General features: G+C 43.2%; 2 protein-coding genes across 7 annotated transcripts; both read right to left on the minus strand.

Annotated features, from left to right (window-relative positions):
* Positions 1–58,111: 58,111 nt before the first annotated feature.
* On the minus strand, positions 58,112–437,964 carry CEP112 (centrosomal protein 112). Of its 6 annotated transcripts, none has more exons than XM_056854853.1 (25): positions 437,856–437,964; positions 436,690–436,880; positions 432,771–432,940; positions 416,643–416,739; positions 412,777–412,851; positions 397,438–397,485; positions 397,264–397,338; positions 362,226–362,312; positions 359,813–359,912; positions 358,272–358,390; positions 346,395–346,538; positions 327,019–327,173; positions 325,406–325,535; positions 322,190–322,282; positions 320,375–320,434; positions 317,983–318,062; positions 296,285–296,420; positions 280,048–280,155; positions 254,613–254,795; positions 198,071–198,301; positions 163,878–163,940; positions 142,150–142,299; positions 62,495–62,596; positions 59,583–59,647; positions 58,112–58,526 (listed from the first exon to the last, which is right to left on the minus strand). In XM_056854853.1, the coding sequence occupies exons 1-25, from the start codon at positions 437,953–437,955 to the stop codon at positions 58,523–58,525; spliced, it is 2,766 nt and encodes a 921-aa protein (XP_056710831.1). In that variant the 5' UTR covers positions 437,956–437,964; the 3' UTR covers positions 58,112–58,522. The 6 variants fall into 6 exon arrangements, with proteins under 6 accessions (XP_056710831.1, XP_056710859.1, XP_056710839.1 ...); XM_056854881.1 differs by having other exon boundaries at positions 436,690–436,872; positions 437,856–437,887; XM_056854888.1 differs by lacking the exon at positions 58,112–58,526 and adding an exon at positions 101,591–101,680 and having other exon boundaries at positions 59,579–59,647.
* A 23,283-nt stretch (positions 437,965–461,247) lies between these two features.
* Positions 461,248–491,533, minus strand: APOH (apolipoprotein H). The gene is made up of 8 exons (XM_056866507.1): positions 491,467–491,533; positions 485,789–485,965; positions 477,529–477,625; positions 469,913–469,989; positions 467,351–467,539; positions 466,341–466,520; positions 463,046–463,243; positions 461,248–461,312 (listed from the first exon to the last, which is right to left on the minus strand). The coding sequence occupies exons 1-8, from the start codon at positions 491,531–491,533 to the stop codon at positions 461,248–461,250; spliced, it is 1,050 nt and encodes a 349-aa protein (XP_056722485.1).
* Between the last annotated feature and the right edge of the window lie 43,745 nt (positions 491,534–535,278).

The raw sequence follows: 535,278 nt of genomic DNA on the forward strand, positions 1-535,278 counted from the left end.
GTTTAGAACAGGCAGAGTTGGTATGCATTCAAAATTCATTGCAAGCATACAGTGGTCTAGGTCAGTTTCCCTAACTCTGCATAATTTTTGGGAGACTGGTAATTTCCGCAGCCCTTTGATTTGTACATCAGAATCTGTTTTCCTCTCTTCCAACCTCCTTCCTTGAAAACTCTCCTCTATAATTCCTTCAAAAGAGATATTTAATCATTTACATTGGCTCTCCTGTTTCAATTTTTCCCCCAGACATTTAAGGAAACCTCAAGGAATATTGGATCAATATATTCCCTAAATATAGGCAAAAACCAAGAAAATTAAAAGAACTATTAGTTAAAAGCTGTTATTTTAACTAGTTAAAAGCTGTTATTGACTATTTATAAAAGATCCTATTGGGAAATAAACAAAACCCAAAGCTACATTTGTACAGTTAAAGGGTTATAATAGAACAGTTTTTAAAATCTTATCATTGTTTTAAAAGTCCTTCCAGTCAGTCCTCCAGGCTGAAGAGGATAGTTTGATTAACCAGGAGAAGTATTGTAAGCACTCTGCTATTAATGTACCACTTGAAAGCTTATGTGATGTTATGGTTAGAGTACTACAGTGGAATGGAGAATCCAGGATTCAAATCCCCTCTCTGCTATAAAGTTCACTAAATGATTTTGGGCCAGTCATTCTTTAGATTTACCTCTCAGGTTTGGTGTGCGAGTAAAAATGGAATTACCCACCCTCGCATGCTACCCTAAGTTCCCTGAAGGCAAAAGCTGGAATATAAACATGAGGGACAAATGAGCACTAGAAATGCATAATGTGTGTTACATTATTAATTGTTACCTTTTACCACACCCTTCCTCCAACGAGCTCAGGAGGACAGCATATATAGTTCCACCATTTTATCCTTGTGAAACAGGCATGGTCGGTGGATAGTAATTAACCCAAGTTCACCCAGTGAGCTTCATGGCTATACATTAGAATGCAGGTCTCACTAGTCTAACTTTAACATTCTGTATACTACAACACACTGTTTCTCAGTACAAGCCTGAGTATGGGAGTTCATTGTTATTCCTGTTATATTTAATGCATATTTATTTATACTGTATACTGCATACTTACTCATGTTATATTTACTGTAGGCAAGCTGTGCCAGTCTAGTTTATTTTCACACATCTGTTAAAAATACAGGAGCCCCATCATCCTTGCACCTCATCACTCGACATTTCAAATACCACTTGGGCCTTATTTTCTCTGTGTCACGTAAAGCATTCTCCAGAAGAAGCGTGGCTAAAGTTAGGTGTGTGAATGTATATTTCCACAGTGAGATGGGCAATCCATCTCTGCATAGAGCGGATACATATCTATTCTCTAGAAGCATGGGGAGATGAAGATTTATGAGTTGCTCAGACTTCTTATGCTGCTTCTCAAAGATGTATATTGTGGTCTTCTGTCAAAGCTGCAACAGAGTCTAGGGCTGTAGCACTCTCCTCTGGTTCCTTTTTATGGGTCTCAACTCAGAAGAGCCTCAGAACAAGATGACGGGAGTGTTGTCTTCACCCTGATTTCCATTGCCCTCTCCCTGCCAGTTACCTTTCATACAGGATCAGTCTGACCCATCTCCCTTGGCCTTTCTTTGGCTGGCTTAATAAAGGATTTCTTGGAGGTAGGCTGACCCCCAGCTTCCCCCAATGCCCTCTCTTCAGGGGCGGGCCACTGGAGAGTGAAGGGAATCTGGGCCAGTGGCCTCCCTCCTGGGCCTTCCCTTCTCCTGCCCCCCCTTCCCTGAGGTTTTAAGAGGTTGCTAGCCCTCCCTTCATAGGCCCCATATGGCCTCAGCTGCTGCTAGCCTCTTTCTCTGGCCTGTTCCTCGATGCAGCCTGCTAGGCTCTGCTGCTGCTGGGAGTTTTCAAGCCATGGCTTTACTCTTGTTCCCTTCCCTACAGCATCTGGCTGGGCTGCCTGGGCGAGGCTGCCCCTTGCAGGTATCTCATCTGGAGCAGATGAGTGCAGGGGTTATCCCAGATGCATGGAGGTTGGCTGCATTTGTAAGGGAGAGTATATTGCTGAGCCTTAGCTCCCAAGACAGGTTCCAAGACTAAACTCTAGTGAGCCTTGGTGAATTAGCACTGACCACCCTGTTCTCCACCATTTGGGCCTCAAGGATGTTTGGACCTTGTTGGATGTTGCCCTATTGTTGCTGGTTGCGAAGGGGCCCCTATAACAGTTCAAGCTTCAGGGCCCCAAAAATATAGGTCCGCCACTGATCAGTGGTCACATCCGCCAACAGGTCTTAACAAGCAAGTGTTGGCAGAAGAGTGTGTCATGCATTGTCGGGAAGTCCAGCATGCATCAGCAAGAATATGTGTGTGTAATGACTTGTTTACAATGCAATACTATAAATAGGCAACATGTATGAAATCTAATTTAGATTGTTTCTGAATTGTGTGACAAGCAGTTAACAATAGCGCAAGTGCAACAAGTATTTAAAATTTTTAATTCATATTCGATACCTTCAATCTTTACGGATCCCATACAAAGCAAATTGTATTATTGTTTCAATGGCTGTTACCGCACTAGGTATTCCCAGCGCTGTATTAAGAGTTTGGAAATGTTATAAAAAATACTGTTTGCATTTTCTATGTATTCCCACCAATGTATTAAGAGTTTGAAACTGTTATAAAAAATACTGTTCGCACTTTGTTTGGCCCCTTTAGCTGTGAAGACGTCTTCCAACCATTTTTTAACCATGGCATCCAAAAACCCTTTCAAAGCGATGTTTTTATAACATTTCCAAACTGTTGATACATCGCTGGGAATACCTAGTGCGGTAACAGCCAATATCTTATTTTAATATCCTTCGTTATCTTAATTTTCTGTGTGTGATGTGAATGTTACTATGGTTGATTTTAAAAAACAAATTTTCAATTTCAAGCTTCAAGGTGTCTCATTTACAACAACATCTTTCTTTACTATGTTTAGGATGTAGGTAGAAATATAGATACATAAATGAACGCAAATTTGTCACTGCATCTTTCTGTTTGTTCGCTTAAAGAAGGTAGATTTGGGGGGGGGCGCTGAGTAATTTTTTTCCTGAAAAAGGGGCAGTAGGCCAAATAAGTTTGGGAACCTCTGGTGTAGAGGAAGCCATTATAACCTCCTCCTCAGCTCCCAGGTGGTGCAGATTGCCAAAGAATCAAGCAGATTTGGTATACATTTTCATCTGCAAGTGGAGGTCATCCCTTTGGTGCAGCTAACAACAAACTCAGTGATAGCAGTTGGAATGTGCTGACCACCTTACAGTAGAAAAACGGATTATTGCCTGAATGGCAGTAAGTACTTTGGTCCGTGCATTTCTAATATGGGTTGTCCAGAACATATTGGACTGGAAGTAAACCCCAAGATATCTGAACTGGGTGAGTTGATCAATAAGGTTACCATTAACACACAAAAGATGTCTGTAGTCAAGCCCTCTGAGCAGTGGTATGCTGTGAAAGAGCTCAGAAGTCGACGTAGACCCACTGGGGATCTAGAAAGTAGCAGTGTGTCATCAGCATACAGTAGGATTGAGATAGATTGTGCCAGTACAGGGGGATGGAATTGTTGGTTATTTAGTCTTAAGGCCATGTGGTTAATATAAAGATTGAACAAAGTGGGAGCAAGCAGATGTCCCTGTCTTACTCCCTTCTGCATAGAGAAGGAATTGGACAGATGCCCTTCAGGGCTACTATGAACCTGGGCAGCTGAAGATTCATAAAGTTTTTGTATTAGCCACAAGAGTCTTCAGTCAATTGTGGTCTTCCTTTACATAGGAGGTATTTGAGTGACTTATTGGAGATTTAAATAACTATGAAGGATGCTGAATTTGTAGTGCAGCCCTAAACAGGTTGTGAAGCCTGCTGTCCTCCATTCACTTAGAAAGGTGTAACTCTGCTTAGGATGTCACCAACAGGAGCAAGAATTAGCCATTCAACATAATTATTTAGTCATTTATAGCCTAACTTTGTGTCCAAATATGAATCTTCAAGTTGGGTTACCGTAATTTAAAATATACAAGAGAATTTCAGAAGAAAATCAGCTTGTGTTTCATAGATTACAGCAAAGCTTTTGACTGTGTGGATCACGAAAAGCTATGGCTGTTTTTAAAGGAAATGGGTGTGCCACTACATCTGATCATTTTGATGTGCAACCTGTACTCTGGACAAGAAGTCACAGTTAGAACAGAATATGGAGAAATGGAATGGTTTCCAATTGGCAAAGGTGTTAGACAAGAATGTATTTTATCTCCCTGTCTTTTCAATCTATATGCAGAAAGTATATAGGAAAACTGGATTAGATTTCGATGAAGGTGGAGTGAAAATTGGAGGGAGGAACATTAACAATTTGAGATATGCCAATGATACTAAATTACTGGCAGAAAATAGCGAAGACTTGAAATGACTACTGCTGCAAGTTAAAAGAGAAAGTGCCAAAGCAGGACTACAGCTGAACATCAAGAAGACAAAAGCAATGACTACAGGAGAATTACACAACTTTAAGGTTGGCAATGAGAAAACTGAAATTGTTGAAGACTTTCTATTCCTTGGCTCCATCATCAACCAAAAGGGAGGCTGCAGCCAAGAAATCAGAAGGAGATTGAGACTGGGAAGGGCAGCCATGAAGGAGCTAGAAAAGATTCTGAAGTGTAAGGATGTGTCACTGGCACAAAGATTAAGTTAATTCATGCCATCGTATTCCCTATTACTATGTATGGGTGTGAAAGCTGGACAATGAAGAAAGCGGATAGGAAGAAAGTAGATTCCTTTGAAATGTGGTGCTGGAGGAGAGTGTTACAGATACTGTGGACTGCCAAAAAAACAAATCAGTGGGTTATAGATCAAATCAAGCCTGAACTGACCCTAAAAGCTAAAATGACTAAACTGAAGCTATCGTTGGTTCTTGTGGGTTATCCGGGCTGTGTAACCGTGGTCTTGGTATACCAAAAATACCAAGACCACGGTTACACAGCCTGGATAACCCACAAGAACCAATGAACTCTGACCGTGAAAGCCTTCGACAATATTTTGAAGCTATCATATTTTGGTCACATTATGAGAAGACAAGAGTCACTAGAAAAGATAGTCATGCTAGGAAAAGTTGAGGGCAGCAGGAAAAGAGGAAGACCCAACAAGAGATGGATTGAGTCAATAAAGGAAGCCACAGCTTTCAATTTGCAAGATCTAAGCAAGGCTGTCAAAGTCAGGACATTTTGGAGAACATTGATTCATTGAGTTGCCATGAGTCAGAAGCGACTTGACGGCACTTAACACACACAAAATTTAAAATATAAGCCACAGCTGCCTGTGGTTATTACTTAGTTGTTTAGCTGGCCATCATAGACCATTGTGGTCTACCCAAAGCAGCTTGCATTCCAAGGTCTCTATCACAGGTAATTTTTTTTATCAACGTTAGTTTAAACTGGATATGCAATGGATTGAACCTTGGACCATCTGCATGCAAAGTATGTGAGTGACCACTGAGGTATAACTCTTAACCAGCACAACATTTAAGTCCCACAAAGGGATTCTCTTGCCTTTGATTTCTATAATTCTAAGTAGGCTTCAATGGCTAGAGAGAATAGCCATGAGAAATGCTAGTCTTTGATGTGGTGACAATGAGACAAGTGGAATTCAGTTATTACTAAGACTGTCAATATGATTGCCTTTCTTCTAAGACCTCCGAGGGTTGTCATATTTTATTCCCTCAACCATTCTATAAGATACGTTAGGCCGAAACCAGGACAAACAATGGGGTTTGCTGATGACCAGGAGCAAGATGAGCCAAATGGCCCCAAAGGTGTCAGCAGTACCACAGGATCTACTGGGTCTTGGTCCATGGCAACAATGCAAATGGGGTTAGTTTGACCAGTAGGCAAGCCTACATTCATTGCCATCATCACCATGGCCCAAGCCTGATCTAAGCAGAATCTCTGGGGCTGCTACCCCATCAGGGCCACCTGGTTCAGCTTTCCCCAAGGTTGTTTTAATGGCCCAGTATGCTCCTGGATTAAGCGTTAGTTAAATGCCCCGAATCACCAAGCTGGGTCCTTGTTATGGATGTTTGGGGCTTTTAAACAAGTTTCACAACATGGGGTAGTTCTGTGTCTTTAAATATAATGTGAAAAAATTGTTTATCCAATTTGATTTCTGATGCAAACCAAAAATTAAAATAAATTCAGTCAATATAAATAACCATGTAGAAAGAGAGCTCAAAGCATGAACTAAAATAATTAATGTTTATCAATTTATTAACTATTGATTAAAAATGGTATTAATTTTGTTTGGAACGCTCACTGTAAAACATCAGTCACAGCTGTACTCCTTCATCCGGGTAATACAATTGAATATAATTTTTTCCTAACATGATCTCTTAAATGATCAAAAAGTCATCAGGTGAATATCCTCAAAGATATTTTTATCTTTACAATCAGAGTGAGAAGGGTAGGCTAGAGAGTGAAGATCTTGTATCAGCCACTGTTTCTGGTATGCCAAAACAAGTTCATTCAAGCCAGCAATTCTTAAAACAGAACTGAGGGAAGTGGGTGAAATTTTCCCCTCAGAACTTCATTTTTGTACATGTGTACTGAAAAGATATTAAGTTTTTCTTTTCCGCAAGGACTTGTGTGAGTAAGGAAGATCTATTTTATAAGGCCTGTTTTTGTCCTGAAAATCTCCACTCAGAGGGCTTTGGCCAAGAATATCATGTATCAGTCCAAGAATTAGCTCCAGATCAGATACACAGCATGCATACTGAGCACAGTGAAACATCTTCCCTCTTAAATATGGTAGGCTTGGGCTATTTATTAAGTAAATTGGAATGACCTAACAGAGAAAGGTGAAATGTTAAAGTTTTTCTACTGATAGGGTTGCCACCTTTTCCTGGTAGGGCCTCTATACTTAAAACAGTTGCATAACAAAGCAGAAATCCAGCAGATAAAATTTTCTGGAATAATGCCACGATACATCTATTTGCCTTTAAGGTGCCACAAAACTCCTTTTGGTCTTTTCTCAAATGCAGATAAAATTTCCCCTATTGGATCTCTCTGTACAGGAGCTCAGCAAAAGGGTAGCGGTGGTAGAGGCTAGCAACCCTACCTATTGGCAAATTCAAAGAAATTCTAAGAAATTTCTTAGGCAATTATTGAGAAGAATCAAGGGCCAGCAACTGGCTTGGGTTTAACCCACAAAGTGGGGGAGACACAGGATCCTGGTGTCAGAGTGTTATCTTCTCCAGCTTTGAAGTCTGTAACGATTCAAAACAGCAAGAAGCTGCTACAAATGTTAATAAAATTAAAGCCATTTGAAAGTAGGATTCACATGTGCCTTGAAAACTGGTCTGTGATCAGTTATTACCCTCAATTACCTTGTTGTCCACTCTTTTTAGCTCAGGGGTTAAACTCTTAACACTTCCCTTTCAAGTGGTTATCCTTTTATCTATGACCGGACTGAGGAATTTAAGGGCAGTAATCAATGTGAACTTCACAAGAATAGGAGAGCCAAGGCAAAGAGAAAATAGGTGTGAATGTTCCTTCAACCACTGGTTGAGTTTCATTGGAGGTGGGGGAGGAAGGAAAGAAGTTAGACATGAACACATTGTTCTCAGTGATATGATCTCTTTCAAAGTGGGAGGAATACAATCCACATTTTTCAAATCAGCACTGAAAAACAAAGCCAAGGGGTCATAATTTAGGGGAGAATAGCAAAGGAGTGAGTCCTTCATCAAAGGCAGAGGGGGAAAGTAATGAAGCACAAAGATACAATTAAACTATTGGCTTAGTCAGGACTTTGATGTCTGACATGCCCTATAAGGTGGTTAAAGGGAGAAAGCGAAATGGATGCTCCACTCCCATCATCAGCAAAAGGACCTGATCAGTAACCAATGCCAGGTCTCTCTGTTCAACTACAGAGTCTATGGTTTGGGGAAAAGGAAAGACTGTGTAGTGATCTTGGTACTCCTGAACATCTGCTAACTTTTAATTTTCTACTCAAGAATGCAAATCGGAAACCCTATTTCACCCATAAACAAGCGCTAAAATGGCAGAGGAAACCCATCCTTCAAATATTAGCATTTATATGTTCAAAGGGAGGGTAGGTTTTGGGGAGGGGGTTGGTTGTGTTTATTGTTGTTGTTGTTGTCTTATAGCTTCTAACTCACCTTGGAATTTGTTTTGCACACACAGCCACCTAATCAAATTACATCTGTGATCTGCATTTTAAAACTGTTACAAATTGTAGACGTGGGGCTTTTGTGTGATGCTCTGAAACATCTGACCCTCCCCCCTCCCAGCCTAATGAAAAATCCTGGAGAAACCAAAATATTGCTCTTCACTTGATGACAATTTAGTTGGTCCTAAATCAGACTGCTGCTGTTTTCTGTGTTTTGAAGGGGGAAATTCGGTGTTGTTTTTTTGTATCAGGGCTACCTGAAATCTTTGTCGAACTAATTCATGCTCTTTATAATCCGCTAAATAGTGGGTACAACTGAGACATGAGACGTGTAGAGCGAAGGGCTGTACGGCATTGTTTTCTGTTGCCCCAGAAGGTCAGACCCGAACCAACTGCTTGAAATTAAATCAAAAGAGTTTGCGGCTAAACATTAGGAAGAACTTTCTGACAGAGCAGTTCCTCAGTGGAACAGGCTTCCTTGGGAGGTGGTGGGCCCTCCTTCTTTGGAGGTTTTTAAGCAGAGGCTAGATGGCCATCTGTCAGCATTGCTGATTCTGTGAACTTAGGCAGATCATAAGAGGGAGGGCAGCAAGGGTTGCATCAGTGTTTGGCGCTTGTGGCCCTTTCTTATATGCCCAGTACTTATCACCACTTTGGAATCAGGAAGCAATTTTCCTCCAGGCCAGATTGGCCAGGGATCCTGGAGGATTTTTTTGACCATCTTCTGGTCATTGAGTCGGGGTTTTTAAGGTGTGGGGGGAGGCAGCTGTGAATGTCCTGCATTATGGAGGGTGTTGGACTAGATGACCCTGGTGGTCCCTTCCAACTCTATGATTCTATGAGTGGGTGAGGGTCAATTAATCCACATAAAGAAATGGGAGCTGGAATCAGTCCTGTCCCTCTGGGTGTTTTCCCAATCAAACCTCATGAGAATGACATTATTCAACAGCCTAATGCAGCACAGCTCTCAACATCTTGAAACGTCTGGACTTGGTATTTTGGGGGTGGGGATGGCTATACTCATGTCTGTGTCATGGGTATGCAAGATGGTTATTTGGGGGTCAGTGTGATCATTGCTAACATCCTTCATCTGTCCAAAACTGCTTACTTTGTACAAATACCTTGTACTTCAATTCCCACATTTCTGGATCAAGAGTCAAATCAGAGCTTGATATGGACTTCTCCCCTTGTACTACTACTGGCAAGGGTGGTATAGTGGTGTAGGATCTGGGAAACCCAGTTTTGAATCCCCACTCTGCCATGGAAACTTGCTGGATGACTTTGGGCCAGTCACATACTCTCAGCCTTGACCCTGGCAAGTATTTGGATGGGAGACTCCAAGGAATACCAGAGGCGTGGTGCAGAGACAAAGCATGGTAAACCACTTTTGAATATCTGTTGCCTTGAAAACCCTATGGGGACGCCATAAGTCAACTGAGACTTGATGGCAGTTTACACACACACACTACCACTGGCAGTAGTGGAATTTTGGACAGCCCACCTGGGAACCTCTCCTTTCCACCCACACTGAGAATGTAGTACTTGCTTATGTGGTGGGGAGGCTAGTTAAATCTTCCTCTCTCGAGGAATGGCTGTAGCTGGTAAAAGGCGCCCTTACCCACCTTAATGTTTTCTTCCTAGAGCTCTGCACTCCAAATCTGTGCATGACCAAGTAGTTTCATGTACATGTATAAAAGCACAGGAGACACAGTGAAACTCTAGAGAGGCCCACATTCCAATAGCGAAAGGACAGAGCCATAGTCTTCCAGCACCACTTTTGCACACCTTCCCACAAGAACTGCCTAGAGCCACAGAAAAACAATGCTCCCAGTCCTATCTCTGCCAGACAGTTGAGGAGGATCTCATATAGCTGATGGTCTCAAAAGCCATAGAAAGGTCCAGGAGTACTAACAAGGATTCACTCCCACTTCCTTAAAATTGGCATTGGTCAGCCATGAGAATGACAAAGGTAATTTCCATCCCATAGCAGTGTGGAAGCCATATGAAAAAGGATCCAGGTGATATATAAATATCTGTTTGGATGGGAATTACTGAATGATCCTTCTACTGTAGAAGGCTTTCACGGTCAGAGTTCATTGGTTCTTGTGGGTTATCCGGGCTGTGTAACCGTGGTCTGTGGCAGGCATCTTCAGAGGAGTAACACTGAAGGACACTCCTTCAGTGTTATTCCTCTGAAGATGCCTGCCACAGCTGCTGGTGAAACGTCAGGAAAGAAAATACCAAGACCACGGTTACACAGCCCAGATAACCCACAAGACCCTTCTATTGTTCCAGTTGCATTTCATTTTCTCTGGGATGGCTGAGGGGGCGGCATAAAAAGAAGCTCAAAGGTATTGCCTCTTTAAAATGCTTTTTTATTGCCTGTCTTGCTCTGACTGGATCTACACCTGGAGCAGAATGAGACGGAAAACTGTGACTACTTTGAACACTCCTCTAACTGAAATAAAACCCTCCCTGAAAGCAGAAAACTAGCACTGCAGGGAAGAACTGGGCTAGCACTCCCCCCCCCCGTGTGCTGCTGTTCTACTTGCATGGAGCCTTTTCACACGTGGAGTAACAACGCAACATAACCAGAGATGCTGGACAAAAGTGCTTGATCCACAGCTGATTTAGAAAGAACTCACAAGAGCAGGGAGCTAGGGATGGCAAGCTTTTCCACCACTATGGCTTAAAGCTGTACCTTCCAAATTACAACCGGGTTTGTACTGCATATGTAAAAGTTATACGGGGCCAGAATGCTAATCCGCATAACAAGTGTCTTTGCTCCTCTATTGTACTTTCTCCTCCACAGGAACAACAAACAGACATTAACCAAAACAGTAATGAGGGTGGCTCATGCATAATGTTGCTCTAAATAGGGATATGTGTGTGAGATGAAAAAAATCAGTTGCAAGGTAACTGTGATAGAGCATCAGGCATTATAGGCTCTAAGTTGACAACCTATGGAAACAAAGCAACTCCCATGAGTTCTGTGTTACATATCCCATAGGTGCTACGTAAGAATTTCAGCTCTGTAAGAATGTCCACACAACAACTTCTTGGGGTCCTAATTTATCACCTTAGCACATAGCCAGTATTGGAGCAAGGGAAAGCACTATTTTAAAAAGAGCTTCTTGATTTCCCTCTCCTCAAAGTATTTTCTGCCTCTCTGCAGTTCTCCTCATCTGCCCTGTTAATGGCCAGAGGATCAGATCAGGGTTGCTCAGCTTATAGCCATTGGATATGTGTGCATACTCAGTAAATCCTGGCGGGGAGGGGGATAATCACAACACAGGTGAATGTGCAGAAACAGCCTACATTTCCAGAACTCATGGCTCAAACATGACAAATAAAAGATGCCAATTCTAGGAAACTTATAGAAAGAAGAACCTGAAATGTGCTTCTCATAAACTGTCCTGTCCCCCCCCCCCAGCCAGATGTGCAGATTCTTGTTTTAGTTTCCATGATGGGGAAATGCTGCTTCAGCAGCAGCAAACACAAGTCCTTCTTGCCAGGTCATGGCTACCTGTCAAGATCTTGTCCGCGTGCTCACACAGGTGCACATGCACAACTACACACACAACCCACTCCCACTGGATTGCTTCCCCTCACCCCTTCATTCTTCTCCTCTTTGTGTCAGAGTGACAACATCTGGTCTGTCCCCTCCTCCTCTGGCCTGATATTTCCAACCACAAGAGCTAAACTTCCTGTCTACAAATATGTCATGAAGGGGCTGTGGTGCTCACAGTCCCTTTCTTCTCAGGAAGCTGAGCCTGATGTGATCAGTTGGGGCATTTTGATCTCTCCCCAACACATTTCAATTGTGAACTTAATTTACAGCTTTTTTTTTCCTCCAGCAAAGAACTGCAGCATTCAGCTTTTGCTTCTTCTTTTTTTCATGCACAGCTCTTCCTTACAAAACTTTGTATCTCCAGATAACCTTCTGGTTGCAATGGAACATTGCTCAAGATTAAAACACAATCATTAGGATTCAAATGCTTTTCAGTCATGGAGAACATCACTTGGCGTCTTCAAAGGTAAACAAAAGTTGATTGCAGCTGTTCTGGTCCAAAATCCAAATTCAAAACTTAAACCACAATCCATACCTTTTATTTGGCTTAGTAAAAGTTAGTTGCAGCTTAGGTTGCAATCCTGTGTGTGACATCAAGTCACAGCTGACTTACGGCAACCCCATAGGGTTTTCAAGGCAAGAGATGTTCAGAGGTGGTTTGCCATTGTTTGCCTCTGCATGGGCTGAGACTGTGACCATCCAGCAGGCTTCAAGGCCATCCAGCAGGCTTCATATGGAGGAGTGAGAGAATCAAGATTAGAGTCTGCTGCTCTTCACCGCTACACCATGCTGGCTTGCAATCCTATGTACCATGGAGAAAATCCCATTGACTCAGTGGATCTGCCTTCTGAATAGCATGCATACATCTGAGCTGTAAATCCCACATAAATCAGGATTTAAAATAGTTGTGAAAAAGATTGCAATCCTATGCACATTAAACTCAGTGGGAATCGCTTACTCCAAATTGGGATAGGGTCACATGTCTGATCCTGTTGCTTTCAATGGAACACAGCCACTCCCTCTCTCATTTTGTGGAAGCAGATTGGCTACTAAAACTGTGTGTCAGCATATATTGGTCTTAAAACTGAGGAACGGCTGATGAAAATTAGATCCCTGGATGGTTACCCGCCAGTTGAGGACGTTACATCTTTCTACCAAAGACATTATTGGGAAGTGGTAGTCAATAAGGATGCCAGCTCCAGGTTGGAAATATCTGGAGATTTTGGAGGGTGGAGCCTGAGGGTGGAGTTTGGGGAGGGGAGGGACTTCAATGAGTTATTATGCCATAGAGTCCACCTTCCAAAATGGCCATTTTCTCCAGGTGAACTGATTGTCTCCTGGAGATGAGTTGTAATAGTGGGAGATCAGCTACCACATGGAAGTTGGCAACCCTAGTAGTCAATGGTCTGTCTTTCCCCATAAGATTTCTTTAGGAACAAATCCTTTGCAGAACAATGTCGTGTGTTGCCATAATTAAAGTCCCTCTCCTTGTGGCCTCCAGAGCAGCCCTGTGGAGTCTAAGCAGCAGCAGGAGGCCTCCCGTGGCTTGGTTGGAGGAAAAAACAGCCAGGCTGGAAGTGACACCTTGTTGTTGCTGGAAGGAAGGGGCTCATCCTGGCAGCTGGGGGAGTTAAAAAAAACTGGGCTGGAAGATTTGAGGCTGGCAGAGATTGGGCTGGAGTGTGGGCAGCATGTGTGGAAGATGCTGGTGAGCTGAGACCACTCCGAGGGAGGAGCAGCTCAGTGAATCATGGAGGAAGATGTAGCAGAGGGACCAGCTCAAATAGGGACAGGGATGCCAAGAGACCAGCCCTGGGGAGAGAGGCTAGAGGCTGAAGAAATTGCGATGGAGTTGAAGTAGAGTCAGGGTTGGAGGTGGAGGCTGGGTGATGTGAAAGACCAGATCCTGCAGCAGAAGGGACTGCCAGAGACTTGGCAGGAGGACATTCAGGAACGTGACTCACAGTGTGAGTCCAATGACTATGACAGGGGAGTGGACTGCACTCATTGGGAGGGCACAGAGTTGTAGAGGGGTGACGTCCTTAATAGAGGCTTGTAGAACTCTGTAATTACTATTTTTTTTTAAAAAAACCATGGCCTAGGAGCAAGGTTGCCAACCTCCAGGTGGTGGCTGGAGATCTCCTGCTATTACAACTCATTTCCAGGCGACAGAGATCAGTTCACCTGGAGAAAATGGCCACTTTGGAAGGTGGATTCTGTTGCGTTATACCCCACTGAAGTCCTTCCCCAAACCCCACCTTCAGTCTCCACCCCCAAAATCTTCAGTTATTTCCCAACCCTGAGCTGGCAACCCTACCTGGGAGGAGCCTGGGAGGACAACGCTGGCAGATTAAAGCCAAAGGCCCCTGGTCTGAGGTGACACAGAAGTGACAAGTAGGGGCTTGTTTGGGATTTGAGGTGTGCTGGAGAGTCCACCCGGGGCAGAAGGGAAAATCTCAGATCTCATACTACTGGGGCTACAGTGACAACCTTAGACCTCATTCAATGTGGAGAATGGCTGGCAAGCACTCAGGGAGAACTAATATAGCAATTGATGGACCAGCAGCAAGCAACACAGGACTGTTGGGGGCAAGTGTTAGCTTATACAGTTATGGCTGTTCAATCTTCAGGGCCTACTCTAGAATGGACTGCTGGGGGAGGTCCCTTTTGTGGAGGCCTACTTAGGAGCCTTTGAGTGTATGGCAGGACCTGGCTTGACAAGTCAGTCACTCAATGCTACAGATGCGGCCAGCTATGATGAGGTAAAACAAAACATTATTTGTAAAATTCCTATTACAGCAGAGACACATTGGCAGCATTTTCATGCTTGCAAGTGGTCAAAGGGAGGGAGCCCCTTTCAGACTGATTACACCCCAAAGGAGCTGGTTTGTAAGTGGCTCACTGCAGATGGGCCTCAAGTGGAGGCCATCATAGAAAAGGTGGTAGTAGAACAGCTGCTGGCTTTTATGCAAGCACCTTGTTGCACATGGGCCTTGAGGTAACACCCAGAGTCCTTGGAAGAGACAACTTAGATGTTAGATAATTATTGCACATCTGAATCAGCCTGTTCATCCAGTGATGTAGCAGCTGTACCCAAACAGGTGGAAGGCACCTGAAAGAAGGGTGGGTTGGAGACTTGTGAGCCTAAGGCCTGAGCAGGGGCCAGACGAGAACAAGGCTGACCATGGGTGATGGAGTGCTCCTCTTGGGGAGAGGCCTGATTGATGGGAGTCCTTAATATCCAGGGCCTGGTTGGAAGACCTGTGTACTAGCCAGGCGGGCAGGCAGGGCTGTGGTTGCAGCACGGTGCGGAGAGAGCTGAGGAAGGGTGTGGCAGGTCGCTGAGGGGGGAGACTGAAGCTGCTGCTGCTTCTGCAGCTGGCTGGCTGCACCAGGTGAGAGAGATAGCGGGGAAAGCACAGGTCAAGTCCAGTCCAGAAGTCAAGCCAGGGGAGTACTTATCAGGAGTTAGGCAATAGCGTCGTTGAGTAGACAGTCCGTGGTCAAGGTCACTAGGAAGGCAGTCGGTAGTTCCAAATCCAGGCCGAAGTCAAAAGCAGGCAAGGCAATCCAAGAGTGGAGCATCTGATACCGAAGGTCAGTAAGTTGCTTCCACAAACAGCATACTCCCTGCTGTTCCTTAAATCAGGCCAGTTCCCAGAACAAGGCTGGTCTGGCCGTTAATCACTGTCCTCGTTGTTGTCCACAGCTGTTAATTCACGCCTCGCCCGAAGGAGCACTAACTTGCGTATTTTGCTCATTCGCTGCCTAATCTTTCTTCGCCTTTGTTCTCCGGGAGAGCATTCCTCTGTTTGCTGGCCTCCCAAGGGGCCCTGCAACCCCTCTGCCTGCTTTGTTGATTCCATCGGCTCTTTCCCGTCATCTGATGTTTCAGGAGGTTCTGCTGCTGCAGTCTCTGGAGGGGCTGCTAATTGCTCCGGTTCTTCCTCAGACGTGACAGAGTCTTAGGCCATGACAACCTGACAGTAGTCACCCAAGACAGTCCTGCTGAGGCCCCATCCTGGGCTGAAATGGCAGGAAGTAAAATGACCATGCTAGCCACTGGAGGGTCATCAGAAGTATGGCAAGAAGATCCTGAATTTAGGAGGTGGCAGTAGGTGGATGGCACCCTAGATATGGTAAGGGCCCAAGTGGTGGTGCAAGAGGACCAGGTGGTAATCTGCGGAAGGCTAATCAGGTACCCCAGTTTGAAATGAGGAGGGATATTATAACAGATTATACAAGAGAAGGGAACAGACTCTCTGGAGTGAGGCAAGTAGTAGTGTCTCTGCTGGTGTGATCGATTATTCTTGCCCAGTCTCATGATGGCTCCTGGGCAGGCCACCTGGGGTGGGGGAAGACCCTGCAGAGGTTTGTGCAGTGGTTCTTTTGGCTTGCCTCCGCTGTCAACAGGCAATGCAGTGGGGTCTGCTGCCTGTGTCAATAGAACCCTGCCTGTTATCCACAAACCCTTTGCCCAGATAGGGATGTATTTTGTGGGGCCCTGCCACACATGGCCAGTGGAAACCAGCTCATTCTGGTGAATATGGACTATGTCATCCATTTGCCCATGACTGTGATGCTTTGCACAATGAAGGCACCCACCAAGGCTAAGGCACTAGTTTCCTTCTTTGTGTGGGTAGGGATACCACAACAGATGCTGATAGATCAAGGGTGCAACTTCACATCATGTTTGTTTCAGCAATTGTGCAGCCTACTGAGGGTAAAGTACCTCACAACCTTGGTATACCACCCCCAAACAGATGGTTTAGTTGAACTGGGACCTACTGTTAGATCCCCTGATGTTCATAGTCAGGGTGACACTACAGGAATCCACCTGTGAAGTTCCATTCCAGTTGGTACATGGTAGGCAGACACAGGGACCCTTGGCAGTATTGGCAGATGGTTAGGGAGGGTAGCAGGAAGTGCCTGCACAAGAGGTGGAGGACTACATCAAGTCCTTGCAGTTGGCCCTGAAGACGCCCCACACTTGGGCTCAGCTGCATTTAACAGCGGTGCAGCAGGCTCAGGAGAGCCGCTATGATAAAACAGCATGGGTTTGGATATCACCAGAAGGGGCCCAGCTATTACTATGAGTCTGTACCCTAGGACAGAAAGGCTGGGATCCCTGACTGGGATCATTTCTGGTGATGGGAAGAAAGGGAATGAACATAATATGAGGTCCATGTGGGGCATATGTGGGCCCAGACCAAATGGCTCCACATCAACCTGTTAATGGAGTGGAAGGAGGAGAAGGCACGGTTTTTGCTGTTGCAGAGGAACTGCCAGATGGTCAAGCCATCCCTCACTGGGATCAGGGACAGACTGACCTCGCAGAGATCCCCAAAAGAATCTCTGACACCTGCACGGCAAATGGAACTGTAGGCAGTGTTAGAATGGCATCGTGGATTATTTTCTTCCATTCCCAAGAGGACCTCATTGCTGGAACATGACATCAAAACTGAAACAGGAAAAGTGGTGAGGGAGCCCTGAAAAACCTGAGGACCAATACAACAGGAGACAGAGGTGATGCTGAAGGTGGGGGTGATAGAGCCATCAGTTAGCCCCTGGAGGAGCACCATGGTTCTGGTACTGAAACCGAATGGCTACAGCTGCATGTGCCTAGACTTCAGGGAGGATCAATACAGTGCCTGGGTTTGACGCCTACCCAATGCTGTGGGTTCCGCAGATGCTGGAATGGTTGAGCAAGGCTTGGTATTTGACCATGCTGGACTTGACGAAAGGGTACTGGCAGTGCCCTTGAGGGCACAAGATAGGGGGAAAACTACTTTTGCAATCCCATGGGGCCTGTACCAATTCATCACTATGCCTTTTGGGCTCCACAGGACCAGAGCAATCTTCCAGTATTTAGTGGATCGCTTGTTAGGTACATGCCAAGAATATGCATCCGCATGGATCAACAATGTAGTTATCTTCAGTTCATCTTGGGCTGCTCACCTTCAGCATTTGGAAAAGGTTCTTCAGGTTATAGGCAAGGTAGGCCTATACTTAAATGCTTGCAAATGTGTGCTGGCAAGGCCACAGATTCAGTATCTTGTACACCAGGTTGGTGGAGGGAAGTATATCCTATAAGGAAAAAAGGTGGAGCCTTGCAACAGCTGTCCATGCCTCAAACCAAGAAGCAGGTTTGACAACTGTTGGGTTTAGCCACCTACTACAGCCACTTTGTTCTACACTTTGCCACCGTAACAGCCCCCTTGTCTGACCTCTTGAGAAAAGGGGTCAAGGAGCTGCTGCACTGGGTCCAGAATACCAGACGTTGGTGGAAACCCAGATAAAGCTCCTATCCAGCCCCCTGGTGTCAAAGGGACAGACTTCACAAAACCTTTCAGAGTCTACACGGACCCTTTGGGGGTGGGCCTCAAGGCAGTTCTAGCCGAGGAACAGAATGAACTTGAACACCCCATTATGTTCCTAAGCTGAAAGCTATTTCCCTGAGAGCAGGCATATATGGCCTTGGAGAAGGAAGCCTTAACCATCAAGTGGGCGGTGACATCCAGGCATTATTATTTACACTGCAGTTGTTTCACCTTAACTGACAATGGATGAAAGACCACGGACATCACAATGAGAGAGTCCAACGATGGATGCTGGCCCTGCAATCCTACACCTTTATGGTACAACATCAGGTGGGGCACCAGCCTGCTAACATGTACTTTTTTTCAAGGTGGCACCCTCAGGTGTTGGGTTTAGGAAGCACTCTAAGGGAAAGGGTGTGTGGCCTATGGAGCAGCTCCACAGAGACTGAGCAGCAGCAGGAGGCCTCCTGTGGCCTGGCTGGAAGCGACACTTCATCGTTGCCTGTCCTGGCAAATGGAGTAGTTAAAAACTGCCGGCCTGGAAGATGCGGGGCCAGCAAAGACTGGGAAGCGGACTGCACTCATTGGTGGGGCACAGACGTGTAGTAGGACTGATGTCATTAATAGAGATCTGTAGAACCCTGTAATTATCAATAAAAAATAACCTGTGGCTTAGAAGGAGCCTGGGAAGGCCACCCTGGCAGACTAAAGCCAAGGGCCCCTGGTCTGAGGCCAAGCAGAAGTGACACTCCTGTTATCGCAAACGGAAAATACATTCTGAGAAGAAAGATAAAAGGCAGCCCCAGAGGGGACAAAATGCAAAGATGGGGGGTGTTGGTTAAGGGGAAACTGGATTAGTGGTGGGATTCTGGCCATGAAGCCCTTTGGGCAGTGGAAAAGGGGTGGGGGAGGAGGAGAATAGTGTTATTCTTTTTTCCAAAGAAGGCTTCACAAGCAAAACATCAGCCCTTCTAATCTGATTTTCTTTTCATTTTTTTCTAGCAAGTGCTTTATTAACCCCCTTTTCTCATTTAACTGGTTTGAATAGCTCAGTGGGTAGCATCCCTCTTAGAAAGTGAAGTGGGGGAAAACTTCCTTGGAGATGAGATGTCAGAAGAGAAATGCAGACAACCATCCAACCCTGGCACACAGATGAAAAGCCCCTTCCATAATCCTGCCTGAAGTGTCTTCATGGCCATGGGCACCAGGGAAACAAGGAATTCTGGGTCCCCTTTTTGAGAACACAGGAGAATTGTGGGATTTGGATGCACTGGGTCATTGGGGCAGCTTCTTCTAAGCTCAGCCAGCATGAAGGGAATATATATCTAACTCTCTGTTGATTTCTTTGTTAGAAATCTGAATTAAATGAGAAATGAAAGAGCCCTTGGGATATTGTCTGGGCCACAGAGCAGAGAGTGGCATGTGAAGCCAAGACTTATATGTTCAAGATCATACTTATGGTGGATTTGTTTATATACTTTTTCCATTTAAATTCATTGACCACTTTTTGGCCATAAGGACTTCCCAGGTGGCTTCCAGTAATAACTGTTGAAGAAATATAAAATGAAAACAAAACAATTACAAAGAAAGCACAAATACATAATACACTAGACATAATTCTTTTTGTATTATGAGTTATCCCTGAGCACATTTTAAGAGTCTCGGTAGGTTAAAAAGTCGTAAAACAGCAGATTCCACTTACTTTCAGTGCCTGGATGGAATATGGTTGCCAGCCTCTGGGTGGGGCTCAGAGATCTCCTGGAATTACAAGTGATTTCCAGACTACGGAGGTCATTTCCCCTGGCGAAAAGGGCAGCTTTGGAGAGTGAACTCTGTAGCATTACAACCTGCTATGGCACTATAGCTTCCCTCCCCAGACCCCTCCCACTCCAGGCTCCACCAACAAATGTCCTAGAAAATCCCAACCTGGAGTTGGCAAGCCTAATTTGTGGAATGTCAGGGTCTAATTATGCAATACACTCTTCCTTGAGACTATACCACCTTCTGCTGGGTGCGCCTTTCATTGAGTTAGGCTCCTCACCAGAGGCAGACCACAGTTAACTGGGCTCTGAGTGGGAGTGGGAAAGAGAGCCACTGGACTGGTGAGTGATTTTTCTTTCTATTTTCCTTAGGTGAGGTTACTGTGTGTGAGGGCCTTGTTTGAGGGTGTGTGGGTGTGTATAGCCTGCTTTAGAGTGGTGCCTGTTTAAGTGTTGTGCCTGTTTATCTCTTTTACCTGAGTTGTAGCTGAGTGTAAGGAAAGTGATTGCAGCAGCTGATTGTCCTTGATTAGGGTGGGTCTCCTCTGCCGGGGCTGACTGCTGGCCCTGCCTTCTGCTGGGTGAGCCTTTAATTGAGTTAGGCTTCTCCTCGCCCGAGGAGTGAGCCTTTGGCACAAGCCAAAGGGCGAAAACTAAAGGGCTCTTGCCCTGTGGCTCTTAGCCTGGGGGGGTCAGGCCAGGGGTCCCTGTGAGCAGCTGAGAAGTTTATACATTTATATCTGTTGAGCGTTTTTGCTTTTGAAGCAGGGAGTCATGAGAGGCAGTTTGTCAGGGGAGTTATCAAGGGAAGTGCAGGAAAAAATTGAACCACTTCAAAAATGGATCTTAGCAGCATGGCTAGCAAGGGAGCTGAGGCAGTGACATGCAATGTCTGTGGCATCTTTGTATTTTTAAACTGAGGGTAGTAGCAATTACACTTGCAGCAAATGTAAGTTGGTAGCCCTACTGAAGGAGAAGATACAGGGTTTTGAAGCATGCTTGTCCACACTCCATTTTATAAGGAAGGCACAGAACTCATGAAGCACTCTTGAGGGAGCAACAGGAGGAGGAGAGAAAGGTATCACAACCAATGGAGGAGCAACCAACACAGGAGGAGGGTGCATGGAAGAATGTGACCCACAGGAGCAGGAAAATCAGGAATCATTCTGATCCTCTGTTGCTAAGAAATCAGTCCCAGGATCTCCCCATAGATATTGATTCTGGACCACTGAAACAAGGGCTAACCCCCCAGCCTTCCCAAAGCTTGAAGGAATTTTCTCAAGCCCCTATGGATGAGAGGACTTGAGCTTTTGCTCCACAATTTAGGAAGAGGCGTATTCTGGTAATTGAGGATTCCCTACTGAGAGGGGTAGAGTCTAAAGTGTGCCAACCAGATTTGTCATCTCAAGAGGTATGCTGTCTACCAGGTGCATGCATCCAGGATGTGACAAAAAGGGAAGAAAGACTCATCAAGCCCACAGATAATTATCCTTGCTTGCTCATTCAAGTGGGAACAAATGATATTTCCTGGCACAGCCCAGAACGTATTAAAAGAGACTATGTGGCTCTGGGTAAGAAGGTGAAGGACCTGGGGGCACAGGTTGTGTTTTTGTCCATTCTTCCTGTTGAAGGTCGTGGCTTAGGAAGGGAAAGAAGAACACTGCAAATTAATGACTGGCTGCGTAGATGGTGTCATGAGAAAAGGTTTGGATTTTTGGACCAAGGCTTATGCTTTTGAGATGAAGCTTTTCTATCGGGAGATGGCTTGCACCTCACGAGGGTAGGAAAAAATGTGTTTGGTGGGAGCCTTGCAAATCTGATAAGGAGGGCTTTAAACTAAATCCTACAGGGGGGCAAGACAAAAATGTAAAGCCTAGTATGATGACAATAACTGAAGATGAGAACAATAAAGATTTGCAGGGAGTGGCATGTATGCAAGGAAACATTAATTCACAGATAAGTACAGAAACAAAAACCTCAGGTCAGATAAACTATGTCTCTGCACTAATGCGCTGAGTATGGGAAACAAGCAGGAGGAACTCGAAGTCCTAATACAGGAAGGGGAGTTTGACCTAATAGGCATTACTGAAACTTGGTGGGATAACACTCACGACTGGAATATTAGGATTGAGGGGTACAACTTGTTTAAAAGGGATAGACAGATAAGGAAGGGGAGGAGTACCATTATATGTCAAGGATGTGTATACTTGTGAAGAAATACATGAATCTGAGCATGGAAGTTCAGTCAAGAGTCTATGGGTAAAAATAAAAGGAATAAGAAATAATAGAGTTATGATGGTGGGGGTCTGCTATCAACCACCAAACCAAGCAGAGGGCTTGGATGAAACACTCCTAGACCAGATTACAAAGTTCTCAAAGAGAAGGGATACAGTGGTCATGGGAGATTTCAATTACTTGGATATCTCTTGGAAGTACAACTCTGCTTAAAATGCAAGATCCAATAAATTCCTGACTTTCCTTGCTGACAACTTCATTTTCCAGGAAGTGGAGAGGGAAACAATGGGGTCTGCTATCTTGGACTTGATTTTCACCAACAGGGAAGAACTGGTTGATGAGGGTAAAGTAGTGGGCACCCAGGGTAGTAGTGACAATGTAATTTTGGAATTTTCAATCTTGGGGAAAAGAAAAGCTGTATGTAGTAAGACATACAGGTTGGACTTTAGGAAAGCAAATTTAAAACGTGACCTTTTAAAGACTATTTAAAATCTGCCATAGCTATAGTATTCCAGATCCTACTTATCAAAACACAAAATCTGGCAACTTGGTGCGCTGAGAGTTTGTGTGTGATAGTAAATGGAAGGCACAATCACAAACGATTCCTATGAGAAGGAAAAATGGAAGGAGCCTAAAGAGGCCAGGATGGCTCCATAAACAGCTTTTTAAAGATTTGAGAAATAAAAAAGACTCATTTAGGAAGTGGAAGGAGGGCCTTATAACCAAGAATGAATATAAACAAATAACCACTATGAGCTGAGTCTAGCGAGAGATAGTGAACACACCAAAAAAAGGGTTCTTTCCCTACAATCAGAGTAAGAATAAGAACAAGGACACGATAATCCCATTGAGTGGACCGGAAAGTGAAACTGTAACAGGAGATGAAGAGAGGGCAGAACTGCTCAATTCCTACTTTCCCTCAGTCTTCTCTTGTGAGGGAAATGGTGCTCAGCGTGTTAAAAACAGAGCACATGATGAGGGAAGGGAGTTGCAGCCTAGGATTGGCATAGGGGTAGTATATAAACACCTAGTTTCTTTAAGTGAAACAAAGATGAATTGCATCCAAGGGTACTAAACTTGCGGCAGTAATCTCTGAGCCTCTGTCCATTATTTTTGAGAATTCTTGGAGAACAGGTGAGATGCCAGAAGATTGGAGGCAGGCAAATGCCCCCATCTTCAAGAATGGGAAAAAGGAGGATCCAGGTAACTACCGACCCATCAGCTTGACTTCTATACCGGGAAAAGTCTTAGAACAAATATCAGTCAGTCAGTCCTTGAGCATTTAGAAAGGGTGGATCTGTTTATTAAGAGCCAGCACGGGTTTCTCAAGAAGAAGTCAAGTCAGACTAATCCTTCTTCTTCTTCTTCCTCTTCCTTTTCCTCTTCCTCCTCCTTCTGCTGCTGCCTTGCTGGATCAGGGGAATGCTGTAGACATAGTTTATCTTGATTTCAGTAAAGCTTTTGATAAGGTTCACCATAATCTTGTTGACAAATTGGGAAAATGTGCTTTAGATCCTGTTACTAATAGGTGGATCTGCAATTGGTTGACAGATGTCACCCAAAGTGTTGTTTCTTTTGGGTTTTTTTGTTTTCATTTTCAAAAGAATAAAGGAGTGAACATAAAAGAAAAGGGATAGGGGAAATAGGGCATTATAATGATGCATCAAAAATGTTACATGTACTGTTCAATTATACAGAAGAAAAAGTATATACACTGGGTGGGAATATGTCTTTTATTGCAATTTAATGTCTAACATTTTAAAATGTGATATATTTCTTTTCCATTTCTATATACTTGTTATACTAAACAAAAATACTTTTAAAAACACATTTTAATATTATCCATATTGAGCTCCTCGTAACTTATGCTGTTTTCACAAAAGCATAATAAAGCCTCCAATTTAGAAACAATTCTTCTCTAGGTGTTTTGTTTAGTAAATTAGTTTCACCATGACAGCATATTCTGCTAATTTATTCTTCCATTCTTCTATGTTGAGACCTTCCTCCAATTTCCATTTCATGGCTAGTACCATTTCGGCAGCTGTGGCCACATATCTATACGATTCCTCGGACGCCTTTTCCAATGTTGCTGGTGTTATCCCAAGTAGCATGTACTTAGGATCCAAAGCAAAGTTAATTTTTAACATTGTGTGAAAGAAGTTTCCTTCAGTCTCTTTACATTTCCAGCAATATCCGCTGTTCGCCTTATTTATCTTTTGAGTATCTTTGGGTATAATTTATCAGTAGAAGAACATTTTATACCAATTTTCTCTAATAGCTTGACAAGCTGTGAACTTGATCACCTTTGCCCATAACATCTCGCATTGTTGCATAGGGATCTCTGCCCCAAAATTCTGCAACCATTTTATCATACATGGTCTAACTCAGTGTCATATTTAAGCAAGAGTTTGTAAATCCTTCCTAAGAAATGATCACTGTATTTTTCAAAAAAAATTCAAGTTCAAATTCTGTCATTTTTCTAGGCACCCCCAATAAAAGACAGCCGTGTTTCAGCCTAGAAACGAGTTGACAATATGTGAGACATCCTATGTTTTTATTTTCTTCTTTAATTCTTTGCAAAGTTTTAACTTCTCCTTGGGCATTAATCATGCCCTTGTAAGTAATATAATCTTTTTGCTTTCTTTGTGATCTGTTTTAGTATGCTTCAATCAGATACATTAATAGGGATGGTGAGGGACTCTCTTTTTGTCCCCCCCCCATATTTTCAATAAACTTCTATTAACTATATGTTCTGAATCCAGTCGTGTGAGAATTCTTGATGTTATTTTCTTCCATAAATAATAATGCAGGGCTTCTTTAAAGTTTGCTTTCTCCACTTTCATTCTGGATTCTTGATCTAATCAGAAATCCATACTAATCCTGCAGCATGGTAATACAGTTTAACATTTGGTAACGCCAAACTACCTCTCTTTTTCTCATCCTGTTAAATTTTAAATCGAATCCTTGGTTTCTTGCCATTCCATACAAACTTATTTAATCTCTGTTGCCATTTGTTAAGTGTCTTCTCTTCCAAATACTTTGACAGCATCTGGAATAAAAAGTTAAGTTTGGGCAAAATATTAATCATTACTGTAGAAATCCTGCCCACCTAGATCTTTTTCAGTTTTCTTCCATGTGGCCTTATAGTTATCTTTAAATAAAGTCTTGTTCTGTCCTGAGATCATTATTCCCAGATATTTTATTATGCCATCTGTCACTGTGTATCCTGTAGTTTCCTTAATTTCATCTTCCTCTTTTTTTGAAAGATATTTAAAAAATATTTTTTTGTCTTTTGTTTGTTTATTTTGTATCCTGAGTGATGTCCAAAGTTTCCAATTATGTCCATTAAATAACCCATTGAAACTTGTGGATTTTGAATAGATAAAACGACATAATCTGTATAACTCTTCATTTTAAATTCTTCTCCATCCACCTTCAGCCCTTGAATTCTTTGATCCTTCCTTGTTTTATTTGCCAGGACCTCCAGTACTAGATCAAAGAGAAGAGGCAACAAGGGACAGCCTTGTCTTGTTCCCTTGTCTATGTGTAGCTGGTCGGTTAGTTTCCCGTCAATTAAGATTCTTGCTTCCTGTTTAGAATACATACTCTTTATCCATTTTAGAAACCTCTCTCAACAGTTCAAATTTTCCAATACTTTTTGTAGAAACCTCCAGGAGACATTATCAAATGCTTTTTCAGCATCCAGAAAGATAAAAGCTGTTTTCTTCTTTTCTTTCCTCACGTATTCCAGAGCATTTAATATAAAAAACAGGTTGCCTTTCATCTGTCTTTTTGGAATAAATCCTGGTTGGTCCAGATGAATAACTTTGTCTGTACATTTCTTTAACCTCCTAGCCAAGATAGCAAGAAAAAATGTATAATCCACATTCAATAGTGAGATAGGTCTATATCAGTGGTCAGCAAACTCATTAGTCAACAGAGCCAAATATCAACAGTACAACGATTGAGATTTCTTTTGAGAGCCAAATTACTTAAACGTAAACTATATAGGTAGGTACACTGTTTATTAACTTAATAAACTTTAATTAAAGTTTTAAGTCTTAATTAAACAATAGGTACATTGAATAAAGGGGCTTTAAGACACCCCTTTTATCGCCGGCAAGGTTCCCCGCGGACCACCCATGCAAGGCGAAGCCCAGACCTGCAGGCAGGAATGTAACAGTGCCTCATTGCACGCCTGGCAGACGAGGAGACCAATTCCTTTCCCGCCCCTGCTTACTCAGAGCTCCAAGAAAGAGATGCAGAGCCGGAGCCACCGCCGCCGCCACTCCCTGTCGAGTTGCTATCTCCACACACGTCACAGTCTTCGGCTGGAGACTCCCAAGGAGTCTCAAAACAGGGAGGCGGGACCACTTTCTCCATAACATGGCAAATGCAGCTCTGCTACGCGGTTCAGCGGTCAGCCGCCGCCATGACAGTAACAGCAGGAAGCGCCTGGGGAAGCACATGACCCTCACACGGCTCCTCCATAGGCTGCAGCGAAGGAAGCCATGGCATCAAGAGAAGCTCTACTGTACACAATGAGACTGCTGACTGACTCACTCAACTCGAGCATGAGTCGTGCGTGCTTCCCCCGCGCCGCGTACCCCACGGCCCGCCTGCACCACGTCTCCCGTCACCCGACCGACCGACACCCCCCGCGTGTGCCTGCGCGCCCGCATGTGGTCATTTGTGGCAGAGCCGCACTCAAGAGGCCAAAGAGCCGCATGCAGCCCGCGAGCTGCAGTTTGCCGACCACTGGTCTATATGACTGTAGCAGTGTTCCATCATTGTCCTCTTTGTATATCAGGGTGATATGTGCTTCCGGCCAAGATGTTGGAATCTGCCTGTCTTTAGTTATATCATTCATTACTTTTTGTAAATTCAAAGCTATTTGTTCTTCAAAACACTTATAATATCTGGCTGTAAGCCCATTTGATCCAGGTGCTTTGACTAGATTAAGTTTTTTTTTATTGCTTGCATAATTTCTTGCATAGTTTTTCAAGATCTCTCTGTCTTCAGTTATAAGATTTGCCATTTGGTTTTCTTGAATATATTGCTCCAGTCCTTCACTAGACTTTGTGGAGTCTTTATACAGTTTTGAAAAAAAATCTTCAAATTGCTCTTTTATATCCTGTTCCATATGACTGATTTCACCATTTTTATTCACATTCATTATTGTTTTCCTTTGTTGTTCTCTGGCAGTATGCTAGAAATCTTCCTAGCTTATATACATGCTCAAATTACTTCTGTTTCATAAAGTTAACCTTGCTTTGCATTTCCTCTGTTTCCAGCAAACTCAATTCATTCTTCAGACTCTTAATTTCCTTCAGTGTCACTAATATCCATCTTATAAGAAATCAAAAGTTTTCTATACTGTACTTATAAAACATCATTTTCAAGTTGAATGTTATTATACAACCAAATTATTGTTAAATCCAATTTTTGGGTCAGATATAACATATAAAATAAAATATCAGTTACAAAATTTCCTCCCCCATTTAAAATTTTTAATTTAACTAACTAATATTTAACTAAAATAATAATATATTTATTACTTAATTTATTTTATCCTAAGAATAATATAAATAATATAATTTCAATTTTTCTTGAAATTCTCTAGTTGGTTTCCTATTAACACAATTTGTAAGTTTCACCATAGATGCATGTTTGGCTAATTGGCTCTCTTATTCTGCTATATTAGGACTTTCTTCTGCTTTCAGTTTCATTGCCATTGTAACTCTGGCTGCTGTTATCATGTATCTGAACAGTTCTTCCCAATTTTTTGTAATATTTTTTGTAACAATGACCAACAGCATACTTTTATCTTCCATAGGAAATTTACAGCCCATTCCTGGGGGGAATAGCAACATCGCAGCGGCAAGGGGTGTTCCCTAGCTGAAAAGGGTCTGGAAGCTAATGTCAGCTCCAACCTGGAAACGCTCCCCCCACACCAGCATGAGGTTTCCCTTCCGGTAATTCCCTGCCGGCGTGGCTGCACTGGTGGCAGAGGCTGGTGCCAGCATATTTGCCCCTGTGCTGACGTACATGCCACTTTGCACCATGATAAAGTGGCACAGACACCAGTGTGGGGTCACACCGGCTCCCCCGTTTTCAGGATTGCACAGTTAGTCTTTAGAATTTTCTGCATTTCTGCATTTATTTATTTCCAGTACTTCTTGATTGTTTTACAGGTCCACCACATATGGTAAAAAGTACTGTCAATCTTTGTACATTTCCAACATTTCCCTTTGTAATTATTGTCCATCTTCTCAATGTTCTTTGGGCTAACGTACCACCTCTAAAACATCTTGTACCAATTTTTTCTAAATGATTGGCTCACTGAAAATTTAATATTTTTAGTCCATAAGGATTCCCATTGTTGGAAAGACATTTCTTCCTCAAAGTTTTGCATCCATAATCATGCATGTCTTAACTTGTTTTGTTTCTGTATCGAATTTTAATAATTTGTAGATTCTTCCTAGTAGATGATCCTTTCGTTTCATTTTTATCATTTCAAATTCAGTCAGTTCCCTTTTTTCTCCTCCCGTCATTTGGATGTCTTCCTTGAGTCTTGAAACCAGTTGAAAATATATCAACCATTGTATATTTTTACCTTCATCCTTTAATTTTTGCCACATCTTGATCTCTCCTTGCGAGGTTATCATATCTCCATAAGTTATATAGTCATTGTTTTTTCTCACGTTTGTCATAATATGCCTCTAAAGGGGACATTAATGGTGATATTGGGGGACTTACTCTCCTTCGAACAGATTCGCAAATTCTAAATAGTCCATCTCTGATTACATGGTTTTCTTTCTGAGTTTTTCCTGGCTTTTTGGCCCATAGATATTTACGTAAACCTTCTTCCAGATCTGCTGTTTCCAATCTTGCTACTCTTTGTTCCAGATTTTTTTTCCAGTCAATAATCCAAACCAAGACCAATGCTTGGTAGTATAATTTAATATTCGGGACAGCTAATCCTGCTCTCCTTTTTTCATCTTGCAAAACTTTGAATCTAATTCTTAGTTTTTTACCATTTCATATGAACTTGTTTATCTGTTTTTGCCATTCTTTCAGTGTTTTGTTCTGTATATGAATTAGTAACATTTGGAATAAAAAAATAATGTTGGCAATATATTCATTTTTATTGCTGAGAAATGTTCAAATATTCAAAGTGTAGACACAGTTTAGACACAGTCCAGACACTGATTTTGATTAATTGGGCTTAATCAACATTCTAAATAAAGATCTTCTTCATCCCCCTTTGTATTTTAGAGATCAAAATGGTGACAGCACGGTGTTTGGTGTCATCTCTGTAAATTATTTTTCCAATATTTCTTCCGGCTAATTAGCTAATAGACCTTCTGCCCCTTGCTAGGTATTTTATAACCTTTAGGAGCTTTAGGAGCTTTTTAGTCCTTTTAGCCAGAGCTGTTTGTTATTTTTACACAGAAACCCTTGGCAGCATTTCAAGTCACAAAGTTTGTTTTTGCAGGAGCTCAGCCAAGATGTAATTATTCAGAGGGAAAGCTCTGTTGATAACGGAGCAGAAAAATAGCAATCAGTTATAAATGAAGAATGAATGTTACAGAAAAATTAAAATATAAAAGGGGTGGCTGGGCTTTCTTGGCACAAAGTCAGCTCTATTTTTTCTGTTCTCATTATTACCAAAGCATGCAATTTAAAGTCCACAAAAGCTCACCTGTCTTAGAAGTCCCTCCAACTGAGGGAAGTGAGATGATTGAATTATCTTCTACACGGACATTATCCCTCCAAATGCCCATGGAAAGATAACCCCGGAGCGTTCCAAAAACTCAGGCTTCAGGCCACCATCATCCCCAGAAGTTGCTACCTCTTTGATTTGATTTCTTATCACCCAATTATTCAACATTTGTTAGGTTACCTCAGGTTTGTTACTCTCAGCCTTACTTCTGAGTTCTGAGCTTTTTGGAGAAAGCATAGGATGTAAAATAAATTATAAATTAATAGAGGGGGATATAGAATGAGTGAATGAATTAATTGACTCCATAGTAGTGTTTAACATAACGTGAAAGCTCTATCTGAGGTTTGGATCTGTGATAGCTCATTCAACTTGATTATGAATCAAGCAATGAATAAGCCATGTGTTGAACAAGCCTATCTCCTCCTCACTTGGCAGTATATTTGGGATGACTAGTTTCCCTCATGAGAGAGAGAAAGCGCCTCTGAGCCCAGCCTTTGGCTGGGGAGGGTGGGGTATAAATCAAACCAAATAAATAAATAAATAAACATGGTGTATTGTTTAAAGTGTTGGAGTAGGATTTAGGAGCCCAGGAGCCCAGGGTCTAGAAATCCAGGAGCGAATCCCCACCCTAACATGGAAACTTGCTGGGTGACTTTGGGCCAGTCACACACCCTCAGCCTTGACCTTGGCTAGTAGCTGGATGGGAGACCTCCAAGGAATACCAGGGTGATGTGGAGGCAGGCAATGGCAAACCATCTCTGAACATCTCTTGCCTTGAAAAGCCTACAGGGTTGCCGTAAGTCAGCTATGACTTGACTGCAAAAAAAACAAAAAAAAAACAGGTTTCCCACACAGCTACAAGCACACTGTTGTAAGTTGCCGTTTGGTAAATGATTGTCTACATTCATTCATTGTGCTGTTGGTCCCTACAGTAAAGGGGGGAAATGTCAAGTGGGGGGAGAGCAGAATGTCTTTGCCGTTAGCCTGCTTGTGCTTCAATCCCCCCACCCCCATGAGTGTTGGCAGCCCCGCAGCTTCATAAAATGAGATTGTTAAATCACAGGGACTTCAGTACTATTCAATGAGTTTAAAACAGCTACCTGTACTTGAATATTTTAAGCCATATTGTATGGGTTAAAAGCCACGGGTACATAGTCTGCGAATAATTTCATACTCTTGAACAAGTTTGTAAACAACCATTTCAACAGTATTCTTGCTAATCCCAACAAATTCTTGCATAGAAGGGCCTTGCTAGCATTGTCTCTGAAGCAAGCACAATTAATTAGTTCATCCTTGTTGGGGGTTCCATCCAGAGAAACTAGTAGACCACACAGCAGCCTCCCAGAGGAGTAAAATCAATGTATTGTAATTATTATAAAGAAACGGTCTGCTTTAGTATACTGGGATGATTTAGTTGTCTCTGTCATGTATCCAGTGGGAGTTTACAGTTAAAAAAATAAAATAGCCAGTATGAGCATTGGTCTGAGATCAGCAGAATTTGTAGACACCCTCCCCCCCCCTTTCTAACAATCTCCATCCCTGGGTATAAATAAGAAGGCATTCCATGCTCCTGGGTGGGAGCATGAGAAAAAAAAATGTATAGTATAGAAAAACCATCTCCCACTGAATCAGTGGTAAAACCTCCTCCTGGGGTTCAGTGAGAGCAGGATTGGTCCTTGGTGCCATTTGTCCAGGGAGTTTTCCCCTGCAAATGAGCAGAAGCCATTGACAAGTACATGTTTAATTCAATCACAATTCATGGCACAATGAGAACAAAGGAAGCGACTGAGACAATAATAGCCTCCTGGTGGGGAGCCCAAGAATTCAACTTGTTGGCACCTGGAATTTGAATCAGGCCACTCTCCAATTGGCTCTGCCAGGCCTACAATAGGGCTCATAATAAAAATAAATAACAAAGCCTCTGGGAAGCAGAGGAGGCAGGAAGGGACTCTTTCAAAATCACACAGCACAGCCTGTGCGAATGCTGAGAAACCTCTCACTGAGGGTTGACTTCTTATATTACTTTTTCTGCTGTGTGGAAGAAAAATCACATCTGAAGTGCAGCTTGAGAATTTTTCACTATCAACCTATGGATAAGGCAAATTATGTGTATGTACAGTGGTTGCACGATCTATATACTTGTGGTAAAATAAACTGGTGGGGTGCATTTCATGCACTCCAGGGTACACAGTTCCTCTTACAGAGATCATTTGCCTACAGGAAGACTGGAGGCCAAGATGCTCTGAAGAGTGCCATACAGCAAGCAGATCAAAGCACAGCAAGGGGATTAGTCTGTGTTGTGGTGAGGGAAGACACCATCCCAGTAACATTTTTTTCTACCCTCACACAGCACTGTATGTGTTCTGCCCTTAAGGGGTTTGAGATTATAGCAATGATTAAGATGGTGTGAAATAGTGGTTAGAGTGCTGGATTTTAGAAACTCAAATTTAAATCCCTACTCAGTCACAAAGCTCCCAGGTGGGTCTTCAACAATATTATCTCTCAGTCTATACAACCCTACATTTTTGCTATGAAGATACAGTATATAACCACATACTTTGTCCATGGCTACTTGAGAAAAGAAGTAGGCTACAAATATAAGGAAAATGAATACATAGATTAAAAGTAGGAGTGATATTTAGCTAAACATTAAATTGATACTTGAGTAAATGGTTCTTTGAACTAATGTATATGACATGAATTGAAACAAATCTGAGACCTAGCCTGAATTAATCCTGCATATTTAGATTGAGGCCTACAGAATTCTGAAATATCTGTTCTGTTGCCTTATATGCTGGCATTTTCTAAAACTTTCATCCTTCCCAGAGCAAAAAAGATGGGAAGATGGATGACTGCTATGACATTTTTTCTTAGAAAAAGAATCCCCAGGGGAATACACATGAATAAAAAATCTGAATGCAGAATCTTCATACATTTTGCAGAAAAGAGCCACTGAAGGAAAAGGTATGTCATAATCTTCTCTCACTTTCCCTAGATAAGAACCATATGTTTTAATCAGTTTAATTAATCCAGTTGGCAGAAAGGGAGGTTTTTCACAAAATCACACAAGGTTGGAAGAGACCACAAGGGCAATCCAGTCCAACCCCCTGCCATGCAGGATCCCACAATCAAAGCGCTCCCGAGAGATGGCCATCCAACTTCTGCTTAAAGACCTCCAAAGACGGGGACTCCATGCCCCCCCCCCAAGGCAGGGCATTCCACCGTCGAACTGCCCTCACTGTCAGAAAGTTCTTCCTAATGTTTAGGTGGAATCATTTTTCTCTTAGTTTAAATCCATTACTCCATGTCCTAGTCTCTGAAGCAACAGAGAACAAGCTAGTTCCCTCATTAACATCCCTTCAAATATTTAAACATGGCTATCATGTCACCCCTTAATTGTCTCCAGACTAAACAAACCCAACTCCTTAAGTCTCTCCTCATAGGGCATAGATTCCAGACCTTTGACCATTCTGGTAGCTCTCCTCTGGACACGCTCCAACTTGCCAACATCCTTCTTAAATTGTGGAACCCAAAACTGGACACAGTATTCCAAGTGAGGTCTGACCAATGCAGAATACAGTGGTAGTATTACTTCCTTTGATCTAGATGCAATACTTTTTTTTTTATGCAGCCCACAATTGCATTGGCCTTCTTAGCCACCAACCATATCACACTGTTGACTCATATTCAGTTTGTGGTCCACTAAGACTCCCAGATCTCTTTCACATGTACTGTTGTCAAGCCAACTATCTCCCATCCTGTACCTGTGCCTTAAGTTGTTTCTGCCTAGGTGAAGTACCTTACACTTCTCCCTATTGAAATCCATTTTATTGTTTATGGCCCAGCTCTCTAGTCTATCAAGGTCATTCTGAACTCTGACCCTGTCCTCTGGGGTATTAGCTATCCCTTCCAACTTGATGTCATCTGCAAATTTAAGTATCATGTCCTCTATTCCATCCTCCAAGTCATTTATAAAAATGTTAAATAGCACCGGTCCCAGGACAGACCCCTGTGGCACTCCACTGGTCACTCCTCTCCAGGATGAAGTTGTGCCATTAATGAGCACCCTTTGGGTTCAGTTGGTCAACCAATTACCAATCCACCTGACAGTAGCAGTGTCCAGCCCACATTTTACTATCTTTGCTTCAAGAAGATCATGGGGGACTTTATACAAAGGCTTTACTGAAATCAAGGTACACTACAGCATTCCCTTCATCTACCATACTTGTCACTCTATCAAAAAAAGATATGAGATTAGTTTGGCATGACCTGTTTTTGAGAAACCGATGTTGACTGTCAGTGATCACGGCATTTCTCTCTAAGTGCTTACAGATCGTCTATTTAATTATCTGCTCTAGTATCTTACCCAGTATTGATGTCAAGCTGACTGGGCAATAATTGTTTGGGATTTCTTTCCCCCCCTTTTTAAAGATGGGGACCACATTTGCCCTCCTCCAGTCTGCTGGAACTTCTCCTGTTCTCCAGGAATTCTCAAAGATTATTGCCAGTGGTTCTGAGATCACTTCGGCCAGTTCTTTTAATACCCTTGGATGCATTTCATCCGGCTCTGGAGACTTGAATTCATTAAGAGTAGCCAGGTATTCCCGTACCACCCCAGTGTCTATACTATGCTGTAATACCCCTACTGCATCCCTCTGCTCCGTGATTCCCAGGTTGAGCACTATTTCCCTTTTGGGAGAAGACTGAGACAAAGAAGGTGTTAAGTAATTCCGCCTTTTCTGCCTCTCCTGTTAATAATTCACCATATTCGCCAGAACTTTTGCCTTAGTTCTGATAAGATCTCAAATTTGTACTTTTCAGATTTTCATACTTTCTTTGTGAGTGGATTCATATGAGAACTTACTACATGGTGACCACGTAATAGTGAAATGAATTGCCATGCAACTGCTATGGGAAACAAGGCAGGGTTCAAGAGCTTGGGAGCCTGTGGATAAAGAGACCATCAGTGGTTGCCCTTAAGGTCTTTCTCATTAGTTTATTTAAAATATTTATACACTAACCTTTTTACAATTGAGGCACTTCACATCAAAAAGTAATGAAGCTCTAAAACCATTATTAATCATTAAATAAAGACTAAACATCTACAATAATTCAGCAGCCAAAAAACAATTCAGAACATTTAAAAGCCTCTTTGGGCTGATGGGACTTGCCCCCCCCCTTTCAGGAGGACCTGAGATAAATTGATCTCATCAGTAGGTTTGCCAAATGCCCGGTGGTGGCGGGTAAAATCCTGCCGATCCACCGGGCTGCCTGCCGGCCAGCTGATGACCAGCGGGCACTGCATGCCCGCACGCGGACGCTCTGGCAATCTCTGATAAAACTCTATGGAAACCGTAGAGTTTTGGCAGAGATTGCTAGAGCATCCACGGTGCTTCCAGATAAACCCGGAAGTGATGTAGGTGCGTTGCACGAGGTGCACGTGCGCCACAGCCACAGCCCCGGAAAGCTCCAGCCAGTGGAGCTACGGGGCCTGGCAAGCCTACTCATCAGAGAGATCATCTCAGAGGCTTTGAGTAATTGGGGCAAAGGCCCTGCTCCTAGCTCTTAACGTCAAAACCGGTGTGGTATAGTAGTTAGAGCAGGGCTTCTTAAACTTTTCCACTCGCAACCCCTTTTTGCCTGAGAAATTTTTATGCGGCCCTGGGTATATAGGTATATAAGATAGATATACAAATCAAACATTTACTGATAATAAATCAAATTTTTCATGACCCTCACATTCAGTTATGTGACCCCATATGGGGTCATGACCCACAGTTTAAGAAGCTTTGAGTTAGAGCATCAGATCGGATCTGGGAAATGCAGGTTTGAATCCCTTACTATGATTGCTTGCTGGGTAATCTTGGGCCGGTCACAAGCATTCAGCCTAACCTACCTCATTGGTTTGTTGTTGTGAGGATAAAATAGAGAGAGGACAATAATGTTGTATGTTGCTTTGGGTGCCAATTGGGGAGAAAAGTACAGTCTAATCTAAACAAATAAATACAATTAATAATGTTAATTGCGTCATTTAATTAGAGTAAACAGAGCGACACCTGCTCAAAGAATCTGCTCCAGTTTAGGGGTTCAAATAGGGAGAAGTCCCTATATGATGGTTGTAGTTCATGAAGGGCTTTAAAAAGGTAAATATCTTGGCCTGGAAGCCCACAGCCAGTACAGTTGCCACATAACTAGTTGGATTTGTTCTCAAGGAATTTAAAACTAAACCTACCATATCTAAATTCTAATTACAAGGAACTCTGTGAGGCAGTGAGGCTTTGTTTGACAGCATTCTTTTTAAAATAGTGCTGTAAGGTGCTTGAGAACTCACAATGGCCTCTGAGTCAGAAGTGTCCAGAGGGGGATCCCTTCTGTCTCCCTGGCTCCCAGCTGTCCTGTGGTCTCAACCTCACTGTCCTGCCTTGAAAGGGAACAATGATTTGTTTGTTACTTGATTAAGCATGAAATGCTTTGTTACTTGATTAAACATGAAATGAAGTGGGTGTTTCGGTGACTCTTGGCATGCCTCTGAACTACCATCCACCTTTGCGAACATGAAGAGAAGACCAAGAAAGGAAAGGGAAAGAGGCAGGGAAATTATGCCTGATAAAATCTCACATATGTGCCTTTTTTGAGGAGCAGAGGGTCTGAGCTGGGAGAGAAGCAACAATACCTTTTACAAACTTACACTCTTTGCAGAAGTACTGGATCCAACCAAATGAAATTTTTTTAAACCCTCTGACTTATTTTATGTATTTGTATTAAGCTGTCTACCTCAGACAATACTGAAGGTGATTTGTACATTAAACTTTGATTTTTTTTAAAAAATCCCTCCTAGTAATTAGCATCTTTGTATTTTTAAGAAAACAATGATGGGTGGTGAAAATTTTATGCATCCCAGGACTAAAACGTTTTCAAGGTAAGTTCTTTTCTGCAGACATAATCTGGAATGATTCTCTGTTGAAAAGAAAATGCTCACACAGCAGGACATAGAGATCCAGCCACTTAGAGGTCCTACTGACTATGCTTTGAAGTTCTTGGAAGATGCTATAACACAAAGAGCTATTATTATGCTAATGTATTATGGATCAGATACTCTGGGATATTCCATAAACTATAGCCCCACGCATCCTATCCCAGTTTTGAAGGTCATAATTCTGAAAGTTGGTTCATGGCCCTTAGAACTGAAGATTTCTCTGTCTCACATCCAAGATCAGAGGCAGGTTGTAGTTGTAAGACAATTTTCAGCTGAGTGTTGTGCAAGAGTGAAAATTTTGCTATGACTATTGAAATGGAGTTTAAATGCAGATGGAATAGTAAATAACATTCTTTATTGGCTTGTTATTTTTATATCGTTATTATTTTAATTATAAACCACCTCAGGTAGGACTCTGGAAGTGGCACAGAAATCTCTTAAATAAATAAAATGACTTTTTTAAACATTAAAAATTAGTGGCTCTGGGTGAGGGTTGCTTGTCTATGAGCAAGGCACGTGCCTGCATTTAAACTTGCATTGCAGACAATTGAATAAAATAGAGTCCCCCAACATGGTGCCCATTGAGGCCATGAAGCCTGCTGATACCTTTCCAGACCAAGTGTTTTTAGAAAGTGGACGGGGCCAGGTGGCATTTCCCCCAAATGACGTCTATGGTGGCTATGAGGTGAAAGACAGAGGGGGGAAGGCTCTGAGGCAACTGGCTTCTGGACTGAAGAATGCCCAGTCCCCCACTCTGGCCTCTCCTATAGACTTTTTAAGCCCTAAGTGCCCACAATCAAATAAAAAGGGGGACACAAGCTTTGGGATTGGTAATGTGTAAGCTATGTGCTTCCTAAAGGTCTCCTATTTGGAAACCTGTTAGACCAAGGCTGTAATTATTAGTGAGGTAAATAAAAATCACATAAAAATCACATCTTCCTACATATTTGATTAGACAGACACAGATTTAACAGAAAATAAAGTCATTAATAGGGTACCGCTAACTATTATGTTACCCTATTATTAGAGTAATATAATAATTATTATATAATAATAATAGGTCATTATTATTATAAAATAATATTATTTTATTATAATAAAATAAACTATTATTTTATTAAAAATAAAAAGTAAAACTGGCTGTCAAGTAAAGTAAATAAACCCTTGAGATTTGATTTCCCTTTCTCCATGCAGGTTATCTCATTCAGTTCAAGGCTGTTCTTTTCCCATACAGAGCACCTTTTCACAGAACCTTTCTCCACAGAACCTTTAGGAATGATTTATTTATTTATTTGTGGTTGTGTTCCTTTCTGCAGGGTTGGGGACAAAGGTTGGTGCTTGGGGAGGTGGTTTTAGAGTGGCACCCTCTGGTGTGAGGGGTGCTGCAGGGTGCAATCCTCTTTCCCATGTTGTTTAACATCTGTATGCACCCTATTGCCCAGCTTGTCCAGAGTTTCAGGCTGGGATGTCATCAATATGCTGATGACACCCAGCTTTATCTGTTGATAGATGGCCATCCGGATTCTGCCCCGGACATATTGACCAGGTGCTTGGATGCTGTGACTGAGTGGTTGAGGAAAACTCGCCTGAAGCTGAACCTAGCGAAGATGGAGGTACTGTGGCTCAGTTGGGGTGGCTTGGGGGGGGGGGGTGCCGGCTCCTGACTCCTGATGGCATGCAATTAACATCTGCACCTGCCGTCAAGGGTCTGGGTGTGATCCTTGATGCCTCTTTGTCTATGGAGGCTCAGGTAGCAGCCATGGTCAAGGTGACGTTTTCCCATCTCTTCTGGGCCTGGCAGCTGGTCCCTTACCTCCCCTGCCCGGATATAGTCATGGTTATCCATGTGACGGTTGCCTCTAGGCTGGACTACTGTAACTTGCTCTATGTAGAGCTGCACTGGCTCCAGCTGGAGTATCGGATCAGGTTTGAGGTGAAGGTTTTGACCTTTAAAGTCTTACATGGTCTGGGACCCTCGTATCTTTGGGACTGCCTCTCCTGGTACATCCCCAAAAGGACATTGCATTCAATGGATAATAACTTGTTGGTGGTCCTCAGCCCTAGGTGTGTGGCTGTCCTCGACAAGAGCCAGGGCTTTTTTGGCCTGGCTCTGGCCTGGTGGAACTCCCTTCCTAGTAACATCAGGGCCCTGTGGGACGAGTTCTGCAGGGCCTGTAAGATGGAGTTATTCTACCAGGTCTATAATTGAAGACAGCCATGGATGTCATCTGTGTTGACCTCCCTACCTCCCCCCCCCCGTTATTTTGTCCAACTTATGAACTTGGGGGGACTGCCTGACTGCTGAGCCCTCAGTGGTTACTTTCCTAATTGACTGCCATCTGGTGTTTTGTTTTGGTTACATTGATTAGTACAGTTATATTTATTGGTCATGGCTTTTATTGGTTTTAATGTTGTTACCCACCCTGAGCCCGGCTTTGACTGGAGAGGGCGGGATAGAAATGTAAAGTATAAATAAATAAATAAATAAATAAATAGACTTGGCTATCACATTATGAGGTATGTGAATTGGACTGCCTTGGGTCAGGATCCTTTGACCAGGTCTAAGACCATCCTTCACTTCCTTGCTAGTAGACTGAAATTATAACTGATACAGATGTGAGAATATTTAAATAGTCACTTCACCACTTAACCACTTATAAAAAGGATTGTAAAGGAAAACAATGAATTCTAAGTACACTTTCTCACACAGGTGTAAATTGACCTATTTGTACCCATTTACTAATGTTATCTTTAAAAACCCACAAGCTTTGCTATATGCTGTGGTACCCTTTTTCTTTCTTGCTTGCTTTTTCTTCTGGGAGAAGAAGAATTCATGGGCTTCAGGGATGTGTGTGTGTGGGGAGACAGGGAAGGGGTAAATTGTGCCTGTACTAGAGAAAAACTTTGTAAAAACGAATGACAGAACAAAAACCAGACACAAAAAAACATAAAACAGTGTTGCACTTACCTGTTACTGTTGTTCGTTGAGTTTTCCCCTGTGTAGGCCACAATTGTGACTGTGTTTGTGCAGGCCAGCCACTCAGAAGATTTTATTTGCTTGGATTCTCTGCCTAGAGATAGAGCAGGGGAGCCCCTCCCCTCTGGAGTGTTCTGGTAGCCGTTTCCCCATTCAAATGGCCATGTGCTCTGGTGTAGGCAGCCGGACTATCTCCCTCTAAAGGGGTGTCAGATTGGCACAGAGATCAAAGTTGGCAACGAGCAGAACACTGCTAGTTTGTCTAGTTGTTGCTAAGAGAAGAAGGCTTGTGTGACTGGGGTTGATTGCTGGTCGCACCCTCTGCTGCTGGCTGTTGAGGAGGCTGTGAGCCTTTGATTTACAAGACTCCTCTCATCAGAGGCGTGAGCCTTTGGAGCAAGCCGAAGGGCTCTTAGCCTGGAGTTCAGGCCTAGAGACCAAATAAATAGTTAAGAGGCCTTTACATTGGTGTTCTTGTTACCCCTTTTGCATTCAGTAGACAGTGTTTAGGTCTGTTAGTTTCGGGTTACATCAAAACACCAAAGTATTTATAGAATGAAAGAATTCACTACCAAGGTGATGATGGATGCTCCTGAACCATTTCCAGTCACCTGCAGGGAGTGCACCATGTTTGTTTTCCTCCCTGAGGACAAGATGGACTTCACCTGTCACAAGTGTAAGTTGATAGGGCTCTTAGAGGACAAGGTTTAGAGCCTGGAGGAAAGGATTGCTACTCTCCATGACATCAAGGAAGAGGAGTATTTTATTAACAGAAGCCTCAAGGCCCTGCATAGGGAAGGGGGGATGATTCAAAGGGACAACAGTGTGATTGCCTGTCCTAACAAGACTCCTCAGAGTGCCACAGCATGTCCCCAAAGGCGTTGAGCGAGATGGCACTCAGGAATCGATTCCTGTCCCTTATGGTGGCAGCAGAGCAGGAAACACTGCCAGTGGAATAAACACAAACACAAGGAAGACAGATGGAGGAGAATAGGGGAACACAATGAAATGGCACTGGAAGGAAAAGAAAAGCATTGGTTGTTGGTGACTCCCTGCTGAGGGTTATGGAACATCATGTGTCCAGGCATGACCCCATGGCCTGAGAGGTGTGTTGCTTGCCAGGGGCAAAAGTTAAAGATATTGGAGACCAGATACCAAAACTGGTCAAACCTAAAGATCATTACCCATTTGTGATGGTCCATGTGGAAACCAATGACAGGGACATGAACACCATCAAAAACATTAAGGCTGACTGTGAAGCTCTCAGGAGGAAGCTGAAGGGAATGGGGGCACAGGTGGTGTTCTCTTCAATCCTTCCTGTTAGAGGAAGAGGGATGCAACAGGAACATAAGATAATGGAGGTGAACCACTGACTGCGTTGGTGGTACCAACAGGAGCAATTTGGATTCTGGGTCCATGGGCTAGGTTTTCTGGATGATGACCTACTAGCACATGATGGAATTCACCTTTCAAGATCAGGGAAGAATGTTTTTGGAAGAAACCTGGAGAGATTTATCAGGAGGGTTTTAAACTAATATCATGAGGGAAAGGAGATGACCAACATAGGAATTTAAATGAAGGTGATCAAACAGCAGAGGACCACCTGGGAGGGCCGGATCTAAAGGAGCCGAAGGTGCGGGGCTTCAGCTGTCTATGTACCAATGCCCAAGCTTTGCAATAAGAAAGAGCTTGAGCTTCTAATACGATTTAGTAGGCATTACAGAGACTTGGTGGGATGATTCCCATGACTGGAACGTAGTAGTGGATGGATATGAGTTGTTCAAGAAGAACCAAAAAGGTTGAAGAAGTGGCGGAGTGGTGCTGTATATGAGGAGAAGGTTTGCTTGTCAAGAAATACTGGAGGAGGAGGGTGACAGGCCAGTGGAAAGTGTCTGGGTGAGGATAAGGGAAGGAAGGACAAACAGTATTGTGGTTGGAGTCTGCTACAGACCTCCTGACCAGGGTGAGGAGGTGGATGCTGACTTCCTTGAGCAGCTTGACGGGGTATCCAAACAAAAAGACCAGGTAGTTATGGGTGACTTCAACTTCCCTGATGTGTAGTGGGAGACAAACACCGCAAAGCAACCACAGACATGCAAGTTCCTCACATGCCTGGTCAACAACTACCTTCACCAAATGGTGGAGGTAGCTACGAGGGGTTTGGTCATACTCAACTTAATATTGACCAACAGGCAAGAGATGGCAGATGAGAAGAAAGTGGGTGGGACCTTAGGGGGTAGTGACCATGTCTTCCTAGAATTCCTTTTGCTACGGGGGACCAAGGAAGTTTGTAGCCACACGTGTCTGTTAGATTTTGGAAGGGAAGATTTTGATAAACTCAAGAGGCATGATGAGAATCATTCCAAGGGCAAGACTGCTGGAAGGGAAAGAAGCAAACGAAGGGTGGGCTCTCCTAAAACAAGAGCTCTTGCAAGCTCAAGCCCTCAGTATTCCAACAAGAAGGAAACTTGGTAGAGGAGCCAATAAGCCAATGTGGATGAACAGAGAACTGCATGATGAGCTAAGGGAGAAAAAGGAAATGTTAAAAAAATGGAGGCAAGGACTCTACGTAAGAGTATCTGAAGGTTGCTAGGCACTATAGGTCAGCCATCAGAGAGGCTAAAGCTCACAGTGAGCTGATGCTGGCCAAGGAGGCTCACCACAACAAGAAAAGCTTCTGCAGATATGTGAAGAGCAAATGCAAGGGAAAAGAGGCCATAGGCCCACTGCTGGGTGAAAATGGAGACACTCTGACAGAAGACAGAGAGAAAGCAGAAAGGCTCAATACCTATTTTGCCTCAGTTTCCCCCCTGAAAAAGAGAATGGGCTCATCTAGAGAGGATAGTAGGCAAGCATCTGAGCTGTTGGTTGACATGAACAGAGAGGTAGTTGAGAAGCACCTGGCTGCATTGAATGAGAACAATTCCCCCGGGCCAGATGGTATGCACCCAAGAGTGCTCAAAGAATTTTCTAGAGAGCTTGCAGAGCCTTTGCCCATAATCTTCCATATCTGTTGGAGGACGGGAGATGTGCCACAAGATTGGAGGAGAGCGAACGTTATCCCAATTTTAAAAAAAGGGAGGAAGGATAACCCAGGAAACTACAGGCCAGTCAGTTTGATGTCTATCCCAGGGAAGATACTGGAACAGATGTTAAAGAGATCAATCTGCAAGCATCTGAAAAACAACTTGGTGATCTGGGAAAGTCAGCATGGATTTGTCCCCAACAGGTTCTGCCAGACCAGTCTTCTTTCCTTCTTTGATCAAGTGACGAACTTACTGGATTGAGGGAATGTGGTTGATGTTGTTTACCTGGATTTCAGTAAGGCTTTTGACAGGGTTCCCCATGATGTTCTGATGGGTAAACTAGAGGACTGTAGACTGGACACTAGGTGGATAGGGAACTGGTTGGAGAGCCGCACTCAAAGAGTAGTTGTCAATGGAGTTTCATCTGAATGGAGAGAGGTGTCCAGTGGGGTATCACAGGGTTCAATTCTGGGTCTTGTACTTTTCAGGGCAGGGAGCTGTTCCAGTTGGCAGAAGAGGATAGGACTCACAATAATGGGTTTAATTTGCAGGTGGAAAGGTATGGGCTGGATAGTAGGAAAAAACTTTTTACAGTAAGAGTTGTTTGACAGTGGAATCAGGGAGGTGTTGAACTCCTCCTCACTGGCAGTCTTTAAGCAGAGGCTGGACAAACACTTGTCAGGGAAGCTCTAGGCTGATCCTGCATTAAGCAGGCCTTGGACTAGATGGCCTGTATGGCTCCTTCCAACTCTATGATTCTATGATTTTAATGCTCCACACAAAATGGCTCAGAGGAGTCTGGGTTACGTATTGTGTTTGTTTGACCTAGGCATGAAGAGGGTTGACAGGTGTACATTTTCCTAGGGATCAAGGTGTCAATGGCCAGAAAAGGATGGGCAATCCCTTGGCCACACCAAAAGGTGACTGAATTAGCAATTCCTGGCAAACCATCTTCACCACCTTTATTGCACCCCTCCTGGGCAATCAGGCAATACCTAGGAGCATCACACAAACATCCTCCTGCATCCCAATAACATAACACTTCAAAAACATCTCTTGTTTTACATGTCAAGCATCTCCTATATCGTTGATCAGGACCCCGGATATGCTGATCAGGACCCCGGATATGCAATCAAAATTCTTTGTTCATAGTAGTTTTCACACTGCCAGATCACCTTGCATTGCCTCAGGACCCATTTTGGGGTACAAATATGAGTCATTTTGGCATCCATGTGTATGTGTGTCTTGGATCCGAACAACACTCCCCCCCACACATGTGGGCCACTTTCCCTTTTCCGCCCCTAGAAACACTCGTTGTTTTTCTCTACAGAACTGCTTTCCTGGACTTCTCTTCTGGAGTGGTAAATATCACCCATCCCTAACATATTTATCAATTTTCCACTCTTACCTCCATAAACTCTTGTATCCATTGTGAATGTGTTTACCCTCTTGGTTGAAAGTATCTCTTTTGTAATAAAAACACCTGTTTGATTGAAAAATTGCCTCTTTATTGCAGAATTTTCCCCAGGATTGATCCTGGTATACACAGTTTAAAGATCTTGGTTACCTCCTCTCGCTTTGTCTCTTCAGGTATTTTTCCCATTCAAGGTAGATAGAGTCTAATTAAGGTAACACTGGGGGGGAGGTGCACCCCTCAGTTCTCCTGAGCTGCCATGATGAGTCTCTATCAAGGAAGGATGAAATGATAGCTCACAGCAGGGTTGGAGGGAGGGACCGTGTGTCTGCACAGAAGACAACTTGATGAGCAATAGTTACAGGTAAGTGCAACACTGTTTTGATCGTCATTCTTCTGTGCAGCCCCACATTGGGAGACTAGCAAACTAATTTACCAGGAGGTGGATGAAACTCTCATTGGGAGAGAGACTGTAGCACTGCTGTCCACACTGGTGTTTCCCTTCTCATGTTGATGTCCACAGGATGTTTGATGAACATATCAGCAGACGACCATGTGGCAACCTTGCAGATCTCTGTAATGGGATGCCTCGTGAAAAAGCAGCTGAAGCAGCCTGTGCTCTTGTAGAATGTGCCCTAACCTGCAGAGAGCAAGGGAGTCCTGCATGTTCACAGCACAACCTGATAGCGGAAATGACCCATCTAGGCAATGTTTGTGATGAGGCAGCTTTCTCCTTTGAGGGACCTGCAAAACAAACAAATAATTGTGGAACTTTCCTAAACTGACTTGTTCTTTTCAAATAAAACAATAAAGCTCTTTTGACATATAAAGTGAGCAAGGGTCTTTCAGCCTTAGAGGAGGGAATAGGAAAAATATGGGAAGTAAAATATCCTGTGCCAGGTGAAACCTGGTCACAATCTTGGGGATGAAATGTATACTGGGTCTTAAGACCAACTTATGTTTGTTAAATTTCATAAAATGATGGTCTGCCCTGAGAGCCGTGAGCTCCCCCACCAGTCTAGCTATGGTTCAATGCTGAGGAAGAGTAGGTCTTTTGGCTGAGGGCATCTATCTTCCTGCCCTCCTTATCAGCAGGTGTAGAGTGGGAACCTTGCCTCTGTTTTGCTTGCATCTCCTTGGCTATCAGTGAAGAGGGGGCAGGGGCATAATCAAGAATGGACAGGCTTCTTCCTGGACCCTATACATGTTCTCCACTCTATGGGATGTGGCAGGAATGGTTGGTTTGTCCCAGATGGATTTGGCCATGCCCAGTATGCTATCTATGAAGGGAAAGGCAATGGTTCCTGGTGACTCAGAATAAAGCCTCCCCAGAATCTTGTCCTTTGGTCTCGGTTCTGTGGTGGTGACCTGAATGTCCAAAGATTGAGCCATTCTGACTATTTGTTTTGAGTAATGCTGTAGGTCCTCACTCAGAGAGACAGGATCATGGTCACCTACAGTGTCATTTGGAGATGGATAGGATGGAAAACTGGAACTGGTTCCAGAATGAGACCCTTCCTCTTCCTCGGATCCAGAGGCAGGGCAGGGGTGAACTAGTGGTGTCCACTAAGTTGGAACCAGAGGACATTCATGCAGCCTGGATGAAGTTTGTCTCAGTTCCAAATGGGAAGGTGGTCTAGGTGGCTCTCCCCACTCCTGTTGATAAGGAGACTGAAAGAAGAACAGATAATGTTGTCGGGAACCAAAAGAAAGTTTGGTAGCAATGAAGATGGGTGGACTGAGGAGGTACTGGAGGAGGATTGCTTGGGAAGTCCACCTGCTCTGCACTGAGTTCGTCTTCCAAAAGAGATGGATTGGGCAATTAAAACCGCAGTGATGGTGTAGGCGGAGCGGGGAGGTCCTCTGGTTCCAACTGGATGTGCTGTTCCGATGGCTTCACCGGTTCCTTCGAAACCAATTGGTGCTGTTTCTTATGTTTAGTTTTGGCCTCCTGTTTTTTTCGGTGGAGGTCCAGAGGAATACCTGGTAGGTAACAGTTGGGGTGACCTTGGTTGTCAAATGGTCGGATCTGTCCTCAGAACCGAGATTATTGGTGATGGGCAGGAAGGTCACTCCAACTGAGAGACCAATCTTGAGACTGAAGGAGGGTTATTGGAACTTGAGAGGGTCCTCTCCCACAAAGTATTTTGAGGCGTGAAGCATGATTGCTGTGGGCTTTAGGGGTAAATTGTTGGCAGACTGCCACACTGTGCCCCTCGCCTAGACGGATTAAACATAAGGCATGCTTATCAGTGTGAGGTACATTTCTTAAATAAGGCCTTCTGAGGTACATTTATTAAATAAGGCCTTCTGAGACATCACAGAAGGCAAAATTGTTCCAAAGATAGAACACTTGTGGAAAGCCAAGAAGAATAATCTTCACAGAATGACAGTGAAGAATGAACTGAGGGAACTGAGCACCTTCTCCCTGGAGCACATGGCCATTTGAGAGGGAAAACAGCTACCAGAACACGCCAGAGAAGAGAGCCCCCCTGCTTTGTCTCTAGGCATAGAATTCAATCTAAACAAAAATCTTCTGAGCAGTTGGTCTGCGCAAATGCAGTCCTGATATGGGACTACACAGAATAATGATGATGAATCAGTTTTAAGTGGGCTTTGTATTATCAGACCTAAATAAAGGAGGGAGGGATATATTTGTCCAGTTTTACACTAGATGAGGGAGCCTAAAAACTAATAAAAGGGAAAAAAACAGTGCAAAAGCAAAACTGATTTTAAGTGGCCTTTGGATTACTAGACAAAACAGGTCACACATTTTCACTTTCAGTAACTTGAAAATTTATATGCTCTACTAATGTGCTTATAGCCAACTTTCTTTAATGACAAGGCTTAAAGAGAAATGACTTCTAAACAAAAATATCAAAGCTGAGCAAAGATAGGCTTAAAAATATAATTATGAATTAAAATGACCTTATGTTCAGAAACTTTTCCACACATAGCTTGATGTTTTAAATCCCTTTCCTTCCCTCTCCTCTGGACCTAGGTTGAGTGCATTTGGTGAATTGAGACCTGAGAGGGCAGAGTAGGGGTTTAAAGAGAAATAATCTCTGATAGTGGCTTAGCATCCAGCATGCCCAATGTTTTTCAGTTTAACTTTTGGCAGTTATTCAAGCAGTCACATATATTTTCTTCCTGTCCCAGTTGTTCTTTCTTCTAAGAGCAAAGTCTAAAAATAGCATGAATCACTGAGGGACCTGGACAACTCATAAAGCACCTGGCTTTGTTTCAGGCAAAAAAAAAAAAAGAGTTACAATTAAAGCACCATTATAGTACGAAGTAAAAAAAAAAAACAGGCTAGGATATTTCAACTGTAAGGAAAACAAATATATTTGTTATCTGAGTAATACAAGAAAAGTCACCAGTAAGGACTTGATGTTTCATCTTGATAAAAGCAAGGATACCATCCATTCTGAAGAAACATTTTGACCAGTTATCTGGCCACCAGAGAGAGAGAGAGAGAGAGATAGTGTGTGTGAGAGAGAGACAGAGGGGGAGAGAGAGAGAAGAAAAAGAAAAATAGAGAACTGAACCACTGATTCATATTACAATTTAATGTATTAACAGCCAAGGTAAAAAGCAGGTTCTGACCAAGGAGTCATCTGTTAACACTTCAAAGACTAGGAAAATAATGGGATGATGAGATGGAAAAGTGTCTGAGATGATGAAAGAGGAACAAGAGAAGCCCTTATGGAGATTGACTCTTCTTTGCGAATCTGACAACACACATTTGTTACGAGGGCCACATATGACCTAAATGTCACTTGGTCGGGCCTGGTCATGTGTACCATAAAATTTAAGGCCAGGTACTGGAGATACAAACTTTATAGAGGACACAGGCAAAGCCAATTAATTATATTATTTTTTACTTTATTCTTTACTTAAAATACAAACATACTTAAGAACATAAGAACATAAGAAAAGCCATGCTGGATCAGACCAAGGCCCATCAAATCTAGCAGTCTGTTCACACAGTGGTCAACCAGGTGCATCTACAAAGCCCACAAGCAAGATGGCTGCAGCAGCCTGTGTTCCACAACACCTAATATAATAGGCATACTCCTCTGATACTGGAGAGAATAGGTATGCATCATGACTAGGATTCATTTGGGCTAATAGCCACGGATAGCCCTATCTTCCATGAACATGCCCACTCCCCTCTTAAAGCCTTCCAAGTTGGCTTTAACAATAACACACAGTATTTTCTTTTATTTAATAGTCTTTTATAATTGCCATCTCAGGACTGGGGGAGGTGGCTGTCTCAACTGGTGAGCCCACAGTGGACTCGCCAACCCAGACTGGGACTGGGGGTGGGTGGGGGCTGCCTCAGCTGGCGAGCCCCCAGGGGGCTTACCAGCCCAGATCAGGAGTGGGGGTGTGGCTACCTCGGCTGGCTTGTGGGCTGAATAGGAGCTTATGTTTGACATCCATGCATTAGCCTGTGCCTAGCATTACCTGGAGAAACTTATTACTTAGAGATATAACCTTTACCTTTAAAAAGTTGATTAAAATCTTTTAAGAAATGATGAGTGATTTAAAATCGCAACACATTTCCATTTTGAGAATTTAGGAACACAGTACATTTCAAGCTAGGAGGGAAATACATTTGTTTAAAGCTGAATCTGTCTCAGTCAGGCATAGAGCAATGGATAGGGTCACAATTGTTAGGGAATGTATCTAGAGGCTAACTCTCCCCCCAAGCTGCAGTTTACTCCCCTTCATTCCTCAGGCACTGTTCTGAGCTGATTTCTAGTAGGGACATAAGAGTAGCCATGCTGGGTAAGACCAGTGGCCCACCATTCTATTTCCTACAGTGGCCAGTGAGATGTTATAGGGAAGCCCACAGACTTCAGCCTGCACTTGCTAACTGCTCCCCAGCATATGACAGGCAGAGGCTTTCATTCTGCCTCTGAGTCCGGAGGTTCCATTCAGCCATCATGGATAATAGCCAGCAATATCCTCCATAAATCTGTCTCAGCACCCTTTTAAATCCATCAGACCCAGAGGCCATCACCTCAACTTATGGAAGTGAGTTCCATAAGTTAGCTTCCTGTGGAATGAAGCAGTGTTTCCTTTGATCTGTCTTGAATATATTGACATATATTCATAGGAAGGCCACAAGTTCCAGGCTTATGAGAGCAGGAGAGAGGTTACTCTCTATACATTTCCTCTACATTATGCATACATTTTGTAGATCTTTGTCATGTCATCCTTTGGTCACTTTCGCCTTTTTTTCTGGACTACAAAGCTCCAGATGCTTTAGCCTTTCCTAATTGTTGCTCTTTGATGGCCAGCATGGTGTAGTGGTTTGGAGCGGTGGACTCTAATCTGGAGAACCGGGTTTGATTCCCCATGCTCCACTTGAGTGGTGACACTAATCTGGTAAACCAGGTTGGTTTCCCCACTCCTCCACATGAAACCAGCTGGGAGACCTTGGGCTAGTTCACAGCTCTCTTAGAGCTCTCTCAGCCCCACCTACTTCACAGAGTGTCTGTTGTGGGGAGAGGAAGGGAAGGTGATTGTAAGCTAGTTTGATTCTTCCTTAAGTGGTAAAGAAAGTCTGCATATAAAAACCAACTTCTTCTTCTTCTTCCACAAGCTATCCATCACAACTCAAACTCTTTCACCAGCAGCTCTGTCCCAGCCAATGAAGTTAGGGTTTTTTTGGCCTGATGTGTATCTTTTAGCACTTACATACAGTGAATTTCATTTGCCATTCTGTTTCCCATTCATCTATTTTTAGTTGGCAGAAAAGCTTGACTGCCACAAAAGTGTTTGGAAAAAGAGACTATGGGAAAGTAAGCCCCTCAGCTTCTAAGACCTTTTCTTCTCAACAAGTTACTTCTCAACAAGACCTTTTCTTCTCTACCTTTTCTTCTTCCAAGTTTCCCATGGCTTCCTTCAGCTTGCTTAATCAATGTTGCTCCACTGTGTGTGAGCCATAAGCTTGCTCAGCTTCATCCTGATCATGGTAGTGGTAGTCAACTTCCCCTTTTTGTTGCCCCAAGTCCATGATTAGTGGGATGAGTTGCTGCAGTCTTAGCAACATGTTCAAGACATTATCAAAAGTATTTTCCATCAAGCCATTTGTGGATACTAATACATTAGCTCTCGTGACGCATTACCACTTTGTACGGATGCACAAATACAACAGGCAGGCTCCAGAAGCCACAAAGGGAATTACTTGCAGAACTAGAATGATTATATTAGAGTTTATATGCTAAGCATCGAGTTATTCCAACCATCACTGCACTTCTTAGAAAGGCCACATCACTTTCTTTCTGTGTAGCAGTTAATACTGGAAACCCTAAGAACAGAACTATAAGACAAGACAGAAGGTCAAGATTACTAAGTAATGAACCAGTTCTCAGAAAAAGTTGTCCTTTCAGGCTCCCATTTTCTTTAACATTTCATAGCAGCTTTTAATGCAACATTTTACTGTCTGGTATTGAGAGGGATAAATAGCAATTAACAAATCCTTAGCAAGAGACATGTGTATCTTGTACGTGGGTGTCTACATATGTAAAAATGTTGTGTCAATGGAAAGAAAAAATGGGGAGATGAAAAGTTAACCTGCTCAAACTCCTAAGAAAATCCTGGAAGGGAAGAGCTTAGGTGGTGAGGTGGGGAGTTTTAATTGTCTCCCCTCCCATGGGGTCCCAGCTTGTTACTTCTTGATGGCCAACAGAAAGGGACAACAGAAAGGGACACTTATAGATAAGGGAGGAATTTCTCTGCATGTTCAGGAGACCCCCCAGGTTTGCAGAAAAACGTTGGTTTAAACATTTTTTAAAAGACACACATGCACACACCAATGGGTCAGTGAGAACTGAGCATTCAACTGGCTCCCCCCCTCCCAGGAAAAGGAATATTGAGTGTCAGCTAGAGAGAACAGCTAGATTCCAGTACAGTAGCACCTTAGAGACCAAAAAGATTTTTGGGAGTATGAGCTTTCAAGTATGAGCTCCTTTAGTCAGAGTTTTGACTCTCGAAAACTCATCCCCCCCCCAAATCTTATTGGTCTCTAAGGTGTTACTGGAATCTAGATGTTCTACTGTAGATCAACACAGCTACCCTCTGAAGCTGGAGAAAAGGAAATGGTGGGAGAAAGTGGCCTGCTTGAGCTCCTATTCTACTGAAGGAGATTAGGGTTTGGGGACACATACCGTGAGGCATACATTCTCCACCTTTAGTTCCCCCCTCTAACGCAGTCTAGCTTGCTATAAGCTTTTAAGGAATCCAACCACCTTCAGAAGCTAAGAATGTTCTGGCAGGGAAATTAATTAATGAATTAATGAAAAGTGCTTCCTCCAATCATAATTAATTGCATACACCCCAGGATTCTTTAAGCTGCAAAGGCAGCAAAGTCCCCAACATTTTATAATATTTTGGAATGGAGGATGAAAGTATAGTTACAGGAACAGATGAGGTCTGAACTCCCCAGCAGCACTCCTCCCTCTTTTTCCATATAGCATGGAAGAAGTACAAGAAAGAACAGCATAGCTTACCTGTAACTGTTGTTCATTGAGTGGTCTTCTGTGCAGGCAAACATGGGAACTGCACATATGCAGGCCAGCCATGGAGAACTTTACATGGAAAGCTTCTAGAAGATACGGGGCACTCCCTCTCCCCTTTGCCAAAGGCTCTTCCTGCCAAAACGGCCATGTGATGGAGGGGTGGGGAAGTGGCCATCCCTCAGTTCTCCCTTCGCCGCCGTTGTACTTAGTAAGCTAGGCCAAGAAGCAACCCACTGCGGGGAAAGGAGGGAGGGATGTGTGCCTGCACAGAAGACCACTCGATGAACAACAGTTACAGGTAAGCAATGCTGTTTTTCATCATTGTGGTCTCTGTGCAGTCCCACATGGGAGAATGGCAAGCTCATCACACAGGATGTGGGAGTGTGGTTACTACATAGTAATTATTTTATTAAACTATTGACTCTAATACTGCTTTTCCAACAGCTGCATCAGCATTCATGTCTACATCAACTGAATAATGATGAACAAAGGTAAATGGTGATGACCATGTGGCTGCCTTGTATATGTCTACAATGTCCACTGCAGCCTGGAATGCAGCAGAAGATGCCATAGCCCTTGTGGAATGCACACACACATTCAAAGGACAGCTAACTCACTCGCCTTGGAGACCCAAAGTGAGATCATTTGTGTTGATGAGTATTACCCTTATTAGGGCCATGAAAGTATGTAAACAAATTATGTTGTTTCCTAAAAGAACAAGTACAGTATAAGTACAACAATAAAGTCTGTTATAGGCTTTGACATATTAGGACATATGAACTGTTGTATTAGTGTTGTACATGTTCAGAATTATTCAATGTAAAACCTAACTTCTTATAAAAACCCAGGAGGCTTGACTTTTCTTTTAAAAGTAAAACAAGCCTAGACTATGGCTGTTACTGCACTAGGGATTCCCAGCGATGTATCAAGAGTTTGGAAATGTTATAAAAAACATCACTTTAAAAGGGTTTTTGGATGCCACGGTTAAAAAATGATTGGAAGACGTCTTCACAGCTAAAGGGGCCAAACAAAGTGCAAAAGTATTTTTTATAACAGTTTCAAACTCTTAATACACCGCTGGGAATACCTAGTGCGGTAACAGCCATTCTTTGCCAAGGACTAATGGTTCAGAATTACTCTGTCAAGGACTTAAGTGTCATGAAGAAGTGCTTTTTGCACTCTTTGTCATTGAATGACTCCACTTGCAGAGGTGCTTTTTGCACTTTGCCCTTTCAATGACTCCACTTGTACAAGTGCTTTTTGCACTGACCTTTCCTTGTATTATTAGTAGTATTTTTAGCTAACTAATGATGTAATGGTGTAATGTAACATTATATTGTATTTTAAGGTTTTAATATGAAAGCATGATCCTAGGAATTTATGAATAGATTCATTCTTAACGTATTTTCCAGGAGATGAGAATACTGGTAAAATTAGTTATATAGAGATATGTGTGTGTAAAGTGCCTTCAAGTCACAGCTGACTTATGGCGACCCCTTTTGGGGTTTTCATGGCAAGAGACTAACAGCGGTGGTTTGCCAGTGCCTTCCTCTGCACAGCAACCCTGGTATTCCTTGGTGGTCCCCCATCCAAATACTAACCAGGGCTGACCCTGTTTAGCTTCTGAGATCTGACGAGATCAGACTAGCCTGGGCCATCCAGGTCCGGGCATATAGCGATATAACAAGACTCAAAACTGACAGTTTAAGAAATAGCGTGCTTAGCCAAATAGCCTGCTAGAGGAGGAAATCCTTATATGGTAGTCTGTAGTGAAGCTACAGAGCATGTACAGTAGAGTACACTGCTCCAGGTCAAGGTGACTTTACCAAGACAAACCCATTCTGCACTCATTCAAGGTTTAAACAGTATAATTTAAACAGTATAAATATGGGCAGGAAAAGGGCTAGAACTTCAGACCTCTCTAAGTCTTTGGACTGAGAGTCTCAGAAGATTGTCTTTGGGTATGTATGGATTTCTATTATTCTAGATAGTGTGAATCAGATATTCTTTTAACTAAATCAGACTTCTTTAACTGTTATATTTTAAGTAATGGATTTTAAAACTAAATAGTATGTCAAACTTGCTTGCTTTATTGTATACATTGTTACCGCTTTTAAAACTTTGTAATACTTATATATACACATTTATTTCATTGGAGTTATTCAATAAAAAGACTTACTTTATGTGAGTAAATAAGTTGAGTCCTGCTTAGTAGGTGACTAACTGAATAAGATAACATACCAATTCTCAGGAAGGGGTCAATTTTAAGAGCATAGTCAACTGAAACGCACTGACGTTTCAAGCCCATCTAACATCCAAAGTTTGAAGTGACGTTTCTTTATTCAATTGAGGATTCAGGAAGAATACCAGTAGGACAATGTCCTGGGAGGTGTGAAATTTCAAAAATATGTTATGCTTGTATGTAATACCACCCTATCCTCATGAAATTTGAGAAAGGGAGGATCATAATGGAGTGCCCTAAGATCACTGACCCTTCTCACTGATGTAATTGCCACCAGGAATGCTACCTTATATGACAGATAAGGTAGGTCACAGGTTGCCAGCGGTTCAAATGGCTTAGACATAAAACAGGTTAACACTAACGAAAGACTCCACTGGCACACGGGTACCTTGACTAGGGGAACTTGTTGTTAAGACCCTTAAGGAATTCTTACATAGAGGATTAGAAAATAATGAGGTTGATTCCAAACCATGATGGAAAGCCGAGAGAGTGGCCAAGTGGACCTTTACTGAAGAGTTATCTAATCCACTATCTTTTAGGTAGAATAGGTATTCAAAAACCTGTGGCAAGGGACACCTTAGCCGATTGATTCCCCTAGCAACCACCCATTCCACAAATCTGTGCCACTTCAACAGGTAAGATTTCCTAGTTTTCTAGATGCCAGTAATACCTCTGCTACTCTATCAGAAAAGGCAGTTACTGCAGGAGCAACCGAGCTGCAAGGTGGAGTGACTTGATGTCGTGATGCAACACTGGACCTACAGATACATAGTCTGGGGATGGAGGAAGAATGATGCACCTTCCTCGGGCCAATCTCCCTGTGCCTCCTTGTTTGCTGACGTAATATTTTGTCCAAAGTTATCAGGAGGTTCATTCCTCAGATGATATCTGTAAAAGATATGTGTACCTTATCGCACATAACTCTAAGAAGTTGATGTGGAGGTTCAACTTCTCCATAGAAAACCTACCCATCATGTGAAAACCATTACAATGTGCACCCCATCCACCTAAGGATGCATCTGTGTAAACCTGGCCATTGTGGGTGTGTACCCTGAAAGGGACCCCCACTAACAAGTTCTGTTCCACATCCCACCAATACAAAGATTTCAAGATGGAGTGGGGGGACAGATAACCTTTTTCATTGGGGGTCCACATATAACTTAAAGTGTCTGAGGAACCACAGCTGTAATGGGCTCATATACAATCTTACGTACAGGACCATGGTTGTTGTGGAGGCCACTGAGCCCAATAACTTCTGGATCTTAATTGCTTTCTGGAACTGTAGTCGCTTGAATGACTCCGTCCACAACTGAATTGCTCTGACTCTCTGCAGTGGAGGGAAGAGCTTGCCCACCTGAGAATCAAATATTGCGCCAATGAACTCAATCCTTTGCACCAGATGGAGTTTTGATTTTTTTTGTTTGTTTGTTTAGGATGAATCCCAATGAAGTTAATAACTCTACTGTCTTGTTAACATTGTCTCGAAGACCCTGGGGGGGAAGGGTCCACCAAAAGCCAGTCATCTAAATAGGGGAAGATGGTGAGGCCCTTAGTTGTCAGGTAGCCCACTACCCCAATGAATTTAGAAAACACACTAGGTGCAGTGTATGGAGATATGGAAGTAAGCATCCTTGAGGTAAAGGATGGTGAAGTACTGGGTATCCTGTTTTTGTACCCTATATAGGTTGTTGACTTTATGTGACACTGTTGGGTAATAGGCTGGTTTGGCCCAATTCCTGAGAGTGATGGCTCTAATTCCCTTCACCATGATAATGTGAACTGGTTCTCTATCAGTAGTGTATAAAATGTCCATAATGGGGTCTGCCTCCTTCAGCTCTGATGAGGTTACTACCATCCCAAAGTTGTAGCCATCCTGAGTAGCTGCTCATTATACACTTCACATCTTCAGCAGGGGACAGTGACGAGAGGTCCCCTACTATGTCATCGGGTGAGGGGAGGGACGTCGTGTCCAACTTTTTGTCTGATGGTTTGGAATCGTCTTCAGAGTCAGATCTAATGTCCAAAATGGGCACCTGCTTCTTAGCTCCCAATGAAGTCAAGTCCCTCGGAGCAGGGCATTCAGTCGTCTTTGATGGCCCTTCTCGACATCAGGGAACCCTACCCCATCGGAGGGAGGGTGAACGGCAACAAGAACATGGTCTCAGACTCCCAGTCCTGTTGTGACCTCTTACACCGACTTCAATGAGGGTCTCTGGAGGGTCAATGTCAGAGGAGAAGTCCAGGATTTCAATCATGTCCCATTCCAATGACGAAAAATAGATCCTGTCCCCTGGTGAAAGGGTGCATCGTACTCCCGACTTCCTAGGCTCTATGTGCTCAAAGGAAGTTGGACACCAACTTTCTATGCTCTTTGTGCTCAGGGGAAATTGGACACTGACACCAAGGAGAACCCCACTCTCTGGAGAGTGCATGACTCCTCCTTGACTGGCTGCCTCCCTTCGTGTCCAAAGCCGATGAGCTGCCGAACTGCCTTGTTCAATCCTCTTCGGACCGGGGGAAGAGAGCGCCGTAGGTTAATAACCTTGGATTTGGACTTCCCCTCATCCTGAGATGAAACCTTGGAGGGAGAATGGAGCTGGGGTGACTTAATACTACGCTCAACTCTGACAACGGCAGAAGATGAGAGTGACCTCTTTTGACTAGATCTGTTCTTTGCCTTAGTCTGTTTCTTCGACACCGGTGTAGTGTGGCATCAACTGTCAGTGTAGACCAACTTGGATGGTCCTAGGCTGGATTTTGGTGCAGAGACCATCTCAGGCGGTCATTTTTCTTTCTTTTTGGTCTCACCTGTAGCCCATTTTGATGATCCTTTAGAGGAAACCGACCCTGCTGCAGATGCGCCACACACTCTCCTGAGACTGGACAGAACAACTTTTTGTATAGCGAGGCCTTGAGCCATGAGGCACTTTCCTGCCTTGCCTTGGGTGTAAGAAGGATACAGGCCCTACAAGAGGCCGTAACATGCTGTTCAACCAATAAAGAAAGTCTTTATGCGTGTCATTTTGAGCCATCTTCGTCCTGCAGGACAAACACTTCTTGAATAAAGCCATCTCCAGAAACGTCCAAAAAGACTATAAGAAAAACTCTCAACAATCAAAGAGAAAGGAAGAGAAGCTCTCCACGTGTCCTCTCTCTATGGCAATGAAGAGAGAACTGAGGGATGGCTACTCTCCCACCCCTCGATCACATGGCTGTTTCAGCAGGAAGAGACATTGGCGGAGGGGGAGCATCCCGTATATTCTAGGCGCTTTCCATGTAAAGTTCTCTTTGGCTGGCCTGTGCATGTGCAGTTCCCATGTGGGACTGCACAGAGACCATGACAATTAACCTCTCTTTCTGCATCATAGTACTCAAGATTTAGAGTAACAGTTTCCTACTCATCTAGTCCAAATTCTCAGCAGTCACAGCTATAGTGAAATTTCCAGGATTTATGAGGTTTAGGTCTCGGTTGAGTAGGAAGCTACTCATTTTGCTTTAAAGCTCAGCAGTATCATGCTATTATGCTATTTATAGCTTCCCTGTATCCCACCACAGAACTCCTCACAGCTCCCCAACTTGTTTCTGTTTACTTTTCTGTCCTTAGTAGAACACTCCTTAGGCATGTGCCTAATATAAAGCATGGAGGCATTCCTTTCTAACACTATGCCCTTTTTCTATGCTTGGTTTCCCCCAAACCAGCAAGCAATTTAAAATTCATGTTAAGGAAAGGGACAAAGAGCTAGTCCAGATGTATACAACTCATAGGTCATTTTTCACAAACAGAAAGTCTCATATCCAAGGTCTTCAAATCAAAGAAATAGCTTTGTAGATTAGAATGTACCTGTGACTTAGCCATGTTTTGCAATGTCACATTATTCAGAAACTTTATTTTCCAGACTTTGTATCATCAGTCTTTCCAGACTTTGTATCATCAGTCTTCAACCAAGCATCAAAAATAATGGTCAGGAACAATGAGACTTTTTCCATAATCAAAAAGTGTTTCCTTCTGAAAGCCCCATGCTAAGAGAGTTTCTCAGCAAGAAAAAAGTATACAGAACTTTTATAGTAAACGGTATTTGTTGATGCTGAAAATACCATGGAAACAAAAATGTATACAAATATTTTAATATTATGTTATGTGAACATGAAAACAATGTAAGATATATTTCAAAATGTTTTGGACAATATAACAATAATGATTATTATAAGGACGTGATTTTTAGCATGCATAAAAGTGAAAAAACTGCATCAGAAAGCCAGTAACAAAAGCAACATGAGCAAGCAAAATGAACTTTGTCTGTAACTATATTGGCATACATAAATACTGAATATATCAAAAGGATAAAAAATTTGTAAATATAAAGGATGAAATAACTCAAATAATTGTTAACTTAAAATTTTGTTATAAATGGGGAATGTGCTTTTTTACCCTTAATTACATTGTCTTTTATAACAAAACAATCCCTGATCTCTCAGTTTAGTTCACAAGATCTACATCTTCAAACCTGCTGAAGGAAGCCCATCAGACTCAGACAAATCAGCCGGCTCCAGTGGTTACCTAAAAAATTAAATGTTTTTGTCAGCCATAGTTTACCTTGCATCCTGGTAATGCTTGAGCATTTGAAGGCCTCCTTCTTCCCACAGTCCATGCAGAAACACCCCTACTAATCCCACAGAGTTTTTCGTTACCCAAACTCAGCGGTGTCCAGGTATGGAAGGTAGTGGATCGGCTCTGGTTTTCCATGCATGGAAGCATCTCATGAGAGAATGTGTGTGGAGTGATATTCCCACTGCTATCAGAGCTCTGCTTAGTCATTTTCAAACTTTTTATGCCTTCACACCCTAAGTCCCCAGTATTCCAGAGACATGTGACGTCACCCCATGGGTCAGGAATGACCCGGAGCTTGCACAGGGGACCTTTACCTTTTAAATCTTGCACATGCTAACTACTGTCACCATCAACTTAATTTACATGTCACAGAAGAATACAAAACAGTATGTTGAGAAGATCTGCTCTGTTCTTGTACTCATATACACCTTTTACAAAGTTTTAATTAAAATAGTATTTACATATCTGTTGGCCTGCAGAAATGTTGAGCAATTGGTGAGTCGCTATCAGTGCAAAAACTCTCCATGACATTACTTGGAAGGTCTCTTTTACTCAATCACCTCTGTGAATCATACTTTTCCAAGGACAAAGAGCAACCTTTCATTGCTGTTGTAACATGTGTGGATATATATTCATGAAGGTGTAAATGTCTAAGTAAAGCTCAAGTGGGTGATGATCCGGAGCTTTGAAGATACGATCTGTAATATTACAAATTGCATCATCCTTCTTTATCTTGAAAGGTGGCGGCACCTCCACATAACTGCAGCTGTGTATGTCACCATCTCATCATAAATGCCGAGGCAAATCCCAGGCTTGCAGTGTACCTGTAAGTTCTCTAATCTGGTTCTCATAAGTACTAACTAAATGCTAAGGTTAGGGGAGGTGGATAACTACTCAAAAATAGTCTGTTTTCTGAAAAGCAAGTCACATTTAAACTGTCTTCATCTTGGAACTACTTTCATGACATTTTACAACTCTCAACTACAAAATGAGTCGCAGTTTTACCTTCTGGTACGATATGTGTTCAGTTCCTCTTGCAGGATGGATGCCCTTTTCTGCAGAAATGTGACCTAGAAAATACAAAGAAAATACAAAACAGCAAACCAGTGTGAGTGGGAGAGGTATTTGTTTATTATTTAATTTATTAGTGCAGTTACCTATTGGTAATTGTTATAAACAGGCAGATTTCATTGCCTATGATACAGTGCATGATAGTGACAGGAGAAGCAGTCTTTCCCCCAGTGAATCACATAGACTGGAAATACCTTCCTTGGCCCTCCCAGACACACTGCCTTTATCCTATGCAACATCTTGAAAATATTCAAGTATATCAGGACTTCTTAAAATGTAAGCCTTAAAAGATGTTTACAGGGCACCTGGTGATTTAGTATCTAAACATGGAATAAGGGTCGGTTGTTCTTCTATGTCAGCACTGACACAACATAGAGTCTTGGGCAAAAGTAACCAGAATGTTCTTGCTGCAGGTAAATTCTATGCATTCTATACCAGTACATTGGTGCCATGCTAGGACAGCAAACAAAGAATACACTGAAAGGCTCAGGAGGGAGGGGAAGGGCAGGAAGTGGCCAACGTATTTGAAATATAAGCAAAGCTTTGTTTGAGAAGTGTTTCCTATTTGTTCATTGTTAATGCTGCTCTGTTGGTACTTTTACCCAGCCAAGCGCTCTCATTCCTCTGGAACAATTCATAACCCTGACAGGTGCAAGGATTCCACTGCTCTCAGTATCTGAGTTTTTTTGAAGCAGGAATTTTAACAATTTTCAAAGAAGAGGACACCTGTGCTTCAGAAGAGAGCCCTGCTTACTGAGCAGTCTGTGGCTGGCTACTGCATTTCACAGCAAAGGCAGCTGCCAGCTATGTTTTTCTGAGTTAACTCCCCTTTTAGAAGTCTGGCAGGGCTTTTGCTCCTTTGAAACGTTACATAGGCTCACAGCAGCCCTTCAGGTGAAACTCAGATTTCATTAAAAAACAAACCAAAAAAACAGCCTCACTTCATTTAAAAGGTAGGAATTTTTCAGTAGTCATCACTGGAATATTTTGTATTATGCATAATTATCAAGTAAGCTTGAGTCACCACAGAATCAGGGTTGACAGCCAGTAGGCTGCTCAGCCATTGACGAGTAGCACCTGTCCTTGGGTGACTCATGGAGGAGAGGGGTATTCATGGTTATTAGTTAGAATGGATACTGGTCATGCTGCATACCTATTCTCTCTAATATCAGAGGAGCATGCCTATTATTTTGGGTGCGGTGGAACACAGGCAGGATGGTGCTGCTGCACTCGTCTTGTTTTTTGCTTCCTAAAGGCACCTGGTTGGCCACTGTGTGAACAGACTGCTGGACTTGACGGGCCTTGGTCTGATCCAGCAGAGCCTTTCTTATGTTCTTATGACTCAGCAGGTTGAGGAGTTGCACCTGTTCTTCACCAGGGTTTTCCTGATAAAAGCAGCCAGAAAAGAGTGAACCAGCGTGAAAGCAACTTGCTAACCTGCTGGTGGGCTGTTCCCTAGATCTTAGTGTGTTTGACCTTGGACCAGACCTGGACTTTGCTTATTGGATTCACCTTTGTCATGGTGCAGGCAAGGAGTGAGGGCTGGAAGCATAGTCTGGGGAACAGTCCAAGGCCATTCACAATTCAGGCAAAGTCCAAGATCTCAATACCAGCAAGGGAAGTCCAAGGCATTAGTCAAAGCCAGTCCAAGTCAGGATACCAGGAATCCAAAGGATAACAGGGAAACATGACCAGTACACAAGGAGGTTGGTGACAAGTTGCTTGCACAACAGCAAAGCCTAACTGATGGCTTAAATCCCTTCCCCTGCTGCTGTAGCAGAGCCAGCTGATGCTGATTAGGCTGAGTTCACAGGTGGTGCTTCAGCCCTGCTCTTCCTCATCACTGCTACTGAGGAGGTTCCTCTGTAAAGCCTTCAGTCTAGCACTTTGCCGTCTCTGCTGCATTGCCAGACGGACCTGTTTTTTTCTCTGCTCCAGTGGCCTTGGCGAGGCCTCTGGAGACACTGCATGTTGCAAGTTGTCAGGTCCAACTAGAGTCCTTGAGCTGGCAGGCTGCAGGCATGGTGAGTCATCTCCTGACTTTGGCTGATCCTCTATTCTGGCAGGCTATAGTCCCTGTGGTTGTTCCTGTGGGATTTCTGCCTGAGGATGTCCCTCTGTTCTGGCTTCTAATTCCCCTTTGTCAGAGGAGGTCTCTGCAGGCTGACTCATGACAACCTTTGACTTTGGACCGTGGCCTGGCTTGTGTTCTTTGGACTTGCCCCTCTATTTTGATGCTTGGCTTTGGGATACCTGTGCTTTGACCCTGGATTGTGTTTGGACTATGCCTGCTACCTCTAGCCCCAGGTGCCTGTGAGGTAGGTTAGGCTAAGAGTATATGACTGGCCCAAGGTTACCCAGCAAGCTTCCATAGCAGAGTGGAATTTAAACCTGGTTCTACCAGATACTAATCTGACACTCTAACCATTGCACCATATTGGCACCAAGTGTATGGCTGCACAACAGTGATAATGTTCTAATACCAGCAGTTATATCAAAACCAGGCTGGAACTCTATTGATCATAAAGCAGACTGGGACTGGATTCTGTGACACTCTTCTACCAAATCTTTTTCCAACACAGAAAGGTTTCCTTCAGCAAAGGAAGTCTTTTTCTCCATCAGAAAAAGCCACAGGAAGTCTTTCTCCCTTGGAGGAAAACTTAACAGAAGAGAATCATAGGATCCAGCTTAGCAGACAGGAGTCATAGGATCCATCGTTAGGTCTGTATACAGTATTAGTACTGGACACCAGCAAGCCTTTACATTTATGATCAATCAGTTGAACAACCAAGTCCATAGGATGCTACAGTTCTAGCCTTACAAAAACACAAATGCCAAGATTTTACCTGAGATTTTAATGAAAGAATTGTGTCTTCAAGTTCTTGTCTCAAAGATGCTGGCATCAGACCTTTAAGTTTAATTTCATATTCTTGCCGTATAGAAGTAATCTGAAACCAAAGCAAGGGAGAATTGACATAGCATGAGATGATCTTGTTGAGGTTATGTAGGGTATGTATAGCCTACTTTTCCAAGTTTGTACTTCAAGAGCAAGCAACTTAAATGTGAGGGACCATGTGGACTACTGAGAAAATGGTTATGTTGTATTCCGCAAAACTGAAGATTTCCTTAGTACCCTCTGGTAGTTTTAACTTCTGATTATAAATAGTTTGAGATAACTGGAACTTGTTTTCAAAATGTTAAATCACGGCTGCAGAGCTATGTCAAAGATGCTGACATTAAATTTGTGCATGTATGGTGTCTTTTCTGAAATCTCTTTGCTGACCCAATGTCCATTTGGTGGGTGCTGAGAGCCGTCTACCTTAAGGCCAGACACACACCCCCATAATGCTCCTATACCATTCCCTATCAGCAGTTGCCCCCTGGAGCATGCAATAGAAGACACAGCAAGGCAGTAGCTGGATGGAAAATGGCCACAACTTTATTGGTTACAGCAACAAGGCATTGGCATGGCATTGGGGTGTGATCCTTGAACATCGGCCAACCCGCTTATTGGCTGATGGATTTTTCCTAACCCGCCTGCTGGGACTGAATTGAGATGGCAGTATCTGGAACCCACCTGGATGGAAGCCAGCTATGTGGTCCCCTGCCACTTGGTGGGAGGCCATTCTTGACAGCCCCCCAAGCTGGGCATGTCCCTGACAGCTTCAAGCTGACATGTCCCAACCAGGCCTCCACCAAAATCCCTTATTGGGATCCTCAGCATGGGGAAAAGGGACCATGCAGGCTGGCTTTCCCCCCAAACAGGATCTGTTCCCCATGCCAAACCGCCAAAATTGTGACAAATGTAAACTATTACAAAACCTTAAACTGAAGGAGGATGGGACAACTTTAAGCAGACTTCAGCTCGGGCCAGCCGGCTTCAAGGAAGACCTGCCCCTTTGCGGGTCCTGATTGGCCCATTCAAACAGCCAGGCTGGGCAAGCTGCAGCCACATGCTCCTGGGACGCAGGAGCATATTGGGCCTTTACAGCGCTGCTGCCAGAGGACCTGCAGCACCCTGTTGCACCCTGCAGAGGACCTCCAGCCCCCTGTCGCTTCCTTGGCTTCGCACCGGCTTTGCTGCACCCCATCAGGCATGAGCTCACAAGCAGGGTCAGTTCGGTAAGTCGGGGCCCTTACTTATTCTCTCTCCAAACTAAGATGGCCAAACTGAACATATTATTGTAGGAACAGTCCATGTACATTCACTTCCTGCTCCTACCCTCAGTATATAATCCATTCTTTTTGCCAGTCTAGCCCACATGCTGTTTTTTGTCCCATACTTCTTATAGCAGAGATAAAGAAGTAACTTTCTAGTGAAATGTATCCCCTTTTTAAACATATAGAAGAGATACAAGAATGATTTTATTGTGCATGTTGTTTTGCTCTTTGATGCAGTCTTTCATTTGCATCTTAGATATTACTGGAATTCTTTCCAGGGCCATTAGTATCCTTCAGATGAGTAGCAAATCTAAAATAGGCAATTACGAAAAAACACACAAGTTATATAAAAAAGTTTCCTTAACCTTTTGATTTTAAAAAGCCCGTTACAACATTTTTTGTCCCTTATTCCTTGCTCATTTTCATATAGCTAAGCCAAAAATTTGACCTATATCCCACCCCAATGTCTTGAAAGTATATAATTGGCTAAAAGTAAAGCCTCTCTCTTGTGAAATATCACTTTTTTTCAGTAACTGGATAACTGGATGCTTATTTGGTGACATCGAGATTTCTTTGAGTGACTTCAAAAACTTTACAAGAGTCGACATTCCATGAGATGCTAAATCTGTTCATATTTCATTTAGAAAACTTCCTGGACATTTTTGAGAATCTGTAGCCTCTTTTTTATAGAGGCAAAGATGGCAAAGATAAACTCTGTGAAATCTAATGCAATCAAAATAAAAACTATGCCCCCTACTGGAACAACTGTACCTGGTGAAGCAACAGGCTATATCTGACCTATATATTTGGCTTTCTTCTTTCCCACATAACGCTGTAGTGCTGCTGTGCAGCAACTTGTCTTTTGGAGGTTCATTTCCAGAGAAGGAGAATAAATGCTTTGGTCTTCATGCTGGGTTCCTCAGACCTTCTGCCATCTGTGGCTGAAATAATCTATAGGAATACTGGGATAGAGCTCTCAGATGCCAAGTTCTTCAGCAGTGCAAAAATTAACCATTAAAGATACTCAGAGTAAATGTTACCTGACAGAATTCAAAACAAAGGAAAAGTAGAATACTTTATTTTGCTTTGGGTGCCTATGTCCAATGAAGAACACTGTTCAAAACTTTGTAACCACTATTTTTCTAGACCAGGTGCTCTGTACTTCTAGGTAACAAGCTCTCCTGGCTTTTCACATTTTTAACAAACTTCTGAACAAATCAGTATTAATGCTTTTTTGGAAAGATCTAAACACAGTTTATTTATCGATATATCTTTGTCATCAACAGCTGATTAGAATTATATATGGAGCAGGCTTTTCAATGCCAGGTTTAAAGTGAATGTTTTCTAATACATTAAGACAAGTTATTTTCTAATTACCTTTACATTGACTTTTTTAAACTTACCATTGCAAGAATGGGGAAACTGTTTGGGACTGTGGGCTCTAACACCAGGTGCATCCTTTTCACTTACATTTTCCTTACCATATCTTTAAAATTATACATATAAATGAGCAGTCTTAAATACTGAATTTTAAAAATGTGAATTTGAATTAACTTGCACCTTCATATAATGATGTCAATTTGATATATATCTATGTACATAGCTTTACATTTTGTGTGATTTTTCTATTTTGCTCACCTTTATTTTTTGTTACCTCATTATCCTAAAGAAGAACAGAAAGAAGACATTTCCCCTGCTTTTACCATCCCTCTCCACCTTGTATCACATACTGGATTCAACTAAGAAGACCTGCTCGGGAAAGTGGCCTTCTGCTTATATAAATCATTGGCTGGATCAGGAACCATTAGCCTCAATCAGATATATGTGCAAATATGCACCTGAATTTAGATGATGCTGTTCTTTACTTCATTTTCAACAGAATGTGCACTGATATGAACTTCCAAGTACACAGCCACTGTGGATCAGCATGCACATTTGGACAGACACCTGTTGAAAATAAAACTATGCAGATAGAACTATGCATCTGCAATTAGATGACCCCCCCCCCAAAAAAAAATAACGGCTCCTATTGAGGTGGGGAGGGGAGTTGGGCTTAGAGAACATATGCAAGAAGGAATTCTGCCTCTCAGTATACTGGATCTTATGTGGGCAAGGAAGGCATATATTCTCTGAGACAAGTTCCAACCTCCCAAAGTCCAAGGGGGCAGTTCCATTCATTTTAAAGGATACTAGGGTATGAACTGGGCTCAGAGAATTCATGAAGGCACATGTTCCCTGAAAGCAATTCTCCCTCCTGTGGACACATGTTGTCCCAGAAGACACCCTGACTCCTAAGTCTGATGAGCAAGGCCTCATGCTTATGAATTGCACTCTGCTGCCACACTAGTAGAATGAGGGCAGTGCACATGTGCAGCCTTAGGTCCCCATTCTTTTGGGAAGCTGCTGAAATAGGATTTTCCTATGCAGTTTGGGGAATCTTTCTTATCTATAAGGTCTCCTTCTGTGTTCTTTTCCATATTTTGGTGCCTAGTGTGCACCCAGGGCTCTGTTATTACTAGTGTGGGACTGATTCTCAAAGAACAGTGTAATATCCTCTCTTTGAGATTATGTTGCACAAATACTTCATGGGTCAATATTTTACACTACTTAATAGCAAGGGTCTTTCACAATTCATAGGGAAAGGCCCATGAGACATATACAATCTATTCCTGATGCAAGGCATTCCCCCCATCAATTCACTGCACTTTTAATAGGCTACTATGGAAGGGGGCTTAACCCAGTTATGGAGATGCATGAAACATTAGATAATACAATCGGGACACTCTAGATATGCAATCCCCATTCCCACTGCATTGATTAGGAAAACAGACTCTGGTAGATTTAATACACATTCCTGTTTGAAGAGGGGGGAATGGATAAAACTGACAGACTAAACAAAATATTTGAGCATTACTACAGTCCAAAGTGAAATGATAGAGCAAAGATGAATTCTGAAAACTGAAAAGGGTCAACACAACTTGTTTGATAATTAACCCATACTCTCTTTAATACACAACAGTGTGGCACTCTCCGCAAGATACAATTTTGGCAACAGATATTATAAAACATACATTTTATAAGTTTAATACATTATTAGCCATTTTCATCATACAGTGTCTGAGGTGTTATTGCATTAGTTCAAGCAGGGAATCAACATATATCAGTTTGGGAGATCTATTTCAGCAGTTCTTAAACACCTTTGCTTGTAAGAGCCACCGATTCACATAAGGTTTACTGAAAACCAGTACTTAAACCATACCACGTCTCACTGAAGAGAGCTAAAATCTGCATAAAGTAAGCCACAAGTTGATTTTAGCAGCTACACTGAATGATACGAAAAGCACCAATAAGGGAGAGCAACGCAAACGGCGCTACAAAAATTTCCCACTGCCGAGTTTTGGGCCGGGCACCTTAATGCCGAGAGGTTTTTGCCATGTTCAAGAATGGCCTCGGAAGAGCCATGTCATGTCACCTCCCTTTCACTGCTGTTAAATAAATAGAATGACTTGAGTCACAATGGTGTTCCCTGAGACTGGGTTGAGTTGCAGCAGCTGCCCTGCTCCTTTGCCAGCTCAATGAAGAAACACTGAATACTGTATTGAACAGGAATGTGGCAGTTTACTTCAAAGAGAAATGAAACTTTAGAAGGTTGTTTAGCAGTTTTTTTAAGGTAGTCAGAGCAAAACAAATACTCTTTTAAGCTGAAGCTTCTTTCTGCTTTCATTACCAAGTAAATATACCCAATGTCTACAGAACTACTATCAAATTTGTGAATGCTGTTCAGTAATTCATTAGTACAGTGCGGAGGTACTCTTTATATTTCATTAGTTCATGCCAGGCACACTACACTCTTGTCTGAAATGTTAACAGGACAAATTAGAGCCAATCAAACCTCTGGAAGAAGTAAACTGTACAGACCCCCATAAGACCATACCATTTCAGGCTGCTGGGAGATGGGCTGGTGAATGCTCCTTCACAGCAAAAGACAGTTCCCTATGTGTAGAAAGCATGCACTCCAAGGAAAAGAGTTCCAGGCTAGGTTTCTCCAGATGCACTGGCTATCTGTGTGCCTTTTGACTTGGGGAACATGGAAACATAAATTCCATCACCTCCATTGCAAAGTACAAATTTCATGAGGACTGCATTGTGTGCTTTTTCTGAAGGCTTGAATTCTTACTTGTGTCAAGAAAGGGATGGTGGGAGAGACAGTGCATTAATAAGTAAGGTCTGAACTAGACACTACATTTGCCATGTAACAACCACATGGAACCCTGATTCAGATTGGGACCAAAGTCCAGAGGGAGAGGGGCTTCAGCCTTCTCCCCCCCCCCCCATGCCATTTGCCTGACCGGAAATGACTGCAGAGTTCACCATTTACCCTGTTGGGGGCTGCATGTGTACTGATGGGCAAATAAAGCTCCCAGGACCATCTTGGATTAGGAAAATGGCATCCTGCCACAGGGTGGGCCATGGGGACAACCGTGCAGGCCCTGGGGATCCCTGCCTCAACGGCATGGGACGTTCAAGGTCGGATAGCAGCCAGACCCCATGAGGGATGGGAGAGCAGTGATGCCTCCGCCTCCCCTGAAAGCCATGGTTGGCAGGTTATGGTGGATGGGTTGGGGTGAGGGGAAGGGCCCCCCATATGGGCTGGAAGATGACTGGAGGACTGAGGGAAGTGTTGACAGGAGGCTCGGGGGCCCCTGGGGCCCCCATTTGGGCTGGCTCTAGCAACATGAAAATGCACACATAGAGAGCCAGGAAATGACAGGGGGTGGCAATAAGCAATTCCCTCACGATCTCTCCTCCCTGCCCATTGCCCACCGTAAACCTGTCCAGCCACTATTCTCCCAGGTTACCTGTCTGTGCCAGAAGGCCATCCAGGCTGCTATGCAACACCTCGGTCCTGGGTTCCTCTCCAGGGCCACCATACCCTCCAGTGCATCTTTGTAAGTCGGGTGTTGGTGGGCCAGGAGTGGCCTCCCATTGCCCCCACTGCCCACAAGGAGGAAAGTGCAGATGGCGGCGGTGGCAAGGAACACTTTAAGGGGGGGAATGGGGTGGAGAGTGAGGAGTCAGGAGGCCTGAGAGTTGAGCAACTGGCGGTCCAGAGTCTGGGTCCGCCAGGCGAGAGGCAGCTGGTGCCATCAGCTTGCCTTCTGCCAGCTCTGACATGTCCGATGCCAGGTGCTACCATCCTCCCCTCCCTAGGTGGTGTGCCAAGCATTCTGTGGGGGAAGCCTCTACTGATCAACCCTTCTTACAGAGATGATACATTGGGGGGGAGGACCCTCAGGGTGGATGGCCAGGGTCTGGCAAGAGCAACTACTCCCTGACTGCCTCGATAGGGCTCCCACCTCATTTGTTGGGCCTGAGCCGGGGCCCCCAGCAGGGTGGCCAGGGCTGGAGATCTGCCTCGAGCCAAGATGGACTTGCCTCGCTGGTAGTTGGGCCTGGAAAGGTCTGGAGTCAGTGTGGGGTCCCAGGGAGCAGCGAGGCACACCAGGGTCATGCGCCACTGAAGATCTGCCAGAGTTGGCAGAGCCCATGGGCGCAACATGGCAAGCACCTTGCATGGAAGAGGGTGACCATGCAAGGGCCAGAAATGATCAATGACCGACTGTGTTGGGCGCCCATCTTGTTGAGTGTCCATTTCTGGGTGCTCCTCATTGCAGAGAAGGGCCTGTGGGGGATGTGGGGGGGCAATCAGAGAGGCAACTCCGCCAGCCCTTGTCCAAGATGGTCACCAAAACAATGGGGGCTGGGAAGCTGCCAGCACGGTCTCACTGGCTGAGCCTTGTGGAGAGCACCAGAGGCAGTAGGTGTGAGCCACCCATGCACAGGTGTGAGGGTGTGAGGGTGGTTTGACAAATGGGCCACATGTTGTGAGCCCCTTTCAGCGGCGGCGCCTAGTAGGGGCTGGCCACACCAGGATGCACCCCGTCTCCAACCCAGCCATGTGATGCCAAGAGAGGCTCTTCCACAATGGGGGGAGAGATTTGATAGGAGAAAGTGATCCGAAAGCCATCCATGTTGGCATGCAAATGAGGGGGAGGCACCTGGAGTGACAGCTGGGTTGAGCCATTTGGCTGCGGCTATAGTAGGTTCTCAGCATCTCTACCTCACCCTGCTCTCACCATCCCACGCTAGTCTCAATGTCATGGACACCAGGGACCAACATGGCAGTTGCCGACCACACCTCCAGTGAGGACTGGAGGCTCCTTGTGAGGACTTCAGCCCACCCATCCCCAGGGGCCCACCAAGAACTCAAGTGGCGCATGCTTCCCCCAACCTTGCCACCCCCAAGGGGCTGCCAAACCCATTTATCCCTGGCACTTATCCCGAAGGACAGAAACAGACTCCAGTTCAGAGTGTCACTTTATTAGACTGGTGTTGAGGGCTGAGCAGGTGCACAAGGTGGACTGGGAGGCATGGACAGCTGACCAAGGCACAGGGTGGAAACATACAGCTGTGGCACTGATGCTGCCCTGGAGGACCATGGGGCCGTGGATGGTCAACCTGCACAGAAAGGTGCCATGCTAGGCCAGGCATTGGCAGCTTGCCCCCACCAGCTCTTGTTTCTCTGCCTGCCAAGTGTCTGTGAGCGGTGTTAAGGGTTGCAGGCCACCTCACCCAGGGCAGTCAATCCAGCACAGGGGCTGCGCTGTCAGATGGGCCCACCTCACCGGGTGAGTTGGCAGCGTGGCTTGCCACTGGGGCTCCAGGCCAGCAATGGTTAATCTCTGGAACAACAAAGGAGGTTGTGAGCACTGCCCCACCAGACAGAGCCCCAGCCTCAGGCCCTTCCAGGGCTGCCAGCTGAGGAATACAGGAGGTCCCGGGGCTGGCTTTGCCAGTGCCTCTGGGAAAATTGGAAGCATCCTCAGAATGCCCATGGTGGCTGGGGCGCCGTGAGGCTGGCCATGGCGGCCACTGGATGAACACCATCACTGAACTCCAAGAGTGCCATGAGGGAGTGGGCCAGCATGCACCGAGAGCACAGGGAGGGATCTCCGCCATCGCCTCTGCCCCAACGGCAACGCTGCCTCCTTGACAGCCAGACCTCACCATCTGGAAAAAAACGTATTGCACTGGGCTGCGATACGACTAGCCCTGTTGTGGCTCACGCTCTCCTGAAGGCTCATCAGAGCGCCCCCTTAATCCATGGAGATGGTTGCCTTGCCCATGGCTCCCTTCACCAGTGTGAGCTCACCTACCCACACTCTAACTCCGGCAGGGAATATCGAGAATGAGACTGTCCTTCCCCGGTATCTAGGGGAGGCCAAGGCAGAGTTCCCCTTGAGGAAGGGTTGAGAGGGGGGAAATCACAAAGTCCCCACGTTGGGGAGCATGCCGCACCATATAAGGCTTACCTGTCAGTTGAAGGTCGGGCTCAAAGTGCCGCATTTGAAGGATTTCCCGCCCTGCCAGGCCACTCTCCCCAGGGGCTCGCCCACTTCCTGCCTTCCACCATTGGCCTGCCACCTAGTAAAATTCGACAGCCACCAGGGTGAGGTGGGCGGGGCCAGCGCCTCTGGAAAAAATGCTGCTCTGGGAAAAAGCTGCTGGTTGGGTCGAAAGGGAGACTGCATGGGGCTTGCTGGCCGACTGGTCCGGTCGCGAGGGAGACTGCATGGAGCTCAGTAGGCTGCGCCAGGTTACTACTTGGTGTAACTTTGCTCCATCAAAAGTAGGTGTTCCTCGGCCAAAAGCACTTTGAAATGCTCCTAGTGCTCGTAATGCCCCCAGGAACACCCCTTTGGGGGACGGTGATGGCCTCTGTTCCTCTGTGGCGCTGGCGTGGCCTCAACTGCGCCGGCACCACCCCCGACTTCCACCGCTGGCCTAGCTCCACTTGCATCGTCGTCCAGCCCTTTCTGGACAGTGCAAGTGCCCCTAACACCGGCGTAAGCTCTTGTGTTTCCCCTAAGCCCATTTGGCCCGCAACCTCAGGAATGGGCTGTGAAGCACATAACTGGCATGTTCCCTGGAACTCTCTTCATATCCATAGCGCACCATGCTAATTACAATTGTGTTACAACATGTTTTATATCTACTAGTATGTTTTGCCATTTGGAGAACAAATCAACATGTTGAGAACTTCTTTTACTTGAAAACAGAAATGAATTATAACTTTCAACTTCTCTGCAAGTTCCGTACAACATATGTCACTGTCAAAAATGACATAAATTAAGACCTATTTAAAGTACCAATAAATGTCTTCCAGTGGAAAAAGCCTCAGCAAATATGGTATTGTGCATGATGTAATAAAAATACATGAAGACAAAGAGACTAAGACAGTGAATTTCAATTAACACTTGAAGCCATAACAAGTGATGTAAATCTTTTGTATGCCAGTGAAAGATAAAGATTTCAAGTTGATTTGAGGACACAAAATGAAATCATTGTGAGCAAACTAATCACATGGCATCACTTTCATGCAAAGAAAGAAGAGACAGCATTGTGAGAATCCACAAAATGTCTTTTCTTGTCAACTATTTACCCTGCAACAGTCACACAGGCATCAATTACTATTCAGGGATGAATAGTCCAGAGAAATGTAGGGGGTTACCGCACTTTGTATTCCCAGCGATGTATTAAGAGTTTGAAAATGTTATAAAAAACATCACTTTAAAAGGGTTTTTGGATACCACGGCTTATAAATGGTTGGAAAACGTTTTCACAGCTAAAGGGGCCAAACAAAGTGCGAACAGTATTTTTTAAACGTTTTCAGACTCTTAATACATCAGTGGGAATACAAGTGCAGTAACCATGGTCGTTTTGCTTGTCTCCAGTTCTTCCTAAAGTTATGCTGGAGAAGTAATTGTAGTTGATTTGAGGAAGGGAAGAGCTAGGACTTGAGCCTGCCCCAAACAGTAAGAATTTATATAGCAGTTCTTTGAAAGTTGCTTACGCTCAAGGCACTTACATATATTGTATCAACAGTGCTTGTAAAAATGGTGTGTAAATAATAACAGCAACAGTAACAACAACAATAATAATAATAGCATTTACATAGAATTTCGAAAAGTTCACAATACTTTCAATTATCTTTCTGTAATCCTCATGGGTTAATGGCTTGACTAAAGGCCAAACAGCTGAGACACTGAGAAATCCATGAACAAATCTTCTGAGAGTTTTTTTTATTAATGGAACCTAGCGGTTGTGTGGGGCAGTGGTCTGAAATGGAGTCACGGTACAGACGGTTTCACCTATCAAAATGACTCTTCACATTGTTATGAACTCTGGCACCCTTTCTTGGCCTGTTTATTTTCCTCTTCCAAGGGGAACAACACAAGAGGAAGGTTGATTTCAGTTGGGAAAAGGGTACAGAAGAAAGAGTATACTTTCTCCCCTACTTTGTATTGCATCCTTGATCAAACTGGGGTCCTGTGTGGCTGCTGTTTTCCTTTAGAGACCCTGGCAAAATCTCTCAGTCCCATGTCTAGTTGAGTCTTGAGTGCACCAGTGCATTCAGGGCAGAAGTGAGGTGAGATTTGAACGTGGAGCTTCCTGAGTCACAGCTCTGTTAAGTTATCTGCAATGATGCCTCTAACACCCCATTATTAGATGGCAGAAACTGGAGATAAAGTTGAATGATAGTGACTTGACTAAAGTCACTCCACATGATCCTGACCGAGCTTAGAATGGAACCACAGAACTTCCAACCCAGCTTTTAGGCATCACTATAAACTAGACTGGGCACTCTTTGGTCTTGCATTTCTTTACTGGCCATGGACTGTTCCAATAAACTGTGTGATGGTCTTGCATTTCGGTATGGTCATCTCAGAAATGTGTGCCAAGTTGGTTCCTCAATGATAAGGGACAAACACTCTGCATATATTCAGAGGCAGTTTCCTTTATCATCATGAGCTCCAGATGACGTAAAACCTGTAGTATTAATTCCGTATCAACCATGGGATACAATCAGGAAGGGAGGGCTGCCTTCCTGTGCAAGTCCATATGAGGTAAGTATGGTAAACAATTGTGCTGATTACTTTTTGACTTTTTCTTCTGCATGTGCTTAAAATATTAAGTGGTAGTTGAGCTTTTCCAGAATAAACCACCAGCTCATTTGGGGTTGCGTTTTTGGATCCAGTAAAACATAAAATGAAATATGTTTGAGTTCACTTAACATGTGGTACCCATTTTCTTGAGAAGAAGCAAAACACCAGAGCAACTAAGTGTTTTCAATTTCAGACATCCAGATAATAAGTGCTGTGTTTCATGTATCTGGTAGTTTCATGTATTGTGTTGTCTGCCAAGTCTTACCCAATCTGGAGAGGGAACAGATTCATAGCAAAACTCACACCTGGGAATAAGAAACCAAACAATGCTTCCAGCGGTCCCAGGAAATAACAGTCCTAACTCTAAACACAGTTTAGTCAGAGAAATGAGGGCATTTGCAGGCTCTGTCCCTTTGGAGGTTTTAAAAGCCTGTCAGAAATGTGTTAACTATTGTTATTTTTTTCATTTGTTCAAGGAGGGCCTGAGGTCTTTCCCAGTTGTAAATAGAGATACTTGCTGCCACTTTCCAAAGGTTTTAGTTACACCTGCCTACTCAGATAAAAGAGTTTCTCTGCTGATGTTGTCCTAGTTATATTATAAAGGAAATGGTTTCACCGGTGGAAGACTGGAGATATGAGTATTTCCATGTTATTTACAACTATATAGCATTTGGACATCCTTACCTCACACACACCTATGTGAAATGCACAACAAAAAGTGCCTTACCCAAACCCAAAGGACTCTAGTTGACTTGTAATTTGGCAGTTGGGTTGTTTTGGTTTGACTAATGACAGCCATCATATTTTGCTCAGCTATAGGTTCGTATTTTAGTCACATCATGAGACGACAAGAGTCACTGGAAAAGACAGTCATGCTAGGAAACGTTGAGGGCAGCAGGAAAAGAGGAAGACCCAACAAGAGATGGATGGACTCAATAAAGGAAGCCACAGCCCTCAATTTGCAAGTTCTGAACAAGGCTGTCAAAGATAGGACGTTTTGGAGAACTTTCATTCATAGGGTCGCCATGAGTCGGAAGCGACTTGATGGCACTTAACAGACACACTCATAGGTTTGTTAAATAATGGTAATATGATACCATCCAGTTTATTTTAATCAACAATAGTGTCCAATTGTTCTACCGAGTGGAAGTACACATAGTTCCAGACCCTACAGGACTTTCAAAATATTCATAAGGCCTAGATTGGTGAAGCTGTTTTTTTCTCCCCTCTTCTGCCACCCAAGATAGATGAATCCCATATGACTGAGCAATTATTTCACACACACACACACACACACACACACAAATCTTGGCATCTGTAGATTTTGTTGTTAGATGTAAATAAATATGTAAATAAATACTTAAAATAATTCAATAAATGGATAGTTATAAACACTGTACTTGAAATTCACTCATGAAGTACCCTTATCCAAGGCAGGATTTACATATTCAAAAGAATAATATACCACAGTTTATCTTGGATTTTACCACTTCACAATGCATGTGGTGAAAACTGGCATGAACCTTTGTCTAAGAAAACCAAGTTACAACAAACAACCCTTCCCGCCTGGTGATAGCTAAGCTTTCATGGACGAAGTTTCTAGCTCTGAAGACTAACTTAGCAGGGAGAAAGGTACAACAAGAAGAAGAGTTGGCTTTTATATGCAGACTTTCTCTACCACTTAAGGAAGAATCAAACCGGCTTACAATCACCTTCCCTCCCCCTCCCCACAACAGACACCCTGTGAGGTAGGTGGGGCTGAGAGAGTGTGACTAGCCCAAGGTCATCCAGCTGGCTTCATGCGTAGGAGCAAGGAAACAAATCCAGTTCACCAGATTAGCAGCTGCCGCTCATATGGAGAAGTGGGGAATCAAACCTGGTTCTCCAGATCAGAGCCACTGCTCCAAACCACCGCTCTTAAGCACTACACCATGCTGGCTCTCCAAAGAGATGCTTTGTGTTCTTCTTCTTCTTTTTTTTTAATGTAGGAGAGCACTCAATCATGAAATTCCCCATTTCACATTCTTAAAGAGCTATCGTCCACATGGCCCTACCATGTAATTTTTCTGAACATGCAGAATGTCTCTAAGAAACATGCCAGTGGCATATGTTTCCTGGTCTTTTCTTTCTAAAACTCACCTGGAAAATCCTCTGTTTGTAGTCAAGCCCTTAAGAGTTTAAGCCCTTAAGCAAACCTTCCTTAAGAAGCAATATTCTGCATAACTACAGCATTATTGGGATTACATGAGCCGGAGAGGAATAAGAGTCATCATTCAGCATCATGGCATAGCTGTGGTCAGAAAACCCTTGCTGCTTCATTAGCCTGACAACCTAAAGGATTCTTCATTGCTTCTATAGGAATCTCCTTGCCAAAGAACAGCAGCTCTTTCTCTGTTACAGCTCCCCCATGACAGCTTTGCTTATCTGAGCAGGGTCTTCTGCAGGTGCCAACCTGCAAATAGACAAAGTCAACAACTGCTGGTACATGTGCCTTCTCCATTTGCCCCCCACCTTGTGGAATGGCCTGCCTGAGGAGGTCAGGAAGGCTCCCACTCTTCCGGCTTCCTACAAACTATGCAAAACTGAATTATTCAAGATGGCTTTTCTATGCTGGCAATAGGGTAGCACTGTTATAAATGGCTTCACAAAGTTACTTGGATAAATTATTGGGGACTGTGGCCTGTACTATTGTGTACAGTTTGCTGTGGGTTAGCTCCCATATGTCAAGTTAACACTTATGCTTTGCTTCAGTTCTGTTTTTTTAGACTTTTGGTTGGATCTACAACCCAAATCCTATTTCATTGTTAATTGAATGTCCCATCTGGTTGATTGTATTGACACTCTGTGACTCCGCCTTGAGTCCCAGTAAGAAAGTTGAATAATAAATAATGTAAACCAACAAACAAATAATAAAATAAGTTAAACCAGACATGACCCTACTTAAAAGGCTTAAAGATACTGTGAAAGGCTCCAGTTTAGATTTTTTTTTAAAAAAAACCTCTCTCATATACCATATTCCTGAGATCAACTGCATTCCAGAGCTGCTAATTGCTCCAGGGTGAAGGTTAGGGACAGGTACCATATGACATGGCTTTAATCTGAATTGGGCCTTTGCGTGGCTGGTTTTAACTTTGTAAAATCATGGGAGATCCTAACCACTTTCTAGGTTGTATCTAGTTTGGCCCTTCTTTAGGCTTGTTTAAAGTTTTCCTGAAGACTTGGATTTTTTGAAAGCAACAAATTCATAGTAATTTATTCTTTACTAATATATTCATTACTTCTTGAATGGTTACTACAGATCAGTGTGCGTCAATTTTGGCACTTCCAACTGCACAGAAAGGCTTGCAAAAGAGGGAAAGGGAGACATATATTTCTTCTTGAGGTAATGAATCCTCTCTCCTTCCTTTGTAGTCAAGAGCTGACTGACAAGAAAACTGCTTGTCATGTCAGTTACCCTGTAGCAATAGAAGTGGGAAGGAGTCCCTGGTTATTGAAGAGGTCTGTCTGGCTTTAATCTCAAATTAACAGGTAAAAGACATACATACAGCCAGAGGTTGAAGCACATTCAGTGACTGTTTAAATAAGAGCATATTAGCCAAGTGCATGAACCCTGTGCTCTTTTCTAGATTAGATTACTGTAATGTGGTCTACATGGGGCTGTCCTCATAGAGTTCCAAAACTTCTGTCAGTGCAGAATGCTGCAGCCAGGGTGCTGAATGGGTCATAGGGACCATATTACTACAGTCTCGACCATCTACACTGGCTCCCAATTTGTCACCAGGCACCGTTCAAGATGCTGGTGTTGACCTTTAAAGCCCTATATGGTTTGGAATTGGCATACTTGAAAGACTCCCTACTATCTTATGAAACTACCTAATCACAACAGTCATCTCCTGAGGCCCTGCTTCTGGTTCCCCTGCCTTCTGGCAACCCAGGATAAGGCCTTCTTGGTCATGGCACCAAAACTCTGGAACTCTTTCCCCAGAGAGACTTGCATATCTCCATCTATTACTGTCCTCTGCCAGCAGGTGAAGACTTTTTTGTTTCAGCTAGTAGTCTCTCAGTGATCCCTCCTTCCTGCCCTGTGTTTTAATTGTTGTATTAATGTTTGTGTGTATATATTTTAGTTGCTTTTAATTGTTTCATGTTTTGTTGTAATGTTTTGTTGGGTTTTACTGGGTTTTATGATGTACATTTTGAATCTATTAGATCAAGTTTATTGTATAAGGCCATAGGCCGTTACAATCTAAAACAATATAACAAGTTAAAATAAACAAAACCAGAATCATTAAAAGAATACAAAAATTAAGAAATTAAAATACACCCATTTGGCTCTATCCAGCTTTACCACCTTTCGTGATTTGCTTTGCCCTGATTTTCTTGGCCGCCAGGCCAAACAGTGCCATTTCTCGGGAAACATAAGGGTCCATATCTGATAACAAATAGATTAATCTGTCAACATCAGACGATAATTGTGACACTGAAAGAATGTTCGCCAAAAACTTGTTCCGGGGCTCAGTATATAAAGGACAGGCCAGAACATAATGGGGGAGATCTTCTACTGAACCACCACATATACAAAGGCATTGAGCCAGAGGCTTTTTAAAAAAAACAGCCTGCAAGTAGCTCCGTGGGTATAGCCTGGAAATGCAGCGATGTAAGGGTTGCTCTGAGGCTGCATGTTGTGATGTCTTCCAGGTAGAGGGCTCTAAAATGGTATTTTTTATCAGTTTGAACCATAGGGCGAATTTCGTATGGGTAGCTAGATGGCTATCAATTAATGTATCTTGTTTATAGACCCATCCTCGTAATTCTAAATTGCTCCCTGAGGGCCGGAGCATATCGTTTGGGATGGAGAAATGGGAGATGATATTACCAAGGAGGTTAGATCACTCAGTATCCCTATTTTGCAGTAGGTGAAAACTGCTTTTACTGAGTGAATCAGTGTTTTTAAAGTTATATTTTTTCAGTGTTTTCAGAATTATAAACTGAGCTCAAGCTTTCATTGAGGGGAGGCCAAATTCTGCCCTCATCAGGGCCGCTGGTATTCCTTTTGGCAAAGCCAAGATGTGCCACATGAACATATTCTGAGTAATTTCTAAGTTGGATAAAATTTGTTTTTTCCACCCACATATTTCAATGCCATACAATAAGTGAGGAATAACCTTACTAGTATAAAGTTTGTGAACTGGATCTATAAGAAATCCACCCCTGGTGTAATAAAATCTCAGGATAGCTCCTATGGTCTTTAGGGCTGAAGACTTGATGATTGAGAGGTGGCCATTCCAGTTCAGAGTGTCACTGAATGTAATGCCCAAGTATTTAAAGAGTTTACATTGCTCAATCTGATGTCCTTGTATACTCCAGGGAAACATTTTAGGTCTTTTTCTGAAGACCACGACCTTAGTTTTGGAGTAGTTGATTGTGAGTGTTTCTTCACTACAATACTCACCCAGGTTATTAAGGAGCCTTTTTAAAACAACTCTGGTTAAAGATAATAGAGCCATGTCGTCTGCATACAACAGAATTGAGATTTTTTGTTGGTCCACAGACAGGGGGACAGAAGCAGGGTCTGATAGCTTTAGTACTATGTCACTGCTGTACAGGTTAAAGAGGAGGGGCGCAAGAACACACCCCTGTTTAACACCCTTCCCTGTAAGCATTTCGTTTGTTAATGAACCTGAAGTGCCCACACAAATTTTTGTGTATGTATCTGAGTGGAGCTCCTTGAGAAGAAACAGCAGTCTTTTATCGATGTTGGTCTTTGCCAGTTTCCCCCATAGTCTTTCTCTGTCGATGGAATCAAAGGCTTTGGCTAAGTCAACAAAGGCCATGTATAAAGGCCATGCTGGTCTGTTCATGCCTGAGTGTGCTAACTGGTAGAGTATTTGGCAGTTATCTAAAGTGCCTTGATGTCTCGTAAAGCCCATTTGGTGAGGATGTAAGATCTGGTTCTCTATAACTCAATCCTCTAGTTACCACAATAGGTATTTCCCATATATTTTTAATGCTGTATCTAGGAGACTAATTGGGCGATAATTATTGGGATCAGTCTTGTCCCCCTTTTTGTGAATAGGGACTACTATGCTAGTCTTCCATCCAGTGGGAAATATTCCCAGATTATTTATCTGGGTGAACAGTTTAACTAAGATCAGGGCTCACCAGCTAGGGAAAGCTTTGTACATGTCTGTAGGGATAAGGTCCTCTCCTGGAGCTTTACCTGAGGCTAATGAAGATATGAGCTTTCCAACTTCTGTTTCCATTACTGGGGGCCATTCAGGTAACCTATAGGAATCCACAGCTGAGATCTGTTTTAAGGCCTTATTAATAAATGAGGATGAAATAGACTCATAGAGTCTAGAAAAATGATCGTATCATGTGTTACCTGGAATTTGGGCACCAAGCAGCAAGAGAGGATCCACTCAATCCAGGGGGGACAAGCTCCCAGAAACAGCCTGAACAAGTTTGTTCCATAACTGCTTAACGATTTTGAATCTATTAGCCACCCTAACAACCCCGATAAGAGCAGAAAGACAAGGTACAAATTTCGTAAATAAATAAATCAAACCATGTATGCTGTCCTGAGGAAGGGCAGAATAAAATGTACCTAATAAAATAACAATAAAACCATTTGCTAGTCAGTATATATCAATTAGAGGAACTGAGGCTTCATCAGAACAAATTGACTAATAAACACCAGGCTTCAGTGATGGCTAAGAACTGTAACCAATAGGAGTTATACACTGTTTTCTGGCTCAGTTTAATAGGATTGAAATAAAGCCCAGTAAAATGCTTTAGGGTCAAAGTACCATTTTTTAAGTGGCCAACTGGAGGGACATTTCTATCTCAGGCAGCTGCAAAAACTATAAAATCCTGGCTTCTTCCCCACTCATCAAAAAAAAACCCTAGACAAATCCCAGACTCCTTATGCAATAAACTTATTATTTAAATACATATGCACATCCATAATTGTTGTATATATTAACAGTAGGCTCCTCTTTTACTTTGGTATGTGATAGTTTTGTCCTTCATAAGGCAGTATTGGTTCTTCACTGTTGTTGCTGACAAAAGCAGCAAACCGTAAAGAGGCAAGTAGAGGAGCAGGACTGATGGGAAGAGAAGGGCCAGAGATAATGTAAGAAAGACTCTATGGCCATTACTGCATGGCTGTTTCCTCACGGTCACCCCGTTGATTATTTTGGGGCTTTGCTTTGATTATGCTTGCATTTTCCGACCATCAGAGGTCGCCTCACTCTCCCCACACATTTCCATGTGTTTTGTCCCGGTTTTCTGGATTCTGTTTGGCCAGCATCCAGGAAACGTGGGGGAAATGCATGAAAATACGGGGGGAGACCAAGGCGACTTCTGACTGTCGGAAAAAGCATGCATAATCAATATAAAGCCCCGAAATAGTCAGCAGGGTGATCACGAGGAAACAGCCATGCATAAATGGCCTATGATTACATTGCATGTATCAACAACATAGCTGATACGGATCACACACTGCCGGGTTTGCCTCCGGCAACCTGCTCACAGCATAACTACCTCTGTATCTCTAAGAGGGAAGGCTGGCTCCAGACTGCTTGCTATGTGAAGAAGGGTACATGTGTAGAAAGGCAGTATTTGTCTCAGGCAAATTAGTAGAAACTGTAATCAAAGATAGAATTATTAGGCACACAGAGAAGCAAAGTCTGCTGAGGGAAAATCAGCATGGCTTCTGCAAAGGGAAGTCTTGCCTCACCTATCTTTTGGAGTTTATTGAGAAAGTGAATGAACATGTAGACAATGGTGACCCTTTAAATATTATATACTTGGACTTTCAAAAGGCTTTTGCAAAGGTACCTTACCAAACACTCCTGAGTAAACTCAAGAAACCAAGGATGACTGTGAAGAGCTCCAGAAGGATCTCCACAAATTGGATAAGTGGACAACAATGTGGCAGATGAAGTTCAGTGTTGGTAAGTGTAAGGTGATACACATTGGAACAAAAAATCCCAACTTCAAGTACAGTCTAATGGAGTCTAAACTTATTAAAACTGAGAGGGAAAAAGATTTTGTGGTTATAGCAGATAGCTCAATGAAAGTGTCAACCCAGTGTGCTGCAGTGGTGAAAAGGCAAACTCTATGTTTGGTATTATTAAGAAAGGAATTGAAAATAAAACGGCTGTATCCCCCGCTTTCCCATCCCATGCTGAGGGAGAGAGAGAGAGAGAAAGAGAGAGAGTCTAAGACTGCTTCTTTGCCAAAATGCTTATTTGGAGTTTTAATTTTCTCCTTCTTAGTCCCCTTTACTTATTTTAACTCAAAAGAAATGAGACACCAGAGGCTATTTCAAGTTATCAACCAAGAAACAGAGACTTATTAAACACTGTACAAGGGATGGATTTGGAGGGAAAGCAGTGGGTTAGGAAAAGCATAGAACCAGACTTCCGGTTCCATCGCCGACCACCGTGGCAGCGCGAACCTTGCACCCCGAATAAAGCGGCGTGGTGGTGGGGAAATACCCCTCCAACTGTCATCCGCGGCTCCCCTTGGAGAAGAGGGGAAGCAGATTGGGCTGCCAGCTCGCGGCTTGTCCTTGATGCGCCCGCTGCCTTGGAATCGGCGGCGAGCGCCCGGACGGGCTAGCGAAGAAGCCTGCACCATTAACTCCATAAAGTTCAGGAAGGCGGAGCAGAGGCACGGAACAACTCAAAGGTTTTTTTAAACATTTTGAAAATAAGAAATCATTAACTCACAGGGGTGTCTGATAGCAATTGAAACAAGGAGAAGCAAGCCGGTTTTCCTTTCTATACCCACTAACGATCTCAAAACGAAACTTGGCTTTTTGCCAAGTTGTGGCGCAGTTTGAATCTCTTTGCCTGGCTGATTCTAACAGACTCTGAAAGTCATTGAGCAGACTTGCAGACGTTGAGCTGGCAATGGAAAATTGAATGACAGCAATATGTGCTAACTGCTCTCCAGAATTGATCAGTATATGCAAATAGTTTTAAAGGGGAGATTCTCTGAACTGATGGTGTAAAGACTGTTGCATCCCCCCCCCTCGCCTCTCTCTTGGATTACAAATGCAGCTATTTTGAGTGTCTTAATGCGAGATAAAGAAGAAGAAAATAAGAAAGACTCAGAAAAGCATCCCAAAGCATTCATTAAAGATTCTAGACAACTTCGGACCCAACTACCTATACAACTAAAAAGAAGATCCTCTGTTACTAGTCCAGCTGTCTCACCAGATACCTCTCCAGCATCAGGATCAACCTTACTGGCAAAAATGGCCAAAAAACCTGATGCCACTTTGAATTCTTTACAAGAGCTTTTAACCAAAACACTTTATGAAGTGACATCAGTAAAAACTGAAGTAGCTGAAGTTAAAAAAAATGTGGCAGAAGTAAAATCTGAAGTGGTATCAATGAAGCAAGATATGGATTCTGTTAAACAAGGCCTTAACCAGAATACTGCTGCCATTTCAGCACTACAGGATTCTATTTCAGCCTTAACAATTAAGCAGGACAAGTTGGATGCTAAACTACAAAAGCAATCAAAGGAAAATAAAGAAACCAGAAAGAAGGTTGATACTCTAGAACTGTCACTGGAGGCAAGCCAAGAGCGCGAAGAAAGACGTGATGACCACGCTGCAATGTTAGAATTGAAGATAAAGGAAAGTTGGATTCGTATACGAGGTCTTAAAGAACGGCAGGAGGGCTCTGACCTGAAAGAATACCTGAAAGTACTCTTGGCTGATTTTTTACAGGAAGAAGAAACACTTGTCGAAGGCATGATAATAACAGCTTATAGAGTCAACTCTGCTTTTGCATCCAGAAATAAAGTTCCACGGGACTGCTTGGTACAGTTTTTTTCCAGATCTCATCGGGACCTGATACTGAATAAACACTACAATAATCCTTTAACAATAGAAGGTTTGCCGGTGAGATTAATGAAGGAGATCCCAGGAAGACTACTCAGAAAAAGAAAAGATTTTGCAGAGTTTGTGGCAAGGTTGAGGCATAATGGAATACAACACAGATGGGAATACCCTCAAGGAGTTTCTTTTATATTCAAAGCGAAGAGGTTCAAGTTCACAGATGTTGCTAAAGCTGAACAGTTCTTACGAAGATACGAAGGAGATTTAAGCCAACCACCACAGCAACTAACCAAAGAATTGGCTGAAAAGAAACTTACAGAAAAAGAAAAGGCAGCAGAAGCTTCAGGAGGGAAACCATTGATGGAAGAAGATGACACTGACTGAACTATAATGTTGGGCGTAATATAGGAGGGAGAAGTGGGAACCAGATGGGGGGACGAGGGGGGTGGGAATAAATATAAATTTTGAGGGGAATTTTTTTTTATAAAAATGGGTTATTATTAATTATTAAACTGATGAAAAAAATTTCATGGAATGTTAACGGTTTGAATTCTCCGAATAAGAGGAGGAAAATATTTTACCACCTACAAAAATCTAAAGCTAATATTTTTTGTTTACAGGAGACACATATGATAGCAAAGGAGGTTATAAGTTTGGAACAAAATAAATTGGGTAAATTATTTACATCATGTAATGAAAAGAAAAAAATGGAATAGCTATGTATATTCCTTTAATATTTGAACCAAGGATACTGTATAAAGATGTAGAAGGAAGGATTTTGATGGTGGAGATTTTGTGTGGTTTTTATGCACCGAATAATAACCACAAACTATTTTATACGGATCTAATGTCAAAACTGGCTGAACATGCTACTGAAAATATGATATGGATGGGAGATTTTAATGGGGTAATAGAACCACGATTAGATAGATCATCGAAGAAAAAACGGGAAATCTGAAGGTAAATTACCTGGTATTTTTAATCATTTAACAGATCAATGGGAAATGTTTGATGTATGGAGATTGAAAAATGGTAATAAAAAAGGATATACTTTTTATTCTTCAAGACATAGTTCTCATTCGAGAATAGATATGTTATGGTTATCTAAAGATGTTATAGGCAAATCAGAGGACCTCGAAATTTTACCTAAAGTATTATCTGACCATAATGCATTGATACTCTAAATAAATTTGGGAGTTAAGAGAAATAATTCTTAATTTATCAATGAATATTTACTAAAAAAAATAAGAAGATAACAGCTAAAATAAAATTAGAAATACAACATTATTTTCAGGAAAATGCAGATAAAGGAACTCCAGAAGATATTGTTTGGGATGTGGGAAAAGCAGTAATTAGAGGTATATTAATACAACAAAACTCAAGGTGGTATAGAGAGAGAGAGTGGAAAAGGAAAAAAATATTGGAGGAAATTAAACAGGCAGAACTACAGTTAAGAAAAGTACAAAATAAATTACTTAAACAAGAACAGAATGATAAAATAAAAAATTTGCAACAACAATATGAAATTTTAATAAATGTAGATATAGAAAAAATATAATGTATAACAGGCAAAGATTTTTCGAACATTCAAACAAACCAGGTAAAATGTTAGCATGGCAGCTTAAATCCAAAGAGAGGAAAATACCAATATTGAATATAAGGAAAAATGGTAAAATTCTATCAGATAAACAAAAAATTATAGAAACCTTTATAGATTATTATTCAAATCTTTACAGACAAGGATTGGTTTCAGAAAAAGAAATAGAAAGATATTTAAGACAATTTGAATGGGACAGAATATCACAGGAACATAAGGACCTGTTAGATGTTGAAATAACAATAGAGGAATTAAAATTAGCAATAAATAAAAGTAAATTAAATAAAGCACCAGGAGAAGATGGATTTACAGCTTTTTATTATAAAGTTTTTGCGGATCAACTTTCACCATATCTATTGAGAGTAATGAATAATTGTATACAGGGAGGATCTATCCCAAATACTTAGAAAAAAGCAAATATAGTTTTAATTCCTAAACCAAATTCTGATTCAATGGAAGTAAAAAATTATAGACCAATATCATTATTGAATAATGATTATAAACTGTTTGTAACGATTTCAGCAAACAGATTGAAGAAGATACTAAATACTATTATACATGATGATCAAGCAGGATTCCTTCCAGGGAGATTGATTAGTCAAAATGTTAGAGTAGTGTTAGATATTTTGGAATATGCAGAATTTGATACTATACCTTTTGCAATGATATTTTTAGATGCAGAAAAAGCGTTTGACAATGTAAATTGGAAATTCATGAGAAAAGTGTTAGAATATATGGATTTTGGTGAAAAATTCCAAAGGGTTATAGGAAACATCTACACTTGTCAAACTGCTAGGTTATTAATTAATGGGGAATTATCCTCACAATTTGAAATACAAAAGGGCACCAGACAAGGTTGTCCTCTTTCACCTTTGTTGTTTATTATTATATTAGAAGTATTGATGAGAAAAATTAGAAACAATGTAGAGATTGTAGGTTATAAAATAGGGAGAAATCAATATAAGGTTAAGGCATATGCGGATGATTTAGTTTGTTTTTTAACTGATCCTATTACTCAGATTGTTGAATGGAATAAAATGATTGAGGTTTATGGAAAGCTTGCAGGTTTTAAAATAAATAAAAATAAAACTAAAATATTGGTTAAAAATATCACCCCCTTGCAGCAGCAGGAATTGGCGGGAATTACTGGCTTTGTTATTGAACACAAAGTAAAATATTTGGGAATATGGTTGACTTCTAATAACTTTAATTTATTTAAAAATAAAATATGGCAGCAAATAAATATAGATTTAAAAAATGGGGAAAAATTCCTTTATCGTTATGGGGTAGAATATCGGTAGTCAAAATGATGGTATTACCTAAGATGTTATTTTTATTCCAAAATTTACCAATCATTAAGGGATTAAAAAAATTTAAAATTTGGAAAAAAGATATTTTGAAGTTTTTATGGGGAAAAGGAAAACATAGAATAGCTTATAACAATTTAATTCAATTAAGAGAAACAGGAGGATTAGGACTACCTGATTTACAACAATATTATGACGCTTCCTGTTTCCTTTGGCTAAAAACTTGGATTAAGTTAGAAAATCCCCGATTATTAGAGTTAGAAGGTTATAATCTTCGTTTCGGTTGGCATGCATACTTATGGTATGAGAAGGAAAAGGTAAATAAGGATTTTAAAATTCATATTATCAGAGCTGGGTTATTCCAAATTTGGAGAAAATATAAGATTTTAGAAAATAAGACTCCGGGATGGATTAACCCAACAGAAGATTATATGAAAAGGGGAATACAGTCTAATTTAGATATAGAGATGTATAGAAATATTATCGAGTGGAGAGATAGTAAATGGGTTTTAAAAAGTAGGGAAGAATTAAATATAAAAGATTGGTTTGTATATTATAGGCTACAAGATATTTTCAACAAAGATAATCAACTCGGATTTAATAAAAATCATTACGAGTTAGAAAAAATATTAGATAAAGGAAATAAGGGAATGATAGGTAGAATGTATAAATCATTAATAACAATCAATCTAGAACAAGAAAGAATTAAACCAGTCATGATTAAATGGATGCAGGACTTAGGATTTAATATAGATCTGGATAAATGGGAAAACTTATGGAAGAGGGAATATAAATTTACAATAACCAATGAAATTAGAGAAAATCTATATAAAATGTTTTATAGATGGCATATAACCCCAATTATGGTATCTAAGATGAATAGTCGAGATAAAGGAATATGTTGGAAATGTGGTAAAGAAAGAGGAACATATATGCATGTATGGTGGACGTGTAAAAAAATTTGGAAAAAAATAGTAATTAAGAAATTACTTAGTAATTAAATAGTAATTAAGAAATTAATTAGTAAAATGGTAATTAAGAAATTCTCAGCAACCCAGGTTTTGTCTTTATGTTCAGAAAGTGGTTTTATGGTGACTTTTATTGTATGGTGTCAAAGTTTGGGGGTGGAAAGAGCAAATTTTATCTAACTTGGAAACTATCCAAAATATGTTTCTGTGATGTATTCTGGCATTGCCAAAGGGAACACCAACAGCCTTAATGAGGACAGAACTTGGTCTCCGCTCAAAGCCTGAGCCCAGCTTGCCATTTTAAAATTATTGAAAAAATACAAATTAAAAAAACATTGATTCATTTAGCAAATATAGTTTCCAGCTATTGCTAAACAGAGATAAAAGTTGCTCAGATTTTCTTGAAAACATCATTCTCCACTATACCATCCCAGACAATTTACTTCAGCCTTCAGGGAGCAACTCTGACCTACATGAATGGAGATGCCTTAATAGACAGTCATTTAGTCACCCAAACAAAATTCGCCCCGTGGTACAACATTAGAAAAAAAGACCACCTTAGAGTTCCTTATCCGACTGATAAAACAGCTCACAGCCTTAGGGCAGCATTTACTTCACTGTGATTTCAAACCATGCCCACTGAGCTTCTTGCTGGTCGCTTCACAAAAAAACCCACAGGTTCAACGTATTTGTATGTGTGGCAGCTCAGCGCAAGATCTACCACATTACGTTCTGGCTTGTCCTCTATATATTGAGCCTAGGAATAGGTTCCTGGCCAATATACTAACAGCGCATTCTTGAGGTCTTCAGCCAAAAATGCTCAGGAGGCAAAAAAGGGGCTGTGCCAGCGTAAGAGGGACGGCCACCATCCCACTTAGGCTGTGCAGAGTAGCCCAGACGCCGGCAGGAAGGCCCGGACGCCGGTCTCCTGGCACTGCCATGGCAGCGCCGCCCAGGGACACTGGCTGGGCCTTCCGCCGGTATCCCACCGGCGTAAAGGCCCACGCCGTTCAATGGGGCGAAAAGCCCCATTTAAAAAACAAAAAGGCTTTGAAAGGCTTTTTTCTAGCTTTTGGTGGCTGGGAAACAGGTTAGGTGCCACTGTGGCGCTTCCTCCCCACCATCCCTGGCTGCTCACAGCTGAAGAATGGGCTGTAACTACTCTACAATCCTTATTTGCTGCTGATAAATTAATTTTTTTGATATCAGATGTGGATTCCTTTGTCTCTCGAAAAATGGTGCTTTTGGCTTTGGCGGCCAGGAAAATTAGGGCAAAGAAAGTAATTACATGAAGAAAAGATGGTTAGAGTTTAATTTTGCCTTCCTTGTTTTCTATATATATTATTTTAATGAGAAATGGAATGTTGGGTGCAATTTGAGAATCTTATTTCCTGGGTCTTATTAGTTTTATAATTTTTAACGTGTTGTGCTAATGTTTTAGATTTTAAAGGCCTATGGCCATGTACAATAAACCTACTACTACTACTTCTCTTCCCCTCTCCGTTTAACACAGCTGGGCCTGGTTCTACTGCCAGACCTTGGAACAGATAAGGAATTACAATTCCCAAGTCAGGTGTACCTGCTCAGTCTGAGTGGGCCTTCTAATACTCAAGTTAACCCCTAGGTAGAATGAGATTACAGTTGCATCACAGGATTCATCAACTGTATTTTAACTTAGTAAATGGAGACTCCTGATCTCCTGGGGGAGGATGTGAGAAGTCTGGAAAGGGGCATTAAGATAGAATCAATTGAAGGAACTTGGATTTACCTTAGTTTCCTCAAACTCACACTAACATGATTTAGAGTATGTGAATATAGTAAGTAATTATGCCATACAGCAAAAAAACTTTTACTACTTTGAAATATTTTTCTAACACTCTTACCTATTTGGTGCTGGCCAAAGTAGCAAAAAATGGCAAAAGCTTTACAATCAATGTAATAGTGATATTTGTTTAAAGAAAATTCTGGTATTTGTATATGCAAGAAATGAAGTTTCCATCTCAACAGTAGATGTGGATTTTTAAGACCCCTCCATCTGAAAATGGGAGTTTATCAAAGATTTGTTTGGAGACCTCTTGAGAGGTTAAGAAGGCTCAACTAGTCTAGCAATCTAGAACCCAAAACAGACACCAGTCGCTCCTGGAAGATCACAAAGGTGGTATGATGGCAGTGGTAATCTTTCATGGTTCCTCCTCATCATCTGTTAATCAAGGACTTTAAACAAGATGACTCAATTCAGCTAATAATCAAATGAATGTTCTAGCATTTATTTTATGCCAGCTAGGGCTGTTGTCGGTAAAAACCGAACTGAAAAAAATACCAAATAAATGCCATTTCGGTAAATTTCTGGTTTGGCTTTACTGAATCCACAAAATCCGAGAGGTTGGCAAAGCCAAATTTGCCATTCCTGAAAATTCGGCTTTATCAGGAACATATTTTTGCGGCTCCTGAGGGGGGGATTTTTGCAGGTACAGGTCCCAAATTTTCAGGGTAGCTTGAAGGGACTCTCCTTGCAAGAACCCCCAGGTGTGGTGAACATTGGGTCAGGGGATCCGATGTTATGGGGTCTGGAAGGGGTCATCCCCTTTCTCCATAGGAATACATTCAAAATCATTTGTATTGGTTTTAATGGAGGAAGGGGGGGTGACCCCTTCAGACCCCATAACATCAGACCCCCTGACCCAATATTCACCAAACGTGGGGGTTCTTGCAAGGAGTGCCCCTTCAAGCTACCCTGAAAATATGGGACCTCTACCTGCAAGAATGCCCCCCCAGGAGCCGCAGAAAGCAGCTAAATGGGTTTAATGGGTTTAAATGGCCGAATTTTTCAGGAATCCCGAATTTAAACTCGAATTCCCACCTTTACTGGTATAGGGGAATTCGGCATTCGGGTTTTCCTGGGGAAGGGGGGAGAAGGCCAATTAAACCCAAACCTGAAGTTTCATTAATTTTTTTTTTTTTTTTTTTTTTTTGCCAGCCCATGTTCTTGGGAGCAATGCAGTGGCTGTGAATGCCAACTGAGAAAACAGAAAATACTTGACATATTTTCCAACTTTCTTTGTTCCTCAACCCCGCCCTGTGTATTCTGGGAACTGTAACTCTTAGGATGCCTCATATTTAGTGTCAGGTGTTTTGAGAACTAGTTGTTAGAATGCACTGAGGGAAAAGGACAATGGAGCAATAAAGATGGAGGAGAGTTGAAGAGAGCTTACTCTGCATTTTGGAGGGCCCCTGCTGACCCAGGGTGGCTGGGGCCCTGGACCTTTACCCCCAATTTAGGTCCTGATGTTTGCACTGCTCCTGGCTCCACATATACTTTCTGTACTCTAATTATGTACTATGCAGTGCTGCATACAGTGACCTGAATACGTTTTGTAAATTTAAAAATACATATATTGATTTTGCATACTTTTTTTATTCCACAGGGCTAGAAACTTGCATTTTTTCTTAAAAAACAAGGAGAAATTCTCTGAATGAAAATCTTGCCCTAATGTTTTAATCTCTGCTTGTGACTTGCAACTACAGAATCACTAAATGAAGGACAGGGCATTTTATAAGAACAATGTTCATGTTTCCTTTAACAACAAAGCATGGCAAATGATGCTTTAGCAACCAACAGATGCATCATAGATGTCTGAGAACAAATATATTTCACTGGCATGGATACAGAAAAGTTAGGACGAACACTGTAAGCAGCCAACTGTCACATGAATTAACTTAAGCAAGTCAGAATAATAAACATTCAAGAGCAAAACTCAATAAGTGCTATTGAATCATAACTCTCTTGCCATTATCACTCCTGGTTTCATTTAGCATGTTGGAAAGAAATGGAACAGTTACTTTTTAAAGTGGGTTTCACTCTTAACAATTTCTAGACAACCCCCACACATCCAAATCTCCCTTTTCTTGTATATTAATTTATTTCAAAAATTGCTACTAGAGACTTAGAAAACAGTATTGGAACTTGCTCTGACTCTCTCAGTGGTGTTCTGTGCAGTTCATTTTCAATTTGAGCCCAAACCTACCTTCCTTTAAGGCTCATATGGCACTTGGCTGATTGACATAGGCCTTTTATGCATAGCTCTTTCCCTCACTATCACCCCTCCAATGACTTCAGGTCTTCAAGACCTGAAGTCATCAGAGGGGTGACGGCGAGGGAAACAGCTATGCATAAAAGGCCATAGTTTACAGGAGCTTTAAAGAGAGAAAATGAAATGTGACAATTCCACAGTTATTCAATCTTAGATTCCTTTTTGACAAGTGTCTGTCCTAAAGCCATACCTGCACAGAAGTCATCGGACTCTCCAGCTTCACGGTTCAGCTGGTATGTATTGTTCCCCATTCTTTCATTGGCTTATGAGTCTAGATTTTTCTGTCCTTATCAGAAAAATGAGGCAACCTCTTATGGTTGGAAACGCCATGCATAATCAAAACTAAGACCCGAAGTCATCAGAGGGGTGATAGTGAGGGAAACAGCCATGCATAAAAGGCCATAGTTTACAGAAGGAGCTTTAAAGAGAGAAAATGAAATGTGGTGATTCAATGGTCAGTTCTCACAATGGAGGGATGTGAGCAGAGGGGTCCCTCAGGGATCTGTGTTGGGACCGGTGCTTTTCAACCTGTTCATCAATGACCTGGAGTTCTGGGTGAACAGTGAGGTGGCCAAGTTTGCAGACGACACCAAATTATTTAGGGTGGGTAAAACAAAATCGGACTATGAAGAGCTCCAAAAGGATCTCTACAAACTGGAAGAATGGGCATTAAAATGGCAAATGAGATTCAATGTGAGCAAGTGTAAAGTGATACATATTGGGGCAAAAAATCCCAACTTCACATATACACTGATGGGATCTCTGCTGGCAGTGACAGACCAAGAAAGGGATCTTGGGGTGGTAGTGGATCGCTCGATGAAGACGTCAACCCAGTGTGTGGCTGCTGTGAAAAAGGCAAATTCCATGGTGTCCATAATTAGACGAGGAATAGAGAATAAAACTGCTGCTATCACACTGCCTTTGTACAAATCTATGGTGAGACCACACTTGTGTACAGTTCTGGTCACCACACCTCAAAAAGAATATTGCAGAGCTTGAGAAGGTGCAGAAAAGGGCAACCAAAAGGATCAGGGGACTAGAGCAACAACCCTATAAGGAGTGGTTAAAATGCTCAGGGCTGTTTAGCTCGGAAAGGGTTAAGGGGAGACATGATAGAGGTCTATAAAATTATGCAGGTATGGAGAGAGTGAACAGGGGAGAAGCTTTTCTGCCTCTCTCATAATACTAGAACGTGGAGTCATCTGCTGAAGCTGGAGGGTGAGAGATTCAAAACTGATAAAGGGAAGTATTTCTTCACATAACACATAGTTAAATTGTGGAACTCCCTGCCCCAGGATGTGGTAATGGCTGCCAACTTGGAAGGAGTGGACATGTTCATGGAGGAGATGGCTATTCATGGCTATTAGTAAAAATGGATACTAGTCATGATGCATACCTGTTCTCTCCAAGACCAGAGGAGCATGCCTATTATATTAGGTGCTTTGGAACCCGGCAGGATAATGCTGCTGCAGTCGTCTTGTTTGTGGGCACCTGGTTGGCCACTGTGTGAACAGACTGCTGGACTTGACGGACTTTGGTCTGATCCAGCATGGCCATTCTTATGTTCTTAAAAGCCTTGTATCTTTATTTCCTCTTCTAGAGGCAAACAGATGTAAGGCTGGCTGATTGGTTAATGGAGCTCCCAGGGTTTTTTCTGTAAACAGAAGTTATGTTAGGTTGCAATTTGGATTGGGATGACAGCACAAAGGAAAGGGAGTCAGCTGTCCCCCCTGCACCATTTTCCTAACCTGAAATGGCCCTTCAAAGCTGATCCACTGGGTAAACATAAGGTAAACCTGTACTTCTATTTAAAGAGACGGGGAATGCTGGAACGTTGTTCATGGAACTCCATGAAGTCATTTGTTACAGCTACTGTTCCAAATTGAGACTTCAGGCAAAATCTCCTATTGGTTCTGAATCATATTCTATAACCTAGATCTTCTCTATAAAGGGCATGTCTCTGGATATCTTTTGTCTTAACTTGCGCATGGACCTTACCCTAGCTATTTCCACATAGTGTGGGAAAAGCCTCCTCTGATATGGAAGCAGGACTGAGTGGAGTGGAGGCACATGGAGATGCTCTCTGCATGCTTTGTCCCCATGCAACTCACTGCTCCCTTGCCCCTCCCCCTTGCTATCTGCTGCAACAGCATATTAGCTCCAAGGTGACAACTGCATATCCCTTGTACCAGGCAACCCCCATTTCCTTCTTCATAGCTTAGCTGTGGCACAGAGCTGCACTATGACACAGCTGAGAAGAAGAAAAAAGACCACTGAAGGGCTTAAAGAAGAAGATATGGAGGCCATTCTGCCATTCTGAAGTCAAAGCTGAGCTCCACCCCCACACCAGATTGGCTGAAGGAAGAGTGTCCACACTGATGCTTGCCCACAACCATCCTACAGTTTCCTCAATGAGCCAGAGCAAAGGGATTTTTTTTTTTGCTTTGGCCCAGGGAAAGCCTAGACCCCCACCCCAGACATGTTCAGAATGAGGATGGCATTGTGTGGAAACCCCCCGCCCAAAATGCAAGGTCATCTGGCTGGCCACATGGGGCAAAATCCTCATGTGGAAGTGGCCCAGATACATGGAACATGTCCCGTTGGAAAAGAAAATAACTTTAATTTTAACATATGCTCATAATTATCTGTATTTTTAAAACTTCCACATACTTAATTGATTTGGCAGTTTCCATTTTTAAACTCAAGCCAGTGTATAGTTAAGTTATAGGCAAAATGTATGCTCTGTTTTCCCTCAGTGAACTTCTTATTTGTTTAGGAATATTTCTATTTTTTGCTTTGGAGATTCAGAAGCCCCAGGCTAAAATCACAAGTCTCTACCCACAGGTGCAACACGCAGGCACACACACACATCTCTTATGAACTGGAACAGTGAAGGGAAAGCCCTCGGTGGCTAACAGGAAAGGAGTACAAAAACTGATAGTCTGGGTGAATCTTCGAAAACCTAACTGAATGATAAACATGTAGCACAGCAGTGTCAGATTAGACAACCAATATCAACAGAACAAACTAACAGAATTTGGGTATTAAAATTCACACCGGCACGGAGTCTGAATATATACTATATTGCTGGGATCAGCTTGTGGTTCTGTGATAGCTGCTTTATCCTTGGAAGGGTGACCTGCCCAGCTTCTCTTCCTCCCTCTGCAGGCTCAAAGCTCAAACCAAGAAGGGGGGAAAATGTCCCTTGAAAACAAAACAAGACAGTAGGTCCGGGACACCACACTGTCATGGTCCTTGTAGATGTGGCTTGTACCACATGTTGCTACAAATCCTTGTATGTTTTAGTGTGCCAAGAGCCTTATTTAAAAACCAGACGTGAAAGTAGAATGGAACAACCAAAAAGTGTGTGGGGGATATATATAATCAATGAGTTTGAAGTGGATGCCACAGATGCTAATAGAGGTACAATATATTGGGTTTAAAATTGAGATACTTGCAAACCTTAAATGAACTTTCTCTATAAAAACCATTTAAAATTTTACTCCCAAGCATAATTTAATGTCAAACATTTGCTTAAATTAATTCAAATTATAGCCTTTCTTCAGAGCAAAGCTGCTTCCAAGGCCAAGTGCTACACAGGTGGCAGCCATACCCAGCATAACACATCTCCCTGCGGCGAAAAAGTTACTTGTGGGATACTAGCTAGCGCTAGCAGCTCGGTGAGGTCAGAAGAAGCACAGAAGAGGATATGAGACTCAAAAAATGGGGCAGAACACAGTCTAGAAAATGTTAGATGCCTTCTGTGAAGCACTTCCTTCCCTGCACGAGGAAGAAATGTGTTCAGCTCAGGCAATTAATGTTTGGCATTTTTAGGATACTCTTCCTATATTTAACTAAGTATTTTGTATTTTCTAAACACATGAGCACATACACCCTCTTGCTGGTGAAAGCTAATGCTTTGTATGGAATTAAGATGAAGTTTCAGCCAAGTTTCACTCGCCTGAGGGGCAACTGTTACATTACCCTGCAGTTGACAGTTCCCTGTGCCTTGAAAAGCATCCTTGGCAGGGGGCTCTTTGCTTCCAAGAAGGGAGTGGAAGGGAATTATTCCTTCCCCGTGACTTGCCTTTCCTCTGAACTTTCCACTCCTCAGCTGCTAGTACCCCTGCCAACATTTTTGACCCATTTTGAAGCAGAGAAGGGGTTGTGGGTGCATTGTCCCTTGTGGCTGCCATGTAATCTGTAGCTTGCCCTTCAGCAAAGTTGTCAAACATGAAGACAGACTCAGAGATGCCTCATCAAAAAAACAAGGAAAAGATGGAGAACTACGATACCACCCAACAAGAAATAATTAGAAACAGCCTTGTGTTTTTAATTAAAGACACAACATTTTGTTCATGTCTTATTCATTTGTTTGTTGTTGTTATAGAATCAAAACACAAGACTTCTCCTTTTAATGAAAAACAGTGACCACTTAAACCTGCATTTTTAAAAAATCTTGAATCAGACTTGTTAAAAGCCTAGCAAATGGTCTTTTGTAATACTGCCAGGGCAAATGTTGAACCTTTATGAAATGTGGTATCAAGACAATGACATTTGGTACAAGTAGGGGGGAAGTTCCAAGGAAGCACCTTGTTTGTCATAGCTGCTTAATCAGCTGCTCTTAAATTGGAGATTATTGCTGCCTCTTTGCAGATCTGATGTGCATGTAGCTGATCTGCTAAAGTATTAACAGGAAAAGGAGAAGTCATTTCACCATTATATTCGTTTGGGAGGTAGTTAAATGAAGGGATTCACTGCCACAGGGGAAAACCTACAACAAATTCCTTTTGACAACAAAGCAAAAGCCCAGAAAGAAGCCACCAACCACGTAAAAACAAACCCACCTACCAACAACCCAAATCTGAGACCCCCTTCTTGGGTCTAGCTTGTTCAGAGTTTTAGGAAAACTGCATTAGTGCAAGTTTACATTTGGGCAAGTACCTGATTCACTCATTGGAAACTTTCTATAGTAGTGCATTAGAGACCTGCAGAAATAGTTCAGTAATTCCGACTGATTACAATGGACCACTTGTGTCCTAGGACTAGAGTGAGTCACAATAGCAGCAAAAATATTCTCACCCAGAAAAAAATACAGTCTTGAAAGAGCTCAGCAATTTGAATAGCTTTTATGAACATTCTTCTGTCTTAAATACTAACTCAAATACCATATGGCTTGGCTAGTCACTGGCTGCTTCCACATGGTGGCAGGGTTCTTGTTGATGCTGGAAATGCAGAAACATTCAGAGCAACTACCAAGCTTCCATATCACAGGTTTCCCTGCACTTTCCCTGTTCTGGTCCCTGACAGCTAACATTTTCCTGCCACCAGAGGGCTTTCACTTCCCCCTTTAATTTGTAAGTGACATATTGATATATATAGCAATCTGTTAATTACCAGTTAAGAGCCTCCACGCCCCCCAGTCCTTTGTGATAGGTATGGAAGTGGTGAAATAGCAGCCACAGGGAATCAGGCAGGGAAAATGGTATGGATGTGGATAGGATCAGGAAATGCTTTTTTGGCCACATGGCATCTACCCCACATTGGTTGTGATAGTTCCAAAAATATTACAATAAAGCACATTTAGGAAGGTTTGCAGCAAAATCAGGGAAAAGCTGGAAGGTGTATGACTATGCCACAGTGCTGTCTGGAAGCTGGACAAAAATCTGCCACATCCCAACTGTATCAAAACATTGGTGTGGTCTGGCCTATTCCATAATTGCCCAGAAAATGCTTTAAATGATCCCACATGCTTTGCACAAAGAAGAAGAGGAAGAAGAAGAAGAGGAGTAGTAGTTGGTTTTTATATGCCAACTTTCTCCACCACTTAAGGAAGAATCAAGGAAGAGGGCTTACAATCACCTTCCCTCCCACCCCACAACAGAGACCCTGTGAGGTGAGGTAGGTGGGGTTGAGAGAGCTCTAAGAGAACTGTGACTAGCCCAAGTTTACCTAGCTTGCTTCATGTGTACGAGTGGAGAAACCAACCCAGTTCACCAGATTAGAGTCCACCACTCATGTGGAGAAGTGGGGAATAAAACCCGGTTCTCCAGATTATAGTCCACTGCTCCTAACCACTGCTCATAACCAGTACACCACACTGGCTCTGCTCAGACAAGTGTTTCATATCATTGTGCATCACTTTAGTTTTGAATAGAGGGGCATTCCACACACTGGGGCCTGATTTACATATATAGGGAATAGTTTCTGCATGCTGAAAGTGAATCCCCATGACACTGTGAAAGACATAGTTACTCCCCTCTAAAGCTGAACATGAAAAGCCAGGTCTTTGGGTTGGTATGCAAAGGGCTGAATGGTGGGCAGGTAGCTGTGCAAGTACTGATGTGCTGGTGGTTTCCCTCCCCTGAATAGTGTTATAGTATTTTGGAAATGGATCACACTTTTTAATTTCAAAAAAGGAGATAAGAGAAGGCTGACAAATGAATAGATACATGCATGAATATTCATGCAGCTCTTAAAACCATACTCCATTTGTGAAGCTGCTTTGAAGAGGAACCACAGCTGCCAGCCAATTAGACACTTCTACAAAACCTGAAGAACCTGTCTAAAACGGAGGAAGTGAAGCTTATATTTGAACAGGAGGGGGGAAATGTAGAAGCTGCTGCTTTGAGACATGTCTGTTCTCACTGTTAGTATCAACACTGCTCATTTTCATTATTAAAAGGTGTAACTTATAGGTAGTTGTGAGAATAACAAAAAGGATTGTGGGTTTTAGATAGCCGAGACAAGCAAGATATGAGTTTAGGAAGGAGTCTGGAAAGGAAGAATGGGATGACTGTATAGAAACCGAAATCTCTAATTGGCCCAAGGATTTTTGGAGTCCTGTGCAAATTATACCCTGATCTGACTAGCCCAGGCTAGCCCAATTTCATCAGATCTCTGAAACTAAGCAGGGTCGGCCCTGGTTAGTATTTGGATGGGAGACCACCAAGAAATACCAGGGTCACTACACAGAGGCTGGCAATGGCAGGCTATGTCTGAATGTCTCTTGCCTTGAAAACCTTGCAGGGTTGCCATAAGTCAGCTACAACTTGACAGCAAAAAAAAAGGGAAAAAGGGGTAAATTTTTATTTTGGTGCCCCTCCATAACCAAGGCAAGTCCCTCTCTGCGTTCCACTCATCTTTCTTTTCCAGATCCTGCTTTATGGAGTGTGGATGCAACCAGGCCCCTGGCCTGAAGAGCCAAAGCTGCACACCCAGGCAGGGGCTGAGGCTGGTCTTGCTTATGGGCCACTGCTGGGCAGGAGCAGGTGGCTTTTGGGGTCAATGGGCTCATTGTCCATGCCTGTGCCACCAAGGCAACTTGGCTATGTTGGCTCCTGAGCTGCTTCAGTCCCCTCCCCCATCTACCCCCCATGTGTATCCTGCCAAGGTTCCCTGGAAGGAGGCTGGGATGGGCCCAGGCCTCCCAGAGCTTACTTGACTGCCTTGCCTGCAGCCTCCTCTGTCTGCCCAGGAGTGCTTAGCCAGGGACTGGGACTGGAATGGCCCTCACCTCTGGGCCAGCTCCTCAGAGGCCTCTGTGTGGCAACCACCCAGCAAATATAAGGGAGTGGAAGGGAGTACGCAAGGGCACCTCAGGCTTGGCATCCAGTTGCCAAGGAGCTGCTAAGGAGGCGCTTCTGTAGAGATTGCCTTGGGGAGGCCGGAGAAGGAAGGACTTCTGGGGGGTCAAAGGAAGGAGAAGGGGCTCCTGAAGGAGAAGGGGCTCCCCCCATCCCCCTCCCCCCGCTGTTTGCCTTCTTGGTCAGCTGTGCTCCTGCATAGCAGGGATACAGCAGGGATTCAGATGGAATGCCAAGCCTGAGTGAGGAAGTGAGGAGTCTGGTGGGATTCTGATCTGCTGTTCAGGGCAGGTAACCTACACCCACTGATTCCCTCTCCCTTGGACATTGTCTCACCTCAGGAAACAGCAGTTCAGAGTTGCTGAAGAACAGGCAAGTGGCAGTGCCACAGTGCCATATCCTACAAGGGAGAGGCAGCCTGTGCCCCACTGTGAAAGTGCTGGCCAGAAGCACTGGTGCAGCGCCACCCACAGCTGCCATTGCTCTGTCTCCCCATGGCCTGCTGCCGCTGCAGACCATAGCACCACTAATCATGGTGATAGAGGAAGGTAGGAAGGCCGACTACATTGGCAGTGGCTTGCTGTGGCTGATCCTGAAGCTGTGAGAGGGCTAGCTGGGCTCCGCACAGAGCGGACAGAGCTTTGCTATTCTTCAACATCACCTAGCATAGCTGAACAAGACAACACAAGGATAAAAGCGGTCAGGTAATGCAAAAAGGGAAGGTATTCAAATAAGGACCCAGGGATTGGAAAGCTGGCTAATTTCTCAAACAATGTACCTCTCCTTCAGAAAGGTTGGTTTTTTGTGTGTGTGTGTGGGGGGGGGGGGGTTAAACGCTGAGTAGCCACAGAACTTACTCACTCATAGTACTTACTATGAGATTACTTGATTACAAGTGTTCTTACACATCACTGTCAAATGGACAAAGGAAAAATGTAGTGAATATTTGACATCAAGTCACAATTTAAAAAACCTCATGAGTAAGTTTATAACAAATATTTTATGTTATATATATATAACATAACATTTTATGTTAATCTATGAGTAAGTTTATAACAAACATTTTATGTTATATATATAACATAACATTTTATGTTAATCTATGGCTGAGTTTGGCTTAAAAAGTGGTCTTATTTTTCTTGCGGGACACATGCCAACATTTCTCTTAAATCATATGCCCACCTTTTTGGATCTCCAAATAAACTGAACAGTTAGCAATTGCTTAAGATTTTCAGTTAATCACCTGTAAATCTACAGTATATTTCACTAGGACTTAGAACCCCAAACAGTCTAAAGCTCTAATTTCATCTTTCAAAACATTTACCCTATTACAGTTCATTTTTCGAATGTGTGTGTGTGTGTAAGTGCTGTCAAGTTGCTTCTGACTTTTCGGATGTCTTAATACGAAACAAGAAAAGAGGACAAGGATATAAGTTGTACAACCAATTAGTACATTACTACAACTTGAAAACTGTATTAAATTGCATTATTCTTGACATTACCCACCATAGTAAATATTTGAAAAATGAAATTGCAAACAATATTAGCATTTAAAAGTAAATGCATCATTTAACCTCTGGACTATCAGTTTGAGAATTTAGGAATTTGCCCATAGGGTACAGACAGTTTAATCCTTTATATAAGTATATATATGTTTGTGTGTATATAAAATGCAGGGTACTATATATATAATACCCTGCATTTTCAGTAGAAGTTGTGGTTTTGTCTTCAAGCAAGAAAATATTTTCATATATATATATGGCCATATATACACACCATATTTTTCGCTCCATAGCACGCACCTGACCATAACATGCCCCCCCCCCCAGCCGGAAAGCCGGCTCGCGCTGGAACGACGCAAGCCGGCTCTGTGCGCCCCACCCACCTCCCATCTGGCTCGCTGTGGCGCGCTGTAACGATGCGAGCCTGCTCTGTTAGCCCCGCCTGCCTCCCAGCTGGGAGGTGGGCGGGGAAAGCCGGCTGGCTGTTCCAGCATGCCCAGCCGGCTCTGTCCGCCCCGCCCGCCTCCCAGCTGGGAGGCGGGCGGGGCGCACAGAGCCAGCTGGGCGCGCTGGAACAGGGCGCACAGAGCCGGCTCACGTCGTTCCAGCGCGCCCAGCAGGCTCTGTGCGCACATTCGCTCCATAACACGCACAGACATTTCTCCTCACTTTTGAGGAGGAAAAAAGTTTGTGTTATGGAATGAAAAATACAGTGTGTGTGTGTGTATATATATAGATAGATAGATAGATAGATAGAGAGAGAGAGAGAGAGAGAGAGAGAGAGAGAGAGAGAGAGAGAGAGAGAGAGAGAGAGAGAGAGCGCTTCCTTGCCCATGAGCAGAAATCTATCAGGAAATAACATACCTGTTCCTGTGTCTCCAAATCTCTGTGTTGCAACTTCTTTTCTGTCAAGTGCACCTCACTGCAATAGTTCTCAATCTCATCTTGCAAACCCTGAAAAATATCAGTACAAAGCAAACATGAACTTTCACAAGAACAGAAGGAAACCATGTAGAATGAGTGCAACATTTGGTAGTAGAAGTAATGGATGTTCAAAATTCTTCAAACATAATTGTCAACAATATCTGAGACATTGCATATAAGGTCCAGCAAACCTCCCTCTCACTGAGCTTCCTTTCTAAAGAAGCATTGACGGTAGTTTTTACTTCATCTTATATTCTAATAGCGAAGTCAGCCAAATCTTTGGATACTTAAATCAAGTGACTGCAGCTGTGAACGGGCAAAACAGATCTTTCTACAAACCTGAAAAGGTTTGCAGCAAATGTGAAATTTACCAAACAATAACAACAACGGGGGGTTTACAAAACCCAAAAATGATAAAAGGAGCACCTGTAGCTTTAAGCAATGGATTCCCTCAGTGGCTGTTGTTAAACAAGCACAGTATTCCAGGCTTCAGTTTCAGTGAAAGGGAGGAGGGGAGGCTCCCTTCCAGGGATGTTTTGGCCTTTGAGGGAGGACTCAATGGGGCCATGCCTAGGGTTGCCAGCTTCTGGTTGGGAAATTCCAAGAGATTTTGTGGTGAAATTGGAGGAGGGCAGGGTTTGGAAAGGGGGGAGGCCTCAGTTGGATATAATACCATAGAGTCCATCCTCCAGAGCAGCCGTTTTCTCCAGGGATACAGATCTCTGTCATCTGTTGTAATTCTGGGAGATCTCCAGGTCTCACCTGGAGGTTGGCAACCGTAGGCCTGGCAGCAACCTCTGGGTGACTTAATACAACTCAACTTGCATGATTCAACTAGGCCTGGCTGCTTGCTACTATTCAACAGCCACTGGGATTCCAGGAGAGCTGGTTACTGCCACTGCTGCTGTGGGAGGGGGAGGAAGCAGATGGGTGGGATAAAGAGAGAGTGGGGCAGTGGAAAGAGAGAGAAAGAGTGATGGGGCAGAAAGAAAGGTGACAGGCACAAAGGAGAGAGAAAGAAAAAGGGTTGCAGGAGGTAGAAAGAGCGAGAGAATGAGAGAAGTAAGGGGAGAGGAGAGGAAGCAAAGGTAGGGGAAATGGGATAGCTGCTCCCGCAAATTTCTTTCAGGTCTCCACTTGTAAAGCTGTAATCCCCAAACTGTTCACCGTGGAAAGTGTGTCAGGAGAAAAACAAACAAATTAATGCAAGGCTCCTGTGAAATCAAGCTGCCTGCTGCATTTCTGTGTGATTTGCTGTGTGATTACCTGTTCTAGCTATGCCTTCCTCCAAGAGTGAGTGGATTCCATCCTGTCTGTCCATTAGGAATGGAGCATTCAGCCACTCCAAATACAATGCTGCAGCTAAATGACTCATCCTCATACTCATGTGCCTTGCATTTCTGTATGAGTTGTGATTATTGCAGAGCTCATTAGATTAAAAAAGATGAGTACACGCCTCTTCCCATCTCTTTTCATTAAAGAGTTTTAACAGTGGGGCCTAACACACTCAGTATATACTAAGTTTAAAAAAATGTGTTATCCAGGTTAGATCACACCTCAGACCTCCCATTTTGGCTTGGAAATGCTTAGAAAGCGCCAGACATCTGTTTTTTCCTAAAAGACCTATACCACGATGTATTTTGTTATGTCGTTTCAAAACCGGCAATCCAAGGGGTGCATTCAGTTACACACGCTATTCAGTTCTCCTCCCATCCCACCTTCCCCCTCCCCTCCCATTTGCATCTACCAATCATTATTGTTACTTAATCCTCCCCCCCCCCAGTGCTTTTGGTCTTACAAAGGAACACAGGAACGTTGGAACATTAGATCAACCATTTTTATTTGTGCAGGGTCCCAATCAAACATTTCCCTCATATGGAATGTCCTTGAAGTGGATTTTGTAAACGGTTCGTGGGCTTGAGGAGGAAGGAATGCAGAGGAGGGCGAGGGCTGGAAAAGTAGCGAAATTGCTGTGAGCGGCAGATGGGGGAGGGGGAAGCAGCAGGAGGAGGGAGAGAGACTGAGGGATAGAGAGAGCGCCCCCCCACACACACACACACAAGTCAGGGCTCTCCCGCCGGCACAAAGTTTCTCCCCGCCTGTCCTCCCTTTCTCCCGATTTTTTTAATGTGCTCGTCCCAACGAAAAAATGCAAGATCGTTGGACCAATGCCAGAAAAGACGGCAGCTCTGTGATTAGCACTGTGCAAGGAACGGTTCATTTTGGGGTTTTTTTTGGGGGGGGGAATGCCTGCATAGGTTGTGATTAGGGTTTCCCTGCCGTGCAAATGAGGCAATTCTTAATGGTGTACAGCACTCCTTTGGATCAATGATATTGCGCATTCGTGGAAAAAAAAAGGGGAGGGGAGGCGGGGAAGCATCAGGGACATAGACATGATGCAGTGCTCCCCACGCTCCTCCTTGCAATATGACAATAAACTGTCTTGGAAGCAGTCATAACAGGCACAGTGCGATCGGAAATGAAGAATACACATCCAAAACACACACACCGAGCACGATGATAATATGCTGTAAATTGTTGGTGTGATAAGCCTCAGTGTCGCTATGAGTCGGAAGCGACCTGACAGCACTTAACACACAACAGTGTGAAGGCGGTGGTGTTTTTGATTTATAAAACTGCCCAGGAACAAAATAGTTAACTATCCTATTTTCCTTTGTGGTCCTGATTCTAATTGGTTGCAATTCAGCTTACAAACTACTGGGAAGATCCAACCATGAATCTGCAAGGTCTTATCTGTTTTGATGCTGAATAGCATGGTTGAATCACCCCATCTTGCATTGAAATATGCAAGACACGCAAGCCAAGAAACATAGGAGACAACTCATTTTAGAGCTTAAATAAACTAGAAGCATCTAAAAGTGGCACAAATATTCACCAGAATCCCCTCTTTCTTAGATAATAACAGAATAATGTAGGCTTAAATCATTAACAGGATAAAAGTGCTATTCAGATAAAATGAGTACTTGTGATAGATCTTGCATAATTGCTTTGAAGGAGTGTCAGAAGTTAACCTAAAAGTATTAAAGCTGCAAAACTTCAACCTATCCTGATGCCAAAAACTTTAATTAACACTAAAAAGGGCTTCAGATCTGTCCAATTCCATCTTGTAATATATCACACACACAACATATCACATAATGGAAGTCCTTCATAAAACATGTGCACTACCTTTTCTTCCTAAAGGACCTGAGATAAGTTAAAAACAAAGGGAGATACATTCCTGAGGGTTGGGACTTGATTTGAGCTTGGAGACTGCTGGTGCACAGATTCCCAACAGGAAGGTGTGGGTCCAGAGAACAACGAATCTCAGGTAAAACTCCCATGCATAAATGACCCAAATTCATTTTCAAATGACAAGTAAGCATGTCTGCATTATACCTGACCTTGCAACTGCTTTGTGCTGGCCAGAGAACAAGGAAGTAAACTGTTTGGCTTTCCCAAACAGATATTCCATACTTTGAAAGGCACTTAAAATCTAAATGAGATAAGCTCTACGGCAATAATACAAGTACACATTCATTTGATTGTGCAATACAAGTTGGTTGGAAGGGACTGAGTGGGTCTCAGTGAATATGTAATATTCACTGAGACACACTCAGTCTCTTCCAACCAAGTAGAAAGGCAATATTGTGCAATTAAAAGATTGTTACCAAGGGCAGGTTGAACATTAAATTTATGCATCCATTGGGTGGCTCCTTCAATTTTCCTGTATACATGTTGGAATATCCCACCCATGCAATTTTTCCACAGATGATTCCATCACATACAGCTCTCCAGGAATCCACTCTCAGTTAAAACTATGCAGAAAACAGTTTTTTTAATATTCTTGTGTAGCTAGAGCAATGGAGTAAAATATGTTATTAAAACTAGCTCTAAGGATTGATTCAAACATTATGGCCGTATGTAAAGACATAAAAACGCTTCTGCATGGTCAGTTTGAGAGCTGCATCACTAATAAAACTAGAGGACTGGTTGAGTCACCTGGAGAGCCTGCTCACACAGTATATTTCTGAGGCCTACCACTGGCACAAAGACTCTAGATTATCAAGCCACCTATGTATGTAAGTTGCTTAAAAATGGTATTGTTCTCTTGAGGAGAGCAGTGGTAAAAAGGCAAACTCTATGCCAGGAAATATTAGGAAAGGGACTGACTACAAAACAGCCAATATTGACATGCCTTTGTAATAAAACTATGATGCAGCCTCAGTTGAATACTATGTACAGTTCTGGTTGATGTATCTCAAAAATGGCATTGCAGAACTGGAAAAAATATAAAGGAGGGCAACCAAGATGATTAGCAAGTTTGAGCACCTTCTCTATGAGGAAACACTGGATAGTCTGGGACTTTTCAGTCTAGAAAAAAGACAGCTAAGGGAAGGCATGATAGAGGTTTATAAAATTGTGCATGGGGTGGAGAAAGTAGCTAGAGGGAGCTTTCTCTCCCTCTCCCATAATACTAGAACTTGAGGGCACCCAATGAAATGGTTGGGAAATAGGTTCAGGACAGACAAAAGGAAATACTTCATTACTCAACTTGTGGAAATCACTGCCAGTGTCCATGAGTATAGATAGCTTTCAAAGGGGGTTAGACAGATTCATGGAGGAGAGGAGCATTAATGGCTACTAGGCATGATGACTGAACGGCACTTCCATATTCAGAGCAAGAAAACCTCTGAATACCAGTGCTGGGGGACAGCAGAAGGGGAGGACCCTGGTTTCTATGCTCTATTTGATCTGCAGGGCAATTGATGGCCACTGTGAAATTGGATGCTGGACTAGAGGGAATACTGGTCTGATCCAGCAGGCTCTTATCATAGAATCATAAAACTGGAAGGGGCCTAAAGACCATCGAGTCACGATGGTAGGGGATAGAGAAAAATCCATCTCCAACACTTGTGCTGTGCACAGCCAGGTCCATTGCAAATAAGACCGCAACCCTGCAGGGTTATTTGACAGCACAGGGTGTGGACCTGGCTTGCATGACCGAGACCTAGATGAGAGAGGGTGAGGCAGTTGCTCTGAAAGAACTGGCTCCCCCAGGTTTCTCAGTTCTCCATCAATCTCAGACAATAGGCTGGATGTGTGCGTGACAATACTCATCTGGGAGGCTTTCTCTTTCAGGGCTCTACCCGACCCAGAGATCTCCAGAATTTAATGTGTTGGCCTGGTGTGGGATGCTGAGGAGAGCCTGGCTATCTGGCTGGTGTACCAGCCACCCAATGTACCAGCAGATACCCCACCGAAACCTCTTGAGGTGGCTACAGGGTGGGCCTTGGAGTTCCCCAGACTGATAATCTTGGGGGATTTCAATGTTTGTACCAATGTTGCCTCATCTTTGCAGGCTTTGGACATAGTGTCCTCCATGGTAGCACTGGGGGTGAACAAGGGCAACCCAGAGGTGGCCAGCAACACTGCAAAGGAGGTGGTCATTGACGCGGAAGCCAGCGGATTGGCAGTCTGTCCAGGATAACACCATCAGAAAATCTTCTGCTACTTAGAAAAGTGTAGTTTATTTCACAGTGCAAAGATATAATACAGATACTTCTTACACACTCTCCGCTCATAGCATCCCACATAGAATTTCAGTTCCATTCTATTATATATACCTGGTGGTCGCAGCCACCAATCACAGTAGATGCCTAGTCATTCTGACATGGCTCCTGTATTTGCATCAGCCTCCTGGTCATAACCGGATCAGGCCAGCTCCCTCTAGCTCTCCAGGGACTTTCCAGGCTAATTGCATCTTTACTAGATCCATCTGATCTAACCTGCATCTGTCAAACTAATCTGACAGCCTTGTAATCTTGACACTCCTTCTCAAGGATTTTAGATTAGTTTGGATAGTTTCACAAACCTGTTATAATCCACGTTTTTTGTAAACAGATCTGCCACATTACCAGCACTGGCACACTTTGCAATATATACCAAGCTTTTGTTCACAGCTTCAACCACATTGACATACCTTATTCTAATATGTTTACTCCTGCCTTTAAAGTTTTGCTTGGTCGCAAGTTGTAGCACAGATTGGTTGTCAGTATATATCCTTACTGGTAATTGTACAGACACATTGAGTTCCTTCATGAGATAAACAAACCATTCCATCTGGTTTATACATTCACTCATAGCACTATATTCTGCTTCACACGAACTCATGGCTACAAATGACTGTTTCACAGATTTCCAATGTATGGGTGCTTCCCCAAGATACAACACATACCCAGTCGTTGATTTGGCGCTCCCCTGATCTGCCCATGAAGCGTCTGCATTAGCAGTCAGTTCCCCATTACATGCATTCAGGCATAGCTGTTTGTTCACAGATCCCTTCAGGTATCTGAGTACACGATTAGCTGCCTTCCAGTCACTTTGTTTTGGTCACATATTTTTCCTGCTCAGGCAATGCACCGCCTGATATATGTCTGGGCGAGTCCAACAAGCAAGATATAACAAACTTCCTATCAGAGACTGATACAGAGATTTGTCACACTCTTCTTGTTCCTGAGACTCTTCACACAAATAACCTGTGACCATCGGGGTTTCAGCTGCATTAGCATCAACCATGCTAAACCTTTCCAGCAACTGTTTTATTTTTTCTGTCTGAGACAAGTAAAATACACCTTTATTGTCTCTGCTTATTTTTACCCCTAGATAATTTCTTATCTCTCCCAAACATTTCAGTTTAAAACGTTCTCCCTGCTGTTTCTGAAATTGTTCTTGGTCACTCTCATTATTTGGTATTACAAACAGATCATCCACGTAAATTAACACGTATGACTCCTTCTGACCTGTGCACCTTGAAAATAAACAAGGATCAGCAACACTTTGTTTGAAGCCTAATTTCTTAACAGCATCAATTAAGCACTTGTGCCACTCTGGCCGATTGATGTAAACCATACAAAGCTTTGTTCAGCTTTAGTACCTTGGCTTCCTCCTTCAATTCAAAACCTGGAATTTGAGTCATGTAGACTTCCTCTACCAAAGGTGTGTTTAGGTAAGCTGTCAATGTCATAGTGGAAAACTTTCAGACCTTTCAACCCTGCAACTGCCAGGGCTGTTTTAATGGTTTCACACCGAACAGTGGGCGAAAAAGTTTCATCAAAATTAACAAATTTCCTTTGAGCAAACCCTTTACAAACTAGTCTGGCTTTTCTTTGTACAGTACCATCAGCCAACTGCTTGAGTTTGTAAACCCACCTGCAACCTATCACAGGTTGTCCCTTTGGTAAATTCATTGGTGTAATTACATTATGCTCCTTCAAAGCATTCATTTCCACACCCATGGCTTGCAGCCATAAATCCGTCTCTCTATCACCATGAGAAAGTACCTGCTTGAAACTTTCAGGTTCAATTACAGACACGTGGTTAATTAATCTTCAAACCCATACCTTGGTGGAGGTACTCCTTTATTACTCCTGTTTGAACGTCTGACTACCGTGTCACTAGACTCCCTTCCTTCTGGAGTCTCACTCTTTACTGTTTCCCTGTTTGAAACATCTCCAGGAAAAACACTTTCATCTGCCTCTGGCTGTTCATTAGCTGGCAATAAAACCTCTTCAGGAACCTTATCTGTGCCGTGTAACCTTGGCCAATTAAAAGATTCTCCGAAGTTCGCAGACCTGCTAAATGACACCTGATTCTGATCATTAGCAAAGTGATAAGATTTTGCTGCATTCTGATATCCCAGAAAAATCAGCGGTTTGGATTTCTTGCCACCTGCTCTGTGGTTTTTTTAAAGGTATATTCACCCAAGCCTTTGTACCAAACACTCTTAAATGCTTTAAAGAGGGATTTCTCTTGTACAATGCCTTGTAGGGAATATTGTTAATGCTGGAGGTCCAAAGTCTATTGATCAAATAACAAGCCACCTTGATGCCTTCCCCCCAAAACCTGGGTTTTAGATTAGCACCCTCTATCAAAGCTTGCAACATTGACTTTAGATAACCAATCCTCTCAGCCACTCCATTCTCCTGAGAAACGCGGGGATTAGCCAATCTGTGCTCAATTCCCTTACTCTCTAACCACTGGGTAAATGCATTAGAGACAAACTCACTGCCTCTGTCAGATTGCAAACTGGATACATTGAGGTCTAGCTGCTTTTCCACCCTATTAATCCAATACTTGATGGTTTGGCATGCCTCACTTTTCTGCTTCAGCAGATACACCAAGCCAAAACGAGAAAAATCATCAACAATGCATAAAGCATACCGGTTCTTAGACACACTCTCAGGAAATGGACCATAGAGATCTAAATGCGCGATTTGCAACAGTCTGGTTGCCACTTTAGCCACTGGGCTACGTCTGCTTTTAACAGATTTGCAGACAGTGCAATCTAGGAAAGAACTGCACTCATTTAGCTTAATGTCATCCTTCCCTAACACACTCAGGGTCTTCTTTAGGATGGAATAGCTTGCGTGGCCAAAACGCCTATGTAGAAGGTGTATGAACTCATTATGTGGATTTTTATTTAAAGATTCCACTACCATAGAAGTTTCTCCTGTCCTTCTATGTACCACATAAACATCCTTTTGCAAGTGCCCATCTAACATTACAACCCCTTCCTGGCTTATCTGGCAGGTGTTTCCTTCAAACTGCACCTTAAAACCAGCCTTAGCCAGCACAGAAACACTCAGCAAGTTATTCTGCAACTCAGGCACACAAAGTACATCTTGAAATGTATAGTTTAAACCTGGGAAAAACAACTCCCCCTCAGAGTGTACCTTTAAGTGTTTCCCATCTGCTAGACTTACATTAGACTTAGCAGATTGCTTTTGGTTGACCAACATAGAAGCCTGTTTAACAAAACATTTACTTGCCCCACTATCCAAGAGCCAAATGTCCTCTTTGCTTCCAGCTTCTGCCAGCACAACAGCAGTGTAAGTTCCATTCACTAACTGTCTCTTTGGTTGCTTTTTCCTGGCCAACTGTGGACAGTTTCTTTTCAGGTGTTGCGTGGACCCACAGGCAAAACACTTCCTGATAAACATCAAGCATTCTGTCAGAGGCTGCCTGACAACAGATTCAGACTCTGACGGAGACCAGATCCAGGGACAGAGTCCTCCTTCCCCACCCACACTGACAGAGAAAACAGCTGATGACGATGTATTGCCAAGACATACCTTAAAGTCACCGGCTACAGAGCAGCCTAAAGAAGACCAGACGCCGGCCGACCCAGGAACATCAAGGAAGCTGCCCAGGGAGCCGGGAGACCATGAGGAACAGATGTCTCCTGGGACTCGTCGAAGGAAAATGGGCCGGGTCCTGGCAGAACAACGCCAGCGTTCAGCCAGGTTGGAACAACAAAGAAGGAACCGAGACAGCCATGAAGATAGTGAGTGAGTCTTTACAGAAGCTGCCTCCCCCAGACAGCTGCAAGTATTTAGGAAGGCTGAGCCAGCAGAATCTGTGGAAGCAACGCGTGGCGAACCTGCGGCACTCCACTCTGGCTGACGCTGTATCGACTTGGACTGCTTTCTCGACCCTGAATTCTTCTGGACTCCCTGCCTGACCTTGGACCGGCCTGACCCTGACTCTGCCTTTCGCTCTGACGGATTGCCTTTCACCCTGACTGACCTTGGACTGTTACTGGACTGCGTTATTACTCCCATTCCCAATTAATACAGCTGCCAGCTGTAGAAGCCTCGGCTTCAGAAACCCCAGCCTGTTGCCCCGCCTGCTGCAGGCCTCTTCAGAGCACCGTGCTGCTACAGGAGCACCCCGCCCTAGTGGGCCAGCACACATTCCTCCTCTTGCTTGTAGCTCCTACTCCTCCGGTCTCCCTCACGCGCTTGCGTCTGAGCCATCTGCGCAGGGTAGAACGCTGCCCCTCTTTCTGGGTTGACTCCCTGCTGGGCTGATGATCTCAGCATTGACTGTAAATGACCTCTCTGCCTGGGTTGATTTACACCGAGCTGCATGGCTGATGAATCCCGCGGCGACTCTGATGCTCCTCTGGCATCGGGATGGGGCAACAGCTGGGCTGAAGTCATCTCCTTACGTCCTTCCTCCTGTCGTTCCTCATCCTCCAGAATCTGTCCAGTCACATACTCATAGGTTAATTGCCCTGCTGCCAAACTCTCCAACGAGGTTACTAAGACATCAAAACTCGCATCCAGAGAACTTAACAGCAAGTACACCCGGTCTTCTGCAGCAACATTCTTCCCTCTTAACTCCAGCTGTCTAAACAACTCTGCCAGAGTTTTCAAGTGGGCTGCGGCTGGCGTGTGCAGTGATTTATTGCACCTATAAATCCATCTCATTAGTGCCAGCACAGTGCCTGCAGAGTACCGGAGATGCACTGTTCGTAAAGAATCCCACGCCGTCTTGGCATGCTCCTTGCCCGCAACGTATACAAGCTGGTCGTCTCCCACCGACAACGTGATATTGGCAAGGGCTTTAGTGTCCTTGGCAATCTCGGCTGCTGTGGTAGGCTGCCTCTCCACAGCGTCCCACAAATCCTCCCTCTTCAGATACTGCTCCAGCCTCACAGACCAAACATGGTAATTCCCAGAGGTGAGCTTATCCACAGGGATAATTGATTGAGCCATAACTCACGCAGCCTTCCTTTTCCTTAGTAGCTTCTGAAAATCCTGGACTCTGCTTAGCTACCACCACACATAACCTGCACAGTGTAGCAGAAACACTCCTTTAGCGTGGAGCTGGGCCCAGAGCCCTGATGCGGAAGCCAGCGGATTGGCAGTCTGTCCAGGATAACACCATCAGAAAATCCTCTGCTACTTAGAAAAGTGTAGTTTATTTCACAGTGCAAAGATATAATACAGATACTTCTTACACACTCTCCGCTCATAGCATCCCACATAGAATTTCAGTTCCACTCTATTATATACACCTGGTGGTCGCAGCCACCAATCACAGTAGATGCCTTGTCATTCTGACATGGCTCCTGTATTGCATCAGCCTCCTGGTCATAACCGGATCAGGCCAGCTCCCTCTAGCTCTCCAGGGACTTTCCAGGCTGATTGCATCATTACTAGATCCATCTGATCTAACCTACACCTGTCAAGCTAATCTGACAGCCTTGTAATCTTGACAGTCATGATGCCTGAGGGAAGTGGCAGTGGCTGACTTATGGTCCTTGGCGGAGTGGCTGCCTGGCATGGCTATTCTGTGGTCTGACCTGCTGGAGAGGTGATCCTGTTGTGGAGCTATGCGCCTGGAGAAGGTGGACCAGGCCAGGCGGAAGGTCATGGTAGCCATTGGTAAAGTGGCTGTTGTCCTCAGAGGAGCAGTGGTTCATCACCCGGACATTTCCTCCTGCCTGGATGCTTTATTTTGCCCGGACAGGGTCCATCTTTCCTCATGGGGGTCAAAATATGGACCCAGGACATTTGTCACGGTCTGCTGACTTGGTTGCAACTGTAGGCATTGGCAGGAGTCAGCTGGGGCCTGATGGGTCAACAGCTGTCTCTTGTGGCGGTTTTGGCATAGGGCCGGACCCAGTTTGGGGGGAATGCTGGCCTGCGTGCCCCCTTTTTACCACTCTGGGGACCCCAATAAGGCCTTGATTGGGACATGCCCAGCTTGGGGGCTGTCGGTGTGGCCTCCCACCAAGTGGCGGGGTGCCACACAGCAGGCTTCCGTCCAAGCGGATCTCACATACTGCCATCCCAGGCTACTCCCAGCAGGCGGGCTGGGTAGTTGGAGGTACAGTGGTTGGCAGGCGGGTCAGCCAATATCTTGGATCCAGTCCCTATGCTTCACAAATGACTAATGTTTTAACCAATAAAACCTGTGGCCATTTTCATTCTAACAATAGCTTTGTGTGTTTTATGTGTTGCTAAGGCATTTGCCTCTCGGGTGCGGGGGATGGTTGCATGCCTGGGGTGGCTGATGGGGGGTTCTTTGTGGTAGCTGGCTCCAGCACTCTTCGTAGATAAGTGCTGGGTCAGCAACCCTGTATGTTATATATTATCTGTTGCTGTATGTATTATCATGCTCTTACTCAGCCTTAATTTAAAATTGCTTCTGCAATTTATACTTTTCAAAAAATTCATGGAATCTATATATAGATCTGATGTTGAGACTAATTTGGCTGAAAAGTCTGGGGCTGATTCAAATGCTACTGACTGCACATGAAAGTCTCATTAAGCCATTTATGTAGAGTGCTTGCTCTTAAGAACATAAGTACGTTTATTTGTCAGGGATACTTTAGATTATCCTGCATGGTGTAGAGGGTTTGTTTATTTATTTGTTTATTTATTTATTAGTATTGTACCCCACTCTATATCCTGGCTGGAAAAAGGCTCAGAGCGACTAACAATCATAAAATACAATACAGACATGTATACCGTATATACTCGCGTATAAGCCGAGTTTTTCAGCCCAAAAAAAGGGCTGAAAAAGCCGGCCTCGGCTTATACGGGGGTCAATATGGTAGAGGGGGGAGGGAGGAGGGAGGAGGGAACTTACTGCTGCCGCCTTTTCCAGGCCAGGAGCGGCCTCTAGAGGCCCCCTGCAGCCGCGGGGAGGCCGCTGCGCCGCCCCCGCCGCCTTTTCCCAGCCGGGAGTGGCCTCCAGAGGCCCCCTGCAGCCGCAGGGAGGCCTCTCAGCCACCCCCGCCGCCTTCTCCTGGCCGGGAGCGGCCTCCAGAGGCCCCCTGCAGCTGCGGGGAGGCCGCTCCGCCGCCCCCGCCGCCTTTGCTCGGCCGGGAGCGGCCTCCAGAGGCCCCCTGCAGCCGCAGGGAGGATGCTCCGCCGCCCCCGCCGGGCCTGCACCACTTCCTGCCGCCAGGAGCGGCCTGGGCGCTCCTGCAGCTGCAGGAAGGCCACCCCCGCCGGATCCGCTGCTTCCCACCTCCAGGAGCCCAGAAGGTAAGTCTGCGGGGGGGGGGGAGGTGTTATAAGCCGACCCCCGGCTTATACGCGGGTGCCTAATTTTTCCCAGTATAAGATGGAAATTTATCAGAAGGGGGGAAGTGAGGCCAGGTATGATGGATACTGTTGCTGTCCTCAACCACAGTCCTGGTGAAACAACTCAGTCTTACAGGCCCTATCGAACTGAACAAGGTCCCACAAGGCCCTAGTCTCACTTGAGAGAGAGTTCCACCAGGCCGGGACCAGGGCTGAAAAAGCCCTAATCCTGGTTGAGGACAGCCAGACATTCTTCGGGCCGGGAACCAACAGTAGGTTATTATTCGCTGAGCACAATTTTCTCTGGGGTGCTTACCAGGAGAGATGGTCCCGAAGATGGTCCCAGCCCATGTAAGGCTTTAAAGGGTAAAACCAGCCCCTTAAACCTGATCCAGTGCTCCACCTGGAGCCAGTGCAGTTGTTGAAGCACTGGCTGAATATGTGCTCTCCATGGGGTCCCAGTAAGGACCCTCACTGCAGAGTTCTGTACCAGCTGGAGCTTTTTGATCAGTCTCAAGGGCAGCCCTACATAAAGTGAGTTACAGTAATCTAGTCAGAAGGTGACTGTCGCATGGATCACCATGGCTAGGCCCAGGTGGGGGGTGGGGAGAGAGAGAGAGACTTTTAACTTATTGTATTTTTGAGAGAAGATGGGGTGGTGGTGTTGGGGGCACAGGGATAAAAGACAATATATTATGGATTGCTCAGAGAAAAGGGGGATAAGAGATTGCAGAGAGATCTGTGAGTAGAGAAATAGAAAGAGATGGGATGCTGACCTATAGTGACATGGGGAAAGAGAATGCACTAGAGTGTAGACTGAATTTATAGTATGAAATAGAGAAAAAAGGGAGGTAGTATTAACAGAGAAGGGTTCAGAGTTAGATCCAGACTAAATTTTGTGCTAAAATAAGGGGTGGGCTAACTTCTACCAACTCCCTCTCCCTGCCACAGACCCCTGATTTGCCTCTCATGCTGTTCCAGAGGGTCCCCTACCCCCGAGGAGCAGCATTTCAAGGAGATGAGTAAGATGCAGCGGGAGAGGGAGGGCAGGAACATTCTGAACATTTAGCCTGACTCTAACCCTACAGGTGGTGCAATGAGATGACTGCATGAACTACAGAGAGAGTAAAAAGAAACAATGAGTTGTAAAAAATTAAACCCTTTCCTGCAGTTAAGGCTGCAACACAGCCATCTTGCGTTAATGAAAATGTCATAGTGGTTTTCAGAGTGATCTGTATTAATCTTTGCTCCAGATTATGTAGCAGCAGCAGCAGAATATCCATTCATTCCATTTCACCTTTTCCTTTCCTTTTAATATACACTGTCCACTTTGGATAGCTTTAATAGCACATGACCATTACATCAAAGCAAGAGTCTCAGTTCTTAAGACCAATGGAAACAGCCACTAATAATAAAATAGCACTCATTGGTCTTAATTTGACTAATGTTACTAAAATTGATATCATTGGTTAAAGCAGAAATAAGACACTGTCTGTGCTTAATCATCAGCAAATAATGCCTGCTGAAAAAATAACTCACATTCTACACTCACAAATATCAATGTTTACAGTTCAGATTATTAGGTTTACAGTTCAAATTATTAAGAGAAATAGAAGAAAACCAAAAATAGACGAAAATCCACGCTATCGTTGCTAAAAACTGCTGAGCAGTTCAATGTTTATAGGAAAAAAGGAAAGATTCTTGTGTAGATTGAAGGATAACAATGCATGATGATGGCAACCAGGTCTGCTATTCCTGCGTCTCTCACCCTCATACCTCTTTAAACAATATCTCTCACTCAATATTATCCAGTTAAATATGGTTGTATTGACATACTAAACAACAAAACCTGAAGTGGGCACACGTCCCTATAGATTACAGTTGTATGCTATCAAATTTTATCACATGACTTAGAGCTATATTAGCTATTCTAAAATGGACATTTCAGTTATTACACTGAAACATAGCTCATTTACATGCTTATGGCTCTTAGCTCTAATATACAGCCTTTGTTCCTCTCAAACTATACAATTAATTGAATTATAGGTGTTGTAAAAATAAGGAAAAACACAATTTGATGAGTTCAACTGCATACACATGTTTGCTGTTCACATTTGGAAAATTTCTATTTCAGTGGGAACTTTTTCCGTTTTTGCAGAAGACCAAGAAGCTTTCTAGAATCATAGAGATGGAAGGGGCTATACAGGCCATCTAGTCCAACCCCCTGCTCAACGCAGGATCAGCCTCGAGCATCCCTGACAAGTGCTTGTCCAGCCACTGCTTGAACACTGCCAGAGAGGGGGAGGTCACCACCTCCCCCAGCAGCTGATTCCACTGTAGAACAACTCTTACTGTAACAAAATTTCCCTCTAATATCCAGACAGTACCTTTCCGCCCTCAATTCAAACCCATTATTGTGAGTCCTATCCTCTGCTGCCAACAGGAACAACTCCCTGCCCTTCTCTAAGTGCAGTCTTTCAAATACTTAAGGAGAGCAATCATACCCCCCCAACCACCTCTGCTCCAGACTAAACATTCCCAGGCCCTCAGCCTTTCCTCATAGGGCTTGGTCTCCAGGCCCCTGATCATCCTCTTTGCTCTCCTCTGCACCCACTCCATTCTGTCCACATCATTTTTGAAGCGAGGCCTCCAACACTGCACACACTACTCTAGGTGTGGCCTGACCAATGAAGTGTACAGCGGGACTATGACATCTTGTGATTTGGATGTGATGCCTCTGTTGATATACCCCAATATCGTATTAGCCTTTTTTGTTGCTGCATCACACTGGCCGCTCATATTTAACTTACGGCCCACCTGCACCCCAAGATCTAGCTCACGCATACTACTACCCAGAAGTGTATCCCCCATCCAGTGTGCGTGTTCCTCATTTTTGTTACCCAGATGTAGAACTCGGCACTTATCCTTGTTGAATTGCATCTTGTTCAAATCCGCCCACTTTTCCAGTGTGTTCAGATCTCTTTGATGCTAAAGGATTACCATCCTAATCATTAAGCTACCAGTTCAATAGAACTACACATAATGCCTTTTTTATTAAGTTACAGGGATCCCAAGGCTACATTGGCAGTGACAAGATTTATTTCAGTCCTCATATCCCTCAAACATTAGATTTACGCTGCTCAAGATCAATGGATCAAGGAGCTTCTAAGGGATAAAGGAAAGGCAATAGAACTACCAACACCACTACAATTCCAACAAAAAAATTCTCTCACATTTCCTTATTCTGAAAACAGAAATTAGGGCTAGAGGAAAATTTGAATTTAATGCCTGAATAGATGGCAATTTATGACCTATAGTGGACCTAGAACTAACACACTTTGAAGATTTCCCCCCCTTCTTACATACAACCTGTTTTTCAGGTTGGGATATTAAAAACTTCTAATGTTATTTTGAATATGCTAACTGGAAAGTGTAAAATAAAAATATAACAGAGATAAAAAATAATAGTCATATTATCTTGAACAAGTTATAGATAAAGATAAATTTAGAGCATAAACGTAGACAAGATCAGTAATGCTTAAGTAAATATCATAGCAATAGAACAATGATTCCTGAAGTAAGCGCAAAATATATGAATGGAAGTGTATGTATATGTTTGTTTGTTACCTTTTCTTTTGAAAATGTTAATAAAATATCTTAAAAAAAAACTTCTAATGAAAACTTTAACCTTATACCACCACATGAGGGAGCTTAAGGTCTTTCATGCTTGGCTGTTTAATTCGCCATCACCCCTCCAACTACTTCGGGCTTTTGTTTGGATTATGCATGCCGTTTCCAACCATCAGAGATGCCTCACTCTCCTCCTGCCTTTCCGCGCATTTTGCCCGCGTTTTCAAATATGAGATAAAACAGGTCCCTCAAAACACAGGCAAAATGTGGGGAAATGCAGGGGGACAGCAGAGCGACCTCTGACAGTCAGAATTGGCATGCACAATCCAAACAAAGACCCTAGTCATCAGAGGGATGATGGCGTAACAGCCATGCATAAAATACCTAACACACTGCTTCTCAATAAAATGGGTATTCCCAAACTTCACAACAGTTAGTAAGCTTCTTTCTTGGCACTGCATGAGTTTAGGGTTTAATTTGTTACAGGATACTGATCTGTTTAAGGAGACATAACCTGAGTGAAAGGGAACATATGCAAGAACTACAAAGCAGCACATCCTGATGAGTATGTGTTAATCCTGCCACAGAAAGGATGTAAAGAGATACCCAAGTGATAGTATAAAACTGTCCACTGAATTTTTGTGACATTGTACTCAGTGCACTGAAGACAGCTGGTAGTCAAAAATAAAAAATATGCATCATGTACTCTTTTCCAGAAAAAATCATGCTGTTATTACTACATAAAAACTTTACTTAGCTTGTTCAAGAATGTGTTATATCATCACAAAAGAGACGCTGAAAGCCAGTCAAGAGTATTATTTGACTGTGTTATTTTAATTAATGCTTTCAATAAAACTTTTCCAATCAACATCAGAGAACTTTTAGATTACTGTTAAGAGTACTTTGTAGGAGTGGGTCAAAGGTCTAATATAACTGCCTACATTACACTCCTCTGGGAAAAGTTTAAAAAGGTTAAAATATTGTTACGGGGATATTACTAATATAATCAGGTAGGAGACTTATTGCATTTTCCCTTTGCTTGGGCATGAGAGAACTTAGACTATATCTCATGTTTTTCAATAAATGGATCTTCTCAACTCAAAGATACCATGACATATTTAGCATACACTCACAACAGAAAAATTCAAACCTTCCAATTTAAACTACTTAAACTGAAAGGATTTACAAAGATTCTGTCTAACATTTAGCTGACACATTGTCAAAAACATTTATCACACTACCTTTTGAAGTTTCTTAGCTCCTCTCTAGTCATTAAAGCTTGAACTACAGTTTGTTATCAATCTCAGAACACACATGCTAAGATTGTTCCCCCCCCCTTTTTTTTAAATACTGCCAGCCTTCTGGTCTGATTTTAGAACTATGAAGCAAACATCTTGCCTGCTTTAGTTGTGTAAACTAATTTACACAATGGAAACAAACTAGAAAAATGAGGTCTCCAACAGCTGGTCAAGCAGATTAGCAGAATTTGTTATTAGTTTGTGGGGAAAGATGATTGCTTGTTTAAGTATTCACTTGACCGTGCCTGAACTTAGGGTTTCTTTTAAAGACATATATGAGTATCTACTGAGTGCAAGGAAGCTTGGCCCTGATCTGGCAAGTTACAGAAAAATATGGCAGCAATGCTTATCAGCATGAATTGTATAAAAAAAGTGTATATATGTTTCATGTGTTCTTCTGGATTTTAAAGTACTTTTAATATGAATGAAAAAATTACTACAGGATTTTTACAATATCCAGATTGATGACCAATGCTTGAAAACCCTAATGAAACTATCCATAGAAAATATACATTAAAACATACACAATGAAAACTAGGTTGCTCGGATCTATAGTTTATTCAAGTTGCTTCTGTGGAGACCCATATGGAACTGTGCACATGCAGGCCAGTTACAAAAAATCCTGGAGAGTATCAGAGTGTGAAGTGCTCCCCCTTCCCCCTCTGCCTTCAAGTCATGGTGCAAGGAGGCGAGGGGGAGGCACCAAATCAAATTATGGCACCTAATGAGCTCACAGCAAGGTCGCAGGGAGGGAGGGATAACTGTAAAGATGACCACTTGATAAACATCAGTTACAGGTAACTAGGTTTCATCTTTGTGGTCTCAGATGGAAGACTGGTGAGTCAAATTACCAAAAAGGATGGTCGATGTGAAGTTCTCAATTGAAAATGATCTCTGTAATGCTGCTTCTTCCTTTCTAGTGCTGACATCCAGCGAGTAATAGTAATATGGAATAAGAGGACCACATTGCAGCTGTGCAGATATCCTCTACAGGACCTCCTTTCAGAAAAGCAGTCAAAGATGCCTGAGCCCTGGTAAAGTGGCCATAGTTTCCCTTGTGGACAGTCTACTTTGCCAGTTCAAAGCATGGTCTTATGAGGGAAAATATCCAGTGGGAGATACTTTGAGCAGATGATTTCTCTCTTTTCACCTTTTCCACATATCAAATAAAAAGGATATATTTTTTTTAACTTGGTTGTTCTCTGTAAATAAGTAAAGGCCTTTTAACATCTGAAGAGTGTAATATTTGCAGAATGCAGGTAAAAAAACAAGTAGTACTATCTCTTCATTTGTGTTTAAATTAGAAACTATCTGGGGCAGAAATTCCACAATAGTTCTTAAAACTACTTTATTTTTATGGAATGTCAGGAAGGGAGGATCATGCCTCAATGCCATAATTTCATTAAGTTTAAAGACAGAGCTGATAGCTAACAAAAACATTGTTTCAATTGTTAAATATTATAAGTAGCTAGAGTAAGAGCAAGCTAGAGTGAGAAGAAGAAGAAGAGTTGGCTTTTATATGCTGACTTTTTCTACCTTTTAAGGAGAATCAAACCAGCTTAAAATCTCCTTCCCTTCCTCTCCCCACAACAGACACCTTGTGAGGTAGATGGGGCTGAGAGAGCTCGAAGAGAACTGTGGCTAGCCCAAGGTCACCCAGCTGACTTCAGATGTAGGAAACTAACCAGGTTCACCAGATGAGAGTCTGCTGCTCATGCGGAGGAGTGGGGAATCAAAGCCGGTTCTCTAGATTAGAGTCCGCTGATCTTTAACCACTACACCACACCAGCTGTTTAAGAACAAGTAGCTGAAGGTTCAAAGAATCTGAACAATAACAAGGAAAGTACTAGGGGCAAGATTAATTGCGGCACAGGTAATTTAACCAGAGGGTATATTTTTAAGCTTTTCAGAAAGTATTTAGACTCTTTTTGGCAAAAACTGATTTCTCATTTGAAGGATCATGAAAAGCAGCAATACAAGCCATATGTTTTTTTCATAGAAGTGAATGCTAAAAAAAATTTATTTTAGGAACAGAAAATATTCAAAGATTGGTCCCAAGGTGGAAGATATTTTCATTTTAGATACCCAATGTGAGAAATTTTTCCAACTGACCAGATAGAGCTGCCTGATTCTTAGCATCTATAAGTATTTTCTAAATAATTTAGGAGAAAAATGCCTTTCAGGATAAATCAGATAGGCTGTTAGGCAAAGCATTTTTATGTTGTGATGAAATACCCTTACCTCAAAATATTTTATACTTCTGGAAACTGCCAGCACTGAGGACCTAACTACATGATAAATTATACCTGGGTCTGTCCCTGGACCCTGTCAGCAGGTGTACTCTGGGAGTCACATTGTCAGTATTTTCTGAATATTACATTCTGATGGTTGGAAGAAACAGGAGCAACAGAGAAAATCTGAAGAATTACAGTGAACTTTCCAAACATGTCTGCTGTCGACAGCAGTAAAAAGGCCAAGGGTTTGGATGCCCTGACCTGGATAGCCCAGGCTAGCCTGATCTTGTCAGATCTCAGAAGCTAAGTAGGGTTGACCCTGACAAGTATTTGGATGGGAGACCTCCAAGGGAAACCAGGGTCATGCTGTGGAGGCAGGCAATGGGAACCACCTCTGATGTCTCTTGCCTTGAAAACCCTACCAGGGGTGGCCATAAGTCAGATGTGACTTGACTGCAAAGAAAGGGAGGGGATTAGACAAGGATGTTCACAGAAATAATTATTGGGAGGAGGTCACTCTAGATCTCTTGCTGACTAGTTGGAAGAGTGTATGTGTGAAGTACATTAAAACTCAGTAAATTTAAAATTCTAGGGAGCCAAGCACCCCCTTTCCCTTGCTGAGCAATTAGGTGTACCCCATCCCTTCTTACATATTTCTGAAAAGGGGGGGGGAGGTGGAGGGTAGGGGGATTGATGCTCTCCAGAATTTTTTTATGGCTGGCCAATGTATGTGTAGCTTTCGTGGAGCATGGATGAACATATTAATCTTGTCACACTTTAAATTCTCAATAATGATTTGTAGCAATCCCTAATCTATAAATCTTTTGAGGATGGTAGAGCTAGAATTTGTCTAACAAATACCAGATGATATTTTATTTTCTGAACTTTTCAAATGAGAATTAGTACATGGAAGTTGCAAAGGTCGGATTTTATGTAGCGGCAAGGGTTGTTGCACTCAGCTCTCTTCACTGAGAGAGAGCTCTGCCTTAACACCAGACTCAGCATCTCCTCACTACTCCCCAGCTTGATTTGTGAGCCCTCCTTTTATTCTCTCACCCTGGCCAGTACTCTACCCTCCCTTGAGTATGGGCCAATCCCACCCCATAATTTCCTGGCCTTTAGTTTGGCCAGGCCAGGGCATGTCCTTTCCTCTTGTGCAGGTGCCTGTCATTAGGCTTTAACTGAGAGCTCTGGGCAGCTGCGAAAGATTCCCTGTTGTGGTGTGAGTAGGCTGTTGGTTCTTAGTCGCTGGCCAATGATGTCATTGGCAGCTGGTCAGGGCTCTTAGTTAAAGACTAATGACAGGCACCTGGACAGAAAGGAAGGACTAGCATTTGTTGCAGGAGTAAGCTGTTGTGAGGGCCAGCCCCTGGGCTTCCCAGTCAGTATGGGACCTAGCAGCAAGGCTCCATCCCCAGCTCCCACCACAAAGGCTGTTCCTACACCGGACCAGTTAAGCACAGTCTGGGACTGCTGCTAGGGTGGAGGCTGGGTGAGGGGCCACGCCTGAACACTGTGGGATGAAGGCCCCCAGCCAGAAGGGAGAATAATCAGAAAATTGCCCTCCCCATCTTTTACACCAGCTCTTCCATGACACATACAAGAGGTGCTGGTGAAGCATTTGTGCCAGTTCCTTCTTCTGACTACAGCTCCCTGGCTGTCTTCTGGTTGGGCTGGGCAGTGTTCCAGCCATGTGTCGTTGTTGCTCTGAGGAGTTTCATTTTAATATTTAATGTTTTTAGTTAGCTGTATCTGTTTTTTCTCTCTCTCCTGTTTGTTTTAGATATTCTATGAGTTTTTTGCTTGTTTGATATTTAGTTTCTGTTTTGAAAGTGGCTAACTTTGGGTGGCTCAAACAACCACTCCCCTCCCATCCTTGAAACGCTGAGCTAGTTTTTGCTATTGCTAACTGGGCTACTGCTAGCTGCTGCTTTTTGTTCATGTTCCCTTTATTAACGTTATTCCTTGTGAGTAGTTATTTTATTTGTTAATGCCCAATTCATGAATATCCCTTGGGGGTTATTCACATCATTGTGAGATCTTCGAGTCTCAGTTGTTGTCGTTGTTTTCTTTCTCTTTAATTATAATTATGTTGGTTGTTTCAGCCTTGAAGCAACAGGCAGTATTTATCATGCTAAACCTATCTTATACTAAATTAAAAGGTATTTCGGTTACTCTGTCAGCTCAAGTTTAGAATGTTTCATTTCATTTCATCTTTTATTTATTATTTGATTTGAGCAACAGGGAAGATAAGAGAATAAGTGGGCATTGTCAGCCCGGTTAGCAAAACCCAGCTGTGTAGTAGAACTACTAAGATGCTAGTATCTGTGTAGTTGTATTGTGATGAAATAGGAGTTTAGGAGTTTAACACTATTTGTGGGTTGTTGTACCAAATTTTGAATCTATTTTTAGAGTGAACTGAAAATTTAAATTAGTATAATGGGAAAGAAACAAAGCTATCCATTTAAAGATGCTCCCACCCCTTGCACTAAACAAAGTAAAATGGAAGACTTTTTTTCAGAGAGACTCCCATATCCTACCAAGCAGACACTATATATCAGTGCTTGGCTGAGGAGTCAGGCCTGTCTTCAATCCATAATTCACAACACTCACAATTAGATGAGAGTTTGAAGAAATCATCTAATTTTAGTGATCTTTTCAAAATTCCTTCTCTGGGGAACGAGAGATCAGAGCCAAATAGGGCAAAAATTCTGGATTATCTAGCTAAGAAAACAGTATTAATTGGCCAGACGCTTGCTAAGATCTGTGAAAAACTTGATCTGATAACTCAGTGCTGCCAGAGGGAGCTATGGGTTAGCTCAAATATTCAAACAGATAGAAAACCATTTTTTGGAAATCGCCTGGCAAATGTAACAGGAGAAAGTTACTAGGAGTTATCCTTCCGATTTAGTTCACCACCCAAGCACAGATGAAGACTGTTGTCAGGTAGTGTTGGAACTTCTTTCTTATCAGGGACAATATATTAATTGACTTCCAAAATGGTGTGCTAAGCAGCACCTAACTTTCTTGTTGAATATACCATGTATTCATTTAAAAACAGTAGAAAGAATCAAGGGACCAATATATCATGATCATCTTTTACTCACTTTTTTTCCTCCAAGATTACTAAATCTTATCTTGGCTAAAAGTAACTTCCTTTAAACATATGGGATAATTCCCCTGAAGTACCTTTGCAATCCAGTAATTAAACCACTGATACCATCAAAATGCCCTATCCCTGAAACGAGAGCTTGTAATAATAACGTGGGCAAGTTTAGTAATAATGTTGAATCACGTAAGGGTTCATGTTTATTTTTAGGTCAGGAGAAGGGGTTCAATGAGGAGAAAAGAAGGTAATCCGTTAAAAAAAAGAAGAAGAAACTAAAGAAGTAGCTGCACGGGTTCCGACCATTGATCACCAGCTAGCAGATTTCAGGATTTAGTTGCTACTTTCGCTTTTGTCTCAACTGAAACAAATTTGGTTTCCTCTTTCTCCAAACTTGACTTACAAGAATAGGGCAATATGATAAAACATTTTCAATTTTTGCAACAGAAATAAGAAGAACTGCATCAATTCTCCTTTAAAAACCATCATAAATCTGAAATCCAAACTCCTGTGGTAATTTATTCCACTCCAATTGCCCAAGAAAGTGTCCAGTTTAATGATCCAGTGCCTCTAAAATCTGAGGTTCTAGTTAGAAAATCTAATGGTTGTATTGTACAGAACATAGTACTACAGCTCCCTATGCCTTTCCTGAGGATCTCTGAATACTCAGGAGCAGTTTTCAGGGAAATGAATTAGAAGGTAGAATAAACCACTTTTGCAAGTTTGCTCTGTTGTTTTAGGATCCAACCCACTTTGTGATATGATCAAAACTATCTGAATAGCTCAGGCCCACACGACATTTTAACATGACATTTTAAAAGTTGTTCAGCACAGACATTAAAATTATATTTTTCACGTTTAAATACGTTTTATCCATATTCTGTGTTAACATTTCCCCCCGCTGCCAGGTTTCTGAAACTTGCACAGTAATCTCTTTTAAATCTCTTTAATGTACTATCAATTCAGATGCTGTAAAACTTTGAAGGAGGAAATCAAACTTAAATGCCAACAGTGCTGACAATGTTGCAATATCTATGGATTTCAGGGATGAGAATAATTGAGTTCATAGTTATTGTTGGGCTGAACTTCTAGGGTTCAACAATGAACCATGAACAGAAGGCACTCACAGACAAAGATCTCTCACACCTTTCCCTGTCCTCAACAACTCTCTGTGATTCCTGAAAACCTGATCGTTATGTGGAACTTGTTGAAAAAGCCACAGGGCTCTTTGTGGGCTGCAGCAGTGAGGAGGCAAAATCACTCCTCTTATAGCAAACAAATTTGCACTGCAGCAGTCTTCAGACAAAAATAATTTCTTCTTAATGAGAGATGGTCAACCTCATCTATCTACCCACAGTGGAATTATACTATTTATATATATTTCTTTTTCTTTCACCATCCTGCTAAATTAAAAAAAAAATGTCCTTTTGGCTAAGTGAATGAACAGTTAGTTTCATGTTAAATTTTGGTGTAGGTCAAATGATAGCCATTATGATGGGGAAGCATGATTAAAGCTAACTGTTCATATGAATTTGTGTTGCCTTTCACTTATTGTCATTCAAAGTTACTGTGTATGACCCTTCCGCGATGTCACCTCCCCCCTTTCTGCCATCGTGCCTTCCACATTGGGGCTCCTTAAGAGGAATGTAGGATGCTGGCTGAGCATCACCGGTCCCTCCTTTCCTTCCCTGGAATAGAACTCTTCCTCCCTCTCTGGAGTTCTGCTGCTTCTTTCCTCCCCAGTCTGTCTGCAAAGCCTGCCTTTTATTTCCCCCTCTGGCCCTACTCCTGCCTCCTCTCTTTTTGGGAAGCCAATCATCCACCCCTCCCCATTTCCTCAATATCCCCTACACCTGGACCTAGCCCACCTGTTTCCCTGGTCCAGGTGTCTCTCTTCAATCATCTGCTGGCTGGCTCTTGTAGATTCTCTTGTCTGGCTTAGGCACACAGCTTGTTCCTTGGCAACTTCCCTCCCTCTGATGGCCACAGACCAGATAAATATCTCAGCTCTGGGGCCTCGCTGTGAGGGCACAGGCTCATGTTCAGTTACCATCCTGGTGGTGCTACCTCAGCCCAAATAGTAGGAGTGGGTTATGGCAGGAGATGCAATCCTTCATTTTTGCAGTTCTTCATGAAACTGGTAAGCTAGACTTGAGATCAGGCCTGAATTAAGGGTTTCTACATGAATCAAGACATTGTTCTATTTTTCCTCCCCTTTTCCAGATGGGCAATCTGAATATGATCTACTTTATTTGGGCAACTATAGGACATTATATGTGTATTGGCATAAAACTGAAAGTTTCACTAGTCATATAGGTAGATCCTATCTAATGGAAGTGGAACTCTCCCTGCTGAGATCTGTAAAATTATGCCTGAGGGTCAAGTAGATCTTTAGAATAGCATGTGAAATGAAGTAAGGGACTGCAGTGGGAGGAGGGAATTAGTGAAAATCATCCCCCATCTGTTGACAGAGAAGTATTCCATCAGGAGAAAAGATGTTATTCTAGCCAAAGAAAATGAGAATTCACTATTTTTGGTGGATCAGAACTCACTTTTGGGGAATCTGCCATTTCCCCCCAAAGTGGAACTCAGTATCTCCTCCCACCTCTGTATTAATATTACTTTCTGATAATAGTGATTTCGCAAACACATTTACAGAGATAGCTACACAGAACATCATATATTTATTTATGCTGCCTCTCCAGAAATATCCCCAAGGTGAAATTACAAAATAAAAACAATAAAAACAAAATAATAAATATTAATTTAAAGCCAGCAAAAAAGCCAATCCCAGCATTAAAATGTAGACAATTTCCAGACTAAAATAGTGTTAAAAGATCAATCCCTTAATTGAAACCCTGAATTAATCAATCCTTTAATTAGTGACCTCAGATTCAACAATGTTAACACCTTTCAACCATCCTTTTTACTTGCCACTTTGCTTATATTAAGGGCCAAAGTAAAAGGGTAGAAGATCTGTGCATGGATCTCTCAAGCGTTTTAGTAAAATTAGTAAATAGTAGCCATGGTGGGGGTGAACCCTATTCCCCTTCCACTATTTTCCCAGCCTCAAATGTCCTGCCACAGCACCCCAGTGTGGGAAATATCTAGGTTGCTAGTCTGTTGCAGGGAGATACTTGAGATTTGAAGTTGGGAACAGTGTGAGAGGGAAAGGGTTAAGCCCCGTTCCCCCAGTCCTGATGTCAATCTCACCCATACCCCTCAAAATGGCTAGTTACCAATCAATGCTTGGGTGATCCATTTACAGATCTCCCAGTAGTCTTAGCTAGTTTAACAGTAAACTTCATTTAAATTATCTTTCTTCCTAGTAAGTTGCGGCCTGACATAGGAAAGAGATACTAAAAGGAACACTGAGAGGAACTGTAAGAAAAGAAGCTAGATTTGCCAACAATCTTATCAGATCAACAACAACAACTGACTCAAAGAGCCAAATGGAAAACATAAAGAACTGCATGTTTTGCTGCAGGAATTGTCTAATAGTTGCTACAAGCCCATTTGTCCTGTTTATGTAAGTAGCCCAAGATACACCAATTACTGCATGGTGCATACAACATATGTAAGTTATCAATTTACCTGGCCAACTTTCAGAGCTAGAGAAGGAATTTTGAAACCAGTAATGTTCAGTTCCACTCTTTGTGACTACAGTGTTCATATACAGGTAGAAAGTATTCTGAAGGTCAGAATGTTTGAACAATGCTTGATTAATTCTAAACAATGTTTTGCCAAGCCTGCTTGGCACATTTCTGGTAAGGCAGGCCCTTTTAATTTTCTTTTACTTTTTTATATATAGTTTCAAATATTTTTTGAGGTATGGATAGCATTTTTAAAATGCAAAAGTATTAAAAATAAAACAGATTAAGTTCTAAAGCACCACCAGTTTTTCATTTGTTCAGCTACATACCAGCCTTCCCTCATTAGAATAGCACAGAAAAAGTAGGGAATTTCAGTCCTTTCAAAACCATTTCGAACCACCAAGAAAATTCTGTCTTTTTACAGTGGATATGCAAATAGGAATGAAACAAAGGAATGGAATAGTGTAACTTAACTTACTGCTGCTCCTATTTGAAAGTCTGACTGGAAAAACATAAGGAACAGCTTTTTCAGCTGAGTTGGATGCCCAAAACGCTAATTTATGGAACAGAATGTAAAACTGTAGCTGTACAAAGCAAAAAAGTTTTAGATCTCTAGTAAAAATGAGCTGGCAACACTAAGTGCCGAACTTCAGCTGCAAATGAAGATTACTGTAAACCATTCATGAGGACTGTGTAGAAAGCAGACATCGGCCAAAAAAGGTACTAAAAACAGTTCCATAAAATATAGTGTATTAACAATGACAACACTAACCATAGTATAATCTCAAAACATCCATCACCTTTCATTTCCCTGTGTCCTTTTCTGGTTTCCAGACTTTTCACCTAATTTGGTCAATAGTATGTGGTATTCTAGTGGAACTGAGGAAACACATAATATCAGATGTGAGTTAAGCACGGTGGCTTTGTACAGAGTAGCGGTGAAGGGTGTTACCAGGTATGCAGACAATTAGAACCTCCTGATACAGTTCAAATTATTACATAGGCTCCAGTAATTGCTGCTTTTACTCAGGGGGATTGCAAATGCACAGCTCAAAGGGCATGAATTATATTAACTTTAGAAACAAAATCATAAGGAACCTAAATATAGTTCTATAAGGACAAACCTACATTTTTACAAAGGCTAGAGGAAATATTTTTTAGAGTCTCCAAAGAAACAGCCTCTTGACTGTAGAAATGTTCTACACCGGGATAAATGCCATAAGATATTGAAGATTTGGCCATCTGATTTTTTAAATTCATACAGGTCCAATTTGTTTGATATGTTTTTGTCATACTTTCTAACAAGCTACTAAAGAAGCATGAAACTACTTGGCACACAGCACATTTTTGACACAGAGAAGAGGATCCTCTTCATAAGGTCTGAAATGGAAATCAGAGTCAAGAAACTGGTTTGGGAAATGTTATATAGGAGACATAAAAGAAAACATTGTGGAACCAACCAATGGTGAAGAACCAAGCATGCAGTGCGGTCTGTTAACAATTATACTTTATCTATATGGCTGATATACTTCCCTTTGGTGGTTATTTGGTCACATAACATAAGTAACACAGGGAATGTTACAGCAAGTTTAAGAGCCATCTTTCTACAAAATGATCTCAGATTATATGCAGCTTTCTTCAGATTAATTTAATAGCAAGAGGGGAAATACCATTAAGTCAAAAAGTGAAAGTGGGGAAGAAAATGACCTGAAAAAGCCTTAACTGTGGATTGGAATGTGATAGAGCTTCATATTCCTCTACATTAAAATGACAGAGGACAGCATATGGAGAAAAACTAATGGGAAGGCTGTGTTAATCATTCGTATTAATGATTTGTCACTCTCAAATTTGTTTGATTTTATAATTTATACTTCATTTTGTGATTTTGGAATGAATTACTGTTTTGAGTGTAGGGATTAGAGTTTTACATTTGTACAAGTAGGAACCCGCAAAGGCCTGAGAGAGGCATCACATTTCCCCCTCCCTCACTATTTCCTCTTTCCCTTTCTTGAAAGCCCCCGTTGCCATTTTATTGGGATTTTATTTGTGATATATTGTGCTGCAGGAACAGTCTGTTGGTTTGATGCAGGGGTGTGAGGTACACCCAACCTTGACGCAGTAAAGGAACTGGAGGCCTCTTGCCTGTCTTCTAGTCCTATTTTGGACCATTTCAGCTGGATTTCTCTAGAAGATGTGGCTTTTCTGGAGGAAGTGTCAGTTCTAAACCCATCCTGGCCATGGGACAGAGATGGCTCTGGTCACCCTTCGACAGGATCTCCTTCGACAGCTGGATCGAGGTGGGTTGGGGCTGCTGATACTTCTAGATCTGTCAGCACCCTTCAACACAGTCGATGGACCTTGCCAACATTGGGATCTGGCATTCAGAGCTTCAATAGCTACGCTCCTTTCTCCAGGGTCAGGGAACAGAGTGCGGTGATTAAGGAGATATCACAGCGGTGCCCCTTGGTGTATGGGGTTCCGCATCTACATGAGCCCTCTCGCCCAGCTTGTCAGACGTTTTGGTCTGGGTTGTCATCAGTATGCTGATGACAACCAGCTTTATCTGTTGATAGATGGCCATCTGGACTCCACCCTGGACACATTGGCCAGGTGCTTGAACACCGTGACTGAATGGTTGAAGCAAAGCTGATTGAAACTGAATCCATCAAAGACAGAGGTCCTGTGGCTTTGGGGCGAGGTGCCAGCTCCTGGCTCTTGATGGTGTGCAATTAACACCTATCCCCATTGTTAGGAGCCTGGGTGTGACCCTGGATGCCTCCTTGTCAATGGAGGCAAAGGATACAGCTGTGGCCTGGACGGCTTTTTACCATCTCCATCGGGCCCGGCAGCTGGTGACTTACCTTTCCCGCCCTGACTTAGCCACAGTGATCCATGCGATGGTCACCTCCAGATTAGATTGCTGCAACTCACTCTATGTAGGGCTGCCCTTGAAACTGATTCAGAAACTCGGGGCAGAATGCTGTAGCGAGGCTCCCCTCACAGGGACCCCGCTGCTAGCACATATTAAGCCAGTGCTTTACCATCTGCACTGGCTCCAGCTGGAATATTGGATCAGATTTAAGGTGCTGGTTATGACCTTTAAAGCCTTACATGGTCTGGGACCTTTATATCTATGGGACCACCTCTCCTGGTACGTTCCCCAGAGAATGTTAAGATCTTCGAACACTAATTTACTGGTGGATCCCAGCCCAAAGAGTGTCCAATGGCCTCGAAAAGGGCCAGGGCTTTTTCTGCTCTGGCCCCTGCCTGGTAGAATAGTCTCTCTGGTGAGACCAGGGCCCTGTGGGACCCTATGGAGTTCTACAAGGCCTGCAAATTACAGCTATTCTACCATGATTATGGTAGAGGCTAGCAACGGTTTCTTCATTAATGCTGGCTTCACTATCCTATCCTACTCTCCCCAGCTGGAAAGCTTCCACTTCATCTGCGGGCACTGCATCTTGTTTGAGCTATCAAAAGCCGTAGTATGGGCTTATATTGCAAGCTAAGTACCACTGAAATACTGAATCATAGAGTTGGAAGGGACCACCAGGGTCATCTAGTCCAACCCCCTGCACAATGCAGGAAATTCCGAACTACCTCCCAACCTACACCCCCAGTGACCCATACTTCATGCCCAGAAGATGGCCAAGGTGCCCTCCCTCTCATGATCTGCCTAAGGTAATAGAAACAGCAATGGTGTTGCATTTTATTATCTTCGAGGACCTTTTTAATTAACTGATTTTATATGTTTAGGACATTTTATTGTATATTGTATGTTATTATTCTGTGAGGCGCTCTGAGCCCAGCATTTGCTGGGGCGGGTGGGCTATAAGTCCCAATAAATAAATAAATAGCCTCTCCCCTTTGCCTGCTTCCTTCTCTCTTAGGATTGCCCATCTCCAGGTGGGTCCTGGAGATCTCCTGGAATCATAAAAGATCTCCCAACTACAGAGATCAGTTGCCCCATAGGGTTGCCAGCTCTGGAGATTTGGGGGTGGAGCCTGGGGGGACAAGATTTGGGGAGGCAAGCCACCTTGGAATGGTATAACTTAGTCAGCACCTCACTGTCACCTGTATCCCCCTGCCCACACTATTTCCTCTTTCCCTCTTTCTGGCAACCTCCATATCCTCTTCTTTTTCCTTGTCTCATTCTCTCCTCCTCAGCCATTTACCAATCTACCTATTATCTGTCTTTCATCTTCAACTATATTTATTATTTAGATAGATAGATAATTTATTTGCGGCACTTAGCCAGTCAAAACATGATAAAACGGAAAGCATGGACTAATAGATTCTTACAATCAAAGAATTACAGTCCGAGTCTTAAAACTTTAAAACATTTAAAAAAGGAATTACAGCTGGGATACATCTGTCAATTGCGCTGTTCTAAGGAGACGAATTTTCATTGATGCTAAACAAAATTTCGCTACCTGAAGAGTGGTTGAAGGATTACCCCCTTGTAGGAGCATCTCAAACCTCTCACCTGCCCTGTCAGGTCTCAATCTTGATAAGAGGGGCTCAATAAACTTCGAACGGGGTAATGTATAGTAATTGCAGTTCAGGAGGGCATGCTCAACAGTTTCTAAGTCCCCAGATTTGCAGAGACAGAATCTCTCTTCCCAGGGTGTCTTCTTATATTTCCCCTCAAGCAAAGCAGATGGTTGCACATCTGGCCAGGGTAAAGGCCCTTGTATAATTATCTATCTCTAAATAGTGGAGATAGGCTGCTGGTGCTAGGATGTATTTAGTATAGAGGGGTGCAGTGAATAGAGGCGCCCTTGCTAGATGTTTGTCTCTCTATCTCTTTGATCCTTTGGGATATAATTAACTTAGCTTGTTCCCACCCTAACTGAAGTAAAGCTAGGCATGTAAAACCCAAGTTGTTTAATTTGACATCTATGGCTGTCCCCCATATGGATCTAAAGGAGTCACATAGGATCAGTGGGAGAAGACCATTAGGGTTGAAGTTAATTTTCAGCCAGAGAGAGATTGAGGACAGGACAATCCTTGCCTCCACCTTCATCATGCCAGTTTCTAAACGTATCAGAGCATTTGGAACACATCTTGGCAATTGCAGGGCAGCTCTAAGGAACTTAGATTGCACACGTTCAATGGGTGTAAGACTAGAGGGTGAAGAGTCGAGTTGTGTTCCATATAGCATTTGTGCTAGGGTTTTCACCTGATAAAGTTTGAGTGCTGCTGGAATATAATGTGCCCCTTTGGTCCGGAGGAAATTGATTATCAAACGGGCTAACCTTTCCCCCAAATTGGCTACATGAGTATTATGGGCCAACTTGGATCCAGATGCCTGGATTGTCGTTCCGAGATATTTATATTGGGTGACCTGTTCCAGCCTGTGGCCATTAATGCTCCACCTCCTATATTTAGGACGTCTGCCAAAGGCCATGACTTTTGTTTTATCGTAGTTGATCATCAGGCGTTCTTTCTCACAAAACGCTGCCACTCATATAAGCACCCTCCTGAGACCAACTGGGTTTCTTGAAAGAATTACCGCATCATTGGCGTAGAGCAGTATATGAATATGCCTGTCCGCCAGTTTAGGAGGATGCAAATCTGGTGCTTTCAATGTGTTAACTAGATTTATATAGTAGGCAAAAAGCTGGGGGGTGAGAAGACAGCCCTGCCTAACACCTCTATATGTGTTTATGGGGGCAGTAAGATGTCCTCCTCTATTACACCTGACTCTCAGTGCTGTATGTTCATTCAGGGCTCTCAGCAACATCAGGAGCCTTTTGTCTATGTTTGTGGCCTTAAGCTTGTCCCAAAGTAAAGGTCTGGAGATCGAATCGAATGCTGCCCTGAAATCAATGAATGCCGCATATAAGGAGGAATTTCCCTTAGAGTATTTCTCTGCAAGATGTTGAAGGACAAGGCAGTGCTCTATTGTAGCTCTCCCTTCCCTAAAGCCTGCCTGTTCTGTTGCCAAAATATCCTCTTGGGTGAGCCAGAGAGTTAATTTGTCTAGCAAGTGTCTTGAATATAATTTGCTAACGACGCTTAGGAGACTAATAGGCCTATAGTTGGACGGGTCCTTCCTACTACTTTTTTGCCAGCTTCCAATCTTTAGGGACTCTTCCAGTAGAGTCTATAAATGTAAACAGTGCTGCTAGAAAGAGGGCCCACCAATCTATATTCTCCTTAAGCAGCTCAGGGGGGATACCATCATATCCAGGGGCTTTGCCCTGTTTTAGTTGGTTGATAAGGGATTTAACCTCATTTGCTGAGACCGGCGGCCAGAAGGGAGTCTTTGACAGGTCAGGACAGAGGATGCACGTCGTCATAAAGGCTCTGAAAAAATATGACCCACCTATCCGCAGCCACATGTGAATCTAAAGGTGAATTCTTTTTAAAGTTACTATCAGTTACTAGCCTCCAAATTAGGGATGTATTTTTGGCCTTGGCCGCATTAATCAATATTCTCCATGACTCCTTACAATGCCCCTTTTTCTTTTGGTGGATTATAAGTTTGTATGTCTTTTTAGCCAGGAGTAGGGATTGCTGTGCGATCTTGGTATGGCAACCCTGAGCTTTGATGAACTTGCAATAGGCTTGTTTAAGAGCTATTTTTGCTTCAAGGCAGTCCTTATCGAACCAAGGCTTAGATTTAAAAACCGGCCTCTTCTGTTGCTGGCATGGGCTAAAAAGTAAGGGACTTAGACTCTGAATGAATTCCCTGTAGATTGTTAAAGGGTTCTGGTCTGGGGTTGAGTTTAGAAAAGCTGCACAATATGTATAAACTACTTCTGTCGACAGATGCTCCTTCAATTTAGATTGCAGCTCATTTGACCATCTTAAATGCTTGCCCATTACGTTAAGCTCTGATGTAACTGTGGGGAAAGGGGCGCTAAGGTGGGCATCCCCTAGGGGTAGCCTGTAGACATAGGGGATATTTATTATTTATTTACTTCATTTATATGCCATCTTTCTCCACAGTGGGGACAAAAGCAGCTCACAGTATTCTCCTCTTCTTTTTTTTATCTGCACAACAACCCTATCAAGTAGGTTAGGCTGAAAGTATGAGACTGGTCCAAAAACACCCAGTGAGCTTGTACAGCAAAATGTGGATTCGAACCTGGGTCTCCCAGACCCTGCTCTAAAGCTCTAACTGCTACACCAGACTGAATTTCATTGGGTGGCTGCTGTTGAACAGTAGCAAGCAGCCAGGCCTAGTTGAATCACACAAGTTGGGTAGTATCAAGTCACCCAGAGGTTGCTGCCGGGCCTATGGTTGCCAATCTCCGGTTAGGACCTGGAGATCTCCCTGAATTACATCTGAACTCCACACAATCCAGATCAGCACCCCCCCCCCCCCCGGAGAAAACAACTGCTTTGGAAGGATGGACTCTATGGCATTATATTCAGCTGAGGCCTCTTCCCTCCCAAAATCCTGCCCTCTTCAGACTCCACCACAAAATCTACAGGAATTTCCTAACCTAGAGCTAGCAACACTAGTCAGGCCTGGCCCCAATGGGTCCTCCTTCAAAGGATAAAAATAGGCCTGGAAAGGACCCTACCCACTTCCCCTGTCTTTTTATTCACAGAAACCCAGCCTAGACTACTTTGGTTATCTAGCAACAGCCACTGAGGGAATCCGTTGCTTAAAGTTATAGGTGCTCCTTTTATCATTTTTGGGTTGTTTAAACCCCCTAATGTATTTTTTAAGGATTTCACATTTTTCTGCAAACCTGGGGCCCTTTTCAGATTGATAGAAAGATCTGTCTTGCTTGTTCACAGCTCCAGTCACTAGATTTAAGTAACTAAAGATTTGGCCGACTTCACTATTAGTACATAGATTAGTAGAAACCATAAGGACTAGTAGGAGGCATCTAATTTCCCATCTACCACTATTTCCTCTTTCCCTTTAATGAAAGCCCCCATAGTTGCTCCCCATTTTCTGCTTCCTTCTCTCCTTCCCACCCAACTGACAGCCTTTATCTGGTCCTCTGTCTTCAGCTCCCCTCCCTTCAGCAGACTCCACTTAGGAAAACTATGGCCCAGTGGCGTGAAGCTGGTTGTTGGGCCTGGCCCACTTGCATGGTATGGAACCCTCAAGTATTTGTGGGGGGCAACTCCGTTTCACCTGTATTCTCCTCCCCACACTATTTCCTCTTTCTCTCCTCCTGGTAACCCTCATATTCTCTTCCCTTTCCCTTCGTCATTTTACTCAATGAAAAGCAAGAAACTAATACAGGGAGACAACAGGAAAAATACAGGGCATGCTCATCACCTGGATAAAGACAGCAAAGGGACAAACAAGTACAGACACAATGATCAACTAGCCCATCTCCAAACCATGCGGTCAATGTTGTTTACCTTTTGACAGGGTTCCCCATGATGTAGTCATGGGTAAACTAGAGGACTGTGGACTGGATTCTAGGATAGTTAGGGAACTGGTTGGAGAACTGCACTCAAAGAGTAGTTCTCAGTGGCATTTCATCTGAATGGAGTGAGGTGTCCAGTGGGGTTCCACAGGGTTCGGTTCTGGGCCCAGTATTTTTCAATATTTTTTATAAATTATCTGGATGAGGGTGTGAAGGGACTACTCATTAAATTTGCAGATGGCACCAAATTGGGAGGGACAGTGAACACACCAGATGTCAGAGATAGAATTCAACGAGTCCTGAACACACTGGAAAAGTGGGCGGATGTGAACAACAACAAGGATAAGTGCCGAGCTCTACATCTGGGTAACAAAAATGAGGGAAATGCATACTGGATGGGGGATACACTTCTAGGTAGCAGTGTGTCTGAACAAGATCTTGGGGTACGGGCAGACTGTAAGTTAAATACGAGCAGCCAGTGTAATGAAGCGACAAAAAAGCTAATGTGTTCTTGGAGTGTATCAACAGAGGCATAACATCCAAATCGCAAGCTGTCATAGTTCCAATGTACACAGCATTGGTCAGGCTGCACCTGCAATACTGTGTGCAGTTCTGGAGACCCCACTTCAAAAAGGATGATCAGGGGTCTGGAGACCAAGTTCTATGAGGAAAGGCTGGGGGAGTTAGGAATGTTTAATCTGGAGAAGAGGAGGTTGAGGGTGGCCATGATTGCTCTAAGTATTTGAAGGGCTGTCACTTAGAGGAGGGCAGGGAGCTGTTCCTGTTGGCAGCAGAGGATAGGACTCACAATAATGGGTTTAAATTGAGGGCAGAAAGGTACCAGCTGGATATTAGGAAAAACATTTTTTTTACAATAAGAGTTGTTCAACAGTGGAATCAGCTACCTAGGGAGGTGGTAAACTCCCCCTCACTGGCAGTCTTTAAGCAAGGCTTGACAACAGTTGTCAGGAATGCTCTAGTCTGATCCTGTATTAAGCAGGGGGTTGGACTTGATGGCCTGTATAGCCCCTTCCAGCTCTTATGATTCTATGAATTCTATGATTTGATCAGTATTAAGGTCGTGTCCAAGAGTTTTCAAATCCACTCCCTTTTTATATTTTAATAAGCAACAGTAAAAAAAAATCCTCCTCTTAATGATTTAGATTTAGTATAATTTTAACATAATCTGTCTATATTTCCAGCCCAAACTAACCCCAGATACTCCAGGGTACATATTAGTAAGTAAAAGCAAATATACAGACATATAAAATAGCCAAATGAAATCAGCTGACCATATAAATCATCTCTAAAACTAAAGCCAAAGTTGCATATTGACTTGGCCCAACTAAAAACAAGCCCAAATAAACTACTTCATAATGTTTCCCAGTCATTCTTTTTATGCAAGTTTTCCACAATCATAGCTTCATTCATGTTTGTGTTGAAGTAGGTTCTTACAATGGTTCCTACACTGTTGATCTTTAGTTTTTAGTGTAGATCCCATCTTAGATGTGTGTTGCATATTCATCAGCTTGGGCAGAACCAATTAGTTCAGACAAGGACATAAGAAAGATGTGCACAAACTGTGTTGAATTATAGGCATATCAAAATTATTGAAATGGCTAATGTTTTTCCATTATTTTCACTAACATTAGGCTTTCCACTGGGATGAGTGCTTGTCAGTATACAGAACTGGACTTAATATATACCAGCAACATGAAAATAATTTACACATTTCTAGGGAAAAACAGTGTCACACTTACCTGTAACTGTGTTCATCGAGTGTCTTCTGTGCAGGCACACATGGGACTGCACAAGCTGACCATGGAGGTCTGTGCAGAAAAGCTTCAGAAGCTTCAGAGTGCCAAAGGAGCACTCACCCCCCCGTCCCAGCTGCAATTGAGACGATTCCCGCCAAAATGGTCACGTGATGGGGCAGGGCCAGCGCTCCTCCCTCAGTTCTCCATTCACTGCTGTGGAGGTGGAGCCCATAAGATCAACAAAAGCCCACAGCGGGGAAAGGAAGGAGGGATGTATGCCTGCACAGAAGACAACAACAGTTACAGGTAAGTGCAACACTGTTTTTATCATTGTGTCTTCAGTGCAGTCCTACATGGGAGAATAGCAAGCTCTCTTATCATGGAGGCGAGTGTGGGCTGGTCATCAAAATGACAACTGCAAAACTGCTCTCCCGACAGCTGCATCTCACCAAGAATCCACTTTGATCGTGTAGTATCGAAGGAACGTGGACAGAGTGGACCAGGTTGCAGCCTTGCAGATGTCCTGAAGATCCACCCTAGCAAGGAAAGCAGCTGAAGTGGAATCAGCCCTAGTGGAATGGGCCCTAACCTGTACTGGATAGCACAATGTCTTGGGACATGTGAAACTACCTTTGGTTGAAACTGTAAATTTGGCCGGAGAACCACCTTATTTTTATGGAACTGGGTGAATGGGGGATCGCAGCATAGAAATGAGAGTTCCCCCACCCTCCTTTTAAAACTGGAGAAGAACAAGGAGGAGGGAGATAACCCAACTTTATTATAGTAAGTACCCAATGATCCTGGGTAACTGAACATCATTTGTCATAGAAGTTAGACAACCTGTTAAAGAAGGAGACCTTAGGCTCCTGTAGTCAGAGGTCATGCTTTCCCTTGGAGGGTCTATCTCTAGGAGACTGACCTCCCTGTTTACCCTTACTATGGGCTTGAGATCCACCCCATTGATGCTGTGGGGCATACTGAGGTCTATAAGCCATCTGTTGGTTGGAGGGTTGGTAACGATAAGGCCTGTTATAAGCCAAGGAATGGCGAGGGAAGTACCTCAGTTTAAAGCCACCTGCGCTGTGAGAGGTGATGCCCACTGAGCGATTGGTGAGCCTGCTTTTCTGGATCCTAGCAAAGACAGGGTCGGTATCCTCACTAAATAGGCTTTTCTCTTTGAAAGGGAGATCCTCAATTATCGCTTTTGTGTCAGATGGCAACAATGAGGCACGAAGCCAAGCATGTCACCTTAGGACCACCCCAGAGGCCATGGCCCTACTGGCACTGCCTGCAGTGTGCCTGGCAGCACTGAGTTGTCATTTACCTAGGCGAGCCCCTTCCACAGTGAGCCCTTTACCCAGGGCCTTTTTATCATTGGGTAGGTACTCAAGGCATTGGGAAATATGGTCCCAAAGGAGCATTTGATATTGGCTCATGATGGCCATAAAGCTGGAAACTCAAAGGCCCAAGGCCCCAGAAGAGTACACCTTTCACCCTAGGGTGTCGAGCTTCCTTCCTTCTTTGTTAGGGGGTGATGAGTGTGAACCTGACTCATACCAGGAGGGGAGGACCTCAGTAACCCCTGAGTTAGGCATAGGGTGTTGAAAGAGAAACTCTGCTCCTTCACAGACTATTTTGTATATGTTCTCCACTTTCTTAGTGGAGGCCTGACTAAATGCTGGCCTCTTCCATATGTCCTCAGCAATCTCCCAGATGCCCTTAACCAGAGGTAATGCAATGGGTTCCGTGTCGGTACTATAAAACACCCCCATGATGGGGTCAGATTGTGGGTATGGGATGTCCAGAGCCTTGGCCATCCTGACTAGTTGGTCCAAATAGAGTCTTAAATCTTCAGTAGGCGAAACTGGAGACGGATCACCAACTGCATCCTCTGGAGAGGGCAAGGAAGCATGGTGAGAGTTACCATCAGACTCTGAATGGTTACTTGCCTCTGGATCAAGACCCTGGTGGGAAGATGTTGATGCCTTGACCCCAAGAGTTGAAGGTGTCGTATGCTTAGGTGCAGAGGTGTGATGCAACTAGGAACTAGACCACCAAGGGGGGAGGCATGTCCCAGTGCGACCATGGCATCTTGGTGTGCAGCAGCCACATGAAGACTGGTACTGATAAATGCCACTGGTGCCTGTGGGATGAGGTGAGTAGGTGGAAGGCCCCTTGATAGTATGGGATATTGTAATGGCATCTCAAAACATCTCCCACAGATGAGAGAGAAGACTCCTTGTGCATCAATGGTGACAGTGTTCTTGAGTGCAAAGTCAGGTAGGCACTGTCCAGCACTGAGAGTGATGACCAGCGTCGAGGGGAATGCCACGAGTCTGGTCCAAGGCTCCTGCCTCTCATTGGTGGTGAGCCGCATCTTGGATGCAAGAGAGAGTCACGGCATCGAGGAGACTGTCAACCCCAAGAGACATTCCAGTGCTGAGGTGTCATTCAGTGTTGAGTCAGTTCATTCAACACCGACACTCTCAGAGGGGAGGCATGTAGGTGCTGAGGAGAGGGAGACTTGGGCTTCTTGATGTGCTTCATCTTTTTCTTTGCTTTATTAACTGGGGCCTCCGAGGTAGCCTGCTTAGCTGATTCCTCAGTGTTTAGAGGAGGAGCCAAAGCTGAAGTGGGCACTGAGACCACTGAAAGGTACAGGCCCGTTTCTGAAGGTCATTCAGCTTGTCTACTGTGGTGAGAGACTTCTCCCAAAGAGAAGCCTTGAGTCGAGCCACCCATTCCTGCCTAGCCTCGGGTGTTAACAGGCAGCAGGCCAGGCAACTCTCAGGGATATGGCCCTCATCCAAACAAAAAAAGCAGTCCATATGTTTGTCATTTGCGTCCATTTTAAGGCCACATTTGGCACATGTCGTAAAAAGGCCATAATCTGTTATTTGTCTTTTTCTACACAGATTTTACCTCAGAGAGATGCTCGAAAACGCGTTCAACTTCCACGGCGGCAAAGGAAGAACTGAGGGAGAAGCGCTGGCCCAGCCCGTCATATGACTGTTTAGACGGGAATCATTTCAATCGCTGCCGGGACGGTGTGTGTGTGTGTGAGCCCTCCTTTGTAACTCTGAAGCTTCTAGAAGCTTTTCTACACAGACCTCCATGGCTGGCCTGTGTAGTCCTATATGGGACTGCACTGAAGACACAACGATGAACAGCAGGACACTTCCTGGTGGTACCTTTTAAAATTATCATCATCATCATTATTGTTGTTATTATTACTATAACTTTGAACATTTACTACCCAGGTTTCATTAAAGGTTTTATACAAATGGATGAGACCTGATTAAAAAAACCCAAACCCTCTTCACATAAGAACATAAGAAAGGCCCTGCTGGATCAGACCAAGGTCCATCAAGTCCAGCAGTCTGCTCACACAGTGGCCAACCAGGTGCCTCTAGGAAGCAACAAACAAGACAACTGCAGCAGCACCATCCTGCCCATGTTCCACCGCACCCAAAATAATAGGCATAGGTCTCTCAGTCAGTCATGGCATTGCAGTTCATCCAATAAGTGGAACTGCTGAGTGTTATAAGAAGATGAATGCTACATGCATTCATGTGTCTTCTGCCATTGCTTTCACAACTTTTAATTATATTCAAACAGCTGGTAGCATCATTGACTCAAAGCCCCAGATTACCTTGATTGCTCTGTCATTATCTCTAATCAGTTGCTGCTTCTCATCTTCAAATTTTTGTAAAACATCCTGCAGGTGCCTTTCTTCAGCAAGCTGCTGCTGATAGCTTTCCTCTGTCAGAGAGGAAATGGTTGTCTTAAGTTCAGCTATGATCTAAAAAGAAAACAGCATGCTAAAAACTACAGTAAGCAGATTTTGCATGTATTTATGCTTGACACATGAAGTTGACAAACTCCACTGTGAAAACTTAATAGTTTAAATTAACATATTATACACCAGCAAGCAGAACATTCCACACAAAGAAAAGAATTATAATAAGACCGTACATTGTATTAAAAAATGGCTGCTCATAAAAATATCTGGGAGAATTTTCCACTATAAAAGCCCTCAATAATTTACTCACCAAAACAAAGCACATTTGTGATGTGAAAATATGGGTTTCCAGTTTTCCACTTCACTGAAATTATTGAAAACCAATCATTTGAAACACTTTTGCACACTTGTTGGGATATAATACAATTTAAAACTCTCTGAACTCACCACAAAAGAATGACATTGTGAATAGGAAAAATAAAAAGACATCAGTGTTCAATGAAATTGGATATTTTGGCTTAGAATGCAGCAAGGGATCCAAAGAGTGATGTATGTATGATGTATGATAATATGTACACACACACACACACACCTAAAGCACTTCTGCACACAGAAGGGAACTTTGCCAATTCCCCCTTTCAGCGGTAACCTGTCATGCTTTGCATGCCACTTTGGAGAGTGCCCCAACATTTAAATAATTTTAATTTAATCTCAGAGTTGGAATGGACTACCAGGCCCATCTAGGCCAATGCAGGAATTATAACTATAATATCCCCAACAAGTAGATATTCAATCAATACTTAAAAACCTCCAACAATGAAGAATCCACCACTTCACAAGGGAGACTGTTCCAGTGTCAGACTCACCTCACCAACAGGAAGATCATCCTCAAATTTAAATGAAACCTCCTTTGCTATAGTTTATAGCAAACTATAGTTTATAGTCATCCAACATGATTGAAAACATGTCTGTCCCATCCTCCATATGGCATCCCTGTGGTATCAGAAGGTGGCAATCATATCACCTCGCAAACATCTCTTCTCCAACACAGAGATTCCCAGCTCCTTCAACCTCTCCTCATCCAACATGATCTCCAAACCACTCACCAGCTTCATTGACCTATGCTGGATTCCTTCCAGCTTATTGACATCGTTCTGAAACTGTGGTGCCCAAAACTGAACACAGTACTCCAGGTGAAGTCAAACTAAAGCAGTGTACAGCAGCACCAATACTTCATGTGTCTTTGACACTATACATCTGCTAATGTAGACTAAAATCACACTAGCAGTTTTTATTTCTGCATCACACTGCTGGCTCATATTAAGCTTATGGTCCACTAGAACTGCCAAATCCCTTTTCACAAGTGGTACTACCCAGCCAGGTTTCAGCCATCTGATATTTATATAACTGATTCTACCGAAGAGCAACACCACATTTGTCCCAATTAAGTTTCATTTCATTAAGGTTTTTAACAGGGTTCCCTATGATGTACTCATGGGTAAACTAGAGGTCTGTGGACTAGAACCTAGGATAGTTAGGTGGATAGAGAGCTGGTTGCAGAACCGCGCACAAAGAGTAGTTGTCAATGGCATTTCATCTGAATGGAGAGAGGTGTCCAGTGGGGTGCCACAGGGTTCAGTTCTGGCCCCAGTACTTTTCAATAGTTTTATAAATGATCTGGATGAGGGTGTGGAGGGACTACTCATTAAATCTGCAGATGGCACCAAATTGGGAGGAGCAGCAAACACACCAGAAGAGATAGAATTCAATGACATCTGAACACACTGGAAAAGTGGGTGGATGTGAACATGATGCAATTCAACAAGGATAAGTGCCGAGTTCTACATCTGGGTAACAGAAATGAGGGACATGTATACTGGATGGGGGATACGCTTCTGGGCAGCAGTGTATGTGAACAGGATCTTGGGGTGCACGTGGACCATAAGGTAAATATGAGCAGCCAGTGTGATGCAGCAACCAAAAAACCTAATGAGATCTTGGGGTGCATCAACACAGGCATAACATCCAAATCGCAAGATGTCATAGTTCTGCTGTACACTGCATTGGTCAGGCCGCACCTGGAGTATTGTGTGCAGTTCTGGAGGCCTCACTTCAAAAATGATATGGACAGAATCGAGCGACTGCAACAAGGAGAGCAATGAGGAGAGTAACAAGGATGATCAGGGGCCTGGAGACCAAGCCCTACAAGGAAAGGCTGAGGGAGTTGGGAATGTTGAGACGGGCTTATTTGACTGGCCAAAGGAAGGTTGCTCCATTGAAAGATTGTATAATGCATTTGGATAGCAAGGCTGACGCCACTGAAAAGTAACACGGACATGATGATTACCAATGTCAATTTCAACTTAAGAAGCCTAAGTGAAATGGATGTTTACTGGAACTCCATCTCGTCGTTTTCTGATCAGTACATCCTTGCGTTTGCATAAGTTTGTCATCGGTCCAAGCTGTGAGTTCACGGTGTGCCTTACAAACTGCATACTCACCTGCTTACTGTTGACTGGTTAACAGGAAATAAATACAGACATTTATCTGTTTGGTGGACTTTGATGTCATATCTGTAGCATTTTATGAGTGCTAAGGTTAATAGTCTGCCTAGGAAACGTCGGGATGTGACGTCACCCCACGGGTCAGGAATCACCCGGTGCTTGCACAGGGGCCCTTTACCTTTAAGGTTAATAGAGTTTGTAATAGGCTAGGCTGTGTGGTCGACATTAACTCACAGAGCACAACAGTGACGATTCTTGGAATAGTTTATTTTCACACACACCCATAAGGTGGGTTTAAAAGCGTAAGTTTTTAAAGTATTTTCTTATCATTGCATTTGGTCATAAGTGCTGTGATGATCAGCACTGCAATCATCCACCTAACAGTAACGTATTTCACCAACTTCTCAACAACAACATCATGGGGCACTATGTGAAATGCTTTACTAAAATCCAAACATTCACAGCATTCCTCTGAATGACCAAATTAGTAACTCTTATCAAAAAAAAAAAAAAAAAAAAAGAGATCACTTTGGTCTGGCATGACTTATTCCTTAGAAAGCTGTGCTGAAATTTAACAATCACACTAACTCTCTCCAAATGTTCACAAACAGACCCTTAGCAATCTATTCTAAAATCTTCCCTGGAATCAATGTTAAACTAACTGGTCAATAATTTCCTAATAATCTTTTTCCCTTTTCTTAAAAATAGGCACAACATTAGCCTTTTTCCAATCCTCAGATACCTCCCCTGTCCACCAAGATTTTGCAAAAGTGAAAGTGAGAGGTTCTGACATGACTCTGCCAGTTCCTTCAGCACCCTAGGATGCAATTCATCAGGTCCTGAGGACTTGTTGAATTTAAAACAACCAGGTATTTCCAGACCATATCCCTACTTATTCTAAATCAAAATCCCTCTACTTGATTATCCCCATCCTCCCTTTCCTGTTGTATACTAGTTCCTCTGAAGGAAAAAAAATGAAAAAATAGCATGTTTTCAGAAGGCACAAGAGGTATGGTTAAAGAGCAGAGGGAGAGCTCTGAAAACATGCTGTACACGCATAGAGGTTTGTGCCTAGGTCTGAAGACCTTTGCCTTTATACTGAGTATATGAATCGGATATAGTATACAGGCCTTGTGAATCAAATGGGATATATTTTTATTTCATCATCATCATTCCTTTATTGGCATAAAGACACAGTACAGAATGTTACAAAAAGGAATGGAAATATTAAAGATAGTTTTATTTGTCAAGCTTTTTAAGTCACAGATTTTGTACATGGCATCAAGGCTTAGATCCCCTGTCTGGCATGAAACCTGTGAAGAATATTGAAGTTGAATAGTAAAAATGTTGTAGCCATCTTTGCAGCAAGATAACTTAAAGGAAGCCATTGTGCTATGTACAGCATTTGCTACAAAAACATATTTAATAAGGGAACACATCTGGGGAATGTTTTCTCAAGAACAGTTGATGTTGTTGGTGAATACACAAAAGTTTGCAATAGGTGCCTCCTCCCCTCGAGCTTACTGACATCACACAGGATGGTCGTAAAAATCTTGCCACCACCCACCCCCAAATATTGTGGGACTTTGATTCACTGCATCAACAGTGCAGGCAGATGTGGGCAGTAGATGGGCCAAAAAGAGATGCTGTGCATTTGGTGAGGGCAGAATCCATTGAAAGATCCCATCCAATCCTTCCAAAACTGGCCAAGGAGACATATGTTGAGCATAGTTCAAGTAAGTTCATATTAACCAATCAATTAAGATTAAATTGTGTAGAAAAGACCAGGAATAGCTAAGATGGGAATCCATCAAATGTTCTTAGGAGTAAAAGAAACTGAATTGCTTTAATAACGTATTAAGACACTTTTTAAAGGAGGCTGACAGACAAGGAAATACTTTGGGAAGAAGTGCTCGGAAAAAAATGTAATTGTTTATTTTGCCCTAACTTCAGAGAGACGTTCCTGGAATATATTTGGTGAGTGGGTGTTAAAAGTGAAATGTTCCAAGAGGCCACAGAGAGCTAGATTAAGCTGATGTTGTCAGCAGCACAACTACATGAAAATTATAGATGACCTATTATTAACATCATGTTACAAAGTCTATGTTCAAGTGACAGTGGGAGGCTGATGCAAAAGCCACAAAATATGAAGACATCCAAAATTAAGAATGAAGTTCAATCTTTTCATTCTTTCCCTGCACCAAAAATATGGCCTATATGGCTTTGATGCATGAAGGCTACCGTTATTACCCAACACTAGAATATACAGAGAAGCTGAAATTTGACTTCAGCTTCAAAAGGCAGAACTTGGATTTCTGACTCTGAAACAGCAGGGAAAGGCCATTGCTTTCTTGCCTTGCTTGTTAGCTTCCCAGGAGCATATGGCTGGGCACTGGGGGAGACAGAATAGTGGACTGTGGGAGACTGTGATATGATCCAACAGGGCTCTTCTTTATATTTGCAGTCATCCCTACGTTTCCATTCAGTTCATACATAAAGCAAACCAAGTCCCAATAGTTCCATAGTTAGGGAGATGTGCATGACCTAGTTAGTATGGAGCAGGTAATTTAGAAGACGAAGAAGAAAAAGAAGAGTTGGTTTTTATACCCTGCTTTTTTCTACCTTTAAGGAGTCTCAAAGCTGCTTACAATCACCTTCCCCTACCCACAACAGGTACCTTGTGAAGTACATGAGGCTGAGAGATTTCTGAGAGAATTGTGAGTAGCCCACGGTCACCCAGCAGGCTGCATGAATTGAATTAAATTTTATTTGCGGTCAAAGACCAATAAATGTAACAATATATGTTACATACACTATGTAACAATCTTACAGCATTTCAAATAAAATAGTATATAAAAACTTATCAAAATTAAAATCAGATTACCGCATAGTAATTTAACAATTATGTTTCCTATAAAGAAAACAGCCATCAGGTTTCTCCACTTTTGAAATCCAGTAGTTTAAGCTCAACTTTATCTGCATCTTTGCTTTTTAATTTTGTGCGTACTTTAATCTCCGCAAAGCAAAATTTGGCAACCTGTCTTGTGGTCGAAGTGTTTTCATCCGCCAGTAGTTTTCCAAGTTTGTATTTGTTAGAATAACTAATAGTGGGGGTAATATGGCAAGTCGAAGCTGATTATAAATAGGGCATTTGAAGAAAATATGCTCCTAGTCTCAACTTCTCCAAATTCGCATGGACAGATCCTCCTTGCAGGATCTTATTATATCTACCTTCCATTACAGCAGATGGTAATACATCACATCTAGCTAGTGTAAAGGTTCTACGTAGTTTGATTACACTTAGCTCCGTAAGTGTGCTGGCTTGCTGCCAATGCTCAGGTCTCCACTTGCAGTGTCTCTGAGATACGGCTCCAGGCGGTTGGCAACAGCAGGGAGAGGGTAAAGCAGAGTTCAAAGAACAAGTCCATTTGTCAAAGCCAGAAATCAGAATCCAGTACTTGCCAAATCAGAGTTATAGTTCGTAGTCCAGGTAGCCGGTCCAAGGTCGAGGGTCACGGAGAGTCAGAGGTCCAAACAGCTAGTCCAAGGTCTAAAGGCACAGAGAGTTGTTCAGGTGTGGGAGGCAGCAGGTTGCTCAGGTATGCACTGCATTGCTTCCTCGACCCTGGGCTGTTCAGCTGAGGCTTTTTCTGGCATCTGGCTTCTTTGTCAGTCCTCCTGCGAGGACTCACTGTTCTGCTGCTGTTTCAGCACACGCCAGTAGGCTTCCAGCCAGGCACTTTTAGCCACCAGGGCCTTTCTCTGCTGCTGCCTCCACCTGTCATCCTTTGCTGCCTTAGTAGCTTGAGGGCTCACAGCTGGGCCACTGGGTCCAGGCTCTGAGCAGGACGTGGTTGGTTCTGCCATGACTTCTGACTGTAAGTCTTGTGCCTGCTCTGGAGAGTCACCAGCTTCAGGGCTGTAAGCCTCCTCGCCAGGCTGTGCTGAATCAGGCCCCACTTCAGGCTGTGAGGTCAGAGGCAGCTCCATTGGGGCCGAATTCTCCTGGTAGAGTTCCTCCTCTGAGGAGGACCCATTCTCCAGGGACTGCCCCATGGCAGTAAGATATGAGAGCGGCGCTAGTATATATCTGTTTTTTGTAGATGATAAGAAGCCGAGTGCTTTTGCTAATATGTCATGCTGCCGTTCGATGTCCTCTACCCTTTGTCTTACTATTTGTTTAACGTGGTTTTTATCCAATTTCAATAGGTCCTGTGGGGATAGGCCCAATCTCTCTAGATCATATTGGACCACTGTTTCCCATTTAGATTTATATTGGTCTTGTTCAAGCAGTGGTAGAAGTCCTTGCTGGGATTGTTTTACTTTAAACCATTGATGATAGCAGGGCATCAGCCAAATCCTTGCCCTCACTCTAATCATGCCCATTTCAAGGCGAGCCATAGAGTTAGAGACACAGGAAGGAATCTGTAAGATGGCATGCAAAAACTTAGACTGTACTTTCTCTAGCCGCTCTAGCCCTGTAGTTGATGAGCCTATATAAGATCCATATTCCATCAGAGACAGTGTTTTTGCTTTGAATAGCTTTAAAGCAGCTGGAATATAGACACCTCCTCTTGAATAGAAAAATTTAATCAGGCTGCATGTGGAGGAGGAGTCAAACCCAGTTCTCCAGATTAGAGTCCGCCACTCTTATCATTTATTTGTTTAATTAATAATCAATCTTATATCCTGCCCTCCCCAGGAAAGCTACCACTACGCCATGCTGGTTCTCTCACTCCCTCTTGAGCTAATTCTGTTCAAATGCTTCCATGGGCTAAAAGACTTGATCTCCCATGCTTTTACTGAGTTACTTCTCTCTGTTGCCAATCTGTAACAGAGTGTCAGTTATACTGTTCTTGCAAAGGATGCCAAGTGGAGCTCTGCTGAGCCAACTTCTGGCTCTGTTGCTCCTGCTTCTCTCCTACGCAAAGTCTGTGTGGGAAAGGTCAGCATGCCATCGTGTTGCTCAGCCCAACCTACAGTGGAAGCTAAATATATGGCATTGACTAGACCTTTATTCTCTCCATCTGGAAAAAATGAAACTCTCCTCTGGAGCTCTCTTCTGAAGCCCCCTTCCAAACGAAGAAGCAGCCCTCAGGGCCGGATCTACATTTGTTTTGAAGGGGGGCAAAAGTACAAAATGATGCCTCCTTTTTTTGCCATCAAGTCACAGCTGACATCTGGTGACCCCGTAGGATTTTCAAGGCAAGAGACTTTTGGAGGTGGTTTGCCATGGCCTGCTTCCATGTCATGACCCTGGTATTCCTTGGAGGTCTCCCATCCAAATACTTTCCAGGGTCAAGGCTGAGAGTGTGTGACTGGCCCAAGGTCCCAGCAATCTTAACAGTAACTTTGAGAATACACCAAAAGTTATAATCAAGTTACGTCTAAATGCTCATTTGCATACAGGCACTCTTTTTGCACTGGAACTGGTCCCAGCAAATTTCCATGGCAGAGTGGTGATTCAAACTTGGGTTTTACCCTAGCTAGATGCTCTGCCTTGCTATCGGCAGTCTTAGAAGGCAGGTACAAAAAGATCCACTTCTTGGAGAGGAAGTGTTCATGTATACTTGGGGAAGTAGAGACTCGAGAAAAACAGAGTTTCACTTACCTGTAACTGTTGTTCATCTGGTGGACTTCTGTGCAGGCACACATTGGGACTGCGCTTGTGCAGGCCAGCCACGGATAAGATTAGTCAGCTTCTAGAAGAAATGAAACTAAGAGCACCCCTCCCCCTCCCCTTGAATCATGTAGCTTTCCAGCCCAAACAGTCACATGACCAAGGGGGACGGGCGCTCTTCCCTCCAGTTCTCCTACCTGCTGCCACGGAACCAGCTCCAGTGTGTTGTGGAGAGGTCCCAAAGTGGGGAAGGAGGGAGGGATGTGTGCCTGCACAGAAGACCACCAGATGAACAACAGTTACAGGTAAGTGAAACTCTGTTTTTCATCTACATGGCTTCTGTGCAGTCCCACACTGGGAGAGTAGCAAGCTCGCTTACCAGGATGATGGGTGTGGGACAATCACCAAAACAAGGATTGCAAAACGGCACGTCCCACTGCTGCCTCTCTGGTGGAATCCACGTTGATTGCATAATGCTTCATGAACGTGGAAGGAGTCGACCAAGTAGCAGCTCGACAGATGTCCCGAAGGTCAATCTTGGATGAGAAGGCGACGGAGGCAGCGTAAGCTCTAGTAGAATGTGCCCTGATCATCAGTGAGCACTCAACGTGAGCACGTTCATAGGATAAACTAATTGCTGAAGAAATCCACCTAGATAGGGTCTGGACGGATGCTCGGTGACCCTTACGGTGGCCTTTGAAACAAATAAACAAATTATCGTCCACTCTAAAGTCTGTGGTTCTTCTCAGGTAAAATAAAAGGGCTCTATGGACGTCTAGGGAGTGTAATGCTCTGTCTGCATTGGAGGAATGGTTCGGGAATAAAACTGGGAGGACAATGTCCTGGAAGAGGTGTTAGGAGGATACCACCTTGGGCAGGAAGGAAAATTTAGGTCTCAAGACCACCCTGTTGGAGTGAAATTTTGTAAAAGGTGGAGAGTGGCAGAGGGCTGCCAAGTCACTAACTCTCCTGGTCGAGGTGATGGTGATCAGGAAGGCAGTCTTGTATGAGAGGAAGGAAAGGTCACAGGTGGCCAATGGTTTGAATGGGTGTTTCATTGGTCAATGGGTGTTTCAACTGGGATAAGACCAGGGATAGACTCCACTGCGGGATAGGTGGAGACACTGGTGGGTAAAGGTTGGTTAATCCTCAAAAAAACTTCTTTGAGCGCGGGTGTGAGAACACAGAAAAAGAGTCAAGGTTAACATGGAAGGCCGAAATGGCCGCCAAATGTACTTTAATTGAGGAATTGGAAAGTCCATCATCCTTCAGATAAAGCAAGTAGTCAAAAATAGATGACAGGGAACAAGTCACTGGAGATAAACACTTGTTAACAGCCCAAACAGAAAAATGCTTCCACTTAGCATCGTAGGAACGTCTAGTGGAGGATTTGAGGGAGTGAAGCTGCACTGGTGATACCCTTTCTGACCACTCTTCTACATTTGTATTCTCCAGGCTGTCAAGTTGATGTTGCATGGGGCAGATTGGGAAACCCCGGTGAGGGGCCTGTAATTCCCCTTGGCGAGGGACATCAAGGTCGGGAACCAGGATCACCTGGGCCAAAAAGGGGCTATGAGAATACAGTTGGTCTTGTCCGTTTTGATTTTGGCTATGACCCTGTTCAGCAGTGGGAAAGGTGGGAACAGGTAAAAAAGGCTGCCTGATCCCATCATCTGGAATGCGTCCCCCATGGAGCCTGGGCTTGCCCCTGCCCGGGAGCAGAATAGAGGACAAATGGCATTGCGGTGAGTGGCAAAGAGGTCCACGAGAGGTGTACCCCAAGTGTCAAACACTTGGTGGAGACAGTGTGGATCGATCGTGAGCTCATGCATGTCATCTGGATGACGGCTTAAGGTGTCTGCAAGGGTGTTGCTTGTGCCTGCAATGTGAACGGCGCTTAGAGTGATGTCGTGGAATATAGCCTATTCCCAGGTTGCGATGGCCTCTTTGCACAGCAAAATGGACCCTGTGCCGCCCTGCTTGTTCATGTAGTATTGGGTGGTGGAGCTGTCTGTAGCGACCTGAATGATGTGGCCGTCCAGTATTCCTGCAAAGGAACAGAGAGCAAGCCTAATAGCATGAAGTTCAAGAAGGTTTATGTGCATGGTGGACTCGTGTAGACCAGGTACTCTTAGCTCGAGAATCGAGGCAATGTGCTCACCAGCCTGACAAGGAGGCGTCAGTAAAAACCTGAATCTGAGGAGTGGGGCTATGAAAAGAAACACCCAGTGAAAGGTTCGACTCAAGGGACCACCAATTTAGTGACTTGACCACTGTCCTTGGAATGGACAATTTTTTATATTGTGGGTCAATGTTAAGGCAAAAGACTCTGAGGAACCAGTTCTGCAGGGGGCGCATGCGTAAGTGTGGGAAGGCTACAACTGTGGCAGTGGAGGCCATGAGTCCCAGGAGGTTTTGAATCTTATTTGATGTCTGGAACCTGTTCTTGGAAAGTATGGCGACCATTTTCTGAATGGCTCGGATCCTCTGAATAGGGAGATAAGCTCTAGCCGTGACCGAATTCAGGTGGGCACCAATGAAATTTAGGGCCTTGGAAGGGGTTAACTGTGATTTTTTAAGATTGACCATGAGGCCCAGTCTGTCAAGAACTGACAAAACAACGGAGATGTGAGTGTTTAGGTCCTGTTCAGAGTGGCCTACTAACAGCCAATCATCAAGGTATGGAAATATTGTACAACCTCGCAGGGCCAAGTGTGCAACTACCACAGAGAGGCACTTAGTAAAGGTCCTGGGACTGTAGCCAGGCCAAAGGGCAAAACATATTCATAATGTTTACCGTCACATACAAAACGCAAATAGCGTCTACAATTGGTTCTTGTAGGTTATCCGGGCTGTGTAACCGTGGTCTTGGAATTTTCTTTCCTGACGTTTCGCCAGCAACTGTGGCAGGCATCTTCAGAGTAGACCAGGTACCAGGTACTTTTGAAAAAACATAACCTACAAACTGTCAGAGGCTGCCTGACAACAGATTCAGACTCTGACGGAGACCAGATCCAGGGACAGAGTCCTCCTTCCCCACCCACGCTGACAGAGAAAACAGCTGATGACGATGTATTGCCAAGACATACCTTAAAGTCACCAGCTACAGAGCAGCCTAAAGAAGACCAGACGCCGGCCGACCCAGGAACATCAAGGAAGCTGCCCAGGGAGTCGGGAGACCATGAGGAACAGATGTCTCCTGGGACTCGTCGACGGAAAATGGGCCGGGTCCTGGCAGAACAACGCCGGCGTTCAGCCAGGTTGGAACAACAAAGAAGGAACCGAGACAGCCATGAAGATAGTGAGTGAGTCTTTACAGAAGCTGCCTCCCCCAGACAGCTGCAAGTATTTAGGAAGGCTGAGCCAGCAGAATCTGTGGAAGCAACGCATGGCGAACCTGCGGCAATCCACTCTGGCTGACCCTGTATCGACTCGGACTGCTTTCTTGACCCTGAATTCTTCTGGACTCCCTGCCTGACCTTGGACAGGCCCGACCTTGACTCTGCCTTTCGTTCTGACGGATTGCCTTTCACCCTGACTGACCTTGGACTGTTACTGGACTGCGTGATTACTCCCATTCCCAATTAATACAGCTGCCAGCTGTAGAAGCCTCGGCTTCAGAAACCCCAGCCTGTTGCCCCGCCTGCTGCAGGCCTCTTCAGAGCACCGTGCTGCTACAGGAGCACCCCGCCCTAGTGGGCCAGCACACAAACAGTGTTTAAACCCACCAAGAAAATACAACAAATGCTACGATCAGCAAAAGACAAAAGAGACCCCCTCACCTCTGCAGGAGTATATCGTATACCTTGCAGCTGTGGAGAAGTTTACATCGGGACCACAAAACGCAGCATACAAACAAGGATAAAAGAACATGAAAGATACTGCAGACTTGGCCAACCTGAGAAATCAGCAGTGGCTGAACATGGACTGACACAAACAGGACACAGGGTCTTATTCCAAGACACTGAAAGACTGGACAATTCTACCAACTATTTTGTCAGATTGCACAGAGAAGCCATTGAAATTCATAAACATCAGCACAACTTTAACAGAAAAGAGGAGAGTTTAAGAATGAATAAGGCTTGGCTTCCTGTTCTAAAAAACCTCCAGACTAACAAAGACAACATTCAACAATAGCCATGCAGATTAGCTTTGGATTACACACATTAACAGGATACAATGGTTCCATATTAACATACCATACCCTCATTAGCACATTATCTTGATACTTACAGGACAATTATTAGCACATTACTTTTGCAGGACAATACTCAGCTCAAACCCAACCCCTTTCTGACTATATATTACTCTTCCTACACCCTTGACACTGAGAGACACTGTCCTTCAGTGTTACTACTCTGAAGATGCCTGCCACAGTTGCTGGCGAAACGTCAGGAAAGAAAATTCCAAGACCACGGTTACACAGCCCGGATAACCTACAAGAACCAATGAACTCTGACCGTGAAAGCCTTCGACAATATTTTGAGCGTCTACAATCTTTGTGGATTGCAATGTGAAAGTATGTGTCACGCAACTCCAAGACAGCAAACCACATCTGTTCATCCAGAAGAGGGAGAACTTCTGGGAGTGACAACATACAGAATTTCTTAGTTTTAAGAAACTTGTTAACCTCTCACGGATCCAGGATTGGGCGCTTGCCCCCCCTTTTTTGTCCACTTGGAAAAATCGGGAATAATACCCATGAACCCAGTCTTCAGGGGGAACTTCTCGGACAGCACCTTTGGCCAAGAGGTCTTGTACCTTTTGTTAGAGTTGGGCGGGAACCGGTGCAGGAATGGACGCCGGGAGGTAAAAGGGAGGCAAAGTTTGAAACTCTATAAAGTACCCATTCTTTATTATCTTAAGGACCCAACCATCATCCATAATTAAGCTCCAAACATCATAGAAAGCAGACAACCGGCCTGTGAAACACTGATCAACATCTAGTTATGCCTGTTTAGGCTTAGCAGAATGCATGGGAGATCCCCTCAGACCTCGCCTGGGTCTGCCCGAGAACTTCCTGTCCTGCTGGACATTAGAGGAGGGCCGGAAATGTGTTTGTTGCTGCTGGTAAGTACCCTGGTAGCGATAGGGCTGGGACGGTTGGTTAGACTGTTTACCAAAGTACCGTGGCTTGAAAGCCGGTACTGCGGGGGCGATACCCAGGGATTTAGCATTCGATCTATTCTTTTTGAGCCGATCAAGAAAGGCATCGGTTTGATTGCTAAAGAGTGAGATGCCCTCAAAGGGCAAGTCCTCAATGCGGGACCGTGTATCGTAGGGGAGGGCTGATTGTCTAAGCCATGCATACCTATGAAGGACTATAGAGGAGGCTATGGACTTGGTAGAGGAGTCCACAACGTGGTGGACTGCAGTTAGCTGCTGTCTGGCAAGAGTCATGCCCTCGTTCTGAATAGCCTTGGCTGAAGGCTGCTGATCTTCAGGTAGGACACTGATTTGAGGGGAAATCCTATCCTGGTATCTGGCCATGACGGCGAGAAAATTGGACATATGGAGGCCTATGGCACTAGAAATATATACCTTACGCCCAAGGGCATCTAACTTGCGGCCCTCCCGGTCTTGGGGAGACGAATGCATACCCGACCTATATTTACTGGGTAAGGCTTCTACAACTACTGAGTTAGGGGGAGGATGCTGATATAAGAATTCTCCACCCTCACAGCGGATTTTATAGAGATTCTCCACTCTCTTGGAGGAGGAAGGGACGGAAGCGGGTTTAGTCAAATTGGCATGAACCACATCCAAAATGCTCTTAATGATTGGAAGAGCAACTAGGCCAGCTTCTGGGGAGTGTAGGATATCCATAATGGAATTGACTGGACCTGTATCATCAGAATGGAAATCGATATTTAGCGCTTTGGCCATACGAATTAATTGTTAGCATAAAGGCCAACATCCCCCATAGAGGAAACTGGTTTACTGTCCCCAACAGTGTACTCTGGTGAGGGTTGCGAAGTGCGACATTTGGAGTCAGAATCTTGTGTTGCAGCCACCTCAGACTCTGAATGGACAAGGTCCCTTGGGATAGAAGGAGATCTGTAAGGAAGAGATCTGGAAGGGGGGTCTTGCCTAGGGATTTGGCGGTCCCAGGAAGCCCCTCAGTATCAGGAGACCTCATGTTGTTGATGGTGAGGGCAATGAAATGGACGATGGCGAGAATCGTCTCAACGCCTAGAGTGCGATGAATGTCGGCGATGACGACAAGGTGATCAGTTTCTACGACCACGTCGGTGGTGCCTGTGGCAGGATCTCGAAGAAGATGAATGGCTGTGTCGAGCCCATCTATCGCATTGAGAGCCGGACGAGGAGGTGGAAGTCGAAGAGGAAGTTGCCGAATAAGTGGACTGGTGCCAAGAAGTGGACCGATGCCGGCGTCGAGGATTGGACAGGTGGCGGGAACTCGACCGATGCCGGCGTCGAGGATTGGACAGGCGGTGGGAGCTCCACCGGCGCCAAGAGAAAGACCAGCGTCGAGAATCGGATTGATGTAAAGGAACAGGCAGGTGGTGGGAGTTCGACCGGTGTCGAAAACCAGAACAGCGCCGAGAATCAGACCGATGCCGAGAGACTGAGTGGCCGCAGGAGACAGAGCGGCACCGAGAGCCTGAGCAGCACTCAATTTGCAGGACTTGCGCCTCGGCATCGAGACCTTTGTTCACAGAGGTTGGAGGGTTCAGAGTAGCCAGGACCTCCACCGAAGCTGACTCTTTCCGAGCCTCATTAATCACCAGTGGCTTTTCAGGGGTCGAGAGACAGTGAGGAGGGGTCACGTCTCGATAGACTAGAGCTAAAGAAGATGCTGCTTAAAGAGCTGGTGCTCATCCTGGGCCCCGTTCTGAACTTGGACAGAGAAGGTAGCCAGGGTTTCGTGAGGTGGCGAGCCCTCGAGTACAATCAGCGGCAGGGTAGGCTGCCGCTGAGAACCTTTTATTTCGATGCGAGGGGACCGGGGTTGAGGAGACCCCGAAGGAGATTGGTGCCGAGAGGAATCTTGTGAACGGCGAGACGAGGCCTCCGGAGCAAGAAATTTAGCAGGCTTAATTATGTCAGACTTTGCTGCTTTCCCCGGGGGCTCGAGTACAGGAGGAAGAAGAGGATTTATCCCACTTGGACATACCTCCATTGCCCTGCTGAGACTCCTTGCGAGAAACCTTTCCAGCGGGCTCCAAATATTTTTCTTCCATCGTTGTGGTCTCCAAAGGACGTTTGGATGAACCCTCTCCTGGGTCTGTGCAAAGAGACTCTTCATAGAGGTGCAACTTGAGGCGAGAAGTACGAACCTTCAAGGCCCTAGTAGTCAGCTTCGCACAGAATTTGCAGGAGGAAGGAATATGGCCTTCCCCCAAGCACAGGAGACAATCCAAATGGGCATCATTTTTTGCCATTTTAGTGCTGCATGTGCAGCAATTTTTAAGGAGAGGAACCTTTTTAGGCTCCATGCCAAGCAAAAACAAAGGAGAAGCAGAAGACACGTTCTCTCACCGTGACGGCATAAAGAGAACTGGAGGGAAGAGCGCCCCTCCCCCTTGGTCATGTGACTGGGCGGGAAAGCTACATGACTCAAGGGGAGGGGCGCTCTTAGTTTCATTTCTTCTAGAAGCTGACTAATCTTATCCATGGCTGGCCTGCACATGCGCAGTCCCAATGTGGGACTGCACAGAAGCCACACAGATGAATATGTGTTTTTTCATGTCCTTTTTACAATGGAATGCGAATGAAGATTATTTACCCACTACTAAAGAAAATCCCAGATCGTTCTGAAAAAACCTGACTCGAAAAACTCTGATGAAAATTCTCAGGTCACAAGTAATATTACTAAGTTCTGTACTTTTGTATATAGTTAGCCACAAGTACAATTGAAAAAATGTTAAATGAATTTAAATCTCAAAATTTATATTCATATTTTTACTGTATTTTATTTTTATTGTAGCTTTTACACATTTATTTATAGAGTCCATTGTTAATGGAATTATACAAGTGGTAAAAACGGTCTTACTATTATCATGAATTAGTCTTCTGGTGTTCATTTCAATTTTCCTCTCCTTTTGAATTGTTAGGATTTTTTGACAAAACTTTTTTTTGTACAAAATCTTCCTTCCCCCAGATCCTTGGTAGCATCTCCAGTTAAAGGATTTCAGGTCTTGGGAAAGACTCTTCACTGCCTAGGAATCAGGAGAGCTGTTATCAGTCAGAGGAACCAATACTGAGGCATTGGTTCGACTCAGGTATAAGGCGATATATATGTCCATACATCTTCCAAGGATCTGGATTGGGACAGACCTTAGAGCTTCACAGTTCTGGTAGCTGCACCGCAAAGAGGAAGGAGATAGTAGAACTAGAAAAGGTGCAGAAGAGAACAACCCAAATGATCACGGTACCCTATGAAGAAAGCCTAAGCAGAACTCATCAGCTCAGGAAACCAACAGCTAACATGGGGGGGGGGGAGATGAGAGAGGCATATAAAATCACACATGGAGAAATGGAGGAAACATTTTCCTTCTCTCCCATATTACTAGAGATTGGGCTGCATGGATTTAGGACAGACAAAAAGAAGCCCTCACACAACACAGAATTCACTGCCACAGGACATGGTGACGATCACTATCAGAGAACCAAACCAGACACATGCTGCTAACAAAAGGAAGATCAAGGTAACGATCGGGTCATTGCGTGGAGAGAATGGTGAGTTATTAACAGGGGAGGCAGAAAAGGCAGAATTACTTAACTCCTTTTTTGTATCAGTCTTCTCCCAAAAGGGGAATAGTGCTCAACCTGGGAATAATGGAGCAGAGGATGCAGTAGGGGAATTACAGCATAGTATAGACACTGAGATAGTACAGGAATACCTGGATACTCTTAATGAATTCAAGTCTCCAGAACCGGATGAACTGTATCCAAGGATGTTAAAAGAACTGGCTAAAGTGATTTCAGAAACACTGCCAATAATCTTTGAGAATTCATGGAGAACAGGATAAGTTCCAGCAGACTGGAGAAGGGCAAATGTGGTCCCCATCTTTAAAAAGGGGGGAAAAGAAATCCCAAACAATTATCGCCCAGTCAGCCTGACATCAATACCAGGTAAAATACTAGAGCAGATAATTAAACAGACGGTCTGTAAGCACTTAGAAAGAAATGCCGAGCTCACTGACAGTCAACATGGGTTTCTCAAAAACAGGTCATGCCAAACTAATCTCATATCTTTTTTTGAAAGAGTGACAAGTATGGTAGATGAAGGGAATGCTGTAGATGCAGTGTACCTTGATTTCAGTAAAGCCTTTGATAAAGTCCCCCATGATCTTCTTGAAACAAAGCTAGTAAAATGTGGGCTGGACACTGCTACTGTTAGGTGGATTGGTAATTGGTTGACCAACCGAACCCAAAGGGTGCTCATTAATGGCACAACTTCATCCTGGAGAGTAGTGACAAGTGCGGTACCACAGGAGTCTGTCCTGGGACCGGTGCTATTTAATATTTCTATAAATGACTTGGATGATGGAATAGAGAGCATGCTAATAAAATTTGCAGATGACAACAAGTTAGGAGGGGTAGTTAATACCACGGAGGGTAGGGTCAGAGTTCAGAAAGACCTCGATAGACTGAAGAGCTGGGCCATAAGCAATAAAATGGATTTCAGTAGGGAGACGTGTTAAATACTTCACCTAGGCAGAAACAATATAAGGCACAGGTACAGGATGGGAGATAGTTGGCTTGACAACAGTACATGTGAAAGAGATCTGGGAGTCTTAGTGGGTCACAAACTGAACATGAGTCAACAGTGTGATATGGCAGCTAAGAAGGCCAATGCAATTCTGGGCTGCATCAATAGGAGTATTGTGTCTAGTTCAAAGGAAGTAATACTACCACTGTATTCTGCATTGGTCAGACCTCACTTGGAATACTGTATCCAGTTTTGGGCTCCACAATTTAAGAAAGATGTTGACAAGTTGGAGTGTGTCCAGAGGTGGGCGACTAGAATGGTCAAAGGTCTGGAATCCATGCCCTATGAGGAGAGACTTAGGGAGTTGGGTTTGGTTAGTTTAGAGAAGAGAAGGTTGAGGGGAAACATGATAGCCATGTTTAAATATTTGAAGGGATGTCATGTTGATGAGGGAACTAGCTTGTTCTCTGTTGCTCCAAAGACTAGGACACGGAGTAATGGATTTAAGCTAAGAGAAAAGCGATTCCACCTAAACATTAGGAAGAACTTTCTGACGGTGAGGGCTGTTTGATGGTGGAATGTGCTGCCTCGGAGGGTGGTGGAGTCCCCGTCTTTGGAGGTCTTTAAGCAGAGGCTAGATGGCCATCTGTCGGGAGTGCTTTGATTGTGGGATCTTGCATGGCGGAGGAGGGTTAGGGTCACTGGGGATGTGGGGGGAGGTAGCTGTTGATTTCCTGCATTGTGCAGGCGGCTGGACTAGATGACCCTGGTGGTCCCTTCCACCTCTATGATTCTATGATTCCTGGCTGGATTTGCCTAGTCAGTGTTAGACACAGGATGCTGAACATGAGATGGGAGCACCTTGATCCAGTGGGACTCTACTTAGTGATGCATTCCACACTTGGAACCCTGTCTCACACTCCACCCAACACCCCCCCTCCATACCCAATGGCATTGCCTTTTACTCAAAGTTTCATGGGAAAAAGCCTCACCCAAGTCTTGCCAGTCAGAGGTCCTGACACTGTCTCACTCTGTCCCAAGATCTTTATTATTATTTGCATTGGGGGGGGGGTTAAATAAAATCAGAAACAAAACGGAGAGCATATACTAAAAAGCTCTTGTTTTAGAGCAAGCCCTTCAAGGGGCGGAGGGGATCTCCAATTTTTACTTGTAATAAGAATTAGCCCCTTTCCCCATGCTTCCTATCACTGAACCCATTCCTGACCTGATGGGATGCCCAGTTGTTGAGCAAATACTGGACTGCCCCCTCCATATTTCCCTGGCATGCCTTCGTGTCTCTCTGCTACACCAACACATCCATGTTGGTGTGCACATGCACACACGCACGTTCAATGTTATTGCTAATGAGTTCATTCAAAGAACATCAATTAGAGCAAACACATTCAGTGTCATTTAAGTACAGGGTATTTTGAACTGTTACATCTTAATAAGTGGGTAGTATAGGTGTGCCACTAATCATACCAACACATGCCAACTATTGGGGTGAGGAGGCGAAGGGAAATTGGGAAGGATAGGTGGGATATGGCAGGAGAGGATGCTTGTGGGAGCCGCTCTCTCTCTGCTGCTGCCCCCTCTTCCTGCACCCAAGGCAGCCACCCTCATCGCCCCCTAGATCCAGCCATGGCAACCCTACACAGTGGGTGAAAGAAATGAGAAGGAAGATCTTTCTGACATTTGAGAGTTTCTCAGAAACTCAACTGCCATTTTGTTGCCTGCTGACTAGGACCAGCCTGAAGTAAACAGGGAATCCATCCCTTGAAATTACTCAGAAAGTTCTAGCACTGTCTTCTGGTGGTATCCTGTAGAGTACAAAATGTCCAATAAGCACAGGGAGCACGAAACAAAATGCTGAAGTAACCTAAACATTATAGCCTTGGAGGAGCTGCAAGTTTCTGTCTTAGGTTAACAATATTTTTAGAGTTAAAAAAGGGCTACTAAATAGGGCTGCCAACCTCCAGGTAGTGGCTGGAGATCTCCTGCTATTACAACTGATCTCTAGCCAATAGAGATCGGTTCACCTGGAGAAAATGGCCGCTTTGGCAATTGGATTCTATGGTATTGAAGTCCCTCCCCTCCCCCAAACCCTGCCCTCCTCAGGCTCCGTCCCAAAAACCAGTGACGAAGAGGGACCTGGAAACCCTACTACTAAAGTGCCGTATTTTTTGCTCCATAAGACGCACCTGACCATAAGACGCACCTAGTTTTTAGAGGAGGAAAAAGAAGAAAAAAATATTTTTCTTCTTTTTCCTCCTTTTTCCTTCTCTTTCCCCACCGTCCCCCTTCCCAACCAACTATTTTCAACTGATGTAAAGCAAATACTTTTTTAAAAAAACCATGAAGGCTACCTACTATCTGCAGGGGGTGGGGAGGAATCCGTAGTATCGAGGGTTGCCATCCTCCAGGTTGTGGATGGAGGTCTCCCGCGACAGAGATCGGTTCACCTGGAGAAAATGGCCGCTTTGGAAGGCAGACTCTATGGCGTTATATCCTGCTGAAGACCTTCCCTTCCCCAAACCCCATCTTCCTCAGGCTTTCTCCCCCAAATTCCTAGGTATTTCCCAGCAGGGAGTTGGCAAGCCTAGTAGTATCAGTCGGGAGGGCGTGCCTGGCGATCAGCAGACCGTCCTCCGCTGCTAAGCCGCTTTGAATGGCGAAGAGGAGCGTTCTGCTTTCTCTCCCTCTCCTCCGTTTGCCACGTGCAAGATCCCAAGAGCAGGGGGGGGGAAAGGGGCCGTTAAGCCACGAAGCGCCTCTCCTGAAGGCTCCAGAAGCTAGGGAGGAAAAGGAAGGAAAATCCCCCCTCCCCGGGTGGGCGCCGCAGGAACACCCCCCTCCGTCCCCATGACGGCCGCCGCGCCTGCCTTTGTGCCTCTCCCCCCCATCCCGGTCCAAGCAGCCGCGCGGGGTGAGCCCTTCCAGTCCCCTCCCACCCCCCGTCCTTCCAGGGAGGGGGAAGCGGAGCAGGAGGTTTCCAGCACCAGGGGGTGGGATAGGAAGGGCTCTCCCCGCACGGATGCTCGGACCGGGATGGGGGTGGGGAGAGGCACAAAGGCAGGCGCGGTGGCCATCACGGGGACGGAGGGGGGTACTCTGCCGCTGGCGCTGGAAACCTCCTGCTCTGCTTCCCCCTCCCCGGAAGGACGGGGGGTGGGAGGGGACGGGAAGGGCTCTCCCCGCACGGATACTCGGACCGGGATGGGGGGGGAGAGGCACAAAGGCAGGCGCAGCGGCTGTCACGGGGACGGAGGCAGCGCAGGGCAGTTTAACCTCCGCACCCCCCCGCGCTTCCCGCCCAACAGCTGAGCCTCAGACCGGGAAGCGCAGGGGGAGGTTAAACTGCTCTGCGCCCACCCCCAGCTGGCTGGCGGAGTCCCAGCCGGCTCCTGGGGCGGCCCGGCTCCACGCCCGCTGCCGCTGCATTCGCTCCATAAGACGCACTGACATTTCCCCTCACTTTTGAGGAGGGAAAAAGTGCGTCTTATAGAGCGAAAAATACGGTAATAATTTTTTTACTAGTCAAATTTAAGTAAATAATAAGAATGATTTTAACCTATTTTTGCCAGCTGTTCGGCGTGTTTTGTTATTTCAAGATGCCAATAAAGGTATGGTATTGTTGTAATTTAAGTAAATGGCTGCTTGACTTATAAACAATAGAGTTCAGTTGTGTGAAGGGGCAAACCGTAGCAAGGCAAGCTGAAATTAAGTTTTAGGGTTGTAAGAACAAAACCAAGCAAAGCTTATTTATGTGTGTGGTGGGGGGGTTGTAACCAAAAGAACTTTCTGAAGAAGTTTTCTCTCTCTCCATGTTTCTTACCTGTGCAGATTTGGTCAACTTCTGACTGTATTCCTTTTCAATCTGCTTCAACCTGCTGTTGGCCTGAAATACACACACACAAACACACACACACACATAAAGGAAACCTGATTATCTCAGATGAAGAACGTATACAGACATTTTGCCACTGACCCCTGTTGCCTGGCACCTAGTCTACATGTCTGTCACTACACAACTGGGACCCATGCCAATTCTAGCGCCCTTTTGTGGCTGCCCAAAAACCCACAAGGGCTGGTCTTTGATCTAGGGCCAACTATTCATCACTTGAAAGGTGGGGAGAAGAATAGTACCTCTGCAGCTAATTATCAGGAAAACATAAAGGCTTCTGTGGATTTTTTTAAAAAAAATCAGCGAGAGAAAGAAAGAAAAGAGGAAGGTGGAGAGTATCAGGATGACTTCATCAGTAAGAAGAAAAAAAGAGAAGGAAAAAAGCCACAAGCTCCACTGGAGGTTGTGAGGGTACAATGTGACAGCTATGCCAGCTGATGCCTGCAAGTTCCTTTTGTCATTTTCTGATACCTTTTTCACTGAAAGTTGGCTGCTATTAAAAGTTGAAATCCAATGTGCAATTGAACCATTTGGGCCCCTTTTGACCCACAGCTTTCTCCCTTGCTGGCTTATCTCTCATATTTCAAAATAAGGCATAAAGCATTCTGAAAATAGGGCTGCTTTGTTGTTTGGAGATCCCATGCAATTGAGAGGATAGTGTTCGTTACATTCAGCTCAGCAAAAAAAAATAATAATAATAATTCTTCATTTTTCAAACTTACCTGTATCCCAGTTTTGAAATACCATTTACTTTTAAAAACCAGTTTCATCAGACATAATGTTTCAACAGACAAAGGTTACCGCATTATGTATTCCCAGAGATGTATTAAGAGTTTGAAAATGTTATAAAAAACATCGCTTTAAAAGAGTTTTTGGATGCAACGGCTAATAAATGGTTGGAAGGCGTCTTCACAGCTAAAGGGGCCAAACAAAGTGCAAACAGTATTTTTTATAACGTTTTCAAACTCTTAATACATTGGTGGGAATACATAGAAAGTGCGAACAGTATTTTTTATAACATTTTCAAACTCTTAATACATCGCTAGAATACATAATGTGGTAACCCCCATAATGTCTCTAAAACAAGGGTATAAAAAGCAAAGCCATGTGTCTAAGAACACATTTCTGGATACTATACTGGATTGGCTACCATCCAACTGCTCTGATGAATGGAGCTTCCCTGTTCTCTTACAGAAGAAGGCAACACTCAGCTCATGCCCTGTGCAATCACTGTGTAGACATGGAATGTTTTTCTTCATGAAAGGGAATGGGAAGCTTTGGGCGATTCCCACTGAGTTTTGAGAAAAATACAAGAAAAGTAGTCACTCAAATTCACTTTGACTTTATGGGTAAAGCTATGATCTCACTTTAGTACTCAGTTCTGTGGCTATAAGTTAGAATTAACTCCTCCAGACTAAATACAAAAGAAGTAAGTAAAATGATCCCTGTAAGGATTCCATTGAAGCCAGAGAACTCTGTGTAGACCACCCATATCTAACCAAGGGCAGAATTATGGCCTTAGAAGTCCCTTCAGCATCTAAGAGGAAAATATGGGCACATCTACGCCAAGATTGTTTTCAGGCTGTTTCTTTGGAGCAATGGAACGATGTATCTTGTTACTGCCACTGAGGCACCAGCTCTGATCCACCAGCAACAGTAGCTTTATAACTGAGGATACTAATAGGGAAGGAGGAGCTTTGCTATGAGAAATTAGGTCTATTGGTTCTGTTTTCTTAAATGCCCTTCTAGATTTCAAAGGAAACAAAATTACTACCTCAAACTGCAGTCAGTTTCTGGTCACATTAATTCCACCCCCCAATGAAATTTAAAAATAACTAAAATTAATATGCTTGTTCCCTTCTCTTATATGATGCTCCCACAAATCTCCCATGCAAGTACATATCTTCTTAGATTTGGCAATGCTGCATGATGTGACACCCAACCATCCAACAGACCTTAACCAGGGGTAGACTGGGAGGAAAAAACAGCCCTGGAAAAGGGGCCCTGCCTTCACAAAAGAGGGAGGGAAGGCGGAAGAAAGAAGGAGCCAACCAGCTCTCCCGCTCTGCCAGGCCCTGTGCCTAGCTTGCCCGTGTTGAGAGGTGCCTTCCCTGGGCCAGGAGCCACATTCTCCAGTCTGGCAAAGCACTTCTTGCCTGGGCTGAGGGGGCAGGCCATTGGTCCACCAAGAAATTCCTCTTTGGCTATAATGAGCAGTCTGCCCTGTCCCTGACCAAGGGAAACACCACTTTTCCCCTAAGGGCTATGTAGTATATAATGAAATGTTTTCACGTACAAAAATAAACAAACTCTGTTAACACTACCAAAAATACTCTAGACCATGGGTCCCCAATGTGGGGACACCTTTTCTGGTGCCTGCCAGGTGTTTTTAGAAAGTAGATGAGGCCAGATGGGGCTTTTGCACAGCAAGCCTTCTGATTGAGCATTGGAGATTTGATTGGCTCTGTGGATTTTTAAATGTGTTGTTTTAGCAGCATCTGCCACCACACCACAAGGGTTTTCACCATGTGACTGAAGGTAAGCTGCTATAGTCATTTTGTGGCTGCCTCTGCCTCCTGCAGCAGCCATTTTGAGGCAGCCATGCTGTGGTTGTGCCCACCACACTGTATCAGAATTCCAAGGGTGCCCTCAGGATCAAAAAGGTTGGGGACCTCTGCTCTAGAGTTTAGGAAGTCATGGGCACTAACTGACAGACACCCACACCTTTTCCAGAGAAAACCTTAGTATCAGAAAATCCACAAAAGTCAGTTTGACTAGAGTCAATAACTGGACACCCCCTCCAAAAAAAAGTTCACATGTGTATTGCACGTAACGAAGCTACCATTTGTATACAGCCTAAATAAACAAAGAGTTCATAATTGTGGAGAAAGTTAAAAAAGAATGACCCACTTCTGGGGGATCCAATGACAGCCATTTTCAAACACTAGCATCAAAATATATGTCATGGGTCTGCCTGACTCCGGACAATACATTTCATACAAAGCAAATTTCAAGGCATGCTAGTAAGCTGTGAGATCCAGTTGCTTTGTAAAACACACAGAATCTACAGATAGAGCTGGTAGCTGAGTTCTAGTGTTGGGTAAGAATGAACTGTTGGCAAAGAAAGAAACATGCATAGTAAGAAGCAGCTAATATATTTATAGAAAACGGTTGAAGGTGGCATAACTTTACAGCTCTGAAGTATTAGAGCAATTTTATTCATACAAGAAGTCTGACTGCACTACAGCTACTGATACTTAACATTCCATAAACAAATAGCAGCCATGTGGTACCTTAAAGACAAACAAATGTTAACCTAGCATAAGCTTTTGTGGGTTAGACATTTTGTTTGATGCATAAGGAGCACCATCATTTTGCAGATCAGACAGCTCACTCCTGAGCCTTGAGGCGGCTGGGGACACTGTAGTCAAGGAGACTCCACGGCACCTCCAAAGAGGCTTCCCAGCTGCCACAAGGCTCAAAAAAGCCTGTGCTGGCCCACCAGGATGGGGTGCCGCTGCGGCAGCATGGTGCTAGGAAGAGGGCTGCAGTGGGTGTGGCAGCAGGCGGGAGTCTCTGAAGCCGGGGCTTCTACGGCTGGCAGCTGTACTAGCTTGGAATGGGCGTGGTAACGCAGTCCAGTACACAGTCCGAATGTCAGTCCAGGAACAAAGCAGTCAGTCAAGGCAAGAGGCAGGTGCAAGGTCAAGCCGGTCCAAAGTCAGGTCAGGAGTCCAGAAAGTAGCAAGGTCGAGGTACAGCCAGGTCAATATACAACAGGCCAGCGTGGCGCTTTAGCAGGTTTGCACTGTGTTGCTTCCACAGCTTCCTACTGCCTCAGCCTTCCTTAAATACCTACAGCTGACTGTGAGAGACTGCTCCTGCAAACACTCAATCACTGTCTCCAGAGTCAGCCAGGTTCCTTCTCTGCTGCTGCAGTCTAGCCAAACACCAACGTTGCTTTAACTGGGTCCTGCCCAGTCTCCTCCAACGAGTCCCAGGAGACAGCTGTTCCTCACTGTCTTCCAGCTCTTGTGGCATCTCTCTGGATGTTCCAGGGTCGGGTGGCAACTGGTCTTCCCCCGGCTGCTCTTCAGCGTGTGCCTCTAAGGTCGGGCTAGGTAATGAATCACCCTCAGCTGCTTCCTCTGTCAGTGCGGGTGGGGGAGGCGAAACCTGACATGGGCTCTGTTCATTGTCCGTCTCTGAATCCGTCAACGGGCAGACCCTGACAAAGCCTTTTTAAAAGGAAAACAAAGAAAATGGGGGTTCCCCCCATAGAAATAAGCAATGCTGCGCCCGGAAAAACCTGGTGCAGCAACACTGTTGCTGGAGCGGGTGTCCCGAGCCGAAGTGGCTTTGGAAGCTGATTACCATCAGCTCCACCCCTGGGAAAGCCCCCCCACCCACACACACACTGCATATCTCTTCCGGGGTTTACGTCCTGGAGAGACTGTGGCGTCGGAGGAGCGCCGTGCAGCTCCACGGCATCCAGGCGCCGACGGAAATGCCCCTGCTGCCAGTGTAAGTGCCTCTTATTCCGTGATAAGAGGCAACTTATGCTGGTGGAGGGATCACACCTCCTCCCGAGAACTTTCTGACCCCCATCTCAGGAATGCACTAAGAGTTTTCAACAGCAGATATCAAGAGAAATACAGAGACCATTCACAACATCAGTAACAGTATTATCAACAATCATCCTAGTTTTGCTAACACCTGTAATGGCTAAGAAATTCCAGGGCCTAGTTAAGACCCTGGGAAATACTATTAAATTTTAAATATTATTTAAATTCCTTGATGAATTTCAATACAGTAGCTTCACATGGGTACTTACGTTTGAAGTTATTTTGTTGAAAAATGGTGACTTTTAGATGAGCAACAGAATGTCTTGGGAGACTGTTTTTAATGTCAGATTTGTGTTCATTTATTCTTTTGCACATGGACTGACATGTTTGTCCTGTGTACAGAGCTGACACACAATAGCACATGTCTCATTGGAAGAGTATGTGAATGCACCAAGATGGTATGGCTGATGTTATGAGGTCATCAAATAGTGTTTAAGTAGTGTTGATGTGGTATTACAAAGGCAAAATTGGACAATGTATGACCTTATGGTATCATATACATTCCTAGTGTGTTAACATATTTCCCAAACTTTTAAATTAGAATATTTAATTTCCAGATTATATATAGGGATGCCTACCCCACTTTGGGGAAATTCCTGGAGATTGGTGGGGGTGAGACTTGGGGAAGGGAGGAAGCTTTACAGACATGTAATGTCATAGAATCCATCTTCTGAAGCTGCCATTTCCTCAAGGGGAACTGATCTCTGTGGTCTGGAGGGTGATAACTCTAATCACATACAGGAGATGCCTTCAATCTCCATGCTGTGTGTAGTGCATACTAGAGCAGCAGATATCTAAGTATAACAATAATATGGTATAGTAGACAAACTGATAATTTCAGCAAACATTTTTTTAAAAAACCCTAAAAACCCTAAACTTTAATTTACAGAAAAAAGTAAAAATGCACAATTTGGCTAGATACTGGAACAAAGACTATATAACAACATGGTCCTCTCAATTTACCCTCAGATTAAAGGACTAAATTTCTCATACAGCCAGCATATATGTAACCTCCTCAACTCAAAGACATAATCTTAACAAGTGATATATACCCAAACAACACCATGTTGGCCCCCTATCTGTCCCAGCAACCTGGTATGCTATGAAGGGACCAAAGCTGCCAGGAAAAGCAGGGCACTGCTATGCCAAGGTGAATCAAAGATTCCAGGGCTCTGGACTCCATCTTGGTGACCTGTGCAAACTTTGGGAGCTGTCAGGCAGAGGTGTGTTGTTTGCATTCCTCTGACCTCAAGGTGGAAAAGCTGGAAACAATACTGAGTAAATGAGCCTCCCTCGCATCCTTAATGAAGCACTCCAAGCAGACACATGGAACTGATAGCAACACACCTTAATTCCCTCAGCAATCAGAGTCCATTCAAAGAACTCTGACCAACTCTCTTAGCATATCTGAATCATCCTCCATCCTCATCTCACTTGCAGAGTAGATCCATCCAGCCATCTCCTGTCCAACCTTCCCTTCTGGGGAAAACCTCCCAAACATCTTCACACATCTGAAAATCCATACTAAAGTATTTGCTGATACTTAATCAGGCAAACTAAGATATTGTTCCATGTTGCCATTACCTCATGCTCTTTCATACTTTAATATTAATATCTCAGCCACCAAAGAAGTAATTTTTGTCCCTGGCAAAGTCCATTGTTTTTGCCAGTTACCTCATGCAGTCTCAGGGCTAATTTTTCCTACAAGTAGTGGCCTTTTTGCCATTCAAACGTGTGCATTTTTTCCTTGAATCCGAGACACCCTTACGTCCGTGTAAGGCTCTTTTCCTTCTGAGAGACACTCTGTCGCTCAGCACTGCTATCATTTGGACATCGCTTTCTTCTGATAGGTAAATATCACCCTCAATCCCTCACATCCTTGTGTCCAACCCGTCTTCCCTTTTATTTCTCAGGTTCTTGTGTGTATCAGGTGTGTGATTCGGTTAATGTGTGAATTTAATTTCAAATCAAAACCATAAAATTTAGAAACAACTTAGAAACAATGCTTCTTTATTTAAGAGTTTTCCAAGGAGGCTTATCCCCGTAAAAGTTGGTATAAAGATCCTGTACTCTCCAGAATGCTATTTCCCCATTTAAAAATGGAGATTGCCAGCTAGGGGTAACAACCACACTCAAACATAGCTGAAATACAGAGGCCAAACATAATGCCAGGGGAAAAACCTCAAACCCTAAACATAATTTAATTAATTTGATTTTTTTCCCTTATACAAAACTAAAGGTTTCTTGGTGATTCTAGAAACTATATTCAGCTTTTTTCTTTTTAAAAAAATAGCTTGAATAAATGAGGGGGGGGAAGAAAATAGTAACCCCCAAAAGTAAAATTTTGTCTGAATCATCCTATTTATTTAAGAATCATCCCATTTTTTAGTTCAAGCTGCTTTTCAAGTGTTGAACACTCAGAATTGTCACTGGTTCAGTAGAATTCCAAACCCAATACCCCATTTTACTGACTTTATGCATACCTGCTGAACTGTGGCATGCATATGTCCGACTATGATGGAAATAATAGTTTTAGACTAAGAAACAAAAGTTGTTTTTGCATTCAGATGTCTTCCAATTTTGGACTTCTATGTTATCCCAGAACCGATATGAAGAAGGAAACTAGATTTTAAGTCTACTGGAAAGTTAGACAGCATGCATTATGATTCAACTCATTCCATATTGCAGGGGACCGGAGTGCCAAATGTTCCTGCAGCCAGTTTCAGATGTTTTGTGAAATGGTTCTCCTACATCAGGCTGTTGAAAGAACTGTCTTAACATCTGTTGAAAGAACTGTCTTAATTTGGACAGCCATGGTAGAACTCAATTCTATCCAGTTCTAGTTTTTATTTATTTTGAAAGGTAATGTTCCTACATTTTAAAATATTGAGGGGTTTTCCTTTTATTGGTACAGCTTGAAAACCTAAACACAAGGGATATGTTTGGGCAGGATGTTGGTATTGTGAGGAGGTTTGTATGAAGTATTTTGTCTATCAGCGATGAAAAGCAGTTATGCAGGGTGTTTATGTATTATGTAGCGTGTTTATGAGCCAGTAATCTGTTTTAATTATATCCATACTGTACACCTTATTCAGCCAAACACTGAATCCTATACTAAGTTGGAATTAGATCAAAAAGGCTGTATTGTGCCATCTCTGAAGATCTTGATAAAATTAAGCTTTGTCGCCAACTTTTTCACAGCTAATAAAAGCTGTGTCACCTGCTTTTTCTTCAATGGTATTTTAACAGATACAGTTTAACTCCCAGCTCAACACTGCTGCACTTCAGAAAACTAGAACATGCCATGCTGCTAAAACCTTGTTTAGCTTCTTAAAACAGATGCAGTCAGATCAGAAGCACTGATTAACAAGATATTTGTCTTGTAAAGAGAACTTTTGAAGCATTTCTTTCCCCTTGTCTGACTTACTCAGCTGAGCTGTGGGCCAGTGTTTGTAACACTTCAAAATATTGTTTGTACAGTGATCAGTTCTGACATCATAAATACTGGTTTCCCTGAATGACTGAGCTCTGCATCTGGCTACTGCCTAAGTGAACATTTTCATTCCTAAATAACTTGATGAGCAGTCATGAGGAGAATGGAAATTACAAATGGGTTTGGTTTTAGCACAAACATAGTTCACAAGAGCAGCTATCTTTCTGAAGCATTATAGCTCTGAGGTCCACACTTAGGCACTAAAATCACTATCTTTACAATCATGTCCTTAGCTCACCCTGTGCCTATCTATTGTGGAATGTATGGCATGCAAGATTTCCAGGGCATGTTTTGGGGAAGACCTAAAAAATTCACTAATCAACAGAATGCAAGTCGGTGGCAAAGGTTTGGGTAAGATAGCCTCAGCTGTCATTCCAGTTTGAGGGGATATGCTGATATTAATCCATAAACATCACAAGGGTATAAATGGAAATCATACACCGGAGTCAATAGTTAAAATACCATTTACTATCCCCCCCCCTTTATGATAGTAATCCTGTTCACAGACAAAGGAAATGAGAAGCGGAGGAGGGTGTCGATGACTGTTGCCTACTAAATAGCTAAAAATATACAATTTTAGATTTTGTCTAAAGCTGTCTTGCAAGCTGAATAACTTTGGACAGTTCTTCCCTCCCCCCAATAAACAGTGCTGCCAAGTTACCTAGCCTGGTCTTGGGTAGTGGAATGCTCAGCTAGGTTGTGATTTAGCATGCCCATCACTGGAGAGGGGCAATACTTCGTTAGAAAGTTGAAAGCCAAATTACAAAGCTATTGCTGCATTAGATGTGTACATTAATTTCAGGCTTTTGTAATGTTTCACAATAAAGAATCTCCTATTTAATCTGAGATGACAGTTGTACAAAATAAGAGAGGGCAAGAATGATGCTATCACACTAACTTTAATAAAAGCTTTTCTCTGTAACAGAGAAGAAACACCTCCCAAGAGGCCCAAACTCCACTAGACGCATTTTTCTTGTCACATAGAGTCCACAAATCTCTCAGTTGACTCCCTCAGACTAGTACTTTTAATGAGTGCATTTTTCTAGTGGACTAGAAAAATGGGACTATCTGTCAATATCAAATGGATGGCTCCATTTGCCAAAATCAGATCTAGCTAGTCCAACATGGCATTCTTGCAAATGAAGTCAGAGTTTTTTCCACTACCCCAAGGTTCCCTGAGTCAACCTATCTGGTCTGGTAGAACTGTTGCTATTGCCTTTGACCCTTTGAAATGGAAGAACTGCATCCATTTCCCTTCCTTCCTGAAACACCACAAAAGTATTAGGAAAATAATGGTCATTTATTAGCTGTTATGTACCAACAAAGAGCCTCTCTGACTTACAACAACGATAATAAAGTACCATCAAGTTGCAACTCAACTCATGGTGACCCCCATGTGGTTTCCCATTGCCTTCCTCTGAATAGCAACACTGGTCTTCCTTGGTGGTTTCCCATACAAGTAATATCCATGGTCGACCCTGCATAGCTTCCAAATTCTGATAAGATCAGGCTAGTCTGGGCTATTCAGGCTGCTAATTTACCATACATAGGCTATTAATCCAGTTTTTGTTTAGCTAGTATAATTAACTTGGTTATGAAATTGTATTCTCTATTCTCCCATTGACCCTATAATAAGATGATAATTTGGAACTCCACACTATGACAGACTTGAAGCAGAGTCCACATGTGGTAAGGCAGCTTGGTTTACAGACTTATGGTATACAAGTACCAAGATGTTGGGAGGGGGGGCTCTTGGCCAACAGTATCAAGGTGCTGCCTGCACCTCTGCTTTGTTTTTGGGTTTTTTGCTTATATTACTCCATAAATTGTACCAATTAGTCAATATACTGGTGAACAAACACACCTGGACAAGGGGTAGCTGTTTGCTTGCCCCTGACACTGGTTGCCCTTGCATCCTAAAAGAGTTGATTTTTCAAAAGCAAAACATAGCACTCACTACTTAATAGCTAAAAACAAAAGGAGGAATTTAACACTCAATTACATTTTCAGAAATTGACAAAATAATCCTTACAAATTTAATAATAATAATAATAAACTCCTTCTTAATAATTAATCATTTTAATTATTTTAATAATTTAATTATTTTAATAATTAATAATTAGCTTTTTCTTTCTGTGGAGGTTTTATGTGAATAACTCTCTTCATACCATGAGGTAGACTGACTATATTTTCTAGTGCACATTTTTGGAAAGAATTAGTTAGTTTAGAAACCCAACTATATTTTAAAAACCACAATAGTAAGTAAATTGTCACATGCAAGTTGCTCTTCTCTAATTAGCAAAATAAAAGCATAAGCAAACTTTAAAAGATAAGGAGGGAATTATAGAAAGAAGATTTGCTTGAGGGAAGAAGCAACAGTTCTCTGATGTATATCAAAGAATTTCACATCAAAGAATTTCATGTAAATGAATCCATAGCACAGTCTCTTATACAAAAATTCAGCATTGAATGACTTTGGCTGGTGTCAAGGAAAAATGACTCTAGGAATGTTTGAGTCTACTATGCTTGCTAAAAAGTACCCTCCCAATATCTTTTAAACTATAGAGACTAACAGGGTGATCTAGAGCAGACTTTCTAGTCTTTTTAAGGACTACAGCAGGACCATGGGGTGGACGAGTTTTAATCCTTCAATTCTTACAGTTTTCCTGTACACATTTCCCTCCTTGTGGTACTGTTAGAAAAAAAGAGCAAAAGCCAGTGCTTATCTTTTCCCTTTTCGTTGTTAAAAGCAGTTTGGACAGTGTGGTTTCAAATTAGCTTTAAAATCACTGTGAAGATTCAGTCATAGATCTTTCATCAAACCTCAGTCTCTGGGATGGTAAACTTCACTGTAATCATGATGCAATCATAATTTTGCGAGGGAAGGGTCACTAGCAATTCACAGGGCTGGGATGTGCTTGTCCAGAAGTGCCTGTTTTGTGAAGAACAACCCAATGTGGTTCTTGTAGGTTATCCGGGCTGTGTAACTGTGGTCTTGGTATTTTACACAGTTACACGGTTACACAGCCCGGATAACTTACAAGAACCAATGAACTCTAACCGTGAAAGCCTTCGACAATATTTTGAAGCCAATGTGGGTTTAGTACACAAATCCTCCAGAGTAATAACTTCAGAAAGTGGTGGTACCACCATGCACATTTCAGTAGTTGCATGTTCAGCACTATGTATTTTAGTATTTCTGGGCACGCAAAATGTAGCTGCAAGCCAATTGCTGGTCTCAGGTACTCCTGAGGCAGCTGATTGAAGGCCATTGTCATCTAAGAAATAGCCCATATTCAGAATTATTATGGTAACTGTAATTCAAGGGCTATCCATCCCCTTAGATGGTCTTTCTTAATCAGCTTCATGTTGTATAGCATGCACGATATGCAGGAAATAGGTTATTACTGAAGTTCTAATCAGAGGCCACTAACAAGAAAATTCATAGGGAGGGACTCAGATTCATAGAGGTCCATGGATGAACCTCCTTCATAGCTAATCTATGCATTAATTGAAAAACAAATAGTAGCTAGAAAGCTGCTAATGGTTAAGAGTAAGAAACCAGAATGTGATTAGAGCAAAATAGTGCTCAGTTTTGCAAGAAAGTCTTTATGAAATAAAAAAACAATAATTTAAAACTATAATTTAATAAATGCCTTTTGATAATTTATACAAAATCTCCCTGCTGTTTGTGAAGCGCAACCAAAAATCCATGATATGAAGTAAGAAAGATTACACTGGATTACTTAATAGTTTTAAATACAACAAAAGCTTCAAAAAAGGAAAACAGTACGACTTCATGGAGCCAGAAAGCATTACAGAACCAATGACTAACCAGACACAAGTCCAGCAAAATCCCAATTAAAACTTGAATGGAATGTATTGCTCAATCATGAATGCAATTAAAAACATAAATAAGACTTTTTGGAGGCTCTAACTTCTTTATGTAACTTTGCTTCATTTGCAACTGTAGGTCAGAATTAACTTCTCTGAACTAAATATGAAAAACGAAACACTTTGAGGGATTTGTACCACATTTACCTTTTTGTTGTTGTTGTTGCAAAAAAGCAACACTCCAATTTATTTCAGATTCACAAAGGAACTGCAATAGTTTCACCTAAATCAGATTTTCTCCAAGTTAAACATCCTTCCTACACTCAGATGTGATTGCAAAACTACTTTGATCTCTATTTCCAAATATATTTCTCTGTGTAATCCATGACAAAATATAATGTGATTTACTATATCTCTATATGACAGCCCAACAGCTGACAGAACTTAGTAGTTTATTGAAAGGGGGGGGGATCTTCTGGCACCAAAAATATACAAACCATAATTGAGGTATAGTATCATATTACAATGAAGCACATGCTGGCTGATCATAAAGACTTCAAAACAATTACAATTCTTTCTCACCCATTTAATGAAGGCGGTTTTTATTCTCTGACATGTTCTTGCAGCTGCAAGTCATTTTGGAATACTTTACATTTAAGTATACAAAGCAAGAATCAATACTCAGGAGCTCTTCACAGTGGAGACAAAATTAATTTGCATTAAGTGAACATGAGTATGCACTATAGCTTAATAAACACCTTGCTGGGTGGATCAGATTATGGTCCACCTTATCTAGCATTCTTTTGTAAGAGTCTTTGTAACTGCATTGAGTGGTCCATCAGAAATTGACCAACTACACACTCTTGTTCTAAACTCAAATATATGCGCCTTCCATACCTCTGGAGTGGATTCTGTTGCATGACAGCCCTCTTAATGTTGACAAACATATTTTTGGACCAATCCAATGAAAGAAGACTGAGCAAGATTAAAATGTTAAGATGAAGTTCCTTGAAATGATTAAAATGTTAAGATGAAGTTCCTTGAAATGAGAAGCATTTCAAAGAATGCTGTGGGAAATTAACCGGTTTATTATGGCCTAGTTTATTATGGCCTAAGATTATATCAATGAAAAAGTTTTATGCAAACAGATGGTATGGATTCCAATTGCTATCACTCACTAACAAATATAAAATTTGTGAATATTTATTTGTATGTCAATCGCAGGGTGGTCTCCAGTGTGTGAACACGTGGACAAAGTGTCTTGGCACATGCCCCCTCCCCATGATCAGCAGCACTGCTTTCCAAAAACTGCTGATCATGGAGGTGGGGGTCTGAATGCAGGATGATAGAGGTTGGGCAGGGCCAGTGTGCTTGTTTTCACTCTTCCTCCCTGCGCAGTGACACAATGTGCAGACAGGTCATCTATACAGGGCTATGGTCTGTTCTGCTCCCATGTTTGCAGAACCCCACATTAAGGACAGACAGAAATAGGAGGCCAAGATGGAAAATGCAGTGGACAGCATTGAATGCGCTATTCCCATTAAAAGTACTGCTGTGATCTTGATCACTGGGAAAGTTTTTCTCCCTCTCCCATAATACAAGAACGCGGGGTCATCTGCTGAAGCTGGAGGGTGAGAGATTCAAAATAGGGCTGTTGGGAAAAAAAATAGGAAAAATCCAGATCCGGCAAAATTCAGCCCGTTTTTATTCGGGAAATGCCAAAGTCCAAACTCCCCCGATTCGGATCCGTGGAATTCGGCACGCAATTCGGAGTTCGCAAATAAATTCGGCCATTAAAAGCCATTAAAAACACATTTGTGCCTTTCCGCGGCTCCGGGGGGCATGTTTGGAGGTAGAGGTCCCAAACTTTCAGTGTAGCTTGAGGGGACCCTTCTTGCAAGAACCCCCAAGTTTTGTAAAGATTGGGTCAGGGGGTCCCAAGATATGGGGCCCGGGAGGAGTCCCCCCCAAAATCGCCCATTGGAATAAAGCCATAAAAACCACATTCGCAGCTTTCCACAGCTCCGGGGCAGCATTTTTGGAGGTAGAGGTCCCAAACTTTCAGTGTAGCTTGAGGGGACCCTTCTTGCGAGAACCCCCAGGTTTTGCGAAGATTGGGTCAGGGGGTCCCGAGATATGCGGTCCCCCCCATCTGCCCATTGGAATGAATGGGAGCAGGCAATCCGTAATGTGCATCTAAAGAGTGGCAAATCCAAGGCAAAACCTCCCATTGTTTCTGGGGCTGCCAGAGAGAGACTCACCACCGACCCACACTGACCTCCAGGTGAAGGTGGCAACCAGTGAAAACAGCAACAATCACACTCGCAAAGAGATCAAGCCCCCCCCACCAGGACAGGTCACCCCCCCTTTGGCTCCCCCCCCACACACAGTAGAAGCCAGTCCGTGGCTTCTAAGAGCCAATGTAACTACGTCGAAAGTGCATCCTGCTCAAAGCGTAAGTAAACAGCGTAACTAGCATGGGTAACGTATGTATCTTTTCATTTCAACACAGCCAAAGTGCATCTTATAACAGTACTTGCGTAAGTGAAACCTGCGCATATTGCGTATCTTCAGTATTGATAGATTTCATGCTGCTGGATTCAAATCTTCCACAGCAACAATCACACTCACGAAGAGATCAAGCCCCCTCCCAGGACAGGTAACCCCCCCAAATCAGACTCCACAGAGGCAATCAAGCCCCCCCCCAGCAGAACAGCCCCCCTGAACCAGAAGACGCAAATTCCAAACAAAAGAGAAGAATGGGCCAGACAGAGAGAGACTCACATGGGATATGCTAAAACGAATGACAGGCTAGAGAATATCTCCCACACACACACACATACACACACACAAGAAAAAAGTTATAGAGAAAAGCCCCAAAATGGGTCATACTGTGGATGTCTTCTTCTCTTCCATCAGGAGCAGGGACTGGGAGTCAGGACTCAGGAGTAATCCAATACTATTCTAGCAGACTCACACACAGAGACTCTCTCTGGCCATTTATGCACGGGAGGTTTTGCCATATCTCAGGATCCCCTGACCCAATCTTTACAAAACTTGGGGGTTCTTGCAAGAAGGGTCCCCTCAAGCTACACTGAAAGCTTGGGACCTCTACCTCCACAAATGCCCCCCTGGAGCCATGGAAAGCCGCGAATGTGTTTTTTATGGCTTTATTCCAATGGGCGAAGGGGTATCTTTTTGGTCTTTATAATTTTGTAACTACGAATCTATTAATAAGTATATATAGATACTCTTTTGTATTTTCTTTTGTTAATTTTTTTTACATATTATTTTTATTGTATTTGTTTATTTTTGTTTTATGTGTTATGTTATAAAAATTAATAAAAAATTATAAAAAAAGAAAGAAAGCCGCAAATGTGTTTTTTATGGCTTTATTCCAATGGGTGAATTTGGGGGGGGGACCCCTTCTGGCCCCCATATCTCGGGACCCACTGACCCAATCTTTACAAAACTTGGGAGTTCTCGCAAGAAGGGTTTCCTCAAGCTACATTGAAAGTTTGGGACCTCTACCTCCAAAAATGCCCCCCCTGGAGCTGTGGAAAGCCACGAATGTGCACCCCCCCCCACCCACGGGGATCTCTCTCACACAAAAACAGACACTCCCAGTCTCTCTTTCTCTCCCCGGGCCACACAGCGGTCGGGGTCACACACTCATCCACGACTGATTGGCCAGAAGAAGACCAAGCTTGGCCACCGATTGGCTGCGGGAGAATGCTGCTTTGCGGGCGCCGAACTTGTACGAATTTATCCGGCGTCCGCCCGAACTTGCCGAGTTCGGTTCATCGTTTTCACGTCTTTTTTGACTGGTTCTATCCGAAGTAGAAACCGCCGAATCAGAAAAAAATCGGCTGTTTTTCTTGTCGGATGGAACCGAATTGACAGCCCTAATTCAAAACAGATAAAAGGTAGTATTTTTTCACACAACACATAGTTAAATTGTGGAACTCCCTGCCCCGGGATGTGGTGATGGCTGCCAACTTGGAAGGAGTGGACATGTTCATGGAGGAGATAGGTATTCATGGCTATTAGTAAAAATGGATACTAGTCATGCTGCATACCTGTTCTCTCCAAGACCAGAGGAGCATGCCTATTATATTAGGTGCGGTGGAAAACAGGCAGGATGGTGCTGCTGCAGTCGTCTTGTTTGTGGCTTCCTAGAGGCACCTGGTTGGCCACTGTGTGAACAGACTGCTGGACTTGATGGGCCTTGGTCTGATCCAGCATGGCCTTTCTTATGTTCTTATGCTACTAAGGTTAGTGCAAGGTTATTAAGGTTATTATTAGACAAAGTTCTGAGAATATACACTGGAACATAAAGCGAAAGTAAAAAAGTGATGGAATGAAAATTAATATAAAATCAGGTAACCATACTTCGGCAAATTTTGAAGCTACAATAATAAATTGTGTGTGTACCCTCAATTATTCCCTATTAAAGCCAAAGACATGTTCTCCAGAATTTAATGACATGCTACAAAGTTGAAATTTTGCCTTTTAAATTAAGTTTGCCTCTCTGGATTTATAAACATTCAAAAAAAGGGGCACATTCTTATCCTTTAAAGAGACAGGGAATATGATTACCCTGCCAAAATTAAAAAGCGCATTAAAGAGCTCGATTATAACAGCACTACTTTTCGTGCTCGTCGTGACTGTTCATCCCAGTTCTTCGGAATACCCCCTCCACATGGTCTGCCTGCCTATACATATTATCTAACAACTCCTCGTCTCTGTAGAGCTTTTTGCTTGGCTAGATTGAATGCTAACCCTTCTATGGTAATGCAGGGCAGAATTCTGAATATACCATACTCAGACAGGATCTGCCCTTGCTCTTCTGGCTCTATTGACTCATTAGCCCATGCCCTTTTGGAATGCTGCTTTTACGAGGAACTTCGATCGCACTATATTTCCCCCCTTTTAATATACAAATCCAATGCCTCTGTGACTGACATAATGCCTTTTTTACTAAGTGATAGGGACCCCAAGGCTACATTGTCAGTGGCAAGATTTGTTTCAGTCCTTATATCCCTCCAACACTAGATATATGCTGCTCAAGATCAATTGATCAAAGAGCTTCTAAGGGATAAAAGGAAAGGTATTACCCTGAAGAAAATACCAATACTTAAATAATTTAATTTTAGGTATAGTATCTCAAATACATGCTGTATTCATATCTTTGAGTAAATTTGAAAAACTGCTAGTAGCCTAAGGCCAACAAAAAGGTCTATTAGTGGGAGTCTACTCTTGCATTTAGAAATTAGATGTAATAAACTGGGATTTTGACATGAGATGGAAGAGATAACTGAAAAAATTTACCTAAGGAAATTTCAAATGTGAAAAATGTGAGAATCAGAAGAAAAAAAACCTGTTTGAAAATGTATTTCCGGTGGTATTTTACCCCAGTTAGACTAGCCACAATCTCTTGTGAATCTGATTTGTGATGGAAATGCAACTAGGCAAGAGGAACTTTGCTCCATGAATTGTGGAAATGTGAGTTAGTTCAGAATTTCTGGAATCTAGTTCACAAGGAAATAGTGATTTAAAAATATGTTATGTTAGTAAATTATTTCATTATTGCAGCTAGGGATGTGCAGCTCAAAACATTGGTATTTTTTGGATCTGGATATCAGGGAGACCAAAATATCAGTATTCCCAGTTTCCCAAGTTCCAAATACTGGTTTGGTATTTGGGTCAATTTTTTTCAGGATCCCAATATTTTTTGGCTCCATTATTCCCGATGAAGAATCTTTCGGGGGGGGGGGAGGGCCTGTTTTTAAAGCTACTGGCACCAAAATTGTAGCAGACCTGCTGGTTTCTGTCCTTTAAATATCCCCCCAAGTTTCAAGTTTAAGAGCCAGTGTGGTGTAGTGGTTAAGAGCAGCAGACTCTAATCTGGAGAACTGGGTTTGATTCCCCACTCCTCCACATGAAGCCTGCTGGGTGTCCTTGGGCCTGTCACAGTTCTCTCAGAACTCTCTCAGCCCATGCAAAGGCAGGCAATGGCAAACCACCTCCAAACATCTCTTGCCTTTAAAACACTACAGGGTCACAAGTCAGCTGTGACCTGTTGGCACTTTCCACCACTACCAAATTTCAAGTGAACTGGATCTCTAGACGGGCGGCTGAATGAGGTGCCCCATCTGTCTTCCATTGATTCCTATGGGGGGGGGGAATGTAAAACCTAAGAATCCAGATGAATGTACAGCTCAAGAATCACCCATGCCAAACTGAATAGGAACACTACACTGTTGCAATCCTAGCAAATGTAAAATTAGATAATCGAGCTAATGTACAACTCACGTTGTTGCATATTGTACAACATTTTCTCTACCTTTAAGGAGTCGCAAAGCAGCTTACAATTGTCTTCCCTTCCTCTCTCCACAACAGACACCTTGTGAAATAGGTGGGACTGACAGTGCATTCCTGAGGCTGCAGGTACTGTGCCAGGGTGAGGCGCAGCAATGGCACAGCCAAGAGGCCTCCTAAAGGGCTTTGCAGCGGTGTGCACGGCCAAGGAAAATAAAAGTGAAAATAGAAGGGAGAGGGAGAGGTATGGGGCAGCAGCAGCACAGGGCCACCGCACCACAGCCCGAGGCCAGCCAGGGCCGTCGGAAAGACGGGTGGGGTGAGGGCGGGAGAGGAATGCCAGGAGAAGTGTGGGGCGGGATCAGGAATTGTAGCAGCAAGATGGGCAACTGCAGCAGACATATAGGGTGCTGTATCGGCAGAAGCGCCCCCCCCCCCCGTCACCAGCCCAACCTCCAGTCGCACCCAAGCACCACACCTTCCCTTGTCATTACTGCCAGGGTAGTTGACGAGGAGTCGGCAGGAGCAATCTTGCAGTCCTGCCTGTGTCTCCTCTTCTCTGGGGAGAACCTGCCTTGTCCGCTAGTGGTCTACCTACTGCCGGCTCTGGACTGGTGGGTGGCTCGTTGCCAGCGGCACCGACGCCAGGGCCGCAAGTACAGTCAGCACCCTCTGGCTCATGCACACCGAGGGTTGGGACTACCTCCATCTGCACAAGGCAGGACTCCAGAAGAAACACAAGGAGGTGGCCACCGCTCACCAGGGTCCTACTATAGGGCCATTCCTGTCCAGCACAAAGTGCTGTTGTCCCAGCGATTTATGGCCCCCGGCAGCGTCCACAGAGTGCTGGCGGATGTCCTGGATGATTCCCCCTCCTCGGCATGGCGCGGCCTCTGCGCCTTCCTGGACGCCATGGTCACCAATCATGGCAGCAATGTTTATGTCCCCACTGTGGAGGCACGACCACTCCCCATTCGGCCAACCTTCCAAATCCTCTTCAGCTTCCCCAAAGTCATATGCACTCTTGACTGCTCTGATGTTGCCCTCCTGGCCCCCCACCAGAACCCACGCCTCTGACAGAGCCACCAGCGCCTCTACAGCTGGCACCTGTGGATGCATGAGTGACTGCACCCATCACCCACCAGCTCCCAGCCACCTCGCGCATTGGGCACTCCCAGCAATGGGGGCCATGGATGGTCCTGCATGGATGGGGTCGGCCGTGGAAAGAGGGTCGCTGCTTGCTCTGTCTTTCAACCAAGGGAAAGTAGGACCCCCTGAAGAGGGGGCTGGGGCTGCCAGTGTCTGAGCTTGAAGATGCCACGCAGGAGTTAGCGCACCTCTGGTGGTTAGGGGTGGGGCTGATGGATAGTTCCGTCAGCCCCTTTTTCGACTTGGGTCTGGCTAAAAGTATCCTGCCACCGGGGCGAGACACAGGAATGATGCATCTGTGCAGATGCAGGCCCCGGGTATCCCAGCTTTGTTGGCATGGGATGTCCAAGCTCGGAAGATGGTCAGACCCCATGAGGCTGGGATGAGCGGTGGTGGAGCCACCTGTGTGGCCACAGCAGGCCAACATGTCATGGTGGCCCGAGTCCTGGGGGAATAGGGGGTTGTTTGCACAGGGGGGGCAGTGAGGGGGCTTCTCTCCGATTGCGAGGGGAGCACCGGGAGGGCACGGCTGGGCACCAGTGGGCAGCAAAGGACAGTGCCACCTCCATGCAAATGTCCGCAAGGGTGGCTGGGAGCTGCCAGCACTGTGACACCAAGCCATGTCCTCTCAATCTCCCTTTTCACTCTGCGGCCACTGTAGGAGCTGGCCAGCCACTGAACCTCAGCCTCCCAAGAGTACAGCCACCTACTGCTGTCCACCATGGAGACGGCAGCAGAAGCGCCCCTATCACAGGCGCACACATCCCTCCCTGGGGTCTGGGAGTGCTGCGTCTGGCGTGGCAGCCCCCTACCCTCTTGCGCTCCCCTGCCACCAAGTGATGTGTCAGGAGACGCTGTCTTGAGCGAGATCATCTTTATTGGGGGGCACTGGGGTCTTGGGGAATAGGAGCACGCACAGCAAAGGGTTAGGAAGACAGAGAACCGAAGGACCCTGGCCATGGTGCTGGGAGAGGTGGGCGCTGAGATGACCACAGCCCCTCCATCCCGCCCTCTCCGCTGATGCCAGCCAGCTGGCCAAGGAGCCACTGTCAGTCCTCGGCCCCTGGGGACTCCATCACCACCCTCATCATGGCAGGTCGCTTTGCCAACCCCCTGCACACTGTTGGGGACCCCTGATCTAGAAAGCAAATATGCAGTCCAGAATATAAAGGTAAAGGTCCCCTGTGCAAGCACCAGGTCATTCCTGACCCTTGGGGTGACGTCACATCCCGACGTTTTCTAGGCAGACTTTGTTTGCGGGGTGGTTTGCCAGTGCCTTCCCCAGTCATCTTCCCTTTACCCCCAGCAAGCTGGGTACTCAGAATATGTCCAGAATATGGGTAGAGGTATAAGCAACTGGGAGGGGGGATTCCAGGAGAGAAGCAACTGTAGAAAACTGCATTTTTATTCTCCTACATCGTTTATGCAAATCACCCCTTTCTCTCTTAGCTTCACACATGGCTGTATTGTTCCATGCTTGCCCTTAGTCTACAGTCCAGCCTCAACTTCTGTAGGATTAATATCTAGCAGGTTTATTTTTAAAACTGTAGTTGGGTAGAACTGGAATGATAAACCATCAGTATAACATTATCAACTGCCAAAAATATTGTACAGAGGGACAACCTTAATTCTATATACAAATCTAATTTTTTTAAAATATTTAAATTAGTACTGCCATAATATAAACAGCCATTTGATTATTAATGTGTATGCGCTTATCCCCCCACCCCTAAGTATTACAGCTGTTTAATACTTCATGTATAAAACAGGTGCAAATATTCCAGCACTTTTGGTGCAATGGAACACATTACAGAACAACTGGGGTGATCAACAGCCACTGGTCTGATACAGACATGACATTCATAATGTCTATCCAGGAAGAAGAAATGTTTTGCAAAGACGTTCCTGTGCCTGGCTACAATAAAATCACTGGCTAGTGGTAATCACAGTTAAAGTAGGAATAAATGTAACTCTAAAACACAGCCAAGACTATTTGTTGGGAAAAAAGCAAGTGGAAGGAGAAAGAAAATACACAAACCCATGGCAGCAGCCTGATCTCTTGATATTTGGTAGAGATCAGTTGTGTTACATTTGCATCAGGCCATAGTGAAACAAAGCCATGGGGACACTCAGGTTTACCTGTGTTTTAACAGGTTCAGGGTAACAGGACTATGTAGAAAATAATGACTAAAGCAGATATATTTCATCTAAATTATTATTACTAATATTAATAATTAATATTAAATCAGACATATTAATAAAGACCAATCCAAAGAAAGACATGCATGCACAAATCCCATTTTAGCCAGTGGGATCCAGCTGCACATGAATGAACATATAAACAACAAAACTGGATTTATACAAAAAACAAACATTTGAGAAAGGCTTGGGGAAGCCTTTTCTTGATTCCCTTATGTGCTTATTTTAAAGTGTTACCGATAGCATTCTGCATTAACTAAACTAAACTAAATGAATTCTTCTCATCTGTCTTCACTGTTGAATATATGGGACACATACCTTCTCCTGAACAGAGGTTTTGGAGAGGGGAGAATGAGGAACTGGGGCAAATAGTGGAAAGAAGGCAGGAAGTTCAAGAACGTCTTGACAAACTGAAAACTAACAAGTCACAGGGACCAGACGGTATTCATCCTAGAGTTCTCCAAGAATGCAAATGGGAAATTGCTGAACTCCTAACAATGATATGTAACATGTCCCCTAGATCAGCCTCTGTACCAGAGGACCAGAGATGGCCAATATAACACCCATTTATAAAAAAGAGTGATCTAGGAAATTACAGGCCAGTTAGCTTAAAGTATGTTCCAGGTAAATTAATGGAAAGAATTATTAAATATAGAATTGTCAAGCATATTGAAGGACAAGCCCTGCTGAGCAAAACCCAACATGGTTTCTGTAAAGGTAGGTCCTGTCTCATTAACCTTTTAGAGTTTTTTGAAAGTGTCAATAATCATGTGGACAGGAATGAGCCTGTGAACATTGTGTATTTGGATTTCCAAAAGGCTTTTGACAAACTCCCCCACCAAAGACTGCTAAGCAAGACTGCTTCATGGTCATGGGATAAGAGGATAAATCCTCTTATGGATTGAGAGCTGGCTGGAAAATAGGAAGCAGAGAGTAGGAATCAATGGTCAGTTCTCACAATGGAGGGATGTGAGCAGTGGGGTCCCTCAGGGATCTATGTTGGGACCGGTGCTTTTCAACCTGTTAATAATAATAAATAAATAAATTTTATTTGCGGCTAGTATGCCAGATAAAACAGGTAAAACAGAAAGTGACCATACAGAGTAGATGTTTACAACCAAGGCAAACAAAATTAGGAATCACCAATTTTACATTTCCACAGATTAAGGACGTACATTAAGGCGACATAGCTTCATTGCTACTGCACAGTATTTTGCGACCTGGTTGGTGATTGGTGAGCTATCTCCCAGCAGAAACCTTTTGGTCCATTCACCCTCATCACTAGAGCCCATTTCCCTAATCAAAGGGTCAATAATATTGAAACGGGCTGACTTGTAGAGGGGACATCTAAAAAATACATGCTCAATGGTTTCCAGCCCCCATGTGTTACATGGACAAAGTCTCTCCACCCTGGGGATCTTCTTAAATCTTCCTTCTAATATGGCAGATGGTAGGGCTGCACATCTGGCCAGTGTATAGGCCCTCCTATGTGTGTTCCTTTCTAGGGAGTATAAATATGCAGCTGGTGCTAGAACATACCTGGAATATTGAGGTGCTATAAATGCAGGGGATCTCAAGAGATCCGTTTAATGCTCAGTATCTTTAACTCTTTCATTTATAGTTAGTCTAGCTTGGTCCATACCCATTTGCAAAAGTGCTGACAGAGCAAGTCCCAAACTATTTAGTTTATCCCCTATAGCGATAAACTATAAATCTTGATATAAAGGAGTCACTCAGTACTAGTGGGAAGACCCCTAGGATTAAGATTCATCCTAAACCATATACAGAGAGAGGATAAGCAGACCTTTGCCTCTACCCTCATCATACCAGTTTCCCATCGGATCAGGGAATTTGACACACATCTCGGGAGTTGAAAGGCAGCTCTAAGAAATTTGGATTACACCAGTTCAAGAGGTGTAAAGCAAGAAGGTGTAGAGCCAAGGTGCGTTCCATAGAGCATCTGAACTAGAGTTTTTGCCTGGAAGAGTTTAAGGGTGGTTGGGACATAGTGAGCCCCTTTTGTTGTTATATTGCCAGCTGTTCTTGTGTGTAGATTGGCGGCATAGGTATTATGGGCCATTTTAGATCCAGAAGCCTGAATAATCACACCTAGGTATTTAAAACAAGACACCTGTTCCAGCCTTTGTCCATTGACACTCCAAATCCTATTCCTAGGGTGTTTACCAAAGGCCATCACTTTTGTTTTCTCATAGTTGATCATTAATAGTTTTCACAGAACACCGCCACTCTTGCAAGCGCTCTCCTTAATCCCACTGGTGTCCTGGATAATATCACAGCATCATCTGCATAAAGCAAAACAGAGATGTGCCTACTCGCCAGTTTAGGTGGATGAAATTCTGGTGCATTAAGAGAACTAACCAAGTTGTTTATATAGAAGGTGAAAAGCAAAGGAGCAAAAAGACAGCCCTGTCTAACTCCTCTATAGGTGTTTATAGGATCAGTGAGATGTCCAATTCTGGTACATCTAACTCTTAGCACCGTCTGCTCATGAAGACCTTCAGCAACAAGAGCCTTCTATCTATGTTTGAGGATTCTAGCTTGGACCAGAGTAGGGGTCTAGATATTGAATCAAAAGCTGCCTTTTGATTCAATATCTAGACCCCTACTTTAGTCCAAGTTCCATGCTGGCCATAATTAGACAAGGAATAGAGAATAAAACTGCTGCTGTCATAGTGCCCTTGCACAAATCTATGGTGAGGCCACACTTGGAATACTGTGTACAGTTCTGGTCCCCACATCTCAAAAAGGATATTGCAGAGCTTGAGAAGGGGCAGAAAAGAGCAACCAAAATTATCATGGGGCTACAGCTGTTTAGCTTGAAAAGAAAGCGGTTAAGGGGAGACATGATAGAGATCTATAAAATTATGCATGGAATAGAAAGAGTGGACAGGGAGAGGCTTTTCTCCCTCTCTCATAATACTAGAACGTGGGGTCATCTGCTCAAGCATACTAGTCATGATGCATACCTATTCTCTCCGGGATCAGATGAGCATGCCTATTATATTAGGTGCCTTGGAACACAGGCAGAGCAATGCAACTGCAGTTGTCTTGTTTGTGGGCTTCCTAGTGGCACCTGGTTGGCCACTATGTGAACAGACTGCTGGACTTGATGGACCTTGGTCTGATCCAGCATGGCCTTTCTTATGTTCTTATGCATTCTTTGAGGCTGGCACAGGATAACTTTTACCTATGCTTGCTGCTAGAGGAAAATTTTTAGGAGACAATGCAAAATGTAGTATATGAGTATGGGACGATGATGTCTGACCTCAGAACACCTTGTGAAAACAAGATTAGAAAGAGGCCTCAGGGAGGATCTAATAAAGTATTCACCATCTTTGTCAAAATAAAATAATCGGAAGGATGGTCAGCTAAGCAAAGTGCTTAGCAAGAGCAATCCAAGTTTACCTTTAGGTGAACCTCAGCAACAAGCAGGAAAAGAGAAGAGTGTCTTCACCTCATTGTAACAGGTAGAGAAACTCCTTGTTTGCAGGAGACACACAAACTAGGGCTGAGTGTATTGCCTCAAGTGAAACAAAATTAGGTCTGAATCTGGATCATCTAGGCTTTAAAGAGTGGTGGGATGGGCAGTGGTTCAAAATTGCTGTGGCAGCAAAGGTGAGTGAGGGCAATGTGGATGTGGCGCAAATCAGAAAAAGCTGGGTGACTCAAGAAGAGCCAGGACTGTCCAGCAGTGCACAGGAGAGTAAAGAATTGGAAGTTTCTCCTCTATACAATCCCCAGAAATGCAATGCCATATTTATAAAAATACAACACCATCAACATTTTACGTATTTATTAGTTACACCAGTACCATTATGGTCAGCAGACAGTCTGTTTATTGTATGTGCTTAGAAAGACAGTGAATTACAACTTTGGCTCCACTTTTACTAATACCCACAACATGCTTTAAAAAACCCTCATAATTTTCAGTTGACAGGAATTTTTAACTGTACGTTTTTAAAAGCAAGTTAACTTTATAAAAAGTTAGAAATATATAGTAACAGTGAAACAATATAACTTTAACTTTGAGACAAGCTAACTTTTTCTTTGGCTATGCTTTAAATATTAAAAAGATCAAAGAAAGAAAATAATTGAGATTGAAATTCAACTTTTAAGCAAAAATGACAACATCTTCATGAGTTAATATTAATCCTTTAATTATAAATTTCAAAGCTTTAAATACTTTCTCTGACCTTGGCTTTAAATAATTATGCCAAGTGCAGCTTTCTTTAAATTCAAAAAAGATTTTGAATTGTTGATCACAGCCATTTAATGGTTTCAAGCTGGCAGATTTCTAACATAATCCTTAGAAAGCTGTTTAAAATTATAGACCAAGAACCTGATGCAGGTAAATGAAAAGTCAGTTTCACAAAGACTACTCCAACTGTATATGCAAACTGCTACATTTGGTTGCTCCAATTAATCTTGTAATAAATTGCCGGCTGTGCTACAACACACACTAAAACATTTAAACACCTGAAAGTTGGCCTGTGTGTATATTGTGAAATTTTAAGGCCATTTAAACATATTCTTTAACATGAACAACAACAACAAAAACCTGCACTTACTTGTAACTGCTGTTCATCAAGTGGTCCTCTGTGCTGACCTATGCATGCGCAGGTCAGCTGCACAGAGGAGTTTTCAAGCTTTGTAGAGCTTTCTAAGCTGTTGGAGTTCTCCTCCCCCTCCTGTCCAGAGCTGGTGGTGTTTGCCACCCAAACCGGCATGTGACAGGAGAGCACTCCTCTCTCAGTCCTCCCTTCGCCGCTGTGAGAGAGACTCACTCCTTGATGCCGAGCAGCCCACAGCAGAAAAAGGAGGGAGAAATGTATGCTTGAACAGAAGACCACTCAATGAACAATAGTTACAGTAAGTGTAACCTTGGGCGAAAACGCACGGTCGCTTTAGCCTCCTTTCCCCCGTTTCAGCCAGGATCCAGCCAGGATCGAACGCATGCATTTCGCCAAACGTGAGTTCAATCCTGGCTGAATCCTGGCTGAAACAGGGAATAAAGGAGGCTAAAGCGACCATGCATTTTCGCCCTTGGTTTTCATCTTTGTGGCTTCAGAATAATCTCTGAAGTCCATGCCTGTGGACAACAGAGCTGTTATGTGCTGCCAGAGGGGTAGGCACAAGCCCTTGACAGGTTGTGTGTGAGGGGAGACACCTCTGCCTTACCTAGAAGGACCTTAATCCCACAGCCAGCAACCACGGCAGCAGGGATGAGAGGATACACGATGCTGACTGGCCTGGCCCAACCAGCCTCCAAAGTCTGGTCATAAATGGACCCCTCTGACATCAGATGCCGCACCCTCTTCTTTGCCTGGCAGGAGTCATTCCACTGCTTCATGTAGGACCCGTCCATTCGAGTGGAGTGTCCCAGGGCAATGATCCCTCTAGTCACATCCTCCCAGAACATTTGCTGTCTGGACTCTGATCTGGAGAACTGGGTTTGATTCCCCACTCCTACACATGAGAAGCGAAGGCTAATCTGGTGAACTGGATTTGTTTTCCCCACTCCTATACATGAAGCCACCAGGGTGACCTTGGGCTAGTCACACTCTCTCAACCCCCCCTACCTCACAGGGTGTCTGTTGTGGGGAGGGGAAGGGAAGGTAATTGTAAGCTTGTTTTGATTCTCCCTTAAGTGGTAGATAAAGTCAGCATATAAAAACCAACTCTTCTTCTTCTAAAATGTTACAGCAACAGCAAGGGTTGATTTCTGCCCTATATGATATTAAAATACAATCTCATCGTAAAGTGGACTACTCTGGTGGTGGTAGGCCTGACTAGGATTGAGCTCCACCCAGCCATTTGTCTTCTGAGCGCACCCACACCACAACTGAATCCCAAGGCCGACTGACACTGACTCCACTGCCGCCGGCTCCTGGTACTCACCCGGTTGATAGTGTTTGTGTCAGATGGCATACCACTCTGCTCCCTCGATGCTGACTGAGGCTTATAGGTTCTGGTGACTCCCAAGTAGGCTGCTGGAAAACTATGCAAGCACCAACCGAAGAATTGCAGCAACAGAGCCGTGCATGCTGAATCAACAGGGAGTACATGTCCAGTCCACCATGTTGTTAACGGTAAGTAAATATGGCTATTCAGTTGTTAAATATTCAGCTATAAGATGTTCAGCTTCCAGAGACAATAAGTTGTATCGCTAACTAAAATCAAATTAATCTAAAACTGGGCAAAACCTATTGAAGGAGGAGGAGCGGCGGCCCACAGCTCCTACCTTGGCACCATCTTGGCTAGGGATTGAATCTAGGAAACATTGCAAGAGCTCTTGTCAAACAATTGGTCAGGGGGAGGATCAACAGGTAGTAGATGTTTAAATTTGAAACAATAACCTTCCTTCACTATAGTGAGGACCCATGTATCATTAGTATTCTCCTCCCAGGCTTGCACATAAGTGGCCAACCTGTCTCCAGATTTGGCCACCCCAAGTCAAGCCCTCCTCCACTAGTCAGACAGAAGGCTTTTGGCCTTGATTTTTCACAGATTGAGGTTGGGTGTTCGATGCGCATGGCTTAAATGACCTGTTTGTTCTGTCCCTGGAAGGGCTGGTGGGGCAGTGCTGTCTACATAACAAGGAAGAAGCCCGTACTTGCCTCTGGTATCTATTCTGCTGAAAACGGTCCTTATAAGAGTAGCTTTGTTTATGGTATAAGGGGTCCGTGGAGGGGAAGACACCCATATATTATGCTGTTTGTTTTTGCTTCCTAAAGTGTTCCAGAGTCTCAGTTGTCATAGCAGCGAACAAGGCCTGGCCATCAAAGTGTGGATCCTCTATTCTGGTCTTGGTATCAGGTGTCAGGGCTGTTGTTCGGAGCTAAGAGAAGTGATGGTGGGAGATAGCTGCAACCATAACTCTGGGCGAGCAGTCTGCGGCATGCCTGCCTGCATTCGTTCAGTTCTTAGCCAGTTGAGACCCCTCAGTAGCCACAACCTTTGCCAAGGTCTTTTTGGTCATCAGGTAGCAATTCAACGTAGGAAGACATTCTTTCTACATAAAAAGACCTGGTATGCTGCCATAATGCCAATAGTTGCCAATTTGAAACCCAAAGGCATCAGCAGAGTAGGCCTTTCTGCTCACCGCATCGATGTTACGACTGCCCTTATCAACTGGGGCATGGTGGGCCCCTTGCTGGTGCTTGGACTGGACCTCAGCCACAATGAGTGGTGATGGTGCAGGATGCGAAAAAAGAAAGTTGCAATCCGCTGGCTGACCCTTGTACAGGTTCTCCACTTTTCTGGAGGGAGAAGGTGGTTTCTCCCATACTTTTTTGGTCATAACCATAAAATTGGCAAGCACTGGGAAGGCAACTGTAACCAAGGCCTCAAAGCACAAGGCAGATAAAACCTCCTTTGGTTTCGGGTTTGATGACTTAATGTCAATTTCAAGGGATTTAGCCATGCAGAGCATCTGTTCCAAAAAGAAACGTATGTCATCTTTAGGTGAAACGGATAGGATATCCCCTACAGTGTCATCAGGAGAAAGTTCCGATGGTGCCTCTGATCCGACCGCGGAACAGTAGGTATGGGAGTCCCAATCTGATTCTGAACCGCTACCTTGAATGGAGAACTGAACTTCAGGTTGAGGTGGAGATAGCACTTGGTAAGCAGGCTGATAAGCAGGGTAGCCCATGGCACAGCTGGCTGCTGTTGTACGGGAAGTGGTTCCCATTGAGGGTACTGCAGGTACCCAGACCATGGTGCCTGCTGGGTGGGCACAGGCCACTGTGGATCCCACCAAATCTGAGGAGCTGGCTGAGCCTGGGACTGCTGGATTGGAGCAGAGGCATGTGCTGCACTCACTTATGAAGCCGCAGGGGTGGGAACTTGTAGTGGTGGGACCATCTGATCTGAAATGGTAGGTGGAAGCTGCACTGACTAAACATCACCCATAACAAAGCCAGGGAGCTTGGTATTGGATCCGGAAGAGTCCGGACCCATACGAAGAGAAAGAGTGCGTGGAGGTGGAGGAGCTGGAAGATCTTCCAAGACTATCAGATCCATAAGCAATGGAACGGAGCTAGATGGAGCAGTCTCTGTTGTCTCCTGATGACTGGAGGTATGCTTCTCCAGGTGCTTGGATTTGGCCTTAGCCTTTTTTGCTGGTGGTTCTGACACACTATGTTTCTTCCATTTCAGATCTGGGGACTGCGAGCATCTCTTATGTGTCTTGGAGGTTGGAAGTAACCGTATGGAACCAGCGGACTCAGATCTGGGCACATGTTCATGCGCGACTGATGGCTTCAAGGTCAACATTTCAGAACATGAAAGAGTCTTCTCTTAGAGAGATGCCTTAAGGTGGACAGCCCTATTGGATCGGGCTTTCGGAGTGAACTGTTGAAATGCTGGCAAGCCCTGACATTGTGGAACTCACCGAGGCAGAAGAGGCATAAAGAATGCTCATATGTCTCGGTCATTTTATTTATTTCAAAAAAACATACAGACATCAATACCCAGCTAAAACCAACAATCTCTAAATTAAAATTTAATGCTGCTCATTTACCGGCCCACAGGGCCACAGTCATCCTGGGGAAGCAGTCAGGGTCCCTTATTAGAAAGATCGATGAAATAAGCAGCAAGGGGAACGGGAAGGGAGGCCAGCTATGTTGGAAACAGTTGCTGCCCTCAATCATAGGCCTGGCGGTACATCTCGGTATTACAGGCCCTGTGGAACTGCATTAAGTCCCACAGGGCTCTGGTCTTATTGGAGAGAGAGTTCCACCAGCTGGAAACTTCTTGAGCTGGGGTTAACCAGTAAATTGGTATTTGCTGAGCATAATGCTCTCTGGGGGGTGTAATGGGAGAGACGGTCCTGAAAATACAATGGTCCCAGGCCGTTTAGGGCTTTAAAGGTTAAAACCCCACCTTGAACCTAATCTGGTACTCCACCTGCAGCCAGTGCAGTTGTCGGAGCACTGCCTGAATTTGAGCGGGGCCCGGTAAGGGCCCTCACAACTGCATTTTGTACCTGCTGAAGTTTTCAGAGCAGTCTCGAGGGCAGCCCTACATAGAGCAAGTTACAGTAATCTAGCCTAGAAGTGACCATTGCATGGATCACCATAATAAAGGAAAAGTTTCTCCTATATTTACTGTTAATAGCTTTGCCTCCACAGGAGAATCTCCCACACTACAACCTCCAGTTGACTGCAAGTTTGCTCAGGATATGAACTCTGAAATGCTGCCTAAGAATGAGAATTTAAGTTCTCTTTCTAATTCCTCAGCAGACAATCACAAAGATTTCATTCAGCAAAAAATGCAAGATAACCCTCTGGATTTTTGGGGAGACCAGTGTCTACTGACTGTTCAAACTGTAATTTCAATTTCTGAGCAGCTGACAAAAATTACTAAACAACTAGACTCCCTTAAGGACTCTTTTGATATTTTTTCTCAGAAGTTTGCAAATGAGTTGGGCAAGATTCCTCAAGGACAAAAGAAAGAGAATTTAAGGAAGCATTCGATAATTTGTGAGAGGCATACAGGGAATGGGTGTGATAATTGCAGCACATAACTGGCAACAAACAATGATTTAATTAAATCAAAAGTAAAGGGAAACACGCTAACTTTACAAGTCAGCCATGTCATGCTACAAATCTCACATATAGGGGTAAATCAAGGGAAATGGGAGTCTCAAAAAACTATTTCTTCCTTGAAATCCTGTGCGTTCACCCCCACTCTATTGTTTTATCTACTGTCGACTGGCTTAGAGGTTCCCAAGCTTTTAAGAGAATGCTATCAACATTTAAATGTGTTACAATTCCAGCCATGCTGTTCAAAAATATATCTTTTCTCTCTGCTTACCAAATCTTACCTGTAAGGGTTTTTAGAGATTCAACTCCCCAAACTTTAATTCCAGTTATTACACACACAGGGTCTGTCTGTCTGTCTGTCTGTCTGTCTATCTATCTAGTACTGCTCATACAGCTACAGCCTTGAGCAGAAAATAAAGGAATAAAAAGTGCCTTACTTAGTGTTATTCTTTTGGTATTTAATTATTGCCTCTATAAATTTTGCCACAGACAGAGTAACAGAATCATTTGTATCTGATAGCAGCCACGTCACCTGCACCCTCGTACTACGAGATGCCTCATTGGACCTTTCTATATGTATAAATAAAGGATTAATTAAACTGGCCCTCATTTCACTAAATATAGGACACTCCATGTTCATATGTTCTAGTTTCACCTATGAGCAGCTACATGTTCTATTTGAGTATGGCACTTTTTTATATCTGCCCCGACCCAAAACCACTGAAGGAAGGGCATTCATTCTTGCCAAAGTAAAAGCTCTTCTGAGTTTTGGTACTGTCAGGCAATAGAAATACTGCAGCAGTTGCATCAGAATAGCAATACCCAAAAAGGAAGCATACCCTACAAGCCTTAACAAATTTACTGTTGAAGTCCAATTCCTTTACTTGGATTTTGATTAATTAATTAATTATTTCTCTGGTCTCTATAGACTTTACCATGTCATTTGTAATTCCTAGACATTTTGTTTTCTTTTCCAATAAATAATCTCATTGGCTAATATGAGCATCTGCCTTCACAAGTCCAATTAAAGTAGGCCTCCCCACAGATTTTAGGATCTTGACTTTCCAAAGGAATTCTTTTATCCATGCCTTAGCCTCCATTGATGATTCACCCAATTCCGCTCTCAGCGCTATGCCCGAGTCACATCTAGGAGTAGCCAGTAAGCGTCGGAAAAAGTTATGCTGAATGCAGTCCATCTCCTCAGCGACAGCACCAATCCAAATTTCCACACCATACAAAAACTGATTTGAGATATTGGCATTATATACCTTTAAAGCTGAGAGAACAAATTCACCTCCTGCTGTATAAAAGTATTTTACAATTTCAAAGGATTATTCCCCACCAGATCAATATGTGATTTCCATGTGAGGGATGCATCAAAATGGATTCCCAAATATTTGAACAGAGTAACCTGTTCCATAGATTGGCCTGCTATATGCTGTCAGAATATTTTCCTTCTTTTCCTTTTACTAAATATCAGAACCTTAGATTTTGCTATATTAGTAGACAGTCCTTCATGGTTACAGTAATCCTCAAAATTTTTAATCAATTTACAGAGCCCCACAACTTATGTGGACATCAACACTACATCATCTGCATATAAAAGAATCAGGATTTCGCAATTGTACAAATACAGAAGATGGAAATCATTCCTCAAAAGACAAGGTCTAAGATCATTAATATATAAATTAAACAATGGGTGCAAGAATACATCCCTGTTTAACACCCTTGTCTAGGGAAAGTACCCCAGATAACTGGCCCAACTCCCCAAACCTGACCTGAGCAGTTGGGCAGCTATAAAACTGTTGTGTTAGATAAAGGAGGCAAGATTCAATGCCATATTTCTTTAGCTTTTCCCATAATTGTGGTCTAGAGATGGTATCAAATGCTGATTTAATATTCATAAAGGCAACTGCCAATATGCCTTCTTCAGAGCGTGTATGTTTATCTGCTAAAAACTGAAGGGTATGACAAATTGGGCTGTCGATTTGGCAAAACCCAAACCAGGAAAAAGCCGAATAAATGCTGATTCGGCTTTATCTGGTTCGGGTTTTACCGGAGCAGAAAAAAGCAGGAAAAGCCAAAGCTGAATTTAGGTGATGTGGCTTAAAGCCGAATAAATTCAGCTTTCCTGCTTTGGATTTTCCCCCTTAGAGAGGAGAAAGCTCTCCTCGTGGGCAACCTACCTTGCCTTCGGGGAGACAACCAAACAGAGCAGGGAGCAGTCCCAGTGGCCAATAGGTGGCCAGAGCTGGGAGAACAGCATTCTTTTGGCTAATCAGAGAAGCTGGATTCTCCCATTTGAACTTCTCTGAGGTGGCCAATGGCTATATACTCCCTTCTCAGAGAGTCCCTCTGCAAAAAACTTTGATTTTGCTGCTGCTGTGCTGCTGCTGATCCTGAGCTGGCCTGTGTGCCTACTGCATCCATTGGATTATTTCCTGCCTGCTACCTGGAGGAGGAGACATCCAACAGTTTGACCCTATCATTTTATTTTTATTTTATACATCAGTGTATCTTCCTTCTGTGAAGAAGAGCGTTTTCCCTCAGAACAGCTTAAAGATATTTTGAAAACTAGCTTTCCATCTTGCAGCTGGACAGAAAAACACACACACATGCCTTGTGAATAGCAACAGTCCACACTGTGTTATCCAAACTGTATACATCTTCAGTTTCCCATTTTACTTTCCTACACTTTCAACATCTGCAGCAACCCTCAGTGAACCCTCCTTCCTACCCTATGTTTTAATTGTTGTTTTTATATTTGTGTATTTTAGCTTAAATTTGTTTTAATGATGTATTTTGGTTGGTTTTAAAAATTAAGACCTGTTTTTATTATGTATATTTTTGTAAGCCAAATTAAGTGGCCTTGATGAGGGCAGATAGGCAGGGTATAAATCTGGTAAATAAATAAATAAATAAATTTTGGCTTACCTTTTCCAAAGCCATCTCTGTTTCTGCAGCACTGGTCTTTTTTAAATCTAACATCATATTTTCTGAGTCAGCTCTCAGCTTGTTCATGGCAGTCTCGTGGTCCCGAGCAGTTCTCTGCTTTTCTTCTTCTCTAATAAGGCTAAGCTCAACTAGTTGCTGTTTTCTCTGAGCATTCACCTGAATAAGCTCTTCCCTCAATGTATGGATCTGGGCTTCCATATCACAGATTATCTTCAAAACAAAAACAACAAAAATGAAGTTATATTTTAGATTATGCTTTTAAAAAATTAGTTAGGTTACCAGGTAGAGTAGAAAATGGTCATAATCATGAAAGAAAAACTTTTCTTAAATTATTGGGTGATGAGAGCATATTGAGGTCTCTCTGCTACCAAAATTCTTACAAACACAAAATATGATATGCAATACAAAAAAGTTGAACATATGAACCTGCCTTACCCAGAGTCAGACCACTTGCCCATTAATTCAGTAAACAGGGTTGCACTTACCTGAAACTGTTGTTCACTGAGTGGTCACCTGTGCAATCTGACATGCAGGCCTACCGCAGAGAGGTTTCGGAACCTCAAAAACACCTGAGGGTGCTCTGTCACCCTCTCCCATGCGGTTTCCCACCATTTCCACCATAATAAACAATGTCCTTCCCTCAGTTCTTCTCTGACACTACTGGAATGGGGTAAAGTTGTCAGGTTTAAATAAAGAGCTCACAGCAGGACAGGAGGCAGGGATGTGTGACTGCACAGGTGACGATTTGATGAATAACAGTTACAAGTAAGTGCAACCCTGTTTTCATTGTTGTGGTACCTGCGCAGTACCACATGGGAGAACAGTGAGCTGATTTACCAGTCTTAGGGAGGAGGGTGTGAAATCTCAGTTCAATAGAGACTATAGGACTGCTCTTCCCACTAACACATCACCTGCAGCATCTATTTCCGCAGAATAATGCTTCACAAAGGTGCATAATGATGACTACGTTGCAGCCTTGAAGATGGAGTCAATGGAGAGAACATTGTGAAAAACAGCTGAGGCAGATTGAGCTTGGGTAGAGTTAGTGTTAAACTACAGTGGATAATCAACTCACGCTAACTTGTAACACAGTTTGATGCAGGTGATCAAGCAGTGGATTGTGCTGACAGTTTCTTGCCCAAATTAGTAGGGCTGTTGATTCCCCTGGTTCGGCGAACCGCAAAATGTCGGGAAATCGCGGTCCCGAACTCGGCAAGTTCAGGGGACCGCGGAAAGAATTCGGCAGGTTCAGGATCCGTCAAACCGGCCTTTTCCCACCTTTAAGGAGCTCTCTGGAAGGCAAGCAAGCTTGCCTTCCAGAGCTCAACACGGCGGGGGACAGGATCGCCTTCCCTTCCCCCCCCAATCTCCCGGGCGATCCTGGCACGGGATGTTCCCCCCCCCCGCGCGCCTTCACGGGGCTTCCCTGAAGGTGCGCGGGGGGGCCTTTAAACAGATTTGCGCCTCCCGGCCGGGTGGCACAGATCTGTTCGACACACACCCCGTGCCTTCAGGGGGCTTCCCTGAAGGCGTGCGGGGGGCCCTGTAAACAGATCTGCGCCTCCCGGCCAGGAGGCACACATCTGTTCCACCCCCCCATGCGCGCCTTCAGGGGGCTTCCCTGAAGGCGCACGGGGGGGGGCCTTTAAACAGATCTGCACCTTCCAGCTGGGAGGCGCAGATCTGTTTAAAGCCCCCCCCCGCATGCCTTCAGGGAAGCCCCGTGAAGGCGCGCGGGGGGCCCTTTGAACAGATCTGCGCCTTCCAGCTGGAAGGTGCAGATCTGTTCCCCCCCGCGCACCTTCAGGGGGCTTCCCTGAAGGCACGCGGGGGGGACCTTTAAACAAATGTGTGCCTCCCGGCCGGGAGGCACAAATCTGTTCCACCCCCATCCCGCGCACTGGAAGGCGCATATCTGTTTAAAGAGCCCCTTGTGCGCCTTCATGGAAGCCCCGTGAAGGCCCATGGGGGGGGGGATTTTCCCCTGAACTCCAGATCTCACCTGAATTTCAGGGATCCAAAGCGGGGGAGTTCGGACTTCGGCACGGCCCGAATTTAAAAGGGCTGAATTTTGCCGAAGCCTAACTGTACCGATTTTTTTTTCCAACAGCCCTACAAATTAGGGCCTAAGAAGGAGATGAAAATATCATAGTCTTTTCTAAAAGGTTTCATTCTAGCCAAATAGACGAGAAGTGCCCTACATACATCTAGACAGCCAGTGTGGTGTAGTGGTTAAGAGCGGTGGTTTGGAGTGGTGGAGTCTGATCTGGAGAACTGGGTTTGATTCCCCACTCCTCCACTTGAGCGGCGGAGGCTAATCTAGTGAACTGGATTTGTTTCCCCACTCCTACACATGAAGCCAGCTGGGTGTCCTTGGGCAAGTCACATTCTCTCAGCGCCACCTACCTCACAGGGTATCTGTTGTGGGGAGGGGAAGGGAAGGTAATTGTAAGCTGGTTTGATTCTCCCTTAAGTGGTAGAGAAAGTTGGCATATAAAAACCAACACTACTACTATACTACTACTACTATACTACTACTACTACTACTACTACTACTACTTCTATTTGAGCAACCTGCAACATGGATGGTGGTGGTAGACATTCGATGGTTGATTGCCCAACTCTATATTCTTGTTGTGCCTTGACATAGGGCAAGGGAACCTGTGCCTCGTTTGTTTAAATAAAACTTGGCTGTTGTGTTGTCTGTGGTGACTAGCACAGTGCTTCCTGAGAGGATTTCTGAAAAAGACGCTAGGGCGTATCTAATCGCCTTCATTTCAAATGTTAATATGTAGTGTAGCCTGCCTGGGTGACCACCATCCCTTGGCAACCAGGTTCCTACAATGGGCACCTCAACCCCCCAGGGAGGCATCCATTAAGATTTGTAAGTTGTGAATAGTTATGCCAAAACTCACTCCCTGGTGTAAATTGTACTCTTGGAACCACGAGACAAGTGACTTAACAATCGATCTTGGGATCGATAGCCTCTTCCATTGTGGGTCAATGTTCATACGAAAGGCTCTAATGAACCAATTTTGTTAAAGTCTCATCCTTAGTCTGGCATATGGAACCACTGTAGTGGTAGAGGCCATAAGGCCCAACAATTTTTGGACGGTCACTCTCTTTTGGTAGCATTGAAAGGAGATAGCACATACTACCTTCTGGATGGCCCTGACCCTTGTCAAGGGCAGGAAGGTAGCAGCCCTGTGGGCATCCAGTACTGCCAATACAATTCAATCTGTTTTGAGGGGACTAACTCAGAGTTTTCATGATTAATAATCAAACCAAGTTACAATAGAGTATCTGTTACCAAAGAAATGGAATGCCTAAGGTCCTGTTCAGAATCCCCCACAATGAGCCAGTCATCCAGATATGGAAATATAGTGCAGTCATTAATGGCCAAGTAATCCACAACTTCTGCCACAACATTCGTGTACACCCGAGATGCTGTGGCCAGGCCAAATGGTAATACAGAAAACTCTTTTATTGCTCCACCGCAGCAGGACCTAAGAAACAGTTTTAAATAAGCTTTTTTTATTTTTTACTAAACAGCACCTGTATGAGAATGTTCATAACGGCAAGGCAAAAACTGGAATTCATTACAGTCTGTATACAAAATGTTTCCAGCCTGGAAAAGTGGTTTGTGTGTAAATCCTAGTTTTGTAATGAAAATCTTATCCACATAAATGCTGCTCCCATTTAATAAGATCCAGAGAAGCACTTTCAAATTGATTCTTATGTCTTAAAATATTGCCAAGACTTTGCACTCCAAGAAATTGGCTCACTACATATAATCATCATAAAATTGCCTATTTATATTCAGATATCTACAGCAGCATTTGGAAATGACTCTCAACAAGATTGCGTTAAAGTATATTTTCAGTAACCGACAGTGTCAGTAGTTGCTTAAAGAACTTTGTATTGTTCACTAAGTATTTCCTTCCCAAATACATTTATTGTCGTGAGTCAGCCTGAGAGTTACTCTTCAGAAGAGGAGGCGGCAGAACAAGCCCTCACTCCCTCTGAAGAGATAACACTGGAACAGCAAGACGGGGCCTCTGAGCCAGAAGACCGGCTGGCTGAAACAAGAGTACAGGAACAGGGAAGAGAAAGCCTTTCACCTTCAGGGTCTCCTCCACCAGTGGAGAGAAGAAGAGTAAAAGGTAGAATGACATTGCAGCAAAGGAGAAAGTCGGCCCGGCTTTTGGACAAAAGATGTAAGTTGGCGCAGGAGGAATCAGAGTCTGAAGCCGACAGTTGAGCTGAAACACCTGGAGAGTCACGAAGGCAATATAATCAAGACTGACCGTTAAGTGCCTCGTGGGAGCAATGTTATTGCATGCCGCCTGTCTCTTATCTTGAGAAGCTTCGGTTGGAGTCTGGTTTGCCATGCTGTTGAACTTAGAAGAAAGCCGTGGCCTGCAGCCAAGACCTTAAGGGCGAGGAGCTTGTGTCTGTCTGTGACCTTGTTCCTGTATAGTGAGTATACTGTTTCTGTTCTTATTAAGGAGCTGCCGGCCCCTCCCGGCAAGAGTAAAATACATGTCAGGCTCTGCTTCCTTCAGCACCGATCCATTGCTGTGTGGAAAGCAGAGACTCAGACCTGCCTGTACGCAACATTTATATTCTGAAGCATCTGAATAAATTATGTTTAGATTTCTTCCACCATATTTGACAACTTCGTTTGTAGCTCGTAGGTTATCCGGCTGTGTAACCGTGGTCCAAGACCACGGTTACACAGCCCGGATAACCTACGAGAACCAATGAACTCTGACTGTGAAAGCCTTCAACAAGATTTCGTTTGTAGCCTTCAAACTTGTCAACCATATATGAGCCATAGATATTGTGTGGGCTGGAATATTACTTTGAAGATTTGAAAGCTGGGGGAGAGTTGGGAGGGGGAAATGAAATAATTTACAATATCAGCCTGATCCTATGAAATTCTTTAGCTGTAACAGAACATGTAATCTTTTTATCTAATAGGGATGTGTAGCCCCCATCTGTGCATATCTAAATCTGAAGATCAGGGCCACACCAACACTAAACAGATTTTCCTGCAAACTTGGGGGATCCCTGAAATTTACTGAAAAATCTGAAATCTTTAAAAAAAAAATACATTAACGGATTTCAATTCCCACCCCCCATTAAAACCTGAAGGTGCGGTTAGCTTCACCACCATGCTTTACAAGGGAGAAGAGCCACAAATCTGTAACATGCCTCCTTAACTTGGAACCTCCCTGAGACAGCTCCTCTCCCTCTGGCTTCTTCTTTTCCCTGCTTCTGTTGGCTGCCTCTGCTCCTGCATTCTTCCCTTCCATCCAGCCTCCTCCAGCCTTCCTCTCTTCTTAAAGCCCCACCTCCACACCTGGTTCTTGTGCTAATTATACCTTCTTTTTCTCTAGTAGAAAAGAGCAAGAGTCCAGTAGCACCTTAAAGACTAACAAAAATATTTTCTGGCAGGGTATGAGCTTTCGTGAGCCACAGCTCACTTCTTCAGCTGTGGCTCACGAAAGCTCATACCCTGCCAGAAAATATTTTTGATAGTCTTTAAGGTGCTACTGGACTCTTGCTCTTTTCTACTACTGCAGACAGACTAACATGGCTACCCACTGTGAATTATCTTCTTTTTCTCCGTTCTCTTCTCCTTAGCCAACCCTTCCTCTGCACATCCACATCTGCCTTAAACCACATGGGTCCAGATAGTCACTGCTTCCACATCCAGGATTGCCTGCTACCTCCACACCTTCTGAGCATCTTTGTGGCAGGCCTCAAAAGCCGCCCAGTTGCTGAGGATACCCTAGCTGTGACTTCCTGTCCCTGGTCCCACCCTGCTCCATCCCAGTGAGTCTTGCTGCTGGGCCTAGGAGTGTGTCCTGCCCTGCCAGGCAGATGATTGCCAGATAGCCTGCCACACTAAGGCTGATTCTTGTTTTAGAATTCATGACTTAATCATTAATGAATTATGAATAGGTTTCTATTAAGAAGTTCTTAAATTTATATACAATATACCAGACATGTATTTTAGATACACTAATGCTTTTGTTGTTGTTTTTCCCCTCTAGAAAACCATTTAACCTAGAAAACCTAGATGTGTATTTCAGTTCTTGGTGTAATCTATGATATACCATTTGTAATTCTTTTGTAAAATCATTACAACTTAAAGCAAAATGGAACATTAACCCAGGAGATGACTCTTATTTGACTGAGGAAATACAAAATGGCAGTCGTTGCTAGTAGACTGAGTCTCTAAACTCCAGGCTGAGAAGGCTTACACTAACAGGAATGGGCCTATGATCCTGCATTCTGAGACTTAAAGAAAATTATACAGTGTAAGTCAATACAATCAACAAGGTGGGCCATCCAATAAATAATGCAATAGGATTTGGACTGAAACCAAGCAGAAATCTGAACAGAGGTGAAACAAAGCATAAGCATGGACAAGACACATTAAACAATGCGGAGATGACACAGTAGGATCGTACTTACAGGGACAGTAATACTATGCACAGTAGTATAGTCCAGTCTCTATCCCTTTAACAAAACATCTTTCTGAACCATTTTGTTACAGAACAGCCCTATTACATGTGTAGCGAAGCCCACCTGAATAATTTAGTTTTTCAAAGTTTGCACAAAGCAAGGAGAGTGGGAGCCTTCCTTACCTCTTCCGGCAGGCCATTCCATAAGATGTCTGATCTTGCTGAGAGTGAGAGGGAAAGAGACTTTGGGGTCATAATGGATAGTTCAGTGAAAGTGTCAACCCAGTGTGCCATAGCAGTGAAAAAGGAAAACTCTGTGCTGGGGATTATTAGGAAAGGGACTGAATATAAAACTGCCAATTTTATAATGCCTCAGTATACATCTATGGGGCAGCCTCATTTGGAATAGTGTGTGCAGTTCTGGTCATCGTATCTCAAAGAAGACATTGCAGAGCTGGAAAATGTTCTGCACTGACTCCCAAGACTAAAACAGCAAATGGCAGGCCTTGGCTTCTGTGCCCTATTCATCTCCTTTCTGCTGGGTGAGAGAGGATTCTGGACAAAATGGGATGTATTATAACATAATGATTCAGAAAGACATTTCAATAGAAAGAACAGCCTGAGGACTATACAACTAATATGTATATCTGCTGCTGTATGTTGTTATCTTGCACTCACTACATTTCTACTTACATGATACCATTTCTTGTATTATTTCACATGTCATGTTTAACAATTATGGCTTGTTTCAGATTTTTGCAATCATTGTTCTATTACATTGCTTATTAGATGTCTCCTATCTGTGTGTGTGGGGGGGGAAGGTAGTTGTGAATTTCCTGTGTCATGCAGAGGATTGGACTAGATAATCCTTGAAGTCCCTTCCAGCTCTATATTTCCTTATCCTATTCATTGTACAGACTTTATGTAATCTGCTTTAAGTCTCAGTGAGAAAGGCTTACTATAAAAAACAAGCAAATTAAAAAAACATTTATTTTACAAAATTTATACCACCCTGTCTTTCTGCCATCATAAGGGCCATGAAAACAGCTAACAAATTAAAATATACATTAAAAATCACGTATTTAAAACAAAATTAGAGCTAAAACATATAAAAGATTAAAAGAATTAAAACAATGGGCAGGAAGGAGGGATCACCGATGGAATGCCAAATGAAATGAAAAAGTCTTCACCCACTGGTGGAAGATGGCAAGGGAACAAACAAGTCTCTCTGGGCAAAGAACTCCAGAGTTTTGGTGCCATGACTGAGAAGGCCATCTCCCAGGTTGCCACCTGCCTAATCTCAGAAGGTGGGAGCACCCAAACCAGGGCCTCTGAATATGATAACAGCAGTTGGGTAGGTTTGTAAGTGAGTAGGCAGTCCTTCAGGTAAATTGATCACAAACCATATAAAGATTAACACCAGTACCTTGAATTGTGCCCCAAAACTGACTGGGAGTCAGGGTAGCTGGGCCAAGACTGGAGTGATAAGGTCCATACTACCCACTTGATTCAACTTCCTGGCTGCACCATTCTGCACCAAATGAAGTTTCCAAATACTTCTTAAGGCAGCCCCACATTGTGTACATTGCAGTAATCTAATATAGATGTAACCAGGACATGCACTACAGTGGCCAGATCTTTTCTGTCCAAGAAAGGCCACAATCGGCTACCCAATCAAAGCTGGTAAAAGGCACACTTGGTCACACCTGCTACCTGCTTATCTAGCAGTAGTTCTGGGTCCACGCACAACACATACGCTACAGACCTGTTCCTTTAAGGGGAGTGCAACCTAATCTAGAATGGGTGACACCATAAACCCCGGGTCAGACCTTCAGCTTATCAGTAGCACTTTCATCATGTCAGGATTACATTTGAATTTATTAACCCATGTCCACTCCAAAACTGCCTCCAAGCACCAGTTCAGGGTTTCTACAGCCTTCCTAGAATCGGCTGTAATAGGTGAGTGGCATCCTCACCAAGTAGTTTCATGTAGATGCTAAGGGGCAGAGAAGACAAGACAAAAACTTATGGGACACCACAGGCCAAAGGCCAATGGGATAAGCAGCAGTCCCCCAGCACCAGACCTCCAGGTAGAGCTGCGACCACTGCAAAAGATGCCTCCCAGTTCCAGCCCTGAAAGGCAGTCTAGAAGGATACCTTGATCAATGGTATCAAAAGCCACTGAGAGGTCCAGAAAAATCAACAGAATCATACTCCCTCTATCTATCCTGGCGCAGGTCATCCACCAGGGTGACCAAAGCTGTACTGTGGGCCCCTGCAGCCCTGTTCAACAGCCAGACAATCAGAGGACTGACTGGGAAGCCTTTGGTAATGGACCCAGGTGGGCGGACCGCAGAAAGCCAGTTCCCTCTCTGGTTCATTTGTCCAGAATAAAATAGTTCCCCTGGAGCACCAGCTCTATTTGGCCTTTGGCTGCCTTCTCACCCTCCCTCCCTTTCTGGGCCTGCATTTGTTCTTCTTTAAGGGGTTTTGCTTCCCTTTGTCTTGCTCTTTTGTTACAACTTGGTTGTTGGTTTTGGCATTGGGCTGGATCCATTTTGGGGACAAGACTGGGCCTGCGTGTCTATCATTGCAGTTGGGGTCCCCCTTAAGGGACCTTGTAAGAGGAGGCTTCTGGAGATACGCCCAGCTTGGGGGCTCTTGGGCTCTCCTCATCCTCAAGTGGCAGGGGGAAGATGAAGTGGTCTGTGCCCATGTAGATCCCATTTGTTCTGCCATCCCAGAGTTTTCCCCTCAGCAGGCGGGCTGAGGGACAGGGCCTTTAATTGGGTGGAAGGCAGGTCACACGATACCTTTACCACTGCCCCATGCCAAGCCCAACTTCTATAGTTGTAATCAATATAGTTGTGGCCTTTTTTATATACCACCAAATGTGTCATTCCTTTGTATCGCCCCCCTGTTCTAGACCACCTATTCACCACTGGGGCTCCAAGTCCAAAATCATGAATGGAAAACAGCATGATGCTTCAAAGCAATGGCAAACAAAATATACCTTAAAAAAAGGAACCCTACCAGTTTTTATTTTGGCATCACATTCTCTGATTAGATTAATGCTTCCAACAATGGTCGTTCTTTCCACCACTGTTGCATCCAGACAGTGAATTGTTATGAATGGTTGAATGGATTTTATCCTTGCTCCCAAGTTCTTTGGGGAGTTTCCACTGAACATTGTGATTGTTTAGAAAACACTCTGGGTTAAACTGGTCCCACAACTGGCCTCTGAACTTTGGCTTGGATCCCTGTTAGCATTTTTGTGGATGCAAGCCTGTGCCCATGAAATGCAATTATTTTCCTTCTGTGGCAGCCCAATTTTCCCCCACCAAAAAATCCTGATCCTGGGGGCTTCTCCCTCTGGAACAGGATAGGGAGGGCATATAGGGCTGCTGCAACAGGAGGGGAAATGGTGCTCTAAAGGAGCAAGGACTTGTACCCTAAAGCGCTAAAGTATGGCCTAAGAACATAAGAAAAGCCATGCTGGATCAGACCAAGGCCCATCAAGTCCAGCAGTCTGTTCACACAGTAGCCAACCAGGTGCCTCTAGGAAGCCACAAACAAGACAACTGCAGCAGCACCATCCTGCCTGGGTTCCACAGCACCTAATATAATAGGCCTGCTCCTCTGATACTAGAGAGAATATGTATGCAGCATGACTAGTATCCATTTTAACTAATAGCCATGAATACCCCTTTCCTCCATGAATATATCCACTCCCCTCTTAAAGCCTTCCAAGTTGGCAGCCATCACCACATCCTGGGGCAGGGAGTTCTACAATTCCCTTGTCTGTTGTCTGTGTGGTGTTTTCATCTGGATAGAGTCTTCTGAGTTTTTATGTGCAAGCTGCTTTGAGTCTAGTCTTCAGAGAAAAGTTGGATAAAAATACCTTCTCTTTCTATATTGGCCTGTGTATCAATTATTCTCCCCAGAACAACTTTTGTTGTTTTTCTGCCCTAAAGGCTAAACTCTACTGGTCTTTTATGCCATTGACCTTACCTCGTGGAATAGTCTCTCTGAGAAAGTCAAGAAGGCTCTGAAAGAAAAGGAACTTAAGGCCATTCTTTTTCAGAAAACATTTTGCTAATTTGCTACAGAAGCAAAGTTTTTCCAGAGGTCTTACTATGCACATGATTTGTGATTATGAAGGTATTTTCACTATTTTCATTAAATTGTTACAGATTTGTTTTTAACTCCCTTTGGACAGACTGGATTCAAATTGGAAAGGAAGGATAGATATATTTCAGTATGTTTTTAAATGAAAATTCTTGTGGGCTCTAGCCAAAGAAGTTCTATAAGTTATCTTACATAAACACATATTAATTTTTTCTATCACAAATGCCAATTGACAGAAAATAATTGTTTATGTGAAATGAAATGTAGTTTAAGTCTGTACAATGATTCCCATCAAAAAGAAGGCCCAACCTAACAAAACAAAAATGGCTGTAAAGTGCGAGAGAGATTCACATCTCCGAACACTTGTGATTGATTTCAGCTTCCTGGCAGATGTCTACTTCTCATTTGCAGACATGCATCTCCCTTCACACTTTACACTATGTTCCCTGCTGGGGATACTTTGACAAGCTCAAGCCCTAGTTTGTTTTCTGTTAAATGAAAACAAAGTACGTCAGGCTGAGGATTACTTAATGCGTCGTAATCTTCCAAGCAAATGTTTCAGGTTTTTAGAAGAGCATATGAAAAATAGCATGCAGTCATGAAAATTGGCTTAGAAATATGCTGCCACTTCTTAAAGTTGCAGCTGCCACCATAAAGAATGAATCAGCTGTTTCATGTAATAGTATAAGTAAGAATGCCTTTCTTCATAACATTGACTATAATTGTCAAAAGCTGAAAGATGAGGTGTGAAAAATATAGTTGAATGCATTTTAATTTTAAAAATTATTTTATAAATCCAAATGACAGAAGGTTAAATGCTTAGACATTTATACACTTCCAGTATTTCCAGCTTCCTCACCTTTGCAAACATCTCTGACAGATCCTTTTTTTAAAAGTGTCTACTAGGAATAAAGTGATATGTTGTTAACTTGCATGTGTCCTCCATTAATTTTAACACCATTAAGCTGCTTACAGATGTCAAACCTCTTCTGTAAGATATATTGGAAGTGACTCTGAAATTCTGCCAAAATCTGTTTAGCTAGTTGTTGTGATAGGGATGTTATAGCCATCAAACAAACAAAAACTTGGTATAATTTTCTGCATCAAGAAGGCTTTGGATTATTTGCTCAGGAACCTGCAGATAACAGCCGTGCCACTGTAATATGAAATTGGCTGACTGTTATAAAGAAGCATCCAGATGATTCAATCCTGATATACCTCCCGAAGGACATTAAGTTCGCCTGATGAGAACTTGCTGGTGGTCCCTAGCCTGAAGAGCATGTGGCTGTCCTCAACAGCCTTAAGAGCATGTGGCCTTAAGAGCATGTGGCTGTCCAGCCTGGTGGTATGCTCTGCCAAGGAACATCAGGGCCCTGCGGGACCTAAGGGAGTTCTGCAGGGCCTGTAAGACAGAGCTTTTCCACCAGCCCTACAATTGAGGGCAGCCGCGAATACCATCTTGTACTTGCCTCCCCCCTCCCCTTCATGTATTTGAAATGGTTTGGTTAAGGGGCAGCCGCCTGTGTGGGCTCTTACAGTAGAGTGGGATTTATACGCAATCTCTGATTAGTGTTTTAACCCTTGATTTTATTGATAGTTTTATTGTTATTATATGGTTGTGAAGTTTTAAAATTATGTTATCCGAGCTGGTTTGCTGGGGACGGCGGACTGAAAATAATATAATATAACATAATGTAATGTAATGTAATATATGTTATTCTCCCATTAATAATGATTCACCAAGGAAAATTACTTCACTCATATTGACAAGGTCACTTATACCTTTCTGATTTAAGATTATCCTGAAGTTGTCAATGATAGTCACTGTAATAAATGAATGAATCTTTTGTGTGTGTAGGAAAGGCCAATGTTCTGAGGCCAAAATGCCGTTTTACAAACTGGGACAGGTCATATAAACCATAAGGATTTGACACATAGATGGTTGTCAAATAGCCCCATCAAGTACTCCTCTGGAGGAGGACAATGGAAAACCCATCCACACTTAATAATCTCTTTGAACGCGCACACCCCACAGCAGATCCTGCATTTCTTTTCTGTCCCGTATAGTCAGTAGGAGCAGTCTATTTTGAATTCCATGACACAACAGGAGCAGTCTATTTTGAATTCCACAATAGTTGAAAGGGGACAAGAGGCTGCCTAACAGCAGCTCCTCCCCATGGAATGCCCCGGGAATGCCTCCTGGGATGGCAGAACGCCGGTGGGACACCAGTGGAAGGCCCCGCCAGCGTTCTGGGGCAGTGCTGCCACATCATCATCCGGAGACCAGCATCCGGGCCTCCACACCGGCGCTGGGGCCACAAACGCCAGCAAAGTAGCCTGGGCGCCAGTGTGGGGGGGGGCGCGAATGCCAGTGCAGCCCCTTCCTGGCCTCCTAAGGGCTTTCAACCTTGAGGCTCAGGAATACGCTGTTACAGAAGGTTCTGTTGTACAGACTATGATATATCTAGTCGTTTTTGCTGTTTCAGAAAACTCTTGCATTTGACTATCATGATTCCCCCACCACTTTCGTCAGTGGCTCTGTCTTGTCTTGATACTACATGAGGAGAATTAGAATAGGTATAACTGACTCTTTTCCTGCTTTGATAGTAATAGTAAATAGTAAATTTTCCAACCAGATTATATTGCTCATCGGTTACGGTCTTAATTAAGGGATCAGAGAGATTAGTTTCTATATCTATTAGATTTGTATTTGGCTGGGCACAATTTTTTCAGGATTCTTATTAGTAGATACCTAATTCTCCCGATTGCATGAGACTGTTGCACCAAGAGGTGGATTATATGATTTTTTAAAAACTCGATTAATATGTATTCTGTATTTTAATAACATCTTATACGTATTAAAATCATTCTAGGAATTTCAGAGTTTTTAAATGTTAGAACTACCCTTTGTTGTAGAACGGAACAAGGAAGAGGGTCAATGGAGATCAAAATCAATCCAGATTTGTGGTATCTGTAATAAAAAACTCAAATGGTTTTTAACACTCCAGATAGACTTCAAAGAGGGACAATTCCTGCTTATAGAAAAAGCATGGACTAACACTTTATTGTCACATTGCGATAATTCCATGTCTACATTTCTATTGTCAGTATTACATGGTTTATGTCCTGCTTTTTTCTTTAGAGAGGCAAATTGATTTATGTGCTATATTTTTAACAAATTTACTTCAGAAGTTGATTCATAGAAGAACTGAATGTTTTGTTATATTCAAGTTATACATGTGCTTGTTTTAATATGTTTTTATCATAAAATTAGGCATGTCTGCGGTTATTCATGTTTATCTTCTGTCTTTGCACATGCTTTCATGACGAGTGTGTGTGTGTGAATCTTTCTTTCCTTTACAAACCTTAAGCGTTTACTTGAAAGATTATGGAACTGTTGACATTAAATAATCCCTTGTCTAACACCTTAAAAAAACTAATAACAATATAAAGGCTCGCTGTAGTCAAAATTAAGACTTCAAGGCAATGCGGATGAAGAAAATGGTAAATTACAACAACAATCTGAGGTAGAGGAGGCAAAGGAAATTTTGAAGATGCGTGCCCAGTGAGAGTATAACTGGAGAAAGATTTCACACAGAGGAAGGTGTCCATGTATTATTGGTAGGAAAAGATACATATAAGAAAGTTGTTAAGGCGTGGAAAGTAAAATAAAATAGATGTCCAGCGGACCTTAAAGACTAACAACATTTCTTCCAGCATGAGAACATAAGAAAAGCCATGCTGGATCAGACCAAAGGCCCATTTAGTCCAGCATACTGTTCACAAGGTGGCCAACCAGCTACATCTTGAAATCCCACATACAGGAAGATTGCAACAGCATCATCCTGCATCATCCACAAACAGGAAGACTGCATCATCCTGCCTGTGCTCCCCAGAGACGGATTTAAACAGGCATACTACCTCTGGTACTGAAGGGAGTAGATATCCATCATGATTAGTAGCCATTCCCTGTGGCAGCGAGTTCTACCAATTAACTATACACTGTGTGTAGAAATACTTCCTTTTGTCTGTCCTGAACCTGGTTCTGTCCTGACCGAGGTTCTGTCCACTCTCTCCATGGTATGCATAATTTTATAAACCTCTATCACGTCTCCCCTTATTTGCCTTTCTAAAGGCTAGACAGCCCTAAGTGTTTTAACCAATCCTCATAGGGCAGCTGCTCTAGCCCCTGATCATTTTGGTTGCTCATCTTTGCACCTTTTCAAGCTTTCATGAGTCAAAGCTCACTTTTTCAGTTGGAAGGCTACCCCCTCTAAAATTACCATAGAGAAAGTAAACCAGTGAGGCAAGTAGACAGAGAAGGTGATGCTGAATGCTGAAACAATTGATAAAATTTTTGGCTGCAGGTCCAACTGAACAATATGTTTAAAAGTTATCTAGCTCAATTACCTATATAATCAAAACACTGTGTGTATATATCAGGGGTCCTCAAACTACGGCCCGCGGGCCGGATCCGGCCCCTCAGGGTCCTGAACCTGGCCCCTCAGGCCGGGCCCAAAACCAGCGCCGCGTCTCCCCGCCGGGAACTACGAGCCCCATGATGCAGAGCGGCCCGCCTCTGGATGGAAACAGGAGGGGGAGAAAGCCCGTTCCCCCTCCCGCTGCATGCTGGGAGCAGTAGTTCGAAGTAGTCCTCTGCGGCCTCCGCACGGGGATGGTCTCCGACCAGCTCCACTTGGGCACCATCTTGTGACCTGAGGTGGCTGTCACCGTCTCCTCCTCCTTTCCCCCTCCCTCCCTGCCTGCCTTCGTCCAGCCCTCCAAAAGAGGGAGCTGAGGAGGCTGCCGCCAATTACAGCCGCTGCCGGTGGTTTGGGAAGAAGCCGGAGGCAGCCGACCCAGACCTCAAGCTGGCAAGGGGGGCAACGGCTCGCCTCTGGGGCAACCTGCCTTCCTCTCTTTCTCCCCCACCCCTTCCCCTCCGTCTAGCCTCCTCCCTCCTTTGCCTGGTCCCGAGTGCGCCTACTCAGGAGTAAACCGCATTGACTCCCGGTATAGCTTAGCCCACCGCCTCGGAGTTGCTCCTGTCTAAGCCGAATTCGGCCAATTATGCACGGGAGGTTTTGCCTTGGATTGCCGCTCTCTAGAGGCACATTTTCCCCATCTAGAATTCTCAAAAAACTGCATGGGGGGGGGGGCTTATTGTTGAGCTTTGAGCATTCAGATGCGAAAAATGTGCCTCTAGAGAGGGGCAAATCCAAGGCAAAACCTCCCGTGCATAAATGGCCAAAAATAAGCCCCTATGCAGAGTTTTGAGAATTCAGATAGGGGAAATGTGCATCTAGAGAGCGGCAAATCCAAGGCAAAACCTTCCACGCATAAACATTTTCCCCCATCTGAATTCTCAAAAACTCTGCATAGGGGCTTATTTTTGACTTTTGAGGATTTGGCTGGGGAAAATGTGCATCTAGAGAGCTGCAAATCCAAGGCTAAACCTTCCACGCCTAAACATTTCCCCCCATCTGAATTCTCAAAAAAACTGCATAGGGGCTTATTTTTGACTTTTGAGGATTTGGCTGAGGAAAATGTGCATCTAGAGAGCGGCCCTAGGATTGCACTGAAATAGAATTTTTTTTAAATAAATAAGCCCCATATAGCAGCATGCCCAAGAAGACCTCCTGCAAGACTAGCAACCTGCCCTGCGGCCCACTCCTTCAAACTGACCTTTCCCACTTCCCCTCCTAAATTTACCTCTATTTTTATCCTTATTTATCCTTATTTTCCCTCTCCCTTTTTAAATTTAGCCAAAAGCAGGCCCATACTTCCCATTGAAATATTATAAGTTTATGTTGATTAAAATCGTTCTTCATTTTAAATAGTGCATTCTTTTATTTTTTGTGCACTACAAATAAAATATGTGAATAGGAATTTGTTCATATTTTTTTCAAACTATAGTCCGGCCCCCAACAGTGTTTGAGGGACAGTGAACTGGCCCCCTGTTTAAAAAGTTTGAGGACCCCTGGTATATATACTGGGGCTTACAATATAGAGAGATCCAGTGTGGTGTAGTGATTAAGAGTGAGAACCAAGTTTGATTCCCCACTCCTCCACATGAAGCCTGCTGGGTGACTTTGGGGAAGTCACAGTTCTCTCAGAACTCTCTCAGCCTGAGTGGAGGCAGGCAATGGCAAACCATCTGAATGTCTCTTGCCTTGAAAACCCTACGGTTCACCATAAGTCAGCTGTGACTTGAGGGCACTTTCCACCACCAGTATCTGGGAGACCCAGGTTCAAATCCCCACTCATGCCATAGAAACTTGCTGGGTAACCTTGGGCCAGTCACATAGTCAGCATAACCTACTTCACAGGGTTGTTGTGAGGATAAAATGGAGGAGAGGAGAACAATGTAAACCTCTTTGGGTCCCCACTGGGGAGAAAGGCAAGGTACAAAAAAATTAAATAAAAGTAAAATAAACCATCTGAGAAGCAAAGATGAAGATTTTCTTGTAATATTTCTAAGAAAGTAGCAAAAACACAACAGAACAAAGGCAAATAAGAGCAGTTGTCTTGGTTTTACTGCATAAGAACATAAGAGATCAGACCAAGGCCCATCAAGTCCAGCAGTCTGTTCACACAGTAGCCAACCAGGTGCCTCTAGGAAGCCACTAACAAGACGAGTGCAGCAGCACCATCCTGCCTGTGTTCCACCGCACCCAAAATAATAGGCATGCTCCTCTGATACTAGAGAGAATAGGTATGCAGCATGACTAATATCCATTCTAACTAACAGCCATGAATACCCCTCTCTTCCATGAATATGTCCACTCCCCTCTTAAAGCCCTCCAAGCTGGCAGCCATCACCACATCCTGGGGCAGGGAGTTCCACAATTTAACTATGCATTGTGTGAAAAAATACTTCCTTTTATCTGTTTTGAATCTCTCACCCTCCAGCTTTAGCAGATGACCCCGTGTTCTAGTATTATGGGAGAGGGAGAAAAACTTCTCCCTGTCCACTCTCTCCAAACTATGCATAATTTTATAGACCTCTATCATGTCTCCCCTCAGCCGCCTTCTTTCCAAGCTAAACAGCCCTAAGCGTCTTAACCGCTCCCCATAGGACAGTTACTCTAGTCCCCTAATAATTTTGGTTGCTCTTTTCTGCACCTTCTCAAGCTCTGTAATATCCTTTTTTAAGTGTGGTGACCAGAACTGTACACAGTATTCCAAGTGTGGTCTCACCATAGATTTGTACAAGGGCAGTATGATATCAGCAGTTTTATTCTCTATTCCTCGTCTAATTATAGCCAGCATGGAATTTGCCTTCTTTACAGCAGCCGCACACTGGGTTGACATCTTTACTGAGCTACCCACTACCACCCCCAAGATCGCTTTCTTGGTCTGTCGCTGCCAGCACAGATCCCATCAGTGTATATGTGAAGTTGGGATTTTTTGTCCCAATATGCATCACTTTACACTTACATTGAATCTCATTTGCCATTTTAATGCCCATTCTTCCAGTACGCAGAGATCCTTCTGGAGCTCTTCACAGTCCAATTTTGTTTTAACCACCCTAAATAATTTGGTGTCATCTGCAAACTTGGCTACTTCACTGTTTAACCCCAAATCCAGGTCATTGATGAACAGGTTGAAAAGCACCGGTCCCAACACAGATCCCTGAGGCACCCCACTGCTCACATCCCGCCATTGTGAGTATCAAAGAGCCACAGCCAGTCTCCACCAGTTGGGCTGCTTTGGTTGGGTCAAAAGTTTCCCAAAATATTAAACTTCAGGTTTTCACCCCAAGTTTAATTCAGTAGCTGCCACCAACCCTGAGGTCCAAAGGGTGAGCCTCCAGGCAAGGAGTCCAGGGTACCTCCAGCCAAGCTCCAAAAGTTTCTTCTGATGTTCCTTTGTCAGCGTTTTCCTGAAAGTAATGTTGTATTTCTATTTTCACCTTGTCTGTTATCTTCTTATTTTTTAATAAATATTCGTTCACAATCCAAGGTTTGTTTCTCTTAACTCCCATATTAATTTGAAATAGCATTGCATTGTGATCAGAGAGCACTTTGGGTAAAACTTCTAAGTCTTCTAAATTACCTATAACATCTTTAGATAACCATAACATATCTATTCTCGAGTGAGAGTTATGCCTTGAAGAGCAAAAAGTATACCCCTTTTTGTTACCGTTTTTCAATCTCCATGCATCAAACATTTCCCATTGGTTTGTTAAATAATTAAAAATACCAGGTAATTTGCCTTCAAACTTCCCCTTTTTTTTCATTGTTGATCTATCTAATCGTGGTTCTATTACCCTGTTAAAATCTCCCATCCATATCATGTTTTCAATCGCGTGCTCAGCCAGAATTGATGCTAAATCCCTATAAAATAATTTCTGATTATTATTAGGTGCATATATTCCAACTAGTACTATCTTTTGCAAACCACACGTAATCTCCACCATTAGAATCCTTCCATCCGTATCTTTATATAATATCCTCGGTTCAAATACTAAGGGAACATATATAGCTATTCCATTAATTTTCTTTTCATTACATGAAGTAAATAGTTTACCTAGTTTATTTTGCTCCAACCTTACAACCTCCTTTGCTATCATATGTGTTTCCTGTAGACAAAAAATATTAGCCTTAGTTTTTTTGTAAATGATAAAATATTTTCCTCCTCTTATTTGGAGAATTTAGACCATTAACATTCCATGATAGAATTTTTATCATTTTGACTAATAATAACCCCCTTTTGTAGAAAGTTTCCCCCTAGAACTTATAGTACTCCCTCCCCCCCCTCCCCCCCATCCAATCCCCCATCTCCCTTATTTCATCAAGCTATTTAGTTCATTCAGTATCTTCTTCTTCCATCAAAGACTTCCCTCCAGAAGCTTCTTCTGCAAGTTTCTTTTCAGCCAATTCTTTGGGAAGTTGTTGAGGCGGTTTGCTTAAGTCCCCTTCGTATCTTCGCAGAAACTGTTCAATTTTAGCTGAATCAGTAATTTTGAACCTCTTTGCTTTGAATATGAAGGAAACTCCTTGCGGATATTCCCATCTTTTTTAAAAAATAAATAAATATATTTTTAATTGCATTGGAAGTCATTTTACATCTCCATACCTTTATAATTACAATTTACACTTTCCTTCTTCCAATACAAGTTTCCCCCTTTCCCTCCCCCCACGGACCAATCCATAATATCATATTTTCATATTTTCAGCCATGAGCATAGCCTTTTTAGTTTTACTAAAGTCTCTTCATTGGCTTCTCCTCTTTTCACCCAATTAATATATGGGTTCCACTTAGTCTTCATTTCCATTTCTTCTGTTTCTCCCATCGTCTGTTGTTTTAAGTATCCCAATACATCTGTTTGCACGTATTCGAACACATAATTATTCCACCTGTCCATAGTCCACTTTGTTTTATCTTTCCATCCAAAAGCTATAACTGCGTGAGCCGCTAATATTATCGCTTTAAACATCTCTTGTTCACTCTTTTCTACCTTCTCACAACCCATTATTCCCATAAACATCAGGTCTACAGTTACTTGAAGTGTAATCTTAAACAATTCTCTAATTTTACTAAGTATTTTGTTCCAAACTTCTACTACCCTTGGGCACTCCCACCACAAATGTGAGAACCACCCCTCTTTCGCATTACAATGCCAACAATTCGGTCTTATTCCTTTGATCATATGTGCTATTTGGGCCGGTGTTCGGTACCACTTCAGCATTATTTTCCTTTCCAACTCTTTATATCTATCCATCTTCAACATTTTAATACCCTTCATCATTTTATTCACCATTTGTGCTGATATTGTGGTTTCTTTTGCCCATTTTGCCTGTATTATTCTAATCATAAATTCTTTATCTCTTATCATCATTCTGTATATTTTCCCTGCTAATCCTTTTCTAATATATGCTTCACTCTTTATTAACTCTTCCAATTCATTGTCCTCTCTTTTCATACATTCTCCCCATCTTCCTTGTTTTACTGCTTCATATAGTCCCCTCAGTCCCAGCCAATGTCTTTGGCCCACTTCATCTAATACTCTCTGAAAAGGTTTCAAATTTCCTTGGTGATCTAATATGTCCTTCACTCTATAATAACCCTTATTTTTCATTTTTAACCCTAAGTTACCATCTATAACACTTTCTTTCACACAGACTATTGGGGTCCATCTTGATTGTTTGTTCATCCACTTCATTTTCCATTTCTTCCAAACACTCAATACTGCCCGTCTCGGGCCCTTGGTTAATCGTAAAGCTTTATTTAAATTTTCTGTAAATATCCCATATTTCCCCATACCTTGATTTAATTCATTCTCTACTCTTATCCATTTCATATTTTCAGCTCCCTCAATCTCCATCAATGCTTTTAAATGAAATGCTTCATAATACTGTTGTAATTGTGGGAGACCCCATCCCAATTCCTCCTGAGGCGCATAAATAATTTTCTTCATTACTCTTGCCTTCTTTCCTCCAAATACCCATTCCCTAATAGCTTCATCCCACGCACCCACTTGCCGTGAATCTAGTTCCACCGGGAGAGTCTGAAACAAGTACATCATTTTTGATATTATAAACATTTTGGCTGCCCTAATTTTATTTAGTATACTCAAGTTTTTATTCTTCCATTCCTCCATCTTCTTACTCATCTTTTTCCATATCTCCTTATAATTAATACTTACCATTCTTTCTATATTCTTTGGTAACTGTACTCCCAAGTATTTAATTTTTTTAACGCCTGTTTTCATTCCTGTATATTTCCTGACTTCCTCTTTTTTCCTTTTTCGTTCCATTGAACCATATAATTTCCGATTTTTTTATGTTTACTCCCAGCCCTGAAATATTCTTGAAATCTCGCAAAATAATCATTAGCTCTTTAAGACCTGCCAATGGTTGTTCCATTATCAATAATATATCATCTGCGAACAGATTAATTTTCACCTCCTCTTTTCCTATCTTAGGATATTCCCATCTGTGTTGTATTCCATTGTGTCTAAGCCTTGTTACAAACTCTGCAAAATCTTTTCTTTTCCTCAGTAGTCTTCCCGGAATCTCCTTCATTAACCTCACCGGTGTACCTTCTATTGCCAAAGGAGTGTTGTAATGTTTGTTCAGAATCAGATCCCGGTGAGATCTGGAAAAAAATTGTACCAGGCAGTCTCTAGGAACTTTATTTCTAGTTGCAAAAGCAGAGTTGACTCTATAAGCTGTTATTATCATACCTTCCACAATTGTTTCTTCCTCCTGTAAAAAATCAGCCAACACTGTTTTCAAATATTGTTTCAGATCAGAGCCCTCCAAGCGTTCTTTAAGACCACGGATACGAATCATGCTTTCTTTTATTTTCAATTCCAACATTGCAGAATTATCATCTCGTCTTTCGTCCCATTCTAGATTTGCCTCCAGTGTCAGTTCTAAAGTGTCAACCTTTTTTCTAGTTTCTTTATTTTCTTTGGATTGTTTTTGGAGTTTGGCATCCAACTTGTCTTGCTTTACTGTTAAAGCTGAAATAGAATCCTGTAGCGCTGAGATGGCAGCAGTGTTTTGGTTAAGGCCTTGTTTAACTGAATCCATATCTTGCTTCATTTCAGATTTTACTTCTGTCAAATCTTTTTTAACTTCAGCCAGTTCAGTTTTTACTGATGTTACTTCCTGAAGTGTCTTAGTTAGGAGTTCTTGTAATGAGTTCAGAGTGGCATCAGGTTTTTTTTACCATTTTTGCCAGTAGAGTTGGTCCTGCTACTGGGGAAGAGGCTGGTGAAATAGCTGGGCTGGTGACAGAAGTTCTCCTTTTAGTTTGTAAAATTGGTTGAGTCTGAAGTTGTTTGGGCTCTTTAATAAGTGTCTTGGGATGTCTCTCTAGATCTTTCTTACGTATTCTTTTCCTCTTTATCTCCCATCAAGGCACTCAAAATAACTATATTTGTAATCCAGGAGAGAGGGGGGGGAGTAGCTGTATTGTTTACTCCATCAAATCAGAGAGTCTCATCACTGGAACCTTTTGTAAACCAATCAGTCCTGGAGAAAGGTTAGCGCATAGTAAGTGCTGTCAGTTTTTTATTGCCAGCTCAACATCTGCAACCAAGCTCCAAAAGTTAAGGGCAACGCTTACCCTGCAAGGTAGAAGCCTGCCAGGGAACGATTACACTCCCAAAATGTCTTAGGTTTTTGGTAGGTGGTTTTTACATTCAAACAAGGCACTTAGAATTTAGGCTTGGAATCCCAAAATCACAGACACAAGCCATTTAAAGGCTAACAATTTATTTATAAGATTCAAGCTGGTTTACAGGAAAGAAAAAGTCATGAAGTGTTAAACAAGAAAATAATAAACTATTTAGCAAAGCTAACTAATACATTCAAAAGCCTTTTTAATTCAAAAGGATTGGCAAAGGTTTCTTGCATCAGGTTTTATAGTTACCAAGTTCCAAAGATGCTTCCAGCATTCAAAAGTTTCAAAAGGTTATCCAAAAGGTTTCTCCAAGCAGGTCAAGTTGACCAGAGTTTCTCTGTTGGGCCAAAATCAAATGGGTTGTGATGCAGCCAGCACAGCCTTCCTGCTGTGCACCCCAAAGCGTGCATAGTTTTCTCAAGACTGGGCTGTCTCTATATTCGTTTTCTCAATGGCATGAACTCATAGAAGGCCAATCAGAAAACAAAAGTGATTTGTGGTTATTGCTTGGTCAGAGTATTGCATCACTAATTAATGCATTCAGGTGGTGGAGCCTGCAGAAACCCCCTACACCTGAATGTGATTACAAACATTAAGATAATGGCTGACCGATTAATTACTGTGACACGCCCGGCCTTGCATTCCAGAAAGGGGAGAGAAAGGTTTTAACGAGCACCAGCTGGGGCCTACCTTGCTCCCTCCACAAAAGCAGTTTTCAAAGTGTAACTATTTTACTGCTCCAAAATCCTAACAGCACAAAACTCATAGGCCTCCTAGGCCTGAACCAAGGAAATAACACAATCCAAGAATTTGAGGGACCTCAACTTCTTGACAGTGAGAACTGACCATTGATTCCTACTCTCTGCTTCCTATTTTTCAGCCAGCTCTCAATCCATAAGACGACTTGTCCTCTTATCCCGTGACTATGAAGTTTGCTTAGCATTCTTTGGTGGGGGACTTTGTCAAAAGCTTTTCGGAAATCCAAATACACAATATCCACAGGCTCATTCCTGTCTACATGCTTATTGACACTTTCAAAAAACTCTAATAGGTTAGTGAGACAGGACCTACCCTTACAGAAGCCATGTTGGGTTTTGCCCAGCAGACCTTGCCCTTCTATATGCTTGACAATTCTATCTTTAATAATGCTTTCCACTAATTAACCCAGAACAGACATTAAGCTAACTGGCCTGTAATTTCCTGGGTCCCCCCTGGAACCTTTTTTATAAATGGGTGTTACATTGGCCATTCTCCAGTCCTCTGGTACAGAGGGTGATCGAAGGGACATATTACATATCTTTGTTAGAAGTTCAGCAATTTCCCATTTGAGTCCTTGAAGAACTCTAGGATGAATACCTTCTGGGCTCTGTGACTTGTTAGTTGGCAGTTTGTCTAAACGTTCTAGACTTCCTTCCTTGTTACCACTATTTGTCTCAGTTCCTCATTTTCCCCTCTCCAAAATCTCTGTTCAGGAGAAGGAATCTGCCCTGTATCTTCAACAGTGAAGACAGATGAGAAGAATTCATTTAGTTTTTCAGCAATCGCTTTATCCTCCCTTACAGTTCCTTTACTCCCATTGTCATCCAGTGGTCCAACCGCTTCCCTAGCTGGTTTCCTACTCCTAATATACTTAAAGAATTTCTTATTGTTTGTTTTGATGTGTTTAGCAATATGCCCCTCAAAATCTTTTTTTGCATCTCTAATTATCTGCTTGCATTTCCTTTGTGCAAGTTTGTGTTTGCTTCTGTTCGCCTTGTTTGGGCAAACCTTCCAGTCTCTAATTTTCTCTAATTGCTTCCTTCACCTTACCTGTTAGCCATGGTGGTGACCTCTTGGACTTATTACTACCTTTCCTGACCTGCGGTATACAAGCTAGCTGAGCCTCTAGTAATGTGGACTTGAGTAACCTCCAAGCCTTTTCAAGAGATTTAACTCTCCTAACTGTTCCTTTCAACTTCCTCTTTACCAGTTTTCTCATTTTAGAGAAGTTCCCTCTTTTAAAGTCAAAGGTAATTGTGTGAGATTTCCCAGTCACTTTCCCATTTGCATATAAATTAAATTTGATGCCATTGTGATCACTATTGCCAACTGGCTCAACTACATCCACATCCCGCACTAAATCACTGGCAGCACCACAGAGTACTAAATCCAGGATCGCCTCCCCTCTGGTTGGGTCTATGACCAACTGTTCGAGGGCACAGTCATTTAGGATATCTAAAAAATTTATCTCTTTGGCTTGACTGGAGCATACATTTATCCAATATGAGGGAAGTTGAAGTCTCCCATTATTACTACTTCATTACCTTTACATGCTTCCCTAATTTCATTCTCCATCTCAAGATCACCCTGAGCCATTTGGTCAGGGGGCCGATAGAACATCCCCAGTACTAAATCTCCTTTGGGGCCCGGAATCGTCACCCATAAGGATTCTGTGGACGAGTCTGCCCTTTTTATGATCTCTAGCTTATTAGACACTATGCCTTCCTTGATATACATAGCAACACCCCCTCCAATACGCCCTTCCCTGTCATTTCTATACAGTTTGTAACCAGGGATGACTGTATCCCACTGGTTCTCTCCCCTCCACCAGGTTTCTGTAATGCTCACTATATCTATGTTTTCCCTTAAAACCATGCACTCTAATTCCCCCATTTTTGCTTGGAGGCTTCTAGCATTAGCATAGAAACATCTCCACACTGTTTCTCTCTTTCGACTTGCCTGGCATGTGCCTTTGGGCATCTTTAAGTGGCTATCCATCATTTTTTCCCCATTCCCTTTCATGTCCAAGTAATTCCCATGTGGGCAATCTGAAGCAATTTTCCCTTTGTCCATGTGCACTGAGTTTGCCTGAACCGGATGCTTCTCAGCTCCTGTCGGCTTTCCCCCCAGGTTCAGTTTAAAAGCTGCTCTGCCACCTTTTTTATATTACGCGCCAGCAGTCTGGTTCCATCCTGGTTCAAGTGGAGCCCATCCCTTTTGTATAGGCCCGGCTTGTCCCAAAATGTTGCCCAGTTCCTTACAAATCTAAAGCCCTCTTCCCTGCACCACTGTCTCATCCACGCATTGAGACTCACCAACTGTGCCTGCCTAGCTGGTCCTGCACGTGGAACAGGTAGCATTTCTGAGAAAGCTACCTTGGAGGTCCTAGTTTTTAGTCTCCTGCCTAGCAACCTAAATTTGGATTCCAGGACCTCCGGACTACATTTCCCCACGTCGTTGGTTCCAACATGCACCACAACCACTGGCTCCTCCCCAGCACTACCTACCAGACTACCTATATGACGGGTAATGTCCGCAACCTTCGCACCAGGCAGGCAAGTCACCATGCGGTCCATGCACCCACCAGAAACCCAGCTACCTACATTCCTAAGGATTGAATCCCTCACGACAAGAAGCCCCCGTCCCCTCTGAGGCATATCCTCGGTACGAGAGGATATCTGTTCATCCACCAAGGAAGAGGTTCCTTCTAAGGTACCACATTCCCCTACCTCAGTGAGATGGCCTCCTTCCCCAAGGGCTCCATCATCCGCGACTGGCAGGTTGCCATCACCTTGGGACTGGGATGTGACTATTTCATCCCCAGAGTCCTTAGTCACCTCTCTCTTGGCCTGCCTCAGCTCCTCCAGTTGAGCTACCTTGGCCTCGAGGAAGTGAACTCGCTTCTTGAGAGCAAGGAGCTCCCTGCACCGAGCGCACACCCACGACTTCTGTCCAGCAGGCAGATAATCATACATGTGACACTCCATGCAGCACACTGGATAGTCCCCCGACCCCTGCCGGCTTTCTACCTTCATAACTGGTATTTTATTTATTAATTTATTATTATATTATTCTTTGGTGTTGTAACCCTGCCCTTTACTCTCTTGCACTCTTCCTATACCAAATAAGAACTGAATGCCGTAGTTCCTTGCCCTGCAGCTATCTGCTGTTAATTCACATAGATATTCAAGTTGCTCGGTACTCCAACCAGATGGAGAGAGTTACTCTGCTAAGATAAAAAGATTTTATACTTACCTACAGATCCCCAGTCACAATCCACAGGCTAAGAGCCACAGGGCAAGAGCCCTTGTGCTCTCGCCCTTCGGCTCGCGCCTCTGGTGAGCAGAAGCCTTGGAATTTAAATGCACACAGCCCCCACCTCTCAGACATAAGCTCCAATCACAACAACCCCACTTAACAAGGGAACAATCAAGCTTTCAGGCAGCAATCAACCTTAATCACCCCGCCCTGGCACAACAATCACAACCATCTCCCAGCAAACCTCAATTAAATTATCAGTTTAGTTAGGCTTCCCAGCATTTTAAAAAAGGCAAAGTTTAAACTCACCCCTGCCTGTAGTCCCCAGCTCAGCTCATCTGAATTAGCAAACCATTGTCACACTGCTTGAAACTGCAAACCATTGTCACACTGCTAAGGCACATGGGTTCATTTAGCATGAGATTTTGTAGGACACTGCATCCTCTAGGCTACTGCCTAGGAAAGCTCATGAGAGCTAAACAGGTCAGTCCATTTCATATCACCTTTCATGTTCTAACCAAATTCAACCATCCTGAGCATTTCTGAGAAGAATTAAAAAGTCAACATGGTTGACTATCACATTTTGGATTTTCCCTATCAATTACAATCCAATCATTGGCCAAACTGCAACTCTTCAATATCATGATAATCTCATCCTATTATGCAAACCTCTGTATCTACAATGCTTACACAGATTTATGGTTCTCAAGAAATGCAAGGCAGACAATTGCCAGGTAGGCCAGCTGTCCAGCATGACAATGGTGCCAAACTGCCAATTTCAGAATCTCACACAAACAATACTAAGCAATGCTAAATACCCCTGACAATACTAAATAGAAGGCAACTAGCAATGATTGCCAGTGATGGCCACGGTCCATTTACAGATACATGCCTAGGAGATGGGAGTATGATAAAAATCAGAGGAGTCTTCAGAGTTCAAAAACATGAACTTCCTTAAGTGCAACTGAGATCAGAAGCTCTGTGATCTACAAATATCAAAGGAGTATTTGTAAATTTGTATTTGGAAATTCCCCTCCATTTTTCAGTAGTCCAATTTGATATATACCATAGATTTTCCACTTTCTTTGTGTAACTCCAAGAGGTGGCTAGTTTAGCCCATATAGCAGAAAGCATATCAAGAAAGCCTTGAATAAAAGGCAATGCAAGTGGGCCCGTATCTGTCCCATATAGTACCCCCATAATGAGGTTGGACACTCTCAAGTCTGGCTGAGAGAAAGGGATGTCCAGGGCTTTCGCCATATGGACTAGTTGGTCAGAGTACAGTTTGAGATCAATTGGAGGTGAAATCGGAGAAGGATCTTCGACATCGTGTTCAGGTGAAGGCATAGACGATCTATCAGAATCTTCCTCGGAGCCAGACATCCGCTAGGGCAGCTGAGCGAAGCACTCATCTCCCTGGGGGCTCCCAGAGGGGGAACCAAGAAACGTCTTAAATAGGGGTGTCAATGCGCCCCTCCCAATTCCTAAATAGTGGAACGGGTACCAGGAAATCTCCTGCAGCCGATAAAGAGTGGTTTGACTCCTGAACTCTCTGAGATTTACGACCTCGGAGACTCAGTAGCAGTCCCGCCTGCTTGAGGAGCAATAAATCGCCGCAGACGTCTCTTTGGAATCTTTGGAATTTAAGCTTCGCTCTCCCCTATCTATTACCATCTAGCAACTATACAGAAGCAAGAATACCTACTCTCCTAAAATCTGTGTAAGTTTAAAAGAACTCCTTTGTTTTACCTGGATTTGGAAGTCCCAGGAGACTGATAAATACATCAGTTGAATCCATATCTCCCCACTCAATGTTTAAATGACTTTTTAAAAACAAGAAAAGATCTGATAACCCGGCAGGGATCTTATCAATTTGATCAGTGGGAAGACATAACAACTAAGATCTTTGAAAGATGCTTCAGTTGCCAATCAGGAATTACTGCGTATAAAGGGGAGGGAGGAGTGGAAACCCCACCCCCACCCCAAAGAGTAGTCTTTCTAACTAAACAAGCCTTTCTTCCATGTCCTTCCTGGAAACAATCTATCATCGCAAGAGTCAGAGAACTTGGAATCGGAAGTGTGGTATCAGTGTGTAACTGGCAAATATTTCCCAAGTTCCTGACTACAAAGAAGACGGAAGATTCCTGCAGCACCTCCTTACACTGGAATTTGCCTGGATCTTATTAACTGAGCTTTAATAGAAATTTTCAGAAGTTGTAATCATGGAACATCTGATTACAAAGATGGAACAACTTTCTGCTTTGATGAGCACTTCATTTCAATCTATTAATCAAAAACTGGACATTATCTCAGATGAACTTAAAGACATAAAAACCCAAATGATCACAATGAGATCAGAGGAGATACAAGAGGGTCCTCTAGCTGACAAGAGAGATGAAGAACAGAAGAACCCTGCAAAGGAAACGAAGGATTACAATAACCATTTTGCAATAGTTCATTTGACAACAATGGATTTGAATGTGAGTGATTTTGACTTCTGTCCCCTTAATCTGCTTGATGAACTTTTTAACACCTGCTTGGAGGATTTAATGAGTGGAGAGACTGGGGCTATCAGGATCCTTTTCTTGGAATTTGGGATGGAAGACATTGCAACATGGATTTACTATGGAAATTATCTATCTGCAGAAGAGACTTTACCACCAATTTCCAAGGATGCTCTTCGACGATTACTGCTACTGTGGGAAAGAAAGAAATGCTGGAAATTCCGGATAAAGGGACTAATTTAAAAGAGTCTAGTGTCTTTTCTGGCTAAGATTGAAAAGGAACTGGTTAAAAGGATTGGTTATAACGGAAATAGAACTATACATGATATCAATTTACTAGAAAAATAATATGTATTAAATGAGTGTTAGGGAGAAATGGAGGACTTACAAAATAATTAATTTTTAATTGAAAATAATCAAATGCTTTTTATTATGCTAATCCATTAATTACTAGTGAGATTTATTATTTCTTTTCTTTTTTATTCTTACTTCTTTTTTCTTTTTCCTTTCCTTTATATATTATTAACTATTAATTTTTTCCCTTGAAAAATATAAATGTCAAAGAGATCAATAAATATTAACAATAATATTAGGATTAGAATTTTGTGCAAAGGAGATTACTAATTCATCACAAGATGAAGGGAGGTGTAGGGGAAGTCAACAATTCTTTACTATACATAATTTTTTTAACAATGTTACCTATTTGTTTTTATTTTTATTGTTTATGTCATTGTTAAACTATGTGATTAATAATTTTGAGAAAATAAAAAAAAAATATTTTTTAAAAAAGAATCTTCCTCGGAGTCAGACTTATGAACACTGAGGGCAATGGTGTCATCGAAAGACTGGCCGGAATCATGTCGGCATCGAGTCGACTTCGAAGTCACTGCAGCAGGTGCCTCTTGGCGTCGATGAGCAGGGAGCTCAGTTGGTGGTTCCCAATAAGGCACCGCAGTCGACGGATAATATGGCCAGGCAGTGTGCCAGGGATAAGGATAAGGGTTGGGATAACCCGAGTGCTTGGGGCGTTTCGGCAGCAATGTAGAACAATCAGCCCCTTGGTCACCCGAAGAAGAGAATGCATCCCTCCGTACCGGTGATGTGGGGGGAGATGACCTTACAGATATCGGAGATTCCCGATGCCAACTGGCTCTTCTCGGCGTCAGAGGCGTACGACGAGGAGATGCAGACCTTTGGTGCCGTGCCCTAGTAAGACTCCTTCCTCGCTCTCGAGTGACAGAAGTAGAGCGTGAGCAGGATGCATGACGCCGAGGCGATCGAGGAGGAGATGGCTTGCCGGTAAGCATCGGTGATCGGCGTCGAGTTTTGGCATCGGGATCACAAGTATTGACCGGCCCCTTTTGGCTGGACAGAGACTCAGACTTATCCTTCGCCTTCTTGGAAACCTGCTCACCTCCTGATTTCTTTTTCTTTTGTGTAGAAGGTTCAGAGGTGGCCCTAAGAGGCTCCAATGCCTGGGAGGTTGAAGGAGCAGAAGCAACAGATACAACCGAAGGAGTCTTAGCCTTGGAAGAAGCAGCGATAAGGACTTCTTCCCACAGTGAGGCCTTAAGTCGGGAAGCCCTGTGCTTACGGGCCTTGGGTGTTAGGAGACGGCAGAACTGACAGGAATCTACAACGTGAGTCTCTCAGAGGCAAAAAAGACACTCAGAATGTTTGTCGTTCGCCGCAATCTTTGTACCACACTTGGAACATTTGTGAAAAAGGGCCATCTGCTCGCAATAAAATCTGTGACAGCGAGCAAATAGCCGTGAGGTAAGTTCACGCCTATCGAGAACACGTTCTCCCTCCATGGCAGTGAAAGAAGAACTGAGGGAAGGAGCGCTCACTCCCCCTCCGTCACATGACCGTTTGGGTGGGAAAAGGGTCTGCCTTCAGCACGAGATGGAGGGGAGGGGGAGCACTCCTAGCGCTCTGAAGCTTCGAGAAGCTTGGAAATCTTTTCTCTGCGGCAGGCCTGCACCTGCACAGTCCCATGGGGGACTGTACAGAAGACACGATGATGAACAAATGTATCTGTAAAAGGTAAAGGTCCCCTGTGCAAGCATCAGGTCATTCCTGACCCATGGGGTGACGTCACATCCCGACATTTCCTAGGCAGACTATTTTAAGGGGTGGTTTGCCAGTGCCTTCCCCAGTCATCTTCCCTTTACCCACAGCAAGCTGGGTACTCATTTTACCGACCTCGGAAGGATGGAAGGCTGAGTCAACCTTGAGCTGGCTACCTAAAACCAACTTCCGTTGGGATCGAACTCAGGTTGTGAGCAGAGCTTTTGACTGCAGTACTGCAGCTTACCACTCTGCACACACAGCTTTATCAGATGTCTCTGATGAAGTAGGCTCTTGAAAGCTTATGCCACAATATATCTGTTAATCTTTAAGACAGTGCTAGCTTGTGGTGTAGTGGTTATAGGGTTGAGCCATGACTAGGGAGACCCAGGTTCAATTTCTACTCTGCCATGAAGTTCACTGGGTTGACTTGTGCCAGCCACACACACACAATCTAACCTATGTTACTGGGTTACTGTAAGGATAAAATTGGGGGAGGGGATCAGGTTAACTCCTGTGTGTTTTGGGGGTGGGGGCTTTGGGTAACACATCCTCAGTAGGCCCACTTAAAGTATGAGGAATGATACCTGCACATACCACTCAAACAGCAGTAGCTACTGATTCTGCTCCCTCACTCCAGCTATCAGCCATTCCAGGAGTACTGGGCTCAGAGAAAGTGGATGGCAGTGACTAGCAGTTTGCCGTCCACTTGGTCCAATCTTTACCATGAGAAAACAACAAGTGAAAACTCTTTCTTTATTGTCACTTGCTGTCCATCCATCAGTGATCCGCGTTGTTTCACATAGAGATGGAACACCTGCCGGTGTGTGGGCCATGTGAAATGCCTGATCATGCAGGCTGTTGTTACTTCTTTGAAGTACCACATATTTTTTGCTCTGTTTTTAATCCATGAAGTTGTGACCACAGGATGAAATGTTTGTTTTGTGAAAAATGTTTGGAAATTCCAAGCGTAAAATGTCTACTGGATCACCATAATCTAATTCCTGTTTACACTTATAATGAATTCTAAAAGGATTAGAAAAGGATGGCTTTTCTTTGCAGAAAGCCAAAGCTGATCACAATTCAGTAACACTTCCCCTCATGTTCAATACTTTTGAAACTTAATACAGCTTTCCACCAGTTTACTGGGGTAAAAGTTCAGGTCACAAATATAATTGCCTGCATTTCTGATGGAGCCTTTAAAAAAACACACGAAAGGAAGATAAATTCAGAGCTAAGTTGTACATTTTAGTTAAAAGATCAGCTTCACTTGAATCCTTTGAGCTTTTCAGTGAATATCATTTTGTCCTGCTGCTTACATCCCATTAATTATTTAATCAGATATAAAACTTAGAACTGACAGTTAAGACTGGTAGCTTAGTAACCTGAGAGATTTTAACTCAAATCATATTTGAAACTGTTGATGTTGTAATGGCCTGAAATGAGAGCAATGAAGAGCAAAATCTCTGGAGTTGAGATTTTGATCACCAGTGATGATGAGTTGTGACACATCTACCTGTAAGCCATTAAGCCTTAGTGCCAAGTCACTTATCATTCTATGTACAGCCCCATCATTCATGAATGCTGTGTAAGATTTCAAAAACTCTGATAATGCAATTATTTGTACGAAGAATCTGCAACAATCAATCACAATGCTGAATATCATTTTCAGATATGAAATACTAAGGGAAATACCAATGCTATCATGAAGAAGCAAACTATAGTTTTACATTCAAAGACTTCTGATCTCCTCATGTGTGTAAAGTGCCTTCAAGTCACAGCCGACTTATGGTGACCCCTTTTGGGGTTTTCGTGGCAAGAGACAAACAGAGGTGGTTTGCCAGTGCCTTCCTCTGCACAGCAACCCTGGTATTCCTTGGTGGTCTCCCATCCAAATACTAACCAGGGCTGACCCTGCTTAGCTTCTGAGATCTGACGAGATCAGGCTAGCCTGGGCCATCCACGTCAGGGCATCTCCTCATAATCATACATAATTACCGTATATATCCGTGTATAAGCCGACCTGCGTATAAGCCGAGGTGCCTAATTTCTCCCCCAAAATGGGGAAGAATTAGGCACCCGCATATAAGCCGAGGGTCGGCTTATAACCCCTCCCCCCCCCCCGCAGGCTTACCTCAATCCAGGTGCGCAGGCCGGCGCCGGCCGGCAGGTTCCTCGCTGTGCCCGGCAGGGGCGGCGACGGGGCCTCCAGAGGCCTCTGGAGGCCCTTCCAGGCCGGCGCCGGCCGGCAGCAGCCTCGCTGCGCCCGGCAGGGGCGGAGACGGGGCCTCCAGAGGCCTCTGGAGGCCCTTCCAGGCCTGCGCCGGCCGGCAGCAGCCTCGCTGCGCCCGGCAGGGGCGGCGACGGGGCCTCCAGAGGCCTCTGGAGGCCCTTCCAGGGCGCTCCTGGCCGGGGGAAGCCACGTGGGCACGGCAGCAATGGCGGCGGAGGCGGCGATGGCGGCGGCGGTAAGTTCCCCCTTCCCTCCTCCCTCCTCTCTCCCTCCCTCCCCCCTCCCCTACCATATTGACCCGCGTATAAGCCGAGGCCGGCTTTTTCAGCCCTTTTTTTGGGCTGAAAAACTCGGCTTATACGCGAGTATATACGGTACTGCTTTAATGATAACAGCAGTTTTAAGGTTTTAAAAGAATAGCAATAATTCTCTCATCTGAAAGTTGTTCAAGTCTAGAATGCAACAAACCAAATGATGCTACAAATGTAGATGACATTCTATTGGTTAATGCTATGTATTGTTTTCTGCAAGATGCCAAGGGAATCATACCTACCCAAATAAAGAGAATACTAAAATCCTATTCTAGGACAGTTTGGGGAATAATGCTTCATCCAGGAAGAGCACTTGCAAATATGTCAGGTAATACTGGTACTAATTAATTGGCAGCTTTTTCTACCTGTCATGGTCTCTGAATCACAAATGATGAAACTGCTTCTTTTTTTTGTTTTTTTGGACCAGCTTGGCCTAGACTAGCTTGTCCCACAGTGATGTGTATACTGAATACAAATCAGACAGCAAAGCTTTAAATCTGTGTTCCAGCTCTCATTTCCAATTCAAGAACTGTACTATAATCATAAGCTTCTAGTGGATGAAAGAAAATCAGTGCTCTGAATATTAGCTAATGCCACATTTGCAAGTCCTGAAGAGATCTGTGCTTTTTTTTTAAATAGATCATTTCTTCTGAACCTATACATATGAATCGCTTTGTACTGCTCGACTGATAGAAGCAATGCCTGTGCTGGGATTAAACCCTTTTCATCATAAAGCCTCATCTGGTTTGGAGTCCAAGTCCATCAAACCTTTTCCCTTTAAAGTCCCGCCTTTGATTCTACATCAATTTATTCAAACCGCAGCTGGGTGGCTGAAAAACGAAAGGACAGCATCATTTAAACCAGCCATGTTCCCAACTTGAAAGAAGGGCTATAATTAAAAAAAATGGGCATAAAAGAATGGAAATGGGATAATATTTTTAATGGGAGTTCAAAGGCTGACAGATGTCAGAGCCTTTGAAGATGTCAGTACAGTGAGTAAGAAGTTGCCATTAAATAGTTTGCCTGAGAGGTGCAGCAGCTTTTTAATGACTGGAAAAGTCCTTGCAGACACATCCTTCTGTTTTTAATTTGTCAGTTTCTGCTGCATTTTTTGAATAATGACATATGATTATAACTGCATGGCATACATATTTTTATATTTGCTTAAATTAATACTTTATTTCACATTCTTACAGAACTAGATCAGAATAGGGTATCTTTACTAGAGAGCCCTTGCTATTCAGATTCCTTCACTTATTTATGGTAATTTGATGGGACTGGTCAAAGATAGAATTACTGTGTGTTAAATGCTTTGTTCTTTAAATAGTGCTATTACTAGAGCCATCACAATTTGCATGTGTTAGTTGAGGACTGTCCTTCTTAGGCATTCAAAATGATTCCTTAATGTTAAAAACAAATGTCAAAAACAAGAACAATGGTTTGGAAGAAAAACCATTGTCTACATCATAATAAAAACATATTCAAACTTAGAATGAAATATTTTCTAGAAAAAAACTTGGCTTGCACATTCATTTCAAGAACAAACAACAAGATACTTCAACATAACTGCGCCTATCAGATACAGGAGAAGCAGTAAGAACATTCATGGTCTCCCACACTACACACATTATATTCATTCTATAAAATAACCATCACAGGTAATAAGAATTACAGATATAGTTTTGGACATAAACATATGAGATTGGTACACGGAAGAATAACAGAATGTTCACCACGTGATATAGCTCTGACCATATTACAAATAGCTGGTGCGTTTATTTCCAAATCTGTAGCTGATAACCATTCCAGTTTTATCCTCATATCATATCTCATTAAAGAGATCTCCCTCAACATAGAGTTGACCTAGCTATAAAAGTAATTTGTAGGCAGAAATTACAGTTTCAGCTAAGCCTGTGCATCATTAAAGAATAAAATGTTTACGAAACATTTTTGACAACTGATTTTCTTGCTCTACTGTTTTGAATAGTACTTGGAAGAACAGGCTTAGAAGGCCAGACAGCAACATGTAAAGCAATACATTGTCACAAGGTATTTTAATGCTTCTGGTATTGGGTAGGAAATAAGAGTGTTAGAGTAAACAATGGAAAGAGACCATGGTAGATAAAGATGGTAACATCTAAAGTTCCATGTTTTATATAGTTTATTTATACATATACAAAACTATTATAAAGAGGTTTATTTACTGCCCTCAGGTAATGTTTATTACTCGGTGTGTTTCATTTTTGCTACAGGAAAATTTGTATGAAACTTGAAGGATTACTTTTTCCTCAGAATTCTGCAAGTATGACCATTAAAAGGTACCATCTTAATCAGTTATGCATGATGCATTTTATGTGTTACCCATTCAAGTGCAGTCAAACATAAACTGACATAGACAATTGATAAGGTAAGCCAGATGATCCACAGAATGGTGCTGACTGGTCCTTCTTAGCTTTTTGGTTAAATATTTCTGCCTTATCTTCTTACACCAGCAGATGAAATTGGCTGAAATAAGTTACGGCCTCAATGAAACATATGGCAGTTACTGCAAACACAAGAGGGATTGTCTGCTGTATACAGAGGTTTTTTTTTAAATAATAATAATGAGGTCTACATTGTGAAATGGTTGATACTTCCTGTATACCATTGTACATGAGATTTGTAGTGCTTCCAATGTTCTCAATGATTCTGTAATCTTCATCTTGGTGAAGCTGGTCATTATAGTTTCATTATATAGATTAAGGACGCCAACCATTCTGAGTCTGTAGACACCCTTGGAATTCTCACAGAGTGGTGGGCTCAACCACAGAGGCAAAGCAAACCACAGTATGTCAGTGAGTGAAGTCATACATAACTAACAGTAACTCTGGCACATTTCAAGCAGAATCTGTGTTTAACAGGATGCTTTGTAAAATGAACATATTATTTAAAAATATTTGTATTGCATACACACAGTTTACCTTTAGCCACAAAGTGAATATCTTTGTGCTTTGGTAGCAGCTGCTGCTGAAGCATTTTTTTTTTTAATCTGCACAGCCCTTGCTGGGCAAAAACCCCACCGGCCCACTTGAGCAGGAAGGCATTATTATACATAATGACATATACCATGCTGGATGATGATCAAGTAAATAATCCCAAGATTGTACAGCTAATGTTGATATGTCCTGAATACGTCGGCTCAGCTATGCCATCTTCTGAAATGGGATTTTAATCTATTTCCCAGGTGCAATTTCACTGATCTGCCATGTTTCTGTGGCTATCAATGTATAACTGCAGTAATACTGCAAATACAAATTATATAAAACATATTTATACGTATTATTACTGATTCTATAATTTCTCTTAGATTCTGAAACTGAATATAATTCACAGTGGGTAGCCGTGTTAGTCTGTTTGCAGTAGTCAAAAAGTGCAAGAGTCCAGTAGCACCTTAAAGACTAACAAAAATATTTTCTGGTAGGGTATGAGCTTTCGAAAGCTCATACCCTACCAGAAAATATTTTTGTTAGTCTTTAAGGTGCTACTGGACTCTTGCACTTTTTGACATTCTGAAACTTCTTTACCTGTTTGGATATAGGCTACAGAAAATCCTCTTCTGTTTAACTTACCATGAACTATTTCATGGTAAGTTAAATTTCATTTCACCCCAAGTCTCTTTGGGTACTTTCATACGTGTGAACTAGAAAAATCCACTCATAATCTATCATTAAAGTGTACTGAAAGTGGATTGACAGTGCATTATTTGGCATGTGTGAAAGTGCCCTTTGTGTACACCAACATGAATGGACATAGAGCTAATGCATTTTGCGTGGACTTTCTGGAAATTTATTTCCAGGAGTTAGCTTTTAGTCATGGCGAAACCAGTTGTGGGCACCATTCAACGTGTGTGGTTTAGCTATGAATATTGAAGTTTTGTGACTGACACAGAACCTGTAGCATGAGATGAGCTTCAAGAATCAGTGTTATCCTCTGAGGAGATAATTCAGTTTGGACCAGGGAGACCTAGGTTCCAGTCCTACCTGCCATGGATTTAGTCTGCCTGTAGGTGCCATGGTGCCTGCTCGCACCTTTTCTGGAACCCACAAAGTGTTTTTTAGGAAATGGATGGGGCCAGGTAGGGCTTTTGCCCAGCAAGGCTTCTGATTGACTACTGGAGATTTGATTGGCTGTACAGGTTTTTTAAAATGTTGCTTTGGCAGCAGCTGCAACCACAGCACAAGGATCTGTGTTATGTTACTGAAATTAAACTGTGGCAATCTCTCCTACTGGCCTCGCCTCCTGTGGCAGCCATTTTGTGCATCCCTTTTGTGGCTGCGCCCACCATGCCATGTCAGAATTCCAAAGGTGGAAGAAAAAAAGAGGGGAATGAAACCCAACCTAGAAAGTAGAAGCTGGGTACTCAAGGTTGGGTGGGATAAATAAAATATATAGATAATGAAAATATAATTTATTTAAAGTACTATGTCAAGATAAAAAATATTTTAAAAATGTTAAAACAGCACAATGTCATTTCCTATAACCACATACCAGATGCATTTCAGCCTGTTTGGCCTTCCTTAGTGGTCAATTGAAACCCATGTAAAAAATATACACATTTACAGATATATGTACATATACAGACTATATCAGACCAGACATGTATATAGGTTGTATAATATATTACCAATTATACAAACATCTGGTAAGATTGTCTCAAGTTGTTATGCTTGGCTGTATATGTCTCCCATATAAAATGTGTTTTACCAGGTTGATAATTGCTTTTTACCAATTTTGCTTTTTAAGATTGTCTCAAGTTGTTATGCTTGGCTGTATATGTCTCCCATATAAAATGTGTTTTACCAGGTTGATAACTGCTTTTTACCAATTGCTTTTACCAATTGCTTTTACCAGGTTGATAACTGCACACATTTTATATGGGAGACATATCCAGCCCAGCATAACAACTTGGGACAATCTTACCTACCTTTATCTTCACTTCTCTCTTACGTTTTCTCTCTCCCCCCACCAGGAGCCTCTACCTAGAAAAACTGTGCCCAATTGTGTGGTGGCAGCCACTGGCTCGGCTCACTTGCATGGCAGGGAACCCTCAAGAACTTGTGGCATGGCACCTCACTTTCCCCACTCCCCCACTCCCCACACTATTTCCTCTTTTCCTCCCGCTGACACCCCATATGCTCTTTCTTTCCCCTGCCTCATTCTCTCCTCAGCCATTCACCAACCTACTTTTTATCTCCCTCCCATCTACCGCTATATTTATTGTTTACTTCATTTATACCCCACCTTTCTCCACAGAGGGGGCCACAGCAGCTCATTCTCCTTTCCCCCTTTTTATCCACACAACAGCCCTGTGAGGTAAGTTAGGTTGAAAGTATGTGACTGGTCCACAATCACTGTGAGTTTCCACAGCAAATTGGAAATTTGAACCTGGGTCTCCCAGACCCTACCCTGAAGCTCTAACTGCTACACAACAACGGCTTTCATAAAGTGGCTGCTGTTGAAGAGTAGCAAGCAGCCAAGGCTAGTTGAGTCATGCAAGTTGGGTGGTCTTAAGTCACTCAGAGGTTGCTTCAAGGCCTAGGGTTGCAAATCTCAAGGCGGGACATGGAGATCTCCTCAAATTACAACTGAACTCCAGATGACTGAGATCTGTCCCCCTGTAGAAAATGGCTGCTCTGGAGGGTGGACTCTTTGACATTATATGCAGCTGAGGCCTCTCCCTTCCCCAAACCCTTCCCACCTTCTTCCTGGGAGAAAAAGACTCCGATATCCATTCCTACTCTGATGAAGGAAATTTTGACTCTTGAAAACTTATACCCTGAAAACCTTGTTGGTCTCTAAGATGCTAGTGGATTCAAATCTAATATATTACGTAGCAATCACTAGCAGCGTTGTCACCCAGGAAACTGTAGAGAAAGGAGTGCTCAAAGCAATCTGGAATCTATTCCAGAAGCATTCTTCTTTTGGGGGTTGTGGCTGTATTTTTTGGTGACTGTGCAATAACCAAATTCAAAGTATGATGATGATCCACTGTAGAGAGCATCACACAGCATTCACAGTTCCCTGAGGGTTGATGTACTCTTGTTTACTGAGCCAGGATGTTTAAGACATGGGAATTGGGTGACAGCATAACCAGGATAGGCGGTTTTCATCCTCTAGTTGAAGAGTGACAAACTCACCTTCATACATTCATCTTTAATTTTAAAACACAACTGAAATGAACTGGAGCTGTACTGGCCAGTTTGACATTCTGACTTTCATTTTTAAAAACTACAACACCCATTCTGGAGCCAGCAAAGTAGTCAGTCTATTGCACACTTCCCTATTTGCCACAAAGTAAGTGTCATACCACACCAAAGTTGTGAATTCTAGTCAGGCTACAATTCAAGCTTCCTCATATTTTGAATTTGAAGTGTTCAGCAGAAGTTTCCCAGCTCTGTTATGTGATATACTTCAGATCAGCCTCACTTAGAGGGAATAATTTCATCTTATTTTTGCTATCTACATTAGTAATAGGAATAGGAAACCCTATTAGCATAAATAGGCTTCCCAACTGGCTTCCCATAAGTTTTCTTTCAGAGATTTTGAAAAACAGATAGGACAGGGAACCCTCTCTGTTCTTCTTTAGCTCTATGCCTGAATGGGTTAGAGCCATTCCAAAACTGGGCGGAGGGGGAATGTCATACTGAAGCAAATTACTCTAACAACATGTGTGTAAATCTTGGAGCCTGCTTGTTATCTTTCTTTCAGTCAGACAGTGAATAAAGATTAGTGTAATTTTTCTATTTTATGCTAATGTTATTTGCATATTCTTTATAGTAAGTGACCCTTTATTGCCATAAAGTTTTCTCTAAGACAGGTGCCTGTTTGAACCCATGTTTTACAAAAGAGTTGGCTTAGATTGATACATACTTTCTTGAAAAGAGATTATGCCCATAATTATGCTAAAGCAGGGAAGCGAGTCCTTCACCATGGCTTGTAGTGGCAGTTATGAAATATCAGTCTTTGCTAGGAAATTACAGTGTAGTTCAGGTTTGCAATGAGTGCTATATTTTCATACAAGCACTATGTTGGTTAATATAAGGTAGAAAAGCAGAACAAATGGGCTACAAAACATTCATGTCAGGGAGAGAAAATTAGTATGTGTGCCCAAGAAGGGTATTATAATCAATGGAAAGAAAAAGTAAGCTTCAGGCCAGCTTTCTAGTGCAGCAATTGACACATCAGTTTGGATGTGTGCATGAGTGAATTTATATTTTGAATTACCTGCCTGCTAAATATAAAACAGTGTTTCACTTACCTGTAACTGTTGTTCATCCAATGGTCTTCTGTGCAGGGATGCATGGGACTGTGCAGGTTCAGGCCTGCCACAGAGAAGGACTTTCCAAAGCTCTCTAGAAGATTCATTAAACAAGGAATGCTTCCCCTCCCCTCTGTCCCTTGCTGGTGTTTCCTGCCCAAAGGAGCATCTGGCAGGGGCAGGGAGAGCGCTCATCCTTCAGTTCTCCCTTCGTCACCGTGGAGAGGTAATAAGGTGTGAAGCAGGACAGCCCACAACAGGGAGAGGAGGGAGGGATGTGTGCCTGCACAGAAGACCACTCGATGAAGAACGGTAACAGGTAAGTGCAACACTGTTTTCACCATTGTGGCCTCTATGTAGTCCCACATGGGAGATTAGCGAGCTCACTTACCAAGGAGGTGGGCATGGGCTAATTAGTGAAAAAGTGACTGAAGTACCGACAGCCACCTCACTCCTGGAATCATTCACTACATCAGTGGAGTAATGTTTGATGAAGATCGAGGGGGTAGCTCAAGTTGCGGCTCTGCAGATGTCCCCGAGGGATATCTTTGCAAGGAATGCTGCAGAAGATGCCTGGGCCCTGGTGGAATGAGCTATCAAAGGAATCGAGCATTCCACCTGTGCTTCAGCATATGCCAGTCTTATAGCTGAGACCACCCATCTGGATAACATTTGGGAAGTTGCTGCCTTTCCCTTTTGGGGACCATTGAAGCAAATAAATAAATCATGTTCTTTTCTAAAGTGATTTGTATGATTCAAATAAAAAAAGCAGTGCTCTTTTAACGTCTAGTGAATGGAGGGTTTGTTCTGCCATTGAGGTTGGGGATGGAAAAACACTGATAGAGTGATGTCTCGGGCTAGGTGGAAGTGAAAGAATATTCAGACTGGGATGTAAGACTACTTTGTCTGCATGAAACTTAAGGAAAGGATGGTCACAGCTCAAGGCTTGCAGCTCCTACACCCTGTGATCTGATGTAATAGCTAACAAAAAAGCAGTCTAGAATGACAATAAAGACATTTCAGAGGTAGCCATGGGTTCAAAAGGTTTATACATAAGTCTTGTCGACACTAATGATAAACTCCACTGGGGTACAAAAGGTTTTATCAGTGGGTACAGATTAAGGAGCCCCTTGAGAAACTTTGTTGATTGGGGTGCTGAGAACACAGTAAAACCACTGATACCATTATGACACGCAGAGATTGCAGCTAGATGAACCTTGAGTGATGAGGTTGCCAAACCCGTCTTTGAGTGACAAAAGATACTCAAAATCTGCCATAAGGGACATGACTCTAGACCCAAACTATTCTGAATTGTCCTCCACTTAGTGACATAAGATTTTCGAGCTGCCAGCTTGCGAGATGCAACTAAAATCTCTGATCAGATGCCTACTAACAGCCAGGCTGTTAGGTATAATGACTTTACATCATTGTGGAGCAGATGATCAACTTGGAGAAGGTCTTTTGCTGATGAGAGCTGTTTGCACACCCCTTTAGACAGAGACCGTATGGTTGGAAACCAGATTGCGGTCTTAAGGGCAAAAGCTGTTCTGCTTTGGAAATGACCAAAGAAATAAATCACAGTACAACAAAATGGGAACAAAAAGGCCACAGCTTTATTGGCTACAGGAGATGAGAGCATTGGCCAGGCATGGGGCATGGATCCAGGCATTGGGCAATCACCTTGCTGGCCAATGAAACATTGGGAGGAAATGGAGTGGCGAACAAGTGGTTCCACTAGGACATACTCTGAGTGGTTCCTTCGCCACCTGGGAGTGGAGCCACATGACAGCCCTTAAACATTGTTTGACTTGAACTATAATGCCCTATGGGCTAAAATTGAAAATTATTTGGACAGATGGAACAGACTTCAAATTTCTTGGCTGGGCAGGATTGCATCCATTAAGATGAACGTTCTACCAAGAATCAACTTCTTGTTTCAGACTCTTCCAATCTTTATTAGCTCTGCAACCATGAAAAAATGGCAACAACAAATTAACAAGTTTGTCTGGTAAGGGAAAAAACCTAGGATCAGATTCTCAGTTCTGCAGGATGCGAAAAAGAGAGGAGGGCTGGCATTACCAAATTTAAAACTCTATCATCAAGCGGCCTCTCTAGCTATGCTATCCAATTGTATTCTGTCTCCGGAAGACAGAACGATCAGACTAGAAAAAGCAGGATGGAGTCGAGGATTTCACCATACCCTTTGGAAGGAAAAACCTAAATCAACAGAGCTTTCGAGTCAAGAAGAAAACTTAGCAGGCCATTTGCTGAAAGTTTGGGGAACTTTAAAACCAATATTAAGCCCATCTCCAACTACTTTAATGTCACCAACAGAAGCATATCTGGATTACGGAACGAGGAAGACATAAATGACTACCTAATCTACTCAAATCTATTGGGAAAGAATGGTAAAATTAAGTCTCTACAAGAATTACTGGATGAAGGCATAAAGATCTCATGGTATGTCTATCATCGGGTCATACACAGTTTGAGAAGTGACTGTCCAACAGAGAGTAACAGCAGAAAAGCAATGGAATTTGAACAAATTATTTCAAAATCAGGAGACCATTTGTTTACTAAACTATATAAACTCCTTCTATCTTATGAAACAGCTTCAGAACAAGTTAAAACATCTATGATAAAATGGATGCAAAACATGGGAGTGATGATACCGATGACAACCTGGGAAAGACCATGGACGACTGAGATTAAATTTACATCCTCGCAACAGATTAAGGAGAATTGGTATAAGATGTTTTATAGATGGCACCTGGCACAAAAAATCTCCATAAGATGTACAACACAGGTCACGCAAACTGTTGGAAATCATCAATGGTGGACATGCAAAAAGTCACAACAATTCTGGAAACTTATACACAAAGAGATTCAAGACATGCTATGTATAAGTTTTGATATGAATCCTAAATATATGTCGCTAGGAATAACCCCATCTCAGATAAGGCTGATTCACAGAGAACTTTTTCAATACGCTTTTACGGCCACTAGGATTTTGTATGTGTCTCACTGGAAAGACAAAAGGCTCTTGCAGAGTGGATTGCAAGAATGTTTGATTTGGCGACAATGTCAAGACTAACCAACTTAGTTCGCAGAAAACCGATAAACATAAACAGAGATGGCAACCATTCTATGACAAATTTACATGATATGAACCCAGTTCTACTTTTGGATTACAATTTTTGTTCCTGAACCAATTACACTTTTCAAAGCGTGATTCTTGTTTGATTTAAAAAATTGTGTTATTTTATATTTAGATGTTATGTTATGAAGACATTTTATAGCATGGGGATACATTATGTACTGTGATATTAATTTAATTTAGTAATATAGCAACAACAGGTACAGTAGATAAGTAAGACATATTCTTTTTAAGGGGCTACAGCAGTTCATAACTTTTTGTCGTTAATTGTATTAAATGGATAATGAGGTAGAATAACTTAGTTTTATTACATTTAACATCCTGGGGTTATGAGGCACTTGATGAGCTTGAGCTCTGTTAATTTGCATATCATGTTTTTTTAAAATTATTCCCTTCCTCTTTCTTATTTCTGTACCCCTATTTCGAAAGGAAAAAAAAAGATATAACAGCCAACTTGGACAATGTTTTCCGTAACTTATCCTGTGAAAACAAGACATATCAAAAGTAGGGGAAAGGACTAGGGACAATCATTCTTTGCCTCTGGGTATCCAATCAAATATCAACATAGAATCTTTCATTATTTGCAGTCTATTCCATACAACATATGAAGGAAAACTAGGAGACTCTCTTGCAGCAGAAAACAACCAACCCTCAGAGAAGATGAAAACAGAAGAAAAAAGGATGGAGTGAGCCTAGACATCAACATGACAAAGAAAATCTATAGATAAAAGATTGTCCTTGTTGAATTCACACATCACTCCACTGTGGGATGGGCCATTGTGGCACAGGGCTCTAAGAGAGCATTACTCACACAAGAAAATAGGACAACCTGGTCATAAAACAACTGAAAATTTCTGAGCACAAAATAAGAGATCTTGAAATGTTATTGTAGACTGCATCAACTAAAGGTAATAAGCACAGCAGTCTATTAAGTGGATACCAAACTTACCAAACTTCTGAGAGTCTGCAGGACCCAGAGTTCTAAAGAGGTCAGTGCAAGTTGTTGTTGTTTTTCTCAGCTGGTGTGTGTGAGAGGGTAGTGTGTGAGATTGAGTGGGCGGGGGTGCTTGGAGAGGGGTTTCTGAGTAATTCCCTTTGATTTTTGTTTAGTTGCTGTGTCCTGAGTGAAGAGGGCAGTGCAAGTTGTTGTTGTTTTTCTCAGCTGGTGTGTGTGAGAGGGTAGTGTGTGAGATTGAGTGGGCGGGGGTGCTTGGAGAGGGGTTTCTGAGTAATTCCCTTTCATCTTTTGTTTAGTTGCTGTGTCCTGAGTGAGGAGGGCAAGTGTGTTTGGGTTTAATTGCTGGCTCTGCCCTCTGCTGTTGGCTGTTGAGGGGTAGGACTGAGAGCTGTTCATTGGGAAGGCTCCTCTTGCCAGAGGCAGAAGCTGAGGCACCTGGCTGAGAGTCCGCAGGACTCAGAGTTCTAAAGAGTTGCTGTTTCCTGAGTGAGGAGGGCAAGTGTGTTTGGGGTTAATTGCTGGCTCTGCCCTCTGCTGTTGGCTGTTGAGGGGTGGGACTGAGAGCTCTTCATTATGAAGGCTCCTCTATTGCCCTGTGGCTCTTAGCCTGGGGGCCCTGTAGGCAGCTGACAAGTTTCTACATTTTATATCTGTTGAGTGGTTTTGCTTCTCAAGCAGGTGTCTTGAGAGGCAGTGTGTCAGGAGAGCTATCAGGGAAGTGCGGGAAAGTCACTGAACAGCTTCAGCAATGGATTACAGCAGTGTGGCTAGTGAGGGAGCTGAAGCTGTAACATGTAAGGTCTGCGGCATGTTTGTATTGTTACCTGAGGGTAACAATAATTACACTTGCAGCAAGTGTAAGTTGGTAGCCCTGCTGGAGGAGAAGATACAGGGACTTGAGGCATGCTTGTCCACACTCCATTTTATAAAGGAAGGTGAAGAGTTCATGGACAGAACGCATGAAGCACTCTTTAGGGGGCAGCAGGAAGAGGAGAGTAAGGAATCTCAACAAATGGAGGCGCAAGCAATTCAGGAGGAGGTGCATGGAAGAATGTGACCCACAAGAGTTGGAAACTCAGGAGTCATTCTGAGCCTCTGTTGCTCAGCAATCGGTTCCAGGATCTCCCCATAGATACTAATTCTGGACCACTTGGACAAAGCTTGAAAGAAAATTTTCAGGCTCCTGTACATGAGAGGACTTGATCTTCCACTCTCCAATGTAGAAAGAGACGTGTTCTGGTGAATGGGGATTCTCTACTGAGAAGGGTAGAGTCTAAAATGTGCTGACTGGACTTGTCTTCTCGAGAGGTCTGCTGTCTACCAGGTGCGTGCATCCATAATGTGACAGAAAGGATAGGAAGACTCATCAAGCCCACAGATTATTACCCCTTCTTGCTTATTCATTGGGAACAAATGATATTGCCCGACACAGCCCAGAACATATTAAAAGAGACTATGCGGCTTTGGGTAAGAAGGTGAAGGACCTGGGGGCGCAGGTTGTGTTTTCATCAGTTCCTCCTGTCGAAGGTTGTGGCTTAGTAAGGGAAAGAACAATACTACAAATTAATGACTGGCTGTGTAGGTGGTGTCATCAAGAAAGGTTTAGATTTTTGGACCACGGCTTATGCTTTCGAGATGAAGGTCTATTGGGAGAATGTTTGCACCTCACGAGGGTAGGGGAAAATGTGTTTGGTGAGAGCCTTGCCAACCTGATAAGGAGGGCTTTAAACTAAATCCTATGGGGGAGCGAGACAAAAACTTAAAATCTAGCATGTTGATAATAACGAGATGAGAACAATAAAGATTTGCAGGGAGTTCCATGCATACAAGGAAACATAAACTCATGGGTAAGCTCAGAAAAAAAAACCTTGGGGCACATAAACCATGGACACCAACATCTGTACTCTAATGCACAGAGTATGGGAAACAAACAGGAAGAACTTGAAACCCTTATACAAGGGGATTTTGACCTAATAGGCATTACTGAAACTTGGTGGGATATCACTCATGATTGGAATATTGAGATTGAGGGGTTTAAACTTGTTTAAAAGGGATAGACAGATAAGGAAGGGAGGAGTAGCATTATAAGTCAAAGATGTGTACGCTTGTGAAGAAGTACATGAATCTGAGCAAGGAAGTTCAGTCGAGACTCTATGGGTAAAAACAAAAGGAGTAAGAAATAATAGTGATAATACGGTGGGGGTCTGCTATTGACCACCAAACCAGGCAGAGGACTTGGATGAGACACTCCTAGACCAGATTACAAAGTTCTCAAAGAGACGGCACATGGTGGTCATGGTAAATTTTGGGGATTAATGCATGGCCAATTTGTCTCGCCTTTGTGCCCCAAAAGCAGTGAATTCCAGTAGTTGTGAATTTCCTGCATTGTGCAGGGGGTTGGACTAGATAAGCCTGGTGGTCCCTTCCAATTCTATTCTATTTATTTCAAATTATTCCAGAGGAAGAATGGAAACAGATTTAGGATAATGGCCTTTGTAGATAAATTTCTTCTGATTTTTGGGGTAAAAATCCAGTATCAGTCATACATCACACCTTCAATAATCTACCAACAGATATTTGCTGGAAATTTCACGTTGTTACAGCTGACTTCACACATGTTTTGGATGTCCTCATACTTGGGGATTTTGGTCAAACGTTTTAGACTTACAGCTCATTCCTAAACCTTTCAGCGGCTGGGGATGGCGTGGGCGAGGCGCCGCCATGTCACCTCCAAAGCCGTTCCCTGCTAAAAAAACCTGGTGTTAAAAGCACAGGAAAACCCTGGTGCCGAACCACACTTGAGTCCTAGAAGTGGCTGAAAAGGGAAGGGAAACTAAGCTGAAGGTGAAATTCCTCCTTACTGGATGCTGTTTATGAAGTACTTTTGGGTCCAAATGCTACTTCAAAGGAGAACATTCAAAGAAAAAAATTAAAATGAAGGGAAAACATGTTAAAGCCTACTTCCTCTACTAAAGAACGATGGACAACTAAGCTTCAGTAGGAAGTGGCTTCTTCTAACCAAGCCATTCATGGTTCTTTTAATTTCTTCCTTCTACTGCAGCAAGATAGGAATACTACTCATGGTTGATTGGTATCTAAGCTCAAAGGACAGAATGGTTTATTTTAATCTGTGTGATGTAAAGTTCTATAAGTCTTTAAAGCTTGCATATTACTACACCAGACTGCATTGGTCCAAGGAAATATAATTTTATCTACTTTCTATTGCCGATCCTTTGGGACCAACAAGGGATCCAGTAACTTTAGCACTTGAGAACAGTAAATAACCTTTTTGAAATGATTAACAAATCAACTTTCTTATTTGATTTTGCAGGATCTTCTTTACCACTGGGGATAAGTGGAATTAAGGATTCATGAGTATAAAGTGCTTTTTTTCTCCAAACTTAAGGCAGAATTCCCTACCACCGCCGCTAACTTATTTGACAGCTTATTAAGTGTTGACTTATTAAGCCGACTTCTGGTGACCCAAGCAAGGGGCTTTCAAGGCAAGTGAGAAGCAGAGGTGGTTTGTCATTGCCTTCCTCTGCAGAGTTTTTCTTGGAGGACACCCTCCCAAATACTGACCCTTCTTCTAAGATCTGATGAGATTAGGCTATACCATGCCGCCTTTAGCAGGGTAGGCTTTGCTGGGGAGTGCATGATATTAAGATTAATAAAATAAATAAATAGGACGCATATAATTTCCAAGAAATCTGCATCATGCATAAATTATGAACAGCTGTAGAACAATGAAAAGGTCGAATGAAAAAGTGCAAGTTTTCCATACTCCAACACCACCTTAAGTTTGTGTGCTCATTTAAGTTGGTACACTAGTCAATTTAAGATCTAATTTAGATTTCAAGTTAATTAATTGGTAGGCTGAGAATGAACAGCCCAGAAATACACATATCCTGTGTTCAGAGCTATATTTTTATGGGGATAAAAACTTTGATGTGTGTTCAGAGCAAACAGATATTTATATTACAGAGTGAAACAACTATTCTTGTCCTCCTAACAATTAGAGTCAAAGGAACCTGATGCTGACAATAATTTCAGTTGATGAATAAATACTTGAAATTCTTACCCAACAGCCAAAGAAGAATTGACAACAATGATAACCAAAATCTATGCTAAAATGGCATCTTCTGCCATTTATGATGCTTTCAAAGGGAAGTTACATCAGACAACCCCAAAATGTTTCCAAAATGAAAAACACAATATTTTAATGAAACTCTCCCATTCTGGATTTCAGGTTATCATTATAAGCAGAATAAGTTTGTAGATCAAAGCAAAGCAGTTTATTTAATACATGTCAAGATAACAGGGAGACCCAGCATGGTGTAGTGATTAAGGTGTCGGACTAGGACCTGGGAAACCCATGTTCCTATTCCCACTTGCGCCATGGAAGCTTGCTAGGTGATCTTGGGCCAGTCACACACACTCAGCCCTGACCCTAGGTAGTATTTGGGTGGGAGACCTTCAAGGAACACCAGGGTTGTGATGTGGAGGAAGGCAAAGGCAAACCACTTTCAAACCTTTCGTGCCTTGAAAAACCTACGGGGTTGTCATAAGTTGGCTGTGAATTGATGGCAAATATACAGGAAACAGCATAGATTCCCTTGGAGGGAAGAGTTCCCTGAATGTTGGGTATATGATATGCGGTGGTCCAAACCTTATTTTGCGGTTCAGAGGGCATGCTGTCATTCTAATTCCTTATTCAAATTTTCTTCCCAATATAAACATTTTGATGCAACTCAAACAGAAGCTGCTAGAGCCAGAACCAGTGTTTGGACCAGGCATCAGTGTACGTCTTCTTGTAGAAGACAGTCTCCAAAGTGTGAACTTGTGTGATTTGGGGTGGTCCAAAGACTGGTTTGGGATGCAGCTTTGCTCCACTTTCTGCATGTGCATTTGTCCGGAGGGCACCCCACTTTTGAGCAGTTAGCACCCTAGGCTTGGACCAGGAAACATCATAGGTCTGCTTGGAGGGCAGAGTCCCCTGAATATCGGGATGTATGATATGTGGTGGCTCAAGCCTTATTTTGGAATACAGAGCGTGTAAATTATCTTCAGTATTTGTGGTTGGATTTGTGAATAAGGAACTAGGAAATGTGAATAAGAAACTGGGGATCAAATTCAGCCTCGTAAAAAAAGAGTATGAAATGAAAGGATAACATCATGAAGAAAAAAGAAGACAATGCAAATCTGAGGGGGGGGAAACATCAGAAAAAGAATGGCAGAACCGACAGGCAAGGAAAGTAAAACAGGAAAAAGGAAATGAAAGGGTATATAAACACTTTATCCTACCACATTTCTCTTTTGTCTACCCAAGTTTTTCTTCCTATTAGCTTCAAATACTTCAAAATTGCAAAGATTATTTTCATACAAGGTGATCTATCGTTAATTTTAGGAGCTAGCAAGCATTACAGACAAGTAGATTTTTTCAAATTCAAATTTATTAATACGGTCAACTGACCAATCACGTGCCAATACATCAAAATTTCCAGGCTCAACAGTTTTGCACCGCAGAATCACAGACTGCCCGTACATATAAAGGTGTAAATCTATAAAAGCAGCCCCTGGTTAAAATTATCATCTTAAAATTGATAAAATTGTAAAATATACTAACAATCATTTTCTAATAAAGTTCTGCGTATTTTAATTGCAACGGCGCAGAACTTGGCCATTTGGAGGGTAAGCTGAGGGTCTTCTCCTAATAGCAGCTTCCTTGCCAAAAGCTCAGCTGACTCTTCAAGGAATTTACCAAGTAGGGGGAAAATAAGCTTTTATCTAACTTCGTGGTAGAATGGGCAACATATCAGTGCATGTTCAATGGTTGCAATGCCCCCTGTTCCACATGGACGTAACCTCTCTGATCTAGGGATCTTCTTATATTTCCCTTCTAAAACAGCTGATGGTAGGGCCTGGCATCTGGCAAGTGTAAAGGCCTTCCTATAATTCCTACAATTAGTAGACTCAAGATGATAGCAATAAGCCGCAGCTGAGATCAAGTATCTAGATTTATCAGGTACTAGGGAAAATGGTGATTTTCCAAGGTCTGTCTCGCGTTCAATGTCTTCCACCCTTTGCTTCAAGAAACTTGAAGCTTGGTCTACACCCATGGCTAACAGGATAGGTGGAGAAAGGCCCAGGCAGGCCATTTTATTAACGACCGTCTTTAACCATGTTGACTGGAACTTATCCTGTAGAAGCAGGGGTAGCAGTCCTTGAGGGATAAGATTTAATTTAAGCTAAAGAATAATGGAAGCAATACAAACCCTTGCCTCCACCCTCGCCAGTCCTGCCTCTAGTCTAGCAGTAGCATTTGATATGCAGCAAGGTAAATGGAGGGCTGCTGTCAAGAATTTAGATTGAACCCGCTCCAGTGGGACAAAAGTAGATGAAGGTGGCCCAAGTAAAGTCTCATGTCAGTTGTGCCAGTGTTTTCGCTTGGTAAAGCTTAAGAGCGGCTGGAAAGTAATGCCCCCCCTTAGTTCTTAAAAAATTAATGATGTTTAAAGCAGATTTTTGCCCTTTCTCTGCTGCGTAATCGCTGTGAGCTTTTCTAGAACCAGAGGATTGTAAGACTACTCCTAAGTATTTAAACTTGAGTACCTGGTCTATTTTGTGGCCATCAATGCTCCATGTTCGTATTTTAGGGTGCTTGCCAAAGGCCATAACTTTTGTCTTTGAGAAATTAATGTCTAGTTGTTCAACAGAACAATATTGTGATAGCCTCTGAATGGCGTTTTTAACACCCACTGGGGTCCTGGAAAGGAGGACCACGTAGTCAGCATAGAGTAAGACAGAGATATCGCGATGGGCTAGCTTTGGAGGGTGTAAAGCTGGGGCTTTTAGGTTGCTAAGTTGTTGATGTAGAAATTAAACAGATTAGGAACCAGAATGCAACCCTGCTTCACTCCTTTGTAGGTATTTACTACTCTTGAAAGATGCCCTTATCTGCTGCATCTGACCTGAAGGGTGGTGTTATCATACAGAGTACAGATCAAGTATAGAAGCCTTCGATCTAGAGAAGAGAGTTCTAACTTTTCCCAGAGTCTATTTCTAGAAATAGAGTCAAATGCTGCTTTAAAGGCTGCTATAAAGGCTGCATACAAAGCTGTTGGACCCTTAGAAGAATATTTTTCAATTAAATGTTGTAGAATCAGGCAGTGATCTAAAGTAGACCTGCCCTCTCTAAAACCTGCTTGTTCATCGACAATTATGTCCTCTTGATCTAGCTAGTTGGTAAATTTGTCATGAAGTTGCTTGGCATACAATTTACTAATAATGCTGAGGAGACTTATAGGCCTATAGTTGGCTGGGTTGTCCCTCTTTCCTTTCTCAAAAAATAGCACCACAATTGCCCTGCCCCAGTCCTTTGGCATATGTCCAGTCCTATCTATATAAGTGAAAAATGAGGCCAGGAAAGGAACCCACCAGTCTTTGTTGTTCTTCTGAAGTTTGGGTGGAATAAAATCAGCACCTGGAGCTTTCCCTAGTCTAAGTTGGTCAATCAAGGATTCAGGGGGCCATAAGGGCAGATCCTCTGTGCTCTCTAAGGAGGGGGCCAGAGAGGAATCCTTACACATATCCTGAAAGTAAGTTGCCCATATATCTGGAGAAATATGCGAAGCTAAGGGAGATAGCTCCTTGGATGAGTGTCTTGATATCAACTTCCAGAAGTAAATGTATATCAACATTCTAGCTACTGATCCTTTGTAATGTTACATCCTGTTCTACTGTTCAGTTTCATGCCTACACATTTATGAATGACAGAAAATGGCAGGACTGCACCTTGGAATAGAAAATGGAGGAAAATTTTCATTTTCTTTGTGCGTATTTTACCACACAATAACAAAGTAAAGTGTTCTCTCTGAAGTTCATTGCTTTCTTCTTTATGTAAAAGGTCAAAACAGCCAAGAAATAAGATTAAGAAGATAAAACTTTACACAGCAGATGGGAACTGTTCACTCCTTGAAGAGAGAAATATGTGCATCATGTGCTTGGGAAAAAGTGACATTAAGTCAAGAAACAGTGAGATCATTAAATTGGTACGTTTGCCGCCAGCAAGGTGCAAACTTATAAGGCAACATAGCATTTTAAAAAGAAAATCACTCTTCCTGTAAAAGATTACTTCGTTAGAACAAGATTATAGTTTTGGGTAGTAATAAACTGAATACTGAACATTGAACCAAATTACCCAATGATAGATAATATATATACATTATGTAAATACTATATAAATTTACTGTATGTAAATTGTGGCAACTAAATGTATATTACCTACTTTCGGAACTTATATTTGTTGTTCTGAATCGTATTACTGTCAACTATAAACATTAGATTTAAAATATGCTGTTTGTTATGACAAAATGAAATTCAAATGCTGGAAAATGATTTTCATTTAGTAGTTGCACGAGGTGCAATTTTTGTAAAGAAAAAAATGAATTAAGAATAAGCAAAATGAACCAACAGTTTCACCAGAAAACATAACTAATATTTTGACATAATTTCTGGGATATGTCAAGTATTATTTAAAAAATACAACTTTCATTGTGATACTCTGTCTAACAGATCTGCAGTATATCTTCCATTTAGTAATTAAATTATATAAGACCACAGATGTGTATAATTTACAAACCTTTCCAGAGGCTTGGAAAATGCTCCTTTCTTCAAAATTTCACAAAACATTATTCCAGTTATTACAGGTAAAATATGCACCCATTTTTAATGAGAGTTAAAAAAGGCTTGTAAAACATCTTCATTACTTAAGCTCAGCTGAAAGCCATGAATCATCATTGCCTTTCAGAATAAAGAAGAGGATTTATTTGCCAGGATGCTAATTACCTGAAGAGGCTAGCTAAACAAAATGGCTTCCGCAATGTCATAAGTTGAAGGAGGCTGGAAGCCACACAGCACAAACATGATTTAACGACAATAGAAAAGAATTAACATAAAATTTGTTAACAATAACAGTCACGTATTTATTGAAACCTTACTATATTTGTTAGCTATACCATGCTTTTTTGCTTTGGTAATAGCACTATTGATACTGCTACAACAGATAATAGCAGATCAGATCAACGCATAGTGGTTACATATGAAGTGATTATTTGCAAAATGTAAATTCTCTCACAATTTTATCAGTGAAAGCACTACCTTTTAACCAAAATAATAGATTTGGCCTTTCCAAGTGGAACTTTTTCTGCCTAGCAACAATGGTGGTTATTAGAGAGCCTTTTAGAACAGGAAAAATGGCCTAGTCAAGAGTAAGAACATTTTCTATACTGTACTATTACGACTGTAGTGCTGAGGCAGTATTAAGAATAGTAAAAATGAAAACAAAGATTTCCAGTGATATCACATGGCATTTCAACTACCTACTATATCGTATTAACTATTTCACAACAGCAGATTTTCTATTACAATGAGTCACAGCACAGAAGGAATGATTCACAGTTTTACTATGGTCTTCCTGTGCACATACAATAAAAAGTGCCACATCTCCCCCCATAAATACCCATCAGCTGAAGCCGTCAAGCAGAATATACATATAGGATATGTTGCTATAGGAAATGTTGCTAAGTCACATGCGTAAATTGGTACAATCCAGCAAACATCAGACATAGCTAATTATCACTGTAATCAGTGAAACTGAAATGCATAGTTAAACACTTAAATCCACTGATTTCTCTGGAATTGGGCTCACCAAATTCTGCATCTTCTGGGTATATCTAATGACAAAAAAGCTAGTAATAGCAATAGGCTTCTTTCTTCATATATTAATATATTTATTAAAATTGTGTAAGTGTAAGTGCAAAGATTAATGGAACACTTCAGTTGGGGTGCTGTCTGTGAAAACAGGCTAAATATGAAAAAAAAAACAGCAGTGGAATATTCTGCAAACGATGAGGGCGCTATCTGGCTCCAAAGCCATCAATTCCTCATTATGCATTAAAAACTCTTTTTCCTTTTTTTGATAAACAATAGAAGGAAAAATGAACTAAACAGAAAATGTATCTTTCACCTATGGTTTATTTTTATTTTAGACAAGCTAATACTGAATTTCTGGAACATGCGGCAAAAGAATAAAATAAAATAAAATAAACTGTTAATTCTGTTTAAATATGATATAGACAATTGCTGTAGGACTACAGATGGTTAGATAGCAAGGATACTGATATGCCCAGTTGTTTAGCAGGAATGGAAAAAAAGAATTTAATGTGCAAAAAGTGTACGGCGGTTGGATCTACCACACAAAGATACCCATTGCTGTACAGAATTATCCAAAACATTCTAACGCATATCAATAAAGCAATAATTATTTTCCTATTTGACCATATAGGCTCTAAATTTAAAAATATCTTCACTTCAGGGCTTTTATATTACACATTCTAGATCATAAATTATAGCTAGACATACACATAATAAAGCAAAGAACACCATAATCAGCCAAGATTTTTAAAAAACAGAACCACTAATAAAGACAAGTTTCCATGCTGACAGTGCACATTTCATCAATAAGTTTGAAAAGTCTAAATCTACCACAGCTGGGGGTTATTCTGCCAAATGGCTTCCAACAGTGACCATAGAGATGGGAGCTGGGAGGGGTTTTATACATAACATACATACACATGGATGTAGCCCTGCAAGTTGACAGAAATATCTAATGGAAAGCAAGCTGAAATGTAAAGGGTCTTATAACTGTTCAACTGATAAACTTAGTCACACACAAGCTCTTTTAAAAAATTGTGGAAAACACTAAGAAATCAAGTGAGAAGTTAAGTACAGCAATTTGTGGGCAGCCTGCAAAGATAAAAACTTTATATATATACGTGTGTGTATGTATATATGTATGACTCAGATATATTAAATACAGATCAACCCAGAGAGGGAGGAGGGAGTTATTGTAGATTAACGGGGGGGGGGGTACTTTTACTCCCCTTAAATCCATCGTGAAAGAAAATGAGACAAGATTATAAATAAGAGGCCAAGTTATTGCACACCATGAGATTCTTAATCTGGCTACCTGTGGTTCCCCCCACCCACCCCCGGTTAAAGCCTTTTCCAGCACTGGCAGGGGAGGGAGCAGTAGGGGGGGGGGAAGCAAAGCAAAGCAAAATTGTGTTTATATGTCAGTTTCGCAAATGATCAAACAGCGTGAAACAACTACACTGGAAACAGGATTTTTTAAAAAAAGCCTCTGACTTCTGAAATGTTATTGATTATTACCTGCGCATCTCGCTTCCTCAATTCCAGAGTTTTATTGCTGTGCTCTGTCATGGCAGCCCGAAGCTGTTTTTCTAGTTTTTCAATTTCCCGTTCATGGTCTTGGACCAGGCAATCCTTTTCTGTGTTATGCTGTTGGAATAGGTGCGCCTTCTCCTGTTCATGCTCCAGCTTCAGCTCTACTATCTGATTGGACAATGAGGAGTACAGTTCATCAATAGAACATCCCTGTCGTCATGACAACTCATCTTACAGCTTAATTTCCCCCTCTACAATTTCATCAAGTTGGCTATTTTTAATTTGTTTTTTTACGTCATTCTTACCTCAGCTTTAAAAAAAAAATACACAAATTTACCTTTGTCTTGGGGGGGGGATCATCCATGCAATTTCCATATGCACGACAACTCAGAAGATCCCATACATCTTTAAACCCAGAATACTCGTATGTATGTCAAAATGCATTTTTTAAAAATGCATTGTCACATTGTGTATACATTCCAAATGATCCTGCTGTTGCTCTCTAGCAGTGGTACAGATTAGAATTTATTAAATCAGTCTTCTCTCCTCTTTACACATGTACACACACAAATGCAAAAGGTTTTGCTATGATTTCTCCAAAATAAAAACTCATATCTAGGTGACTTCTACATATACTACTTTCCTTAATAATTTCTTTAAAGAAGCTCTATTATTTCATTGTCAGCCACGGTACAACATAAACAGATGTATGTTTTCAGCGGGGCACCTGCTGTGCGGCAAGCCTGTGCCATGGTTTCATAAGAAGCATTCTGTTCTCAGGATCCTTTCCCAGTCCACACCCCACTGGATACGATGACCTTGGCCAGTCTTAGCCTCTCCTTGCTAGACTGAATGGCAGCCTGAGACCAAGGGCCTGGTTGCCGCAGCTTTGATACTAATCCTCCCGGACTGTGCACAATGGCACCCTACCTGGCCTGCAAACTATAGCCAGCTAGGCTGCCTTTGAAGCAGGTGATGAATAGGGGACTGCAGGAAGCCAGCTTTCCTAGTGAACTCTAGGCCACACAGCTGCTAAGAACAGTCACTTGGACTTTTCTTCAGTTTTGGTGGATTTCAGGAGAAGAAAAAACACTGTTATTGAGGACGTTGGTTATATCCAGCGTGAGAATATCTCTTCTTCAAAAAAAGAGAAAGCTAACAGTAGGAGTCTGCTCAAAATAGATCTTGTTTGTGTGGGAAAAGTGCGCAGGCACCTTATCTTAAACCGATAGCATTCTTTTTTCTTTAAACTCATTCTCTATCATCAGCAGCTGTTACACAATGTTTGTTACGTTCCGCTTTAAATCTATCTTTGCAAATGGCTGTCATGCATTTTGAATACTATTATTAAAGCTTGTTTTCCATCCTGGAACAAAATAGGAGTGAAAAATGTGTTCCTAGGGCAAGGCGGGAGAGGCTCAAAAGGGACACATTTCTGTAAAACATTCTGACATCATTTAATAAAAACAAAGCACCATACTTAAAACACTAAAAGATATTCAGCATTATTAATGCTTTATCTGGAATTAAGTGAAGAAGGAAAAATCAGCATGTGGGAAACTGTCTGCTAACTCTACCTCACACATACAAACCGGATATCACACTTCATATCTTTTTCTCTTCTAACACCTAGGCCTGAAGCCACTTATAGGGAAGGGATGTGCTTTCATGTAATCAGGAACACAGTTCAGGACAAGCACTTCCTGTCCTTATCCTTTTAAAAAAATCCATACTATCAACAAAATATGTGAACATACAAAAATTGAAAATTGAAATTATATCTTTAGCTTTTGTATAGAAAAGATCTTAAATCACAGTTACGTCTCCTCCCCCATTTATTTCTTCATTATTTAGTTGTCCTGCCCTTTTTAGTCCCCTCACTCTTTTAACCAGTTGCAGAAATGTTTGAACTAGCCCTAGCTGTGTATTCATAAACCAACCTGGGGGAAATCAAGGCACTTCAGAATTACGATAACTGACATTTGTTGATCTTTTAGAATTATAGAATCATAGCGTTGGAAGGGACCACCAGGGTCATCTAGTCTAACCCCATGCACAATGCAGGAAATTCACAACTACCTACCCCCACACCCCCAGTGACCCCTACTCCACACCCAGAAGATGGCCAAAAAAAATAAAAAAAACCCTCCAGAATTCCTGGCCAATCTGGCCTGGAGGAAAATTGCTTCCTAACCCCAAAATGGAGATCGGCACTTCAAGAAGAAGAAGAGTTGGTTTTTATATGCCAAGTTTCTCTACTATTTAAGGAAGAGTCAAACCAGCTTACAATCACTTTCCCTTCCCCTCCCACGACAGACACCCTGTGAGGTAGGTGGGGCTGAGAGAGTGTGACTAGCCTAAGGTCACCCAGCTGGCTTCTAGTGTAGGAGTGGGGAAACAAATCCAGTTCACTAGATTAGCATCCGCCACTCATGTGGAGGAGTGGGGAATCAAACCCGGTTCTCCAGATACTCTGGGCATGCAAGAAAGGGCCACAAGAGCCAAAAACTGATGCAAACCTTCCTGCCCTCCCTCTCATGATCTGCCTACGGTCATAGAATCAGCACTGCTAACAGATGGCCATAAAGCCTCTGCTTAAAAAGCTCCAGGGAAGGAGAGCCCACCACCTCCCGAGGAAGCCTGTTCCACTGAGGGGTATTTGCTGGCATGTGTTATTTAAATATATGCTTCTTTAAATATATATACTTTTCAAAAGTCTGGTGGAGACTTAGCTAGCAAACAAAAATATAGTTTTAAATCCTATGTGTGTTTCTTACGGTGTGTGCTTGAGATGACATACAAACACTACACATGCATCTGTGTGAATGAAGCCTGCTTTCTATGAGTCCAAATTCACATAGGAAAGACAAGAAAACTTCTCTTCTGCCACCACTCACTCATGTTCTAAAGGAGTTAAAAATTTAGGTTCTAACGAATTTAGCTTCAAAACAGGAAGAACGCAGGACCAGTGATGTGGGACAGAAGTTTTTCCCAAAACAGAAACACTCTAAAAAAAAATATTTTTTTTTAATTTTTCTTCATTTAATATATCCATAAAAACAATATAATAATACTAATAAAGAGAAAAACAAATAATATTTCTAATTTAACAATCAAATGACTTCCCCCTCTCCCTGTTCCATCTAAAATTAAATTGTCTAATCTTTTGCTAACGGAACTAATCCCAATATTGTTTTAATTAATCTGTTCTTGTCGTATCCAACATTATGAAATCAATACCTAATATAAAAATTAATACAAAGTATGAATAAGGGATTAGATCAATGAGTATCCTTTAAATGGTCCCGTTAAAAAATAATTTTCACAGTACATTCTCCAAACCTCCCATTCCCCCAGAAATTGTTCATTATCATTCTGATTTATCAAAGCTGTAAGCTTCGCCATCTCAGTCAATTCCAGCATCTTTTTATCTAGTCTTTTTTGTCTGGTATCTCAACTGTCTTCCATTTAGCTGCATATGTCAATCGAGCAGCCGTGGTGGCATAAATCAAAAAAGTTCTATGAGTAAAAATGGTATCCGGTATCATACTCAATAGCATCATTTCAGGTGTTTTAGGAATATTTTGTTGTAGAATGGACCTTATTTCATTATATATCATCTCCCAATTTTTTTTAGCTTTTTCACAAGTCCACCACATATGGTGAAAAGATCCAGTTTCTTTATTGCATTTCCAGCAATTTGGTGACATTGCAGCATACGATTTAGCTAATTTCTTCGGTGTTAAATACCATTTATACATCATTTTGTGTACATTTTCTCTTAATAGTTGTGAAGATATAAGTTTCAGGTCTCTCATCCAAAGCCTTTCCCATTTTTGTAACATTATATCAAGAACCAACATTTGTGCCCAACTAATCATGGTAGGTTTTATTCGTTCTTGTTCACAATAAAGTTGTAACAATAATTTATACATCTTGGAAATAAGATGATCATTTGTATCCAGCAAAAGTTTCTGTAAAGTTGATTTAGTTTTAGAAAATCCTATTTTCACAACTTGTAAGAAAACCGAGTTTATTTGATGATACTGGAACCAAGATAATAAGTCTTTAATTTCCTCATATTCTTTTAGTGAACATTTTGTACCTTCTCATTTCAAAAGATCCTGATATATTACAAATTGAGTTGGTCTTAATGGGCGTAACGTCAACATTTCTTGGGAAGAAATCCATAATGGAGTTTTTGTTTCTAATACATGCTTAATCCATATCCTATAAAGAGATGATTTAACCATGTTGTTGAAATGATGCATGTGTTTTAACTTTATTATACCACAAATAACTGTGCCAACCACTTCTATTATCAAAACCCTCCAAGTCCAGTAAGCGTGTATTTTTTAAGTCCATCCAGTTTTTCAGCCATACTAAAGCAGCCGCCTCAGCATATAATTTAAAATTAGGAAGTGCAAGACCTTTCAAATTTTTATTCATTTCTTCAGAGACCACCATATTTAACTGATGTTTAAGAGAATTTATCTTCCCTAAAATGATACCTTTTTGATCTTCTTGTAATTCCAAAATCAAATCTTGTTCAAATTTTTGTAAATCCCAAAGTATAGTGTTGGTCAACTGTAACTGCTTTTTCCTCCATGCTGTATTTTTCTGTATCATAAATCCTCTAATCACCGCTTTAAAAGCGTCCCATACCGTATTTAAGGTGGTTTCTCCGTTCATGTTAATTTCAAAGTAGTCTTTAATCATAGTAGATAATTCCTCCACAAGTTTCTGATCTTTCAAAAGTCTATCATTTATTCTCCATCTAAATGCTTGTCGGTTATTCCACTCAAAAGAAATCGGATTGTGATCAGAAAAAGTTCTTGGTACAATGTGTATTTTACGCAATTGTGTAAAAATAGATTGCCCAAATCATGTCTATCCTGGAATGTGAGTCATGTCTTGCTGAGTAAAAAGTAAATTCTCTAGCTGTCATGTTCATTGTTCTCCAGATGTCCTGTAGTTCCAAGTCAGCCATCATTTGACAGAAGGTCTTTGGAAGAATTCCTTCTTTTTCACTGTTAGCCTGGGTTTTCTTGTCCAAAATAGGGGAAATTATTCCATTGAAGTCTCCCAATAATAAAACCTGTTTTTGGGCATGCTGAAGTAGGATCTCATGCAGTTGTTCATAAAATTTAGCTTTCCCCTCATTAGGTGCAAAAATTCCAACCACCAATGTTTTTTGGCCCATTATTTTTGCTCTAATCATCATTATACGACCTTCTTCGTCTTTATATACAAGTTCAGGGCTCAAACTAGCATGAGCATAAATGACCACTCCTTTAATTTTAGTTGACGTAATGAACGCTTGACCCATCATTTTCCTGTCCAAATATTTTCTCTTTTTTTGAGATGTGGGTTTCTTGTAGACAGATTAAAGTGTATTTCTGTTTTTGTAAAAATTTGAAGATCCTCTTTCTTTTGATCTTCTCGTTTAAACCATTAACATTCCATGAAATTACTTTAGCCATGATGATTCTTTATTTTAGTTATAGTCTTATAGTCTAGTTCCTCCGCTCCCTTCTGTGAAAGATCCTCTTGTTCTTCTTTCTCATCTTCCTGCTCATCTGAAAGGACATCCACAAATTCTCTTTTGTACTTCCTCAAAAATTTTCCAACATCTTGTAATGAGGTGATAGTAGTTCTGACTCCTTTGTACATGTTCAATGTTATATTTTTGCGCTGCACATATGTAAATAGAGCCTGTTTAACTATAGTTTTCAGGCAGGGCTGTTGTGCTACAAATCAATCACATTAGAAGGGCTAACTGCTTGTTCCACGCTCCAGGCTTGTGCATGGTTTGTTTGCCTTTTTTGCTTACATTATTTAAATTTTGCTTACATAACTTAAATATTTAAATTATTTATTTAAATATCAATTTGAATTTTTTTTCTGGGAAATCCATTTCACTGCACAAGACACAATTCTAAAGGACATTTAAAAACCAGGGACAAAGCTTTGAGGCAGGCATGTAAATAAAATTTATCAGAATAACCAAAGCTAGTGTAAAATATTGAAACACTTATTCATTCAGAAACCACTTATGCATGTAAAACCAAAGACCAAAATGTCCACAGAACATGCTACATATTCCTACATGTAGATGCACTTGGACCATGTGTACCTCAAGAGAGGTTTGAGGAGAAAGAGAGGGTAGAAGGGAAAGCCTAGGATTATATTACCTGTGTTTGGATGATTCTGCATGGAGGTTCCATCTGAGGCAGCTTCCAAATATTAAAGCCGCAGATAGCCTTCAGGCTACACAAATGGAGAGGTGTGCAGTTCCAGGAGGGGTGCCCAAGCAACCAAATTGTGGTAAATATCCAAGGAAATTACCCAGAAAGCGTTCAGGAGAAAAACAAATGGAAGTAGGCATGAAAGGGGCAGAGTGGCCAAGAAAAAAACCTCAGGAGACACAGCAGAATACAACCTCAAGATCAGATTACTGAGCATGAGTTGGAATGATGATAGCAGCTGTTATTGTAAGGGCCACAGAAGAAACAAATGTTTGGTTTTCCTGGGAGAGGAAAGAAGCAGGGTAGGTTTGCATAAAATCAGAAACAAGGCTCCTGGTTGAAATGGGGGGGGGGCTTAAGGCAGGACAAGGAGAGTAGAACAGAAAAAGTTATCAGATTGGGGAATAAAATTAATTAAGTCAAAACCTGAAGTTACAGGGCATACTTTTGTTGAACAAAAATTAAGGCAAGACAGAGTATTGTGACAAAGAGCACCTTGACTGGATGCAGACACTTAAAATAATAGCTGTGTTAACAGTCATGACCTTGCACAGGGGACTATCTTTACGACAATTCATTAACATAAGTTCAGAACTGGATCAGAACGCAGATCCTAGGTATTCTGTGCGCTTCACCTCCAGGCTTCTTCAGCCTAAGAATAAAACCGCATACATACACATTGCTATTTGGAAAATTCTTAGAAAATTATCTCTAGAAAGTATCTTAAAATTTTAAAGAGAATTTTAATAGGTTTTAAATAGGTCCCCACCAGACTTCGTCAGTTACCCGTTTAAGAGACATGAGTTTAAGCAAATGGGAAGGAGAACGCTACAAGCGCTGTGTTTAGCCCAGTCCATGGACAGGACACGTATCAAGCCGTTTGCAAGAAGCTGTTGTTTCTTTTCTAAGACAAATATTGTTGGACTTACACAGTAGCTTTTTTGGTGGAGACCTATCTTTGTATCTTTGTATATATATTGCCTGTTTCTGTTCAGCACCGATTTTTGTGTTTGATTGTTGCATTACATAGTTAGGTTGCATTGCATTTTAGATGTTGTTTCTATACAATATACGTTGTGTTTGATTACTATATTGACCCATGTGCTGTTATTTTGTTTGAGCTATTCAAATAGTCCCTGGCAGCTGTTACCCGAACTGCTCCTTTAAATGGGGAAATTAGCTGAGCAATCGGTAACTATGTATTTTTATAGCGGGGTCGCACTCAGCTATACCAGAATCCGTTTAATGAGACTTTGAATAAAGACAGACAATGGATTCCAAATTAAATAATGTTTATGTCTTTCTCATTCAATTCAGTGATGCACACAAGCATACAGAGTGTCTAGGAATATCAAGAGAGGAGTACAAGCACAGTTGCCAACGTGGCAGGAGATCGTTGGTTGGGTATATTACCATATCTAGATGAGGTGTCCAAATTCACGTAGACTAAAACAGATTGAAAAGTAAAAGCCGAGATGGGGGCAGGGGATCCCGTAGACTTGACCAGCAAGACGGGAGGGAGCATGGCTAGGCTGCGCAAAACCAAACCAACAGAGTAACGGCAAAAGGTGCCAGGAAAGACCTAAGGTTGAGATCCAAGAGAGAGATAGGGGCTGGGGGCACCCCAGATATACTGTTTCTCTGGGGGCAGGGAGAGGGGTTTCACCCCTCCTAGGTTCCCAGGTGACAAAAAGGTGACAAAGGACTAAGCTGTGGCTACCGGGGTGGGGTAGTGAGAATTTGGAAATCTATTCTGATTCCGATGGCTTCTGCAACCCGTGATGAACTGGAAATTCTCTGCTGATGAGATTAACATACTGGAACAATGAATGTGATCTTTGCAAACGTCCTGAGATCGCTGCTGCTGAGCTGGAGGAACGACTCATCTTGATATCAGGATCGCTGCTGACGACCCATTAAGCAGTGGATGTTGCAAGGGGGGCGTGGCAATGACTACGTGACACTCTGCTTCTCTTGACATGGCTGCGGCTGGAACAGAATCTGTACAGGAACATGGCTTCCCTCAGGTTCACCGGAGGCTGCCCCTGCATCTGCTTCCTGGCTGCTAACTGCATGGCGCTCGCGGGAACGGCCGAGTCAGTAAAAACGAAGCGCACAGCGACCGTTCCATAGCATTTGGGGCGGGCGCACAGTAGTCGAGTGCCTGCATACTGGGTTGCCAGGTCCCGTCCGGGAGGTCTGGGCAGGCCCGTATGCTATCACAGCCCTACACAACAAGGGCAGCATGTTCCTGCTCAGCACAAAGTAAGCAGGAGCCATGTACCAGGGATAGAGCTCCTGGAGCAGGCTGCGGAAGCCGATGTCTTCAACTATAGAAAAGGGGTGAATATCTAGAACGACCATCTCATGAGGCAAGTGACCCGCTTCCCTGCCTGCTGTTTTCCATCCCTAGGCATCCTAGTGCCAACCTCACCAAATATCTCCATTAGAGATACTTGGTGTCTTTTCCCTATAGGAGACCATTCAGGCAGAACACCAGAGGTGGTCACAGGATGACTCACTCCTTGGCTGGAAGCCAAACGGCCACCCCACCAGCCTTTCTCTCCCCCCTGAAGAAGCACCGCTTGGTGGTGCTTCTTTAAATGGTTCCTAAGACCGCTAGTTAAGAGATGCGCCAGATCTCTCCCTTGACTGATCTGGCCCTACACAGCTGACACAGTGCAAACCAGGGATCCTCTGTCTGCTGGAAGTGCTTCCAGACTATGGAGGTGTAGGGGCATCCACACTAACTAGCAGCTGCAGGCACCCCTGGAGCTTCCTCCGGTGATGAGATTGAGGCAGAAACACTGTGTCTAGGGAGAACAGAAAGAGATGCCCAAGGGAGAAGGGGTTAAGATGGCAGCATCTTGAGGTGCACCTCAATCTCTTCCTCTTGCTCCACCTCTGGTCTCCCCTCCTGTCTCTCCTTGGAAGGCCTGCTGGACTCAGGAGGAACCAGAGAAGAGGCTGGGGCACACAGTCTCTCTCTAGCTCCTCCAGAAGCCTCTGGGTCGCTGGGGTGACTTCCAGAGCTGGAACACTCTCATCCACCAACCCAACCCCAAAGACAGCTCAGACTGCTCTTCCTCCTGCTGCTGAGTCTCAACAACAGCTGCAGGAGGGGCAGCCTGAGCAGCAACAAATGTACAGATTAACAACTATGAAACTTTACATAATTTTAAAATGAACCAATTTGATCAAACCAGTCGATGATATTTTCCAGGTAGTCTGCAATGCAGCTCCTGTCTCAGCGGACTAACAGGCAGCAGCAGCAGCAGACTTCCAGAGGCTCAGACGGCAGCGAAAGCCAAGATTAGCAGTGCAGCACACTCCAAAAACTTCCTTCTGTAATGGAGTCTAGCTACCCCCAGGGCATGCTTTTAAACTCTTTGTTCATACACAGAAGAATTTGAAAGAAAACTAGCCATGAAACAATGGCTGTGACTGGGCACTATTGCCTCTCACCTGCAATCTATTTGCTGCCACTGCCTGACCTCCTTCCCCCCACCCCACCCTCCTGTTCCTTTGAAAACCTGCTTTGGCCAGGATAAGGTTATTGGACTTCAGATTTGAAGCCAATCAACCCTGTGAAATAACTGCTCTGATTGGCCAAACAGAACAGCACAGCTCCCCCTAATATTCTCTCCTGTTTGCATAACAGAAATCCCTAATTCCCCCTTCCTCCTGTTGCCTTGGAAACCTCTGAAAGAGGGGAGAGGGCAACTTTGTAGATCTTTAACAGCAGCTATTCATCACCCCCAGACAATCCAGAGAAAAACTAAAAAAATTTGGGGGGGGGGATCAGGATAACTGGTTGCAGGGGGGATTCTCTAATGGGTATTTTTTTGGCTCGGATACACACAAATGCACATCCCTATTCCACATTATTATGTATGAGTATGAAAGTTGGACAACGAAAAAACAGACAGAATGTGGTGTTGGAGGAGAGTTTATGGATACCATAGACTAACAAAAAGACAAAGATCAAGCCTGAACACTCCCTAGAAGCTAAAGTAACTACTAAACTGAGGCTATTGTACACTGGTCACATTATGAAAAGACAAGAGTCACTGGAAAAGACAATAATGCTAGGAAAAGTTGAAGGCAGCAAGAAAAGAGGAAGACCCAACATTAGATGGATTGACTCAATCAAGGAAGCCATGGCCCTCAGTTTGCAAGACCCAAGCAAGGCTTGGATATTTAGGATATTTAGGAAAACATTCATTCATAGGGTTACCATAAGTTGAAAGTAACTTGACGACTCTTAACACATGCAAAGTGGTCTTCTCCTGACTATTCTTCTGTCTCGTTCACCTCCTTGGTCCTGCACATACCCTCCAGAACAACTCTTAGATAAGGGCTGGCCAGACCTTTTTGAGTTTCAGAGATACTTTTATATTGGATATCATAATGCAGGTCTGGGCTAAAGACAGGCCCTGAGACTGAAAAAAATGACCATCTAAGCAATGAGCATCTTAGAATTTTTCCTAGTTCAGCTGCAATATTTTCTTTTATACAGTGTAAATAAACAAAACAGAGAAGATGGATAAAGCCTGTATGAAACTTACAATACAATATATTTTATTATAAATAACTTAAATTTAATCTATAAGATTTCCACAAATACTTTCCCTGCAGTAATTTAAAACAGTCCTTTTTACTGGCTGCATGCAAACATCATGAACCACCTTAGTTTATCCATGACACCTTTCTTCCCAGTGGGGACCCAAAGTGGATTACATTGCTCTCCTCTCCTCCATTTTATACTCACTACAGCCACTGAGGCTAACTGAGCAATCCTGAAGGGGAGGCGGAGCTGCTAAGGAGGCATCATGACCCCTATGCCGGTGTGCCATGTGCACAGACACCAACGAAAGGGCACTTACAATGGTGTAGGGGCGCTGCGCAGCAGTGCAATGCTTGGGTGCTGGTGCTGCTTCTCTGGCAGCATTTTTCCAGTGCAAATCCTCACACTGGTGTCCAGGGAGACGTTTCCGGGGGCACAGCTGATGTTAGTCAACTTCTGAAGTCCTTTTGGCCTGGGAATGCCCCTTTTTGCAGGTGTCAAGTTATGCCTGCAAAAATGTGGGGTAGCCCCACGGAATTCTATGGGCAAGTTTCATGGGGCTTGGGGGGAAATTGCTTCCCCCCCCTTCTACACTGCTGCAAGCTGCTCTGAAGGTGGTGCAGTAGTGCCATCACCGGGAGCCTCATAAGTACCTGCCCTTCAGGGTTGGGCTGCCCAAGCGTGTCACAGTCCCAGATCACCAGGTAAACTTCCTAATAAAGGAAGGGGATTTTGACCTAATAGGCATTACTGAAGCTTGGTGGGATATCACTCATGATTGGAATATTAAGATTGAGGAGTACAACTTGTTTAAAAGGGATAGACAGATAAGGAAGGAGGGAGGAGTAGCATTATATGTCAAAGATGTGTATACTTGTGAAGAAATACATGAATCTGAGCATGGAAGTTCAGTCGAGAGTCTATGGGTAAAAACAAAAGTAGTAAGAAATAATAGTGATATTATTTCTGCTATCAACCACCAAACCAGGCAGAGGACTTGGAAGAGACACTCCTAGACCAGATTACAAAGTACTCAAAGAGACAAGACATGGTAGTCATGGGAGATTTTAATTACCCGGATACTGCAAGATCCAATAAATTCAACCTCTCCTGGAGGGGGTTGCCTCTCTCTCTCTTTTCGGTTAACCGCTGCCACCACCTGACCATTGTAGGACTTGCCCACTGGGGCAGGGGGCAGGATCCCCCCCCCCTGTGTCCCTTCAAAACCCTGAGGCCTTGCCTCGGTGTCTCCCGCTTACTTCACTTCTGGGCACCACAGGGACGAGATACTACCTGGGGTTTCCACTGGAGAAATAGCTGCTTCCCAAGTGCCAGCCTTTGTCCCTCCTGGGCCCCCCCTTGTTTTACAATAGCGTGTTCCAAGCTGGTGGAGGTCTATGTGGTACAGAGAACTACGGTCAGCATTCAAAGTTAAAATTTATTAGAAGTAAAACATTTCCAAGCATACTTTTAGCACAGCAACAGATTGAGCAAGGGACTCAAAAGAACTGAGAGAAACCCAATTCCTCTGCCCCTCTCTCTATACATGCCTCATCAGATGTTCGAATATGGGACAGGCTCTTAAGCTTAGGATACTGTAAGTCTCTATCTAGTGATATGGCAAACAAGGGTTCGTGGGGGGAGAGAGAGACCTGAGATCAATATTTCAAGAAAACAGTTTATTTGCAGCTGCTGACTCAGAGGCCCTAATGGGCAAAAATCTCTGAGCCCCGATCATACTGAGGAAGGGATATTTATCCAAATTCAAGATATGACAACCCATCAACATTCAGGGTAGGCTGATAGCACTCCAGACATAGAGGCGGCGCAGTACAGTTCAGTTCTATCCAGTTTCTCCTATCAATGTTTATAGTTCACTCTGACTCTCCATGACTCTTAACCCACTTCCTTAGCACACAGACATACAGGGATATTCTGCCCAGCAACAAGCTATTCCCTGGCTGTCCTAATACATTTTACAGAAAGGAAAAGAGATTATTACAAATTGCTAAATCAGTGGATCTTCCATAGTCAGGGGAAGTCTACCTGCTGTCACACTAGTTTCCATTACTTGGAAGTCTTCATCAGCGCCTGGGGCCAGCACATGGTCAAAATGGCTGCCTCCTCCAGGCCTCAGATGAGCTCTGTCTTCCCTGAGTGTCCCTGCCAAAAGAGAACCCTCCCCTTGCTCTCAGCAGTTTTAATCCTTCCCTTTCTCCACACACTGACCAGGTCAACCTGGGTCAAAGAGGTTTTTCCTGGAGCCTTCAGAAACTTTCTTCCTGGAGTACCTTCTAGCATTTTAAAACCTCCAAGTCTCACTTCAGTCCTATGAATGTTTGGATGGATATTATTAAGAAGAAAAATTAATGGACTTTCTAAACCATCTTAATAATATCCATCCAAACATTCAGTTTACCATGGAAAAGGAAATTGAGGGTAAACTCCCATTTCTTGATACCCTTGTCATCCGTAAAACAAACTTTCAGTTAGGTCACAAGGTCTACCGGAAACCAACTCACACAGATCGCTACTTACACAAAAACTCCAACCACCACCCCCGACAGAAAAGAGGAATAATCAAAACATTAATGGACCGTGCAAGACGGATCTGTGAACCACAGTTTCTCAAGGAAGAAACTAATCATTTAAATCACGCACTGCTAGCAAACGGCTATTCCAAGAATGAAATCAGAAGGGCCATTAAACCAAACAAAAATCAGAAAACTCAGGAAAAACAGTCTCCCATAGGAAAGGTATTCTTGCCATTTATTAAAGGAGCCACTGATAGGATGGAGAAACTTTTGAAAAAACATAACCTACAAACAGTGTTTAAACCCACCAAGAAAATACAACAAATGCTACGATCAGCAAAAGACAAAAGAGACCCCCTCACCTCTGCAGGAGTATATCGTATACCTTGCAGCTGTGGAGAAGTTTACATCGGGACCACAAAACGCAGCATACAAACAAGGATAAAAGAACATGAAAGATACTGCAGACTTGGCCAACCTGAGAAATCAGCAGTGGCTGAACATGGACTGACACAAACAGGACACAGGGTCTTATTCCAAGACACTGAAAGACTGGACAATTCTACCAACTATTTTGTCAGATTGCACAGAGAAGCCATTGAAATTCATAAACATCAACACAACTTTAACAGAAAAGAAGAGATTTTAAGAATGAATAAGGCTTGGCTTCCTGCCCTGAAAAACCTCCAGACTAACAAAGGCTACAGTCAACAATAGCCATGCAGATTTCAAACATTATCAGATCATTTCAGGATACAATGCTTCCATATTAACATACCACACTCTCATTAGTACATTATCTTGATACTTACAGGACAATGATTAGCACATTATGTCTGCAGGTCAGTACTCAGCTCAAACCCAACCCCTCTCTGACTCTTCCTACACACTTGACACTGAGAGACACTGTCCTTCAGTGTTACTACTCTGAAGATGCCTGCCACAGCTGCTGGCGAAACGTCAGGAAAGAAAATTCCAAGACCACGGTTACACAGCCCGGATAACCTACAAGAACCAATTTATTAAATGTTTATAAAGCAATTTATTCCAACCAACAAGCTAGGCTCCTCATAAATGGAAATCTGAGAACTTCACTATCAACAAAAAGTACCAGACAAGGTTGCCACTCAGCACTTCTTTTTGATTTAACAATAGAGGTCTTAGCAAACAACATCAGAGATGACCCACTGGTTCATGGTATAAAGTTTTGAGAGGAAGAATTCAAAATCAAGAGCTATCCAGATGATGTTGTATTAATTTGTCAAGATCCAATAAAATTTAGCTTCTTAATTTTATCCATATACTTCTGCATTGAAACATTTTGGTTCAGCATTTGTCTATCTTCCTCCGAAAATCTTTTCAAATTGGCTGATTTTATATAAGAATCTAGGTTAGTTTGTGTTGTATCTTTATTCTGATATAATTCGATATAGTAAGACTTGAAGATTTTTTGGATGTCTACTTTGTTGGATAGCTGATTTTCTTTTAGAACTGCCAATATCCTTTTTTTCTTGCTTCCTTTTTCAATTTGTTTCCTAGAAGTTTACTGGGTTTGTTTGCTTGTTCAAATAATTTATGGTGCACAAACCTCAACTTTTTCTGCATGTCTCCTATTTTAATCCCATTTATTTGTTGTTTTAAACTGTGGATCTTATGCAGATCTTCAATGTCCCTGGATAACTGATGATTTTCTTCAGATTGACTCAGTTGTCTGTAAAGATCATCTAATTTGTGGTTTTTATCTTTCTTTTGTTTAGCTGTTAGTGCAATTAGCCTTCCTCTCATGTAGGCCTTGCTTGCATCCCACACTATTCCGGCTGTAATTTCCGAGGTAGCATTTCAAAAAATGTTTTGACCTCTTCTTGACACTGTTTTAGAATGTCTTGTTGCAGAAGCAGGTTATCATTCATCCTCCATCTCCTTAGACCTGTTCAATTTCCATGCAGTTTAATTTGATGTGGATTATGATCCACATAGGTTGCAGGTAGAATGGAAACATCTTCTATGTTGTTCAACAAGGTATTGGAAATCCAATTTAGATCAATCCTTGAATATGAGTTGTGTCTATTCGAAAAAAGGTATTGTCTCTTTCATTTGGATGCTTAACCATCTGTCAGTCTCCAGTCTTGCAAAAATTGAAAGTTAATTTTTGGTATTTTTCCTCCTTTGATCTTTTTCTATTTATCCTTTTTGATATCCATGACTCTACTCATGTCTCCCATTAGTAGTAAGTCTCCTTGATGGAAGTTAAGTAAATCCTGAAATAAGTTTTTGAAAAACTTTTCTTTGGCATGGCTTGGAGCATATATGTTTGCAAATGTAAATTTCTTGCCATTTGCGCCTTGGGTGACTAAAATTAAATATCTGCCCTTCTTGTCTTTTACAGAGTCCATGACTGTTAATTAATTGCCTTTAATATAAATGGCCACCCCTCTCTTCTTAGTTGGTGATGATGATGATGAGTACACTGTACCTAATTTGTTACGTTGTGGAAATCTTTCATGAGAATCCTTAATATGAGTTTCTTGTAAACATACCACATCTGAGGAAGATTTTATAAGCTTGTGAGATATCTTCTTTCTTTTAGCTGGGGAATTAAGTCCATTAACGTTAATTGAAGTAATCTTTCAGTTCTCCATTTTAATCTATTGCTGTGGCTTCTCCCAATTTGGTCTTCTTCTTCTTCCAGAGTTGGTTCCTCTGAGTCCAATAGTTCAACTAATGTGTCTTCTTCTTGACTTATTATCCTCAAAAGTCTCAGGAGAAACAGATGTTTTAAGGTGTTCACCAGTTCTTTTAGTTGAACCTGCTCGTGGCTTGGGGTTCTAGGATCTACTTTAGCCAAACGGAGAACCGCTTCCTTGACTTCTTGTCTCAGCGGATATTTTTTCAACAAAAAATCTTCCAGCAACACTTCACCTTTCTGATTCTTCTTTGTCGAATTGTTTCCTCTTTTGAATTATATTCAATGTGAGATCTAAAAAAACCAATATTTATTTCCCATTGTAAGATAAACGTTTTTCTCTTCATGCACTTAGGATGTCCTCTCTGGCCCTCTGATGTGTAAATTTTACCAGAATGTCTCTGGGGGTTTTGTTTCTTCTGGAGTACGCAGTTGACCCAGAATATTTTTTGATTTGGAGAAATTCTTCTTTAAATGTATAAGTCTCTTGAAGTAGCTGCTGTAGTTCAGATTCTAGATTCGTCATCCCAAAAGATTCTCCAAGGCCTCTAAATTCTCTCTATTAATAATCTCTTGAAGATCAAAATGTTCTGTTTGCTTGTGTTTCTCTTCATGGAGGGTCAGTGTTCTAGTTTGTTGTTCCAATTTTTCTTTGAATCTCTGTTGTCTGTGCTGCAGTACTTTAATTTCCTTAGTGTTCACAAAATTACACAAGGTTGGAAGAGACCACAAGGGCCATCCAGTCCAACCCCCTGCCATGCAGGATCCCACAATTAAAGTACTCCCGACAGATGGCCATCCAACCTCTGCTTAAAGACCTCCAAAGACGGGAACTCCCCCCACCCAAAGCAGGGCATTCCACCATCAAACCGCCCTCACTGTCAGAAAGTTCTTTCTAATGTTTAGGTGGAATCGCTTTTCTCTCATTTATAAAAATGTTAAATAGCACCGGTCCCAGGACAGACCCCTGTGGCACTCCACTGGTCACTCCTCTCCAGGATGAAGTTGTGCCATTAATGAGCACCCTTTGGGTTCAGTTGGTCAACCAATTACCAATCCACCTGACAGTAGCAGTGTCCAGCCTACATTTTACTAGCTTTGCTTCAAGAAGATCATGGGGGACTTTATCAAAGGCTTTACTGAAATCAAGGTATACTACATCTACAGCATTCCCTTCATCTACCATACTTGTCACTCTATCAAAAAAAGATAAGAGATTAGTTTGGCATGACCTGTTTTTGAGAAACCCATGTTGACTGTCAGTGATCACGGCATTTCTCTCTGAGATTACCGACCATCTGTTTAATTATCTGCTCTAGTATCTGACCTGGTATTGATGTCAAGCTGACTGGGCAATAATTGTTTGGGATTTCTTTCCCCCCCCCCTTTTTAAAGATGGGGTCCACATTTGCCCTCCTCCAGTCTGCTGGGACTTCTCCTCTTTTCCAGGAATTCTCAAAGATTATTGCCAGTGGTTCTGAGATCACTTCGGCCAGTTCTTTTAACACCCTTGGATGCAGTTCATCCGGCCCTGGAGACTTGAATTCATTAAGAGTAGCCAGGTATTCCCGTACCACCCCAGTATCTATACTATGCTGTAATTCCCCTACTGCATGCTCTGCTCCATTATTCCCAGGTTGAGTACTATTTCCCTTTTGGGAGAAGACTGAGACAAAGAAGGTGCTAAGTAATTCCGCTTTTTCTGCCTCCCCTGTTAATAATTCACCGTCTTCACCACGCAGTGACCCCATCGTTACCTTGATCTTCCTTTTGCTATGGACATAACCAAAAAACCCTTTATTGTTATTTTTAACTTCCCTGGCAAGCCAGAGCTCATTCTGCACTTTAGCCTTTCTGACTTTCTCCCTGCATATGCTGGCTACTTGTTTGAATTCCTCTTTGTTGATTTCCCCCTTTTTCCATTTCTTGTACATGCCCTTTTTAAATCCTATCACAACCAAACGTTCTTTAGACATACACCCGGGTTTCTTCAAACCTCTACCATTTTTTCTCCTCGTTGGAACTGATAGAAATTGCACCTTCAATATCTCACTTCTAAGAAATTCCCATCTTTCATGCACTCCCTTCTTTTTCAGTATTCTTATCCTCGGGATCACACCCAGTAGTTCCCTAAATTTATTGAAATCAGCTTTTTAAAAATCTAGAACACATGTCTTGCTACTCCTTGCTTCTCCTTTCTGCTGTATAACAAACTCCAGGAGAATATGGTCACTGCCACCTAAGGATCCTACTCCTTCCACCCCGTAAACCAGGTTATCATTATCGGTTAAGATCAGATCCAAAATAGCTGTTCCCCTTGTTGCTTCTTCCACCTTTTGGACAATGAAGTTGTCTTCAAGGGAAGTGAAGAATTTATTGGACCTTATTGTCCTGGCAGAGTAATTAAAATCTCCCATCGCTACCACATCTCTCTCTTTTGAATGTTTAGACATCTGTTCCAGGAACGCATCATCCAACTCTTCAGTCTGACTTGGGGATCTATAATATATCCCCACAATGACATCACTGTTTTTCTCCCCCTTAATTTTTACCCGATGCTTTCAAACTGGCTTCCAGTATTTAAGTCCTGGACCTCCTCGCAGGTGTAATCATTCCTAACGTATAATGCTACTCCTCCCCCCTTTCGATTTGGTCTATTTCTCCGAAATAGGTTATACCCTTCAAGTATTACATTCCAATCATGAGACTCGCCCCCACCAGGTTTCCATAATGCCTATTATATCATATTTGCTTTGTTCTGTTAAGAGTTCTAGTTCATCTTGCTTATTTCCCATGCTCTGTGCATTAGTGTAAAGACATCTTAGACCACGGGTTCTTTTTCTTGGCAGCTTATTTAAGATTGTTTCCCTCTCACTGATGAGTTTTTGAACTGTCTTTCCTTATGTATGTGCTACCCTCCGCAAATTCTTCATATCTATATCTGCAGTTCTTGTCCTCACTTGAGGCTTTAAATTTACATCTCGCTCCCCCGGAAGGTGTTGTCATCGATTTTTTTTCTCAATTCTCATTAAGGGTTCTTGCAGGCTCTTATGACTCTCTTCCTGTTTTTTGACACTTTCTTAATTGAGTTGTTGCATAAAGTGTTTGAGATTTTCCATTTGTGAGTCTACTTCATCAGACGTATTCTGCTTATTCTTCTTAAATTTTGGCACTGTTACTTAAGAGATTCAAGTTTAACTCCAAAATATCAATTCTATCAAAGATTGCCTTAGAATTAATTATAACACAAACCACACAATCAGTTGGAATCAGTCTTGAATTAACCCATTAATAATGTTGATATTGATATTTGTTAAAACTCATCAACAAAGTCCAGCTCGGTTAGTCTTGTTAACCTTTGGTATGAATTAATTGAATTGATATGGTCCACAGAATTTATTGATTAGTATAAAATTAATTTCATTGTTAGGCAATTCATTAGTATAGAAGTTCATAGAATAGACCTATTCAAGCAAAAAAACGGGGGGGGGGGGCGTTAATGTACCTACAAAGAGTGGATTAATAGCAATATTTAATTTCTACCCAAAGATGGCAGTGTGCCCTCAAAAAAGAGAGCTTGTTAATTCCCAAACAATTCCTTGCTTGCACCAATATCTGACTTAAAAACTCTCCACTATAACTCATGGTCTGCCAGGTCCAATCACAAAAATCTTACCCCGGTGCCCGATCCCGACTCCCGAAAGAAGAAAAGAAAAACTATATGTCCTTTGTGCATGTCTGTAGAGGGCGATCCTTCATAGAACACTCCAGATTAATAGCCACAGCTGCCTTGGCACCAGGACCCGATGCCTGAAAAGTACCTCTCCAGCCAATACTTTGAGTCACAGCCAGGCCCAAACACTCCCACTTGCCGGCAGCTCCTCCATAGCTCCTTAGATATATGGGACCGACACCCAGGAGGCTCGCCGCTCCACAAACACTTCCTCTCCGGAGCTCGAAGCCAGTGCCCGGAATGTATCGCTGTGTCTCTGCTCTCTGCTTCCAACTTTGTGCCAGTTCTTTCACCCATTCTCGGCGCCACGGGAGCAACACCCAAACCTCCCAACTCTCACACCGACACAGTCCCATCGCCTCGGCAAACCTCAAAGTCCGATTGCAAGGGTTGTTCCAGAAGAAAAATCGTGTGCCCTTTGTCCTGGCAGCTGCCCGGCACACAGGAGGTTCGCCTCTCCGCAAACACTTCCTTTCTGGCACTCAATGCCAGTGCCCAGGATGGACCACTCTCTCTCTCTGCTCTCAGCTTCCCACTCTGCGGCCGCTCTGTCGTCTGTTCTCGGTGCCATGGGAGCAATACCCAAGACTCCCAAATCACACACCAACACAATCCCGCCGCCTCGGCAAGCCTCAAAGTCCAATTACCGGGATTGTTTCAAAAGCCATGCCACAATGGATCACTCTTGGCTATAGTAAGTTTGCCTGCTTAGTTTCAATTTTAAAACCGTCCATCTTGGTGTCTACCCCCCCCTTTGCTTATAGATTCTTCCAAAAGTTCCTCCAGCAGTAAAAAAATATGTACATTCAAAGCTCACCCCTGCGCCACAGTAGAGTCCTGATATCAGTGGGGGTTTTTGCTGAGTTGCACAGACAAGATTCCTTAATGAAGAACAATGGGAAGGGAAAGAGGAGGTGGGAAAGATAATGGCGGAAGGCAGCCAGCTCAGGAAGAACCCGACTCGCCGTTGGCGTCAATCAGACCCGCTCTTCCAGCAGGATCGTTACCTAAACGGACCTCAATCTAATGAGGGGAAATTGGGAAACAGGTTACCTCTCTCCAAAGTCTCTAATAATCTTAAAGAGCTTCCTTGCCAACAGGACTGCGAGCAGCTTAACAAAGTCACCGATGCTCGACGGCCATTTTCTGGGAAGTCTGGTACTTGGCTAATCTTGAGCCCTCTGCCAGGAGGATCTTGCCCTCCTGTGCCTTGTCCTGAGATAGGGAGAAGAAAAGGCTTCTTATCCTATCCCACAGGAACATCTGTTATCGGCCCATAAGAGCCGAGAAATTAGAAACTCTGAGGCCTAAGGCCCCAGTAGAGAAAATCTTTCTGGCCATTACATCCAATTTCTTCCCCTCTTTATCGAGAGGAGTGGAATGACCGGTCCCCTGGCCCTTAGAGGTGAGGACCCTGGTGACAATGGAATTAGAGGTGGGATGTTGGTACAGGAATGGTGCCTCATCCATTTTGTATAAATTTTTGATCTTCTTGACCGAAGGGATGTTGGAGGCAGGTTTGGCCCACAGGGTGTCAGCTATCTGACAAATGCCCTTTACCCAGGGAAATCTGACAGGGCTAGTATCGGATGAGAAAAGCACCTCAATAATGGGATCATGGGGTATGAGGTCCGAGGGAATGACATCGAGCCCAAGCACCTTCACCAGAGAGCTTAGCATTTTAGAATAGGCTTTAGTGTCCTCCATGGGGAAAACGGGGGAAGGGTCTCCAACCATGTCATCAGATGAAGGGAGGGAAGCATGCCCGGATTCTGAATACCTCTCTTCCGACTCTGACTGTGAGTCGAGGATCAGGTCCAAACGTGTTGGTGGCATAGCCATAGAGGAGGTAATTGTCTTCTGCCGGTGTGACAGAGAGCAGCCCATGTCACCTTGGCGCAAACCTGAAGCTTGTAGTGACAGTAGCCCCATGGGAGACGGGGCCCCACTGAGGGCGAGATCGATCAGTTTTGCAACCATGATAGTCCATCTCAGTCCATCCATGGTGAGTGCCATAAAGTTCCTTGGGAATGAAGTGGCCATGAGAGACCTACATGGCGTCTTAGTCCAATGAGAACATCTTTGAAGGGTTCCGTGAGGGTGACAAGGCTTGGGGTCAACAGGATCCTCTTGAGCCTGATCACAACATCGAGGCGATGGAGGGGAGTCATGACACTCTCGATCTAGGGCCCGAGGAGAACGATGCCAAGATCTGGATTCATGTTCCGCCGAAGTAGAACGATGAGAGGGAGAATTCATGGTTGGTGTCGACAGGCGAACCTCCACTATGGGAGGGCGCACCTCGACCTCAGCATGCACCAGGTGAATTAGACTCAAGCAAATGACTGAAGTCAATGCTGACACGAGGTCAGCATCACCTTTACTGGCTGGAATCAGCTCTTTCGAGGGCGAAGAGCCCTGACCTCGAGGGTTGATGAACTTCTGGGGGATGATGCCCCTTTTGAGGTCGATGGAGCCAACAACCCACCATTTGCAGGTTTAGAGTTCAATTTTTTGGCATGTTCAGACGAGGAGGGGTGCTTCTTTTTCTTAGAAGACTCCACAGGGGGTTCAGAACCCGCTCTCTTTGAGCTTGAGGAGATACTTTTGGTAGATTGCGGTGGTGGCAAGAAGGTGAGGACTTCGACTTTCTTTCTCCCGAGTCCTGCGCCCCAGGGAACTTCATAGCCCACTCCCATAGGGCAGCCTTAAGCCTCAAATCCTGATCTTTACAGGCATTGGGGGTGAATAGGGTACAAGCATGGCAAGTGGATGGGATATGGCCCTCACCCAAACATATGAGGCAGTTCTCGTGTTCATCAGATTTCGCCATCTTGATCCCGCAGCTCTAACATTTTTTGATGAGAGCCATTCTGGATCCAAGATGACAAACCGATTGAAGGAAAGAAAATATGACGAAGAAGTAGAGAAAAAACTCTCTGAAGACAGACGAAGCTATCCAAACGTCTTCTAGCCGCGGTGGCAGAAAGAGAACTAAGGGAAGGATGCTCCCTGCCCCTCTGTCACATGTCCAAAAGGGCAGGAAGAACCGTTGCTGGAGGTGAGGGGGAGCAATCATTGTTGCTGGGCTAAAAAAGAAGTTTCTAAGCATTCTGCGGCTGGCCTGCACAAGCGCAGTTCCCATGTGGGACTGAAAAGAGGCCCCGACAATGAACAGGATTGTTCTTGAAAGAGCCAGGCCTACCAACATCTGCACCCATATGATTCTGATCATGGTATTCTGTATGACTCAAAAAAGAGTTGCACTTACCTGTAACTGTTGTTCATCAAGGATCTTCTGTGCAGTCTCACATTGGGCAGGCCTGCCTTGGAGAGGTTGTTAGCTAAAAAACCACCAGGGGGTGCTATGCACCAGAGTCAGAGGGGCCGTTCCTGCCTAAACGGTCAAGTGCTCCGGCGCAGCTAGAAGAGCCACTACAGCTAGAAGAGTAAACAAAAAGAGAGCTCACAGGAGGGAAGGAATGTGTGCCTGCACAGAAGACTCTTGAATGAACAACAGTTACAAGTTAAGTGCAACTCTGTTTTCATCTTTAATCTTCTGTGCAGTCCCACATTGGGATTCTACCAAGCTACTCATCAGGTAGTGGAGTGACATTCTTATTGCAGACTCATTTGAACAGCAATTGCAGCACAGCCTTGCCCACTTGTGTTTCCCTTCTGGCTTGCAGGTCGAATGTGTAGTGGTGAATGAACTTATCAGCAGAGGACCACATTGCCACCCTACATATTTCCAACAGTGGAACCCCACTGAAGAAGGTTGCAGAGGAATGAGCTCTAGTTGAATGAGCATGCACATCCAGTGCACAAGGAAGCTTAGCCTGTTTATAACAGCTTAATGGCCTAAACAATGCATCTGGACGTGTTTTGAGGTGATGCCCTCTTATCCTTATTAGAGCCAACATAGCAAACAAAAAGGGATGTATCTTACATTCCTGCGATCTTTGTAAGCAAAATAATAAAGCTCTCCTTAAGTCTAGTGTATGAAGAATTCTTTCATTTTCAGGCGTGGTAGCAGGCCTGCTCATGTGCAGTCCCAATATGAGACTGCACAGAAGACTGAAGATAAAGCTTGGTTCTGGCATTATAAAGGCTATTGGTCTTACAGAATTGGTGGTAATGAATGCAAATATAAGAAAGGAAGAAAAGATACACACCTCAGCTCATCAAGGATAGCCTGGATGTGCAAGCAGATCCAAGGATCACCATCTAGCGTCAAATGTATTATCCCTCACTTAGGTTATGCCTACATTGCTTGTCAGGAATCTTCTGAACTTATTTGGCATTAACCTGCTGAACCAGAAGCTTATACACTCTGCTCAATGAACAAATGCAACAACAGACATAGACTACAATAGCACAATAATTGTTTATAAATATTATACGAAGGAAGATGTTACGATCTGCAAATGATACTGTATTGAAAGTTCCTATGACACGTGGTTTGCCTGCTTATACATATTATTTGACAACTCCTCGTCTTTCTAGAGCCTTTTATTTAGCTAGATTGAATGCTAATCCCTCTATGGTTATGCAGGGCAGAATTTTGAATATACCATGTTCAGATAGGACCTGTCCTTGCTCTTTTGGCTCTATCGATTCACTAGCTCATGCCCTTTTGGAATGCCATTTTGACGAGGAACTTCGATCACATTATATCTCCCCCCTTTTAACATACAAATCTAATGCCTCTGTGTCTGACATAATGCCTTTTCTACTAAGCGATAGGGATCCCAAGGCTACACTGTCAGTGGCAAGATTTGTTTCAGTCCTTATATCCCTCAAACACCAGATATATGCTGCTCAAGATCAATGGATCAAGGAGCTTCTAAGGGATAAAAGGGGGGGAAAGGAAAGCTCCTATGCAAATTCATTTCCACTTTTTCTAAAATTCAAAATAACTACAAAAGTCAAATCATATACTTGTAAGTTGCTGCGAACAGTACTCTTATAAGATATATTCTGTGCTAGAGAGCCCTATATCTTTTACACTTTCATTCTCTCATTTCTGACCAGCTCCCGTTACTTTCAATGAACGGATATGGCAAGAACCTGGGATTTAGAAGGAGGCAAATTATAATTATGAGAAGACAAGAGTCACTGGAAAAGACAGTCATGCTGGGAAAAGTTGAAGGCAGCAGGAAAAGAGGAAGACAAAACAAGAGATGGATTGACTCTATAAAGGAAGCCATGGATCTCAATTTGCAAGGACTGAGCGAGGCTGTTAAGGATAGGACACTTTGGAGGACATTGATTCATAGGGTCGCCATGAGTCGGAAACGACTTGACGGCACTTAACACACACACAAATTATAATTGGATTGATCAAACTAGGTCTGGAACAGCTGAGGTACAGCATCATACCCTATAAATAAGTAGATAAAGGAAGCAAATGATTGAATTTTCACTTATAGAAAGATGTGATGATATGCATTACCCAAGAAGCTGGAAATGACTTTGTATGTGCAAAGGTTAGGAAGAAAAAACCCTTTGTGTATTAAAGGCAACATGGGAAATTGAGGTCAACAGTTTCCAAAATTATTAGTAAAAAGGGGGAATAAACTAAGCAAGCTGGATAAACCTGTGTTGCAAATGTAAATGCCAGGAACGTTTATTAAAAAAACAACAATAGCTGACCTCTTGTTCGTATCTTTGCTTGAGTTCTTCCAACTGCCTGGAGAATTCTTTGGACTGCTTTTCACGAAGAGATTTTGATCTGCTTAGGTCTGCTTCCACCTTTCCCATCTGCATAGTAAAATATAATATTTTATATATTACAACAGTCATCTCAAAGTATTCAGGTATTGGCCAACAAATACACTAAAATTATTTTACAGTAGCAATAATGAACATTCTTAAGTGTAATTCTAAAGTTATTTTACCTGCAAGGTGACAAAAAGTGAAATATCAGAAAAGCCCTGCTGGTGAAATAATTTTAAAAACCATTTATTTCAATAAAAGACTTAGGCAAGTTCTTAACTCTGATGCTGAAATTAATAGGACAAGTGCTGAAATTTGCTTGGATCACATCCCATCTGTATCTGTCCTCCTCTTATGCTTACATGCAACTTTTAAAATTTTGTCTAGAGTTGGTCACTGTACCACTAACACTAATAGCTTAAATTTGTTAAGAACAAAAATGATGGTTTCATTCTAAACACATCAGTACTATTTAAATGGAAAATAATTTTTCTGATGGCAGTTGTCTTATCCATTGTATTTGCTGTCAAGAAAAAAATGTCCCTCAAGCCAAACTGGTTTCCCACATTTTTCCTCTTTCATTGCAGAAAGTGGTTTGATTTACTTGCTATCATGAGAAAAGTTTGAGCTGGATAAAGTTAATTTGTGGCGCAGAAAGGGTATAATAAATGAAAGACCTTGTATTACCACAGTGGGATGGATCAGAAGACTGTAGAGTTAATTTTCAGTCCACTCATTCTATAATACAACCACATAATATAAATAATTCATTTCCAAATTTGATTATTTGTACTACCAGCACAATAGTTATATCTGAGTCATGCATGCTTTCAAAGACGTCTGTATATAAAGCACAAATGCCTCAGTAGACACCATAGACCAATTCAAATGCAAACATCACAGTGTTCTTTTACAAGAGCAAGGGCATGAACAAGGTTGCTATGCTGTTGAACATGTTGAAAATGCCACCCAGAAGATTTGGCACATTTTGACAGTGTGATGAAGTTGCCAAAATGCTCACAATTATTTTGCAGGGTAGCCACACAAAGTGGCTAATAGCAAGTATCCACATAGAGAATCGGAGCATCTATCAGATGTCCCAGGAACTTGAGCTGGCAGCTATCACTGAACCCCAGAGCAGTGCCCTTGTAAGTAAGCAAGTGAAGCTTGCTTTTATGGATGCCCTGGAAGCCTGGCAGGGCATCCCTGGGAAGATCTGCAGGACACTCCACTTCCATCATCTTCTGCAGCTGTGGGAGGAAGTGGGATACCCATGTTGGAAAGACAGGCAACATGAAAGTAATTAAATACATTCTTCAATTAGAATATACAATTATTGTAGCCCAGGAATGTTTGATACAACATTATGTTTGTGCCTCACAGCAACCCTACACTGTAGGTTACTGAGTTCAATAATGCCTGCTATGGGTACCAAGTCAACATTTTTGTTTGTTACTTCCTTGTACATGGGTTCCGTTCTGTGGTTTTTAAAAAAAACATATACACCATTTCAGCAATGGTTTGGGATGGTGCCTCTCAGTGTTGTGGAAAAAATTTTCTCCAATGTTCAAAGTTACCACCACCAACAAGTGGTTTTTATTGGATAATTAAGTTCATGACAGCAGTGATTGGCTGAAGGTTGTGTGACAAACAGGATAGGTTCCGCCTCTCCCTGGGAGTGACCAATGAGAGCTGATGGAATATTGGTGAGTTGACAGTTGGAAAACAGCAATTAAGAACAGAAGTTGGGAGTTGGCAGCTGGAGAGATGAGAGGGAAAATAAAGTGTCTGAGTGAAACCGTGGAGAACAGCTGCTTAGAGCAGGCTGAAAATAGTCCATTTGTAACCAAAGGATCCCAATTGTGAGAATAGGACCACAGTTTAAAAGTTCAATGGAAGCAAAACGTTGTAATTTCTACCTTACTTTCTTCAGTGTTAAAGTAATACCATAAATAAAAGATAACTTTTTTTTAACTCCATGGATTAAGTGTCTCAGGGAAAGAAACAAAAACATACAAGTTAATATCTTGGTGTTTATATGTATTATAAGATATGAATAAATGGTGGCAGCATGTGAGGAGGAGGAGGAGGGGGGAAGAAGAAGAAGAAAAAGAAGAAGAAGAGTTGGTTTTTATATGCCAACTTTCTCTACCACTTAAGGGAGACTCAAACCGGCTTACAATCACCTTCCCTTCCCCTCCCCACAACAGACACCCTGGGAGGTGGGTGGGGCTGAGAGAGTGTGACTTGCTCAAGGTCACCCAGCTGGCTATGTGAGTAGGAGTGGGGAAACAAATCCAGTTCACCAGATTAGCCTCCACCACTCATGTGGAGAAGTGGGGAATCAAACCCGGTTCTCCAGATGTGAAATGGTCATGGCTCTCAATGTATTTTAAAAGAAACTAGAAGGGTACACATATGAGGCCAGAAACAAAGAACACCACCCACGCAGAAAAGGTCTCTGCCTGTATATAAAGGAAAATACTCTCTTTTCAATACTGTAGCATATTGAAAATTAGTACACAACTAAATAAAAATTGTGCCATTTTTTATTACGTTTGTTTGGATATGATAGAACAAAGGAAGTATTTGCTTTCTAAGAATTACTAGTTTTGATGGAATCAGAAGGCCATTCTCAAATGAATGGGAAGCACTTTCTCCTGGGATCATGAAGCTGGGCTACGTTACTGCTGAACACTCAAAAAGGGCATATTATTAGTCTTCCCAGATCAGCATTTAAGAAAAACAGACCACCACTAAATTAATTCAGTCACTTCTACATTTGTAGGTATTACATGGGGTTTCTGGTTATCCAGTGGTATGTCCTTGAGACTATATTTTCTTAACCTAAATATTTGTGAGAGACTTCCTAAATTAGGAAGCTACTTATTGAACTTTGCCAAACATTTGGATGCGGGAAAGGGACATTCTTCTATAATGAGAAGGTTCTTCTTCCTCTCACTCTGCTCATAAAGCATGCAGCATATCTTATTAGGTAATCTACTTGAAACGTGGGGTCAATGCCAGTTTCTCTCAAAATTTCTAGGCAATCTCCATCTACATAGTTTGGGCCCTTGAAAGAACTGCTACAGCTTGTATTCTTATATTCTTTTTCTGTGATGAGTCTCAACTGCCTTCAGCGGTTTTCTAAACAATTTTGCTCTTGCTAAAAAAAAAAAAAACAGGACCATGACTCCAGGAACCATATCCCAGGATCACAGCCATATATTCCTTTAATCAGCAATGTTGCCTGCTACTGACCTAATTTGAACTTCATCTGAATCCAAGGCAAAGTCTGCAATCAGCACTTGTTCACAAGAATGCATTCCTCATTCCATCTGTCAGTGTAATTCTAAGGGGGGGTAGTTAAGAAGTGCCCAGGGATGGTGCAACCACGCCGCCTATAGAGCAGCTTGCAGCAGCGCAATAGGAGTAAGAAATTTTTTCCCCCAAGCCCCATGAAACTGCTCCACAGCATTTCACTAGGCTATGTAATGATTTTTGCAGGTGCAAGTTCGCGCCTTCAAAAGGGGGCTTTCCCAGGGCGAAAGGGCTTAGGAAGCCCTGCCCCCAGGAATACCCCCTTTAGCACAGGTGGGAGGCCTTGCACTGGAGATACACTGCCAGTGAGGCTCTGCCACCACCCCTGCCTTGCGCTGCCCTGCTGCTCCCCACAGCTGCCATAAGTGGCCCTGTGCCGGCTTTAGTGCCAGTTTCGCCGGCAGAATGTCTGTAGGACTGCCTTCCCAACCTCTGCATCTTTTCTTGATTGTAGGTCCAAGGCTTACTGGTGTATGAACATATCCTAACTTGACCACGTAGCAGCCTTGCAGGTATCAGACAGAGGTACTCTCCTATGGAAAGCTACCGATGAACCCTGGGCCCTAGTGGAGTGTGCCCTTACCCCCAATGAGCAGGATTTACCAGATACTTTGTAAGCATTCACAATGGCTGCTCCCACCCAACGGGAAATTGACTGAGATGAAGCTGCCTTTCCTTTCTTTGGACCATGGTGACAAATAAAGAGCTATTTATCCTGCCTAAAGGGTTTCATCCTGTCTAAATGATAGAGGATGACTCTTCTCACATCCAGGGTGTGTAAAGCGTCTCAGCCTCCAATGATGGATTGGGGAAGAACACAGGCAACACCACATCTTGGGCTAGGTGGAACTTAGAGATCACCTTAGGTCTGAAGTCTAAGCTAGGGTATAGCACTACCTTTTCAGTGAATACCTTCAAAAAGGGATTGTCCACCCTTAGGGTGGCCAATTCTTCCACCCTCCTGGTGGAAGTAACTGCCACCAGAAATGCTACTTTGATTGTCAGAAGGGAGAACTGAGTAGAAGCTAGGGGCTCAAATGGAGCCTGCATTAGTTTAGCCAACACAAGAGACAGCAACCGTTGTGGGGTGATCTCAGGGTTTGGAGGAAACATGTTACTAAGACCCTTCATAAAACGTTTCAACAATGGGTGCACGAACACTGTGCAATCATCCACTATGTCATGGTAGGCCGAAATGGCAAAAATTACAAATATATAAATTTTAATAAGGTGCACATTCAAGTTAAAAACATAGGCCTCTAGCATAGGCAAAACTTTCACATTCAATGTATACAAGCATGAACACCTGCGTTCAATCTTATATTGACCAAAGTAGGATCCAAAAAAGGACCAGACGCGTTTAGGCCTAAGAAGGCCTTCCTCAGAGGTCAATAATATAGTTATAGTTTACCACACATCCTGATAATATAATTATATCATAAAGAACAGTAAAAATGTATAAAATCCCTTCTATTATAGTGAAGCTCCCTGTATGTTTATTTATTTCTCACCTTCTGTTGCATGTCGGGCTCTTAGGATGTGTATACATCAAGCAGTATAATAGGTCAAGTGAACCTTGACAGAGGTGACTGCTAAACTCTGTTTCTCCGCTGCACGGAGGCCGGGCGGGGCGCGCGGAGAGCGAGGCCGGATCCCGCCGCCAGGATGATCCACCCGGCCCTCCCACCTTCCTTCCCTTCCGCTCGCCCGGCCTCCGTGCAGTGGGGATCACCGAGGGGAAAGTGGGAGAGGGGATAAAGGAAGGCCAGGGGTGGGGGGAGTAGGCCTGAGGGGGAGACGCTGCCTTCGCTCAGCCTTCGCTCAGTTTGGGCGGGGGCGCTTCAGGGCCGGGAAGCGCGGGGGGGGGGAGGTTTAAACCCCCACCGCCCCCCTTCCCGGGAGTCCTCACAGGAAGGAGGCCTGGGCTGGGGGTCGAAGATGGTGGTGCTGGGGCGGCTTCTGCTGCTGGGCTCCTGGGCGGATGGCGCTGGAGGTAAGCAGACCTGCGGCCTGGCTTCCTTTGCCGCCCAGGAAGGAAGGAGGGTCTCCTCAGAAGGGGCTCCCCCCCGCCCCAGCTTCTTCTCCCCCCGCCCCGGCTTCCCCTCTCCCCGCCCCAGCTTCTTCTCCCCCGCCCCTGCTTCCCCTCCCCCCACCCCGGCTTCCCCTCCCCCCGCAAGCGAAGGCAGCATCTCACCCTCAGGCCTACCCCCCCACACCCCCGGCCTTCCTTTATCCCCTCTCCCACTTTCCCCTCGGCGATCCCCACTGCACGGATACCGGGCGAGCGGAAGGAAAGGAAGGCGGGAGGGCCGGGTGGATCGTCCTGGCGGCGGGATCCGGCCTCGCTCTCCGCGCGCCCCGCCCGGCCTCCGTGCAGCGAGTGGGGGGGGGCGGAGGCCTGGCAGCGCCGGGCTCGCCTGGGCCAGGGGCGGGTGGGAGCGGAGGCGACCCGCGGGGACTGAACCGGGGGCCTCCTGCTATGCCCAAGCAGAGGCTCTGCCACTGAGCCACGGGCCCCTCCTTGTGAAGCTGCCTTATGCTGAACCAGACCCCCACCTCGGTCCATCCAAGTCAGTATTGGTCTACTCAGACCGGCAGCGGCTCTCCAGGGTGTCAAGCAGGGATCTTTCCCATCCCCTACTTGCCTAGTCCCTTTAACTGGAGATGCCGCTGGAGATTGAACCTGGGACCTCCTGCATGCCCAGCAGAGGCTCCACCACTGAGCTCACAGCCCCCTCCCCATGGCTCTCCAGGGTCACAGGCAAGGGTCTTTCCCATCCCCTACTTGCCTAGTCCCTTTAACTGGAGATGCCGCTGGGGATTGAACCTGGGACCTCCTACATGCCCAGCAGAGGCTCCAACACTGAGCTCACAGACCCCTCCCCATGGCTCTTCAGGGTCTCAGGCAGAGATCTTACCCATTGCCTACCTGCCTGGTCCCTTTAACTGGAGCTGCCGCTGGGGATTGAACCTGGGACCTCCTGCATGCCACAGAGGCTCCACCACTGAGCTCACAGCCCCCTCCCCATGGCTCTCCAGGGTCTCAGGCAAGGGTCTTTCCCATCACCTACTTGCCTAGTCCCATTAACTGGAGATGCCACTGGGGATTGAACCTGGGACCTCCTGCATGCTGAGCAGAGGCTCCGCAACTGAGCTCACAGCCCCCTCCAAAATACACATGAACACATGAAGCTGCTTTCTAATGAATCAGACCCCCCCCCCTCGGTCCATCCAATTCATTATTGTCTACTCAGACCGGCAGCAGCTCTCCAGGGTCTTGGCAAGGGTCTTTCACATCACCTACCTGCCCAGGCTCTTTAACTGGAGATGCCGGAGATTGGACCTGGGGCCTTTCAAGACCCCCTCGCCCCCGCCCGGCTTCCAAGGAGTCCCTAGAAGCCGAGCGGGTCCCCGCCCAACAGCTGAGCCTCGGACCGGGAAGTGGGGGGGGAGGTAAAACTGTTCTGCGCTGCCTAGGCAGGCAGCGCAGAGCAGTTTAAAGACCCCCGCCCGCTTTTAGGGACTCCCTGGAAACCGGACGGGGGTCTTTATTCGGCAGAATATTTTTTCTTGTTTTCCTTCCTCTAAAAACTAGGTGCGTCTTACGGTCAGGTGCGTCTTATGGAGCGAAAAATACGGTAGATTAAAATTCACACACAGTTCCACCAAATGATGACCAGCCTGATTTATAACGGAGTCTTTTGACAACCTAGGGGCTAAAAATGGGAATGGTATAAAATCTTCAGCATCCCATTTCATAAAATTAATTAACTGCATGTTATTATGGCCCAGCCTGGCGTTAAAATCCCCAGCAAGTAAAAGGGCAGCTTCAGGTCATGAATCTAAAAGTTTGTTCAGATAGGCAATTATTGTGTTCCAAACTGATGAGGATGCAGTACTGTCAATAAAAGGGGGAATATAAATATTAACTAATATAATTGACAGTTCCTTGGTGGGTAAGAGAAATGCCTGAGCGAAAGGGGGACAAGGATCTAGTTGTTGAAGGCTTTCACGGTCAGAACCTGCAAGAACCAAGGATCTAGTTGCCTAACTTTAAATTTACAGGAGTTGTTAACCAAACAACACAGGCCCGCTTTGGGGCGGCCCTTGATATTAGTTTTATGAGCTGGGAGGGCATATGAAGTAAAGCCATAATAAGAAATATTAGTAAGAGACCAGGTCTCCTGTAAAAAAATAATATCAAAACCCTTCAAAAAGTTTAGCAAGTCAGGATCCCTGCTTTTGCTTCCCCAGCCAGCAATGTTCCAAGATATAAAGTGACAAATTTGACCCTGAATTCTACACCTTTTTTTAGTATTAAAATTTAGTCAGTCTAGTTCAGATATTGTATTTAGGGCCGTCATGTTCTGAACAAACACAACCATTATTGAGGCATTGCAGGTTATTTATCTCAGCATCACTATTCAGTGATAGGGCTGGGTGCATCTCTATCGTTCCCACATTATGGCCTCTTGAGGACTGCACTAATCCCGCTCTTGAAAGGGAGTCCCACTTCGTGTTCATTGTTTCTTGTGGCCGTGAGGTAAATGAAAATTTTTTAGATCTTTGTTTTGCTAATTCCTCCTTCAGGCAGTCCAGTCTATCCATAATCCATTGTTGATCTTGATTGGATAGGTCAACAAAAGTCTCCTGAATACACTCTTCCATGTTATCAACTTCCGACAATAATTCAGGGGGGGGGGGTAGATACTAATTGAAGGTTTTGTGAGGTTATGCTGTCCTCGGCCTCCTTCTGAAATCTAGCATCGGGCATAGCCTTCAGTTTGGTAGAATTTTCAGCCATGTAATGCTGGTTATGCATGGTCAGCTCGCTTTCCAAAATTGGCTGCATATCCCAAGATATTAAATCATTTTGGGGGTTGTCGGTTCCCATCCTTTGAGGGGTGTCAGCTCCCATCCATTCCTCCTCCATGGAATCAAGAATGGTATTGGTCGGAGCCGGAAGCTTAACAATCAGAGGGTTAGTAATTGTATTCATAAAGACCCTCACCAGAAAAATTCCTCTGCTCCTAAATCTTTTTTTCCATCTATGAATCAGGGAAGCTATTCTAGTTGAAGCAAAGGTGAGAAGGACCCTTTGCACCTGATTAGGAGGTTTGAGTTGTTGTATCTGGAGAAGGTCCACTTTAACATGGTCAAGCCTGAGTAGTGCAGACAGGTGTGATTTAACCCTATATAGGACGTGCCAATCAGGTGCCCGGCCGAAAGGACTTCAGATAGTTAAACATACTTTTTCAGGGTTGAGTATTAGCTGGTTACTACTTTCAGTCAGGCTCTTTTCAGGCATCTGAAAATTGCTGCAATGATTCCTATCGGTATGTGCTTGTTTGGGTTGTAAATCAGTAGCCTGGAGTCCGGTGTTACTTAAAGTCTTTTTGGATAAATCACACAGTCCGGCTACCTCCATCCTCAATTGCTTAATTTGTTTGGAAATTTCGTGGATATGACCAAATATACAGTCTACTGTTCTAGCAGTCAGAGCCAAATGACTCTCAGTGAGTGAAAGCCCATCCGAATTATTCACTACTCCAGGGGAGGGACTTTGCAATTCAGGAGGCTCAGGAGACCGTGCCCTTAAAGCTAGGATGCCATCATCGGGGGAAATTTCTCCTCCTTCTTCCTTGAAGACTCCAGAGGGGCAAAACGATTTGTTGTTTCAACATTATAAACATAGCATCTACTCCCCCTCTCAGGGGAGAGGAAGAAATTATCAAGTTTGGATTGTTTTGAAGCTGGAACACTCAGGACACCATCTGGATCTCTTGGGCGTTTACCAGGTGCCATAAATCCTCCTTCTAATCAGTGGTGGGAGGAACCGTATAATAATAAAACTTATCCAAGTCTTCTGAGGCTGATAGCACATAGCCTTTAAAATTTGGTGATAATAAAAAAGTTCAACAGCTTTAGCAATTAAGAAAAAAGACAGAAGTTCTCTTAGCTTAACTAATCCTAGCTAAGCCTTAGAGCCTCAGCAAGTCTGCAACAACACAGAAAAAAAAAAAAAACCTAGAAATTAAAAAGAGCTATCTCGCTTCACAGCAGCAGATAGCCCTTTCGGCTTATGAAAAAAAGAGAACTAATGAACCAGATAAAACCTTTAAAAAGATAAAACCCTCAGAGCTCCAGGGCTGTGACCGCTGCAGCTGCCGCCATCTTGCTTCCTTAAAACTGGAAGAGGGGCTCCAAAAACCTGTCCTGTATTTCCCACTCGTGGTTTGTATGGAACTCCTGACTGAGTTGATCTGCCCACGTGTCGTGGACACCGGCTATATGGATGGCGCTGAGGGAAAAATTGTTTGCTAGGGCCACCTCCCACAGCCTCTGTGTCTCTCTGCACAAGGGGAGGGAACTCGTGCCCCCAAGCTGAGGATTCTGTCCTTGGGTCTACTGTCCGAAGTTGTGATATTAATCTCCACAACTTCTATCAAATGGAGCATTTTCTCGCTACGGAGCTGCAGGTCCTTGGACGGTGAAATAACTTCCGTATCTCCGACCTGGTCATCAGGGGAGGGTTCAGATACCCCTTCAGAGCTGGCTTCTGAAACTGGGGTTTCAAAATCCTCAGGTTCTGAGTCCATGTGTGAGAAGGACTGAGTGTATGGAGGGGCTGAAAAAGACACCAGTGGGGTCGGTCCTAGGTAGAAAGGTTTTCCCTGCATAGACAGCTGTCTCAACCTGCAGAAGTCCATCCAGTCCTGGATCAAGCCTGGTGGGAGGCACGGTTGTTGGGAAGTAGTGGGGGTGGGGGGCAGATGTAGAAGCCCTCAATTCCGCAGACAGTGAGTCCAAGTCTGGTTGATCCTCCATAGGCATGTCAAGCTCTAGATCTGAGAAGGAGTGTAGAGACTCCGAACACAGCGAGGGAGTTCTAGGGGGTGCCATGATGCCCTCTGGGTCTGAAGGTTTTGTGAACGGACCCGAAGGAGAAGAAGGATTTGGAACCGACTTGAGTGCATCGGATCGTTGGACTTCTCTTGATGCTTGTCCTTTTCTTTGTGTTTTTTGGCAGTTGGTTCCGAGCTAGCACGTTCGTGTTCTTGGCGCTTCGATGAATACCTCAGTTCTGAAGATGGCTGGGGGAGACCCATTGGGTTCGAAACCGTATGGGGCCCATGCTTTGGAACTGACAGACCTGATCAGACCAATGGGATTCTCTGCAACGTGTCAGAATCAACCGTTGGAATCAGGGACATCAGGGCATTCTTCCCCAAAGCGGCCTTGAGCCTAGTGGCTCAGTGTTGTGTGCCTTCATCGTGACTTTTTGACAAATCTTGCAGGAGGACACCATGTGGCCCTCGCCCAGGCATATCAGACACAGCTCAAGTTCGTCTGAGTGAGGCATCTTGGTGGCACATTTTGTGCACTTCTGAAATAACGGCTTCGACACCATTGCGGTGCTCAGCGCTATGCCAAGGGGACTGGACAAAACTTAGGCTCTTGCTCCTTCGAGGGTGCAGGAGCGCTAGGGATTAGTCAGGTAGCCCTGATCTACAGTCTCAGTTGTATAACAAATTAGGAGAAAACTCACGAGATGAGAAGATCTTCGCAAAGGAATGTACTACGGCTCTGAGAACTAGATGAAGCTCCACTCTCGGCAGCGACAAAGAAGGAACTGGGAGGGAGGGGATGCCCCGTCCAGGAGCACATGGGGGTTTTGGCAGGAAGCTGTCCCCTCTTGCTCCAAGGGGAGTGGCATCCCCTAGGTTAGGCATGAGGCTAGTAAAGGTTTCCGGTGGCAGGCCTGCACGCAGGCAGTCCCAAATGTGGGGCTGCACCAAAGATTGAAAATGAATCTTCACTATATTTTCCAAGCCTATTATTTTTGTGCCAGATGGCTTTCTCCTGCTCGCCTGTTCTGCTTTCAATACTCTGACAAATTGTATTCAGTTAATACATGCTGCCTTTCTGGCTCAAAAAGGCACAAAAGGCAATTAAAAAAGCCATAAATACAACTGCAAACAGCAAATACCATCCAGAATTTATAAACCACCTTTAATCTGCTCCAGAAGACCAACAGCTATGGTACCTCCTGAGGCAGCAAGTTCCACTGCCTGCAGTTAGCAACTGAGAAGGTCCCAACTGGAAAGAAAAGGGGGATATAAACTTTGTAAATAAAGAGAATGCAGATTCCTACAGGAATATCTCACTATCAGTCTCATAGCTCAGGCAGTTTGTTGAATGGAGGTGGTCCTTCAGGTATTTTGACCCAAGCTGTTAAGACTTTTAAGGTCTGAGCTAGCACCTTGAACTAGGGCTAGAAATAAACTGGAAGCCAGTGCAGTTGGAAAATCATTGGCTTTAAGTGCATATCATATCATCACAAGCCCTGGTCAAGTTTCTAGACCATCTTCAAGGGGTACCTCACATGGAACATGCTAGTCCAATCTCAGTGTTAACAAGGCATATACAACATTGGCTATGTTTCCTTTCTCATAGAATGGTAAAGGCTGATGATGTCTGCATGTTCTCAGAAATGTTCGCAAAAGCAGTGCTAATTTGTTGATTTCATTCAGTGCTTATTTTCTATGGAACAGTCCATCAGTGCATACTTGGTCTGTAACACTGGGCCATTTATTCAGCTGAAGTTTGCTGCTCTCTAGCTGCACAGTTTTCTGATCCGGATTCACAAATCTCCTATGCATGGGGGCTTGTTGCCTTGCAGAAACTGCTGGAGTAGTGGACCAAATTGGCAATGAATAAAGCCCCAATGAACCACCTGCCCAGCCAGCTCTATGTGAACATCTAGGTCAGGAGTGGGAGGACGCCTTTGTGGGGAAAGCCAGCTCCATTTCCCAAAAAACAACAATGCTGCAGAAGGCTTCTCGCACCATGGCCACCACTGCTTCAGCTCTTCTTCTCCCCCCACACCCAGACCCTCGCTTCCTCCTGCTGCTCTTCTCCCCAGCTTGTGCCTCCCTCCCCCAGCAGCTCTATTCTCACTCTAGGTGTGCCGCTGGGGCCCATGTGAGAGAGCAGGCAGGCAGAAGGGGAAAGTAGAAACAGAGCTGGGATTCTGAAAATGATGGGAGGAAAATGAGTCACTGTACCCTCCCAGGAACTGGGCCAAGGAAGGAAGGAAAGAAGGCAACCTGTTTTCCCCATCCCTCTTGCTCCTTCCCTGCCTCTGCCCAGAGGTGCCTCAGCTGCCTCCCCAGTTCCCGCTGCGGGGAGAAGAGGCAATGGGAGGGGGCTCTAAGGAGGTGGGCAAGAGGGGGATGTATGGAGTGAAGGAACGAACGGCAGCCTGCCAGCACAAAGGGCAACTCAGCAGCTTCTTTGAATTTGCCTGCCTTCCTCAGGGCAGGATGCACTGGCTTGCTCGCTCACTTGCTCGTGCAGCCCACATATAAAATAGAGATCAGGAGCAGTTGGGCAGAGGGTCTCTCTCATGCAAGCATAAAACCTGTTGCTCCCAAATCCCTGTACTGCTGCAAATGTAACCCGGCTAGTCATCTGGGATTGGAATGTTGACCAGCTCCCCTCCCCACACAGAGATCAGGACCCCAGTAAAGCCTGCAGAGCTCCTGGCTTCATGTAGCCTTCACCACACTGAGAATCTGTGCCTGCCCCTGCCCCTGTTGGAAACAAGGCAAAACTGAGTGCAGTGGCAGAGGCCATAGGGCGGGAATCCTCTGAAAGGGAGCCACAGGGTGTTTTTCCCTTTCCTGGTGCTATTTAGTGATATAACACTAAAGTTATTAATATTTTATTGTTTTATCGCTAAATAGCACTGGAAAAGGAAAAAAAAACCCTGTGGCTCCCTTTCAGAGAATTCCCACCCCATGGCAGCTGCCACTCCACTCAGTTTTGCCTTCCTTCCAACAGGGACAGGCAGAGGCAAGCGAGGATGAAGCCACGAACTCCGTGGGCTTTGCAGGGGTTATAAGTCTTGATTCTCCTCCTCCTCCCGCCGCCGCCTCTCCTGGCTTGCGCCCCCACCCTTGCCAGCGCGCCCCATGATGCCCATGTGAGAGAGGAGGGAGGCAGGCAGGAGAGGAAGGAGAAAAAGGAGGACTGGAAGGAGAATCGGGAATGGATGGGGCGGGAGGGGGCAGGGGAAGACAAATCCGAAAGTGCAATTATTTAGAGGAATTGCCTCGCTTTGAAATCCAGACAAAATTTAATATAGTGATAAATGAGGTTTTAGATACCATGGGACAACTGCGCTGTGGCCACAAGATGACCCTTGAAGGACGGACAAATCATGAATAACTCAAAAGATGCCTGGGAGCAGTTCTGCAGGGATCACACGGCTAATAACCAAGCATAAAGGGTCTAGAAGATGAATGCATTTGTCATGAGACCTTTTCAAGTGGAAGAGGAAGTCACCAAAATGAGAATATCCAAGCAAACTGCCATTTGTGATTTAACATGGAAGGCTTCATTTTCATATAAGGGAGGAGAAAGGTTTCAAGGCATGGAGAATGTGTGTTGGGGTATATTATGCCAGTATATTATAAAGTTTTATTAATTAAATCATGATGTGACAGGGGGCTCTCTGTTAAAAAGGATACAGCAAGAGAGCAGAGTACTATTAGTTTAATCAAAATAGCTTAGAAAATAGTCTAAGAACCTTCAATGCAAGATTGAATCAGTCTCCCTGAGTTTCTGACTGCACTAAGTAGCACTTTTCTAGGCTTGTTCGGCTTCTTACCTAAGCAATTGTACTGCCATTTGATAATTCTGAGTGGCCCTCTTCTACCTATTACTCTGTTAGTTTGCACCCTATTTTTCTGCAAATAGTCTTAGCTAGAGCTTGCAAGACTCCCACTGCAAATAACCCTTGGCTAGGGGCCACCCAGATTCTGACAGAAAAAAAATGCGTTGGCCTTGGCCCTAAGGTAGAAACTGATGCCAAAAAAATGGAGGCTAAAGGATCATAGGACATCATTATCTAGGTCAAGTATTATGCTAGAAGCAATATTTTGCTTTTTATTTCTTTGACTACAACCTTTTGCTCTATTTCTCTGTTAAATAATAAATTTAGCAACTTGGTTAAGAAACATGTACATTCTGATGTAGAGGCAATCTATAGGCTTGTCTCATTTTATGTTAATGCCCTTGATCTACAGCAAAGAAAGTATTTTGATAGCTACTGTTTTTATAGATTCTGTGAACTTTGGCAGATCATGAGAGGGAGGGCAGGAAGGGATGTGTCAGTGCTCGGCTCTCGTGACCCTTTCTTACATGTCCAGGGTAATGCCAATCACCACCTGAGGGTCAAGAAGGAATTTTCCTCCAGGCCAGATTGGCTAAGGATCCTGGCGGATTTTTGCCTTCCTCTGGGAAGGGGTCACTGGGGGGTGGGGGGAGGGGAAGGTCATTGTGAATTTCCTGCATTGTGCACAGGGTTGGACTAGATTACCCTTGGGATCTCTTCCAGCTCTTTGTTTCTATTGCTCATCCAATATATTGTGGCAGCTACCAACTTGTAGTGAATTTTAGAGTTCACTTAATCACAGTAGTAGACTAACTAACGTCCCCAATCTAATTTAGTTTATCAAATTATTCCCTGAGTGGTGGGCCACAGAGAGGTAGAACATTTCTGAAATACCCAAGGGAAATCTCATGCATTGTCCACCACAGTTTGCGCGTGTTGAAGTTCATTTAAGAAGTAACACCCTCATAACAGGGTTCCCATATGTAACCAATGATTCATATAGCTCTATGCAATCCCTACCACACTGGAAGCCTAACCCCAGCCCTAATGGTAAAGGTAAAGGTCCCCTGTGCAAGCACTGGGTCATTCCTGACCCATGGGGTGACGTCACATCCCGACTTTTACTAGGCAGACTTTGTTTATGGGGTGGTTTGCCAGTGTCTTCCCCAGTCATCTTCCCTTTACCCCCAGCAAGCTGGGTACTCATTTTACCGACCTCAGAAGGATGGAAGGCTGAGTCAACCTTGAACCGGCTACTGGAAACCAACTTCCATCGGGATCAAACTCAGGTCATGAGCAAAGCTTGGACTGCAGTACTGCAGCTTACCACTCTGCGCCACGGGGACCCCCAGCCCTCAAAAATATTCAAGCAAACATAATGTGTAGAAGCAATTGCACTCAATCCCTTATTTTGTACTTTTGTCCTGCTCATCACTTAAAGTTTTTTACCGTTAGCTTTTGTAGTTGCTGACTTTTAGGCAGCTGGTGGGTATAGTCAGCCCTGGAGTACAAAATCATATTTGGACATGCAATCAAACTAAGAAAATAGAGCCCACTGTGATGATAAAATACTTTTGCTTTTGGTTTAGAAGTGTCATATCTAGGATCATTTACCATCCTTGGCATAACTTTCCTGTCCTTTTGAATACCCCCGGGAGCCACAGTGTTTTGAGAGATATGTATGACCTATTTAAAAGAAATCTGACTTCTTGTCTCAACTGAAAGACTCATATTACATACAAGTGCATTTTAAAATTACCGAACACTATTTGACACTGTCTGTATCACAAATCATAGTCACAATGAGATAAACCAGATAAAACCAAAGGAAATTCCCCATTAAAAGGAAAGAAACAGATGTGTGAAAATCAGAGATTAGGGCCTAATCCAAAACAATGAACAAACTAATAATTTATTCTTGAACTTTTAGGAAAGTCCACATCAGTAATACCACTATGGATAGTTCCACAGTAATCACAATCTTGGCTTTGTTATAAAGATGAATGATCAGCTAACATCCTTTCCCCCCGGCTTGCTGGCTTAGCCACTAATTTGTAAAAGAGTTTGATGTACCACTATCAACAGAAGCATGTCTCTGGCATTATAAAATGAGAATATGCTATCCCACTGAGACAGTGAGCTGTGGAAAGGCTGGCATTGTGACCTCCTCACCTGCTCTTTCATTTCAGCATAGATGTTTTCTGAGTTCAGCTCCACCTGCCGCTTAAACTCCTCCAGGGCAGCATCAGCCTGCTGGGCCTGAAGCGTCTGTACCTGCATCATCTGAGTCAACTGTTCCTCCTTCTCTCTAGAAATTCAGAGAAATATTTCATAGTTCAAGTCAAGTATCAAATAAAAGAACATGTGTGCTTGTGTAAAAGAAAGGCCTTTAACCCTCTCCATTAAAAATACTATTCAGGTTTCAATTTCCTGTCCAGTTATGCCAAACTTCACTTAGTAATACTTTGAAGAGGAGAGTAACAAATTCGATGAAAAAAAATAGAGATTATTTTTCACTTGGTTTCACTGAATTGAGAAATATTTAAACATAGAACAGGGATCTCAAGAAAGTTACCCTTTCTGCAAAGTTCTCACCTAAAGAGAGGAATAGCTTCATTGTGCCATACAGAATGCTTTTCTTTAATCTTTTAATGTTATTAAACATTAAAACAAGTTAAAAGATATTGTCGAAGGCTTTCACGGTCAGAGTTCATTGGTTCTTGTAGGTTATCCGGGCTGTGTAACCGTGGTCTTGGAATTTTCTTTCCTGACGTTTCGCCAGCAACTGTGGCAGGCATCTTCAGAGTAGTAACACTGAAGGACAGTGTCTCTCAGTGTCAAGGGTGTAGAAAGAGTAATATATAGTCAGAAAGGGGTTGGGTTTGAGCTGAGTATTGTCCTGCAAAAGTATTGTCCTGTAAGTATCAAGATAATGTGCTAATGAGGGTATGGTATGTTAATATGGAACCATTGTATCCTGAAGTGATCTGTTAATGTGTGTAATCCAAAACTAATCTGTATGGCTATTGTTGAATGTTGTCTTTGTCTGGAGGTTTTTCAGGGCAGGAAGCCAAGCCTTATTCATTCTTAAACTCTCCTCTTTTCTGTTAAAGTTGTGCTGATGTTTGTGAATTTCAATGGCTTCTCTGTGCAATCTGACAAAATAGTTGGTAGAATTGTCCAGTCTTTCAGTGTCTTGGAATAAGACCCTGTGTCCTGTTTGTGTCAGTCCATGTTCAGCCACTGCTGATTTCTCAGGTTGGCCAAGTCTGCAGTATCTTTCATGTTCTTTTATCCTTGTTTGTATGCTGCGTTTTGTGGTCCCGATGTAAACTTCTCCACAGCTGCAAGGTATACGATATACTCCTGCAGAGGTGAGGGGGTCTCTTTTGTCTTTTGCTGATCGTAGCATTTGTTGTATTTTCTTGGTGGGTTTAAACACTGTTTGTAGGTTATGTTTTTTCAAAAGTTTCTCCATCCTATCAGTGACTCCTTTAATAAATGGCAAGAATACCTTTCCTATGGGAGACTGTTTTTCTTGAGTTTTCTGATTTTTGTTTGGTTCAATGGCCCTTCTGATTTCATTCTTGGAGTAGCCGTTTGCTAGCAGTGCGTGATTTAGATGGTTAGTTTCTTCCTTGAGAAACTGTGGTTCACAGATCCGTCTTGCACGGTCCATTAATGTTTTGATTATTCCTCTTTTCTGTCGGGGGTGGTGGTTGGAGTTTTTGTGTAAGTAGCGATCTGTGTGAGTTGGTTTCCGGTAGACCTTGTGACCTAACTGAAGGTTTGATTTACGGATGACAAGGGTATCAAGAAATGGGAGTTTACCCTCAATTTCCTTTTCCATGGTAAACTGAATGTTTGGATGGATATTATTAAGATGGTTTAGAAAGTCCATTAATTTTTCTTCACCATGGCTCCAAATGGTAAATGTATCATCTACGAACCTGAACCAGACTGTAGGTTTGTAAGGTGCTGATTCTAATGCTGTCTTTTCAAAATATTCCATGTAAAAGTTTGCTATTACTGGACTGAGTGGACTTCCCATAGCTACTCCATCAATCTGTTCATAAAATTCTTGATCCCATAGGAAATAACTTGTTGTCAAACAATGGTGAAATAAGGCTGTTATATCTTCTGGAAAAATCTGGTTAATCAATGAGATTGTGTCTTTAACTGGAACCTTGGTAAAGAGGGATACAACATCAAAACTGATTAATATATCCTTTGGATTGAGTCTTAACGGACTGATTTTGTTGATGAAGTGAGTTGAATCTTTGATGTAAGAAGTGGTTTTTCCAATGTGGTCCTGTAGGAGGGTGGTCAAATATTTAGCTAATTCATATGTTGGGGAACCAATGGCACTCACGATGGGTCGGAGTGGAACGGAATCCTTATGAATTTTAGGTAGTCCATATAATCGTGGTGGTTGTGCTTCAGTCTTGCATAGTTTTCTGTGTGTGTCGGGATGAAGAGTGGAATTCTTGATCAGAATGCTAGTTTTCCTGGTAATTTTGATCCAACTTGCAAAATTACCAGGAAAACTAGCATTCTGATCAAGAATTCCACTCTTCATCCCGACACACACAGAAAACTATGCAAGACTGAAGCACAACCACCACGATTATATGGACTACCTAAAATTCATAAGGATTCCGTTCCACTCCGACCCATCGTGAGTGCCATTGGTTCCCCAACATATGAATTAGCTAAATATTTGACCACCCTCCTACAGGACCACATTGGAAAAACCACTTCTTACATCAAAGATTCAACTCACTTCATCAACAAAATCAGTCCGTTAAGACTCAATCCAAAGGATATATTAATCAGTTTTGATGTTGTATCCCTCTTTACCAAGGTTCCAGTTAAAGACACAATCTCATTGATTAACCAGATTTTTCCAGAAGATATAACAGCCTTATTTCACCATTGTTTGACAACAAGTTATTTCCTATGGGATCAAGAATTTTATGAACAGATTGATGGAGTAGCTATGGGAAGTCCACTCAGTCCAGTAATAGCAAACTTTTACATGGAATATTTTGAAAAGACAGCATTAGAATCAGCACCTTACAAACCTACAGTCTGGTTCAGGTTCGTAGATGATACATTTACCATTTGGAGCCATGGTGAAGAAAAATTAATGGACTTTCTAAACCATCTTAATAATATCCATCCAAACATTCAGTTTACCATGGAAAAGGAAATTGAGGGTAAACTCCCATTTCTTGATACCCTTGTCATCCGTAAATCAAACCTTCAGTTAGGTCACAAGGTCTACCGGAAACCAACTCACACAGATCGCTACTTACACAAAAACTCCAACCACCACCCCCGACAGAAAAGAGGAATAATCAAAACATTAATGGACCGTGCAAGACGGATCTGTGAACCACAGTTTCTCAAGGAAGAAACTAACCATCTAAATCACGCACTGCTAGCAAACGGCTACTCCAAGAATGAAATCAGAAGGGCCATTGAACCAAACAAAAATCAGAAAACTCAAGAAAAACAGTCTCCCATAGGAAAGGTATTCTTGCCATTTATTAAAGGAGTCACTGATAGGATGGAGAAACTTTTGAAAAAACATAACCTACAAACAGTGTTTAAACCCACCAAGAAAATACAACAAATGCTACGATCAGCAAAAGACAAAAGAGACCCCCTCACCTCTGCAGGAGTATATCGTATACCTTGCAGCTGTGGAGAAGTTTACATCGGGACCACAAAACGCAGCATACAAACAAGGATAAAAGAACATGAAAGATACTGCAGACTTGGCCAACCTGAGAAATCAGCAGTGGCTGAACATGGACTGACACAAACAGGACACAGGGTCTTATTCCAAGACACTGAAAGACTGGACAATTCTACCAACTATTTTGTCAGATTGCACAGAGAAGCCATTGAAATTCACAAACATCAGCACAACTTTAACAGAAAAGAGGAGAGTTTAAGAATGAATAAGGCTTGGCTTCCTGCCCTGAAAAACCTCCAGACAAAGACAACATTCAACAATAGCCATACAGATTAGTTTTGGATTACACACATTAACAGATCACTTCAGGATACAATGGTTCCATATTAACATACCATACCCTCATTAGCACATTATCTTGATACTTACAGGACAATACTTTTGCAGGACAATACTCAGCTCAAACCCAACCCCTTTCTGACTATATATTACTCTTTCTACACCCTTGACACTGAGAGACACTGTCCTTCAGTGTTACTACTCTGAAGATGCCTGCCACAGTTGCTGGCGAAACGTCAGGAAAGAAAATTCCAAGACCACGGTTACACAGCCCGGATAACCTACAAGAACCAAAGTTAAAAGATACTTTAAAAATGCTTTGCAATACATGCCAATATTGTAAGATTTAATGCAACAAGAGAAAAAACAGTGCTGCACTTACCTGTAACTGTTGGTCTTTTGTACGGGCACAGCCACGGAGAAGATTTAAAAGCTTCCAGAAGAGTCAGCTCCTATGGAGCACTCCCCTCCCTTCCGTACGTGACCAAGCCCTAATGGCTTTTCCCACCCAAGGATCACATGACTGAGGGGTGGGGAGCACTCTTTCCTCAGTTCTCCAATTGCCCCTGCAGGGAATCCACACGATTGTGATGACAGCCCAAAGCGGGGAAGGAGGGATGGATGTGTGCCTGCACAGAAGACCATTCAATGAACAACAGCTACAGGTAAGTGCAATACTGTTTTTCATTTTCATGGCTTCTCTGCAGTCCCACATGGGAGAATGGCAAGCTCACTTACTGTGGAGGAGGGTGTGTGCTGTTCATCAGAATGAATTCAACACTGCTTTCCCCACAGAGGCTTCTGCCCTTGAGTCCACATCGATGGCGTGGTGCCAGATGTAAGTAACCAGAGTTGCCCAAGTTGCAGCCCTGCAGATCTCCTGGATGTTGAGATAGGAGGAGAAAGCTGCAGACGACACTTGAGCCCTGGTGGAGTGCGCGTGTATTGGGGCTGGACACTCCATCCCCGCAGACTCGTATGCCAAGTGTATAGCTGCAGACACCCATCGGGACAATGATTGAGTGGAGACCATTTTCCCCTTGTTGGGACCACGAAAGCAAATAAAAGGGTTATTATCTAACCTAAAACATTTGGTTCTGTCTAAATAAAACAGCAAGGCCCTGCGTATGTCTAGTGGGTGAAATTGCTTATCTGATGGTGATTGTGGATCGAGGGGGGGGGAGTGGGGAGGACAATGACCTGGGACAAATGAAATTTGGAAACCACTTTAGGTAGAAAAGATAAACTTGCTCTGAGCACTACCCTATTAGGGAAGAATCGTGTAAATGGAGAGTCATGTCTCAATGCTCTGAGGTCGCTTACCCTACGGGTGGATGTAATGTCCACTAGGAATACTGTCTTATATGACAATAAAGACAGATTGCATGATGCCATGGGTTCAAAGGGTTTGGAAATCAGGTGTGAGAGTACCAGAGATCAGCTCCATTGAGGCAGTGGGGCTTTAACGGGGGGAAACAAGTTATTTAGACCCTTCAAAAATTTCTTGCACAGCTTGTTGGAGAACACAGACGTGGAATCAAGTCCATTGTGGAATGCGGATATAGCCGCTAAATGGACCTTAATGGAGTTGGACAAACCTGTGTCCTTGAGAGATAAGAGGTATATAATAACTAAGGGCAATTGACAACTCTGAGGTGCAACACCCTCCTGAGAAGCCCATGAGGTGACCCAAGTCCACTTAAAATTGTACGACCGCCTGGCAGATGGTTTACGTGAGGGCAATAACACTTCAGTGACACTATCCAGCCATGGGCTACCATCAGATCCTCCTAGCTGTCAGGTGCAATGTTCCTGGATTGTGGTGTAGTACCTGACCTATAGACAAGAAGTTCAGGGACTCTGGAAGTACCATGTGTCTCTCCAGGGATATGGACCACAGGGTTGGAAACCACAGCCTCTTTGGCCAAAATGGTGTCACCAGGATCATGGCTGACCTGTCTGTCAGGATTTCCCCTACCACTCTGAGAATGAGAGGGATAGGTGGGAAGGCATACATTAGTGCCCCTGTCCAACATAGCTGAAAAGCATCACCCAGGGATGATGGGTCTCCTGCGGCCCTTGAACAGAACTGAGGGCAGTTTATGTTCAAGGAAGTTGCAAATAGGTCTATGACCAGCCATCCCCATCTTTGTAACACTGGGTCTATGAAAGTATGATGGATAGACCATTCATGATCCGATGAAATGTCCCTGCTGAGGGCATCTGCTGTAATATCGGCAAACTCTGCAACATGTATGGCGGTGATGGCAACTCTATGATCAATTGCCCAGTTCCATATCCTTGTCACCTCCTGGCATAGATCAAGGGAGCCTGTGCCTCCCTACTTGTTTACATAAAACTTGGCCATCGTGTTGTCTGTGACGACCAGCATGGCATTCCCTGCGAGGATGTCTGAAAAAGAAGTGTGTATCTAATTGCCATCATTTAAAGCATGTTGATATGTAAAGTCGCCTGTTTGGGCGACCATTGCCCCTTAGCAACCAGGCCCCCACAATGGGCACTGAACCCCCCTAAGGATGCATCAGTGAAAACTTGTAAGTCATGATTAATAACACCAAAACCCACTCCATGAAGCAGGTTGTGTTCCTGAGACCACCACATAAGCGACTTAATGATTGACCTTGGGATTGATAATCTCTTCCATTAAGAGCCAATATTCATGCAAAACGTTCTGATAAACCAATTCTGTAAAGGTCTCATTTGCAACCTGGTATAGGGAACTAACGTGGGCCATAAGTCCCAGCAGTTTTTGGATAGTAACTGCCTTTTGGTAGCGATGAGAGGAAAACACATGTACCATCTTCTGAAAGGCTCTCACCCTAGTTAAGGGCAGAAAAGTGGTAGCCCTATAGGCATCCAACACAGCCCCTATGAACTAGATACGTTTAGAGGGGGCTAGCTTAGATTTTTTATAGTTAACCACCAATCCAAGATCTGTCACGGTATCTGTTATCAAGGAAATGGAATGGTTAAGGTCCATTTCAGAACTGGCTACAATGAGTCAGTCATCTAGATAGGGAAACAGAGTGCAGCCTTTAATGGTCAAAAAACCTACTACTTCAACCACCATCTTTGCGAACACTCTTTTTCTTTCACTTGTTTCTTTTTGTATATTGTGTTTTAGTATGCTTTATGTACTTTGACATATTCTGTAGTGTTCTGCATATCTCAATAAAACTTTATTTTAAAAAAGGGAACACTCTAGATACCGTGGTAAAACCAAATGGCAGTACAAAGCACTCATGCACTGTCCCATTGCAGTAGAATCTGAGAAATTTTCTACTGGCACGGTGGACTGCCCCATAGAAGAAGGCATCCTTCAGGTCCAGGACTGAAAACCACATGTTCCTCAAAAGGAGACACAAAATTTCAGTCAAGAAAAGCATTCTGAATTTGCAGACATTTATTAGGAGACCTCAGGTCCAGGATAGGACACTTGCCTCCACCTTTTTTGTCTATCAGGAAGTATCTAGAGTAGAAACCATAGTGGGCATCAGAGGCTGGGACAATCTGAATTGCACCCTTGGCCAGCAAGCCCTCTACCTCCCTAAGCAGTCGGGAGGATCAGGACCCCTATGAGGAAGTGGGACGCTGCAGGTCAGTTCTGAAAAGAACTCCAGGTAACAACCAAACTGTATAACCAGGTAACAACCAAACTGTATAACATTCAACACCCAAGAGTCGGTAGCAGTGTTCAACCATTTACTGAAAAAATAAAGCCTTTCGAAAAACATTGGAACATGAGGCAAACATTCTAGTCACGCTGAACCTTTTTTGGGGACTTGATCACATGGGGAATAACCTCTCTTTCTATTTTTGTTTCTGAGTGCGTACCTCTTCCCCTGCTGGGGGATTAGGGTAAGGGGATTAAGGTGGTTGGTACCCTGACCACTGGTTTCTATTAAACCTGCCCATGTAAAATCTGAGGGCCTGCCTGTTATAAGGCCTCAGTTTATAGGAGGGTCCTGAAGATTGGGTAACTCCCAGGGATTTGGCAGTAGCCTTTTGCTTTCTCAAATTATGGAGGGTGTCATCAGTTTGCTCATAAAAGAGCGCTTTTGTGTCAAAAAGTAGGTCCTCCACCCTGGCCTTAACATCAGGGATGAGGGAGGACGAATGAAGCCAGGAGTGCCTCCTGAGGACAACGCTCAAGGCTATAGCCCTACCTGAGCACTCTGCCATGTGCCTAGAGGCAGCTATCTGGTGTTTCCCCAGCCTTTGACCCTTGAGCTGAAGAACTTTCAAGAGGGTTTTCTTACCATCAGGCAGAGACTCTATCACCTCTGAAACTCTCTTCCATAGGGACATCTGATAACGACCCATTAGGGCACCAAAACTGAAAATACAGAGACCCAAGGCCACAGATGAGTAAAATTTTCAGCCAAGGCCATCAAGCTGGCAGCCCTCCTTGTCCAAGGGGGCCAAATGTGTGCTGGACTTATACTTGGCAGCAAGAACCTCTGTTGTAATAGAGTTAGCTATTATATATAGGTGTTTATATAGGAAGTCACACCTCTCCTCCGCCACTTTGTAGATGTTTTCTATCTTTTTAATGGAAGCCACCACCGAAGCTGGTCTTTCCCAGCTTGCCATGGCTACATCTCTAACACCCTTGACAATGGGGAGTTTAGCTGGCCCTGAGTCAGGGCTGTAAAGGACTCTCATAATTGGATCCAAAGGCCTCTGGGCTGAGTGGGTAGCTTCAAGCCCGAGAGCCTTTGTCATGTGGAGCAATTGTTTGGAAAAAAAGACAAGAGGTCTTCTGTGGGTAAAACCGGTGTGGGATTGCCCATGGCGTCATCTGGGGAAGGGAGAGAGGTGTCCTCGGATCTGACCTCTGAACCACAATCGACTTCATCCTCCTGGTCAGATCTAGTATTGACTTGCCTCTGATACAAAGCCAAGGCCCCAACATCGACATGACGTCGATGTGCAGCTGAAGCATTTGGAGTGAAGGCGCTCGGAGCTGAAGAAGTTGTTTTCGGTGCCACCATGGGTTCACGCCAATCTCGATGGTGATGGTCATAATAACCGCAACTGGAATGCCAGGGCGGAGGGCAGCATCTGCAGGGAGCCCTGTCTTGGTCTGACCTAAGCGAGTCTCTCAAAGGAGCCTTTTCAGCATCGGAAACTACGTCAGGTATTTCAATGACATCCTCATCTGAGGATGAGAAATGTAAATCATGCCCGCTAGTGAAGGGATACAAAGACACCTAATAGCAGGTAAAACATTATTCTGCAGGTGAGAAACTGGGCTTCAGCCACGCTCACAGGGAGAGGGGGAGTCAGCCCTGTGGGTCAAAGACCCACGTATCAAGAAGGTGAACGCCATCTCGGGGAACCCGAATGCTGTCTCGAAGGCAAATAGTGCTGAGGAGAATGGATCTTGCCCATGGGAGGAGTCGAGTTACAGCCCAGAGTACGACATCTGCCATTGGAGTGGCCCTCTAAAGCTGCAGTAGATGGAACAGCAGGTACAGCTGATAGGGAGTGTTGTTGACTCGGAGATCTGGGCAGTGAATAACACTGAGCGGCCACCAACGCTGATGGTTCTGACTGGATTCGAACAGTACCAACCAACTTAGACTCTAACTATTTACCTTTGATGGGGGAAGATGAATGCTTCTTCTTTTTAACTATTGTCAATAGCGGCTCAGAAGAAGCCCGATGCTCCTCTGAAGCTGGCAGGTCATGAGGAAACCAAAAAGGCAGGGGAGCATGGTGCCCCAACTCGATCCTCAGGCCACTCCGGGCAAAGAGATTTCTCACAGAGTGTGGCCTTGAGTTTAGTCAACAGCTTTTGTCGGGCATTGGGGGTAAAGAGGGCACAGGTGCAGTAAGAAGCCACGACATTTCTTAACCAACACCATGGCCCAAACAAGAACCGAGCAAGTAAAAAAGAAAAAGAAAAAAGAAAGGAAAACTGATTGTTGAATCAAAGTAGACACTCTGAAAAGGTCACCTCAGAAATTCAACGCAGAAACTCACAATAAGTCTTCTCTGCAGTGGCAGAAAGAAAACTGAGGGAAGAATGCTCCCCACCCCTCCATCACATGATCTTTGGGCGGGAAAAGCTGTTAGGGCTTGGTCACTTACAGAGGGGAGGGGAGAGCTTCGTAGGAGCTGACTCTTCTGGAAGCTTTTAAATCTTGTCCGGGGCTGGCTCTGTGCATGCGCAGTCCCATGTGGGACTGCACAGAAGCCATGAAAATGAACATATCCCCTTCACCAGACCTTATTGCCCAGTTTGTCAGACTAAACACACAGGGAGCTTTTCAAGACATTTTGGAGAAAACTGTTAATGCATCAGTTATGACATTAATTCAACAAAATTCGAATGGGTGACTCTACTTGTATTTTCAAACTTTTCTGCCCTGAATTACTGATTCTTAATGTCTAATGCTGAACTACTGATTTTAAAAGGCTGAAATATAGGTACATACAACATTAGAAACCCAAGTGAACACAATATAATCTTTTCAAAATTATGCATAGGTTCCTACATTGATAACAATATTTGGTTCTTTGAATGTTGTCAAGAAAAAAACAACAGAGTTGCACTTACCTGTAACTGTTGTTCATTGAGTGATCTTCTGTGCAGGCAGAGGCCACAGAGAAAGCACAGGCCAGCCACAGAGAAGATTTTTCTTAGCTTCTAGAGAGCCTTCGGCTCCGCAAAGCACTCCCTCCCCCTGCCCAGTGCTGCCTCTTCCCACTTATTCACCTGACCTGGGGAGGGCACTTTTCCCTCAGTCCTCCTACCTGCCGCCGTGGAGAACTCTATAAAGATATTAAATAAATATCTGGAGACCAAGTCCTATGAGGAAAGGTTGAAGGAGCTGGGTATGTTTAGCTTGAAGAGGAGAAGACTGAGTGGTGATATGATACCATCTTCAAGTACTTGAAGGGCTGACATGTAGAGAATGGGGCCGAGTTGTTTTCTGTTGCCCCAGAAGGTCGGACCAGAACCAATGGGTTGAAATTAAATCAAAAGAGTTTCCGTCTAGACATTAGGAAGAATTTTCTAACAGTTAGAGCGATTCCTCAGTGGAACAGGCTTCCTTGGGAGGTGGTAAGCTCTCCTTCCCTGGACATTTTTAAGCAGAGGCTAGATGGTCATCTGTTAGCAATGCTGATTCTATGACCTTAGGCAGATCATGAGAGGGGGGGCATCTTGGCCATCCTCTGGACTTGTAGTAGGGGTCACTGGGGGTGGGGGGGGGAGGTAGTTGTGAATTTCCTGCATTGTGTAGGGGTTTGGACTAGATGACCCTGGTGGTCCCTTCCAACTCTATGATTCTATGATTCTATATCCCACAGCGGGGTCAGAGGGAGCGATGTGTGCCTGCACAGAAGATCATTCAATGAACAACAGTTACAGGTAAGTGCAACTCTGTTTTTCATCTCCGTGTCTTCTGTGCAGTCCCACATTGGAGAGTAGCAAGCTCGCTTACTGAGGAGGTGGGTGTAGGCACCTCAGTGAAATAGTGACTGTAGCACTGTTCTTCCCACAGCTACTTCTCTTCTGGTGTCCACATCCATCGAGTGGTGTCTGATGAACATCAATGGAGTAGACCAAGTCGTTGCCTGGCAAATGTCCCGAAGATTAATACTGGAATGGAAGGCAGCAGAGTCAGCTTGGGCTCTGGTAGAGTGTGCTTTAAGTTGAATAGGGCATTCAATATTTGCCCTCTCATACACCAACCTAATTGTATACGTGTTACACCTAGAGAGCATTTGAGAAGAGGCGCCCTTCTCTTTATCTGGCCGTCTAAACCACACAAAGAGATTGTTGTTTAACCTGAAATCTGCAGTTCTAGTTAAATAAAACAACAGTGCCCTTCTAACATCCAGCATGTGCAATGATTTTTTTCCGCTGCAGTTTCGGGGCAAGGAAAAAATACAGGCAAAACGGTGTCCTGTGACAAGTGAAAAGACAAAACCACTTTGGGTAAAAAGGAGAGGCTAGGATGCAGAACCACCCTGTTCTTGTGGAATTTAATGAAAGGAGCGTCAAACCGGAGAGCTGATAGGTCACTCGCTCTCCTGGCTGATGTAATAGCGACCAAAAACACAGTCTTGAATGAAAGGTGAGTGATTCACATGTCACCATAGGTTCGAAAAACACAGTCTTGAATGAAAGGTGAGTGATTCACATGTCACCATAGGTTCGAATAGAGCACCCATTAAGTGAGCCAGTACCAAGAAAAGGCTCCATTGCGGCAAAGGAAGGGACACGGGCGGGTATGCATTATTCAGGCGTTTCAGGAACCCCTTTGAAAGTGGGTTGGAGAATATAGAGTTTGAGTCAATACCTATGTGGAATGCAGATATAGCTGCTAAATAAACTTTAAGAGGAATTGGTCAAGCCAAGATCTTTCAAACATAGCAAAAAGTCGAACACTTCTGACAATGCACATTGGTCAGGAATCAGTCCTTTACCACATGTCCACTCTGCAAACCTCTGCCATTTGGCATTGTACGATTTTCTATTAGACAGTTTGTGGGAGGATAACAGTATGTTTGCAACCACTGATTCATGGGCAGACTCTCCAAGCAGTCAGGAGTAGCGAATTGATGTCATGATGTCTCAAGAACCCCTTGATAAGAAGGTCCTTGCAATCAGGAAATTCTATCACGTTCCTCTTGGCCAGGGTTAATAAAGCTGGAAAGCAGGCCCGTTTCGCCCAAAAGGGCGCAATTACAATGCAATCTGTTGTGTCTGCCCTGATTTAGGATACAACCCTGATCAACAGGGGGAATGGTGGGAACATGTAAAACAGCACTCCAGTCCAAACAAATTGGAATGCATCTCCCATCGAATTTCTTCCTATTGCTGCCTTGGAGCAGAACACTGGGCACACCATGTTGTGTTGGGTGGCGAAAAGGTCTATCTGAGGTATTCCCCACCACTGAAATACAGTGCTGAGATACCGTATATACCCATGTATAAGCCGACCCGCGTATAAGCCGAGGTGCCTAATTTCTCCCCAAAATGGGGAAAAATTAGGCACCCGCGTATAAGCCGAGGGTCGGCTTATAACCCCTCCCCCCCCCCCGCAGGCTTACCTTCAGGCCCGGCGAAGGCGGTGGTGGCGGCGGCGGGGGGAGCCGGGCCGCGCGGCCTTCCAGCGGCCACAGGATGCTTCCCCCGGCCCTTCCAGAGCGGGGGGAGCCAGGTGTGCCCGGCGGTGGCCGCCGCGTGGCCTTTTAGAGGCCGCAGGATGCTTCCCCCGGCCCTTCCAGGGCAGGGGAAGCCAGGCGTGCCCGGCGGCAGCGGCCGCGCGGCCTTCCAGAGGCCACAGGAGGCCCTCACAGGGCCCTCCTGGCCGGGGGAAGCCGCATGGGCCCGGCGGCAATCAGGGCGGAGGTAAGTTGCCCCCTCCCTCCTCCCTCCTCCCCTACCCTACCGTATTGACCCGCGTATAAGCCGAGGCCGGCTTTTTCAGCCCTTTTTTTGGGCTGAAAAACTCGGCTTATACGCGAGTATATACGGTACACAGGGTTTAACTCCCATTCGTGTTGTTCCCCTAATTGCCTGCTTAGAGCATTGGCAACGACAACTGAATGACTTGCTATGTGAATGGACATGAGGACGCTGTTGTAATGGACAGCCCACTGCCATATCTTCACAGCCTCTGGACATAGGGCAATTGACCCTGTGCCCCCCTGCTTGGCAATGTAAAATTTTGCTATCACATTGTCCGTAGCCACTTGGACCGTGCGACCCTTGATCAACCCTGCAAAAGATATCTTGAGAATTCAAAAGCTTGCACACTGTTTTGAGATATCTTGGTGAGTCCTAATAAAATTATATGACGTTTGGTTTTGACCACTTTATACCAATTCATTTAACATTTTTTGTTATCAAGTCACAGCTGACTTATGGCAATCTCATAAGGTTTTCAAGGCAAGAGATGTTCAGAGGTGGTTTGCCATTGCCTGCCTCAGTGTCACACCCCTGGTATTTCTTGGAGTTCTTCCATCTAAATACTTGCCAGGGTCGAGGCTGAAAGAGTGTGACTGGCCCAAGATCACCCAGCAAATTTCCATCGCAGAGTGGGGATTTGAACCTGGGTTTCCCAGATACAAGTCCAACACCTTAACTGCTATACACACTGACTCTCATATAACTACAGAAACAGAATTCTAAGCAAGTGATCCAACTGCAGCATTTCTAATATCTAATATTTCTGTTGATATCGAACAAAATGAGAAATCTCATATAGTTCTAGATGTCCCATCACTAGGTACAACTGCCTGCCCTCAGTGCAACTAACTGTGTTTAACCATCAGCTATGCACACAGAAACCAGTTTGCTCTGAACAAATTATTTGATTTTTTTAGAAGACCAAGCTCTTATTTCCACTTCAGTACACCAATATCACCACCAATGGCAAAAATCTTTGGGTTATGTGGCATTGTCATATATTAATAGAGTTAAAACAAATAAATCCATGTGGCAAATATTAGCAGGCTCCATCTGGACATTTACAGCCCATTCCTGAGAATTGGGCCGAAACTCTTTAGGAGGCGGCAAGGACAGTCCTGCCAGGTGGTAAGCATTTTGGTACCGCGCCTCGCCCCTCTGCTGGCGCGGCCTCTCCGTGGCGCTGGCAACGGCGTAGAGAGGCTGAGTTGGCGCAGGGGGGCGTTCCAGGGGTGGGGTGGGGGAGGAGGCACTGGTTAGGCGGCTTCCTACCCCCTTTCAGCCACTTTCGCCGGCGCCGGGAATGGCGGTGCTGCGCTTGCTTTTTAGCAGGCACAGCCTCGCTGTTCCCTATGGGGCGAAAGGCCCGAGTTAAACAAACAAAAAAGACGCAAAGCGGCTTTTTTTTTGTTTAACGGCGTACGGGAATCGGCTTAGGAAGAGGTGCTGCTGCGCCTCTTCCCCGCCATCCCCGTATGCCTCAGCTCAGGAATGGGCTGTTAGTGCCTTAATATTTCTAAGAAAGCAGATGAGAAACAAATAATTGAGAATAAGACACTGATACAATTAACACAAACAAGACTGGGAGAAATATTGCACATTTAAGCATGTGTAAAAATATTTGACGCTCTGTCAGGCAGTTTGATGGAATATTGTATCTTGAATATCTTGCAGGCTTATTTGCTTCTTCAAAGACATGTCTTCATCAATCTTCATCAATTTTATACACTAGTTTTATAAATTCTAGATGGGCATGAATCTCATCTTTAAAGTCATTTTAGGCCCTTTAGCCACAAAATACTTCTGATTTTTGTTTGTTTACCTTTTCTGCTTGCATAAACATTTATAAGTTAAAAGAAAAACATCATCTTTACAAACAAGTGAAAACCAGCAAGGATGTGTGGGAGGGAATCTCCTCCCTCCCTCCCCCACTTTCCCTTTCCTTAAATCCCCCATAGCCTCTCCCCTTTTTCTGCTTCCTTCTCTCCTTCTTACACAACAGCCAACCTACAACCTGTCGTCAGCTTTCCCTCTTTCCCTGCAGCAGCCTCTATTTAGGACAACTATGGCCCAGTTTAGTGGTGAAGACAGAACAAATCAAAAGGTGCACAAAGAATCTTCTAATCCCAGATCACTGCATAAACATTGTTTACATATCAGAAGATTCTTTGTGCACCTTTTCCTTTTTCTGTCTTCATCTTTGCTGGTGCAGCCCACCTGTGCAGTTCTTCAGCCAGTAGAGTGGTGCCAGCCACTGGGCCAGGCCAACTTGCATGGTAGGGAACCCCCAAGGACGTGTGGGGGGAGCACCTCACTTTCCCCTGTACTCCCCCCCAATTTCCTCCTTCCTTCCCCTTCTGGCAACCCTCATATCCTCCCTGCCTTCCCTGCCTCATTCTCTCCTTCTTAGCCATTCATCAACCTACTTTTCATCTTCTATATTTATTATTTATTTACTTCATATATATCCCACCTTTCTCTGCTGTGGGGACCAAAGCAGCTTACATTATTCTCCTCCCCTCCTTTTTATCCTCACAACAACCCTGTGAGATAGATTAGGATGAAAGTATAATGGTTCATAATCACCCAGTGAGGCTCCACAGCAAGAAGGGGATTTGAGCCTGAGTCTCCCAGACCCTACTCTGAAGCTCTAACTGCTACACCACACCAGCTTTCATACGGTTGCTACTTTTGAAGTGTAGCAACCAGCTACACCTAGTTAAGTCATGCAAATCAGGTGGTAACCCAGTGGTTGCTTCAAGGCCTAGGTAGGACCTGAAGATCTACTGAAATAATAATTTGTCTCCAACAACAGAGATCTGACCCCCTGGAGAAAATGGCTGCTTTGGAGGGTGGATTCTATGGCTGATGCTGAGGCCCCTCCCCAAATCTCACCCTCTCCAAACTCCACCCCAAAATTTCCAGGAATTTCCAAAATTGGAGCTAGCAACCCTACCTTCAAAGGACAAAACAGCCCTGGAAAGGACCCTTCCCCTCCCCTTGCCTTTTACTCACACAAACCCATCCTGGAATGCTGCAGTTGCCTTGAGGATATCCGTTTCAAAGGGCCTGCAAGACTGAGATTTTTTTCCAGGCCTATGGTTGAAGGGATACTTTTCCTTTTAAATAGAGACCATAAAAGAAGGTTTCCATATATTTTCTATCCTCTGTTCATACTTTACATTGTGCCCCCTAGAATAAGGGTTATGTCACCATGTTCACTAGAACTAAAGGAATCTTAGCAATATGATGGAAACTTTGACTGCTTTTGCTCTAAATGGTTTCAGATGTTCAGAGTACTGAGTGGAGAACAATTGCTTTTTCCCATTGATTTGGGAGTGAGAGAGAGGATCTTAAAAGGAGAAAGTTATAATTAGTCAAACTCCTCAGCCACTTACATTTATCATGTATTTTAAACCATAAGGGTTACCACTCAACATGATAACAAATGCTTTGATTAGCATAGTGCAGAACATCTCTCATGACAGCAACTCCCCTCCCCATGTTCAAGTATTCACACACTTGATTCCTGTGCTTGAAAGCTGTGAGTTGCAGAAACATCGCACCAAGTCAATTCTAGTACCCACATTCAATAAATAATTTCCTACCCCAACATTGCTCACTTTAACTACAAGGTCCAGAAAAAGTAGAGCCAGTAGATACAACATGAAGGGTATGAGATCTCTCCTTTGTTTAGTTTCTGCTGAAGAATAAATTTTGGCTGCTATGTGTCCAGTCTCCGCCCTCTCGTTTCTAAGCCCTGATTTTCAAGCTGTGCTTGACTCTTTTGTTTTTTAGTAGTGACACACTCAATTAGCACTCAATATTCACATAAAATTAAATCAATGAAGATATGGCTCTGGCTACTGCTTTAGCTAGCCCTGGAAGATACCGTATATACCAGTGTATAAGCTGACCTGCGTATAAGCCAAGGTGCTAATTTCTCCCCAAAAATGGGGAAAAATTAGGCACCCGCGTATAAGCCGAGGGTCGACTTATAACCCCTCCCCCCCCCAGCAGGCTTACCTTCGCTCCAGGCCCGGCGAAGGCGGCGGCCGCCCCCCCGCGACTGCAGAAGGTCCTCCCAGGCCTGTCCTGGGCGGGGGGAGCCGGGCGCACCCGGCGGAGGCACAGCCTTTCCGCGGCCGCAGAAGGCCCTTCCAGGCCTGTCCAGGCCGGGGGGAGCCGGGCCTGCCTGGCGGCAGCGGCGCAGCCTTCCCACAGCCGCAGGAGGCCCCCCCAGGGCGCTCCTGGCCAGGGAAAGCTGAACGGGCCAGGCGGCGATGGCGGCAGCGGTGGCGGCGGTAAGTTCCCCCCTCCCTCCCTCCTCTACCATATTGACCCGCGTATAAGCCGAGGCCGGCTTTTTCAGCCCTTTTTTTGGGCTGAAAAACTCGGCTTATACGCGAGTATATACGGTAACAAAAATCAATTTCTCCTTGTCTAAACATGGAGAAGGGAAGGACTGTCAAAAGCTGATGCCATTTTAAATAGTGTGAGCTCACCATGTGATCTAAGTATACTTTTAAAAAGTGATGTTTTAATCCTCTCTTCATAAGTAGGCTGGTATTCTAGTCAACTGAAAGGTCAAATGGCCAAGTATTGAAAAGTCAAATATTACCAAAGTTCCATTAAAGCAAAAAATGCCACTAAGTAGACAGTAGTTTACCTTTATTTATTTCATTATGGTGTCATTGTGAGGAGGAAATCTTCCTGCAACAGAGCAAGCCCATACTTACTGAAGGGAAACATAGAATCTAAACCTGTAACTATTAGTATTAGATGAATTTTCTATAAATCTGAATGACCCACTGAAGAGTTCTCTTTGGCTTTTATCTTGGAACACTAGGGCCAACTTCAGTCATAGGCAATTCTAGACTGCTTGTGTCACTGTTTAAAGATGCTTGCAGTTATTTTATTTATTTATTTATTTATCAATCATATTGTAGTCTGCCCTCCCCAGCAAGCTGGCTCAGGGCAGATAACATCATTTTAAAAAACTTTACAAATATATAATAACAATAAAACTGTCAATAAAATCAAACCTTAAAACAATCATCAAAGATGGCATATAAATCCCTCTACTGCAAGAACCCACACAGGAGGCTGCCCCTCATCGAAACAATTTCAGCACGTGGAGGGGTGGGGGAGGCCAGTATAGATGGTATATAGGATGGTGGCTGCTATGATTATCTTTGTTATGCTGCGGGTTTCTCCCTGAATGATGCAGGGCTAGGGAACAAATAAACCTCACTCCTTGCTCAAAATGACACTATAATGAAAATTTTAAAATGGCAGCTCCTCCTGATCAGTAGGCAGGGTTCAGTGCAAAAGACATCAAGGGGAGGAGGGGCTTTCCCTTAACCTTAGACTGGCCTGGAAACTGAAATAGCCCTTTCTACTATCTAAGTAACTTCTAAACTACCCTGGTGATGTCAAATAAAAAACATCTCACCAGAATCAAAAGCACACATCGTAGAAGTGGACCCTCCCAAAGTCCAATAATGGGCCCCCTTAATAGCATGCCTTCCAAAGATTGGGAACATTGCCCCACCTCAGAACCAGTGAGAAGAATTCACACGTAAGTCAGAATTCCTTCCTGTAGTCGTTCTGCTGTAAGGCAGTCTATACTGATGGAATGTAGAAACACAATGCATCCTAGCGTGAAATTCAAGCTATTGCACTGAGCTTACCCTCTGAAGAATTAATCCTCTAAAAGCTGTACTTGCTAAGGCAAATGAGTCAATATGGTAGCAATTAGCAAATATAAGAACTAATTTCCATGTAATGATTTTGTAAACTGTCTCAATAGTGGGGCAGCTTCTTAGGAAGTGTGTCATAATACCTGTAGGCACATAGCTGAGAAGGCCCTATGGGTACAGTCCTTTATCCAGTGTGCAATGGTGGAAGACAACACCATCAACCCATGAGATTATTGACTAAAAATCATGAATTGTACTTTGGTCTATTGAATCTCCTTAGTCCTAGAGCTATAAAAGGGAAGGGCCATTCCCATTTCCTTGAGTGAGATGTATCAGGGAAAAAAGGAGAGAACAAACTCCTCTGAGTAGTGGGAGGAGCTAACCTTGGGAACAAACGAGGAGAATCCAACCTATGGACCACCTTATCCACAGGGAAACTAGACAGCTCCCTATTAAGTGAGAGAGCAGTTAGCACCAATACCCTGTGGGCTGAATTAATCCCACCAGGAAACCTATCTTGATAGTCAGCTTCCATAAATAACTGGTGTTTTTGGAATAACACCACAACATAAAGATTGTATTATAAGCCCTGTTGGTAAATTACCTGGGAGCAGACAGCAACAATGAGGAATCTGATTTAGTAATTGCTGTCACTCAACCTCCAAGTTGCAAGAATTAGCAACAATATTGGCCCTTGTCTCAGGAGGTTTGTCCTGTTCAGCAATCATAAAGCTGGCTGGGGTGACAACTTTTTATGAACTGTGAAACATGACTTTCTGTGCCAATGTGAGGCAGTCAGGTTTATCTCTTCCCTCTGTTCCCAGATCTTCCATAGAGTCCTGGGGATCAGTTTGATAGGAGGAAAAGCACACAGTAGAGCTTTCAGTCAGTGAGTGCATCCATAGTGCAAGAACTGAAAACACAGAAAGAACCTGGTGACTTGCCAGTTTTCCAAATCTTAAAATCATGTCCTCTACGTGATGCCTGCATATCAGCTGGAAGATTTGAAGCTTGACTTGGTGTTCTGCTGGTCCATGGTCCTCTGCTGAGCCAGTCTATGGTTATGTTTGTCTTCCCTGAGACATGTTCTGCTTTGATTGATGAAAGGTGGTGCTCCACTTACCTTAGGACCACTGATGCTTCTTTATGGAAGTCCCTTGACCTCACACTGCCTTGCAAATTTATGTATGCTTTGAGAAACACATTGTGACAGACAAGGGATTAATCTGCAGGAACAGTTCACAGAAACCAAGAGTGGGCAGAGCCAGAAAGTTGACACTGAGCTCTGAGAGGGAGAAAGCATTCTGAGCTGGGTGACAGAACTGAGAAGAAGTGTGTTTGTACTCTGTGAACCTAAGCTAGTAGAACACACAACCTGTGGAGTGACAGGATTGCGAACTGGGTGAAAGAGGGCCCTTTCTCAGGTCACAAAGGGGAATTAGTCTCTGGTGAAGAGCTATTCCGGTTGCAGGGAAGTGTGGAGGATTAGTGCCACTGGTGTGGGGTAGTCACTGAGAACTGGAAGAGGGATTTTGGATACTCTTGCAGGTAGGATTTGTGCTTTTGTTTATTTTCAGATTTACCTCTCACCTTTCCAATGCTCTTGTTTAAGTGATGAAGTAGGAACTCACTTAATTGTTTCTTGAATGCTACGTGTCATATTTTAAAAGCTTGTGAAATAGTATGGAAAGAATTGGAGTGTTTGTTACCACAATGGCAACTCTTTCACCACCAAATTCTGCACTAATAATAGAAAACCTAGTGGAAAGCAAAACTGAATCTTCCCACTGCCAAAAATCCAGAGATTAACTAGAAAGAAAAGGAAATCCCGCAGTTCCTGAAACAGCAGCACTTGGGATTTACCTGTCAGCCTTGACTTCGGCATATTTGTTTTGTGTCTTTATCAATCCAAAATAGATAAACAGATGCTGCTATTCACCAAAGATGATTACTACAGAAAACCAGAGACTCTTTGTAAGAGTTGTCATGACAAAAATAAATGCTCTGCTTAGATGAATATATTATAATGTTACAAACAGTTACAAACTGATCATAAATATATTCACAAATGTACTTGTTCTACAATGGGTGTGGAACATTTTGCCAGTAAGACTAGCCCACAACCAAATAGCTCCTGCACTTATACAGCAAATCTTCACATAAACCCAGCTACACTCCAAGTTGATTAACATCAAATACTGTGCTCTTATCTGCCTCTTCTACTTTAGTACTCCGGGTTAATTAACCATTTAGTACTAAAAATTTGATTGTTCCATCCAAATTCAACTTATCCTCCAAAGTAGTATTAAAAATACGGTTTTAAAGCAGATAAGCAATCCTCGCGTTAGAGAGCAAGTGCATTGTGATGGAAGTCCCCAATTGACTCCGACTGCACAGGGAGTGGAGATAAGAGGGAACAAGCAAGCACAAGGCTCATTTATGTAGTGCCAGGCAATGATTTGATATTACATGTGAGCTAATCTACAAATTTCTTCTATGTTCTGCAGGTAAAGAATTGCAACCAAATCTTCATATATAAAAAGAACAGCACAGAAGTTAAAGCAGATCTCACTCGACAAATCTACACAACTTGCTGCAGGAGTGACTACGGCATCAAAAAAGCTGTAGCAACTTCTTTTCAAATACATTTCAAGAAAAAAGGCATTTTACATACTCCAGAATATCTTCCAGTCTTCGTATTTTCGTACGAGAATCTGTTCTTTCTTTATCAAAGTCATTCTGTAATCCTTGGATCTAATGTTTTTTAAAAAGGGGGGAAAGTTACATTCATTATTCTCATTTAAGCATGAACAATTAAAAAAAATTATTCTATTTGTACCCCGCCCTTTCTTGACAAGCCTGGCTCAGGGCAGCTAACAGCATATAAATAACATATATAAAATTTTATAATTTACAATTTAAAACCATTTAGTCAGTCTAGCTAAAACACATACCCTATTCTGTATCTTGATGGTGCCACAACATGTAATTTAATTACCCTACCATCTAAAGGGTGGGTCAATTCCCACATGGTGGCAAGCCAAGATGGTAATAGGTGATCACCAGTCAGCATTGATTTAATTTCTTCAATGGGATGGAGACAGAACCAAGAAGGGGAAAAGAAGCAAAGGAGAAAAGAAGTGGCGGGTGAGGGGAGGAAAAGGGAAAGAGGGAAAGGAGGGGGAAAGGAAGGGGAAAGAGGGATGAGGAAAGGGGAAAGGGAGGCCAGCTAATATAATACCATCGCTGCCCTCAGCCATAGGCCTGGTAGAACATCTCAGTCTTACAGGCCCTGCGGAACTGGACTAAGTCCCTGCAGGGCATGTGTCTCAAGACAGAGAGTTCCACAAGGCTGGGGCCAGGGGCAAAAAAGCCCTGGTCCTGGTTGAGAACAGCCAAACAATCTTAGGACTAGGGTCTATGACAAAAACTATCTTTGCATTTGAAGACTGGTTTAAAGTAAGATGTTCTTGCCATATCTGAGATCCAAAGAACCAGTGGGCAAAGTCCAGATGTGAACCACATGCATCCAGAGCTTAGCCTGCTGGTTTTGTTACCATAGTTCTTATTGCTGAACAGACAAGCCATTTCTAAGCTGAACAGCTGATTCAGCAGTAGAAACCGCTGCATTAGAAATAGGAAGCAAAACTCTAGCAGTACATATATGTATCTCCGTCTCAAAACTCTGGATTTCAGCCTAAGAAATGGGGACAATTGACAACTGAGGATCTATCAAGCTACATCAACTAAATATGCATACATGCCAGGGTCTAACCCAGAGTGGATCTGGTTGATTTTATCGGCAAAGTCAGTAGCAAATTGACCACAGCAGGCCACTGCATGGTCAGAGTCCAATTCTTAGGGGCTATGTCATGATATAAGAGCCTCCAAACCACATGGAACAGCTCTGCTAGATGATTACATGCAGACACAATAGCAATGGAGAAACACTGCCTTTTCACCACCATTACTGCTACGGAATAGGCTCTAATATGGGCTCTATGCCACACTCAGTTAGCCTTGCTTCGAGTTTTCAGCCAGTGATATTCTAGCTATCATCTGTCCTGTTTCATTGCCATCAGTTTCTCTGTAAATCAGGGAGACCACTTGGCTCTGTCTGGGGGAAGAGGGCACTTCGGGGGGGGGGGGGTCAACAGCCCAGGCCATTTCCCTATTCCATAGAACAGTCAGGGCCTTGACAGAATCACCAGAAGCTGTGGGGACTTGTTCTCTGCTAAACATGCATACAATCACTGCTTTTGAATACTTCTAATTATGAAAATCCTCTTTTTTCATAAATTACTAAGTGCTCCATGTTTAAATTTCATGTCAATCTATTACTGAAGATCATAGAGTGGCAAGTAACAAATGAAATTTTAGCCCATTACAGCACCAAAAACTGCATTTGTACATTCCTGCCTCTGGTCTAGACAGAAGTTCTGCACTCCTATAAAGTCTAGCGAGGATCCTCAGCCCAAAAAAATAGATTTCATGTTCAAATGAGGCAAGGTACTTCTGATCTCTTTCCCTCTGGACACCAATTCATGTTACAAATCACTGCTTCCTTCACAGATGTAGAGAGGGGAAAACTTGTACAAATGTGTATCCAAACTGAAGAAAAGTATTTAATATACTTTTTTCATATTTGGCATAGGGAATATGTGCATCTGATTGGCCTTCACTCTCTAACTTAATGATTAACCAAGGTGCAAATTCAATCTTAGAGCTTTATTTCAGAAATCTATGAGTTAAACTTTTAAATACTTACAACTAAAAAAATGGAAAAGAAAAGAATTAGACAAAGAGCTTATAATACAGCCAGACAGGGCACTATCTGTACATTCCACCTGAGAATTTTCCTAAGTGAAATGAAACAGCAAATGTCAAAACATTTGAAAATACTGCCCTGGGTAAGAAAATGTATTAACAGTTTTGTCCTGTTTCACTAGTTACAAGTCCATTTCCGGCCCAGTATTTGCTTCTTATGGATCACAAGTTATGGCTTTAACATTTTACTGGCTAGATATGGTATTAAATTCAATGAAAATGACACTTCTCTTTATTACCTTGCTTTCATGAGATCTCTCTAAATAAATTTTCTCCTGTAGAAATGTCTGCTCTTGATCCTGAAAAATAAGGAGCTGCTTATTAATAAGTGATTATGAATTTGAAGAAAACCTTCTAGCACCATCTAAAACCGTCTAAGTCTTCTAAGAGCCACGTATCATCTATGTGATAACCACAATGAAACTTGGAAAGTTATATTTAGCCAGTTAGCCAAATAGATAAACGTTTTTTTTAAAAAAAACTGCTCCAAGAGAGCAGGGAAGCTGGGCACATTTTGTCTCCACTTCCAGTCACAAGCCACAGCAAAAGCAATTGCCCCTTGAGCTTGATCTAGAAAATGTTACATTTGTCGCGCCTCCCCTGCTCAGCTGCCACCCCTGAGGTCTCTGCTCTGGAGGGGATGGGGCCTTGAGGAACTTCCTCGGCCTCAGACCAGTCCGAGGGAGAATCAGAACCGCTCTCCCCCTCGGACGCAGCCAGGGTGTCCAGAGTCAGCTCACCTCTCCCACCTCTGGCTGCCACTCCTCCCCGGCCAAGGTGCCTCTCTGGCCTTTTATCCCCTCCAGGCCAGAGAGGCCCCTCCCCCTGCCCGCCCCCAGCCCCGCCCCGGAAGTTCCAAATAGGGCAGGCGAGCCCCGCCCATGGGAGAAGGCTGCCGGCCGCCCGCGCGCTTTCCCCGGCCCTGCCCGGGCTCGGCCGAAGCCCAGCTGATGTGCGGGCCGGGGCGCGGCAGCGCGCGTTAGACCGGCTGTGACGGCTGCTGGGAGTGGGCGGCCGTCCCCGCTGCTCCAGGGCGGTCCTGCCCCCGTGTCGCTCCGTTGGGTCCCTAGGGAGGAAGACGGAGGTGAGTCTTTGGGCGTGTGGGGGCTTCCTGCAAGGGGGCCGGTACCCTTGTCCCTGCTTTCCCCTGCCCCCCCTGGGTGGGGAACCCCCGCGGGTGGACTCGGGGGGGTCTGTATTCGTCCCGGATGGGCCTGGGAAGGGCCCGTCGCGGGACAACATTTGATCCAAGCCATGACACATGCACTTCCAGAGCATTTCCCACTGCTCAAATTATGTATATCTATACGGACACTTAAACAGTTACCAAGAAAATTCATGTGCAGTTGACTCTACTTCCTTTTCATTTTATTACTTAAGTACTTCAAAGAACATAATAATCAGTAACCTCTTTGAACTAAAATATTATACTGCCCACAGTCAAAGAAGGTAAAGGATAAACAGGAAGGGAAAGTGAGGCATTGTGTGTGTGTAAAGTGCTATCAAGTCACAGCCAACTTAGGGCAACAACTTAGGTTTTCAAGGCAAGAGACTTACAGAGGTGGTTTGCCATTGCCTTCCTCTGCATAGAGACATTAGACTACTCCAAAAAAGATGCAGTGAACAGACTGCAGGGAATTTGAGAGAGCATAAAGAGCCAAGAATAATTTAGACAGCAAGGAGAATGCAGCAAATCTTATAGATTTCTTTGAAATATTACACCAATGTGACAAATTTATGCTAACATACTAATTTATACAAATGTAGCTATCACTAAGACAGATACAAGGATTACTTTCAACTTCAGTGCATGCTTCTCTATAATCCATTGGTAAATACGCTTTTCATATCTGTTCAACAGACAAGGAAATGAGACAAATAGTCCCAATTTTCTTTAAAGGGTTTACCTAGAAATAAGAACTATTATTTCCAGTATTGAGTGATTTGCCCACATTTCCAAGAAATCAAAAAATTCTCTCACTTTCACACACTGTTTATACAAAAGAAGTAAAAAGGGATAATTATTTTTCATGAGTGAAAAATACAGTTCTCACCCTCAGTTGTTTCTGTCTTTGATGTTCTGATTCTACTAACTGTTGTTTTAATTGAGAAACGCACTGTTCTAATTCTTCAATCACATCAGATGCCTGTAGGGATTTAATAGGAAAGGGAATGTTGGTCATGTATTATAGCTCTGGCACAAATAACTTACTTTTTCTTCCAAAGTTCTGTTGTTGTTTTCTAAAAGGGGGAGGAGGGGGAGATAATCTACTTAGAAAAAAAATAAAGTTTTTAAATGCAGACACTGCCCATCTAATTTGTCATTTTTGGTTGTCTCAAAACAAATGAATTTCAGGAGTCATCTTATACCAGAAATTAATATTAGTCAGTGACTGAAATTCAAACACTGTTTATCAATCATTGACCTGATTAAAAACTGACCAATTTAAAAAACAAAACAAAAAAACCTAAAAATAAAAATTGACCTAAATTTTAAAAAAAAAAATTTTGACCAAATACTGTCCCCTCAAAAATGGAATGCTGCAAGCTTAGGTTTCAGCCTTGTCAACATACTTGCATGAGCAAGATGAGAAAACTCAATTCAGTAACTTAAATTCTCCCTCCCACACACATACATTTTCATGTGTGTATATATATATGTCTGTAAGTTTAAAATCTCAAAGATTAATACTAAAAACTTCTTGTTGGTTTCGTATTGCTGTTGATTGAGCCTATCTTTCCATATTAATGAGTATTTGTATATGAACACATGAAGCTGCCTTATACTGAATCAGACCCTTAGTCTATCAAAGCCAGTGTTGTTGTCTCTAACTGGCAGTGACTCTCCAGAGTCTTAGGTAGAGGTCTTACACAAAACCTATTACCGGATCCTTTCAACTACAGGTATATAATGCCAAGGTCTCAAATCAGTTTTTGTATGGTGTGGAAATTTGAATTGGTGCTGTCTCTGAGAGGATAGACTGCATTCAGCTTAACTTTTTCTGACGGTTACTGGCTACTCCTAGATATGTCTCGAGCATAGTGCTGAGAGCTGAATTGGGTGAATTGTCAATGGAGGCTAAGGCATGGGTAAAAGCATTCCTTTGGAAAGTTAAGATCTTCAAATCTGTGGCGAGGCCTACTTTACTTGGACTTGTACAGGCAGATGCTCACATTAGCCAATGGGATTATTTATTGGAAAAGAAAATGAATTTACAAATGACATGGTAAAGACCACAGAAATAACTAGGCTAATCAAAATGGAAGTAAAGGAATTGGACCCTAACAGAACATTTGTTAGGGCTCATAGGATATGCTCAGCTTCCTTTTTGGGTATTGCCCTTCTGATACAACTTCCAAAGTATTTCTGTTTCCTAATAATACCAGAAGAGCTTTTACTTTGGCAAAAATGAATGCCCTTCCTTCTGCTGTTTTGGAGGGCAGATATAAAAAAGTGCCATACTCAAATAGAACATATAGATGCTCACATGACCAATTTGACACTTTCGAACATATGATCATGGGGTGTCCTATATTTAATGACCTGAGAGTCAGTTTAATTATTCCTTTATTTAAAAATATGGAAATGTCCAACGAGGCATCTGGCACTACTAGGGCGCAGGTAATGTGGCTACTATCAGATGCAAATGATTCTGTTACTGTCTGAGGTTCTCTTGTACTTCAAAACAGGAAGAAAAGGCAGTATCTGAAAACAAAACACTGTTTAGACAGGCATGGCTTAGTAAAAAGGCATTGAGATAGCATTGCCAGGGCTCCTGGTTTGATCCCCACATAGGGAGAGGCAAAAGACAGGCAGAGGCCTTGGACGTGGTATTTGAGGGGAGGGGCTGTGACTCAGAGGTAGAGCATCTGCTTGGCATGCTAAAAGTTCCAGGTTCAGTCCCCAGCATCTGTCTATTAAAACCTGGAGATACAACCACAGAAGTTGTGTTAGGCTACAGAGAATGCAAGCTCCACTTCTGAGCATCTGATTTGCAACTGCACCAGCTTCTGAAGAGGAGAGAGACATTCTGGATTCATACATTGAACACTCTGATGCCAGACAGCTTATACAAGGAAATGGTCATGTGTCTGTTGAGAGAATAGCTGAGTCATTTCAGCAAGCTCTGTGTATATGGAGGACTTATTTTGCCTGCCATTACAAGGCACTGGGGATGATGCAACTTTGGTTTAGGTATGGCAATCACCTTTTGCTGTATATCATCATCTTCCCCTTCTACCCTCCTTGCACTTTAAAGTATAAATATGGGAAAGTATTGGGGATTGCTTGATGTATTTGGTTTCCATTATGTGGCTATGTACACCATTGAGCAATGCTTTATCCTGACCTGGCTTATAGAGGTAAATTTTCCATATTTTCTAGTAACAAATTCTTTTGTATTTTTAATTGGCCTTTTATCATTTACTTATTTATTTGTTTGAAATTAATTGATAGTATTTTTCTAAATATTCTAGAAATTTGGATCACTAACAACTATTGCTGATGGTCCTAATTAATTATAACAACAGATACCCATTCCATGTAAAAGTTTTTACATTTGACAGGAGTAATTTAAATATATTTAGTTAATAACCTTAAGAATTATATTTGCTTTTAATTTTTATAAATACACAAGAATTAATCTAAACCATTTGTTTCTCTTTTCTTTTTAAGTGCTTTGCAATTTTAACAAGTACATTGTATAGTGGGTATTGTACAAATTTAAACTACTAAGGAAGGCCTCATGGCTAAAACCCATTTTGTGTACATGTATTTGATGTTATTAATAACTGTACCTGGTCATAGGAAAGATGCTTGTAAATGTTTGATATTCCCATGTGTATAACTGTAATATTACCAGAACGTTTTTGTACTGGGGAAGGTTCCTATATATGTAACTAAAATTAATTGTTTTTATGCAGTTTTTAATATCTGCAATCTGACTAAAGATTCTTTGATTTAATATAATTTTTGCTTTTTGGGAATTTTTCTTGACATTTCTACACACAAGGTTTTTCTTCTTTTTTTTCAGCCTCTTTGGTTTCCTGGGTTGAAATTCCTTTTTATTCATTTTCGCTGCCTTATACTGAATGAGACCAAGGTAAGTACTGTCTACTCAGACAGTGGATCTCCAAGGTCTTAGGTCTCTTACATCACTTGCCACCTGATCCTTTCAACTGGAGATACTAGGGATTGAATCTAGGACCTTCTGCATGCAAAGCAGAAGCTCTGTCACTGAGCTACAGCCCCTGTATATATGTACACTTACCTTAGCTGCAGAAAGAGCATGTTCCTGTTTCATGAAATTTAGGTCAGCATCATATTTGCCTTGTAGCTGCTGAATGTCCTGCTCATAATCTTGTACAATACATTCTCTCTCTTTTTGAAGTGAGTTGCATCTACAAATATTGCAAGGGAAAAATAAATGTGTAGATAAGCTACACAGAATGACTACTACTTCCCTTTAGTGTTTTATAGTGTGAGCAGAATTCTATTCATGTCTACATTTTCATGTTTGATATCAAAATAATCAAAACAGAATAATTTTATTAGAATATAATCAAGAAAAAACACATGTGGTTTAGGTACAGCAATTTCAATAACCAGACAGAACTCATCATATCCCAGTTAAGGAAAACAGATAGATGGAGTTCTGTTTACCTGCTACTGGCAAATTGCAGAAGTAAAAAAATATAGAGAGATCTGAAGTGGTTGGAAAGACAAACAGTGAAACATCTCCAGTTCAAGGGCTTCTTTATACAATCAAGATCTGGAGATTATTTCAGAACTGTTATCCAACTGTAATAATCCCAATCTATTTAAACAAGGAGTTCTAAGGTCACTGGGGACTCAACTCAATACGAAGGGGGAAGGAGAAGATGTGGATTGGAGCCCTTGTGCTGTGGGGATAAAATAACCCCACACACAGCAGCTTGGATCCCACAACTCTGATGATGGAAGGGACAGGACTGCAGTTCTATGTACCCACCAAAATGTGGCCCTAGGGGACAGTGGACCTCCCAGAACAGCATGGTGGAACAGTTGGCAGTCTGCCACTGGAGGGTGGAACCAGGCTACTGTAAATTTTCCACAGGATCCAGCCCAGTTTTCCTAAACTCAGGAAACCCCAAAGCAGAAAAAAGTACCCATATGATACTTGGATGTTTTTCCCCATAGGGCAAACACCAGGTCAGTGTGAGCGAAGGAGAGAACTGGGATTAGAAAACAGAGTAAGGAGAAAGAGTTAAACCCTCCCCTCCCTGTTTATCCAGCACTGGTGACACTGGTTTTAGCTGCCCCCCACCCCTGAAATGCAATCAAGCCTAATCACTACCTTCCTGCCATCATGTTTAGTTTAGCCCTGACTCACATCCTCAGGCTATCACGGGCGATTCACAGGTTCACTACTTCTGTACGGAACTCCAGCATAAGATATAATATTCATGCTATTTTTATGATAACTCATAGAATCATAGAGTTGGAAGAGACCACCAGGGTCATCTAGTCCAACCCCCTGCACAATGCAGGAAATTAACAACTATCTCCCCCCACATCCCCAGTGACCCCAACCCTCCCCCCGCCATGCAGGATCCCACAATCAAAGCACTCCCGACAGATGGCCACCTAGCCTCTGCTTTAAGACCTCCAAAGACTCCACCACCCTCCGAGGCAGCACATTCCACCGTCGAACAGCCCTCACCTTCAGAAAATAACTCTCTTCTTTTTATCCTGATTTTGCTGGAGGTTGACACCTTTCTGTTTACTTTCAGTTCACTCTCTCACACTATAATCAAATCAAAACCTGAAGAATAATATTTTAAAAGGTGTGGAACTGTATACCTTTGGGCAACAGATATAAAACAAAAGCATTTCATTAAGTACCTTTTCTTAGCTTCTTGAAGTTCAGTGCATACAGCCTGGTACAACTGTTCCAGATTAGCCTTTTCTTGAGATAATTTCTGATGCTGCAAATTGCTGCTTTCGGCTTCCATAGTCAACTGATGGACACGGGCTTTCAGCTCTTTGACCATCGGGTTCTAAATTAATACACCGTTGTTAAGACTCCATTACATGTTTATTATTTATACCCTAAATTTCCCCTCAATTACCCAGAATCAGAATTTATTAATACGGTCGACTGACCAAACCACTGTCAGTACATCAAATTGTCCAAACCCAACAGTGCTGTACAGCAGTATTAGAAAATGCCTATACAACTAAAAATACAAGATCAATAAAAACAACCCATAATTAAAATTACCACATTAAGGTTGTAGAGCATTTTAACAGTCTTTCTCTAACAAAGCTCTGTTTATTTTAATAGCAGCAGCGCAGAACTTGGCAGTTGAAATGAGAGCTGTGGAGTTTCTCCCAATAGGAGCTTCTTTGCCACGAACTCAGCTGACTCTTCAGGGAATTGGCCAAGCAAGGGGGAAATAAGCTTAGAATGACTTCACAGTAGAATGGGCAACAAATCAATACTTGTTCAATTATTTTGATGTCCCCTGTCCCAAATGGGCAGAGCCTTTCTGATCTAGCGATCTTCTTATATTTCCCTTCTACTACAGCAGATGGAAGAACCCGGCATCCCCTCAATTACCAATTTTTCCTTTACTTTCCTTTTTGAGAACAGTTATTGAGAAATTTTAAATCCTTATATAACCTAGAAATATTAATATAGGGTGGCTGCAACACTTATAATAACACTTATGTAGCTAAAAAGCTATAATAAAACAGGTTCATAATCAACAGGGCTAGCATGTTTAATTTCTACAGTGCTGTTCATCCATGATTCTGAAATGATTATGGCACAGGATTTTGTTTTAGTTGTTTAGTTAACACCGGGGTTCCATTCTATAGCTTTATTCACAGTATATACACCAGCTGCTATTTCAAATGGATCAAATGATAACTGGGCCTTGCTGGGTGAAATATTTAATAAAATTAAAAGCAATTTTCTAAACATTGGTTCTTGTAGGTTATCCGGGCTGTGTAACCGTGGTCTTGGTATTTTCTTTCCTGACGTTTCGCCAGCAGCTGTGGCAGGCATCTTCAGAGGAGTAACACTGAAGGACAGTGTCTCTCAGTGTCAAGAGTGTAGGAAGAGTAATATATAGTCAGAAAGGGGTTGGGTTTGAGCTGAATCATTGTCCTGCAAAAAGTATCAAAGGTAATGTGCTAATCATTGTCCTGTAAGTATCAAGATAATGTGCTAATGAGGGTGTGGTATGTTAATATGGAACCATTGTATCCTGAAGTGATTTGTTAACATGTGAAATCCAAAGCTAATCTGCATGGATATTGTGGACTGTAGTCTTTGTTAGTCTGGAGGTTTTCAGTTCAGGAAGCCAAGCCTTATTCATTCTTAAACTCTCTTCTTTTCTGTTAAAGTTGTGCTGATGTTTATGAATTTCAATGGCTTCTTGGATTTCACATGTTAACAGATCACTTCAGGATACAATGGTTCCATATTAACATACCACACCCTCATTAGCACATTATCTTGATACTTACAGGACAATGATTAGCACATTACCTTTGATACTTTTTGCAGGACAATGATTCAGCTCAAACCCAACCCCTTTCTGACTATATATTACTCTTCCTACACACTTGACACTGAGAGACACTGTCCTTCAGTGTTACTCCACTGAAGATGCCTGCCACAGCTGCTGGCGAAACGTCAGGAAAGAAAATACAAGACCACGGTCACACAGCCCGGATAACCTACAAGAACCAATGAACTCTGACCGTGAAAGCCTTCGACAAAATTTTCTAAACAGCTTATTTCTCTTAGCAGGAGACTTCAATGCAAGAATTGGGGCCGACAATGAACATTTAATTCAAAAACTGTATGACCATCACAATGAAAATTTCCTTAGCTCCTGGTGGTTTTGCCGATCATCAAAAGATGTGGTAATAAATGCCAATGGTTTGAGGTTGGCCACTTTTGTTATCCAAAGGAATTTAGTAATCTTGAACAGCCACCAGAGAATTGATCCAGGCAGGGATTATACCTTCTTGGGGTTCATGGGAGCTAGCATTATTGATTAGTTTATTATTTCTCCTGATCTCAGCTGATTGGCTAGCTTTCGAGGAATTTTGTTCTTTTTAGGCAGTGATCATTTCCCATTGTATTTAATATGAATATGCCTTATGTTCAACTCTCTGAAATCAGGCAAGAACAGAATCCCAGAAACAAAACTCCCTATGTCAGATCTGGTAGAATGACAATGTTGCTCATCTGGCCCAAGATATGATGGTCTCCCTAAGAGTGCTATCTTTAAGGAGATCATTACTTGGGTCTGATGTAGCTAGGAGCTCCCTCACTATCTTGTACAGGCTATTGTCCCTCTTCAAGCCCCTGTACTCTAAAATTATGCTTGATAGTGCTCCCTTTATAAGGCCACTGGCCCCCAAGAATTCAGGTACATGGTTTGATAAATAGTGCAGGCTTATCAAAAGAGAACCACAGCAAAACCAAAGGGAACTAAACAGCAATAACACCTTACTTGTTCTGAGGGAATTATTGGCTCTTAAGAGATACTACAGAGACCTAATAAAGCATAAGAAAAAGGGAATCTATGTAGGAACTGGGGATGCTTAATTTTGGTCATAAAAACAACAGCAATATGGCCACGAGAACACATGGCAGTATTCCCTTTTGTGTTCAATCAGAAGTCTGAGAGTCATAATTTAAAAGCTTGTTTGCTATTTGGGTATTCTTTTTCCATCTAATCTAAAATGGGGATCACATCCATCACTGATAAGGAAAAAAGAAAAACTTGTGCTGGCAGCATATTAATTTCCCCCCGAAACGGTGGTAGAACCTATGTTCCAGGTGCTGTTCAAGTTTTTAACTTACACATCCCAATTATTCTCTATGGAGTACATATAAGGATTGTTTCAGTTAATGAAAATATTGACCATCTTCTTCTATTCATTTTGCAAAAATTATTAAACATTCCTCATTATGTAGCTATTGTGCTTCTTCGTTCAGAACTGGGTGAACCTTCCTTTGAGGCAAGGGCTTGGTTACAGGCATTTAGATTGTTCATCAAACTATATTTGAGCAGTAAGTTATATTTGAGCAGTAAAGGCTATCAGACATTCCTGAAAGAGGACCCTTCTAGGTCAAGATGGTTTAAGACTGTCTTTGAGAAATTCCTGGCTCTCAGTGTTAACCTGGACAATATACAAGGCCTTCATGCAGCATTTGCTTTGGTGAGAAAGCATATAAGATTAATTAATCACTGAAGCTCTCCTTTTAGATTATGCTGCACCTGTTCATCCCAATTTTTTGGTATCCCCCCTCCAACTTCCCAAAGCCTTTTAAGAGCGTACATCCTGGCTAAACTAAATGCCCAATTCTTGGAAGTTATGAGGGGAAGGTTCATATGTTTATCTTATTCAGAATGAATCTGCCATGATTGCACATATTTTTTGGGAGTGTCCTTTGTATGCTAATCTAAGGAGGCGTTTCTGATATATATACCGTGTTTCCCCGAAAATAAGACACTGTCTTATATTTATTTTTCCTCAACAAGACACACTATGCCTTATTTTCGGGGGATGTCTTATTTTTTATTACCATAAGTGCGGTATGTGTCCCGAGTCCACGACCTCGGGTGGACCCTGTCAACATATGTTTATGTTCTGGCTAGTCTGCAGTTTGCTAAACAGATCATACTGATCAGACTGACAGCTAAGTCATGTGACTATGCTGGTCTGATCCAGTTTGCACAGCCAGGAATGGGGATTTCCAGAATGACTCATCTCAGGTGAACTGTGATTGGTCATGAATATGTATATAAGTCTGTGTATTGAATGTAGGTTTGTCTTGCCTGAAATATACGTGCTGGCGAAGCACTTTGTTGCTCAGAGCTGTGAATGATAACAGCTAAAGGACTCTGTGTATATATTGTAAATAAACTGTACATAGCAGAACTGCGTGGTGTGACGTTGCTACCAGGTAAAATCCTGAAGTCCAGACAAGCTGTGCGCGACAGGGTTATGGGCCCAGATAGACTATGCTGAGAGCTGGAGGTTCTATTGGAGTTGGTGAGCTACTGCCGTGAGTTGCTGCTGTGAGCAGTTTGGATGTCTACAGAGGCCAGCGACGCTGAGGACCTTGATGTACAGTCTGGAGACGGTTCAGTTGTTTCTGACCAAGAGTCAGAGGAGGAACCAGGGAAAGATAATCAGCTACTGCCGGTAAGCGACGATATCATGGCGCAAGCTGTTTCTGCCCTGCTGGTTGATAAACTGACCGCAGATAACTATGCCGTGTGGTCCCTGCAAATGGAACATTATCTTAAGCGTGAGTCATTGTGGATGTATGTGGATTCTCCCCCACAAGCTCCCACGCCTTAGGAAAGTTTAAAAGACCAGAAGGCATTAGCCACGTTGATATTAAGTGTTGCTGATGACCAGTTGGTGCATGTGGCGGGACAGGGGTCAGCTAAAGATGCCTGGAATAGCCTCAAGGCTGTATATGTGCAAGACACGGCTGGATCCCTTATTTCCCTAATGAGAAGGATTTATAGAAAGACTATGGAGCCAAGTGAGAAAGTCAGAGCTCATTTGAATACTCTAGCCACGTATTTTCAACTGCTGGCTCAGAGGGGAAAGCAGATATCCGACCAAGACCAGGTGTTTATTGTCTTAAGTTCCCTGACAGAGCGTTTTGACCCACTTATCTCAGCCCTTGAATCTGTTGATGCAGCAAAGTTAACCTTACAGTATATCACAGGCAGACTATTAGAAGAGGAGGCGAGTTACACGCACCGGGAGTTGGCAGTCGGCCAGACCGGGAGCTGTGCCAAGCATCAGATAAGGAAGGATGCAAGCCACAGCTGTGCAGAGAAAGTCTGTGTAACAAGCACGTCTATACCTGTAGCTTTACGTGTCAGAAGATGTTACACCTGTGGAGAGGAAGGACACATCAAACGTTTTTGTCCTGCTGCAAAGAAATACAGAGGAGGAAAAAAGAAAACTCAATTTGTGACCAAACAGCAAGCCACGCTGGTGAGAGTGGGTCCAGACTCCCTGAATGACACTTGGATTATTGACTCAGGAGCTTCACAAATATTCGTGAGGGAGGAAAGACTACTAATGAACTCACATCAATCGGCGTTAGGTCATGTAAGTTTGGCAGATGGACGTTCTGCAACTGTTTCCTGTGAAGGAAGTGTAATGTTTGGAAGTCTAAACCATACATTCAATGATGTGCTTTGTATACCCTCTCTTGAGAGAAACTTATTGAGTATCAGTGCACTAGATTCTGCTGGATTCAGTGTAATATTCAGAAATAAGTGCTGTAACATTCTAAAAGGTGATAAAATTATGGCAGTGGGGAATTTGAAAGATAATGTGTATGTGCTAGAGAACATGGCAGGTAAAGCACAAACAGTGTTAAACAAAAACCCTCACCATAAGTGTATACATTTGCTACATAGAAAACTCGGTCATGTGGGCTGGGGCACCTTGAATAAAACTCTTGCCCTGTTGGGTAAAGAGAAGGTGGAAGGGTGCAAAACATATCTAGATTGTGATGTGTGCAAGGAAAGTAAGTCTAAAGCACACCCAGTTGCAAAAAGGAGTGACAGAGTATCAGAAACCCCTCTATATCTTATTCATAGCGATGTGGTAGGCCCTTTCCCAGACAGTATATCTAAAAGAAAATTTCTTCTTCTTTTGGTAGATGATGCCACAAGGTTCACATGGGTGTATCCCATAGCAAAGAAGTCAAAGGTGTGTGACACTATAAAGATGTGGGCTAACAATGTGCAAAGGCAATTGGGGCATAAAATTTGTAAGATTCAAAGTGATTTTGGAGGCGAGTACACGTCTGGTGAAATGGCTCATTGGTTTAAGACTCAAGGAATTGAACATAGGGTTGCTAATGTATCCATGAGTCAAGAAAATGGTGCTGCAGAGAGAAAGGCAGGAGTACTGCAAACAATGATAAAATCAATGCTAATTGATGCTGGATTGCCAAAAATGTTCTGGGCTGAAGCAGCAAAAAATGCTTGTTATATTTCAAACAGAATTTGGACAAGTGCCACAAACAATATTCCATACAAGGCTTTGTATGGGAAAGATCCCAGTTTGGATCATATCAGGATATTTGGCAGTAAAGCATGGGTCAATATACCACTGAAGCAACGTAGAAAAGGTGGTAAAAGAGCAAAAAGTTGTCATTCCTGGGGTATCAGACAGGAATGAAGTCTTACCGTTTTGTAAATGACCAAAATGCATTAAGTTTCAGTCGTTCAGCTACATTCTGTGAGGATGCTAATTGGCCTAAGATACATGCAAACCAATTACCATCCACAGTACTGTTACCTATCAATGATGACTCTGAAAACATGCCAGAAGTGAAACAGGAGGTGCAGTCACCAATACATGCAGACTCTGAGAGTGTGCAAAGTGCAGATCAGAGAGTAGTGCCAAGAGTGTCCTCTAGATCTACAAAAGGTGTTCCACCTCAAAGGTATGGTGTAACTGCTAACCATGTGTTTGTGAAAGTTCCAACTGATTACAATGATGTGTTAAGTTTAGCCTCAGAAGAGAAAGATGCTTGGCTGCAAGCCATGGAGGCAGAATACAACTCATTGGTGTCAAATGAAGTATTTTCCTTATCTGAATTGCCGACAGATAAGAAAGCTCTGGGTTGCCGTTGGTTGTACAAACTCAAAACCTTGCCAAATGGAAAAGTTAAACATAAGGCAAGATTAGTTGCGAGGGGATTCACACAGGTGGTCGGACAAGATTATTATGAATCATTTGCCCCCACGATTCGCATGGAAACAATTAGAGTTGCATTAACCAAAGCTGGAGCAGAAGGAATGCTAGTTGATCATTTTGATTTTGATACTGCATACCTGAACGCACCTATTGAGGAAGAGCTATATCTTGAACAGATACCAGGGTTTCAATGTCAAAAGGCCAACACAGTGCTAAAATTGCACAAGGCATTATATGGCTTAAAGCAATCTGGACGTGCATGGAATACGTGTATAAAAAATGTTTTAACTAAAAAAGGGTTTAAGCAGAGTGTGTCTGATCCATGTCTGTATCAGGTGGAAATATGTAAACTAACCTGTTATTTATTACTTTTTGTGTCTAATGTACCACAACAAGGAACAGTTGAAATGGTTTATGCAGACCATACAGGAAATGTTCAAAATGAAACATCTAGGCCCAATTAAAAATTACCTAGGGGTGCAAGTCTCCAGAAATGAGAATGGTTGGTTTGAACTAAGCCAGGAGACTAAAATAAGTGAATTGCTGGAGAAGTATAACATGAATGAAGCACATGAGGTTACGACACCTATGACAACAAGCTACAATAGGGAACCAGATGAAAAAGTGTTTGAACAGAAAGGATTGTATCAATCACTATTGGGATCTCTACTGTACATAGGATGTTGGACCAGGCCAGATATATGTGTTGCTGTTCACTAGTTATGCAGAAAACATGCCTGTCCATACCAGAAGGATTGGGTGGCGGCAAAGAGGGTTCTAAGATATTTAAAGGGAACCATAGCCAACAAATTAGTGCTGAAAGCAGACCAAAAACCAGCATTAATGGCTTACAGTGATGCCAGTTGGGGTGAACATAATGATGGCAAGTCCACAACAGGATTTACATTGTATGTTTTAGGATCCCTAGTACAGTGGAAAACAATAAAACAAACCCACGTTTCCACTAGTACATGTGAGGCAGAATACTCAGCTCTAAGTGATTGCCTAGTACAATCAGAATGGTGCATTCAATTACTGTCTGACTTGAAGATAGAATGTATAGTACCAATAACCATAATGTGTGACAATACTGCGGCGCAACAATTAGCAAATGACCAGGGAGTGCGCACTAGGAGTAAGCACATTAATATACGGTATCAAAATGTACGGGATGCTGTGAATAGAGGGATTATAAGTCTGAAATATTGTACCTCTGAAGATAATGTAGCCGACATATTTACTAAATGTTTGAATACTGAAAGATTTCAATACCTGAAGAAATGGCTGTTTAACAAACGTTTGACTAGGGAGACGTGTCAACATATGTTTAAGTTCTGGCTAGTCTGCAGTTTGCTAAACAGATCATACTGATCAGACTGACAGCTAAGTCATGTGACTATGCTGGTCTGATCCAGTTTGTACAGCCAGGAATGGGGATTTCCAGAATGACTCATCTCAGGTGAACTGTGATTGGTCATGAATATGTATATAAGTCTGTGTATTGAATGTAGGTTTGTCTTGCCTGAAATATACGTGCTGGCGAAGCACTTTGTTGCTCAGAGCTGTGAATGATAACAGCTAAAGGACTCTGTGTATATATTGTAAATAAACTGTACATAGCAGAACTGCGTGGTGTGAAGTTGCTACCAGGTAAACTCCTGAAGTCCAGACAAGCTGTGCGCGACAGACCCTCGGGACTGCGCCTCGCCCCCACCGCCACACCGGGGGACCCTCTGGGAGAACCCCAATGCCTGGGGAGGCAACCCCACTTACCAGGCCGGGGGAAGAGGAGGCGAGGGCGGCCGAGCCCGCCAGATGCAGAGCCGGAGGGGGAAACAGGGGGAGGCCGAGCACCAACCTTGCACCTCGGGGGGAAGTGGGCCGGCCCGAGGCAGACGGCACGGGTCCTGGGGGTGGGGGAACAACCCGGGGGACCCAACAGAGGCCAAAGCTTGGCCCTGCGTTCCAGCGGGGGAGCGGGAGTCCACCGCGAGTGGCGGCAGATTGCGGGGGGAGCCGTCGGTGGGAGAGGGGAGTGGGGAGAAGATGGGGAACGGGAGTGATCACCCCCTGGGAGGTCGGGGCCGTCGGTGGGAGAGGGGAGTGGGGAGAAGATGGGGAACGGGAGTGATCACCCCCTGGGAGGTCGGGGCCCAAGCGCGGGAACAGGGGAAGACTGAGCCCAACGGCCCATGGAGGGCGGGGCTCAGGGGAGTTTAGTCTCTCTCTAGCCTCGCCTATCACTATGTCTTATTTTCGGGGTATGGCTTATATTGTGCCAATGCTTGGAAATCCTGCTACGGCTTATTTTATGGGTATGTCTTATTTTCGGGAAAAGACGGTATATTCTTATGACCTAGTCACATATCTACTTGCTGATCCAAAAAAACCTCTAGCAGTTGCAAAAAAAATTCCTCCTTTTGTTTATTGGGTGATAAGTGATTAACAAGTATTCACCGTTCAAGATTGATGCATCACAGAGCTTTTATTGGATAAAAGGAAAGAAAAATAAATACTACACTCAATACTTGCCAGCAAACACCTGAAAAATGACAGAGACAAAAAGACAAAGGGTGATGACAGTCTCTTAAAATTGTATATGAACTGCAGTATACTGACTAGAGCTCTGGTGGCATATTTACTAAAAATTCCAATAGTTTCTACCAGATTTCAGCACTATGAAGAGGCAGAAATATGGAGTGCCATTTGCCAGGATCCAGGCTCTAGCCTGGTAAATCATAAATAAGTGAACATCTTGGTTGAATGGGCCAACCTCCAGCACCCCCCTGCCACCCACTTGCCTCTTAGCACACTCCCTGGGGTAATCCCACTGCCCCCAGGGGGTGGTACCACCCACTTTGGGAACCACTGGCCTAGAGTAACAGTCAAAACGATGGAGATCTGATGTACCCTGTATAGCATGGTCTTATGTATTTGCTTTTGTACGCTTTATTTTTTATGTCAGTAAAGGAATCAGATCAGAATAGAGCAGGGGTGTCGAACTCATTTGTGAGGAGGGCCGGATATAACATAAATGTCTCTTAGTCGGGCCGAAGATGCGTAACAAATAAATAAATACAATAAAATGTAAGGCCAAGTACTGGAGATACAAACTTTATACAAGACACAGGCAAAATCAATTAATGATATTATTTTTTACTTAAAACACAAACAAGTTTACAACAATAAAATTCTTACAGCACTTTCTTTTATTTAAGTTATTGTTATTGTTTTAAGAATGTTTGTATTTTAAGTAAAAAATTAAGTAAAAAATAATATCATTAATTGGCTTTGCCTGTGTCCTCTATAAAGTTAATATTTCTAGTCCCTCACATTCAGACAGAGAGACAGAGAATGAGAGAGAAACAGTGAGAAACAGTGATAAAGAAAGAGAATGGGTAGACCTGGCCTCCAGATGGAGAAGGATTTCCCCCCGAGGCCAGGTCTACCCATTGGCTTGCATGGCAGTAGACCTGGCCTCCCGACAGGGACTACCGTACTACTTTTTTTCCCCCATGGAAGCCTGGTCTACTCATTGGTTTCTATGGTAGACCTGGCCTCCGCGGGGAAAGGGGAAAAAAAAGTCCCCGTCGGGGAAAGGCCAGGGGGCTGGCTGCACCCGGGAACGGACTGGGGCAGCGGAGCCTGGCTGCACCTGGGAAACAACGGGGTGGTGGGGAGGGTGGCAGGGAGGGTACACCTGAGCCAGCAATGGATGGGACCTGGAAACGATAGGGGTGGCGGGGAGGGTGCGCCTGGCCCGGCAAAGGATGGGGGCGACTGGGAGGGCGACAGGGAGGCGCATCTGGCCCCCATGGGGGCCTGACTGAGCCCGGGAAATGACAGGGGAGGCGGGGAGGGTGCACCTGGCCCGGCAAAGGATGGGGGCAGCGGGGAGGGCGGTGGGCCTGGCTGCGCCAGGGAAATGACAAGGGAGGGCGGAAGGGAGGGTGCGCCTGGCCCTGCAATGGACAGGGGCTGTGGGGAGGGCGGCGGGGTGGCTGGCTGTGCCCGGCAATGCAGGAAGGGTGGCAGGGATGGCACGCCTAGCCCCCACAGGGGCCTGGCTGCCCCCGGGAAACACCCAGCAAGCTTTTATGGCAGAGTGAGGACTTGAACCTGGGCATCTCAGATCCTATGCTCGAACGACTACACCACACTGGTCCTCCATTTTCCCTGCTTCCCTCCTCCTGGCAGACTCTCTTTGGGAAAAGTCTGGCTATGTTGCAAAAAACGTGCATAGCAAATCATTCAGGTGAGTTGTGTAGCAGCCACTGCCTGGCGTGGCCAAGTAACACAAGTTGTGTGAAAATTGCCACAGGGCCCAGAAGAGCTGTATGGCATCAAATCAAAGCCACCACCAAACCTGGGTCAGTTAGGAAAAATTGCAGAGTAGCAAGTTGCCCCCACATTTTCAACTATATTTACTTCATTTATGCCCTGTCCTTCTCCATTATGGGAACCTAGATTCTCCCCTTCACTACATTAGCCTCACAGCAACCCTGTGACATAGGTTACGCTGAGAGAGTGTGTCTGGCCCAGGTCACCCAGCAAGCTTCCAAAGCAGAGTGGGGATTCACTCCTGAGTCTTCCAAGATGCTACTCTGACACTCTAACCACTACACCACACATATGATAACTAGTATTGAATAGTAACGGGTCACCAGGCCTGGGTAAACTGTGCAAGTCACATAGCTACAAGTTGTGCTGTTATTGCTGCAGGTTTAGCAGCAAAGAATCCTTCCTCAAAGGCCCATACAGCACTGGAAAGAGCCCTGCCCCCACCCCCGCCTTTTACTGACAGAAACCAAGGCTTGAAGGCTGGCAATATTGCTGTGGCTGCCTAGCAACCCCCACAATGGCTGTTGAGATTCTTAAAGTTACAGGTGCTGCTTCTTTTATTTATGGGGGGATAATCTCCCAATCTGTTGTTGTTTTTAAGATTTCAGATTTGTCTACAAACTAGGTTGTAGAAAGATCTGCCTTGTCTGTTCATGGCTCCAATCACTAGATTTATGTATCGACAGATTTAGCCATGTTGAGAAATAGATAGACCAATATAGCTTCAACAGACAAAGGTTCATACAATGGTTATGATCAAAACACTTGTAATAATTTTTTGATTATGTAGTGTTATGGAATGAGAAATACTGGGATCATTGGGACTGATTTTGCTGATATTTTCTAAAAAGATTATGTCATTTGTCATATAACATGAAGCTGCACGTCTATAGTAGCAAAGTAGCATTTACCAAAGGATATTAGATGTCCCACCAATACCACAACCCACTGCATGAACAGTGTTTAAAATGAAATTAAATCTAATTGGGGAGGGGAGGGAGTTCTACTTCTGTTCCACATGTGTGACCACTATGACAGATTAACATTCCACTACCATTCATGTAAAGCCTTTTACCACTTTGATAGATTATGGGGAAATATTTTAAAAACCCACTACTGTTCATAGCATTAACAAGAGTTTGCATCTGCACTACTATTAAGCACTTTCTGAGTAGCCAGCCAGGGATGAGAAGGAACTGAGACCAAGGCTGACATATAAAGGGGGGATTAGAAAGGGGGAGAAAGAAATGAAGGCTGACTTGGGCCCCAGAATTCCACCCCCTCAGCAGCCCTGATGACACCAAACTCTGGCCCCACCATCTTCCTTTTCACCCCATAACTGAAAAGAAGAAGAGTTGGCTTTATACCCCACTTTTCTCTACTTTTAGGAGTCTCAAAGTGGCTTGCAATCATAATCCCTTCCTTTCCCCACAACAGGCACTTTGTGAAGTAGGTGGGGCTGAGAGAGTTCTGAGAGAACTGTGACTAGCCCAAGATCGCCCAGCAGGCTTCATGTGGAGAAGTGGGGAATACAAGCTACTTCTCCAGATTAGCCGGCTGCTCTTAACCACTGGCAGAGAGTTCACATTTTTCAGAATGACACAGTGTTATTTCTAGGTCAATTATTTAAATTTTATTTCTAGATATTTCTAGATTTTATTTATTTATTATTACTTCTAGATGAATGCAATTCCTCTGTTAAAAATCCTTTCAATTACCTACCACAAAGCTGGATGAAACACTACTCCTGCCAGAGGTTGTGGTTTTATATTTCTGAAGTGCAACAATGGTTTAGCCAGAACCAAACACTGTTTTGAATGAAATATCAGTCAGTGGCCATTCTAGCATCTAGCCCCTAAACACATACTTGGGGATCTGACATTTAAAATCCAGTTTGATTGAAATTAATACATACTTTAAAGCACAACATTTAGGCTTTTATCATGACATCTTCAATGTACCTTTAAGAAAGGGCTTGGAAGAAACCCAAGCTGTAGTTGGAGAACACATAATACAGCAAGCTTGCCAAAACGAAGGACCTTTGAGTATGGTTGGTAATTAGATGAGAGACCCTATGTCATGTTTCTTGACAGAAAAAACACAGGATAACAGTTTTTTTTAAAGTCATCTGGAGGAAGGCCTTTCCAGCAGAACTCAAAGAACAGGGAGGAGAGAGATGTGTCAATTAGCTTTAAAAACTGTCTTTCAGTGTTTAATTTAAACCAGAAAGGCCATATAATTTGTAAAATGCTTTCTTTAAAAAAAAAAAAAAAAAGCTGAAGAGACTGAGTTAAATATGCTTGCCATATTTAGAAGTAGCCTTGAATCAGAATTGGGGATTGTACAATCCCAACCTAAACTGAACTCTCATATCAGTAAACCCAAACCCGAACTTTACTAAAATGTTGTTTTTTTGTACAACCCTAAAGCGAACGATCCTGCAGACAAGGATGCTACCCTAATCCATTTCTCCTTCCCAATTCTTACATTGTTTATTTAACTGAGGAAGTTTATTGTTAGAAGGCACATTTCAAAACAATGATGATAAAAGAAACAGGGGTTTCAGACAACGCTGCAAATCAAACCACAGTCAGAGAAGGGCTGCTTCGGTTAGTTACTTCAATGCTTGGTCGGCCTCCGTCTATGATTTTTTTTTCCCAAGAGAGAAAAATCATAGCATGTGGCCAAAATTTTCACCTTTATGCAGTGGAGATATTGTGCCAATGAGACAAATAAATGGTGCATCCAGATTAAGTTATTCCCATGCCAGCATTCTCACAAGAAGGTAGCCTGTTCACACGCTCATACAAGCTTTTGTAAGACTTATCTCGGAAGATTTTTCTGTCCTCCCGCATTAACTTCTTTTAAAAGATGGGGGCACCATGGCACTATACTCATGCACACATTGTTAAGTTGCACACAAAATTTACTTTCACTATTTTTTCTGCTTAGGGAGAAACCTTCTGGTGCAGAGTTTCCAGTTTTATTTACTTAAAGCATGCAGTACATACAGCCCAGCTGATAATTAAAATATAATGAGCATAATCTATACCAACCTCATTCAGAGTCACATGCCAAGTTATATTACCTGCCCAGTCCTAACTTAGAGCCTTCTAAAAATATAAAACAAAACCAAACATACTAATAAAGTAGCTACTGATATAATCAAACAAATGCCTAATATGTAAAATGAAATTCTTTATAACCCTCACAGCTAGCAATGCACTGCTAACTGTACATATATTTAACATTTTCATTTTTCCCAGGAATCAACCAATGCAAAATGGAAACACACATGTGCCAAGAATATAATTTTGAAGTCTCATCACTCAGCAAAATTCACTTCTACACAACAAATGGCACTCTTGACAGCATAAAATGCACGGAAAGGGGGGGGGAGTCTGAAATAATAAGAAAAGAGAAACTAATTTTCAGTGACAGTCTAGCCTTTCATCCTAAGCCATGCCTTGAACTCTGCCTTGTTTAATTATTAAATCAGGAGTTGCTGTGCAAGATCTGTCTGCTTTTGATGTTTCTTAAATTCAATCCTGCTGACAGACTGTGTCCATTTTTTGCCATATTTAATGTTACCTATGACAAGGTTTGAATGCTAATTTTTATTTTCAATTCAAGCTTTATTAACAATAGAATCTAAATTTTAAGGGAGCTTTCAGAGCAAAATCAAACAGATGATCGTTTTTCTAAATGCCAGTTTGATGGAAAAAGTCAAAAGACCTGTTGATTTTGACACAGATGTTTGCTTTGTGAACTCTGTAAATTTAAAATGCATCACTTAAGTGGCCTAGAAGGGGAGACCAGTAAGAAACAGAAGCAGCATACAACTCTATTAAACTCAGTAGCACAGAACACTTGAGTACCTGGGTGAAGAGACAGGGGTGTTTGCAGTCAAATTAATATTCTGTCAGGTTTGATCATGCCCAGTAAGACGGGTTTCCCATTCTCAGATGCCAGCTGCTCCCTTTTAGGGAGCCTCTCCCAAGAGGTGCTAGTACTCTACAATACAATCCTAAAAAGAGTTTAACTCTTTTAAATTAACTGAAGTAGTAGAAAAGGGCAAGAGTCCAGTAGCACCTTAAAGACTAACAAAAATATTATCTGGTAGGGTATGAACTTTTGTGAGCCACAGCTCACTTCTTCAGATCTCTGTAAATTAACTGAAGTCTTAGACTGGTGAATCTCTGCAAAGATTTACATAATATATGCTTCACAATAAATATGTTATTAGATATGAACATATATTGTAAAGATAGAGTAATGTAACAAAAATGTAAATTTAAATAGTAAGCTCCATACAAATAGTATGAATATGAATGTTTATGTTTTATGTTTGTTTTATATATTGACATAATTTTTAAAAAAGAATTTTTACATGCAGAAACTCTCTATCTGAAAATCACACTTTTCCTCCAAGGAGCTCAGGAAATCAATCATCAATGGTTCTCTCCTGATCCATTTTATTTTCACAACAATTATGTGAAATAGTCTAGAGACTTAGACTGAAAGAGAGAATGACCAGCCCAAGGTCATCCAATTTCCTTCGTGGCCAGCATGGTCTAGTGTCAGCCTAGTATCTAGAAGGCCCAGGTCTGAATCCCCTCTCTGCCATGGAAGCTTGCTGGGTGACCTTGGGCCAGGCACTCTCTCAGAGCTGTTGTTTGCTCTACAACTGTTCTCACTTATACTGCTCCAGATTTAATCAGCCTTGTGAAAAGAATAGATGAGAGAAATTATTGGAGTGGGTAAAGATTGCCACACAGGTTCATACAAGAAGAGATGGTCCTTCAAGTATTTGTATCTCAGGCTGTGAAAGTCTTTAAAGGTAGCCACCAACACATTTAATTGAACCCAGAAATAAACTGACAGCCAATGTATTTTATTTATTTATTTATGCTCCATTTTTCTCCCCAGGGCAGGGCCCAAAGCAGCGTACCAAGATACAATTTAACAAACAGAAGGAACAAGTCATTCAGTGCACCACATCCTGGGCTGGTCCCAGATCTGCTGTTCCAGCTCATTCCTGTGTGTGTGTGTGTGTGTGTTAAGTGCCGTCAAGTCGCTTCTGACTCATGGCGACCCTATGAATGAAAGTCCTCCAAAATGTCCTATCTTTGACAGCCTTGTTCAGATCTTGCAAATTGAAGGCTGTGGCTTCCTTTATTGAGTCAATCCATCTCTTGTTGGGGCTTCCTCTTTTCCTGCTGCCCTCAACTTTTCCCAGCATGACTGTCTTTTCCAGTGACTCTTGTCGTCTCATGACATGACCAAAACACGACAGCCTCAGTTTAGTCATTTTAGCTTCTAGGGTCAGTTCAGGCTTGATTTGATCTATAATCCACTGATTTTTTTTTTTTTTTTTTGGCAGTCCATGGAATCCGTAACACTCTCCTCCAACACTACATTTCAAAGGAATCTGTTTTCTTCCTATCAGCTTTCTTCACTGTCCAGCTTTCACACCCATACATAGTAATAGGAAATACGATGGCATGAATTAATCTAGTCTTGGTGGCCAGTGACACATCCTTACACTTCAAAATATTTTCTAGCTCCTTCATGGCTGCCCTTCCCAGTCTTAATCTCCTTCTGATTTCTTGGCTGCAGTCTCCCTTTTGGTTGATGGTGGAGCCAAGGAATAGAAAGTCTTGAACAATTTCAATTTCCTCATTGTCAACCTTAAAGTTGTGTAATTCTCCTGTAGTCATTACTTTTGTTTTCTTGATGTTCAGCTGTAGTCCTGCTTTGGCACTTTCTCTTTTAACTTTCAGTAGTAGTCGTTTCAAATCTTCACTATTTTCTGCCATTAATGTAGTATCATCGGCATATCTCAAATTGTTAATGTTCCTCCCTCCAATTTTCACTCCACCTTCATCTAAATCTAATCCAGCTTTCCTAATTATATCTTCTGCATATAGATTGAAGAGATAGGGAGATAAAATACATCCTTGTCTGACACCTTTGCCAATTGGAAACCATTCCGTTTCTCCATATTCTGTTCTAATTGTGGCCTCTTGTCCAGAGTACAGGTTGCGCATCAAAACGATCAGATGTAGCGGCACACCCATTTCCTTTAAAACCAGCCATAGTTTTTCGTGATCTACACTGTCAAAAGCTTTGCTGCAATCTATGAAACACAAGCTGATTTTCTTCTGAAATTCTCTCGTATGCTCCAGTATCCAAAGTATATTTGCGATATGATCTCTAGTACCTCTTCCTTTTCTGAATCCAGCTTGAACATCAGGCATTTCTCGTTCCATATATGGTAACAGCCTTTGCTGTAAGATTTTGAGCATCACTTTACTTGCGTGAGAAATTAATGCAATGGTCTGATAGTTGCTGCAATCTTTGACATCTCTTTTCTTGGGAAGTGGAATGTAAATGGATCGTTTCCAGTCTGTGGGCCATTGTTTTGTTTTCCATATCTGTTGGCATATTCTTGTCAAGATTTTGATGATGCAGAGTACACTGTATTTGTTTTTTAGGTCAGAGGAAACATTGAAAGCAGGAAGCATGGATCTGCTTGCATGCTGGCTCGAAAGGCCCGGTTTTCAGATCAGTCTGGGTATGGGACGTCCAGATAAGGAATACTTTACTTGTAGAAGCATAGATGCAATCGTAGGCATAAGGCAGAGATGCTGCTAAGATTCCACTTCTGTAGTAGTTTTCTTCAGCAGAGAGTTTTTACACAGGGAACTTTCAAAAATATTGAAATATTGCCCAACCTGCAATATAAAGTGTTACACTTCACTTAATTGCCTCATAACTACTCCACTCTGCTGGCCATCTGTCAGCAATGCTGATTCTATGAACTTAGGCAGTTCATGAGAGAGCGAGCATCTTGGCCATCTTCTGGGCACTGGGGGTATGAGGGGGAGGTAGTTGTGAATTTCCTGCATTGTGCAGGGAGGTGGACTAGAGGACCCTGGTGGTCCCTTCCAACTCTATGATTCTATGAATGTGTAAACCAGGCCCAGCCCCACTCACTAGAGTAGCACTGTTTCTACAGGAGAATGGTAGCAAGACCACAATATAACTGTCAGAATTAAGAGTGGTATACATGGGACTCACACATAGCCTTTCTACATCATCTTCTCCCTTTCCCTACATTGAGACTTACACTTGCAAGACTCATGCTGTAATTCACACTAAGCCTTGACTCCCCCCTCAAACTTCCCCATAAGATTTCCCAGAATGATTTTCCTTCACATGTCTACCTGACAAAGTGGGCTGGGACTCACAAAAGCTCCTACTGAAATAAAAGTTGTTCGTCTTTAAGGTGCCACTGAACGTTTGTTTTATTTTTCTGCAACAGACTTACAGCTACACCTTCACAATGACCTGAGTTACTTGTTTGAAAAGGTCTCTTGGCATCATATATCAAACATTCTTGAAAAGTGTTAAAATGGCTAATAAAACACTCTGAATGAAACAAACAGGAGACAACCGCTGAGCAGATTTATCATACCCTCAAATATATCTAGACATTCCAGACTAAGAACACTAAAACTGGAAAATAAGATCAAATGTCTGGGCAGCTGTAGTGCTTCTGAAGACATACATAGGACAAGAAAGCGATCAACACACTAGATCAAGGAAACTTAACTCTTTCAATGAAATAGCTGCACCCAGTCCTAAAAAGCAAACATTGTTCATCAGCCATATAAACATAAAAATCAGGGCCTACATTGGGATGCAATTTTGTACAATAGGATTAACTCTGTACAGAACCAAAAAGCAACCAAAAGAGCTTTAACTGGGGTAAATCGTGGTGTACTAGACCTTTGGTACAATTTCACAATAATGGTTTTGTATTAACTATAAGTTTCTGGAAAGATGTCTGAAGCGAGCCACGGTATGAAGTGAAATCATTTGACACTTGGGGGAGTAGGGGTAGAGAACGAAAGTTTAGGTTACATTTTCTTTAAACCGTCTTTTCAGTATGTCACTGTTTTCAGCCTTACACTGAAGAAGCATAAAAATATTTTTCTACTTGCAAGTACTCATGCATATTTTTGTGAAGGGACAAACCATTTTACCTCAGCTCTTCACTCAGTAATGCCTTCCTATAACACAATATAGCTAAAGAAAAATTAAAAGATGCTGTTTATGACACATGAATAAAGCAAACAACAACACTACATTAACACACTTACAGGGTCCTTGGTTTTTGCCAAATATTCTGCATCCATTTTACTTAGGCGTGCATTTGTATCCTCCAGCAATTCCTGGATATTTTCTGTGTGTTTCTTCTGAAGATCAAACTTTTCTTTCTCCATTTCGGCCACTGCACTATGGAGCTATATGAATACAGAAAAATGAAGAAACCATCTAGTTGCTACCTCAGCTAAAAATCTTAAAATTTACCCATAGTTATAGAAAAGAGTCAGGGGAGTGCTGGAGACCTGGGGAAATTTAGTTTGCCCCTTCCTCTGCCTCAAGCAAGCTACCAAATCAACCAGCCAATCTGTAAGGGTACATGGGTTACAAAGGACAGTATTTTGGCTTAAATGCAAAGTAGCTCTACACTTTCTTGGCCAGAAAATTAATATGAAGTCATGACTACATAGACCAATCCTCTCTCATGAATTCTCTGAATATTCACAGTCAGCAAACAGTCCCAATTCACTAGTCATTGTTTTGTCATTGGTGGAGTGAATCAATCATAAAACAAAGTTGTGCTTACTGTAACTGTTGTTCATCTAGTGGTCTTCTGTGCAGGCACACGTTGGAACTGCGCATGTGCAAGTCAGAGGGAGAGAGATTCATTAGCTTTTAGAAAGATCAAACATCGAGCGCTTCCCGGCCCCTCCGTTCATGTAGCCTTCCCGCCCAACCAGTCACATGACGAAGGGGGGGAGCGCTCCTCCCTCCAGTTCTCCAACCTGCCGCCACGGAACCCATCCCCGGAGGTGTTGAGGAGAAGTCCCACAGCGGGGAAGGAGGGAGGGATGTGTGCCTGCACAGAAGACCACTAAATGAACAACAGTTACAGGTAAGCGCAACTTTGTTTTCATCTGCGTGGCTTCTGTGCAGTCCCACATTGGGAGAGTAGCAAGCTCGCTTACCAGGAGGTGGGTGTGGGACAAGTCACAGAAACAATGACTGCAGAACAGCTCATCCCACTGCTGCTTCCCTGCCCGAGTCTACATCAATTGCATGGTGCTTAATGAATGTAGAGGGGGTGGACCAGGTTACTACCCGACAGATGTCTCTGAGCTCCATTCTAGAACCGAAGGCAGTGGAAGCAGCATAGGCCCTGGTAGAATGCGCTTTGATCATCGTTGGACAGTCAACATGCGCATTCTCATAGGCCATCCTGATTGCCGAAGATATCCGTCTAGACAATGTCTGTGAAGAAGCACGCTGGCCCTTGTGCTGGCCACAAAAACAAATAAACAGATTGTCATCCAGTCTAAAGTCATTTGTCCTCTTTAAGTAAAACAGTAGACCTGTGCACGTCCAATGAGTGTAAGTCTCTGTCAGTGTACAACTTGGGGTCTGGGGAAAAGACAGGGAGGACAATGTCCTGAGATAAGTGTAATGACAAAACAACCTTTGGGAGAAAGGAGACTTGGCCTGAGAACCACACTGTCCGAGTGGAACTTAGTATAAGGGGGCGATAGCAGAGCGCAGCCAGGTCACTTACCCTCCTGGCTGAAGTAATGGCCACCAGAAAAACCATCTTGTAAGGTAAGTAAGCCAGATAGCATGTGGCCATGGGCTCGAAAGGGCGTCTCATCAGGTGTGAGAGCACCAGGGACAAGCTCCACTGGGGAATAGGTGGTGCCACAGGAGGGTAGAGGTTGGCTAGACCTTTCAAGAACTTCTTCACGTGCGGGTGAGAAAAAACAGTACCTGAGTCCAAATTGATATGAAAAGCTGAGATAGCTGATAAATGAACTTTAATCGAAGAATTCGAAAGACCAGCATCCTTTAGGGACAACAAGTAATCAAATATAGAAGACAGGGTACACCTTTCAGGAATGAGGCCTTTACCCGTGGCCCAAATGGCAAAACATTTCCACTTAGAGGCATATGACTTTCTAGTGGAGGGTTTGAGGGAATGAAGAAGGATCTCTGCCACCCTATCAGACCAGCCAGTTAAGCCCATATCCTCCACGCTGCCAAGTGCAGTGAGTGTATGTTGGGCAAATCGGGCATGTTCCCCAAAAGCAGATCATCGTTCGGTGGAAACCGTATACAGTTCCCCTTGGCCAGAGTCAAGAGAGCTGCGAACCAGGTCCTTCTGGCCCAACAAGGGGCTATTAGAATGCAGTTGGACCTGTCTGACTTCACCTTGGCTACGACCCTGCTCAACAGGGGGAACAGGGGACAGATATAAAAAAGGGCCCTCGATGAGTGCAATTGGAACGCATCCCCCATCGAGCCGGGGCTATGGCAGCCCTGGAGCAGAAACTCTGGCAGGGTCGCAAAAAGGTCTATTTGAGGAGTGCCCCACAGATCGAAGACTGGACACAGGTAGGTCTTGTTTATGATCTATTCATGAACATTGCTCATGTGATGACTGAGGACATCCGCCATAACACTGGTTTTCCCAGCAATATGAATTGCCATAAGGGTGACCCGATGGGATGTGGCCCAGTTCCAGATCCTGATAGTCTCCTTGCACAATGAAATGGACCCTGTGCCTCCCTGTTTGTTTACATAGTGTTGGGCAGTTATGCTGTCCGTGGTGACTTGCACCAGCCGACCCTCCATGGTTTCTGCAAAGGAATAGAGAGCAAGTCTAATGGCACGTAATTCAAGCAAATTAATGTACAGAGCAGACTCAGCCCGAGACCACATCCCCTGTGCTTGGAGGTCCCCACAATGAGCACCCCACCCTGATAGAGATGCATCGATAAAAAGGTGGACCTGGGGGCTAGGTGTGTAAAAAAGTACACCCTCAGAGAGGTTGGAATCCAACGTCCACCACTGGAGGGACCTAATTACCAATCTGGGGATAGACAGCCTTTTATGCTGCGGGTCGATGTTCAATCTCAAGGTACGCAAGAATCAGTTTTGCAGTGGGCACATATGCAAATGGGCAAGGTGTATCACGGTAGTGGTCGAGGCCATAAGGCCCAGCAACTTTTGCACTTTAATGGCTTTCTGGAACCTATTGGCAGAGAACAAGTGCATTCACTTCTGAATGAACCTAATGTGTTGGACCGAAAGGTAGGCCCTAGCCCGAACCGAGTCCAAGAGGGCACCAATGAACTCAAGAATCCTGACTGAGTGCAATTGGGATTTGGAATAATTAACCAAGAGGCCCAGGCTATCAAGGGTGGAGATAACCGTAGTCACATGCTGTGAGAGGGTTTCCTAAGAATTGGCCACCATGAGGCAATAATCTAGATAAGGGAAGATTACGCATCCCTGTAGGGGTAAATGTGCCCCCACCACTGCAAGGCACTTGGTAAAAACTCGGGGCGCAGTAGCCAGACTGAAAGGAAGGACATCGTATTCATAGTGTTGGCCATCACAACAAAATCTTAAGTAATGCTTACAGTCCTCGAGGATTGTGTAATGGAAACAAGTGTCCTTCAGGTCTATGACAACGAACCACGTGTGGACATCCAACATGGGCAGGACCTCAGTAAGTGTGAGCATATGAAACTTCCTGGTCTTGAGGAACTTATTGACACCCTGGAGGTCTAGAATGGGGCGCTTGCCCCCTCCCTTCTTATCAACCAGGAAATAACAGGAGTAATACCCATTACCCAAATCATGAGCAGGCACTGCCCTGATGGCTCCCTTAGCTAAGAGATCATGCACCTCCTCTTTGAGCTGGGTGGGAACCAGCATGGAACAAGTAGCTGGAGGGTGGTAAGGAGGCAACACATCGAATTCCAAAACGTAACCATACTTTATTATATGTAAAACCCAAGAATCGTCAGTAACCACCGCCCAAACATCATAAAACCTGGATAATCTTTTCCCAAAAAGCATGCTATTTTCTAGTCATGCCTGTTTCCCTTTGGCAGGACCATTAGGGGAAGACTTAGCCCCTGTCCTAGGTCTGGGCCTGCCTGAGAATTTCCACTCAGGCTGTGACCCTGAGTAGGTGGGCCTAAATTGGCCTTGGTGTTGATAGGCTCCCTGGTACCTATAGGGGTGAGAAGGATGTTGGCCCTGCTTTGGAAAGTACCTGGATCTGTACGCAGCCTGCTCTGGAGTAATGCCACGGGACTTGGCATTTGTCCTATTCTTCTTTAGTCTATCCAAGAAGGAGTCTGTCTGGTCACTAAATAAGGTATTACCCTCAAAGGGCAGGTCTTCTATACATGCTATGGTGTCATAGGGAAGTGCTGATGCCCTAAGCCACGAGTACCTAAGCAGGACAATTTTGCTAGAAGAGTCCGCAACATGCCTGGCCGCGGTTAACTGCTACCTAGCCAGAGTCATGCCCTCAGTTTGGACCACCTTGGCAGAAGGCTTCTGATCATCAGGCAGGACACTGAACTGTGGGGTAATTTTGTCCCACAATGCATATTGGTAGCATGCCATCGCCACAAGAAAGTTAGAAATTCTCAATGCGATGGCACTGGAAGTGTAGACCTTACAGCCTAGAGAATCTAACTTACGGCCCTCCCTATCCTGGGGGGAGGAATGAGTGCCTGATCTCTATTTCCCAGGTAAAGCCTCAACCACCATAGAGTTAGGCAGGGGATAGTGATATAGGAACTCGCCCCCTTCTCACCTGATCTTGTAAAGGTTCTCGACCTTCTTAGTCGAGGAGGCAACTGACACTGATTTAGCCCAATTAGCCTTTGCAATCTCCAAAACACACTTAATCATAGGGAGAGCAACAAGACCTGTATTTGAGGAATGCAATATGTCCATAATAGTGTCCATAGGACCAGCATCTTCTGCTCGATAGTCTATATTCAGAGTCCTTGCCATCCGATTGAGCTGCTCTTCATAGAGCTTGACATCTCCTGTGGGGGAGATGGGTTTAGTATCCCCCACAACATCATCAGGGGAAGGCTGAGATATTTGCAAGTCAACATTAGAGTCCTACAATAAGTCCCCTTCTGAATCCTAGCGTGCCAGTTCCTTGACAAGAGAAGGGGAGAGTCTCGTATGGCGCGCATGAGAACGGGCCCAATGAGGCTCAGTAGCAGAGTACAGCAAAAAATCCCGTTTGGGGCTGTCCTGACATCGAGGGCTGTCCCGGTGCCGAGGGCTGGCACGGCATCAAGGGCCATGGGGAAAATGCCGGTGGCAGGAACAGGGCCAGTGGCTCTGATAAGAGTGCTGGAAGTCCCTGCGCCAGGAATGATCCTACCACCAGTGTCTGGACACAGCAGGATGAGCATTGTCTGATGAACAAGAGAAATAGCTCCTCCCAGAGCGAGACCTCCTCCCAGGAGAATAGCGGACAGGAGAATAATAGTGATCCCTGGAATAGTGGTGACGCCACTCCCGATGTCTAGGGGACAAGGATCGTCATGGTCAGCGGACGAACGGTCCCCACGACCGACACGTTGGTCCCGGCGCTGAGATGAGGAACGTTCCTCACGATTGGAACGCTATTCCTGGTGTCGAGAAGGCGAGTGTGGTTCATGGCTGGGGGCTGGCTGAACCTCGCCTGCAGTGAAAGTCGAGAGTGACTCATGCCGTTGCAGGTCCTTTGGGGAATCAAGGTGTTTGGTTACAACGCCCTCCAGACTCCGTGGAGAATCCCGGCGTTGAGAAGCTTCCTGGTCAAAGTCTTGGTGAGGGGGGATGATATCCTGATAGACATAAGCTGGTCAACAGAAAGGCCACTCCGTCAGTCAGGCTCCTTGACTTCAAGCAGGCTTCGTGTGGAGACGCCAGTATCTTATGTGGAGGTGAGTCATCCAACACAACTGGTGACGGCATATTCCAACGTCAAATGTCACCCCGTTGCTCCGGGTGCGGGGAAGGTTCCCGCTGGGGTGAACTGCTCCTAGGAGATTTGGAGGGGGATCGATGTTGAGCCGGCTCTCCCGACGCCAAGGATGTCGACTTAGGATGATTTAGCGGCCTTAGTGGATTTAGCTGATTTGGACTTAGTTTTCTATTTCTCTGAAAATTTTTGACGGGGCTTCTTCTTTGCAGGGACTGAAAGGGACTGCGAGGCTGCGGAAAACCCACCTGTGGTGCCTGAGGGGTCCAAGACGGCGGAGAGAGGTCACTTAATGGGCCCGGCAGGAGGATCCAGTCTCAGGGATTCCTCGTACAAATAGGCCTTAAGACAAGGAACTTGAAGGGCCGTGGTGGTAAGTTTGGCACAGGCCTTGCATGAGGAGGGGCATATCCAAGGCATTGGAGACAGTCAGAGTGACAGTCATTCTTCGCCATTTTAGTGCCGCAGGTACGGTCATTTTTAAATAAGGAACTTTTTTGCCCCTTTTAACCTTCATTTTGAGAAAAACGCAAGGTAACTGAAGAGCGAAACAGAAGCACATTCTCACACTGTGGTGGCAGAAAGAGAACTGGAGGGAGGAGCGCTTCCTCCCCCTTCATCATGTGACCATTTGGGAGGAAAGGCTACATGAACAGAGGGGCGGGGGAGCGCTCCGTGTTCGATCTTTCTAGAAGCTAATGAATCTCTCTCCATGGCTGGCCTGGGCATGCGCAGTCCCAATGTGGGACTGCACAGAAGCCACACAGATGAACTTATCTCTACAAGATCCTGAGGGCATCAGGCCCTATTCATCACCAGATATTATGGCAAAGAACCAACCTTCCCTGAAGGAGAACTGTTCAAACATTACTGTTCCACGCTTGCATCTTTATGATGTATGTTAAAGCCATGAAAATTCCATCCAACTTTACTGTTAGCAGGCAGGTGTAAGCCATTAAAGGCACTTGTGTATTAATTTGAGGTTTACCTTGTTTTATTACTTTTACATCATGCAGTCTTACATTATGAATATTTTAAATAAAAGGGAAGACAGTGCATCCTAATATCTCCTTGCTATCTCTTCCACATCATTAAGCAGGTCTTGTTGTTATACTTGGACATGCAATGACAGTGATCTCTATATATAATAGTGATATGTGACCCCCATCTGTAGATACCTAAATCCATGGAGTGGGACCACATTGACACTAAAAAGATTTTTCTACAAACTTGGCGTTCTCGTCAGGTTCACAGAAAAATTTGAAAAGTTAAAAAATACATTGGCAATTTAAATTCACCCCAATTTTTTTTTAAAAAGTGTTGTCTGTGCATGCACTCTTACCAGTTGAACTGGGAGCAGCCACTGCTGCATGGATCCATTCCAAGCCCAGCCACCAAGGTGGAAGACGCAAGGGCTGCTCCAGGCCCAGCTGCCGTGGAGGTGGATGTTGGCAGCAGCTCTGTGCCTGGCCACTGTGAATGCCAAGAGAGGTTCCAGGCCTGGCCACCACGGCAGAGCACTCTGGAAGCTGCTCCGGTCCAGGCTGCCATGGCAGAGGACTCCAGGAGCTGCTCTGGGCTCACAGAGGCTCCCAAGCACCGTTGATGTCACTACCGGGGTTAAGGTGGGTAGTGGGGCCTGAAGCTACGATGTGGGGGGAGAGAAATGGGATATCCCCTCTCAAGTCTCATGGGCTTGCATTGTGCATGGCTTGGCAAGTGGCAAAGCTTGGGTAGCCCAGTCCCAGAAAGTATCTGCAGGTTCTATGCAACCTCCCCTCCAGCAGGGTCTATGGCAGCTATGCCAGGAGCCAGCAAATGCCCACCTGGGGAGTGCTTTTGAGGAAGTAAGCAAGTGAAGGAGCATGGAAGCCAAAGCAGCCCTAGCCTCTCCAGCCACCGCATTTCACTGCTTCCTTTCTCTCCTCTGCAGGGGATAAGCTGGGCTGCACTGGGCCAGAAAGCAACAGCCAAACCAATCCCCATCCAGCCTCCATCTTTGGCTGCATCAAGCTGCACAGTCAGGGTAATCTAACATGTGGAGTTCTACAGCACGCAATTCTATTCCCCATGCTTTTCAATCACTTCATAAAGCTCTCTGGGCAAATAAATCATAGCTTTGGGGTCAGGTGTCATCAATATGTAGATGATACCGAGCTCTATATATCTTTATCTAAATCTCCTGATGATGCAATAGAGGTACTAAATCGCTGCTTGGATGCTGTGGTAAATTAGCTAAGAGTGAAAAAATTGAAACTAAACCCTGAAAAGACAGAGGTCATGTAGTTGGGAAGACCAAAATCTTGAAAGGACATTGTGCTTCCCACTTTTGAGGGAGTTCAGCTGACCCTTGCTGACTTGGTTAAGATTCTTGGGGTAATACTGGATTCAGTGTTACTGCTGGAGAAGCAAGTTAATGCAGCTACAAAAAAGACTTTCTTCCAGCTCAGCCTAGCTCAAAAGATGGCCCCTCACCTTGATACAGCTTATCTGGCCACATGGATACATGCCCAGTAACATCAAGGCTAGACTACTGTAATGCACTACAGATTATAGAGTTGGAAGGGACCATTTAAGCCATCTAGTTCAACCCCCATGTTCAATGCAGGATCAGCCTAGAGCAGGGGTGGGGAGCGTCAGGCCCAGGGGCCATATAAGGCCTGAGATATCATTTGGTCTGGCCCTTCGTGGGTCCTGGCAGATCTCTATCTCAGAACGATCTAAGACTGGTGATCCGCCCCCTCCCGCGGACAGGAATAGCCTCTATTCAAGGCGGATGTGAGTTAGTTTTGCCAAGAAAAGGAACCTTCTTTCCGCCTTGCAGAAGAGTCGTTAGCTATGGAGCTGCTAGGACTGCCCAAGAAACTGTGTTAACCCTTTCACACCTGGGCCATGGAGAAACATATTCCCTCTGTACCTCAAGAGGGCTGGGGGTGGAAGTGGTGACAATTGAGGGGATAAAGGGGACAGGGTCAGAATGCACGGGAACGAGTTCTTAGCCAGTGTGTCCTCATTTCATCCCCGCAAGAGGAGGTAGCAGGAGCCAACTGTAGAATCCGGCCCTGACCATGTGGAGCAGGAACAACTCCAGGGTGCAGCTGGACGGCTACACCTGGCTGGTGCAACAGACCACCCTGTGCCACCAGGTGGACGAGTGCACCACTGGTTGGATGCCTGCCTGCTTGCCCGTGCGGGGGGGGGGAGTCATCTGGGCAGCTGCCTGCTTGGGGCTTGGTCAGTACCTCCTCTCCCTTCTGGTTCTTTCCCCTCTAAGTCCTGCAAAAGACGCGTAGGGTGGGAAAGTGCTGGATCGAGGCGTTACTGGACCGTGCTCCTTCGCCTACAAGCCCCGAGAGGCTTGTAGCTCAATCCATCTTGTGTTTGCTGCCCTGCCTGAATCTCTTGGGCCCAGCTGGGGACGGCAGAGCTCAAAAGCGAGTCGCTCTACATGGCAGACACTCGGAGCTGTCTCCGGTCATGCCTTTTGGCTAAATGTTTGACCAAATATAGCAGGCTAATTTTTAAGTTGATAATTTTGTATGGCCCATGAATGATGTTATAAATATCCAAATGGCCCTTGGCAGAAAAAAGGTTCCCCACCCCTGGCCTAGAGTATCCCTGACAAGTGTTCAATGAACCAACCGCTGCTTGAAGACTGCCAGTGAAGGGGAGCTCACCACCTTCCTAGGCAGCCGATTCCACTGCTGAAAAATTCTTGCTGTAAAAAAAAAAAATCCTAATATCCAGCCAGTACCTTTGTGCCCAAATTTGAATCCATTATTGCGAGTCCTATCCTCTGCTGCTAACAGAAACAGCTCCCTGCCCTCCTCTAAGTGACAGCCCTTCAAATACTTAAAGACAGCAATCATGTCCCCCCTCAATATCCTCTTCTCCAGATTGAACATTCTCAAGTCCTTCAGCCTTTCCTTGCAGGGCTTGGTCTTCAGGCACCTGATCATCCTCATAGCAATCCTCTGTACCTGCTCCATTATTTCCACATACTTTTTGAAGTGAGGCCTCCAGAACAGCACACAATACTCCAGGTGCAGCCTGACCAATGCAGTGTACAGTGGAACTATAACATCTTGCATTTTAGATGTTATGCCTCTGTTGATACACCACAAGATCACATTCATTTTTGTTGTTGCTGCATCACACTAGCTGTTCATATTTAACTTAGAGTCCACCTGTACCCCAAGATCTTGTTCATACACACTGCTACCCAGAAGTGTAGCCCCCATCCAGTATGCATGTACCTCATTTTTGTTACCCAGATGTAGAATTTGGCACTTATCGTTAAATTGCATCTTGTTCACATCTGCTCACTTTTCCAGTGTGTTCAGATCTCATTTAATTCTATCTCTATCTTCTGGTGTGTTTGCAGCTCCTCCTAATTTGGTGTCATCTGCAAATTTAATGTGTAGTCCCTCCATACCCTCATCCTGATCATTTATAAAAATATTGAAAAGTACCAGGCCCAGAACTGAGCCCTGTGGCACCCCCACTGGATACCTCTCTCCATTCAGATGCCATACCATTGACAACTACTCTTTGAGTGCAGATCTCCAACCAGTCCCCTAACCATCTAAATATCCTAGAGTCTAGTTCACAGTCCTCCAGTTTACCCGTCAGAACATCATGAGGAACCCTGTCATATATAACATAAATATATCTAACATACCGTATATACTCGCGTATAAGCCGAGTTTTTCAGCCCAAAAAAAGGGGTGAAAAAGCCGAACTCGGCTTATACGCGGGTCAATACGGTAGAGGGGGGAGGGAGGGAGGAGGGAGGAGGGAGGAGGGAACTTACCGCTGCCGGGCCTGCGCCGCTTCTCGCCGCCTGGGGCGGCCTCCTGCTGCTGCAGGAAGGCTGCCCCGGGCCCTGCCGGGCCGCGTCACCCCTTCCTGCCGCCGAGAGCGGCCTGGGGCGGCCTCCTGCAGCTGCAGGAAGGCTGTCCCGGCCCCCACCGGGCCGCGTCGCCCCTTCCTGCCGCCGAGAGCGGCCTGGGGCGGCCTCCTGCAGCTGCAGGGAGGCTGCCCCGGCAGCCGCCAGGACCGCGCCGCTTGCTGCCGGGAGCCCTGTCAGGTAAGCCTGCGGGGGGGGGGAGGGGTTATAAGCTGACCCTCAGCTTATACACGGGTGCCTAATTTTCCCCCATTTTTGGGGAGAAATTAGGCACCTCGGCTTATACGCGGGTCGGCTTATACACGGATATATACGGTATCATAAACATATGTAACATAAATATATATAACAAGATTTAAAATAAAAAGTGTACAAGCAAGTGAAGTGGCCAGCATCAGCGGTCACTGGTCAGGGTAGGGACCAATGCAAGGGCAAGCATAGGGCAGCCAATATTGAGCCAACTGTCAGCTTCCACTCTGTCTCTCACTGCTTGGAGGTGCAGCAGCAATGTAGTGGTGGCAAGGACAGTGGCTGAGCGGTGGCATTTGGGGGGGGCAAGGACAGCCCCCCCCCAACACAGGGCCCAGGACAGCTATCCTAGCTGCCCCATAGGTAGCACCACCCCTGCAGAAGTACGCAGGAGTTATCAATGACAGACTTCATGGAACATGTCTTTCCTTCTTCTCTCTGGGGTACAGTGAACTCTCAGGAACACCTTACTAGACAAAATACGAGTCTGCAGCAGGAAGAAGGAAATCAGCAAAAATCACCATGCCCTCTTTTGCAAACAGAAATGTTGTTCCACTGGAAAAAAATTCATGGCTGCTTTTATCACTGCTTTTAGCAAATGGTTATGCAAAATCCATAATTCAACAAATATAACTTTTAAAACTCTCTTAACCATGTACTTAGCCAGTCTACAAGATGCTTTTGTCTTTTAAAACTTCATGTACTTTTTATATGGAAAATTTATTCTAAAACTAAACCAAAATAATTCAGGAAGATGCATAATGTGCATGTTTGCATTACTTGAATCATAACCATTGTCTGAAAGAGCAACATTAAAAGTAGAAAGACTACAGAGAATGTTCAAAAAGAACCAAATCAAGATTAAAATGTCAATTTGAACATGGTACAATACATATTTAATCTTAACAACAATATTATTAGTTGTGTATCACAATGAGATCTAAGCACATGGACACTGCCCTACATTTTCAATGAAAAACAAAAAAAATCTGTTACCCTTTTCTCCCACTCATTGTTCAGCGACTCTGTACTTTGCTCACATAACTTTTTCAGCTCCGCAATCTGTTTTTCCTTAGCTTCTCTAATGACTTGTGATTCACGGACAAGCGTCTGAACTGTCAGAAAATAAAAAACAAACAAGAAAACCAATACATTAGATTACCTTGGGCTGATTCCATCTGGCAATAGATATAATCAGAGCACTTCAGCCGATCTCACTTTATAGCGAAGAATTATTTTAATGGGCAAAAATTACCTCAAAGAGGCAGAATGTTAATTATCTCCCTTTTATGTCACCCTTCAAACTATTTACAGCTAATTTCTCCCTGTAAGTATGAAAATGTAACACAAGTATTTTGAATACAGTGTTCAGGAGCCAAAGAACTTTAACAGCATCTTAGGCACAATCATTGAGGATATCTAAAATTTTTATCTCTTTGGCTTGACTGGAGCATGCATTTATCCAGTCAATATGAGGGTAGTTAAAGTTATTACTACTTCATCATTACTACTTCATTATTAGTACTTCATCACATTTACTTGCTTCCCTGATTCCATCCTCCATCTCAAGAGCCTCCTGAGCCTTTTGGTCAGGGGGCCGATAGAACATCCCCAGTACTAAATTACCTTTGGCTCACGGAATCATCACCCACAAGGATTCTGTGGAGGAGTCTGCCATTTTTACGGTTTCTAGTTTATTAGACATTATGCCTTCCTTGATATACATAGCAACACCCCCTCCAATACGCCCTTCCCTGTCATTTCTAAATAGTTTGTAACCAGGGATGACAGCTCCTTGCTGGTTACGGATGATGTTTTTTCAAATGCCATTGTAACTGCACTTGATCATCTTTGTAAAGCAACATATGTTTATTTTTTAAAATGCAATTTAAAATAAAATTAAAAAGAAAGGAGAAAGATTGCACCCACTGGGCCCATCCCCAGTGTCCAACAACTGCAGCAATGTTCAGTCCAACATCTACAAAGCCCTACATATATACAAGGATATGGAATAGTCTCCTCCATGCAACTGAGGCTCCAAAGAGTCGGATTTTAATCACAGAAGTGGTTATGTGCATACAAATAAATATGTATAAGGGCTTGCAGCAGACAATTTGCCAAACACACAGATATCAAGAGGCAAAGGCAATGGGTACAATCTGTTCTATCCTCCAAGTGCATCTGGTGAATATGAAGATGAATGCCCCAAAGGTCCAAAGCAGTGAAGGAAAGAGAGCAGTGGGACAAACAGGCAGGTGCAAAGGCACCCCCCTCTGGACAAGCATAACAAAGGAGCTCCAAACAGTGGCTTTGACAAGAATGCCAGCAGCCTGTTTGTACTTCCTTTTTAAAGGGGCTGTGAGAGCTTGTAGCTGAAGAAAGCAGGAAAGGTCAATGTGTCAAATCACCCACGCTGACTATTCCAAGACAGGGCCAGGCATAGGAGCAATTCCTTATCAAGAGCTAAATGTGTGCCACCAAGGTCTAGTTGGATTGAACATCATGCCACTGATATTAAGTGTTTTGTGCTGCATCACCTTTTTTTTCAAGTTTTTGAATGGTCTCTTCAGCTTCATTCTGCTTTGTTTTGTACAGAGCCTTCAGTACTTCAATTTCATTATTCTTTCGGTCCAAAATCTGTAGGAGAAAATTACGAGTGCTCAGTGAAACTCAATACTAGTGTAATATGAGAGATAACACAATTCAATTCAATTCAAGACATTTATTGGCATTCAATACAATAAGCGATCCATACAAATGATGAATAGCTATAGGAAAACAAGGAATATTGGACACCATCAATCCTTAACCTTATCCAGACTGTTTTTGATTACTCAACTTAAAAAAAACAGCTTCTTTTTCAGTTATGTCCAGAGATAACACATAATATAGCCCAGCATAAGCAGGAATTGGGATGAATTTTTTATATTTAAAGAAGGCATCATGAAGTGTGGACATCTCACACACACAGTAACCTTACATGAGTTTAGAATGTACTTTAGAGCCTGGAAATGCAGAGGATAAATTCAGCTATTCAAAGCAGGACAAGAGTCTCAGCTGTTTTTTCCCCAAGAGTGATACAATTTTAACATAAATGCCCTTTGCGAGTTGGAGGGGGTGAACTGGAAAGTAAGGAAAATATTACACAAAGGACTGATTTTTAAAAGACTTATTTTCCCCAAGGCATCAACATCCCTGCACCCATAATGAAAATAATCTTGAACTCTTAACAAGTTTTTTTTGGGGGGACACACCCTAAAATACAATTGTATTATTGGTAAATGTTCTGTTAAATTCTCTGAGATCTCAGCAAGAAAAGAAAAGAATGTTCATGAACACAAGGAAGAAAACATTCAAGATGAAATGTTTTCTTTTAAAAAGAACTAAAAACTGGGTATTCTGTGTGCAAACAAAAATAAAAGGTTTTTCTTCACTTTCTAGTACCACAGGACATCTCGTCTAGAGATCCTGCTGTGTGGGTCAAAACATGAGTTTCAAAGTAAAACCCTTTCCTTTGGAGAATACTTCCTCTGAAAACAGGACTATACATATTTACAATTGTTAACTGGCTTAAACACTGTAGTGGTTTTCCAAAAACCTACGATAATGTTTTTTTCTAACCATCACAGTCACTGGCCAGAACCTCACCTTACCTCACCTTTGTAAAGACCACATTCCCCAATCCTTGGTGGGCTTCCCAGAGGTAGCTCGTTGGCCACCTTGTGAACAGAAAGCTGGGCTACATGGGCCTTTGGTCTGATCCAGCATGACTCTTCCTATGTTCTACTTAAGCCACATTTATCTACTGATATATCTACACAGCACACATTTGTGAATAAGCTTTTCTGTATTTTATATTATACAGTATAAAAACCAGCAAGAATGAACTACTCAAATATGCACGAGACCAAAAATTATCATTCTTTTAAAGAATATGATATTTCACACTCCAGTGTCAAACATCATCTATTGATATATGTTCACTACTGCTAATACCCTATACATTATAAGTACAAATTAACCTCTGTTTTTCCCCTAAGAGAGTTGCTTGGCAGCATACTCCTGTTCACTCCAACACTCCAACTTCTGTTCACTACATTAGAGTTGAGAACCATTTTAATGGGAAAAATTAATGACTTTCTTGTCATTACGGTGAAAACAGTGTAATGTCATTGCAGTGTACAGTCATTACAGAGATCACAGTGAAAACAGAGTAGTGATCCAAGATCTTCTTGATAATAAGAGGATTTACATGCCAGTGGAATTGTTTTAATAATTAATACACTGGGAAACATTTCTAACTACCAAATGCTATGCTCCACAGGACCAAAGAACATGGGATTATGCTAAGGAGACAATCTACCCCAGTTTTTATCCTATATTTCAACACACACAGGTTTTCAAGGCAGCTCATAACAAAAAATTGAAAGGGTAATATAAACTCTCTCCAAAGGTTCCTCCAAACAGGACTACAAGGTCTTATCTTGCATCTTTCTCCACTCTCAATAGTCTACCCTTCTCACTACACCAGGAAAAACTAGCAACAGAGAACTACCCAAGGCAGGTTTCTTCCTTCTTCCAGATGTAGACATTATAGGAATGGCACTTGGGGGCTGTTCAAATGCAAGGCTTTATTTCAAGTTTGTATGCACAAATACACATGCATACTCGTTTCTGTACAATGTAATCACCATGACAAGGCCAGGCAGTTTTTTGTCTCATTAACTAGATCAGTGGGACCTACAGAAAAAACTGCTGTAGCAAAACTTTTAATATCTGAACAGTAAAGATTTGCTTTATTCCCACACATTAGAAATCCTATTCATATTGGTTTTCAAATGATTCAATAACCAAAAACAAAGACAAACAGCCAAAGAATAACTTTTACTATTATTTTTCCTCATTCAATATTTTATTATATACACTCAGATTTTTTTCAACATACCATACCTTCTGAACATCTGAATCATGCTTCTGTTGTAATTTAAGCTTTTCTTCATGAATTCTAGCTTCCATCATTTTTGTTTTCATCTCCAGCTGCAAAATAAGTGATCAAATACATTAATTGCTTAAAATAGATTTAACCTCTTCCTACCTATTAAAATATGGCCAAAGTCTAATTCGAGCCAAAGGAAAAAAACTTGAAGCCCAGCTTCCAGTTTCTGAGATGGCAACCTTATGGTTGCTGTGAGACTAGTTCTCTTCTGTAAGATGTTCTGAAGGGTAAGGAATTGTGATTCTCATAGGGCAAGACAAACAGAGTTCCAAAAATTCACAAATTCTCTTTGGCTGGAGGAATAATTGCCTTTAAATAAAATTTTATGCCACAGCAGAGCCTTTAATGTGCACATAGATCATAAAATAGGATAATTGTAAATGCAAGTATTCTGTTGGTTTTCCCAGGATAAGCACTAAAACACATACTGATATCCACATAGTTTAAAACAGGGGTAGGGAATGTCAGGCCAGGGCCGTTTAAGGCCAGCGAAATCATTTGGTCTGGCCCTTCATGGGTCCTGGCATATCTCTAGCTCAGAATGATCTAATACTGGTGATCCGCCCCCTCCCGCGGACAGGAATAGCCTCTATTCAAGGTTATTAAGCTTGTTTTGCCGAGAAAAGGAATCTTTTCCCCCCTTTCAGAAGAGTCGTTAGCTATGGAGCTGCTAAGACAGCCTAAGAAACTGTGTTAACACTTTCCCACCCAGGCTACAAGAGGGCCGGGGGGCGGAAGTGGTGACAGTGGAGGGGATAAAGGGGACAGGGCCAGAATGTGAGGGGGGGAGTTATTAGCCAGTGTGTCCTCATTTCATCCCTGCAGGCAGAGGTAGCAAGAGCCAGCTGTACAATCTGGCCCCAACCGTGCAGAGCAATAGCAACTCCGGCGTGCAGCTGGACGGCTACGCCTGGCTGGTGCAACAGACCATCCTATGCCACCAGGTGGGTGAGTGCACCACCGGTTGGATGCCTGCCTGCTTGTTGCATGGGGGGGTCATCTGGGGCAGCTGCCTGCTTGGGGCTTGGTCGGCTAATTTTTAAGTTGATAATTTTGTATGGCCTGTGAATGATGATATAAATATCCAAATGGCCCTTGGCAGAAAAAAGGTTCCCTACCCCTGATTTAAAACATAACTGGCCAGAATCTGCTGTAAAGGTTTGTGAAGATCATTCATGTCTTTTAATCAATAAAATGGAATTTACTGAATACTCATTCAGTATGAAATTAGTTATATGGAAACAGCCTTCTTCCAATCATTCAATTCTTTTACGCTCATATACCAAATACTTGTCTCAAGTTGCACACCGAAGAAGGTGCCAGAGGTCAATTCTCAATTTCTCCCTACAAAACTTGAAACAAAATCGTCTTTTCCAAAAGAACTTCTAAAAAGTAATAAAGGAAAGATTATAGACAAACTACTTGGTGGAACTTGCTTCCTATGCAGTGTGATATTTCTCTTATATTGAATCTAACTTGCCCTCTGCTAATCCTGTCCATATTGTTTTCCACAGCCAGGCTCTGATTTTGGTCAGTCCTGCCTATCAATTATTTATGACTCTGTCCCTTGCCACCATCTCAGATTAATTTCTGCAACACTTTATCAAGGATCAGGCTTTTAGGCTCTGTTACCTAATACAGATCTGCAGTAATGTGTAAAATAATATTGGAAATTATCTGCAAAAATCAGCTTTATTAATAGTGGTAAAGTATGGGGCACTGGATAGAGCTCTGGACACAATACGTACAAAGGGCATATTCCTCATTGACCGCCAACTACCCACACCCTCAGAACTTTCAGAGGAACATGAAATAAAACCTTTCAAAATCCACAACTAAATTCAGTTTAAAGAATTGTGATGGACAGGAGGCTGTCCTGCCCCTGAAGGGAAAAACAGCCACTCAGCTTAGCCTATAGGAGTGCTGCTCCAGCACCCAATCACCTTTGAGAAGGCAGACAGAATGCTGGAGGGAAGCACAGGAGGGAGGAGTTCAGGTCTGCTTTAGGGAGAGATCAGTGATAGCTCTGGTCTGGCTCAGCAGAAGAGCAGACAGAATGAAGGGTAGCTCTGCCTGGTAGTGTGGTGAAGTGGGAGAAAATAGAGTATCCAGTTGTTAGGCTTGTCTCTCGTAATGAACAGACCTTGTACCATTTAGTCCAACTCTTGGGAAAGGGCAGGGCTGGTGTGGATGGAATCCTGTGAGTGAGAGAGGATCCAATCCAGTGGCTAGTCAGTAAAAGCCTGTTTGTGCCTGAAAGCATGAAAGAAAACCCTCAGCCAGGTTTCTCCTTTGTCTATCTAGAGACCTGTGCTGCTGATCTGTTCCTTGAAACCAACTTATAAATAAGTAAAACTTCTTGTTGTTTATGCACTAATCTTGCCCCAGTGATCTCTGTATTCTACTTACGCACCACAAAACTTTCCTCACAGCAGTGAACCCATTCCTATACACTTGCTACCTTAAAAACACCTGGTAACTGAGGGGAAGTGTTATAGTTTAAAACAAATCTGGTTCCCCAAAATCCCAGGAAACGTACCTGTGTGGGTCCCCTCAGTAGGTAAAAAAAGGCCTGTCACAAGGATCTTACTATGCATTTAACAAGTAAGACTACATATTTCAAATATAAACAACTCAATCTATGTTCCAACAAAGAAATTGCAAACTTTCCATAAATAAATACAATATATTTGTAAAGAAAGTAAAGCACTAAAAATGATAATGAAAGTATATTCTCTGAAAATAACACTGAAAATTATCTGCTGAAAATAATATGCACTCAGCTGTCAGATGCAGAAAGTGCATTTTAATTATAATATAGTAGCATATACCAGAAACAAGAGGTGTTCAACTAGTGATGTACATAAGAATCTCCACACAATTTATTTTTCTTAATGGAAAGAAGCTGTGAGTGGTTCTGATCTGGAATGGAGGAATGGGCTGATAGTAGAATCATAGAGTTGGAAGGGACTACCAGGGCTATCTAGTCGAACCCCCTGCACAATGCAGGAAATTCACAACTACCTTCCCCTCCCCACACCCCCAGTGACCTCCACTCCAAGACCAGAAGATGGGGGGGGGGGGACCCCTCCAGGATCCCTGGCCAATCTGGCCTGGAAGAAAGCTGCTTTCTGTCCCCAAAGTGGCAATTGGTATTATCCTGGGCATGTAAGAAAGGGCCAGGAGAATCAAACACTGACACAACCCTTCCTGTTCTCCCTCACATGATCTGCCTAAGTTCACAGAATCAGCATTGCTGACAGATGGCCATTTAGCCTCTACGTAAAAACCTCCAAAGAAGGAGAGCCCACCACCTCCCGAAGAAGCCTGTTCCACTGCAGAATTGCTCTAACTGTCAGAAAGTTCTTCCTAATGTTTAGCCAGAAACTCTTTTGATTTAATTTCAACTCTTTGGTTCTGGTCCGAACTTCTGGGGCAACAGAAAACAACTCCACACCATCTATATCAGGGGTCCTCAAACTTTTTAAACAGGGGGCCAGTTCACTGTCCCTCAAACACTGTTGGGGGCCGGACTATAGTTTGAAAAAAATATGAACAAATTCCTATTCACACTGCACATATTTTATTTGTAGTGCACAAAAAATAAAACAATGCACTATTTAAAATGAAGAACGATTTTAATCAACATAAACTTATAATATTTCAATGGGAAGTATGGGCCTACTTTTGGCTAAATTTAAAAAGGGAGAGGGAAAATAAGGATAAATAAGGATAAAAATAGAGGTAAATTTAGGAGGGGAAGTGGGAAAGGTCAGTTTGAAGGAGTGGGCTGCAGGGCAGGTTGCTAGTCTTGCAGGAGGTCGGCTTGATGCTTCCTGGGCATGCTGCTATATGGGGCTTATTTATTTAAAAAAAATTATATTTCAGTGCAATCCTAGGGCCGCTCTCTAGATGCACATTTTCCTCAGCCAAATCCTCAAAAGTAAAAAATAAGCCCCTATGCCAGGGGTCCTCAAACTTTTTAAACAGGGGGCCAGTTCACTGTCCCTCAAACACTGTTGGGGGCCGGACTATAGTTTGAAAAAAATATGAACAAATTCCTATTCACACTGCACATATTTTATTTGTAGTGCACAAAAAATAAAACAATGCACTATTTAAAATGAAGAACGATTTTAATCAACATAAACTTATAATATTTCAATGGGAAGTATGGGCCTACTTTTGGCTAAATTTAAAAAGGGAGAGGGAAAATAAGGATAAATAAGGATAAAAATAGAGGTAAATTTAGGAGGGGAAGTGGGAAAGGTCAGTTTGAAGGAGTGGGCTGCAGGGCAGGTTGCTAGTCTTGCAGGAGGTCGGCTTGATGCTTCCTGGGCATGCTGCTATATGGGGCTTATTTATTTAAAAAAAATTATATTTCAGTGCAATCCTAGGGCCGCTCTCTAGATGCACATTTTCCTCAGCCAAATCCTCAAAAGTAAAAAATAAGCCCCTATGCAGTTTTTTTTGAGAATTCAGATGGGGGAAAATGTTTATGCGTGGAAGGTTTAGCCTTGGATTTGCAGCTCTCTAGATGCACATTTTCCCCAGCCAAATCCTCAAAAGTCAAAAATAAGCCCCTATGAAGAGTTTTGAGAATTCAGATAGGGGAAATGTGCATCTAGAGAGCAGCAAATCCAAGGCAAAACCTTCCACGCATAAACATTTTCCCCCATCTGAATTCTCAAAAACTCTGCATAGGGGCTTATTTATGCACGGGAGGTTTTGCCTTGGATTTGCCCCTCTCTAGAGGCACATTTTTCGCATCTGAATGCTCAAAGCTCAACAATAAGCCCCCCCCCCCCATGCAGTTTTTTGAGAATTCTAGATGGGGAAAATGTGCCTCTAGAGAGCGGCAATCCAAGGCAAAACCTCCCGTGCATAATTGGCCGAATTCGGCTTAGACAGGAGCAACTCCGAGGCGGTGGGCTAAGCTCTACCGGGAGTCAATGCGGTTTACTCCTGAGTAGGCGCACTCGGGACCAGGCAAAGGAGGGAGGAGGCTAGACGGAGGGGAAGGGGTGGGGGAGAAAGAGAGGAAGGCAGGTTGCCCCAGAGGCGAGCCGTTGCCCCCCTTGCCAGCTTGAGGTCCGGGTCGGCTGCCTCCGGCTTCTTCCCAAACCACCGGCGGTGGCTGTAATTGGCGGCAGCCTCCTCAGCTCCCTCTTTTGGAGGGCTGGACGAAGGCAGGCAGGGAGGGAGGGGGAAAGGAGGAGGAGACGGTGACAGCCACCTCAGGTCACAAGATGGTGCCCAAGTGGAGCCGGTCGGAGACCATCCCCGTGCAGAGGCCGCAGAGGACTACTTCGAACTACTGCTCCCAGCATGCAGCGGGAGGGGGAACGGACTTTCTCCCCCTCCTGTTTCCATCCAGAGGCGGGCCGCTCTGCATCATGGGGCTCGTAGTTCCCGGCGGGGAGACGCGGCGCTGGTTTTGGGCCCGGCCTGAGGGGCCAGGTTCAGGACCCTGAGGGGCCGGATCCGGCCCGCGGGCCATAGTTTGAGGACCCCTGATCTATATGATAGCCCTTCAAGTACTTGAAGATGGGGAGCTAGAATCAGTGGCACATGTATTATTTGGTTGTCCCTGGTATAATGAGGCTCGTGTCCAGCTCATTTCCCCCCAAATAAAAGGTGTCACAGGGGTACCGCAAGCAGATTTATTGCAGATGTTGTTATTGGGGGGAAACAAGCAGGTTACATCCTCCATTGCCAGGTTCTGCGCAGTAGCGATTAAAATTCGTCAACCTAAGAGTATTCCTAAGGACCTCAAAAGGGCGTCCATCGATTTTGTAATTATGTATTCAGATTATTTAGGACTGAGTTCCCAGAAAGGATTATGTTGTAACAGCATATAGTATGTATATGAGTATATTTGCCCGTTGAACTAACTATATGTATTTTTCTGGCAAGGCCGTAATAAAGTGTTTTGTTTGTTTGTCATATCACCTCTCAGTCGTCTCCTCTCCAGGCTGAATATACCCAGCTCCTTCAACCTTTCCTCGTAGGACTTGGTCTCTAGACTCCTCACCATCTTTGTTGCCCTCCTCAGGACACATTCCAGCTTGTCTACATCCTTCTTAAATTGCGGTGTCCCAAACTGAACACAATACACTAGGTGAGGTCTAGCCAAAGAACAGTAAAAAGATACCATCACTTCACGTGATCTGGACACTACACTTCTGTTGATATAGCCTAAAATCGCATTTGCCTTTTCAGCTACCGCATCACACTGCTGACTCACGCTCAGTGTATCATCTATTAAGACTCCTAGATCTTTTTCACATATACTACTGTCAAGACAAGTCTCCCCCAGTCTATAATTTGATTGTTCCTACCTAAATGCAGAACTTTACATTTATCTACATTGAAATTAATTTTATTAGTTTTAGCCCAGTTTTCCAGTAGAAGGGAGAACCATGTATGCCCCCCTCTTGTGTTCTGGGAAAAAAGGGCTGGATGCAAGTGTTGATAGATGCTATATTCAAATTTTTAAAATCATACTTAGTAATTCTCTTGCTGATTGAATAGTTCTTATCGAATTTGCAGTCCACCTTGAGACCCACTGAGAAAGGAGGACTATGAATGAAGCTAATAAGCAAATAAACTTCTACTGAAATAATGTTCATTTTATTCAGTTTTATATGAAGGTCACAGTTCTCATGAAGGTTAGAAAGTATAGAGTCCAATGCAACTTTTTTCCACTGGAAGCTGACCCTACCTCCTCATCAGCTTCCTCTTAAAACACATGTACCAGCCTCTGTAGAAATGCTGGTTTCCTCAAAAAACTAGTCTTTCCCACACACTTTTGGTGGATTGCCCACCCTGTTTGTTTTAAATACGTAATTATATAAATGGATTTTTAAATCATACAGTACCCAAGTTTTTGTTTAACATACACATTTATCATTTATTTTAAAGCCTGAATACTACCTTCTTGGAGGTTGGTGAGACTGCTTTGTAATATCACAGTACTCTGCCCAGCCTTCAAAATCTGGCAAAGTTTCTTCCCAACCTAGCTCATTCTCAAAAGAAGTTTGAATGAATGAAAGTACCATAGTAACTGTACTTTCCAGAGCTAAGTATACTGTTTTTATACATATCTAGACTGTCCCATAGGGAAGTATGACCAAACGGTATATCTTGCCTCCATGAGAATGACCAAAAAGTTCAAGAAAGTCAAGCCTCTAGGAGAGCAAAACCAATAATTTAATTGACACAATTTACCTGGTAAGTTTAAGCATATTTCCTCCTAGCATTTTCCTTGCCATTTTATTGCTGTCACATATTGCCTCTAAACCTAGGTTTCTGGAATATAGGGCCACTAAGACCCAAAATACATTTGACGGTACTCAACGTACAAATTACAATGTGGTTGTTACAAATCCCAGACATCAACTTTGTATATTTGAATCCCTATACCACAAATTAAGAGTTTTTACATTTAAATTCAGGTTGTTTTTTTAATTAAAACAAAACCAAAAAACAAGAGTTGCACTTTCCTGTAACTATTGTTCATTGAGTTGTCTTCTGTCAAGTACACATGGGGACTGTGAATGCACAGGCTAGCCACGGAGATTTTTCTAGTTTCTAGAAGCATCTAAGAGAGCCAGCATTGTGCAGTGGTTTGGAGCGGTGGACTCTGATCTGGAGAACCGGTTTGATTCCCCACTCCTCCACACGAGTGGCGAAGGCTAATCTAGTGAACTGGATTTGCTTCCCCACTCTCACACATTATGACCTTGGCCTATTCACACTCCCTTAGCCCCACCTACCTCACAGGTTGTCTGTTGTGGGGAGGGGAAGGGAAGGTGATTGTAAGCTGGTTTGATTCTTTCTTAAGTGGTAGAGAAAGTCGACATATAAAAACCAACCCTTCTTCTCCTTCTCCTCCCACCTGCTGCCATGGGGACAGCATCTGTAATAACTCAACATCATCCCACAGCGAGGTAGGAGGGAGGGATGTGTCCCTGCACAGAAGACCACTCGATGAACAGTTACAAGTAAGTGCAACTCTGTTTTTCATCGTCATGTCTTCTGTGCAGTCCACACGGGAGAGTAGCAAACTCACCAAGGAGGTGGGTGTGGGACCCCTCAGCAAAGAATTGACTGAAGCACTGCTCTCCCCACAGCAGCATCTCTTCTGGAGTCCCCATCCACTGAGTACTGCTTTATAAACATCGATGGAATGGCCACGTCACTGCCTTGCAGATTCTGGAATGGTTGGCAGCAGAAGCAGCTTGGGCCCTGGTCTGATGGGCCTTAACTTGAAGAGGACAGTCCACTTTTTTTATTGTAAGACAACCTGATAGCAGCCACGATCCATCTGGACATTGTCTGAGAGGAAACACCCCTACCCTTATTTGGGCCTTTGAAACACACAAATAAGTTATCCTGTAATCTGAAGTCCATAATCTGACTCAAACAAAACAACAGTGCTCTTCTAATATCCAATGTGTGTAATGCTTTTTCCAGGTCAGATTGTGGCTGAGGAAAGAATGCTGGGAGCACAATGTCCTGCAATAGGTGGAAGGAAGACACCACCTTGGGCAAAAAAGTCATGCTAGGACACAGTACCACCTTATCTGAGTGGAACTTCCTGAAAGGTGGGTTAACTCTGAGCGCGGAGATGTCGCTTACTTTACTAGCTATTGGCAGTAAAAAAAAGCAGTCTTATAGGAGAGGAATGATAGGTCATAAATGGCCATAGGCTCAAAAGGGGAACTGATTAGCTGGGTCAGCGCTAGTGACAGACTCCACTGAGGCATTGGGGCAAAGACAGGAGGGTAGGCATTGTTAAGTACTTTTAGGAACCTTTTAGATTACATATTTGAAAAAAAATTGGTTTAGAGTCAATGCCCACATGGAATGATGATATCGCTGCTAAATACACTTGAACTGAAGAATTAGTCAAACCCACATCTTTTAAATACAACAGAGACTCGGACATTTTACATTCTGAACACGATTTGGGAATGACCCCTTCAGAACCAGACCAGTCAGAAAATCTGTGCCATTTCGCAGTGCAAGATTTTCTAGTCAAAGGCTTGCAGGAAGACAGCAAGATACCAGTTACTCTGTCAGGTCACTGGTTCATGGCCTGATTCTCCAGCCCACCAAATGTAGAGACACCATGTCGTGGTGCCTAAGGGACCCCTTGACCAGTAGATCCTTGCAGGGAGAAAAGATTATGATGTTCCCCTTGGCCAGAGCTGCTGCTGTAGTGAACCAAGGTCGACTCACCCAATAAGGGGCAATCAGAATGCAGTCGGCCCTGTCCGCTCTGATTTTGGTGACAACTCTGTTCAACAGGGGAATGGATGGCCCAGGCTGGCCTGATCTCATCAGATCTCAGAAGCTAAGCAGGATTGGCCATGGTTAGTATTTGGATGGGCGATCTCCAAGGAATACCAAGGTCGTTATGCAGAGGAAGGCAATGGCAAACCACCTCTGAACATCTCTTGCCTTGAAAATCCTACTGGGTTGTCGTAAGACAGCTGTGACTTGATAGCACTTTACACACACACACTATTAAACTCCTAAAAATGTCTAGTCCTGACTTCTCACACTTGGTAAGGGGCCTTAGCCAAAAACCCTAAAGCCTATCCAGTTCCTGTATGGCTGATGCAAGAGGGGAAATGCCAGCTGATGGTTTTTTCACTTCAAAAAGGATGTAGACAGAATGGCGCAGGTGCAGAGGAGAGTGACGAGGATAATCAGGAGCCTGGGGACCAAGCCCTATGAGGAAAGGCTGAGAGAGTTGGGAATGTTGTCAGGAGAAGAGGAGATTGAGGGGACATGATTGCTCTCTTTAAGTATTTGAAGGGCTGTCACTTAGAGGAGGGCAGGAAGATGTTTCTGTTGGCAGCAGAGAATAGGACTCTTAATAATGGGTCTAAATTGTGGGTGGAAAGGTACCGGCTGGATACTAGGAAAGAATTTTTACAATAAGAGTTGTTTGACTGTGGAATCAGCTATCTAGGGAAATGGTGAGCTCCCCCTCACTGGCACTCTTTAAGCCAGGGGTGGGGAACCTTTTTCCTGCCAAGGGCCATTTGCACATTTATAACATCATTCGGGGGCCATACCAGGTGTAGATCTCCCGGTGTGGGGGCGGAGAGGCTAGGGTTGCCAGGTCTCCAGCCACCACCTGGAGGTTGGCAACCCCAGGGGAGGCCATGCAGAGAAGGCCTGGAGGGCTCCCCCGGTCCTCCCCCCTCCCAGGTGGGAGGGCAGCCAGCGGTGGGCCCAAGCAAATGAGACACCAGGGAGGCGCAGCCCGTGATCGATCAGCAAGGGAGGAAGGAAGGAAAACAGAAAGAGGAAAAGGGAGAGAGGGAAAGAGAAATGGAAAGAGGGGGAGAAAGAAAAGGACGGAGGGAGACAGACAAAGAAAGAGACAGAGAGGGAGAGAGAGAAGCCTTCCCCCCCCCACACACACACACACGCCGGCCCCATGCGACCTGGCCCCAGGCTCCATGCCTTCCCTGCCCCAGTCCACAAAAGGCCCCCTGAAGCCTGATCGGCTCCTGCACACATGCTCTGCCGCCGCGAGCCGCAAGCCTGTTTCCCCCCACCTCGTTGCTCAACAGCCGACAGGCAGCAAGAGGGGCTTACAGTGTGCCCCGGCATTCCTGCAAGCTGCGACTATAGGGGGCAACCTCCTCTTGCTGACCAACAGCCGTCAGTCGGCGAGAGGAGGTCCAAAGGGCACCGCAGCACCCCTGCAAGCCGTGGCCCCAGGAACACCCTCTGGGAGGGCCCCCCTATGTCGCACCTCCACGGCGGGGCCCGGAGATCCCGAGGGCCACAAAAAATGTCCTCGGGGGCCACATACGGCCCCCGGGCCTGAGGTTCCCCATCCCTGCTTTAAGCAGAGGCTGGACAAGCACTTGTCAGGGATGCTCAAGGCTGATCCTATATTAAGCAGGGGGTTGGACTAGATGGCTGTATGGCCCCTTCCAACTTTATGATTCTATGTAGAAAAGTGTTCCATTCCATTTGAGTTGGGAGGTGTCTCCTAGAGACCCACTCCCTATTGCCACCCTAGTGCAAAAATTTGGGCACACTGCATTGTCTGGAGTAGCAAACAGATCTACTTGGGGCATGCCCCACTCTTTGAAAACAGGGACCACATAGTCGGGATTTAGTTCCCACTTGTGATGGTCGTCCAGCTGTCTGCTATAACGTTGGATTGCCCAGCAATGTGAATAAGCAGAAGGGTGGTGTCATGTTGTACCGCCCATTGCCATGACTTCATCGCTTCTGCACAGATAGCAGTGGACCCAGTGCCCCCGTTTTGCTATATAGAACTTTGCCAGCATATTGTCCATCGCCACTTGCATAACACACCCAGCAACGAGACCTGAAAAAGAAACTAGAGTGTATCTAACTGCCCTCAACTCCAATAAGTTAATATGCAGTTTAGACTCATGGTGTGACCATAGTCCCCTGGCCGAGTGACCCTCACAGAAAGCTCCTCAACCTGAAAGGGAGGTGTCAGTGGTAAGATGCACCTCAGGCATTGGACATGCGAAATCAACCCCTTCAGAAAGATTATAGGAATCCCACCACTGCAAAGATAGGATCACAGACCTCTGGGGCAGATGGCTTTTTAGACTGTTGGTCAATCATAGGATTAAACTTCCTAAGAAACCAGTTTTGCAATGGCCTCATGTACAATCTGGCCAATGTAACCACTGCGGTAGTTGAGGCCATGAGACCTAGCAACTTTTGGATGGAAACAGCCCTCTGGAACCTATTGCGCTGGAAATCATTTACTAGACCCTGGATGGCTTTAATCCTCTTAAATGATAAGAACCCCTTACCAGAAACAGCATCTAATCTAGCACCTATAAACTCCAATTGCTGTGATGGATAAAGCTTCGACTCTGAATAATTAATAATGAGCCCTAAATTTTCCAAACAGCAGGTTACATAGGAGACCTGCTTAGACAATTGTTCTCCCAATTTACCCACAAACAACCAATCATCTAAATATGGGTAGATTGTATACTCATGCAATGTTAGGTGCACAACCACAGCCGCTGTGAATTTGGAAAATACCTGTGGGGCCGTGGCAAGACTAAACAGAAGGACGTTGAACTGATAGTGTTTTCCTCCACATATAAACCGGAGGTACTTTCTTCAATCCCTATGGATAGACACATGAAAATATGAGTCTTTAAGGATGAGAACAGAGAACCATACATCTTTCTCCTCTGCAAGGGAAATCATCCTAATTTTTTTCACTTTCAAATATTTATTAAAATCCCTGAGGTCAAGGATAGGTCTTTGCCCCCATTCTTCTTGTTGACTCAGAAGTACCATGAATAATACCCACGGCCTGTTTCCTCTGTAGGCACTACCAAAATAGCACCTTTATCAAGTAATCCAGACACTTCTTCTAGCAGAAGTGGTGGGGCATCAGTGGATGAAGCATTGGGGGGAGATATGGATACTCCAAAAAGTAACCAGATTTTATTATCTTTAACACCCACTGATCAGAGGAAACATTCTGCCAACAGGGCAAAAATAACAATAACCGGTTTCCAATCTTAGGATGTGAACCTAGTCAGGTGGACTTCCCCTTGTCAGACCTATTTGGAGGAGACTGTTCCCCTTTCCTGCCCCTGGACCTAGGTGGGAACCTTCTGTCCTGCTGAGTAGGAGCACAGGGTGCCCTTAATTGGGCCTGCGGTTGAGATTGCTCCTGGTAACTACAGGCCTGTGCCACAGTGATCCCCAAAGACTTGGAGCTGGACTTAGTCTTCCTCAGCCTAAGAATACATTGGTTTGTTCACTAAAGAGGTTAGCACTCTCAAATGGCAAATCTTCAATTCTAACTCTAGTGTCATGGAGCAGTACCATCACACGCAACCAGGAGTGCTATCTGAGGGCCTTGCTGGAACTGTCTGCTACATGCCTAGCAGCTCTGAGTTGTTGACATCCCAGGGCTATCCCTTCTGCTTGCTAGAGTCTTCTTATCATGGTCAAGCAGATCAATGTACTGGGACATCTTGTCCCATAGAAAAAACTGAAAGCGGCGCATCACCACTAAGAAATTACAAATCTGGATGGACTGAACCATAAATGTATAAACCTTGGGCCCCATAATGTTGAGTTTCCAATCCCCTTGTCCTGTGAGGAGGACTGAGTACTAGCCCTGAACCTTCCAGGAAGGGCCTCTACAATCATAGAATTAGGAACAGGGTGGTGGGTGAGAAAATCACACCCATCCTGCCTCGCTTTGTACAAAGACTCAGCTTTACAGACAGAAGCTGGGCCAGATGCGGGCCTAGCCCAGTTAGCATAGATAATGTCCAAAATGCGTTTGACAAAAGGTAGAGCCACTGGTTCACTGTCAGCCCTATGTAAAATGTCAGAAACCGTGTCCACAGGTTCAGAGTCAGTAGCTCTGTATTCTAAATTCAGAGCTTTGGCCATTCTTATGATTTGGTCCACAAAGGCCCTAACACTCTCAAAAGGAAATGATGCAGTGGCCTTCTCAATAAGGTCCTCAAGAGAAGGTAAAGAAGTTGTATCGGCTTCCTCATCCATGTCCTGATGCTCCTCTCCTGACTCCAAGGCAATGCCAATTGGTGTTGGGGACCGTCTGGACCTTGAAGGTTTCTACTTCCGATGGTTCATTGACTCTGAAGAATATTTGCATCAAGCTGGGTTATTCACCAGCTTCAGAGCAGCACAACATTGATCCTGACCACAAGTTGACTCTGAATAATGATGGAATGTAGAGATGGGCAGGTACCGAGACAAATATGCAGATCTGCCCCGACAACAGCAATCACATTCATATTCAGTGACGTCGATTATCTCTCCAGACGGTGCTGTATGAGTGATGGCCTGTCGAGTGCCTCATACTATGTTCTTTCAAGAGGCAAAAAAGGGACCTCAACCACATCATCCCCAAGGACCTGGAAGCTTGACTTCTCCATGATGGTGAAGGGGTTCTCAGCTTTGAAGGAGATAGAGGCGCCAGTAATCAATGCCAGGAGGGAACTCCCTCTGTGTGGCTCCGAGAGCTCAGCAATTGGTAGCCACTACGGTGTTCAGGAAATTCATGGCACCTTGGGAATCGACTCCAATGAGGGAAAGAGTCCCTGCAAGGCAGGGTGGTACGCCACCAAGGCGATCGACTGCTGTGGGCAGAAACGTCACTGGCACTTATGCTGTGCACAAGAGATAACTGACTCCTTCCAGGGGACAGAGGAGATGACCCATGTTCCGCAGCTCTGGCTATTACAGACAGAGTACACCTGCCAAGTGGTGAGGGGCTATGAGCAGCGCCTGCTCGGTTGACGTCGTGCAGTGAAGCTCGACATCGGGGAGAAGTGGACCCGGATCGACACTGAGCACCATCCGTCAAGCCTGATACCATTGACTTCGACAACAGACTTTTTGCCGATTTCTCCCCCGACAAATCCCGTCCGCTTTTTAGATTTTTTCATAGTGGGAACGGAGGCAGCTTTCCCTTCTGCACCTGGTACTGGCCCAGATGTGGAGGGCACCAGAACCAAGACTACTGAAGAACACTCCATAGAGGCCAGAGGGGCAGTTTGGGGACCCAAGGTTTTTTTTTTTTCACAAGGCCTTAGGGGTGAGCAGGGTACACAATCAAACAAACATTCAGCATGGTCGTTGTTCTTGGCCATTTTTGTGTTACACTTACGATGACTTATTTTTATTATTTTCATTATTCTTACTAGGTTTGTCAGTTTTGACACTTTTATCCATGTCTCCTCAGGCAAAAGAAAAAGCCACAATGAAGAGACCACGAGCTGAGGCTCAGAAATCCTCTCCCCGCAGCAGCAGAAAGAGAACTGAGGAATGAGTGCTCCCTCCCCCCAGTCACGTGACTGTTTGTGCAGGAAAAGTACAGCATTGGGCTAGGGGGAGGGGAATGCTCTGTAGAGCTGATGCTTCTAGAAGCTAGAAAAATCTTCTCTGTGGCCGACCTGCGCGTGCACAGTCCCACGTGGGCCTGCACAGAAGACACGACAATGAACTTATTTTTACATTAAACTGAAGTTGAGAATGTAAAAGGTGAGAATTCTCAAGGGATAAACTTGGTGAGCTCTCAAGTGATCGATTATCCATTTTAAGAACGTCTCCCTTTGAAATTGAATCCTTTTGAAGTAAATAAGGTGATGAAATGGGCTGATTATCTATTACACTTATTTGTTAGAATAGGAATCGGATTTTATGATGGCTGTCAGGAAGGTGAATACTCACAGAAAGAAAGCTAGTCGGCAGCTCTTGCTTAAGGGCTCAGTATCAAGTACTGCCAAACACAACTTCAAAATATTTTTAACACAGTGTAATGATACCTCTTCCTTATATTTCAGAAGGAAAGGCAATAAAACTATTTAGACAACCGTGGCTGATCAATCATCATGAAATAAGCAACTGTTCCTGATAAAACTGAAGATTAAGTATGAGACAAATTGTGACTATTTTTATGTGTTTACCCAATGCTAATTGTAAGAAAGTGCGATTTTTTTTATTATTGCAACACCTCATTTCTTTTTGTTTCTGTCAGTGTTTATGCTCTTCACAGAGAACTATGATGCAATTAAGCCTTAGAGGCATGTAAACACAACTGAAGTCAAACATCTGTTCTACCCTTTAATTAAAGCTATTGAGAGTCATACCAATAAAAAGAATGTCTTGTTCACTTCCTTTGTTCAAAAAAATCAGCAAGTTCTTTTGTTACTGTTGTCATATCCTGCTTGCTTAAATATGTGGTGCTGAAATCTAAATAATGTATTTCAATATGCCATGAATGAGCAATATCTACCACCACAGTTTTAGTGACATTTTAAGAACACTGAAGAATAAACTGGTTTCACTTCCACCATACAACACATATTTGAAGTCATGCCTATGCAATACAAACACAGAAACCATAAGTATTGGGTAGAGAAGTCAGTGTCTTGAATTGTCAAAGCAAAACTTAAGTTAACTAACCAAACTGAACAATAATGAGAAACACAAAGAAACTAAGGAAAAGTGTAGCATAATAACATCAGAAAATGCTATGCATTTCTCTCAGTTTGCATAGTTTTGCTTCATCTTTCCCTAATCCACCTGTGACATATACCATAGCTGGCTAAACAAAAAGGAGGTCTTGGATTAATTAAATTTATCTATTCAACATTGGGGGGGGGAAGTAAAACATTTCCTCTCTTGACCACTGAACAGTAAACTGAAATCCTGTGTACATATTCAGACAAGCACCTCTAAACTCCACCTTTCAAGAGGGTCAAACAAAAGTCCCCTGAGAGATCATACAATTTCTACATTTGAAGTTCAAACGATAACTTAACTGTGCCACCATTCCCAAAGGAACCAGGAAAAATAAGTGTCACTATCAGCCAATAGTCAACCAAAGACTACCAAATAGCAAGAAAATGTGGTTTTATAGCAAATGCTGTGGAGGAGGCACAAAAAAAAAGCATTATCCCAAGTAGTTTAAAACTAACTACACTTGATCTTAGCCAAAAGGCTGAGAAAGTCTCAAATTTGGTAGGCCCAGTCCCCCTCTCTTTTTATCATCCTGTAGTACTTTAAATCTTATTCTTGGTTTCTTTCCGCTCCAAACAAATGTATTGATTTGTTGTTGCCACTTTTTTTACAGTTGTATCTTTCAGATGAATAGGAAGAGTCTGGAAGCGAAAGTTTAACCTCGGTAACACATTCATTTTGACCATTGCTATTTTCCCCAGCCCTGAGATTTGTAGTCTGTTCTGCATGTCCATATCTTTCTTGATCTTTTCCCATGTAATGTTATAGTTCTTCTCAAAAAGTGAGTCATTTTTATATGTGATGTTAATTCCAAGATATTTAATGTGATCTTTTACCATTGAACACTCCAGTATGTTTTCTAATTTAATCTTCTCTTGATCACTCAGATTGAGAGGAAAGATCTTGGTTTTAGATTTATTCAAGGAATATCCTGAAAAATAACTAAATCTGTCAATTTGAGTTTTAATCCTTAAAGCAGAACTCAAAGGGTGCTGACAAATTAAAACCACATCGTCAGCACAACTCCTAATTTTGAATTCATAGTCTTTATATTTTAGCCCAACTATTAAAGGGTCTAATCTTATCTTATTAGCTAATATTTCCACAGAGATATCAAAAAGCAAAGGAGATAAAGGACAGCCTTGCCTGGTAACTTTTTCAATTTGAAATGTGATTGTGAGTTTACCGTTGATGAGAAGCCGGGCATATTGTTTAGAGTAAATGCTGTTAATAGCTCTTGTATATTTAGTTCCACAGGTTAAATATCGGACAGCCCATTCCTGAGCTGCCGGTGTGCGGGGACAGCGGGGAAGAGGTGCAGCCGCGCCTCCTCCTAACCTGTTTCCCGCACGCCGACAGGATGAAAAAAGCCTTTAAAAGGCTTTTTTCGTTTTCACTGGGGCCTGCCCTGGAACACACACACCCACGCCGGCGCCGCAAGTCTCTGCTGTGGTCTGCACCAAGGGGAGACAACACCAGTGGAGGAGTGAGGTGCAGCTTCGCGGCACTCGGGAGCTGACAGAACTGCCCTCACCACCAGCGTGTCTTGTCCCGTGATTCCCCCCCCCCAGGAATGCACGCTTAGTGTCTTAAAAAGAAGCTTCCAAGTGATGTTAACAAAAGCCTTCTCAGCGTCCAAAAACAAAAAGGTAGTTTTAATTTTCAAGGTTTTTGCATAATTAATTGCACTGAGGACAAGCTGAACATTATCCTTTAGTTGTCTCTTAGGAATCAAGTTTTGTAGTCAGTCCAGCTTAGTAAGGACAAAATATGTTTTAATAATATCATTTCATATGTAGAAGTGTTTTGTATGACTCCTTAATGGTAAATATTAAAGATATATTAAAAGAACTTTTACACATATGGCATTATATAACTTTAAACTATTATTTTTGTAAAATTAAATATTCCATTTTAATATTAATATATTAGTGCTTGTAGCATTAAAAGTTATTGATAAAAATGGCAAGTCCTGTATATGTTGCAACGTCATGTTAATTAAAATTAGCACACTAGGACAACTTTTGAATAGTATGTTTTAAAGCACTACAGAAGTCATTACTACTATGCATAACTAATGGCAGGACTATATCTATAGCCTTTATTTAAAATGCATTTCATTTTTTATTTTAGAAAAACCCTGGGATTTTCTTGGTGTTTGGTTTGCAATTAACAATATGAACTTCTTTATTCCACTTACAAAACCAGTTCCTAACAACATGTTTGGTTTTCTGTTGCGCAAAATGTAAATAGGAACTTCACTCCCTATTTCATTTTGTGGGTGGGTGGCATTCAAGATGGGTGGAGTTCAAAGGGAATGTTCTCAAAATGAACCCTATTCTATCATCTTTTCTCAGTTGCTCTGAACTGCTAAAAACCAACATATCCTCATTCAGTTTTTTCTTCTCCATCTTGAACCCACATTTTCATTTATTTGGGGGGTGACAGTTTTCAAACTGTAGTGTCAAAACAGAGGGAAGCTACCAAATGCTGATGGCTGCTAACATTTACACAGATCTGTGATGTAGTTCTAAAAATGCACATATATTTGCTGTTGTGGTGGTGGAAATTACCATCAAGTCACAGCCAACTTAAGGCGACTCCACAGGATTTTCAAGGCAAGAGACAACCATAGGTGATTTGCCATTGCCTGCCTCTGTGTAGAAACCCTGGACTTCCTTAGTGGTCTCCCATTCAACTACTGTTAGGTTGATTAATGAATAAATAGTTTATGAATAAAGAGTAAGAAGTTAAAAGCAAAGAAACACCTTTAAAAGTTTAATAAGCAGTATGTTTAAATATATGTTCAGCCTGTCTGTGAACACATTTAAAATTTTGAGAGGGGATGATAAGTACCATCTTAAACTGGTTGCCAAGGAGGTGGAACCAAAACCAAAATGGCTGCCATAGGAGGTAAAGCTGAATAGAATTGCCTCCTCCTCACACCTCATGGGAAGAAGGAAAGTCTGGAGAGGAAATGGGACCATGCACTGACTAAGGACTCACCAGTCCCTCCTGATGCTCCAGAGGAAAACCCTTCCATTTGAATGAGGACAGCATAAAGCTAGCCATGCCTTACAATGGCCATGTGCACTTAATGAAAGGTTTGGCAGGCACCAAGGGAAGTACTTATTATAGTAACTACATAAATATGATGAGACAATCCAAAATGAAAAAAGATATAGCACTGGAAGACAGGACAACTAGGTTGAATAGCACTCAATCAGCTACTTGGTGAGAGCAGAAAACAAAAACAACGTTGTACTTACCTGTAACTGTTGTTCATTGAGTGGTCCTCTGTGCAGGAACTCATGGGTACTGCGCATGCGCAGGCCAGCCACGGAGATTCATCTATGGAAAGCTTCTGTATAGTGATAGGGATGCTCCCCCTCCCCTCTGCCAACGGCTCTTACTGCCTTGACGGCCACATGACGGGGGAAGAGGGAGTGGCCATCCCTAAACTCTCTCTTCACCACCGTGGAGCCAGAACCCAGGCAGAGTTGAGGCAGCCCAGAGGGGAAGGAGAGAGGGATGTGTGCCTGCACAGAGGACTACTCAATGAACAACAGTTACAGGTAAGTGCAATGTTGTTTTTCATTGTTGTGGCCTTTGCAGTTCCACATGGGAGAGTAGCAAGCTAATGACACAGGAGGCTGCACAGCTTAATATTTTATTTAAAAACTAAATGATCTGATCTGAAGCCTTTATTGACATATAAAACAAAGCATACGAAAGCAAATACGTAAGACCCTACTATACAAGGTACATCAGATCTCCATAGTTTTTACAGTAAAATCGATTTAAGTGGATTAGTTTTGCAGTTCTAAGCCAACCTTATTTGATAAACAAGCGCTCATATTCGTGGATTGCAAACTGTAGAAACCTTGTACGACGCACACCCTTTTTATCCTCTTTAATACCCCACTCTCTCTCAGCCTGACTCTGTATGCTGATGGGAAAGCGTTAGCCTGAGTGTATTTGTGAGGAGTTTTTTTTTCTCCTCCGGTCCCACACCAGTATTTACCTCAGAGAGAAATTTGACACAAGAGGCTTCTTAACTTTAACAAACAGAACAGGGAAGTTTATTGAACAGTATTCACAAGATGGATTTTTAGATGAAAAGGCAGAATTGGAGGGAAAGAAAAAACCACGTATATATACACAAGATTTCTTCAGAGAGATAGCTTAGCTTAGGTGTTACTCAGGTTGTCTTTAGCTCAGATTTTTCACGAGTTATGTTCCTTCAGTTCTTAGTTTTTAAGCTTAGTTCTGTCCCTCAGAACTCTCACAAAATGGTTTTTTGACAAGGTGTTTAGCACTACATGCAGAAGCCATATGGGATACTCTTTTCAGGAAGGTGGAAATTTGAGGGTGTCTGGTAGTAGGATGACTATCCAACTGCGGAAAAACCATAGCCAGGGCAGGTACCTGCCAGCGCAAGGCGGATGGATTTAAGTTCTGCGTCAGGCCCTCTTGTAGGAAGTTTAACAAGTTGGCTGTGGAAACCCTTAAGGGATCCAGGTGCTTTCTACTGCACCATCATACGAAGGCTTTCCAAGTAACATTGTATATGCGTTTTGTCAATTCTTTTCTTGCTTCCAACATGGTGGATATCACTCCTGAAGAATATCCCACACCCGGCAGCCGCTACCTCTCAAGTCCCAGGAGGTTAGGTTTAGCCACGTTGGGTCTGGGTGCAGAACTGGACCCTGGTGGAGGAGATCTTGGATAGAAGGGAGCGGCCACGAGTCTCGCACTGACAGCTCCCTCAGCATCGGGAACCATGGTCTGTGCGGCCAGTGGGGGGTGATGAGGGTGACGTGTGCCCTCTCCTGACATATTTTCCGCAACACCTTCAGAAGTATCGGGAGGGGAGGGAAGGCATACAACAAGTCTCCAAGGGTGTCTACTCTTTCTTCTTCTGGGTGATAAAACCTTGCGAAAAACCTTGGTCTCTGATGGTTTGCTGGAGAGGCAAAGAGATCCACTGTTGGCTGGCCGAACTTTCTATTTGTTGAAAGACCTCCTTCTTTATTGTCCACTTCCCCTCATCCACTGTCTGCTCAGCCAGCCTGCCTGAGAGTTTAAGGCGCTCTTTATGTGCTCTGTCTGCTCAGCCAGCCTGCCTGAGAGTTTAAGGCGCTCTTTATGTGCTCTGCCTGGAGGGATGCCAGGTGTTCTTCTGCCCACAACAGGATGGCTTCAGCATGCAGGGAGGAGAAAAAACAGTGTTGCACTTACCTGTAACTGTTGTTCGTTGAGTGGTCTTCTGTGCAGGCACACATGGGGACTGCGCATGCGCAGGGCCAGCCACGGAGATTATAAAAGCTTATGGAAGAGTTTGCTCCCTAGGAGCGCCCCCCCTCTCCTGTCAACGACCCGATCTTAACTGTCGTTCCCTGTTCAACTGTCATTTAGGAGAGGGGGGGCACTCTTCCCTCAGTTCTCCAATCGCCGCCGCGGGAAGTACACTCTGTTGCGGTGTCATCCCACAGCGGGGAAGGAGGGAGGGATGTGTGCCTGCACAGAAGACCACTCAACGAACAACAGTTACAGGTAAGTGCAACACTGTTTTTCGTTTTCGTGGCTTCTGTGCAGTCCCACATGGGAGAATAGCAAGCTCACTTACTGTGGTGGTGGGTGTGTGATGATCAACAGAATAACGTATTTAACACTGCTTTTCCCACAGCTGCGTCGGCTCTGGAATCCACGTCCACTGCGTAATGCTGGATGAAAGTCATTGGCGTAGACCACGTTGCAGCCTTGCAGATCTCTACGACGTCTCCTGAATACTTGAAGGCTGCTGATGCCGCTTGAGCTCTTGTGGAGTGTGCGTGCAGGTGTATTGGACAATCTACCCCTGCTGTCTGGTATGCCAGTTTTATGGCTGAGACCACCCACCTTGATAGTATTTGTGTAGATACCACCTTACCTTTGTTTGGGCCACTAAAATAAAAAGGTTATTGTCCTTTCTGAATGGTTTGGTTCTTTCTAAGTAAAAAAGTAGCGCCCTGCGTACATCGAGTGAATGTAGTTGCCTTTCCGATGGTGATTCTGGATTTGGAAAAAATACAGGTAAGGTTATGTCTTGTGAAAGATGGAATTTTGATACCACTTTCGGCAGGTAAGTCAGACTAGGCCGTAGGACTACTCTGTTGGGAAAGATCTTTGTGAACGGTGGCTCTATTCTTAGGGCTCTGAGGTCGCTAACCCTCCTGGCCGACGTGATTGCTATCAAAAAGGCCGTTTTGTAGGATATTACTGAGATGTCACTAGAAGCCATGGGTTCAAATGGTTTGGTTGTGATGTGTGATAGCACCAAGGATAAACTCCATTGGTGCATAGGTGTATGTACCTGTGGAAATAAGTTTTCCAATCCTTTTAAAAATTTCTTGCATAATTTATTGGAAAATAAAGATATTCCATTTACACCTTCATGGCATGCTGAAATTGCAGCTAAGTGACATTTCATTGACGAATTCGAGAGACCAGAGTCCTTTAATGATAACAGATAATCAAATACTGCCTGCAAAGTGCAAGTTTGCGGTTCAATTTCTTGTTCTCTAGCCCATTTGGAGAATCTCGACCATTTGTGAGCGTATGCCTTTCTGGTAGACGGCTTACGTGCCGAGATTAGTACATTAGCTACTCTGTCCGACCACCCCATTAGTGTTTTATTCTCCAAGCCACTAGGTGCAGTGAGGATGGATCGTGGTGGAGTACTCCCCCTCTGGTTAGGAGGTGGGGGGATTCTGGTAGGCTGATGTAATTGTGGTTTGTCACCTTCCAGAGAATAGGGAACCATGGTCTTTTCAGCCAAAAAGGTGTTATTAGTATCAAGTCTGATTTGTCTTGAAGGGCTTTCCCTAATACTTTGTGTATTAAGGGTATGGGAGGGAAGGCATATAGTAGTTTCCCTGACCAAGGTATTTGGAAAGCGTCCCCCAGGGATCCCTCCTCTGTCGCTGCCCTTGAGCAGAACAGTTGGCATCTTGCATTTTCGCTTGACGCGAAAAGGTCTATTGTTGGCCAACCCCATTGTTGGAAAATGGGTCGTAAAAATTGCATTGGGATGGACCATTCGTGGTTTTCGGTTGTGTCTCTGCTCAAGGCATCTGCTGTGATATTGGATCTGCCTGCGATATGAATGGCTGACAGGGATACATTGTGTTTGATTGCCCATTCCCATATGAGAGTGGCCTCTCTGCATAGAGCTAACGAATTTGTGCCCCCGTTTGTTTATGTAGTATTTTGATGTTGTGTTGTCTGTGGCAATGAGAATATCCTTGTTTGTAAGGAATTCTGAAAAAGAAAAAAGGCCGTATCTAATCGCTCGCATCTCTAATATGTTAATATGCATCTTAGCTTCCTTTATGGTCCACCGTCCTTTAGCTATAAGGGAGTCAGTGTGGGCTCCCCAACCCTTTAAAGAGGCGTCTGTAAAAATTTGAACCTCATGAGAGCTGACACCAAATTTCATACCTTTTAGGAGGTTATGCTCTTCTAACCACCAATTTAGGGATTTTAAGATTACCCTAGGAATAGATAATTTCTTTCCTTGAGGATCTACATTCATTTTAAAAGTTCTTAAAAACCAATTTTGGAGTGGTCTCTTACGGAGCCTAGCGTAGGGGACCACTGCTGTAGTCGAGGACATCAGGCCTAACAGTTTCTGGATTGTCACTGCTCTTTGAAACCTTTGTTGTGTAAAATATGTTATCAATTTTTGTATTGATCTGACTCTTGGTAAGGGTAGGAATGCAACCTGTAGTTCCGCATGTAATACTGCTCCTATGAATTCTGTAATTCTGGTTGGACTGAGTCGTGATTTCTGGAGATTGATAATCAATCCCAGTTCTGTAAGGGTGGTAGTTGTGATCTTGACTGTCCTGGACAGTTCATCCTGGGAGGTAGCTACCATTAGCCAGTCGTCCAGATACGGGAATATACAACAACCCTGTAGTGTTAGGTGACTTATCACTTCTGCCATTACCTTAGTGAACACCCTAGGAGCTGGTGATAACCCGAAAGGTAATACTGTATATTCGTAATTGATTCCCCCGCATGAGAATCTTAAATATCTTCTACAGTCTGCATGGATGGCAATGTGGAAATATGCGTCTTTTAAGTCTAAGACTGCAAACCACATATGTCGAGATAGTAAAGGTAAGATTTGTTGTAGGGATAACATTCTGAACTTGCGTATTAGTACCAGTTTATTAAGTGCTCTAAGATCTAAGATGGGTCTCTTTCCTCCTCCCTTTTTTTGTATCAGGAAATATCGGGAGTAGAATCCCATTTGACTTTTGTTGGGTGTGAGGGCTCGAATTGCTCCTTTATATAATAGGGAGTTGATCTCCTCTAATAGCTCTGGTTGTGGTGTCCCTGTTACCAGAGGTTGATGTATATTTATAGGAAAGGAAGAGAATTCAATAAAATATCCTTGTTGTATTATACTCAACACCCATGAGTCTTGCGAAATTTGTAGCCATTTACTGTAAAACCTAGAGAGACGGTTACCAAACATTGGAACTGAAGAACCATTAACAATTGCTATACTATCCTGTAGTCATGCTAAACCTTTCTTATTAGTTTGCTCTTGTGGGGTGTAGTTCCCCTTCCTACCTTTCCCTCTGGGGTTATATCTTTTTCCTTGTTGAGGATTGGACTGGTAGTATTGTTGGGATTGCTGCTGTTTCTGATAGCCCCAGGATTGGTTTCTATTAAACCTATTAGTATAGTATGGTTGTCTATTATAAGGGCGAGGCCTATATGATGGGCCAGATTCTTGAGTAACTCCCAATGATTTTGCAGTAGCCTTCTGTTTTCGAAGGTTATGTAGTACTTCATCGGTATCTTCCCAGAATAGGGCTTTTGTATCAAATGGCATATCTTCAACCCTGGCTCTAACATCAGGTGTTAACGATGATGCCCGTAACCAAGAATGCCTTCTGAGTACTACACTCGAGGCAATGGCCCTGCCCGAGCAGTCTGCCATGTGTCTAGCTGCAGCAATCTGCGTCTTGCCCAATTTTTTTCCTTCTATTTGTATGGACCTCAATAGGGTTCTTTTTTCCTCAGGTAAGTCATCTATTACTTCTGATACTCTATCCCATAATGACATTTGGTAGCAGCCTGACAGTGCACCAAAGTTAGCTATTCTAATGCCCAGGGCAGCGGAGGAATAAAACTTTCGCCCTAGGCTGTCCAGCTTGCGTCCTTCCTTATCTAAGGGAGTGGAGTGCGCTCCATATCTATATCTCGCTGCTAATACATCCGTAATAATTGAATTTGGTGGGGGATGTTTATATAAAAACTGTCCCTCCTCATCTACTCCGTATAGATTTTCTATTTTTTTAATGGATGCTATCACTGATGCCGGTTTTACTCAAGTGGCCATAGCTGTTTGTTTTATCCCTTGAACCATTGGCAATCTTGCTGCACCTGGTTCAGATCTAGATAACACCCCCATAATGGGGTCTGATGGTTTGGGGTCTGTTTGTATGGTCATTAGCCCCAACGATCTGGTCATACGGTGCAGAAGTTCTGAGAATGATTTTATGTCCTCCATGTGTGATATTGGGTCAGGATTCCCCCCCGTGTCTCTTGGGGAGGGAGCATACATGTCCTCCGAACCCCTTTCTGATACTTGATCAGCTTCGTCTGAGGAGTCTCCCTCTTCGAAGACTTGCCTGTGCCTTGAGTTCGAATCATATGCGTCTCCGACGTCGGCTGCTGTCGACGTCAATGGCGTAGGGACCTCTCGTCCCAATTCAGGCATGGGTATTGAATCCCTGCGTCTTTGTTTAGGTGGGCCTCTTGCCTTCGAAGTTGATCCTTCTGCTGTCGCTCCAGGCTGTCGGCCAATCGCGTCGACGTCGGTAAGCGTCGCCCACTGTATGACGTTGGCCTCCGTCGCCTCCAGCATGGCGTCGGAATTCGTCGTCGTCATGGCGACTATAGTCGTCGGCGTATGGATAGCTCCCGTATGGACCTGGCGCATACCAAGGCGGTGGGTAGAAGCCCCACGGGTTCCAGCCTTGGAATTGGAAGCGAGGATCCCACCCTCGAATTCCTGTTTCAGATATTTGACTTGAGTCGGGTGTCAAGTTATCGGGTGCTTCCCAGTCCTCCTCAGCCGAAGAGGAATCGCTGATCTCCACCCCCGAAGGCGATGGGGTAGGAGGGAGCCTTAACGCAGTAGCTGCCGCAGTCTGCAGGCTCTTACATGGGGTACGCCCCCTTTGAATAGGTGGGATAGTATGGGGGGACTTGGATATGTCCCTCGGAGACTTACAGGTTCTCCTGGATGGCTCCCGATGCCTCGGTGAGCGCGTCAACGGGGAGGGAGATCTTTCGATGTCCCTCAGTCCCTCTCCAAGAGCTGTGGTTTTGGCCGGCTCCACTGGCGCTGAACTGGTAGAACCCTCTCTTACTGTATTTGAACCCTTTGATAAGTGTTTTGTTTTTTCTTTATGCTTCTTCGCCGGTGGTTCAGATGAAGCCCTCTTGGGATTCTCAGCAGCTCTTTTATTTAGTGGGTTATTAGGGGGCTTCCCATCAGGTTGGAAGGCTTTCTCATATAATGCTGCTTTTAATTTTCTTGCGCGATCTCGGCGACATTTGTCTGTCAGTAATGCACAAGATCTGCATGACGCTACTATGTGGCCTTCTCCTAAGCATATGAGGCAGTCTTGGTGTTCGTCATTCGATGCCATCTTTGTGCCACACGTGTTACATTTCTTAAAAAGAGCCATTTCTTTGTTAATACTCTTCTATCAAAATTATTCCCTCAGTTGATTCGGTTTACCTCAGATACTATAGGGAATAACTTAACGCTGTTCTCTCCGCGGCGGCAGAAAGAGAACTGAGGGAAGAGTGCCCCCCCTCTCCTAAATGACAGTTGAACAGGGAATGACAGTTAAGATCGGGTCGTTGACAGGAGAGGGGGGGCGCTCCTAGGGAGCAAACTCTTCCATAAGCTTTTATAATCTCCGTGGCTGGCCCTGCGCATGCGCAGTCCCCATGTGGGACTGCACAGAAGCCACGAAAACGAACAAGACCCTCCTTGCTTGTGGGCCTTCGCTGACACGTTGTCTGTCCTGACTAGAATGTGATGGTTCTCGATCAACGGTTGGAACTTCAACAGTGCATTTTGAATCGCTCTCAGTTCTAGTTTGTTTATTTGTAAACATTGTTCCCTTGGACTCCACGCACCCTGTGCTATGTGGGGGTGTAGTGTGGTTCCCCAGCCCTCCAGGCTGGCGTCTGTGGAAATCTATATTGTTGCATTCTGTATGAAGGTTTGACCTTTTGACAGATTGGTTGTCCTGGTCCACCATCTGAGACTGTCCTTTGCCTGGCTTGTTAAGGTCACTCGTGTGTTCTTCTTCTGGAGAATCTGGGGCTGGTATGGTTTCAGAAACCATTGCAGAGAGCGCATGTGGAGCCTGACCCACAGCACAGAGCCTATGCAGGACACCATTAAACCCTGCAATCTGACCAGGGTCAAGAGGAACGTCATCCTGGAGGTCATGGATTTTCTCGCCAAAGCAGCTATTAGAGTTGTTTTGTCAGGAGACAGAAAAATCATGTTCTGGACCGTGTCTATAATTACTCCCAGATGGTGAATCTTCTGGGCCAGAACGAGGCTGCTTTTGGACATGTTCACTAAGAAGGCGTGTCGCTCCAGCGTTTGAATAACTGTCGCTGTGTGTTTAACTGCCAGCTGTTTCGAAGGTGTGCTCACCAGTATGTAGTCGAGATAGGAATATGTGTATCCCCTGCTCCCTGAGGTGAGCTACCAGCATGACAAGGACTTTCATGAAAACCTTTGGAGCTGACATTAGACCGAAGGGCAGAGCCCAAAATTGGTGGTGATTGTGAGCAAAGCGCAGGTACCTGCGGGATGACAGATGGATCGGTATATGCAAGTATCCCTCCGTGAGATCTATCGATGTTAGATACGCCTGTGGACCCAGCGTTTCGATGATGGTCTCCATCCTGAAGTGTTTGAGTGGGATGAACTTGTTCACAAAATTCAAATCCAGGATAGCGCGCCAATCTCCATTTCTTTTTGGCACAGTGAAGAAAATGGAGTAGACCCCTAAGCGCCACTCTGCGTATGGTACATGCTCTATGGTTTGGATCTCTAGGAGGTGATCTATGGCTAGTTGGGTTCTCAGGCGCTTGTTCGGTCTTTGAGAGGTGGGGGATACGATGAAGTGTTCTGGAGGCATCAATCGGAATTCCAGTTTGTAACCATCGTGGACTATCTTTCGGACCCAGTAGTCTGGGTTGGAGGAATCCCAAACGTTGGCAAAAGACAGGAGCCTCCCCCCTACCGGGCCTGGCCTGAAGTTATTGTCTTCCCTGTTATCCATTGAATCTGCTGGGCTTGTCTATGCCCTGCTGCTGGACTTGTGAGCTCTTGTTGAACCTGGGTCCCTTCTGGAAGGATCCTCTTCCTGAGTTCCAGTTGTTTCTTCTGCTGTCTTGTCTGGGGCGTGCCAACGTGTGTGATGTTCGAAAGGAATGAAAGGAAGAGGAGTAAGAGCCTTTCCCCTCTCTTCTTATATACTTTGGCAGTGCTTTTTTCTTGTCCTTTGTCTCGATAAGAATTTCATCTAATTTGGACCCGAATAGACGGCCCCCTTCAAATGGGTATCCTAGCAGGAAGGCCTTAGAACCATAGTCAGTAGACCATGATCTAAGCCAAAGAGTTCTCCTAGCCGTTGAGGAAGCTGCTAAGGACCTGGCCAAAGAAGACACAGCAACCAAGGTAGCGTCAGCCATAAAATTTACAGCCTTTAAAAGTGTGTGGCGACTGTCCAGGACCCTCTTATTGTCCTGTGGAACCAGATAAATTAACTTTCTAGTCCACATAATGCTAGCCCTTGCGAACAGGGCAGCTGTAGCGGAGGCTTGGATTGACATAACTGAGGCCTCGTGCTTTTTTTCTTGGCATAATCGGCCTTTCTATCAAGAGAGTCCTTAATGATGCCTGCTCCATCCTCGGAGATCAGTCCAGCAGACTGCAGGGCCGCCACGGAAGCATCAACCAAGGGAACCTGTAGCAGGCATATGGCTCGGGGTTCTAATTAGTACATCTTTTTAATGGAAGCAGGGAGCTGCTTATTTAACATAGGCGTCTCTCATTCTACCTGGAGCAGATCCTCAAAATACTCTAGGAAGGGCACAGCCTTAGAGTGAGACTTTATTCTGGAAAAGAATTCCTTATTGCCCCTAAATTTGGTCTTGCTTTTGACTACCTCTGTCTCTTCGTCTTCATGAAGATCCAGAGCTGCCATAACCTTAGTTAACAACGCTTGGTAATCCTCCCCAGAGAACAGGCATGACTCCTTGGTCCCCTTGCGTTTCTTCTCTTTCCCTGAAGAGAATTCTCCCTCCTCTCTCTCTTCCACGTCAGAAGAAGAACTTGCATAACCTGCTCTGTTGGAATTAGAGGGGGCGCTTTCTTTGCCACCTTGGTAAGCCAGGCATGGCTGGGGGCACTTTGGAAATCTCTGGCTATTATGCCTGACTGAACAGAGCCCCTAGTGGAGGGAGAGGATGCTCTAGAGCTCAATGGCCCTCTAAGGGAAGGCTCACTGAGATGGGCAACTCTTCTCTGAGGGCTCTTCTCATGAGCTCGATCATGCTCCGATCTTCCCCCCTTCCCACCAACATAGAGGAAAAGGGGGGCTGTACGTTAACATCTCCAGTCCCTGTAGCCATCTCTCCGCTGGAGCCAGCAGTACAGGGTTCTTCCTCCTCACCCTCATAACCCTTATGGGCCGAACGGGGAGTCACACCATTTTTAACGCCCTCTGAGTGCTGCCTTCTCTTTCGTGCCTCTGCCTTGGCAGGGGACTGATCGTGTCGGCTTTCTTCTCCGCGTCCCTTTGAAGCCGCACTGTGGTGCCACCGGGGAGGGAGGAGCCCTGCGACCTGCTCATCTCCAGACATCAACTCCTCCACTGCTAGATCTTTGCTAGCCGCCATTTCTCCCGGAGTGGGGTGGGTGGGAGGTAGAGGGCTGATGAGGACACGAAAAGAAAGGAGAAGAGCAACTCCAACAGACTGAAACTAAGGACGGTTAGGCAATGGGTTAAAGGGATAAACAAAAACGAGGTTATAGAACAAAGGAAAGGTAGAAACGAAAGGAGAATTAGCTCTAGAGCTCAATCTCGCACTGCTTCTTCCTCTGAGGCAGAAGAACTGGAAGTCAGAGGGCGGTCCCAGCACAGGGGCAGGAAGTTAAAGTTGGATCCTGCCTCCCTGAGCATAGGAAGGAAACCACTCCGCTGATGAAGAAGATGTCCGACAACCTCAGAGAGAGAATTAAAAATCACACCCAGATATGGAAAGCTAGTGACTTGTTCCAATTGAGTATCATCAATTCTCCAAGTTATGGGAGTGAATTTCTTGGCTTTTGACAATACCATAACTTTGGATTTTGAATAGTTGATCCTTAGTTCTTCTGTTTTGCAATATTTTGAGAACTGGAATAATAATCTTTTCAGGCCCACCTGGATGTGAGACAAGAGAATAGCATCGTCCGCGTATAAAAGTAAAGTTATGGCTTTTGAGGCTAGATCTGGTGGGTGGAATTCTGCTGAGGAGAGATTGGTGGAAAGATCGTTCAAATATAGGTTCTTGCTGATGGCTGGTATTCTAGTACTTTTTCCCTTTTGGAATACATTACACAGAATAATTAAAATTGACTGCTTCTTTTTGATATTTCTGCCATGCATGTAATGAAATCTTTAGTTTATGAGATGACATATTAGTATTGAAATCTCAGTGCTACCACATATGTACGTTTAAAGGAAAAAACTTCTCTCGAACCTGTTCATATATTTTAGCCATCTCCAATCCATAAAGTTATGTCCAATATGCAATCCCTCAGCAATTAAATTATGCCTTTTATAAATACAAAACAACACTGCTGTTCTTTACAGCAGCAGTTATGTTAAATTCTGCATAGTAATTATTGACACTTTAGGGTAGGACATGGAGAAGGTAAATCACAGTAAGCTCTCCTTGGGACTACATATTATGTACATTTTTAGCTTGGATGCCATTTAGTCACATTTTAAACTACATACCAAGATATGATATATTTTCAAGCTTCTTATAGAAACCACACACAAAAATACATGTCAGCTATCACCAGACAACAAAAAATAACTCAGGGCATGAAGAAAACACAAAACCACAACAAATTTAAGAATAATCTTAGATATACTATATAGTGTGCATGATTACAATCCTTGAAAATTTGTGTAGTTTATTTAGAGCAAATAAAATGCAAAGGCCGGAAGCACCATATATTAACGAATTTATTACTGTCTATGTAAGCTGCCACATCTATTATTTTAAATATTTGTTGGGAATTAGTTCTACGGAGAGCCAACTATGCTATTTCTTTAATGCAACTAGGTTCCAGTCAAGTAATTGCCTGGATCCAAAGAGTTACTTGACAATCGCAAAGGCTTTTGTATGCCAAACATACAAAAGCTTGATTTTTTTTTAACAACAGAATGCTGTATATGAATTACTGTTCAACAACAATACAATACAATCACCTTTATTGACATAAAATCGAAACATGGGGTTTCTACGTAGTAATATAGAATTGTTGCAGTTGAGCATTTCTGACAAGGTTAGAACATAGATAGATAAAAAGATGCTAGAAAAGCCCTCTAATTAGCTTGCTGGTGAACATTTACAGCAAGTCTCAGAAATTGTGCCACTTTCTCCAATGTAACATGAGAGTGATTATTCAGCAAAAAAGAGCATTAAGAAAATCAGGGAAATCTAATTTAGATTGTTTGTGAGTTATGTGGAGAATTACTGTCACTGGTGTGGGGTAGTCAATGAGAGCTGGAAGAGGGATTTTGGATATTTCCCCATACTTCTGGAAGTTCTCTGAGGAGAAAGGGATTCAAAGTCCTTTCACTCCTGTGAGCTAGGCTGGGAACAGAGTCCGTGGAACTGAATCTGTGAGAGTTTTTTTGTCAAAATAGGGCCTAAAAATTTGCTGCGAATTTCTGCATAAAATCTACAGTGGAATACTGTGCACTGGCATATTATGACAAATGTGAGAAAAAACAGTGACTACAAGGTTGAGTATCTTTTATCCGGAAATTCAAAATTCGGAAAGATCCAAAATTCAGGAATTTTGAGCCGACATGCAGGTGTTATTCACAGGCCCTCAGCAGCGTGCCAAGCTGCTTCCTGATGGTTCAATGTACACAAAATTATTTAAAATATTGTTTAAAATTACATTCAGGCTATGTGTAAAAAATGTATATAAAACATAAATGAATTTTGTATTTAGACTTGGGTCCCATCCCCAAGATATCTCATCATGTATATGCAAATATTCCAAAATACAGAAAAATCCGAAATACAGAGCACTTCTGGTCCCAAGCATTCTGGATAAGGGATGCTCAACCTGTATGGAGATATGATAACCTGGCAAGGAAAGAACAAGTTGTGGCAAAAGTTAAAGGATGAAGGCAAAAATATACAATGGTTGATATATTTTCAATTGATTTCAAGACTCAAGAAATACATCCAGATGGTGGGAGGGGAAAAAAGAGTTAATTGAATTTGAAATTATAGTAGCGAAGCAAAAGCATCATCTATTAGGAAAAATCTATAAATTGCTACTTCAATTCGAGCCTTGGAACAGAACCAATTAAGACAAGTATGATCAGATGCATGCAAAACTTTCAGGAAGAAATACCTTTTCAACAATGGGAATCCTTATGAACTAACAATATTAAAATTTACAGCAAGCCAAGCTTTAAGACAAAATTGGTACAAGATGTTTTATAGGTGGCATATCACTCCAAACGACATTGAGAAGATGGACAAGAATTATAAAGGGAACTGTTGAAAATGTACAAATACTGATGGTACTTTTTACCATATGTGATGGACTTGTATAAAATAAAGTAGTACTGGAAAGAAACACATGCTGAAATGGAAAAAATTCTAAAGACGGTCAGCCCATTCCTGAGCCTTTCAATGGGCGGGGACAACATGGCCGAGGCACAGCTTTGGCATCTCCAAAGTGGTTCCCCGGCCTCCGAAAAGCTTCAAAAAGGCTTTTTAAATTTAAAAACTGAAAAATGGGGCATTTTCTTCCATTGAGAACAGCGAGGCTGATGCTGGAGGGGCGTTCCCAGCATGGTGGGGCTGTGGAAGCTGACTCCGCCCCCGGGAATGTCTCCCCACGCCGGCGCCACGTCTCTTCAAGGATTTACGTCCTGGAGAGACTGCACCGGGGGGAGCAGTGTGCAGCTCTGCAGCACCCAGGAACCAACGGAACTGTCCCCACCGCCATCATAAGTGCCTCTTATCATGGAATGACAGGCACTTAGGCTGGCGACGGGGTCACACCACCTCCTAAGCTCTCTCGGCCCTCTACCTTAAGAATGGGCTCTAAATTTCCTATGGAAGTAAAAAGTACATTGTTGGGCATCGTACCAAAAAAGATCCCAAAAACTTTGGGAGAATTATTTAGATACATGATAACAGTGGCCAGAGTTACAACAGCAATGAAATGGAAAGCAGAAGAATGCCCTACCATAGCAGAATGGGAGAATAAACTGGCTGAATACACATCTATGACAAATCTCACAAACTATGTAAACAGGAAATCATCTAAAGAATTTCAGGAAAAATTGAAATTATATTATTTGTATTATTCTTTGAATAAGATAAACAAACAAACAAGTATATTATTACTTTGATTAAATATTTGGGGGGAAGAAAGAGAACTAAAAATTTTAAATAGAGGGAAGGAATTTTTGTAATTGATATTTTATTTTATATCTTATATTTGACCCAATAATTCAATTTAAAAATAATTTGGTTACATAATAATGTTTACTTTGAAAATGATGTTATATAAATATAATGTAAACATTCTGATTTAGTATAAGATGACTATTAGGTATATTGAAAACTATTATGATTTCATAGCAACATTGTGTTGCTATTTGTTACACAGAAAATAATTGTTCGCTGGCTCTTGTTTATTGTTGGTTAAAGTATATGATTTAGTGAATGTTATGACTCTTAAGATTTTAAGAGTGGATTTCACTAATCTGTTTTTCTTTTCTGTATTTTTATTTCTCTATCTTTTGTTTTTAATATATGTATATATATATATATATATATATATATATGTGTGTGTGTGTGTGTGTGTGTGTGTGTGTGTTTATATATATATATGTATGTATGTATGTATGTATGTATGTGTGTGTATATGTATGTATGTGTGTGTGTGTATATATATATACACACACACACATACATACCCAATAAAATATATTGTAAATAATCATAATGCTGTGCACTGGTTACAACCCTTGGATCAGCTTCTCTTAGCTGTTACTCACCCAGGGTTGGCTGCCTGTCTTCCAATACAGTCCACTCCTTTTCAGTGGCGACTCCCACCCAACGGAATGGGCTCCCAGAAGGCGAGCAACCTACCCATTTTTAAGAAAATGCTATACAATATTGTTTGTAATGGCACTTATAAATGTTTTTACAGGCATTTGTTTGTACTTGCTGTTGGGGATTATTTTTACTTGGGTTTACAATTGTTTTAATCAAATGTTTGTAAGCCACTATGAGCTAACATTAGAAAAGTCAAGGTATAAATGAGACACAACCTCATTGTATTCCTGATGTTACTGTTCCATGCACCCACCAAACATACTAATGGGAGGATTTTATGGAGAGCAGGAAGGAGCTTTTTTGGTTGTCAAGCATGGTATTAAGGAAGAGGAAGCAGAACAGAGCTTTGTATGGTGATTGTTTCTTATTTTAAATATGTCAGACAAATGCAAATGAATCAATATATGAGGTATGTATCATTTTAGACTGTGAACTCTATATGTAGTTCAAGTGAAAAAATATTACCTCTCTTTCATGCATATGGAACAATGATTTTTCATCCCGAGAAGTGTTTGTTCCCATTCCAACTTTGGGTGACATCTAATGAAAAGATCATGTACATACTCAACATTGTCTTTGAGGGTTATTCAAGAGTAGAAAAACATTTATTACAAACCAAAACAGAAAAGCAGTACCTACCAATGATAGCGGTATAGTTTTCTCACGCAAGTATCTGGGATTTTCCAGCTGGAAAACAGACATAAAAGGAGATTTAATACATAGGCCTTTATGGGTTTTTTTAAATGGCTTAAACATATTTTTCTTATATATTCTTTAAAATATGGCTTAAACATCTGGTGGATACAATTCGGAAGAGTTAAATGCCTCCATTCTAAACAATCCAAGAAGAGTTCTCTTTTCAGTTGAAAGGTGGCTAACATTTTCTGAAACTCACATCTGTGAAGATTGCAACTCCTCTCTGTCATTGAGTTTGACTAGATGTCCTACATCACTGTCGTTCAGTTAACTTAACCCATAAGATTGTTGTGATGTTAAAATACTGATATGAGCTCCTTAGATGAAATGTGCTATACATATTTTGACAAAAAAGTTAAACCTACATAGAAGAAAAAAGTATGTCGCATATGACAAAATGAGCTTTTACTCACAAAGGCCTATAGCCTAGAAAATTTTGTTGGGCTTTTAAGTTGCTACTGCACTCTAATTTTGTTCTAATGTTTCATCAATTAATCAAAAGACTATCAGGTACATTTGTGGGTTTTTTTAAAAAATCAGCCAGTTTTTTCTCTCAAACATACAAGCATTTCTCTTTTATTCTTACAAAGAATACCGCAACATGGTAATAAACATGAACATCTATATAACTCACAGCACAGTAAATATCCAAGTAACCTTTACCCAATTTCCTCTATTATAAAGCACACTATACTGAGTTTTTCCCTGAATACAAAACAAAAAATGTACAAGCAAAGAACACTTGATATTAATAGGCTTCCCTTTCAAAAATATAGTTTCTACAACATGAGATGGAGATTTGAAATTTTAAAAGGAAGCACATCATACAAGAGATGTCATATTACTGTTGCAAAACTGCTTTGTTGCTAGAAGTTTACTCTCACTTCAGAATTTAAGAAGCTAGCACCCACAAAATTTGCAGGGGAATAAATCCCACCTTCTACACTGTTCCTCCTCTCTCAAAAGCTTTTTGTCTCCCCTCCCCCACCCCATTTTTTACTTCCTTCCCCAACAGCTTTTGCTCTCCAGGCTCCCCACCACCACTTTCTCTGCTACTTTCTTCCAAGTTGCAACCAGATAGGAGTTGCCTGGCGACTGAGGCAGTAGAGTCTAGGCCTAGGCAACCACATAGTGCTGACCACGGGAAACTCATGAGTTTTCATGACATCTCCATCAGCATTCCTCTTTTAAGGGAAATTTTAACACATATACCCTATTTAAAAAAAATTCATATTTTTTCTGCAAACCCCGGGGTTCCCCCAGCTTTGTACAAAACACCCCTTATTTGTGCATAGTCTTACATTTTGGATTATTCAATCTGCATTTTTTCTACATTCAGAAATAGGTATAATGATTCAATGCAAAAGAAAATTTTGAAATAGTGGCCATGATCCATAGAACCATGAAAAAGTTGCATGTTCTTAAAGTAAATCTGGACTTTTTCTTCAACAACAGCTCTCTCTTACCACATGGTAAATACTTCCTAAACTGAGAAGACTTTCAAAAGAAAGTTTATCACATGGCATAGTGATCTGCGATTTAAAGAAAAAGACTAAAAATTCCACTTGACAAGAAGAATAAGAACACAAGAAAAGCCATGCTGGATCAGACCAAGGCCCATCAATCCAGCAGTCTATTTACACAGTGGCAAACCAGGTGCCTCTAGGAAGCCCACAAACAAGATGACTGCAGCAGCATTCCCCTGCCTGTGTTCCACAGCATCTAATATAATAGGAATGTTTTTCTGATACTGGAGAGAATAGGTATGCATCATGACTAGTATCTAGGGGTGTGCACCAATTTTCCCCCCCAGTATTTTTCAGCTTCTGGTTTATTAAACCGGAAATTTGTGAAAAATCCGGAAAACTCAATTTTCCCCAAAATTTTCAATTATTAAACCCGAAGCTGAAAAATACCAGAAACCCCCCCCCCCAATCTTTCAGATCTGCCACGCTGGCCTTATCCGGAATCCAAAGAAGACCAGGGCGGTGAATCTGAAAACAATACACACACACACACACCTGCTGCTTCTCCAGGTTCTAAAGCAGCAGCAAGGGTGCATTTTTGTTAGAAGCAGGTAAGTAACAAGGGAGGGAAGAAGGGAGGGAGGAAATGGCTGTGTGCCAAAGTGGCCCGAATAATACCGAAAAAATTCAGAATTACTCGGGATCCTCTTTTTTAGCCCCCTTTTTTCCATACCATTAAAAAAAAACCAAAATGCCGAAAAGGTTTGTTGGAGGTTTTTCTAAATTTTGGTGTATTGATATGCACACCCCTACTAGCATCCATTTTGACTAGTAGCCCTTTCCCCCAAGAACATGTCACTCCCCTCTTCAAGCCTTCCAAGTTGGCAGCCATCACCACATTCTGGGGCAGGGAGTTCCACTATTTAACTATGCATTGTGTGAAGAAATACTTCCTTTCACCTGTTTTGAATCTCTCACCCTCCAGCTTCAGTAGATAGGAATATTAGAAAGGAGATACCAATGTTTCATTATGATATTTCTTATATAGGGATATCTGGTATTAAATGTCAAAGAAATGACCATCCTCTTAATGTTGTCCTATTTTTGGGCATCAGTAGCGAGGACCTATTGATATTTTTAAATTTAAAGAAAGCACTTTTCATAGCTTTTAAAAAGTATCCTCTTTGTATAAACTGGCCCATCAAGATTTCAGCCTATTTTAAAAAAATAGTATACTGGCTACAATTCCTTCTTAACTGTCACATCTGGGAATATGATAAGTTCCTTTTCAAATGAAGCAGATGAAACCTGTCACCCACAAGAAATGAATCAACATCAGTGGGCTTTCTGTAGGTATCAGTTTGGATAACTTTCCCTACCTTCTTAACTATCACATCAAAAAAAATAATACGTTCCTTATTCATAATCATTTCAAACTTAATATATCCATGAGTTGTATTAATGTGCTGGCTAAATGGTAATAATAGGGTTTTAGAACCTTTCCGTATTATAAAGATGTCATCCAAGTATATCTTGTAAAAAAATGATGTTATTTTTATATATGTCATCTTTATGTAAAATATACTCATTCTTAATTCTGCTCATTAGCAAGTTCAGGTGCAAATCTGCACCCCATGGCCATCACTGAAATTTGTAAAAAGAAATCATCCATCTGCCAGTCACTGGAGATACATTTTTGCAGATCTTTGGTAGGACATAAAACTGTTTGGAGTAGAAATTCATATGTAGATTTTGATAAATATCCTGCAAGTAAGACCTCATCCAAAGTTCTTATAATTTCCTTCTTGATATTTGCTGTAGGATCCCCCTGAATGCTTTTATAGCGTGCCGTGTTGTATAGCTGTCTACGGGCTTCTTGAATATAATCATTCAATATAATATTAACCACTGTGCACCCTTATCATCAGGTTTAAAAACAACTTCTTCCGGAGTCATTAAAGACTTTAATGCTTGTCTTTCTGGTATGGAGAGATTGTGCCAAACTTTACGAGCTGTATAACCTATATTATTCATGTCTTCCAAAACTAGTTCCTGAAATGCTAAAAGTCTTGAATTTTGTGTATGAGGGTTAAAGCTAGACTTGGGTTTACAAATTGAAGTATGCTGTTGTATGTGTTCTTCTTTATTATTGCCCGGCACAGCCCAGAACGTATTAAAAGAGACTACATGGTTCTGGGTGAGAAGGTGAAGGACTTGGGGGTGCAGGTTGCGTTTTCGTCAGTTCTGCCTGTTGAAGGTCGTGGATTAGGAAGGGAAAGACGAATACTCCAAATTAATGATTGGCTGCGTAGGTGGTGTCGTCAAGAAAGGTTTGGATTTCTGGACCATGGCTTACGCTTTTGAGAAGAAGCTCTTCTGTCGGGGGATGGTTTAAACCTCATGAGGGTAGGAAAAAATGTGTTTGGTGAGAGCCTTGCAAACCTGATCAGGAGGGCTTTAAACTAAATCCTATGGGGGAGCAAGACAACAATTTAAAGCCTTGTATGCTGATAATACCTGGAGACGAGAACGATAAAGATTTGCACGGAGTGGCATGTATGCAAGGAAACATAAATTCACAGGTAAGTACAGAAACGAAAACCACGGGGCACATAAACCACGGATTCCGATGTCTGTACACTAATGTGCAGAGTATGGGAAACAAGCAGGAAGAACTCGAAGCCCTAATACAGGAAGGGGATTTTGACCTAATAGGCATTTCTGAAACTTGGTGGGATGTCACTCATGATTGGAATATTAAGATTGAGGGGTACAACTTGTTTAAAAAGGATAGATTGATAAGGAAGGGGGGAGGAGTAGCACTGTATGTCAAAGATGTGTACACTTGTGAAGAAGTACATGAATCTGAGCATGGTAATGCAGTCAAGACTCTATGGGTAAACATAAAAGGAATAAGAAATAATTGTGATATTCTCGTGGGGGTCTGCTATCAACCGCCAAACCAGGCAGAGGACTTGGATGGGACGCTCCTAGACCAGATCACAAAGTTCTCAAAGAGACGGGACATGGTGGTCATGGGAGATTTTAATTACCCGGATATTTGTTGGAAGTCCAACGCTGCAAAAAATGCAAGATCCAATAAATTCCTGACTTGTCTTGCTGACAACTTCCTATTCCAGAAGGTGGACAGGGAAACAAGGGGGTCTGCTATCTTAGACTTGATTCTCACCAACAGGGAAGAACTGGTGGATGAGGTTAAAGTAGTAGGCACCCTGGGTAGTAGTGACCACGTACTCTTGGAATTTACAATCTTGGGGTGAGGAAAACCTGTACGTAGTCAGACATGTAGGTTGGACTTCAAAAGAGCAAATTTTAACAAGCTTAAACTTATGCTAGGTAGAATCCCATGGTCAGAAATACTTAAGGAGAAGGGAGTTCAAGAAGGGTGGGCATTTCTTAAAAATAAAATACTGAAGGCGCAATCCCAAACCATTCCTATGAGAAGGAAAAATGGGAGGAGCCTAAAGAGGCCAGGGTGGCTCCATAAACAACTTTTTAAAGAGTTGAGAAATAAAAAAGACTCCTTTAGGAAGTGGAAGGAGGGCCTTATAACCAAAGATAAGCAAATAACTAGTGCTTGTAGGGAGAGTGTTAGGAAAGCTAAAGCTCAGTATGAACTTAGGCTAGTGAGAGATGCTAAACGCAACAAAAAAGGGTTCTTTTCCTATGTACAGAGTAAGAACAAGGACAAGATAAGCCCATTGCGTGGACTGGAAAGTGAAATTGTAACAGGAGATGAAGAGAGGGCAGAACTCCTCAATTCCTACTTTTCCTCAGTATTTTTCTCGTGAGGGAAGTGGTGCTCAACATGGCATAAACAGGACATGTGATGAGGGAAGGGATCTGCAGCCTAGAATTGGCATTGGGGTAGTGCACAAACACCTGGTCTCTTTAAATGAAACAAAATTCTCTTGGCCAGATGAATTGCACCCAAGGGTACTCAAAGAACCTGCAGATGTAATTTCGGAACCTCTGTCCATTATTTTTGAAAAGTCTTGGCAAACAGGTGAGGTGCCAGAAGATTGGAGGCAGGCAAATGTTGTCCCCATCTTCAAGAAGGGGAAAAAGGAGGATCCAGGTAACTACCGACCCATCAGCTTGACTTCTATACCAGGAAAAGTGTTCGAACAAATCATCAAACAGTCCGTTCTTGAGCATTTAGAAAGGATGGATCTGATTACTATGAGCCAGCATGGGTTTCTCAAGAACAAGTCATGTCAGACTAATCTTATCTCCTTTTTTGAAAAAGTTACTACCTTGCTGGATCAGGGGAATGCTGTAGACATAGTTTATATAGATTTCAGTAAGGCTTTTGATAAGGTTCCACATAGTATTCTAGTTGACAAATTGGGAAAATGTGGGTTAGATCCTATTATTGTTAGATGGATCTGCAACTGGTTGACAGATCGTACCCAAAGAGTGCTAGTTAATGGTTCCTCGTCCACTTGGAGAGAAGTGACTAGTGGAGTTCCTCAGGGATCTGTGTTGTTCAACATCTTTATAAATGATTTGGATGAAGGAATAGAGGGGATGCTTATTAAATTTGCAGATGATACTAAATTGGGAGGGGTAGCAAATACGGTAGAAGACAGAGCCAAGATGCAGGATGATCTTGACAGGCTGGAGAAATGGGCTAGAACTAATAAAATGCACTTCAACAAAGACACATGTAAAGTTCCGCATTTAGGTAGGAAAAATCAAATGCATAAGTATAGGATGGGGGAGACTTGTTTGAGCAGTAGTGTGTGTGAAAAGGATCTTGGGGTCTTAGTAGACCAAACACTGAACATGAGTCAGCAGTGTGATGCGGTAACTAAAAAGGCAAACGCAGTCTTGGGCTGCATCAACAGAAGTATAGTGTCCAGATCACGCGAAGTGATGGTATCGCTTTACTCTGCTCTGGTTAGACCTCATCTAGAGTACTGTGTTCAGTTTTGGGGACCACAATTTAAGAAAGATGTAGACAAGCTGGAACGTGTCCAGAGAAGGGAAACAAAGATGGTGAGGGGTCTGGAGACCAAGTCCCATGAGGAAATGTTGAAGGAGCTGGGTAAGTTTAGCCTGAAGAGGAGAAGACTGAGAGGGGGTATGATAACCATGTTCAAGTACTTGAAGGGCTGTCATATGGGGGAGGGTGCCGAGTTGTTTTCTGTTGCTCAAGAAGGCGGCTAAGGGGAGACATCATAAAGGTCTATAAAATTATGCATGGTTTGGAGAGAGTGGACAGGGAGAGGTTTTTCTCCCTCTCCCATAATACTAGAACATGGGGTCATCTGCTAAAGCTGGAGAGCGAGAGATTCAAAACAGATAAAAAGGAAATATTTTTTCACACAACGCATAGTTAAATTGTGGAACTCCCTGCCCCAGGATGTGGTGATGGCTGCCAGCTTGGAGGGCTTTAAGAGGGGAGTGGACATATTCATGGAGGAGAGGGGTATTCATGGCTATTAGTTAGAATGGATACTGGTCATACTGCATACCTATTCTCTCTAGTATCAGAGGAGCATGCCTATTATTTTGGGTGCGATGGAACACAGGCAGGATGGTGCTGCTGCAGTCGTCTTGTTTGTGGCTTCCTAAAGGCACCTGGTTGGCCACTGTGTGAACAGACTGCTGGACTTGATGGGCCTTGGTCTGATCCAGCAGGGCCTTTCTTATGTTCTTATGTTCTTATAAGAAGGTCGGACCAGAACCAACGGGTTGAAATTAAATCAAAAGAGTTTCCGTCTAGACATTAGGAAGAATTTTCTAACAGTTAGAGCGGTTCCTCGGTGGAACAGGCTTCCTCGGGAGGTGGTAAGCTCTCCTTCCCTGGAGGTTTTTAAGAAGATGTTAGAAGGCCATCTGTCAGCAATGCTGATTCTGTGACCTTAGGCAGATGATGAGAGGGAGGGCATCTTGGCCATCTTCTGGTCACTAGGGGTGTGGAGGGGGGAGGTAGTTGTGAATTTCCTGCATTGTGCAGGGGGTTGGACTTGATGGCCCTGGTGGTCCCTTCCAACTCTATGATTCTATGATTCTTGAAATATCTGATTTTTCTAAATAGTTGTAGATCTATGATGGAAATTCTTGGGACTAATTTTGGAATCTTTTGCCCTGGGATGAAGGATAGAAGGGCTTCAATTGCCCCTGGTGGGAATATGAATATGGTTGGTACCAGGATTGTCTCCCACAATAGGAAGGTTGACCATGTTTGCGGTAATATTTCTGCCTAAAAGAGGGGGCAGAGGATCCCTGCTGGGTGATGCCAATGTACTTTGCATTAATGTGGTTCTTTTTCTTTTTTCTTTTAAATTTTTTATTATTTTTATTACAAGACATGGGGAAGAGGAAACTGGGAAGGGAATAGTCAAATCTTAATTCATAGTACATTTCTGTTACACCGGCGTACGGACATTCTAGATCATCATCTCTAACATAATCTTCCTTTCTCTTCTATTACTACTGTAACATTCCTATAGCAGTTCTCAAATATTATAATATCTCTAGTGTTACCTTTCAATTACAAAAAACTATCATTAATATCATAATGGTTTCATCTAGGATATATACTTATCAACTATCATATTTATCATAGAAAGTTTGCCATTTTTGTTTGTGCTCCTCATACATTTCATGATGCAGCAAACAAGAAGGTTTTGACATCATCGCATATTCACGCATTTTTGTAATCCACATGTTTAAGTCTGGTATCTCCTTGTCTTTCCATTTTTGCGCCAATGATAGTCTCGCCGCTGTAGTAGCATATTGATACAGCTCTCATTGATTGGGTGGGATTTGAGGTGGAATAATACCCAGTAAGAAGTATTTTGCCTCTGGTTGAAAATTGGTGTTCGTTAGGTATTGTATTTTTATGTATCTTTTTCCAAAATGTTTGTACCTTCTTGTATGTCCACCATTGGTGGAAATATGTCCCTTCTGTATCAGAACATTTCCAGCAGTTTGCCTGATTTGATTTGTACATCTTCTGCAAATCTTTAGGTGCATAGTGCCATCTGTAAAACATCTTATACCAGTTTTCTTTTACAGCTTGCGATCTGGTAAACTTAATGTCTGTTTTCCACAATTTCTCCCAAGTTTGCATCAGGATCATCTCCCCTAGGTTCTGCATCCATTTCACCTAGGCATAATATTCATTTTCAACACTGCTATACGATCCAACCAAGAAATCTGTAGTCTAGTCCATCTTTGAAGATCTTCTTCTATTTTCCCCCAGATTGTTTTATAATTTAAGTCAAAAAGTGTATCTGGTCCCACTGGTTTCTTAACACCTAAATATTTCACATTCTTCTTTGGCGTTGACCATTGAAATTTGTTATGTATATCAAGTCTTTCTTCATCTGTAACATTATAAAGAATCATGTTTGCCTTAGTTTTGTTAAGCTTATATCCGGAATAATAAATAAATTGATCAATTTGTGTTCTTATTTCTGTCAGTGAAACTTCTGGGTTTCGACATATTAAGACCACGTCATCTGCATAACTTCTCATTTTATATTCTTTGTAACGGATTGTGATCTGCAAATGTCGCAGGTAATATCTCCGCTTCTTCCAATTTTGTAAGTAAAGTATTAGAAATCCATCCAAGATCAATTCTTGAGTATGAATTGTGTCTGTTAGAAAAGTATGTATACTCTTTCTTATAGGGATGTTTGAATCGCCATGCATCCGACAAATTCCAGTCCTGGAGATATTGATGGTATCTTTGGTAATTTGTTCCCTTTCTTCCTAATTTATTTGTCCATGACCCCGTTCATGTCTCCTACTATCATTATCTCACCTTGGTGAAAATTAATCAAATCTTCAAAAAATGTCATGAAGAACTTTTCTTTGGTATGATTTGGGGCGTAGACATTAGCAGTTGTGAATTTCCTTCCATTGGCCCCTTGAAGCAGTATAAGAACATATCGACCTTCTCTATCTATCTTTGATTTTTCGATGGAGAGTTTGGTATCTTTAACATAAACCGCCACACCTTTTTTCTTTTTGGACGATGAGGACGATATTACCTTACCAAGTTTTTTATACTCTAAAAAAATTTCATGTTCCTTTTTAAGGTGTGTTTCTTGAATGCAAATCAAGTTAGATTTTAATTTCAGTAGTTTGTGAAATATCCTCTTTCTTTTTATGGGATTATCTAACACCACTTCTTTCAGTTCTTGTTTATTCTTTTTCTTTTCCTTCTTTTCCTCCTCTCTATCTTCTGTTGAATCTTCTTGGCCTCCTCTCCTCCTGTAATGGCAGTATTGAGAAGAATAAAGTAATTCTTCTATCAGTTGTTCTGCTTCACCTTTGTTTCTGATTGTTCTCCATCCGTCTGACAAAGAAATATCTATTGCATATGGAGCGATCCAGTGAAATCTTATATCAAATTTGTGTAATAAAGATTGCAACTCATCGAATTGTTTCCTCCTCTGAATGACAGCTGGTGGCAAATTTGTGAAGGTTTGGATTGGTTTCTCTTCATACGTTAGTCTCTTTTCTCTTTGCAATCTTAATATTTCATCTCTTGTTCTTTGATGTGAAAATTTAACTAAAATATCTCTTGGTGCTTGATGTTTTCTTGTGAAAGCAGTGGTTATCCTATATATTTTCTCAACTTGGAGTAGCTCTTCTTTTAGATCATAAGTGTCTTGAAGCAATGCTTGTAGTTCTAAATCAGTAGATCCAAAACTTTCCGGAAAACCCCTACATTTTTAATTGTTCTCATGGTTAATAATATCTTGAAGATCAAAGCGTTCTTCTGCTTGTTCGTATCTGTCTTCATGAATTGTTAAAGTGGCAGCTTGAAACTTCAACTTCTGTTCAGTTTTTTGTTGTCTTTGTTGAAGAGCTTTAATTTCTTTAGTGTTGTCGTCAATTTTTTTCTCAATGCATTCTCATGTTTCCTGAAACTTTTGATTGCTTTCCTGTTGACTTTCCTGAAGGCTTCTCTTTGTTTCTTCTAATTTCTTGTTGTTCTCTTCTGTTTTCTTGTTGGTTTCTTCAATCAACTTTAACATAAAGTTTTTAAGATCTTCCATTTGGGCCTCTTCTTCTGCTTTAGCCTTTTTTCCCTTTGTCATGTCCGGTTGTGCTACAAAGTACGACAGGTCCTCTTCGCAAGACTGTATATGGTCCTCTTTGCAAAACTGTGTTGGGTCCTCTTCACAAGACTGTATAACAGAGTTCTTCTCTTTTCTTGAGTTATTCTGAGATAAGCTAATCTTTGGTGTAGCTTGCTTTTTCTTAGAGTTAAAATAGTTTCTCATATTATTTCAAACCATTCATCAATTATTACAAGCCTTTACAATTTTTTACTCTTTCATTTACATAAAATCAATTTAATTATTGGTGTCGTCAAAATCACTTAAAATAACCAAAAACACTGTATTCAGCTCTTAAAAGTATTATTATTATTATTATTTTGAAAATTCAATAAAATATTTTTCCTAATCAGTTAAAAGTTGTAATAATAATAATAATAATAATAATAATAATAATAATAATTTTCAAGATTTAATAAAATTAATCAGTTAATTTTTAGTAATTAATGTTTAGTATAAATATTCCCGAAATTAATGTTGTTAAATTTAGTTAAAAAAACAGATTAGATATTATGCAATAGTTAGTAGAGGTAAGAAGAGATTTTTGGCTGGGCTCAGGATTAGTAGCACTGGATAGTATTTAATAGCAAGAGTTGCAATATTTCTCTGACCACCAGGTGTCACTGTGGTCACTGCTATTGTATGTACTGTTGGCTGGCTGTTTCTTCTGCTCTTCCTTCCTTGAAGAAGCTGGATGTTAATGGCAAAGAGGTGGGCAAATTGCCAAAGCCCACAGAAAGGGACCAAGAGCTCTTTCGGCTGCAGCCCTCGCCCCAAATCAATCAGTCGCGTTTTATCTCTCCCCTCCAAGTCTCACACGGCCGTATGTTCTGATCCCCCCCCTCTTCAGCTGCGGCGGCAAAATCGAAAGTGAGTGCCTTCAGCCGTTTTTATGTGCCATTTCTTCTTCCTTCTCCTCCTCGCAGCAGGCGCGCCTCAACTCCCTTCACTCCAGCCGTGGGGGGGGGGGGTAACAAGTGGTTCAGAAGGGGAGGGCAACAGATGATTCATGGCTCCCGTTCGCCCATTGCTGATCTCCTTGCCCTCTTTCCCCCACTCCTTATTTCTGGTTTTCTTGAAGCACGTCTCTAGTCTTTCTCCACCTTTTTCAGCCTTTTGGTTTTTTTCAACCAGGAAGAAGATCGCTGTTGTTTCTGTCAGAGCTTTCATTTTATTGCGCCCGCCATCTTGGCGCTTCCCCCCCTTTCTCTTTTTTTAAATATGTAACTTTCTTTTTAACTCAGAGTTTGTAAAGTTCAAATAGAGTTTCCTCTCACCCTCTTTCATGAGTTGATGTTGTCCGTGCACCGGTTTGTTGTCCTTGCTGTTTAATTGCTAACTTTAAAGTTGTGGAGGATGGGGGGGAAGGGGGGAAGGGGGGGAAGAATAGCTGGCTTGGGAGAACCCGGCACTTCCCAGCTTCTGCCGAACCCGCTGTGTGGCGGGGCTCGGTATATGCGGACCCCAATTTAATGGGGAGAGTGCAGGTAGCACTCTGGGGCTTTTAGACAAGCTAATTGCCCTCCTTGCTGGCAAGGTTGCAAGCAGCTGAGCGAAGGCACAACTGCTCGACAGCCATCTTCACCCGGGGGAAAAAATGTGGTTCTTTTTCATCTTGTTGAGGACCTCATCCATCTGCTTATTAAACAGTGATTGCTGGTCGAAAGGCATATCCCCCACCCTGGCTTTGGCATTGGGGGCCAAGCTAGATGAGCGTAACCACGAGTGGCATCTCAAGGCTATGTTGGATGCCATTGTTCTGCTAGCTACATCTGTGACATGTCTAGTGGCGTTTAACTGGTTTCTGCCTAGCCTGATCTTTCCACCTGAAGAACCCTGCCTGCAGTTTTCTTGTCATCCAGGAGATCCACATATTGCTGGAAACTGTGTTGAGAGTCAGAGCAGGAGGCAGAGCCACTAGAGAGGTGACTGCAAGTTTTTGTTTTTCCTGGTAAGCAGTAGCTGAGGTTGCTGTGTGAGAGGATAGTGTACGAAGATGAGTGGGTACTTGGAGGCTGCTGGAGAGGGGTTTCTGATTGGTTCCGTTTGTTCTTTTGTCTAGTTGTTGCTGAGTGGGGTTGATTGCTGGTCCCTCCCTCTGCTGTTGGCTGTTGAGAGGTGGGGCCATGTCCCTCCTGGGCTGTCCCCCAACACACAGCATCCATGGGATTTTGAGCCCGACCGGCTCACCCTGTCACACTCCCTCAAAGTCAACCTTCGGGGTCGAGATGATTCAGTTTGGCGGATCTCATGGGGCGGTGAATGTGCATGGTGCTTCAGAGATAGGGACCGCCTGCTCCAGTACAACGTCAGAGGCAACCTCGAAGGGGCTCAGCTTCTGTGTGAGGGCGATTTCTTCCTTCCCTTATTTGTAGCCAGTGCCTTTTTGGTGTCGATGGTGCTCGGCGCCAATCTGCTAGGCCCTCTGATTGGTCTCTCGAGGGGGACTGGCACTAACTGTTCTCTTAACTCCGAGTATGGGGTCCAGGTGCTCTAAAGCTCTTCCTTAGCTTTTTTGGTTGAAGGTTCAGAGGCAGCTTTGTTCTTAGAGCTCATGCCCTTGCTGAGGCTTCGGGACCTGTGACAGCCCTGATGGCATCGAAGGCAATTTTACCTTAGTTTTGGTGGGTTTATCCAAGGCTTTCAGGGTCTTTTCCCAGAGGGAGGCTTTCAGCCTAGCCGCTCTTTCATGCCTTACCTTGGGCATAAGGAGTCTGCATGCCCTACACATAGAGGAGATGTGGCCTTCGCCTAAGCAGAACGAACACTCAGTGTGTTCATCGTTCTGTGCCATTTTAGTTCCACAGGACTGACATTTTTTGAATAAAGCCAAGGTCCTGCCTTAAAGAAAGGTGAAGGAAAAAACCCACTGAAAATATTTTGACAATCTTGAAAAAGAATAGATCGAACGGTCTCTCACAAATCTGAAATAGTAAGGAATTTGACAAAGCTTGCCAAATCACGTCTTCACTCCATGGTGGCAAAGAGAGAACTGAGGGAAGAGCACTCCCCCTCCCCACCGTCACATGTCCTTTTCAGCAGGAAGAGCTATTAGGCTCAGACGTGAGACGAAGGGAAGGAGGGGAAGTGCTCTTAAAACGACAGACCTCACTAAAAGCTTGCTAAATGTATCTCTGGGCTGGCCTGCGCAAGCGCAGTTTCCATGTGTACCTGCACAGAAACCATGAAAATGAACCAAATTTACAACTCCCTAGCAGTTTGCAGGATGAGAAGATAGAAAGAGTAACATTTCATGTGTTGTCGAAGGCTTTCACGGTCAGAGTTCATTGTCAAACGTCAGGAAAGAAAATTCCAAGACCACGGTTACACAGCCCGGATAACCTACAGGAACCAATTTCATGTGTTATGCACCAATGAACACATAGTATCAGATGGTTTTAACTGAACACGCTCATATGGGATGTCAATATTTAGTAATTTTCTTTTAAATCAAGCATATTGGGAAGCAATACCTGATGCAATTATTAAACACAGCCAAAAGTTTCAATTATTACATTCAAAAACCAATGAAGCATACTGCAATTCATTTGTACATTTGATCATATCCCATTATAATGATTTGGTATCCAAGAACAGATGGAGATACCCATCTGTGCTTCTTTCAAGATTTCTTGCTCCTCTCTTCTATGCTCTCATAGGTAGAAGAGTTGGTTTTTATATGCCGACTTTCTCTACCACTTAAGAATCAAACCAGCTTACAATCTCCTTCCCTTCCTCTCCCCACTACAGACACCCTGTGATCTAGGTGGGGCTGAGAGAGCTCTAGGAGACCTGTGACTAGCTCAAGGTTACTCAGCTGTCTTCATGTGTAGGAGTGGGGAAGCCAACCCGGTTCACCAGATCAGGTCTGCTGCTCATGTGGAGGAGTAGGGAATCAAACCTGGTTCTCCAGATTGGAGTCCACTGTTCCAAACCACGACTCTTAACCACTACACCACGCTGGTACTGTTAGGTAGCTTTCACAAGTGTTTCACAAACATTACTTTTCACAAAAGAAGCTTATTTACTGTAAATACATGTTCAATTTCAACAGGTTTCTTCCACGTGTGAGGGCTTGAGCACATGCTAGAGAAGTATAGGAACACTATCAAATCCTGCCTTTCTGTGACCCGGGACGTAACATATACAACTATTAACTGTATGAATCTCCATCATCACATTCTGGGTTGAGCTGGAACCCATACTAAAACCTGTTCTGGAAATAATTCAAAGTAACTTGATTCACTTTCTAGTTTTTTCCAGTTAACATGGACTTCCAAAATAGGCCTATATATCTTCCTAGGACTGCATTATCGTAGCTCATTTTTGGTGGTATCCCTGCTGGAGCTATAGCTTATGCTTGGATCCTGAATTCCTCGTTCTGTAATAATTATTAAAGTAATAGGCTTACAGACTAGTATACTAAAAATGGTAAGGGGGTTATTTTCTTTTGATTTCATTCAGCTTAACAGTGTAACCTCCAATATGGCAGCAGTTCTGCAAAGAACAAGATGTGGTGCTAGCACAGTATACCTTGTTATATCAACATAAACTCCACTTATCTTTATCAGTGTCAGATTTGTTTGTTTGTTTCCAGTCTTTAGAACAGACTCTTGTGCAATCTTACTGACCATTCTGGAGGCTGAGACTAAATTATCAACAACGTTTGTTCTAAAGCCAGCAAATGAAAGAAAGCATATTTATTTTACCCCAAGATTCCAACTGTTGAAACGTGCTTCAAGGTCACTGTCATCCAATGAAATTTTTCCGGAGCGATGATCATCCTAAAATAATAAATTATCAAATGAAATGCTAAAATAAAAAAAATGGATAAGCAGCAACATAAAATTCAGGAGCACTTGAGCCAGTCCTGGAGATTAATTTTCAGCAAATACTGCTGCTGTTGTAACACCAGTTCAAGCAACTTCACACACATAAATAGTAATAAAACTTAATTAACCTTTCTACTGCTAAATTCAAATTCAAATGTATTAATATGGTCAACTGACCAATCACATTCCAACACATCAAAATTTCCATATCGCAGAATCACAGACTGCCCATACAAATAAAGGTGTAAGATCAATAAAAACAACCCCTGGTTAAAATTATCACCTTAAAATTGATAAAATTGTAAATTATTCTAACGATCATTCTCTAATAAAGTTCTGCGTATTTTAATAGCAACAGCGCAGAAATTGGCAGTTTGGAGTATAAGCTGAGGATCTTCTCCTAATAGGAGCTTCTTTGCCAAAAGCTCAACTGACCCTTCAGGGAATTTACCAAGAAGGGGGGAAATAAGCTTTGATCTAACTTCATGGTAGAATGGACAACATATCAGTGCATGTTTGATGGTTTCAATGTCCCCTGTCCCACACGGACAAAATGTCTCTGATCTAGGGATCATCTTATATTTCCCTTCTAAAATAGCTGATGGTAGGGCCTGGCATCTGGCAAGGGTAAAGGCCTTCCGATAATAGGCTCAAGATGAGAAAAATAAGCCACAGGTGAGACTAAGTATCTAGACTAAAGTGGTGATTCATGTTTAGTCTACGCCCATGGTTAACAGGGTAGGTGGAGAAAGGCCCAGGGAGGCCATTTTATTAAGGACCATCTTTAGCCATGTTGACTAGAACTTATCTTGTAGAAGCAGGGGTGTTTGCAGAAGTTCCATCGCCTGGGGCATCACTGAACATAATTTCTTGATGCCAGCTAGACATTGTCTGTTAGCCAGAGGCTTATCGAATTCCGCTTTGACCTGCTTCTCAAAAAACTCCGGGAATGGGATGGCGTGGCTCTGGGACCGGGACCGGGAGAAAAATTCCTTGGTTCCCTTCTTTCTGGCCTTAGGATTGGGATCCGGGGCTGGCTCGGGATCCTCATCCAAATCCAGGGCAACTAGCGCTTTGCTCAATAAGGCCTGAAAATCCTCTGAGGAGAAGAGCCGTGGCTGTTGCTCTTCCAAAATAATTGGATTTTCCTCGACTGAGTCAAATTCGCCATCCTCTCTGCTTTCCCTATCAGAATCTGCCCCCCCCCCGAGGGCACAATCCTCCCTGAATTGGTAAGGGAGGCCCTGGAGAGGAGCCTTCATGGCTGCCTTGGTGTTCCATCTGGATACGGATGGGATTTCTGCCATGGTTTCCCCCCTGGCTTGGTCTCTAGAACTACCCTGAGGAGTTGCGTTTCCTATGGCTTTAAGGAGGGGAGACAGGGAGTCACTGAAAGCCTGCAGCATTTGAGACTGTCTATCTAACACGCCACTAAAAAGATCAAAAGCCTCCCCCCCCCCCGAGACAAAGGTAACTCTGGGTCAATTACCCGTGAGCTGGTCGGCTGGGAGAGAATTGGAGCCGCCAGTCCCTGCAGGGCCATCTAGCCTATGTGCTGAGCCGGCTGACGCAGCTTGGCTCCTCGCACTTTTCGCGCTCTTTTCAAGCGGCTCAACAGAGCGCACTTTTTTAGGCGCGCTGGGGCCCTCTACGGTCGGCTCCGCGGAACCGCAAGAGTGGCCGTTGGAGTCCTCCAGGAGACCTCGCCCTGTCGAGGCGACAAGGGCTCGATCGCTATCCTCCTCAGAGAGGAGTTCTTCCTCCAATTCCCTCCTTTCACTCGTCATTGCTCCTGGGAGTGAGGGGGGAGGGGGCGGGGAAGGGGAAGAAGAAAGGGAGGGAATAGAGTCTTGGAAGACGGAGGACGGGTAGAAGACGTACACGGAGAGGGGCTTAAGCAGAGGAGGACGGGGGATTGAGAAGGGAAAGTAGATCAAAAATTCCTAACGCACTGGAGCTCGGCGACAAAGCTACCTCCCTAGAGCAAGGCAGGATGGAAACTGGCTCAGGCGGTTTTCCCGCCCAGAAAGACAGGAAGTTAAAACTTTAGTCCTGCCTCCCTGGGCACGTGACGGCAAAACCCGCTGCTGCAAGATGCCTGGAGACCCAGAACAAGAAGAGCATTCTAACTTTTCCCAGAGTCTGTTTCTAGAAATAGAGTCAAATGCTGCTTTAAGGTCTATAAAGGCTGCATACAAAGCTGCTGGACCCTTAGAAGAGTATTTTTCGATTAAATGTTGTAAAATCAGGCAGTGGTCTAAAGTAGACCTGCCTTCTCTAAAGCCTGCTTGTTCGTAGACAATAATGTCCGCTTAATCTAGCCAGTTGGTAAATTTGTCATGAAGGTGCTTGGCATATGATTTACTAATAATGCTGAGGAGCCTAATAGGCCTACAGTCAGCCGGAGACCTTTCTACTGCTAGGTACCACAGCTTTGTATTTTGAAAGGTCTACAATGCCTCTCACAAATCTAAGGCAATTAGAATAATCTGAACATTTTTCATGTAGAAGTCATATTGTTATTTTCATGCAGCTACATTTAACAGCCAAGATAGTGCGTGTATGTGAGTGTGTGTATATACAGATACCTATCTATATAGCAGTTACTGACCAAAATGGCCAATCTAAAGCACACACTTAAGCACATTCATCATGTCCTTGAGAACTTCCCTACAGTGTTTCAGAACAGCATTCCCATCTTATCAGCTACCCAATATTATCTATGAAGATGATTGCTGTACTGTGGTCTATTTACTGCTGTTCTGGTAGCAACTACTAATGCCTTCTGACACAGGTCGACAATTTTGAGCATGTTACCTTGATGATCTAGGTGGTACAACACATTCCAAAATATGGAATAAAGGCAAATATTTTGCCCTACATATCTTTGGCTTACATATCTTTGAGCCCACCATCTTCATCATAATATAATTTCCATGCTTTGTCAAAAGTAGTCTTGGGGTAGTGCCTTCCCACCACTCAGCACTAGAATGCTCCCCTAAGGAGGAATGCTCCTCCTCTTGAAGTACAACAAAACCCAGATTTTCTAGGAAATGCTTTAAAGGGCAAAACTTTTTATCTGGGCCAGAACACAGTGGCTGCAGATGCACTAGTTAGTGCAATATTTTATACCTTTGGCACTAAAATCCTGTTTTGTTAACTATTTCTAAACATTCCATTTCAGCCTTCTAAGACTTTGGAAAGAGAGTGAGTTCAGTGTCCAATTACATAAATTAATAATTGGCATAGGGGACAACTATATGCAGTCATTTCCTGAGCAAGACCTTTAAAAACTTTTTAAGTTATCAATAATACTACATTAAAGAGTGCTCGGCGTCACTACTCTCTACTCATACCGTCCCCCTTTGTCTGTCAAGATAGCAATGGATATTTTAGTACAGAAGAAATTATTCAACAAATATTCCTTCAAGAGGTCAGTTACTAACATGCAGCCAAAATTCCTGAACAATTCTCTTTAATCTACTGTTGCTAGACATACCATTAGAAGCTCATTGTTTGCCAAACTCTTCAGCTGAGCATTTTTTCCTCCTAAAACACTGTGATCCCTTAAGATGAATTGCAAATTACCTTACATGATTGTTTTGGGTAGAAAAAAGCACCTGCTTCCTTTCCACTGCTAATGTTTCATGTAAGGTTCAGGTGTATCAGCATAAAATATGACGGTTAATTGAAACAAAGTGAGTTGAAGTTTTATTTTGCAAATAGAAAAAAATATTTCTTACATGACTCTTTGAGGAGAAGCTGTCATCTTCTGACTGATAAGGTTGACTCATAGAATGTGATTTTAATGGCAGTTTTCCATTATATGTATACTGGTCTCTGTTGTAAACAATAATAAATGAGAACATATTGAAATCTCTGTGTCCTTTACTACTAAATATCCATTTATATTTTTACCTTGACCTCCCATCTTGAGAGTCAACATGGTGTGCTCTTCACAAAACATGAAGACTACCCTATGTAACTGGAAGGAAGGCTAGTTTTTTCCCTCTAAGTGGATGGTTTTATATTTGCATACCAATTATAGACATGTACATTAATAACAAATCTTGTATAATTTTTCTTTTTTCTTTGGAGGAACATTCAACATTGCCTCCCCTTTGGGTAAACATGGCTGCATTACAATAGAAGTAAATTCAGCCAGTTTTGAGCCTCCATAAAAAAATACATGCAATAACACTCAAAACAAGAGCTTTTCTATATTGATGACACTTCTTTTTTTCCCCAGTTGCAGTGATACCACCACCAAGAATGCCTTGCACTAAACAGCTTTCACTTCACAAGATTGAGGAACAGTGAGTAGATCCTGTTGGTCTCAAGGTCCAGCGTGGTATAGTGGTTAAGAGCGGTGGTTTGGAGCAGTGGACTCTAATCCGGAGAGCCCACTCTTCCACATAAAGCCAGCTGGGTGACCTTGGGCTAGTGACAGCTATCTTAGAGCTCTTCCAGCCCCTCCTACCTCACAGGGTGTCTGTTGTAGGGAAGGGAAGGTGATTGTAAGCAGGTTTGATTCTTCCTTAAGTGGTAGAGAAAGTCGGTATATAAAAACCAACTCTTCTTCCAGTTATTGGGTGGATATTCATACTGATTTACAAAACATTCACTTAAGACACAAACATGCACAGGTAAACATTTACCATGGTTACAAATGAAAGTGATACAACTTCTGTGCTTGGACTGGCCTACCTAAAAAAATCTTGTCATAAAGTAATCCTCACCATAACAAACCAGAACCAACAGGTTTTGAAAACACTGGGGTACTTAACCCAGGTCAGTAGTTTAGTATTCCTCTCTCTTGAAGTACACATCTCTCCAGCCTGTATATAATGAGTCAAACAATTACTTATCTAAATCAGTCAAATCCAAACATGGGCAAAAAGAAACCATCTCATTTACAAGAATTTTTTTAAGTTTCCAGGAAGCATAAACATGCATGAGTGTTAAGTACAATCAAGTTACTTGTGACTTATGGTGACCCTATGAATTAATAACCTTCAAAGAATCCTATTGTTAACAGCCTTACTCTGGTCTTACAAACTGAGGGTCATGGCTTCCTTGATTGAGTTTATCCATCTCATGTTGAGTCTCTCCCTTTTCCAGCTCAAGACTCAAAAGGAATTGAAGCACAGAGGAAGGTTTTCAGAGGCAAGCAGAGATACTTTTTCAACAGCTAACAGCAAGACGTTACTCATCAAGAATATTGAAAAGGGCATGGTTTTGTGCCAGGAATACACCAAGGGAAACTTTGCTGACCCTTAGAATTAGGGAGCAAAAGGATGATAGAATGATTATCCCCTTAACGTACAATGCCACATATAAACGAGTGCAGAAAATTACATCTAAGCACTGGGACCTTTTGGCTACCATCCCAAGATGTAACAATCCCCCTTTTTACTGCCAGAAGAGCAAAAAGGCTCAGAGACAAATTAGTGACCAGTAGACTACCAGATATAACAGACAGGAATAATGTGACAGCCCAAACAGCACCAAGGGGTTTCTTTCTGTGTGGACATTGTTGTTTGTGTGGGAGTACAGTAAAGAGAATAACATTCTAAGATTCGAGTAACAGCAAGACTTTTTATATAAACTCATTTTATATTTGCAACTCTAAGGGGGTAATTTACATTATTCACTGTCCTTGTAACTTAATGTATGTTGGGATGACAAAGTGAAATGTAAAAACTAGAGTGAATGAACACAAATGTTGAATAAAAACCAAAAAAATGAATGTTCCATTACTCAAACACTACATAACATCTGGACACATGGAGAAAAGGTTAAGCATGAGCTGCAAAGGAAGCTGAAACTCTTGCTGTCTATGAAAAGTTTGTTGGCTTTAGGGTTGAAGGTGGGGTCCGGGCGTAACACCACCTTGTCCTTGTGAAACATGCAGAGGCCCTTTTTGATTGACAGGGCCCCTGATTCCGATACTCATCGAGCTGAAGTAATGGCGGTTAAAAATAGTGTCTTCATCCTCAGAAATCTCCCTCAGTGGCTCAAAGGGGGTTTGTGAGAGCTGACAGGCCCACGTTGAGATGCCAGGTCTGGAAACGGTGGGTGACCCGAGGAGTGGATTGAGTGACTCCCTTAAGAAAGGCTCTTACCTGAGGATGACTGGAGAGCAAAACACCATCCAAAACAGGCACAACTGTGAAGACAGTGGTGATCTGCTAATGTAAAGTGGAGGCTCTGAGGTTCTGATGGACTCCGTCCTGGAAGAAGGTGAGTAGCTGAGGCATCTTCGGAGATGTAGGATCTGCCAACTTCCTTCTACATCAGCAGAAGAACGTCTTCCATGTGTAGTCATAAATCCTCATGGATGGACACCATAGTATGGTGTTGACAATGTCTGTGTTAAGACGTAGAACTAGGAGCAGGCGCCTTTCAATTTCCAGGCAGTTAGCTTGAACCAACCTCGATCTGGATGGAGAACAGGCCCCTGGTGGAGAAGGTCCTGAAGAGCAGGAAGGCGCCCACTGATGTTGTAGAGATATTTCCATCAGAGCAGGATACCAGGGCCTGCATGGCCAGTCTGAAACTATTAGGATCACCTCTGCCTTCTCAGACCTTATCTTCCTGAGGACCTTTGGTAAAACTGGGAGAGGTAGGAAGGGGTACAGCATTCCCGGAGGCCAAGGTGACAGCAAGGTATTGATCTTCTCCACTTGTGGGTGGCAGAACCGAGAGAAGAAGAGAGGGAGCTGGTGATTCTGAGCCGATGTGAAGAAGTCCTCACTGGGAAACCCAAGCTTGTCCACCACCATCTGAAAGGCTTGGGAGCTGAGAGTCCACTCCCCTTTGTCGATGGATTGACAGCTTAGCCAGACTGCTTGAATGTTCAGGGTCCCCTGGATATGCTCTGCCTGAAGCAATTGTAGATGGAATTCTGCCCAGGAGATTATCCTCTCCTCTTCTTGATGACTCACTGATGATTTGGATCCACCCCGTTTGTTCAGGTAGCCCTTTGCAGAGACATTGTCCGTCCTGTTCAATACATGTTTGTCCTGTAGGATCGGACTGAATTCCAGTAGGGCCAAGTGGATTGCTTTCAGTTCTAGCAGATTGATATGGAGGTCCTACTCCTCTGGATTCCAGAAGCCCTGAATGATGTGCCCATCGACAGTGGCATCCCATCTGTCCAGGCAAACATCTGTAAATATCTGATTGGCTTCGTCGTGAATGTAGGCTTGTCCCCTGGTGAGGTTGTTCTTTTTGGATCACCACGTTAAACTTCTTCTCACCCTTGGAGTTAGTTGAATGGGCTTGTTGCTTTTGAGGTTGATGCACAGTATTAGCTGCTACAGAGCAGGCTGAAAAGTTAAGGGAATCTAGAGAAGCATTAAATAAGAAGGATGATGCTTTGAGAACCCTATCCAGGGCCTCAGCAACTCTCCTATTTTCACATGAGAGTAACTGGGAAAGTTTTCTAGTCCAAAGGCCCTGGCTATAATGTAGCATTCACTTGGATGGCCAAAGCTGAGGCCTCATGAACCTTTCTGGAAAGAAACTCTGTCTTTCTGTCCAGCTGATCCCTAATGGACCCTATTCCATCTTCAGATAGGAGATCAAAGGGCTGCAAAGCAGCCACAAGGACATCTACTACAGGAAGCAGCAAGATATCCATGGCATAAGAAGCCATGTTGTATAGCTTCTTGGTGGTGGCTGGGAATTGTCTATTCAAGATGGGCTTGTCCAATTCCACTCCTACCTTCCCAAAATACCTTCCCAAAATATTCTGGAAGGGAAACTTTTCTATTCTGTACATCATATTGAGGGGGAAATTCCTTTACGCCCTTTCATCTGGATTTCGGCTTAAACACATCGGATGGATCCAGCTCCTCCAATAAATCAAGGGCAAAGACAGCCTTAGATAGCAAGGCTTGGTAGTCATTAGGTGAAAAGAGCCAGGGCTGTTGCTCTTCCACCACAGGGGTTTCCTCATCTGAGACAAATTCCCCTTCCTCTCTAACATTGTGTTTTTTTAACCTAGGGAACTGATGACAATCATCCCTGTAAAATCTGGGACAGTATAGATGGACTTCATGGCCACCTATAGAGGCCTCCCTGGGGCCTCGTGACTGTAACATGGATCTTCAGAGTAGGCTGCTACTATGAGAATGAGTAGGCTGTGAATGTGAAGGGGAGTTCACAATGGGAGCCTGGGAGCCACCAAAAACAGGCCTTCATGGATATCAACTGTCAGGAACATGAAACCAAAGGCTCGAATGGGGACCCCATTAACTTAGCCAACACCAACGACAGGAACCATTGAGGAACCATCAGGGCCCTAGGAGGGAAGGAATTAAACAAACCCTTCAGGAAAGTTTTAGACGTCCTGTGTGAAAAAAACATAGATCCCTCCACCCGCCTATGGTGGGCTGAAATAGCTGCTAAATACACCTTGATAGAGGAAAAGGACATTCCCCTTTTCTTTAAACTCAGTAGGTAGTAAAAAACAACTGATAAAGGAGCTTTGTCTCACCCCACCTCCCTGATCCTGCACCATTCAAAACATTTAGCCCACTTAAAATTATATGATTTTCTAGTGGAAGGCCTCCGGGCTTGGAGTAGGATGTCTTTCACCCCTTTTGAAAATTCTACCACTCCAGCTGTATCCTCCATGCTGCCAGTTGCAGATGGTCTATCTGAGGATGGCTGAGCCTCCCCATTCTCAGGAGATCTGATCATAGTGGAAGGGGAATATACTGATTTCTGGACATGGCCATGAGAGTCGTGAAGCATATCTGTTTTGGCCAGAAGGGGGCAATTACAATACTGTCTGTGCCATCCACTCTCATCTCCCCCAACATTATTGTAATTAAGGGGATGGGGGGAGGCATAAAACAGGTGCCCTCGCCAAGTAATCTGGAATGCATCACTCAAGGACCCCCTTCCCCTGCCCGCCAGGGAACAAAACTTGGGAGCCTTGGCATTCCCTTTGGTCGCAAAGAAATCCACCACAGGGGTTCCTGACATGGCAAAGATTCGGGATAGGTAAACATAATTTACAAACCACTCGTGCTGGGGTGTGAAAGATCGACTGAGGGCATCCGCCCTCACGTTGTGTATGCCAGCAACATGAAAAACATGGAACATCACACAGTGTTTTATAGCCCATTGCCAAATGACAACAGCCTCCCGGCAAAGATGCCTGAAACCTGTCCCACCCTGCTTGTTCAAATAAAACATGGCAGTGACATTGTCTGTGTGGATGAGGATGGACCGATCTGATAGGATATCTGTGAAGGAGGTTCGGGCATAATGAATCGCTCTGAGCTCCAGCACATGGATGTGCATTTTAGTCTCTACTCACAACCATCTGCACTGCACAGTCTCTTCCCCACAAGTGGCTCCCCAACCCATCAAGGAAGTATCAGTGGTCAAAACTACCTCGTAACCAGTCACTCCAAATTTGATCCCTTGTGACAAGTTCTGAGGGCTCATCCCCCAATCGAGAATGGCCAAAATGGGTCGAGGAATGGAAAATTTCTTCCCTAATGTATGTATTCTGGTCCTATACCAGGACAAGAAGCACAGTTGCAAAGGGCGCATGTGTAACTGTGCCCACGAGAGGACAGCTGTCGTAGATGCATTAAGACCTAACAACCTGAGTACATTAATGGCAGGTAGAAAACAGTCTCACTTAAAAGCATTCGTCAACTGAAGAACCTTTTGTTTTCTCTCCTCTTCCTACTCAAGAGTCTAGCACAACCCCAATGAATTACATAGAGGGGGTCAGCCTAGATTTCTCCCAAAACTACCAGCCCCAATTGATGGAAAGTTGTAAGGGTGAATTATAAGTGGGAGCGGAGCTCCTCCTGTGATCATGCTACAAGTAACTAATCATCCAAATAAGGATATCTTGTACAACCCTGCAATCTCAAATAGGCCACTATGGGCACCATACACTTAGTGAAGACCCTGGGAGCAGTAACAAACCCAAAGGGCAAACCCTATTTAGGTAGACTTTTGCCTCATAGCGAAACCTCAGGAATCTTCCGTGTGACTGACAAATAGACACATGAAAATATGCGTCCTTCAGATCTAACAGTATGAACCATGACCTTGGGGGCAGTAGTTGTAGGACTGATGACAGGTTGACCATAAGACATTTTTGCACCTTTAAGTGCCCATTGAGCTTACGAAGGTCCAAAATAGGCCTCCATCTTTTTTATGAACCTGTCAAAGGCTGCCTGACAACAGATTCAGACTCTGACGGAGACCAGATCCAGGGACAGAGTCCTCCTTCCCCACCCACACTGACCGAGAAAACAGCTGATGACGATGGGCCAGCACAGAACCAAAAAGAAACAAGAATAAAAACCAAGCAACACATCAGGGAAGTAAACTTTCTCAACTGCTCCTTTACTAAGTAATCTTTGTAACTCAGGAGCCAACTCAGATAAAACATTTTGAACTGCTTCAATAAAACTAACCCCAGAAGGTGTTTCTCTGAATTCTAACTTATAGTCTCTATTCACGATGGCTAGCACCCACTCATCAGAGGTGATCTCTCTCCAAGCAGAAGTAAATTGGGACAACCAGTCCCCAAACACCCCTTCTTGGGTGTGTTCCATTAGTCAGAACTGCTTCTGAGTGGTTTGAGATTGGCCTCCTGAAGGTTGCCCTGATTGCCCCTCTTGGGTCTAGAGGAGTTACCTCTCCTCAAATAACCCTGATGCTGCTGCTGGTAAGGTTGTCGAGGAGGATACTGCTGACGTGGCATAAACCTTTGCTCGTGGTTATATGGTGCCCATTCTCTGGCATATGGTTGCTGCTTGAACTGGGGAGACGAGGATGTAATCCCCAGAGACTTGTCAGTCTGGTGATTCTTTTTAATCTAGGCCAGGGCCTCGTCGGTTTTTTCAGAAAACAAGGTGCTACCCTCGAATGGAAGATCCTCCACTCTCTGCCGTGTGTCTCAGGGAAGGGCCGTAGACCTGGTCCAAGCGTGTCTTCAGAGCACCATGGACATGGCCATATTACGAGCCACCGCATCCACACAATGTTTACTAGCACTGATATGTTGTCTGGACAGACTGATAGCCTCTGTCTGGAGAAGTCTCAGGAGCAGTCTCTTGTCCTCTGGGAGGAAGTCCAGATAGGGGGCGATTCTTTCCCATAGGAACAACTGGTAACCAGACATAATAGCCTGATAATTTGAAATTTTCATGGTCAAGGCTCCTGAAGAATAGCCTTTTCTCCCCAAAACATCCAGCTTTTTACCCTCCTTGTCAGCTGGTGTTGAGTTGAGCACCCTTTAGCTTGCATCTCTTCCATGATAAGGGAACATGGAGGAGGGTGTGTAGACAAGAATGGTGCAGATTCTCTCTGGACCTTGTAAAAACCTTCAATTTTCCTTGCTGTAGCAGGAGCAGAGGCTGGTTTTTGCCAAATCACAAAGATAGAATCTAACAGTCCCTTAAACATAGGGAACATCGCTAGGTCTGGAGATTCCCAAGAATCTTGTCAGACGGTTGGGTGTACAGTTGTAGAATCTTCTATATCCAAGCCCTTAGCCATCCTAATCATCTGCTCCACATATGTATGGAGATCCTCTGTAGGGGAGGCATTTAGAGACCTACTGACTGCGTTGTTAGGACTGGAACCAGAAATACTTTCGGAACCAATATCAGATCCACACAGCGGTTTCCCCAAACCATTGCCCTCCTCAAAGACTGGTGAAGGGGATATTGAAAACGCTCCACTTGACTCTCTCTTTGTGTCATCGGATCTGGAAGGGTAAAGGGATCAAGAGCACCTTGGAGACACTCCTTCCAGTCTCCTGCACTCATCTGTTCCACAAGGGCTCACAGCTGTTCAGTTCCACACACGTCGGAACCATGCCCTGGACCCGAAGGTGCATCCCAGTCATGTTCACAATCAGAAAAAGACATCTGCGGGGAATCAAGTTGGGAAGATGGTGTCCTGGGCAGAGGAGGTACAACCTCCATGATGTCCAGTGAGGATCTGGGCCTCGGTTTCACCACCCGGTTCCGAGATGGGTCTGAGGACCTCCTAGTCTCACTACCGTTCTTCTGGTCCGATCATTTAACTGTGTCCTTCTTGACTTTAGACTTAGGACGTTTTGTTGGCGGCTCCAAAGAGCATCTTGGTGCCAGCAATGCAGATTGGTTCCAGTGACGCTTCGGTTTCAAGCAGTGTGTCAGTGTCAAATGGATTTACCCTGCCAAAGGGCCCTTCGGAGAAGGGGGCGCCAGTACCGATGCGGACTTGGCTGGGCCCGACAATGCAGCCAAGGTTTGCTGCCAAAGAGCCCCTTTTAGCTTGGTAGCCCGATCATTTCTAGCTCTGGTAGTGAGCTTTTGGCAGGCCCAATAAGCAGATACATTATGTATTGTGTTATGGCCCTCCCACAGACAGAGCAGGCAGAGCTCATGCTCGTCAGTCTGGGGCACTTTGGCTTTACAACTCTTGCAATTTTAAAACATCAAAGCATCAGGAATCATAGTCGAAATCAAGTGAAAAGAAAATATTCTACTCATCGCTTCTGCGAATGTGGCTTCCAACGAACTTACTCCAAAGGCGACGAAAGAAGAACTGAGGAAAGGGGGCGTGGCACACTGGTTACCTATGGCCTGCGACCTTGCACCTGCATGTTCGAGCGCACAGCGCCCCTGGTGGCTAAAAGCTTGAAAAATCTCCCATGGTCGGCCTGCACAAGCACAGTCCCTATGTGTGCCTGCATTGTAAGACTGAAGATGAACAGAAGCGAATGACAGGGCTTGCATAGCCTGGAGGTGCTCCTTCATGGCCCTGCTGATCATAGCCATGACCCCCTCATGAGTAACAGGCTTTCCACCCTTGCCTTCGCCCAAAAGGGGGATTCATTACCCTCCAACCTTTTCTCTCTCTGGGCAAAAGCCGATGAGAGGTGCACTCCCTGGGCACGCTGAACAGTGAAATAACCATCAAGTGCCACCGTGGCCTATGCAGAGCTCGTCTTCTGGGGCTGCTGCTTTTTTGCACCTTTTTTGTTAAGGGTGTCAAGCTGCTGCTTCTTGAGAGTGATCCCTCCTCATTTGGCCCTTTCTGCCCTCTCTGTGAGTCCACGAAAGTGGCTGACAGGGGGGTTGACAGGGCTAGACCGCCCTGAGGCCGCAGAGCTGGGTTGTGGTCGGCATTGGAAAGGAATCCCTCGTCATCTTGTGTTGAGGTGGCAGCCATTTTGGTGCACATAGAATCTCACCATCAAAAAGAAGGGAGGAACAAACAAACAGACAGAAAGAGGCTCTATAGACAGACGATTAAGTAGGAGTAGTTATATAAATATAGGATAAGATAGAAGGGAAGTTGGAGAAAGCTAAAATAGATTTGCAGCAGCTAGGCTGTGACGCTCTCCCCAGCAAGGCAAGAGGAAAATTGGAAGCTTCAGGCAATTCCCACCAGGAGACAGGAAGAAAAAAACCTTAGTTCCTACCTCCCCGAGCAATGGACGAGAATCACCCAAACCTACAAAATGCCCTTCCCTCAGGGCGTGAAGACAAACCCTCCTGTCTCACAACTATCCTACACCTTACACTTCTCTTTATAACCTTATCTTATGGGCACTCCCTTAGGTCCATGTTCCATATAGAATCCCCCTTAAAAAATTGCCATGTTCCCTATGCTCACTATTCTTTTTCCTAATGTAATTTCATGGGAGAAATCACAATTTTGATTTCATCTGCCCCCTATCATTTATACAAAATATTTACTGTGATTCTAGGAGGCAGTAGGACAAGGAGAGGGAAAGAAAGATTTCCTAATATACAGAAGTGGAGGCAAATAACTATGCTATACTTTATACAACTTTCTCAAAGTGCAATCTATTTAAGAATGCGTAACCTGGGCCGTGTCCGCACTTACCATTTGCGGCACCGGCTTCCGCGGGCTTTCCTTGCATGTTCCCACTGCAACTCACCCGAAGGATTACCAGGACGTCTCCAGAGCGCAGTTTCTCCGCGGTAAGAGGATCCGCTGATAAGGCGAGTTAAAAAAATAAAGCGTCCTCCACACTCGGTGCCTTGAAGTGGGAACATGCAATGCGTCCTCAATCCTGCTGCCAGCCAACCCCTGCACTCGCCCCGCCTCCCTTACTAAAGCTGAACCAATCGCAACCCTTGCTTGGAGCGCCGACTGGGCATGCCTGGAAGCTTGCCGGTCTGGGGATTTTCAAGTGCAGTGGGGAAAGGAGGAGGGTGGGAACAGGAATTTAAAAGCGGTCTGGATTCTTGTGTACTGGATGCGAGTAATTTGCGAGGTAAGTTGCTAGTGCGTCAACGGGCCTGCTTTTCAATTTTCAAAGTGGATAATACCAAAATTCAAATGACTCCGTTTCTATACATAACATTAAAAAGTGAGTGCAACAGATACAGCTCTGAAACACATAAATAGAACAAATAGCTGTTTAAAACAGATCTTTGCAGCCCTTCTTTAAAAAGACCAAGCAGATGTACCTGGTTTATATCAAACGGAAGGGCACTGTAGAAGTAGGAGCCTACATAAAAAATGCTCCATTACCTACAGCAAACTTTATTTCCGATGACAGCAGCCTTTCCAAGAAAGTTTTATCACTAAACTCACTACATATTTGAGAAGGTACACACTGAAGTAACCTGAACCCAGGCCACCTAAATCATGAAAAAGTAAAAACCAACATTTAGAAATTACCATGGAAATAAACTTGCTCTTTTAATATTGTGTTATACGCTCCATACGGTTAGCTGTATCCTGCACTAAGATTCTAAACTCAGTCAGCTTCATATCAAGCACATTACAGTACATATCAAGATGTTACTGGGGTAAGCAGAACAGTAGCGAAGTCCCTTTTTTTCCTGCTAAAGGTGTAGCTAGTATAGCAGCCAAGAAGAAAAAGTGATACCTTCAGCCTGGAAATTCATGAGACAACCAAGATTCAAGAGCATTTCCAAAATGTGTGACCTGTCAAGGATAGCCATATTCACAGTCCAGATCAATATAGACAAATATAGTCAAGGACTGCAAGAGATATTTCTATTAAAATATGTCTACCAGTTTAAGAAGCAAAACAGTAATTTTGATTACCTTCATATTAACATTGTTTGAACGAAGCATTAATTTTGTCACAAAGCTAAAGTAATCCATTTCGAACATAGTAATTACCATGGTAACAGTTGGGCACCCCAGCCCCCAACAAAACACTGCACTAGCAAGAATACTAGCCTCCTTCAATCTGTTCCACAGAACAACATCACCCTCTGCTGACCATGTCGGTAATTTACAGAGAAACCATAAACAGCCATCCAAAAAATACTTCACACATTTACAGACAAAAGCAGCATGCTCCAAACTGCAAACTAATTCCTATACCCACCATCCTAATGAGAGCTCAGTCTAACAATTAATTTGCTTAACAAAAGAAGAGCTGGTTTTTATATGCCGATTTTCTTTACCTCTAAGGAAAATCAAACCGGCTTACATTCACCTTCCCTTCCTCTCCCCACAAGACACCTTGTGAGGTAGGCAAGGCTGAGAGTTTGGAGAGAACTGTGACTAGCCCAAGGAAACCCAGCAGGCTTCATGTGGAGGAGTGGGAAAATAAACCCAGTTCACCAGATTAGAGTCCGCCACTTATGTGGAGGAGCGGGGAATCAAACCTGGTTCTCCAGATTAGACTCCACCACTCTTAACCACGACACCACACTGGCTCTAGCTGTACATCTAACTTCAAGTTGAGTAACACCTTAGAGACTAACATGAGTTTCGGGGTATGAGCTTTCGAAAGTCAAAGTGCCCTTCATAGATACTGTATCAGTCAAGGAAGCCTTGACTCCCGAAAGCTGATACCTCAAAAATCTGGTTGGTCTCTAAGATGCTACTCGACTTGATTTTAGCTGTTCTACTGCAGACCAACATGGCTACCCTCTGGAAAAAAAGTGGTGTAAGTTGTGTCACTGTATTTGGCTATTCCTTCTTGGCATACTTCAGATATTCTGAATAACGTGCTCTCCATTTTCATGTGAGACAAAAGCCTCATCATATTATATATAAACTGTAATGAGACCTTAGAGCAGGGGTGGGGAACGTCAGGCCCGGGGGCCGTTTAAGGCCCGCTAAATCATTTGGTCTGGCCCTTTGTGGGTCCTGGCAGATCTCTAGCTCAGAAGGATCTAAGACTGGTGATCCACACCCTCCCGTGGACAGGAATAGCCTCTATTCAAGGCAGATGTGAGTTTGTTTTGCCAAGAAAAGGAACCTTTTTCCCCTTGAGCTTGCCACCGGTTGGATGCCTGCCTGCTTGCCCATGCTGGGGGGGGGGGTCATCTGGGGCAGCTGCCTGGTTGGGGCTTGGTGGGCTAATTTTTAAGTTGATAATTTTGTATGGCCCGCGAATGGTGTTATAAATATCCAAATGGCCCTTGGTGGGAAAAAGGTTCCCCACCCCTGCGTTAGAGAAATAGCCTGGCAGCTGAAATTAAGCCAATTCAGAACAAAGGAAATAATAGATGGCAAGAAGCCTTGGGTGGCTGCTGGAATGCTGCAGTGGCAAAATGTTTGGGGTATTTCTGGAGAAAACTGAACCTTCTTTAAAGTTAGCACTGTCTGACTATTTCCCTGCTCAAGTGTTTTTGCAGTATCTGTTTATATACACACCAAACATCTCCACGAACTCAAGGCCACAGGAGGTAACAATAATCACTACTGTATATGGCTTTAAAAAGGCTTATACAAATTAACAAAAGATAGGTACCAACAATGACTACTTGTCATAAATAGAGCTTCCATGCTCAGAGGCAGTATACCATGGAAATAAACTTGCTCTTTTAATATTGTGTTACATATGGTGACATAAGGGACAGAGCCTCCATCTGCAGAGGCAGCAAACCTCTGAATATCAGTGCTGGGAGTCTGCAGCAGGGGAGGGCCTCAGCCTCTATGCCCTGCTTGTTTGTCCCTTCAGGACAACTGGTTGGCCACTATGTGAAACAGTATGCTGTACTAGACAGATGGCTCTTATTTTCTTAGAGGTAGTAACTGGAAACAAACTTTACCCTGCATTCCCTCCTATCAAGGTTGACCTGCCTTGGTGCACTAACGTAAACAAGCTTACACCCGGTTTGGTTCAGAACACTCCTCAATAACACACACAATAAAGGAAAGAAAGCTTTATTTAAGAAATTCAAGAAAAGATTTTAAAAGTAATACATATGGCAGTTCAAATGCACAGAAAATAACAAAGCTAAACTGGCTACCTACTTACTCCATTCTTACAGAAGAGCAATAGCCTTCAGGCATCAGAGATGGGGTAAGGGGAGGAAACAAGAAATGCAAAAGGAAAAGGTATATCCTCCCATCATAGGCCATACTTTACGGAAAAAGCAGGACATGTCCACCGGACCTTTCTTAACCATGATGTACAAAGACCAACTCCTCCCTTCCAGAATCAGCTGGAATGTGTGAGCTAATTAGCCAGCTGGTGAGATGACCTTGGCCAGTAACTGTCCATCTGTGGGGGTTGCTGACACCTGCGCCTAATCAGAATGCAGCAAAAAAAAGTTTAACTAGACTTTCTCCTTAAAGACAGCTTCTCTCTTGACACAATCCCCCCCCCACCCCCCAGTTGGGGCTCAGCGAATAGAACAAATGTTCTACAATGCCTTTATGGGTTTGAGCAGTGCCTGGATGGGAGCCCACCTAGAACCTTATGTCACAGGAAGAAATGTAAGTATAATTCGCAAAGTGTCAGAAGTACACAGTGACCAGCTATGTAAAGGCAAAGGTAAACAGCCACTCAGGTCTGGAAGCTGTAGGGAAGCGGGCGAAGGGGAGAAATTGCCCTCTCTTTCCTTTGTCAGCATTGCTGTGCTCTACATACTGCAGCTTTCTGACCCCTTATTAGACTATGTAGATCCCATTACTCCAGGAATAAATTTTCCCAAGGTCAGAAAAGACTTCCGGGGGGGGGGGAGTATGGTGGCAGTGGTAAAGATCTGCAACCATCAGCCCCTTTCACTGACCAATTATGGGACCCAACCCAATCTCCTCCTCTTTGAAATCCACCTGGGGGGGCACCCTTCAGTCTGGGACACAGCAGAAATTTCCTCAGCAAGAGCATTCAGAACACTGCCTCCCAACATGCTGAAAACCCGTCACCATCACAGGGCAAAGCCAAATGCTATCACAGGGTGGCCAGCCCACTAAGCTCTAGTTAAGAGGCATTATATTTATTTATTTAGCTCTTTTATACCCCACCTTTCTCCCCTAATGGGGACCCAAAGCGGCTTATATTATTCTTTTCTCCTCCATTTTACCCTCACAACAACCCTGTGAGGAAGGTTAGGCTGAGAGAGTGTGACTGGCCCAAGGACACCCAGCGAGTTTCCATGGCACAAGAGGGGATTTGAACCTGTGTCTCCCAGGTTCTTAACCACTCTAACACACTGGCTGTCACTGTTCAAACTGTGCTCCCCGACTGTAAAGCAAGTTGTACTATATATAGACATGGACACAAGCTATGCAGAATCATAATGTGGTGAGAAAACAACAATCGTAATATGGTGCTGTGCACTTTAACAAGCTATTTCATCAAATTATATAACTGAAACATGATTTCCAACAACTTTTCCAAGCAACACCAAATAAAGTAAGGTAAAGATCCTAACTAGAATTGAATAAAGTTTTTAAATACAGAATCCCACTTTTAAAAGCAGTTAGTGTCTCTGATCCCTCAAATTCTTGGGCCATTCACAACACCATTATTAGTATCATCAGGATTAGGATTGTGCTTAGTATTTTACACAAAGGTCAAGTTCCCTCCCCTGAGGAGTTTACCATCTAAATTCTGACTGTGGGATGCAACAAAGTAAGGAGAGGAAAGAATGGCAAAGTTAATAAGGAGTAAGCCTTCTTGACATTTCAGCAATGAAACTCTGATGGGGGGGTAAGCACTTTCAGAAGATCATCCTGATGTTCCTCAGACATGATCCTGAAAAATAAATATAAAACTACAAAGTTTAACCCAAGCTATCTCCAGTACACAATGAAATGTATCCAATATACTCTGGGTTTCTCCAGTACAAAAGGATGACCTGAGTTCAGGAAAGGGAGAAGTGCAGAGCGGCTTACACTTTACATCATAAAACCTTCCTTCAAAGCAGCAAATTTAAACAAGTTTTCTTCATCTTGTTTACAACAAAACTGAAAGCCTTATTAACAGGAGAGTCAGCAGTAACGAAGCACCACTAAAATCCTTCACCTCAAGGTGGATCATTTTTAGTCTATGTTTTTAACTTAGTACATGCACCCCCTCAAAACTATCATGTCTAACCCTAAACATGTTATTTACTTTATGTACTTCATTGAGATTTAACAGCCCATAGGCCATACACCAAAATAATTTAAGAAATAGAAATAACAGCACAACTAAATTTAGCCATGACAACTGTGCAATTTTTGCTATAGCCACTAAAAATAACCTTAGTTTGTGAAAGTCTGAGGTAGCTGCGTATTTTAGTAGCCATTTTGCAAGAAATTTCTCCCTGGCTGTGGCATGTTTTGGACAGTACAAAAAGACAAACACATTATGTATATAACTGCCACTGAAACATACATTAACTCAAACACCTATACTGCTCCTTTCCTATAATATGAACTGTTCATAACAAACCTTTTTTAAAAACTGCCACAATGATGTTAATATGCTTTAAAACATCTAAATTATGAATTATTACCTTAAAACGTTTAAGCAGAATAATAATAATAATAAACTTTTATTTATATCCCACCCTCCCTCGGCAAAGCCAGGCTCAGGGCAGCTAACATGAACGAACATTAGTCATGAATTTATGACTGAGATTTCTAGTTCTCACCTGTGTACAACCGGTACAGTTACCAAAGCAGATTTTTCTCTAAAAGAAAGCTTCCAGGACTCATCCAGTTTAGAATCACTTTGTCCCAGCTCTCCCATGACCCAGTCAGGTAATTCTTCTGAGCTGTCACTCCGCACTCTTGTAGAATTTGGCTCATCAAAATAGATGGACTACATTAAAAACATTGGAAATAAAGATGCTTTCTAGAATTGGCCCAGGAATATCTCCTAGCTTTTTTTTAATAAACTCTAATTTCCAGATCTTATGTAATAAGAGCTTAATAAAAAGCCTAATATCACCAAAGAATTGCACACAATTAATTAATACATCCAATTAACAGTGGATAGAGTCGCAAAATTGTTAAGCGGCGAGAACCCTCAGGTTACAACTCAGGTTGCCAAATTTTGTGCTGTCTCTATGAAGCTTCGTAGACTTCTGCTAGAATGATGTTATTGGTACTTATTGCACTTTTTTCTACTCCATCCACTTTTATGTAAAGTGTTCTTAAAATTTATATAAATACGTCTCATTTTTTTAAAAACGCTTTTTTATATTGTTCATGTGAGATTTATTGTTGTATAGTTTTTACTGGTCTGATTGACTGTACCAAAAATATTATTAACATCCAATTAAAATTAATATAGAGCATTCGTTTCCAGAAACTGTTCTGCGCTATAATTTCATGTGCTTGCCATTTGCTTAATAACAGACATGCAAAACCTATGACAAAGTCAATTAACGTAAATTTCTCCATTAGTTTGATAACCATGTTTGTGGTGCTGTCACAGATTAACCTATACTTCTGCAGCACCACAATTTTCCTTGTTATTCTGTATAACCACCTATAAGCAGACAAAAGAGCTAGATCTGTAAGACTATGGGCAAGACAGCTGGAAAGGAAAGCAGCAAGTAAAGGGTGGGCTCTCCTGACACAAGAGCTTTTGCAAGCACAAGGCCTCACTATTCCAACAAGAAGGAAAAATGGTAGAGGATCCAAGAAGCCAATGTGGATGAACAAAGAACTCCATGATGGTTGCTAGGCACTGTAAGTCATCCATCAGAGAGGCCAAAGCTCACAATGAGCTGATTCTGGCCAGGGAGGCTCGCTACAACAAGAAACGTTTCTTCAGACATGTGAGGAGCAAACACAATGGAAAAGAGGCCATAGGCCCACTATTGGGTGAAAATGGAGAAACTCTGACAGAGGACAGATGGAAGCCCTGCTGAGCAAAACCCAACATGGCTTCTGTAAAGGTAGGCGTTGTCTCACTAACCTGTTAGAGTTTTTTGAAAGTTTCAATAAGCATGTGTACAGGAATGAGGCTGTGGACACTGTATATTTGGATTTCCAAAAGGCTTCTGACAAAGTCCCCCACCAAAGACTGCTAAGCAAACCTCATAGTCACAGGATAAGAGGACAAGTCCTCTTATGGAATGAGAGCTGGCTGAAAAATAGGAAGCAGAGAGTAGGAATCAATGGTCAGTTCTCACAATGGAAGGATGTGTGGGACCGGTGCTTTTCAACCTGTTCATCAATGACCTAGAGTTGGGGGTGAACAGTGAGGTGGCCAGGTTTGCAGATGACATCAAATTATTTAGGGTGGGTAAAACAAAATCGGACTGTGAAGAGCTCCAAAAGGATCTCTTCAAACTGGAGGAATGTGCATTAAAATGGCAAATGAGATTCAATGTGAGCAAGTGTAAAGTGATGCATATTGGGGCAAAAAATCCCAACTTCACATATACACTGATGGGATCTGTGCTGGCAGATCTTGGGGTGGTAGTGGATCCCTCGATGAAGATGTCAAGCCAGTGTGCGGCTGCTGTGAAAAAGGCAAATGCCATGCTGGCCATAATTAGACGAGGAATAGAGAATAAAACTGCTGCTGTCATACTGCCCTTGTACAAATCTATGGTGAGACCACACTTGGAATACTGTGTACAGTTCTGGTCACCACACCTCAAAAAGGATATTACAGAGCTTGAGAAGGGGCAGAAAAGAGCAACCAAAATGTTCAGGGGACTAGAGCAACTGCCCTATGAGGAGCAGTTAAAACGCTTAGGGCTGTTCAGCTTGGAAAGAAGGCGGTTAAGGGGAGACATGATAGAAGTCTATAAAATTATGCATGGTATGGAGCGAGTGGACAGGGAGAAGCTTCTCTCTCATAATACTAGAATGTGGGGTCATCTGCTGAAGCTGGAGGGTGAGAGATTCAAAACAGATAAAAGGAAGTATTTCTTCACACAACACATAGTTAAATTGTGGAACTCCCTGCCCCAGGATGTGGTGATGGCTGCCAAATTGGAAGGCTTGAAGAGGGGAGTGGGCATGTTCAGGGAGGACAGGGGTATTCATGGCTACTAGTCAAAATGGATACTAGTCATGATGCATACCTATTCTCTTCAGGATCAGAGGAGCATGCCTATTATATTAGGTGCTTTGGAACACAGGCAGGATAATGCTGCTGCCGTTGTCTTGTTTGTGGGCTTCCTAGAGGCACCTGGTTGGCCACTTGTGTGAACAGACTGCTGGACTTGATGGACCTTGGTCTGATCCAGCATGGCCTTTCCTATGTTCTTATGTAAAGCAGAAAAGCTCAATGCCTATTTTGCCTCAGTTTTTTCCCTGAAGAAGAGAACAGGCTCATCTAGAGATGGCAGTAGAGGTAGTTGAGAAGAACCTGACTGCACTGGATGAGTACAAATCCCCCGGGGCCAAATGGTATGCACCCAAGAGTGCTCAAATAATTTTCTAGAGAGCTTGCAGAGCCTTTGTCTATCATCTTCCAGACCTCTTGGAGGACAGGAGATGTGCCATTAGACTGGAGGAGGGCGAATGTTACCCCAGTTTTCAAAAAAGGGAGGAGGGAAGACCCAGGAAACTACAGGCCAGTCAGTTTGACCTCGGTCCCAGGGAAGATACTGGAGCAGATATTAAAGAGATCAATCTGCAAGCATCTGAAGGACAACTTGGTGATCTGGGGAAGTCAACATGGATTTGTCCCCAACAAGTCCTGCCAGACCAACCTCATTTCCTTCTTTGATCAAGTGACGAGCTTACTGGATTGAGGAAATGTGATCGATGCTGTTTACCTGGATTTCAGTAAAGCTTTTGATAGGGTTCCCTATGATGTTCTGATGGGTAAACTGTGGACTGGACTCTAGGATAGTTAGGTGGATAGGGAACTGGTTGGAGAACCACACACAAAGAGTAGTTATCAGTGGCATTTCATCTGAATGGAAAGAGGTGTCCAGTGGAGTGCCACAGGGCTTGGTACTTTCAATGTTGTAATAAATGATACGGATGAGGGTGTGGAGGGGCTACTCATTAAATCTGTAGATGATACCAAATTGGGAGGAGGGGAAACCACACCAGAAGATAGAGATAGAATTCAACAAGAACTGAACACACTGGAAAAGTGGGCAGATATGAACAAGAAGCAATTCAAGAGGAAGTGCCAAGTTCTACATCTGGGTAACAAAAATGAAGGACATGCATACTGGATGGGGGATACACTTTGGGTAGCAGTGTGTGTGAACAAGATCTTGGGGTGCAGGTAGACTAAGTTAAATATGAGCAGAGACAAAAAAAAGCTAATGCAGTTTTGGGTGCATCAACAGAGGCATAACATCCAAATCGTAAGATGTCATAGTTCCGCTGTATACTGCATTGGCCAGGCCATACCTGACTCTCCACCAAAGTAAAAGCCCCCCCAAAAAAGCTACACCGAAATCAACAAATATTTATCAACTTTTACCTACAAAGTATCAGCAAAACATAATATGCCAAAGCATTTTGTTTAATACTGCACAAAATGCAGTATGCAATTGCAATTCCAATGTCATCTGTGCATATTTCCATAAATACAACATTCTTGTGATCTAACTTGCTTACTATAGCAATAAGTTATATATTCACCATGTACGAAGGAAGGGTTTTCAGCATTCCTGCTTCAGGTTTATGCGTAAAGGGGCCTTCCAGAACACCTCTCTTCAGCATATGCAGCAGAAGTTTTGCATATAGATTCCGGTTCTTTCTATCAACAATCCCTGTACCTGCACCTGAAGGTTCGCACAGTTTTTTAATCCAAAGGGCACATCTCTGACGTTCTGAAAAGGGGAAAAAATTGAGGTGGCAGTAAAACAAATTTAGGAAGTAGAAGTTACGGTGGTCAGCACTTTACTTTTTTTCCCACTGGTAATATAATTTTGCCCAGAAGTCAAAATGTTGTATTGTAAAATAAATGTTAAAGAGCAAAACCATACATCGTAAAAGGAGAGCATACATGTTTTGTGCCATTGTCAGGGGGGCGTTCCCAGGGGTGGAGCTGACATTAGCCAGCTCCCAAACCCCTTTCAGCCCAGGAATGCCCCATATGCTGCAGCGTTGCTATGCCAGCAAAATAGCTGGAGTAGCACTGTGTAACTCCAAGGAGGAGTTTCAGGAATTTCTATTTTTTAGTACATTTATTATGTGTATTTTCCAGCTGGGAAGCGTCTAAGGAGGTTGCACCACTGTGCCGCTCCCAGCTATCAACTAACTACCACCCCCCTTCAGAAATGGGCTGCCCGATTCTAAAAGTTCAAGTTTTTCACATTTACTCACAACATTCCACAAATGTTTGATTTGAAAATGCCACTATAAAATGGATTTATATAAAATAATAGATATTAGCTTCTCCACCAATTCTTTTTTGTCGTCAGGGCAACTCTCTCACCAATAAATATCTTCAGAAGTATGCCCATACCTACACTGAAGTTTCAGTAATATGCAAATTCATCTTAATTTAACAGTTCAATTAATCAGTTTAAAACTGGATGATTAGCTTAATCATAATTTGATGAATAGCTCTAATAAAAACAAAATATACAGATTGTTTTATTATATTAAATACTATCAGTGGTGAGGGTCACAAATTCAGACCACTGAAATGCCACTGTATTTGTTTTCAGTTTTATTTGACATGTCAACCTACATCCATAACATCATTCCAGAGGCAACAGTTTTGGTCACAATGTTGCTGAAATGTCAGTTTAAATGAAATTGTGTTTCAGTTCTAATGTAATGGTCTTAATTCAGATTACCTAATTTATGAGGTAGTTTCAAAACATAAGGCTTCATATCCACAACATAATGATCAAATTCTGCATCCAGTTTCTCCAGTGTTTCTTCTTCACTGTTCATTGTGCTCACTCAACCGTCAGCGTACAAATGTTCTTCAAAAGACAGCTGAAAACATGACACAGAGAAAGGTATGACACCTGTTCCCAAATCAGACTTCTTACCAACTAACAGTACCTCTATCTTGTCTGGATTACATTTCAGCTTTTCCCCCTCTCTCACCCCCTTCAGTAATTTATTTTAAAGTAATTCAAAACTTCTACTGCCATCCCAGGATCTGACAGACATGGGTGAGAAAGATGGTCATCATCCACACATACTACTATCAAAATACAAATCTGTGAATGGCCTCTCGTTTCATGAAGATATTAAATCACATAGGGTACAAAATGGAGTCCTGCAGAATCCACTAGTAAAAGACCATAAGGTAAAGCAGCCAGCCCCTATACCACCTTCTGGAATCTATCATCTAAGTAGAAATGCAGCTGCTGTAGAATGGAGCAACTCAACGCTATGTTGGTATCAGAAGGATACCTTGAAGTAATAGAGCTCAAAGCTGCTGAGAGGTCCAGCAAAACTATCAAGCATGCACTTCCCACATCCATCTCTTGCAATAGACTGTGTGCCAGGATTACCAACAGAGCCATCCTTTGCAGAGCTCAGACTGGAGTAATTTGGCATACGACTGCACTGTAAGGCAGTCTCCTTCCCAAAATCACGGCAAAAACTAGCTTGGAGTAGGTCTAAATAATAAGTATCCTTGAGGAGCTTCTGGGGCTAAGTTGCTACAACCCTCTTGCCCTGCATGGGAATACTGGCCAAAAATTATCAGAACTGGAATGATCAGAGCTGTCGTTTCAATTTTATCCACAAAATGCTTTACAAACTATTTCCAGCAGGCCTATATTTCCCATTAGAAAGGCAGCCCCAGACAGAACATGTTACAGTAAAAACCATTTTGAAGGAATAGCAACGAAAATAATATTCTGAAACACTGCCTTAAGAACTAAGTAATTCAGCAGTACAAAAGAGGAAATGTTTTATAAATGTTGCCCCAAAACTCATTTAACCCCAATACTCATTTAAAAAAAACACTGGATTTGTTTTTAGAAAAAAACTGGGCTTACCAGCACTACCTATTTTCTCAGCAGGTCCTCAGAGTTTGGGCAGTATGAACAATATTGTAACTGGAATTTTGAAAGCCATTGGAAAGCAATGGGAAATTTGAAATGCAACACTTCATTATGTATTTAATCCTTAGGCGAACTTTTCTGAGCTTTGGACCGTTTGCACAGTCACTTGGTAGAACTTCCCATTCAATAAAAGGGACTTACCGTACTTCCAAGTAGGCACGCATAGACTTGAGCTACTTAAAACCCAAGAGAGTCCTTCCTTGTCAGGCTATGTACTTATTATTTTACTTGCTTAACTTAATGACTGAATTGGTATTTTTGAAGCAAGCATTGCTAAATATAAGTCATGGCCCTGAAAATACTTAAAAATAAGCTGGACTGAAGGTGTAATCCCACAATGAAGTGAGCAAGTAATCTCCCAATGGAATTGTTAATAGAACACGAAATTAAGCCTCTTTATACATCTTTGCAAGGTCAGCCTTATTATGTTCAATAAACTACTATCAAGAGTTTCAATACTATTTAGGGAAAACAACTCATTGGACACTGTAAAACTTTCCATGAAAAAAAACCTTATTTTCTGTTCCTATATTTTGTTACAACACAGAGCATCTCAGGCAATTACTTTGCTGAGTTTATAACATTAAGCCCCTCATGTTAACACTGAAGCTTGACATCCAGTAGTTTTCTCTCGGGTACTCAATTTCTTCCCTAGTTGTACTTTTATGATATTCAGATCTTGCCATTATAAAATCTAGGTTGCCAATACCAATGACGATGATTAAAAAAAAAAATTCTTTCCCTTTCTTTCATCTCCCCATTGGGAAAAGCTTCATCTGCCAAGTAGTAAATGACAACCCTTCTGCATAGCATAAAATGTACAGATATATATGTTTGGGCCCCATAATTTGTAACAGCATTTCAATCCATCAAGAGGGTAATTCCCACTCCCTGACAAACATACTCATTATTTCACAAGGCAAACTTTTGGATCACACCGTTTTCTGCCTGACACTGTGACCAATCGCTCTCACGACTGTTCACAAGCCTGAGAGCAACAACATTATTTTTTTCTCTTGTAAATAACTCAGCTAGACAGTAAGTATAGAATCACAGAGTTGGAAGGGACCACCAGGGTCATCTAGCCCAACTACGTTGATTATTCATTCTCCACCCTATCATGATGTGCATGTAATTCACAGTGGGTAGCCGTGTTAGTCTGTTTGCAGTAGTCAAAAAGGGCAAGAGTCCAGTAGCACCTTAAAGACTAACAAAAATATTTTCTGGTAGGGTATGAGCTTTCGTGAGCCACAGCTCACTTCTAGCTGTATCTGAAGAACTAGAGCTGTGGCTCACGAAAGCTCATACCCTACCAGAAAATATTTTTGTTAGTCTTTAAGGTACTACTGGACTCTTGCCCTTTTTGACTACATGATGTGCATGTGACACTCTCTCAAACTGTAGAGATCTCCAGATCTCTTAGTCTAGAGGTTTTTAGCAGAAGGGGAATGAGACACTAAGCATGCCTACTCAGATGCTACATCACTTGGGGATTTCATTCCCTCTTAAAACGCCAGCTGATTTTTAAAAACCCTACTCCTAAACACATTTGCTGACAAATAAGTCCCACGCAATTCAAACGAGGCTTATTTCGGAGTGTGGTAAAGAGAACTGCAACCTTTATCTCTTTAAGGACAGACATAACAAGACGGCCCCATTTACCTCGCGGTCCACGACGTCGAGAGTTTGGACACAGCCTCCCACCCTGCCTGAAGACAAGGTTGGCGCAAAGAAGGGGGAGGCTAAAAGAGGTTGTGGCGGTGTGAAACTAAGTTGCGCAGGGAAGCCCCAGTCCCTCCGGACTCCCCAACCCCTTCGCAAGCCTGGGAGGGGCGCCCCTTCGCGAAGCCTTCCCCGTCAAGGGCTGCCGATTCGGCCTCCAAAGGCCAAGAAACCAACAGATGCTCCGGCGGCTGCTAAGAGCCCGAACAAGCGCCGCCAACGGTTCGGGCAAACCCCGCCCCTTACCTCCCCGACTCTCGCGACGAGGGAGAGGCCAAGGAACACGAGCCGCTTCCGCTTCCGGCGGTCGTCGGCGAGGAGGTGTTGAAGGGTTGCCTGGCAACGGGGAGGCGGCCCGGCCGAGATCGTGGAAAGGACTCGGGAACGGCGGTTTTGTTTTCGGTGCGGAGAGGGGGGAAACGGAAAGGAAAGCGGGAACGTAGATCGAGGGCTAAAGTGGGTTCAGCTGTATCCCTCCGCAAGTTTAGTGGAGAGAAAGGGCGGAAACGCGCGGTCGCTTGAGCCTCCTTTCTTCCCTGTTCCAGCCAGGGTTCAGCCAGGATCGAACGCACGTTCCGTGCGTTCGATCCTGGCTGAACCCTGGCTGGAACAGGGAAGAAAGGAGGCTCAAGCGACCGCGCGTTTCCGCCCAAAGTATCCTGTCGAGTTCAGGGGGGGGGGATATTTCCGAGTAAATACGCATTAAGGCCGCACTGCGGCGGAGGAGGGCCCGTGCAGCGTATAAAGAAACTGCTTCGAGAAGGGGGAAAGAGCGACTGTATTTTGGCGCGGTGACGGGCGGTGGATTTGTGCCCTCGAAAGGGCGCGGGGAGCGGAGCGGCGACGGGCCGTTGCTGCGGAGGGAGGAGCCGGCGGTTGGGCCGTGGGGTCGCCCGTTCGCTTTGGCCTTCCTGCTCTCAAAGGTGTGTCGAAGCTCGCCGAAGCGACGCGTTCTGATCCAGAGCCGAGCGGGGCCAGGAGCTCACTCGCCACGGGCACCTTGAAAACCTACCGAGCAGCACGAGGAAATTTAGTACCGCTTTTCGGGAAGGAGGTGACCGGGTAAAAGCCGGAACGGGCATTAAACCAGTGATAGTCCCGCAAAAAACAGTTGCAGGTACTACAGAACAATATTTTAGCAATCAAAACCCGGAGAGAGCGGGCATTGATTCACCCTTTCCGGGACGAAATGCCTCCGGAACACCCCAGAAGAGACATTAAACAAAAAGGGCAAGAGTCCAGTAGCACCTTAACAAAAATATTTTCTGGTAGGGTATGAGCTTTCGTGAGCCACAGCTCACTTCTTCAGATACAGCTAGAATGTGAATCCATCGGTCTTTAAGTAGAGGAGCAGTATGTCAATGTGAATAGCAGGCTTGATGGGATTAGGTGTGGTCTGCAGAAGAGTCTGTGATGTCCAGGGGAGAGATGGGTGTGGAGAAATCAGCATTGGTAATGGGCCATGAATGCAAGGTCTTTATTCAGCCCAGGTCAATGCATTGACTTTAGTTTGAATATCAACTGTAATTCAGCAGTTTCTCTTTCCAATCTCCCTTTAAAATTCCTTTGTAAGAGAACTGCTACTCTTAAATCTGCAACAGAATTAGACATTAAACAGTATTAGACATTAAACAGATAACAGGACCACAAAAAAAACTGTGGGATGCATTAAAAGCTCTCCAGAACAATATTTGGAAACTAATATGCAGAAATAGTGTGCATTTATTAACCCTTTCTGGGCCAAAATGCCCCCAGAACGTTCATCTTTCGTTTTTAAAATAGCGGTTGAACATATCGAGACGTAAAAGTGTGTCTCTCTGGTTCTCCAAATTCCCAGCTTTCTTAAAAACAAAGCGTCTAGCTTACCTTTGTTGTAAATATTTGTTTTCCCTTATTTTTCTGCAATGAAAAGGGCTAGAGACTTATTTGTTAAAAATGAAAGCTGGAAATTCAGAGAATCTGCAAGATACATTGTTATAAGATTGATATAGGGATGTTCATGTGCTGATTGAAAGAGTCATGGTGCCAGAGGGAGTGAACTACTGCTTCTGGTGACAGGGGGAGGTAAGATGGCTGTTGTGTGGGTTGGCCTGGCAAAATCCAAACTTTCCTACTCACATTACAGCCATCCAAGGTTTGCTGAGATCTTTCTCACAAATTTGCAGCCAAGCAGATTTGGGAAAAATTAGAGACAAGCAGGGGAAACTCCAGGAGACGCACAAATGCACAATAATGCAGAGGAGAAGCAGGAAAAAAACCACTTCCCAACAGCATCAAGTATGGGCCAAAGACTGTATGTGGACATGTCTGTGAGAAATTCTAAGCAGATCTACTCAGAAGTCCCATTTTATTCCGTGAGGAATGTGTTCTCAGGCTCTTGATCTCCTGCATCACTGAAGTACTCCAACATCACTGAAGCTTTTGAGCTGGCATGGTGGTGTGGTTAAAAGTAGCAGACTCTAATCTGGAGAGCCAGGTTTAATTCCTTACCCCTCCACATGAAGCCTGCTGGGTGACCTTGGGCTAGTCACAGTTCGCTCAGAATTCTTTCAGCCCCACCTGCCTCACAAGGTGTCTGTTGTGGGGAGGGAAAGGGATTGTGATTGTAAGCTGCTTTGAGACTCCTCCAGGTAGAGAAAAGGTAGGTATAAAAAACCAACTCTTACTCTTATCTTCATGCATGCTTGGATCCTCTCTCTGGGCACCTGCTGTCCCTTTTGTCAAACCCCTCTTCGAATACCAAAGCTTCATGCAGCTTTCTAACCAACTCAAAGCTAGCAGTTGCATTACTGTTTTCATTCACTTCCATCCACTGTACACAAGGCACATCCTTCCCCTCCACTTCCCTTTATTATTGCACTCACTTTCATTCTCACCCACTGCCTCAATTAAGATGGTATATTCTAGGTGGCCCTACAGAAGGGGCTACAATCCCCTGGTTCAAGATACTGCAGAAGGTTCAACCTTTGGCTTGTCCAGTTAAAGAAGAATTGCTGCAATCGGGACTAGAGAATATCTGTGTTAGAAAACCTGGGACAACCACTGCCAGTCTGAGTAGAGGAAGAGCCATAGCTCAATGGTAGAGCATCTGCTTGGCTTGCAGAAGGTCCCAGGTTCAATCCCCAACATCTCCAGTTAAAGGGACTAGGCAAGTAGGTGATGTGAAAGACCTCTGCCTGAGACCCTGGAGAGCCGCTGACTTCATAAAAGTTCCACTGTTTTTTGTGGAACTATCATTTGTTTAATGCCCATTCCAGGGTGTTCTGGAGGCATTTTTGGCCTGGAAAGGGTTAATAAATGCATGCTGTCTCCGTGTTTTCATTTCTAAAATATTGTTCTGGAGTGTCTTTAAGGCATGCCACTGTTTTTTACAGAACTATAATTTGTTTAATGCCTGTTCTGGGGTGTTCCGGAGGCATTTTTGCCAAAAAGGGTTAATAAATGTGCACTCTCTCCGCGTTTTGATTTCTAAAATATTGTTCTGGAGTACCTGCAATGCATGCCACTGTTTTTTTGTGGAACTATTATTTGTTTAATGTCCATTCTGGCCCATTCCAGCTTTTACCCTGGCCCGTGAAGGAGCTCCTTATGAAGCGAGGTTTAATTTTAAGAGAAGGGGGGGTGCTTAAGGGGAAAATGTGTTGAAAGGGTTTATTCCTCAGATTTCACTGGAAGGTAGTTTGCAGCTTAGTTATTGACATGCGTACTTCAGTATTGGTCCCACTAGGTTTGTTTTTGTTATATTTGTTTCCTGCTTTTCAGCAATAAGCTTGTTTCCATGTCATGAATAGTTCTGTAATCACAAGAGAATCCCGCTGACATAAGAAAAGCCATGCTAGATCAGACCAAGGCCCATCAAGTGCAGCAGTCTGTTCACATAGTGGCCAACCAGGTGCCTCTAGGAAGCCCCCAAACAAGAAAACTGCAGCAGCATCCTGCCTGTGTTCCACAGCACCTAATTCAGTAGGCATGCTCCTTTGAGACTAGAGAGAATAGGTATGCATCATGATTAGTATTCATTTTGACTAGTAGCCATGGATTGCCCTATCCTCCATGAACATGCCCACTCCCTTCTTAAAGCCTTCCAAGTTAGCAGCCATCACCACATCCTGGGGCAGGGAGTTCCACAATTTAACTATGTGTTGTATGAAGAAATGCTTCCTTTTATCTGTTTTGAATCTCTCACTGCCCCAAGATCCCTTTCTTGGTCTGTCGCTGCCAGCACAGATCCCATCAGTGTATATGTGAAGTTGGGATTTTTTTGCCCCAATATGCATCACTTTACACTTGCTCACATTGAGTCTCATTTGCCATTTTAATGCACATTCCTCCAGTTTGAAGAGATCCTTTCGGAGCTCTTCATAGTCCGATTTTGTTTTAACCACCCTAAATAATTTGGTGTCATCTGCAAACTTGGCCACCTCACTGTTCACCCCCAACTCCAGGTCATTGATGAACAGGTCCCACACATCCTTCCATTGTGAGAACTGACCATTGATTCCTACTCTCTGCTTCCTATTTTTCAGCCAGCTCTGAATCCATAAGAGGACTTGTCCTCTTATCCTGTGACTATGAAGTTTGCTTAGCAGGCTTTGGTGGGGGACACTGTCAAAAGCCTTTTGGAAATCCAAATATACAATGTCCACAGGATCATTCCTGTCCACACGCTTATTGACACGTTCAATACCAGTACTACTTTCAGTACCAGTACCAGGTGAATGGGGCAGGTGAGTAACACCGAATAACACAGAATAAAATTCTGCTAGCAGAACAAATGTCTTCTCATTAACCTTCATCTTCTGCACTAAATTTGTTCCATTACTAATGCAAGTAGATGGGACAGGTATGTTTTCCAACACTCTGCAGCCTTGTCGGTCTTCTGGATTGATCCACTTTCATTTGCAAATGCCCAGGGCAAAGCTCCCAGAGGATGACCTAAGACATTTCTTACATGCAATTGTCTACTTTGGGCAACAAAGACTATATGCCTAAAGAGGTTTTGGTCAGCCTTGAATTCAACTTCCTTAATTTTGTCATAACTGCATTTTGTCCTTTTATTGGCACTGGAAAGTGTTCTCATGTTCCACCTGGACATCTTGTCATAAAAATTGGTAGTTGTAGAGATTACTTCCAAATGCATCTTCTTGAATTCCAGATATGTTGCTTCTTCAATTTCATGCACTGTGAAAAAATCCCTGGCCACATCAGGAGGCTACTACACCAGTGGACAAGCTAAGAAAATATGCCTGATTATGTCTCCTCATTGGATTCAGTCAATTGTTCATTTGGTCAACTAAAGCTTGGACATTTGCCTTATCTGAACAGAATTCTGAATGTGTCATCTTATTGCTGCATTGACCAATCATGTCTCTTAACTTCTTCCAAAATGTGTTCCTGTATTCTGATGACAAATAGTACTTAATGACAGCTCCTGGACTGAGGCTAAACACCTGGTGTTTGAGTATCTTTGTTCACTGTTTCTTCAATTGTCATGTCTACAGTAATTCACCCAAATGGTTTGCTAGATCCTAACTGCACTGAAAATCCACCTTGTATGATGTACTCATGTATGTCTGGATATTCAAGAGGAAGAGTGTTCATCTGGCCATAATAGTATAGAAGATAGCAGGCATAATTCAGTCTGCTGTTGGCGAACAACCATGAGATCATAATCCGGATGCATGTCAAGTGAAGCATCCAGTCACCTCATGATCCTCTAATTAAGCCCAAAAAATTCTACCATGGTGACATAGGATACCCAGAATGCTGACAGAGTTCAGTTTTCATATCTGAGGTAATCATGGTAGTCTTCTAAGAGTTTCATAATCCTTGAACATTATTGCTTAGCAAAGATCTCCTTCAGCAAAGCTTATACATCTTGGCACAGGTTGCTCATGCTGTTCTCAATTTGATGCAAATGCACAATGCCTTCTCCATGAATGTCCTTCAGATATGACTGGAAACCCTGCCATGCTATCCACATGAGTGCTTTATAAACTAGTTGTGAAGTGTGACTGCATGGTTACATTTGTGACCATCTATAACCCCAGCTACTGAACCTTCTGCAATTGTGCCCGACTCAATGCACGAATCCTGCATCTTGAAACCACTTACCAATGACGGCAAAAAAGTGCATATGGTGTGACCCATTCTAATTGTGATAGTATTCTTAATTTTTTTCTGAATGTTTCCATATGATTTCTACAACTTTTGCATAAAGTGCTTGATCAAACACATTGTGGCAGGCTACCCAGAAACAAATTGCCTGACTGGGCAGGGCAGGCTTTTGAGCTCAGCAGCAAGACTCACCTGGGTGGAGCAGGGTAGGATCAAGGGGAGCCTTTGCAGTCTGGCCCAGGGAAGTTCAAAGGGTGTGGCAGCAGTAAGCAAGCCTGGGTGGAAGAACAATGGCTCTCTGGGCCCAATCCAGACTTTTTTAGTCTCAAAAACATCAGCTAAGGTTAAAAAAAGGCTTGGTAGCATGGGCTAATAGGAAGCCGTCTTCTCTTATGTGTGGTTTTGCTAGAGCAGAACTCTTAAAAAATGAAACAATGACAAAGGATACAAGAGGACACATAAGCATGTATAGAGTGCCTCTCTCACATTGCTGTATCACTGCAGCCAACCATTCCTGGGTTTATAGAGATGGCCTTTCCAAAGTAGATGGCATAAATAAAATTAGGTCCAAGTACCTTAATGTTTAGACACATGGTAATTTATTTCTCAGAAAACATGCTCAGGATTGGACCTCAGATTTATGGGGGGGTCAGGATGATTTCCCCCAAGGGAAGGCTGAAGCAATTGCAGATGTTTAGGTTGGTGGGGTAATGGTTGTGGTGTGGGCCATGTTAGCAGCTTGCGAGATTATGAACAGCATTGCTATAGAATGGTCACTCTCTGCTATAATACTTAACATTCAACAAAGTTGGTTCGACAGCACACCCCCAGCAGACCAAAGGAAGCATTTCATTGCACACTGAATACTTAACCTATGGAACTCACCACCACAAGATGTGGAAATGGCCACTGGTGCAGCATGACCAAAGACAAAATGGAGGAACGGGAAATTATATGTGTTGCAAGTGTGATGGGAATGAAGCCATGGAAATATGTGTTGCAACAGTTCCCCAGGGCTTCTCCACTATACTTTGGAAACGATATCCAACAATGTCTAACAGGCTATTATAAAATGATTTTGTCAACTAGCAGAGTGGGTAACTTTCTACTCCACGTTCCTCTGTATTAAAAAAAAGGGAAGGAATTGTGTGTTTTGCAGGATTATTCCACCAGCAGAGGGAAAGGAGCAGCAGAGAGAGGAAACCAACTTGAACATATATGTATCCTCCCAAATAAAAAAGGGAAACACCAAACATATCCTAATAATCTGCCACACTGTTCTTAATAACCATGCCTTCACCGCAGGGATGAGCCACAAGAATATCAGTGTTTTTGCATTCGTTTAAAAAGCCAATTTGGCAGGAAGTTCAAATTTAACATTCTTCCCAAATAGCCAGTGAGAATGCCCTGCCTTCATGAGTGCCCGTTACTTTCAATTGACTTTTCCTAGTGGAATTCTGTGGCTTCCTTTAAAGAAAAAATCCCCCCCAAATGCCAAGAATTAGGGCAGGAGCTTTCTGGCAGTGGGATAAGGAGAAGATGATGCTCTCCTTCATAGAGAGCAAGGGTTATACTGGCCGGCTAATGGCCAGCACTCACGAAACTCCCAGATGTATGCCCGGGTGGCCAAGCATCTTGCTGATGGGGGGAGGTTCCTAGGACACTGGAGCAGTGCCGCTCCAAGTTCAAAAGAATCAAAAATGCATTCTTCGAGGTGATGGAATCTTGGCAGGGCATCCTACAAGCTAGCGGGCGCCCTATCCACTTCCCCATCATGCTCAGGCTCTGGGAGGCTGCAGGGAAACCATGTTATTAAATCTAGCGTCTCTCTCTCTCTCTCTCCATGACACACCACAAACACCTTGAACATGGCTTGCCCCAGCCATGGTTAAATATGAGGAAACGTCCAAAAGTAAGCTGGTCTCAGAATATGAACAAATGGCGCTTCGTTCAGCCAAGGCGTGCTCAAAAAAGGGAAGTGGTGATTTCTGGGCAAAGAAACGCATTTGTAACACCCCCTGATATGCCACCCACACCTCAGAAAGAGTAAAATTCCCCATTCTCTATTGTGTGCTATGCAGGTCACGACCCGATGCACCCAAGTGGTCAAGAGGTCACATTAGAAGTCACAGGTGCACAAAATGGTGCTGTTCCCCCCCCCCTTGCCATCTTCACATTCTCCCTCTGCTGGAAAACCAGCACAATCATACAACCTTCATGCTCATTAACACATGACTTTACACAACACAGATAGGTAGTGAGGGAAAATTTGACCTGTACATGAAAACGGAAATGAAACAATTCACAACAGTAAACAAATAAAACATTTACAAACTATTATTTCAACCCAAGAACTCATAATAACAATTAATCAATATCCCAAACACAGATAAAGCAAAGGGGAAAATATAACTAGTTGGGGAAATAAATAATGGGGAGAATGTGTAAACCCAAGGGGTGTTCAAGGACCACCAATTTGATCTAATTGTGATGTGGGTGGTGGTGAACCAAGTGGAACCTTTGATATAACAAATTATCGAAAAAATAATTGAATTTTAAAAAAATTAAAAGGGAGGGGGGTCCAAAAAAATGGCAGAGAAGTCGCAGCAATAATTCAGCCAGTCACAATGAAGGGAAGGAGAGCCGAGAGATGGAGGAGGGGAGGGGACTGGAGAAAAGTGGGACATGACAGTGCAAAGAAAGCCAACTCGTGAACCAACTCTGCACAGTCAGAGAATCCAGAATGAGCCAGGATCAATTTTTAAATTTACAACAAAACTGAAATGGGAAAACCCAGGTTGGTTACATGTTGGAACAGTGCTGAACTCTGAGGGAGTAGGATATCATACAGAACACCAACGCAGAACCAGGTAACTTGCGGGAAGAACGGGACTCAAAGTAACCATGCATAAATGACCATTCTCTTGCACAACTGTGACAGTGTCATGGACAAGTATGATGAAGCCTGTCCAGCTGCATGTTGATTGGTCTTCATGGTTTGACATGCATGCAAGAAGACATGAGATTCTTCTGTAAAGCATAGCAGAACAATGCCTTGGTGTCTGCCTCTACACTATATAGACCCTCCCTTTTGCCAGAATTATACATTGGTAACATAAATGACTGGCGAGAAATGCTTCTGCTCTTGATTTTCACCACGTAAGGCAGTTATTTGGGTAAATGAGACCCAATGATCTTTGGCTGGACAACAGTTCCATTGACTCTGTGTAATGTTCCCTTGCCACGTTGTCCCAAGCCAAGATTATAGAGATTCCAGTGTAAATATTAGGTGGAAGTATGAAATGCTGAGAAATACTCTAGAACTGGCCTATGTCATTCCTCAATCTCTTTTCCTCTCTTTACCATCATAGGAACCAGACTACTGTAGCTATAAAAGGACAAATTTATAAACATAAATGCAGAAGAAGCCACAGCTAAGGCTCTAACATAGTATTACCATTAAATAAGTCGGCTGCGACTTGAAGGCACTTGACACATTGTCCTTAGAGAGAAAGGTTCATGAAATGATAATGTAAAATTAGTAAATATATATTTGTGTTTACACACACACACACACACACATACTGAACAGTTGCTGAACTCACAAAATTGTGTAGTTTAGCTTCTTTATTGCTGTCTGGAATAGGATGAGTAGTGAAGTAGACATATTTATAGATGACATAAATTTAATCAGGATAGTAAAACCCAAAACCAATTTTGAAAAGCCCCAAAGGGCTGTCTCCTAATTGGGTGAGTGGGCAACTTGGCAAATGACTCGCTTTAACTAAATATAGAATTATACACACAAGGGGAAACTATCCTGACTAATAATACACCAATAAGGTCACAACAGCAAGGGGAAGTTTTGGCTTCTGAGCCCCTGCTGTGGGTCTTTCAGGGCATCTGGTTGGCCACAGGATGCTAGACTAGATGGACCATTGGTTTGATCCAGCAGGGCGCTTCTTAAATTCTTAATTAAAATAACAAAAAATGCTTCTGAGGGAGTGGGGTCTCAGTTAACATGGAACCAGGCACAATAGAATAGGGAGGCTATTGCCTCCCACTAAATTCCACCCATGAGAAAGAAGAAACTTGCTTCCTGGTAAAACTGTGTAGAATTTCAGCCTTGGTAATATCTTTTAAGATATATATTCATCAGTTCTCTAGGTTTTATAGATCTCTGCTCTGTTATTTTAATCTGAAAGGTATTCAGCTATTGTGATATTAGGAGTGTACATTTTTAAACGTGCTTATGATCTATAATTGTGACTTGACAGCTACCTAACATCTATCCAAGAGAGAGAGAAATCTATGGTCACCATGATCCAGCCTCTAAAGGAAACAGCTGCACTAGACGGCTTGGCTATAATTTGCTGACTCTCCAGAAGAATTTATTCTAAAAGCACAATTGATGAATATGTAAAAATCCCTACTGTGGCACCATTTAAGTTGTAAAAACATGTATCCATTTAGAAAGAATGTGGCGTGCTGCTTTTAAAAATCTAATTTTCCCATGCTTTCTTATCTTAGTGAATGCCTCAGCAGGTTGCCACAAGAAACATCAGCACAGCTTGAGGCTCTTTTTCAGTTGTTTTTAAAGAAAAAGACGTTTCCTTCATCATACTAAGCAGCGTTTCCCTGGGGCAAAGCTTCGTGCCGGCGCCAAAGGGGGTGTTCCTGGGGGCAGGGCTGACTTTAGTTCCTTGAGGTCTTTTGCCCCAGGAACATCCCCTTTTGCCGTTGCAAACTTGTGCCTGCAAAAGGGGAGGTGTGGCCCCATGAAACTCAATGGAGCAGTTTCATGGGATTTTTCGGCTTGCATTTTTGGGCCAGCAAGCCGCTCAGGAGGTGGCACAGCTGCGCTGTCCCCGGACACCCTATAACTACCCCCCCTTAGGATTGTGCTGTATCTATTGTAGTGTTTATAATTTAAACACAGTGTGTACTTTGAATTTTTCACACAGTCAACTCTGCTTGTCACACTGAAATCAAACAGCACAACTGTGCACAGGAATGTAATCATACCATACAAAGTGTTTCACATCCTTGTCAGGACAACTCATTCTAGTTTCCTTTCCCCCAGAGCCATTTGGTAAATCTTTAACCAAACTGCCATTTGAATGTAAGTTAAAATCCAACACTGCTTAATCACAATCTCATACTGGACCTCCTGACATGTTGAAAAAAACAGCGGACTTTCTCCTGATTTCTTAGTAGCACGTAGTACCCCGGAATGGGAAGTGAAATTAGGATCAGAAGATGAATGCTGTGACAGGTGAAGTCTCTCCCTAACTTCCCTCTAAACCAGGGATGGGGAACCTCAGGCCCGGGGGCCGTATGCGGCCCCCGAGGACATTTTTTGTGGCCCTCAGGAGCTCCAGGGCCCTGCCACAGAGGGGCAAGGCAGGGCAGCCCTGGGGCCTCCTGACATGTTGAAAAAAACAGCGGACTTTCTCCTGATTTCTTAGTAGCACGTAGTACCCCGGAATGGGAAGTGAAATTAGGATCAGAAGATGAATGCTGTGACAGGTGAAGTCTCTCCCTAACTTCCCTCTAAACCAGGGATGGGGAACCTCAGGCCCGGGGGCCGTATGCGGCCCCCGAGGACATTTTTTGTGGCCCTCAGAAGCTCCAGGGCCCTGCCGCAGAGGGGCAAGGCAGGGCAGTCCTGGGGCCACGGCTTGCAGGTGCGCTCCGGCGCCCTTTGGACCTCCTCTCACCAACTGACAGCTGTTGGTCGGCGAGAGGAGGAGGAGGGATGCTTCCCCCAAGGCTGCCCCCTATAGCCACCAGGGCACACTGTAAGCCCCTCTCGCTGCCTGTCGGCTGTTGAGCAGCGAGAGGGAGGGGGGGAAGAGGCCCACGGCTCCCGGCGGCACAGCATGCGCTCAGGAGCCGATAGGGTTTCGGGGGGCCTTTTGTGGACTCTGGGGGGGGGAGGACATGGAGCCTGGGGCCAGGTCGTGTGGGGCCGGCGTGTGTGTGTGTGTGTGTGGGAAGAAGGCTTTTCTCCCTCTCTGTCTCTTTGTCTCCCTCGGTCATTTTCTTTCTCCCCCTCTTTCCATTTCTTTCTCCCTCTCTCCCTTTTCCTCTTTCTCTGTTTTCCTTCCTTCCTCCCTTGCCGATCGACCACGGACTGCGCCTCCCTGGCGCCTCGTTTGCTCAGGCCCACCGCTGGCTGCCCTCCCGCCTGGGAGGAGGGAGGACAGGGGGAGCGGGGACGCCCTCCAGGCCTCCCCTGGGGTTACCAACCTCCAGGTGGTGGCCGGAGACCTGGCAACCCTAGCCTCTCTCCCCCCCACTGGGAGATCTACACCTGGTATGGCCCCCGAATGATGTTATAAATGTGCAAATGGCCCTTGGCAGGAAAAAGGTTCCCCACCCCTGCTCTAAACACACATAGCTTCTAATAAAGCATATAGAGAAAAGGTTAATTGTGGAGAAAGGTTAATTGTAGGGGAAAAGGTAAAAAGGTTGCATTGTGGTATGTAAATTCTGGGCTAGGTAAATCAGCTGATGGCTTACTTATCCTTGAACATCAACAATTAGGGCAATTGCGTGAAGTGAAGGCTCCTGAAGTTCAAGGCTGCATCCGCAAAAGCTGGTCATCTAGCCCTGAGACTTAGCTGTGTCAAGTATCATGTTATCACAGGAGAAACTAATAAACGATCCCCCTTGAATTGCCTTGTGGACCCTCTTTTTTCTTCTTCTTCCTAATGGCAAAGTAGGTGGTCCGGGCTAATCTTCAGAGCACCAAAACAGAGATACCCAGAAGCAAGAAGGAGATTTGTTTTGGTCTCAGGAGGCCAGAAATGTAGGCAAGTATGCAGTTCTAAATTCACCCCCAAAGGGGTGTTAAATCCTACAGAAAAAGGAAAACAGGACTGTGTCTGTGCTATGATAGAATCCTGGCAACATGACGGCGGAGTGCTGGTATTGGTCTTGTCTGCCCTGGGGCTGTTTGGATGAAAGGAAGTGAGTGGCCAACAGGCTACTGAGGAACAGAAACAGAGTGAGAGGTGTGCACCATCATATTTACATTTCCTGGCTCCTAATTGCTAACAATTTACGGACCACCTACAAATACAGTATTTTTACCTCTTCTGCTAATAATCAAAGCTTTGTCATGTCGTGATAGTTGTTACATTTCAACTGGCTTCAGGCCAGGGCTCCCCTTATGGACTAGCCAGCAGGGGTCTCCCTCCCAGGTTCCTCATCAGCCAGCATCAACAAAGCTTATCCTCAATTCCAGTCACCCCCAGTGCACCCCAGACAGTCTCAAGTCCCACCTGCCCCCTTCCAGTTAAGCAATCTCGAATTTTGTAACCAGGACAACAAAGAATCTTGTAGCACCTTAAAGGATAATGTATGTGTGTATTCTGGTATATGTTCTGATAAGCTAAAGTCCCAGATGCTTTCAGTCATGAAAACTTGTGCTCCCACACAATTGACTTTGAAGACTAATCCAACAACCCTATTTTTTAGCTTGAACTTCCAACAAATATTCCCTAGCATCTTTCTCTGCTACTGTGTTGTTAATTATTAAATAAAAGTTCTTAGCTGGAAGATTTATAAGTCAGTCAGTCAGATTTATTACAGTGATTGCCAGCAAAAGAGTACAAATATACACTATAAATACAAAATAAGTGTTGTCGAAGGCTTTCACTGTCAGAGTTCATCGGTTCTTGTAGGCTATCCGGGCTGTGTGACACTGTTACTCCTCTGAAGATGCCTGCCACAGCTGCTGGCAAAACATCAGGAAAGAAAATACCAAGACCACGATCACACAGCCCGGATAGCCTACAAGAACCGACAAAATAAGTGATTAATAAAATCCCAGATAAAATATTCTCGCTCTAAAAATATGGCAAACATTTTAATAATTTAGGATTTAAAATTATTGACTATACCCACCTTTTCTGAGTGAATTTTGATAGCTACAGAACAGAATTTACCTACCTGTAACAATCTATTAAGATTTCCTTCCCACATGAGATATTTCAGTTTCTCCATCTCTAAAATCTATTGTATTAATGAGTGGGAAATTCAATTTCTGATGCATTTCCTCATAAAAGATGCATCTAAATAAAACATGACCTACATTCTCTATTTCTCCTGACTTACAAGGGCATCCCCACTCCAATTTTGCTAGCTTCCTAAATTTTCCATCTATAATAGCTGTCAGCAACACCAAGCCTCTCGCCAGTTTTATATGCCAGTTTTTGTATTGCTTAGTGTGCTCATAGATATTTGAAATAACCACCGCTGCCCTCATCACTCAATTCAGATTTCAAGCATTTCACAAAGGGGATGCACTAGCAATATTTTGTCTTCATTTGGCAGTCTGGTCAACTTGCTTTCTTTTATACACTTCCTTGGGTGGTAATTTCACTAATAACTGTCAATAATTTGATAACCTACTCACATGATTATTCCAACCCACCATTTGAAAAGGCTGGAGAGAGCAAGCCCAGATGTTAATTGTGTATTGTTTGTAATAAAAGGTGGGGCTATATGCTATCATAATATTATCACATGCTTTTGTTCTTTTGCTGTGTGTGCCAGAAAACTAGAAATAGTCAAAGCTGTTGGTGCATTACTATGAATTTAAGACTGTGCTCCTTTAGAACCCAGGAATAAAATACAGTGAGACAGAATTCTGAATAAACAGGTTTAGAATTGTTTTGTAAATGGGACATACAAGTATCAAGTCTCACAGGAAAGCCCAACAACCAATTTTCGAGAAGATTCTTGTCTGATCTAAATGGGGATTGATCTGGACTTTGAATCTGAAATGCAAAATTTGTGCTAAATGTATTCACTTACTATAATTCCAATATCTCCATGTTCAGGGGATATACTGCATTATATTTTTATTTACTACGTTTATAGTCTGCCTTTGTCATTGAGACTCAAAATCAGATTACACACTGTAAATCGATATCAGTCCACATGAAGAGGCATGTAATAAGCACAGCGTAATAATAATAACTGTGTGTTGTCAAGTCGGAACTGACTCATGGCAATTCCAGGAGCGTGGGTTTTTCAAGGCAAGAGATGAGCAGAGCTGGTTTTCTCCCTCTCTCATAATACTAGAACGCGGGGGCATTTGCTGAAGCTGGAGGGTGAGACATTCAAAACAGATAAAAGGAAGTATTTCTTCACACAACACATAGTTAAATTGTGGATCTCCCTGCCCCAGGATGTGGTGATGGCTGCCAACTTGGAAGGCTTTAAGAGGAGAGTGGACATGTTCATGGAAAAGCGGGCTATTTGTCGCTACTAGTCAAAATGAATACTAATCAATCAATCACACAACCTTTATTGGCCTAAACATCAAGAAAAATGGATACTAATCATGATGCATACCTATTCTCACCAGGATCAGAGGAGTATGCCTATTATATTAGGTGCTTTGGAAAACAGGCAGGATAATGCTTTTACAATCATCTTGTTTGTGGGCTTCCTAGAAGCACCTGGTTGGGCACTGTGTGAACGAACTGCTGGACTTGATGGATCTTGGTTTGATCCAGCATGGCCTTTCTTATGTTCTTATGTGGTTTTCCATTGCCTTCCTTTGTATAGCAACTCATCTTCCTTGGTGATCTCCTAACCAAATACTATGTCCAACCCTGCTTAGCTTCTAACCTCTGATGTGATTGTGCTAGTCAGAGTTATTCAGGGTGCTAAACACCGTGTAGGCTAAAACAATCACTATGAGGAAACATCTAGTGAGCAGTGGATTGTGTGTGTGTGTTAAGTGCCGTCAAGTCGCTTCCGACTCATGGCGACCCTATGAATGAAAGTCCTCCAAAATGTCCTATCTTTGACAGCCTTGCTCAGATCTTGCAAATTGAAGGCTGTGGCTTCCTTTATTGAGTCAATCCATCTCTTGTTGGGTCTTCCTCTTTTCCTGCTGCCCTCAACTTTTCCTATCATGACGGTCTTTTCCAGTGACTCTTGTCGTCTCATGACGTGACCAAAATACGACAGCCTCAGTTTAGTCATTTTAGCTTCTAGGGTCAGTTCAGGCTTGATTTGATCTATAACCCACTGATTTGTTTTTTTTGGCAGTGGATTAGGATTACCAAAATCTGAATTAGCATGAATTGCAGTGCGGATATAATGAAGAAAAATTTTTTGTATTTGACATAGCTAGTTAAACAAAATTACAGAACAACTCGAAACAGAAATTTGGGCAGTTTAAATCAAAGGGCTCGTTTTGTCCAGCCGGTTACAAACACATGTCTCCAGAGCTTTTTTTGTGATGGTTCTGACTACTGGCACTTGGGGGTGGCTCTTCCAACTCTTGATCCTTTTGCACCAGCCTGCATCATTCAGCAACAGAAAGAGAGAGAGGGGCCTAAAATAAATTCCAGGACCATAAAAGGGCACAGACTAGAACAAGTGTCAACCTTCAAGTATCTTGGGGTAATGTTTCAGGATACAGGAGCAAAAAGGACCCACCTTGGAGCATTTTTCATGGTAGATTTTGCTTCTCTTTTGCCACGGACCAATAAAAAACCTGATTTAAATGTTTTTTTCATGGCGGCGATTTATCCCCGTCAATTATCTGTAGTTTTGGTTTTTCATGGGAACAAAGCATGCTGTATTTGACAATGGTTTGGTCTGTCCCTTTTGCAGGAGGCCTTCCCTTCCAACAAGCTCATTGTTTATGCCTAACCCCAACTCCGTCCCAACTCCGCCCAGCAGATTACCTCGTGCGGTTCACCAGCCCCAGCGCAAAAAAAACCCCACCAGTCCCTCTGGTCTCCTCCATTTTTCTTCCACCCTCGCTCTGTTCTGCTTTTGGAACAGTCAGATTCCAAATTGGGGGGGGGGCAAGGCAGCCCTTTCCTCAAAGCTTCCCTCTATTTTCTATAGGTGTGGAACCCATTGCTCTTTAATGAAAGACAGTATTGGGGGGCGGGCAGGAATTGCATCCATGTGCCAAGAGGTGTGCCTTGGATCCAAGGTGTGCCTTGGATTTGCCGCTCTCTAGATGCACATTTTTCCAATCCTAATTCTCAAAACTCTTCTTGGGGGCTGATGGTTGAATTTTGAGAATTTGGATGGGAAAAGGGTGCATCTAGAGAGCAGCAAATCCAAGGAAAAACCTCCTGTGTATAAATGGCCACTGTAAACCTCTTGCATTAAAGCCAGTGCATCGTGTGAGGAGGGCTCCTGGCTTGCTCGCCGGCCCCGATCCAGCCAGTGTGCATGGCGGGGGGGAGAGGAAAGAAGCCCCCTGGCTTGCGCGCTGGCCATGATCCGGCCCCAGTACATCGTGAGAGAGACGAGGGCTACTGGCTTGCTCGCCAGCCCCGATCCAGCCAGTGTGCATGGCGGGGGGGGGGAGGAAAGAAGGCCCCTGGCTTGCGCGCCGGCCATGATCCGGCCCCAGTGCATCGTGAAAGAGAGGAGGGCTCCTGGCTTGCTCGCCGGCCCCAATCCAGCCAGTGTGCATGGTGGGGGGGAGAGGAAAGAAGCCCCCTGGCTTGCACGCTGGCCATGATCCGGCCCCAGTGCATCGTGAGAGAGAGGAGGGCTCCTGGGTTGTGCGCCGGCCCCAATCCAGCCAGTGTGCATGGCGGGGGGGAAGAGGAAAGCAGGCCCCTGGCTTGCGCGCCGGCCCTGATCCGGCCCCAGTGCATCGAGAGAGAGGAGGGAGACCCAGAGCAGACTGGCTGCCCCTCTTCAGAAAAGTGATAGGAGGGAGTTTTGCCTTGGGTTTTCCGCTCTCAGGATGCACATTTTTCCCATCCGAATTCTCAAAAATCCCCCCTCCCCACTGGGGTAGAGGGGCCAACAGCCCCTTCCCTTGAACATCCCCCCCACGGTTCGAGCTGCCCTAGACTGAGCTGCCACCACCCCCACCCCCAGTGTGCAAGGCGCACATGGCGTGGCCCCGCCGGTCTCCCCCTGGAGCCGTCTGTCCGAGTCCCCCTGAGCTTGGAGGTGTGGGCCCAGCTCCAAGGCCCATCCTGGGCGAGGGGCAGGGAAGGTGTGCCACCTGCCCACCCGCCAGCCCCGGGACGGAGGGAGAGAAGTGCCAGGACTCTAGGCAGGCAGGCAGGCAGCAAAAGGGGTGGTATTCTTGTCCGAGTGCGAAACTCCCCCAGCCAATCACTGTTCTTGGGGGAGGAGAAAGTAGATGTCACGGGCAGGGGCAGCGGAACTGAAGCAAACAATTCTTCATGGGCCTCTGAGACAAAAAACACGCGCCAACAGGAAAGGACGGTTTAAAAGTGGTTTCAGTTGCCTCAGTTATAACGCGGCTTTTATTGCTCATTCTGGGAAAATGCGGACCTACAATGAATAACAATGAATAATTTGCACTGACACAAATCAGATTTGAAAGCGCAGCAAATCTCCGTGAAAAATTCCCCCTTTGAATATAATGCAAAGAAGAGTCGTAAATCAGTGCTTGGCATTGTAAAATTCATTGCAACAAAAAGGGGACACTTTATCCCTGTTGGTCTTAAATTATACCTAGCCAAGATAATTCCGCAGCTTCTGTATGGGGTTCTGTTGGGCCCTTCTTCCACAAGTTTCTCAATTTTGGAAAAGACTCAATCAGAAAGTTTAAGGATTATCTTTCGAGTTCCAACTGGTGTTTCTAACGCTACCCTTCAATTAGAATCAGGTTTGATTAAAATAGAGGCTAGGATAGTTTTAGGATCTATAAACATCTGGTTGGGACCATGTCATAATTCTTCTGATCTAACTTCCATAATTCTCAGTGACAGTTATTGTTCAGCCTGGTTTAAGGCTGTTCATCATAGGATATCCCTACTTGGGTTTTCATTTGAGTCCTAACAGATGATGCCGATTGAAAGGGCCAGGGGTATTGTCAAACAAAGGCTGTATGATATAGAAAGGCAGAATGACATTGCAAGTGTTTCTATATACTGAGCCCAACAGAGAACAAAATATATAGCCGCCCCAGCACTATCACTTTTAGTGGTTCCATCACACCATAGGGCATATACAATGGCAAGATGTAACGCCCTCCCTTCAGCTATAACAGAAGGCCAGTACAAAAAGGTACCATTGGTAGAGCGGTTTTGCCCCTGTGGATCAGGGAAGATTGAGTCGATGGACCATATTTTATTGCATCGTAGGTTCTATGAAGCAAGCAGAATGAAGATTATTTCTCCAATAATAAAGTAATGGCATGGTATTACCGATGTGGAAATAAGCCAGAAATTACTATTTGACATAAACCTGGAGTTCATATTGAATTGTGCTAAATTTGTAGCTATAGCCATTAAAATTCGTAAAGATAAAGTGGTGATTTAAATGAAAGGTTGTTACCTAGGCGATTGGATGGGCTTTATATGTGTATTTTATACCTATATTAGTTTTACATTTTACTGTGGGGTGTTGTATTCCATCCACTGTATTTGGATGGCGGGTTAGATTTACCAGTGTATTAGGATTAGGGACTTTTTGTAACTTTGCTGGTTATATACCGAATAAAGGTTGTCTGTCTAATATTCAAGCAGTTATGACTGATTCAATGGCTGCTCTTTGGCTGATCTGCATTAGAAGAATGAGGCTTATATAATTATTTGTTCTGGTCAAATTTATTCCTACCCTCTGAGCTGCTGTCTCCTTTTTAAGGTAAGATAGGTAATTTTCTTACTATTTGAACTCAACTACTTTACATACTTCAAAGGTTAAAAAATATGGATTGAATCCAGAGATGTGTGAACAGAAAGTTTCTGTGGGATCCAACCCTACCTGGATAATGAAAAAATAATAATTTTCTATTAGGTTTAGCAAGTTTATTTTTAAAAATCAAGGACCTGAATGTTACAAATTACATTCTCAAATCAAATATTGTGTAGCTGAAAGTGTTCTGTTCAAATCAGTTAAAAACACTGTCCTTCAGTGTTACTCCTCTGAAGATGCCTGCCACAGCTGCTGGCGAAACGTCAGGAAAGAAAATACCAAGACCACGGTTACACAACCCGGATAACCTACAAGAACCAGTTAAAAACTTGTTGAAGTTTTTAAGATTCTGGTCATACTAAAAACATACTCGAATGCTTCATTTATTTATGATAAAGCTGTATCAACAATGAGTTAACCCTTTCATACCTTTGCCCTCTTGTAACCAAGTTGACCGTCTGTATCTTAGAAAGTAAGAAAACAGTGAGCAAAAGATAGCATAGTTTGAAAGCAAATATGACTGACTGCAATAGAGTAAGGGATATTCTGGCAGGGTTATGCTTCCTTTAGAGGTGTGTGTGGTCTAGGTGGGACTCTTGATTCTCCATAAAATTTTCTCTTCAACAGGACAAGCAGATGCACCTTTTCAATTCTCACATGGTGTCATGTCTGCGACATCTGTCTTTATCATACTTGCAATCCACCCACGTTCTGTTGAAAATGTTTTAAATATAGACAAGATATTTATCAAAATGTGTTACTATTATAGTCATACTACATACTTGGGGAATTTTGGCACATGTTAAATTGTAAATGTTCTGTTCAGCAGAATGCTCAACATCAATGCTAAATCATGCAAGTAACTTGATCCCCCCCACCTGAGATATAATATTGTGGCATTTTATCTTTTCCAAAAAAAATTTACTTAAAAGATGAGATCAGTTTTTATCTTAATAAATTTAAAATATTATGGAATTGTATCTTGTACATAGTCATCCAGTACTCATACATATTTCAAGCCTTGCACTATAGCTGTTTGCACGAAAGCTTATGGGGATGGGGAATTCTGGCAATTTTCTCTTCCCCCTCTCATGCTGCATCACATCCCATTCCTGAGGTTCCCCCAGCTAGCCAGATCAGGTTTTCAGGTGGCATAGGGATCTGCAGTAGGAAGGGTAAGATGTAAATCCCTTCCATTCACAGTCTTCAAACTGAAACAACAGCAGCAACAACAAAACTTAATTTAAGTTTGTTACTAGCACTTTCTCCTGTGTCTGTCTTATCCAGGATTTGCTGAACCAGGAAGTCTCAAAAACTGGGGACAACAGGAAAAAATGAGTGTATATTTCAAAAGGCACTTGGAAATTTGTGTATGCAATTATCATACATCTGCTTGAGGAAGGATCCATTGGATAATCCATTTCCTTGGTTCTTGTAGGTTATCCGGGCTGTGTAACCGTGGTCTTGGAATTTTCTTTCCTGACGTTTTCTTTCCTACACACTTGACACTGAGAGACACTGTCCTTCAGTGTTACTACTCTGAAGATGCCTGCCACAGCTGCTGGCGAAACGTCAGGAAAGAAAATTCTAAGACCACGGTTACACAGCCCGGATAACCTACAAGAACCAATGAACTCTGACCATGAAAGCCTTCGACAATATTTTTAATCCATTTCCTGTTTCTGGAGCCTCTGAATACAACTGACCTCATTAGGAAGTACAAGACATCAGCTGTTACCGCACTTGTATTCCCAGCAATGTATTAAGAGTTTGAAAACGTTATCAAAAATACTGTTCACACTTTCTATGTATTCCCACCGATGTATTAAGAGTTTGAAAACGTTATAAAAAATACTGTTCGCACTTTGTTTGGCCCCTTTAGCTGTAAAGACGTCTTCCAACCATTTATAAGCCGTGGTATCCAAAAACCCTTTTAAAGCGATGTTTTTTACAACATTTTCAAACTCTTAATACATTGCTGGGAATACAAAGTGCGGTAACCCCCATCTTCACCACAAGTCCATCAAATCATTGGTGTAGGATGATGCCACTATGCATTTCAGCACTGAAAAGAATGATTTTGCTGTATTTCTAGGCTTGTTATGAGAGGTAAATATACATAATTTCCCTAGTTTACATTGTAATGCAGACTGTGTGTATTTCATAAGGCCCAAATCTCAGTCTCATGAAAAAACATAGGACAGAGGTTGCAATTGTGTTCATTTGATCTTCAAAACCATACTGTGGGAAGGCTTGCAACCTCTTTCTCACTTCATCTACCATTAATTGAGTAATCTCCAGATCCCAATTATCCTGCAACACAGCAAAATGATAAATATAATATCGAACCACCCTTCCATTTTCCTTCTAGCAATGAAACCATTAGCCACCTATTCTGGCTTTACTTCACGTTCCATTTACCAAACTAAAATGTTTAACCATACCTTTGAAACAGGCAGGGGCTGTGAGATTACCATCTATGCACTGAGCAGGTACAGTATAGCTGCAGTGCTGGTCTTTATTTTTGCAGAAGAACCAGATGACCTCAGCATGCTGTATTCCTCCTTGGAGCTGGTCTTGCACTTTTACTCTCTGCTGATTGTATACCACTGTAGCTCTTTTAACTGGTATTTTACATGGTGCTGCAAGGGGAAATATATAAATAGTATTGTCTGTGCAATTAGGAATCTTCTGCAAGTATCACATTGAAACACTATGCAAGCCAAGGCCTTTATTAACAAAACCAAACAAAATTGGGCTGATGGTGCCTATTCAATTAATACATTGCCTTCCATAGCAAGACTTCCACAGTGTCCTATTTTTCTGTCTATGTCTTACATGTTCTTTACAAGCTAACCATATGCATGAAGTGGCAGTGTCCAGTTCTCAGTTAGGTTACATGTATTACATGTCCAGAGCTTTGTCATGTTTCTTCCCCCAAAAAAATTCAGTACAAATAAAGTTAGTCAGAAATCTTGGCCCCAACTTCCACTGAAAACAGTGGAATTTATGTTAGACCAACTAACTTTTGTTGCATTGGGGCCAAAGTGTACACCAGAAGACTTACAGACAAGCTAGCCATACATAAAGGATAATGGAAACTTTCTCAGTTATTTAGTTGTAGATCAGATTGACCAAGACTAATGAGTTGATACCCATACATGGTGCATTAAGCATGGGGAAAAAATTCTTATGTTTTTAGATGCGGAGAAGGCCTTCAATAATGTATCTTAGATACTTAATGAAAGTTCTGCAGCATATGGACTATGGAACAGAGTTTTTGATTTGGATGCAAAGTATTTATACAAAATAACAGGCTAGAATTTTAATAAATGGATCTTTAACTGGGAAAATTGAAATTGTGAAAGGAACAAGACAAGGGTGCCTAATGTCTCCAATCTTAGGCTAAATATTTTAGCAATTGAAATATTAGCAATAAAACTCAGACAAGATACAAGAATCTCTGAAATAAAAAAGGATAAGGAAAGTATAAACTGAAAAGTTATGCAGACAATGTTGTAGTATCAGTAACAAAAACAAATATCTCTTTAAAATATATGATGGAACAAATAAATAGATATGGAATGTATTCTGGATACAAATTAAATAAAAAGAAGGCAAAATTAATGTTGGTAACAGCAACCAACTCATAGAGAGAAGAGATAGAAAAAAATAACAGATTGTCTTGTTTCTAAAAAAACAAAACAATAAAATACCTTGGTGTAAATGTAATGGGGAAATGATACTTTATTTAAAGATAATTATCAGAAAGCCTGGACAAGCATCAATGAAGACATAAAAAGATGGGAGAAGTTAAACATTTAGTGGATGAAAAAATTTCCACAGTAAAAATGAATATATTACCAAGGCTGATTTTTCTGTTCAAAATGCTGCCAATTCGTATAGAGAAAAAGACTTTTAAAAATGGCAATGAACTATAAATAATTTCATATGGAGTAGGAAGAGACCTAGAGTAAGATTTAAAGTATTGCAGGATGAGAAGAGAAGGATTAGCTGTACCAAATATTAAACTATATAGTTTGTATAATGGATTGGATTAATGATCCAAAACAGAGATTAAGACATCATTAATTAAGAAATCATTAAAAGCAATCAAAACACATTTTGAGAGATGGACTGCTTAAATATGATTCCTGTACAGATGCAAGATAAGTCCTCCAACTTCACCACTGGCATCCCCAGTAAATCTATATTGTGATAATATTATGCATATGAAAACCAGCTACATAGCTTTTGAAAATATGTTGGATAAACAAGGGAAAATAAAAACTTGGTAAACAATCAAAGAAAAGGATAGTCAATGGCTACTAGATCATCAAATAGCTTCAATTATGAAAGAACAAATAACAAAAGGAGGCCATCTAAGAGAGAAGACAACTTATGAATGATTAAAATATTGTCGAAGGTTTTCACAGTCAGAGTTCATTGGTTCTTGTAGGTTATCCGGGCTGTGTAACCGTGGTCTTGGAATTTTCTTTCCTGATGTTTTGCCAGCAACTGTGGCAGGCATCTTCAGAGTAGTAACACTGAAGGACAGTGTCTCTCAGTGTCAAGGGTGTAGGAAGACACTTGACACTGAGAGACACTGTCCTTCAGTGTTACTCCTCTGAAGATGCCTGCCACAGTTGCTGGCGAAATGTCAGGAAAGAAAATTCCAAGACCACGGTTACACAGCCCGGATAACCTACAAGAACCTATGAATGATTAATCACTGGAAATTTAAGATATTTATTGGGGGAAATTTACAAATTGTTACTACAATATGAAACTGCAACAGAGCAGGTTAAAGACAGTATGGTAAAATGGATGAAGAGTTTAGGAGAAAATATAAATATGAATCAGTGGGAAATCTATGGTCTAAATAAATTCAGTTCACAGAATGCCAAACACTGAGAGAGAACTAGTATAAAATGTTTTTAGATGGTACATTATGCCTAAAGATATAGCAAAGGCTAATCAAGAGTTTAATGGGAAATGCTAGAAATGTCAAAGCACAGATGCAACATTTTATCATATGTGGTGGACTTGTAAGAAAGCAATAAAAATTGGATAATAATATATGATAAAATACAAAAAAATTGAAAGTCAAATTTCCCTTGGATCCAAAAAATATATTAAATATATTGCTAAATAATATGTCAAAAGTATATAATGACAGCAGCAAGAGTAGTATATGCAGGAAAGTGGAAAGCCGATGTATATCTAGATTTGAATGAACTGATAAATTAAATGAGTACACATATATAGCAAAGTTAACATCATTAATACATAATAGATCAATTTCTGAATTTAAGGAAAATTGAATATGTTTTTAATTATATGGCTAAGAAATAAACATTAAGATCTTCAGTGTTCAAGAATAGAAAATGTATATTATAAGATATAAAAATATAATTATGAGAGAGAAGTCAAATAATTTAATAATAGATGGATACTTTCAGTAAGTTCCAATACAATGTAATTATTTTTTGAATGAGTTTATGTTTATTTTTAAATATTAGTATATGTAGTGTAGAAGAAAATTAAAAAAGTGGTGTATTAAACATTATTGTTAAAACAATTCTACCCACATTCAAGGTTCACCCCAAAAGTTGTTTAACACCTAGCTGTTGCATGAGACAGGGAAATTGTTCATAAAGATACCCTAAATCTCTTAATCACTTTGAAGAAAATGTAAACTACTGTATGTTTACAGATACTCAAGAAGCTGAGCTAGACCTCTGCAAGTTGGTTTTATTGACCAGTTTCCTGTTTTTTCACATGTAGACTCTGCAGGTCCATCCATCACATAAGTAGGATTGCAGCCATAGCTCACTTTCTCTTTATACTGATAAGTTCTGCGGAGAGCAAAGTTTATGAATCCATTTTGTATTTCTGCTGGATATGAACATTTCACTTCTGTATTGGAAAAAAGAAAGATGCTTAAATATCTAACAAGGCTTTGAGCTCTAATTCTAAAATAAGACAGGGTGCTGATCCCCAGAAATGGCAATATAACCAGGATAATGATGGGATATTTTTTTTTCCATTGGAGAACTTGTTCAATCCTGTGGTAAGGAGTAGAGTTGTGCAAAAAAAAAATTCAGTAAATTTCGGGTTTGGGTTTATTGGGCCCAAATTTTTTGGGGAAACCCAAAATACCGTAAGCTGAATTCCCATACTGGTAAATATGGGAATTTAGCTTATTTTGGGGTTTCCTGAAAAAAATTGGGCATTTGCACCTATGGGGATTTCTGTTTTCAATGACCCATTGCTTTCAACGGTGGAAATGTTTACTGGGCTCCTCCATAGAGAAGCATAGTGAAGTTCACAATAAAGAATCTGACTGCGGCCACTTTCTTCTCTATGGAGGAGGATGGGGCGACCCCTTCCAGACCCCATAAAACTGGACCCCTGGACCCAATCTTCACCAAACATTGGGGTTCATGCAAGAAGAGGCCCTTGCAGCCACACTGCATATTTGGGGGCTCTACCTCAAAAAATGCTCCCCTGGTGCTTTGCAAAGCCTGGGAAAAGCCAAACCCAAAAAAAGCCGAATAAATACCTGGTTTTTTCGGGAATGGCCAATTTGGCTTTGGCTTTCTCCCCAGGTTTTGGCATTTGGTAAACCCAAACCCAAAATGTACCAACATGGCTTTTTTGGGGTTTATTTTCGGTTCAGGTTTATTAATATGTACAAGCTTAGTAAGGAATCTTTAAAATAGTAAAACAGTGTTTGGAATACTTACTTCTGCATTCTGGTATCTCACTCCAGTTCCCAGTGGCCAGACACCTAGCTATTTCATTCCCAATTAATGCCAAAGGCAACAAACATTCAAACTTGATCACATCTTGGAAGACAGATATGTTTCCTGGCTTAAATCTACGGTAAGAGAGGGCTCCAAATTCAGAAATGGGAGGTAGAGGACAAATCACAGCTGAAAAACAAAAGCATCTTCATTTCACACAAAGTAAAAACTCTTATGCCTACCTGGCTCACCATAACACAGAAGACTTTTCTATAATATTGTCATTGCTGCTGTTGTATGTACTTTTGAATTGGGCTTTGACTGTAATAAATAATTCATTCATTCCATAGTATTGAATGATACTATGAAGGAGCATTGGCTAAAACTTAAAAAGCATCTTAGTAGAATAAGATCAATTATGATGATTATCACTTGTTAGAAAACATATCCCATCCTATCGTTCTCAAAGAATTTCATGTTTGTGGTGACGGGTTAGGGTACAGCAGATGTGTGTTACAAAATTCAGAGTTTCCCCTATCTATGTTGCCACTCTCAAAACATGCTCTAAACAGGCAGGATTGCCATCCTCCCATTTCCCCCATTCTTGATCCTTGCTTATTGGAATCAGACTAGATGTGATGGAGATATCTATGTGTTTTCCTAATCACATCTAAAATAAGGAGGGAAGTTTGGGGTTTTTTTTTTAAATAGAGCCCTGACCTGGATGGCCCAGGCTAGCCTGATCTCGTCAGATCTCAGAAGCTAAGCCGGGTGAGCCCTGGTTAGTATTTGGATGGGAGACCACCAAGGAAGTCCAGGGTTACTATACAGAGGAAGGCACTGGCAAACCACCTCTGTTAGTCTCTTGCCTTGAAAACCTTGAACGGGGGGGGGTCACCATAAGTCGGCTGTGACTTGACGGCACTTTACACACACACACACACACACACACACACACACACACGTGGGTAAAGGGAAAAAACTCAGACCCCCCCCCCCTTCAGCCTCACTTTGTTGCACTATGGTGCTTTCATCATTTTTCTTCCAGCGTGGCTCCAATATCCTAACAGCGCATTCCTGAGCCTGAAGGGTGAAAGCCCTTAGGAGGCCAGAAAGGCACTGCACCGGTGTTCGGGCCACCCGCACCAGCGTCCGGGCAACTTACGCTGGCGTTAGTGGGCCCAACAACAGTGGGAAGGCCCAGTCACGGGTTGCTGCTATGGCTATGCCACCCTGGGACGCCGACAGAGCTTTCTGCCGGTGTCCCACCGGCGTAAAAGCTCACACCGGCATCCTGGGAGGCGTTCTGGCATTCCTGGAAGTCATTCCCAGGGCATTCCGGCACTGGGCTGGGGGAGGAGCTGCCTTTAGGTGGTCTCCAAAGCCCTTTTGGGCTGGAAATGCCCTTTTTATTTTTGCAAGATACGCCACCTTTTTAGGTGGTGTGTCTCCCGTGCAACCCTATCAAGGGTTGCATGGATTTTTCTTGCCGCGAGGAGGTTTCGGCCCCAGTGGGGGGGGGGCAAAACCTCCTTTGGAGGCAGCGCAGCCATGCTGCCTCCTGAAACTGTCGCAGCCATTCTTCTCAGGAATGCGCTGTAAGTCAGCCCAGCTTGATTCTGAGAGCAAAAAAGGTCAGCCTGAAACCCAGCAACTGCCAAGATCTCCATTAAAAGATAAGTGGCAGATATAGCCATTCATTCATCACCATCTTGCTTTATTGTTGTAGTCCTTAATAGTCACAAAACCAGCCTTGTGAAATTAATTTTAGTATGAATGCATCTTTCACAAAACATTGCAGTTCCTTGCCTGTTGTTTTCAAGTATCACTACAGAAGTACTTCAATGTATTTGGGGTTGGGGGTGTTCTGTGTAGAGAATTCCCATTTCCAAAGCAAATCATCTTTTTATTTATTAAAAGAGCCATTTTATGATTAATCTGCATTCCCAAAGCCATGCATAAAATGGGGCCAAGCATAAACAAGACATTTTTTAAGTGTTTATTAAACATTGGTAAATAACAGTTGCATTCTTCAAGCATCTATAAATGTCATTTTGATATCCCTGCCTGTGAGTGATTAGTTGTTACATGCACACTCCAAAATATAGATTGTATCTATACATGTTCCTGGCTGCTATTAGAAATCTATCCTCCTGTATTCCACAAACACATTCTTATTCATGTGTGTAAGGAGGCAACAGACCTCCTGCAGGCTGGTATTCTGTCTCATGTACAGTTGGCTTATTTTGTGCTGGATTGAGCTTCTTCAGAAATTACAGCTAATTTCTGGACTACAGACATCCAGAAGAAATAGCAGTTTTGGGGGACAGCCTCTATGGCATCACATCTCTGCTGAGCTCCCTCCCTTCCCCAAACTCCACCCACCCTAGGCACTGCCCTCAGATCTCCAGCACTTCCCAAAGCTGGAAATGGCAGCCCCATGTTTACAACATTTTAACTTTCCAGCAGGTATGAATATACTTTAACAAAACTGATAGCCCCATATACTGGTTGGTTAGTCCCAAATGAATATACATAAGACTAATAACTTAGTCCACATACGATGGCATTCAGGTAGCTGTCTACTCCATTGTCCATCCGCCAGGCATTGGCTGGTATTAGTTCCATGAAGAATATGCCTAGAAGATGAATATTTAGTCACCAGCTTCCAGAAAAGAAGAACATATGTATGATGAAGCATTCTACTACAGAACAACTCCTTCACAGTGTGGATCTGCAAAAACCTAAGCCTCTTTTTCAAAGCATTGTTAAAACCTTCTGTTATTAAAAGACCCACTCAGTTAACTGAGCCTTCAGAGTGGGATGCATTAAAAATTAAATATAGTCTGGATAAATTAAAACACAAATCCATAAAAGGGTTTAGAACCAGAACTTGTCATTACTAAATTATTTATATAGTATTATTATTATTACAGGGAAGGGTACTGTTAGGATATAGAATGTATTACAGTATGGTACTGTTAGGATATAGAATGTGTTTTTGATCAATAGCTTCCTTCAGCTGCATACCATGTTCAAAAGTAGCTGCAATCCCCTGTAGCATGGAAATAAATTTGCTTGCTCCAAAAATTCACTAAATGGACCACAAAGCAATAGCAAGTCATTCCAACTACTCAAATTCCCAGTATACTTAATTTTCTGCACGAGACACAGAAGACTGGATTACAGCCATTATGTTATTCTGATTGATCAGTATTATGTGTGGCTGTAAACAAGAACATTGATTTGTTGTGACTATGCTTGATGGCCCAACAAATGATTTCTTGGGAGCTGTACACTTTATGATGATTAAACTGGCTTTATTTGTAATGAATGAGTTGCAGGGTACATGCAGTTTATCCTGGCTTAGTTGAATCTTTGTTCCCTGCAGTTATATGCAGACATTCATATCTGAGGCTTTGCACATACATATTACAGAATGGAAGGATTTGTTTCATTGGTATATTCCTGGGAAAATATTAATAGCAAAATTAATCCCACTGCTTAGTTTCTCATTTACTATTTCCACTGTTGATTGCTTTTCAGTGCATTACTTGCTTTAATTTCTCAAGAGATTTACTTCAAGGAATTTATTTGCGACTTCCGGTAGAGCGTTTGGTCTGAGCGCCATTGTCTCTTGGGAGCTCCCAAGAGACACCAAGAGTCGTTTAGATTTGGGGTGCAAAAGAGCACTCCAACCCAGTTCTAAATAGTGGATCAGGAAGCAGGAATTCCTCTGCAGCCGTCAAGAGTGGTTTGACTCCCATATTCTCTGAGAGAGCTTTCTTTAAGCCCCTCAGAGATTTGGACATTGTCCCGCCGGCACCAAGGGGGTTACCAATGCCACGAACGACTCTTTGGATTTAGGCTTTGACCTCCTCTATCCATTAACATCAAAGAAACTATGAAAAGAACAAGATGCCTCACCTTTGGAAGTCAGAGTGAGTAAAAAGACACTTTTTGCTTTTACCTTGATTGAGAAGATTTGAACGATGATAAAAAATACCTACGAAAACCGTGTCTCCCTGCCCAACATAACGAGACTCTTTAAATAAATAAATGTCATTAAACTAACCGACAAAGACCTTATCAATTTGATCAGTGAGCAGACGCAATAAATGGGACTTTTGAAAGACTTTACAACTACCAATTAAATGCTTTGAGGGGAGGGAGGGAGACGAAAACGCCCCCCCACACACATTTCTGGTTCTTTCCGGTTCAATCAGTCCTCCAGCCACGTCACTTCTTAGGACCGGAAGATAGTAAGAAAAGCTTAGTTACCATCGAAAAGACAGGACAGATCGTAAGATTGGAAGTGAGTTTCCCCGGTGCAACCATCAAATTGCTCCTACCACTTAAACACTGAGTGGAGATAACACAGGGTCTATGATACTGCAGTTTCCTGTCTACTTTTCTTTTCTTTTTTTAATATATATATATATATATATATATATATATATATATATATATATATATATATATAATTTTTTCAATAATAACCAACATTTCATTTAGACATACATTCTCTATATCAATAAAGATAATCATTAACAATTCATAAAATTATTAGATGTATGTCTTCAAAATACAATAAAAAATAATTGACTTCCCCACCATCTTCCTCCCTCTCTAAAATATCTAAGATCTCCTTTGCATCCATGCATTCTAATTCATTTATAAGTCACCCTATTCATATTATACTTTCCCCTTATCCAATATATTTAATATTAATAATACTAAGGAGAGAAAAAGAATAAAAAAATAAGAACATTTAAGAAAACAGTGAGATAAAAATCCCATTTCCCTCCATATATTCATCTCAAAATACATGTGTAAATCTAAAAAGAAAAAAAGAGGATTAAAGAAAAAAAGAAAATAACCTTATACAAAAACAATGTTTATAGTATTTTTCCTCTACCCCCCACCTTTCCCATGTTAAAAGTCAAATTAGTATTCTTCCAGCTTTCTCAGCCCTTCTTCTTATTCTTTTTCTTCTGTTGGGAGTTTCTATCACCAATCACTTTTTTGCTTAAAGTGGTCTCCTGTCTGGAACAGTCAATGCCCTGAATTCTGTGGGCTATAGAGTCTTCTGCTTGTTTTCCAACAATTTGAGTTGATAGCTCACTGTTTCTTGTCAAAAAAAACTTCCACGTCTTCCAATGAGTTGATAGCATATTTAGTTTGTTTATAAGTAAAGGTAAGACCTTGTGGTAGCAACCAACTATATTTTATTCCTTTATTTCTGATTAATTCAGCAAAATCTTTGTATACAGCTCTCTTCTCCATCAGGTGACGTGGGATATCTTTGAGAATTATCAATGGTATATTATCAAATCTCAATTGATTCTCCAGTTGAAATTTTATGATAATATTTTTCATCCTGATGTCAAAGAAGGATATCAGAATTTCTCTGGCTTTTGTTTTCTGTACCCGTGTTGATAAAGGAATTCTATATATCTTGTTTATTGCTGCATTCAATTCTTGTACATTTAGATGGAATATTTCAGCCAGTGATTTGATGATGTCATCTCTGGTAGACCCAAGTCGTTCTGGAAGATTGCGTATGCGTAGATTATGTTCTCTTTGTTGTAGATCCAAAATAGCAAGTTGATCTTTCATTTGCTGTTCCTGGAATTGTATAGCATCAATTAGTTGTGCATGGGATTTCATATCTTTTTTGAGTCTTTTCACATCCTCCGCGTTGTTGTTAATTGAAAGTTCCATCTTATTCATACTCTCTTTCAATTGTGTAACTTGGTCTTTTATTTCCTTGATCTCATTTGTAACATCAGCAAATTGTTGAGTGATAATTAAAGTCATTTGTGTAACTGATTGCTCTTGTTGCTTGGAGACCTGTTCAAACTTCTTCTTTACTAGTCCATTTATTAATTCATTTTGCTCAGCCAACATTTCCTGTATCTTCTGATAATTTATTTCCATGATTGTCTGTGGCTTTTCTCCTTTTCCCCGACCAGAAATAAGTGTAAGCAGGCAGACCGGTTCAGTGAAATTGTGAAGAGAATCTATTAGCTTTAGTGCTGGAAGTACAAGGTTGTGAGCCTTCCGTGACTCTCACTCTGATTTAGGAAAGTAGGATCTATTTTGGTGTTGCACTGAGTGAGGCACACCGGCACGACCCTCCTCTTTGGTTTCCAAGTCCTAGAGAGGTCTCTTCCTGAGTACGTGCCTGGAGGACTCTTCCAGATGGGGAAAACGAAAGCTAAAAGTACTCCTCCTCCCCTTCACACTGCAGCTGCCGATTGGAAGCTATCGACGCCACTCAAATCTTCCAGGTTGTTTTTATTTGCCTGCTAATTCAGTTTGTATTAATTAAACAGACTTTTTAGCCGGATGATCGTTTAAAAGTCTGGGTGATGGGGTGTAAAGTCTTAGTTGTATTTTAAACAGTTCCAGTTGTTCAAATCCGTTATGATAAGCAAAAGGAGTTCAAGTGACTTACATGGAGCTAGAAAGTCGGGGTTCTCTGTCATTTGCTTGTACGATATTTAGTGTAATGTGAAGGGGACCACAGCTTCTGAGTCCTCGAGGCGTTTCGCGGCGATGAAAGTCCTCCTCAGCCGGCGGGGCTCAGACCAACTCCTCCTCTTGGGAGTCGAACCGCTCTTCTTCGGCAGCAGGGGGTTACCTGCATTCCGATCCCCTGATTAGGATCGGAGACGGGGCTTTTGGAAATCTACTTCCCTTTTTCTGACCATGCCGCTCTGAAGCATAATTGAGGATATTTTGAAAATTACAAAGCCCGTTTTCATATAAGAATCCAAGCAGATATGTCAAACAAGAGAATGGAAGATACGTTACTTAAACAAATGGACATGTTTGCAGTGCAACAAGATTTAGTCTTTAAAAAACAACAAGCGTTCTCACAACAAATGATTCAACTAGCTGGAATGATGAATGCCTTATATCAATCAATCAGCGGAAAACTGGACACAATTATTGAGGAGATCTATGATATGAAGACCCCAGACATGACAATGACTATGCCAATGGAAATAAAAGATCCTACTACGGAGATAATGACTGAATGCTACATGGAAGTGGAGATAAAAACCAAAAATCATCACAATGAATCAGAACAATTTAACTCCCAAGAGGTGGCTGCAAATGATCAGCTGGCAACGAGAGAAATCAACATGAGAGAATTCAAGGCCTCTACACTCTACTTGTCTGAGTTGCTGTTGGCAGGAGGAATATTATTAGCCCAAGAAAATATCTCCTGGCAGCCAGCGATGGAGAGAGACATGATGAAGGATTTTATCAAGATGCTGCAGGAAAATTTAACAAGACGCCAATGGATACAATCACCAGGATCCTCTTTCATATTTTCAGAGATCAGAATTGCAGCTACTACACTGGAAAATGGGAAAAAAAAGTTGGGAAATGAAGAAGGACTGGCAGATCTCCTCCCAAAACAAGAAAATGGCTAAGATGATGCTTAATTTAGGGGTGTAAGGGAGGCATGGTGGATTTACTCATGGTGGATGAATTTTTAAACGGGAAAATTTGCTTATGTATTGATCTAATCCCTTTACTATAGAATAATAGAATGTTATATAGAGACAATGATGATATTATAAGCATGTAGGACTTGAAACTGCTTATAGAAGTAGTACAGATAGTTTAAAGCAAGTCTGTAAGAAAGAAAATAAGGATTAGAAATTAATTTGAAATGCAAAAGTGTTAACCAGTAAAATTAGTGACTGAAGAAGATGTGGGGAAGTCAAATGTAGTAGATAGTATTGTATAGTATAGATAACATATTCTCAGTAATAGTAATGAGTTTTCTTTTTATAAGTAGTTACAACTGAGTATATTGTTGAGATATGTTTATTTCTGTTATATTGTGAAAATAATAAAAAAAAAATTTTTTAAGGAATTTATTTGAATTAAGTAATTGTCTTGTTGCATCCACCAAGTATAGAGGGAAAAAGCTAAACCCTCATAGACAGTGACTTTAGTTACTGAAAGAATATTTTGAATAGGTTTATAGAAAGTCTCATCTGAAGGTTGTCTCTTAACTTCCTGTATATAAGCCCCAGTGTCCTGGATCACAATTGTTCCTCCCTTGTCCTTATTTCTTTCAGTAATTAAAATCACTGTCTATGAGGATTTAGCTTTGGGATATATTGATAAACCTTGTTCTTCCTTTTTGATCAATGAGCATTCTAGGGTGCCAATAATTTATATGTTACCTAAGATTCATAAACCTACACGACACCCACCAGGTAGACCTATTGTTTCTGGGTCTAATTTTATACTGGTACCTTTAGCTAAGTATCTCGATTATTATTTGAAGCCCTTTGTTCCTGCCATGAGGTCGTATATTAGAGATACTTCTGACTTTATTGCCAAGATTAAAAACCTTCCTATTCAGGGTGGTGATCTTTTGGTTACTATGGATGTTAACTCTTTATATACCAATATACAGTTTGAGGTTTACAAATGCAATATCTCTCTCAGTTTGCTCCTGGTCCCTTTAAGGGTGTATTTCCCTACGGGCATCTAAACCTCGGTGATGCAATGTGCTCCACTTCAGCCCATACCTGTCTACACTGTATGTGTTAATTGAGTTTATGGCTTCATTGTCTCATATTGTAAGTTTTCAAATTGGGTTTGGGAGACTTTCCATTTTATCTTTATGTGCCTTTGTTTACTAATTGTTATATATTCTATTTTACTCATTACAGACCTATGTGTCATAAAGTATAATTACCTCATTTCTGATGGTAGCTACAGTAAGTCCCATGTAACCTGTTGTAAACAAGTTATATGTAATTATTGTGTGATATTTGTATGTTAGACTTCTGTTTGTTGTTGAATTTCAAGGTTACAGTCTGAAGGAGGATATTGAAACAGACCCGTCACTGTTGTGGTTCTATGTTATATTATCAACACTTTTGCTTTTTGTGTTTGCTCATTATTCGTATACTGTAATATATGTTTAGCAATTTATTTGAATCTTTGTTCTTACTACTATTTTGAAAAATGTTGGAGTAGCTACAAGTTATTAGATAAGCACCTTGTAACCTCTGGTGCTCTGCACATTTTTTTCTCTGTCTTCTATCAGAGGTTTCTCCCCCCCCCTTTTTTTTTGCATCCACAAGTATTACAAACTGTGTTGTAGATGAAAGAGTAAGAGAATAAAAGCATATTTGCATTTTTACACTGAAGTCTTTAGATATATGTCATGATGCAACAATGTAAAGTTTCATATACAAGGCTGTGTTTGGCTGCATCTTCCTTTTTTAACTCTTATTGTCTACCTCTTCATCCTATATTCATCTTCAATCCAAAGAGCTTTTTTGGTCATGCATCAATATTTGCACAGGTACAAGTATTTCCTCATATTCCCCGCCCCCCAATTAATGTGCTTCAGTGAAGGTCTTTTCCGAAGTTCCTCTGAGTTCCAGAAGTGTTTTGTTTAAAAGCATAGACCTTCTTCTGGAGGGTGAGGTGCTCGGGGCCAATATATACATTATCAGCAAAGTTCCACCAAACCAGTCCCCCATGATTGGCTTCCACGTTCTCCAATAACATATAAAAACATATAAAAGCCATATGGTGTTTCTGGCATATTGTATGCCAGAAAATCACTTTTCATCAGTTCTTGTAGGTTATCCAGGCTGACGTTTCGCCAGCAGCTGTGGCAGGCATCTTCAGAGGAGTAACACTGAAGGACAGTGTCTCTGTCCTTCAGTGTCTGTCCCTCAGTGTCTGTCCCTCAGTGTCTGTCCTTCAGTGAAGATGCCTGCCACGGCTGCTGGCGAAATGTCAGGAAAGAAAATACCAAGACCACGGTCACACAGCCCGGATAACCTACAAGAACTGATGAATTCTGACCGTGAAAGCCTTCCACAATAATAACTTTTCAGTTTGTTAGGCTTTACTAGCATTGGCGTAGCCAAGTAATACAGCCACTCTACACAGGTGGAAGTTTTTGTACATTAGCAGAGTACTCCTGGAGCCAACCATAGTTGAGTAGCACAAGATCAATAAAGATAATGTATAAATCAGTTGTCAGAAGCTTCACTGTATATGTGGAACTCAACACATGGCTCTGTTTTTGCCATGTTTAATGAGCAATTAAAAGTTTGCCCAGATTGGCTTTTGAAGCTATTCTCACATGTGCAATACTTCAAGCAAACAAAAAAACTCACCCAAGCTCACATGAAAAGCTTACAACACTCTGATAGCTGAAGTCTTCACCAAGTATGTTCCCATTTTTCAAAGGTCCAGGGTAAGGACATTTTCTTGCTGTTAAAATATAAAATAATGTAAACATGAAACAATGCCAATTCTAAGTAATCTTTTTCCCAATCCACTACATATTGATGTCGTAACAATAATTGGGAGATGGTAGTACAAGAGCCAATGCCCTCAAGTGAGCTGCACACCATTAACTGCCATGGATTCTTCCACATGAGAAACCTGAAACAATTTTTAGTGAGCCTCGGATGGCACTCATAGAAGCGAGTGTCTGTGTATAGGGACACGTGATGTTGCCTTACACCCGTTCAGACCACTGATCCATCTATGACCCCACCCAACCATTATGGTCATCTTTGGAGGCCCTGAAAGAGGACCTTCTTGACCATGGAACAAAACTTTGGAACTTTCTTACCAGGGAGATTCATCTATCCCATTCTTTTGCCATCTTTACCTGCTGATGGACAGCCGTCCGGATTTCACCCTGGACACACTGGCCAGGTGCGTAGAGGCTGTGACTGGATGGTTGAGACAGAGCTGACTGAAACTAAATCCATCAAAGACAGAGGTACATTTTCTACAGTAGCCCACTAAATGTTTTTGAGAAACCAACAAACATTGCCCAAAGGGCACAGCTACCCCCAAGCAAGTGGCTTTCCAAAGTACACAGCCTTTTTATATGGAGGTTACATTCCAGCCCTATTCTCTGTTAGCATCATCTTACATTCTAATAGCGAAGTCGGCCAAATCTTTGGATACGTAAATCTGGTGAATGGAGCTGTAAATAGGCACGGCAGATCTTTCTACAAACCTGAAAAGGGCCCCATTTTGCAGAAAAACATTTTGCAGAAAAATGTTAAATCTAAAAAAAATACATTGGGGGGGTTTTAAAAACGCAAAAATGATAAAAGGAGCACCTGCAGCTTTAAGCAAATGACTCCCTCAGTGGCAGTTGTTAGGCGACCACAACATTCCAGGCTTCAGAGGGAGGGGGCAGGACCCTCGCCAGGACTATTTTGGCCTTTGAGGGAGTATACCTTAAGGCCAGGCCTGACTAAGGTTGCCAGCTCCACAATGGGAAATTCGATTTTATGGTGGAGTCTGAGGAGGGCAGGGTTTGGGGAGGGGAGAGACCTCAGATGAATATAATGCCATAGAGTCCACCTTCCAAAGCAATTATTTTCTCTAGGGGGACAGATCTATGTCATCTGGAGTTCAGTTGTAATTCTATCTGGAGTTCTATCTGGAGACTGGCAACCCTAGGCCTGGCAGCAACCTCTGGGTGACTTGGTACCACCCAACTTGCATGACTCAACTATACCTGGTTGCCTGCTGCTGTTCAACAGCAGCCACTCTATGAAAGCTAGTGTGGTGTAGCAGTTAGAGCTTTAGAGCAGAGCCTGGGAGACCCAGTTCAAATCCCTATCTTGCTGTGGATTTTGGACCAGTCACTTTCAGCCTAACCTACCTCACAGGGTTGTTGTGCAAATAAAAAGGAGGAAATTTAACATACTTTGGTTCCCACTGTGGAGAAAGATGGGGTGTAAATGAAGTAAATAAATAATAAACATAGCTGAAGATGGGAGGCAGATAAAAGGTAGGCTGGTGAATTGCTGAGAAGAAGAGAATGAGGCAAGGAAAGGGGAGAAGATATGGGGGTTTCCAGGAAGAGGGAAAGGGGAAATAAGGTGGGAAGAGGGATACAAGGGAAAGTGATATGCCTCCACAGGTCTTGGAGGGTTCCTACTATGCAAGTGGGCCTGAGCCAGTGGTTGGCACCTCACAACTGTACCAAATTTTTCTTAGGCAGAGGCTGCTGTGGGGGGGAGGGGAGAGGTGAAGACGGAGGGGCAGATAAACGTAGGTTGGCTGTGTGTGGGAAGGAGAGAAGGAAGCAGGAAAAGGAGAGGAGCTCTGGGGGGCTTTCAGGGGAGGGAAAGAGAAAACAGTGGGGAAGGGGGAAATGAGGTTCCTCCCCCCTGCAAGTCCTTGTGGGTTCCTGCTTGTTCCTTCTACTCATGTCTAAGATTCTAAGAAACTTGCTCTAGTAACTATCAGGGCATGTTTACTTAATTCTTTAATAATCAATCAGCACCGGTAGAGTCCATATAAATTTAGAAGACAGACAAGGTTCCATTACCGCTAGGTAAAAACCACCTTGCATGGGAATGTAGATGCTTCTTAACTTGCTCAAAGTTATGTAGCACTGAATGTTATACACCTATAACCACCTTCATCAGTACCTGCCCTGTAATAAAAGTAAAGATATAACCCACACATTCCTGTTTGTCTGAGTATGGAAATTAAGAGGTCTCCATTACACTGACCAACTAAGTCCATCCATAAAACATGTCACTCATGGGGGAGGAGCAGTTATAACAAATAGTTTTCTCTTCTTCTCAGCATAAAATTCACAAGGCTTCCCCTGAGGTCAAGTACCTGAGAGTGGGAGCCTCTCTCTGTTGTCTGTTCCTTCTCTGCTAGCTGAGCCACAGCAGAGTTTGAGAAGGCACACTCAGGGAGGGGTACGAGGTTGAAGAAATGCATGCAGATGGCAGCAAAGGGGATGGTGGTGAGGGGTTTGGTGCAGTACATCTCCCACAGCAGGTAGAGGGCAGTGAGGCACTGCAGGAGTCTAGGCAAGAGACCAGGAAAGAGCAGCACTTAGAAAGCCCACTTATACACATGCCTCTTTCTCTCCTCCTCCTGCTTTTCCACCTGCTGAACACCTCCAGGGACAGCTAGAGATATAGGGGGGTCACCTATGACAACTGGGAAGATACAAACTATCAGACACTAAAGAGAAGGGTTTCTGAAGAAATTGAGAGATCTCACAAATGAAAACATATAAAGATGAAAGCAAAACATGTGTCTAGTACTGTTTTTTGGAGCCTCTGTCCCAGAATGAAGTTATGCAAAAAGGAACACATTAAGGTCAACATCATAATGAGTAAACACCCATGAGAGTCATTGTGCCTTAATACTAGGCATCAGAATAAGGAGGCAGCATAGTTTCAAACAGGAGCACAGTTTAATGACTCAGGTTCTTTCTGTGTGTGTAGCCATAGCGATAACAATTTCCTGTCTCCTTGTTCCTACCCACACTAATTCCTGGAGTAGACTATGGCACTTTAGCAATCATTTGCAAGTGGATTTTGCCATTTCCCATGGTAAAATTCGGTAGCATAGTGTACTGAATGGGGATTGAAAGTGCATTATTCAGTGTGTGTGAAAGGGCCCTAAAACAATAGTCTAGATTAAAGTAACAAAGTTGTCAAAAACACCCTTAAGAGGGACTGGGATCGAACTGGCAGGCCTTGCCTTCTACTCACATGTGTTAAGCTGAATGTCTGCATAGAAAGCACACATGTACAACTTTACACACAAAAACAGTTCTTTTCCCATGATCAGGAAACCCAGGAAAACAAACTTCCCAATTGTTGTGTATGTATTTAGTAGGATAGTAAGCAAGGGGAGACTTAGAAGCTTGAGTTCCGCACGAAGGATCCTAAACCCTGCTCGCCCCATTGGCTAAGCAAACGGATCCTATTGGCCCTAAGCCAGCATGTGCCATTGGTCACCGAGAGGGTATTCCCCCCCTATCACGGATTGGGGGGGAGTGGCCGCAGGCGGCCAGGGGGGGCATATAAGCAGGGCACGTTCAGTGTGTAAGTTAGTTCTGTGCTGAAATCAAATAAAGCTGTGTTGATGAACTCCGTCTCTGATCTCGTGAATCCTTCCCATGCAGACTTAACAGTGGTGACGAGGACTGGAGAGCGACCCGGCTGACCTGCTGAATCACTCCCGCCCCGCCGTTCGTAGTGACCGGTAGGCAGCCCGGTCCGCATCGCTGGATCACACGCCGGCTGTCCCACAGCTACCGCCTCGCTCCGCGACCTTGCTGTGTCCGGTAGGCAGCCCGGCCCGATTGCTGATTCACTTGGATTCTCGGGAGAGACAACCACACCGCACTCATGGCCACCACGGGTTCGTTGGAGGTATTCGACATCTCCAACCCAGGCGACTGGGAGAGCTATGCTTCCCGCGTCTCATTCTTCATGGTGGTGAATAAGTTCACGGACGCCAAGCAGAAGCGGGGGGTTTTCCTCAGCGTCTGTGGGCCCCGGACATTCCAGCTGGCCCAGACCCTCGTGGCCCCCACAAAGCTTGAGGAGACCAGCTTTGACACCATCATGACAGCGCTGGGCGGCCATTTCACCCCTCAGCCCACGGTGTTGGCCTACCGCCATGATTTCCACCTCCGTGACCAACAGCCTGGGGAGACCGCTGCCGAGTACCTCGCCGCTCTCTGCCAGATTGCACGGTCCTGCGCTTTCTCAGCCCTCGACGAGATGCTCCGGGACCGGTTCGTGTTCGGCCTCTGGGACGCGAAGGTGCGCCGCCGCATGAAAGGGAAGAAGGAGGCAATGCTGACGTTGGCCATCGGGGAGGCGACCGTGGCTGAGTCTGAGGACCAAGACGAGCATCTTGGGGACCGTGCCGCCGCCGCCTCTGCCAGGGGCCCGAGAGAGACTGCACCCGTCCATTTTTGACACGCCAGCAACGGCGACTCCAGTGACGAGGCCCACAAAATGTCCGCCAGGGTGCCCAAGCCATGGGGCCCGGCTTCTAGGGCCTGCGCCAGCTGCGGCAACCCCCATGACCGCCATACGTGCCGATTCCGCAATGCTCAGTGCAGGGCGTGCGGGCGTTCCGGCCACATTGCCAAGGCCTGCCGCTCGTCGAGGAAGCCATCTTGCCCGGAGAAGAAGGATGGTGCCGCCCGACCGGTCCATGCTCTCTCCGACGACGATGACTCTGGGTCCCCGTGCCGGGACCGCCGCGATCACCGCCACGTCCACACCCTCACTCTGCACAAGGTCCACAGCGTCGACAAGCTCTCGACCACCGTTTTCATCGAGGGGGCGCCCTGCAAGATGGAAGTAGATTCCGGGTCCGCCCTCTCCATCATATCTGCGGACACTTTCGGGGTCCTGGCCGAGCGCGCCCCGATGCCCCGGCTGCAGCCCTCTGGCCTCATCATTACGGATTTCCAACACCGCCGAGTCCAGGTCGAGGGTGTCGCCCGCTTGTACGTGCGCTACAGGTCCCGTACAAGCCGCTTGCACCTCATCGTCGTCGAGGGGGCCCGTGCCAGCCTCCTGGGGTTTGAGTGGTTCAAGGCCTTCGGACTGCGAATCACGGGCCTGCACCACCTCAACAGGGCGTCCCTCGAGTCCATCTGGGCCGAGTACGAGGATGTTTGGCATGGCCCCTTGGGCTGCTACAAGGGGCCGCCTGTCCGCCTCCTCATCGACCCCGGCGCCAACCCCATCCGGCTGAAGCCCCGCTGCGTCCCCTTCGCACTCAAGGCCCGGATCGAAGCAGAGCTCGATTGCCTCATCACCCAGGGCGTCCTGGTTCCGGTGCCCAACGCGAAGTGGGAAACCCCAATCGTCACGCTGCTGAAGCCAAATGGGGACGTCCGCATCCTCCACGGACTACAAGTGCACCCTGAATCGGGCCCTTCAGAGTCACGCATATCCCGTGCCAGCCGTCAGCCACCTTCTGGCTTCCCTTGCGGGGGGCCAGCTGGGCTTGCAGCAAGTGGAGTTCCTGGGCTACCTCATCGATGCTGACGTCATCCACCAGACCCCATCGAAAGTCAAGGTGATCCACAGCGCTCCCCCGCCCAAGTGCAAGCAGGAGCTTCAGGCCTTCCTGCCCAACAAGGCGTCGGTTGCCAAACCCCTCCACCGCCTCTTGGACAAATCAACCCAGTGGGTGTGGGGCAAGCCACAGCAGCAGGCCTTCGAGGCTGTGAAGGGCCTCCTCTCCTCATCCAGCCTGCTTGTCCACTTCGCAAGAGACTGCCGGTGGTGCTGACCTGCGATGCCTCACCCTACGGCGTCGGCACAGTCCTGCAGCACCGGTTGCCGGATGGCCGGGAGGCACCGATCGCCTTCTATTCCAGGACCCTCACTCCGGCCAAGCGGAACTACACGCAAATCGATCGGGAGGCCCTCGCTGTCGTGACCGGCATTAAGAAGTTCCACGACTTCATCTACAGGTGACAGTTCTCCATTGTGATGGACCACAAGCCGCTCTTGGGGTTGTTTGTTCCAGATCGCCAAACGCCGCAGATCCTGTCGCCCCGTATGCTCCGCTGGTCGATCTTCCTGAACGCCTATGAGTTCCGGCTCATCCATCGGCCCGGGAGGTCCATGGGCAACGCCGATGCCCTCAGCCGCCTACCCTGGAGACCTCTGATCCCAACCCTCATACCGCCTGTGAGGTGATGCTTCTGGAGTCGCTGCCCGAGCCTCCCCTCCATGCATCGGACATGGCCGCGCACACTGCGAAGGATCGCACCCTCGCCCGGGTCCTTAACTGGGTGGGGAAGGGGTGGCCGGCGACCCAGCCGGGTGGGGAATTCAAACCATTTGCCTCCCGCCAGACCGAACTATCCCTGTACAAGGGGTGCCTGCTGTGGGGGAGCCGCGTTGTGATTCTGGCCAAACTACGCACAAGAGTACTGGAGGCTCTACACGCTAGCCACCCAGGGGTCGTGTGCATGAAGGCCCTGGCAAAAAGCTATGTGTGGTGACCAGGCATCAACGCTGCTGTCGAGGAGTGGGTGAGCCGTTGCCAACCCTGCCAGGAGTCACGCCCGGAGATGCCACGGGCCCCGACCCAGCGCTGAGAGTCTACCCACACACCCTGGTCCCGCATCCACATAGACTTTGCAGGGCCATTCCAGGGTAAGACATTCTCGATTATAGTGGACTCCTACTCCAAGTGGCTGGAGGTGGTTGACGTTGTTCCATGACCACAAGTGTCATCTGTGAGCTGCGCAAGGTCTTCGCAACCCACGGCTTGCCCGACACCGTGGTCTCCGACAACGGGGCCCAATTTACGTCCTCCGAATTCAAAGACTTCTTGGCCAGAAACTTGATCCGCCACGCAACCTCGGCCCCGTTCCACCCCGCCACCAACGGGCAGGCAGAACGGATGGTCCGAACAACTAAGGATACATTACGGCGCATCGACCGCCATGACTGGGACAGGGGGCTAGTGGACTTCCTCTTAGCTCAGCACACCACACCCAACTCCGCGACTGGCAAGAGCTCCGCGGAACTCCTCATGGGTCGGCGGCTGAAGACGCTGCTCGACCGGCTGCACCCTGACCTGGTGCCTGAGTACCCGGGCCACAAGGACTTGACCGCCACACTGAAGGTCATCGAGCAGGATGACCCCGTGTTTGCCCAGAACTATGGAGTGGGCCCCACCTGGATCCCAGCCATGATCCAAGACACCACCGGCCCGGTATCCTATTGGGTAACCACCCCGGAGGGGCGTGTTCTGCGGCGCCACATTGATCAGCTATTCCGCCGCCCCGCTGACTTGCCGGAAGCAGCCACGGTTCCCGCGCCGCTGCCGACCCCCGTCACCAGAGAGCCGGAACAGCTGGAGCGCCCGGAGCCACCGTTGCCTCTATCTGCGACGGATAACACCAACGGCCCAGCAACCGAGGGTGAGATTGATCCGGCGCCAACGGACCATCCAATGGCCCCTGTCCCGGCGCCGCGCCGTTCCCAGCAGAACCGCTTGCCGCCGAGCTACCTCCAAGACTTTGTGTGCTCCTAGTGCACCGCTAGGATCGCTCGGACTTAGGGGGGAGGGGTGTTGTGTATGTATTTAGTAGGATAGTAAGCAAGGGGAGACTTAGAAGCTTGAGTTCCGCACGAAGGATCCTAAACCCTGCTCGCCCCATTGGCTAAGTAAACAGATCCTACTGGCCCTAAGCCAGCATGTCCCATTGGTCACCTAGAGGGTATTCCCCCTATCACAGATCAGGGGGGAGTGGCCGCAGGCGGCCAGGGGGGCATAAACAGGGCACGTTCAGTGTATAAGTTAGTTCTGTGCTGAAATCAAATAAAGCTGTGTTGATAAACTCCATCTCTGATCTCGTGAATCCTTCCCACGTGAACTTAACACCAATAATACACAGAGAGCCCTGCACAAGCACAACTTTACACATATAAACTCTATGCAAATATTTAACTGAATGTAGAACAACCCCTTCCATGCATGTTCATGCATAACAACTGTGTTGGAATATTGCAATAAATGGAAAGTATATGTCACTGGTTTTCACTGTTGTGTTGAGCATAAAGACCACAAAACAAACTATAGAAAGAGTGTACTTACGTATACATCTCAGTGTAACAATAGGCCATTTACCAGTCAAAGGGCATATATACCTCCTTGAGCCTGTCTGAGGAACATACCCAGGATTGCAAAAGTATGTAATCTCCTCTCCCAGATGATATTCTTCCTTGTTATTGTCAAAGGTAGCCAATGGAATTTCAGGTGGTCTGGGACAGACTAGAAGACACAAAGTACTTTAACAGGACTTGCATGAATGAGAAGCTAAGATTTCAGGACTAGCACTATCCTCATCCATTTCTGAAGCAATTATTTTTTAAAGTGTTATATGAGGTAATTGCCTCTGTTGTCAAAGCTGAGGCCAAAGGATGCACTGAAAGGAAAATAAATATGCTTACAGAAAGATAATGAAGCAAAGGCAAAGCAGAATTTTGATTCAGGCAACCTTCTGTATCACAGCATGAGTTGACTCTAAGACATTTATCCTTGTCCAAATATTTATTCTCTACCCTTCATCTTTGATGGTTCTCAAGGAGTCTTGCATGGTAAAATCCCAATCAACATTAGAGCAGCAGCAAAGCAAATCCCAAATACTAACAGAACAGCAAAACTAATAGCAGAACCATAAGAAAACCAAGATCATAAGGAGCAGAGTAATGCTATAGATCATAGATACCAGGCAACCTGTAAAGGTCAGGTCAATTGCAGGAAGATGGATTTTTAGAAGAAAAGTGTAGGATGAAATTCAGAAAGCCAGATAATGGGGATTTCCACACTAAGATATGTAACATTTGTGAGACGTTTAATGAAATATCTTTGTCTGCACCATCCCCCCTTCCCCGTTTTGTCCCCCAAATGTTTTTGAATACTTTTCAGCGTGTGGTATCTACAAACGCTTATACAGCAATGAAATTAGTTAATCAGGTTCTAGGACGACTTCCCCCCTGGGTGCGGACAAGTTGGAAACGATTTATGTCTGATTTCCACGCCTTTCCCCTTTCCCCTCCCCTATTCCCCCTTTTACCCTCCTCTGCCTGTAAACCATTACCCTCTTTTAAAAAATTATTATCATTTAGGACTAGCAAAGAAACATTGGTGCATTTGTCTCTCCAACCATGATTTTCACGGGATCATCATATCACGTACCTAACAAAAATTGTCACTGTCAGTGGTTTACATTAGCAAACTCCTTTTTTTTTTTTTTGCAAGGGGTGGCATTTACGTTCCTCTGCTTAGTGCGCCAAAAGCCAAATTTCCCTGCTACCATCCATGAAGACAAAGGTGAGCAGAACATCGAGCTAAAACTGATCACCAAGCATTTTAATACCCACCATTTATTCCTCCCTCCACAACCAGACATGCACTTCCCTTTGTATTATTTTTTTCTCATTGTATATAGTTTTGCGTTGGAACAAAGCAGCATTATGTCTTTTGTTTTTTTGCAAATGTAAAGGGTGGATTTCAATTTGGTTAGAGTACTGGCCTCACAAAAAATGGAGGATCATTCATCAGCACCAGTAGAGTCATTTCCCTCCACTTTCCAACACAACCATTTCCCCATAATGTGTCAGCAACTGGCCAGTTAAACAGTGCAACACTGTCCTGGACCAACCAGATTACAGAAATTCTAGGTGGGAACTTAATCAAGGGGATTTGCCTCCTCAGTGAATTGCATGAGGCGCCATTTCTGGAAATAGATTCAATCAGGATTACTTTGCTGCTTGTGTTAATATTTTATAATAGCAGCAAATAGCAAGAATAGCGGTGGCCACTGTGTGTCTTGGCATAAGAAGGAGGCTTTAGATCTCCACTCAATTTGGGGTGAAGAGAAGGTACAGGAGGCTCTATGTACCACCCATTGGAACATCGACATCTTTGAATAGATAGCTAGGCAAAAGGCAATGCTCGGGCACATGCGCTCCGCTCTGGAATGCCAAATCAAGACCAAGGCACTCAATCAATCAATTTATTATTACAGTTGTTGAACTAAAAATACAATGTTAGGACCAAGGCACTCTGGCATAAATATAAAAGGGTGTGTGCTCACAATTCACATTCTGGGAATTCACCAGTCTCCTGTCCCTTTTTTGCTGAGCTAAAATGCATCCTGAAAGGGGATGCAAGTGTGCATCTGAAAAGAATGGATCGTAGTCTCCAGATAGTGGGTGAGCAGGAGTGTGCTCAGGGATCTGAGGAACTATTTACTAATGACCTCTCCATCATAAATGCCAAAGACATTGGGAGATTCATGCCTATGGACACTGGTAGATGACACTGGGGGGCAGTTTCTACTCATTGAAAACTTTGCAGCATGGTGTTACATTGGGGTTCACTGACCACAGATATTCCCCCTTCCCCCCACCCCCACAGATGAACAACTCACTATTCAGAGACTGAGATGTTAGGCCTCAAGTTCTGAATCTGAGGATACCGTTCTAACACAGGATTCACAGCTAAGTAATTTGGGTTTTATGGGGGGGGGAAGGGTCTTCAAAGACAAGCCAGCTTCAGTACACCAGTTGCTCTGAGAGGTAAGTAGCTTTTGGGGGGAGGGGCTTGAAAGGCAAGCCAGCTTAAGTACACCAGTTGCTCTGAGAGAGGTCAGTAGCTTTTGGGGGGACTTGAAAGACAAGCCAGCTTCAGTACATCAATTGCTTTGATGGGCAAGATGCTTCTGGGGAGGGGGGAGACTTCAGAGATTAGCCTGGCTTTGCCCGCACATGGAAACTTCACAGGGTTGGGGATGTGTACATGGCTGACAGTTTTTTTAAGGTATAATCTACATGTTAATGAACCCTTTTGCACATTTGAATTCTTAACATGCACACATAAAATGCTTCCATAGATGTAGCAGAATCTGTGTATGAATCAGAGGCGTCGTGAGGAAACCTCTGAAACTGACTACCTAAGTTGCTGTGATCTCACTGACAGGCAGAGCAGGCAGAAGGGTGTCTGGCTGCTACTGGCCTGCTTAGACTTCAGAGAAAGATAGAGCAAGCAGACAGGCCCAGGTGACAAGAAACCAGAGACCTGAGATGGCAGCAAAGAACCTAGACAAAGAGAGTTGAATGTGGGAGCTGAGCAACATTTTAATGAATGTCATAAATGACAGCTCACACAATTTCAGTTTGTGAGCCATGAAAGGAGCCCTTGGTTTATTGAGGCTCTGGCGTGCCAGCTGTATGCATCTGCAGGTACATGCCAAATCTGACTTTTGGCATTGCATTGTGGATGTTGCTTTTTAAGCATCTGGAGCAGTGGGCAAAAAGCAAACGATCATTTAACATGAACTGTTGAGTTTTTGCTTCCATCATTACAGTCAAGAGTTTTAGCACTTTGTTGTTGCTTTCCCTTCTGAAAAGAGGGAAGCCATCAAAATAATGACACATTGGATTTTATCTCTTTTAGCAAAAAGGTAAATGCTGGTGTCAAATTATTTACTTATATATTTAGAACATTTTAATGCTGCCTTTCCACCTAATCAGGGCCCACAAGGTGGTGAACATAAAAACATTTAAACGTTTAAACAATTAAAATATAGTTAAAATATAAAATTAAATTAAAAACACATAAACAACACTAGAAGGAAGCCCAATAATTGTTATTGGGGGGGGGGGGTATGTCAGATGAACAAAAAAATCTGCTGGAGAAAGACACCAATAGAGGGAGACAGACAAATGTCTCTGGGTAGGGAGTTACAAATTTTGGAGGCCACACTGGAGAAGTCTCTTTCTTGGGTTGCTATCCATCTAGCCTCAGATGGTGGAAGCATCCAAAGCAGGGTGTCTGAGGATGACTGGAGTAAGCGGGTAGATTTATATGGGAGAAGGCAGTCCTTAAGGTATGTTGGTGGTACCAGGTGGTACAGGGCTTTAAAGGTCAATGCCAGCAACTTGAATTGAACCTGGAAGCAAATTGGAAGCCACTGTAAGTGGAACAAGACTAGAGTGATATGATCCCTATGACCCCCCTATGACCCCCTCTAGTCAACACTGGATGCAGCATTTGGCACCAACAGTAGCTTCTGGACAGTCTTCAAGGGCAGCCCCCATAGAGTGTATTGCTTTAATCTAATATAGATTTTACCAGGGCATGCACCACAGTGGCAAGAACTTTTCAGTCCAGGAAGGGCCTCAGCTGGCTCATCAGCCAAAGCAGCTGGAAAGTACCCTTGGCCATCACTGCCACCTGTTTATCCAACAGGAGGCCTGCGTCCAGGAGCCTCCCCCCCAAACTACAACTCCATCCAGAGCACAGGATAAGCCATTACCTGGATCAGACCTTCCCCCTACTAGAAGCACCTCCGTTTAAGTTTCCGCTTGTTAGCCCTCATCCATTCCAAAACTGCCTCCAGGCACCTGTTCACAGTTTCCACAGCTTCCCTGGGACCTCCTGGTAGTGCAAGATAGAGCTGAGTGTCATCTGCATATAGGTGGCAGCACAGCCCAAATCTCTGGATGACCTTTCTCAGCGGCTTTACATAGATGTTGAAATTGCAATATAATGAACTGTGGATTAACAAAATCACCTTTGCAAATCTGATTGTACATTTTACAAATGTGCCATGAAACATGGAAATTAAATTAGTTCAGTATTAATTTCAAACCTACCCCCTAAAAAAAGTCTACTTCCTTCTCTTATATGTCAAAGTATTCACTCTTTTTCAAAAGACAGTTTCAAGGGAAGCCATGTTAGTCTGTAGCAGTAAAAGAAAAGAATTCACAAAATCCCTTACAAACCATCTAGTAGGTAGTATACTTTGTGGCATGGCCTTTCACAAGCAATGGACAATTTTTTAGATGGTAAAAATGCCCCCCCCCTTCCATTTCACTCATTTTGATATAGCATTATCAAGGTTACTATTACCAGTTCTTCAGGTTTGCCTCATCTCTGAATGGCTGCTGTCTTGCCATACATTAGAACATGTAGATAGATTACGATGGGTAGCCATGTTAGTCTGTCAATAGCAGTGGAAAAGAGCAAGAGTCCAGTAGCACCTTAATTTTGTTAGTGTTTAAGGTGCTACTGGACTCTTGCTCTTTTCCCCAAATTAGAACATGTGTTCATGTATTTACGGCACGGAGCATGAATGGAGGCCAGAACAATGGCTAAGTGAACGAGGTGGAAGGCTTCTGTTTCCCATCTCATCCATCCTCCAGTGTAATAGATGGCCTTGGGCAAACCACTATCTTGCAGACTCAGTCCCCAGTCCTTGATGTAGGAATCATAGAACTGGGCTATTTTTCTGTTGTGAGGATTGTGAAGATAATATCTGTGAAAAGATTTAGGACACCTGAAATGTGCTATAGAAATGCTAAATGTTGTTATTTATAATCAATGCCTTTGGTTCTTATTTGCTTAATTTGAGGCTCAGACAAGTAAGTATTCCCAGCACATATTCATGATTAAATGCCCTGCTTTTGGAAAACAGGATTCTGTTCATTTCTTCTTCTCAATGCGGCTTTTAGGGACAAGAGCAGTAGGGACAATCCCAAACTTCTGCCTTCAGCCTTACAGTCAGGAATAAAGACAACAGATATCTAATCCATACATACTCAGTGGGAGGTAGATCATGCGTACTCCCATGCTAAAGAGGTATACAGTCCATAGCCTTCTTATGCATCTAATTAAAAAGTCTAATGTCTACAACAGATTAGCACACCCATCTATTTCAAAGGGATTCCAGCACTTTTTGTCCTACTAAAAAAACAGAGTCTTACCCCTTTGTGCAAGAACTGTGTAAGTTAGAGAGACTATCCATAAAACAAGTGGGACGTGAAACATCATTGCTGGATTGCAGGCAGCCAAAATGAGCCCCAACTCAGCACTCTGTTTCCAAAAACTAAAAAGAGCAGAGAAGTTAAACATTAATTTTGTGCATTTATTGGATAAACAAATGAAAATGAGAGCCCTGATATTGCTAGGTAAACAGACTGAACAAATAATCATGCAAAACATTATGCAATACTTAGAAGAATCCAGATAAAGTTTCAGTCCGAAGGTCTCACATTTGTTGGAGAAACGTTTGTACCTTGCTAGACTATGTTTCATTATCTGATCTTTATCAAACTGTTTGATAGGTGGGGTGATACACTGGATGGGGTATGTGCTTTCAAGTGACTTTTTTGCTTTGGCTTTTCACCACAATCTTAAGAACGGCACTTTCAGAAAAGCCCATTTCATCACTTTAGTAATTCCCTGTCTACAAGATACCACTTTTCCTATGGAAAGTTGTATTTTGATTCCCAGAAGCTTAAATGTTGCATGGAAGTCCTTCTGTGTAGGCATCTGCAGTGTAATCCTATGCATGTTAATTTGGAGCCAAATTTCATCCTGTAAATGGCAGCGACAGACCAAGAAAGGGATCTTGGGGTGGTAGTGGATCACTCGAGGAAGATGTCAACCCAGTGTGCGGCTTCTGTGAAAAAGGCAAATTCCATGCTGGCCATAATTAGATGAGGAGTAGAGAATAAAACTGCTGCTATAATACTGCCCTTGTACAAATCTATGGTGAGACCACACTTGGCATACTGTGTACAGTTCTGGTCACCACACCTAAAAAAGGATATTGCAGAGCTTGAGAAGGTGCAGAAACCAAAAGGATCAGGGGACTAGAGCAGCTGCCCTATGAGGAGTGGTTAAAACACTTAGGGCTGTTTAGCTTGGTAAGAAAGCGATTAAGGGGAGACATGATAGAGGTCTATAAAATTATACATGGTATGGAGAGAGTGGACAGGGAGAACCCTTTCTCCCTCTCTCATAATACTAGAATGCAGGGTCATTTGCTGAAGCTGGAGGGTGAGAGATTCAAAACAGATAAAACAACACATAGTTAAATTGTGGAACTCCCTTCCCCAGGAGGTGGTGATGGCTCCCAACGTGGAAGGCTTGAAGAGGGGAGTGGACATGTTCATAGAGGAGAAGGGTATTCATGGCTACTAGTAAATTGGATACTAGTCATGATGCATACATAGGCAGGATAATGCTGCTGCAGTTGTCTTGTTTGTGGGCTTCCTAGAGGCACCTGGTTGGGCCACTGTGTGAACGGATTACTGGACTTGATGGACCTTGGTCTGATCCAGCATGACCTTTCTTATATTCTTACGTCCACTGAACAACAGCTTTGGGATGAGCAGTGTTTTAGTCTTGTTTAGCATTGTCAAAAGCTGGCAAGTTACAATCCCTGGAGGTAGAAGACCCCCTGTGGGTCTTGTTTGGTATTGTCAGAGTAGAGCCTGATATCGCGAGTTCAGCGTGCTTAGTCAGTTGTCCCAATACACTCCACCATGGGCGGTTGGACTTCAGACGCCACAGAGTCCTGATGGGATGGGACAGACCCCTATCTGGGGAGGGATGAGGAGCCGCCCTCCCCCTCAGCCAGGGCCCATTTTCCCCATGGGTAGAGCCCTCCTCTTCCTCCTGGACCTTCTCCACCAGTGCTCCATGACCACCCATCTGGCGACTCATGGTGGGCCTGTGCTCGTCATAACGGCCTGTGCTCCCACTCAGAGGTGTTTGTGAGGGAGGAGTCTCCCATTTGGGCAGAGGCCTTTTGTGAGAAGGAGGGGTGTGTGTTTGGGGCGGCCACAACCATGGGCCCCCTCCCCCTTCATATTGGGCTGCCCCCAACCTCAACTTTGCTTCCACATGTCACGGATGGACTGCTTGATGATGCCACACCCAGAAGTCAGCTCCGTTCTGTAAAGGCTGGCCACCTGTGTCCTTAGGGGCCAGGGGTGTCAAAATAATCAAGGAGGAGGGGGGAGTGATCTCCTCACTGCACCAAATGGTTGTACTGCTGAAAGGGAAGAGTGGGGACATGGCAACTTCCTGGGTTAGGGGTGGAGGGGTCAGAATGGTCTGCCACCTTGATGACAGTGTATCAAGCAAAATGAACGCCAGCATAATTCAACCCATCAGAGGCTCGGAGAGATGAGTGCTTGCATGCCTCCTCATTAGTCTGGCCCCAGGTCCCTGAACCCTTGGAAGGGAGCTAGGGAGTGTCGTGTGCCAGTGAAGATTCCGCCTCCTGAATAATGGGTGGCACCAGCAGGCAAAGAGGAGCATGGTGCTACACCGCGGCCCCTGCCACACACACCGACCCCTGGAGATAGCCCCTCCACAGCGGACGTGGCCTTTTCAGGGGCAGTGGCCCAACACCTGACCCATGACCAGTGCCCCCTTGCCCCATGACTCCTTCCCTCAGCTGGGGGTGCCATTGTGGTGGCACAGAGATGTAGCTAGCATTCCCTGCCTTTGACCAGGCAGCTGGGGGCTCATAGCTCTGGTCAGCCTGTAGATATCTACATGAGCAGGCCATTATTGGCCGGAAGCGCACACTCATAGCATTCCCCCCTCCAACCATTTCCAGGTCCACAAAGCCCGAACACAAAAGTCCCCCCCCAAGATATGCCACCTGAGTGCAGAGGGGGGGCATAGGCCAATGAGAGGTGCCCTGAAGAAATACCTCAGCCGGGCACCGGCTTCTACCATTCATTCCCCTCATGTTCCCTTCCCCAAACCACCAAGCTAATGGGTGAGGTGTGAAAAAAGCCTTTATTGAACGGCGACATGAGTGGCGGGAGGGTGAGGGCGACATGAGTGGCGGGAGGGCGGGGTGCAGGCATCAGCAGTGAGGGAGAGGCAGAGTGGCATGGAGCCCCCGGGCTGGGCAGAACTGCGGCGGCATCTAAAAAAACCCGAGAGGGATGAGAGGCTACCTCATCCCGGCCTCCCACAAAGGCTCTCTTTTGAGTGAGGCCAGGTGTGCGCCTCGACAACGGCAATGGTTAGAGTGGAGGGGGGAAGTCTGGCACTGGATTTCAGAGGTGCCCCCCCCACTAGAAGTTCCCCCTGGAGAGGGCAGCTGGAAGAGCCATAGCGGCAATCCCCCCCCCCGCAGAGAGCAGAGTTGGAGCGAGAACCATGCATAGTCATCGCAGAGAGGGGAGTTGGGGTGAGAATATCACAAAGTCCTGACCCCCCAGCACAGACTGGTAGCATGCTGGTCCATGCGAGGCTTACCTGTCAAGTGAGTGCTGGCTGCCAAGTGCCGCTTATGAGGGGAACTCCCACCTCTGAGGCCCCTCCTCTGGAGGGGTGCTGCCACTTTCTGCCCTGGCCCCATTGGCCGGCCTCTAGGCAGTTTCCAGAGGCACCAGGCTGAGATGGGTGGTGCTTGGGCACGGCGGAGAGATGAGGGGCCAAAGTGTTTGCATGGCAGTCAACTTTTCAGTGGCAAAAGGGGGCATTCCTGGGCCGAAAGGGCCTTAGGAGGCCTCCTAGTCGCGGAAACGCCCCTGGGAAAGCCCCTGTGGCCACTGCCTGCTTCTGTGCCGCTCAAAAGCTGGTGCAGCCCTTGCGCTGGCGCAGTTGTGCCATTTCCCTTCGCTGACTACTGCCGCCGGAGTAACTGGCCCATTTGCGCCAGAGTAAGTGCCTTTTACACCGGCGCAAAGCCCCTTGGGCCTCCTAAGCACTTTCACCACCCAAGCTCAGGAATGGGCTGTAAGAGCGTCATATATGATGCATTTGCCACTTTTAGCAAATCTACATAATCTCTTGTTGTAGGGCTGTCAAAAAAAAAAATTCGGTACAGTTCGGATTCGGACGAATTTGGCCCTTGTGGGTTCGTTACGTGCCGAAGTCCGAACTCCCCCACTTCGGATCCGTTCAATTCGGCGGGAATTCAAAGTTCGGAAAAAAAATTCGGCCGAATAAAGCCATTAAAAACACAATCGCGCCTTTCCGCGGCTCTGGGGGGGCATTTTTGGGCTTAGAGGTCCCAAACTTTCAGCAGAGCTTCAAAGGACGTATATTGAAAGACTCCCCAAGTTTTGTAAAGATTGGGTCAGGGGGGGGCTGAGATATGGGCCCTGAAAGGGGTCCCCCCACCCTTAATGTGCATCTCTCAGCAGAGCTTGCCGCCCACGCACAAAGCTCCCAGCCCCGACAAACAGCTGATGAGAGCAAGGGGGGCAGGTGCTAAGAACTTTGCAAAGCAACACAACTGAAAAGCAACACCTTTGCAAACATGCAAAGGGCGGGGCAGGTGTGAAGAATTTTGCAAAACAATACAACTGCAAAGCAACACAAGCACGCAATGCAACACCTTTGCAACAGTGCAAAGCAACACCTGACACCTGGGAGTTTGCATACCATGGAAAGGGACAGAGGCAGCTAGCTATGCATAATGAGCAGGAGGGGGTGGAATTTCTCCTTTTGCATTGGACTTGGGACCAGGCAGAGGCATTCTTTAAGTCACCATTTGAAAACCAGTTTTGAGCAAGCATCAAAATAACCTAACTGATCTTATGAATGAGGAAAAACCTGAAGAATAAAAATGAAGCCCCCCCTCAAACCAGGGAGAGAGAGACTGGAGGGGGAACACACACCCCAGGCAGAACCGGCAAAAGCCCCCTTTGGCTTCCCCCCCCACCCACAGAAACTGCTCCCTCCCCACACACACACACAGACTCTGCTTTCCCCCACCCACACACACACAGAAAAGAAAAATTATAGATTAAAGCCCCCAAAGGGGTCTTACTGTGGCTGTCTTCTGTTCCAGCAGGAGGGGCTGGGAGGCTGGGTAATCTAATATGATTCCATTTGTATCCAATATAAGATCCATATGTATGCATCTCTCGAGGGTGATCCATTCATCCCAATAGGGAAAAGGGGAAAGCCCATATCTCGGGGGGCCCTGACCCAATGTTTACAAAACTTGGGTGGTCTCTTAAAAAGCCTTGTCTGAAGCTCCGCTGAAAGTTTGGGGTGGGCACACCCAAAAATGCGCCCCCTGCAGCCACGGAAAGAGAAAAGGGGGGAGCCGATATTTCAGCCCCCACTGAACCCATCTTTACAAAACTTGGGTGGTCTCTTAAGAGGGATTGTCTGAAGCTATGATAAAAGTTTGGGGCTGCACCCCCAAAAAAGCGCCCCCTGCAGCCACGAAAATGAAAAAGGGGGGAGAGGAAAAAGGGGTGGAGCCCATATCTCGGGATCCCCTGACCCAATGTTTACAAAACTTGGGGGGTATCTTAAGAAGCCTTGTCTGATGCTCCGCTGAAAGTTTGGGGTTGGCACACCCAAAAATGCGCCCTCTGCAGCCATGGAAAGAAAAAGGGGGGGAGCCCATATCTCGGGACCCCCTGACCCAATGTTTACAAAACTTGGGTGGTCTCTTAAGAAAACTTGTCTGAATATTCCCTGAAAGTTTGTGGTCTGTACCCCAAAAAATGCGCCCCCTGCAGCCACGGAAAGGAGCGAATGTGCACAAGCACCCCCTCACACACACATGAGGATTTCCCTCTCTCTATCTCTTTCCCCGGCCGGCCGCACATCAGCTGATTCCTCCAGTACTCAATCCTGACTGACTGGCCAGAAGAAGACCCAGCTTGGCCACCGATTGGCCGGGGGAGGAGAATGCTGCTTACTAAAGGTTATGCTGCTTACTGACGGCCCCGAATTGGCCGAATTTATTCGCGAACTCCCGAACTCGCTGAATTCGGCCCCCCCGGTTGCCCGCCAGTTTTGAGTTCGGTTCCTCCCGAACTAAAAACCGCCGAATCAAGGGAAATTTGGCTGATTTTCAGTTCGGGCCGAACCGAATTGACAGCCCTATCTTGTTGTCCAATCCTGAAAAGCTAAGGTTGAACCAAATTGCTTAAAAGAGTGATGAACTAGAACTAGGCTAATGATGACACATATTATGTCTCTATGGAAAGGTCAAGGCAAAAAGAACAAGGTTGTTAAACATGTTGAAACCTTATCTTGACGGGAAAATGAGGGTGATTGGTGTAACTAAGAAAGGGGGAGATGAGGAACCAGATGAAAGCTTAGTGGATATTTTGGCTCATTTTTCTGAAGCAGCTCAGTGGGAGGAGCTGGAATAGGCAGAAAATATTTTCAGTACAGGACAAAGAAATAATCCTTTCAGTTTTGCTCTTCACTTAGTTTGGGCAGAATGGTGGCATACAGATGAATAAATCAAATAAACCCTGACCCAGTTCATCATAAAATATAACATGTCGTTTTGCCCTAGTTTTGCTAACTGAACAAGAAAAAAGGTCACGTCCCTTTAACGGAAGTTTCATGAGTGGAAATAGATAGTTAAAGTTAAATAACTTGATGGGAAAATGAGGGTACTGGGTGTAACTAAGAAAGTGGAAGATGAGGAACCAACAAAAGTAATTCTAGGAGGACATTGTCACTTCCCCCTAAGTTCCCCACCATGTTTTCACCCAATCTACCATCTCTTGCCTGTTGCTCAATATTGAGTCAAGTATAAGGTGTATCAACACAGCTATAACATCCAAATCGCAAGATGTCATAGTTCTGCTGTCAGGCCACACCTAGAGTATTGGTCAGGCCACACCTGACCAATAGTTCATTGGTCAGGCCACACCTGGAGTATTGTGTGTGGTTCTGGAGGCCTCACTTCAGAAAGGATGTGGACAAAATGGAGTGGGTGCAGAGAAGAGCAATGAGGAGGATCAGGGGTCTTAAGACCAAGCCCTAAAATAAAGGCTAAGAGACTTGGGAATGTTTAGTCTGGAGAAGAGGAGCTTGAGTGGGGACATGAATTGGAATCAGCTTCCTAGAGAGGTGGTGAGTTCCCTTTCACTGGCAGTCTTTAAGAAGAAGCTGGACAAACACTTGTCAGGGATGCTCTAGGCTGATCCTGCATTAAGCAGGGGATTGGACTGTATGGCCCCTTCCAACTCTATGATTCTATGAATTTATGATTCTGTGATTCTAATTGCTTGCAGATCAATCTAATATTGAAAAGACAAGTAGAGGGACCAGTTTAAAAGTTGGCAACTCTATTCCCCTCCCTCCAGCAGTCTTATCTGACCCTAAAATAATTATTTCCAGGGTTGTAAGACCTGCATGGACTAATAGCCATGTAGTCCCGGAGAATGCAGTGTGAAGGGGGAAAATAATCTTTCCTACCTCATCAATCAGTGGAACTGTGCTGATGGAAGAGGGAGGAGATGGAAAGGAAAATTTTGCCCCTCCTCATCACAGCTTGCTGACCCATATGGCTGTTAGTCCACACAGGGCCTATGGCCATGGGAATCAACTTTCCCAGGGTCACAAATGTGGAAAGGGGAAATTAGGAAAGATCCTTGCTCCCATGGATTACTGGATCCAATCCAAAGGCTACTATGGTATGTTTTCCCTTTGTTCTTGGCCTGTTAAAAGACCAATGTGTCTTTTGGTGTCAGAGAAACATATATCAGCAATTGGTTTTTATGTTTTCAGCTGGATATTGTTTAGATTGTATTTTAGCACTATGAATGTCTTGATGTTTTTCTTCAGCTTTATTCTAATTTCCAATATTAACAATTCATAGTGTGCTGCCCAGCAGGTAGTCAAATAGGTAGCTGCATGTGGGAGAAATTTGGCTATGGCCAGGAATACATAGTCTGTACCACAATCAGCTCCTGGTCTTATTTTAGCAGAGAGAATACTGCTTCTCCACCTTATGCTTCCGATTATGTAATCTATTTGATTTCTGTATTGGCCATCTGATGATGTCCACGCATACAATCTTCAGTTTGGTGGCCTGCAACATGTGTTCGCAATGAATAGCCTTACTTGCACTTGTTCTCTGGTCTTCCCCAATAGTTAATTTAATTCATTTGAGCCAGGGGTCCTGTCTTCCAGCATTATATATTTTCTTCATTTTGAATTGTTTCATCATAGGATTTTCAAAGTATGATATGATCAGAAGTGATTTACCATTGCCTTCTTACTCGCAGTACTAACCAAGGTTAATTGAAGTGTCATTGCAGTTGTCTGTGATAGATCTTCTGCCAGCGTCACCTTCCACTACTGCTGGTGCTCAGTAGCTACCCTTCAAGGATTCCTCTGCCCCCATCACCATTGGAATTGTAGATTCTCTTTTGCTGATGTGGCCATTGATTCCTGAAGGGTATGGATGCATCTTAGTCTGGTGTCTCAGCTGTGAACATTCATCCTTCAGTGACTCTGCTAGGAGTTTAGCCTCTTGAAAGAGTCTCAGCTCCTTACGGTATTGCACTCAGCTTCACTGACACACATAAACCCTCTCATCACATTAAAGTATACATCCAAGAGTTCTAGAGAATCTGAAGCCTTGCACCCTGTGTTCTACTCCGTTGGTTAGTTTTAGCAAAAATATACAGTATTTCACAAGTTTAGGTTTTGGTCTGTTTAGCCACAGCCTAAAGTTACTTCTTGTAACAAACAAAAGTTCTGGTGGACTCAAAAGTTCATACACTGTTATGTGTCATTTGGTTGATCTTAATAGAAATTATGTGAATTGTGTGCTTGGTTTTTGGATTTTACATTTGGAATGGCATGGCTGGAAAAAAAGTCTTTCTACTTTTATGATACTTGGAATTCAGTTGATAAAGAGAGGAATGTGACAACGAGATGTGAGAGGTATGTGACAATGTGACTGGCAACACAAGCAAAACTGCATGATTGGCTTAAGTTGACTCTATACCATGTGCAACACCTTACATTTATCTCCTTAGCTAACAAAATTACTTCCAAGTAATTTCTGGTTGTACATATAGATATATATTATTTATTTGAGGCTTTAAGCCAGATAAAACACAAATAGTAATATAAACATTAAATTTGCATTCCTAATATAAAACAGCCAGGTTATACATTTATTTATTTAGTAACATCCAGCCTGAAGAAGAGTTCTGGTGAACTTGCAAGTATGCACACTGTTATGGGTTGTTTGGTTTCTCCTAATAAAGGTATTATGTGGGTTGATTTCTCATAATGACCACCAGATGGTGCAATGTACTCTGTCATGCTCCCTTACAAAGTAGGAGCTAAAATGTATCTTCTTTTAAAAGATTTGGTAAAGGAATATTTTTTTTCCAAATGGTAAAACAGGAGTCCAGCGGCACCTTAAGGACTAACATAATTTATTCCAACATATGTTTTTGTGAGTTTCAAATACATATGGTTAGTTTTTAAAGTGCCACTGGACTCCAGTTTTATTTTGCTGCAGCAGACAGGTAGAGCAATCCTGAAGGGGGGGTTGAAAGGGGTTTGGAGTGTGACCCCCTGCGCCGGTGTTAGCACCACTTGTGCCAGCTAAATGGACGCTAACACTGGTGCAGGGCCACACATAGGTACCAAAGCAGCCACCGTGGCAGAGTTTCTCTAGCACAAGGGCTTGCGCCGGCATCAAAGGAGGCTTCCTGGGGGCAGGGCTGACTTTACTCATTCCCTGAGCCCTTTTGCCCTGGGGATGCCCCTTTTGCCAATGTGAACTTATTCCTGCAAAAAGGGAGGCACAGCCTCATGGAACTGAATGGAGCAGTTTCAGCTTGCTCTACTGGGGCCCTCCACAACCCCCTCCTCAACTACCCCCCCTTAGGATTGCTCTGTAATAAGCCTAACCATCTGCAATTATTTTTCTAGATAGGTTGAGTTTGATGCTCAGTAGTCCACTTCCTCCTCTCTACTTTACACTGGGAAAAGAAATCAAACCATTCACCATTTACACTGGTGTAGTTCCCATAAAATGGGTGGATCTTCACAATGTACGTGCCCTGAGATAAATTGCTTGCTAATTAACCACTCCTGATTGCTTCTATGAGGCAGTTCAAAATGAGGGTTCTTTTCCTGCTATTCTACCTTATCTATGCATAAATGTGCTGGCAAACCTTTATTTGCAATAATGCAAAAAAAATGTGACTTATATCATACCGAAGTCCTGTTCTTTCCAGTAAAATGCACATGAATTAGAAGAAATTGTGTGCTTTGTATGATATGGTTTCTATTGGCAGAGTATCAACAAATCAATTGAGCTAAAAGAAAATATATTTCTTTTTTTCTGTCTACATGGTATTGTTTGGAGAGTATAATGTAATTATACATGACATCTATGCCTCAGAACTCAAGTGCAAAGATGAATTTAGTTTATTTCATACCGGATAAGTCATACCATGAACAAACCTGAATATTCCAGCCTGAGCACACAAAAAAGAAAGAAAAAAAAGGGGGGGGGAGATATTAGAAGCAGTATTGTAGGTATGAATTCTGTAGCTCTTTGAACCAAAACTTTATTATACTTATTTAAGAAATTTCTGCCCTGTCTTTCTGCACAAGTACCCCCAGATGGCTTACAAAATTTAAGCCAGAAAGTTTGTGGCCATGATTTGTCAAAAGCCTTATATAAAAGGAATAACTGTAAATGTATTATTTTAAATTGAATTTATATGCCAATGATATTGTAATGTATCTTATCAATGTTAAGGATTTGAGTATGAAATTAGAAGACTGACAGCCCATTCTTGAGAGCCATGGAGGCTGCACCACCACCACACCACCTCCAATGAAGTTTCTTGGGTGAAGCGGGGGGGAAAGGCATTTTATTTTTCAAAAAATAGAAAATGAGGGGAAAGGCCCCATTGCAAAAAGTGATGCTGTGCCACCTAAAAAGGTGGTGCAGCAACGCCATTGTGAAAGGGGGGTGTTCCTGGTGTGAGAGGGGTTAGGAAGCTGCCTAAAGGCAGCCCCACCCCCAGAATGCCCCAGGAATGACTCCCAGGATGTCGGCACAGGGACTTGAGCTGGAAGAATGCACTGGCGTCAGAGGGCCATGCTGCCTCCGCCATCCTGGGGACCCAGCGTAAGTGGTACTATGCCAGCATCCATGCCAATTTGCACAGCATAAGTGCCATGGATGCCAGTGTAGGGGTCACGCTGCCTCCTATTTCCCCCCCCCCCCGAATGAATGCACTGATAATCGATGAATTCAGACACATTTCTGGTTATCAAATTAATATTGCTAAAACTGAGGCTCTCTTGTTGAATGTTAAAGAAAGTAACTATAGTGCACGTGGCTTGTTAAATAAAACTACATATCCAAATGCTATTAAATGTTGAGGTATTTATATTTAAAAATACAACAAAGATCTGTATTACTTGAATTTCAAGGAAGTCATGATATTAAAAACCAAGTAGCCTCGTACTTTAACGTTATCATTTAACATTATCATTGTTAGGTAAAATACATTTAATTAAAGTGTCAATTTTACCTAGATTGACCTTCTTGTTTTGGAATGTTCCAGTCATAATACAGGAGCAAGCACTAATTATTCAGAGTTTTAAGAGACCCAGGATTAGCTTTCAGGACATTCAACATAAGATGATAAGAGGAAGTCTAGGAATCCTTAATATACAAAAGTATTACTATTCAGCTCGAGTAGGTTGGATAACTAAGTGGATAAAAGAAGATAAAGACACAACATTAACCTTATTTGAGCAATCCTTTATGTCAATACCTTTGAGAGTCTGGATTTGGTTGAATGAAAGGGGAGAGGGGAAATCGTTACTATGCTAAGGACAGTTTTGAAATTAATGCCCTAGAAAATGCCTGGACAAAGGTTAGATTCAAATTAACTCCTGGAATATCACTGTTGGCATCTGTTATAAGATCAAAAGGCTTTAGTGCCGCTGCAAAGGAAGGGAATTTTAAACTTTGGGAAGATCATTCTAGAGTGTCTTTAGTACATACATACATACATACATACATACATACATACATACATACATACATACATAACCTTTATTGGCATAAATAGTTATGGTCATGAGACCAGAAACAACAAGTATTGCATAGAAAATTACAATCAATTAATATTTAAGACTGAATCTTAACCTTAACTACTTCCACCAAAAACTCTGCTACCTTCACCGGAACCGCCTTTAGTACTTAATGGACAAACAGTTATCACCCTAACAGACATATAATCTTTAAGCAATGGACAGATTCCTTGGTTCCAGTATACACAGATGAAAAGTTTCCTACAAACACTATTAAGTAAAGAGGACAAAAGAACCCAACGGACAAGTTTTGAAAAATCAGCATTAGCCAGTGAAAGGAATATATTCTCTAAGATCTATAATTATCTACTGGATGTTGATAGTAAACTGCACAGAAAATTTGTAGAGCTCTGGGCAAAAGATCTGAAAGCCCCAGCAAATCTAGAGGTCTAAGCATCTGTGTTAAGTGGTTTAAAATTTTCTGTTAACCTCTCTACCAAAGAAAATTGAATAAAAATGCTATACCAGTGGCACCTGTCACCCCTTAAACTGGCAAAAATATATCAAGGGGCTAAAGGGGATTGTTGGATATGGTGCTGTGATGGACAGCTGCATAATGATGAATCGTCCCGGCCATGGAACCTTGAGTGACAGGAGGTTTGAAAAGAAAAAAACTGAGAATTCTATAGTTGGCAGTTCAGAGAGACTGTTGGAAATGGACAGTTGAAAACTGACTGTGAAAGCTGACAGTTGAGACTGGCAGCTGGAGTGAGATAAAACAATTGTGGGGGATCAAGTAAGATCTTGTGTGTGAGGGAAGTGATTTGAGTGTCCTTCCCTGAAGAAAATAGCTCCTAAATGAAGGGGGTGATCCCTAACTGGTTTTAAGGAAGAAAACTGGAAAATTTATGAGTTTTGTTCTTGACTCCATATTTGAAATATTGTTTGAAGAAGCTTATGTCAGTTTGACTATGTAAGTGTCTGCTAAGTAAACTCTATCTCAGTCTATATCAAAAATAACAACTGTCTGTGAAATACTTCAGATACATCCTGATTACAAAATATTTATTGTTTATAAATATCCTAAATCTATTCATTCCTGTTGCTATTGTTTTGTTACCTGCCAAGTTTATTTCCTGAAACCTTACTGCAAACCTGACTTTACCATTTTCTCAAAAGAGGCAAAAGAGTTTGGGGTTTTTATTTCATTAACCCTTTCTTGTGCCATGTTTTGACTTGTAAAAATAAGGAGGTTTTTTTGGATCCCTCAACCATCAAAAGAGTGGGACAGGAAAACAACAAGAGACAAATTATACGTCTCAGGAGTGATAGTGGTGGTTGGTGAGGAAAAAATAAAACTAAAGGAATTCTGTCATAGGTGCTGTCAAGGAAAAATTTATACTTATATGGTGGGAATGCAGTGTGCGTGTGTAAAGTGCCGTCAAGTCGCAGCTGACTTATGGTGACCTTGTAGGGTTTTCAAGGCAAGAGATTAACAGAGGTGGTTTGCCATTGACTTCCACTGAACAGTGACCCTGGTATTTCCCAGTAATGAAGCAGCTTCTGAACAATAAGGGAGAGCCAGATAAAAATAGCTAAAAACAAGGCAAACTTATCTTGCAGCAGCAGGGACATCTTAATTGGGTGCCATTTTCTCCCCTATCTCCCCAGAAAAGAATGACCATTATCCCCTAAGAGTTTCCTGTTGAATTGTGTGGATTTTCATCCTAAAGAAGTCCATGAATTTGTACTCAGTGCTGTAACATTGGCAAGATTAATAGTTAACCAAAGTTGGAAGAAGAATATAACTCCAAAGAAAGAGGAGTAGTTGGAAAAATTAGCAGAATGCATTTGTCTGTGTAAACTAACCTGTCTATCATGCAGCCAGATGTCTGGAAAGTTTGAAAAATTGAATGTTTTCCTGTCCAGAATGAGAAGCTAAATTTGAGTTTGTATAATTTGATAATGATAGCAGTTCTGCATCTCAGGAATCTCCATTTTAGATCCTAGTTTATATATTTTGTTTTTTAATTTAATATTTTTTTAAAGACAGGGGGAAAAACAATTAGCAATAAGAAATTTAAGGCTAAAATCAGTGGCAAAAGATCCATTCTTAAAGACTCACAGTGGATTTCTAAGTAGAAGGACACCCTTTTAAGTCCATTTAAGTCAATAGGCTTAGGATGCAACTGTATTTAGGATGGCACTGACAGTCACAGGCTAGAAAAGAACCCCCATGCATACAAGAGGGTGGCAGAAGTGCATGCAGTGGGCCTTATGATTTAGCAGTGTCTTCCCAATACAATGACAACCAGAGTAGCTATCCCCAAATCCATATCTCTGCCCTGTGGATTGCTTGTACCTTGATGCACAGGCAAAAGAGTTAGCAAATACTATTTAAGGTGAAATGATGTTTTAAAAAATTAAACTGAGATTCCGTATTAGTTGAAATTTTACACCAGTTCCAATGAAAACCCATTCCAACAAGTTTACCTTTATCCGCCCTGAGCCAGCTTGTTGGGGAGGGCAGACTACTAATATAAACAAACAAACAAATAAATAAGTACCGTATATACTCGCGTATAAGCCGAATTTTTCAGCCCAAAAAAGGGGCTGAAAAAACCAAACTCGGCTTATACGCGGGTCAATACGGTAGGGGGGTGGGACGGGGGAGGGAGGAAGGGAAGGAGGGAAGAGGAACTTACCGCCAGCACCGCCGCCGCTGGCCCGCATGCCTTCTGTGTGGTTTGGAAGCGGCCAGCAGGGCCTGCCTGCTTGCAGGCAGGGCCCCGCCGCCACCCCCGCTGCCGGCTCGCGCGCCCTCTGGGTGGCCTGGAAGCGGCCAGTGGGGCCTGCCTGCGCTCAGGCAGGGCCCCGCCGCCACCGGCTCCAGCGCTGGGAGGGCTCCACTGCCGCCTCCAGCTGATCAGCGGGCCTCCTCCTCCCACCTCTCCCGGTAAGTAGGGGGTTCAGGGGCTCTTCCCCCCCCCCAGGGTGGTGCTGGGGTCAGGGTGGGCTGGAGGGCCCGGGAGGGGGTGGCACTGGGGTCGGTCTGGAGGTCCCGGGAGGCCGGGCGGGAGGGCGACCCGTTGTATAAGCCGGCCCTCGGCTTATACGCAGGTACCTAATTTTTCCCCATTTTTGGGGTGAAATTAGCCACCTCGGCTTATATGCAGGTCGGCTTATACACGAGTATATATGGTAAGTAAGTAAATAAGTATAAATTCAAGATAAGCTGGCAACACTGGAAAAGATGGGATGCTTTGTCCCCAGAACGACGATATGCATTTCCTTCTGGCATCACCACATTGTTCAGAATTGTCCCCCTGAGTATCTTATTCATTACTAGAGGGGAAACCAATATAGGAAATCTGGAAACCTGAAAGCCTTTTGTCTACTATCTTTGTCCAAGAGGACAAAAAGGGGTCAAGGTCAGTTATGAGCACCAGAAGCATTCCAAATGGGCTTAGGAGGCGAATGGGCTTAGGAGGCATGCAGCAGCTTATGCTGGTGTTAAGGGCACTTGAGCTGTCCAGAAAGGGCCAGGCGACGGTGTATGTGGAGCTAGGCTGGCAGTGGGAGTCGGCTGCCAGCAATGGTGCGGCTGAGGCGGCGCAAGCTCCATGCCAGCACCGCAGAGGCAGCCACCTTCCCCTAAAGGGGTGTTTCTGGGGTTTCTGGCCAGGCAAAGAAGCAGGTGTGGAATCTCATGGCACAAGGAGCCACCTTCGAGCATGTTCTCATGACAGGCCTGGAGGGGCCAGACTGCATGTTTAGGGCTCTAATTCCCGCTGTCTCAGTTGTGGGCAAAGGCATGGAGGTCCTGAATGGTGAGTGAGGCGCTGGAGGCAGGGATGGGACCCTCTCGGGCCCCCGCTCTAGCCAAACTGATCCCCACCCCACATTCTTGCAGTGCGCAACTTCCAGGCCAATCCCCAGGCCATGCAGCTGTTGCCTGGTAGCCAGGCTAGCTCCAACTCCCTGAGCGGATGCCACAGCCAGGCCCTCTCAAGTTAGGATGTGCCACCCAGTGACCAGGATCCCTCCAAGGGTGGATCAGCGCAGAGCAGGAGTGGGACAGGGAGACAAATCTGAGAGATTCAGCCCAGTGCCCATAGATCTGATAGAAACAGGAAAGAGTAATACAGAAACCGGTGGCCATATATGGCCTTTGTCAATCTCACATTGTTGGACATGCCCCTAAGAAATCAGCTGCCCTTGGATGGTTGTTTCCACTAGTATTGAGGTTTGCTTTCTACTGCACTTGGACTTTTAACAACATATAGGTTGCATTTGACTGTGTGTATGGCAAAGTATTTAGCCAACTTGTGTTTCCATGATAAAATGCAGACTTGAGTTAAAATGGTCTGGGGAAATGATAAAGCAACCACATGAGCTCAGCATACATGCAAGCTCAGCTCAGAGAGTTCTTAACTCATGCAGCTTTTTGAGTTTGAAATAGTGAAAACTAGCTCAGTCTTTGAGTTGCAGGGGTGAGCTGAGGTTGACTCTACCTCCCCCACCCATTTCTCTTCTTTTCTTTGCTCTCCAGGGCCAGAACTGGTTACCATAAAGGTCATGGTAGCTTCCACTGCCCAGCTGCTCACCTGAACCAGCTGCAATGCTAATGTAACATCTTTCCTTGTATGAAAGTGAATAAATATTTGGTGGATCAGTCCTCATGACTTTGTGCTGGTGTGGCTGCCTTAGGAAAACAAGCCCTTTTATCCAACTGGAAGATACACTTAACAGCAAATTGACTCAGTTCAAGAATGGCTGGGGCTGCTCCTATTTTGTAAACATAGTTGGCTTGGTCACGTAATCTACGTATGTAGCATAATACCAACTTGAGAGTCTAAATCTAGCTGGCAGCCAGCTGCAGAGAGGCCAACAAAAATCAAGGTATATCTCAAACTTCACCTTTTCAGTGACTGTGTTTTTTCTTTAATAGAACTAGCCTCTGAAACAAGTGTTCACCTGCAAGTTTTACTATTGACTCTGGTAGCATAGCACACTCTTCCAAGTTTCTCCTTTCTGGAAGAGATTGTTAGAAGTGGTATAGGTTAGTAGAGTGTGAGCAGGGAAATAAGGAATCCAATTCCTCATCTCAGCAATGAACCCACCAAATGACCTTTGGCACTATTCTTCTCTCAAGCATATGCATATACTGGTCTAATTATACGGACGATGCCGTGATCTCAGAGATAAAACCAGAAGTCTCTTTAAAAAGTAACAATGGAACAAATAAATAGATTTAGAGTCTACTCTGGATATAAATTGAATAAAAGAAAAACAAAGATAATGTTATTAACGGCATCCAAAGAAGTGGAAGAAGAAAAAGAAAAAAATAACAGAATGTATTATTACAAAAAACTCAATAAAATATCTGGAATATATGTAAATGGACAAAATGATAATCTCTACAAATACAGCTTTCAAGGATGGTTTGCTAAGAATATGGCTTCAATATAGAAGAAGTCCCTCAACTTCACCATGGACACCTCCAGTTGATGCTTATTGTGACAGCAACATATGGCTGAAAATGGACTATATAACTTATGAAAACATGATGGATAAACAAGGGGAAATAAAAACTAGGGAAATAGTTAAAGAGGAAAGGAAGTAAATGTTGGCCAAAGTAAAGATTTCACCATTAGTTTTCTGCGTTGTAAGAAGTTGATAGCATCCATCACAATCTGGGTTATGTTTGAGTACTGTTAGTTTTCTTTCATTAACATATGTTATTTATCTCCTCTTCTTTTCTATGGTGGAAGCAATATAAGGGGTACCCAAATATTTAACATGGAGAATCTTCTCATGTTCTGTTTTGACATGGGTTTCTTGTAAGCATATTATATCTTTAGACAGCTTCTGGAGTTTATGGGGAAACAATTCCTCAATCCATTAATATTGATAGACCAAATCTGAACTTCTTCCATTTTCATTTTTTAAAAAAATATGTATTAAAAGAAAATGAGAATATAACAATAAAAGAAAATGGAAATATAACATTACTAAAATACACATACTACAAATTCTTGAAAACAGTGTTGCTAATATAACTAAATATACATACCAGTGAACCAAACAATAACCTATCTATTTATCTAAAATCCGATGATTATTACATCACTCCCTCTCTGCGATTTACACATTGGAGTGTTTTTTCCATCCTTGAGATTGTTACATTCCAGCGAGCGTCCAGTTCTTCTGTATTTTTGTCATTATTATGATATCTCAACTTAATTAAAGCATAGATTTCTTTAACCTTATCAAGCCAATTATTTAAATCAGGGAATTTCTTGCTTTTCCAATATCTCACCAGATTTGTTCCATCAACTGTTAGTATATGGAAAAACATAACTCGAATATCCTTTTGTTTATCTGGAAAATAATTTAATAAAATTGTTTCCGGTCTTACTGGAATAACAATTTCCAGGCCACTGGATATGATTTCAATCACTTTCATCCAGTATGTTTGGGCTCTACTGCAGCTCCACCACATGTGTAGAAAATCTGCGCCAGTTGAATCATAATAGCAACGTTTACTAGAATTTTTGTCCAAGTTACACATTTTTTGAACTAACCTTTTCCATTTTCAGTGTCTAAAACTGGGTATCTAAAGCAGCAGCCTGTCCAATTTTGTCTTCTTCTTGTGGTTCTTCTATATCTTTTTCATGCTGCTTTATTGAGGATTGTTTTGAGGTTATTCGCTTGGATGAAGAGCTGGTCGGACCTTCTTCTGCATCTTCTCTCTGTGGCCAATGAAAATCAGTTGATAGAATTTCTTCAATCAACGCTTTGGCTTCCAGTTGATTACGGATAATTCTTTTATCTCTAAGAAGCAAAACTTCTATTGAATAGGGAACCAACCAGCAGAACCTTATTCCTCTTTTGTGTAGGGGCTGTTTCAGTTCATTGAATTCTTTCCTCTTGATCAATACATTAACTGGTAGATCGGAAAGAATTTGTATTAGGGTGCCTCCATAAATGAGAGGATCATCCCTTTGCACTTGTATGAGTCTATCTCTGGTCTTCTTGTGAACAAATCTGACTAGAATGTCTCTTGTGGTTTTGTTTCTTCTAGCATAAGCAGAGTTTATTCTATAACAGTATTCAGTTTCTGCAGTGACTTCGTCTAGTTCATTTTGATCTTGCAGCAGGGCCTTCAGGTCCCCTTCAAGGTATGATTTCCTGAACTGTTCAGAAAAGCCACACAGCTTAATATTTTTGTCCCTCAGTTTTACTTCATGAGTGTCTATTTTAGTATTAGTTTCTAAGTGCAACTGCAAAGGTTGAGAGAGTTTTTTGCTTGTGATGCTCCAACATTGTTTCGGTAGACTTCTGCTTCTGTTTGATCTCCAATATCTCTTTGGTATTAATAGTAGTTTTCTCTTCTATTTTGGTTATGCTTTTGAGCACTCTTTCTTCCAATTGCTGAACTGATGCTTGTATTGATTTTGGAGAGTTTTTTTTATCTCGTTGATCATTTCCTGCATTTGAAGAAACAAATCCTGGGATTCTTTGGCTATCTCAGGAGCAGCCGGGGGTGCTTTTGTTTTATTTGCCTTGGATTTCCCTATGTTGATGTCCTGCGCTTCTTCTTCCAGGTATTCTTGGTAGTTTTCAGTTAATTCGATGGGGTCTCTATGTTGCTTACTTTTAATCCTTTGAGATTGTCGCTGTGTGAAGTTGTAAAACCTTCTCCTCATAATAGACCATGTATTGTTGTGTAGGTCCAAGATTGACTGCTCACCACATTGGCCTGAGTTACCTTTTTGGCCAATAATATCTTAAAGTTAATGCAAAGGGTTAAATAATTAACATCAATAATAAACACTGATAATGAGCTAAATAGTGAGCTAAATATATGGGAAGAAAAAAGATCACGTTAAATCAGATGTTATCAAACTTTTACAAAATACATTGATATACTATAAAACCAAGAATATTAATCAATATTCTATGTTAGTCAGCAATTCATTGGCTTTACCCCCCCTTTAAATAAAAATAATCATAATTAATTCAAATATATATAATTCCAAGTGGTCCCAATATAGAATTAGTTTTTGTAGCTGGCAATGATGTCAGAATAAAGAAATTAAAGTTATGATCTTATTTCTCAGAGTGTCTAAAATAGTCAGTAAAAATAATATTAAACCTGTTTTTCTTCTGTTAGGTGCTGAGGGTCCATCAATACCTTCCACCTGTGCATTGTAGCACCTTTGCAAAGTATCTCCTTATTACTGTACTTTGGCTTTTGGATTGTTCTTAAATCACATTAAAGGTAAACCTTGAGATTTGTTGAAGTCTCCAGAAGATGGCAGCAGAGCATAGATAATAATAGTTAGCAATGTCATTTGTAAGATACCCCCAGAATGGAAAGCAAAAGTAGATGAAAGAGTTTGTAAGATTCCGTTGGTGCTAGCAGGTCTCGTGAATCAGACGCCCAAAGCGCTTTTCCCTTTATAAAACGCTAGAGCTCTTCTTCAACAGCCAGGTGTGGAAAAGTTAAATTTTTGCAATCCAAGGTTCTTTGTAATCCAAAGTACAGAAAGCAAAAACCGGGGGGGGGGGAAAGAGATCTTTATACAGTTCGCAGAGTAGCCGAGTGAGTCCGAAGTTCCCCTTGTATTCAAAAGTAAGATCAATAGGGAATGGTGAGGGCAAAGAGTACTTTGTATTTGGGGGTGGGGCAAGGAGGGCTTGAGAGCTCTTAAGTCTTTGCTGTTAGGGGAAGCTAACCACCATCAGCACTGTGTCCCTCCTCTGAACAGGAGTTCAGTTGCATTGATCCATCCTGAGTTTGAGGAGTTGGCCATTCCAGAGTGACCCCACCCCCCGATCTTCTTCTGATATTGAAGAAAGGTAACAGGTGGGTGGGACGTTTTCAGGCATCTCGGTACTTCAGCACATTGGATCTCTTCGCCTCCCTCAACCTCCCCTTTTCTCAGTCTCTATCTCCTGTTCCTAATTTAATCCAGGTCATTGTGGCGAGGCAGATTAAAGGTTTCTATCTCAGTCTTAAAGGCTATAGTCTGCTTAATTCATTCAGTTGTTAATTTGTAAGAGTTCTCATATAGTTGGACAGAAGGGAAGAAGGGGGGAGGAGAGTTATTGGACGGGGCATGCTGCCATCTTGGGAAAACTCGCCCCCTCGTTGCTCTCTTTATCACCAGGAGTGCAGAGCGCACTTTATGATGGCTGTTGGACCCCCGTCTTGGGCAGGGGGGCTTTTTGGAGCAATTGCTCCTCTTTGCCAGCTCTCTCGATCCCAAGAGAGCCTCCTCAAGAGTAACAGGATTCCCCACAAGCCAAGTCGCAGGTGACAGCTCAAGATCCTGACCAGAAGTCCAAAGGAGCTGAACAGGCAGTTGTTGATCTTGCCTATTTGCAGGGTGGCACCTGCAGATGAACAAAGCTGTCACGGCAGAGTATAGGAGCAGAGGCAGTCCTGCAGCTATGAAGTTCCAATGCCATGAAGGTCTTTGTATGTGATAGCTAATTGAACCTGGTAACTGATGAGCAGCCAGTGGGGTAACAATTTGTTAGTCTTTCATGAACACTTCAAACGTCTAAGAAACGTTCTTGGCTCCAGCTTTCAAATAGACTGGGATGACCTCTAGTTTGCTAGCAATAACTAAATATAGCCATACTCATATAAGATACCACAAGGAAGGCAATGGCTCAATTTCCTATAGAAGTATTCCAGCCAGGATACGCCATCAAGCCCAGGAATGAACCACACTGCAAATTCCTGTGTTGCACAACATGCTGGCTCTGTATTCTGCCACCCTTGGCTGCCTTTCTGATTTCTCTACCTTACTTACTAGGAATGTTAATAAGGCTGTAAAATCTCTTGGAAACAGATTTTCCTTACAGTGCAACAAGTCTGGAAAAGGCTGGAGATTTGCAGCAGAATGTATGCTGTAGAAATTACTTTAAGACCATATTCACTTCATAGGGAAATGTCAAGCATTCCCTAGTGAAAGACCCAACTCTTTGGTGTCTTATAGATCACACCTTTTATAAGGACAGCCTTATAAAATAGGCCAGGCTATGCTGAAGGAAGGAAAGTTCTTTCACTTCTGGCCTCACCTCAGGGCACAATTGGAGGAAAATACAAACTAGTCTAGCATTAGGAACAGAATGTCCATACTGCATACTATGCCACCAAGGCGTAGGTTAGGGAGCCTATCAACATTTCATCATCATCATCATTTATTTATTACGGTCAAAGACCAGTTTATACAAAAAGAGATATCATAATAATTAAAACAGAATGTCTGATATTTGGTAAAATAGTCTATTTAACATAAAAATCATTTTAGCAGCTTCTTCTGCCTTATTGCACATGCCCTAGCACAGAATCTCGCGACCTGATAGGTAATATCTTTAACAGAATCTTCTAATAATAGAGTGGTATAGCGAACTCTGTCTCTATCTGGGAAGCTAGACAAAATTGGATCAATGAGCATTTTGCGTATGTCTTGATAAAATGGGCAGTGTAATAGCACATGTTCAACAGTTTCCACCATTCCAGATTGGCATGGACAGAGGCGGAATTCGTAAGGGAGGCTGGCATACCTCCCGTCAAGAAGAGCAGATGGAAGGGCATTAAAACGTGCTAAGGTGAAGGCTCTCCGGTGTTTAGGGTGTTCTAAGGTATTGAGATAATTTGGAGGGGCCAATTTTTTTTTACGGTACTCCACTACTGGTACCGAGTAAGCCCTTGATCTGTCATCTTGAAGGGCAATGTCCCAAAGCCTCTGTTTGACTATTGCTTTTGCTCCTTGATAGCCAAGATTTAGAAGAGTTGTACTTGATAAACCTAAATGTTGGAGTTTATCCTCGATCAACATTTCTTAAATGCCACCCCTAGTGGGCTTGTGTGAGTGTTGTAATCCTACATCAGTAATAGCAGAGGAATGCATTGAATAAGTCAAAATTATGAGATTCATTTATATACTTAGCAAAATTGGAGCCAAACTTTATACAAGCTCAGGGGACTTATCAGTGGATGTAGAAACATGGATGAGACATTAAGAGATAGAACATGTAGAGTTGCATAATTTTTTAAAAGACACTGAAAAAATGACTGCACAACTTTCAATCATCATAGTCACAAGAACACTGACTTTGCTTTTTAAAAATTAATTCCCATACCCACCTTTGACTGAATTATGGTGTCATAGAATGTTCATAAATACTGCCAACAGAAGGGGTCAGCAAACAGGAGGCAGGGGCAATTCTAGTGAATTTAGGACATTGGGGAAAAGTCCACGAATGGCCAAGGACCCCACCTACTGCTGGGGCCCACCCACACCTGAGCCACCCCATCAAGGAAAGGGCAGCCCTTGACCACAAACACATGAACATACATTCGGATTAACATGGGGAATTAGCTTGTGTGTTTGTGCAGGCCACAGTAAACCGGGATCTTTTACCTAAAGAGGTGGCTGTGAGTAGCAAGTCTTCAGTGGGAAAAGGATGACAGTGACCTGATTTAGTTTTAGTTTAGTTCATTTTAGTGTGGCTTTTAGTGTGAGTGGCTTTTAGTTTCATTTTAACGTTTCATTTTAAACATTGGGTAAGTGTGGATTCTGGCTGCTTGTTTTGCTTGGGTTGTAGGGGGCTGCAGCTAATTGCCCTAGGGGAGTGATTGTTATTGAGTGGGAGGGGCTGTTGCCTGGGCCTGACTCTGCCCTTTGCTGAGTCACCCTTGCATTATAAAAGGCTCCTGCTCGTCAGAGGAGGGTCAAATAACTGAGCTTAATGAGTGGGACCCACCTCAGGAGGAGAACACGTGGAAGAATGTTGCCCACAGGAATAGGAAAGTCAGAAGACATTCTGTTCCTCTGCTTCTTAGCAATCAGTTTGAAAACCTCCCCATAGATGCTGAGTCTGGACCATTGGAACAAAGGTTAAGCGCCCAGTCCTGTCTGGTTTCTCAGGTCCCTGTGGATGACAGGACTCAAGCCACTGCTCCCCAGTGTAGGAGTAGACATGTTCTGGTTATTGGGGATCCCCTACTGAGAGGGGTAGAGGGTAAAGTGTGTCGACTTGTTGTCTCGAGAGGTGTGCTGTCTGCCGGGAGCACGCATCCGGGATGTGACGGAAAGTCTGGATAGACTTGTTAGACCCACAGATCATTATCCTTTCTTGCTTATCCATGTGGGAACAAATGATACTGTCCATCCCAGCCCAGAAAGTATTAAAAGGGACTACACAGCTCTTAAGTATTAAAAGGGACTATACAGATTGACTCAATAAAGGAAGCCACAGCCTTCAGTTTGCAAGATCTTAGCAAGGCTGTCAAAGATAGGACATTTTGGAGGACTTTCATTCATAGGGTCGCCATGAGTCGGAAGCGACTTGATGGCACTTAACACACACACATACAGCTCTGGGTAAAAAAGTGAAGGAACCAGGAGCACAGGTTGTGTTTTTGTCAGTCCTTCCTGTAGTAGGCCGCAGCTTGGCAAGGGAAGGAAAAATTCTGGAAATAAATGAGTGGTTGCATCAATGGTGTCGCCAGGAAAGGTTTGGTTTTTTTGGACCATGGCCTACGCTACCTAGATGATGCTCTTCTATCCGGCGATGGCTTGCACCTCACAAAGGTGGGGAAAAATGTGTTTGGCCAGAGCCTTGCAAGACTGATAAGGAGGGGTTTAAACTAAATTTTCTGGGGGAGCGAGATGTAAATTTAAAGCCCTCACATGAGGACAATAACTGCAGTTATAGATATGAAAGATCTGAGGAGGGTATCACATACGCAAGGTAAGACAGTTCAAAAACTCATCAATGGGAGGGAAACAATCTTAAATAAGCTGCCAAGAAGAAGGACTCATGGTCTAAGATGTCTTTACACTAATGCACAGAGCATGGGAAATAAGCAAGATTAACTAGAACTCTTAACAGAACAAAACAAATATGATATAATAGGCATTATGGAAACCTGGTGGGACGAGTCTCATGATTGGAATGTAATACTTGAAGGGTATAACCTATTTTGGAGAGATAGACCAAATCGGAAGTGGGGAGGAGTAGCATTATATATTAGGGGTAATTACACCTGTGAGGAGGTCCGGAACGTAAACATTGGAATCCAGCTTGAAAGCATCTGGGTAAAAATTAAGGGGGAGAAAAACAGCGATGTCATTGTGGGCGTATATTGTACATCCCCAAGCCAGACTGAAGAATTAGATGATGCCTTCCTGGAACAGATGTCCAACCATTCAAAAAAGAGAGATGTAGTAGTGATGGGAGATTTCAATTATCCTGACATCTGTTGCAAGACAAATTCTGCCAAGACAATAAAGGTAAGGTAAAGGTCCCCTGTGCAAGCACCGGGTCATTCGTGACCCATGGGGTGACGCCACATCCTGACGTTTACTAGGCAGACTTTGTTTATGGGGTGGCTGTAATTTTTTAAAAATAAAATAAATAAATAATATTAAGTATTCAAATGTGAGTATTTTTCTGTGTGGGCTTTTCCCCATGTGGGCTTTTTTCCGTGTGGGCATTTATGACCGTGGGGTTTTTTTTGTGAGCAATTTTCTTGTGGGCTTTTTTCATGTGGTTTTTTTTCTGGTTACCAAATGGTGTGTATGTGTTTGTGACAATGAGTGTGTGTGAGCTGGTGCTTTCCATGTTGTGCAATATCCATTCATCAAGAACTCCACGTGAGGTGACTAAATCAGCCAGTTTTTCAATGGTAAAATTATACAGAGCCAACACTTTTCAAGTCAAAATACAGTGTAGTGTGCCACACCTGCTCCAATAATTTCACAGAAAGTAAACCACAGGGCTTTAGCACAACTGTTGCTAGAATGGAGCAACAGGTGGTCGTTATTATTGGTTATAGCTCAGTGCTAAGGGCCTGACACACAATTAGCAACCGGCTGCACATGCAAATATGTATGCTTGAAAAATGGACTGAAAGTCACAAGTCACAAGACTGCACAAAAATCAGAGACATACCTATTTGTTTCAAAAAAGAAAGGAGAACTTTAAGCATCATGTCAGCATGATATTTACATAACTTTCATGACCATGTGGCTTACTCTTGTGCAAAGGCCACAGTCTTACTCTGTGCCACAACCACAGTCCTCTCAGCATGCATGTGTAGTGTAAAATTACTCTTAGACTCTATTTGCTGTTCCACAAGAGAAAACACCATGGTCACAGGAGCCAATTAGAGCAATTCTGTACCAAAAATGTAAAGAATGCAGGTTTTTCTAGAAGTGTTTATGATAAAGTGAATTAAATATTATGTTCAAAGGGCATTTTGGCAATCTAGTAATCTCTTTCTCTCTTATGCACATACTCACCCCACCACCACCATCAGCCAGTGGTGACCACTTTCATTCATGTTGGTGTAAGGTCCCAAGGAGGCCTTCTCCCCCCCCCCCTCTTCATTCCATGTGTTGTTAAGCCTGCTGCTCCCTCCCTATCTCCTGGGCTCTGAGCTGTGACAGCAAGCTCATACTTGCCTCATCCAGAACTGTCCCAGACAAGCTGTTAATGCATTAAGTGGTAAGTCTAGTTCTGCCTGTGTGATCTCATCAGAGCTCCGAATGATGAATTATCTTTAAGTCAGGGTGCCACCCACTGAGCTTCCTCAACGATGCACTCCCCTACCTGAGCCAGCCTCAGAAAGGCTGCCTCAGAAAGGGCAGAGGCACTGGAGACATCTTTCTCCTATCTCAGACTGCCCAGGACATCTGCCTACTGGTCTCTCTCAGGGTCAGGCTTCAGTCCACTCTCCTCCCCAGCATGGCTCATTCTGCTACCTTTTATCCCTATCTCCCTCTTCAATCCCAGCCCTCACCCTTTCACCCAGGTGCTTCCCTTTTCCCCTGTGGCTTTGTTAACCCATGGTTGTCTGAGCCTGGGTCTGGCTCTCCCTGTCCTCCCAGGGCTCCTTGTGAGCTATCTTTCCCAGATCTGCCAGCCTTTCCTCGCTCCCTCCACCTGGGAACAGGCAGTCGGCAGCTTCTCCTGCCTGCTTGGCAGTCAGAGTTTTTGCAGGGCTGTTGGCATTGGGGAGGACAGTTCTGCCACTGCATCTTCCACTGAGGCAGCGAGGGGACAGACTGTGGGTGCTGTGAGCTATGGTTCTTGCCTCCTGGACTGTGGGTGCTGTGAGCTATGGTTCTTGCCCCCAGCAGGTAAATAGGGCTGGGGGTTTCTGGTAGGGACTAGCAGAGGATGCCAAGGAGGCCTCCACTTCCACGCCTGGGCCATCACCACTGGCTTTGAAGGCCAGGATGGACTCTGCTGCCGCGGTCTGAGTCCATTCCCGGATATACCTTGATTGGTACTTGAACATAAGTTCTCTGAGGATGTGGTGGTAAATGAAAACACTTTACAGTTTCAAAATGCACAGTCTCTCTGGCTAGCTTTTGACAAAATGACTCAGTGTCACCTGGGCAACGAGCTTCATTGTGCAAATAATGGCACCAAGGAAACTCAGGGGGACCATTATCTGGCACGAATGAGTTCTAATCTGAGTTGCTATCCACCTTGGCAGAAGATGTTCTTTCCACACAAATGTCAATGCAATTTCTACTTTTTCCAAATAAAACAAATACATGTCAAGGCCTTTGATTTATCTAATGTCCTTGCTCAGCAGAACCGGAAGCAAAGAGAGCAGCACTGGATAAAATAAGCACCGTGTGGCATGGGGTATGAGTGCAACAAGAGGGGTCTTTACTGGGGCAGACTATGAAGCCCTCACATAGCTTGCAATTCTTTTTTAATGTTGTGCATGTGTTTCATGTTGCCTGCAGGGACTGAATGTGCTTTGAAAATTGCTCCTGAGACATGTGAGAACACCAATGAAGCACTATATGTTGTTCCTATTGATGGAACCATTTAATGCTCTAATATCAGCTCTAGCCAGGATTGCCAACTGACATGAAAAAAATGTCCTGTGCCTTTAATAGAGACTAGGGTTGTGGGGGGCGGGGATCGGTAAATTTTGGGTTCAGGTTTATTGAGTCCAAATTTTTTTCAGTAAACTCAAGATAAACCAAATACCCATACCAGTAAATGGGAATTCGGCTTTATTTCCGGGTTTACCGAACATTCAAGTCTAGTATAGTCTATGGAATGTTATTTCTAAAACTTTCATGGGGGCATTTTTTGAGATAGAGTTCCCAAATGTTCAGGGTAGCTTTAAGGAACTCTCCTTGCATGTACCCCAAAGTTTGGTGAAGATTGGGCCAGGGTGTCCAATTTTATGGGCCCCAAAGGAGTCATCCCTATTCCCCATAGGAAACCATGGTAGAGTTCAGTGTTTTCCTATGGGGGCCTTTGGGGGCCCATAAAATTGGACCCCTGTCCCAATCTTCACCAAACCTCAGGGTTCATGCAAAGAGACTTCCTTGAAGCTACCCTGAACATTTGGGAACTCCATCTCCAAAAATGCCCCCATGAGTTTTAGAAATAACATTCCATAGACTATAATTGAATTTTAATTATAATTATAATTGAATTATAATTGAATTTTAAAGACTAACGAAATTTCTGGCAGGGTATGAGCTTTCTTGAGTCACAGCTGAAGAAGTGAGATGTGACTCACGAAAGCTCATACCCTGCCAGAAATTTTGTTAGTCTTTAATGTGCTGCTGGACTCTTGCTCTTTTCTAATGAATTAAGAAGACGGTCCAAACAGCAACAGCTAAAATTAATCATAAGAGCAATCCACCAAGTGCCATCCTAAGAAAAATTATACCCTTCTAAGGCCATAGACGCAATGGATTTAGAAGGGTGTATCTCTGCTGGGGATTACACAGTTGTAAACCAACTTCCTGAGGGCAAAAAGAAAAGGGACCATGGTGACTTCATTGAGCAGGGAATTCGGATTAAACTCAATGGGTTTTTCTGGAAACCTCTGGAGATTTCACACTCATACATGTATAACAATGTAAGCAAGAATCTTTTTTAATTTACATTGTTTATAGTCTACCTTTTTCACTGAGGGTGGTCTGCCATTGCTTTCCCCAGTCATCTATGCTTTATCCCCAGCAAGCTGGGTACTCATTTTACCAACCTTGGAAGGATGGAAGGCTGAGTCAGCTTTGAGATGGCCACCTGAAACGGACTTCTGGGAGGATCAAACTCAGGTCATGAGCAGAGTTTTGACTGCAGTACTGCAACTTACCACAATAAGAAATGTAATCATGGTAATATTTTATATTTCAAACTATGTTATAAAGGCTCTTAAATGCCATTGATGCACAACTGTAAAACGTTCCCCCCCCCCATTTTCACCCCCACCAGCAAACAGCACACAGGGAAAACACCGAAGAGCACGCAGGGGCTTGGTAGCTTTCCAAAAAAAATTTTTTTAATCAGTTGTAACGTTTGTGTAGACTTTTAAAGTACTGTCTGAAAAAACATTACTTTTATTAATGGTGTCTACACATTCAGTTAATTCCTTGGCTCTGTTGTAAATGGCATGAAATCCTTATGTTGCCCTTTTGGACAGATTGGAATTTAATACTAAATGGGAGTGAGAAGCAATGATTAAGAAGATTGGGTACGAGCCAATGAAAGTTAAGCACTTTAACTGTCATTGATTTAAATGAGATAGCAAAGCAATGATGCTCCCAATTAAATTAAGGATACTTTTGAAAAGCTTGTCTTCGTATGGACTGTGTCCTTGGTTCAAATTTACATACGAGATTGATTCTGTACTCACTGATGTCAGTAGTATATTACACTTTAAATAGGTCCAGATATTTATGTAATGAGCATCATGTTTTTCTGCATTTCCTTAACAAGCAAAATTAAGCACAATAAATGCATTACATCCCTGCAAAAAAAGATGCAAATATAATCTATTCTTATTTCAATTCTCCCCCCCCCTTTTTTTTAAGGGTGTTTTTTGTGTATGTATCCATTACGTACTATTTGTGGTATACTTACAGGAGAAAATAATGTGGCTGCCTCTTAGGCTCTTGTGGGGGGTGTCTCAAAACACTGCTCTGGCCCTGGACAAAAAACCCACCAGGTGCTAACACTCACCTTCTCATACCAGTGTGTGTGTGTATTTCATCATTATCCAATCTGAGCTGCTATGTCTTTCTTTGTCCTAGTCCATGGATAGAGATTGTTCCCTTACAGCACTGTCCCCTCAGCGTCTCCCTGGCTGGTTCTCCTGAGACACTTCCAGTGTGTGCAGCTTTAGAACTATCTCTGGAAGGAGGAAGTAATACAGAGTTGTTTTACTCCACCATCCAGCAACCAAGGCAATTATCCAAACTCAACAACTGATCCTTAACTGCCGTGGCTTTTTGCCTGCTTTATATAGGTGCCTCAACCCAACAGGAGCCCCGCGGCACAGAGTGGTAAGCTGCAGTACTGCAGTCCAAGCTCTGCTCACGACCTGAGTTCAATCCCAACAGAAGTTGGTTTCAGGTAGCCGTCTCAAGGTTGACTCAGCCTTCCATCCTTCCGAGGTCGGTAAAATGAGTACCCAGCTTGCTGGGGGTAAAGGGAAGATGACTGGGGAAGGCACTGGCAAACCACCCCGTAAACAAAGTCTGCCTAGTAAACGTCGGGTCAGGAATGACCCGGTGCTTGCACAGGGGACCTTTACCTTTACCTCAACCCAACACTCCTGTATGGCGCAATGATGTCACTTCCAGTGAGTGCTAATGCACTTCCAGTTGCAGTGGATGAGCCAATGGGTTTGCCCAGGGTTCTGGCAGATGACACCACAAATGTTTTGAGACTACAGACATATGCAAATCACATACTGAAAATCTCCATTCCAAATTTTGGACAGAAAGATGTCCCTATTCTATAGGAAATTAATATTCTCTCTTTCAGATGGGCATAGGTGAGCCTTTTCCCTTCTTTCCTGGGAGCCTCAAGCAAAGGGGTGCATTTTTTTAAACAAAAATTGAGTGCAGGGGTGAGGGAAGCAAAACCATGCAGCCTCCTGTGTTTTATCTCACAGTGTTTCATTTCTTTCACCATATTTCATTTCTTTCACCATATTTCTCCCAGCCTGGCTGACTTCTTTTATAAGAAATGTTTCAAGCACCAGAGTTTTGTTTAAAATTGACCTTCCCACTCCGTACTTTTTTTTACACATGAATGGGAGAAGCTACCTGTCTTTTCCTACTATTGGACTAACAGCAGCTGGGGGGGGGGATTTTGTATTGGGGAAACAGTGCTGCTGCTTAGTACTTTCACATGAATGTGTAGATATTGAGAGATCTCAGGTCCTGAACTAGTAGTTCTTTCTCATGTACAGAAATGTTCTGATCCTATGTCATCACTGATCTCTTGAATCTCCCCTCTTACTGCTTCTGGCCCATGGACTGCTTGGGAAACTGAAACTGGGCAGCAAGGTGATATGAGTAACGGTTAGTCTAAAAGGCTTCAGTTTGCTCCTAAAGGTTGGAAACAATTCTGTTATGATTTGGAGAATGTATGAATATTTCTGAATATGATGTTGTTCAGGCCAGAAGGCAACTAAGAAAATTCCAACTGCACATCCCTAGCAACACACAGAAAATACTACTGTCAAGATAAGTTGTTGTTGACAAATGCAACACATACATGAGACGGATGTGCTAAAACAGTGGTATTTCAATGGATCATTTATTGTCTTGACCAAAGGTCATAGGTAAACCACTGAATATCAGGGAAAGCATTAGTAAAATCAATCCTTTTTTTAATTTTTCTCTCAAATTGTGGCATATAATTATGCTATTATAATTTAATAGGGATTTAGTAGTAGAATATTCCATTAACAATTATTCACACACCCACATAATGTAAGTACTATACAAACTGAAATAAGGCATAAGTGAAGGTATTCAAATCTAAAGTACCACATCCCACTGACAGTGTGCCATGCAGAGTTAATCCAGTCTAAACTCACTGAAATCATCGGCCTTAGACTCTGCATAGGATTGCACTGTGTGTTATTTTAATATGGTAAAATTAGTATTTCTCTCCAGGAAATGGTAGGTGGTATAATACAGTGCTGATTTTTCCCTTTAATTGGATTTTTTTTTTGCTAAAATGCCGTGATAATTAATAGGTATGATTTACTTAAATTGTAGGGAGTAAGGATTGTGTGAAGAAAGTTAAATGCTTTGCGAATTATATGAATCACATAAGAATTATGTGGATTTGCACTGTATTTAAAATATCAAGCAAAGTCATCTATACAGCAAATTAACAAAGCTGATACATAACTGATACATACGTTTAGCCCCAGTATATAAATGTGCCACTGAAGTTTATACTCATGTACTGTATAACAAAAGCACATGCTCATCTTCTCATTCTGAATACAAGAGACCGAAATCTTGTAACTATCCTACAAAGTAATGTAAAATGCTGTGCTATTTTGTATTTACTATTCTCTGTGAATTCAGTAATGGCAACAACTGTCTATATTACTGTAGAACTCTCTACCCCAGGGGTCCATCAAAGACCAAGCTTGAATACTTCCAGAAACACAGCAAGACTTTCCTGTTTGGGTTGGCATACTACAGCCAGACAGCAAACAGCATGGGGCTACTTTAATTAACAACTATTATATGCATTTTTAAAAGGGCTGTTTTTACACCATTTTCCATCTTAAATTATTGTTAATTACCAAGCTAGGTTAGAAATCAAATATGGTTAGGACACAAACTGAACAACATCCTAGTGATTGGTACTGGCCATATTTAAAAAAAAGGTTGATGCCAATTGAAATTGGGCTGCCAAGGATTGTGGCCTTGATGTAGGAGTGCTGGCACACTAACCATGCAAGTATAGGTACTTGGTTTAAACATGATAATAATAATGGCAGCGGGACTTCAGGGTGAAGGTGGCCATTGAACAGACTAGCCTCTGCTAGCTGCTCATAACCCCCACTGGCAAGGAAGGATTTATATGCCTTTTAGGAGTCCCGAAGTGTTAGAGCGGTTGCTTTTACGCTCCCCTCATTAAATTGAGGTCTGTTTAAAAACTGGGCTCCCCTCCCCTGCTTGCGCGGGTCTGGTCAAAGCTGATCACAGACTAGAGCAACACTTCAAGATCAAAATGACGATATCTGATGTTGCTACTGCAAGGCGCGAATAGTCAAAAGTACACGATAGTTAATGTCTCTGCTTCAAACAAAGCGAAAGAAAAATTCTTCCAGGACCTCTTTGATGTTCTTCAATGCATTCATCAAGGAGAAATTTAAATTTTTGGAGATATGAATGGTGTAATGAATATAAAACTTGACAAATCGATTTTTAAAAAAGGGGGCAAGTTACCGATGAATGTGTTCCAATTCTTAACCGACTGGAAATTAGTCGATGCCTGGAGATTTAAACACCCAAATCAAAAAGATTTTACTTTCTACCCCAATAGACATAACTCATATTCGAGATTAGACCTGTCTTGGATATCGAAATCTTTGCTGAACACTCTAGAAGACGCCTGTATTTTACCAAAGACATTTGCGGATCACAATCTGCTCCAAATAAAATTGGCTACAGGAATCAGAGGACTCCAGAGATGGAGGGTGAATGCTAACATACTACTCCATAGAGACTTGGTACTCAACCCAAAAAGAGATGCAATAAATAACCAATCGGGTCTCTCTCCTTGGATCATATGGGATACAAGCAAAGCCTATATGAGAGGAGGATTTATTGCTATGTAGACCAAAATCAAGCTGGAGAAGCAGTCAAAACTGAATGCCTTATATGAAGAACTCCACCAGTTGGAAGACATACATCAAAAATCAACAAATAAAGAAAACCTATTGAAGCTACCAGGTTTAAGACATCAAATAGACTTGATAGAAATGGAAGAAATGCAGAAAAAATTGAATTTTGTCAAACAGAAATTCTTTGAACATGCTAATAAACCTGGAAGATTATTAGCGAATAAACTCAAAAAAGAAACGGAGAAGAATTTTTGCCATTCAAAAAGATAACAAAATCTCCTATAAAGAACAAGATATACAAGAGGTATTTAAAGAATTTTATTCCGAACTGTATAAGAAAAACGACACATCTCAAACAGGGATGGATGAATATTTGGAATCAGCTAAACTAGAAAGATTCTTTGAAGAAGATCGGCAGATACTCAACCAGAAGATTATGGTTCAGGAGATAACAGATGCTATCAAATGTTTAAAATTTGATAAAGCCCCAGGCCCAGACTGACTAACTGCAAATTACTATAAGACCTTTGAACTGCTTTTAACTCCTTTGCTGCAAAAGTATTCAATGAAGTGTTAACAGATGGTAAAATGCCACCAACTTGGGAACACGCACATATTACTTTCATTCCAAAGGAAAACCATGATATCAGTCATCCCCAGTTATACAGACCAATATCGCTCTTAGATGTGGACTATAAGATATTTACTTCTATCCTGACAGAAATACTTAAAAAATCCATTTCCAGAATAATTCATTCAGACCAAATGGGCTTTATACCCAAGAGGCAACTTAAGGACAATGTTAAAGTGATCTTGGGTGCGATCGACCATATGAGATCTACAAATCAGGCATACATGATTTCATATCTAGATGCGGAGAAAGCATTTGACAATGTGTCTTGGAACTTTTTGATATAGGTTCTATCCGGTTTAGGACCTGGACACCAGTTTTTAACACAATCAAGACCTTATATTCTACACAAACTGCAAGATTTTTAATCATTGGAACTCCCTCAGATTCGTTTCAAATTGAAAAGGGGACAAGACAAGGGTGCCCTTTGTCACCATTATTGTTTAATTTAGCTTTGGAAGTATTGGCGAACAAAATAAGACTTGATCCCATCATTGAAGAATTAAAAATTGAAGACCAAGAATATGAGATCAGGAGTTATGCAGACAACGTGGCATTGATATCTCAAGGAACGACTGACTCGATTCAGGCAATAAAACACCAAATCGATCAATATAGTTATTTTTCCAGCTACAGGCGTAACAAACAGAAAACAAAGATGACCTTCTATAATGTACCAGAAAAGTAAAAACTAGAGCTGACAGCAATAATGCAATGCTCCCCAGTTAAAATCAATGTAAAATATTTAGGGATTCATATCCCATTGGAAGGAGACAAGCTGTACGACTTGAATTACAAAATATTGTGGGGTAAAATAGAAAAAGATCTGGAGGGATGGAACAGACTCAAACTATCATTATTGGGTCAGATTGCTACAGTGAAGATGAATATTTTGGCTAAACTGAACTTTTTGACACTTCCAATATACATCAAACCGAAAATTATTTAAAAATGGCAACAGAAGTGAAACAAATTTGTTTGGAACAGGGAAAAAAAAACCAGAATTAGGTTCTCAGTTTTACAAGACGACAAGAAAAGAGGTGGTTTGGCTTTACCAAACCTTAAGTTATACCATCAAGCTGCAGCACTGGTTGCTTTATCGAAATGGATACTCTTCCCTGAAGACAGAAAAATCAGACTCGAAAAAGCAGGGCTAGATCAAGGATTTCATTTTCTACTATGAAGTAAAGAAGTTATAAGAAAAAAAGAATAAAAAATGCAGGATACCAACTTAAGAAAACAGTTGTTGAAAACTTGGAATTTATTTAAAAAAAGACCCTCAGTCCATCTCCCCCCAGGATAATGTCACCAACAGAAGCATATTTGGACTTAACAACAAGGAAAAATAACAATTTTCTTCATCTATCAAGATTTGGTTCTCAAAAATGGTAATATAAAATCGTTATCGGAACATCAAGGGGAGAACTGGAAAATATCTTGGTTCACGTACCACAGCGTAATTCATAGCTTAAAAACAGATTGCTATCATAAAGGAACAATGAGAAAACTGACGGACTTTGAACAAACTGTAACCAAGTCACAAGAACATCCGCTTTCCAAAATATACCAAATATTATTAACAACGAAAATGGCATCGAAATAAGTAAAAGTGTGCATGATCAAATGGATGCAAAACTTCGGTGAAATCATTTCAGTGGAGACTTGGGAACACATGTGGATGAAGGGAATCAAGTTTTCTTCTTCACAAATGATTAGAGAAAATTGGTATAAAATGCTTTACAGATGGTACTTATCTCCAAAGGACCTCCAAAAAATGTTTAAAGGCAACCAGGCGAATTGCTAGAAGTGTGCAGAGACTGAAGGAACCTTTTTCCACCAATGGCGGGCATGCAAAAAGAGCCAGCAATTCTGGAAAATTATACACAAAGAGATTCAAAATATTTTGCAAGTAAAATTAGAACTAGATCCCAAATCGATGCTATTGGGAATGGTTCCCCAGCAAATCGACTCAACACAATATGAGTTTTTCAAATATGCCACAACAGTGGCGAGAATCTTATATGCTTCTTACTGGAAAAAATCCAGAAATTCCAATAAAGACTGAATGAAATATTGTCGAAGGCTTTCACGGTCAGAGTTCATTGGTTCTTGTAGATTATCTGGGCTGTGTGACCGTGGTCTTGGTTTTTTCTTTCCTGGCGTTTCACCAGCAGCTGTGGCAGGCATCTTCAGAGGAGTAACACTGAAGGACAGTGTCTCTCAGTGACACTGTCTCTCAGTGACACTTGACACTGAAAGACACTGTCCTTCAGTGTTACTCCTCTGAAGATGCCTGCCACAGTTGCTGGCGAAACGTCAGGAAAGAAAATACCAAGACCACGGTCACACAGCCCGGATAACCTACAAGAACCAAAGACTGAATGGATTTGCAAATTATTTGAATGGCTAAACTGACTTGTTTGATAAATAAACAACCACTAGATGAATTCCGGCGGAAATGGCAACTTTTTTATGATAAACATGGATGTTGCTTAAAAGATTAAGATTAACCATACATAAGAATGAGAAAAGTGTTAACTAGATGCGGAAAATGACATGCATCACCAGTGTAAATATTAATGTAGGTTTAAACAATGCTTACTACCTGAGAAAATATTGGTTTGGATGTACTATGAATCAAATGAACTTCTGTAAAATGGAATACTTACATGACTTGAATATTTTTCCCTTTCCCCCTTTCCCAATCTCCCCTTTTCATTTCTGTATCCTAAAAACCCTTAATAAAAATTAAAAAACAAAACAAAACAAAAGAAACAATAAAGCACAACTTAAGGAGTTGGGTTTGTTTAGTTTGGAGGACAGAAGGTTGAGGGGAGACATGATAGCCATGCTTAAATATTTGAAGGGATGTCATGTTGATGAGGGAACTAGCTTGTTTTCTGTTGCTCCAGAGACTAGGCGTCAGGTCTCAGCAACACGTTGCGTTCCTGGTAATAAAGACTTTTCTCCAGACAGTGCAGCGAGTTAAAAGTTTTATTTCAGCAAGTCAGCGAGTTCATCAGATCATAGAAACATAAGGCTAGAATACAGGCATGGGGAAGCACCTCCTGGAGAATGGGAGATGTGCCACTAGACATGAGGAGGGCAAATGTTATCCCAGTTTTCAAAAAAGGGAGAAGGGAAGACCCAGGAAACTACAGGCCAGTCAGTTTGACCTTGGTCCCAGGGAAGATACTAAAACAAATTTTGAAGAGAACAATCTGCAAGGGTCTCTGAAGGACAACTTGGTGACCTGGGGAAGTCAGCACAGATTTGTCCCCAACCTGCCAGACCAACCCCGTTTCTTTCTTTGATCAAGTGATGAGCTTATGGGATTGAGTGAATGCAGTTGTTGTTTGCCTGGATTTTAGTAAAGCTTTTGACAGGGTTCCCCATGATGTTCTGATGGGTAAACTAGAGGACTGTGGACTAGACTCTAGGGTAGTTAGGTGGATAGGGAAGTGGTTGGAGAACTGCACACAAATAGTAGTTGTCAATGACATTTCATCTGAATCGAGAGAGGTGTCCACTGTGGTGCCACAGGGTTGGGTTCTGGGCTCAGTACTTTTCAATATTTTTATAAATGATCTAGATGAGGGTGTGGAGGGACCACTCATTAAATTTGCAGATGACACCGAATTGGAAGGAGCAGCAAACACACCAGAAGACAGAGATAAAATTCCACGAGATCTGAACACACTGGAAAAGTGGGCGGATGTGAACAAGATGCAATTCAACAATAAGTGCCAAGTTCTACATCTGGGTAACAAAAATGAGGGGCATGCATACTGGATGGGGGCTACACTTCTGGGTAGCATTGTGTGTGAACAAGATCTTGGGGTGTGGGTGGACTGTTAAGTTAAATATGAGCAGCCAGTGTGATGCAGCGACAAAAAAGCTAATGTGATATTGGGGTGTATCAACAGAGGCATAACATCCAAATCGCAAGTTGTCATAGTTCTGTTGTACACTACATTGGTCAGGCCACACCTGGAGTATTGTGTGCAGTTCAGGAGGCCTCACTTCAAAAAGGACAGAATGGAGCAGGTGCAGAGGAAAGCGATGAGGATGATCAGGGGCCTGCAGACCAAGCCCTATGAGGAAAGGATGAAGGAGTTGGGAATGTTTCGTCTGGAAGAGGTTGAGGTGGGGGACATGATTGCTCTCTTTAAGTATCTGAAGGGCTGTCACTTAGAGGAGGGCAGGGAGCTGTTCCTGTTGGCAGCAGAGGATAGGACTCACAATAATGGGTTTAAATTGCAGGCAAGAAGGTACAGGCTCGATATTAGGAAAAAATCTTTTACAGTAAGAGTTGTTTGACAGTGGAATCAGCTACCTAGGGAGGTTTATCAAGTGATAATTGAGTATGTGTATGTTCACTTGGTAATTGTGAGGTTATGAAAAGAATCTTACTACACTTCTACATCACTTTGGAAATCAGAGCATGCAATGGAGTGGGAAAATTCTTCTTGCTACTTGATACTAAGAACTAGATTACTTAAAACAAAATTTGAGTCCAGTAACACCTTAAAGACCAAGAATTTTTCCAAGGATAAGCTTTTTATAAGTCAGATACCTCTGTTAAAAGTTTTGATTCACAAAAGCTTATACCATAGAAACTTTTGTTGGTCATTAAGAGGCTGTGTGTGTGTTAAGTGGCTTCCTTTATTGAGTCAATCCATCTCTTGTTGGGTCTTCCTCTTTTCCAGCTGCCCTCAACTTTTCTAGTGACTCTTGTCTCTTGTCTTCTCATAATGACTCTTGTCTTCTCATAATGTGACCAAAATATGATAGCCTCAGTTTAGTCATTTTAGCTTCTAGGGTCAGTTCAGGCTTGATTTGATCTATAACCCACTGATTTGTTTTTTTGGCCGTCCATGGTATCTATAACTCTCTCCTCCAACACCACATTTCAAAAGAATCTACTTTCTTCCTATCAGCTTTCTTCAATGTCCAGCTTTCACACCCATACATAATAATAGGGAATACGATGGCATGAATTAGCTTGATCTTGGTGGCCAGTGACTCATCCTTACACTTAAGAATCTTTTCTAGCTCTCTCATGGCTGCCCTTCTCAGTCTCAATCTCCATCTGATTTCTTGGCTGCAGTCTCCCTTTTGGTTGATGGTGGAGCCAAGGAATAGAAGGGGCTACTGGACTCAAATGTTGTCCTACTACTACAGACTAACACTGCTGCCTTTCTGAGATTACTGTTTATGTATACATTGCAGTAGGTTACTGATTGGAACATTGCTGCCTTTGAGTACATATGGTTATTGTAAGGGTGCAACAGATTCTTCTGAAGACTATGGCCATTTACGCAGGGCTGTTTCTCACTAAAACGGCAGTCAGAAAACATGGGCAAAACGCACAGAAACGTCTGGGGAGAGCGAGGCGACTTGTGACTGTTGGGAAAGGCATGCATCATCAAACTGAAGCACTGGAGCAGTCAGCGGGGTGACCGTGAGGCCCTGCATAAATGGCCTATGTGGACAATACTACTGGAGGGAAAATGGTATTCCTGGCTTGTGTGTATATGAGGTGATTGCTGTGTGCATCAACAGTTACAACAGCACACTGTGCTGGTTTATTGTACTAAACATCTGCCTTGTGAAAGTGCTGTTCAGGCAGTACTTACCTTAAGGTGCAGCACTCACCAGGGTGACTGATCATAGACTGGAGCAACACAAACAGCAACACGTATCTTAGTAGACCAAACACTGAACATTAGTCAGCAGTGTGGTGCGATAGCTAAAAAGGCAAATGCGGTCTTGGGCTGCTTCAACAGAAGTATAGTGTCCAGATCACGCGAAGTGATCTTCATGTGATCTGGTTGAGATCACGTGAAGTGATCACTTTACTCTGCTCTGGTTAGACCTCACCTAGAGTACTGTGTTCAGTTTTGGGCACCAAAATTTAAGAAAGGTGTAGACAAGCTGGAACGTGTCCAGAGGAGGGCAACAAAGATGGTGAGGGGTCTGGAGACCAAGTCCTATGAGGAAAGGTTGAAGGAGCTGGGTATGTTTAGCCTGAAGAGGAGAAGACTGAGAGAGGATATGATAACCATGTTCAAGTACTTGAGGGGCTGTCATATAGAGGATGGTGCCGAGTTGTTTTTTGTTGCCCCAGAAAGTCGGACCAGAACCGATGGGTTGAAATTAAATCAAAAGAGTTTCCAACTAGACATTAGGAAGAATTTTCTAGAGTGGTTCCTCAGTGGAACAGGCTTCCTCGGGAGGTGGTAAGCTCTCCGTCCCTGGAGGTCTTTAAGAAGAGGTTAGATGGCCATCTGTCAGCAATGCTGATTCTGTGACCTTAGGCAGATGATGAGAGGGAGGGCATTTTGGCCATCTTCTGGTCACTGGGGGTGCGGAGGGGTAGGTAGTTGTGAATTTCCTGCACTGTGCATGGAGTTGGATGATGACCCTGGTGGTCCCTTCCAACTCTATGAGTCTATGATTCTGCAACACGCATCTAAGTCTTATGACATTTACTGCCACTGCTTCAAGTGGCTTTGACTCCCCACTCCTCCACATGAGCGGTGGAATCTAATCTGGTGAACTGGATTGATTTCCCCACACATGAAGCCAGCTGGGTGACCTTGGCCTAGTCTCAGTTCTCTTCAACTCTCTCAGCCTCACCTACCTCACAAGGAGTCTGTTGTGGGGAGAGGAAGAGAAAGAGACTGTAAGCTGGTTTGATTCTCCTTAAAAGGCAAAAAAAATTGGCATATAAAAACCAACTCGTCTTCTTCTACTTCAAAGGCGCTTGCTCTTCTAAGTTTGTTGTGGCCTTGTAACAGAATGCAAAAGCTCTGCTTCTGTCTATTGAGGACCAGCATAACTGCAAACTGGTCTGATTGAACTGAATCATAGTTCAGCAAAGAAATAGGAAGGCCCCCAACTTCTCCAGCTCCGTTGTCACAGTGTGATACTTCCTACAAGTGTGCTTTTTGTTCTAAGGGAAGTAAGCATGGCTTGCAATTGGACTGCTGTGTACACTTTCCTGCAGCTGTAGCAGCTGTGGATCCGTAGCCACAACAGGATCACAAGAAAATAAGCTTATTCAGGGGCTGGCTTGTCTAGCTAGAGTAGTGCTGGCAACCTTTGACTAATTCACTGAAGAGGACTTTCTCAGCACTGCTGGGGCTCCTCCCTGCATCCCCAGGGACTTTTCCAGATACTTGGGAACGGAAGACAGTAGGGCTCAGCCTGTCCGATTCAAACTTGGGAAAGGATAGTCTGCAGAGCACTTGGCTCATAATTACCCAATGCAACTGGCATCTCTTCCTCCAACTCTCCCCTAAAAGCAGAGTCCCTCACCAATTTCACAGCCTATTCCACCACTCCTCTCCACGGAGCTTTTGCGTAAGGAACTTGGTCTGGGCAGAACCTGACTTGCCAGCAACTGGGGGTGGGGTAATAGGGGAAGTTATTGTAGGAAAGCAACAGGTTTGTTTTCCATTGATTCCGTGCAATTATTCCGAGCAATTGTTACTGCAAAACTATGTTTGTGGGTGTTCCCCCCTCCCCTGCGTCAGTTCTAACTGCAGTTGGGAGAAAATGCATTTCTGTAATGTTTGTGTGTATGGGGAAACAGCTAGGGGTGGTTTTGGGGAACTGTGAAGTTTGAGATCTTGCTGCGTTGTGACTTTGTGAACCAGGATCACTGCAAGAGGCAACAAGCTCAGACATGTATTTATTTGCGCAAATGCCATGTGAGGCAGCAAGTCAACATCCGTGGGTAAGGTTGACAGCTCTGGGTTGAGAAATACCTGGAGATTTTAGGAGTGGAGCCTGGGGAGGGGGGGGTTGTGGTGGGAACTCAGCCCACCCACCAAAGTAGCCGTTTTCTCCCTGGAAGCTGGCAATCCTATCTGTGGGACTGCCACGCGGACGGTGGAGTCCTGCATTGGCAGGATCCATAGGCACATCACCACCAGCCGGCTGAGTGCAGCTTTGGAGTGAACTGATTTCCTGAAGGGGACTCAGCAAGGCTGTACTCCTCAGCACAGCTCGGTCGATGTCACGTGTCTTCTAAGAAGCCTTGTCACTTGAATGTCATAACGCTTCGTGCGTTTGAAAAAGTGGGCTCTGAACAGTGGGGGACCTATATTGTGGGGCCCTGAAGCTTGAACTGTTATGGGGCCCCCTTCACAACAAGCAACAATAGGGCAACATCCAACAAGGTCCAAAGGGCCTTGCTGCCCTTGCAAGGACCTCAAGGCCCAAATGGCAGAGAACAGGGTGGCAGGGTGGAGTCCTTGAAAATGGGCCATTACAGTGACGAAATACAACTACAGAACTATTAAGCCATGCACCAACAAAGAATGTGAGGATCCAGCTGCCCAAATGTAGGCTGTGAATAGATTCTGGCGAGCTCAGTGAGCCCTTACAGATGGGGGTTCAGGCGCTGCAAGCCCCCAAGAAAATTTTGAAATTTGACCTATTCCAGGGACATTTTTAGGCCACGTGAAATGGGTATTAGAGCATATTCTAAAGTCAATATTAAGTACTTCAACTCATTGGCTTATGATTCTATTGCAAAAAAACTATTGATTTTGTTGAGAAATTCACTCATTAAAAATGTTGCTTCAGGGGGCCCCTCCGGGATTAGGGGCCCTGAAGCTTAGGCTTAATTAGTTTCACAGCAGATCCGCCTCTGAATCTCGAAAGCCGATGCCATGATAACTGTTACTCTTTGTGTGTGTGTGTGTTAAGTGCCGTCAAGTCACTTCCGACTCATGGTGACCCTATGAATGAGTCTTCCAAAATGTCCTATCTTTGACGCTCTTGCTCAGATCTTGCAAATTGAAGGCTGTGGCTTCCATTATTGAGTCAACCCATCTCTCGTTGGGTCTTCCTCTTTTCCTGCTGCCCTCAACTTTTCCTAGCATGGCTGTCTTTTCCAGTGACTCTTGTAGTCTCATGGCGTGACGTGGCCCTGAAGCTTGAACTGTTATGGGACCCCCTTCACAACAAGCAACAATAGGGCAACATCCAACAAGGTCCAAAGGGTCTTGCTGCCCTTGCAAGGACCTCAAGGCCCAAATGGCAGAGAACAAGGTGGCAGGGTGGAGTCCTGTTACTCTTTAAGGGGTCACAAAGGGTGAAAACGCATGGCCGCTTTATCCTCCTTTAATCCCTGTTTTAGCCAGGATGGAACACACATTAGGCGAAACGCATGGGTTCGATCCTGGATGAATCCTGGCTGAAACAGGGATTAAAGATGGATAAAGCGACCATGCGTTTTCACCCCAAAGCCTCCTGTGTTTTTATCCCGCTGCAGATTTTAAACACGACTCCCCTACCCCTACTGGGACCTCTCCGTATGCGGAGGGGACTGGCCAGGGCACGACCTTCCCAACTCCGTCGGGGCCCCTTCGCGTCGGAGGGAGCCCGGCCGAGAGCTCTCCGCGCGCACGTGGCCCAAACCCCTTCGCGTGACGTCGCCCCTCCTGTTGGGAAAAGGCCCACGACGGCCTCCGCGGGCGGGATGGGGGGTGGGGGATGCCTCTCGAGCAAAGAGGGCGTCGGGTGACGCGGGGATCCGACGCGCGGTCCCGGGGAAGGGCGCCGCCTTGCTCGCGGGGGGCAACAGGTGGACGCCGGGGTCAGCGCGGCTGGGCGCTGGCGAGGGAGGGAGGGAGGGAGGGA

Source organism: Euleptes europaea, chromosome 1 (assembly GCF_029931775.1).
Source record: "Euleptes europaea isolate rEulEur1 chromosome 1, rEulEur1.hap1, whole genome shotgun sequence".
NCBI lineage: Eukaryota > Metazoa > Chordata > Lepidosauria > Squamata > Sphaerodactylidae > Euleptes > Euleptes europaea.

Bases quoted from the DNA above. Each gene is read 5' to 3' on its own strand.
- CEP112 (XM_056854888.1), bottom strand. From the start codon at position 437,955: ATGAACAGTGAAGAAGAAACACTGGAGAAACTGGATGCAGAATTTGAT. The intron at 320,435-322,189 runs GTGAGAACTGTA...CTTATTTTTCAG, and splicing joins AAAGACAGAAACAACTGAGG to GATCAAGAGCAGACATTTCT. The intron at 296,421-317,982 runs GTATGTAAAATG...CTGAATTTCTAG, and splicing joins AGACTGGAAGATATTCTGGA to AGAGAAGGAGGAACAGTTGA.
- APOH (XM_056866507.1), bottom strand. From the start codon at position 491,533: ATGATGTTTCACGTCCCACTTGTTTTATGGATAGTCTCTCTAACTTAC. The intron at 466,521-467,350 runs GTAAGTATTCCA...TTTCCAATACAG, and splicing joins TGAGATACCAGAATGCAGAA to AAGTGAAATGTTCATATCCA. The intron at 463,244-466,340 runs GTCTAGCTCAGC...TTCCCCTTGCAG, and splicing joins AATAAAACCAACTTGCAGAG to CACCATGTAAAATACCAGTT.